Source organism: Mesoplodon densirostris, chromosome 9, assembly GCF_025265405.1.
Source record: "Mesoplodon densirostris isolate mMesDen1 chromosome 9, mMesDen1 primary haplotype, whole genome shotgun sequence".
Classification (NCBI taxonomy): domain Eukaryota; kingdom Metazoa; phylum Chordata; class Mammalia; order Artiodactyla; family Ziphiidae; genus Mesoplodon; species Mesoplodon densirostris.
Window position 1 is genome coordinate 80,959,796 of NC_082669.1, and position 528,656 is coordinate 81,488,451.

The 528,656-nt window shown below is 39.6% G+C and overlaps 4 protein-coding genes, 1 non-coding gene and 3 pseudogenes across 9 annotated transcripts; 3 read left to right on the forward strand and 5 right to left on the reverse strand.

Moving 5' to 3' along the window:
* Nucleotides 1–57,214: 57,214 nt before the first annotated feature.
* Nucleotides 57,215–115,951, forward strand: CAPZA2 (capping actin protein of muscle Z-line subunit alpha 2). The gene is made up of 10 exons (XM_060108292.1): nucleotides 57,215–57,402; nucleotides 82,993–83,056; nucleotides 87,540–87,591; nucleotides 99,207–99,270; nucleotides 103,227–103,433; nucleotides 104,898–104,977; nucleotides 108,307–108,385; nucleotides 110,468–110,539; nucleotides 114,231–114,293; nucleotides 115,018–115,951. Exons 1-10 carry the CDS (start codon nucleotides 57,364–57,366, stop codon nucleotides 115,156–115,158), a joined length of 861 nt encoding a protein of 286 aa, XP_059964275.1. The 5' UTR covers nucleotides 57,215–57,363; the 3' UTR covers nucleotides 115,159–115,951.
* On the reverse strand, nucleotides 68,037–71,650 carry LOC132496424 (RAB11-binding protein RELCH-like; annotated as a pseudogene).
* A 30,881-nt stretch (nucleotides 115,952–146,832) lies between the features above and the next one.
* On the forward strand, nucleotides 146,833–408,271 carry ST7 (suppression of tumorigenicity 7). Of its 5 annotated transcripts, none has more exons than XM_060108950.1 (16): nucleotides 146,833–147,045; nucleotides 285,216–285,298; nucleotides 295,721–295,880; nucleotides 311,316–311,370; nucleotides 312,338–312,453; nucleotides 314,006–314,081; nucleotides 316,203–316,271; nucleotides 318,173–318,327; nucleotides 320,542–320,639; nucleotides 352,167–352,281; nucleotides 370,565–370,637; nucleotides 372,110–372,212; nucleotides 388,019–388,169; nucleotides 397,605–397,697; nucleotides 400,221–400,360; nucleotides 407,990–408,271. In XM_060108950.1, the coding sequence occupies exons 1-16, from the start codon at nucleotides 146,895–146,897 to the stop codon at nucleotides 408,083–408,085; spliced, it is 1,734 nt and encodes a 577-aa protein (XP_059964933.1). In that variant the 5' UTR covers nucleotides 146,833–146,894; the 3' UTR covers nucleotides 408,086–408,271. The 5 variants fall into 5 exon arrangements, with proteins under 5 accessions (XP_059964933.1, XP_059964936.1, XP_059964932.1 ...); XM_060108949.1 differs by lacking the exon at nucleotides 407,990–408,271 and adding an exon at nucleotides 401,173–402,234 and having other exon boundaries at nucleotides 146,834–147,045; XM_060108954.1 differs by lacking the exons at nucleotides 146,833–147,045; nucleotides 407,990–408,271 and adding exons at nucleotides 206,056–206,382; nucleotides 401,173–402,234.
* LOC132496112 (geranylgeranyl transferase type-2 subunit beta-like) lies at nucleotides 200,308–201,403 on the reverse strand. The gene is given in 1 exon segment (XM_060108312.1): nucleotides 200,308–201,403. A coding segment is annotated over 1 exon segment (996 nt). The 5' UTR covers nucleotides 201,402–201,403; the 3' UTR covers nucleotides 200,308–200,405.
* LOC132496531 (U6 spliceosomal RNA) lies at nucleotides 385,207–385,313 on the forward strand. Its single transcript, XR_009533432.1, has one exon. It is a non-coding gene; the product is annotated as a U6 spliceosomal RNA (small nuclear RNA).
* Nucleotides 408,272–456,676: 48,405 nt separating the features above from the next.
* On the reverse strand, nucleotides 456,677–501,552 carry WNT2 (Wnt family member 2). Its single transcript, XM_060107727.1, has 5 exons — nucleotides 501,470–501,552; nucleotides 499,142–499,368; nucleotides 493,558–493,835; nucleotides 475,539–475,803; nucleotides 456,677–456,906 (listed from the first exon to the last, which is right to left on the reverse strand). The coding sequence occupies exons 1-5, from the start codon at nucleotides 501,550–501,552 to the stop codon at nucleotides 456,677–456,679; spliced, it is 1,083 nt and encodes a 360-aa protein (XP_059963710.1).
* Nucleotides 501,553–515,053: 13,501 nt separating this feature from the next.
* LOC132496370 (asparagine synthetase domain-containing protein 1-like) lies at nucleotides 515,054–516,959 on the reverse strand (annotated as a pseudogene).
* Nucleotides 516,960–517,032: 73 nt separating this feature from the next.
* LOC132495658 (ASNSD1 upstream open reading frame protein-like) lies at nucleotides 517,033–517,268 on the reverse strand (annotated as a pseudogene).
* Between the last annotated feature and the right edge of the window lie 11,388 nt (nucleotides 517,269–528,656).

Consider the following 528,656-nt stretch of genomic DNA (forward strand, 5'->3'; position numbering starts at 1 on the left):
CAAATAGCTCAATTTCATTTCTTTTTATGGCTGAGTAATATTCCATTGTATATATGTGCCACATCTTCTTTACCCATTCATCCGATGATGGACACTTAGGTTGTTTCCATCTCCGGGCTATTGTAAATAGGGCTGCTATGAACATTTTGGTACATGTCTCTTTTTGAATTATGGTTTTCTCAGGGTATATGCCCAGTAGTGGGATTGCTGGGTCATATGGTAGTTCTATTTGTAGTTTTTTAAGGAACCTCCATACCGTTCTCCATAGTGGCTGTACCAATTCACATTCCCACCAGCAGTGCAAGAGTGTTCCTTTTTTTCCACACCCTCTCCAGCATTTATTGTTTGTAGATTTTTTGATGATGGCCATTCTGACTGGTGTGAGATGATATCTCATTGTAGTTTTGATTTGCATTTCTCTAATGAGTAAGGATGTTGAGCATCCTTTCATGTGTTTGTTGGCAGTCTGTATATCTTCTGTGGAGAAATGTCTATTTAGGTCTTCTGCCCATTTTTGGATTGGGTTGTTTGTTTTTTTGTTATTGGGCTGCATGAGCTGCTTATAAATTTTGGAGATTAATCCTTTGTCAGTTGCTTCATTTGCAAATATTTTCTCCCATTCTGAGGGTTGTCTTTTGGTCTTGTTTATGGTTTCCTTTGCTGTGCAAAAGCTTTGAAGTTTCATTAGGTCCCATGTGTTTATTTTTGTCTTTATTTCCATTTCTCTAGGAGGTGGGTCCAAAAGGATCTTGCTGTGATTTATGTCATAGAGTGTTCTGCCTATGTTTTCCTCTAAGAGTTTGATAGTGTCTGGCCTTACATTTAGGTCTTTAATCCATTTTGAGCTTATTGTTGTGTATGGTGTTAGGGAGTGATCTAATCTCATACTTTTACATGTCCCTATCCAGTTTTCCCAGCACCACTTTTTTTTTTTTTTCCACTTTATGTATATACCACATTTTCTTTATCTGTTCACCTGTTAATGGACATTTGGGTTACTTACACCTCTTGGCTATTATGAATAATGTTGCAATAAATATGTGTGTGCAAATATCTCTTTGAGATCCTGCTTTGGGAGAGTTATTTTTAATGATGACCTTTCATAAAATGAACCAAAAGAATTAAGAAAATTCAATCGATAAAAATTTACTAGAAAAATTGAATTATTTTAGTAGGTTAAAGACAAATATCTTTTTTTTTTTTTTTTTACAAATTTAATCAGTTATACATATGTTCCCATATCCCCTCCCTTTTGCGTCTCCCTCCCACCCTCCCTATCCCACCCCTCCAGGCAGTCACAAAGAACCGAGCCCAGCACCACTTATTGAAGAGACTGTCCTTTCTCCACTGTACATTCCTGCCTCCTTTATCAAAGATAAGGTGACCATATGTGCGTGGGTTTATCTCTGGGCTTTCTATCCTGTTCTATTGATCTATCTTTCTGTTTTTGTGCCAGTACCATACTGTCTTGATTACTGTAGCTTTGTAGTATAGTCTGAAGTCAGGGAGCCTGATTCCTCCAGCTCCATTTTTCGTTCTCAAGATTGCTTTGGCTATTTGGGGTCTTTTGTGTTTCCATACAAATTGCGAAATTTTTTGCTCTAGTTCTGTGAAAAATGCCAGGGGTAGTTTGATAGGGATTGCTTTGAATCTGTAGATTGCTTTGGGTAGTAGAGTCATTTTCACAATGTTGATTCTTCCAATCCAAGAACATGGTACATCTCTCCATCTATTTGTATCATCTTTAATTTCTTTCATCAGTGTCTTATAATTTTCTGCATACAGGTCTTTTGTCTCCTTAGGTAGGTTTATTCCTAGATATTTTATTCTTTTTGTTGCAATGGTAAATGGGAGTGTTTCCTTGCCCCGCAAGGAATTTAATTGAAGAGACAAACAATATTACACAGTTAGTGAATATTAGAACTGTGCATTTTCTTAGATCTGTAAACCAACTTGAAGAGGCTTCACAGTTTATAATTGGAAGTTTGTAGCTTTTGACCCCTTGACCTATTTCTCTCACCCCCTCATCCCCTTTGGCTACCACCAATCTGTTTTCTGTATCTATGAGCTCTTTTTCTGGGGTTTTATTTGTGGTTTGGTTTTGGGATTTTGGGGGGTTTTTTTTAGAGTCCACATATAAGTGAGATCATATGTCTTTCTCTATCTGACTTATTTTACTTAACATAATGTCATTGAGGTCCATCCATGTTGTAGCAAATGGCAAGATTTCCTTCTTTTTTATGGCTGAATTATATATATATATACATATAATTTTCTTTATCCATTCATCCACCAACGGACACTTAGATTGTTTCGATGTCTTGGCTGTTGTAAATAATGCTAAGATGGGAGTGCATATATCTTTTTGAGTTAGTATTTTCATTTTATCCGCATAAATGTCTGAAAGTGGAATAGCTGGATTGTATGGTAGTTCTATTTTTTAAGTTTTTGAGGAACCCCCATACTGTTTTCCGTAGTGTTTGCACCAATTTACATTCCCAGTAAGGAACAAGGGTTCCTTTTTCTCCACATCCTCACCATTATTTGTTATCTCTTGCCTTTTTTTTCCCCTTGTCTTTTTGATAATAGTCATCCTAACAGGTGTGAGCTGACACGTCATTGTGGTTTTGATTTGCATTTCTCTAATGATTGGTGATGATGAGCATCTTTTCATGTACCTGTTGACCATCTATATGTCTTCTTTGGAAAAATATATATTCAGATCTGCCTACTTTTTAATTGGATTGTTATTTTGCTACTGCGTTGTATGAGTTCTTTGTATATTTTGGATATAACTCATTATCAGATATATGATTTGCAGGTATTTTCTCCTATTCAGTAGTTTGACTTTACATTTTGTTGGTGGTTTCCTTTGCTGTGCAGAAGCTTTTAAGTTTTATATAGTCCCACTTTTTATTTTTGCTTTTGGTGCCTTTGCTTTTGGTGCCAGACTCAAAAAATTATTACCAAGACTTATGTCAAGGAACTTACTACCTATGTTTTCTTCTAGGAGTTTTACGTTTTCAGGTCTTACATTCAAGTCTTTAATCCATATTGGGTTGATTTTTGTGAATGGCGTAACATAGTGGTTCCGTTTCATTCTTTTGTATGTGCCTGTCCAGTTTTACCAGCACCACTGATTGAAAAGACTATCCTTTCTCCATGTATATCCTTGGTGCCTCTGTTGAAAATTAACCAACCATATACGCGTGGGTTTATTTCTGGGATTTCTGTTCTGTTCCATTGATCTATGTGACAGGTTTATGCCAATACCATACTGTTTTGATTACTATAGCTTTGTAAAATAGTTTGAAATCAAGGCAGGTATCACAGTTTAAACATACCAAGTGAAGCTTCTTAGTAAAGCAAATAGATCAAGCTCTGACTTATCTTGAGCAAAATACTGAACCTCTCTCAATCTAAGTTTCTTTGTCTGTCATGTAGGTTAGTCCTACTTATTGCACAAAGTTGTATAAGGACTAAAAAATAGTGTGTAAAGTCACCTGGATACCATAGTTGCTCAATAATTGTGATATTATTATTATCTTCAGTAAAAGCCCATGTAAATGTAGCCTGCAGTTGATGAAAGGGAAATGAAGCCTGAAAGGAACCTTATAGATGTTTAAATACAGATTCTTACCCCATCCGTCATGTCATATGAGCTTTATACAGTGGAAATAAAGCTGTAATTCTACCTCGTCCTTGAATATTGATACGACAGTACAGGTGGGGGCTGAGAAGCATGACAAAACAATGACAAGATGTTGGCACCTTTCCTCTTAGTGCCGATCACCCAAAGACTACCTCTATCCCTTCTTGTTTCTCCAAACTCTCTATTATTCCTTTAATCACTTCTCCAATGACTAGTTTCCTTTTTTCTTGTTTAGCCTTCAGACCTAGAATTCACAACAGACCTGGAAAAGAACAACCTGTCTAAATTATAGGAAAGTTACAGGAAGGCACAAGGACAGGAATCCCAGTTCTCAGTATTCATGTCTAGAGATTATTACTGTTCCTTGCTTTGCTCAAATGGGTGGTTAATGATTATTCAAACTCAGGAAAAGTAGACTAAGTACAGTATTGTTATATGGTGTTACATGTTATATGGAGTGTGTTTGGAAGATAAGGAATACTTCGTTAATATAATCCATCTGGATGACTAGACATACATAGCTGACTACGCAGACACGTAGGATGCACTCTTGTGGTGCTTTAGACAATTTCAGGAGAAAGGTATGCAGACATTATGCCCCAAAGGAAGAAATGCTTATTGCTTTTAATTCCATAAAGTGTTTTTCCTCTTCATACCTGACATTTTTCTTCAGGACTATCTCAATTCCCTATCTATCAAAACTTGGAAATAACTCCAGTCATAAACCAGTGAAATATTTCAGTTGGTGAATTGAAAGTAATAAAATAGAGGCTCGCCCAAACTGTCCTTTGTTGTAAATTACACCAGAGGTCTAGATTACGTCAGCCAAAGGTATTGATCACAATGCTGAGAGGTTTATAACTACTATTGACTTACCATGTGACCCTGGAGCAGAAATCTAGGAAAATTGCAAAAGCATATCTACAATAATGAAAAGCCCATCATTAATAGAACGTACTATCCTGTCATCCAACTAGTACTGTGTTGGCATCAAGGCAAATATTTAACTAATGCTGGAAACAGAAGGTACTTCTGTCTTCATCCTTTTCCCAATTGCATGCTTCTGAGCTATTCTGATGAGTGTGTTTTCCTTCTTATCACTAAAAGTATAGGTTTTTAAAAAAAACTGATAGGAATTAATTAGTTCATTATTTCCATATAAAAGTAGCATCAATCATCCAAATAGCTCCTAATCCTTTATTATTTTTTTAACGAAAATCTAGTTCTCCATATAACTCAATTTAGAATAGGACTCAAGTCCCACTCTCCTGGGCAGTTAAATCCTACCTGGTTAAGCATTCCACAAAAACTAGTTAGCATTAAGGAAGCAACTCTGAGATGAAAATGGCCATATTTAGGATACATGAACGGAAATTTTTAATTTAAGTAAACTACTAATTTAACTTTTTGTTGTTGTTGTTGTTGTTACGCGGGCCTCTCACTGTTGTGGCCTCTCCCGTTGCGGAGCACAGGCTCCGGGCGCACAGGCTCAACGGCCATGGCTCACAGACCCAGCCACTCCGCGGCATGTGGGATCTTCCCAGACCGGGGCACGAACCCGTGTCCCCTGCATCAGCAGGCGGACTCTCAACCACTGTGCCACCAGTGAAGCCCTAATTTAACATTATTTTGAAGCACTGGTCCCAGATTACAATGATAATTAATTTTTATCCTTTTCTTGAAAAGAAGCCTTTTGTCTTTATGTGTTCACTCTTTCACTGTCACATGGGTACATTTTTTTCCACCACACGAGTTCCAGGCTGGCAGAAACGTCCACTAATCCTTAGACCTCTGGGCTGGAACGACAAAAATGCATAAAATCTTACCAAGCCCAAAGAGATCAACTTTAAAAATCTTTGGCATCCAAACATGTCAGAACCGTTTTTCACTGACTCCCCAAACCATTTGTGTTCCCCATCATGGTCCATGGGGTCTGTAACATCAGTTCCTGCTTTTATTGGGCAGCCTGGAATTTTTAAGTACCATATTTCATCTCATTTTCCTTTACCTTTCTTGGTTGTTTATACTTTTCACAGTTGTTTTATGAGTTTTCTTTCTGTCTCTAATTCTAGAAGTGTTGGAAAGTGGTAATGGACAGACTATTGTCTGCCAACCCAAGCCATCACTTTGATGTTTGCCACTGTTACGGTGACATCTGCCCTTTCCATTATAGTCAAGCAGGGCCTTCCCTTCCACAGAACTGTGACTAAACCACCACCATATTCATCAGTGACAACAATTCTTGTAAACAAGAAATGCCAAATTCAGAGCCTTTGTGAAATCCTGTCCCACACTTCTGAAGTCAGGCACATGATCACCTTTAGAGAGTACTTCAGAAATACCAATAAAGAAAAATACAGAGAAACCCAAATATCCTATCAGGATACGTTTGCAAACCTGTTTCTGATTTTTTGTTAGATTATGAGAATTAAACGTAAGGAATTTAAACTAGCTTCAGTGGTAGCCAAAAGATCTATGGAAACACTTGGGTAAAACAAGAAATCACTATCACAAAGATACTATAAAAACATGTTTCAGAAACAAAATACCCACTGTTAAAACTACATAGATACTTTTTCTGAAAATGAACTTAATTGATAAAACAATAATGATAATAATAATGATCTCATCCCAAGACATGTCATAGGAATTAATGACTGTCTGGAAGCTAATGGGCTAAGGTAATGCTCTCAGGAATTAGTCTTGCTTGATGAAATGCTGTTAGTTTAGTAAACGAATGCTTATAATGACAGAAAGTGAAAAAACAGAGCTGCCACCATCGAGCCTGCCTGATTCACAGGGAAAAAAAAAAGTTCATGAGTCATGTGCTGCTCTTATTCATTTTTTCTATTCATTTGTAATATATCCTTTATATATTTTTTTCATACATCTATCTCCTACTTTTACTCTGAGGATATGTTTACTTAAGGATTGTTATACTGACAGAGATTTAAGCTCTTAATAAAAATGTAACTCCCTCTAGTGCAAGCATATCAAATTTTAAATTATGATTACTTTGAACATTTTATTTTAACTACTCTGATGTGAAGAAAATGTGGATCCTCCACATGTGGGCTTTAGAATATTGCCTCCAAATTACAGTTGGCTTAGAAGTCATTACTCAACGTCTTATTCCAAGGTTATTCTAACAACTGACCTTCTTATTCTGCCCTCTCCATACTGACTCTTATAATCTAAAACCAGCTGCCAAAATTCTATATCTGACTATGTCATTTTCCTGCTTGAAAACCTATGCCCATTCCTAGACGTTCCCTGCATCAAGTCTTTATGTTGCTATGTCTCGTTTTGTTTTGTTTATTTTTATTACAAAATATATCCTCCTGGAAAAAAAAATTTAGTTGGACAAAAACATACAAAATGGACAGGAAATATCCTCTGACCACTCTCCCACACTCTCCATTCTCACTCCCTAAGTGTAACTGATTTTAACACTTTCATGTATATTCTTCCAGAAATTTCCACCCTGCATTAGTTCTAAACTAAGCCAGACACTTCAGAACATCCTTCACAAGCCTCCATCTTACTGACCAAACTACTACTCAGCATAATCTCCCCAGTCAAGGAGACTGTCTCTCAACCTCTGTGACTTTGAAATTCCACTGAAATCCCCCTTTTGATTTTAGTAAAGAGGGCTAGACTGAGCTATTTGGACCATGCTCCCCCCACTCCCTAGCTGGCTGAGAATCTGGTGTCCCTTCAAACTGATGTTCTTTAAATATTTTCTCAATCTTTATTTAAATAGATTTCAATGATTTTCTCTTAATAAAAATAATTAAAGAACAGACTTATTTATTTCCACTTAACAAAGCAGAATCAACATACTAAAAAAAATCAACAAAACGTTACATTTTTCTAAAATTCTAGTTCTCTTTTGCAATATTCAAAACTAGACTACTTGGAAGTTATAAAGGTTTAAACTTAGGTAATAAAAATAAAACACTCATTCCTGATAAGCAGCATTCTGTGAGGGTTATTTCAGAATTTCAGCTGACAACTTTTAACTGAGTGGAACTGTATTTACACGTGGTAAACATACACCACAGAGATGGGCTGTTTACTGCAGCAGGTTACTTTGCTTCACTCCAACTGTCCTTTTGGCAGGAGCATGCCCAGCCTAATTTTGTCCATTTCATAAGGGGCCACATGTGGAAACCTGAATCGGCTGACATCATATTACTGACTTAATCCAGTCATAATTCAGGGCCCAGTGACCTGGCAAGCCTCCCTCCCACCCCCTTATTCTGGATAGAAGTGCTATAGCGTAGAGCTTAGGTGGACACACTTTGGAATCAGACACTCTAGGTTTTCATCATTTCCACCACTTACTAGTGGTGTGATTTTGGACAAGTTGTTTAACCCCGCTAAGCCTCAGTTCCACATCTGTAAAATGAAAATACAAACAGTGGCTTCCTCATAAGATTGTGTGAGGATTAAATGAAACGATGCATTCAAAACTTTAATGAAGTGGCAGTAATATTTATGGGGACCTTGACTTTTACTATCATCATCATCATTATTATTAATTACCTGCCTTTCTCCACAAAAAGATTCTATGTGGAAGGTGCTAGAATAAAATTACCATCAAACAGGTCCATAGTTTGGCACAATCTAGAAATATGTGAAGGAAAAATTTATGAAAACAGACGCTAGTTTTCTTCATCCTTTTTAGTAATACCAGCGTGACACTAGGAACAGGGTCCTAGTCTAGTCTCAGCTGACTTTACTATCTGTGTGACTCTCAATGTCCCTTAATTTTTCAAGTTGCACTTTTCCTGTCTATAAAGAATGAAGATAATTATACCTCACAATGCTGGTTGTTAATATTAAATGATATAATGTTTTATACAAATACATGGTACTATTATGGTTATTAGATATACTAAAATATATTTTTAATTTTAAATATATTTTAGAACTCATCTGATTCATAAAATTCCCTCTAACCAACCCTAGTGCTTCATTTGCTCCAACAGAATGGCTGGAGTTGTTTACAGAAATCTGTACCTAGAATCAAAGAGCTCAGGACTGGCGAAGGCTGCAAATCTGGCCCCAGCCTCCGCTCAAAGGCTCTGGGTGCTAATTGCTTGCTGACCCTTAAACAACTCTACGTCCTCTTCGGAGTTTAAAGTTTGGGGGTGAAATCACTGCCCCTTCTCAAAGATAAACACAAATGCAGATCTGAAGTGGTGTCCTGAGCTAACATGAGACACATTGAGTTTGAATCTCATCACGGCAGTGTTTTTCCAACATAATAAATTGCTCTTTGTTCAAATCAGAAACTGAATTCACTTTATTTTCCAAAATCGGCTCTGCCAGGTTTCCTTGATTTAATTGTATCTTTTTTGTCTGCTGACAATGGAAAGCAGAAGAAAATAGTCTTGCTAAGGAAATGAAATATGACCAAGAAAAACAGGCATTCTCACACTATATGAGGTGGTTTTTTTTTTTCACATTCAATTTTTTATAAGAAAAAAAGGTCTTTACCCTTTGAAATAACAGCATTATTGTGGTGACTGTTAGGTCATATCTACACAGCCCAAAAGAAAATGTTGGAAAGAAAATTAACCAGTTCATAAGGGTATGGACAACATTATTTTTAAAAGGAAATGGTTCTTCATACATAGAAAGAATAATAAATGATAGCAAAGAAAAATGAGAGTTGAGGCAGTTATTTAAATAATTCAAATAAAATATAGAAGTAAAGCACCTGTGATATTTAGGTAAAATCATATAGAGTAAACACAGTTAACCAAATTATTACTGCAGTTCTTCAGTATATTTAGCTAAAATAGTCCTTGCTTTAATAAAATAGTCTTGCTCAGAGAAGAACTCTTTTTTTTTTAATAAATTTATTTATTTATTTATATTTGGCTGTGTTGGGCCTTCGTTGCTGTGCGCGGGCTTTCTTTAGTTGCGGTGAGTGGAGGCTACTCTTCGTTGTGGTGTGTGGGCTTCTCACCATCGCGGCTTCTCTTGTTGCGGAGCACGGGCTCTAGGCGTGCAGGCTTCAGTAGTTGTGGCACGTGGGCTCAGTAGTTGTGGCACACGGGCCCAGCTGCTCCGCGGCATGTGGGATTTTCCAGGGCCAGGGCTCGAACTCGTGTCTTCTGCATTGGCAGGTGGATTCTTAACCACTGAACCACCAAGGAAGCCCAGAGAGAAGAACTCTTGAGTCCTGGTTGGCTGATAGGAAGATCTTGTAATGAATAGGGTTTAAAGCAAGAAAGAGCCAGGTTCCCGTCCCAGCTCTGCCATCTATTCACCATTTGCCTGTAAACAAATATGGTTGTCCATTTATTCCATTTTAACATATTATTGAGAGCCTTCTACATAACACACACTGTTCTAAGAAGGAAAGATGCAGCAGAGAATATACTAGACAGACTTTTCCACCCTAGGGCCTTTATCCCAAAGAAGAGAGGAAGAAAGGTGATAGAGATAGGTAGATAGATAGATAGACAGATAGGTGATGGATGGATATATACATAGATAGATACACAGAGATAGATATACAAAAGTTAATTTCAAATTGTTATAAGTGCTACAAGAGGAACAAATAGGATAATAAAATTAAGATTAAAATGACTATTTGGCACAGGGGGATCAGGAAAGGCCTCTCTAAGAAATCAAAACATGAGCTAAGACCTGAAGATGAGGAGGACCCCACAGTGTGAACAGCTGGTACGGAGCAGTCAAGGCAGGGAGGACACCTGTACAGAGTCTGCTTCTGGAGAAGAAGAGGGCTTTGCCTGTTGAAGGCCCAGGAAACCAACCTGCACGGCAGTAATATGTTGAAGGGGAAGCATGGTATGAGGCAGAGTTAGAAATGTAAGCAAGAACCACTTAGATTTCTATCCTAACAGCAACGGGAAGTTACTGAAGGGTGTTAAGCAAGAGAGGACATGATTTATTTTTAATAGATTAATCTGGCTGCAGAGTGAAAATAGATTGTAGCAATGCAAGAGAAGAAGCAGGAGCCTATTGAATAACGCCGGGCATGAGATCAGAGTAAGCTTGAAGTTGGATAGAGGGATTGGAAGTAGAGCTAAGTGGATAGATTTGAGATGCATTTTTTTATATAAAATTATTTATTTTTGGCTGCGTTGGGTCTTCGTTGCTGCGCAGGCTTTCTCTAGTTGCGGTGAGCCGAGGCTACTCTTCGTTGCAGTGCGCGGGCTTCTCATTGCAGTGGCTTCTCTTGTTGCGGAGCACGAGCTCTAGGTGCATGGGCTTCAGTAGTTGTGGCTTGTGGGCTCTAGAGGGCAGGCTCAGTAGTTGTAGCGCACAGGCTTATTTGCTCTGCAGCATGTGGGATCTTCCTGTACCAGGGCTTGAACCCATGTCCCCTGCATTGGCAGGTGGATTCTTAACCACTGTTCCACCAGGGAAGTCCGAGATGCATTTTAAAGATAAAATGAATGCACCGTATTCATGAATTATACATGGGTAAGGAGGGAAAGGGAATGATCAAAGATGATTCCTGTATTTTTGGCTTAGGCAACTGGAAGGATGGTGTCCCCACTTACTGAGAGAGAAAGCGGGGAGAGTCACAGGTTAGATCAAGGGTTCTACTTCAGAAAAGTCAATTTCAGATGCCTTTTAGACAAAAAAGTGGAAATGCCAAGTAGACATTTGAATATGTAGGTCTAAAGCCTGGAGAGGCAAAAACATCAACATTTGGTGGTATAAAGCTATGGAGCCAGATGAGGTCATCTAGGGATGGAAGCTAGAGAGGGCCAAGGATGGAACCTCAGGGCACTACAGTGTTTAGAGGTCAGGGAGTTTGAGAAGGAGTTACCTCCTCATAAAATGCAAAGTTATCATCTGGAAAGATTAAGTAAAAGTATGTATGTTTTGCTACTAGCTGGTAAAGACCCTCAACAATTGTTAATTTCTTCCATTTTGTTTAACCCTCTCCCTGCACACCCACTCCCACCATCCAGATATAATTAACAAATTATATTCAAGCTTGTCTTCTTTCATTTTGAAATGGAAAATTGTGCATCCTGCATCTACCTGCTCACTTTGAGCGCCTCAACTCCTGCTCATACTTAGATGATAAATTTATACGATCATTATCATACTTAGAGAAAATCCCTGAAAACAAAAAAAGTAATGGTCCACAATTAATCTAGATTCTGTGCATCAGGATTAGGTTCAGAAAACCCCAAAATAATGTGGCTTAAATGAGAAAAGAGTTTCCTTCTTTTACACAAAACAGGTTGGGAGACAGGTAGTGGGGGACTGGGATGGAGGCTGCAAGATGTTGTCAGGGACCCAGGCTCCAGTCTTTCTGCTCTGCCATCCCAGTGCATGGCTTCTATCCTCAAGGTCACCTTTGTGGTGCAAATGGCTTCCTGAGTTTCAGGAAGAAAGAATCAACATTCTTTTTTTTAATTGAAATATAGTTGATATACAATGTTGTGTTAATTACTGCCGTACAGCAAAGTGATTCAGTTATACATATATATATATATACACATTCTTTTTTATATTCTTTTCCATTAAAGTTTATCATAGGATATTGAATATAGTTCTATGTGCTATACAGTAGGACCTTGTTGTTTATCCATTCTATATATAAAAGCTTACATCTGCTAACCCCAGTCTTTCACTCCATCCTTCCCCCACCCCCTACCCCTTGGCAGCCACCAGTCTGTTCTCTATGTCCATGTGAATCAGCATTCTTTAAGAACATCCCTAAAAGGCCTGCAAATCTGTTCTACTGCTAAATTCAGCCAGAATGTAGCCTTAGAGCTACAGCTAGATGCAAGGGGTGACTGGGAAATGTAGTCCTTTATTTTTTCACAGCAATGGCCCAGCTAAAAACCAGAATTCTGTTAAGGAATAAGGGGAGAATGGATGTTGATAGGCAACTAATAGTTTCTTACACAGTGTGTCTACAAGACCATTATCAACCAGTGTTTTTTATGGAATAAACCATTTAATCATCCTATTTTAATGATTAATCCAAGAAAAAGACACAGCCATCTACCCTGGGTCCTTTGATCCAGTTTTATTCTATCTAATTTCAGTAAATTCAACATTTATGGACTGTCAGCGTTGTATGAGGCACTTGGTTAAGCAGTGTAGGAGATACAAAGATTTACAAATTCTCATATAATTTACAATTTTATTAGAAAAGAAAAATAAGGACAGAAATCCTAACTGCAATAGATTACTGTAATAGGCATATAAATTAAGAAATCTGAGAGTTCAGATATAATGCAATTCATTATGCTAGAAGGGGCTAAAGAAGATTTTGTAAAAGAAGATGCATGTGAATTGGGCCCAGATGGATAGACCTGAAAAGGATATTCCAAATGGAGAGAGTCATATGAGCAAAGAAGTCAGCAAAGTACAAGAATGGTTAAGGAACAAGAGAGATTCATTTGACCATAATAATATTTGGGAAAGACATAATAATATGTCTATTGATAATAAGCCTTGGTGCATGATTGACTGTAAGCCTCCACTGCCCGCAACATAACAATCTTTCTTATTCTCTCATGATTCTGGGGAGTGTTTGGAAATTCCAAGATGGAGTTGGGTGATGGGAGGATACAATCAGGATAAAAGAGTGTGGGTGTTGTCCTTTTTGGCTTCCAGCCTCTCATCTCTGGCCGTGCCACCCCACTCCTGTCCTGCGAATGAGCCCGTCCAGAACCCTCCATGCCCAGGGATATGATGCAGTACAGAAGCTGCACTGGGTTGTTACCTCTCTTGGAAGAACATAATACACAGTCAGGCACATAGCACTGCAAAAATATTGTGGCTGAAGAAGCTAGGGTGTATGCTCCAGGAGCACAGAGGACTCAAATCATCAAAGGCCTTTAATATCACCTTAAGGTGTTAGGGAAGGGGGAATGACAAAAGACTTTCAAAACAGAGGGGCAACAAAATCAGAACTGTTATTTGGAATAATAACTCCAACAGCATTGATTGGAAAAGGAAATATTTTAAAAGCTCTATTAGGAGACTATTTCAATTTTGTCTAGTTAACTAAAGTGGAAACTACAGCTGCACTGATGGAGAGTGACAATAGGTCAGCACCCCGTGATCACATTGCACTGTTGCTTTATGATGGTGTTTGATGACACAATTGTTTACAACCCTCCACTTTCTTCCCTGCCTTATCATTAGTGTTACTTTAGAATAATGAAGTCTGTTCCATCCATTAACTCCACTAACATTTGATCTCCCCGTGGACTGAGGTTAAAAATTAATTACTCTTCCAACATATTGATTACATGACTATAAATATAAAAACAGAACTACAGAGCAACTACAGGGACCTTTGTTTAAATAGCATGTTTGCTCTTTTTAAAGGAGGGAATTAAGGTTGAAGGAACTTGGTACTGGAGGAAGACACTAGAAAAGTGACCCTAGAGTGCCATCTAGTGTTTGTAACATATTTAAGTGCAGTGTATCAAAGAAAGGTCTGGTTTCAGATACTGTGCGCGACTTCCTGTTAAAAACTAGGCAACGTCTGACTACTAAAAAGCAAATTCTTCCACCGCCTTTACTGCTTGTCATCCAGATATAGTTCTGAATTTTAAACAAAGTATTCATTTTAGAACTGCGGCGGGACGAAGGCTTAAGTTCAACTTCTAGGTAGTGGTGCGTTAACGGAATTGGAGGGCGCTGTTTGCAGCTTTGCATCATCCCTCATACAACTCTCTCTTTTTATCATACTAGGAAAAGGTTGGCTCTAAGATAGAGCTAGCTCTTAACTCTTTCTTTTTATCTCTTTAACCGGGTAGTTTCAGACTTTTTCACCTAATTAAAAGTGAACTCATAATATTTCATGAATTAAAGAATGAATAGCATGGAAGAGGTTAAGAACTGGTATTAAAAGTCTCCTGCCGTGGAAATTCACTGTTACTGATGCCGCTCGTATATCAGAGCACTGCCTTCTGCAGACATTAAAATTCACTTTGTTTCATGTCCCTAATACTGCCCAGCCCTTGACAAGCACGAATCTGACATTATATTAGGCAATTCACACTGACCTAGTAACTCAAAGCAATCATCACTGGTAACTTAAAGTGACTACACTCCAAAAGAGTGTAGAGCCTAAGGTCACAGTTGTAAATCTTGCCACAGAAAGGCCAAAGATTATAATCTTTATGCCAAGTGCTGCAGATTCCTTTCTACTGAGCAGAGTCATATTTCAAAGACTTTCCTAATTTGAAACCTACAGTCGGTTGTGACAATAGCAGATATGGCTTAAATGACATCAAACACAAATTTTAAAGAACACCGGTAAATCAGCGGAAAAAAGGCAATTACATTTATTATACCTGAGGTTGAGATTTTATAGTTCTAGCTTCACAATATACCGAAATTCAAGTATCATAACTTTTATGAATTGAGAGGCTAACAATTAAATAATTAACTCATGCTTACTTAAGGACATGTGTGATCCTGTATCAGTGTATATTCTTACAATTTGCTCTGATTATGTATAAACAGGGGGTATTAATTCATTTGGAGCTTCGTACTATTGAGACCAAAGTCAGAGGTTTGATTTCTAAACAGGATAGACAACTTCACTGCTGGGTGCCTCCGGGCATCTAATCAATGTTTCCTCAGTGGGCTTCAGGAGAGTGAATGTGTAAGTTGGCCACTGCTAAAGAAAACCATTTTTTAAGTTTGTTCTTGTTAGACTTTTTTTTTTTTTTTTTTTTTTTTTTTGCGGTACGTGGGCCTCCCACCGCTGTGGCCTCTCCCGCCGCGGAGCACAGGCTCCGGACACACAGGCCCAGCGGCCATGGCTCACGGTCCCAGCTGCTCCACGGCATGTGGGATCCTCCCGGACCGGGGCACGAACCTGCGTCCCCTGCATTGGCAGGCAGACTCTCAACCACTGCACCACCAGGGAAGCCCCCTGTTAGACTTTTTATTACATAAGTAATGTATGCTTTCTGTGTGTAAAATAATGTCAGATGTAGTCTTTTAAAAGGTAGCATTCTTGCAGATTCTAGCAATCCTCTCCAGTACTACCCTGTTCCAATAGATACTGTCACTTTCATATCTTCATGCCTCTCATACTTACCGAAAAATATACATATATGTTGATTTTAGAGGTTTTAAACAAAAATAGGATCATTCTATGTACATAATCTGCAACATGATTTATTTTCACTTAGCAATATACTACAGGTATTCCTCCTTTAGTATATAGCTCAGTCTTTTTTATTGCCTAATATTCTTTAGAATGGGTGTTTCTAAATTCACTTAATCATATCCTTCCTCCTGGGCATTCAGGTTGTTTCCAGGTTTTTTGTTTTGTTTTGTTTTGTTTAGTATTAGAAATGATGCTGCAAAAAATATTCTCATATATAATGTGTAATCTAATATACCAGCCTTTTATTCTTCTAGGATACAGCCCTAAACACACAGAAAAGTAATAAATAGTTGGGGCATCCTCTAATATTGTGTTAAATATTTGAAGTTGAAGGAGAAGTTTTCTCTTTTGACACCCAATAAATCCGAGCATGTTTCATAAAAAAAGACATGGCACATTTGCTCCAGATCTGAAATTCTGGAGAAGAAAATTAAAATGAAAAAGAACAACTCTTTATGTATATATTAGGATCCTAAGCATACCCTCTGCCAAATTACATTCTATGCAGTGATTTCATAAGATGTAGCAACATTAAGTTTTTATCACTGCTCCACAGTCCAGTCACTAGTTAAGTAAAAATCTAAACAAAACATCTTTGGCTCAGATCCTCCTGAAAAGAGCATTTCAAAAGAAATTTACTTCAACTTGTTTTTCTAAGATGAGGACTAACTTGAATGATAGGAAGACCACTAGAATTGGAGCCAGACAAATAGGGCCAAGGCCTGGCTCAGTTACTTTTTAATAGCCAGTGTTTATTGAGAGCTTACTATGTGCCAGACATTACACAAAATGCTTTACATGGATTAACAGATATAATCCTCACAATAACCTGATGAGGTACATACTATTATTATCCCTGTTTTATAGATGAGGAAACTTGGGCACAGAGAGTTATGGAACCTGCCCAAGATTGCATAGCTAATAAATAGTTGAACTAGGAATCACACAGGCAGGGTTCCTCCAAGAATCCATGCTTTTAATCAGTGTTCTGTAAATGGGTAACCCTGAGCCCTTTCCTTCCTAAGATTCAGATAACTTATCTGGAACATGAGGATAATAAACCTATTCTACCTATTTCCCTAGGTCATTTTGAGGACTGAGATAATTGTATGTAAAAATCGCAGTAAGTTATAAATCATTAGAGTTTTCGGTTTCTTTCCTAGTTTTTAGAAATGAGCAAGATGCATCCTAGGTAAAATTCTAAAGTAGATGTCCCTTTTCAACAGAAGGGTTTATAGTTAGGCAAAATCACCTGGCATTGACCTTGCAAGATTGCTGTACTTTGAAAGTGGGGATGATGTCCTTTAGATAGAAAATATAAGTGTAGCATGTGGAATGCATAGGAGACCCAGAATCAGAGATGCAGGCCCAACACTGGTTTCAGCTCTTAGCAACTCTATGACATATTCTCTTATTCTTCAAACTTTGCATCTGTAAAATCTAGTCCCCATCTCGCAGGTTATGAAAGTAACATACCTGCATGTGCTTTGTAAACTACCAAACAATAAGCTGTTGTTTGTATTACTGCCATGTCAGAGAAGAGTAATGTACAGCTCACTCAGGAGAGGGAGAAAGAAAGTGTGCCACTGGCAGGGAGCCAACCCCATTTGCCTCTGTGCCTCAAAAACACTGGAGAGCCTGAATTTGATGACCATGGGTTTTGCCACTTTTTTTTTCCAACCACAGTTGGCTGGGGCTATTTCCTTACCTTGAGTCCCTGCCAACCACATGGAAATTATTTATTCATCCATCTTTTCATTCAAGTACTAATATATTTGTTGAGCATCTACCATGTGCCTAGCATTGTGCTAATCACGATAAACAATGGGAATACAATGTAATTGAAATGAAGTCCCTGTCCTTATGGAATTTACATTCTAGAGGAGAGATATAAACAAAAGATAAACCAGTAAACAAAAATTAGACCAAATGATAAGAGCACAGCATAAGTGCTAGAAGGAAATTAATAGCAATAAGTGAGAAGATAGAGTAGAAGAGACCCATCTTGGATGGTGTAGTAGAAGTAAAGGTGGGATCCTGAAGATGCACAAGGGAAGACAGATTTAAGGTCTCCCTTAAAGGCAGAACCGGCATAACTTGATGGATCTGATGAGAGGGATAAGGAAAGAGAATTAGAAGATGGCTATGAGTTTTCTGCAATAAACAACTGAAAGGACAATCTCACTATTTACTTGCTCTGTTGTGGGGAATTGGAAGAGGGGTTCTGGAAGTCAAGACTACCATTTGGGATATGTTGATTTTTAAATGCCTGTAAGGCAATCAAATGTCAAGTTGGAAGTGCGAACCCAGAGCACAAAGGAAAGTTCTAGGTTGAAGAAAAAAAGCTGGGATGTCTTGACAGTACTTAAAACCATAGGAATCCACATTAAGCTGTTGAATATTAGTTTTCCTTTGGTTATTGACATTTTAATCAATAACAGAAGCCTGAAAACTATCGAGAATGGATTTTTTAAAGCCCTATTAGTGAAATTTCAGGAGCACTGTAATTTTCAGGAAATATTTTTTCAGGAAAAATATTTCAGGCCAGAAATTGAGAGGGATTTCTTAGGTTCTGGAAAGTTATGCCTATGGAGTGATCTGCTACTCTGGTGGAGATATGATGAACTGGAATGAGATAGAACTTGGACCAAGACGTACCTGGGCTTGAATTCCCGCTCTCTCATCACCAAGTTATGTGGCTTTAAGAAACTTTCTTGTTCTTTTCATCTTATGCTTGATTATCTAAACAATGAAAATTAAAATACCTACCTGGTAGAGTTGTTGTGAAAATTGTAAATAATATATGCAAAAAATGCCTAGCATAGGATTGTGCTCAGCAAATAGTAGCAACATTAAATTCCTTTACCTTCACTGCACCGTAAAATGTCTTGAAAGACACCACCTCTACTTTCATACCTCATTTCTCTCCTTGACTCCAATCAAGTTTCCCACCCCTACAATTCCACTGGATCTCCTCTTGTCAAATCATCAGTGGTGTTAAATCTGTCCTCAGTTTTGCACCCCTTCTCTGCAGCATTTGACCCAGGTGATCACTTCTCCCTCACTGATTAACTTTCTTCTCTTGGCTTCAGTGACACCGTACCATTCTGGTTTCCTGCCTATATATATATCATGGAAAGCTCCTTCTCAGTCTCCTTTGCTGGATCCTTTTCCCAGCTCAAACTCAATATCTCAGGTTCAGTCCTAGAGACCCTTTTCTTTTGTGGCCTCACTCTCTCCAAAGTAATGTTACCCAGTCCAATTGTTTTAAATACATCTATGCACCCAAATTTCTATCTTCCCCTGAATTCCAAAGTAATACATTCAGCACCTCCTTGACATCTTCATGTGATAAGCACCTCAAGTTTAACAGATAAAAAATAGAACTCTTGACCTCCCCCACTCCTCAAGTCTTCTGCCATCTTAGTAAAATGGTGTTATCATCCACCCAATGGTACTCTACCAAAATCCTACCTTCCATCACACACTATCAACTCTATTTCCAAAATATATCCACAAACTGTTTCATCTGTGCTGGCAAACCCCAAGACCCCATCACTGCTTTACTGGACTACTGCTCAAATGGTCTCCAAGATTCCACTACAATCCATTCTTCCTTGGCATCCAGAATGAACTTTTGAAAACATAAATCATGTCATGGGACTTCCCTGGTGGTGCAGTGGTTAAGAATCCGCCTGCCAATGCAGGGGACGTGGGTTTGAGCCCTGGTCCAGGAAGATCCCACATGCCACAGAGCAACTAAGCCCACGAGCCACAACTACTGAGCCCACGTGCCACAACTACTGAAGCCCACTCTCCTAGAGCCCATGCTCTGCAACAAGAGAAGCCATGGCAGTGAGAAGCCCGCGCACCGCAACGAAGAGTAGCCCCCGCTCACCACAACTAGAGAAAGCCCACGTGCAGCAACAAAGACCCAACACAGCCAAAAACAAATAAATAAAATAAATTTATTTTTAAAAATGAAGTTATTTTTATGAATAAATAAATCATGTCACGTCACTTTCACGTCTAAAATCTTTCAATGGATTTCTGTTGCACTTAGAATGAAGCCTGAGTTGTTTACCAAGGTTCATGAAGGCTTACATGATTGAGCCTCAGCTTCCTCTCCAACCCCTCTCATTCTACTCACCCCCTGTAGCACACTATTCTCCCGCCTCACCAGCCTTCCTTCTTTTCTCAAAGCTTGTTTCCCCATCAGTGTCTTACTCTAGTTTTTTTCTCTGCCTAGAACTCTCTGCCTCAGATTTTTTCATGTCTGGTCCTTTCTCATCATTCTCAGAGAGACCTTCCCTGATCACCTAGTCCAAAATAGCACTCACCCCGTCAGTCATGCGCTATCACATAACCCTGCTTTATTTTCTTTTATTATTTATAGCTATTCGAAATTATCTTGTTTATCTATGTGTTTACTTCTGTATTATATCTGTCTCCCCTCCACTAGATTATAGACTCCAGGAAAGCAATGATAGATCTCCCTTATTCATCTCTATACCCTTAGAACCTAGACAGAGGCTGACCTACAACAGACTCCCAAAAATATGTCAAATGAGTGAATGAATGAGTGAACAGTAGTTGTTATTGCTCTACCCATGTACAAAGCTGAGACTCAGGTATTATGGAATATCATCCTCTACTTGATTCAGTTTTTGCTACTTAACCCATTCCTTCTGCTTTACCTAAATGCCTTTTCTTCTCTTTCCCAAGGCCCAACTAGTTGTTAAATTCTGTCTCTTAAACATCTCTTATTTCTATCTTGTCTTCTCCCACACATGTCTACTGCCTAACCTCAGGATCTCATCATTATTTACCTTAACATTATAAATAGTCTCCTAATTGTTCTATCTCCCTCCAGTTTCATCATTCTTAAATCCAATATCCAATTTTTCTAATACACAAATTTCAGATAACAGCCTTCAGAATTTCCACGTTTTCTTAGATTCCTCAGTAAGGTCCTCTGCGATTGTGCCCCTGCCTTCTGTGTGCATCACAGTTCACAGATGCTCCTGTGCTCCAACCATTCCAAAATGACTTTCAAATGGCTTCCAAATTCCGCCTTTTTGCTCTGGTACAGACTATTCCTCCTTCTGGAAATGCCCTCCACCGGCCTATACCCTTCTCATCTGTATGTTAAACTCATAATCTGCCTTTAATACCCAACTCAAGGATCTCATCGTCTGCAAAATCTTCTCCAGTCTACCAAATCCACATTGGTCCTTTTGTCCTATGTGGCCTCTTTAACATACACATACTTTTGTTATTCTACTTTTCAAGCAATATGATAATTATTTATTATCTTGATACCGTATTGTGAAATCCTTGAGGTCTGAAACTATGTTTTATCTTTGCACCTCTAGCACTCATCCTGGAATGTTATAAAATGTCACTAATAAACATTTGTTGATAGAGAAAAACGAAGAAGCTAAAAATAAATGCATTCAACAACCCAACAAACATGCATTATAAAAAATAAGTTGTGTTTCCAAATCATCATTTAAAAAGCATCAATAAAAGATGTCAAACACTATTACTCTTCAGTATTTACCAGAAAGGAATGATGGAAAAATAGAAAATATATATTCTGAAAACCCGCTTAATAATTTTGATCGAAGCTCCAAGACTTGGAAATCACACAGTTTTGAGAACTGTTTGTCAGCACAGTGCCTCTCCCCTCCATTTGCCACTTTGAAAATGACCAGCTAACAAAATCTTTTATTTTGCATGCATCTTATTCTTGCTTTGATTGAAAAAATAGCCAGCAGTCTGCTTATTATGAGAGCTCTGGGTTGTTTTGGAATTCCTGAACCGAGTGCACAAATAAATTCTTCTAATAGTCCTTGGAAATACAGAGCAACCAAGCAAACACCAAAAGGAAGGGAGATGCTTGATGTTCTTTTGGTGGAGGCTGAAAATGCTAGAACCATTGCACTGGACAGTCAGTGTTAACTGGAAAAGTGCACTATAAATACAAGCCTCTTTTTTCTACTTTTATCCTCTAAAAATATCTGAAAACCTAAAATAAGATGTACATCTAAACTGTACCACGAGGTCTCTCCTGCTCAAAACAAAACAGAAGACAATCTTCCCTACCTCTTAAGCCCTGTTCTCTCTACCATTAAAGTTAGCATATTATATTTATTAAAATCCTTGTTAAAAAGCACCTAGGAGGATTTATCCCAAGTGAAAATTAATTCTGATTACTCTGTTGGCTGTGTTAGTTTGTCAGATTTTCAAAGAGAAACCAGCTCTCAAGAGGGAAAAGGGGTAAGAAGTTGCTGGTAGAAAAGGAAGGCTGAAAAGGGAAGAACAACTGGAGGCAAAATTCAGTCTACTTTTGACTAAATCAGGCCTCAATTTTTACATAACAGATGTGATGAAAACTTGCATGTGGAAGAACCAGAGCAATGGCTTCCTAAAGGGCACCCTGATAAGAGTTACGGTTTGTTGACCTGAAACAGACTGCCAGATATTTCTCAGCAAAGAGGAGTTTATTTGGGATCAGTAGAGAATCACAATTTGGGGTCTGCAGCCATGGCGAGCCACAGGCAGTTTCCTGCAGGGCAAGGGAAGAAGAACTCTTTTATAGAGGGGAAAAGGAAGTTGGGAGGACTATAGTAAATGAAGAGTCTGTGCTGTTTCATTGGCTGAGTCTTTCCAGGGAAGAAGAGTCTTTCTTCTACCAGCAGGGCTTTACTGTCATTGCAGGGCATGGGAGCTCCCCCTTCTGGTCTCCCAACTGTATTTAATTGAGGTTTCTGTTTATTAATTTTTACAGATTAAGCTTTAAGAGTCTCTGGGGCTCAAGATGATTCTCAGTCTCCGAAGAAAAACAGTCTTCGTGTTATGCTTATCTTGCAGTGACAAAGTGAGAACTCGTAAGTTAATGACCTGCAAAAGCATCAAAGATTAAAAGCAAATATAGGGTGCTTAGCTTGGAGTGGGCTTCATTTATAATGCCTTACATGGGACCTGACTGAATGAGACCACCCTACATTTTCTTTTTCATTAAAAGTGTGAGAAAACCTTAAAAAATCAAGAACTCCACCTAAAATGTCAGAACTAGAAGGGAAACCCACAGTAATGAAATTTTTGCTTATGGAAACATAAGAAACAACATGAACACAGAACTGCCTGTACTTGCTACACCAGGATGGAATAGACCCAACATGCAGCAGACTGCAGATTAAAATGGTAGGTACATTAGTATGGGCAACTGAAGACCAGACACCCTTGAGGTAGAAATAAATGTCAGTGTAAACGGAGAGACTATAGCCTGACCAGCAAAAAATTATTAAATAAAGTCTCTTTGCCAGACACAGAATATATTTTTTGCTGTTGCCATGGTTTTTATTTTTATTTTATTTTTATTTTTATTTTTATTTTATTTTATTTTATTTTAATAGATCTTTATTGGAGTATAATTGCTTCACAACACTGTGTTGGTTTCTGTTGTACACAAAAGTGAGTCAGCCGTATGCATATATATGTCTCCATATCCCCTCCCTCTTGAGCCTCCCTCCCACCCTCCCTATACCACCCCTCTAGGTCATTGCAAAGCACCGAGCTGATCTCCCTGTGCTATGCTGCTGCTTTCCACTAGCTAACTATTTTACATTTGGTAGTGTATATATGTCCATGCTACTCTCACTTTGCCCCAGCTTCCCCCTTCCACCCCATGTCCTCAAGTCCATTCTCTATGTCTACATTTTTATTCCTGCCCTGCAACTAGGTTCATCAGTACCTCTTTTTTTTTTTTTTTTAGGATTCCATAGATATACGTTAGCATACGGTATTTGTTTTTCTCTTTCTGACTTACGTCACTCTGTATGACAAACTCTAGGTCCATTCACCTCACTACAAATAACTCAATTTCGTTTCTTCTTATGGCCAAGTAATATTCCATTGTATATATGTGCCACATCTTCTTTATCCATTCATCTGTCGATGGACATTTAGGTTGGTTCCATGTCCTGGCTATTGTAAATAGTGCTGCAATGAACACAGTGGTACGTGTCTCTTTTTGAATTATTGTTTTCTCAGGGTATATGCCCAGTAGTGGGATTGCTGGGTCATATGATAGTTCTATTATTAGTTTTTTAAGGAGTTTCCATACTGTTTTCCATAGTGGTTGTATCAGTTTACATTCCCACCAACAGTGCAGGAGGGTACCCTTTTCACCACACCCTTTCAAGCATTTATTGTTTCTAGATTTTTTGATAATGGCCATTCTGACCAGTGTGAGGTGATACCTCATTGTAGTTTTGATTTGCATTTCTCTAATAATTAGTGATGTTGAGCCTCTTGGCCATCTGTATGTCTTCCTTGGTGAAATGTCTATTTAGGTCTTCCACTTGTACTCAGAAAACTATAAAACACTGATGAAAGAAATCAAAGATGACATAAATAGATGGATAAATATACCATATTCTTAGATTGGAAGAATCAATATTGTGAAAATGACTATACTACCCAAAGCAATCTACAGAGTCAATGCAATGCTTATCAAACTACCAATGGCATTCTTCACAGAATTAGAACAAAAAATTTTACAATTCATACGGAAACACAAAAGACCCTGAATAGCCAAAGCAATCTTGAGAAAGAAAAACGGAGTTGGAGGAATCAGGCTCCCCAACTTCAAACTATACCACAAAGCTACAGTAATCAAGACAGTATGGTATTGGCACAAAAACAGAAATATAGATCAATGGTACAGGATAGAATTCCCAGAGATAAACCCACGCATATATGGTCACCTAATTTATGACAAAGAGGCAAGAACATGCAATGGAGAAAAGACAGCCTCTTCAATAAGTGGTGCTGGGAAAACTGAACAGCTACATGTAAAAGAATGAAATTAGAACACTACCTAACACCATACACAAAAATAAACTCCGAATGGATTAAAGACCTAAATGTAAGACCAGACACTATAAAACTCTTAAAGGAAAACATAGGAAAAACACTCTTTGACATAAACCACAGCAAGATCTTTTTTGACCCACCTCCTACAGTAACAGAAATAAAAATAAAAATAAACAGATGGGACTTAATTAAACTTAAAAGCTTTTGCACAGCCAAGGAAACCATAAACAAGACAAAAAGACAACCCTCAGAATGGGAGAAAATATTTGCAAATGAAACAACAGACAAAGGATTAATTTCCAAAGTATACAAACAGCTCATGGAGCTCAATATCAAAAAAAACAAACAATCCAATTTAAAAATGGGCAGAAGACCTAAATACACAGAATAGATTTTAACATGGTTATCAAGAGCAACTATTAACTGAAAATTTATTTATGAGGGCACATTCAAGGTTTTAAAAATGACTTTAAAAAAAGCTATGACTAGCTGCCTAAAAAGAACACTTTTTAGTGGTAAATTGATGGTGACAGTACTTACTGCCGACAGCATACCTGAGTATATTCGTTTCTAGGGCTGCCATGACGAAGTACCGTAAACTGGGTGGCTTAAAACCACAGAAATTTATTCTCCCACAGTCTGGAGGCTAGAAGTACAAAAATCAAGGTGTCAGCAGGGCTGTGCTCCAAGGCTCTGAGTAGAAGCCTTTCTTGCCTCTTTCTACCTTCTAGTGGTGGCCATTAATCTCTGGTGTTCCTTGGTTTACAGCTGCATCACTCCAATCTCTGCCTCTGTCATCACACGGCATTCACCCTGTGTGTCTCTCTTCATTTGATGTTTTCCTTTTCTTCCAAAGACAGTAATCATACAGGATTAGTACCCATCCTAATTACTTTATCTTAACTTAATTACATCTACAAAGACCTTATTTCCAGACAAAGTCACATTTATAGGTGCTAGGGGCTAGGAGTTCCACATATCTTTTCTTTTTCTAACATCTTTATTAGAGGATAATTGCTTTACAATGTTGTGTTAGTTTCTGTTGTATAACAAAGTGAATCAGCTATATGTATACATATATCCCCTTTTCCCCTCCCTCTTATGCCTCCCTCCCACCCTCCCTATCCCACCCCTCTAGGTGGTCACAAAGCACCAAGCTGACATCCCTGTGCTATGCAGCTGCTTCCCACTAGCTATCTGTTTTACATTTGGTAGTTCATATATTTCAGTGCTACTCTCTCACTTCGTCCCAGCTTACCCTTCCCCCTCCCCATGTCCTCAAGTCCATTCTCTATGTCTGCATCTTTATTCCTGACCTGCCCCTAGGTTCATCAGAACCATTTTTTTTTAGATTCCGTATATATGTGTTAGCATACGGTATTTGTTTTTCTCTTTCTGACACTCTGTATGACAGACTCTAGGTCCATCCACCTCACTACAAATAACTCAATTTCGTTTCTTTTTATGGCTGAGTAATATTCCATTGTATATATGTGCCACATCTTCTTTATCCATTCATCTGTCACTGGACACTTAGGTTGCTTCCATGTCCTGGCTATTGTAAATAGTGCTGCAATGAACATTGTGCCACACATCTTTTTGAGGGACACAATTCAACCCATAAGACCTGGGATCCTTCCCCTTGATCCAGCCTCCAATGATAAGCTAAAATAGGTTAAGCCCTAAAATAAAATTGTCCCAAGCTCTAAAATAAATTTGTTTCAAGCTCACTGCTTCCAAATGAGAGCTGATATCTGTCTTTCACCATAACTAATATTTGTTTGGTAATCCTATGGCACTCATCATATGGGCTCCATTTCTAAAGTACCTTTACCTTTAATTTACATATCATGTAAATAGATCAATACTTTATACATTCATGTCTCTTTTGCTCCATCTATAGTTCCCTTACATGTATATCTATTCTTGATTGTGAGCTCCCAGAAGGCAGTGACCAATTAATGATTCCTTCCCTCTTTTCTGTTAAGCTCTTTAGAGGGATTTCTACAGCAGAGTTCTTTGGACCCCTAAAGATATAATTCTTTCATATGTAGCAGTCTGGCGGGTTGATGCTAGGTCAGGGTAGGTTCACATGCAGCCACACGATGTGTTTGGAACCTTCTTTTACCTTCTAACTCGGACTTTGACCTAAGTGACCTAAGCATAACAAACTCCCTACTCCCTTATAAAGATTTTTATTTCAGAGATCCCATTGCCCTCCCTTTAATCTGGTTTCCCTAAACCCATCCTCCCATGAGTACATCAAACATTTCTCTATATGACTAAACACCAAATATGGCCATGAGCCAAGTTCTATCCATTGACACTCCTGGGACCCAGACAAATTAAGAGATATAGTTGAAAATCTGTTTAAGTGGTCCAGGAATATTTTCTTCATTGTCATCATTATCATAATAATTCCTGTCATCATTTACAAAGTGCTTAACAAGTATTTTCTCATCAAAAGCCCTATAAGACAAGTACTTTATCATCCTTATTTATAGATAAGAAAAACTGAAGTACAAGGATGTTAAGTAACTCACCCAAGGTCACGCAGCTACTAAGTGGCAGAGTACAGGATGTCATGGCATCCAAGGAAACCTAGCTGCTTGAGGACACAGAAGACTCCAGGAGGCTCTTACCTAACTTCACCCACAAGCAGCTGGTAGATGGGGTGCAGGTAAGATGCTGTGTTATAAAGACAAGTTATGTGTATAGGAAGGAAAGATAAGTACTGCGGTATTGGCTGTAGGTCATATGGCAGTTGAAAACCTCCTGGTTAAGCAGGGAAACTGTGCTTATGCAAAATCAAGTTAAGAGGGGAAGAAAAATGAGGGAGCACAGATGACCCTCTGAGGACATGCTTCTCCTCCAGACAACTCCAGTTTGCTCTTTGCCCAATTAGATGAGCTCTGTCCTATTTGCTTTTACTTCACTTTATTTCTAAGGAATCATTTAGACACTTAATTTGCCAAAAATGTCATGTGTGAGCCTAATAATAAGGAGAAAGGTGGGGAAAGAGTGAAAATAGAAATACTAAGTTTAAAATAATAATGTTAGTGTTTCCATTTTCTCTAAATGGAAGGGAGAGGGGACGAGGTACAAATAAAGCTTTTTAAAAACTTTATAAAATCCGTTAAAAGCACCTAGGAAATTTTCTCCCATGCAAAAATTTATTCTCATTATTCTGCTGGCTGTGTTTGTCAGATTTTCAGAAAGTAAACAATGACATGGAGATTCCAAACATGTAAACCAAACAGTTTTCTATTGCAAGATTTATGTACTGCCCTGCATTCTCTTTGGAAGAGGAAACTGTTTGTTAGTGTTTCATTTTTTGTCATCAAGGACATAGCAGATTCTGATGATAATTGTTGTAAATCAGTCATTTAAAGTGTGTATCAATCTGCCCTCGTTTGGTTAGTAAAGCTACTTTTCCTTTCTGTTTGAATAGAAAAAAATATATCATTTACTGATACATGGCTTCTTTTTGAAAATCACTGTACTTTTTCAAAATCATGTACACAAATACTATTTGCTGCATAAAGTCAAGAGGGATGGAATCAAATACCACTCTGTAACCCTTACTAAAAATTTCATTTCAGATGCAGTTTTTTGCTTTGCCTTTTTTGTGTGTGTGTGTGCAGTACGCGGGCCTCTCACTGTTGTGGCCTCTTCCGTTGCGGAGCACAGGCTCCGGACGCGCAGGCTCAGAGGCCATGGCTCACGGGCCCAGCTGCTCCGCGGCATGTGGGATCTTCCCGGACCGGGGCACAAACCCGTGTCCCCTGCATCGGCAGGCGGACTCTCAACCACTGCACCACCAGGGAAGCCCTGCTTTGCTTTTTATTTGTCCTTTCTTCTTTTCTTCCTTTCTTTTCCAAAAAATTTATTTATACAATGAATTTGAAGTACTGTCATAAGACAGAAGAGCTTTTGAGGCTATCCCTGCCAAGAGCTGGCTTGATGCCATCTTGACAGTGAAAAGTTCGACTTTGGTCCTTCACACTTCTCATTTTTACCTCATCCTCTCTCTGCTTTTTGATGAATTTCTCACCTAATCTCTTGTTGTGTATATATGTTTATATAATTAAGATATTTGAATTGTTTAAGTGGACTCTAGTGGATGTAATGCTAGTGGATGTATAAAAGAATAAATGTTGAGGATATTTAAATGGTTGGGATGATCAGGGAGATCTTTTTTGGTGAGTGAAATCTTTTGGTGCTCCTCAGATCCTGCCATGAAGCATTGTGCTGTTCTACCTCTATTCCAGGCCTTGATTTGATTGTTCTCTTGACTTCAGGAAGGACTAAGTTAAACTCGTGGTATATATGACTAGCAAGAAGTGGACTGACCATTCGTGTATCTAATCATGATAACAGTAGTTTTTCTAAATTGTTATGTTACATGTTCAAAACCTGAAGAGAATAAAATAGTGTATATTAATCATGGCTGGTATATATTGAGTACCTGCTAAGTATCAAGAATGTTCCAAGCATCTGACTGTCATTATCTCAAGTAATCCTCTCAAGAACCTTATGAACTAGGAATTATCAAGTTTAACATAGGAAATTGCCGATATTTGACTGCCTGTAACCAATAAAAATGACAATTTCATATTTTAGCCTAATATTATTACCCCCATTTTACAGATGAGTAAACTGAGGCTCATGGAGATTAAGGAATTTTCCCAAAATAAGTGATGGAGCCAAATATCTGAACCCAGGCAGTGTGATTTCAAAGCCCATAGTTTTAGAGGTATTTGAATGATATAGTATATAACAGAATGCATTAGGACAAATACCATACACATTTTTACAGGTGTAGAAAGTCTCTGAAAAGTGGTACTTGTTCTTCAGGCTCTTCATCAAGGACAGTTTCTCTTCTTGAATTAGTAATGCTTTTCCTTTTGATGCCAAATACTTAAAGCCAAAAATTTCAAAGGAAACATCACTGTAATGACATTGTCCATTACTTCCTGAAAGGCTCTACTCACCTAGTAATTAACCATTAGTCACCTTGATGGCCTTTGTCACAGTGATTCTGAGGATCATCACAGGACTCTACCAGCCTGGAAATGATTCATCCAGTTAGTCTGTAGAGTTTGTTGGGTGGTTTGATTTGTAGGAGAGTAGGGTTAAGTGAATGAAACTTTAGGCCATAAATTAAAGAGTGGAGACAAGTGTTACCATTTACCACCTATGGAGTCAGCCTAGGAAGGAGATTTTTGGCTTTTGGGTATTTTTTTCAGATGAATATGAGATGATCAGTGTCCCTGTTATCACTAAAATATACTCCTAATTCAGTAAAAAAACAAAAACCAGACAGTCTGAATATGTGTAATTCACTTGATCTCGAACATATCATAATTGAACATAGAATGCTAAAAGTAACATACTGTAGAATAAAAGAGACAAACTGAAAGCTTATCAGGTTGAAGAAAGGAAGAACACATAGGCACGCTGAGGAAATGACTGGTTCATTTTCAGGATCATTGGGCACGGCAACCTCTTAGTGAAGAGAAGCAACTGAAAAAAGTTGCCTTTTTATTTATTTTAATTAATTAATTTATTTTATTTTATTTATTTTTGGCTGCACTGGGTCTTCGTAGCCGTGAGTGGGCTTTCTCTAGTTGCAGTGAGCGGTGGCTACTCTTCATTGTTGTGCTCAGGCTTCTCATTGCGGTAGCCTCTCCCGTTGCAGAGCACGGGTTCTAGGCGCGCAGGCTTCAGTAGTTGTGGCTCACGGGCTCTAGAGCACAGGCTCAGTAGCTGTGGCACACAGGCCTAGCCACTCCGTGGCATGTGGGATCTTCCTGGACTGGGGCACGAACCCGTGTCCCCTGCATCAGCAGGCGGACTCTCAACCACTGCGCCACCAGGGAAGCCCCTAGGCCTTGTTTTCTAATACAAGAATGCAATACAATACATTCTTCAATAAAAAAAAAAAAAAGGAGCTAGATCTCTTTGGAGAAATGGCTGAGTCTAGGACTGGGGCAGGAAGTACACAAGATGAGCCTGGAACATCTTGTAGTGATAGAAAGCCAGAAAGCTCTAAAACACACACACACACACACACACACACACACACACACACACACACACACACACACACACACACACACACACACACACACACACACACACACACACACACACACACACACACACACACACACACACACACACACACCCAGAACACAGTAAGGAGGAACAAGGGAGTGAACGGAAAGACTTCCCGATGAACAAAGCTGGAACAATTTGAGCAATAAAATATAGTGGCATTGATTATAACGCAAAGTATTTTCTAATCCATAAATTGATACTAACATAAACAGTGGATTTAATCAATAAAGAAACTGGGGGAGAAAAGACAAATCTCTCATGCAGAGGAATTCCAAATAGTTATATAACTACTCCTCCCTTAAAGAGGTGGAAAATAACTCCCCACTCCCTCTGTGTAGTCAGAGCATTGTGACTTCCTTCCAAAGAGTACAGTTCGGAAAGCAACATGTGTACAATGCTTTACAAATGTGTATAAAGCATTATACACGTGTCACAAGTTGGAATCCCTGGGAAGCAGCTGCTGGGATGGAGATTATCATTCAAGGGATTTATTTGGCAGTGTCCTTGGAACAAACAACTTGGGAAGGGAATTGAAAGAAGCAGGATGGATAGGGGAAGAAGTTATCTGCAATGCAGTCTTAGTGGAGGTCTCAGCCAACCATCTAGGGAGTTCTGAAGTGGGAATGTCCCTCCAGAGTTGTCCTGATTTGGTGGTGAGGGACAGGTCTTTATTGAGTAGTCATTGAGTAGTCATTGGATGCAAGCCACCCTTGGAAGAAGGTCTTGACCTTGAGCAAAGCAGCTCTCTTCAGCTGAGGCCATTCACATGGGGGCCTGAAAACTGAGGGCATTTTGCTGGCCATGCTTCTAGCAACTGGGACTAGGTCCTTTATTCCTGAAAGGGACCAAGCAGCACATCACAGTGTCCACCACAACACTGGTTTATGTGTGATATTTTTCACAATAAAAAAATATCTTAGGGGCTTCCCTGGTGGTGCAGTGGTTAAGAATCCACCTGCCAATGCAGGGGACAGAGGTTCGAGCCCTGGTCCAGGAAGATCCCACATGCCGCGGAGCAACTAAGCCCGTGTGCCACAACTACTGAGCCTGCGCTCTAGAGCCCATGAGCCACAACTACTGAGCTACACCTACCAAAGCCCGCACGCCTAGAGCCTGTGCTCCACAACAAGAGAAGCCACTGCAGTGAGAAGCCCGCACACCACAACGAAGAGTAGCCCCCACGTGCCACAACTAGAGAAAGCTGGTGCGCAGCAACAAAGACCCAATGCAGCCAAAAATAAAATTAAATTAAAAAATAAAGATTTAATTTAAAAAAAATATATATATATATATCTTAAAGAAAAGAAAAATGGGTAAGGCAGGAAGGCCAAGCTGTAAAAGGGAATCATTTAGAAGTGGTACAGAATCTCAGACAAGACAGGACAAAGTCAGGAACCTAATGTGATGAGGTAGGATGTGAAAGAAAACTGAACACTGAGTTAGGAGTGTCCATAGCGTAATAAGTGGGTTTTCTGCTGGTAGAGGTGAAACCAGTGAATCAGACGTGATTGGGTAATATTACCCCAACTACCATGATTAACAGACATAGTGGAGTCAGCGTCAGGCAGTGAATTAGTTTGACAACTCCCAGGAAGCTAATGCTGAAAATTGGGCCTCTGCTTTGTCCCCACCAACTGTAAGGGACAAATGTGGATGAGGACTTTTATTCTGAGTCTGAGAGATCTGTGTTCCTCTGATTATACAACAGAAGGGGGTCCAATAAGATAGTGAAAGACAGCTCAAGAATTCTTGTCTTGAAATAATGCTCATACGATAACAAGGAATCATTTTGTCTTCTACTGCCAATCATCTCATCACAATAAATGCTATTTATTAGTCCATCACTATGAACCAGGCACTTATTTAAGTGCTTTATGTATATTGTATCACTCATTCTGCACAGCAGCTAAATGGGTAGGTGCTACAATGATAAGAAAACTGAGGCATGGGTGAATTAAATCACTTACTCAGTGTCTCCAAGCATGTAATAGGACCATCAGTGAATTTAAGCAGTTTGGTCCCAGAGACTATCTTCCATCTGAACACTCAGCTGCCTCCCAGAGATGGGAAAGCGTCAACTTCAGTGGTGACAAGACCTCTGTATTGCACAGCTATCAGGGCAGAACTGCAGCGTGACTTATTGGTCAAGTTGGGAGGGCTCAGTGCTGGGATGCCAATGTAGCATCAGGTATGGAGGGTGTGTCTTGGTGTTGAAGGCTGTGAGGTGACAAGATGGCAAGGACTGTAAGAACCAGAGAGAGCAAAACCCTGGCTCTCGCTCTGAGGCCACAGCAGCCCCCAGGAGCTCCACCCTGAGCCCCCAAGGCTGTTCTATATCACAATCACTCCCTGTGAGTACAAAAATAAGAAATAATTAGGATCATGACCTGAAGACCTTGTCTGCAGGTGGATTTTGAGAGAGTAAGACATATAGTATCAGTAGACAAGGAAGGATGTTGAAGATTTCTCAATTTCTTGCAAAGGCAGCAGAAGCTGAGTGAAAAAGAAAGGGGGAAAAAATCTGTTCTCTGAGGCAGAAAATGTCAATACTGGAATGGGAACTTTCAGAGCTATCCCCATAACAGAGGGTTTAAGAACCAGACCCTAGAGGGTCTGGATCCATGGCCTGACTCCACAACTGAGTAACCAGGGACCCTGGACAATATACTGAAACTCCCTGTGCCTTAAGCATGAAGAAGATGGCACCCACCTCATAGCACCACCATCAAAAGCCTGTAGAGTTAACCTGCGTCAAGTGTTTAGAACTGGACTTGACCTGAGTTGTTCTAAGTACCTATGTGCTATTATTATCTCTCCCTGGGTAGCAGGGCATTGTTTGCCTTGAAAATTCCATTCCGGTGTTTTTCTTTTCTCCAGGAAATCAGGGTGTGGTTCTGGGATCAAAACCATTCAGAGTAACAAAGTGACTAACCATTCCTCTGTCTGGAAGGAAGGCAAGTCTCCAAGCTAATAGGCAGGCTAATTCTATTGAGATTCTAGAATAATCAGGCTAGTTCTAATACCTGGAAACACATCAAAGTTTATGATTTAAAAAACAGAAGACACAGTGCCACACTCTGGCCCTGTGGTTCCTTATAGGTGAAGTGTGGTGAGGCTGTAGATTGAACTGGTGGCTCCCAAGTTGGCTTCTGCAGAGTCGTGGTATTCCTCAGACGTGTCAGAGGCCTCCCAGAGCAGGGTGGGTGGAGGGGGTGGTATATGGAGGAGAAGCTGTGCAGGCGAGACCCCAGCCCCCATGTCAGCCAGAGTGGCTCTACTTGCATCTGTTTTATATATTATCGTAAGCATAAGAACAAAACACCGGTAGAACCACAGGCCCTTGACTAAAAATGTAATCAAGTTCTTCCCAGAGCCTCAAAGCTCCTCTTTTGGTAATTAAGAGCGCAGCCGTTAAAATACTATACCGTTTCCTTTAATTCATGACAAATCCAAATGAGCACAATTTGGACAGCAGCAAGGAGGGGAATGAGCAAACTGAATTAATTCCTGTGCCGGATATTAATGTAGTGCCACAGAAAGGGAGATGCTTCGCAAATTTAAGACAGAAACTATTTTTATCCTTCTTGGGAATCTAGACAGCTCCATGTCTGAGAAGTACTTTTCTTATGGCAGATGTGTGTGGTTGGTCCAGCAGGCAGGCCCACAAGGGATGACTTACACGGTAGACACAGTGACGAGGGCCCGTGACACTTTTAGGGCCCCACCAAAATGTTTTCATTTTCATTTCTTTTAAAATCAGAAGAAAAGTATATGCACATTATTACTGTTGACCTTACACAAGCAGACTGCCAGATATTTCTCCAGCAAAGATGGGTTTATTCAGAATCAGCAGAGTATTGCAGTTCAGGGTCTGCAACCATGGCAAGCAACGTGCAAGTTTCCACAAAGCAAGGGAAGGAAAGTGCTTTTATAGAGAGAAGGAGGAAGCTGGGAGGGCTAGAGTAAAAAAAGAGTCTCCGGCTTTTCATTGGCTGAGTCCTTGCCAGAAAAGAAGAGGAGTCTTTCTTTTTCCTGTTGGACTCAGCTATGTCAAGGGTGTGAGAGCGCCCCCTTCTGGTTTCCCAACACTATTTAATTGAGATTTCTGTTCACTCATTTTACAGTCTACAGCAAATTCAGCCTGGATGATATTCATCTTTGCACCAACACAATCATAAAACGTAATTTTTAACATTATTTTTTATGGAGGAAGCTATCTACAAAGGCCATCACGCCTGCAGCCCATTAATATCGTAATGCAGCCCTGAGGCTTACAGCTCACAGCAACAGGTCACAAAGAGGACAAGATGTGCAGAGCCCCAGCCCAGCCCAGATTCCCCTTGGAGGGCCAAATCTCCAGAGACGTGTCATGGAACTTGATCTTGTTGTCAGCCCTGCCTGTTTGTCCTGACGAATCCCTTGCCTAGCATGTTACGAGATCCTTCCTGTTCAAACAGGAGTGGGAAATCACCAGGAACAACATCACCCGGGGGCTTGTTAGAAATGCAAACTCTCAAGCCCCTCCCAAGACCTAGTGAATCAGATCTGCATTTTCACAAGATTCTGAGTGAGTTATAAGCACATTGAAATATGTGAAGCACAGGACAAGGCCAGATGATTCAGTTATAGTGAACTGAGGCTGCACAGAGAAAAGTCTTCCCCTGGATCGAGATCAATGCCTGACAGTCACTGAGGAGTTCCTTAGTTGGAGGGTAGCAGCTCAGGTAGAGAGGTAATGCTGAGGGCAGGGGAGGGAAGGAAGCGGGAATGGAATTCAAGGGAACTCTTTTTTTTTTTTTTTAAGATGTTGGGGGTAGGAGTTTATTAATTAATTTATTTATTTTTGCTGTGTTGGTTCTTCGTTTCTGTGCGAGGGCTTTCTCCAGTTGTGGCAAGCAGGGGCCACTCTTCATCACGGTGCGCGGGCCTTGTTGAGTAGCACAGGCTCCAGATGCGCAGGCTCAGTAGTTGTGGCTCACGGGCCTAGTTGCTCCGCGGCATGTGGCATCCTCCCAGACCAGGGCTCGAACCCGTGTCCCCTGCATCAGCAGGCAGATTCTCAACCACTGTGCCACCAGGGAAGCCCCAAGGGAACTCTTTAGAGAGGTTTTGCCTTTTATGGCTCTTTCCCCACTGGACTCCGGAAAAGGCTCTTTAACTCCTCCTGTCTGTGTTGGAAGTCTGAACATCTGACCACCGGGCACGACGGTGTTCTAGAGGCTGAAGGCACAGCGCAGTAGAATCAACAGTTAACATCACCACATTCTCCTCTCCAACCTGGACCCAAGCGAGGGCACCACATCCCACCAGGGCCAGTGCCCAGAGCTTCCAGGAGGTGACCAGCAGCAAAGGGAGCTGTGGTGCAAGCAGAGCCAGAGTCAACACAGAAGATGGAGAAACACCAAAGAACAGCTTCCGTGTAAGCATCTTAACAGGGATGTAAGACCAAAACTTATGCTTTCCCACTGTGTCCTAGACAAAGGGGATGTGGACACTAGCCCGTAGGTTATATTAGGCTTCATCTAAGTTTTCTTCTTGAAGAAGTGGTTGTATTGTTTAAAATGTTCGAAAGATTTCTAAAGGGAATGAACTCTCAAGTTCCGTCCAGCTGTAATGCGGCCTGTTTCAGACCCCACTCCTCTGTCTGGGAAGGTTTGGGAGCCCTAGTCACTGTCTTCCTCTCTCCAGCTTCTAAGCAGCTGAAAAAATGTACACAGGAGCCTGAAGATGATAAAAGGACAATACCAATTTTATTACTGGTGAAGCTGAATGGGAAAATAAAAACAAATTTCCACACCCCTGGGAAAGGCCCTGCTTGTCTTATACCAAGGCAATAAGTGGCACTCAGAACCTGCTTGAAACCTGTTCAAGCCATCAACAACTAACCTTGGTGAATGGCTTTTACAAACCAGCCAGTCAGTGTCAGTCCCTTACTCAAAAGTCAGCCAGTCACAGACTCACTCCAATAAATACACCACAGCAACAGCCAATCAACAGCAGCCACATCCGAATAACCAGGCTTCTGCAGATGATGTCTTCACTCTTAAACGTCTGCAAAGCCGCCAGTCCCTGAACTCTGCACTTGCCCTACTCCATCAGCAGTTTTATCAGCAGTCTGCTTGGAGAGACTGTGCCTCCATTACTATGGTTAGCAATCAGTTCAGTTTATTGTTTTATTTCAATTATTGAATGAGGGTCACATGAGCCTTTGACACCCTGAACCTAGAAGTTTGTAAGAATATAACGTCCCCAACCAGTTGCAGGTGAAGAAGTTTAGTTGACTAACTACAAAGAGGAAGAGGCCATAGCAGAGCCCTAGCATGCTTACCAATGTGCGTATCAGCTAGAGGAAGAGAAGAAATAAGGAAACCTGGTTTTCACTGTCCAACTGTCCACAGAGTGAGATGTCCACTGAACTCTCTCCAGCTCACCAAGTGTATTAGTTACTTCTCAGGGGAAGGAGCACAGGGGAGAGGGAAAATGAGAGAATAGAGAGAAGAAGCAGAAATAATACTCCACAACTATTCCTTCCAGAGATTGGAGGCTAATCTCCTCACAGAAACAGGAAGAAGAGAAAATAAAGTTTCCCCTTAAACATTCTTTATATTAACAGCTTTGCAAACTGGTTAGGGTGAAGATACGAATAAAGCAATTGAGAAACACTTATGGGCAAAATACTCTGAGAAAGCCAATGCTATTGGGAATAAGATGGTGAGGAATGATCTCATAGAGAAAATAGAGATGATTGAGATCATCAGAAATTGAGATGATCTGGGAAAGATGGATTAAACTCATCAAATATGATCAGGTGTTTATCGAGCACCACCTGTGTCAGACAGTGGGTGCTGGGGTGTATAAACAAAGACAAGTAAGTCACCATCTCTTGAAAAATTACCATAAAAGAAAGAATAATTTGGACTTCATTAAAATTCAGATTTTCTGATCATTAAAAGACACCATCAGGAGAGTGAAAAGACAAACCACAGACTGGGTGAAGATATTAGCAATGAATATACCTAACAACTAGAAACAGTACAAATGTCCCTCAATAGAGAATGAATAAATAATTGGGGTATGTCGATACAGTGGAATACTACACACAATAAAAAAGAATGAACTACTGATACATAGAACAAAATGGGTGAATCTCACATTTTGCTGAGTGGAAGAAGCCAGAAACAAGAGTATATCCTGAATAATTCTATTTAAAATGTTAAGAACAGATAAAACTAATTTATGACAATGCACATCATCTTTTGGTGACTAAACTGGAAGGAGACACAGCAGAGCTCTCTAGGGAGCTAGAGATGTTTGTTATTTTTCAATCCTGATCTAGGCAGCAGGTACACACAGTATGTACAAGGACAATTCTCATAGGAGAATTCAGTTGTGAACCACATCAGTACAAACACACCCAGTATCTGGGGGAAACAAGGGTCTTAGTCCTGGAAGGGAGATCTGGACAGAGCATCACAACATCCACTATAGACCAGATGATTCTATTGTGGAACCCAAGGCTGAGAGCCGTTGGTCCAAGTCAATGGTTCCCAAAGCGGGGTCCCTGACCAGCAGCAAGAGTATCTCCTGAGTACTTGTTAGAAATGCAAATTATTGATTCCTACTGAATCCTACTCTGGGGGTAGGTAGAGCCTAGCAACATGTGTTTTAACAAGCCCTCCAGGTGAGTCTGATAGGCACTAAAATTTGAGAACCACTGGTCTAAGCTAATTTCACTTGAGAGTAAGAAGGGCTTTTGGAGAAATGGAAGAAAACATAGCAATGTCACAAAGCAAGTCAAGCAGAACATGAACAGAGTGCAGCTTGTTGCAAGGGACATGAGAAGTTTGTTTGGCAAGTGGGACTTTACTAAGGGATTTTTTTTTTTTTTTTTTCGCGGTACGCGGGCCTCTCACTGTTGTGGCCTCTCCCGTTGCGGAGCACAGGCTCCGGACGCGCAGGCTCAGCGGCCATGGCTCACGGGCCCAGCCGCTCCGCGGCATGTGGGATCCTCCCGGACCTGGGCACGAACCCGTGTTCCCTGCATCAGCAGGCGGACTCTCAACCACTGCGCCACCAGGGAAGCCCAGGGATTTTATTTTTAAATGTTCTTTCTTCATCCAACAGGTCATTAGGAACAGTCTAGATTTTTAAATAACCTGGCAGGGGAACAAGGTATTTTAGCACCATTTTGGTGGGGAGAAAACATGCAGTGAAAATTCCAGTGGGAGGTTATTTAAATCATCTATGCATTAAGTAAGGAGAACAGAAAGCACAGTCATTAACAGTAAAAATGGGAAGGAAGAAATAACCCTGAGGCACCGAAGGATGATGAGTAGCAGAATTTGAATTTCCAACAGGTGAGGAAGCAAAGGCTACTACAACGGTTTTGGATTTACATCCTTAGGACAGTAGTAGTCACTGCCACCACTGGGGAATTTGAGAAGAGAAACCATACTGAGCAACTAGGAGGGAACATGAATTTTGTGTTCTGTTTTGGAGACTGTGATACTGTAATATTGTAAGAAATATATACTTGGTCTTTGTCCCTGTTCAAGGCACAGAGCTCCTGAAACCCCAGGAATTTCCTTAGTGAGGAGAGTGATAAAGGTGTTTTTTGTTACGTTAATGAGGCTGCTATTAGAAAGCCACTAGGTAATCAAATGGAGGCTGTTGCCAGGGCAACCAACCTTGTGACTGAAGCACTGGAACTTTCAGCCTGAGGAGGGGACAGGGGCTGGAGATTGAGTTCTATCACCAATGGCCAATGATTTAATCAGTCTTGCCCAAGCATTGAAGTCTCCATTAAAAGCCCAAAGGAACAGGGTTTGGAGCTTGTGGTTCTGGTAAACCAGAACACAACCATGGGCCACAGTGCCGGCCCCAAACTCCACAGGAACAGAACTCCTTTGTTTGGGACCTCAGCCTATGTCTCTCTTCATCTGGCTGTTGATTTGTATCCTTTAATATCCTTTGTAATGAATTGAAAATCTAATGAGTAAACTGGTTTCCTGAGTTATTCGGCAAATTAATTGAACCTGAGGAGAGGGTCATGGGAACCTCTAATTTATAGCCAGTCAGTCAGAACCACAGGTGAAAACTTGTAGTTGCAATTGGCATCTGAAGTCAGAGTAGTCTTGTGAGACTAAGCCCTTAACCTGTGGCATCTGATGCAGTCTCTGGGTAGATAGTGTCAGAGTTAAATGGTGGGACACCCAGCCACTGAAGAATAGCCTGGTAGTGTGGAGAAAATAACCCACTTTTTGGAATTGGTTGTCAGAATCATAGAGAGTAAGCCTAGGACATCCAGGTGGAGATGTTTATAAACATGTAGAAGTGTACATTTGAGAGACAGCATAGAGGTTTCAGACAGAGCCTGAAAAAAGGACAAGAGCAGAGGTGTGAGGAAGGCATTCAGGACCGGCTGTGGGGCTGGTCAGAGCTCTACCTGCAACTAGGACTAGATGCCTTCTTTGGGACTGCTTTCCCAACTGAAGGAGCATTTTCCCAGTTAGACTTAGTAAGATTTATAATGTAATAATAAACATACATATATTTGTGGAAATTAAATAAGACTGTTTTTCTAGATCGTTGGTGTCCATACTTTTTTTTTTTTTTTTTTTTTTTTTTGCTGTACGCGGGCCTCTCACTGCTGTGGCCTCTCCCGTTGCGGAGCACAGGCTCCGGACACACAGGCTCCGCGGCCATGGCTCGCGGGCCCAGCCGCTCCGCGGCATGTGGGATCTTCCGGGATCGGGGCACGAACCCGTGTCCCCTGCATCGGCAGGCGGACTCTCAACCACTGCGCCACCAGGGAAGCCCGGTGTCCATACTTTTGTTTACAGAGAACTATTCTGGGTGAAATTAAGAAATATCTATTACGATCCTATTGTTTAGCTGTTAGACACTTCAGTATGTCCCAAAGCCTTTATCCTAGGGTGGTTTGTGAAATGCTAAGAGAAGAATCTAAGTTTCTTCAAGCTTATTTGACAAGAGAATCCTTTACTCTTAGAGCACGGATAACATCTCCTGGAACCAAGGTTTTGCTGAACCATTTGGAAATTACTGTCAAGATTAGGGTACTAAACCTGCATCAGAATCACATGAGGTGCTTCAAAATGCAGATGCCTGAACTCCTCCCAGGACCTGAAGAATCTCTTTTTAACAAGGTCCCCCAGGTAATTCTGAACTGCAGTCAGCTTTGGAAACACCTGGTCTAGATCATTTCTAAGGCTCCTTATAAAACAAAGCAAAGTTTTGTCAGAAATGTGTTTGGTACAAAGCAAGCAAGATGAGGGATAAGAAAATATCATGGAATGTTGACTAGGAACATGTCACAAGTGAATTTATTGCATGTTTCGGTCCATGTAAACTAAATTCTACCCATTTCTCCAATACTCTTATACCTATTCACACTTCCTCTTGTTCAGTAGCTATGAGGGAAAGTTACTTAGTACTATTAGAGTATAAACCAGAACTGAGCCATTTCTTCCCTTTGCGTTTCTTTCCCTCTTCCTGCTACCCATCCCCATCCACTTGGCCGGCTCATTTTCACCCATCAGGCCTCAGCTCAAATGCCATTCCTCAGAGAAGTTGTCCCTGGCCACCTGAGAGGTCTCCCCTAGTTACCATCTTATTCCACTGTTTATTTTCTTTTATAGCACTCTTAGAAAAACACTTTTAAAAGATAAACTCTAAAATACAATGCTCGACCAATTCTTCATTTTAGCCATCATCTTGCTGCCAGTGCCCCACCACCCTTCACTCTGCATCTTGGATTTGTGTACAGACACCTCTCGCAAGGCTTCGGCATGGATTCCCAGGTCTTCAGTCTTTGGGATTTGTGTCAAGCTAGAGTTAAAAATCTTTCAGTCTGCTGGTGCTTCTGCCTGCACTGGACTTCCTTTAACCACAGAGATTCTGGTTCCCCTGCAGTGTCCCTTTTCTGTGAGCCACAGAGGGGGGAAAAAACTCTTCCTTTTCCTCTTTCTACTCTATATTCTTTCCTCTCTGTACCCTCAGTGTCTCACACCCCAGGTTCCAGCCTCCTCCTACCCAAAGAAAGCCTTAGAAGGCCTTTCTTGTCTCCCAGTAGGCTCTGGACTCTAGTGAAAACAATTCTGAATTTGCAGTCAAAAAATATAGAAAAAAGTTCTGAGAACATAGAATCTCAGCTTCATCAACATTCTCTGTTTACCTCCCAATAGGATTTTATATATGAAGATAAGCACAGTAAAATGCAGGATTATTTTTATGAAATATAACCTCCTTTGTGACTTGTAAGGGTAGAAACACAATCTTTTGTTCCCATCTCAGATCTGCTGAGTTTGCCTCCTTGATTTGCATACAAAATTGAGTTGCAGTAAATTCTTCTGAGCCTGTCTGCGCAAACCACTACCTTAGTCCACAGATCAGTACCCACTGCACATCCAAACTGCGAGACACTTTACCTCAGTGGAGCTATTGCCTTGATTTACAGTGTTTAGTTTGGCATCAGTTTGAGTTTCATAACTTTTTAATATATTCTTGTTTCTTCACTAAAATTAACAAAAATAAATTTAGTATTTTGCTTAAGCAGAAGATTGGAACATTCCAGGGTTTACACATCTCAAATTATGTAAGCACTCAAGTACTTTTTTCTTTCTTTTGCTCTCATCACCATCTCTTCAAGAGAAGTAAAAGTGAAACTCAAGAGCTCTCTTTAGCTCTAGGATAGGATGGCTAGGGGCAAGAGAAGATTAAACTTGATTAAAATGTGCCTTGCAATTTTGTACATTCTTTGGGCTACCTTTACCTCCGGTGAGTACTGGATTTAATCAGGAGACTCATCCTATGAATTACTTTAACAGAATAGTACTAGGGAACAGAAGAATTACTGTTACATTTTGAAGAATAGGCCTTGTCTGTGATTAAAAAAAAAAAAAAAAAGGATTGTACAGTTGGTTTTATCCAAGATGAAAATCACTGCTATCCTTTATCAATGAATGGAAATTTTTACATATGACTGTATTAGGGTTCCCAGAGACACCATACCAATAGAATATATATATTCTATATACATTTATTTATTTATTTATTTATTTATTTATTTATTTATTTATTTATTTATTATGCCAATTGGTTCCTGTGGTTATGGAGGCCAAGAAGTCCCACGATTTGCTGATCTGCCAAATGTAAGCCAGAGAACCAGGAAAGCTGATGGTATAATTCAGCCCAAATGCCTGAGAAGGGGAAGAGGGGCGATGGTGTAAGTCTCTGTCTGAGTCTGCACGCCCAAAGATCAGGAGCACCAATGTCCAAAGGCATAAAAAGATGGATGTCTTGGCTCAATCAGAGAGAGTGAATTTGCCCTTCCTCCACCTTTTTTGTTCTATTCAGGCCCTCAATGGATTGGATGATGCCCGCCTGCACTGGCAAGGGAGATCTTTACTCAGTCTACTGATTCAAATGCTGATCTCTTCCAGAGACACTTCATAGACACACCCAGAAATAATGTTTTACCAGCTATCTGGCCAGAATAAGGCTCCTAAGACTAGACAAGGAGGCCACATGGAATGAGTTCTTTTACCCAGAAAAGATGACAAGTACTACCAATCAGGTTCTCCTTCTTGCAAGCTTGAACTGGAGACACAGAGAGTAGTTAACCAATGAGATTGTGGGGGAGCAAAATCCTAGTGTAACCAGAAACCCCTCAGGGAAGTGGAGACCAGTGAGCGCCACTTACCTTCCAACCACGTCCCCTCTGGCTTATTTTTTTATTTATTTTTGCTTTTTCGGACACCTGGGTGGGGGGCCACGTGGCTAAGCAATCTTTCCCACCTTAGTAAATGATACCCATGTTCACCTAGTTGGTCAGACCAGGAAGCTGAGTGTCACTTTTGACAATTCTCTTTTCTTCACTCCCCAAATTCAATCCATCATCAAATGTTGTACCCTCTAAAATATCCTTTGATATGTCTCTCCATCTTTAGTAACTTTTCCCCTGTCTAAGCCATCGGGTCTTTCCTCGACTTGGGCAATAACCTTGTCCACTTTTGCTATTTCCAACCCATTCTCCACATAGTATCTGGAGTATGTAACTCCCCTACTAAAATTTTCATTGCCCTTAGAAAAAGTCCAGAAGTTTTTTCATTGCTTAAAAGGCCCCCTGTGATCTGGCCCTTGTTGATCCCTCCAGCTTCACCCAGCACCACTCCCCCTAGTTCACATGGCTCTAGACACAGCCCTTGTCTTTCACTTCCTCAAGTCCAACAAACATACCCATCATATGTTTTATTGATCTGAGGACTCTTTCCGCAGTTCTCATCTTATCAGTCCTATTTATCCTTAAGGTATCTGTTCTATTTAATCGTTTAATCAATAATTATTAAGTACCTACTCTGAACCATGTTCTGTGCTAGGCACTGTGAATGCCATAGAAGACAAAACAGACCTAGATCCTATCCCACGAAGCTTATAATTTAGTCATGGGAAGTGGGCACCATCCAAATAGCATCCAAAGAAATGTAAAATAGCTCCATGGCGCTAGGAGAGCTTATGATGCGGGGATTTGACATAGTTGGGAAGGTCAGAAGATAGAAGAAACAACTGAATAGAGATCTGAAGAAGAGTAGCATTAAAGAGGAAAAAAAAGAGGTTACAAGCAGAGTTGCATATGCAGAGGCCCAGTGGAAGAGTGATTGTGGGGCTTACAAAGAACCAAGAGAAAGCCAGTGTGGTGAAGCTGAGAGAAAGAGGGAAGTGTGGTAAGACATGAGCTAGAGATGCGAAAACATACAAGACAGAGGCAACGGACTCTACTACCTCAGGGACTGGACAGATAATGTGTGAAATGACAAGAGGGAGGAGCAGAACCTATGGTAAAATGGAGAGTATAAACCTTGCTTCTAACAGATTTGTATTTTGCAAAATACAGTGTTTTGCAAAACTAAAAAAGAAAACAAAAACAAAACTGGATAATATCCTCACGTGATAGGATATTACACCCCTGAAACCAAAACAGGATGCTCTTTCCAGCTACAGTATAGTAAGTGGATTGGAAAGTTAATACGTAAAGTTAACACGTTTATCTAGTTTTTCCTCCCTGACAAAACCTCACTAAAAGGATTTTTTAAAAATTAATAAACATGCAACAAGGCGGAAAAAAGGAAAAGATACAAAATCCCCAGAAATTTTAAGGTGAGAAAGTATATGGAGGATTGTAGCAGATTTGAGGACCTCAAAAAGACAAATCCTGGTGTTGGCAAAAACCAAGAATCAGCCTCATTTATACCCACAAGATCCTCAGGGGTCCATGACTTGATAGCACCAAGTCCTTCTGAAAATGGGGGTGAAGTGAGACCTGAAATCAGAAGGACCAGCTGTAGGCTGTTTAAGAAGCAGGTACATCCTTTGGTCCCCTCCCCTAGTCCGTGCTGCTTAGCCACTTCCCCTTCCCCACCCTGACAGAAGTATGGAAGGTTATCCTCTGGGGAGGGTAAAGTAAAGGGATTCTGGACTGCTGGATACCAAGCATAGTTGAGGGGACTTAAAGGAACATCTGGATGGTGAATGCTGAAACACCCAGCCTTTTTCCTCTACTTGGCTTCTAAAATGCTATTATCCAGGCCTTTCCTCTTCTGGCAGAAGATTAGAAGAGTCTGTTCTGGGGATTCTGACCAAAACAAGATGAGAATCACAAAACAGACCAATCAGATATTCCTAAAATAAAACTAAACTAGTTAACATGAGCAGATAACAAATGAAAGGAAAAACTCGGTAGTCAGGTTAGTCGGGGCTAGTACTTGAAAACTAGGGCAAAAAAGAAAAGGTATGTAAATACAGGAAAAGAAAAGATTAAACAAAAACAGAGCACCAATCCAGGAGGTGGAATGTACAAATAAATGGAGTTACAGAAAGAAAGGGAAAGTGGAAAAATGAAAATCATCAATGAAATTTTAAAAGTTTCTCAGAACTAAAGGACATGACTTTCCAGATTGGAAGGACCCACAGAGCCCACTAAAATAATTGAAAATAGACCCACAAAAGTCACTTTATTTTGACATTTCAGAACACTGAGGACAAAGAAAATGTCATAAACCAAAAAAAAAAAAAAAAAAAAAAATCTAGAGACACTGGAAAAATGCTTTCAAAAATTTGAACAAAAATGAATTCCAATCTAGAATTCTATACACAACCAAACTATCAATCAAGTGTGAGGGTAAAATAATGATGTTTTCAGATATATACAGTTGTAAAATTTTACCTCATATGCAGTCTATACTTCTATATCCCTTTTCTCAGGAAGCTTTTGGACAATATGTTCTACAAATACAACAATAAATAAATAAAAGAGGAAATCACTGGATACAGAAAATAGGAGATCTGACACAAAATAGGAGATCTCAAACAGATTCAACACACAGTACTTAAGGAGTCTCCAGGAGAATGAGAAAGGGAGACACCAAGATGTTACCTATGGCCCTGAAAAGGGGAGGCACATGTCCAGATTGGAGCACAGTGTGCCTCAAGAAATAGGATATGTTGAGGGTAAAAATGCCTATTATAATCTGAGGGTTGAATGCTGAGGTGATCCTCTCAATAATAAGCTCTGTGAAGTCAGGGACCATGTCTATTTTGCTGCATCTCCAATAACTAGTAAGTGCTGATATATAATAGAAGCACAATAAATTTTTTTAAGGACTCATGCATTATTGGACTTGGGTACACTAGGGACAAAACCAGAAGAAAGATGAATGACAGGTTACTGATATCACAAGATATAATGTACTTTAATGATAATTCTTTACATTCATCCAGCACTTTTTATTTTACAAAGCACCTTTCATATATTATTTCATGCAAGTTTCACAATGAATCTTTGAATTGAATGAAGATGTTAAGAGACTCATCCAAGATGAGTGATTTTTTTAAGTGAAAAAAAAAAAAAAAAATACGGGCCGAAACCTGGGTATTCTAAGCCAATACTCTTTCTTATATTTCATAAGGCCTTTTTGTCCATAACCATTACAAGGTAGGACAATGTCAAAGCAAACTGGGAGAAATATCTTTTTAATGTTTTGTTTAAATGAAAAGTTAAACATTCATGGCAATATTTTATTTGTTTATTTTTTTAACATCTTTATGGGAGTATAATTGTTTACAATGGCGTGTTAGTTTCTGCTTTACAACAAAGTGAATCAGCTATACATATACATATATCCCCATATCGCCTCCCTCTTTTTTTTTTGTTTTTATAAGAGCTTTATTGATATAATTTACTTAACATAAAACTCACTCCTTTTAAGTGTACAATTCCGTGGTTTTTTTAGTATATTTGTAGAATTGTGAACCATCACCACTATTTAATAGAACACTTTCGTCAGCCCCAAAAATACTTCTCTAAATATATTAGCAATTCCTCCCCTTTCCCCTCTTCCCTGCATCTGGCACCCACTAATCTGTTTTTTGTCTCTGTATTGCTTATTTAGGACATCACATATAAATGGACTCATCCAATATATGATCTTTTGTGACTATCTTCTTTCACTTAGCATGTTTTCAAGGTTTATCCACATTGTAGCATGTGTTAGTACTTCATTTCTTTTTATTGCCAAATCTATTGTATGGATATTGCCACATTTTGCTTATCCATTCATCTGTTGATGGACACTTACAGTGTTTCTACTTTTTTACTATTATGAATAGAATAGTGCTACTATAGCACATACACATTTATGGGTGAATCTATATTTCCAGTTCTCTTGGGTATATACCTAGGAGTGGAATTGATGGTATTGGGTTGGCCAGAGTTCATTGGGGTTTTTCCATAACATCTTACCAAACACCCAAACGAACTTTTTGGGCAACCCAGTATATGGAGTTACATAGAATTATATGGTAACTCTATGTTTAACTTTTTGAGGAACAGCCAAACTGTTTTCCAAAGTGGCTGCAGCATTTTATAATCCTCCCATCAATGTATGGGGATTCCAATTTCTCCACATCCTTACCAACACTTGCTATTGTCTTTCTTTTCATTTTAGCCATCCTAGTGCATATGAAGTGGTATCTCATTGTGGTTTTGATTTGCATTTCCCTAATGACTAAGATGTTGAGTATCTTTTCATGTGCTTATTGGCCATTTTTTGTATATTTCATGAACTGTCTATTCAGATCATTTACCCAATTTTTAATTGAGTTGTTCATTCTTCTGTTGTTGAGTTGCATAAGTTCTTTTTTTTTCATTACAATCTTTTTTTTTATTAGTTTCTGCTTTATAACAAAGTGAATCAGTCATACATATACATCTGTTCCCACATCCCTTCCCTCATGAATCTCCCTCCCTCCCACCCTCCCCATCCCACCCCTCCAGGCGGTCACAAAGCACGGAGCTGATCTCCCTGTGCTATGTGGATGCTTCCCACTAGCTATCTATTTTACATTTGGTGGTATTTATAAGTCCATGCCACTCTCTCACTTCATCCCAGCTTACCCTTCCCCCTCCCCATGTCCTCAAGCCCATTCTCTACGTCTGCGTCTGCATCTTTATTCCTGTCCTGCCCCTAGGTTCTTAAGAACCTTTTTTTTTTTTTTTAGATTCCATATATATGTGTTAGCATACGGTATTTGTTTTTCTCTTTCTGACTTACTTCACTCTGTATGACAGACTCTATGTCCATCCACCTCACTACAAATAACTCAATTTTGTTTCTTTTTATGGCTGAGTAATATTCCATTGTATATATGTGCATGGCAATATTTTATATATTCATTATGCTTATCACAGTGACTATGAATGAATAGAATTCAATTTCCATCAGACTATGAATGACAAATAGCAGAGATTTATGTTTAAAAAGTGTACAACACTTATACATATTTTTATCTACACAATGACATAGGTATTACTTTTGTTTCCCTTTTAACAGATGACAAAATTGAGGCTTAGAATGATTTCACTAATTGGCAGAAATCATACAACTATTTGTCCCATAAGTTAAAATACAGAAATATTAGACTGAAAATATGAAGCTTTCTTATAAAAAGAAATTACTCTCCCAAGAAGCAGACATCCCTTTCTTCAATACCACTCAAAACAGTTTATTCTAATATGTTCTGCTGTACATTAATCTCTTACTTTGGCTTACTATGTCAAATATTGTGAAATAAGGAAAATTTTCAAAAATAAGCCAACTCATCTAAGAAGTGATTAGTATATGAACTCATAGAAGCAATCACATGTATATATCTTTAGAATATAGATTTCCTCTGGAAGCATTGACTTAAACTAAAAATAAATATGAATAGCTTAACATTGTAATATGCCTTAAATTCACGCTTCAGTCATGAGATAGGCAGTGTAGCAGATTAAGAAATACAAAGAAGAGTAGAAAAGTAGTCTCTATTTCCTCCTTTCATCCACTGTTTTAATATGTTTTACATCTAATCTCATACATATAGGAAAACATTTCTCATCCATGCCAATCATTTTGAACTCATCACATTGCACTGTAGACTCATATTTTTATATATTGAAGTCTAGCATTTCACAACCAGAACATAAGTTACTTTAGGACATGGATTATGTCCTGCAGTATAAAATTCTCTCTTCTCCACCTCTCTGTTATGCACAGTGTCAGACCCATGTCAGGTAAGTTCCTGGCTTTCTCTCCACATTTAAAGTCACCTGCAGAATTAGTTTTACTATATCCCCAGGGCTAATCTTACTGAGGCAAGAATCGATTAAAGTCTTTCCAAATCAATATTTTGGGGTTCATATTCAAGGGTATCCCAACCCTAATGAGGTGCTCTAAGTTTGATAATTGGCCTCCCATCCCCAATCTGGAGCCCCAAAGTGCCCCTGTGTGTAAAACCTTACTTCTATTCTATTGCTGTTCTCCTGTTCCTAATTGGAAAGCTTTCCATAATACCTCAGTCATTCCCAGGAAAGGGGGAAGAGGCAAGTAGAGATTGGCCTTCTCCCTCAGGGAGAATCTGGAAGGTAAATTACACTTCAGAGTTGTTCTGACCTGAGACTAGGGAGCTGGCTTTTCATACTCCATCATCTGACAGTCGTTGGTTAAGAGCTGCTTCACGGCAGCCACAGTAGCACAAGAGCAGTCCTTCAAAGAATAATTGAAAGTTCTGTGAAGTGGAGGCAAAAAAGCACTGAAGCACAGAAATAGTCAAAGTGATCGGAGGGAATCTGGTCAGAGCACTTCCAGTGTCTGCTACAGCTCTATCCATCAGAAGCAGCTCACCGGAGAAAACTGCAGAAAATTGAATACCCCAGCACACAGCCTTGGACAGTGGCTGGGGATCATCCAACACCTACCTGCAATGGATGCAGCTAAAGTCATAGGAAGAGGAAAATCAGGTGACATGAGCACTGAGCCGTACGTCCCATGGGGGAGCATCAGAAAAGATGCCAGAGCTACAACACTGGGAGAGTTCTGATGAGATAGCAGCAGAGGCGGTAAAGGCCAATGTCAAAAGACAGAGGAACACGGCAGTGTAAACATTTCTGAATGCACATGAACCACTGTGGTACCCCCAGAGAACTAAGAGGAAGTAATTTGGGCAAATTCTCCTACAGTTCTTTGGATTAGACCTGAGTCAGCATACAGTTTTATTGTAGGTTGGTGTGGCTTGGGGAAACACAAATGACAAGCTTCTTTTTCTGCTATACTGTTATTCTGCTATTACTGAGTCCAAATAAGGGTTAAAAGTATTACCAGACATAAAGGGTAAAAAAATCAGAGATGTTGGACCCATCCTTTTACTTGCTACTAGCAAATCTGTTCATTGTGTTGGTTCATCTTTCCAGGTCAGTGGTCTGCCTTAATTTTTACTCATGTCCCATAATTTACATTTGTCATATAGGGAGATTTTTTGTAAAGTGAGAAATTAGTCTAATATTCTTTATCCATGTTGTTTTTAAGACCATGCAAGAAATCATACTTATTAATTTGTTCCATAAATACTGTTTGAATTAGGTACCCCATTAAATGGATTAAAAAGATGAAAAAGAAACAGTCCTGTGTTGAAAAAGAAACAACATGCATGGGAATGATGAACACTAGGTTCAGGTTAGTGGTTACCCATGGGAAGAAGAAGAAAGGGAATGGGATCTACAAGGGGTAAAACATGCTTTTTTTTCCATATATCTGACATCTTAATAATAATTAAGTAAATGTAAATAAATAAAAGCTTTAGTATTTCCTTGCCTCACCCTAAAGGACCACCTTGGTCAGTCACCATGCTCTATACTTCATTTGGGACATTGTGTGAAGAGACTGAAGGCTTGAACTTACAGTAACAGAGAAATTAAAGAGGAGAAAATTAACTAGATATTTAAGTGGCGACTGAATAGTGGAGTAGTAAGGAGTAGGAGGTATGGTTTGGGGGTCGCTGGGGAAAAAGTTTGTTTTCCTGTTCTGGAGTCCCAGAGCCACATTTTAGGGCAATCTCTAGACCCCACATGGGTGGCTAGCTCAATTTTTTAGCTCCCATTTAGGGATGTGAAATGAAAGAGTCTTTCAATCAATATGCTTTCCAACAACAATTTTTTTAAGCACTTATGTGCCAGACTCTGTATTTGTCAGACAGCTAATTAAGACAGGCTATGTTCTTAAGGAGTGGATTAGTATTATAATATGATGATTATAGCTAACGTTTGTTGAAACCTTTGCTAATGCCTGTGCTGGGTGCTAAGCACTTTGCCTGTATTATCTCATTAAATCCTCACAACAGTCCTATGAGGGAGGGACCATTGTTACTCCCAAGGTATAGATGAAGAAACCGAAGCTTCCAAAGTAAGTTGCCCAGTTAACTAGACCTGGAACCAAGATCAGAACCCAGGATTTACTGATTATAAAATCTGTACATCTTACCACTAGAGTACATGGCAAAAATCCATGGAAAACTTTCCATTGGAATCTCGAAAAAGAAATTATTAGCTTTAGCCAGAAGATTCAATGTGGGATTCATGGAAAAAAGGGATAACTGAACTGAATTTTAAAAGATATGCAGTGGCAAAGAACATTCCAGAAAGAGTTTCTGCAGAGGCCTGAGAGAATGTGATGCATAAATAAATAGCTTTGTGTGTTTCAGAGACATTTGCATTTGGGGCAGTGAAAGAGGAGGGTTTAGTGAGGTTGGTAGGAACAAAATTATGAAGGACAACATATTCAGGAAGGAGGAGGAATTTAAAAATTAGCTTCTTCAAATGGACTTGAGGACACGGGGAGAGGGAAGGGTAAGCTGGGATGAAGTGAGAGAGTGCCATGGACATATATACACTACCAAATGTAAAATAGATAGCTAGTGGGAAGCAGCCGCATAGCACAGGGAGATCAGCTTGGTGCTTTGTGACCACCTAGAGGGGTGGGATAGGGAGGGTGGGAGGGAGACGCCAGAGGGAGGAGATATGGGGATATATGTATATGTATAGCTTTGTTATAAAGCAGAAACTAATACACCATTGTAAAGCAATTATACTCCAATAAAGATGTTAAAAAAAAAAGTTGCAATCTCAAAAAAAAAAAAATTCCTTGGTATTTCTGGAATGATCCATGTCAGGCTTCTCCAAGGGTTCCACTTGTATAGACCTTTTCAAACCCATCTGAGGAAATGGACTACAGGTAGGACACACACAGCTACAAGTAACAAATAGTTCAGGAAATTATTTGACTTAGAAAGCAATTACTTGGAAAATATACATGATTTTTAACAATTTTCTACTGCCATAAAGGACATTATATGAGACCAGTTGTGTTCATTGATCATGAAAGACTAACAACGAAATAACACTGTCTAACACTGGGGGTTTTTCTCAGAAGTGAGGTAAGCCATACTTTTAAACTATGGATATTAGTTTTAACATGGTGTTACACAAATCTATATCTGGTGCAGATATGTAGTAGTTCATCATTGATACTTAAAGGATGTTTATTCTATTATACATTATATAATTGTGATATATATTTAGATTATATGTATTTATACATGAGTGTGTGTGTGTGTATATATATATATTAAGCTAAGACCATGAGTTTAACCATCAGGACACTTAGGTTCTAAAATAATATCAGGGACTTCCCTGGCAGTCCAGTGGTTAAGACTTCGCCTTCCAGTGCAGGGAGTGCGGGTTTGATTTCTGGTCGGGGGGCTAAGATCCCACATTCCTCTTGGCCAAAAAAATCAAAACATAAAACAGAAGCAATATTGTAACAAATTCAATGAAGACTTTAAAAATGGTCCACATCAAAAACATCTTTAAAAAAAAAAAAATATCAGCTAGATTGCAATTTTTATCAATCCATTTAATTTATCCAAAGCTCAACTTACCTGTAAAATGAGAGATTTGCACTAGATGGATTCTAGCATTGTGATTCTATGAAATTAGGTAACCTCTGACCTTGACAAGCTTAAAATTAGTTGAGGACATAGATCACATCCACAGGAAAATAGATTAAGAAGCATATGAGTAATTTAAAAACAAACACTAAAAAAGGAAGAATTTTTTTTTTAAATCAGTTTCTGGTGCAGTTATTTGGGAAGGTCAAGATTACACCCCTAACAAGTAGAAGACAGGTGAGTTTAAAAATTAAATGAGAGAAGGGTAGCAATTCTTAGTAGATAGAATTGTATAAGGGGAAAATATGTTTTTTTTTCTTTTCTCTTCATCATAAAATAACTGATTATCAAGAATACCAGAGCATTTCTACCTGCAGCCATTATAATGGTCATTCCATATATGTACCTATTTTGTGTGATGGCTTGAAATCTTCCCAGAATTCCTAGATTATGTGAATTCTATAATTCCTTTTAATTGTATCAAGAGGGTGATATTGGGAGGTTTTTGAAAAGATTACAGAAATTATACGTAATTGCTGGTTGTGTCACTATGGGGAACCACATGTAAAGTATCACCAAAGTTACAATTATAAACATAGTCTGACTCAAATTATTACCAGACATTACCAGATTTGGGTGAGGTTTCTAAAGGAAGAGAGCAGCAATTAGTCAAGCAACGCATTTACTGAGTACCCACTGTGTACAAATTATTGATATTAAGTGTTGCTGAGTAAACAGAAACCAAAAAAAAAAAATACCACAACAGAAGTACTGTTGATGAAGTAGGTGGTGGTGAATAAAATTGATGGGACGGGAGAGTAATCACCTTCATTAAGTTTTATTTGGTGGAGAGTGCCTAGGCTTTAGAGAGGATGAAAGAAAGATCTCAAAGTGGAAAGAACATGGGATACGGAATATGATGCTTGGGGTCAAATCCCAGTTTAGTCACTTAGGTACAAACTTGGACAAATATTTTGTCTCAGTTTTTTCTCCTCTAAAATGGGTATAATAATGCTGATACATACCTTCCTTCAGGAAGCTGCAGTGAGAAATCAATGAAGAAATTGTTTTTAAACTGTAAAAAGTAAACATTTTATTTACATCCAGTGAGGTCCTTGACCAAATGGTGTGGTGTATTCTTTGTCATGTCTTCTCTGCATGGTTTACCCTCAACAGGACACTTGCTTTTGCCTGCATGTGTCAGCAAGCTTCCCCTTCCTTTCTCTCCCCTAATGGACTATGAGCTTTTTAGTAGCATGGCTTCTGTTTGCTTTCCATCCACAAGAAACAGTGATTTGCACACCATGACCATTCAATAGATTACTCAATAACAAAGTTTTACATAGGAACAGTTATTTGAGCTCTTTAAGGTAGTCTCACCTGTGTCATTTACATGCAGCTGTCAGATTCATCTTGCTAGACATATTTCTGATGGTGTCATGTCACTGTTCAAAACTTGCCAAGTGTCTCATTTTCTACTGAATAATGTCTTTTTTTTTTTTTTGCGGTACGAGGGCCTCTCACTGCTGTGGCCTCTCCCTTTGCAGAGCACAGGCTCCGGACGTGCAGGCTCAGCGGCCACGGCTCACGGGCCCAGCCGCTTCGCGGCATGTGGGATCTTCCCGGACCGGGCCATGAACCCGTGTCCCCTGCATCGGCAGGCGGACTCCCAACCACTGCGCCACCAGGGAAGCCCTGAATAATGTCTTTTTTAAATATACTTTTTAAAACTGAAGTATAGTTGATTTACAATGTTGTGTTAGTTTCTGGTATACAGCAAAGTGATTCAGTTATACATATATATTCTTTTCCATATTCTTTTCCATTATGGTTTATTACAGGATATTGAATATAGTTTACTGTGCTATACAGTAGGACTTTGTTGCTTATCTGTTTTATATATAGTGGTTTGTATCTGTTAATCCCAAACTCCTAGTTTATCCCTCCCCCACCCTCTTTCCCCTTTGGTAACCATAAGTTTTTTTTAAAATTTGTATTGGAGTATAGTTGATTTACAATGTTGTGTTAGTTTCAGGTATACAGCAAAGTGAATAAGTTATACATATACATATATCCACTCTTTTTTTTTTAAGATTCTTTTCCCATATAGGCAATTGTAGAGTATTGAGTAGAGTTCCCTGTGCTATACAACAGGTTCTTATTAGTTATTTATTTTATATATAGTAGTGTGTATATGTCAGTCCCAATCTCCCAATTTATCCCTTCCCCCATTATCCCCTGGTAACCATAAGTTTGTTTTCTATGTCTGTGAGTCTGTTTCTGTTTTGTAAGTAAGTTCATTTCTGTCATATTTTATTTTCCACATATAAGTGATATCATATGGTATTTGTCTTTCTCTTTCTGACATCCTTCACTTAGTATGATCGTCTCTAGGTCCATCCATGCTGCTGCAAATGGCATTATTTCATTCTCTTTTATGAGACTGAGAAATATTCCATTGTATATATGAACCACATCTGCTTTATCCATTTATCCGTCAGTGGACATTTAGGTTGCTTCCATGTCTTGGCTATTGTAAATAGTGCTGCTATGAATATTGGGGTGCATGGATGTTTTTGAATTAGAGTTTTCTCTGGAAATATGCCCAGGAGTGGGAATGCTGGATCATATGTCAACTCTATTTTTAGTTTTTTGAGGAACCTCCATACTGTTTTCCATAGTGGCTGCGTCAATTTACAGTCCCACTAACAGTGTAGGAGGGTTCTCTTTCCTCCACACCCTCTCTAACATTTGCTATTTGTAGACTTTTTAATGATGGCCCTTCTGACTGGTGTGAGGTGGTGCCTCATTGTAGTTTTGACTTGCATTTCTCTAATAGTTAGTGATGTTGAGCATCTTTTCATGTGCCTATTGGCCATCCGTATGTCTTTTTTGGAGAAATGTCTATTTAGGTCTTCTGCACATTTTCTGATTGGTTTGTTTTTTTGTTATTGAGTTGTATGTGCTGTTTGTATATTTTGGAAATTAATCCCTTGTTGGTCACATCATTTGCGAATATTTTCTCCCAGTTTGTATTTAATATACTTTTTTATTGAGATATAATTGACATGTAACACTGTATTAGTTTTAGGTGTACAACAAAATGATTAAAATCTTAACTCCTATCTGAGCTCTAAGGTCTTGCTACTCAACCTGTGGTCTCCAGATGGGTAGCACTGGCAGCACCTGGGAGCTTGTTAGAAATGCAGATTCTTCAGCCGCATCCCAGACCTGCTGAATCAGCAACTGCACTTAACAATATTCCTAGCCAATTCATATATACAGCTTTAACTACATCTTCACTCTCTTGCTAAACTTGAAGATTCAGAAGTAGGGTTAGATTTAGCAAATAAAATTAGCAGACATCTAATAAAATTTGAAAACAATGAATAATTGGTATATCTCAAATGCATCATGGGACATACTTATACTTAAAATATATGTTCATTGTTTATCTGAAATTCAACTTTTATTGGGCTTTTCTGTATTTAATCTGGCCACCCTATTCAGAAGGGTACGATCTATGTTTAACATAACTCTTTATTCCGCTGCAATAGTGCAGAGCCTTCCCCAACTTTTTAATATGTTCGTTTAAGGAATAGACAATGAGTTTCTTCAGAACTGAGGTTTCTCTGGCTTTTGCTTAACATTGTATACCTCCAGAAGCGAACGCAGTATCCCACACACAATCAAGGACCAGCAGTTATTTCTTTAATGAATATGTCCAGAACATCTTCCAATTATGTACTGGGTTGTATGTGCATATTTTAATGAAGGCCGAATATTTTTCTCGTAATCTTTTTTTTTAAACCAGAATGTTTAAAAGCTTTTTGTGCACTTTCTCACATTTTAGCTGGCGGAGTTCAGGATTTGATGGGAGTATAATCAAGGGCTCAGAATGTACTCCTCGCAGACTGGGCCCATACGGTCACTGGTGGGGAAAGAATCCTAGACTCAGGATACTGACAAGCCTGCCTCAGGCGGCAGTAGGCAACTCCTCCCCGTTCCCGGGCCTCCGAGGCACCCGCGCACGCGCACAGCTGTGCTCTGGCCCCGTGAGGCGGGCGGAGGGAGGCGGGGCTCCCGGGGCGCGTGCGCGGCGGCCGGAGCTGTGGGCCCCTCCCTTGTCGGGGTCGCGCGGCGCGGAGGACCGCACCGAAAGGGGGAAGTCAGGTGGCCGCTGCTGCCGCCGCCGCCGCGGTTTGTCGCCAGAAGGAAAATGGCGGACCTGGAGGAGCAGTTGTCTGATGAGGAGAAGGTAAGGGCCGCGGGGGCGGCAGAGCCCATCGGTCCGGGAAGCCAGTAGAGCCCCGCCGTATCAGCCCGGAGTGTGGCCGCCGGGGAAGGGCATTGGTCGGTGCCCCCGGCTGCCCTTCCTTCCCCTCTCCTCGCTGCGCCCGAGTGCCTGCCCCTGTCAGTCACCCGAGGCCCCTCGCGGGGGCAGGTCTCCGCCAGGCCTGCTCGCTCCGCTCCTTGTAGGGTGTGTGCTCCGAAAATAGGTAGCGGGAGCTGGGCGGCGGCGGCGGCGGCGGCGGGCGGGGGCCGGGGGCGCGACGGGCGGCGGCCGCTGGGGACCCTCTCCCCGCGCATGGGCCACGGGGGCCCTGCGCCCAGGTCGGGGACTGCAGAGGGGTCTGGGTCCCGGTCTGGGAGCGGCCCAAGGACAGTACCCAGCCCGATGGCCTGGCCGGAGAGGGTGGCCGGGGTGAGGGCTAAGGGGGAAAAATTGCTTAGGAAGCTGACCTTCACTTCTCTCTTCTACTCTATCCTCCCACAAGCAAACTGCTTTCTTTCCTGGGTCCTACGTTTTTTTCCCTTTAGCCGTGGAAGTCTCTCTCTCTCTCTCTCTTTTCTTTTTCGGTTTTAGCTGTAGGCAACGAGGTTGCTCATAAAAAGACACCCCCCTCCCCACGGTTGTTTGCTACTCTTGTTGGCAGTAGCCGCCCTGGGGGCCGACTTGGTAGCGCCCCGTGGTCCTGCTAGGACTTCTTCCGAAGAGGGGAGATTGTGGAACTCCTTTTACTGTATCTTAGATGCTGTGACAGCATTGGAACCAGATGAACGACTTAAGTTCTCAGGCATTTGAAGTAAGAAATCTGATCATTGAACTGGATCTCTCTTATTCGCGGTTTCCTTTGGCCTCTGTGAGGCCCCATTCTCCAGAGTGTGTTTTGGGACACGGGGGTACCCTCCTAATTTTGAGTATTTCCTACACAGGTCCTTGATGTTTCTCAAACTCAGAAGTAACTGACATAACTATGAATAAGAGAGTTACAGTTTTCGAAGACTCCACTCTTAATTTAACAGGGCTCATTTTTAAGTTCCAAAGCAGTACAGCCATGTATGAAACACAAACACATAACTGGTGTTTAAGAAATCCTCATGTAAGCCTACGGATATTTTCGGCTGGAACGCTCTGCTCCAACTGTTTTTATATCCTGTGTTCTTGTACTGAAATGTCATGTTCTGTCTTCTTCCTGATGTGAACGTGCAGCAGTCAGCCTTATCTTCAGTTTCGGAAATCTTTTTTACCTCTGTGCTCTTTGGTGAAAGTGATAATAAAACGACAAAATGGGGAGAGCAGCAAGATTCTCCATAATCCACAGGCCTGGTAGGCAGATCCCTGTATACACAAAAGTTGCTGTGCAGTATTCACACGTGTAATATTGGTAAATAACCATAAATGGGTAACTGAACATGTATGCAGGTGCTCACACACATTTAAAATTAAGTAGTGCTAAAAAGTTTTTTTTAAAGGGATTGTCATGTTTTTTATTCTGCTGTTGGTAAGTGGTGATTAGTAGCTCAAGTGGCTAGAAATCTAGCTGAGGAGAGAGTACTCAGTGTGGGAGTTAATATAGGCCTGCCATGTGTTGTAAAGACCTAAAATAGCAAAGTTTTTTCAAAATGATATGACAGGATTTCTTGTCATCCGGCACTCTCAGGGCACTAAGCTCCATAAAGGTGTGGGGCTGGGTGGGAAGGGGTCTTATTCTCTGTGCTCGCCCAACACCATGTTTTAACAGTAAATGAATGAAAACTCCAATTTGAAGGAATTTTGTGGTTTTGTTTTTATTTCGAGTTTTATAAGACTATTCTGTGTATATTTTGCATATAAACTTCTGATTACATCTTTTAGTAATTTAAGAAAAATATTAACCAAACTGTGAGGTTAAATTCAAGTAACTGGTAAGTGAAATTCTAACAGTCTTGTCACTTTACTTAAATGTTCTTTTTAATCTCTTGGGAGGAGGATCTTGCATGTAGAATCAGAAATAGGATTTAAAGGTGGTATTTTTTAAACTAATATTTAAATCATTTGACTTTTTCTGACACCTCGTTTGTAATTTTCAAAAATAAGTTTTTAATACTTAATTTAAAGCTCTTGGAATTTCCATTACTGATTGTGGAAATACGGAAGGGAAGCTGGTAAGACTTATGTAGTACCATACTTTGTATATGCCTGGTTCAGTTAGACAATACATTTGTTAATTTGTTGTAAGTTTGAGCTAGGTTTGATTATTACCATTTCACAAATAAGTAAAATAAATTTTTAAAAGCTTTAAGTAATTCACGGAAGGACATCTAAGTAGGAAGTGCAAAGGCGGTATTTAAGCCTGAGTTTGTCTGAATCCAAAGTTGATGCTCTTGTGACATTACACTTCTTAACAGTTGATGGTAGAATCCTTTTCTGGATTTATCTCTTTGTGTTAAATTTGACAGCTTAATTTGGAAAAGGGAGAAACAATAGTTCTCTTTGTTTTTAATAGAAATTGTAAATGCCAAACACTAAATAGTGTTGGGTTTTAAATTTAATTTGTGTTTTGATCGTTTTAGAACAAAGTTTATTATTGTTTAACACATTTAAAAGTTTTATGCTGTTGGTGTAGTTTCATATATGTCCTGTGGTAGGAAGCATTTAAAAAATTAATCTAGAATAATATCTTTGCTTTTTTCAATTATATACAGTTGCTTTTTGAGGATACCGGTATGAAATGTAATAACCTTTTCACTTTTGGCCACTGGGTTAGTAGGAAATAAAATTATCTGAAGAAGCACAATGAAGTTGTTTAAAGTTATTCATTTGTTGTGGTGTGTCCTACAGACCTTTTTACATAGTTATAGAAACTCTAGGCTAGAACAGTTCATGTTTTCCCCTCCTGGGTCAGCTGCACTGTACAGTAAAGCATTTTTTGTGATTGAAATTATATGAAATTATGATATATAGCCCAGATAAGAACTATTCCCAAACTGCTCTGTAAGTGAGAAATCCTGGAAGTCACTCGAAGCTTTGGAAGACACCTTACCACCGCCCCTGCCCCCCACCAACCTCTTCTACCTTCCCCCAGTGAGTAGAGTGATCCGCTCGCATAGCTTCAGCTTTTGTATCTTTGCAGATGTCTCAAGTACCTAGCTCAGCCCTGCTTCTCCCCTTAGCACTGGTCACACATTTTTTTTTTTTTTTTTTTTTTTTTGCGGTACGTGGGCCTCTCACTGTTGTGGCCTCTCCCGTTGCGGAGCACAGGCTCCGGACGCGAAAGCTCAGCGGCCATGGCTCACGGGCCTAGCCGCTCCACGGCATGTGGGATCTTCCCGGACCGGTGCACGAACCCGTGTCCCCTGCATCGGCAGGCGGACTCTCAACCACTGCGCCACCAGGGAAGCCCTGGTCACACATTTTTATCTGCTGGTCCTATTCACAGAAGACAGTTAAGGAGATATGCTCAGATGGAACCTGCGTGAAAGTAAATTCATAAACTCCCCTCCTCTTTGTCCCTACACAAAGCAGGGCAAATACCCATCTCTTTCTGCTCATATTTCTCTTTATGACTCTGTTCCCATTATTCGAGTCATCCAGGTTTTTAACTTCAGCTTTAACTTTTTTCTTCCTTGTGCTCTCTGTACCTTACAGTCAGTTTCCAAACCTTGTCACTTCCATCAGAATATGTCTTACAGAAATTATTTCTTGCTTGAAAAGTTCATTTATATTAATATTTGATTTATAACCTCTCAATTGACCAGACCATTAACAATTTATGTTATGAACTACTGTTGTTTAGTAACAAACTTGTACTGTATGAACAGGATGCAAAGTGATTGTACCTGTTCTGTGACTACACAGTTGAAGGAAAAATAAAGCTAAGGGAGGAAAAGTAGGGTTAGAAGAATGTCTCATATCTGTTTTATTTGCCACTGCTGGACTTTTATTATAAACTTTCTAGACAGATCCCTCCATCTTCCTATCATTTTTCTACTCCCAAACTTTTAGTTGCTGGATCCTCCATTGCCTTTACAGGGAAGCCCAACTCTTGAAAATGGTGTTCATGTCCTTGTATTCCATTCTAACCTAAATAGTTCTGACATTTCCAATATATACTGTTACTTAATCATGCTGTGAATTCAAAGAGACCTGCATGCTAGTCCATGCCTAGCACATGGAGTAAATTATTTAATCTCTCAGCAGCCTCAGTTTCCTCTAAAATGTGGGGATATAACAGAAATTATATTCCCCATTAAACTTCTATAAGTGCAAATGTTGCCTGGCATGTAGTAAATACAATAAATTTTAGTTATTTTTCTCTGCTCACGACTTACCTGCTTTGAGCATTGGTACTGCTCCCCGATCTGTCCCCTTCTTTGAAAGATGAAAAATTACTCTTCCTTCAAGATTTAGCTCAGATCACATGGCTAGTTTTCTCTCTCTCCTGAACAACTGTTTTCTCTCTCTCCTGAACGCTGTAACACATCATTAATATTGAATACAGTTTTGCATAGTAATCTGTTTACCTGTCTTTTTTCCTGTATTCTGTTGAATTCGTTAGGGCAGAAATGTCATCTTTAACATCTGTCAGTGCAATGTATGTGATGAGTACAATGGTTCAGTGAGTGAATGAACAAAGGAGTAATGAATTTACAAAATTAAGAAAAAAATAACAGTTTTTCTTCTGCTTTATAACAAATTTAATCAGTTATACATATACATATGTTCCCATATCCCCTCCCTTTTTTTTTTTTATATAATTTTTTTTTATTTTACAAATTTAATCAGTTATACATATACATATGTTCCCATATCCCCTCCCTTTTGCGTCTCCCTCCCACCCTCCCTATCCCACCCCTCCAGGCGGTCACAAAGCACCGAGCTGATCTCCCTGTGCTATGCGGCTGCTTCCCACTAGCTATCTACCTTACGTTTGGTAGTGTATATATGTCCATGCCGCTCTTTCACTTTGTCACAGCTTACCCTTCCCCCTCCCCATATCCTCAAGTCCATTCTCTAGTAGGTCTGTGTCTTTATTCCTGTCTTACCTCTATGTTCTTCATGACATTTTTTTCCTTAAATTCCATATATATGTGTCATACAGCATACAATATTTGTCTTTCTTTTTTGAATTTACAAAATTAAGAAAAAATAACAGTTTTATGAAAAGAAATAGCATATAAAGGTAAGTTTTGGAGGGAAAATCTAGTATGCCTACATTTTTCACTTCTAAACAGTGTTATAGATTTTAAAGATTTAGGTAGTTAAATGAAATTTCAGGTGCTCCTTGAGGTGCAGGTGTTGATACTGGCTACGGTTCAAATCACTTACACATGCTAAATATTTATAAGCAATTTGTGTACTTCTCTCCCACACACAATCATAATGTGGCTTCAGAAGTTTTGTTTGTATTGATAAAAACAATGTAAGCTGCCATTATATTCCATCATAATTAATGTAAAATCAGTAGTGTTCTTTTTAACTAAAAAGTAAACTCAACCAGTAAGTGATTAATGTAGAAATTATTCATTCCTAATTTCATTCTGTAGGTGAATGAATTCTGTCATTGCACCAGTAAAATGTAAAAATTCCTACAGCAAGCAGAAACTTGATAGCTGCTGCAGCATTAGTGGAGTTTTTTAGACTTTGCACACTAAAGCAAATTTGTAGTACATTTTCAGTACATTGGGGAGTCATTTCTACATAAAATAAAAGTGGTTATATACATAGAAGAACATGGTATATATGACAGAAAAATCCGAACGAACTTTTTGGCCAACCCAATAAAAACACTTAGAGAGTACAAAGTAGTTTTTAAGGTTGAAAAGCATAATGGGAAAACTTGACCTGTGGTCCTGACCTAAAAGCTTAATTGCCTGAAGCAGTAATTTATTGTAAGAGATTGATGCATATCAAAGAAAATAGGGGTTCCATAGAACCACTTATAGTTGAAATTTCATAAATTTTATTCTAAAGGGTAGAACTACAGTCTTCATATTCTTTCTCTTAAGACATTTATTTACATGCTCTACTGTGAACCCTATGGCTGAGAACTTCTCTTGCACATTTTAGTTCATAATGTTTCTACTGAAAATGAATAGAAATAATTTTTGCACTGCACTACCCCCACATTTATTCATTTACCAAATATACCATATTTCATTGATTTCACTACTCATCATTTTCCATATTTTAAGATCTCTGAAATCAGGCTGCATTGTACAATCATGGCTTGTGATACAGGTAGCATTTTTCCTTTTTTAGTGACCCATGAAATTATGCATCTCTCATTGATTGTGAATCAGGGTAAGCAAGGATATAATGCAATAACAAACAAACTGAAATCTCAACATGAGGGCGTTGGTGGTGGGGGCCTTGCGTGGCATCTCCTCACTCGTTCTGTGTGTGTCTGGTGTGGGTCAGCAGCAGAAGGGCCCTGCTCTGCAAAGTCACATAGTTGTAGGCTCTTGGAGGATTTCAGTCTAAACGTAGGCTTTTTGATATGATACATATGCACAATGGAATATTATTGAGCCATGAGAAAGGAGGATATCCTACCATTTGCAACAACATGGACCTTGAGCACCTTGTGCTAAGTGAGATAAGTTAGAGAAAGACAAGTACTGTACAATATCACTTATATGTGGAATATAAAAAAGTCAAACCTGTTTAAAAAAACAGTAAAATGGTGGGTACCAGGGAATGGAGGGTGGGAGGGATAAGATTAATGGTGTTTAAGGGTACAGACTTGTAATGAGTAGTAAATAAACCATAGCGATCTGATGCACAGTATAATGAATATAGACAGTACCATTGTACTACAATGATGTGATAAATATTGCTTTAGTCGCGATCATACTACATTATATAAATGTATGAAAGTAACAGGCTGTACACCTTAAATTTACAAAATGTAGCATGTGAAATTTGCCTCTCCTCCCCAACCAAAAAAAAAGTCTTAGGCTTTTTATCACTGTCCCCACAGCAGTGGGAAAGAAATGCAATGAATACCATACTGGGTTTTAAAGCTCCCCCCTACCCACACACACACTAAGAGACTCACTGCACTTCTGCTCAGATTTCAATTAGCTTAAGCAAGTTATATCTATAAACCTCATTTCAGAGGGGGCAGGGAAGAAGAGAAATGCAGTATTTGTGAATAGCAGTAATGATTCTATAGATTAAGTTTTAGACTCACTGAAGATCTGTGATTTGATTACCTGTTTGGTAGACACAGTGCAAGACTACAGATTCAAGGATGAATCAGACATATATAACATATATACTATACAGGGTCAAAAAGCAATAAGTTCATGGACATTCAGAAGATGGAAAAGTTACTTCTGCCTAGGAGGATGGTAGGTATCAGTTGAGGTACAAGCTCATGTCAGAGAGCACAGCATAGGAAGAAAAAACAGAAAAGTGGGAATGAGCAGGAAATATGAGTTATATCTCAAGTACTTTGCAAGTAAGAGATGCAAAGATGAATTGTGCTGTTAAACAGCACAGATTTTCTCAACCTCAGCACTATTGACATTTGGGCCAGATAACTCTTTGTTGTAGGGGTGTCCTGTGCATTTTAGGATGTTTGGGCATCCTTGGCCCACATGATACCAGTAGCACTGCAGTCACGACAGTCGCAAATGTCTCCTGTAGTACAAAATTGCCCCTGGTTGAGAACCACGGGTCTAGACAGACTGGAGCTAGTGAGACCAGTTGGGAAACTGAGTTAAGTATTAGGATCTGATTTAAAGTAGTTTCACAAGACACGGAGGAAAAAAATGATTGCTAATGTTTCAGAGTTGGAATCAACAAGACATGGTGAGTGAATGTAGAGAAAGGGAAGAATCAGAGGTAACTGAACATTAAAATCTGGTTGACTGGGAAGTGGAACCACCACTAACAGCTAAAGAACACAGGAGAGAAGATGCACAGCTCAGGGGAATAATGGTGAATTTTGTTTGGGTTCTACTAAGTTTGAGATGCTAGCAGAATGTTTATGTGAACATGCATAGCAGATATGGAGATGTAGAAATGGAGCTTGGAAAGAGATCAGGCCCAGAGGTTATATAGATTTGGAAATCCTCTCTTTGTGGGTTAAAGCCACGAGATTGGAATAGCTTTTAGCAGAACAAGTTCAGACATAGGAGAGAAGAGGGCAGAGAGCATATACTTTTGGATACTTTCATTTAAGGCATAAGAGAAGGAGAGAAACTAGAAGGTGAGGAGTGACCTTTGAAGTAGAAGTGTATACCTAGCACAGAGTAGGTGCTCATCTCACAGAACTTGAAGAGAATTTCCAGAAGGAGCAGTGCAGTATTGCAGAGAGATTAAAAAGGAATATAGAATTGAGAAGAGCCTTTGGCTTTAAGAGAAAGGGATGAGAAACAAATTATATCTCCTATATGCCAATATCTACTGTATTCATTTCTCAGTTGTCAGAGCAACCTTGTTATTATCTGTATCTTGCATATGGTAAAACTGGTGTAGATGAGGCCGACTATTTTAAGTGGTAGACTAGAGATCATTGCTGGCCTTTAAGAGAGCAGTTTAATGGCCTTTCAGTCTTGTGTGCATTGTAGTTCAGTAACCATACTCAAAGACCTCCCTCACCTTCTTTTGTATCCTTGCCTATCTCTGTTCCCTTAGCAGTTTGTACATACCTTTGTTGAAACATTTACCAATTTTAATAGGTTTCCTGATGTTCTTATTTCCTGCGTTTTTCAGGGACAAGCCCTGTGTCTTATTCATCTTTGTAATTGCAGTAGAGTGGGTGGCATATATTATATCAGTGACTTCAACTCAGGCTGCACATTAGAATCAACTGGAGAGTTTATAAAGAAACATGGATGCACAGGCTTCACTCATGGGTGAGGCCTGGAGCATCTGTACTTTTTTCAAAAAAAGCTTCCCATATGGTTTGAATGTGCCACCAGGATTGAGTTTCACTGTATTAGGTGCTCAATAAATGTTGACTAAAGGATAAGAAGTGGAGACAGTAAGTATAAATTACTTTTTCCCCTATATTATTAGTCTTTTAATTAATTTTTTAAGCTTTTTAAAATTGAAGTATAATTTACAATATTGTATTAGTTTTGGATGTACTTTTTGGGTGTACCATGAAGTAATTTGATATTTTTTATACATTACAAAATGGTCACCACGATAAGTCTAGTTACCATTTGTCACCATGCAAAGTTATTACAATATTATTGACTGTATTCCGTATGCTATACATTATATCCCTGTGACTCATTTATTTTACAGCTGGAAGTTTGTACATCTTAATCGCCTTCCCCTATTAAAGTATAAATCATTCTTGAAAAAAATTCAGTAATGAAACACAAGAGAAAGAGTCGATACTACTTCATTTTTTCCTACTGTTTCATTTTAGGGACACTTTTTTTTAGATAGAAAAAATTTAGGAGTGTTTGTGGGCTGAGGGGAATGATTCAGAGGACAGAAAAAAATTGAAAATATAAATAATAGTTTGTATAACTTTCTCAGTTAGTGATAATGAATGCCTACTTTGGATTCATAGATTTCTTAATATTTTAAATAAATGATAAGAACATATTTAAAGCAATATTGTTGAATTCAGTGGATTCAGTTGAATTCAAATATTGTTGAATTCAGTGGATGACCTAGTTGTAGATTAAGTGATATGGGCCCTGTTTTTAATTACTATTCAAAATGATAATTATAAACGAAAAAAATTCTTAAGGAAAACATCAAAACAAATTACATCTCTTACGTATACTCGATTAAAATAAATTAGTCTATAACACAGACATGCAATTAATGATCACTTGATCATAAACTATTTAAATAATGATCGAGTTTTAAAAAGTATTTTTTCTATTTTTATTTTACTTTTAACTCTCAAAAAGACATAGGCAATTTTTAGAGAGTTATGGGAAACAATGTCAAATAATTCTTGTAGTTGAAGTAGAAAAATTCATAATAGCTCTTTTTAACTTTACTGCTGGTCTCTAAGACAGTGACCCTTTTTGACCCTTTTTTGGGATCACATTCCTTGAGAGTCAGGTGAAACCTATGATTCTTTTCTTCAGAGGACCAAATGCCTCAAATTTTGCATATACAGTCCCTTACAGGGCAGTGGGTACAATATCTGGCAGCCTATCAGAATCAGGTGGGGAGACTTTAAAAAATACAGATTTCTAGATGTCAGTCCTCTGGAGATTGATTCAGTAGGTCTGGAATGGAACATGGGAATCTGTATTTTTTCAAAAGCTTTCCCAGCAAATCAACCAGGCATCCAGATTTGGGAAATCTCTGCACTAGTGTCTCCTGCCTTGGAGGAGATAACTATGTGGGAAAATGTCCAACGTATGGAAATTAGAGGGGTTGTAGGCAGTGTTCTCAGATAAAATATAGGATGCCTGGTTAAATTGAATTTAAGATAAACAACAAGTAATTTTTAGTATAAGTATTCCCAGTGCAGTATACTTTGGGGCTAATGTAGAGTGCAGGGCTGTTCGCCTCTAAATTTAATGGTTCCAGATAGCTATTTTTTTGTGGTGTGCATGTGCTTTTGTGCACATGCACTGTCTGCTTTTTATACTTTTATCCCCTTTTTTTCAGTTGCTCACAGCTTTTTAAAATTTTTGTCAGCTTAATATATTTATATCTGCTTTGGTGAAGACTCCATTTTTTGCTAAAGAATTAATGTTTTCTACAGACAGTCAAAATCTCCTGGATTTTACCTTAGTGTTTGTAAAAATTTTGCCAATTCACAGTGCCCAGCAAAAGCATCAGAAAAATCTGGAGACTTCATAGACACAGGTAGTTGAAGTAACATTAATTTTGCCAACAGCTTCTATAAATTGTGCCAGTTGATTGACAACCTGTGGTAAATTCCCCCACCTTGTGGTACTTTCCTGTTCTAGCTGGTAATCATAAATTGAAGTAGCACTGCCAGATGCTCACATCTTCCAGTAACAGACATATCTTAAAGAGGCAATGTAGGCCAAGGGAATCCAGTCACTTCTATTTTTGGCATTTCACCATGAAGCTTGGCTTTACTTGAGAAAGATGCTTTCTATACAGTAATGCAAAGACTGACAGAATGAAGGACTGCAAGGCAGAAAGCTACATATGGAGTTTATTTGCATTCAGCCCACCTTCCCTTTGTTCTCCTCCCCTGAGAAGTTTTTCAGTCTTACTCAGCAGTGTAGGTGTAAGATAAGATTGTAAATTTTAAGAGTGTAGTCCTAAAATTACAGTCCAGGTAGCACAGGGTGATAAAAACACTTGATGTGTTCTATTCTTTCTGAGGGATCTATTCTTTCTGAGGAATCTGTTTTTTCTGAGGGATCACCCAGGACCAAAAGCAGCAATTCAGTATTCTGTTGACATTTGCCCGGATCATCAGTCTATGCCATAATGTTACCAAGGATTTTGATCACAGCTTCTTATACCAAATGTGCTTATCTTCCATTTACATCTGTTGCAGCACTTAAAGAACCAAGGAATTGGGAACTTCTTTAGAAAAGTAAGGCATCATTGCTCCACAGGATTTAGCCACAGGTAGTCATTTTTCTGGGTATTGTGACTAATCTCTTTCCATCACTGTGGTAGTTTGGCTTCTACACATATTGGTCCAACATCATGTGCAAATGCCACATAATTCATCAGTATTACTTGCTTTGCTCATCACCTGGTCTCTCAATCAAATTGAAAATTGTGTAGAGAAACTGATTTCTCCCTGTTGGCTCAGGCTGTAGGATGCGCTACACAATATGAGGGGCCTGCAGCACATGAGGAACAATTTGTGCAGGCAGCTTCCCAGCGTTAACATAGTACTTTTTTCACTGCAATTTGAGACACTTCTGTTCCTAGGAGACCATCTGCTGACATTTCACAAAAGGAAAGTAACCTGTGGTGGAAAGCAGGAGACAATTTCTTGTAAGATTATCAAAGGTGAATTTTTTTTTTTTTTTTTGCGGTACGCGGGCCTCTCACTGTTGTGGCCTCTCCCGCTGCAGAGCACAGGCTCCGGACACGCAGGCTCAGCGGCCATGGCTCACGGGCCCAGCCGCTCCGCAGCATGTGGGATCTTCCCCAACCAGGGCACAAACCCGCGTCCCCTGCATCGGGCGGACTCTCAACCACTGCACCACCAGGGAAGCCCAGGTGAACTGTATTTTTACTCAGTGGAGAAGATAGTATTCCTTCCTTTCTTAGGGAAAGGATTTGGTAAATTCTCTCTAAGAATAGTGGAATCAACTTTGTCTGATATTGAAAGGTGATTATCCTTACCTTTCCCTTGTCTGAACGATTTAATGATTTACAACTGAATTCTGCCCATTTTCTTCAGATGTTTGTGAGGATTCTGATCCAGAGAAGTCTGAGCAGTCACAAACTGCCACGATGACACAGTGTTCATTTTAGAGGAGGTCCGTTTCACTTTCAGGCCTTCCAATTTGCTCCATCAAAGACCCTTTCTAACTACTTAATAAACCAACTTTATCTTCTTATTTCTGAACTAGCACGGAGTTCTCTGTAGGCCAAGGAATAGAGAAGAGTGGAGGAAGGTTGCCTAAAATTGTGGAAGAGCCTGAAATTCATCTTCCACTCCATGGGCCACATATACAAGATTTTTCCCAGTTAGTCACTTAGTAGACTTGCAGTAAGTCTGGAGGTTTTGAAATGTTTAATCTGCATCATCCAATAATTGAAAATCTTGATCTTTATTTTCATCTGAGAAGTTTATTGATGTAAGCTTGTAGTTATTCTTAAATAAAAATTCATTTCTTAGGAATTTTAGAGCTCTTTTTTCAATAGATTTGATTTGTAATTTTTTTGTTCCTATAAAAGAATGTTGTTTTCTGCAGCCTTTGTCAGATTGACTCAGCTCCTTCCCTTGTTTTAATGTTGTAAATATAACTGTCAAACTTTACCCTCCTCCCTTCAAATACATGGAGGATCAGAAACTAGATAAGCACACTTGTGAATTTATGTCTGAAATAAAAATAGAGAAGATATACGAAGAATCTCTCTCATGCCCTTCTAATGTTGGGACTATATATCAGCTTATTTGCTTGCTTAAAATATATTTTAAATAACTGAGTTCCTTTCTTCTTGGTCCCCAATTATATCTTAAATTTGAGCTTCACAGATAAGTGAGATCCGGTTTATTTGACTCCTCTGCACTCTGTTGGTGAGGGAGGGGTTCCTGCTGTAGGGTTATGGGGATGGCTAAACACACAGCACCCGACATTGGAAAGATGAGGTGAATAGCAGTCTATTAATACAAATACTCAGCCCAGGAGATAGGGACACAGTGGAGGGAACAGAGTGAACAAGCAGAGGCCAAGGGAGGCAAGCTTTGTATTATCAAGAAGGTAGAGTGAGCCCTGGTTCCAGCAGGAGGATGTGATTGGCTAGTTTGAATAATTCCGCAGGCTGGCAGGGAACTGAAGCCCCATACTCAGGGATGAGCAGGGACTGTGCCTATTCCCTGTAATAAAGAGGGTTGTCTGGCTAGGGACCTTATCTGCAGGAGGAGACTGAGGATGGGAACTTGCAGTTAGGCCATTCAAGGTCCTTCCGTTTTTCCCCAGATGTCAAGGCACACGTAATACTGGGCTTTAATTTTAGGCCTTATACTACAGTTCTCAGTACTAGTACTTATCTTTTATCAGAAGTGTATGCTAATGATTGCTGTATTGAATAATACATCAAGAAGTTTTTAATAGCATAATTTGACCTTTGAGTTTTCCTTTCAGTGTGGCCTTTTCTTTGATAATTTGCAGAGTTTAAGATATTCTGCTGCTGTGTACAATTTAGTCACAGTAGATGAAAGGTGGACAAAACATACATGCAGTGATATGGAGGCATGAAAGAAAAGAGTTCTTGTCTGAAAGACTGAATGGAGTGGTGAGGCTCTAGTATTGTATAGGTGGGATGAGAAAAAGAGTGGGTTGGTTGTAGGAGCTATCAAGTAGCAGAAAGAGTAAAAAGGTAGTAGCTGTTAATTGAGTGCTTACTCTGCGCCAAGCACTTTTCTAAATGTATTACCTCATTTACTGCAGGTGAGGAAACTGAATTTAATTTGCTTTTGGTCATATAGGTAGAAGTCAGTGGAGCTGTAGTCTGAGTACATACAGTCTTATTTAGGGTTTATGCTGTTAACAGTACATTTTACAGCCTTTGAATACAGAAAGGCCTTATATGTCATACTAAGGACTTTGGACTTACCTTGTTGGCAGTGGGCCACCATTAGATGATTTTAAGCAGGAAAGAAAATGATCGGAACTTTCATTGAAAAATATCAATCTGGTGGCAGAGTGGGAAATGACTTTTGGAGAAAGATGAGATTAGAGGCAGGGCAGTTATTGTAACAATCCAGAAAGGGACTGGGTCCGAATGAAATGGAATCAAAGAAAAGGAGATTGGATTTGAGCAAGACAGACAGACACTCAATAGTGTGGCTGAGTGTGGGAGAAAGGGGGAAATGTGGAATTGTATATAGGTGGTGCCGATAATTTTATGACGAACAGAGGGTGTAGGTTTGGGTGAGACAGTCAGGTATCTTTGAGGCATTTAATGGAGATTTCTAATAAATGAGTTACATTTAGAAAAATGGATCTTGATCTTGAGAGAGGTTGTGATAGGTATATAGATTTGAGAGCTATTGTTATGTGGTGATAATAGAAGCAGTGGAAGTAAATGAGATTACCTAGATATTTTGGTTGTTTCTTCTGAACCATCGTATAAAGATTATGCTCTATTGGGAGGCGGCTCCGAAAAGCCTTGGACTTCATCTGAAGAATTCATTCAAATCCCAATTCTGGATCTCTGTTTTCTCTTTTCATGAATTAAAGGTAATAACAGCCATCTTGGAAAGTAACTGTAGATAATATTTTATTTTATCTAACAGACCACAGGGGTTTTAAAAGGTTAAGAAATGATGATATATTTCATCTCCCTTAATTTACCTATGAGAAATGGAGATTTACAGAAATTAAATCAAAACCTGGGTGCAGATGGTTTGTCTTAGCTTAGATGAAAACCCAGATCTTAACTGCACATTGCCACCACAGAACTAGGAACTGGCTTTTTCTCCAGTTTTGCTACCACTGGTTTTTGAGGTAAGCAGAGTACAGAGGAAGGGATGATTTCCAGGGGAGGAGAAAGGATGTTGGCGTGTGGGAAGTGAATGCACTGCAGAAAACACAGAAATGCATGGGCATAAGCCACAGCTGTACCACTGTAGGGCACAAAGAAGCATTTCACGTGTAATGTGAAAATGCCTGTATTCCAGAGCTAATTTTAGGAATAGTGAACTATACTAATGCAGATACATTTATTCTCTACTACTGTTACTGCTCATACTAATATTATATTCACCCAAGTTTACGTAGCTAATGAGTAGTAGAAATGAAAATCCAACTCATTCAATCTGACTCCAGAGATCATACACTATACTGCTTCCTTATATTAGCATAAGTTTTTATGGTTTTGAATGTACATTATTTTAAAATTAACTGTCTACATACAGGATTGCATTAGTGATAACTCTTAGAATGCTCATTTCATTAAAATACTATATTTCCTGACCATCCTAAATAAATGAGAGTTTATTCTTGCTTATAGATTGATTCAACATTGATTCAACAAGAACTACCTACCAAGTTTAGAGCATAGGGCTGCCTACTGATATTATTGAATATTCAGAAGTTCCTTGAGGAAGTTACATTTTTGCAGTTACTACCTGAATGCTGACTACTAAATTCATTAGACACTTTTCAGAATTATCTTTGGAATTTATTAAAAATTATGATGTGTAGGGCTTCCCTGTTGGCGCAGTGGTTGAGAGTCCGCCTGCCAATGCAGGGGACGCGGGTTCGTGCCCCGGTCTGGGAAGATCCCACATGCCGCGGAGTGGCTGGGCCCGTGAGCCATGGCCACTGAGCCTGAGCGTCCGGAGACTGTGCTCCGCAACGGGAGAGGCCACAACAGTGAGAGGCCCGCGTACCGCAAAAAAAAAAAAAAAAAATTATGATGTGTTTTTCATGTCCCAGACTGAAAAAAAGTAATTCACACTTTAAAAATAGTACTGAAAATACTTTCCTTTTTTTCTTTCTTTTATTTGTTTATTTATTTGGTTCAGTGGGACAAAGAAGTCCATTTTAACAAATAGCATTAGGATGGCTTATTTATCCTTATGACGATGTAATAAAGAATGGATCTCCATCCCACATCATATACAGAAATCAGTCCCATGTGGATTAATGGCCTAAATTCAAAGAACAAAACTTTAAGAAACTTTAGAAAAAATATAAGAGAAAATCCCCACAATTTAAGAGTAGAGAAGGAATTTTTTCCCCCACTCTCTAAATGCTTCACTGTGTTTAGGGCTGTCTCTTATATAACCACAGTACAATTATCAAAATCAAGAAATTTCACATTGATACAACATTATTGTCTCATCTACAGACCCTATTCAGATTTCACCAATTGCTGGTCCAGGATCTAATCCAGGATCGCATTGAATTTTGTTGTAGTGTCTCCTTGGTCTTTAATCTGGAACAGTTTCTCAGCATTGTTTGTCCTTCATGACCTTACCACTTTGGAAGAGTGCAAAATGGTTATTTTGTAGCCTGTACCTCAATTTCAGTTTATTTGATGTTTCCTCATGATTAGATCAGCCTATGAAGTTTTGGCAGGAGCATAACAAGTGATGTTGTGTCCTCAGTACATCCTACTAGGAGGCACAGTTTTTACTATTATGATAACTTAGGTCATTTGGTAAAGGTGGTGTGTGGCAGGTTTCCTCAATATAAAGTTACTGTTTATCCCTTCTTAATTAAGTATCATGTAGAAAGATTCATTCACATTGTGTAAATATGCTCTTAGACTTTTACCCACTAATTTTAGCATCTCTTGATGATTTTTGCCTGCAACAATTACCATTGTTGGTCACCCCAGGTGATTTTCTAATTCAATCATTCCTTCTACATCTATTAATTGAAATTCTAGCATAATGAAGAGCTTCCCCCCATTTGTTCATTCATTTCTTTATGTCAATATGGACTCATGGATTCTTATTTTATTCTGTGGGTTGCTATCATTATTTAATTGGTTGCTTGAATTGTAGCCCATAAGAAAAAGTACCAAAAAAAAGTTTAGTAGTATTTTTGTGTTATCTTAGTAAGTTGATGGGCAGAAATTACTTTTTCTCAGAGGTAGTGTATACTAACATTTTGGATATTGTTTTGAATATACTGCTTTGTCTTCTGCATAAGTAACTTTATAGTATCTGCTTTTTTCCAAGAAGCACAACAGAGTGGAACATACTTTTTATGTTATGTTTATCTTTTTTGTATATTTTATACCAAGTAATGTTTGGATCCTAGAGAAAGCAAAGAAAAAATATAGCTCTTTTAGCTTCTAGCTCTATATTAGTAGGTTAACTTTTTTAAAAAATAAATTTATTGGGCCTCCCTGGTGGCGCAGTGGTTGAGAGTCCGCCTGCCGATGCAGGGGATACGGGTTCGTGCCCCGGTCTGGGAGGATCCCATATGCCGCGGAGCGGCTGGGCCCGTGAGCCATGGCCGCTGGGCCTGCGCATCCGGAGCCTGTGCTCCGCAACGGGAGAGGCCACAACAGTGAGAGGCCCGCATACCGCAAAAAAAAAAAAAAAAAAAGAAAAAAGAAAAAAGAAAAAAGAAAAAAGAAATTTATTTATTTATTTTTGGCTACGTTGGGTCTTCATTGCTGCACATGGGCTTTCTCTAGTTGCGGTGAACGGGGGCTACTCTTTGTTGTGGCAGGCAGGCTTCTCATTGCAGCGGCTTCTCTTGTTGCAGAGCACGGGCTCTAGGCGCGTGGGCTTCAGTAGTTGTGTCACGTGGGCTCAGTATTTGTGGCTCGCAGGCTCTAGAGCACAGGCTCAGTATTGTGGCGCACGGGCTTAGTTGCTCCACAGCATGTGGGATCTTCCCGGACCAGGGCTTGAACCTGTGTCCCCTGCATTGGCAGGCGGATTCTTAGCCACTGTGCCACCAGGGAAGTCCCAGTAGGTTAACTTTTTAAAACTGTTCTTCTTGATGTGATTGTTACGAGGTATGCCTGTAAACTGCCAGTCACTAACATAGGTAAGAGTTAATCTCACATCTAGCCAAACCTTCCCAACAAAACCAAGGTATCCTCCCTCTTGCAATCTAGAATTACAGTTTAGAAATACAATAAAAGTAATAACTGTTTCCTGAATCCTCCTCCAATTTAGAAGGACTTCGAATAATATCATGAGGAAGATGGTGGTTAATGTAGGAGATTTTGCTGTGGGCCTTAGGGATGTATCTAATAATTCACTGGGCTCATCCAGAAAAATGATAATATTCCCGGGGTAAATTGAGTATAGCTCCATGTGTGTTAACTTGTGTGACCTTTTTTCTTTCTTGGATTTGGAAGTGGCTAGAATAAATAATTTTTTAAATTAAAAAAAAGTCTGCTAGGAAGGATGAATGTAGGGGAATGTTCAGTCTGTAGCAGTGTTTAGAAAATACCCAGATGATTGAACAGTTTCTCAGGAAGACAATTAAGCCTTTACTGTGGTGGACACACTTTCTTTTCTTTAGCACCTGAGAAATCCAAAAAATAGATTCTTCTTATCTTGTGAAATTCACAAAGACCAGATTAAGATACTTCAGGAATAGCTGGTAAAGTCCAAGTTGTGTTTTGGGTTCTCAGCCAGACAGCTCCCATGACTTCTCAACCCTCAGTGGCACTTCTGTTGACCCACCATTCATTTTGGATATTGTGAGCAGTCTTAACTCTTTTTGGTTACTGTACGCATTTTGTTCAATAGCAAGGGCAAACAAGTCTGTAAGATAAAACTATAGAGCATTTTTGCTTTCTAGGTGAAAACCCAAAATAGAACTGACTAAAAGTCTAAATGATATGTACCTTTTTTTGAAACAACTAAAAAATTTAAAGCTCAACAGTTAATCATATCACTAAATATGCTATACTGTGTGTGTGTGTGTGTGTGTATATATATATATATATATATATATATATATATATATATATATACTGCTTGCTATCAGTACTTTAATTTTGTCAGTTTTATTGGTAGGGTGTAAGTCATTAGAAGTGTTAAAAACAATTTCCTCAAAATTCTAAAAGTTTCCAAAAGAAATAATTGATAAATTCATCAACAGGTTACCACAAGTTTTATTTGTTGCCTGTGGTAGTGATTAAGACTTTGTTTTAAATGCTTTCTAACATTTACCCCAATAGAAGAGAGGGAGGAATAAGGGAACAAAGGAAATGAAGACATTTTATGGAAACGTAATAGATGCCAATGTATGTTTAGCATGCACTATCTTCCATTCCCAACTCCACCCTTGCCTTTTTAAAATCACTTATTTTTTATATTTTCATTTTTGATTTTAATGATACTTTTAAACAGTTTAGAAGAAAATAATTTTTAAAATAAATTTATTTATTTATTTTTTGGCTGTATTGGGTCTTTGTTGCTGCACGCGGGTTTCTCTAGTTGCGACGAGTGGGGGCTAGCTGCTCTTAGTTGCGGTGCACGGGCTTCTTGTTGCGATGGCTTCTCGTTGTGGAACATGGGCTCTAGGTACGCGGGCTTCAGTAGTTGTGGCACTCAGGCTCAGTAGTTGTGGCTTGTGGGCTCTAGAGTGCAGGCTCAGTAGTTGTGGCGCACAGGCTTAGTTGCTCCACAGCATGTGGGATCTTCCCGGACCAGGGATTGAACCTGTGTCCCCTGCATTGGCAGGCGGATTCTTAACCACTGCGCCACCAGGAAGCCCAGAAGAAAATAATTTTGAAAACACATGCAATATATATTTTTAATTAACATAGCGTAAAATACCCCCTTCTCTTTTTTTTTATGACTTTCAACACATGTATAGATGTATGTAACCAATACCAAAATCGAGATATAGAGTAATTCCATCACCACCAAAAACTCTATTTTCCTCCTTTCCCTCATTTCTCCCATTGTGTTCACACCCATCCCCACTCCTCCTCCCAGACCCTGGCAGCCATTGATCTGTTCTCCATTGCTATAAATTATTGTTTATTGGAGAATGTCATGTAAATGGAATCTTATATCATTGCCATGTAACCATCTGAGAATGGTTTCTTTCATTCAGCATAAGGCTTTTGAGATTCATCCAAGTTGTTGCATGTATTCATAATTTGTCCCTTTTCATTGCTGAGTAGTATTCCATCACATAGACACATTATTGTTTATCCATTCACCCATAGGTGGACATTTAGGTTGTGGATTGTTTCTAGTTTTGAACAATTTTGAATAGATTTTTGTGGGAACATAGGGTAGATACCTGGAAGTGGGATTGTTGTGTCGTATGGTGTGTGTTTATAAGAAATTGCTAAACTGTTTTCGGTACCAATTGTACCATTTTGCATTGCCACAGCAATGTATTAGAGCTTCAGTTGTTTCACGTTGATATTATCAATCTTCTTTATTTTAGCCATTCTATTAGGTATATAGTGGTATTTTATGATTTTAATATTGATTTCCTAAATGATTAATGATATTGCACATCCTTTTGTGCATGTATCTGTCTTCTGTATATCCTTTTTGGTGAAGTGTGTTCAAGTCTTTTGTTCACTGTTTTCTTACTGTTGAGTTTTGATAGTATATGTTCTAGATACAAATTCTTTATTGGATGTGTGATTTGCTGATATTTTCTCCAGTTTGTAGCTGTCTTTTCATTCTTTTAACAATGTCTGTAACAGAGCATAAGTTTTTAATTTCAATGAAGTCCAGTTTATCAGTTTTTTTAATGGGTCATGGTTTTAGTATCATGTCTAATAACTTTTGGCCTAACCCCAGGTCATGAAGCTTTTCTTCTGTTTCCTTTTAATTTTTTGTTAAGTTTTATATTTTACATTTAGAGCTATAATCCATTTTGAGGTAACTTTTTTGGTAAGGGGTAAGGTTTAGATTGCAGTTTATTTTTTGCTCATGGATATCTAATTGTTTGGATATCATTTGTTGAAAAGATATTCTTTAAGCATTGCATTGCCTTTGCACCTTTGTCAAAAATCATTTGGCCATATGTATGCAGGGTATATTTTTTGACTCTCAGTTCTGTTCCATTCATTATCTATCCCTCTATCTTAATGACTGTAGCTTTTTTTGTTTTTTACTTTTATTTTATTCTTTTCTTTTTCATTATGGTTTATTACAGGATACTGAATATAGTTCCCTGTGCTATACAGTAAGACCTTGTTTATGTATTCTGTATATAGTAGTTTGCATCTGCTAATCCCAAACTCCCAATCCATCCCTTCCCCTCTCCGCCTCCCCCTTGGCAACCACAAGTCTGTTCTCTATGTCTGTGAGTCTGTTTCTGTTTTGTAGATAAGTTCATTTGTGTGTCATATTTTAGATTCCACTTTAAGATTTATGGTTTCACTTTAGTTTCACTTAGATATAAGTGATATCATATGGTATTTGTCTTTCTCTTTCTGACTTCCTTCACTTAGTATAATAATCTCTAGGTCCATCCATGTTGCTGCAAATGGCATTATTTCATTCTTTTTTATGGTTGGGTAGTATTCTGTGTGTATGTGCACACGCGTGTGTGTGTATATGTATATATGTACACACACGCACCACATCTTCTTTATCCATTCATCTGTTGATGGACATTTAGGTTTCTTCCATGTCTTGGCTGTTGTAAATAGTGCTGTTGTGAACACTGGGGTGCATGTATCTTTTCGAATTATAATTTTGTCCAGATATATGCCCAGGAGTGGGATTGCTGGATCATATGGCAACTTTATTTTTAGTTGTTTGGGGGAACTTCCATCCTGTTTTCCATAGTGGCTGCATCAATTTACAGTCCCACGACAGTGTAGGAGGGTTCCTTTTCTCCACACCCGCTCCAGCCTGTATTATTTGTAGATTTTTCTAACGATGGCCATACCATGTGAGGTGGTAACTCATTGTAATTTTGATTTGCATTTTGATTTGCATTTCTCTAATAATTAGCGATGTTGAATGTCTTTTCATGTGCGTATTCGCCATCTGTATGTCTTTTTTGGAGAAATGTCTATTCAGGTTTTCTGCCCAGTTTTTGATTGGGTTGTTTGTATTTTTGTTATTGAGTTGTGTGAGCTGTCTGTATATTTTGGAAATGAAGCCCTTACTGGTCACATCGTTTGCAAATATTTTCCCCGAGTTCGTAGGTTGTCTTTTCATTTTTTTATGGTTTCCTTTGTGTGCAAATGCTTAAAAGTTTGATTAGGTCCCATTTGTTTATTTTTGCTTTTATTTCTTTTGTCTTGGGAGACTGACATAAGAAAACATTGGTATGATTTATGTCAGAGAATGTTTTGCCTATGTTCTCTTCTAGGAGTTTTATGGGGTCATGTCTTATATTTAAATCTTTAAGCCATTAAATCTTTAAGCCATTTTGAGTTTATATTTGTGTTTGATGTGAGGGAGTGTTCTAACTTCACTGATTTACATGTGGCTGTCCTGCATTCCCAACACCACTTCCTGAAGAGACTGCCTTTTCTCCATTGTATATTCTTATCTCCTTTGTCAAAGATTAATTGACCGTAGGTGTGTGGGTTTATTTCTGGGCTCTCTCTTCTATTCCATTATGATCCATATATGACTGTAGCTTTATATTAAGTCTTAAGATTAGGTAGTGTGAATTCTCCAACTTTGTTCTTTTTCAAAATTATTTTGGCTATTCTAGTTCATTTGCCGTTGCTACTTTGCATTTACTGCTAAGGGTGTGAAATAATATTCATTCCCTCTCATTTCCTAACCACAATCTTTTTTTTAATACCATGGTGTGTGTTCATGTGTGTGTTTATGGTTGTTCTGGGCATCAGAGTGATTTCTTGATCTTGCTTGCATTTGCGGGGAGGGAGTGTTAATCTTGATACATGGCCAAAATAGCCTGCATTCATTGGATTCTTCAAACATAGAAAAATAATAATATAGGAAACATCAGTGTTAGAATCAGCTTGTTGATGTGTATCAAAAAAAATCCTGCTTGGATTTTGATTGGGCCTTCATTGAATCTGTAGAATAGTTTGGGAAAAATTGTTATCTTTACAATAAGGAGCTTTCCAATCCATGAATATACATGTCTCTCCATTTATTTAGATCTTCTTTGATTTCTTTCATCAGTTTTGTGTAGTTTTCAGGATATTAGTCCTGAAGTACATATTTTAGTACATATTTTGTTAGATTTGTACCTAAGTTTTATAAGTTACTGGGTAGTTTTGTTTGTTTGTTTAAGATTCCTTGGGATTTTTCATTGTAAACAATCATGTTGTCCTCAAGTAGAAAGTTTTATTTTATTTATGAAATGACTTTCATTTGTTTTTCTTACCTTATTGCACTAAGATCTCAGTATGATGTTGAATAGGAGGGATGAGAACAGACATTCTTACCTGATGTTAGGGGGAAGTGTTCAGTCTTTGACCATTAAGGATCATGTTAGCTATAGGCTTTTTTGTAAATACCTTTTATCAAGTTAAAGACATTGTCTTTTTAGTTTGCTAAGAGTTTTTTTTATCATGATTGGTTGTTTAATGTTATTAAATAATTTTCCTGCTTCTATTGAGGTGATTGTGGTTTTTCATCTTTAATCAGTTTATATTGTGAATTGCTTTTCAAATTGTGAAACAGCCCTACATTTCTAGGAAAAACTCCACTTGGTCATGATGTGTTATCCTTTCTATATAGTTGGATTCAATTTGCTAATACTTTATTGAAGATTTTTGCTTCTGTGTTTATGAGAGGTTTTGGTCTGTGAGTTGTGTTTCTTGTAGTATTTTAGTCTTTGGTATAGGATAATGCTGTTCTCTTAAAATAAGTTGGAAGTTGTTGTCTTCAATTCTGTTTTCTGGAATAATTTGTGGAGAATTGGTAATATTTCTTCCTTAAATGCCTGTTATAAGAAAACCTGAAGTTTTATTTGTTGGAATGCTTTTAACAACAAACTCAATTTCTTTAGTAGATCTAGGACTATTCAGGTTACATATTTCTTTTTGAGTGAACTCTGGTTTTTTCTGTCTTGGGAAGAATTTATTTCCCTTAAGTTGCTGCTATTGACATTTTAAATACCAAAAAAAGTTTATACTTTGGCAGTTTGTTGGTGGCCACCCTGTCACATTCTGTCCTGTTCATCTTTTGGTGGGAGCATTTTACCCATTCTACCAAAACTATTTTAAATCTGAGAAGCAGCATAATGTAGTAAATAAAGTGTATATTCAGTAATCAGACTGAAGAGTAAATGACATAATCCGTGTAAAGTGCTTGGTAAACACTAATTTAAATAATCCCATTTTTGTTGTCATCTTCATCATTGTAATCTCTCAGTGGTATCCAACAACAGTCGTAGGTTTTGCTTCAGACTTTTTGGTGTTCCAGACTACAAAAGCTTTTTTTTTTGTTTTCAATTAACAGTTTTCTAACTGGCCTTGTCACATATGTGGCCTCTAGCTAGGAACATCTTCTTTTTAACTGTAAATACCTTTTTCATCTGTGTCTCTCCTCTGAAAACCATATGTGTATTTAGATGCATGCACACACACATATAACATATATACACAAACATATGTAACTATTTCCTTTTCCATTATTTTTAGTTTCTACATCAGAGCAGCGACAGTGCTAGTAAAGTGTACAATATGAAATAAAGCTTTTGTTTTTGCCATGTGCGGTGCCTTAATTCAGTGAATACTTGGATGTGTATTTTAAAAATCACCTGGAAAGCTTGTTTATAGTGTTTTCTGGGCCTCATTTCCAGAATCTAATTCATTTGGTTGGGTAGGGCTCATAAATGTGCATTTCTGACAAGATCACTGATCAGCTGAGTTGGAGGCTATTGTATAGTGGTTGGAAAACTATTATAAATACTCAGAACTTCTTCACTAAATTATAATATTGGGCATGTCATCTAACCTCTCATATATGTTCATTAGTGATTAATCTCTTTAATATAGCCTTTATTCTCTTAAAATATACCTGTCAGTATACTTGTTGATATTTTGTCTCTCACTTATTTTTGAACTAAAATTTCCTAAGATCTAGTCAGATCTCATGTTCAAAACATTTTGAATTTAGACCTTTCTTCCCTCTCCCTTTCTACATTTTTTAAACTAATTTGTGACTTTATAGACATGCACATTTGTGACTGTATGGACACACAATATATTTTCTTCATAGTACCTAAATGCATCTTATTTCCTCACACATAGAAATTTTCTTGATGGATCAGTTTTTTCAATTTTAGTTTAAAAGAAAAATTTTCTTATAAGAAAATATTTATATGTAGGCAGCTTTGAATCCTTAAATGCATTAGTTATACGTATATTTTATCTACATTCAGTCTATGCATTGTGATTATATTAAATGATTAAAACAGTAATAAACTTAGGGTGTTTGAGTGAAAAAATGTCACCATCTTTAAAATCTTCTTAAGCCATTTTCAGTAGAACTTTGAAGTAGTGTAATTTTGCATGGTTTTTGGTTGTTTTAGCAGAGGCCTATGCTGTGGAACATTTATATCTTTGCTTCTGTTTTAGGTGCGTATAGCAGCAAAATTCATCATTCATGCCCCTCCTGGAGAATTTAATGAGGTGTTTAATGGTGAGTGTTTAATTCATAACACTTAAGCCTTGATATGTCAAGCACTCCTTTTTTAAAGAATAAGTTACATAACCAAAGTAACTAAGTTAGGGGAGTGGGTAGAAAAATCTGTATTTTCTGAATTACAGTGAAAATTTTTGTCAATCTGGATTTTGTAAGGTCTAGAATATAATGTGTTTATGACATATAATTATGTTTGCAAATTTTAACCCTCTTAAAGAATAACATTAAATCATTTTAAAAGACAAGAAATTTTAAATTTTAATTATTTTTTGGAGTTGTGAAATGCATTTTTTTTTTTTTTTTTTTTGGTACGCGGGCCTCTCACTGCTGTGGCCTCTCCCTTTGCAGAGCACAGGCTCCGGACGCTCAGGCTCAGTGGCCATGGCTCACGGGCCCAGCCGCTCTGCGGCATGTGGGATCTTCCCAGACCGGGGCACGAACCCGTGTCCCCTGCATTGGCAGGCGGACTCTCAACCACTGCGCCACCAGGGAAGCCCGTGAAATGCATTTTTTATGTTTCTTTTCAAGAAAAGCCTACTCGATTAATAGGAACAGCCAAAAAAGAAGGGAGGAACATTGTTTCACTGTGCTTGTTTCCTGGGCTTAGAAGATGACATCACATGTAAAAACAACTTGTTATTTAAATTATATCTCATAAATCAGTTCACAGTATACCTTTCTTTAAACCTCACACCTCACTGGCAAACAGTTTTATAATTATTCACCCATAGATGAGAAATTTAAATACAACATAGTCTCCTGGTTGATGTAAAAACTGTAACAATAGCTCCTCTTTAACAGAATGAAGTGGTTGAAATAGTTGTGCAGAAAATGGCCTGTAGTGATTATTATACAAAACTTCTTTTTTTTTTTTTTTTTTTGCGGTACTCGGGCCTCTCACTGTTGTGGCCTCTCCCGTTGCTCCGGACGCGTAGGCTCAGCGGCCATGGCTCACTGGCCAAGCCGCTCTGTGGCATGTGGGATCTTCCCAGACCGGGGCATGAACCCGCGTTCCCTGCATTGGCAGGCGGACTCCCAACCACTGCGCCACCAGGGAAGCCCTATACAAAACTTTCTTAAAGCAGTTTTAAGAATAATCTACCACAAGTACTTTAAATGCGTAATTTCTACTTCATATATATTTGGCTTTCACTGTGTCTTAAATTAAAACTAATTTATACAGTGCTCTTCAGTTTCATTTTTTTAAACATTCTACTCCAGAGTAAGCTATTTAAATCTGTTTTTTAAGAAGTTTAATCTCTCATTTTCATTCATAGTATAAGATATAATGGAATCTCACCTCAGAAAAGATTAGGTTTGAAAGTCAAAAAATGAGGCAAAAATTGTATAAAGTTAAAATACCCTAGAAAATCCCTTAAATCATCCACAAACAAGATTAATATATGATTTAGTACATACAGTTACATATGGTAATTTTTATACATTTAAAAATGTAACCACTGAGCTACACTTAGAGGAAGAATGGCAGTCTATATTGTGAAAAATCTGGAAGTTAAAATATTCTTCCTTTCAAGATAACCATAAAATTTGACGCAATGAATTGGGAAATGGGGAGAATTCAGAAGTATTTCTTCTTCCTATAGGGTTTAACTTCTGTTTTAATATTCAGCCTTTATAACCTAAATACAGGTTAATATGTTTGATGGTTGGGGCATTAAAGAAGATAGTCTTTTCTCCATAGGGTCAAAAGTTGGCATTTAACTTAAATTGATAATGGGGAAACTGTGCTAAAGTCAGTAGCCCCCAAACTCCCGTACAATTTATAGAGCCAGGAATAAATTATAATTCTAAGAAAAGATTTTCACTTACTATGCTTACACTGAATTAAATGCCCTACAAATTTGTTAGTCAGAAAGACCCTGAAAGAATGTATGTGTCCCAGAAATTGCTTTTCTAAGCCTCATTGGAAATTGATGTTGAGTTGATATGTTCTGTGTTGACGTACAGTAGGCATTTTGGATGAGGACTTGGGCGTTAAGGATGAGCCATTCAGTAGACCTGGGCTGGAACTGTGGAATGGAAATGGGAATATAAGATATTTATGTAAGTTTTAAATGAGGGAGGATTTTTTTTTTTTTTTTTTGTTGCGGTACGTGGGCCTCTCACCGCTGTGGCCTCGCCTGTTGTGGAGCACAGGCTCAGGACGCACAGTCCCAGCGGCCATGGCTCACGGGCCTAACCGCTCTGCGGCATGTGGGATCTTCCCGGACCGGGGCACGAACCCGTGTCCCCTGCATCGTCAGGTGGACTCTCAACCATTGCACCACCAGGGAAGCCCGAGGGAGTATTTTAGAGTGAGAAAGGAGTTAAGTATTTGAGGGGGAAATCTCATATGCATTTGGTTATTTTCATGATGTTTTTGTTGATAATATTAACATCAGAATGATTCCATTGAAGCCACAAATTTTAGAATTTCAGTCATAAAATCTTGTCAGATCAGTGGTTCCCAAATGCTGTTTCCCAGATTGGCTATGTAAGAATCATTAAAACATAGATTTCTGGTCTTCATTCTCAGAAACTGATGTGTTATCTGGGCTGGAGCTCTGAAATGTATACTTTTTTTTTTTTTTTTAAGACTCCCACCCACCCATTGTTCTGATGTGTGGTCTGACTTGAAACCACATCCTTTCTTAAGAGTAGTTTTTATTTTATTCAAATTATTCTCTATTTCTTTCACTGTATTCTTCATGTGATAGAAGTTTGGACTTTTTTTTCCAGAGTAAAGATAACTGGATCATGTAGATGTTGCTTTTAAATTTTCCCATTTAGGTAGAACTGAAAAAGATACACTACCTACCATGCAATACTGCTGTTAATGATTATGCTTTAAATATTGAAGATACAATAATCATATTTATTAAATCGAATTCCCAGTTTACCTTGTGAGATAAGAATACCTATAATTGTAAATGTCTGTGTTTTAATTTTTTAGGCAGAAGCTTCCATTGTTTAAAATCAGTTAATTTAGAAATCAAATTAGTATTATTTTAGTGGTTAGCCAGATACTGTTTTTTAAATTGGGACTTAACTGCTAAAAAGAGGTATGAGAATAGGCAATGTTTTTTCTTTTGGAATAGCTTTATTATTTTTGTAAAAATGATTCATAGTCATTCTAAAATTTCCAAAGAGCAAAAAAGAATCTAAGAATCACACAAAATTCTACCCTCTCTTCTCCACTGTTTGAATGAAATACTTCCAACATTTTTCAATTTAGACACATATATATAACATTGCATAAATATAATACTATACATGCTGAGTTTTCCCCTTCTTGTTTATTATATTATGTATGTATTTCCAAGTTGATAAATACGTATCTACATTATTTCTATTGGATGCCCAATTTTACACTGTTTATAAGAACTATTGTCTGTTTATGTTACATTTAACCAGTTTCTTAATAGAAGATACTTAAGTTATTTGTTTTATTTTCATTTAATGAAAAAAATTAGGATACTTTGTTATATGTACTTTATGATAGCAATTATGTAAAACAGCCAAGTGTATAGGGAAAATAATGAAAGAAAATACATCAAGACTAGAGTAGAATTTTGTTTGTTTTTTGGTGAAATTATGTGATTTTTTTTCCAATTAAAATTGTAGTTTTAAAGTTGTGTTTTAGTGATTAAAAGGCACGTGTCGGGCTTCCCTGGTGGCGCAGTGGTTGAGAGTCCGCCTGCCGATGCAGGGGACACGGGTTTGTGCCCCGGTCCGGGAAGATCCCACATGCCGTGGAGCGGCTGGGCCCGTGAGCCATGGCCGCTGAGCCTGCGCGTCCGGAGCCTGTGCTCCGCAACGGGAGAGGCCACAACAGTGAGAAGCCCACGTATCGCAAAAAAAAAAAAAAAAGGCACGTGTCTACATAGTTGAGTCTGAAGTTAGGACAGAGTTCAGAATCAACAACCAAAGTGAGATTACTAAATCAAATAAAGTAGTTATCCATATCTAACTCAACACATTCATCTGTTGTTGAACATGAGCTGTCTGAGAAACAAAATGCCTACATCTGTACTGCGTTCACAAGCTGTTTCTTGTTTAATCACTTTTTCCATAGAGCAAATTCATTTGAAACTCATGATAGTAGCGTCAGACTGAGAGGCATAGTGCTCAACCTTCGGCAGATCTTATCACACCATCTTTTTGGTGTAGCTTATCTCCACTTTAGTTCTTTGGAGACATGTTATAGTCTGCCTGCATTGACTATTAAGAGTATGAAATAACATATATTTTTATTTCATTCCATCTGCTATTTCCTTACCAAAATCTTTTCTTTTTTTATTAATACCATGGTATGTTTTTGTGGTTATTTTGGTCATCACAGTGATATTTTGATCTCCCATAAATGTTTTGGGGGGGTGGGTAGGATACTGACACATGACTAAAATAACCTAAATTCATTCCATAGAAATTTCAAATATAAGAAAATAGTAATATAGAAAAAATAATGTTTGTTTTGCAGATGTTCGGCTACTGCTTAATAATGATAATCTTCTCAGGGAAGGAGCAGCCCAGTAAGTATTATGTATTATATTAACATAATTAAAGTGACATGGGAAAAAATATTTTAAAAGTGGTTTTTAGGTACTAATCCATGAAATAGATATTTGCACATCAAGTTCAAATATATGTAATAATATGTACGTACTAGGTTAGAGGAGAAATATTTTTGATCACAGAAGGATATAGACACAATTATAACATGAAATTCTCTATTCATTGTGTGTTTGGCAGTGGCTTATATACTCAATAATGTATTTTGACATTTGCAAAGTTGGATAAAATTATTTTAGAAAATTTGATTTGTGAAATTGTGATACTTTAGATTTTATGCAGGTTTTACTTTCTGTTAAATGCTTGATCCTAATAGATTTTTGAGAAGGACCTACTGTATAGCACAAGGAACTATATTCAGTACCTTGTAATAAGCTATAATGGAAAAGAGTCTGAAAAAGAATATATATATGTATGTATAACTGAATCACTTTGCTTTACACCTGAAATATTGTAAATGAACTGTACTTCAGTAAAAAGCAATAGATTTTTGAGGGTAGGAGCTTATTTTATTCATCCATAAATACCTAACATAGTATCTGACACATATTTACTTAATAAGTATTTATTAGATTTGTGAGTGATTCAAAGAACTAAGCAGTTCTAAATCCTAGTACATCATCTTTGGACCAGTGACCACAATCATGACTTGCCACAACTATCTTAAGATTTCAGAGAAATAATTGGTTCTCTTTCCCTCTCCCACCTCCCTAAATAAGGCCTGTGGACCCGTATTTTAGGCTAATGGACTCCATTACTCACTTGAAAATGAGGAGATTAAATGTTCAGGTGCCTTACAAAGAGTGTTCAGTATCATCCAGTCACCTACTTTCATCTTAGTGTACTACCCAAAATGTGAAGTCCTGACTAACGGGAGAAATTTGCTAATTCTATTTTTGTACTGTTTGTAAGGCTTTATCGAATAAATTTGTTAATCCTAATGAAGGTAGAGGTTCAACAGACTTCTAGACATACCTGATTTTGCTTCTGATTTAAATTCCTGTTATTTTTTTCCAATTTTTAAATTGAAGTATAGTTGATATACAATATTATATACGTTATAGGTACATAACATAGTGATTCTCAATTTTTTAAAGTTATATTCCATTAATAGTTACCACAAAATACTGGCTATATTCCCTGTGTTGTACAATACATCCTTGTAGCTTATTTATTTTATACTGTACATAATAGTTTGTGTTTCTTAATCCCCTACCCTTATCTTGCCGCTCCCCCCTTCTCTCTCCCCACTGGTAACCACTAGTTCTCTATATCTGTGAGTCTGTTTCTGTTTTGTTATATTCACTAGTTTGTTGTATTCTTAGATTTCACATATAAGTGATATCATACAGTATTTGTCTTTCTCTGACTTATTTCACTTAGCATAATGCCCTCCAAGTCCACCCATGTTGTTGTAAATGGCAAAATTTCATTCTATTTTATGGCTGAGTAGTATTCCATTGTATATATTTACCACTTCTTCTTTATCCATTAATCTGTTGATGGCCACTTAGGTTGCTTCCATTATCTTGGCAATTGTAAATAATGCTGCTACAAACATTGGGGTGCATGTATCTTTTTGAAGTAGTGTTTTTATTTTCTTCCAATTTATACCTAGGAGTGGAATTGCTGGGTCATGTGCTAGTTTTATTTTTAGTTTTTTGAGAAACCTCCATACTGTTTCCCACAGTGGCTGCACCAATGTACATTCCCACCAACAGTGTAGGAGGGTTCCCTTTTCTCCACGTCCTCTCCAGCATTTGTTATTTGTGTTCTTTTTTTTTTTTTTTTTTGCGGTAAGCGGGCCTCTCACTGTTGTGGCCTCTCCGATTGCGGAGCACAGGCTCCAGACGTGCAGGCTCAGCGGCCATGGCTCACGGGCCCAGCTGCTCCGCGGCATGTGGGATCTTCCCGGACCGGGGCACGAACCTGTGTCCCCTGCATCGGCAGGCGGACTCAACCACTGCGCCAGCGGGGAAGCCCTATTTGTGTTCTTTTTGATGATACCCATTCTGACAGGTGTGTGGTGATATCTCACTGTGGTTTTGATTTGCATTTCCCTAACGATTAGCAATGTTGAGCATTTTTTCGTGTGCCTGTTGGCCATCTGTATGGCCTCTTTGGAAAAATGTCTATTCAGGTCTTCTGCCTGTTTTTAAATCAGGTGGTTTGTCTTTTTGCTGTTGAACTGTATGAACTATTTATTCTGGATATTAATTCCTTATCAGTCGTATCATTTGCAAATATTTTCTCCCGTTCATTTTGTCTTTTTGTTTTGTTCATGGTTTCCTGTTCTGTGCAAAAGCATTTAAGTTTAATTAGGTCCCTTTTATCTCCTTTGCTTTAGGAGATGGATTCAAAAAAATATTGCTACGATTTATATAAAAGAGTGTTGTCTGTGTTTTTCTCTAGGAGTTTTATGGTTTCCAGTCTTATATTTAGGTCTTTTTTTTTGAATTTTATTTAATTTATTTTTTTATACAGCAGGCTCTTATTAGTCATCAGTTTTATACACATCAGTGGATACGTGTCAATCCCAATCGCCCAATTCATCACACCCCCACCCCCACCCCCCTGCTGCTTTCCCCCCTTGGTGTCCGTACATTTGTTCTCTACATGTGTGTCTCAATTTCTGCCCTGCAAACAGGTTCATCTGTACCATTTTTCTAGGTTCCATATATATGCATTAATATACGATATTTGTTTTTCTCTTTCTGACTTACTTCACTCTGTATGACAGTCTCTAGATCCATCCACGTCTCAACAAATGACTCAATTTCGTTCCTTTTTATGGCTGAGTAATATTCCATTGTATATATGTACCACATCTTCTTTATCCATTCATCTGTCAGTGGGCATATAGGTTGCTTCCATGACCTGGCTATTGTAAATAGTGCTGCAATGAACATTGGGGTGCATGTGTCTTTTTGAATTATGGTTTTCTCTGGGTATATGCCCAGAGTAGTGGGATTGCTGGATCATATGGTAATTCTATTTTCAGTTTTTTAAGGAACCTCCATACTGTTCTCCATAGTGACTGTATCAATTTACATTCCCACCAGCAGTGCAAGAGGGTTCCCTTTTCTCCATACCCTCTGCAGCATTTGTTGTTTGTAGATTTTCTGATGATGCCCATTCTGACTGGTGTGAGGTGATACCTTATTGTAGTTTTGATTTGCATTTCTCTAATGATTAGTGATGTTGAGCAGCTTTTCATGTGCTTCTTGGCCATCTGTATGTCTTCTTTGGAGAAATGTCTATTTAGGTCTTCTGCCCATTTTTGGATTGGGTTGTTTGTTTTTTTAATATTGAGCTGCATGAGCTGTTTATATATTTTGGAGATTAATCCTTTGTCCGTTGACTTATTTGCAACTATTTTCTCCCATTCTGAGGGTTGTCTTTTGGTCTTGTTTATGGTTTCCTTTGCTGTGCAAAAGCTTTGAAGTTTCATTAGGTCCCATGTGTTTATTTTTGTTTTTATTTCCATTACTCTAGGAGGTAGATCAAAAAAGATCTTGCTGTGATTTATGTCAAAGAGTATTCTTCCTATGTTTTCCTCTAAGAGTTTTATAGTATCCGGTCTTAAATTTAGGTCTCTAATCCGTTTTGAGTTTATTTTTGTGTATGGTGTTAGGGAGTGTTCTAATTTCATTCTTTCACATGTAGCTGTCCAGTTTTCCCAGCACCACTTATTGAAGAGACTGTCTTTTTTCCATTTTATATTCTTGCCTTCTTGGTCATAGGTTAATTGACCATAAGTGTGTGGGTTTATTTCTGGATTCTCTATTCTGTTCCATTGATCTATATATCTGTTTTTGTGTCAGCACCATACTGTTTTGATTACTGTAGCTTCATAGTATAAGTCTGAAGTCTGGGAACATGATTGCTCCAGCTCCGTTCTTCTTTCTCAAGATTGTTTTGGCTATTAGGGGTCTTTTATGTCCTTTTATCTTCTTTTTTTTTTTTTTTAAGAAGATGTTGGGGGTAGGAGTTTATTAATTAATTTATTTATTTTTGCTGTGTTGGGTCTTCATTTCTATGGGAGGGCTTTCTGTAGTTGTGGTAAGCAGGGGCCACTCTTCATCGCAGTGCACGGGCCTCTCACTATCACGGCCTCTCCCGCTGCGGAGCACAGGCTCCAGACGCACTGGCTCAGTAGTTGTGGCTCATGGGCCTAGTTGCTCCGCGGCATGTAGAATCCTCCCAGACCAGGGCTTGAACCCGTGTCCCCTGCATTAGCAGGCAGATTCTCAACCGCTGTGCCACCAGGGAAGCCCACTTTTATCTTTTAATAGCAATTTGTATTTATTATTTTTTATTGTGGAGAAAATATACTTATTATGAAGTTTAACATTTTAACCATTTTTAGGCACACAGTTCTTTGGCATTAAGTACATACACATTTTTGTGTAACCATCACCACCATCCATCTCCAGAACTTTTTATTTTCCCAAACTGAAACTCCATACCCTTTAAGCAATAATTTCCCATTCTCCCCTCCTCCTAGCCCTTGGGAACCATCATTCTATTTAATGTATGAAGTGGAGTCATACAGTATTTGTCCTTTTGTGACTGGTTTATTCTACTTAGCAGAATGTCTTCAAAGTTCATTTATGTTGGAGCATGTGTTAGAATTTCCTTCCTTTTTAACACTGAATGTGTGTGTGTGTTTACATACATATATATATATATATACACCACATTTTGTTTATCCATTCACATGTCAGTGGACAGTCGGGTTGCTTCCACCCATTAATTATTATATTAAAGTACATAATAGAAATCAGTTTATTTGATATCTTTGACTTTAGTTATTAGTTTCTGGGTGAATGGCCTCTTATTCCTAAGTTCTTTAAATCTTTTAAAATTATTTATATACCCAAGTAAAATTAGTTTTCTTTATAATAGCATATAGCTTGTTGACAAAAGTCTTACAGGAGTAAAGAAAACATACAATGTTTATGAACTTGTAACAACAGTATTTTCATTTATTGTGTTGTTCATCATTGCTTGTTTCCTCTTTAGTTCTTCTAGGTCCTTGTTAAATGTTTCTTGCATTTTCTCTATTCTGTTTCCAAGATTTTGGATCATCTTTACTACCATTATTCTGAATTCTTTTTCAGGTAGACTGCCTATTTCCTCTTCATTTGTTAGGTCTGGTGGGTTTTTGCCTTGCTCCTTCATCTGCTGTGTGTTTTTCTGTCTCCTCGTTTTGCTTATCTTACTGTGTTTGGGGTCTCCTTTTTGCAGGCTGCAGGTTCGTAGTTCCCGTTGTTTTTGGTGTCTGTCCCCAGTGGCTAAAGTTGGTTCAGTGGGTTGTGTAGGCTTCCTGCTGGAGGGGACTAGTGCCTGTGTTCTGGTGGATAAGGCTGGATCTTGTCTCTCTGGTGGGCAGGTCCACATCTGGTGGTTTGTTTTGGGCTGTCTGTGGCCTTATGATTTTAGGCAGCCTCTCTGCAAATGGGTGGGGTTGTGTTCCTCTCTTGCTAGTTGCTTGGCATAGGGTGTCCAGCACTGTAGCTTGCTGGTCGTTGAGTGAAGCTGGGTGTTGGTGTTGAGATGGAGATCTCTGGGAGATATTCGCCGTTTGATATTACGTGGAGCTGGGAGGTCTCTTGTAGACCAGTGTCCTGAAGTTGGCTCTCCTACCTCAGAGGCACAGCACTGACTCCTGGCTGTAGCACCAAGAGCCTTTCATCCACACGGCTCAGAATAAAAGGGAGAAAAAGTAGAAAGAAAGAAAGAGAGAAAGAAAGAGAGGCAGGGAGGGAGGGAGAGAGAGAGAAAGAAAGGAAGGAAGAAAGAGGATAAAATAAAATAAAGTAAGATAAAATAAAATAAAGTTATTAAAATAAAAAATAATCAAGAAAAAAAAATTTTTAAGTAAAAAACAAAACCAAACAAACAAAAAACACCGGTTGGACAGACCCTAGGACACATGGTGAAAGCAAAGCTATACAGACAAAATCTCACACAGAAACACACACTCACAAAAAGAGGAAAAGGGGAAAAAATAATAAATCTTGCTCTCAAAGTCCACCTCCTCAATTTGGGGTGACTCATTGTCTATTTAGGTATTCCACAGATGCAGGGTACATCAAGTTGATTGTGGAGATTTAATCCGCTGCTCCTGAGGCTGCTGGGAGAAATTTCCCTTTATCTTCTTTGTTCGCACAGCTCCTGGGGTTCAGCTTTGGATTTGGACCCGCCTCTGCATGTAGGTCGCCTGAGGGCGTCTGTTCTTCGCTCAGACAGGACGGGGTTAAAGGAGCAGCTGATTCGGGGGCTCTGGCTCACTCAGGCTGGGTGGGAGGGAGGGGTACGGATGCAGGCGAGCCTGCGGCGGCAGAGGCCAGCGGGACGTTGCGCCAGCCTGAGGCGCGCCGTGCGTTCTCCTGGGGAAGTGGTCCCTGGCTCCTGGGACCCTGGCAGTGGCGGGCTGCACAGGCTCCCCGGAACGGGGGTGTGGATAGTGACCTGTGCTCGCACACAGGCTTCTTGGTGGCAGCAGCAGCAGCCTTAGCGTCTCATGCCCGTCCCTGGGGTCCGCGCTTTTAGCCGCGGCTTGCGCCCGTCTCTGGAGCTCCTTTAAGCAGCACACTTAATCCCCTCTCCTCTCGCACCAGGAAACAAAGAGGGAAGAAAAAGTCTCTTGCCCCTTCAGCAGCTCCAGACTTTTTCCCGGACTCCCTCCCGGCTAGCCGTGGTGCACTAACCCCTTCAGGCTATGTTCATGCTGCCAGTCCTCTCCCTGCAATCAGACCAAGCGAGCCTCAGCTCCCAGCCCCGCCCGCCCCGGCCGGTGAGCAGACAAGCCTCTTGGGCTGGAGAGTGCTGGTCGGCACCGATCCTCTGTGCGGGAATCTCTCCGCTTTGCCCTCCACACCCCTGTTGCTGCGCTCTTCTCCGCGGCTCCGAAGCTTCCCCCCTCCGCCACCCACTGTCTCCGCCCGCGAAGTGGCTTCCTAGTGTGTGGAATTCCTCCTTCACAGCTCCCTCCCACTGGTGCAGGTCCCTTTCCTATTCTTTATTGATTTTTAGATAGATAGATAGTTGTGTTGGGTCTTCGATTCTGTGCGAGGGCTTTCTCCAGCCGCGGCAAGCGCGGGCCACTCTGCATCACAGTGCGCGGGCCTCTGACTATCGTGGCCTCTCTTGTTGCACAGCACAGGCTCCAGACGCGCAGGCTCAGTAGCTGTGGCTCAGGGGCCTAGTTGCTCCGCGGCCCGTGGGATCCTCCCAGACCAGGGCTTGAACCCGTGTACCCTGCATTGGCAGGCAGATTCTCAACCACTGCGCCACCAGGGAAGCCCCGTCCCTATTCTTTTGTCTCTGCTTTTTCTTTTGCCCTACCCAGGTAGGTGGGGACTTTCTTGCCTTTTGGGAGGTCTGAGGTCTTCTGCCAGCGTTCAGTAGGTGTTCTGTAGGGGTTGTTCCACGTGTAGATGTATTTCTGATGTATCTGTGGGGAGGAAGGTGATCTCTGCGTCTTACTCTTCTGCCATCTTCCCCCTCGCCCCCAGTACTTTCAAAGTAACGTTTTTCTCTGAGTTCTCTGTGGTAAATAAATGTGTGGGTTGTTGCATGTAGGTGCAAAAATTAGTGAATTTTTTTTAAAGTTAAGGAAATGAGAAACTTCGTTTGTTTTTTGTTTTTGTTTTTTAACATCTTTATTGGAGTATAATTGCTTTAGAATGGTGTGTTAGTTTCTGCGTTGTAACAAAGTTCGTTTGTTGAAGAGTTTTTCCCCTGCTGAGTAAAGTTTAATGAAGGTCAGAAAAATATTCATAATTATATAAGTGGTATGAAACAGTTACACATTTGAATAAAAAATGATGAAAGCATTGAAATTTTATTTGTCCAAAGGAGTATTTATCTGATGACTGTTACATTTAAATAAATTGGAGTTCTTTTTTAAAAAAATTGGAATGTGAGCTATATTTCTCTTTTATTATGAACCAAATTTCAGGAACAGTCTTGGTCCATGTTTCAAGAGGTATATACATTAAATGCCTGATATTCTGATCTTTTAAGGAGATTAGTCTTTGAGGAAATCAGTACCTAATGATAAAACAAGATGTTTATGGTATGACCTCAAAAAACATCAAAACCTTCAGTAGAAACTTCAGGCTTTCTTGCCTGTGGTTATAGTCTAAGTAAGTGATTGCTAACTAGATGAACAAGAAGGGAAAGAATTGATTCTTTTTGTTGACTTCAATAGTAGTCTTTGTACACAGAAGAGTTTCTCAAAACTCTTTGTTCAGATTCATTTTGCAGACATCTGAATTTATCTGTGAAGTACAGAAATATACCTTAAATCATTGATTGACTTTAGAATTATATTACTCTGGTTCACAGTGTCCTGTCAGTGAAATAATTTTCAAACAAACATGCTGTTACCCCCATTGTTCACTTGACTTGGTTCTGAATTACTTTGAAATAACCTCCAAACCTGGTTTCATCCTCAAAAGATAACGTATCACCTGTCATTGAGACTGTCCAGACCTATATAACATAAGCTTGGAAAGCATTATAAAAACATTTAAAATGTGTCCTACTAGTGGCAGTTTCACCAGAGTAAGTGCATAGCCATAGTCCTATTGCTTCTTCAATTGCATTTTTTGATACTGAATTTATTTTATACAAGTACAGCTCCTTCTGTGTACTTCTTTTCCTCCTTTCTTCCACCTTTTTCCTGTTGCTTTAACTCTTTTAATTTAAAATTTATTTTTGAGAAATTCCTCTTCCTATCTTTTTGTAAGGGGAGGAAAACATGGCTATTCTTAAAAATGGTTCTAATGGGACATCTTTACTGAACGGCATAAAATTCAGTGTATTTCACAGTAAAATTAGGCATACTGAAGACTTGGTACTCTCAAGTCTAGAAAACTTTGAAATATCCAGAAATAGCCTTTTTTTTTTTTTTTTTTTTTTTTTTTCGGTATGCGGGCCTCTCACTGTTGTGGCCTCCCCCGTTGCGGAGCACAGGCTCCGGACGCGCAGGCTCCGGACGCGCAGGCTCAGCGGCCACGGCTCACGGGCCCAGCCGCTCCGCGGCATATGGGATCCTCCCAGACCGGGGCACGAACCCGTATCCCCTGCATCGGCAGGCGGACTCTCAACCACTTGCGCCACCAGGGAGGCCCCAGAAATAGCCTTTTATTCAACAGACATAACGAATACCAGACTTCACTGTGATGATGAGACAAATAAACCTCTTAGGGATTTTCCACTGGGGAGTCAGACATGTTGAATTTCTGGCCAACTGAAATAAAATATAGAGGCATATCAAAGACCTTTGCAGCCCAAAGGAAGAAATTTTAAATTTCTATTTAGAGATGGTTTTTGAGCTGAGTTTAAATGATGAACACAATTCAAATAGTAAATAAGAGAGATGATGTGGAAACACATGGTGAAAAGTATAAGATGTGAATGACTTAACGGTAAAGGGTATTAAAAAATCTAAATACAGGAACAGGTGACTTAGAAATGGGTGATTGGGCTACAGAACTCTACAAGGGCAGAAAAATTATTGTTTTCACTGTGTCTAATAGAGTGCTTAACACCTAAATATTTGCATGGGTGGAGGGGTAGGTAAATGGATGATGAGTGGGTAAATGGAGTAAGTTTTCTGAACTAGAAGAGACTTTGGAAGTCATCTAGTTCAAACCCCTCTTTTTTGTGGATATGGTAAGTGGGGCCCATACTAGCTAATATCAGGGTTCGAACAAAACCTAGATATTCTGTAGTCTGACTCCTAGGTTAATGAGTACCTTTACTGCCATACTGCATAATTGTCACCTGTTTAACTTGCTTTGAGCATTTAAGATACAGTTTTACTTATTTCATATTCATTGTCTCCTTTTCAGATTTCCTCTTCTTACCCCACTCCCAGATTATAGGTGAACAGGCTTTGATATGAGCAGTAAAGGACCCAAGACCAAATTACTATCTAAATTTATTAGTTAAATATGTCTTTTACTGGAAAGTGAACCCTAAATTCTAAGTGATTTAGAATACTTTTTAATCTCAAACATACTTTCGAGATAAATACATTTAAGGGATAGTAACTGCCTGGCTATGTTGGGGCTATTCCTAAGAAAATTACAGTTTTAATGAATAAAGAAAATCTCCCTTTCCCTCCATACATTTCTATATTTACCCCCATCTTTTTTTGACATGCAGTGTCAGGAATTGACAGCTAAGAATTTAATCCTACTTTGCTGTTTTTACATTTACTAGTCTTCTGTTAACTCATCAGTAATGCTTTGCTCCATCTCCTCTTTTGAGGAGATTCAATAGCTAACACCTAAAAATTCAGTGGACATCTTACCATCCAGAGTAATCTGAAAAGCTTCCAAGTAGATTAGATTTAGAGATGTACTCCTAAATTTTAAAATTCTCACTATCTTTCCTAGTAAGTGGAAGAAATTTCCTAGGTTATAGACTTAATACAACACAGTGTGATCTTTATTTTTTAGGTAATTTTTTTGTGCTATGTACAAATGTATTATGTAATTATGTAATACATTATTCTTTACTCATATGAAAGTAGAGCGAGGCTTTATTCTTGGATCTATCTCGTCACCGTTTCCTAGTTCAGACTCTCAGCTGTTCTAACATGGACGTTTGCCTAATGATAGCCCAACTAGTTTCTGGCTCTAGTTGCTCCACCACCCAATTGTCATATACACTGCTGCCAAATTAATCTTCTTCAGAAGTAGTTCGCGGTTGTCTTTTCTCAAAAAGCTTCTGTAATTCTGCTTTGCCTCCCAAATGAAGTAATTTTTCCATCATGCAGGGCCTTTCAGTTGAAGGCAGTAAATATAACTGAACACCTGCTATATGCCAGGCATTGAGCTTGGTGCTTTCTGTGATGTTGGACTTAACCTATCTTCTCCTCTTGTATTTTGCTCATCTTGGTCCCTCTAATTGAATTACTCTTCTCTTCCCTCCAATTTCTGCAAGACCAGAGAGCCTACCCATTATTTCAAGGTCATTTCTCAGTATCACTTCCATTATGATATCACCCCTGATTCTCTTTTCTTCATACCCTTGCCTCAACAGAATGTAATTTTTAAAAATATATATTCTGTGTGATGTTTATTGGTCATTCTCTTATGGTACTTTCTTCTTTGTGTTATGATTATGTTTATCATAGCTCCTATTCAACTGTAAGCCCTTTGATCTGTCTAATTACTCTTTGCATCTCTCACAGCACCTACTCTGTTTCCCGGTATGTTGTATACTAAATGTTAGTATATACTTGAATAGTTGGATATGTGTCTTATAAGTGGCTAACCTTTACTTTCAGGGTTTTGAAGGAAAGGACTGATTATATTTACTGATTTAATTTTTTTGCTAAGCATTGAAAGCTGGATGTCATTCACCGGTTTTTAAAAAGCCATACCTATATAATATTTATACCTACTATAAGATCAGTAGTAGAGAATTACAGTTTTATTTAACTTTCCATGTGCAGTGCAGGAGACTTTTATTTGACAGTGAATTGTTTGTGATTTTTTTAAAAACATTAAGTATGTAATTTTAAATAATTGACGCTTTTCTTTTTTAGTGCATTTGCACAGTATAACTTGGACCAGTTTACTCCAGTAAAAATTGAAGGTTATGAAGATCAGGTATGTTTCATATAAACACAGGATCTGATATTCTTTATTTCATTTATAATGGTTAGTGTATCCTGCAAGAATTGTGAAGTGGTATGTTTAAAGGTTAAAAAAAAAAGCATTCATTTTAATCATAGCCACTTAGGAGCAAACTAATTGAAAATATAGTTTCTTTTGTTGAGACCAATAATGCTATTAGCAGAAAGTCCCTTTTAGAAATATTCAAATGTAATTATTTTAAGATTTTAGAAGATAATTGCTTTAAACCTACTTTCTTATTTTTTATAGGAAAAAAGTCAATCCTATATTAATCCAAAATCTAGAGTTTATATTAGTAAGATTTATGTCATAATTTAGTTGCTCTGGAATTCTACAGTTCTTCATGTGAGTAACTTAGCATTTAGTAATTATTAAATCTTTTCTTTCCAAAGTGCAAGTTGGAATTGCTAAGCAAAGAAAAGCCCCAAAAGTCACTAGCATTCTTAGTTTTTATTTTTTGGTTTAAAGTTACTAGCAATTGAACAGTAATTGTGTTTCTGTCATGCTTACATGAAGCACAATTTATATAAAACAATATGAAGAAGGAACTGGAGGTAAAACATAAGAGAGAGTAGTAACAATTAGTTCTCAGTGGCAAATTATATTAAAGCTTGCATTTGGCATTATTCATTATGTAATATGTAGTCTCGTAGTTATAGGGGAAAAAGAGAGACCAGACAGAAGATGACTTATAACTGAAGGGAAAAAGTAAACGTGGGTAGGTAGGTAGATAGATAGATTTATGCATGTATGTATACACACACATACATATAAAGGCATGTAGTGTTTCATTTCATGAAGCTCTTAAATTTTTTTTCCTTGGGAGATTTTGTGTTTTTGATTTTTTTTTTTTAACTGTTATAAACAATGCTGTACTGAACATCATTGTACCTCTGGGCACATGGACCATAGTTTTGTTAAGGTAAATCCCTAAAAGAATTGCTGGATCCAGGGATGAAACCTTTTAAAATGTTGGATAGCTCTCAAACTCATTTTATGAACCTACTGTAATTTTAATACTTAAACCTAATAAATATAAAACAAAAAAAGCAAACTATACTAATCTCACATATGACTATAGGTTTTAAAACTTTAAACAGATATTAACAAACAGAATCCAGAAATATATCAAAAGAATAATATGCCAAGACTAAATAGAATTTATTATAGGAATGCAGGAGTGGTTCCATGTGAGGCAATATATTGCTCTTATTGCTTAATCAACAAATAAAGAGAAAAACCTTATTATACATCAATAGACAGTGAAAAGGGATTTGAAAAATCCAGCAGCTAATCCTCATTACAAAAACCCTAAGTAAAATAGGGATAGAAGAAAACCTCTTAAATATAATATACTGTTTAATAAAAACAGTAGTAAATATCAAACTGTAAACACTAATATAATTTTAGTTAACATAGAAAATTAGCCAAGTATGTCAACTTATCACCATTATTATTTATCATAGATGGAAGTATAGCAAATAAGACAAGAGAATGAGAACTCTTAAAGCTTTGGAAAAGAACAGAAATCTCTTAGGTGACATGATTTATATATTTAGAAATGGTGAGAAACTTCCATAAATTAACCTCCCAACCAAAATAACCTATTAGACTTAACAGAATTTTGTGAGATGGCTGAATTTAAGGTAAGTGTACAAAATGCATTAACTTTCCTCTATTGTGGCAAGTAGGGACTTTACACTAGTAGTGGTTGGAGGGGGAGGAGTTTCATTTTAAATAGTGGTAATACTGAACATAAACCTTAACAAGAAATGCATAGGAATGTGAAGAAAATGGTGGTTATCTTGAAACACATAAAACAGGTTCTGAGCAAATGGAAGAGCACACTGAATTCTATTTTGAGGTAGAAAGTTAAATTATTTAAAAACTAAAATATGAATTTAATGCAGTTTGATTAGAATCCTGATAGTTTTTTAATTAGTCAAAATTTTCATAAACTATATGAAAAACATGCTTGAAGAAACACAAGAAAAATGTAAGAGTGGTGAGAGACAGTTGCATTGCTAGATAGCAGAAGGTGCTTTATAACCAATGTAAAGTCAAATCAGCGTGGTATTGTGTAGACAAATAGATCAGTAGAGCAGCATATCAAGCCAGAATTTAGTCCCCAAATATATGAATATTTTTATACATGATAAGTTTATAATTTAGACAGACATATAATAAAGGGTATTGGTACCACTGGTTTCTATCAACTACATATGCCATATAGTTAAACCAGTCCTCTGTCTTACAATATATAGAAATAAATTTCAGGTGGATTAAAAATTTGTAAAATGACTAGAATTTTAGGAGAAAAGAGTCTACATGTATAATTAAGGGCAGGGGAAACCATCTTAAATAAGACTAGAAACCCAGAAACTATAAAAGAAAAGATGGACATTTTGCTACATATCAATTATTTTAACTGTAGAATAAAACAAATACCTTAAATAAAGGACTCTTATAAATTAGTAAGAAAAAAACCCACCCAGATGAAAAATATTTTAAAATATTTGCTCACAGAAGAGAAAATGGCCCACAAACTTGGAGATATTTAGACCTGTGAGCCAGAGAAATATATTAAAGTAATGAGATATATTTTATACTCATCAGACTGAAAAAAGAACTGTATACCTATTGATGGTGATAATGTGAAGGGAGGTATCTCATATATTGTTTGCAGAAAAGTAGATTGTCACAGCCATTTTTGGAAAGCAGTCTAATTATGTCTTAAAAATTAAAAATATACAAACCCTTTACCTACTGTCCTCACTGCTGAGAATCTATCTAAGAGAAATAGAAGCATCCAGTGGAAATAGAAACATTAGTATGTTAGAATATATGTACAATAATACTTTAACATTTTTAATGTGCCTATCCCTCCTCCCAAAAAGAGAACAGCCTGGAAATAAAGAGATGGTCCAACAGTAGTGGAATGGCAGAATAAATTGTTATACCCCCATGATGGGATAGTATGCAACCATTAAAAAGAATGATGAGAGGTTTACCAGTTGACTCTGAAGGATTTCTATAAAGTGTTGATATTGGAAAAAAAACCAGATGCAGAAAAATATGTATGCATTTTCGTTCCATTCTTGTAGAACAGTGGCCAAAAAACCCCCCTGGATGTGTGTGTATGTATATATAGATGTGTATGTATTTATCTGTGTAGGATAATAGGACTGAAAAAAATTCAGAAGGGTACATCCTGTGTTTGCATAATTTACATCAAAGGGATGGGGGAGTCCTGACATAGGTATAGAGTCAAAGATTGGGAGAGTCGCATGGGAAGGAAAAAGAGCGAAATTTTTTAAAAGAAAACACAGAATGTCAAATTTATGCGTGTATAATTTAAATGCACATAAATGAAGAAATTACATTTGTTAAAATTTGGAAGTCAGTTGAAAACAACTGTCAATGATTATCTTAATAAAAACAAGCAGCAGGCACTTAACAGTAGATGAGATTGTGGGCCCAGGAGTAATGTGGGACACACTGAAGAGGATTCTAAGTGGATTAAAAACATTCCCTTGTAACCGTTCTCAATGAAGGTTATTACCAGTTCCTTAGTTTTGAGGAACTGGAGACTGTTAACAGAAATAGTAAACTGTCCATAGTTCTCAAAAACAAAACAAAACCTGACTCAAGCAGGGTATTAGACGATGGATTTTTTTTCCCCCACTGGGTAGCTGGATGTTATATTGGGAGAAAATCAGATCCACTGATCTGAGCTGCATGAGAGCAGCCTCATTGTCTTTATAGTCTACTCATTTGAAGTATTATATTTGTGCCATATAGTTAAACCAGTTGCTTGGAATAGAATTATTTCATAGTTTTAAGGAAAAAGTTCAAGTGAATGTATAATGTATCAGTATTTAAATGCTATTTAAAATTTTTTTTTCCCAAAATTTATTGCATCATTGAAGGTATTGATTACAGAACATGGTGACCTGGGAAATGGAAAGTTTTTGGATCCAAAAAACAGAATCTGTTTCAAATTTGATCACTTAAGAAAGGAAGCAACTGATCCAAGACCATACGAAGCAGAAAATGCAATTGAATCTTGGAGAACTTCAGTAGAAGCTGCTCTGCGAGCTTATGTAAAAGAACATTATCCAAATGGGGTCTGCACTGTAAGTCATCCAGTGTGCACTTTTTTCTTTTGTATTATGTAAATATGATGGTGATTTTGTGATATCTTGAAATTTATAGTAACTTACAGAATGGACATTTTATAACTTAATATTCCTTTTTTTTGAAGTAAATATTTCTAATAATGTTTACTATTGTTTTCAAGAAACTTTAAATAGTAAATGTATTATGATAGTCAAAAATGGAAAAATGGTTGTACCTTGAATTAAATCCAAGTAGTAATTCTCATACATTGATTTGAGGAACATGATATGATGATATTCTTTAATGTCATGTTCATGACTCATCTCCCTAAGTTTACATCAAACTTCTTTTCATTAAATTACAAAATCTTAGAACAAATAAAATTATTTGGAAGTGAACTCTTGTCCTAGTATGTTTTATAATCAAATTTCTTAAGGTTTTAAATGTGGTTCTTTCATAGGTTTAACTTATTTTTTATTTTCAGGATAAAATATGCTAGAAGGTAGGAGTACTTTTTTTTTCTTTCATATATTGTGCCTAGCTATACTTTTTAGTCCCCCACATTTGTGTTTCTGTGATCTTCTCCATAGCCAGTGATCTTTTGAAATGCAAATCAGATCATGAAATCTCCTGCTTGAAATTCTTCAAAGATTTCGTGTTGCACTTAGGATAGAGTCCAGGCTTCTGAACATGGCTTTCAAGGCCCTGTGAACCTGGCCTCTGCCTACCTCTCCAGCCTAAGATGACCATACATCCTGGTTTATACCTGCTGTCCCAACATAATTATTAGTATTACCAATAGCCACCTCATTTCACTCTCAGAAGATTCCTGCTTAGGACAAAAATTCATATGGTCTCCTTAAGTATCTAGCTCTCAATAATTATTTGAGAAGTATAGCAACATAACCTAAAATACCTTACAGGTTCTTTGAATTATAACCGTGTTGATTAGGATTATTTTGGAAGAATACCTCAAGAATAAGGTGGTGAGGTTGAGTTAGAGTGTCCTTGTTCCCAGGGGATCGAAAGACAAATTATTCACTACTTTTTTAAAGCCGTTGGCAAGAGGTGAAATAACATCATCATACCATTGCAGGCATTCTCTTAGTGAACTTTCTTAGTTGTAAGTAAATTAATTTTCTCACTTCTGTCTCAATACTTTTTTATTTTAAATGTCTAGAGAAATGGCAACCCCTGAGATTGTGGGATGTTTATGCATATTTTGAGAGTACAGTTTTTTTCCAATAAATTGTACTTCATTAATTGTGAACTATTTTATGATTCACTAAGAATCTGTGATTAGGTGTACATATTTAAGTATTTGTTTTTCTAGCTACTGTATTTGGAATGATGACCTACTTTGTATTCTTTTATATGTTCTTGCCAAAATGCTGTACAATTTTCAGTATTTTATAGATGTTTAAAGTTGGACATTCTGTGGCCCTAAATTCACTCTTGTGTTTATTTTCTTTACCAACAAGGTATATGGTAAAAAAATAGATGGACAGCAGACCATTATTGCATGCATAGAAAGCCATCAGTTTCAAGCAAAAAACTTTTGGTAAGTTAAAATTTTGTGTATTGGGGAATTTTGATACTGCTTATACTCTGTAGTTCTTGCTTTATTGATTGGGCCTATACCTTGTTTGTGTATGATTGACTAAGAACAATATAATATAAAACTTCAGTCTTTTTATATAAGAAAAAAATCTGTTCCATAATCAACCTGATCTTTTAAAGGTGGCAGTAAATCTATTGACACTCAGTGAAAAGAAGGTGGGAGAGCATGGGGTGTTTTTAGACTAGCAAGCAGCATTCTGAGGGAACATGCGTGCCTGTGAGCAGACCAGTTGGCAGGCCCATATGCTCATTCTGAGAAGGGGTTGTTCCTGAATGAGACTTACATGGGGGAGGAGGGCAGAGGTACTTATAAATAAAGTGAAGAATGATCGCGTTTTGGTACGTGAACTTTGGTGACTCTGAAGTAGATGTTTTCGTGTGGATTGCTTTGTGCTTGGTTGGCCAGTGTGAGGAAGTAATGACATGTTTTGTCCAGCGAGGCAAATTGCAGTCATGCCTTACAATTTTTGTACAAATCATTTGATTATCCCTTATTAAAGTCCAGCTCCCCAAAGCACTGATTTGCACTCTTAATCTTGGACCTTTAACAAGTTGTTGGGCTTTTTTATTCTTAGACAAGACTATTTCTGAGATATCTCCTGTTATAAAATTCTGTGGCTCTCCAAGACTTTATATAAATTCAGAATTGAATGAAATCTTTACTTTTATCCTCCCTTTTTGATAATACATTCTAAGGCCATCAGAGTAAGTATGGTCATAGTGTTTACCTTTTAAGTATATCAGTCTTTGACTTGTTAGCTGAGTTGGTTGGTGGTACTGTTAAGGGTAGTATAGCAGGTATCAGTAACCCCTGTGGACCACTTTGATTTGTGGCCCAAGGTTGCTCCACTACTTAACCATCACAGAAATAAATGCAGGTTACAGGAACTTTTGGAGGAAAGAGATCCATTATCACTGAAGGAAAATAAATTTATTTGTAAACATAGGCCTTAATGACAAGCTGCAGTTTCCTAAAAATTCTGTTGTATTAACTTACTTGTATGGCCTTGATATAAATGTAGTTTCTCCATTTGTGGCCTAAAAACTTGTAGCATTAATTTACCAGTATCCTAAGAAATAAGTCTTCACAAAATTGTTATTAATTTGTGCTGTTTGTGCCAGGATATATATATAATAAAATCAATTTTGTTGGGATTGAACTCATTACTAAGTTTTAGTTTAAAATATATTGAGAGATGTTATAGTAAATTTACTAGTTTTCAGAAATACAGTTTGAGTGTTAGCATATGTAAAATGAAAATGATGTCCTTGAATTTTCTATCTGTTTCACTTCACATATCTGAATTTTTTTTTCTAAACTACTAATATGAACATTATATCATTGAAGCTAAAAATCACTTCCGCTTTTTGGAAAAGATATTTTTTATGACATTCCAAAGTGCTAGACATCACATATCACAATAACCTCAGTAAAATCTAAATATTTTGGTACAAGGAAATTACTTCAGTTCACCTCAAATGCAGATAGCATAAAAATCAGAAGATTCTAGTCATGGTCATTTCTTAGATTTCACTAGGGACATTCTTTTCTTGGTCTCTGCTGTTTCCCTAACATCTAGCAGTATTGAGAGTTTAATAAATGTTTGTTGAATAAATACACATTTCTAATTAAAGCATTAATAGAAGAGAAGGGAAGAATATAATTAAAGGCTAGGACATCTTGACCGTTTACTCCATTGATGAAAGAAAGGGTACTGTCTATGCAGTGCAGTTTACTATTACTATATAGTAATGCCTTTGGAAGGATCTTTTGAAATAGATCTCAAACTGGTACGATTACTTGATTTGGAATTCCTTTTTTCTTTTTTTTTTTTAATTTTCACAATCAATGGTGATATATGTATGTTGTCATTATAAATCAGAAATGTGTATGCTTAGAACTCACTAGTGCTTGATAGTAATACCTAAATAAAAGGAATAACTTCTTTTGGGATCATGAAATAAAAATGAATAGATCTGGGCTTCCCTGGTGGCTCAGTGGTTGAGAGTCCGCCTGCCGATGCAGGGGACACGGGTTCGTGCCCCGGTCTGGGAAGATCCCACATGCCGCGGAGCGGCTAGGCCCATGAGCCATGGCCGCTGAGCCTGCGCATCCGGAGCCTGTGCTCCACAACGGGAGAGGCCACAACAGTGAGAGGCCCGTGTACTGCAAAAAAAAAAAAAAAAAAAAAAAAAAAGAATAGATCTAAGTTCTTTTTCCAATCAAGCTTCAATGGATAATTTTGGCTAAGTCACTCAAAGTCAAAACATGTTATAAAATTATCTTTTATTTTGTAGAACATATACATTGTTCTAATAATAGTACTTTTCAAATGATAAGTGTTAACTTTAGGTATGAGAGTGCTATCATTCTGCATGTTTTTGTGATTGGGCAGACTGCAAGAATATTGAAGGGAACCCAGAAATAATTCTGTAGCAAAGCCAGTATAGTGATCCATTAGCTCTGTGACTGTTTTAGAAATATATACTGTTTTAAAAAAAACTGACAGGTATAAGTTTACATATCAGAATATGTCTTTAGTATGCAAAAGAGCAAATAGAGGTCAGAAAAAAAGGAGTTGCTATGAAAAGGCTGTCAGGAAAAAATTAGGATAAAATTCATTATCTAGGAGACAAAAATGAATAACATGCCTGTTGCTTGTTTGTAATGTCACAGTTTCTTACGATTAATCTGTATCAATTTTATACCAAAAATCATTTTGGGATCTAAGAGGAGGATGCATGTGTCTTTTATGTGGAAACTTTAAGCCTAAAATTGGAAGAGGGAAAAAAATCTGATGTTTATAACCCTTTAAAGCCCTTCTCTTTCCAGATATCGAAATCTCCTTAAGAATGTTGTATTACTATCCATTCTTTTAAAACTATGGGACTTTGTATCATTCACTAGATGGTAAACTTGTGAAAGGCCCTGGTAATCTGAACATTTATTCAGTTTTTTCTTAATTAAAGCATAAGTCAGAAAACTGATGTAGTTTTGAACTGTATTTTAAGCCTTAGCTTTAGAGTTCTTAGGTTGCATCCATTATGTAGGTCCTTTCTTATCAGCAGGATGAAGATTAAATTAAATGTAGCTCATAACTGAACGTAACCTCTTGATTCTTTTGAATATTTCAGGGATTAAAAAAAAGAATGTCCAGCGTCCATCCCCCACACTGTCTTATACTGTAGCGTGAAATTTAAATCTGGAACTTAAAATTTATTCAAATTATTTTCCCTACCTTATTTATAGCTGCTGTTTTTATTTTTAAGGAATGGTCGTTGGAGGTCAGAGTGGAAGTTTACAATCACTCCTTCAACCACTCAGGTGGTTGGCATCTTGAAAATTCAGGTATGAAATAAAAAGAATTTGCTGATCTCTAGATGATTCTGAGCATAGAAGCAACTAATTCATATGTTTACATTTTCATAGTACTCAATAACTGTTTCTTTTCCAGGTCTTTGTTTTGAGGTAATGGGAAAAACAAGTAGTGCTGATTTCATCTTTTAAATAACCTTGCAGTTCATTCCCTAGTCATCAAAAATCTGCAAGGATAGCTGACAGATTCTAAAAACACAGCTAAAATTAGATGCTACCATTTGGTCTGCTCTTCATACAATTTGTTCATCCAAGCATCTTCTGAGTTTGAGTTGTGCTGTTCTGTCTTGTGAATTGGAGTGGAGTTGAGTGAGGTATAATATTAATATATGTGTGTGTATAGATGTATAAGTATATATATATGTTAACACGTACATAATACATATATCTTAAGTATCTTCTGTACTCATATTTGGCTTCTTATATGAAACCCACTAGAATTGACTCAGTGTAAGCTCAAATGTTTATATAGAAGAAATTTGATAACTAAGAGGATTTAAATATGAATATTACTAAATAAGTTAAAGAAAAATACTAATTTCTTTCTATCTTGGTTCACTTATTTATTCAGTACATTTGTTGCTTAACTATCATGAAAGGTATTATGCTAAGAGCCATAAAGGAATAAAGATGAATCAGATGCACTGCTCTATCATTTGACTCCAGTATACATTATTTCTAGTCTTTTATCCTATTACTTGTATGTCTTGGTGTGGTTATCATTTAGGGGCTAGAAAATAGAGGTTATGAGCATGGATTCTGAAACCAGACTGCCTGAGTTTGAATCCCAGCTCTGCCAGTTATTAGCTGTATGACATCAGGAAGTCATTTAAGCTCTTTCTGTTTCCTCATCAGCTAAAAAAAAGAAAACAGCAACAATGAAATAGCTCATACAATTTTTTGAAGATGAGTTAATATGGGCAAAATGATTAGAACAGAGCCAGACATAAAGTGCTTATTGAATGGTAGTCATTATTGTTGACATTATTTTTTCCTTCAGTTAGGCCTCTAGCTCTCACCTGGATGATTTCTGAGATGTGCCCCTGTTGGGCCAAAGCTTGTTGAGAGCCAGGATTGGCTGGTTCTATCTTCAGCACTTGGCATGATGCCTGGTTTATAATGGTTACTTTATTTTGTTGATTTGTTGGACCCTTTGCTATCTCCTAATCCACTTTTTTACATTGCCATCAAGAAAGGTGATTTTTAAAAATTTAAATCTGGATATGTTACTTGCCACTTGAGACCATTTTAGTGGTACACTCACCTACTAGATAGTCCAGACATATTTGCATGGCATAGAAGGCCCAGGGTTGACTCGTCACCTACCTGTATATTCCGCCAGCCACAACTCCTACTCCCCAAACTCGCACACATCCCAGTCCTAAGTACCTGCAGGCCTTTCCTAAAGTATGCTCTTCTCTACTAAGCTCAGTTTCCTCACCTTCCCTAGTTTGTTATACTCATTTTACTAAACCCAAGTACAGTGTTACCTCTTTTCTGAAGTCCTTTTTTTATGTCTCAGAGAGAGTCTGGAGTATTGCTAATGTACTTTGTACGTACCTCTTACTGTGTTGTGTTGAAATATGAGGTCAGGGGCTGTCTTTTTAAAAGCTTTGTGTCTCTAGAACCTCCTGTAGTAGCAGTCATATATAGTAATCACTCAGTTAATGTTTATTGAATAAATTCATATCTTTGAATTTGAGGAATTAAATGGTTGGTGGAAATACACAAAACAAGAGTGGTGTTGGGAGAGAATATTGTGAGTTTGATTTTGGAAATCTTGAGTTTAGATACCAGTAGAAAACATCTATGAGGTGGAAATGTGCAGCAATCCAGTCAATGGAGGGCTTACCTGAGTAACTGCAGGAACTGCTACCTAGTTCCTTGCTAGCCTGAGGGCAGGAAGAGGCTTGCTGGAGTTTAAGATCAGGAGCTCAGCAGAGAAGACTAGGTTAGAGCTGAAATCGGTAGTCATCTGCATTGATGTGATTGTTGAAGCCATGAGGATCTTGATAACTCCTGTAATGTGGTTTCTGTAATTTCTTTTTCTAATAGGTTCATTATTATGAAGATGGTAATGTTCAGCTAGTGAGTCATAAAGATATACAAGATTCCCTAACAGTGTCCGTAAGTAATTAATTCCAAAATAAAATTTAAACAACCTAATACTTCTATACAACTAGAGCGATTTTGGAATTAACATTTTAAGTAGTATTTCTGCTTCAGATTAAAGTGTTTTCAGATAGATTAAAGATGGTAAGTAGGGCCTCCCTGGTGGCGCAAGTGGTTGAGAGTCCGCCTGCCGATGCAGGGGATACGGGTTCGTGCCCCGGTCTGGGAGGATCCCATGTGCCGCGGAGCGGCTGGGCCCGTGGGCCATGGCCGCTGGGCCTGCGCGTCCGGAGCCTGTGCTCCGCGGCGGGGGAGGCCACAGCAGTGAGAGGCCCGCATACCGCAAAAAAAAAAAAAAAAAAAAAGATGGTAAGTAATTGGAAATTGGTACCTAACTTTTTTTTTAGCAGCTTTATTTAAAGAGATACAATTCACATACCATTCAGTTCACCCATTTAAAGTATAAATTTTTTTTTAAGTATTATATTAATAGGGTTGTACAACAGTCACCACAATCTAATTTAGAACATTTTCATCCTCCAAAAACCCTGTATCCATTAGCAGTCATTCCCCATTTCCTCCCACCAGCCCTTTCCCCAAACCCCTCTCAGCCCTAGGCAACCATGAATCTACTTTCTGACTCTGGATTTTCCTATTCTGGACATTTTATATAAATGGAATCCTACGATATGTGATTTTTTGCGACAGGCTTTTTTCACCTAGCATAATGTTTTCAGGGTTCATCCATGTTAGAGCATGTGTCAGTACTTCATTCCTTTTTGTAGCCAAATAATAATCCATATACCACATTCTATTTATATATTTCTCAGTTGATGGACATTTGTGTTGTTTTCTGCTTTTTGCTGCTATGAACCTTTGTGTATACTGTTTTTTGTGTAGACATTGTTTTAATTTCTCTTTGATGTATACATAGCAGTGGCATTGCTGGGTTGTATGGTAGTTCTTTGTTTCACCGTTTGAAGAACTGCCAGACTGCTTCCAAAGTTGTTGCACTATTTTTACATTCCCATCAGTTGTATATAAGGTTTCCAGTTTTTCCACATCCTCACCAAAACTTATGTCTGCCTTTTTATTATAGCCATCCTAGTTGGTATTAATTGTATCTTTTTTAAAAATTAATTTATTTATTTTTGGCTGCATTTTTGGTTCTTCGTTTCTGTACACGTCTTTCTGTAGTTGCGGCGAGCAGGGACTACTCTTCGTTGCGGTGTGCAGGCTTCTCATTGCAGTGGCTTCTCTTGTTTCGGAGCTTGGGCTCTAGGCACGTGGGCTTCAGTAGTTGTGGCACACAGGCTCAGTAGTTATGGCTCGTGGGCTCTAGAGTGCAGGCTCAGTAGTTATGGCGTAAGGGCTTAGTTGCTCCACAGCATGTGGGATCTTCCCGGACCAGGGATTGAACCTGTGTCCCCTGCATTGGTAGGCGGATTCTTAACCACTGCGCCACCAGGGAAGCCCCTGTTAATTGCATCTTACTGTGATTTTTATTTATATTTTCCTGATGGATAATGATAGTGAGCATCTTTTTGTGTATTTGTTGGCCGTTTGAATAGCTTCTTTGGAAAAATGTCTTTTCAGATCCTTTGTCTATTTCTTAATTGGTTATTTGTGTTTTTATTGTTGTTGTAATTGTTGCTTATGTATTCTGATACAAGTCCTGTATCAGATATATGATTTACAAATATTTTCTCCCATTCTTTGTGTCTTTTCACTTTCTTGGTAGTATCATTTGCAAAACAGAAGGTACCAGTTTTGATGTGGTCCAGTTTATTTTTTCTTTTGTAACTTATGCTTTTGGAATATTAATAGAAACTATTGCTTAACCCAAGATCGTGAAGATTTACTCCAGTGTTTTCTTCTACAAATTTTATAGTTTTAGCTTTTAAATTTACATCTGTGCTCCTGTACTTAACTTTTAAACCCTATTGTATTTTTTTTTCTCTATTTGGAGTATGATTTAATGAAGTTTTTCTGAAGTTCAGCTTTCAAATTCTGGAAATTTTGAACTTGTTTTTTTTTCCCTGCAGAGGTCTTTCACACATTCTTTTCATTGAACATGCAACTATTTCTTTGCAGAATTTTTTTGTCCCAAAGATATTATAATATGTTAACAGTGACATTTCTGATAAACATTTGTTTATCAAATGTGTTGTATACCTAAAAGCATTAGTATATTATAAACATCAACTGCTAATATTCAAAATTAGCTAACTTACACATTTTTTTTTTTTTTTTTTTAATTTATTTATTTTTGCTGTGTTGGGTCTTCGTTTCTGTGCGAGGGCTTTTCTCTAGCTGTGGCAAGCAGGGGCCACTCTTCATCGCAGTGTGCAGGCCTCTCCTGTTGCGGAGCACAGGCTCTAGATGCGCAAGCTCAGTAGTTGTGGCTCACGGGCCCAGTCGCTCTGCGGCATGTGGGATCCTCCCAGACCAGGGCTCGAACCTGTGTCCCCTGCATTAGCAGGCAGATTCCCAACCACTGTGCCACCAGGGAAGCCCCTTACAAATATTTTTAAAACTTTATTTTTAATTTAAGAAAGCATTTGATTTAATGTTAAGAAACATGTGTGAATGTGTTAGGCCAGATGCTACCTGAAAAGAAATGAAAGCTGTGGGATTTTTGGATTTTCTTTTCTTTTTTTTTTTTTTGTTTTTTCTTTTGGTTTTTTTCAAGTTTTCATTAACACTTAGGTGATTTCTGCTTTCTTGCTAAGTAGTATTCTTCTTGCAAAATTGCCAGGAAAGATAATTACTAATGTCTGGTCTCCACTCAATATAGTTCTATATCGTGAGTATATATGTAATATTATTTGTGTAACAAGGTACTTAGTATTCTTTGAGGAGTTTGACATTGAGTAAAGAGTCTTCCTAAGAGAGATTTGTCTACAAAATTACAGACTGTGGAGTTGTGAGATCTTGTCGTAGTAATTAAACTTGACTAATATGCCAATTTGTGCTGAGTGTTTTAGGAATTACCTTTTCACTTTATCTTAGAGGATTTTCATTGTTGTTTTACTGTTTTTGGATAGAAAAAATGAACCCATTATATAAATACATGTGTAAATATATATAAATAATATATGTAAAGTAAGGTGTTAGATAATTTTACGTCAACAATTGTTAACTTTCAGTGTTAGGAAAGAAGCAAAGAAATGCATTATATTGGAATAAAATTCCAATATAAAAAATTAAAAAAAATTTTTTTCCAGAAAATATTTAAACACTAAAAAATGCACCTTAAACTTTAAAATATGCTTTTTCTAATTGGTAATATTTTTTAAATGTATCATTATGGTGGTAAATATTGTTCAGTAAATATTTAGCAATATAGTCATTAACTAGAAATCTGTGAGTAACATCTTACCCGTAAAGATTTTTGAAATGCTTGTTAAGTGTTATAATTGAATTTTTCATCAACATGTACTATTAAGATTTCTCTTTCCTTAACCAGTGAAACACTAAAGCCATGCTCATTCTGTAGACTTTTAAAACATTTTTGCCTAGTTCCCCTTGAATTTAGAATAATTGATCTTACAATATTTTCCCTTTGTCATAATTTCCATCTGTGTTATTTATTAAATTATAACAAATCATTAACCATACATCTATTGACATACCTATTTAAAAGTAATAGTGGTGTAGTTTTAAATTACTATTTTTTGTACTTTTGGTTTTGTTTTTCATTCAGAATGAGGTGCAAACAGCAAAAGAATTTATAAAGATTGTAGAGGCTGCAGAAAATGAATACCAGGTATGATTTTCAAAAATATTGTATAATCTATATTTGCTTGTAAATAATGGCACTGAAATTTTAATTTCAGTCATAAGCCTGAATTTTTTCATTGTTTCACTATAATAAGATACAGTCTTTTTTGTGTGTGTTTTGTTTGTTTTAGTTCAAGGGCAAACTTGTGAAAATGTAGGTAAAACTCAGTTTTAGCCAACTGTAATTTCTGAGTATTGGTCAAAATAGGCCAAGATTTTAAATGGTTATTTTGTTTCTGATCGGAAATTCTACTTTAGGAGGTATTTCCCAAAGCATTTGGATTATATGTGATCTCCTTAGATCATATTTCATTTTGTACTCTTTTACATTCTTTACCTGCTTCTAAATTGCACTCTTGAATTTAAGCATTTAATTTGTGTATTGGACACATTTCCACTCCTTGCAAACAATAATTTGTGAAATTGTTCTGAGAGAAATAGCAAAATAGATCCAAAATGAGGACACACAGATAGTAAATCTAATTTATAATTTCATTTTATTAAATTTAATTATTCAAAATGATTATAAGCTTTTTCTTTTAGCTGCTTTTATAAATAGCTTTTAAAACCATATTGGGGTTTTTGTTTGGCTTTTTAAAAAACAGTGAAACAGGCTGCTTAAATAAAGATTTTTCTTAAAACATCTGTGTGTTTTATACATTGTTCTGTTGCTTTTATTTCTTTAAACTTTTAACTACTGTTTTTCATAGACTGCCATCAGTGAGAATTATCAGACAATGTCGGACACTACTTTCAAAGCCTTACGTCGACAGTTGCCAGTTACACGCACTAAGATTGATTGGAACAAGATCCTTAGCTACAAGATTGGCAAAGAGATGCAGAATGCATAAGATGAACATTGCATGACCGGATCATTTTAGTGTCTTTGCATTTTAAAAAAAATCATTGCAAAAGTATTCAGAACTGTCAAGCTACCCAGTCAGATGGGCTGTTGCCATTTAAAATCACTGTAATTAATTAGTTTGGTTAGAGCACAGAGCTTAGCTAATCAACCATTATTTTTTATTTCTTTTGTTCAAAGAAGATTGAAAATCAGTTTAGTTTAAATGTCTTTTACTTTCTTTTATGCCTTTCTTTCTTACAATGAAGACATGATTCCTCTAGTTTAATGTCAAAAGTTTTTTGAAGTGTTTCAAAAATATTTTACTTACCGTAACCCTAAAATTATTGTCTTTTGGTTTATGAAGTGGGTAACTTTTGATATATGCCCAGTTCTTTTTAATGGGGTCAATAATGGACATTCTAGTTTAAGGTGGTTGATGGATTTAGCCATACATGCTGCTAAAGAAATTGTCTACCTTTTCCCCCTTACCTCTTTCATTTATGTAAGATTGAGATTAGAGGGAAAGCATTTTCTATATCAATTGTGTTTAAACCTTTCAAGAAGGTTATTTAGCTAGCTTAGTGTTTAACTAAACTTTTTTTAAACAAGGCCAAGGTCTAATGCTGTTTTGAGATTCTGAATTAAATGAATATACTTATTTCAGAAATGCATTTAATGCTTTTTTCTTGTGACAGTTATGCAAATTAGCTTGGATTCCATATGTCCCTGAGTTATTTTTATCATAAAGCCACAAATGTATTATAACAAGGCAAATTGTAATATATATAATCCTGAACTCATGACCATGTCTCAGTTTATTTTTTTCTTGGATTGGAAAGTACTAAAATTCAATGTGACATTAAAATGAAATGAGAACATTTCATTTTATACTATTTATTTGAGTATAAAAATCACTTAACCAGTGAATCATATATACTATTTTAAAATACTTTCTTTGGATATTTGTGATTCTTAACTGGTTGTAAATTAGAAAAGTTGGGAGTACATGTGGTGTGCAGTTAAGTCTAAATTTTTCCATCTTCCTATGCATCATAAGCATGTTTGTAATATTTTAAAAAATACATTTACTGATGCTACAGGAATTTCAAGCCTGTGGCAAATGTTAGTATTTACTATAGGGAGGGTGGATTTGTGGTTTCATTCAGTTGAGTATTGCTTATTATACTCCAGTGGAATCCTTTCCTCACATACTCCTGCAGATGTCTGGGCCTGGAAATGTTTTTTTTAAAAACACCACTTTTATTTTGTACAGTAAAATATTTCATTAGCTTGAATTGTATAGATTTTAAAAATTCTCTCAATGAAAGCATGTTGTTTAATTTCTTTTTAAAAATCACGGTTGGGCTTTGAAAGCATTGAGAATATAATATGAAATTATGACATTTTTGGTTAAATCATTTTTTCTAGTTTTAAAATACAAGTTTTGTCATATTGAGATTCCGGAAGAAGATGAATTAGCAGTGTTAATTATTCTCTTTTTTAAAACACATTTTCAAAAGTCTGATAATGATTCTGAACTAAACACTAGGTGAATCTTTAATTGATTAGCTTAATCGTGTCCAGTGGGCTATCATGGGATTATAGCCACTGAAGGTCAATTACTTTGGCTCTGTTTTATGACCTAGAATGCTGTTGTAAAAATATATGTAATTGTTTTTATTTTATTAATTTTATTTTTTTTTTTTATACAGCAGGTTCTTATTAGTTATCTATTTTATACATATTAGTGTATATATGTCAGTCACAATCTCCCAATTCATCCCACCCCCCAACTTGGTGTCCATACGTTTGTTCTCTTATGTAATTGTTTTTAAGGTGATATGCATGTAAAAGGTCATATTTATCAAAATAATTTAGAGTACAGTCTGAAATAATGGTTGTGCTATAGACTTAGTCTTCTATAGTCTAAGAATAGCATTTTATTAAAGTGGAAGAAGATTAGAAACACGAAGTATCCTAAAACTCAGGGATGTCTTTTTAATAGGAGTCATAATGTCTACTGTGTTGAATAGGCCAAAGTGTGGAGATAAAGGCAAAATTAGAACAAAATTAGGAGGCTGCTGCAGGAATCCGGTGGAGAGAGAAAGCTGGCTTGGCCTGAGGTGGTAGCTGTAGGCTGTAGAAGTAGTGATATCTGGATATATGTTAAAGATAAAAGCAAGTGTATTTGCCAGGATTGGTTGTGGAATGTGAGAGATGTCAAGGACATTTCGGGGTTGAGAAATTGGGGAAGATTCAGGGTTGGGGAGGCCTGGGAACTTGGTTTTCAAGGGGGAAATACCATGTAGCAGTTAGATACTGGAGATAGGAGGTAGAGGAGTGCTCTGGACCAGAAGAATAGGAGAGCAAACAGACCTGGGAAACATACTTTGATAGCCAGGCAAAATGAAGGACTACTCAAAATTAGTGATAATGAATCTAATGAGACCACTAAGTATGACTGAATGTATTTCTTCGGCCACGTAACACTGCATGCATGAGTGCAGGCACAGAGTAGGTGAATTGGATTTAACCAAGGTTGTGGTTTTACCAAGTGAGTCTGACTGCCCCCATGAAGAGGGGCAGGGTTGTAATGATAACCTGGAAACTTCCGCTAGGTAAGCGGGGAAGTGCAGACATGAGAGGAGAGGAGGGATAGTGAAAATGTGGCACCATCAATGGATTATAGGTATGTTTAGAAGGAATGACCTAGAAATGTAGGAAGTAGGGGTTAGAGTGATATGCTTAAAACTGAGAATTTGAGGAGTTACAATTATCTGTCATGACAAATATGATCAAGGCGGTGATTGGCTGAGTAAGAGAGGAGAGGAGTTTAGGAACCATGAAGCCCAGGCTTGCTGTGGATATTGCAGTCAAGAATTACGATAGAAGTAAATGTTCTGATGTGATACATTTGATAGATATTTATGAGGTTTTTCCTCATTTGGGATTTTGGAAACTAAAATGGGGACAGGAGCATTAAAATGGTACCCTGGAAGTTCTGGTTCATTACAAATGTTTTGGGATGGACTTCCCTGGTGGTGCAGTGGTTAAGACTCCAAGATTCCACTGCAGGGGGCATGGGTTCGATCCCTGGTCGGAGAATTAAGATCCTGCATGCTGTTCAGCACGGCCAAAAAAAAACAAAAACAAAAACACTTCCTTTAGGAAAAAAAAATGTTCTTGGAAAGTGAAATTCTTAGGAAAATAATTAAGGACAATTATAGATAATTCTCTAGCATTGGGGTGGCCCTTTTTGTGATTAAAATCATTTTTGACTTTTAATCACACCAGAAGCTTTGGGATAATGCAAGATCCTTTGAAAAGATCTTCCATACTGATCATCAGTTTATGCTTTTGCCAACTAGTGGTTATAAAATATAAAGGCATATTTTGCCAAACACAGGAGTTTGATAATGCATGTATGTTATTAAATTTCCTAAGAAGAGGGTGTATTTCTGTTCACTTCTCTACGGAAGATTATTTAAAAGCAGAATCACAATGTACATGCTATTCCTAAGTTGTAGTGTTTTGGGTCTGAAACTGAAAACTTTTTAACAAGGCTCTTTGTATAGGCATCTTCAAATTTCACTTTCTGCATATTATGCAAAAGCTTTATTGTAGGATTGGCTAGTAATGCTAGCTATTAGAGAATATGCAAAATATTCACCAATTAAAATAACCATTTAAACTTTTTTTTTTTTTTTTTTTTTTTTTTGCAGTACGCGGGCCTCTCACTGTTGTGGCCTCTCCCGCTGTGGAGCACAGGCTCCAGGCGTGCAGGCTCAGTGGCCATGGCTCACGGGCCCAGCCGCTCCGCGGCACGTGGCACCTTCCCAGACCGGGGCACGAACCCGTCTCCCCTGCATTAGCAGGCGGACTCTCAACCACTGCGCCACCAGGGAAGCCCACCAGTTAAACTTTTAAGGCCTAACTGGTATTAGAAATTAATGTCAGGTCATTCAAGTTTAATCACACTGTGTTCAGAGGACTGTTCTAGGCATTGTAGTCAGGAGAATATAAAACTGTTTCTTAAAGGAGTCTACAAGGTAGTCATGGTACTATAGCAGTGTTTTCTAATTTTTTCACATCATAACCTGTATGGAAAAATGGTGGTAATTTTAAGACAGTCTGGGAGAAACGGATGAGGCTGCTTGCCAGCTGTCCTAAGGGTTGAGGGGATCAGAATCTTCGTACACCTTGAGCCTATTTAGGAAGGTGTGTAAAATACTTTAAGGTTGTTCACAAGACGCACTTCGAGCCTAACTTACCAAAGGTAAGTTAAAGGTAAGACATTCTTCTAAAGGGATGTCAGGCCAAGGAAGTTTTCCTGGAAAGGACGAGTTTAAACTGTACTTTAGCACACTATTTTTTTGTAAGTATGCATGTAACTGGTAGGCAGGAAATCCTCTTGTATTTCATCGAAGCATCAAAATACAGATAACAGCATATCACTCTGTATGTCATAGGTCAAATAGCGTTATCCAGTTGAAAACGAAATCTGACTTTGTTTCTTTCTTTATACATTTCACAGTACAAAATGAAGTCAACACAAAGGGTAAAATTTTAAATGTGTTCTTATAAAACTGGAGTATGACTAATAAGATGCTAATGCATTTTTATCTCTAGTTTTGGTATAATCTAAGAAAGTTGTACTAGTTAGTTTAATGTTAGTTGTAACATGTAGTGTTAAAAACTCGATTTTCATTTTTTTTTTGTAGTGTGACTATCGGAGAACTAACATTGTTTGTCACAAACTGACTAGAGAGCACACGTGTCACAGATGTCAAACCAGCCTTTCATTCTAATAACATCTTCACTACATGAACTTAAAGCTATCTGATTAATAGAAGACTGTTAAGGAAACAAAGTTGGTTGGTATGTCTTAGAAGATGATTTCTTCGGGAAATTTGTAGAATGCCCAGCTCTTAAACCAAATAAATATCCAAGGAGTTCTCTTACTAAAAGATAGCCCTTAAAGTCTTCTTGACTAAATAACAAAAATCACTGCCTTCCTCCTTGACTTCAAGTTTTGTGCTGCTAACTTGCTAACTTAGTAGAATCTGAACACTGATGCAGAGCTCTTCCAGATTTCTACCTGAAATTGAGGCCTTGCCCCTTGTTTCCCAAAAGAACGCTAAAGAGAAATACCAAGGAGCTACAGGTCTCTTAAGTATAGTAAACACTAAGACTTTAGTTCTTTTAGACTGCTCAAGAAAATACAGATCAGTGTTCAGGACACTGAAAGTATCTCAAATGAGGAAAGGCAAAATTTAAAGAAAAGAAAATCCTGCTTACACGTACCGCTTTCCCCTTTGGGTCCCCTTTACGAAGGAGAAAGAAAAAGGAAATGACAGAGACTTGCACTGGCAAAATCTTACACCAGTCTAAATATCCAGTAACAAAGAATGAATACAGATACCATGGATTGTTAACAAGATAGCATACAGCTTTTAAAAACTTATTAGCCAGAGCTTCATATACAACAGATTATAAATATTGAGAGAAAAAAGCAAGTTGCAAGAAGGTAAGTACAATTTTGAGTGTAAGTTGAAAACCTCTGAAACTACATATATGTATGTGTGTGTGTGTGTATTGTTTTATGTACAGCAAATGTATACAGTAAAAAGCTAAAGCAGGATAGTATATGTGTTGGAAGGAACATAGGGGAGTGGGGCTGGGGAACAGTATAGAGGGATTCAGTTGTGTCTGTAAGATTTGTTTCCTAAACTGGGTGGTAGGTATATAGGTGTTCATTACAGCATAATCCTTTTTTTTGTCATTTAAAATATTATACAACTTACATTGACACATTTGGGACTTTATGAAAAGACTTAGTTTGAAGGTAATGTCAAAGGTCATAACCATAGAATAAGTTGAATAAGAAGTTTACTAATACCTCTTTTAAAAGTCATTGGATCAGTATTGTTGTATAGTGAATTTTATCAAGCTTTCCATATTCAGATTATTTCAATGTTATACAAATAGATGGACATCTATTTTATGAGCCTGGCATAACCTTAAATAAAAAAGAACCAAAAAAAGAAAACTGTTGATGAAATTTCCCTGTTTCCCTGTAAAGTTAAAGGCAAAATTCCTAATACAATAATAAAGCATACTACATTGTGACCAAGTAGGATTTGTCACTGGAATGCAGTGCGTGTTCCTTGTTAGCAAATTTAGCAATGTAGCTCACTACAGTAACATATTAAAGGAGAGAACACACATAATCCTTTCAGTAAAACATTTTATAAAATTTTATACCCAGTCCTGATTTTGAAGGCAGCATCTCAAATCAGGGGGGTAAAGATGAATTAACTCTATAAATGGTGTTGGGACAGCAGGGTGGCTAGCTGGAAAAAGAGAGTTAAATTGGATCCATCCCCCCACAAGTTAACACCAAGTTAAAATTGGATCAAAGTTTTATTGGTGTAAACTATCATGAAAGTTCTTGAATAAATCATGGTAACAATTTCTAAATAATTTCAGAATAATAGAGTATTAGAAGACTTTTCTAAGACAAAACCTTCAGAATCCATAAAATAAAAATGTATTGGACTTCATAAAAATTAAGATTTTTCTGTAAGCTTAAAATGCTCTAAGCAAAATCAAAAGACAAACTACCCACAGGAAAAAACATATTTGCAACATATTTGGCAAATGGTTACTTTTCCTAATGTCTAGTGAGTACCTACAACACAGTAATTAAGAGTCCAATAGAATGTTGAAAAGCAGATGCTCTGAATTCTGAGTCCCTGACATGGAGAGAGCCTTACCAGTCTTGGTCTGTCTAATTGGACTTTTGTTGAGAAAGGAAATTGTTTAAGCCACTGCTGTTTTCTGTTTGAGGCATTTTTTGTAATCACTTCTGCTTCTCATCCTACACAGAATTTGGTACCAGAAGTGGCATCCTAACACATGGCATTGGCTAGAGGCAGGGTATATCAACAGGGCTTCTACTGACATTTGAATACAGTACAATGTTCATACTACACTCTGTGGTGCAGTTATCACCTCTGCATACTGGCACCAAATGCCACTGACATCTCCCAATCCTGTGACAATCAGAAATAACTCCCTAGAGGAAGGGAGTATTGATCCACTGGCTAGGGGGATTCCATAGGGCACAGATATTGCAGGCTGGAAAGCTGGTGACCCTTGCTGGGCCATGACAAAAAATAGAAATGCTTGTCTCTAAATACCTCAGGAAGTAGAATGGCATGGCTTTAATAACAGGCAAGATGACAAGGAAGATTCTGAATGGTGACCTGTGCCCTCGGGCTGAAGATAGCTCCTCTACAAGCTGAGATGGAAGACAGAAGGAAGACTAAGACAGCTGTACTTAATCCCTCCTCCCACTTCTGAGATGCGTGTAGAGCCAAGCCCAGTTAAATTTCTTACAGTATCAAATCTTGCAAGGATTGCCATCCACTAATTACCGATCCAAAAATGTTCCCAAGTCCACCGAACCTGATTGTCAGGATCATTCATTCTCTCACTGGTAATTTATGGATTGCAGGTCCAAAGTGATGACATCAACCAGATAAGGTTGAAGGCAGATAAAAATAAGGGTATTGCCTTCCCACCCAAACCCATTGTTTGAGAAGGTGTGTTAGTTTTCTGTTGCTGTGTAATTGATTATCACAAAGTTAGCATCTAAAAATAGTGCAAGTTCATTATCTCGGTTTCCATGGGTCAGGAGTCCAGGTACTGATTAGCTGGGTCCTCTGTTCAGGGTCCCACCTGGCTAAACTCAAGGTGATGTCTGGGGCAGCAATCTCATCTGAAACTTGGGGTCCTCCTCCAAGCTCATGTGGTTGGCACAATTCAGTTCCTTGTCAACTGAGTTCAGGAATGAAGATTAATTTATTATCCAAAGCGGAGTCCTTTTTAGAGAGAAAGGGAAGCTTTAATAATTACATTGATAACAGGTGTGGACAGGTACCCTTCTAGGCAAGCTGCTGTATGTGAGCTTTGGAAGCTATGCTGTGCAGCTCCAGTTGTAGCCCGGAAGGATGATGGAAAATGAAGAACTTCCCTGGGAAGAATGGACAAGGGGTTCTTCCCAAAGAGCAGAATTAGGGGCTGCCCCATGGACTAACCAAAGAACAAATTCTACGGCCAGCGTAGGGAGACCTTGAAATTCCCGCAGAGTGGTATTTGATACGCAATGACAATATGTAACTTCTGTTTTGTTCCATTTTTGAATTGTGATTATTCTGTTCCCGCACCTCCATTTTACAATGGGTGTATTGGAGCAGATAACATCTTTTATTGTTTGCTGGACAGTGAAAAAATAACATTTGTTCTTGAGAAGGAGGACTGTAGACCCAGATGTCTTGGACTTCTGGCTCACTGCAGTAAGGGGATGGGTATTTGGGGTGTCTCCCTTGGGGAGGGGTGAATATACTACTCTGTGGTAAGAAGCCTGCGTTTGCATAGGTCGAAGGGATAATCTGTGGCAGAAATAGTAGATAGTTGCCCCCTAATAACCATTTTTAGTGGCTCAGCCGCTCTTGCAGGATAAAGACTACATTTCCCAGCTTTCCTAAGAGCTATGTGACTAAATCCTGGCTAAGTGGGTAAGCAAAAGTGTTACTTTTTGTAGGGTAACTTCAGGGAACTTCCTTAGGGGTCCAAACCTATGTGCTCCCTTCTTGTTTCCCTCTTCCTGTTGCCTGAAACTTTATTTCCGCCATTTTGGGCCTTCAGGTCCAGGCACACATGGTGTATAAACCGTGTTCTGCTTGAAAGGGGAAAAAGCAGTTTGTGTTTTCTGAGCATATGTTTGGGATGTTTCTGAAATTTTCACCAGGAGTGGTTAAGGTGGCAGTTCCTGAGGGAAACCAGCAGGTGTCACTGTTCTCATTTCAGACAAATGGCAGTTCCGAAGGATATTGAAAAAGGGAAATTAGATCACCATGTGCTTTGTCTGACCACGTGGAGCACCGGGACTTGTCATGACTTGGCTGTTACACAGTGGAAGGAAACTGCTTATTCTAGGAAAGAAACGTTTCACTTAGCATCTGAGGAAAGGGCTCTTAGGATGTGGAAATGTTTAGCAATAAATTAGAATATTGCCCACTAATGCTTCAAGCCAGAGTACAGCCTTTCCTGTTTTTGAAGTCCAGGACTCCTTTGAAAATCTGAAGAAAGCTATAATCCCTCTCTCAGAAAAGTGCATGTGTGTCTGCACACTCATAGCTCTTTCTCTCTTTTAGCTCTCAACGTACACATACTTCATACCATACAATTTAAGTGAGTTCGTGGCCCCTATAATCTAGTGTTTCCTGATCTGAGTACTGTTCCAACATATTTTATAGAAAAAAAATGTGCAAAACTCCACTATTGGAGTTAAATTATTATTTTGGGGTGGGGAGTTGAATTATTATTTTTTAATCATAATTCATTCCTTTAACAAAATTCCCTCCAACTCCTTCTAGTGCCAGACACTGTGGAGGTATTTGGCCATGCAGTAGTCAATTAAGCAGTAAGTCCTTACTTGCTAGGGGAGAGACAGGCCCTAAGCAAGCAAATAAGAAAACGCCAGGTAGTGATAAGTGTACAAAGAAAACAAAACCTATCTTCGTAAGTCCACTTCTACTCCCAATGTCATCACCCTAACACAAACCACCTAGACTGTGGAAACAATCTCTCTGGTTTTTTGCTTCTACTCTTATTTCTCTTCAATCCATTTCCTCTATGGCCACAGCGGAGTGGTCTTTTTATAACGCATATCTTGTCATTTCCCTTCCTCACTGAAATGTCTTCAGTCCCCCTGGTTAACAGCACTCTTGCCTGCCTTCTCAGTGTCACATGATCCCACTCTCTTCTTCCCCTCCTAGACCCTCCCCACTGGCCTCCTTTCTGTTCCTGGAATGCATTCAGTGCTCTCTACCTCCGGGCCATTGTACGTGCTATTCCCTCTCCCGTGGTTCTCCCCTCACCCCCACCTCCCCTGCTTCATCCTTCACGTGGCTTGCCTTTTCTTTTCTTCAAGTCTCAGATCAAGTATCACCTCCTCAGAGAGGTCCTTCCCACATAACCTATCTAAAGGAGTCCTCCCTGCCCCCCCCAACTTACTTCCTAACCAAGGAGCTTATTCCGTTCATATCACTTATAACAGCCTCTCATTATCTTGTTCATTTCTGTGATGGGATGATACTTGAAGTATTGATTACTTCACATTCCTTCACCCTTCCTTCCCCAAATCCCCCAAAGACAAAGAGCTATAATTGCCTAAGGGAAAAGAGAGAGGAAACTGAAAATGAGGACAAATAAAGTCTTGAATTTTACATTCAAAGACTGATCTGAAGATTGTAAGACAATAGCAAATGTGTTGAAAAAATATTAGCTGAGTCGGGTTTTCTTCCTGCTGTCAATGCCAAATAAGACCTGTAAAGTGTGTGTGTGTGTGTGTGTGTGTGTGTGTGTGTGTGTGTGTGTGTGTGTGTGTGTGTAGGTAATGAGGGCACACCAGTAGGGGTAGAGAGAACTATAAATAAAACAAGAAAATTAAATGTGTGTGGAGGGTCCTGCACTCTATGCCTTACTCTTTACAGTCAGTCATGCTTTCAGCAGCAAGTCGCCTGACAGTGCTCAAACCAGGGGTCCACACACATTTGGGCCTGTGGCCCAAATCCAGTCCATTGCTTGTTCTTATACAGCTGGAAAGCTAAGAAGAGGTTTTGCTTTATTAAATGGTTGGAAAAAGTCAAAAGATAAATAACACATATATCAGATGCTTTGAAGTATGTCTTTCACTGCTCTAAATCTTTGCACTTGTAAGCTCATTTAATTGTTACAGCAGTCCTATGAAGCAGATATTATTACTCATTTTGTAGGTGAGCAAACTGAAGCTTCTGAATGGGTTAAGTAAGTAAGATCATACAGCTAATGGTAGTTCAGCTGGGATTTAAACCAGGGAGTCTTAACCTAGAGCCTATGCTCTTAATTCGCTTCTCCACATGAAAAAGTATCCAACAAGATGAAGATAGTATATAGGTGGCAAAAGAGAAATGTGGACAACACATTCTGGTGAGTTCCAGGGAGGGAAGATCACAGAGTTTCAGAGAAGTAACGGAAGACTTTGTAGGCCAATGAGACTATGTTTCTATTAGGGTGATAGGGAAGTGACTTTAACCCCAGTTAAGTGAATGTTATCTACCTCTTCTCAAAAGAATTCCATTCATCTCAGTAGTAGGCCTGTATTGTACTCAGTTATCATATATATTAATATATATATTTTAATATTATATAAATTTTGTCAGTAAAAAAAATTTGTTTTCTTTATGTATAAGTACCTACAAAATGCCTCCTATTTTGCCTCTTGGCCCACAAATCTAAAATATTTACTATCTGATCCTCTACCGAAAAAGTTTGTATAACCCTGGCTTATACCTAAAAAACATTTATTGTTTATTTAAGAAGTCCAGATGTAGGTGTTTCCAGGGGTAGTTCAGCCACTCAATGATGGCAACACGGAGTCAGTCTTTTCTATTTTTTTCTTTTTTTGCTCCACTGTTCATAGCATATAGCATTTTTTTTTAATTTTTTTTTTCTTTTTGCGGTATGCGGGCCTCTTACTGTTGTGGCCTCTCCCGTTGCGGAGCACAGGCTCCGGATGCGCAGGCCCAGCGGCCATGGCTCACGGGCCCAGCCGCTCCGCGGCATATGGGATCCTCCCAGACCGGGGCACGAACCCGTATCCCCTGCATCGGCAGGCGGACTCTCAACCACTGCGCCACCAGGGAGGCCCAGCATATAGCATTTTTATTGTTATTATTAGTTTGTTTGGTCTTCTTATGGTCACAAAATGGCTGCTACAGCTCCAAGCTTTGCAGCTAATAATGAGAAAGAGGCTTGGACGGTGCATTTAGAAATTAGAGTCACCTCAGCCAGTGTGGAGTAGATGCTGACATCAGAAGACAAGGATTAGACAGTTGCACAATACTGCCAAGACCAGCACAGACCAAATAGAAGCTTGGAAAATAGATACTGTCTCCCCATTTAATGGTGAAGCCCATAATCCCAGGGCTTAGATTTAACAGTAGTGAGAAATAAGGGAAAAAATCCTGAATGTGATCAAGTTAATCTGGATGTGACTAGAAATTAATCTGGATGTGATAGAACTTAAGTTGCTAAAGATAATAAAGAAAATTTGTCATCTGTCACCCCTAACAGAGTGTCAGCTGCCTGAAGGCAGATATCTCATCTTTTTTTTTTTTTTTTTGCAGTACACGGGCCTCTCACTCTTGTGGCCTCTCCCTTTGCGGAGCACAGGCTCCGGATGCACAGGCTCAGCGGCCATGGCTCACGGGCCCAGCCGCTCCGCGGCATGTGGGATCTTCCCGGACCGGGGCATGAACTCGTGTCCCCTGCATCAGCAGGCGGACTCTCAACCACTGCGCCACCAGGGAAACCCAGATATCTCATCTTACCCATCTTCTTCACTACTGTGGCACATACTCCTGGCTACCTACTCAAATGCCTTCTTCCTTCCCCTTTCTTCCTTCTCCTGTCCCTCTCTACCCTCTTTTCTCTTCTTCCTTCCTTCTTTTCTTTTTTCCTTCCTACCTTCCTTCCCTCTTTTTTTCCCTCCCTTCCTTCTTTTTTTTCTTAACAGACCTCAAAGTATGTTGGGGGTGGCAATATGCCTTGTTAAAATACACATTTGCCCAGCTTCCTTTGCAGTCAGGGGTGACCAAGTGATGAGAGGTAAACAGAAGAAGCTGGGTGGGCCTTCAGGAAATGTTCTTTAAAGGAAACGACTCTTCTGATTCTTTGTCTTTGGCCTTTTGCCCTCTGTCCTTCTTCATCCCTGGAATGTGGACCTGTTTCCTGGAAATGCTGCTTCCACCTTGCAGTCATGGAAATAAAAGCTGCACCCTGTACTGGAAACACAGCAGACCTGCAGAAGGAACTTGGAGTTGGATGACTTCCTGGAGCAGCTTCATGAGCCCTAGACTCTGAACTCCGCGTTATGTGAGAAACAGAACCCCCCCTATTTGGTTAAACCTCTATTTTTAGATTATCTGTTACATCAGCTGATCACAGTCTTAACGAGAACAAGCCTGAATCCCCAACTCCTAAAATGGAGCCCACCATAGAGGGTTCTCAGTAATCATTTGTAGAATGAATGAATCAAATGCAAATGCAGTACTAAAACCTCATGCAGTTGATGGCTTTAAGGTAGCAACAGGATGCAGAAGCAGAGAACAACACTGCTCTGGAGGCCCCTTCACATCACTGTCTTTGTGAACAGCTCTCCTGAAGCCCAAATCAGCACAGTGTGGATACTGCCCCAGGAATTATACAATAGGGGGCACTGTCCAGATCACCCCAAATGCATACACATCAGCTTTTCATGATTATCAAGTAAATGAAAAAACTTCATTTAAAAGTTCTTGCCAAAGTTCTTTAAAAACTCATAGATCTTGGACTTCCCTGGTGGCGCAGTGGTTAAGAATCCACCTGCCAGTGCAGGGGACACGGGTTCGATCCTGTTCCGGGAAGATCCCACATGCCACGGATCAACTAAGCCCATGCACCACAACTACTGAACCTGCGCTCTAGAACCCGCGAGCCACAACTACTGAGTCCATGTGCCACAACTACTGAAGCCCATGCACCTAGAGCCCGTGCTCCGCACCAAAGAGAAGCCACTGCAATAAGAAGCCCGTGCACAGCAACAAAGACCCAACACAGCCAAAAATAAAATTAATTAATTAATTAAAAAAAAAACCCTCATAGATCTCCAAGAATATCTCAGTCTGAGAGATAATGTCCAGAAGGGCATTGTGGCCCTGACATTTTCAGTCACAAAGAGGAGGCCGCATAACCCATGAAAGGTGGGTGCCTCCTTTTAGCATATTTTATTGGTAGCCATGGGCATGATTTGCTGTCTTCTTTTTTTTTTTTTTTTTTTTTTGTGGTACGTGGGCCTCTCACTGTTGTGACCTCTCCCGTTGCAGAGCACAGGCTCCGGACGCGCAGGCTCAGCGGCCATGGCCCACGGGCCCAGCCCCTCCGTGGCATGTAGGATCTTCCTGGACCGGGGCACGAACCCGTGTCCCCTGCATCTGCAGGTGGACTCTCAACCACTGCGCCACTAGGGAAGCCCTGCTGTCTTCTTCTTTTTTTTTTAACTGGATTTTTTTTTAATAAATTTATTTTTATTTTTGGCTGCATTGGGTCTTCATTGCTGCGCACGGGCTTTCTCTTGTTGCTGCAAGCGGGGGCTACTCTTGGTTGCAGTGCCTGGGCTTCTCATTTTGGTGGCTTCTCTTGTTGTGGAGCATGGGCTCTAGGTGCACAGGCTTCAGTAGTTGTGGCACACAGGCTTCAGTAGTTGTGGCACGTGGGCTCTAGAGCACAGGCTCAGTAGTTGTGGCGCATGGGCTTAGTTGCTCCGCAGCATGTGGGATCTTCCCAGACCAGGGCTCGAACCCGTGTCCCCAGCATTGGCAGGTGGATTCTTAACCACTGCGCCACCAAGGAAGCCCTTAACTGGATTTTAAAAAATATTTGTTTTATTTATTTATTTGGTTGCGCTGGGTCTTAGTTGCGGCAGGAGGGCTCCTTAGTTGCGGCACGTGGGCTCCTTAGTTGTGGCTCACCGGCTTCTTAGTTGTGGCATGCAAACTCTTAGTTGAGTCATGCATGTGGGATCTAGTTCCCTGACCAGGGATGGAACCCCAGCCTCCTGCACTGGGAGCGCGTAGTCTTAACCACTGGGCCACCAGGGAAGTCCATGATTTGCTGTCTTCCAGTTGTGTAACTTCAAGAGACAGAAAAATAAGCATGCCCCTGTGTGCCTGCCCTTACTAAATGTTTAGCAACTTTCAAGTTAGAAGCCAGCACACTTTATTTTGTTTATTTTTTATTCTTTTAGCTTTTCATTCTTAGTTTATTATGAAGGATAAAAGGCTGCAAGTATGTTAAACAATATTTGATAGGCTGGGACTTGAAGATTTTCCTTCAGTGGGTCACCAAATATTGATTTTCACATCATTTCACTTAACAACATAAAGAGAACAAGGCATGTCTTGTAATTATCTCCACACATTCTGGTCCTAAAACCATGCATCCCATTCTTCTATTCAAGACATCTTGGGATAACACATAATTTCTTTCCAACAGAAATAACTGTTCAAATAAATGTGTTTAAACTGATATGTTCACTTAAATTAAAAAATGGTTTCCAGCTGATAAAGGTGATTTGAGTGATTGTTCTCATGTAGGCAATTACAAGACCACAAAGAGAAGCCCATAAAGTCTGACTTCTAATCACAACCTGACTGAGGGCATGCTCAAATGTGACAGTTGTTGATGGAGGCAACCTAGAGAGAGAGCCTGCTAAAATAAACCTCAAAAGAAAATAACAATAGTGGTATTTAGAAATTCTCTCTCTCTCTCTCTCTCTCTCTCTCTCTCTCTCTCTCTCCCTCCCTCTCAGACACACACACACAAAGGCAAGGAGCAAGGGACGCTGACTAGAACATGGAACATGGAATAGATTTTGCATAGACCCCTAGCCTCTTAGTCTTATTTCTACATGTAGAGTTCCATGTTCTCTCTCTCTCTCTCTTTTTTTTTTAACATCTTTATTGGAGTATAACTGCTTTACAATGGTGTGTTAGTTTCTGCTTTATAACAAAGTGAATCAGCTATACATACACATATATCCCTACATATATCCCTATATCCTCTTGCGTCTCCCTCCCACCCTCCCTCTCCCACCCCTCTAGGTGGTCACAAAGCACCGAGCTGATCTCTCTGTGCTATTGTGGCTGCTTCCAACTAGCTATTTTACATTTGGTAGTGTATATATGTCCATGCCACTCTCTCACTTCGTCCCAGCTTACCCTTCCCACTCCCCGTGTCCTCAAGTCCATTCTCTACATTTGCATCTTTATTGCTGTCCTGCCCCTAGGTTCTTCAGAACCATTTTTTTTTTTTAGATTCCATATATATGTGTTAGCACACGGTATTTGCTTTTCTCTTTCTGACTTACTTCACTCTGTATGACAGACTAAGTCCATCCACCTCACCAGAAATAACTCAGTTTCATTTCTTTTTATGGGTGAGTAATATTCCATTGTATATATGTGCCACATCTTTATCCATTCATCTGTTCATGGCCACTTAGGTTGCTTTCATATCATCTGTCAATGGACATTTAGGTTGCTTCCGTGTCCTCGCTATTGTAAATAGAGCTGCAATGAGCACTGGGGTACATGAGTTTTTGAATTATGGTTTTCTCAGGGTATGTGCCCGGTAGTGGGATTGCTTGGTCATATGGTAGTTCTATTTTTAGTTTTTTAAGGAGCCTCCATACTGTTCTCCATAGTGGCTGTATCAATTTATATTACCACCAACAGTGCAAGGGTGTTCCCTTTTCTCCACACCCTCTCCAGCATTTATTGTTTCTAGATTTTTTGATGATGGGCATTCTGACTGGTATGAGGTGATACCTCATTGTAGTTTTGGTTTGCATTTCTCTAATGATTAGTGATGTTGAGCATCCTTTCATGTGCTTTGTTGGCAATCTGTATATCTTCTCTAGAGAAATGTCTATTTAGGTCTTCTGCCCATTTTTGGATTGGGTTGTTTGTTTTTTTGGTATTGAGCTGCATGAGCTGCTTGTAAATTTTGGAGATTAATCCTTTGTCAGTTGCTTCATTTGCAAATATTTTCTCCCATTCTGAGGGATGTCTTTTCACCTTGTTTATGTTTTCCTTTGCCAGCACAGTTTAATGTACAGGATGGAATTACACTCTTCTTTCAGTCATAGCTACCTGCCAATTAGCACAGCCTATTTATTCACTCATAAAGCCCTATTCATCTGCAGTAAAACATAAAGCTATTTTTGAGTTCTAAATATAGGCCTACGAGTATACAGTTTATTTTTATGAGGTACTCTTTAAAAGCAATTCTTTCCACCCCCTCAGGGCACTTATGAATATTTGTAAGAAACAGGCTGGTACCAAAGTCACTCAGCAAGTTAAATCATTCACCTCATGGAGTTAAGTGAAAGAAAGTGATTAAGGTGTGTGGAAAGAGTCTATAATCAGATTATTGTTTATTGTCTCTCTTTCCTCCCACTCTCCTGCCCTAGGATGTAAGCTCCACAAGGGCAGAGATCTTTGTTTTGTTCACTAGTGTAGCCCATGCACCTAGAACACTGACTGACCAGCACTCAATGAATCCTTCATGATGAATGAACGAACAAACTGAACAGAAGGCAGCGTAATTTCATAGTGCTGAGACAGCAGTCTGTAAAGGATTGTTGTCTGAAATGTAAGAATAGAGTGTTTCATCCATAGAACTGAATACTGCCTATGATAAGTTATGAAATATGTAGAATTTTTCCTGGAAACATTTTCACAAAACTGTCCATTCTGTAGGGCTCACTTTCACCCATACTTATCCCTTTACTGAATTGCTTCTATGTTTCTACCTGTATGCCCTTTCTACAAGTCCACATTCCACCCACACCTTAAGGCCTGATCCAAGGACTATTCCCTCCAAAAACGCCTGCAAACTCATCTGTCTCTTGTTTTTGAATCCTTATAATTGATTTGTACTTCTCTTAGAAGAGTCATCCTATTATAAATCCTATTATAGTTATTTTGGGAACATGTTAATGGACTGTGAGTCTATTTACCATCACACCTGAAACAACAACAACAAAAGGGACAAAACATATGAAACAACAGTTTTCAAGATATAAGAACACAAGGCAGTAAAGGACAATGATACTCAAGGGTTGAAAAACAAGTGAAATGAACCCTACAATGATCCCAGTCTACTTCAGAGAGTTTCCAGGCCGCAGCACATGGAGGGGAGACTGATGCAGAGCCTGACAGATACCCTGAACTGAGGTGACATTGCTGAGAGTCTGGGGAGACCGGGACAGCTAGAGCTCACAGGAAAGAGGGCTGGAGTGGAGAGAGCTACACAAAAAGAAACTTCTGGAGATCTGCAGAGGGGCCTCTGCAAATATTCCACAGAATACTGATCAGTGCATGTGTGAGGAAACTACCCTGTGCTGGGGAGGGGAGCACCCTAAACTAAGCATTAGAGAAGCTAGTACCCAGTGCTGACATGGGTCTAGGATACTGCCTGTTCCCCTCAGCCTAACTGGAAGACCTCATGATTCACAGAGCATTGGCTAGACTACTCACAAGAGTCTTTCCTCAGTACTGGGATACAATTAGCCCTCAACTAAGCACATCTCTGGTTGCACTTAAATCTTAAAAGCAAGACTCAAAAGGATAAGTTGTTTTCCAGTAGCTTAAGTGTATCCCAGAACAAACCTTAAGAACACAACAAAAGTAAATTCACAATGTCTGGCATCCAATTTGAAAACTTATGAGGCATGCAAAGAAGCAGGAAAATGTGACCCATAATGAGGATTAAAATCAATCAGTAAAACAGACCTGAAACTGACTCATATGTTAGAAGAGTAGACAAGGACTTTAAAACGATTGTTTTAACTGTACTGCATATGCTAAAAAGGTTAATTAAAGACATGAAAGATTTGATAAAGAGCCAAATCAAATTTCTAGAGATGAAAACAATATTATCTAGAATGAAAAATACACTGGAATATGGGCTCAGTGGACTTGAAGGCATAGCAAAAGAAAATATACAAAATGGGACTCAAGTGAAAAAAAAGTAACAGAGCCTCAGTGAGCTAAGGGATAACTTCAAGTGACCAAAGGAGAGAAAAGAGAGAGGACAATAGAAATAATATTTGAGGAAATAATGGCCAAACATATTCCAAATTTGATGAAAACTATAAACCTACAGATACAAAAATCTCAATGAACCACAAATCCAAGAAACATGAAGAAAATGACACCAAAGCACATCATAACCAAATTACTTAAAACCAGTGATAAAGAGAACATTTTAAAAGCAGCCAAAGACAATGTTAAGTATGGTTAAACAAATATAAGGATGACATTGGATTTCTCATTAAAAACTGCAGTGAGAAGTCAGTGGAGAAACATCTTTAAAATACAGAAATAAAAATCTATCAACCTATAATTCTATATCCAGTACACACATCTTTCGAAAATGAAGGTGAAATAAGAATTTTTTCAGATATAAAATTCAAAGGAATTCATCACAATTCAGCCTGCATTACAAGAAATGTTAAAGGACTTTCTTCCGGCAGAAAGAAAATGATACCAGTTGAAAGTATAGATCTTTACAAAGGAATGAAGAGCACTGGAAGTGGAGGCTACGTGGGTCAGTACACAAGGATTTTGTGTTATTATTTAAATCTCTTCAAAAGATAATTGATATTTAAACAAAAATAATAGCAATGTAGTGTGGGAGGTTTATAACAGATTTATAAAATATATAAAGTAAAATATATGATGTCAGTAGCATGAATACAATGAATACTGAGAGAAGAAAAATATAAATATACTATTTTAAGATTCCTATATTTTATAGCTATTTCTGTACCTGTAGTATCTTTCCTGTTAGAGTACGATCCCTTTATGTTAGGATCCTAGTTATTTGTCTTAAGATTATGTGGTATAAAATAACCTAACATACAATGAATTGGCCTTTGCAGACAAGATTCCTTAATTCCTATTTGTCTTCTAGGCAAGTGATTGGTGGGGAGAAGAGTTGACTACATGAAAGATGGTGGCTTTTCATGTCTGAGGAGAATTGCTGGGAAAGCTGTTTTCAACAAGTATCTGCTCTGAGCCAGTGAATACACCTATTTGCTTGTCTGGGTCTGCTACTTCCTCTTAGCCTAAACTGCATTACCAATGGTCCTGGCAAACACAAAATCTAAAACTGTGGAAATAGGAAAAACAGCAGAAAGAAGCCATTAAAGAAAAGAATTATTGGGGACTTACCTGGTGGTACAGTGGTTAAGAATCCGCCTGCTAATGCTGGGGACACGGGTTCGAGCCCTGGTCTGGGAAGATCCCACATGCTGCAGAGCAACTAAGCCCGTGTGCCACAACTACTGAGCCAGCTCTCTAGAGCCCGGGAGCCACAACTACTGAGCCCATGTGCCACAGCTACTGAAGCCTGCATGCTTAGAGCCTGTGCTCCACAACAAGAGAAGCCACCACAATGAGAAGCCTGCGCACTGCAATGAAGAGTAGCCCCCACTCGCCACAACTAGAGAAAGCCCGCGCGCAGCAGCAAAGACCCAACACAGCCAAAAATATACACAAATAAATAAATACATAAATTTTAAGGAAAAAAAAAAGAATTATCTAACTCATAAGGACCCATATAACCAGCTCCTCAGGAAGGAAAACGAAACTAACACTTACCACATCGAGAAGCTTCACATAGAGGAACTCACTTCATCCTGTGAGTGATGTGTTGTTCCAACTTGACAGATGAAATAGTGGAGATTCAGAAAAGTAAAGTACCTTGTCCAAGATTACATAGAGGATAACCTTAGAGTTCTACCCCCTTAAACAATCCTTACACTTTTTAGATAAGATAAAAACCAAAGGCAATAGTTTAAAGTGGGGTTTTCTAGGGACTTCCCTGGTGGTCCAGAGGCTAAGACTCCATGCTCCCAATGCAGGGGCCCTGGTTCAATCCCTGGTCAGGGAACTAGATCCCACATGCCACAACTAAGAGTTTACATGCCGCAACTAAAAGATCATGTGTGCCTAAACTAAGAGCCGGCACAGCCAAATAAATAAAGAAACAAATATTTTTAAAAAATAAAATAAAGGGGTTTTCTAAATTTTACTTAAAAGTTTATCATGCATAATTACTTCAAATGGTTTATTTTTTCATTTATAAAGTAAAAATGAAAATATAAGATGTTTAGAAATTCTCAAATTTTATACATACACTCATTTTTAAAAATTAATTAAATTAATTTATTTATTTATGACTGTGTTGGGTCTTCGTTTCTGTGCGAGGACTTTCTCTAGTTGTGGCAAGCGGGGGCCACTCTTCATCGCGGTGTGAAGGCCTCTCACTATTGCGGCCTCTCTTGTTGTGGAGCACAGACTCCAGATGCGCAGGCTCAGTAATGCACACACAATAATTTTTTTTTTTTTTTTTTTTTTTTTTTGCGGTACGCGGGCCTCTCACTGTTGTGGCCTCTCCCGTTGCGGAGCACAGGCTCCGGACGCACAGGCTCAGCAGCCATGGCTCACGGGCCCAGCCGCTCCACGGCATGTGGGATCTTCCCGGACCGGGGCACGAACCCGTGTACCCTGCATCGGCAGGCGGACCCTCAACCACTGTGCCACCAGGGAAGCCCCCCACACACTCATTTTTAAAGCAACTTAAGTAAATAATATCACAAGGAGAGTTATCATATTCAAGAAAAGCAAAACTTTTTTTTTTTGTGGAAGGAGGGTGGCTGAGCCAGATAGAAGGCACTCTCCAGGTTCATTTCCGCCCCCCCCCACACACACTGTATTTTATTTTTACAAGAGATAAATAAACTAACACCAAGCATTGTAAATGGATGACCACAACAAAAGCAACAGTGATTGCAATTACCAAACACGAAACACACTCATACTATGTCATAATATTGACATTCAGTCCAGTAACCCTCCACTGCAACAGCTCCTTTACTTTGCAGTGAAAATTGATTTGTATATTTTTTGCCTCTGAGTCCTTATGGGATTTTTTTTTATTCAAACAGAAAGTCACAAAAATTATAATCCTCATCAGCTCACTCAGTCCCGTGTAATTAATTTATTTTTTCATCTTGATCTTTCGTTAGCACTTTTATGAATTCATCAGTTTTCCATTAGAGTTCTGAAAATGCTTATTCATTCAGTTCAGCAGTATAGTCAGTTACCAGAAACCTGTACTTGTCAGGGTCTTTTCCATGAACTCCTTGAAGATGAAACCCTTTTATAGGAACATATTTGCAAAAGCATCAGAGTACACCAAGAACTGTCTGTCAATAACAAAAGACTTAAAAATGACCATAGTTTAAAGATTTGATGAAAGTTCATAATAATGCAATTGACAAGGAAATTTAGTTATTTCTGAGATATACATTTAAAGTCATAACTAGAATTATGACTTATAACATTATACCAGAACATATAAGATTTTTAGAAATTTCATGTAATGTCTGAAACATTTATATTAACATATTTCCATACAAATAACCCAAAGAAAGTTTAGTATTAGTTGTTTTTGTTTGTTTGTTTGTTTTTTATACTGCAGGTTCTTATTAGTCATCAATTTTATACACATCAGTGTATACATGTCAATCCCAATCACCCAATTCAGCACACGACCATCCCCACCCCACCGCGGTTTTCCCCCCTTGGTGTCCATACGTTTGTTCTCTACATCTGTCTCAACTTCTGCCCTGCAAACTGGTTCATCTGTACCATTTTTCTAGGTTCCACATACATGCGTTAATATACGATATTTGGCAAAACATTTTTGAAGTCACAAGTTCTCTTAAAAGGAAAACTTAAAGGAAATATTAGGATTGATGAAATGAAAATAAATAAACAGTAAATAGCATTGTATCATATTTCTCTGTTAATTTGGTATGCTCTATCTATGATTGCTAAAGATTTGATGAGCTTTTTAAAGGACCAAGGTGAAAAAATCTAAATTGGCTTTGGTTAGAATAACCTAATTTCTTTAGTAGCCATAAGGTTAAACCAAGGATAATAGCTCTTTTTTTTCTGTTTTTTTTTCATTTTTTTTTATTGAAGTATAGTTGTTTTACAGTGTGTTAATTTCTGCTGTACAGTGAAGTGATTCAGTTTTACATATATATATTCTTTTTTAATATTCTTTTCCATTATGGCCTATCATACGATATTGAATATAGTTCCCTGTGCTATACAGTAGGACCTTGCTGTTTAAATATCTCTTTATTATAAACAGATTCCACATCTTCAGACTGTAGTTCACCATTCAAAAGGAGAGAACAGAAGTCTGCAGGGTAAATGTGATTTCTTTCATTAAATGGAGGTTGGATGGTATAGTAGGTTGAATGGTAGCTGCCCACCCCGCCAAAGACACGTAAATACTAAATCCTCAGAACCTGTGGATATTAATTTATTTGGAAAAATAGTCTTTGCAGATGTAATTAAGGTAAGGATCTTGAAATGAGGAGATCATCGTGGATTAACTGAGTATGTCCTAAATCCAGTGACACATATCCTTATAAGACAAAGGCAAAGGGGGATTTAACACAGACAAAAGAGGGGAAGACCATGTGAAAATGGAGACAGAGATGGAGTTATGCTGACACAAACCAAGGAGAGACACCAGAAGCCAGCAGAGGCAAGAAAGGATTCTCCCCTAGAGCCTTTGGAAGGAGCACAGCCCTACTGACATCTTCATTTCAAGCTTCTGGTCACTAGAACTGTGAGAGGATGAATCTGTGTTTTAACCCACAAAGTTTGTGGTCATTTGTTACAGCAGCCTTAGAAAATTAATGCAGATAGGGCGTAGTTTAACCAGTAAAAACTTGTTTCTGTGGAGGGTTGCTCCTCAGAAGGAATTTTTATTGACTCTTTCCTAGCCAATGAATAGATGAAAACTCTTGAGAGTAAACTGTGATTTCTAAGGGATGATGTGTCATTTCCATGATGCAGAGTTAAGTATTGCCTGCAGTGTACAGTGACTTAAGTTTGCAAATTTTGTAATTTTTCTAATCAACTGATAGAAAGTGACTCTTGTTCCCTGAGCATTAAATTATTTTCTATTACAGTTTATGAGAAATTTAGAATGGAAACTTGTTCCTCTTATCAAGTCCACAGTCATATTTCCCCAGTTTTCCCCCACAATGTCTATTACATAACTTTGAGTAAATAAATGGAAAAGAAATTTTAGTTATGACAAAATTTAGGCAACTATCTATCTTACCAGTAGGACTCTTTATGCCACAGATATGATTTACCTGAATGACAGGGCAAAGCTCATTATGTGTGTTGCACAATCATTTTAAACCATGCTATAACTTAAAGTTATGGTTATTTAGGACTTTATACAGTCAGGCTGAATGGAGTTTTTAAGAATTGCTTTTGAAGAGCAATGGGGCAGCATGTGTCAAGGAACTTTAAAGTGTTCTTAACTTTGACCACCGAATCCACCTCTGCATATCTATCCCAATAAAATAACCCTAAATTTAAAAATAGAAAGTTATAAATGCAGTGATATTCATTATGGGATGACTTAAAATAGCAAAATATTAGTAAGTTTCATCATGGAATGGTTTAAAAATTCTATGTTGTATGGAATATCATGCAATCATTAAATAAAATATGATGCTTTTGAAGACTATATAATAATATGGAGAAATATTTTAATAATAATATGTAAGAGTAGTCTGCAACAATAAACTTAGGGAATGATTAGAACAATGTAAAAAGTGTGCATGGAAAAACTGATTGAGGGAAATATACTAAAATGTTAACTAACAGAAGGTGTATAGGGTCATGGTTCTTCATTATTTTTGTCTAATTTTCTTTATTTTCTAAATGTTATTGTGATTGTTTTGGCTCAGGTTGTGAACTGACCATAGCCAATTTGGGCATGTGCACTGGGTTGTTTTTTGTTGTTGTTGATATCAATTGCTATGAATAGTCATATGTAGCTATAGGTCTTCCCCCTCTCCTTTCCTTATGGCCTCAACATCATAGCTACCAGGTAGTATCTTGGGATGAAAGCTAGTCTCAGACCAAATTCTGACATACGCCCAAGCATTTATTAGAAACAAATATTACAAGAATTTGTATATCTTGTTCTGTAAGCTGGATAAAGTCCCCACTTTCTGAAATTTTAGGTGCTCTGCCACGCTTCCATGAAAAAACTGCATGAAAGAAACAGGATTCAGTTAACCATAGAGTTGGCATGAGGTAACCAGAAACCTTCCAGTTATCAACTAGTCCCAGAAGTGTTTAGGAATCATGCTCTTTGCACCACCCTCCCCCTATTGTTTCTTTTTGCAACCCTGGACAGTATATCTTTAAAATATTTTAACCAATTTCCTATCTTGACTTCCACTAATTTCATATATAAAAACTCACTTTTAACACCCCTGCTCTGCCTAGCAGAGGAAAAGGTAAACCCTCTCTAGTAGAAGATAACATCATCTGGAACAGCCTCTATAATTATTTTTATACAGAGTGTTAAGCATCATTAAAAAATTCTTAGACATATCAAAATAAAGCCAAGAGAGGAAAGAAAAAACCCCCAAATACACAATAACAATAGATCCACAGGTGATCTAGATACTGAAGTTAATAGATGTGGACTTCAGAATAACTATGATTAATATATTCAAGAGAATAGAGAAAAAGGTATGGATAAAGAGAATTTCTTACTCATTTAAAGACTTGGAATCTAAATAAAGAATAAAATAAAAATTCTAAAATTAAAGTAGATCGCCATTATCTAACAGCATTACATTAAAAAAAAAAATCCCTGCTGGATGTGAACTGAGAGAGAAAAGATAAAACTTTATGAAGTTAGGTAACAATCTCCCCCACTCCTGGTCTATATTTGCATCCAATGATTTATACATAAACTAAGGAGACTTCTAGAAACATATAGCCCCCATAGAGGTTCAGACATAAGCAGTATATACTGATGAACTGAAGCAATTGCAATGGGCGATTGGATGAGGCTTCAACAAGAGTGGAACAGCTGAGGGTGCTCAGACGTGCAGAATGAGGTCTCTGTCCCAAATTATTTTAGTATTATCTGCAATAGGCAGCAATGTTGTTATGTGATTTAAGGCAAATTGGCAATAATGAAATAACAGTCAATATATAAGTTCTCTAAACCACTGATCCTTAGTGGGGTGTAGGTAGTCCAGGAATACATATACAGTCTGTTGAGTTTTAGGGAGGGAATGCTAAAACTTATATTTATATTCAACTCATCTTTGAAAAGGTTATATATTTATTTTCATTGTGTATGTACATAGTATATTGATATGTGGAGCATACTAACTTGTAAATAGATATACATAGTTTGAGAGTGAGTTAAATATATTATTTTTTTACTGTTGGCCAAAGTTTGGCCATTTCTCTAAACCTACATATTCATTTACTAAATTTCATGTTGCTTCTACTATATCATGATTCAAATCCCTCTATAGCTGGTTAATATCTGAATTTGGAGTTTCATTTGCTAACCTCAGTTTTCTCCATCTATAATTTCTTGGAATCCAGGTGTTTTGTGAACTAGACTAAAAGTGACAATCTTATTTTGTAAAAAAGAGAATAGATAGTTTTCCTAAATTTAAATGTCTTTCCAGGACATTTTTATTAAATCTTTGCCTATTACTATTATTTGTTTTCCAGTCCTAGTAAGCAATAAAACAGATGAATAAAAAATTAGCAAAAAGAAACAGTAAGGTACAGATTTTTTTTCAGCTTGTCTGCTAGTTTTGTTTAATGGATACATACTCTTAACTATGACTTTTTTTTATTGCAGATGTATAATATAGTCATATATTTATTTATCCTTACCTTGTATGCTGGAATTAAGCTTATCAGCATATTATAAGGTTTCTTAAGGGCGCTAGACTCCCAAGATATGCTGATGCCTGAAACCATTGAGAAGCATCATTTTATTTTATGGCTTTGATATCTGGTATCTTTTTTTTTTTTTTGCGGTACGCGGGCCTCTCACTGTTGTGGCCTCTCCCGTTGCGGAGCACAGGCTCCGGCGCAGGCTCAGCGGCCATGGCTCACGCACGGGCCCAGCCGCTCCGCAGCAAGTGGGATCTTCCCGGACCGGGGCTCGAACCTGCATCCCCTGCATCGGCAGGCGGACTCTCAACTACTGTGCCACCAGGGAAGCCCCTCTCTGGTATCTTTTTTTTTTTTTTTTTTTTGCGGTACGCAGGCCTCTCACTGTTGTGGCCTCTCCCGTTGCGGACCACAGGCTCCGGACGCTCAGGCTCAGCGGCCATGGCTCACGGGCCCAGCCGCTCCGCGGCACGTGGGATCCTCCCGGACCAGGGCACGAACCCGTGTCCGCTGCATCGGCAGGCGGAGTCTCAACCACTGCGCCACCAGGGAAGCCCTGGTATCTTTTAATAGCACTTGCAAGAGTAACTTTTTCAGTTGACATAAATTTTGTTTACATGTAAATAACTCGATAGGAGAGCATATTTTGAGAGTAGACAAGGGAAGGAAATAAAGGCCCTAGGCAGCTAAGGTAGAGAGAAGGCCTGCTAGGAGGTGTGGAAAATAAACGTCCTTCTACCTCTCAGTTTGCCTGGGGTAGGCCCTGCATCTTAGAATCTTATGACTTGAAAGAAAACTCAGAGGTCATTTAGCCCAGCTGTGACTAAGGGGGTTCCCAGGTCACAGGACTTTCAGTTTTAAAACTAGGAAAGTCCCAGCAAACCTCATGCAACCTCCCACATTCTGCAAGGATCCCTTCTTACATGACAAACAAAAGCTGATATTGTTCCCATTTGACAGATGAGGCTGGTGTCAGCCAAACATCTTTTAGAATACTCTCAGTGATCTCAGTGATGGGAAGCCAGCTAATGGGTCTGTTAGAGGCTTCCTCCTCAAATAGAAGTATTTCCCCATCATTTACATTCATTGGTTCCTTCTTACATGAAAATCACAAAGCACTTACATTTTTTAAGTCTAGAAAACCAACTTGTCTGAGAGGTCAAAATTCAAATAACCCTAGCCCCTCACTCTTCAGCTCAATATACATAATCATTTCAAATCAATTCAGCATTCAAGGCCTGTGTAAGGCTCCGGAGGGTATCTGATAAAAGAACAGGGGTCAATGAACAAATCTATAAAGAATACTTGATAAATGTGTCTAAACATGGTAGCCCAAGATAAGAGCCCCTGTTGGAATAAAAGTATAATATGAAATGCATATGAGAAATAGAAGTGCAGATAATTAAATCTAGGCTATAGCAAGTTATTTCCTACAGTGTGTCCAATCAGTCAAACTTGACAAGTTAAATCAAATTAGTTTGATTATGTGGACATCTTCAGCTCGAAGGCTGAATGACAAACTCTGATCAAAGAGAAAAAATTATACTGTAAAAATAGTATTATAAAGATAATTTTGAGGGGGAGGAAAAACTCAAGGGAAGCCACAGTTTCAATTATAATCCATATTCACTAACTGTCATTATTAACAAGGAGATAAATCCCATTACAGTAAAATGTGCATAAGGTGCTAAATTTGGCAGCCATGCAATAGCATCGCAACTCAGAATAAAAGGAAAACCTGGAATAATTTTTGCAAGACAAAGTAAAGAAGAGAGGTTAGAAGATGGAGTGGGCAAGTGCATTACTTCAGACTAGCCTGAAATGTGCTTTAAGATAAAAAATATCTGATTTTTCTTTTTTCCTCTTTTTTAAATTAGGTTTCCACACAGGCCAAATACACCAGATGATTGTGAAATTTTCACTTTAATTTGCATGCCTAAGTATAGTTCCACATTAGAAATGAGAACAAGATGAAATGTAACTGATAAAGTGTAAGGGAATACCTCTTGGTTAAAGAATGGAATTAATTATCAGAAATTAAAGAATAAATGGTCTGTGTCAATAAAAACAAATTTAAGCTTATACCATGACTCTTAATTCTACCAATAATTCTATAACATCAGTTCAACCCAATTTCTGGATTTTTTTCAATGCAACAGATTGTTTAACTGAGGAGTCTAAATTTGTCAGGTGCTTTGGAGGTAGGTCTGTGTGCATGAACTTGCAATTTGAAGCCAAAACCACAAAATAACATGACATGACATAGCCAGTAAATAGCATATTATTTTTGTATTTCTCCTGGAATTATTTTATATGATGGTTATTACTGGTTCTGGGTAGTTTTGAAATCCTGTAATTTTTAGTAAAGAAATGTGTAGATGTGGCTCTGGTTCCTGAAACTCTAGCCAGTCATGGACCAAAAACATGCAGTTTTAAAATAAAATAATAAAGTTGGGATAACTGATGCTATTTTACATATATAGAAAATTTCAGACAATGAATTTTTATTTTGATTAAAAGTGCTGTATTAAAAAAAAAACCCTCTTGGGTTTGAGTATCAAGAATAAAAAGAAAAGTATACTATTATCATTTCTACACTATTTAAAGTGCAACTGAAAAACCAGCCCATCTTACAGTATCTTCCCAAGAGTAAAGATATTGAGTAGCTTAGTCAAGAATAGAGTAATAAGGTTTTTTTTAATTGATTTATTTTATTTTTATTTAGTTTCGGCTGCGTTGGGCCTCTGTTGCTGTGTGCGGGCTTCCTCTACTTGCGGTGAGCGGAGGCTACTCTTCGTTGCAGTACACGGGCTTCTCATTGAGGTGGCTTCTCTTGTTGCAGAGCACGGGCTCTAGGCACACGGGCTTCAGTAGTTGTGGCACATGGGCTCAGTAGTTGTGGCTCGTGGGCTCTAGAGCGCGGGCTCAGTAGTTGTGGCGCATGCGCTTAGTTGCTCTTCGGCATGTGGGATCTTCTACCAGGACCAGGGCTCGAACTGTGTCCCCTGCATTGGCAGGTGGATTGTTAACCACTGCGCCACCAGGGAAGTCCCACCTTGAAGTACTGATGCCCAGTTGAATGTGAGGAGGAAAGGAGGTGAGGGAGTGGGAGGAATCTGGGTGGCATGATCCTCAGATTCCTGAATTAGGGAGCTGGAAGGGTGATGCCCATTCCCTGATGGAACTCTAGAAGGAAGAGCAGTTGGGGGTGAGGAAGTAATGAGTTCACTTTTGGATATGATGACCTTGGGGTGACTGTGCACCAGCCCACTGAGAGATGGTCAGGTGGTGGTGGGACATATCTGGGATGTCACTATTTCATGAATGGTCCCACTCAATAGCCACCCTTCACTCTTTATCTTTACCCTGCCTATACTATCAGTCACGAAGGCCTGTCAGTTCTACTTCCTTAAAATGTAATTTCCACTTACATAAATCTTCGTCATTTGGATTAGTGTGTGCAATGCCAAATAACTGTGAACACCTTAGCATTTCTACAAGGCCCTTCAAGGTCAGACACTCTTCAGCTTTATCCCTCTCTACACTACGCCATGTGGAGCCTGCACTCCAGCCATACTGAAGCCGCTGAGGCTCTCACGAGATCTTGTTCTCACTCAATTCTGCATCTGAGCACAAAGACATGTCTCCAACCCCAACCCCCGTCTCTGGCTGCACATCAGGGAGAGGCAATGATGAGTAAGATAGGGCTGACCTTACAGGATCTCCTAGTAGATAATCAAAAAACTGTGGCTCAACTGAGTCAGATTTATGTCCCTTCTTTGAGGCTCACTGACAGCAAAAAGTCAGGCCCCAGGCTATTCATTTAAATTAAGTAGGCAATTACTTAATTGGTGGGTGGGAATCTGGTGGGTTACTTAATCATCGCATAAAATAGATGTTTCATGTACTCATGTTGTTTCATTCTACTGAGAATCCAGGCATCATTGTTAGATAAAAAATTGGTAGCATGCTGCAATAAATATCTATAAAAAAGTATGTGTGTGTCAATTTCTCTTATCCTTGCCTGTCTCACCGCTCTAGTAGGTCAAATATATGGAGAAACCAGTAGCTGAGAGTGAGATTGGAATTAGTGAAAATGTAAGAGTAGTTCTATTATGTATGCCATAATACATAAAATACATGTAAAAAGTTAAAGGAGCTTGTTTTATTATGCAGGAAACAAGTAAGCAAAACAATATTTATAATAAAATATTCTCTTGAATGCTCAGAATTTTAAAAATGTCTTGGCTGTAGATTGGGTTAACTGCCATCGCTTTATTACTATCCAATACATAGAAAGTGAAATTATTTATGGACAGAAACAGACTTTAAATTTTCATTTGGTAAAGGCAACGTTTCATTCAGTACAGACAAAAAACGTTTATAATTTACTTCTTGTTTAAAGTAGCCAGTTCAGAGTAAGCCAAAATTATCCCGGAGAATTGTTTATATTAAAAACAGGCCGAGAGTTGTTTGATCTGTCATCACCCCCCAGATTGGAAGATAAACATTCTTCTTGTCAAGATGTCTTTGGAAACCCCCTGTGCGGCTTCAAGGAAGACAAAATAAAGGTAAATAGTGTGCAACCCAAATCTTGCTTAACAGAATGATTTATCTTCAGGCCTACTAACCAGTGACAGGAGCACATCTAATTTTTTCTAGTTGCTCCGGGTTTATTCATCCCTCTGAACCTAAATTCTGAGAGAAAGAAGTAGAGCGTTGGGTTAGGACCTCGTTCGCTGGCATCCATCATACTGCAAATGAATTTTGGCTCGAGCTGAAGGTAAAGTGCTTAGTCACTTTGTGCCTCAGTTTCCCTTATCTATATAATGGAGATTGTTGAAGGAATTAGGTGAGATTAAACAGACCTTGGAACAGTGCCTGACATACAGGAAACCCTCAACATATGTCAAGAGTTTCCCTCAGCGCGCCACTTGGCTTGTCTTTCTAAATACTAGCATAATATAAATGGCATCAGAACGTGAGGGGCAAGGGCCACGTGATCCTTCCACGAAAGCCACTTGTGGGGGCCTTCAGAGAGTTGGCATTAAGGCTGGGAAAAAAAGGCAAGCGCGCCCGCGGCCCGCGCGCGATTTCCCGCCGCGCCCGCGTCCCGGGCGGCGGGCGAGCTCCGGGGGCGCCGGGGCCGCGGCGGCGGCGACGGCGGCGGCGGCGGCGGCGGCGCGAGCGGCGCCTCCGGGCCGGTGAATCATCCCTGCAGACACCGAGAGCCGCGGCAGCAGAGAGCAGCGCCGGAAAAATGGCTGAAGCGGGCACGGGCTTTCTGGAGCAGCTCAAGTCCTGCATAGTTTGGTCTTGGACTTATCTCTGGACCGTATGGTTCTTCATCGTCCTCTTCCTGGTCTACATCCTGCGGGTGCCCTTGAAAATCAACGACAATTTGAGCACAGGTAAGGCCCGGGCAGCCGGGCCCGCGGCGCTCGCCCCTCCCCCGCCCCGGAAAGTTAGTGCAACTTGCCCGGGGCCGCGACCAGCGAGGGCGGCCGGGCGTGCGCTCGAGGACGCGCCGGGTCCCGCGCACCGGATGCCCGAGGCCACTCGCCAAGGACGCGGCGCCTCGGCTGGCGGGGTAGACGGGGCGTGCGAGGGCGGCTGGCGGCCTTCGTGGCTCCGCGGCCCGGCGACCCCGCGGAGGAGAAGCCGCGCCGGCAGGCGGGCCCGGCCGGCGGCTGCCGCTCCTGCGCCAGAGGTGCTCGTCGGGCGGCGACAGAGGAGACGGAGGTCGGGAGGGAGGGAGTCCCCGCGGACGCCCCCCTGGCTGTCTGCGCGTGAACCCCGAGGGCTCCTCAGATTTGTACCGTGTCCTTCCTCACACGCTGTCGGCTGCGGGTGCAGAGCGTCCGAAGTGTAGTCGGACGAGGCGTGCCTCCAGATCCCGGCGCGACTCGGCCGGTCGCGGGCGCCCCCGTGAGGGTACTGCTCAGGGGTGCCCAGCGGCGAAGCCCCCAGAAGGAGTCGACCCCGCACCTGGGGCCAGGACTGCCCGCCTGTGAGCCCCCTGAGTTGCGGGCGAAGAGGCGTCTCTTTTAGACGGGGAGAGGGTTTCTCGAAGGTACTATCAGGGCTGTGGATGACGTGTCAGGTTACCAGACGGAATGTCAAAGGGACAAAAGGAGAGATAGGAAACCTGGAATTCATAATGGTTTTAAATGGTCTTAGCCCTTCTCTCTCCCTTCTCCCCGTCTGCGTAAGGCGTTGGTAACTAGTCACGTTCAGAATCTTAGATAAAGCTCCACATGCTAAGAAGTGAGCCCCGTCGTGTCTCCTCTCCACGGTCGTAAGTGCAGAAGGTAATTAAACAGGATCTTAAACTTGAGGCCAGACAACTGAATCATTAAAAAACAACCACAGAGAAAACTCACACCAACAGTGACACTCCGGAGACAAATCAAAAACGCAAAGTATATTTTGCAGGAAGGGTTACAGTTCTTGAAGTCTGGAAATAGTTGTGGGACTCGTTAGAAAGATCTTTTCTTTTTTAAAATTTCACAGTAATTTGGGAAATCCTTACAGTCTTGAATGAATGCGTATGTATTCTGCCTAATATGTGATTTACATACTCCGGGAGTCAGGGGTCTGGAAATGCATTTTCCTCTGTGTTGTTAACTGCACTAAAACAATTTTTAGAATGTTTGAGATAATGTCATTTTATTAGGTACTTGTGCTTTTATTTTATTTATTTTTATTTTTTATTTTTTTTTCTTTTTGCGGTATGTGGGCCTCTCACTGTTGTGGCCTCTCCCGTTGCGGAGCACAGGCTCCGGATGCGCAGGCCCAGCGGCCATGGCTCACGGGCCCAGCCGCTCCGCGGCATGTGGGATCCTCCCAGACCGGGGCACGAACCCGTATCCCCTGCATCGGCAGGCGGACTCTCAACCACTGCGCCACCAGGGAGGCCCTGTGCTTTTATTTTTTATTTATTTTTGGCTGCATTGGGTCTTTGTTGCTGCGCGTGGGCTTTCTCTAGTTGCGGCGAGCGGGGGCTACTCTTCTTTGTGGTGTGTGGGCTTCTCATTGTGGTGGCTTCTCTTGTTGCAGAGCACGGGCTCTAGGTGCGCGGGCATCAGTAGTTGTGGCACGTGGGCTCAGTAGTTGTGGCGCACAGGCTTAGTTGCTCTGCGGCATGTGGGATCTTCCCGGAGCAGGGCTCGAACCCGTGTCCCCTGCATTGGCAGGCGGATTCTTAACCACTGCGCCACCAGGGGAGCCCCTACTTGTGCTTTTATTTTTTTTTTTTAATTTTTTTTGCGGTATGCGGGCCTCTCACTGTTGTGGCCTCCCCCGTTGCGGAGCACAGGCTCCGGACGCGCAGGCTCCGGACGCGCAGGCTCAGCGGCCATGGCTCACGGGCCCAGCCGCTCCGCGGCATATGGGATCCTCCCAGACCGGGGCACGAACCCGTATCCCCTGCATCGGCAGGCGGACTCTCAACCACTTGCGCCACCAGGGAGGCCCTCTACTTGTGCTTTTAAATACTAAACCTCATTCATATACCTTGATTTCTTTAACTTGAACTCATGTTCATATTCACATTTGTTTCATAGTATCCCTTGGGATGGTACTCCTGGGGTGCAGATAGGATTCTGCACCCTAGAATCATCTTGCCATTTTTATATGAGCTGCTCAGCCCTTGGATTCAGTCATCCTAGTGATGATGGCTTTCTGGCTTTTCTATCTGTTACAGTGGTTGCTTATCAGAGTATTCTTCCTTGCTTTTGGTTTCCTTGCCTTTGGCAAATATATCTCTAAGATACCTTCACCTCGTGGCATATGGGGTCTTAGTTCCATGTGGGATCTTAGTTCCCCAATCAGGGATGGAAACCGGGTGCCCTGCATTGGAAGGCAGGGTCTTAACCCACTGGACCACTGGGAAAGTCCCCAAAGTTTTGTTATCTTAAGAAGTTGCTTGAATATATGAGGCCATGGAGTCTTATATTTATTGGTAAGTGGGTTTGATTTTTTTTCTCCCAAAAAATTCATTGTAAGGTTTAAAAATTGTGAACGTTTCTCATTTAATACACATTTAAAATTTTTATTTCAGAACACACATTTGTAATACTACATTTTCTTAAAGTAGGTTAAATAATCATCTACGTGTGTATATGTGTGCATGTGCCCATAAGTGCCACATACCAATGCTTTATACAGAACAGGCAAGAAGCAAAATACCTACTGGTCATATGTATAATTTAAAAAATATATATATATATTTATTTATTTGGCCTCCCCGGGTCTTAGTTGTGGGTCTTGGGATCTTCTTGCTACATGCGGGATCTTTAGCTGTGGCACGTGGAATCTTTAGTTGTGGCATGAGGGACTCTTTTAGTTGCAGCATTCGGGATTTAGTCCCTGACCAGGGATCGAACCCGAGCCTCCTGCATTGGGAGTGCTAAGTCTTGACCACTGCACCACCAGGGAAGTCCCAATATGTGTAATTTTTAAGGAAGAAAATTGTTATGTCCTCTCCCAGCAACTTTAAATCTAGTATTTCTCACAAACACCTTTGTTAATTTGCATTAGGGTCATTTCTCATTTGGGCTTCTAAGAGATAGAGGAAATATGAAGATGAGGTATGAGATTCAGGCCGTCTGGGCTGAATCTCATCAGACACATGATAGAGGGAACCTGAGACTATTTATCCCAGTGATGCTGGACTTCTGTTTTCAGTGTGGTTTTACCTACATTTTAGTCATAAAAGAAGGTAAAGGAGAAGCACACAGAGAGTACATCTCTCTTTGCCACTTCTGTGAGAAGGTAAGGGGAGAAGGGGACATTGGACCCTCCTATGGTGGAACTTGTCCTTTCAGGGAGATCTAAATGGGTTCTAATGGAACTAATTTTGCTGTTCCTAAGCGCTATGGTGCTTGCCTCTTCCTGTGATGATGAAAGCACATGTCCCTGGAGAGTCTGCTAAATCTAGAGCTGCTTTTAGGAAGCTGTAGGTGTCCCAGGCCTCCTTCCTTAGGGAAGCTGACACTATTGACTGATTTGCAGGTATTGAAAAATCCTTGCATCCCTGGGATAAATTCCACCTGATCATGGTGTATGATCCTTTTAATGTATTGTTGGACTTGGTTTGCTAGTATTTTGTTGAGGATTTTTGCGTCTATGTTCATCAGTGATATTGGCCTGTAATTTCCTTTTTTTGTGATATCTTTGTATTTTTTTTAAATTTTTGAACTTTATTCTCTTTATTTTTTTATACAGCAGGTTCTTATTAGTCATCAGTTTTATACACATCAGTGTATACACGTCAATCCCAATCTCCCAATTCATCACACCCCCACCCCCACCCCCCACTGCTTTCCCCCCTCGGTGTCCATACGTTTGTTCTCTACATCTGTGTCTCAATTTCTGCCATGCAAACCGGTTCATCTGTACCATTTTTCTAGGTGCCACATATATGCATTAATATACGATATTTGTTTTTCTCTTTCTGACTTACTTCACTCTGTATGACAGTCTCTATATGAGTCCACGTCTCTACAAATGACCCAATTTCGTTCCTTTTTTATGGCTGAGTAATATTCCATTGTATATATAAGTACCACATCTTCTTTATCCATTCGTCTGTCGATGGACATTTAGGTTGCTTCCATGACCTGGCTATTGTAAATAGTGCTGCAAAGAACATTGGGGTGCATGTGTCTTTTTGAATTATGCTTTTCTCTGGGTATATGCCCAGTAGTGGGATTGCTGAGTCATATGGTAGTTCTATTTTTCATTTTTTTAAGGAACCTCCATACTGTTCTCCATAGTGGTTGTATCAATTTACATTCCCACCAACAGTGCAAGAGGGTTCTCTTTTCACCACTCCCTCTCCAGCATTTGTTGTTTGCAGATTTTCTGATGATGCACTTTCTAACTGGTGTGAGGTGATACCTCATTGTAGTTTTGATTTGCATTTCTCTAATAATTAGTGATGTTGAGCAGCTTTTCATGTGCTTCTTGGCCATCTGTATGTCTTCTTTGGCAAATGTCTATTTAGGTCTTCTATTTAGGTCTTCTAAATCTTTTGGATTGGGTTGTTTGTTTTTTTAATATTGAGCTGCAAATTTATATATTTTGGAGATTAATCCTTTGTCCATTGATTCGTTTGCAACTATTTTCTCCCATTGTGAGGGCTGTCTTTTCGTCTTGTTTATGGTTTCCTTTGCTGTGCAAAAGCTTTGAAGTTTCATTAGGTCCCATTTGTTTATTTTTGTTTTTATTTCCATTACTCTAGGAGGTGGATCAAAAAAGATCTTGCTGTGATTTATGTCAGAGTGTTCTTCCTATGTGTTCCTCTAAGAGTTTTATAGTGTCTGGTCTTACATTTAGGTCTTTAATCCATTTTGAGTTTATTTCTGTGTATGGTGTAAGGGAGTGTTCTAATTTCATTCTTTCACATGTAGCTGTCCAGTTTTCCCAGCACCACTTATTGAAGAGACTGTCTTTTCTCCACTATATATCCTTGCCTCCTTTGTCATAGATTAGTTGACCATAGGTGTGCGGGTTTATCTCTGGGCTTCCTATCTTGTTCCATTGATCTGTATTTCTGTTTTTGTGCCAGTACCATATTATCTTGATTACTGTAGCTTTGTAGTATATTCTGAAGTCAGGGAGTTTGATTCCTCCAGCTCCATTTTTTCCCCCCTCAAAACTGCTTTGGGTATTTGGGGTCTTTTGTGTCTCCATACAAATTTTAAGATTTTTTGTTTTAGTTTTGTAAAAAATGCCATTGGTAATTTCATAGGGATTGCATTGAATCTGTAGGTTGCTTTGGGTAGTATAGTCATTTTCACAATATTGATTCTTCCAGTTGAAGAACATGGTATATTTCTCCATCTGTTCATATCATCTTTAATTTCTTTCATCAGTGTCTTATAGTTTTCTGCATACAGGTCTTTTGTCTCCCTAGGTAGGTTTATTCCTAGGTATTTTATCCTTTTTGTTGCAGTGGTAAATGGGAGTGTTTCCTTAATTTCTCTTTCAGGTTTTTCATCATTAGTGTATAGGAATGCAGGTGATTTCTGTGCATTAATTTTGTATCCTGCAACTTTACCAAATTCCTTTATTAGCCCTAGTAGTTTTCTGGTGGCATCTTTAGGATTCTCTCTATATAGTATCATGTCATCTGTAGACAGTGACAGTTTTATTTCTTCTTTTCCAATTTGTATTCCTTTTATTTCTTTTTCTTCTCTGAGTGCCGTGACTAGGACGTCCAAAACTATGTTGAATAATAGTGGTGAGAGTGGACATCCTTGTCTTGTTCCTGATCTTAGAAGAACTGCTTTCAGTTTTTCACCACTGAGAATGATGTTTGATGTGGGTTTGTCATATATGGCCTTTATTATGTTGAAGTAGGTTCCCTCTATGCCCACTTTCTGGAGAGATTTATCATAAATGGATGTCGAATTTTGTCAAAACCTTTTTCTGCACCTATTAAGATGATCATATGGTTTTTATTCTTCAGTTTGTTAATACGGTGTATCACATTGATTGATTTGCATATATTGAAGAATGCTTGCATCCCTGGGATAAATCCTACTTGATCATGGTGTATGATCCTTTTCATGTGTTGCTGGATTCTGTTTTCTAGTATTTTGTTGAGGATTTTTGCATCTATAATCATCAGTGATACTGGTCTGTAATTTTCTTTTTTTGTAGTATCTTTGTCTGGTTTTGGTATCAGGGTGATGGTGGCCTCATAGAATGAGTTTGGGAGTGTTCCTTCCTCTGCAAGTTTTTGGAAGAGTTTGAGAAGGATGGGTGTTAGATCTTCTCTAAATGTTTGATAGAATTCACCTGTGAAGCCATGTGGTCCTGGACTTTTGTTTGTTGGAAGATTTTTAATCACAGTTTCAATTTCATTACTTGTGATTGGTTTGTTCATATTTTCTATTTCTTCCTGGTTCAGTCTTGGAAGGTTATACCTTTCTAAGAATTTGTCCATTTCTTCCAGGTTGTCCATTTTATTGTCATAGAGTTGCTTGTAGTAGTCTCTTAGGATGCTTTGTATTTCTGCAGTGTCTGTTGTAACTTCTCCTTTTTCATTTCTAATTTTATTGATTTGAGTCCTCTCCCTCTTTTTCTTGATGAGTCTGGCTAATGGTTTATCAATTTTGTTTATCTTCTCAAAGAACCAGCTTTTAGTTTTATTAATCTTTGCTATTGTTTTCTTTGTTTCTGTTTCATTTATTTCTGCTCTGATCTTTATGATTTCTTTCCTTCTGCTAACTTTGGGTTTTGTTTGTTCTTCTTTCTCTAGTTCCTTTAGGTGTAAGGTTAGATTGTTTCTTTGAGATTTTTCTTGTTTCTTGAGGTAGGCTTGTATAGCTATAAACTTCCCTCTTAGAACTGCTTTTGCCACATCCCATAGGTTTTGGACCGTCATGTTTTCATTGTCATTTGTCAGTAGGTATTTTTTGATTTCCTCTTTGATTTCTTCAGTGATCTCTTGGTTATTTAGTAAAATGTTGTTTAGCCTCCCTGTGTTTGTGTTTTTTACATTTTTTCCCTGTAATCGATTTCTAATCTCATAGCTTTGTGGTCAGAAAAGATGCTTGATATATTTTCAATTTTCTTAAATTTACTGAGGCTTGATTTGTGACCCAAGATGTGATCTATCCTGGAGAATGTTCCATGTGCACTTGAGAAGAAAGTGTAATCTGATGTTTTTGGATGGAATGTCCTATAAATATCAGTTAAGTGTATCTGGTCTATCGTATCATTTAACGCTTGTGTTTCCTTATTAATTTTCTGTTTGGATGATCTGTCCATTGGTGTAAGTGAGGTGTTAAAGTCCCACACTATTATTGTGTTACTGTTGATTTCCTCTTTTATAGCTGTTAGCAGTAGCCTTATGTATTGAGGTGCTCCTATGTTGGGTGCATATATATTTATCATTGTTATATCCTCTTCTTGGATTGATCCCTTGATCATTATGTAGTGTCCTTCCTTTTCTCTTGTAACATTCTTTATTTTAATGTCTATTTTATCTGACATCAGTATTGCTACTCCAGCTTTCTTTTGATTTCCATTTGCATGGAATATCTTTTTCCATCCCCTCACACTCAGTCTGTATGTGTCCCTAGGTCTGAAGTGGGTCTCTTGTAGGCAGCATATATATGGATCTTGTTTTTGTTTCCATTCAGCAAGCCTGTGTCTTTTGGTTGGAGCATTTAATCCATTCATGTTTAATTATCGATATGTATGTTCCTTTGACCATTTTCTTAATTGTTTTGGGTTTGTTTTTTAGGTCCTCTTCTTCTCTTGTGTTTCCCACTTAGAGAAGTTCCTTTAGCATTTGTTGTAGAGCTGGTTTGGTGGTGCTGATTTCTCTTAGCTTTTGCTTGTCTGTAAAGCTTTTGATTTCTCCATCGAATCTGAATGAGATCCTTGCTGGGTAGAGTAATCTTGGTTGTAGGTTCTTCCCTTTCATCACTTTAAGTATATCATGCCACTCCCTTCTGGCTTGTAAAGTTTCTGCTAAGAAATCTGCTGTTAACCTTATGGGGGTTCCCCTGTATATTATTTGTCACTTTTCCCTTGCTGCTTTCAGTAATTTTTCTTTGTCTTTAATTTTTGCCAATTTGATTACTATGTGTCTTGGCATGTTTCTTCTTAGGTTTATCCTGTATGGGACTCTCTGCACTTCCTGGACTTAGGTGGCTATTTCCTTTCCCGTGTTAGGGAAGTTTTTGACTATAATCTCTTCAAATATTTTCTCTGGTCCTTTCTCTCTCTCTTCTCCTTCTCGGACCCCTATAATGCGAATATTGTTGCATTTAATGTTTTCCCAGAGGTCTCTTAGGCTGTCTTCATTTATTTTCATTCTTTTTTCTTTATTCTGTTCTGGCAGCAGTGAATTCCACCATTATGTCTTCCAGGTCACTTATCCGTTCTTCTGCCTCAGTTATTCTGCTATTGATTCCTTCTAGTGTATTTTTCATTTCAGTTATTGTATTGTACATCTGTTTGTTTGTTCTTTAATTCTTCTAGATCTTTGTTAAACATTTCTTGCATCCTCTTGATCTTTGCCTCCATTCTTTTTCTGAGGTCCTGGATCATCTTCACTATCATTATTCTGAATTCTTTTTCTGGAAGTTTGCATATCTCAACTTCATTTATTTGTTTTTCTGGGCTTTTGTCTTGTTCATTCATCTGGTACATAGCCCTCTGCCTTTTCATCTTGTCTGTCTTTCTGTGAATGTGGTTTTTGTTCCATAGGCTGCAGGATTGTAGTTCTTCTTGCTTCTGCTGTCTGCCCTCTGGTGGATGAGGCTATCTAAGACGCTTGTGTAAGTTTCCTGATGGGAAGGACTGGTGGTGGGTAGAGCTGGCTGTTGCTCTGGTGAGCAGAGCTCAGGAAAACTTTAATCCGCTTGTCTGCTAATGGGTGGGGCTGCGTCCCCTCCCTGCTGGTTGTTTGACCTGAGGCGATCCAACACTGGAGCCTACCCAGGCTCTTTGGTGGAGCTAATGGTGGTCTTTGGGAGCTCTCACGCCAAGGAGTACTTCCCAGAACTTCTGCTGCCAGTGTCCTTGTCCTCACGGTGAGACCGAGCCACCCTCCGCCTCTGCAGGAGACCCTCCAACACTGGCAGGTGGGTCTGGCTCAATTTCTGTGGGGTCACTGCTCCTTCTTCTGGGTCCCGATGTGCACACTACTTTGTGTGTGCCCTCCATGAGTGGAGTCTCTGTTTCCCCCAGTCCTGTCTAAGTCCTGCAATCAAATCCCGCTAGCCTTCGAAGTCTGATTCTCTAGGAATTCCTCCTCCTGTTGCCAGACCCCCAGGTTGGGAAGCCTGATGTGGGGCTCAGAACCTTCACTCCAGTGTGTGGACTTCTGTGGTATAAGTGTTCTCCAGTTTGTGAGTCACCCACCCAGCAGTTATGGGATTTGATTTTATTGTGATTGCAGCCCTCCTACCATTTCATTGTGGCTTCTCCTTTGTCTTTGGATGTGAGGTATCTTTTTGGTGAGTTCCACTGTCTTCCTGTCAATGATTGTTCAGCAGTTAGTCGTGATTCCGGTGCTCTCGCAAGAGGGAGTGAGAGCACGTCCTTCTACTCTACCATCTTGAACCAATCTCCTTTGTATGGTTTTGGTTTCAGGGTGATGTTGGCCTCAAAAAATGAGTTTGGAAGTGTTCCTTCCTCTGCAATTTTTGGAATAGTTTGAAGAGGATAGGTGTTAACTCTCTCTAAATGTTTGGTAGAATTCACCTGTGAAACCATCTTCTGTTTTGTTGGGAGTTTTTAAATTTAAATCTTATAATGAAAAGTGAATTTAGGAAACACAAAAGAGAAAACAAACATATTAGGAATAGCACAGTGGTTAGTTTGATAATTGATTTTTGATGTTCTGCCCTTGAGTTGGATAGGAGAATGTTAAAATAGTTCTATGATTTACTAAAAATATAATGAACTTTTAACAAGATTTTTAAAAAACCCCAATTATATTGTTACTTGTCAGTTTTCAAGTGAATTAATTACCCTAAAACAATGCTTTTCCAAAAGGGCAGAAAATTAATTGTAGATAGGAGCAGTCATGCAGGATATTATTCAAGAAAAACAGTAGCATAGATTAATCTTTAAAAAATAACACCATTACTTGCTTTATATTGTGGTGTTGACAACACTTTCTCGTCTACCCAGTGTTCTGAGGTTTTAGATGCTGAATTTAAAACACTTTGCACTTTTTCTTAAATATATACCTTTGCCGTTTTTGCACCAAGCAACGTAAGTGATTTTCCAGCTCTGTGTCTGTTTACTGAAAAGCAAGTTTTCAAAAATCTTTAAATCCTATTTCATTCCTTTTGGAAAGCAAATATAATAGTCTGACCTAGGTTTAAGATTCTTTATGTTATAAAACTCTTTTTTTGGTGTTAATTAAGATGATAAATACAGATGCAAAACTTACATTACTGAGTGGAAATATACATAACTTCAGGTGCAGCTCAGATTTGAGTATTTTCGTATTGGAAATAGTTGCTCTAAACTTAATGCTCTGGATTTCTTGTCCTGAGGGCCTTGTTGCAGTTTACTTATGTTTTTGACCCTGATGTGCCTGTTGTCTAAAATCTTTTCCCCACCTGTAAATCCCACCCATCCTTCCAGGACCAGCTTGCATGCTGCCTTCTGATTCTTTCAACCCAATGTGGTATTTCCTGCAGTTTTCAGTGTATATTTTCTGAGAGGCATGTTGGCAGTTTTTACCTTGCATGAATTATGGCTGTGTACGTTTAATATATGTTTCAGTGTTTGTGTATATGTGTCTCTCTTTCTGTACATGTTTTACAGCTTCTACTAGACTCTAGTTCATTTTCCACTGTACTTCCTTGAACATAACGGTTCCTTACCATTCATTGGATGAATCAATCTCCAAGTTGTGGTGTACCCAGTAAGGTGGGATTAGAATAATGGAATTGGCCAAACACATTACTGGGTATGGGCCTCATTTAAGTTTTCAGCTTTAGATCGAGGTCAGAAACTGTCACAAAGACTTAAGGAATTCCATGATGAGTCATATGTATCTAATCCGTGGTGGTCCAGTTTATGAACACATAAAAAGACAATTTTATGATTGTCAGCTTTGAGGTGAGGATCTATCCCAGCCATCTTAGTTGCCCTTACTTATTTTTGGAGACATTTCTCTCAGCCATAATGAAGCAATCTGAATGATACTTTTTTCCTTAGGCCCTCAGTTTCCGTACACGTTTAATGATAGCTTTATATTCCTTAAGATCCTTTCTAGCTCTAGAATTCTGCTTCAGTGCCTTGGGATAATTTTCATTGAGTGCAGAGTCTATAACCAAGCAAATACATGGACTTAATGAACATATATGTTTTTCCCAGGTTGGATTCTAATTCTTAGTAAATACAACTCCAGATTTTATGTGGCTTCCTTCAGTGGCTTTCCATTTCACTGAAAATAAAATCAAAATATGTTACCCTGACTTACAAAGTCTGGTGACATGACCCCTACCTACCCCTCCTATCTGAACTTTGCCACCTTCTTGAGGTGATTGTCCTTCAGACAATTGTGATTCTTTCTTATTCTTAAACATGTCTTGCTTGTTCTTACCTTGTGACCTTTGCACTAGCTGTGTCCTCCACCTGGAAAGTTTTCCTACTTGATTTTTACATGATCGTGTTTCTACTATTCACATCTCTGCTTAAATTCACTTCTTTTGAGAGGCTTTCCCTGATGATCCAATCCACAGTGACCATTCAGTCATATAATACCACCAGATTTGAATTCTGTGTATATCACTTAGCACTGTTTGTAATAGTTCTTGTTTGTTTATTTATTTGCTGCATTCTCATGGTTTTCCCCCATGTGGTTGTAAACTCCATGAGAGTAGGAACCTCATTTGTTATGTTTTATCTGTCTTGTGGCTCCTCAGGATCTTGAACAGTGGGTGTTTGGGCCTAACATATGCTTAGCATATATTTGTTGAATGGATGAAAAACCATGTCAGTTGGTTGTGGTGACTCAGAAGTAACACTGTCCTGTAGGAAATGATTTTGGAATATATCATGTAGTAATTTCTTATAAGATTTAGAATTGTGTTTACTGACTCTAAGTTATAAAGATTACCTTGAAATGTTTACTGAAGTTCCAAAATATTAATACATTTTGATCCATTTTTAGGGGTAGAATTTAAAGAAGGCTAACACTCTGGTCCGTACTGTACAGCAAATTTAATACAAAGAATGTTAAAGTCAAAAACTGATTGCATTGGGAGCCAATTTGTGTAACATAACCTGGAACTTCAAACAAGGGAATTTGCAGAGTTAAGTGCCTCATGTTATCTGTAAGGATGGAACTTGGGGTTCTACCAACATGGAAAAAGTTCTTGTTTTTTCCATGGGCAATATAAGGGTGGGAGAGTGGGAGGCACAAACTATTGAGTGTAAGGCTCAAGGATGTATTGTACAACAGGGGGCATATAAGCAATATGTTGTAATAACTGTAAATGGAAATTACCTTTAAAAATTGTATTAAAAATAAATAAATTAATTAAAAATGTAAATTAAAAGAAAGAATATCTAAGAATTGCACTAAGCAGGATAATAAACTATTGGATTGTTTGTAGCCACACTACTGAATGTCTGTTTGTTGTAATCATGAAATAATATCTGCCAACATCCTTATTGTATTTGAGATGTCGTTGTAAAGATATCTATAAAGCATTTTGAGTTTCCTGGTAGGGCATATGTCATGAAATTCGTTTTTTATGTTACAATGGATCAGGGCAGTTTCTCATGTGTTATAGTTAGCAGTCATTCAAATATGGCAGGCTTTCCTGCACTACCTGCTGTGCTAAAATAAGAAACTGACAGGGCCATTCAGCTCTAGCAGTATGTCATACTAGCTGTGCTGAGGCCAAAAGAGTCACTGTTTTAATTGTAGTTACTAAATCGCTCAGCAAAATAAGGCAACATTTATCTGTGGGAATATTTGTTTTCCCTCTGAATTTTAAGAAATTGAAAGTGTACTAGTAACAAGTATACTGTGTGGAGAACCCTAACTTTGTTCCATAAGTTGACTTCCAAATCTAATAAAGGATCTTGGTTAGGTGTCACTCTTTCTGAAATTTTGAGCAAGCCTGTAGAGAACTTTAAAGGAAGCTCTTAGGTCAGTGAGCAAGGACTTTTTTTTTTTTTTTTTTTTTTTAGTAAGAAAGCTTAACAATTTAAAATAGCACGGCAGCTTCCCTGGTGGCACAGTGGTTGGGAATCCCCCTGCCAATGCAGGGGACACGGGTTCAAGCCCCGGTCCGGGAAGATCCCACATGCCGTAGAGCAGCTAAGCCCGTGCGCCACAACTACTGAGCCCACGTGCCACAACTACTGAGGCCCACGTGCCTAGAGCCTGAGCTCCGTGACAAAAGAAGCCACTGCAATGAGAAGCCCGCACAGCACAACGAAGAGTAGGCACTGCTCGCCACAACCAGAGAAAAGCGTGCACGCAGCCATGAAGACTCAATGCAGCCAAAACCAATAAATAAATAAAAATAAATAAATTTATAAAAAAAGTAAAAAATTGTAAAAAATAAAATAAAATAGCATGAACAGTTGACATGCTCTGAGACATATAAATCTTAAAAACAAGAAGTGGCTTTTAAAAATAAGCAGTTTGAATCTGAATCTACGTGTAATCTAAAATTAGAGTTTTTTTTTTTTTTTTTTTGTGGTACGCGGGCCTCTCACTGCGGTGGCCCCTTCCCTTGTGTAGCACAGGCTCCGGACGCGCAGGCTCAGCGGCCATGGCTCACGGGCCCAGCCGCTCCGCGGCATGTGGGATCTTCCTGGACCGGGGCATGAACCCGCGTCCCCTGCATCGACAGGCGGACTCTCAACCACTGCACCACCAGGGAAGCCCTAGAGGGGTTTTTGCTTTGTTTTATTTTGAAGTCAGTTGTAATAACATTCTAAAATGTTATTTTATTAGCAGTAGGTAATAGTAGAATGCTTACATTTCTTCCCTCTGTTAAGCTTTTCCAGTTTCTAGTCTTGTTCTCTTGGAAATGAGAGAATGAAATTTACTTCCCCACAAAATTGATCTTTTTCATTTATTTGATAGGTGCTGTTTATTGGGCATTACTAATAGAACTAACGAAATAATGCTCTTGGGATGTTTTGCAATTTATTACACCCACTTGACTCAATTGGTGCCCTTTCTGTGACATACATTTAGATTCTGGTAGTGTCACGTAGTAAGAACTGGTGTGATCTGGTTTGTACTTTTCGCCTGGGCATTGCTTGAAGGGGAGGGGAATTGCTATCCTCTATCATTGACATCTTTTATTTAAAATAAAACAAATTTTGCTTTTCTCAGTTCAGGCTCAGAGTACTTGACATTATGGTTTAGAGAGAAACTTTTTTCTTAGCTTATTTGGCTCTTTTAGCAAGGACAGTGTTTTTAATTGCACACTTTGAGAGATGGAAGTCTGAGAGGGTAAATTACAGTTTTTAAATATTAGAAACTTGCTTCTCAATTGTTTTTTCTCCAAACTGGAAGTTGTATATGCATTATCATTCAGTAAAAGCCTGAATATAGCAAATCTAATCAATGGGAGAAGGTTATTAACTTAAGAATACGTTTTTTTTCTTTTACATTATTTGAATAATCAGTTTCTTCAAGGGAAAGTACAGAAATGATGACAACATAACATAAACTAAGTTTGAGCAAAGATATGCAGACATAAATTAGTTTTAGCTGTAAAAGTATTCCTAAAAACGTTTGGTTTTTACACAAACAGGGTTTTTTTTTTTTTTTTATTGCTTTGCCTCAGAAAATAATGTAACACTTAATTTCTGGTAGATTTTAAAAACAGTTAAAAGAATTTTAATTCTTTTTTTTTTTTTAAAGATGATGTTGGGGGTAGGAGTTTATTAATTTTATTTTTATTTATTTTTGCTGTGTTGGGTCTTCATTTCTGTGCAAGGGCTATCTCTAGTTGTGGCAAGCGGGGGCCACTCTTCATCGCAGTGCACGGGCCTCTCACTATCACGGCCTCTCTTGTTGCAGAGCACAGGCTCCAGACGCGCAGGCTCAGTAGTTGTGGCTCACGGGCCTAGTTGCTCCGCAGCATGTGGGATCCTCCCCGACCAGGGCACGAACCCGTGCCCCCTGCATTAGCAGGCAGATTCTCAACCACTGCGCCACCAGGGAAGCCCAAGAATTTTAATTCTTAAAAATGATCATTTTTAGTTTTCTTTTTTTTTACATCTTTCTTGGAGTATAATTGCTTAACAATGGTGTGTTAGTTTATGCTTTATAACAAAATTAATCAGTTATACATACACAAATGTTCCCATATCCTCTCGCTCTTGCGTCTCCCACCCACCCTCCCTATCCCACCCCTCCAGGCGGTCACAAAGCACCGAGCTGATCTCCCTGTGGTATGTGGCCGTTTCCCACTAGCTATCTACCTTACGTTTGGTAGTGTATATATGTCCATGCCTCTCTTTCGCTTTGTCACAGCTTACCCTTCCCCCTCCCCATATCCTCAAGTCCATTCTCTAGTAGGTCTGTGTCTTTATTCCTGTCTTATCCCTATGTTCTTCATGACATTTTTTTCCCTTAAATTCCATATATATGTGTCAGCATACAGTATTTGTCTTTCTCTTTCCGACTTACTTCACTCTGTATGACAGACTCTAGGTCCATCCACATCATTACAAATAGCTCAATTTCGTTTCTTTTTATGGCTGAGCTGAGTAATATTCCATTGTATATATGTGCCACATCTTCTTTATCCATTCATCCGATGATGGACACTTAGGTTGTTTCCATCTCCGGGCTATTGTAAATAGGGCTGCTATGAACATTTTGGTACATGACTCTTTTTGAATTATGGTTTTCTCAGGGTATATGCCCAGTAGTGGGATTGCTGGGTCATATGGTAGTTCTATTTGTAGTTTTTTAAGGAACCTCCATACTGTTCTCCATAGTGGCTGTACCAATTCACATTCCCACCAGCAGTGCAAGAGTGTTCCCTTTTTTCCACACCCTCTCCAGCATTTATTGTTTCTAGATTTTTTGATGATGGCCATTCTGACTGGTGTGAGATGATATCTCATTGTAGTTTTGATTTGCATTTCTCTAATGATTAATGATGTTGAGCATCCTTTCATGTGTTTGTTGGCAGTCTGTATATCTTCTTTGGAGAAATGTCTATTTAGGTCTTCTGCCCATTTTTGGATTGGGTTGTTTGTTTTTTTGTTATTGAGCTGCATGAGCTGCTTATAAATTTTGGAGATTAATCCTTTGTCAGTTGCTTCATTTGCAAATATTTTCTCCCATTCTGAGGGTTGTCTTTTGGTCTTATTTATGGTTTCCTTTGCTGTGCAAAAGCTTTTAAGTTTCATTAGGTCCCATGTGTTTATTTTTGTCTTTATTTCCATTTCTCTAGGAGGTGGGTCAAAAAGGATCTTGCTGTGATTTATGTCATAGAGTGTTCTGCCTATGTTTTCCTCTAAGAGTTTGATAGTGTCTGGCCTTACATTTAGGTCTTTAATCCATTTTGAGCTTATTTTTGTGTATGGTGTTAGGGAGTGATCTAATCTCATACTTTTACATGTCCCTATCCAGTTTTCCCCGCACCACTTATTGAAGAGACTGTCCTTTCTCCACTGTGCATTCCTGCCTCCTTTATCAAAGATAAGGTGACCATATGTGCATGGGTTTATATCTGGGCTTTCTATCCTGTTCCATTGATCTATCTTTCTGTTTTTGTGCCAGTACCATACTGTCTTGATTACTGTAGCTTTGTAGTATAGTCTGAAGTCAGGGAGCCTGATTCCTCCAGCTCCATTTTTTGTTCTCAAGATTGCTGTGGCTATTTGGGGTCTTTTGTGTTTCCATACAAATTGTGAAATTTTTTGTTCTAGTTCTGTGAAAAATGCCAGTGGTAGTTTGATAGGGATTGCATTGAATCTCTAGATTGCTTTGGGTAGTAGAGTCATTTTCACAATGTTGATTCTTCCAGTCCAAGAACATGGTATATCTCTCCATCTATTTGTATCATCTTTAATTTCTTTCATCAGTGTCTTATAATTTTCTGCATACAGGTCTTTTGTCTCCTTAGGTAGGTTTATTCCTAGATATTTTATTCTTTTTGTTGCAATGGTAAATGGGAGTGTTTTCTTGATTTCACTTTCAGATTTTTCATCATTAGTATATAGGAATGCCAGAGATTTCTGTGCATTAATTTTGTATCCTGCTACTTTACCAAATTCATTGATTAGCTCTAGTAGTTTTCTGGTAGCATCTTTAGGATTTTCTATGTATAGTATCATGTCATCTGCAAACAGTGACAGCTTTACTTCCTCTTTTCCGATTTGGATTCCTTTTATTTCTTTTTCTTCTCTGATTGCTGTGGCTAAAACTTCCAAAACTATGTTGAATAAGAGTGGTGAGAGTGGGCAACCTTGTCTTGTTCCTGATCTTAGTGGAAATGGTTTCAGTTTTTCACCATTGAGGACGATATTGGCTGTGGGTTTGTCATATTTGGCCTTTATTATGTTGAGGAAAGTTCCCTCTATGCCTACTTTCTGTAGGGTTTTTATCATAAATGGGTGTTGAATTTTGTCGAAAGCTTTCTCTGCATCTATTGAGATGATCATATGGTTTTTCTCCTTCAATTTGTTAATATGGTGTATCATGTTGATTGATTTGCGTATATTGAAGAATCCTTGCATTCCTGGAATAAACCCCACTTGATCATGGTGTATGATCCTTTTAATGTGCTGTTGGATTCTGTTTGCTAGTATTTTGTTGAGGATCTTTGCATCTATGTTCATCAGTGATATTGGCCTGTAGTTTTCTTTCTTTGTGACATTCTTGTCTGGTTTTGGTATCAAGGTCATGGTGGCCTAGTAGAATGAGTTTGGGAGTGTTCCTCCCTCTGCTATATTTTGGAAAAGTTTGAGAAGGATAGGTGTTAGCTCTTCTCTAAATGTTTGATAGAATTTGCCTGTGAAGCCATCTGGTCCTGGGCTTTTGTTTGTTGGAAGATTTTTTATCACAGTTTCAATTTCAGTGCTTTGTGATTGGTCTGTTCATATTTTCTATTTCTTCCTGATTCAGTCTTGGCAGGTTGTGCATTTCTAAGAATTTGTCCATTTCTTCCAGGTTGTCCATTTTATTGGCATAGAGTTGCTTGTAGTAATCTCTTATCTTTTGTATTTCTGCAGTGTCAGTTGTCACTTCTCCTTTTTCATTTCTAATTCTATTGATTTGAGTCTTCTCCCTTTTTTTCTTGATGAGTCTGGCTAATGGTTTATCAATTTTGTTTATCTTCTCAAAGAACCAGCTTTTAGTTTTATTGCTCTTTGCTATCGTTTCCTTCATTTCTTTTTCATTTATTTCTGATCTGATTTTTATGATTTCTTTCCTTCTGCTAACTTTGGGGTGTTTTTGTTCTCCTTTCTCTAATTGCTATAGGTGCAATCTTGGTTGCAGGTTTTTCTCCTTCATCACTTTAAGTATGTCCTGCCAGTCCCTTCTGGCTTGCAGAGTTTCTGCTGAAAGATCAGTTGTTAACCTTATGAGGATTCCCTTGTGTGTTATTTGTTGTTTTTCCCTTGCTGCTTTTAATATGTTTTCTTTGTATTTAATTTTTGACAGTTTGATTAGTATGTGTCTCGGCGTATTTCTCCTTGGATTTATCCTGTATGGGACTCTCTGTGCGTCCTGGACTTGACTATTTCCTTTCCCATATTAGGGAAGTTTTCAACTATAATCTCTTCAAATATTTTCACAGTCCCTTTCTTTTTCTCTTCTTCTTCTGGAACCCCTATAATTCGAATGTTGGTGCGTTTAATGTTGTCCCAGAGGTCTCTGAGACTGTCCTCAGTTCTTTTCATTCTTTTTTCTTTCTTCTGCTCTGCAGTAGTTATTTCCACTATTTTATCTTCCACGTCACTTATCCATTCTTCTGCCTCAGTTATTCTGCTATTGATCCCATCTGGAGTATTTTTCATTTCATTTATTGTGTTTTGAATCATTGCTTGATTCATCTTTAGTTCTTCTAGGTCCTTGTTAACTGTTTCTTGCATTTTGTCTATTCTATTTCCAAGATTTTGGATCATCTTTACTATCATTATTCTGAATTCTTTTTCAGGTAGACTGCCTATTTCCTCTTCATTTGTTAGGTCTGGTGGGTTTTTATCTTGCTCCTTCTCCTGCTGTGTGTTTTTCTGTCTTTTCATTTTGCTTATCTTACTGTGTTTGGGGTCTCCTTTTTGCAGGCTGCAGGTTCGTAGTTCCCGTTGTTTTTGGTGTCTGTCCCCAGTGGCTAAGGTTGGTTCAGTGGGTTGTGTAGGCTTCCTGGTGGAGGGGACTAGTGCCTGTGTTCTGGTGGATGAGGCTGGATCTTGTCTTTCTGGTGGGCAGGTCCACGTCTGGTGGTGTGTTTTGGGGTGTCTGTGGACTTTTTATGATTTTAGGCAGCCTCTCTGCTAATGGGTGGCATTGTGTTCCTGTCTTCCTAGTTGTTTGGCATCGGGTGTCCAGCACTGTAGCTTGCTGGTCGTTGAGTGAAGCTGGGTGCTGGTGTTGAGAGATGGAGATCTCTGGAAGATTTTCGCCGTTTGATATTATGTGGAGCTGGGAGGTCTCTTGTGGACCAGTGTCCTGAAGTTGGCTCTCCCACCTCAGAGGCACAGCACTGACTCCTGGCTCCTCAATTTGGGATGATTCGTTGTCTATTCATATATTCCACAGATGCAGGGTACATCAAGTTTATTGTGGAGCTTTAATCCGCTGCTTCTGAGGCTGCTGGGAGAGATTTCCTTTTCTCTTCTTTGTTCTCACAGCTCCCGGGTCTCAGCTTTGGATTTGGCCCCGCCTTTCGGTGTAGGTCGCCGGAGGGCGTCTGTTCTTCGCTCAGACAGGACAGGGTTAAAGGAGCAGCCGCTTCGGGAACTCTGGCTCACTCAGGCCGGGGGGGAGGGAGGGGCACGGAGTGCGGGGCGAGCCTGCAGCGGCAGAGGCCGGCGTGACGTGACGTTGCACCAGCCCGAGGCGCACCGTGCGTTCTCCCAGGGAAGCTGTCCCTGGATCCCGGGACCCCGGCAGTGGCACAGGCTCCCCGGAAGGGGAGGTGGACAGTGACCTGCGCTTGCACACAGGCCTCTTGGCGGCGGCAGCAACAGCCCCAGCGTCCCACGCCCGTCTCTGGGGTCCGTGCTTTCAGCCGCAGCTCGAGCCCGTCTCTGGCACTCCTTTAAGCCGCGCTCTTAATCCCCTCTCCTCGCGCACCAGGAAACAAAGAGGGAAGAAAAAGTCTCTTGCCTCTTCGGCAGGTCCAGACTTTTTCCCGGACTCCCTCCCGGCTAGCTGCGGCGCATTAGCCCCTTCAGGCTGTGTTCACGCCGCCAGCCCCAGTCCTCTCCCTGCGCTCCGCCCGAAGCCTGAGCCTCAGCTCCCAGCGCCGCCCGCCCCGCCGGGCGAGCAGACAAGCCTCTCGGGCTGGTGAGTGCCGGTTGGCACCGATCCTCTGTGCGGGAATCTCTCCGCTTTGCCCTACCCAGGTACGTGCGGAGTTTCTTGCCTTTTGGGGGTCTGAGGTTTTCTGCCAGCGTTCAGTAGGTGTTCTGTAGGAGTTGTTCCACGTGTAGCTGTATTTCTGGTGTATCTGTGGGGAGGAAGGTGATCTCCGCGTCTTACTCTTCCGCCATCTTCCCCGGAAGTCTTCATTTTTAGTTTTAACCATGACAATATATGTGATGGAGAAGAGTAATTTAAATATTTAAAAAAGATAAGACAAGTAACATGTTACTCTTCAGGGTGGTGAGGAACTAAATTCAAAGCTTGCATGAAAACTGACCAGCTGCTAAGAGAAAACAAAGATTTATTATTGCTCAGTCCAAAGGGAAAACTTAAATGATATTAGTAAGTACAGTGATTGCAGGCTGGGAATAGCTGGGGAAATGGAATTGTGTAACAGTTGTCACAGGCAAGGGCTTTTCTCTACCACGTCTTGAACATTATAACCATCTGTTGTCTCATGTCTAGCTCACTTTCTAGGAACAAACATGAGCTAGTAGTGAAATATAAAATCCTTTTTAATGTATATTATTCTGTTTGTAACAGCTGCAAAAACAAAAGATATAAAAATATTTAGATATTAAGACAGTATTTTATTAATGCATTATATGCCATTGTTAGTCATTTATTATTTTGATAAAATATGTTATATTTCATTAAAAATATGCTATTGATACATGAATGCTATTGATACTTGGCTTTACAGAAATCTCTTTTTAGCATTGACTAGTGGCAGCTAGACAGTGTCAATCCTTTCAAATTGCTTTTCTTTTAAATAGTTTAGGCAAGACAAAGTTCACATGTACTCCTAGGCAGGAAGCCCAACTGTATTTGTGAAATGACATTACGTTATTTCCACTTTGTGTTTAGATGAAAACTGCTCTCTCCCAATCTTGGCACATTGCTTTCACCTCTTCTCTTAGAGGCACCAGAGAACAAGTAACTGTTGCTTGCAGCACAAGGTTGTGTGCCCATGTTTAACCTGTCCTAGTTTTCTTACCTCAGGGTGCAGCAAATTATCCCAAATGGGGTGGTAAAATTCTCAAATCAATGAAAAATTAATGTATCATTTGTTACTGTTAGAGATAAGATGAGTTAGTAAATCAAACCACCCATGATGTGATAAAGTGTTGCAAATTATCAAGGGATTCACTTTGCTGATTATGAGTTTGCATCATTCCTGTTGCCTTTTTTTTGCCACTGATTACAAAGTAACTCAAATAAACCTGGATGTCTCAGGCTATACTGGCCTGGAAGTGTAAGACTGAGGTTATATTAGAATGAATAAATAATAACAATTCTGAGCCCACAGGGTCCAGCGGGGCTACTGTGCCCCTAATGACAGCTGTTAATGCCCACTCCTGTCCATGAGTGCTCCAGGGGGCGCTGTTGTTACTTCTGGCTCCTGGTACTCAGTTCCACAGTCCCTTCTTCCCCTCTCACTGGTACCCATTGTTGAGGACATTAAAGAGTGTCTTTGGTCAGGCAGACTGTGCATATCGTCATCCTGGGGGCAGGTCTACAGGTTTCAGCTGGTCCAGTCAATTTTAGAGGAGGCCCATCAGTCTCAGCTAATTGTGTAAATTGTATCCAGCCTTGCGACTCCTGAATTACTGACCGCCATAATGTATAATCATGCCCTTACCACATTTTAGCACAAGGTCAGTATGGGTTCAAGTCATGTACCAGTTCTCTGATCATAACACTATTTACCATATTTATAACTGAAGATAATAGGATTGTTATGTGGATATAACGAAATAATATGAGTAAAACCTTAGCATAGTGCCTCGCACAATCTAATGCTTAATATATTTTAGATGTTTAGTTGTAGCTGTTTTTGCTGCTACCACTATAATATTGGCCTTGTTCTATAATTCTCAGGGCCTGACTCAATGAGCTTTTTCTCTTGAGTCTGTTTTTAGACTGGTAGTTTATTTTCCCTCCCTCCCTCCCTCCCTCCCTCCCTCCCTTCCTTCCTTCCTTCCTCCCTCCCCCCTCTTTCTTTCTTTCTCTTCCTTCCTTCCTTTCTCTCTCTCTGTCTCTCTCTCTCTCTTTCTTTCTTCCCTTCCTTCCTTCTTCTGTTCTCCTTCTTCATTGTTATTTACACATTTGTTTTCTGTATATTTTCTGTTTCCCTTCAAATTTGAGGAGAAATTTATGACAGTAGTTATAGGAACTCCGTTCCTGGTCAGGATGAATAAGCTTTTTATGATGATTAAAAATTTTTTTTTTATACAGCAGGTTCTTATTAGTTACCTATTTTATACATATCAGTGTATACATGTCAATCCGAATCTCCCAATTCATCCCACCACCACCCCCACTTTCACGCCTTGGTGTCCATACGTTTGTTCTCTACATCTGTGTCTCTATTTCTGCCCTGCAAACTGGTTATGATGATTTCTTACTTTTATTCCTTAACTCTTTGTACTCTATTGACCATTTGCATAATTTTCCTGGAACTGCTTAAACCTCATGGGTAGTTTCAAAGCCAAATTCACTAATCTCTTTCCAGATCTTGTTCTTATTGATTTGTTGTAGAAAAGGACTTTTTATGTTGAACCTGTAGTCTCTTACCATCAAATAATAAATCCATTGAGTCATGCTGTTAGCAAGTCCCACTACATGGTGTGGGTGTGGAGGAAAAGAAAGATGACAAAGATGTGGCCCCTATCCTCAAGGTACTTAGTGCAGAGAGGGAAAGAGAAACAGGCACATTACCAGCTATAATCCAAAATGAAATGTGTGGAATACAAAGGAGCAAATGAATACAAAACAAGGTGATGAAAGAAAGCTTTAAATTCATGGTGGTAAGTTTTTGAGTTTCCAGTTGCTCTCAGAACCCCTAGGCTAATGGAACTGTATTAATAAAGGAGTGTCATGTTGCTTGGTGCCTTCAGAAAACTGCATGTGTGGCTGAAGAGAGAGTGAAAAAGGGAGCAAAGTGAGAATCTGTTGGGGTTAAACTGGAGTTCATTGTGAAGGATTTTAAAAATTTGAAAAAAATTCTAATTATGGCATACTTTACCCATAAAGAAAAGGACAAGAAATAATATAATGGGGTGACCCCCTACCTGTATTTAAACATTATTTATGTTAACATTTTGCCATAAGTATTAATATTTTTTTTATTTCTCTTTTTTTTTTTTTTTTTTGCGGTATGCGGGCTTCTCACTGTTGTGGCCTCTCCCGTTGCGGAGCACAGGCTCCTGACGCGCAGGCTCAGCGGCCATGGCTCACGGGCCCAGCTGCTCTGCGGCACGTGGGATCTTCCCGGACCAGGGCATGAACCCGTGCACCCTGCATCGGCAGGCGGACTCTCAACCACTGCGCCACCAGGGAAGCCCTAGAGCGGTGATTTTAATCTGGAGCGTAGCTGACTGGGGCACCAAATCCTGAATGGTAATGAGGTTTTAATCTTGAGGCTGCGGTTTCAGTAGATGGGCTGGCAATGTCAGGATTCTCTTTGACAGGCTAGTGGTTGGTGACTTGCTATATTCTTCAGCATCAACAAATTTTATTTTGTTAGGTAAGCAGGGAAAGGTTGGTTTTTGGTGCCAAGAGCTTAGCTGAGTCATTCCTTCGCCCCTTCTGGCCATCCTCACATCTTTTGGTAAGACAGGTACACTTACTGGCTGTTGGCAGTCTTCAAAGAGAAACAGTAGGTCAGGAAGGCTGGGTCAGTATACATGGAGCAGCATGTCTCTTGCCAGGGAAGGGAAAGGCTGCTTCCTGATCTGTAGGTGTGAGGTTTTCTGATGCCTTCAGATCTGCTTTTTCTTGGAGGCCCAGCTATCACAGTGGTTAGTGCGGATGAATCCCAGTTCTGATGTCTTAGAATCCAGCATCTTGGAAGGCAACAGAGGAGACCAAAAATAGAATGGACCAATTACCTCTCAGAAAAGGCTAGGCTAGATCGTAGACTAGAACATTGTGTAAGGATTTTGAGGGGGGGAAATTAAATGCTTTGATGTATACTATGAATATAATTATTGCTGGCAGAGATAAGGGCACTATGTTAATGAAGGTCCCAGCAGGAAACATATCATACACTCAGATTGTTAACTGAGAAGAATTTAATAAACAAAGATGTGGGCAGGAAAATAAAAAAGGATATTTTATTGATAATAAAGGGTAGTGTACTACTTTGGAGCTAGCAGCAGCAGGGAGCCATTACCATCTGCAGGCCTGAAGGGACAAGGGGAAGCAGCAGTTACTGGAACCTTGAGAGAGAGCTCTGCAGAAGGCTGTGGCCTTCCGTAGAGAGCCAGGGCCAATTTGTGACTCTGAGGTGAAGCTGTACATTGGGAGCCGGGGAAGAATGTCCTTCCCCTATTCCCCGCCCACACTCTGAATCCCTTGTTGGGGTCTCCCATTGGATAAACCAACCAGAGCCAGAGGGTAGAGTGAGGAAGGTGGGAAGTCAGCTGGAGGGGCAAATGGAAAATGCCTAGCCTAGCATAAGGCACTTTTCTCTGCCTCCTTGAACCATTTTTTTTTTTTTTTTTTTGCGGTATGCGGGCCTCTCACTGTTGTGGCCTCTCCCGTTGCGGAGCACAGGCTCCGGACGCGCAGGCCCAGCGGCCATGGCTCACGGGCCCAGCCGCTCCGCGGCATATGGGATCCTCCCAGACCGGGGCACGAACCCGTATTCCTTGCATCGGCAGGCGGACTCTCAACCACTTGCGCCACCAGGGAGGCCCTACTTGAACCATTTTTTAAAAAGAGTTTCTTTTTCCTAACAAGAGGCATTTCTCAAGGTTCTGTTTTTCAATAATCTTCTTTTCTCATGCTGTACCCTTCAGTAATCTCATGTAGATGAAACTCAAGTCTATTTCTTTTCTGCCCCCATCTCAGCTCCCAGGTTTGCATTTTCAGTGGCCTATTGGATATTTTCATTGAGATACAGATCACTAGCTCTCTTCCTTCTCTTCCTCCCAGCAGAGCTCAGTTTCTCTGAAGGATCGCACCACTTGCAAGGCTTGTAACGATCTTCATCTGTTCTTTCCTTTACATGTATTTAGTTGACAAATCCTGTCAAATTTTAGTGCCTCATGAATCGCCCTTCAATTCCTACTTCTATCTTTATTTCAGCCTTTATAATCTTATTACAATAATCTCCCAACTGATCTTCCTGCCTCTAATCTCTCCGAATCTATCCTCCATACTGGGATTTTGCTTTCAAATCCTTTAATGTCTTCCTGTTGCCTAGTAAATAAAATGGAGACATCTAAATCTAATATTCTAGGCCTTCTTCCATTAGCCCTGGTGAACCTTTCTAGCTTGATACTCAGTATGAACCTTCATATTATGCGCTCCACTCAAAATATACTTTACTTCATGTATTGTCATCATTTCCATTATGCTCATTTCTTTTTTTTTTTTTGGCAGTACGCGGGCCTCTCACTGTTGTGGCCTCTCCCGTTGCGGAGCACAGGCTCCGGACGCGCAGGCTCAGCGGCCACGGCTCACAGGCCCAGCCGCTCTGTGGCATGTGGGATCTTCCTGAACCGGGGCACGAACCCGTGTCCCCTGCATCGGCAGGCAGACTCTCAACCACTGTGCCACCAGGGAAGCCCTATGCTGATTTCTTAATCACTTTAAAAATCCCTCACTTTTTTTTTTTATCATGGAGACCAGATGACACCTATAGTTTACTGATTCCAAATGGTTCCCCAAACCCCCAATTCTAAGTGCCCCACATAACCTATATATCCCATTGGCTCCTTGACCTCCTTGTCCTGTGTTTCCTGAGGACCCTGACCTTTCCTTCCAGAGTCTTACTCCTACTTATGGTACGTCCAGGCCTGTCAGCCCCTGAACTCTGGAGGCCCTCAGTCTTCTCCCCAACAGTGTATGTTCCTCTGGAAGCCGAGCCCTTTTATTTGATGCTGGTCACAAGGAACAACTGACAGTCAATATGGAGGCCCCTCTAGCAGTTCTGATGCACTTTTTGTTGACTAAAATTTTTATTTTAAAATAATCTTAAATTTACAGAGAAGTCGAAAGTCAGTACAGGTTTTTTTTTCTTCCAGAACCACTAGAGAGGACATTGCTGATGTGATTTCCTACACTTTCCTTAGTATTTCCTACAAACAAGGGTGTTCTCCTACATAACCACAGTAAAATCATCAAAATAAATTGATTCTGCTAATTAATCAGTTTAATTAATCAGAAATTCATACAGTACTACCATCTAGTTCTCAGGCACTACTGAAGTCTCACCAGTGGTTCCAATAATGTGCTTCATAGCAAAAGGATCATTTGCAATCATGTATTACATTTAGTTGCTGTGCCTCTTTAGTCTGGAACAGTTCCTTAGTTTTTCCTTGACTTTCATGACCTGGATATTTTTGATGAATACATGCCAGTTATTTGGTAGAACGCCCTTCAATTTGGGTTTGCCCAATGGTTCTTCATGATTAAGTGCAGGTTATGTATGTACCTTGGCCAGAATATCACAGTAGCAATGCTGTGTTTTTCTCATTGCATCCTATCAGGCAGCTCATGATTTTTATTTGTCCCGTTAGTGATGATGCTCATTTTGATCCTTTGAATCCTTGCGTCTGCAAGGATTTGCTGCTGTAAAGTTATTTTTACTCCTTTTGTAGTTAGTATGTATTTTGTGGAGAAGAGCTTTGAAATTACATAAATTCTTCATCAGACTTTCAGTGTATTCATTTATTTCTTTATATCAGTGTGGACTCCTGGTTTCCTGTTTTATTCAGTGAGCTATAATTTGTTACTATCACTATTATTATTTTGATACTCAAACTGTCCCAGATTTGGCTCTTCAAGCTGGCTTCTGTATCCTTTTGACATGTCCCTGTCATTCTTTGAGAACTTGATTACTTTCTAAGATGTTCCAGTCTCAGCTTGTGCTTTACCTGCTCCAGCCTTAGAATCAGCAGTTTCTCTAAGACTCCCTTTTTCCTTTTAGTGGAGACAAATATTTAGGAGCCAAGATCTGGGCACAAGGTGTGCTTATTGCTTATTGGCGTTTTGCTTCTCCCAGTCCTCAGACGACAGAGCAAGGGAATATATGTATTGAAATCATGAATTCACATTGATACCTCAGATTCCATTCTAATCCCTCCAGGGTTCATTCCAGTTTTCTTTCCATATCTGTTTCTTCACTGACAGTGAGAAACCTGGGTCCCACTATCCTTAATATACTTTCTGTTTGCTCAGTATATCTGTATGTACCAGTATCTCTTAACATTCCTTCTCACCTTACTCTGACTCTGACATACTTGGGTTATGAAGCCACGTGCTGAGCAGTCCTCAAAGGCCCTGCTCATCCTGTTTGGATTCTAACATTCAATACCTCTACCTTCCTCCCCACTCCCCCCAGGGGGATGGCTTCCTCTCACCATTCAGCTCTGACAGCACATTTGGGGCCACTCCCTTTTCTTATGCCCTCCTGACTCTGCTTGGGCTCTGACACCCCAAGCAGAGGTGTTCCCATGCGCGGATGAGCTCCTCACCCTGCTCTGGGCCTCTGTGCTGCTGCCACCGCCCCCTCCCCGCCCCAACACACACACACTGTGTTTGCCACCCCAGCATAGAGGCCCACCTTGCTTGGCCCTCCCTATGAGTTTAGCATGGAATTATTTAGGAGGAGAAAGAGAAGAGGTGGACCAAACTCTATGATTGTTCACCCCCCTTCTTCTTACCTTTTAAGAAAAATGATCCAAATAATCTGTTAATCAGTTACGACAGACCTAGAATTTCAATAGACCTGGCTTGTCCTCTTCCATTAAGCTATGGCATCATCTATTTATTACATCCTTCAATTCTTAAAATGGAATTTATCTAAATCTGCAAAGATGTAAGGCCGTGGAGAATTGAACCTTGTTCCAAAGGGAATGTCTCTTGAAAAGAAGAAGTTTGAATTCAAGCCCCAGTTTGCACATCTTCACGTATGTGAGAGAGAAAGAGGAGAGGAGAGGAGAAGGGAGGAAAGAGAGAGAGAGAGAGAAGAAAAGTTTGAAAGTTGTGATCCATCATGTGTAAAGGCCTCTCTTGTGAAGGGGCCAATCTTTGTGCAATTAAAAAAAAAATTCTAAGAAGCTCCTCCTTTTTCTTCCAAACCAGGTTATGGATTAAGTAGCCTCTCCCAGTGTGCGAGAAGGACCCACTTGTCTGTCATCTTCTCTTCTAGACTAGAAGTTTTTCAAGGGCAGGACTGTAGGCTCTGTGAGAGCAGGTCATGTCTGCTGGGACACCTTTGTGTCTCCAGCCCCAGCTCTGGGTTCTGCTGCATGGGAGACCCTTTGTTAATATTAGTTTGTAACACTGGTTTGTACTTAGGCCTGACACCAAAGCCCATGAACTTTCTACTACACTTCACTGGGTTCAGGACTAAGATGGGCTTTGTCCCTTTGCTGTCTGATTAGTCTCAAAGTCTGAGGGATTATCTGTCATCCAACAGCACATCTCTCTTTTCTATGTTGGAGTCAGTTTTATGTGGCCTAAACTAAGTGCTGAGTGGGTTTGTGTACACTTCATCTGTTGTATTACTTTTCATTTTTCCCCAAGGACCCAGTTATAGTTAGATGAGCAGTGGATGGGGAGGTGACTTCATCACTTCTGTTTGTATGGCTTAAGTTCCTTAATATCTGAGATTCGGCTTCCTCCTGTGCACAGGGGAAACTTTAATAACTTCCTTACTGGGCTGCTGTGGGGATTAAATGAGATGTAGCATATGTAAATGTGCCCAACACATTGCAGTGTGGGTGCCCGATGCAGCCGTTCGTTAACTACCTTCCACTTCACATTTGAGTGTTAAAACAGCTGAATCTGGACTGTCCTAATGACCATTTAGTCTTTTTTTAAAAATTAATTAATTAATTAATTTTTGGCTGCATTGCTGCGCGTGGGCCTTTTCTAGTTGCGGTGAGCGGGGGCTACTCTTTGTTGCGGTGTGTGGGCTTCTCATTGCAGTGGCTTCTCTTGTTGTGGAGCACAGGCTCTAGGCGTGCAAGCTTCAGTAGTTGTGGCACACGGGCTTAGTTGCTCCACGGCATGTGGGATCTTTCCTGGACCAAGCATCGAACTCGTGTCCCCTGCATTGGCAGGCGGATTCTTAACCACTGCGCCACCAGGGAAGCCCTGACCATTTAGTCTTACCTTAAAACTGGTATTACCCTTGATTTATTAGCCACATGGTTATTAAACATTTTAACAGAATTGGGTCCTGAACAACAAATGTCCATGATTTAGATTTTGGTAGTAATTTCATTTAGATCTGCTGTCCATGATCTCTTTATCTGGAGTAATTCTTTTTGCCACTAGATGGTGTTTGTTCATGCATTTGTGAGGCTTTCCTGTATAAAGTTACATTATTCGGGGGGAAAACACATCTCGATACCTTGGAGAGTTGTATATGTGGTATTGATACTCATGTTCATCCTGTTGATTAGATATTTTTAGGTTAAACTAGAGGTTAGGGGCAGAAATTTGGGGGACTTAAAAGTTCTTTTAGATCATTCTGTTTATCCATATAATTCCCAAATTTAAACATAAAATATTTATTAAAAAAATAATGAGATGGGAGGAATTAGGTGAGTAAATATGGTATTCTTATTTTTGAGATGTATATAAAATTTTACCTAGGCTAATTAATGAATTAGTTAGAAATATCAAAATAATAAGCACTTTGTAAGCCCGTGCATAATTAATTCTCTCTTGATTTTTCAATATGATCAGAAAGACTTAGCAGACAGTTCATCCTCAGATATGTTAGTAGCAGATAATTTAACATCATATTCAGCTCAGAGTGCATATCATTTGAAGTACGGTGATTGCTTTAAAACTGTGAAGCATTTTCTATATTGCTTTCTGATAAAATGCCACCAATACTTATCAAGCCTGCCTTACATGGGGATACAGACATGAGGAGACCCATGGTCCTTTCCTTTCATGAAGTCGTGAATAATTAATTGTGTTTGGCTGAGGTTAGCTGCTGTAATAGAGATTGTGTGGGATCAGAGGAAGGGATTATCAGAATTTGTGGTATAGGACTTCTTCAGATGAGCTGTAGGGGGAATCCTGTTAGAGATTTCCTACTCATTGTGTTTTCCATGAATAGCTGGACATAACCAGTTTGGGAACAAATACTTCGGTGGAAGATAATTTTAATTTTTAGAATTTCTCAGATAACATAGAGAACGGTTCTGGGCATGTGTGATTAGAGTCTGTTATAATTGAAAGTGGGATAACTTTGCTTTTTCATCTTCACTATAAGTAGAAAGGAGTAGCGAGGACAGGGTTTGGTGGCAAATGGGGAGTTGTTGGTAGTAAAGCAGAGTCAGTGAGCTGAGAGCTGGTGGTTATACCCAGTATGGGGTTTTAGCAGAAACTGAGCCTGACCAATTTAAGGGAAAGTGAAAATGTTCAGAATCTAATGAAAAGCGGAAGAACTAGATTTCAGAAAGGACAAAATACAGCACTTCTCCAGGGATCTAGGTAGCAGGAACTAATGGATAGTTATCTCATATGCCACTGTCAGAATGAATGAATGTCAACTGCTTCAGTTTTTTAAAAAAAAACACTGCTAAATATCAGATTTCTTGGAGAGAGCATCCATATACCCATCCCAGTAGGCATCAAATGAAATGGGGAAGGCTAGTTTGAGGGGAAGGAGCAGGTTTTGGGGAAAGACTAGTTTTGGATGTGTTAAGTTGGAGATATTCAGACATTCAAATAGAGATGTCAGGTAGGTAGTTGGATATTTGAGTCTGGAGATAGGGAGAGAGAGATTTCGGACATAGTTTATAGGTAGTATTTAAAGCCATGAGATTAGATAAGATTACTGAGAGAGTGAGTATAGAGAAGAGAAAAAGTTCTAGACTGAGTTCCGAGGCTTTCCAATTTTAAGAGGTTGGGAAAAAGAGGAGGAACCAGCAAAGGTAATGGAGAAGGATGTTTAAGATCTTCTCTTGCAGATGGGCCCTTTACTGAGAATTCACCTGCGAATCTTCATACTTCGAGCCCTTTCAAATAGTCCACACTCCCTAAGCTCCAACCTCCTAGCCCCCAGTCCTTTAGTATTACTCCTTTCAAGTCCTTGCTTATTCAGCAGGACATAGCCACCGTCCAGAAATTTATATAGATTCTGAGCCTCGGCCTTCTCTTCTTACAGAGTGAATAGATGTATTATTTGACATTCTGCCCACCTAAAGAATCTCTCTTCTTCCTTATCCTCAGAGGCACTCCAAAGAAGGGTTAGAAACTATGGCTGAGTGTGAGTGTGTTATACAGAGCCATCTAAATGGGCTTGGTATTTTTCATCTGTAGGCGTCTTACTGGGTTCTGAGGAAGTCCCCATGAAGCCAGGATGTGGCTGAGGGATAGGAGGCCATGGGCAGGAGTGCCTCTCTGGGAATGTGCATCCTCCTCAGGCCTTTGGGCTTGCTGTGGTGCCACTGGCCTGGCTGCTCAAGTCTGCAGCAAGAAAACTGCTCCGACTTGGATTCTATGCCTAGTCCATAGTCTTGTTACTGAAAACTGGCCCTTGCTTTGGTTCTTGACTCTGCACCACCCCTTGAACTTCATACTTATTTTTCCTGTAAGATTGCTCTTGGACCTCAGTTCTGCACATTCATTACTGACTTTACTACTTGCTCAGACCTCACAGGAAGCCTATCACCTAGGAGCTGCTCTTGTTCCCACATCTGGAGTCGGTTTCTATCTGGTACTGGGAATCACCCACCATGACCACACTCCTCTTTTCTTATTTTCCAAAGATTCCATAGCTAGTCCTGATATCAAACATTTTTTTCCTCCTTTGCTGGTTTAGAGGTACTGGCTATTTAGCCCCTGTTCTGACCTTAAAAGTTCAAAGTGCTTGAGACATTTTTATAATTCTGTAGAAGGATTCATAAGTATTTTCCTGCATCAGTTCATATCCCAACTTGATTAGCTGCTTTGATAAATCTAATAGAGTGTTTATTTGGGTATATTTGGGGTGACATTGGTGGGAGATTAGGTTGCAAGTTCACCCACTTTAATAAAATTGAATATTTATTGATATTTTAAAAAATGATACTGAAGGATATTTTTGTCTTCAACTTTCTTTCATTAAACTGGTTCATTTGAGGCCAATATTTTAGCTATTCACAACAATTAATTTTTTCCTATGTTTTTCTCAGTCTTTTAACATATTTCTATGTACAGATTTCATGGTTAAATTTTTAAAAATTTTATTTTAAAGCAAGTTGATCCTTCTGGATAAATGTATTTATTCTAATAATATTATGAGTGCTAGAGGGCAGGCTTTAAAAGATGAGAATTGTCTATTCTTGTCTTTTGTTGATTATTTTAAAGTATTTTTAGTATACTTTATAGATTACGATTTATTCCTCCCATACACTATTAGAATCCAACTATCATTTTAATTATTAGTCTCAATTATTTCTATAGCTATGATCACAGAGATTTCCAAAACCAAGAAATGAAGAAATCTATTTTTATTGTCTGTTTCTTCCATATGCCTTTTTAAAAGAAGTGTTTTTGTTGTTTTTGTCACTGTCCATTCTGTTAGAAATTTTCTTCATATATCTGGTGATCCTTGACTGATAGAAAACTGTGTGTGTGTTTGTGTGTGTGTGTGTGTGTGGTGTTTTCAGGGGTGGGGAGATTGGTGATTGTTTAACCTTTGACTTCACTGTAGAGTGAGTAAGTGAAAAAGAGTAATTTCTCCTTCTACTTTCTTTTTTGTCCAGTTTGGACAAGTTTCTTTCTAGTCTGGGTGAAGCCATCCCTTTGACTTTTGTTCAGCATGCTAGCTGTGTTTGTGCTTAAGAATCCCATTTTTCTAAGGATTTAGTCTTGTTTCATTTTGTTCTGTTGTGTGCACACATTGGGAAACAACCTTTTAAAAAATTATTGTACAGTGATCTAGGTTGTTATAATTGCACTAAAATAAGAAAGGAAGGTAGAAAATAAGTGGACAGTTTTCTCTATGTTATATAAATTGCAGTTTATAAGCATACGTTGAACTGTCTGTTCTATGCACTGTCCCCTAGAAAGCTGCATGGCTCACGCCCTCACTTTTTGAGGTTCCTAGTCAAATATCACCTTCTCAGTTCAGCCTTCCTTGACCCCTGAAAATAGTAAATCTCTTACCTTACCTGTCTACATACCCATTCTACTTTTTGCCTCTATGAATTTGACTACTTGAGGAACCTAATATAAAAGGAATCATTCAATATTTGTCCCTTTGTGACTGGTTTATTTCACTTAGCATAATGTCTTCAAGGTTCCAAATTTTCTTTTGAAGCAAATAGATATGAGGATGTTCAGCAGTCCTACTCCTGGGCATATATATCCTGAAAAGATGAAAACTCTAACTTGAAAAGATACATGCACCCCAATATCATAGCAGCACTATTTACAATAGCCAAGACATGGAAGCAACTCAAGTGTCTATCAACAGATGAGTAGATAAAGAAGATGTGGTATATACATACAATGGACTGTTACTCAGCCATAAAAAAGAATGAAATATTGCCATTTGCAGCAACATGGATGGACCTAGAGAATATCATACTAAGTGAAGTTAGTCACACAGAGAAAGACAAATATTATATGATATCACTTATATATGTAATCTAAAAAAATAATACAAATGAACTTATTTACAAAACAGAAACAGACTCACAGACATAGAAAACAAATTTATGGTTACCAAAGGGGAAGAGGGGGAGGGATAAATTAGGAGTATGGGATTAACAGATACACACTACTATATATAAAATAGATAAACAATAAGGATTTACTGTAAAGCACAGGGAACTGTATTCAATCTTATAATGGAAAAGAATGTGAAAAATAATATATATATATCTGAATCATTTTGCTGTACACCTGAAACTAACACAATATTGTAAATCAACTATACTTCAATTGAAAAAAAAAAAGAATGTTTTAGACTTGATTAGTAAATATACTTAACATTCTGGGATTTAAAAACGTCTTTCCTAAAGTATTAAAGAAACTTAAAGACATAATTATTTGCCAAAAAATATGTCTAATTGACCAGTGATTTTTGTACATAATAAATAATAGAATCATTGACTAAAGGAAGCAACTATAAGTCTTTGGGGAAAGATAGCCTGATTTTTTTAGTAGAATTTCCTAAATGAGAAGGTATATTTACCACCAAACAAGGAGAAACCAATGGACACAATGATTTTAGATTAAGAGAAAACCTTTGGTGATATTTTTATACCAAAGACTATTAAAGAGGAATTCATTAAGGCACTAGAAGAAGTACAGGGATGGAAGTCAGGCATGCCTGAGCCGTACTGCTTTCCAAATTACTTGAGATTGAAATGTCCCCCCTTCTGCCTTTTAATAGTAGACCTATTAATAAAACTTCAGTACACCAGAAGTTTTGGAAGACTCTGGTTTAAAAGGAATTACAACAGAATTACTGCCCTAATCTTAGAGTTTCAAATAGTAGAGAGGTAGAAAAATACTTTTACAGTCTTATCACATGCTTTTTCAGGAATTTACATACTAAACATTTTAGATAGTTGGAATGTAGCCTTCCAGGCCCCTCCTTGGGCACAATTCCAAGTGTAGTAAGTATGTGAACTACAAACCCTGTGAGGAAGAGTACCCAGTGACAGATAAAAGAGAAGATGGACCAACTCTGAATTTGGGAGGGGCAAATAGGAGCAAATCTATACCTCTGTGGTTCCAAAGGGCTACATAGAGCCTTGTGAAGGGCTTACTAGCCACCAGATAGTTGTTTTGTTAATAAAACAGAGTTTGGCCCTTCGTAGATGATAATCTGGAAAAGAAAGAAAGGTTAGGCGCTTTCTTAGTGTTGTTTCACTTCTCAATGTTATCTCGTAGAACAGTTTGTTTATGGATATTATAAGAGAGCTGAAACATTCTGTAGCTACTCATCAAACTTGGTCTAATATGGAAGTTTCTGTTTTTAATGTTGCTCGTGTCTAGAATTTTGTTCCAAAGCCAAATGTTAAAAAGAGTTTGGAGTTGAACTGTGATTGCATAAGTGCTTTTTGTTACTACCACTGAAGAATTCTATGTCTTTGCTGTAAACATCCCTCAGAATGGCAGTGAGGTGCCTTGTCATGTTCTTAGGAAGCCTTAGAGTAGTGCTGTCCAATAGAACTTTCTGTGATAACGGAGATGTTCTATAATAAAGCGTCTGTTGAGCGTATGTGCTGGTGCTACCGAGGAACTGAATTTTTAATTTAAATTTAAATAGCCATACTTAGCTAGTGGCTACCATGTTGGGCAGCAAAGCTTAGAGGTAACTTTAATATTTTTACAAGTGACCAAAAAAGCAAAGTGACCTTTGGGACTTTTTCAAGCTGCATGTTAAACACTGCTTTAGGGCTTAATCCTATATCCTATATCATCTCCATTAGTATCTCCAGTTACTTTTGTAGTCTATCAAAATAGTAAAGTTATTAAGAAAAGCTTATTCTGAGCTTTGTGTCACTTAAAATTTAAGATGGCAGGGAAATACAGTATTAAGGTTGGGAGGGCAGTGCTGTCCTACTAGGGGCCATGGGGAAATGTGTGTGTAGGCTTTGTGTTGTCACAGTGACTGGTCAGTGCCACTGGCCTTTAATACCTGGGGGCCAGGGATGTTAACTGTAGTGTTATCCTGCTTAAAATACCCATAGCGCCCTCATTGAGAAGTACTGTTGGATCTTTTTGATGGTAAGAGTTATATTACAATTGAGAAATCCTAGTATCCAAAGGGTTATCTCTTCTCTGAAAAACTCACATATTTTAAAGACATTCTCTAAAGCTTCTGGCTATGAGGTTTTTTTCTATTCTGCAGCCTATGGTGTTGTGGATCTAGAGTCCTTTTCAGCAGCAACCAATTAATAGAACATTTAAATGTTGATGTTGGAAAACACTGAAGAGGCTATTTGTCATTTGCTTAGTGCAGAAGCAGTGAAACTGGAACCTTATCTAGTGTGCATAAAAATCCACAGGGATGATTGAAAAACTGTTCTGCTGCAAAGGAATGGAGGCAACAGGAGGTCTAATCATTGTCAGCTGAGTCCTCACCCAAACACTATGCACCCCACTCTGCTTTAAAAGACAAATCAGTCAAACTATTTGTAGTTTTATGTGGGAAAATGCATGTGTTTATAGAATGTATTTCCAAATTTAAAGGCCACCTTCTTCCTGAAAGAACAAAGTAGAAAAGAAATCTACCAATGCTAAGTCAGTTGAATGGTTTTACTGCTGTTTTCTATTATGGTCCCTGGAGCTCAGGTGTCTGTTTTCCTGGAAAGGAACCTTTCACTTGATAAATGAGCTGGAAAGAGAGGCTTTTATATCTATGTGAGTTACAGAAAGGACTAGTGGTTAGTAAAGGTGACAAAATTGCAGGGATCAGGTAATGATGCTTTCAGAAGTCATCCATGTAGGCAGTTAACAGAGCCTACATGGCTCTGTTAACAGCCTACGTGTTTCTGGGCCAAGCTTGGGAAAAGGTATGTCTTATGTAACTGTCATAGTAACCAGAGACCGTTTCTGATACAGTCTAGTGTTAGTGTTTCTTTTTTCTTTTTTTGTAACTGTGGGTGGTAGACTGATAATTGCATTAATGTCAATATAGGGGGTATATTGACCACTTTTCCTTATTTTCCCCCTCAATGCCATAGTAATGGCAGGACCTTTATCTTGGCAGGACCTTTATCTTGTTCTAGCAAAATATAATCTGATGTCTCTATTTTGCTTAAAGGCAAAATATAATAAAAACATATGGAAACCTGAAAAGACATCATGTTTTATAAATATATTTTCTTACACATTGAAGTTTCCCAAAGTAATTTTTGCTGGAGATCAAACAAGAAAGAATATCTGTTTTGGGGAGGAGATTTCAAGTGTCTAATGCAATATTGTTGTTTTTATGCAGTATTTGGTTATGCTTACAAACTTGTTAATTACCTTCAGTTGATAGCATAATTTATTTTTAATGCAGCCTATTTCAAATTGATTAGGTACATAGAATTTCTGCTAGTTCCCTAAGGGCTGCAGTGTGTGTGTGTGTGTGTGTGTGTGTGTGTGTGTGTTAAAGGTAGAATCCCTTCAACGAAAAAATTGTGCAAATCAATAATACCAAAATCTTATTCTTTTTCTACAGTGCCAGATGAATGTACTGAATTAGTTTTTTAGAATGTGCTTTTTTTAAAAAATGTTTCTTAGGAAGGGGTTCTAAATGGGTTGTCTGTAGGTCATAAATTGCTGCTATTTTGATTCATGTCACATGGAGGGTGTCTTTGCAGGGTGACTACAATCTTTAGAGACCTCACTTCCATTTTCAGTGGTTTCTACAAATTTAAGGTGGGGATCTCTCAAAATGATACCGCCATTATCTATTGTCTACTTTTTAAATTGAGAAAACTGACTTTTATGGTATCCTATTTTAAATTCTGTTTAGGTTCCTTGTTTGTTTCTTTTTTCAAAGTTTCTTTATATTCATGTGGATGAATGTTGAATAGTATGGATAATCTGTTTACGACACAATAACTTGATCCAGATGGAAAATGATTGCCTTTTGAATATATAGCAATAAAATTGTTAAATTAAGGAGGATAAAAGCCCAGTGTTCTGAAAATAATTTCTTGGACAGTGATAATCAGAGGTCTAGGGAGATAGCTAAAGGGTTCTTTGACCTTGTTTTTGTATATCCATTTGGCTCAGAATTTTATCATTTTGTCATGTTGCCCATGGTCTCTGGAGAGAAAGGATGAAATATTCAGCTTGTTGAATCTCTTAATTCAGAAATATGTTGTGTATATTGAAAAGAAATGAACAGTCTATAGAAATTTTTTTAAACTCTGGTAAGATAGGCATTTTAATAATTTAGAGCTCTTGATGGACTCTTTTTTATGCCTTTTAACATAGAGTCCATTATGATTTTATAGCGAAGATGGAGAAAATGATTGTGATAATGTAATATATGACAGTTTCTATCATAGTGTTTCAGTGTCTCTAACACATACTAAAGAATTCAATAAATGTTAGTTCTTGTCTTTGTTTTTCTTTGAAAACCTGTTCTTTGGTTGAAAATGTAAAACAAGCATTCCTAGGATAATATTACATAATTTCTACAGTTATATTTTTTGTCACAATTCATACAAATACATTTGCATTTTACCAAAAAAGGAAAAAAGCCTCAGTCCTCAGGCATTAACTCCAAATTCAAAAGCTTCATGCCTCCCACATACTTTTCCCCTAATTCTTTGAGTGCATCTAGAGGACTTATGTAACCAAGTTCTTGTTCTCAGGGAGAAAAATGTAGACGTTGTCATTGCACTATCGCCCAAATGACCTAAATAATGTATTCACCTTTAAGAAATCTGTCTTTGAATAGGCATTGATTGTAGTTGATGAGTATCTGAAAATAGACTTTTGATTATAGAAATAAAACATTTTTTCTTTTTTATACTCACTTTTTTTTTTTTTTTTTTTTTTTTTTGCGGTATGCGGGCCTCTCACTGTTGTGGCCTCCCCCGTTGCGGAGCACAGGCTCCGGACGCGCAGGCTCAGCGGCCATGGCTCACGGGCCCAGCCGCTCCGCGGCATATGGGATCCTCCCAGACCGGGGCACGAACCCGTATCCCCTGCATCGGCAGGCGGACTCTCAACCACTTGCGCCACCAGGGAGGCCCTATACTCACATTTTACATTTAGTGTACTTTTAACGTTTTATGTCCGGTGTTAAGAACTCTCTATGAGCCTTTATTTTTATCTTGTAATGCTTTAGAATAACTTAAAGAGAGTACTTAATTTAAAAAAACGTGTAAGTTACAGTAAACAATTAAAAAGATGACATTTTTCATGGGCTATTTTGGATAGAAGAAAACATTTATAATACTTACATTTCTAGGAAGACTTGATTCAAGTATAATTAGGAGTATTTTAGGTAAATAGTATGTGGGAACCTAATACATTTTAAATTTCTTTAGATATTTTTAAACATGGCTGTTTAAGTGTTTTGCTCTTGTATAATGTCTGGAATTCACTGGCCTCTGTATTTTGTTCATTGTTACATCGTCTATCCTCAGTGTATACATATTTTTTAAAGAAACATACACACATTCCTAGAATGTGCATTCTCAATGAAATGCCCAGACATAGGTCTGTTGAATCTAATTTCACTGAAGCAGAAGGTATTTGTTAATACACTATAATATTGACAAAATAACTTTTAAAATTTCTCCCATTTTATTTGATCATTATTTACTTATGGTTCATTATGAGGGCAGATTTTTGATGTTAGTAATTCATATTATATAAATATAAAATGTAATATTATTTTAACATTGTACAGAGTGGAAAATCTAAAAGCTGTTGATCCTGAGTCTAGTCCCAGTTTCAATCTACTTCACCCTCAATTATCTCCTGTGGTAATGAGTCATAAATGGTCCCTGTTTTTCCTCTTTGTCTTTACATTGGTTGTTACCATTAACATAAAAACATTTCTAGTTTTCACGATATATGTATCAGATTTTTATGAAACGCTAAGGGACATTTCTGATAGACTCCATGAGATTCAGTTCCTTCTTTGCATATTACACTTCCTGTCTATGTGCTGATGGGCTGTGGAAATAATGACTAACGTGAAGCACTGTTTTAAGATACAGTATGCTGAATTCCCAGACATAAATTTAAAAATAAATTATGCTCATGAAAAGTATGTAGGGCATGTTTCTGCTAAAAAAAAGTCCTGGGAAAAAAATCTGAATTGAATCGAGAAGATGGAGTACCATATAAAGAATGACTCAGTCAAAGGACAGATATTTGTTATTTTTTTATCTTTAGGCATTTAACATATTAGAAAGCTGATATATGAACAAGTACATGGATCATAAATATAAATGTTTCAGAGATGTTTTATTATTTAAGAAAAAGTCACTAATAATAATTTAATTATTAATAATAAATAATATTAACTCCTGACATTTTGCCATTTAGATGCTCTCACACATGAAATATGGGTAATAGGTTTCTGAGAGGTTCACATATTTCATATCTGAGAAAACTTGAGGTACATTGTTGCCTAAAGTAGAATTCAAATTCAATCTTGCTCTAATTCCAAGTAATTTTTCCACCTCATATCTTTTTCATAGTTGATTGATAGCAGAGTTGAGGCTATTTATGCTGTTTATAGCAGAGTCCAATAAAATAAGGACACTGCCTTTTTAAAGGACAGTGTCCATATTTTATTGGAAATAGTAAAGTTTTCAAAGGAGAAAAGTTGTTACAAGTCTGTCACCCTCTTATATCTTTTAAAGTTTCAGAATGAACTCTTTCCTTTCCTAGTTATTGTCCTTGTGTTTTAGGGATGCTGCCACCAGTTGGTAGCAGTGTAATATAATTATCTATTCTGAATGGTTTGTACATTTACTGAGATTCAAGGAGTTGGTTTATATTCTTCAAGTGTGTCCACTTATTCCTTCAACAAGCATTGCTAGGCACTAGAGTTAAGAATGAAATTTTTATTCTTTATATGCTGTTTTATTCCAATTAAAAATTTAAACAAACTTGCATAAATGCCATTTAAAGTTAGTATTTCTCTACAAATTTAAGAACAGAAATATACTTCCTTTTTACCAATCCTTTGTCATTCTTTTAGCCATTCTGACCCTAATTATATGTATAGTTCCTGGTGACAGTATGTAATTTTAATGTATTTCAGGACTAATTGAATATAGTTCCCTGTGCCATATAGTAGGTCCTTGTTGTTTATCTATTTTATGTATAGTCATGTGTATCTGTTAATCCTAAACTCCTAATTTTTCCCTCCCCCTCCCTTTCACCTTTGGTAGCCATAAGTTTGTTTCCTATGTCTGTGAGTCTTTTTCTGTTTTGTAAATAAGTTCATTTGTATCATTTTTTTAGATTCCACATATAAGTGATATCATATAATATTTGTCTTTCTCTGACTTACTTCACTTGTCTGATAATCCCTAGGTCCACCCATGTTGCTGCAAATGGTATTATTTCATCCTTTTTGTGGCTGAGTAATATTCCATTATATCTATATATCTATATATGTCTATAGATCTAGGTATATCTATATATATAGAGATCTAGATCTAGATCTATATATCTCTATGTTATCTATCTATATTTATATCTATCACATCTTCTTTATCCATTCATCTGTTGATGGACATTTAGGTCTTTTGCCTCCTTAGGTAGATTTATTTCTAGGTATTTTATTCTTTTTGTTGCAATGGTAAATGGAATTGTTTCCTTAATTTCTCTTTCTGATCTTTTGTTGTTTGTGTATAGGAATGCAAGAGATTTCTGTGTATTAATATTGTATCCTGCAACTTTACCAAATTCATTGATGAGCTCTAGTAGTTTTCTGATGGCATCTTTAGGGTTTTCTATGTATAGTATCATGTCATCTGCAAACACTGACAGTTTTACTTCTTCCTTTTCCAATTTGGATTCCTTTTATTTCTTTTTCTGATTGTGGTAGTTAGGACTTCCAATACTATGTTGAATAAAAGTGGCGAGAATGGTCATCCTTGTCTTGTTCCTGATCTTAGAGGAAATGCTTTCAGCTTTTCACCATTGAGTGTGTTAGCTGTGGGTTTGTCATATATGGTCTTTATTATGTTGAGGTATGTTCCCTCTGTGCTTACTTTCTGGAGAGTTTTTTTTTTTCATCATAAATAGATGTTGAATTTTGTCAAAAGCTTTTTCTGCATCTATTGAAATGATCATATGGTTTTTATTCTTCCGTTTGTTAATGTGGTGTATCACATTGATTGATTTGCGGATATTGAAAAATCCTTGCATCCCTTGGATAAATCCCACTTCATCATGGTGTATGATCCTTTTAATGTATTGTTGGATTCGGCTTGCTAGTATTTTGTTGAGGATTTTTGCATCTATGTTCATCAGTGATATTGGCCTGGATTTTTCTTTTATCTTGTAATAACTATAATGGAAAATAATCTGAAAAAGAATATATATATATATATATATATACATACATATATATATATAAAACTGAATCACTTTGCTGTACACCTGAGACTAACACAACATTGTAAATCAGCTATACCTCATTTTAAAAAAAAAGGCTAACTGGACCCTTCGCTGGTAGATTTTTATGGCTTTCAGGCTTTTAGGCTTATTTACATATAAAATGAAAATACCTTTTTTCTTTTTTTTTTCTGAGTTGAATGTTTTCCATAGTGAACTCATTCTACTTTTGCAACAGTGACAAATCATATAAAGTAGAAAGTAAAAATCATCAGTAGTTTTACTGCCAAAGTATCCACTCTATGCTTTTTTAAAGTGTCTTAAATTTTATTTTATTTAAAAATTTATTGAAAATTTTAAATTGTGGTAAAATGTACATAATGTAAAATTTACCGTCTTAACTAGGTTTTTTTTTTTTTTTTTTTTTTTTTTTTTTTTTTTGCGGTACGTGGGCCTCTCACTGTTGTGGCCTCTCCCGTTGCGGAGCACAGGCTCCGGACGCGCAGGCTCAGCGGCCATGGCTCACGGGCCAAGCCGCTCTGTGGCATGTGGGATCTTCCTGGACCGGGGCACGAACCCGTGTGCCCTGCATTGGCAGGCGGACTCTCAACCACTGCACCACTAGGGAAGCCCCATCTTAACTAGTTTTTAAGTGTACAGTTCAGTAGTGTTAAGTACATTCACATTGTTGTGCAACCGTTCTTCAGAACTTTTTTTCATCTTGCTGAAGTGCTATGCCCATTACAATTCCTCTTTCCTTTCCTCCCAGCCTCGGGCAACCACCCTTCTACTTTCTCTATGACTTACCGTAGATACTGCATGTAAGTGGAATGATACAGTATTTGTCTTTCCATGACTGGCTTATTTCACTTAGATAATGTCCTCAAGATTCATCCATATTGTAGCATGTGTCAGAATTTCCTTCCTTTTTTCCCACTGTATGCTTTTCAAAAAAAAAAAAAAGCCCTCTAAAGTGTTATCTTATTATTCCTATTGCTTTGCAAGTTATTTTATTTTTTTATTATTTATTTATTTATTTATTTATTTTGCTGTACGCAGGCCTCTTGCTGTTGTGGCCTCTCCCATTGCAGAGCACAGGCTCCGGACAGGCAGGCTCAGCGGCCATGGCTCACGGGCCCAGCCGCTCCGCGGCATGTGGGATCCTCCCGGACCGGGGCACGAACCCGTGTCCCCCGCATCGGCAGGCATACTCTCAACCACTGCGCCACCAGGGAAGCCCTGCAAGTTATTTTTTAAACCTAACAGTGTATTGCAGATGTCTTCCAGAAGACATCAATATTTATACACAATTATGAATATATCATTTACATTGCTACCAAGAACAGCATTCCTATTCCACAGATGGGGAAAATGAGAATTGGAGGTGAGAACCTTTCAGTTTACAAGTAGCAGTGGCAGGGACAAAATGCAGGTCTGCTTGATTCTAGAGGCAGACTGCAGTGTGGTTTGTATAGAGTAAGGATGTGATTACTGTAGAAAAATGAAGCAATTTTAAAGACACATTTCTGTGGTAGCTAAAGGATGATTGTGTGCTTTTGTTATGAGGAGGCTCCACAATTTGTATTTTATAGTTGCAGCAGACAAAAATATCTGTCTCTAGAAGCATCTTCCAAGTATCATACTACATTACATTTTCTCTTGAATCACTTGCATCTGTGTTAAGACTGGATATTTCTAAGGAGGCAGCAATTGTCCTAATCAGAAATATATTTTCATTGGCCTTTCAAAAAGCCAGAGATAAAAGAGCAGAGAAGAAATTATCTGCTTCTTATCTGAAGGGTAATGAAAAGTGAAAATTGCTGAAACTCCCAGTGAGCTACATCAGATATCATAATTAGTGTAGCTCGTTACAAGCATTTTAGAGCTAGAAAAGACCACAGAAATAATCTAAACCTACTTCTTAATTTCATAAAAATGAGGTACTGTTGTGAAATGGCTACCTGAAGTAGTTGACTATGCAGTTAGGCTTGAAATCTAAGTTTCTTGTTTCTCAGGAGTTCTCTTTCAGCTACTGTTGGTGAATGGGGTTAGATTTTCTCATACTAAACTAGCTGTTACTTGTGTTTTATACTACGAGTGTACTTTGTATAAAGCTTCCTGGCTTATCGTATAATTGAGGAGATTTGGAGGTCTTAATGATTTCCATTTTTATAGAATTTTTGAGGGCTATAGATGTATGTGGGTTGGAAATGTTTTTGTTACACTGTTAAAGTAGTTGATTTCTCACAAGTTGATTCAGCATTTACTACTAACTCTAACATGATAGGGAGTGAACAGTTAGTGTGGGCTATCAAGACTAGGTGTTGCTCATAATATCATTAAAAAAGAAGGGAATTGGGGTACAAATTTTCTTAAATTTCCAGCCCTGATCAGTCAAGCAGTTGTTGATGGAATCCATTACCTTTGTGAGTTTTGTTAATGGCAGAGACCTAATTGAAAATCAGAGTTCTGCCAGAGAAAGGTCAAATCAGCTAAAGATGATAGAACAGGCCTGGCAGACTATAGTCTGAGGGCCACCTGTTTCTGCAAGCTAACAGTGTTTTTTAAAAAAATATTTTAAGTGGTTTAAAAAAATCAAAAGAAGAAAAATATTTCATGATACATGAAAATGATAAGAAATCCAGTTTCACAGTCTAAAAATAAAGTTTTATTGGAACACAGCTACATATACTCATTTGTTTATGTGTTGTTTGTGGTTACTTTTGCACTATAATGGCAGAATTGAGTAGTTGTGAGAGAGGCTGGATGGTCCCACAGTATCTAAAATATTTACTGTTTGGTCCTTTGTAGAAAGAATGCCGGCCCCTGTTAAAACATCAGTATTATTTTATGTTTTGGAGTACCATGCAAATTTGTGGCTTTCTTTGCTTACCAAAAACTCTAGCTGAATGCTACTACATTTCTTGAAGGATTCTCCACTGTTTTTTTGCCTCAGGGACAACCCACAGTAGTCCATTCATGACTGTTTTTCATGACTTCCTTTGCTTATTTTCCCGTGGTTCCTTTTGCCAGCCAGGTGAACAGACCAAAACCACACAGGAAGGTCTGTGGTTTTTCTAAAGAAGCTTTCTACAGAAGGATATGTTTGGCTTGGGTACCTCTCTGTTTGTTGTAGAAACCTGGATTTTGCTTGTGATCTTTCCACTAGAACTTTGATTCAAATATATATAAAATGACCCTCACTTTCAAAGTGTAAAATTAACAAACATTTATGTTAGATTCATATTTGTGGGCAGAAAATCTTAGTCTTTCATGTTTTTACCAGACATTTTAATAATGTTAGTTATGTTTTTCATGACTCTTAATTTTACATCAAGGTTAGTTGATGGTTATTCTTTTTCCTTGGTTAGCCTTAAACATTTAAGCCAATGTCTCGTTTTACAGCAATCTTTTTTTTAAAGTTTATTTTATTTATTTATTTATTTTTGGCTGTGTTGGGTCTTCGTTGCTGTGCACGGGGTTTCTCTAGTTGCAGCGAACGGAGGCTACTCTTTGTTGCAGTGCCCGGGCTTCTCATTGCGGTGGCTTCTCTCGTTGTGGAGCACGGGCTCTAGGCGCATGGGCTTCAGTAGTTGCAGCACGCAGGCTCAGTAGTTGTGGCTCCCGGACTCTAGAGCACAAGCTCAGTAGTTGTGGCACACGGGCTTAGTTGCTCCGCAGTATGTGGGATCTTCCTGGACCAGGGATTGAACACATGTCCCCTGCATTGGCAGGCAGATTCTTAACCACTGTGCCACCAGGGCAGCCCTACAGTAATCTTTTGATAGAATAAAAACATCAGTGGTATTCCACCTCTTATAAAAGTTATTCCCCCCCCATCTGTGTTTACTTGATGTCAGTTCTCTTGGGGCTCGTGTAAGAAAGGAGTGGCCCGGCTACTTTATAAGAGGTCTGAGTTTTACAGCTACTGAGGGCTTTGGATTCTGCCACCATTCTTTTCAAGCATAGCAAACAGGTGTTGTCTATCTAGAGATAACCCTATCTGAAGGTTTGGAGTTGGGTAAAGCAGATCTTCTCTCAGGTTTCAGCTTGCCTTTGGTCATAATTGTGCTTTTGTGCTTGGTGAGGATGGTTCTTAATTTTGTCTTGGAGAATGTATAGCACTGGTCTGGGCCATGGTATTGAGTTAACCAGTCCCTGTCTTACGCATAGGGCTGTTTTGTTATCTGGTTGGTGCTTGATGCTTCTCTGTCTTAGCTTACTTAAACGTTTTGAGGTATGGAGAGCTCACTCATGGGAGGAGATGGGCTCATGCTGTTAGAATCTTCTTCAGTCAGAGAACCCTTTTTGCAGTGGAGTCTTCTCACATTATGGAATAGGCCATGTGGTAATTGTGCAGCTCAGTAAGCAAAACCAGTGAAGGATGACAGAACATGAAAAGGAAATACTGAGGTGGATGCAGGCTGGAGTGGGTGGTAAGAAGCATGGGTGAGCATCAACTTCTTAGGTAACCTTTGTTCTGACTTAGAGTAAAGGGAAGTTGGGATGAAGCATACCATTAAGGCATTTTGACGTAACTGACTTGTTGGTGAGGAGGGTGAGAATAGAGACTGGAGGGAAAACCCCATATTATCATTTCTGGAGTAACAGGGTAAGCATTTTTAATCCAATCCTGGACTTGGGGTTTTAAAATGTGCAATAAAGTGAGTTATTGTATGGGTTGGAAATACAATGTAAGATACTATGGTAAAATTATGGTAAATGGTTTTATGGTACATTCTCCTTTTCTGAGGAGGGTAAAGGGCTATGGACTCCCACACCAAGAACTACTCCAGATAGGAAAGCCATGGCGGAGGAAGAGAGGAGGTGTGTCTCAGTCTGAGCTGTCATCTACAGAAAACTTGGCACTCCCTGTCCAGGCTGTCTCAATCATGTTTTGGAAGGGGGGGTCACCTTCAGAAGCTTTATCGCTGGCACCCAGGCCTTGTTGTCCTAAGAGGTATGACCCACCAGGGCATGAACTCTCCAGTAGGCTTGGCCTCCAACAGTTATTTCTGTTGTGTTTCATGAATGTTTGTATTTGTCTGTTCACCCCTAGGCTGAGTTACTGGGGCCTGTCTAGGGAGGAACAGTGCCTGAACAGTTGGAGGAGTCAGCCATTCAGCGTGAATGCACTGGATTTGGACAATACCTGCTGGCTCCCTGGCTTCCCACCCTTGAGGTGGGGCTGTTCCCAAAGCCCTGTCAGCGTGGAGGAGGGGATGCTGTGGGCTGGAGGAGGAGGAAGAGCTCCCTGCTGGGAGTTACTTGAGTTTTCTCATCCAGCTGTAATTGGTTTAAAGTAGAATCCTGTATCATTGGATTTGAGCTGGATTTTAGGGGTCATCCAGTTCAACCTCCTCATTTTGCCTATTGGGAATAGACACCTGTGAGGGTTCCGGGACTTATCCCAGACCAGAGAGGTAATGAGTGGCAGTGTAGAGGCTAGACCCCAGGTCTGTTGTTTCAGTAACTATGCTTCTTCCGGCTTGGACTGTGAAGGGGTAAATTGTAGCATGAATCTGGGATGCGGTTTGGGGGTGCAGCATGGGCTGCTCCTGAGTCAGTAAGTTACACTTAGGACAGTGGTCCCTGGGCTGTAGGCTGGAACAGGTGACCTGCAAAGGACCTCTGACTCCCATGACTTGTAAGTACATTTTGGAGCGGACTGTGATGTGATTGTTTCTGTGTCCGAGGGGTGCATCTAGATATACTAGCGAGTCTCCTTTGCCAAGGGTGAGATGAGGCAAGAGGAGATTCTTGGGGAGGAAGGCAGGGGCGTCTAGTTGAAGGTGCTCTCCTCCTGAGTGAGCTTTGAAGTTGCAGTCAGAGGAACCTGCTCAGACTCTTTAGAGGCCAGACAAGTAGTATCTACTGTGACATTTGGAAACTGAAAAGTAGAAAGGGAGGGACATAGTGGTTGCTAGGAGTGTGCAGGTAGTACATAGTACAGGTCCTTTTATGGTTATAGCTTTCTGCACTTGAGTACTTACTTCTGCCTAACTGGCTAATGCAACTCTCATTTTAAGCTATCACAGTGACTGTACGCCTTGTCCCTTTCATTCTGGTTATCTGTTTAATTTTTCTGCATGTTGGAATTGAAGATGGATTATAAAAAGTATTTTTATAAACTCTGAATTTTTACTAATACATGGCTTATTAGAATATCTGGCAAACTGCAGGGTTGGAAAGAATGAACCTAGTTTTTGGAAACAATTTTTCTTGTTCTGCTTCCATTTATTGATCACCTGCTCTATGGAGGCAGTGTGTGTAGTCGTTAGGCACAGGACTCTGAACGACACCACTTGGGTTAAATCCTGGCTCTGTTATGTATAGTGTGTGACCTCAGTTAAGTTACATACCCTCCATGCCTCAGTTTCCTTGCTTATAAAATGAAGATAATACCTCCCAGGGTTGTTGTGAGCGTTAAGTAAGTTATTAATCTATGAGTTAGAACAGTGCCTGGTCCACATTAAGTGCTGTTTACATATTAGCTGTTATCACATCCCAGGCATTGATCTAGGCGCTTTGTCACTTAACTTATGAGGCAATTGAAGTCAAGAGAGATTTAAAAGCTTGCTTAAGATCATCCAGCTAAGAAGTGGCTAAGCTGTGGCTTAAACCTTCTCTGTCTGACACAGGGCCTGCCTCTCAACCACTCTGCTGGCTTTCTGAGGTGTGGCAAATCACTTAACTGTATTGTAGGTTTTATAGCTATCTACCCATCTATCCATCTATCTTCTACTTTCTAATTTGGATTTTTCATTATGTTCTCATTTTGTTAATAAAATGCATTTCCTTAAAATATCTGTGACTTAAGAGTTATAAATAAAATATAAAAGATAAAAATAAAACAATTGCTCTTACAATAATGCTGCTCAAATAATTAAAGAACTTTAAAAATCCATGCTAACAGTACTAAATTGTGAAAGGCTTAAAACGTCATTTCATGTGACATCTGATAATGGCTATCAGTGTTGCCACACACATGTAAGATGCGTGGAAATTAAGACAATTATTATTAGGCATTTTAAGCATACCATTTTAAAACGATCATGGCATTAATGTTTTAACCATTTGCACATTTTAATTACCAGGAAGAAAGTATATCAAATTTTTATAGCTCATGGAAGGCTCCCCAGCCAGTACCCTAGATTGAGACAAAGAGAATTAAAGCCAGAGAAGTGAGACAAGGCTGCTTAGCAACAATGACAGGTGAGGTTGATGGGAATTAACAGCTTTTGACTGTTAGCAGAATGGCAGTGTAATGGGATCTGCTTATGGTAATGAAGCATTGACTAGATGGCTGAATGTAATGATGCTTTCTCACTTATTTCATAAAATTATAGATGATTTTGAGCCCAGAATGTTTAGATTTCTATACTATTTATACTTTTGATATTGTATTGAAAATTAGAATCATATTGTATAGTATTGTCAACTTTGTAATTATCTTATGGAGAAACTTATTCAATGGAAAGGAAAGTAGAAAAATAAAAGCAAAACAAAACATCCCACTACTCCAGTAAAACCACTCAAAACACCAATACCTTATCTTTCTCAAAGTAGCTGCAGTTTAAGGGAGCATTAATATGTCTCTAAATTGGAAATTGTCCAACTGTTCAGGTTGCTGAAAAAAAAAGCCGATAAAAAATTTAAAAATTTATTTATATCTTGTCTCTGGGCAAGGTCTAAAGAATTGTTGTATCAAGATGAAGTAACCATTCTTAAGGTTTCTTTAGCCAGGACACACTCAAGATCAAAACAATTGACAGTGAAGGAAAAGATGGCTCAATGCATGTGACAGTGTGACATTAAAGATTACATCAGATACAGTCTGTCTCAGGAATGACCATATGTCCTTTCCATCTGATGTCTGTTTCAGGACTCAGACAAATGAGTTAAAGGTTTTAGATATGCTTTAAAGGATAGTTCTTCCATCACCTGTATTAGGTTTATTTACAAATCAAATGTTTCAAATTGATCACATGTGCAAACTATCAAAGGAATGAACATAATGACAATATTTTTCCTAAAAATTTGGATGCTGATTCATTTCAGGTTATGTGGGTTTTTTAACACTGAGTACTAGGATGAAGTATAGATATCTTGTGTTCTTTTCACTTAGAGAAAGAAGAGAATTTATTTTTTCCTTAGTTTTAAACTAATACTACAGGAATGAAATGGGAAGAAATAATAGTTCTTTTCTAAGAAACACTTTTCTAAGGATGGCTTTAAAAGAACAGGCAAAGGAGAGCAGAGCCATGACCGTTGCAGCTTGAATCGAGATAAGCAGAAGTGTGTGTGCTCAATGTCACATGGCAGGAGGCTTTCCCCAGAGTGGTTTGCCTGTCTAGGGAGCTGTTTCATTTTGTGTCTGATAGAGTTTTACTTTGGAAAATACCCAGTTCCCTGCCTGTTGCTTCATTATGGATTATACAGGTAAAATTAAATTTAAAATACTTTCCAGCCATGTAGAATTACTTAAAATATACTATTTTGAATTAGTATTTTAAAAATTACATTGGTTATGTTTGTAAATAAATGCATTTTAAAAATTATTATGCATGAATTTATTCCTGAGTATGTATGAATTTGTTGTACACAAATTGTGATTAATTTAGGATAAGTACTTAAGGGAATTTCTCAGACATACCCTTGTTGTTTCTTCTATTTCAGTTTGGGTCCTACTCAAACAGACTTAAAATAAACTGCAACCCATATTTAATCCACATTTCTACCCTCTGGGCCAGAAGGTTTAGAATACAAATATCTGAGTTCAGATTATGCCACAGAGAGAATAAAATATAAACACAGTCTACAGAGATTGTAAAACGTTTTTGCCATTGTGTTGGTGTTTTCTTGTGCATGTGTGTGGCCTGATCTTTTAGATGCAGTTGATGTAGTGAAGTGAATTGGAGAATTTCAGTTTTTATCCTAAATTTTCTGAGTGTAACTGACCTCTTCCTTTTTTAAACTGCTTAGGCTTGTTCTCAGTTTCTAGTTTCACTGAGTGGTAAGTTGGTACAAGAATAAAGTTAAGGTGAAGTTAACCAGGGGTGGTGTTTCTTGATGATTAAGTGGGGGCTTCCTTTAGATTGGATGGGGTGAAGGTGGGGTTGGGAGGTAAGGTGGTGGTAAGGAGATATGGACATGGATCTTTGCCCAAAACTTGTGCAGGTAATTCAAAATTATATTACCGTAACTTAGAACTTTTGGGTAACAGTAACACTGTTTTCTAACAGATTCCTCTTAAACTAAACAACTAAGACTTTGGAAGATTTTTCCACCAGGGCAGGGACCTACTTTCCATACCCCGAATAATGACAAAATCCCAGTGTGTGTTTAAATTAAGCATTATTTACATGTTCTTTATAAATGATCCCTTTTGATCTATGGATGGATCTTTGGCAAGATAGCTAATTATGGTGAGAAAATCAAATTTTTTGTGAAATTGTTAATAAAATGCCATTTTTAGGCACTTGCTATGTAAAGGACTTCTGTGGTAAATATATTTTGAAGCTAAAACATTTAAAAGTAATTAATTATCCCAAATACCCAAATATGTTTTTTCTATAAGTCCATATTTCCTATTTTAGAGTTCCTTTAAAGCAAATAGTATAGTAGTATCTCTTTCACTCCTTCTCTCTCGCTCTCTCTGGATTTTGAATTTCTTTTCCTTATAACATTAGTGTACCAGAATTTCATTCCAGGGCTCTGAAATAGAATATAATTACCTGTTAGAAGGCTCACTGTATGTGTGATACTATGTTGAAGCAGAAAGGACTACATTTTATAGACATATACAAAGAAATCAAATTTCTATAATCCTACCAGGGAGCTTTACTATGAATTTGTTTTTAATTATATATTTGTACTTTTTTCCCAAAGAACAGAATCATTGATATTTTTTTCATTTTTCTGTAGTTTATGTATTGCCATTAAAACACTTCTTTGTTGTTTTGAAGTAATACTTTATAAATGCATAGGTGCTATTTTAAAATACACACAACTTTAACATGCTAAATACACATCAAGAGGAATAGTAAGAAAATAAAGATTTAATGTGAACAAAGGATACAGCTCCAGAGAAATTCCAGATATGACACTTTTAAAATTAGGTCTTGTATGTACTCTGAAGAGAATATGTGGTTTAAGTTCTTACCACACTAATAGAGATAACATTTATTAAGCTAGTTGTCTGATGTGGTAGGAAGCTATTTTTTTTTATTCCCAAATTTCAGCCATTTATTATTTTTTAATTCCTATGGGGTTCATCAATTCTTCATCAGTTAACATTCTCATTGACAAAGACCACTTTATATTAACTATAGTTATATATAACATATCAAGGGAGTACATGGGAAAATCAGAACACAAGACTTCATCAGCTAAATAGAGTTCAACTCAGTTTGCTGTTATGGAGACAAACAAGATAAATACACTGAAGCATAAACAAAATATTACGCTCAGAATAACAGCATTCCAGAAGAAAACAGAAAGCTGAAGATACAATAAAGGTCTCTAATTTACAATATGTATAATTGTATAATTTATTAAAATCAACACAATTCATGTACAAAATATTAACATGGCAGCCATTAAGTTTGTTAAGCACTTCAAATACTGAAATGTTAAAAGAGTAAAACTACACTAAGCAACTTTTGCATCAAGGGATCTAATCTAGCTCACTAGTTCAGGCTGAACATTCACTCTCCGAAGTATTTCTTCAGGCATGCAAAAAACAGGGCTAACAGGTTTAATCTGTTCTTCTCCCAAAAGTGACAATCCGGCAATTCCAAATAGAGTATGAAAGGGATCTACCATATCTCCTGGCCTGTCCACAAATCCTCCCGTTTCTTCATCTTGACATGCTAAGATGAAACTGCGCAGTTTCTCTCTGTCAATCCAATGAAGCCTTCCAATTATCTTTAGGGAAGCCAACACCCACCGAGAATAGCATACATCTGGTAACTTCTCTGGCCTTCCATTGAGTCCACCTGATGGAAGCTGTTGTTCACAAAGCCACCAACCAAGTAAATCAGAATTTACTCGATGCAACTGACTAGTAATAGCCAGGAATCCTGGGCAACAATAGATCTGCCCAGCATGGGATTCAGAACCTGGCCTGCAACCAAATCCACCATCAAAGTTCATACATGATAAAACAAATTCGATTGCCTTTTCCACATTAATAGCATCCAGCTTCCCCAATAGAGCCAAAGTTGCCACCGCACAAAAAGAGAATCTTGTGTCGATTTCTCCCCAAATATCTCCAGCGAAAGAACCATCTTCTTTCTGTAGGCTCTGAACATATTCCACAACTTTGTTTACATCAATAACATTAATACTATCATAGAGAGTAAGAATCTGGACAGCACTAAGAGTGTACAAAAGATGAGGATCGTGTCCAATACTAGCACTTACTCCACCACACTCGTATTGACAAGACTTAATAAATGTCAGAATTTCTTCTCTATTCATGCGATGTAGCTGTCCCATGAGATCCATTATGGTCAGACCCCAATAGATGCCACTCATTCTCAAATACTCAGACATACAGTATTCGTAGTCATCTTTCTATGAGCCATAGGATGCTATATAATCTGCATGCTTCTCCACTAATAGGGTGTCGGGTGCATCTGACTTGATAATAACATCCTTCTGCAGTGTGCCCATGTCTGAGACCGAAGCGGAAGCTATTTTGAGTATTGTCTTCTATGGCGATTTTTATAAACATTTACATATTTGCAAATATAGGTATATTTAGTCTATTAAACTTTGAAGAAAAGAACACACATGTTTTCAGTTCATGGAAGAGTGAATTCTTTTGCATTAGAAAAGAGAATTTATTTATTTCAGTTCAGCACAACCACTCTTGTACTAATGACAGCATCATAGCACTAAAGGGGATATCTTCCAATAGAAAACTGAGTCTTGAATATTCAAGAATAGATGTATTTTATTTTGTTTTTCTGGAAAGCTCTTTCCCCCATGTGGTTTCCATGTTACCCATGTGGTTTCCTCTCGATTTTTTCAGGTCTTTGTTGAAATGTCATCTTTTTAGGGTGACATCATCGGACAGTTTTACCTAAAATAACCCTCCCATTCAATCACTCCTCGTTAATTCCTCTTATTTTTCTTTATAACACATACAACCACTTGATACATTACATATTTGTTTGTCCGTCTCACACTCTAGAATATAAGCTCCAAAGAGGAGAGAGTTTGTTCATGGCTGTATCCCTAGAGTGCAGAACAGTAGGCTTTCAGGAAGTAGTTGTTGAGTCAATTTATGAATGGGGTTTCTTCTAAAAATTACTATTGACTTACTTTAAGATTTTCACTATTATCTTTCTTTATCAGCAACATTCTAATTTAACAATAATTATTTTGACCACTAAATTATTTTGAATACTGATCTCTTCTTTCATTGCTAATTTTATCCTGAAATTAACAGTACTCGCTTTACTAATGGAAGGGCAGGGTCACAGGCAGGCAGGGTCGCAGGCATCCATAATTAGACATAATTGATAAGCCAAAGATCACTTTGGTTTTGGAATGTATTATGTGATTTTTTTGAAGGGGCATGGAGGACATCAGTCAGTTTTATTCTTCCTTCATTTTCTTTCATTATGTTTTCCTTAGGCAGGCCATTAATATTTGTCTTCATTCTCTGAGTTCATGCCAGCTGCCCAGAGGAGAGAATGGGAGCAAACTAAAATTTTGGCATCTGTTTTGTCAAAGATGGGTCTTTAGCCACATGGATCCCAACCTTCTGAAGTGTTTAGAAATACCTCAGACATCCAGAGGTTATAGAAACCTTAATAGGAGTCAGAGGTTGTCATATGTGTCCAGATTGCTGGCAAGTGAGACCTAATGTGTTTTTATATATATATATATATATATACATTTATTTATTTAATTTATTTATTTTTTGGCTGCATCGGATCTTCGTTGCTGGGCGCGGGCTTTCTCTAGTGCGGTGAGCAGCAGCTCTCTTCGTTGCAGTGCACGGGCCTCTCATTGCGGTGGCTTCTCTTGTTGCGGAGCATGGGCTCTAGGCATGCAGGCTTCAGTAGTTGTGGCACACGGGCTTAGTTGCTCCGTGGCATGTGAGATCTTCCCGGACCAGGGCTCGAACCTGTGTCCCCTGCATTGGCAGGGGGATTCTTAACCACTGCACCACCAGGGAAGCCCAGAGACCTAACGTTTTTAACATACTGATCCTACTATAGTTACCTAAAAAGTAGATATCTTGAAAAATATTGCAGCCTTTAACTTACTCTTAGAAATCTGTGCCAAGAAATAAATATAGGCACTCAGAAAAATGTGTTTATATATGCATATATACACCCTCACATATAAGCTGAAGAAAGAGCTACATCAGTGAGTCAGCAAGAAGTTGTCACATATAGACTATGGCCTCTGGTGGGAAGTACCAGTTGTCACTCGGTATCTGTGGCAGATTGGTTTCAGAACTGCCCTCACCCCCAAATCCGTGGATGCTCAAATCCCTTATATAAAATCGTGTAGTATTTACATGTAACCGACATGCATATTTTAAATCATCTTGAGATTACTTATAATACCTAATATGATATAACTTACATAGGTAAGTTGTTGTAAATACAGTGTAAATGCTATGTCAATGGTGTGCATCAAATTCAAGTTTTGCTTCTGGAACTTTCTGGAATTTTTTCTTTTACCGAATATTTTGATCTGCAGTTGGTTGAATCCATGGATGTGGAACCGGTGGATATGGAGGACTAACTATATCTCTACCCAGGGATCATTTTCTCATTCTACTGTTCCTTTTGCCTTTCTGATGGCCACATCATCCACCCCCATTTGTGTTACTATTCATGTGCAACATCTGGGATGCAATTTGAAATAGATCTTATGTTAAGATACTATTCTGGTTTCAACCCTTTTGAAGTTTATTGCCCTTTCCCACTTCCTGCAGTTGTGTCTCAACACTATTATTGATACAGGCATACCTTGTTTCATTGAGCTTTCTTTTATTGCTCTTTGCAGAAATTGCATCTTTTTACAAATTGAAAGTTTGTGGCAACCCTGCTTCAAGCAAGTCTGTCAGCACCATTTTTCCAACAGATTTGCTCACTCTGTGTCTCTGTCTCACATTTTGGTAATTCTCAACATATTTCAAACTTTTTCATTATTGTTACATTTGTTTTGATGGTGACCTGCGATCAGTGATCTTTGGTGTTACTACTACAACTCGCTGAAGGCTCAGATGATGGTTAGCATTTTTTAGCAATAAAGTATTTTAAAATTAACATTTTTTTTTAGACATAGTGCTGTGGCACTTAATAGACTACAGTACAGTGTAAACATAACTTGTATATGCACTGGGAAACCAAAAAAGTTGTGTGACTTGCTTTATTCTGATGGTGTGGATCCGAACCCACAGTATCTCTGAGGTATGCCTGTGTTCTCCACTGGTTGTTGACCTGGACCACTTATTTTGGGAGGGATGCATTTTTCTTAAATTTTGCAATTTTCAGTATAGTCCTTTCTGTCATTTTTAGTTTTTTTGGTGACCCTTCTCTTTTAAGAATTTTCTTCTTCATATTTTCAGTTGATTTCTATTTTCCTTTCATTTTAGTTGAATTCTTAAAATATAATTTTGGTAATTATGTTTTAATTTTTCAAGAGGCATTATAGAAGAGTAGTTAAGAGCCTATGTGTTGGAACCAGACTGCCTGGGCTTGAATCCCAGCTTATCACTTAGTAACCAGTATGACCACTGTCTATCAAATGTGGATAACCCTACCTTGTAGGTTTGTTATGAAGATTACATAAGCTGATACATGTGAAGTTCCCAGAATAATACCTGGCACATAGTAAACATTTAGTAAATATTAGTTATTATTATCTTAGCTACAACAAAATATTTGTTCTTATGTAGCATCATTGCAATTTCTTCATAATGGTTCAGCATTTTCAGTAAGATAAAGGTCAAATTACCTTGAATAAATTATGCACATCCATACAATGGAATATTATATAACCATTTAAAGATGAGATGGATCTACATATACTGACCAGAGAGTTATTAATGATATTTTTTAGATGGTAATTTGCAGTTCCACAATCATATAAGAATTTAATGTTTAAAAACTGTGTTATATAAAGACATGTCTTTGTAAACTTTAGAAAATATTGGAAAAAGTATATACCTTAGATGAATGGATGGAAAAGAAACTTGAGCCTTTGAACTTCCTATTTTATATGATTTTAAAAGTGGGATTATTGAAAAAACACACTTTTTATGCATTTCAGTATTTTTAAAATATTAGAACAAAACTTTCTTTGCTTGTGTTGGATAGACATTCTAATTAAAGTCTGTGCACTTATAGCTTTTAGAAAAAAACAGATTTCTAAGAGTAAAGGTAATGCAGATAATGAGTCAGGAGACAAAATAATATCTTCTTTGTGTTGATGGATGAAAAAGAATTATGCCCACTTGCACACAGGTGTACACTGCTGTGTGCATACAGCGTTAACATGACTGCGTTACTCGGGAGAAATGACAGGAATTCTCACAAGGTAAAATGAAGAAAAATAAGGCAAAAGAGACAGTATAGGAGAAATATGTGTACATACATCTATTCCTAGAGTATAGAGTGGTGGTTTTCACATTTGAATAATAGTTGCAAAATAAATAATAATGTATTCACTAACATTTGAGTGCTCACTGGGTGTTAAGCAGTGTTCTAAGCGCTTATAGTATTATTTTACTGTTACATTTGCTTGTGAATTTATATGCCCAGAAAGTGTGTGGAATAGTTTACATATTTTCACATATTTGTGGTTGAGTGTACAATCCCTGATCTGTCAGTCTACCACAAGCCTACTGAAAAAACAATGAGCTCTGGAGTTATTTTAAAAGGTAGGTTATTTTTCTCATTTCTGATATTCTTAATTCCCTTGAAAAGTTCTACTTGCTGCATAAAACCAAGAACCCTGATTTGCATATCTTTGTGGTTGGTTGCTCTAAAGCCAATATTTAAATTTCTTTGAGGTCTCTTTTAGTGCCTGGTATCACAGGATGAAGATCTTGTCAGGAGAGTGAATATATATGTGGCTCTTGGTCTTGTGCATTTTGGGACGAAGGAATTCCCCTTTGAATTGCCTGCTCCCCTGAAGCCCCTGGAGCCTCTGGCTCAAGCAGCGCAGTCGGTCTGTGCAGTGTCTCTGACGTCACCAGTGTATGCATAAGCCCTGCTATTGTCTTACTGCTATAACAGGGCTGGGGATTGCAGTATCCGCTGTTGCTGCTGATCCCAGTCTTGCCCCTGCTGCTACCTAGTCCTGCCTCCCTGCATCCCAGAAGAGCCACGTCGGCCTGCCTTTCCGTGTTGGATTTTCCAAAACAGCTCTTCGGTTTTTGGTGCTGTAGGAGACCTTGCTTTTCAATCACACGGGAGAACACTGAAGCTTGTAAGAGGAGAATCTGGCAGCTGGACACAGCTTGGACTGCATTGTCTGTCTTCATGACCTCTGCTGTGTAGCAGCTCATCTCTCCACTCTCACACGTACACTCTCCTCGATTTTTCTTCCTTCCTTTTTCTCCTTTCTTCTAATTTTTAAAAGCAGCCTCTGGAGCCAGCCATGTTTGGCACTGAATCTTCATGTAAGTAAATGGATCTCACTTTGCTGTTTAGAAATCTGTTTGCTGTCATGGTTTCATTGGCTTGGAGTTCATATCACTTTGCCTTAGGTCATTAACAGCTTTTGTATTTTGGCTCTAATTACAAAGAAATTGGTCTCAGGGAAGGGACTCCCCCTTATCTGGGTTATTCATCCTTAAGGCCAGGGATGTCAGTGTGGTCAAAACCAGGCCTCCAAGAGGGAGGGGAGGAAGACAGGAATCCGGGCAGCCTCCCCAGAACGTGTTAATTGATGGGATCAAGTCTGTCACTGATCTATTGTTGTGGGTTCTATAATGGTCCTTAAACCCTAAAATAGATACTGGAGGATCTGAGATGATAGTGTTTATTAAAAAGGAAAAAAGGGCTTACATTTTTTATCTAAAAGGAGAATGGGGGTATCATTATATCCTCTTCTTCCATATTTTTACAGAAACATAGGAGTAGATATTATATGTAGATTTAAAGAATAAGAAATAAGCTTTATTTTTAAAGATGGATTTTTTTCATTTTTTTTTTTTTTTACACAATGGCTTCAGTTTTGATATGCTGGCTAGTGCCACAGTCCAGCAGCATTGTATCTGTCTTAAAACTTATACAATGAAATTGCTTTGGTGCAGAGCAGGCCCTGCACAAGGGGCTGGGCTGGATGGCACTTGTAGACAGCTAAAACGGGTATTTGAAAAATGATGACCAGCCTAAGTAATGAGGATTATTTAATGCTGGATGTAGAATAGTATAACCTGTCGATGCAGTTATACAGGCTCTGCAGAATATTTTGTCATTATCCATAAGCAAAGGTGACAGTTAAGAATTTCTAAAGAGACTCAACCTGCTGACCTAGAACATTAAACATTGGCAAGACACTATCTTTGTGGGGAGAGGGGGTTAGGGTAGGAATTTAGGAAACACATTTCTTATGAATATATAATCCAACCTTTTCTTTCTGATCTCAGGTGATCAGTGTGACTATTTGTGCATAGCTGATGATTATTCCAGAATAGTAGTATTTCAAGAGAGCTAATAATCTTCAGTTCTTTTGTTTCTTGATTGGCTTTTTTAAAGGGTGGATTATTTTTGTTGTTTTACCTAGAGGCTTCCCATTTCTGAAATTACCACACTGCATTATCAACGTCAAGACAGAATAACAATGAGATGTAATGTCTCATTCAGCATGTGACAATTTTATTTTCTAATAATTTAAAAATGTTTTTTGAATTCACTTAATGATACATTTGGAATTATTGTCACCCAAGAAATAGAAACAGATTATTTAGTGGCAAAGACCTTCCAGTTTCATTTCAGTCATGGAATTTTGTTTATGTAGGAACCTAGATATAGATAGAACTATTTATCTACTAAAGAAAAATTAGTCTTATTACTTTGTTTAGCTGAAAATGGAAGTTGAAACTCAGTGTGGGACTCTTTGGGTTCTTGGCATAAGGACTCTAATATTGTGTAGCCAGGTTTACCAAGCAGACATGTTGACTTTCTTGATCATTAAACCTGATCTTTTGATAATATCACACATGTGCTATGTGCTGTGTTTGAAAACTGCTGCTTGCTTTTGGTCTCCATAGCTACCAAATTACTGCACAGGTAGAATACCATTCAGAAGACAGAACATCATCATGTAGGTTTTGGGCATTTTTTGACTTTACTGAGTATTAAATTTTGGTTCCTGCTTGTCCCTAGAAGACCATAGATAGATTTGTACTGTCAGTGGTTGTAAAGTGTTGAGAATGGACTGCTTTCTTTAAATAAGGGGATTCCTTAAATCTGTACTCAGAGTTAAGACAATTGTATTTTCTTTGTGTTTTGAGGCATAGCTTTTCTAGACCTATAATGTCCATCTTTTGGAGGCTATTTTACAGGCTGAGACTATCTATATTTGGAATATTCTGAAAAATAGTCACATTAAAAGTTCTAATTAGTTCAGAAGGGATCTTCCAAACCACCTAGGATATTCTTACTAAACTTTTACAATAAATACTTGTTTAGCCATCTACTCAATGTACAGTGCTGTGCTAGATCCTGGAAAGGTCTGTTTTTTTTCTAATGTATTCTGATTTCATGATTCTTATCCTTGATTTCTGGTTACAGTACTTTACTTGTATTGGATGCTTTTACTTTTTAAATTGAGGTACGGTTTACATACAATAAAATGCGTAAGTCAAAGTGTGTAGCTCATTGAATTTTTGCCTATGTTTACACCTATGGAACCACTACCCAGTTTGAGATACAGAACATTTCTGTTACTCCAGAAAGTTTCCTTGTGATGACCCTTCCCAGTCAATTTTACTTCTCCTCCTCACCAAAAGGTAATCACTATTCTGAATTCTTCTGACATAGTCACTTGTACATGACTCTTTAAAATTTTCTTTCTCTCCTCCTTGCTGTTTGCTTATAAGAGAAGGAAATGTCAATAGAAATGTCCATGTCTTCATTTTCGAGTACTGGATTGATTAAGTTGACTTTTTGTTTCAGACCTTTGAAGTCAGGAATTTGAGGTAACCTGGGTATCACATTATAACATGTTTTGTCTCACTGAAAATAGTATTGCTTAATTTAAATGCCAAAGAAGCACCTGCCTCTTCCATACACACACACACACACATACATACACAAAAGAGCCTTAAAAATGACAAAAAATTTACCTGGAAGAGTAGACCCTTGTTTATCAAAGTTAAAACTTACATAGTTATAGCAACAAAAGTAATAAATGCTTTGTCTGACCTCGTTTCAGTGAATACCTTCTTTTTAAAAAATATTTATTTATTTATTTATTTAGGCTGTGTTGGGTCTTTGTTGCTGCACGCGGGCTTTCTTTAGTTGCGGCGAGCGGGGGCTACTGTTCATTGCAGTGCACGGGTTTCTCACTGTGGTGGCTTCTCTTGTTGCAGAGCATGGGCTCTAGGCCTGCGGGCTGCAGTAGTTGTGGCACTTGGGCTCAGTAGTTGTGGCTCGTGAGCTCTACAGTGCAGACTCAGTAGTTGTGGTGCATGGGCTTAGTTGCTCCACGGCATGTGGGATCTTCCTGGACCAGGGCTTGAACCCACGTCCCCTGCATTGGCAGGTGGATTCTTAACCACTCTGCCACCAGGGAAGGCCCAGTGAATATCTGCTTAATTCACTTTAGTGAATAACTCCAACAGTGCCAGTCACATTTTTTCTCACTTAGTGTATCTGAATCTCCCATAGTTGTGTAAATTGGGCACAATCTATTTTCAGCCCACTTTTAAATGGAAGTGTTTTGTGTTATGTGTAGATTAATCATTAGTACAAAGCAGGAAGTATAGCTTCTGTAACTCTGTTACCATCTTGATATATTTCAACGAGCTTTTCCTTTACTGAAATTTCCCATGTCTAAAAATGGGAGTAGTAAGTCTGCTGTTTATCTGCTTTGAGGAAATGCAGTTTTAGTCTGTGATCAAAATAATTTAGGTTTAAGAAGAAAGTATTAAAATTAAAGTTTTGTGAGGGGAGTGGTCTTTAAAATGCATATTTTAGGTACTTGACTTAATGATAGTTTATATTTTAAAACTGATAAATTGAATTCTATAAAAATTTTTCATTTCCTCTTAAAATTTTATAAATGGAGAAAAAGTTCATCTTTTCTTTTTGTGGAGTACGGAACACTGGTTTTGTACTGCAACCTTCCTCATAAAGCCAGTTATTCCAAAGAGTAAATACTTCAAGTACATGGGCATTTATTCAATTAGCGTTTATCTAGCTTGGTCCTCCTCCTGTTTCCCCTCCTATATTTAACTTTTTCAGGCCTCAAGGGTACCATTTAAGATGTGCTGTGGTGGGAATTGTGCCCTGGTCTAACAAATTAATGTGTCTTCCTAAAGCACCTACCTTATTAGTCCAGTGAAGAGAGCAACATCTTATCTTTTCAGAAAGTATGCCCTTGGGGCAAATCGTGTCATTTAATCCCTCCTCTCAACATTTTGTTATAGTCGTGATATATTAGAGAGAACATCTAGTGTTATCTCGAAAGGGAGAAAGAAATCACCGAAGTCCGAACAGAGCAGTAGTATTTTGTGAGCTTAGTGGTGATGGGGAAATGGTGGACCTGTGTGTCAGAGTGTCAGTTCTCTTTAGCTCTGGTGTGGCTGGCCCACAAGTCTTCCCTGCCATTCTCTGCATGCCCACATCACCTTCAGTAGGCAGCTAGATGCTGGAAAGGATTTGGGGTACAGGTGATGCCCTTTGCAGTTTTCTTTGATGGGCACCAAAAGTGCAGCTGTTGCTTTTTTTTTTTAATAAATTTATTTATTTGTCTGTGTTGGGTCTTTGTTGCTGCACGAGGACTTTCTCTAGTTGCAGTGAGCGGGGGCTACTCTTCGTTGTGGTGTGCAGGCTTCTTACTGCAGTGGCTCTCTTGTTGCGGAGCACGGGCTCTAGGCACGTGGGCTTCAGCAGTTGTGGCATGTGGACTCAGTAGTTGTGGCTCATGGGATCTAGAGCACAGGCTCAGTAGTTGTGGTGCACGGGCTTAGTTGCTCTGCGGCATGTGGGATCTTCCCAGACTAGGGCTGGAACCTGTATCCCCTGCTTTGGCAGGCAGATTCTTTTTTTTTTTTTTTTAAAGAGTCTGTGCTATTTTTTTTTTTTTTTTTGCTGCGTTGGGTCTTCGTTGCTGTGCGCGGGCTTTCTCTAGCTGCGGGCAAGCGGGGGCTACTCTTTGTTGCAGTGCGCGGGCTTCTCACTGCAGTGGCTTCTCTTGTTGCGGAGCACGGGCTCTAGGTGCATGGGCTTCATTAGTTGCAGCACGCGGGCTCAGTAGTTGTGGCTCACGGGCTTAGTTGCTCCATGGCATGTGGGATCTTCCCGGACCAGGGCTTGAACCCTTGTCCTCTGCGTTGGCAAGCGGAATTTTACTGCGCCACCAGGGACGCTCTGGCAGGCAGATTCTTAACCACTGTGCCACCAGGGACGTCCCAACAGCTGTTGCTTTTTATTTTCATTACTGATGAATGCATTAATTTGGAACTGACAGCTTCTCAGTTTTAATAGTGAGTATGGTACCATGTTTCTAAGAACAATGTAATTATCTCAAATTTTGAGCCATTATGTGGGAGATAGTAAAATGAATATACCCTAGCAATATTAGGTCACCAAGAAACTGTATAATTAATTGGACATCTCTTTGATAGAGAAATAAATGAGTCACACTCCCTTTTTATGTGCATTTCAGGGCCATTCTTGACAACCGATCATATGTGAGATTAAACTTAGGTCTGTTGTTTTGGTGTAATTTTTGTGAGTTGGTTGAGATGTTAACAGCAACTGTGGTCATTCAAAAAATGGCTATTCACAACTGGACTATTTTGCAATATAAGCCCTAGTTCTTGTTAAATAATTGTGTGAGACTGCTGTTTTTGCTGTCATATGTATGTTTGACATTTTAGTACTATATCTCCCCCACTTTATTAGTTTTTGTCATATGAAACTAGGTAATTTAGAAACAGCCATTTTCCTTTCCTATGTCTTTAATCTGACTGTTAGTATTTAGCTGTATTGAATTTTAGATGCTTTCATCTTACTTAAAATACAAATACTTAAATATACACCCAAAAACTTACCTGTAATTCTGCACTCAGAACATTGAATAAAAGAAAAAATATTATTACATGACTTTAGATAAATAGAAACCACAGACTGCTAAAGTCACAAATAAGGAAAAATAATTATAGATCACTGGGATTTACACTGGGACATGGTCATACAGGAGGCTGGGAAGTTAAAGCTCATATAACACTTTTGACTTATCTAACTGTATTATTGTCTTTTCTTTCCTTCTGACAATGTGAGTTCTGATGTGAAATTTCCTTTTGGGTTTCTTGCCTGTTAACAGTTGACATCATAATTTTTAGTATCAAGGGAATATTTTAAACTAAATAAAGATAGGAATTTTTTTCCTTCTGGGTATTTATATACTAATTCTACTAGTCCAGAAATGGAATAAAAATACCCAGTGGTTATTTTAAAATCCTCAGATTATTTATTTTCACTTGAGTATTGGTTTCCCTAATTGTTAGTTTGGTTTGTTCAGCAGAAATTACACATGAGTTTTCAGTGATCTGTTGTTTTCATTGTCACAATGGACCAGATTTATATCCTGTATAAACTGTGGGGAGTCTATGGGGAAAAATTACCATATATGGAAACTTTCCTTATAGAATCCCCATGGAGTTACACAGGATGTGAATAGAATTGTTGTGGATTCTGAGTTGCAAAAGTCACTGATAATGTGTATTTTGAACATTAATAGTAGTTATCACATTAAATTATGTTCAAATACTGTTAAATTTCCAATACAAGACCGTATGGAACACAAGAATATGAATCGTATGGTCATTTTTAAATTGTTTTACGAAGCGTATTTATATACCACCATTTTTTCCCTAATAAGTGTAAAACATTCATTAACATGCTTATTAGTGTGTCTTTAATTAGAAAATGCCAGTTTTGAATTATTTAAAAGTCCTTTAATGTAGTCACATTTGCTGTGCTGGAGTAGTAAATTGTAATATTTTCTCTATAGAGATTTTGTTTTATTAATAATGGATTCAGATAACTGTGAACTGAAGGACCAAGATATAGTTTAATACATGTTGTAGAAATGGCAGCAACCACGTGCCAGATACAGTGACTAAGTGCAGAGACTCTGGTGCTTGATTGCCTGGATGCAAATCACGGCTTTACCACGTTCTACCAGGGTTTGGCCATCTACCATCTAAGCTCTTGGGGCCCAAAATGTGGCTTATGCAATGACCTTTTGATGTTAGGGGAATCTGCCTTTTTGGGCCAGTACATCTGCATCAGGGTAAGGCTTATCAAGGGTCACTGTGGAGATTAGACTCTGGCAGTGGGAAAGACTGGCTGAAGAAAGGGAAATCTCACTTCCTAAGACTGGGTGGAAGTTCCATCATGGGGATCTTTGAAGGGACCCCGTAAGAAATCTGAAGGGAGGAGACTGCATGAAACTGATGAAATAGGTCAGGATTGGCAAATGCCCAGCATATTTCTCACTACTGGTCATCCCTGTGGCAGACATCACTAACTGGTCACAGAACTTTTGTAGAATTGCCTTAAGCCATAAAGAGTTGAAATGTTTTCCTCTTAAAACACTTATCTGTGCAAGTGTTTTCCACATTAGTGTGAACAATAGTCACATGAGTAAATATTTAAATAAACTTGAAAACATTTATTTTTTATTTATTTTTATTTTTTTTATTTTTTATTTTTTGTGGTATGCGGGCCTCTCACTGTTGTGGCCTCCCCCGTTGCGGAGCACAGGCTCCGGATGCGCAGGCTCCGGATGCGCAGGCCCAGCGGCCATGGCTCACGGGCCCAGCCGCTCCGCGGCATATGGGATCCTCCCAGACCGGGGCACGAACCCGTATCCCCTGCATCGGCAGGCGGACTCTCAACCACTGCGCCACCAGGGAGGCCCAACATTTATTGAATTAAGAAAAAATTAGGAATCTTAAGTGTTCCATCAATATCCCTTTTTATATAAAATAAACATGCCATTCTGTGTTACATTGTGATTCTCAGTAATATCAAAATAATTCAGAGCTGCTACTCTCGTTTTTTTTTTTTTTTTTTGATTTTTTTTTTCTTTATTTTTTTGGCCGTGTCGGGTCTTAGTTGTGGCATGCGGGATCTTTCGTTTCATCGCACAGGCTTCTCTCTAGTTGTGGTGCTCTTCTCTTTCTAGTTGTGGCGTGTGGATTTTCTCTCTCTAGTTGTGTCACGCGGGCTTAGTTGCCCCGTGGCATGTGGGATCTTAGTTCCCCGACCAGGGATCAAACCGGTGTCCCCTGCATTGACAGACGGATTCTTTACCACTGGACCTCCAGGGAAGTCCCCGCTACTCTCTTTTGAATGAAATTTACACCAATTGAAGACATATCCCCAGAGTGTAGCAGCATACCTAACATACACACACTAAGCACTCATTCTTTGAAATTTGAATCTGCTGTGGCTTAAAGTAATATTGAAAATATGATGTGTGGGCTTTATAGGGGATTGATACTCAGTTTAATTAAATTTTCCAGGCTAAGGAGTTTATCACACATAACTGGCACATATCAGAAATATGTCAGTGGACAACTCTTACCTGTCACCCTTCAGGCAGGAGTAGGTGACAATTTGGACTTTTATTATTAAGCCCAAATTTGTTAAGAGGTAAACTGCCATTTACTGATACTTTGCTATGTACTGTTAACTTGACTACATCTCATCTAAGTTCACTTATCATTTTTTTAAGATATTTAAGTAAAAATAACGAGGAATTATAATCATCAGTTCATTTACAGCATGAAAACCGAGAATTGTTTCTTTGCCCATCCTGATATAATTTTAGGAATGAGAAAAATTGTGCTCCATTTCTTTGTGAGAATTTCAGACTAAGACTCAGGCTTATTGGCATGCTTTGGGGAACAGTGAGTCTGCTTGGGATGCGTACAGATTAGGAAGCTGCAGTGACTCCATTAGAGTATTGTTTACTACTTCCTTTATCCACGGCTACTTCTAGAACACCTAGGCTTAGCAGGAGGCTTTGGTAGGGTTTGGCCTGGTGATACACATGGATAGTCCATGCATGGGCTTGACTCAAGTCTGGAATTTCTTACCTGAAACTTTCCTAGATTTGTTTTAGTATAATGGTGTTTCTGTTGTCTATTGCTATATAACAGACTACCCCAAAATATAGTAACTTAAAATAAGCATTTATTATTATATTTCACAGTTCTGCAGATTGACTGATTGACTGGAGCCACTGGTGGTTCTTATATAGAGTCTCTAATGTGGTTGCAGTCAGATATCTCCTGGGCTGCAGTCATCTAAAGGCTCATCTGAGCTGGAGGGCCAGGATGGCTCTCCCACATGGGTATCAGTTGAGGCTGGCTGTTGACTTGAGGCTCAGCTGAGGTTGTAGGCAGGAATGCCTATTCTTGGTTTCTCTATGAGGTTCAAGCTTCTCACATCATGGTGCTAGGTTCTCAGAGGAAGCATCCTGTGACATAGCATCCAAGAGACCTAGGAGGAAGCTGCAAGGTTTCTTATGACCTGGTCTTGGAAGTCTTAGAAGTCACTTCCACCATATTATATTGGCCAAGCAAGTCACTAAGATGAGCCCAGATTCAAAGGGAAGGGAATTGGACTCCTCTTGGTGAGGGAGTGGCAAGAGTGCATTGTAGAAGAGCAAGTAGAATGGAAAATATCTTAGTGTCCATCTTTGGAAAATACGCTTTGTCACAAGTTGTTTCCAAACCCTACTCCATGAAGTTGGTGCTTCAGGGATTTGTAAATCAGCGGTCTGCAAACTTCTTCTGTAAAGAGCCAGATAGTGAATATTTTAAACTTGTGGCCCATTCAGTCTCTCTTGCAGCTACTCAACTCTGCCATTGTAGCACAAAAGCAGCCATAGACAAATGAGTGTGGCTGTGTTCCAATAAACCTTTATTTATGGATGTGGAAATTCGAATTTTATATAATTTTCACATGTCAAAAAATATTCTTCTTCTTTTGTTGTTGTTGTTTTTTTTCAACTCTTTTAGAATGTAACAAAACATTCTTTGATCAAGGGCTATACAAAACCAGGTGGTAGGCAGGCTTTAGCCCATGCGCCTTAGTTTGCTGACCCCTGCTCTTAATATTTGATTTGAATTTCATTTTTAATTGCTAAAAAACCTAAAAGAAAAACAGATACACTCATATATTAAAAATAACTAATTTTGATATGTGGGGAACTACTGATAGATGAACTTCGATTCTCATTGGTTGACTTTATTATTAAATATTATAAATTTGAACTTATAAATGTATGTCAGTTTTACATATTGGGCTCTGGCATAATATTCTGTTTGAAAAAAGGTTGTGTTAAAAATGACTGAAAAAAATAGAACAAAGAAACAAAATCACAGGACATTTGAAGGCTTAATTTCTAGTCTGTTCTCAGAATAATACTAGGTAAGACAGACTATGGAGAACTTCTGTTTGATTCAATTTCACAAATATTTATGGAATGTAGAGGAATAGCATGTGATAAGAGATAAGAGGGCAAAAAGCTTTCAAAAAATTTAAAGTTCAACTGGATATGGGGGGTGAGTCAGTGAGAGGAGAACAGAGAGGGTTATGATATTAAAACGATATGTTTCTCTTTCAATTAAAGCAGTGTAAATGAGATTATTTTTGACACAGGTGCCCATGAATCAAAGAAAAAATTGGATGTCATTGGAATTGGCATTATATAATAGGCAGAATATGACAAGGGAAGCCAACTTTTTCTTTAAATAATTTTATTGGAGAGCAATATACATATGATAAAATTATCCATTTTTAAAAGTATATCCATTTAAAATGTACAGTTTGATGAATTTTGGCAAATGTGTAACCATCATTATCAGTACAATCAAGATATAGAACATATCCATCACCCCACAAAATTACCTTGTGCCACTTTGCAGTGAATCTCCATGTTTCTAGAATTTCATATAAATGGGATCATACAGTGTATACTTGTTTCATTCAGCATAATGTTTTCAGTCACGTTGTTGTGGCTAGTGGTAGTTCATTTCTTTTTATTACTGAGTAGTAGAAAAAATACATAGTTGGCTCAGCCATTTGCCTGTTGATACTGAGTTGTTTCCTGTTTTTGGTTCTTATGAACAAAGCTGATGTAATTACTCATGTTTAATTCTCTGTGTGGACATATGTTTTCATTTTTCTTGAGTAAGGACCTAGAAATGCAATTGTTGAGAAATTGCCAAGCTGTTTTCCAAACCGGTTATACTTTTTTGCATTCCCATCAGCAATGTGTGGGAGTTCAGTTGCTTTATATCTTGTCAGCACTTGATATTGTCAGTCTCTTTAATTTTAGCTAATCTAATGAGTGTGTAGTGGTATATTGTGATTTTAACTTACACTTCCCTCATCAGCAAAGATGTTGAACATCTTTTCACGTGCTTATTGACCATTGGTATATCTTCACCGATGAAGTGTCTGTTCAAATACTTTGACTTATAATTGAATTTTAAGAGTTCTTTTTATATTTTGATACAATCTTTTTAAAGACGTATGTCTTGATAATATTTTCTTATAATCTGTAGCTTTTTGTTTTCTTAATGATGTTAAATTTTTAATTTTCATAAAATACAGTTTTTCAGTGTCTTGTGTCCTATATAAATTTTTTTCCTAACCTAAGGTCGTAAAGGTTTTTCTCCTAAACATTTTACATGTTTTGCTTCTGTGTGTACTATGATCCATTTTCAGTAAATTTTTGTGTATAGTGTGGGGTAATGATGGACATTTATTTTTTTTCCGCCAAAATTCAGTTGTTGCAGCACCATTTCTTTTATTTATTTATTTATTTTTTAATTTTTATTTTTTTGTGGTACGCGGGCCTCTCACTGTTGTGGCCTCTCCCGTTGCGGAGCACAGGCGCCGGATGCGCAGCCTCAGCGGCCATGGCTCACGGGCCCAGCCGCTCCACGGCATGTGGGATCTTCCCGGACCGGGGCACGAACCCGTGTCCCCTGAATCGGCAGGCGGACTCTCAACCACTGTGCCACCAGGGAAGCCCCCAGCACCATTTCTTGAAAAGACAATCCTTTCCCCATTGAATTGGCAACTTTATCAAAAATCAATTGTCTCTCTATTTTATTCCAGAGATCTCTGTGTTTATCCTTAGGCCATGGTATTCAATTGTCTCTCTATTTTATTCCAGAGATCTCTGTGTTTATCCTTAGGCCATGGTATTATAGTCTTGATTGCTACAGATTTATGATTCCTTTTGAAATCAAGTAGTGTAAGCACTGCAGTTCTGTTCTTTTTCAAAATTGTTTTGGCTATACTTGATTCTTTCATACCCATGGAAATTTTAAAATTTGCTTGTCAATTTCTACAAAAAGTCCTACTGGTATTTTGATTGAGAGTGTTTAATCTATAAAGCAGTTTGGGAGGAGTTGATGGTTTAACAATTTTGAGTCTTCCAATGCATGAACATGGTATATCCATTCTTTCATTTAAGTCTTCTTTAGTTTCTCCCAGCAATGGTAAAATGAGTTATGAAATTAAAAGAATAGTTGGGGTTTCTTTTATTCACTGATAAAAGAATACTTATCTGGAGTAGAGTAACTTACCTCACCCACTGAATATTTGTTTCTAGGGAAAGTATAGTAAAGTGTAAAAGTTGGTGGTATTAGTAAAATCTCATTAATTCAAATTTGGAAGACTTGCTTGAACTTGTAAAAAGTCTTAAATAGCCTGAAAAATGAGACTTTACTAAACAAATGTTTTCATGTAGAAGTCTTTGGGGAGATATATTTTAACAAATAGATAAGCAGAGTTTGTATATTTATGTAAAATGCTATTTTTACAGCCCTTAAAACATTTGCTCTCTCAACATGATAAACTACTTCTTTCTTCCTCTTGTTTGTTATCTTAGGAAATCACTTTCTTATATTTTAGAAGTAAATTTACTCCAGTTTTTGCCTAAATATTCACATTTCTTTAATTAGAAGGATCTGAACTTACAAATTTTTATATTTTGAAACAGGATCCCTCTTCTTATGAAACTGGTCCTATAGTCCTACTGGGTTACCAGCCTTTTTAAGAGTCTATTAAATCTATTGATCCTTATGATTTCAAGAGATTTTAAGCCAACCTCTCTCTAAAAATACATTCAGGATGGCATTTGTCACCTTTAAAAATTAAATCGAATTTGAATTGACTATTTTTTTAAGAATGTTTTCTAATTATTTGACACTAGTTGTGATCATTTCCAAAGTCTTCAAACTTCATGAAGCCAGATTTGATAGAGATTGAATTGACCTGACATAGCATATTATGTATATGCACTATAAATATGAATCAGTAAACATTTATCTAATGCCTAAAGCAACTAACATCAAATCCCCCCACCCTTGTTTTAAGCAGATTATAAAACAGCAGTCCTGTAATAACCCCCAGTTAACTAATGCAGTGTTTTGAAAACTATGGGGATGAATATACTTAATGGATTATGAGTTCATCTGTACTGACTTTCTCACCCTTTTTCTGAGTTGGTTCCAGGTAGCCCTACTATATTAGTTGTTTTTGGTGTAAGTATATAGCACAATGCTTCAGAACCGGGGAGTTGAGACAGACAGACAAGGGGGCCTACTTTTACTCGGTAGCTGTGAGCATCTTATCTCAGCCTTAGTTTGTTCATCTGTAAAATGGGTATAATAGTTAACCTCATGAGATTCTTATAATTCTTAAGTGAAATAGGTAGGTAGGGGGACAAGCCCTTAATGGTGCATAAGCAATCAATAGTTTAATTATTTTTAAAGTTTTCCATACCAGAAATACTACATAGTGTGTGTATATTGGTTATGAGATGGAGTATAATTGAGGGTAGAAATGGCAGCATCAGATGTATACAAATTGAAAAGAATGAAAAAAAAATAATTTTAAATGAAAGAGTTCTTATTTGGTCCCTGCCATCTGGCAGCCTACATTCTCAGGGGACAGGATGAATGAAATATATATAAAATTCATGCATGTATACTTTATTTTGATATTGATTTGTAGAAACGTTTTCACACATATACAGTTACCTAAGATAAGTGTCCTTGCTTCTCTTTATATCCACAGTCTCCTTGCTTCTGGTATCATTCTCATAGGTTTCTGTAATAGTCACCTTAACTTGTCTTCTTAGCTCCCCTTCCACCACGCCTAGGTGATTTTTTTGCCTCTTTAAAAAAACTGAGATATAATTAACATACTATAAAATGCACAGATATTGTCTTCTATTCTATTAGTTTTGACAATTTTACCTGCACCTATAAGCACCACCCAAGTAAGATATAGAGCATTTCTCATCACTTCAGAAAGTTCTCTTGTGCCTTTTCCAAATGGCTTCCCTCATCACTAGGCAGTCATTTTCTGATTTTTATGATTTAAGATTAGTTTTGCCTTGGAGTTAATGTATGTGGAATTACACAATTTGTATTCTTTTATGTCAGCTAGCTTGCTGATCACGTTTTCCAATGGCCAACAGCTGTTCAAAAGCTCAATGACTCTGATTTTTGAACTAAATATAAACTTTTTGCCCAGGTGTTTAAAGCTAGCCACCACACGGCTGCCACTTTCCTCTCCTGGCTTAACTCCCACTACTCCTCTGTATTTATTATTTGCTTTTTCCTGAGTGCCTTCTCTCATGCAAGGCCTTCTATTTGGATCTTACCTCTATTTCCAGCTATTCAAATCTTAACCATTTTCTAACTCTTTGAAGTTCATCTCAGGTATCAGTTACTCTGTGGATTTTCCTGGTTCTCCTAATGTGATGGTTCTCAAGCACTTTTTTTTTTTTTTTTGAATCATCATCCCATGGTCATCATCATAGAAACCTCTTTTGCACACAGAACAATTATTCTCAACTTTTCCAACATCATCCTTCTCCTGTCCCCTGCCCCTCTAATCACTGCTCCCTACCAAAACGCATCCCACATTTTTGAATACCCTGTTGCACTTTTTAACGAAGGGTGCATGGTTCCTGGTTTACATGCTCTGGAATCTGACTTTTGAGGCTGAAATTCTCATTCTGCCCACTGTATGACCTTGGGTAGATTAACTAACTTCTCTGCACCTCAGTTTCTTCCTCTGTAAAATGGGCATACATATCGCATACTATATCATGGGCTGTTGTGAGTTTTTTTTTTTTTAATTAATTAATTTATTTATTTATGGCTGTGTTGGGTCTTCGTTTCTGTGCGAGGGCTTTCTCCAGTTGCGGCAAGTGGGGGCCACTCTTCATCGCGGTGCGCGGGCCTCTCACTATTGCGGTCTCTCTTGTTGTGGAGCACAGGCTCCAGACGTGCAGGCTCAGTAGCCGTAGCCCACGGGCCCAGCTGCTCCGCGGCATGTGGGACCCTCCCAGACCAGGGCCCGAACCCGTGTCCCCCGCACCGGCAGGCAGATTCTCAACCACTGCGCCACCAGGGAAACCCTGTTGTGAGTTTTTAAATGAAATTAAATGCTTATTACTTAGTAAAGACTCAATAAATGTTACCTATTATTATTAGGTATTATCATATTGGAGTCTTATGTTATTGCTTTATACTTCCAATTACATTGCATTTTCCCTGTGACTTGGGTGTATTCATCTTAGTGGCTATCAAACTAAACAATAATAGTAATTAAAATTACTAAAAATAAATAGTAATTTGTCCATTTAATGATGTGTTGGGAGATTTATTTAAAGACAGAATATTAGTGGTTCTGGGTTTTGTGCTTAATTCACCTAACACCTGTATTTATTTAATCTCATGTTTCAGAGTGTCTTGCTTATTAAAGTAAACACAATAATGTCAGTATCCTTCTCTTTATTAAGGAAAATGTGAATGGAATTCATACCTTTGTAGTGGTACCATATTTTATCTTATCTCAAGCTTGATATTTAAGGAGAATCTTTTAAATACAAATAATCATTCCCTAATTTTTCTGATTTATATGTTTGTAGTTTTGTTTGTTAGATTTTCTTAAAGTCATGCATATCTGTAGTTCTTTTTTTTTTTTTTTTTTTTGGTGGTACGCGGGCCTCTCACTGTTGTGGCCTCTCCTGTTGTGGAGCACAGGCTCCAGACGCACAGGCTCAGCGGCCATGGCTCACGGGCCCAGCCGCTCCGCGGCATGTGGGATCTTCCCGGACGGGAGCACGAACCTGTGTCCCCTGCATCAGCAGGCGGACTCTCAACCACTGCGCCACCAGGGAAGCCCTGTAGTTCTTTTTTTTTTAAAGCTTCATGATACTTTGATATAGATGCTGCAGCATGCTTTGCATTGCTTAACCTCCATTTAAGTGGATTAGTGGCATTTGATAAACTTTTTTCTTTTCTTTTTTTTTTTTTGTCTGCATTGGGTCTTCGTTGCTGTGCGCAGGCTTCCTCTAGTTGCAGCAAGCAGGGACTACTCTTTTTTGCGGTGTGTGGGCTTCTCATTGCGGTGGCTTCTCTTGTTGCAGAACACGGGCTATAGGCGCACGGGCCTCAGTAGTTGTGGCTCGCAGGCTCTAGAGTGCAAGCTCAGTAGTTGTGGCGCACGGGCTTAGTTGCTCCACGGCATATAGGATCTTCCTGGACCAGGGCTCGAACCCGTGTCCTCTACATTGGCAGGTGGATTCTTAACCACTGCGCCACCAAGGAAGTCCCTTGATAAACTTCTTGATGCTTAATTGGAATACACAGAATTATCACTACTTAAGTAGGAATAGTAGGGAAATAAAAGACCTATGAGTTTACTCTTGGGTTTATTTCTTTTAGGTTTTATACTAGCATGTATCAGAGATGTTTTTGTTTGTGTAAGGGGGAACAGACAGCAGCATTACTACTCTCTGCAGTATTTGTGCGTATCATGAAAGACTTTTACTGTGCTGTTGCAACATGCCTTGCTTCCCTTCAGGCTTTCACTAAGCAAATACAATCTTACATTTGATTTCATGCAGAGGATTGGAGAGTTGGGTTTTCTAGATATGAAATACCCAGGTCCCTGAGTCTTTGGGTCTTCATCGGCTGGGTATTCATCAGCTGCACACCTGACTATCATCCATTTGTTTTTAGTATTAAATTGACCTTTTCCAGGCTCTCTTGTTGAGGAAGTTGGAGTCTGCATAACACCAGCTGTGTGTGGTGTCAGAATGGAACAATAATTCAGGGATACAGAGTATGCCTCGCCTTTGTTTCCTGAAATTGTGCATTGATTCCTTTTGTCAGTAGAATATTTCAAATGAATGAAAGCAACATTTTCTATTTTTAGTTATTGGGGGAGGGGTATTTGCTTTAAAAAGCAAATAATCTGTCTGAAAATTCAAATTTTATTCAGTACGTCTAATTTGCTTAAAGTAAAGCACACATATATAGGAGAAATTTTAATTGTCTTCAATGTTACGGTTGTCAGACCCTTTCTCTTCACAGCAACTTGATTATTTAAAGTTATTTTTTAGGCTTTTTCATTTTTAATAAAGGAAATATCTCCATTCTAACTACTGCCAGCACGAGAACAGTTTTTTTTTTTCACAAATATTTTCAGGAATTTTTCTATCTGACATTTTAAAGTAGATAAAAGTGGATTCTGTTTATGGAGTTAATATTTCCTTTCCTTTGGCATTGAATGTACTGTAATTTGTAGCTTCCAAAAATTAGGGTTAGTCTAGTTTTTTTTTCTTCCCCTGAGTACATTCTTTGTAGACTAGATAACCCTCAAAGAATTTGTTAGTTCAGGATCTAATATGAATCAGTAAATATTTTCTGCTAACTATTATGGACAACCAGATGATTGGGAGTTCTTGAGAAGCATACAAATAAATATATAGCTTTATGTGTACTTTATAAATCATTCTGGAGATTTCTTAGGATATTGGCATTAAAAGCCTGAGGTACTGATTTTTCTTTTTCTGACCTGGACTGCATTTGTGGAGGACCCAGGCTGACAAGTAAAATAGTTCCTTGCTGTTTAATAAATCTTGCTGGGAGTTGTTTATTATGGTTTGGGAAGCTCATTCCATGCATTAAGACTTGACTTTCCTGTGTTTTCTTAGAACTCCTCGCTCCTGAAATACTAAAATTTCTGCTTTGCCTTCCATGCGGCTGAGCCACCTCCCTATTAGTGACCCATCCTCTTTGGCAGTCAGCTCACGTTAGCAGTGATTGGATGTCAGGCCAAATGATGCAGCATATTTTATTTTATCATTTTTGTTGTGTAGGACCCCCCAAAACATCATGTCTGGAATAAGGGACAATACGACATGTATAGTGAATCAGTAGAACTGGATAGGAAATTCCTCAGTATTTTACTCATTGAGCTGACTGGACTTCTATTTAATTTTTTGCTTTTGGAAATTAGTAGTAGAAATAAGGCTAAGTAACAGCTGTGCTAGGCTTTATACTCTTAGTTTCCTTCCCAGTCACTATGAAAATGAGGTGTGATCATTTAAGGTGCCTTTTCAGAGAACCCATTTTGTATTTTGAAAAAGTAGTTGCATAATAATAAAATGCCCCACATGTGGTGGAAAAACCACAACTGCTCGAATCTCCCAATCCAATCTTCAGTTTAAAATCCTGTCCTAGGGGTGGAAGTAGGTGTGGTAACAATGTCAGACTTTTTTTTTTCCCATGCCATTTTTCAGCAGTTCAGCCTAAGGGTCCATTATACTCTTACAAAATTCAGGAGGTCACTTCATAATAACCAAATTTAAAAGCTGATGGTTGGAGCCAGCATTCTGTCTCTAGGATCGCTGGCAATATAAGCAGAGAGAGCAGCTCTGCCCTGAACAGTTGCCATGGAAGCCACACGGGCAGCCAGAGCAATTGCCTGTGCCATGTTTTGTGAGGCAGCCTTTCCCTTAAACATTGGTATTTTATGCTGGTGATTAGAAGAACTTGGCATTTGGGAGCAAGGCCCTGTGACCTTGTATTTTTTATGAAAATGCACAGCATTGAAGTTTTATGTTATGCCCTTAATATACAGTCCTACCACAAAAGCTTCCTGAGGAGAGCCAATTTCAGGCTGAAGAGGAAAAGATTTTATGATGCTATTTAAACTGAGCAAGGCTCTCAAATGTAATGGATTAGAATGAGGTGGAAAACAGACAAGCCTATGGTAAGACGGATCCAAAAAGGTTGATCCTAGCCTCTGACCATCACCTCTTGCATAGACTGGACCCAAGTCACCAATAGAGATTTCCTTTTGGTCAAGATAATTGAAGTGCTTTGATCTTTTCAAATTCTCCTGTTGGAGATGGAGGGAATATTTTATTCAGTTTTCATGAAACTATTAAAATTATCTGTTACATGTTCAGCACACTGTGCTGCACTTAAAGTTTAAACAAAAAAAATTTTTTTTATTGTTCTTATGTTCCCTAAGGGCTTTTACTACTAGCCTCCTTCTGAAATGTGTAAGGGAGGGATCAAATGACACTTCTTTTATTTTATTTTATTTTTTTTTAATAAGATTTCTACTTTTTTTTTTTTAATAATGCTCCAATTAGAAGACATAACTTTTTTTTTTAGAGAAGAAGCTGGGTTTTTTTTTTTTTTTAACCCCACATTTGTTTATTTATTTATTTTTGGCTGTGGTGGGTCTTTGTTTTTGTGCTAGGGCTTTCTCTAGTTGTGGCAAGCGGGGGCCACTCTCTTCATCGCGGTGCGCGGGCCTCTCACTGTCGCGGCCTCTCCTGTTGCGGAGCACAGGCTCCAGACGCACAGGCTCAGTAGTTGTGGCTCACGGGCCTAGTTGCTCCGCGGCATGTGGGATCTTCCCAGACCAGGGCTCGAACCCGTGTCCCCTGCATTAGCAGGCAGATTCTCAACCACTGCGCCACCAGGGAAGCCCGACACTTCTTTTAATTAATTATATAGCAAATAGCATAATAGTGAATTTCATGAAATTATTTCTAGATAGAGTTGAATCTGATACCTGACATTATAGTTTAGCTAATCACTTCCCAGCATTTAAACTGTCTAGCCAGTGGTAAATGGATGCTTTGAGAAATAATTTTCTGTAGTAGGCTTCTGGGGAATGTTAGTGTTAGTCTGTATAGGAACAAGAGTGACCCCAGACTGCATTGAAATAGTTGTTTCAGATACTTGTGCTCAGCATGTGGAGATGTTGAGGGTAGTTTTTAAAGTAAAAACTCGTAGTGCCTTTTGTTCTTTAAGGGGGATGATGGAGGAAGGAGGAAGCTAGACTTTTTATCACTACAGCCTTAAGTGAAAAATACCTTATAGATGTTGGATGCTAGAAAGGTAGTCTAATGTGACAGCTTTTTTTTTTTTTTTTTTTTTGCGGTACGCGGGCCTCTCACTGTTGTGGCCTCTCCCGTTGCGGATCACAGGCTCCGGACGCGCAGGCTCAGTGGCCATGGCTCACGGGCCCAGCCGCTCCGCGGCATGTGGGATCCTCCCGGACCGGGGCACAAACCCGTGTCCCCTGCATCGGCAGGCGGACTCTCAACCACTGCACCACCAGGGAAGCCCGTGACAGCTTTTTAAAGGGATAGTTGTAGGTAGATATAATGTGATAACTGTTCTGTAATTTGCCTGGAGTCCTCTTCATTGCTAATGATCATTCCTAAGCCAATTGGAAAGGAGTCCCAGTTTACTAAGGAGACCACAGTGAATGGCCAGAATTGAGCAGTTCCTACTGCTAAGAAGCTTTTGTTCACTTCGGTTCCTGCAGTAACCAGTGCTGGTCAGTTTTAGTCCTCCTTACAATTAAGAGTTTCCTCCAGTGAGTATTGATTGATACCTAATGACATTCCTCAAGGCTAGGGTGAGAGCTACTTTTAAAACATGAAACCACTTTAATCTTTTTAGTGTACATCTAAAATAACATATTGTTTCTTGAGCACACCAAAGTTCATTTTCATTGTAGACATCTTAAATAATACAAATAATGAGAAAAGGGAGAGAGAAGAGAAAGAAGGCCCTGAGCTTTGGAGCCAGATGGACTTGGGATTGAATCTGGTTCTGCCCTTTACTGGGCAAGTGATCTTTGGTCATCTTATAATCTTTCAATAGAGAGCAACACCCAGCCCATGCTGAAAGGGTTAATGAGATAGTATATATAAATACCTTAAAACAATGCTCCACATATAGTAAGTGTTGAATATGTACTTATACAAGTATAAATATGAATAAACATGTATTGAATACTTGTAGGTTGGTGTATTGAGGGATTTACAATATAGATAGATCTATATAAAGGTGTGTATGTGTGTAAATTCTAGTGAACGTCTTCAGCTGTGTCTTTAAAGCAGAGTGCCCTGCTCAGTAAGTGGGAGGTTTTATGATTATTCATAACATCCCAAATCCTCTCCCTTGGTGATAACTTCTCTTTATTTGTTTTTAACATAAAATAGTCTTTGAGTGATATATCTATAAAAGGATATCACTTTCTATATACTACTTTGCAATCTACTTTTTTTCATTTAACACTATTTTATAAATATTTTGCACAATGCCAAATTTAACAGCCATAGATTTTTTTTACATTTATTTATTTATTTAAAAATTTTTTATTGGAGTATGTAATGTTGTGTTAGTTTCAGGTGTATAGCAAAGTGAATGTTATACCTATACATATATCTACTCTTTTTTAGATTCTAGCCATAGATTATTTTGCTGTAGGTTGAAACATTTTTAAACTAATCCTTTACTAATGTTAAGTTTTGTTTGTTTTTGTTTTCATTTTATCTCCTATAAACATGTGTAGTAAACATTCTTGTGGTTAAATCTTTGCACATAATGATGCTTTTTTCCTTAGGATAAATTCCTAGAAGGTAGAATTAAAGGACAAAAGGCATGCAAGAATTTAAAATACTTAGTTCCTATTACTAGATTACCCCGGGAATTTGTACTCCTTTGGTATATATTTTACAAATGTATTTGTGTAAACTCAGAAGTTATAAGGTTATGGAAGAATGCAGTAATATCATTTACTTTCTCCCTTTTGTATAAGAAAAAGCTTTTAATTTTATTTTTTTAAATTTATAATTTTTGTGTAAAAGAAAGGTGGCTGCAGTGAATCCCTTCTCCCTATTCTGCACCTGTGCAGGTCCCAGCAGGGTGGCTGGGGCTCTGGGTTAGGCTGTGATCTTGGTGTGTCTGGTTTGAGCTCAGTTTGCTACAGTTGGCCCACCTCTTTATAGTCATAGACCATACTGTCTATCCTAGCCAGTCATCCTGCAAAACTTGGACAGCAGTCCCAAGGGAAAGAATCTGTTGTGGGAGCTAGAAGAGCCCAAGAAGCTTCATTAGTAACATGCTTGCTCATGAAAAGAGTTCTATTTAAGAAATTCAGACACTATCAATTGGTAAGAATGTATTTATGCTATGAACAATAAATGACACACTTAAATTGAGCAAGTTTTATCATAATAAGTCTCTAGGGAGTGGTCATTGTTATTTTAAAGATTGGAGTCTTAATCTGCTGATCCAGTTCATTTCTTTGCCAGTGGATCCAGATGTATCTGTTTGTCACTATGGAGTATTGACAGGTGCCAGTTTTTTTTTTGGAAACCATCACTGGTAGGGAGAGTTCCTGATATATTTAGACTTCCATATTTGCATTTAATATAGCCTATGCAATAATATCATTGCCAAAACATCTATAATTAACTCTGAATTAATCTAGTGTCTTGAACAATATTTTTCTTGTTTTATTCTATAAAACCTAGTTCATGGAATTACACACACACACACACACACACACACACACACACACCATCAAACCTTACTATTCACTGGTTTGGGTTTTATTTTTTTTCCTTCTCTTCTTCCCTCCTCTCTCCACTATGTACTCCACCCCTTTTCTTTGGATTGAGTTAGAGTTACCTTCAGTACAAGATACTTCCTGAAAATTCAAGGATTTCTCTAGGGAAGTCTTTAAGGACTGTATCTGCTTTGTGGTGTGAAGCCTCTGAACATGAGCAAGAAAGCCTGGGTGATGTGTGTGCAAATGTATTAGCTGTTTTCTATTTAAAGGGCTTAGAAATGTGTCATTCTGAAATACAGCATTGGATTTTTACTGCATATTCATTTTTTCTTCACTGAGGATAAATGTAATTTTGATAGGTAAGCAAGCAGATTGGTTATTCGTTGCAAATTCTGCTGTTGCTGGAGTGATCTGCTTTTCTCCTCCGGTGAAGCCTAGAGACGTTTATGTGCCAAGGAATCATGTTACAGTAACTAAATTAGCAAGAGCTATGAGACAGTGGTATGGATACTTTTAGAGAATTGATATTAGCAAAGAATGAAGGTCTGAAAAGCAGTTGCTACTTTAATTGCAACTTTAATTCATTAATCAAGAATTTAATGCTTGATTAATGCTTGGTGCTAACTGGAATGTGTCCCTCTTTTCCATACATTTTCTCCTATGTTATTTCTCTTGCATTATTACTGTGTATCCATATATATTGTCTTTTAATAAGATCAGTTTTCTCACATATAAATTCCCCTTCTGTCTGCATACCTATGTTCCTCTTTTCCTAAAATAGCTGTATAGGTTATTTCAGCACAGCATATTTTGCCTTAAAGAAAAATAAGAAAGTCCTTTTCCCTAAACTGCATGCTCATACTTGTGGTAAGCAGAATAATGACCTCCAAAGATGTCCACGTCCTAATCCCTGGAACCTGCATATATATAATACTGAATGGCAATGGAAAATTAAGGTATCAGTTGGAACTAAGGTTTTTAATGAGCTGACTATAAAATACAGAGATTATCCTGAATTATCTAGGTGGTCCCAGTGTACTCACAAAAGGTCCTTTAATGTGGAAGGGGGAGGTAGAAGAAGAGCCCAGAGTAATGCAATGTGAGAAGAACTCAACCTGCTGTTGCTGGCTTCGAAGTTGGAGGAAGAGGGCCGTGAGCCAAGGAATGTGGGTGGCCATATGTAACCTTCCAGAAAGATTTTTGTGTAGTAAATGCATGCATATATTTCTCATCCTTTTATTTTGTACAAATGGGAGCCTTTTAATCTATACTTTTATATTCCTTGAGTTATTGATTTTAGATCAGGTGTTGAAAAGATATTGTAGAGACTATCATTTAGATCAATTATATATTTTTTAAAAAACAGCTTCCTAGTATTCCTTTATATGGCTGTACAACAGTTTATTTAAATAGTCCTCTATTGATGGACTATTAGGTTGTTTTCAGTTTTGGCTGTTACACGTTGTCTTAAACCTTTGAGGCTGCTATAACAAAATATCATAGTGTGGGTGGCTTATGGACAGCAGAAATTTATTTCTCACAGTTCTGAAGGCTGGGAAGTCCAAGATCAAGGCACTAGCATGGTTGGATTCCAGTCAGGGCCTGCTTCCTGGTTCTTGCTGTGTCCTCACATGGCAGAAGGACAGGGGAGCTCTTTGGGGTGTCCTTGGGGTTAGGATTTAACATGTGAATTTTGGAGGTACATAGACATTCAGCTACAGCACAAGTCTTTGTGAACATGCATAAGTATATTTTCAACATAAATTCCTAAAAATGGAGTGTATGGAGAAGTTTATGATTTTAAAATTTTGATGGTTATTGCCAATTTACTTTCCAAAGAGGCTATCCAAGGTATACTCTGTTTTATAGCCTCTGTCTGGGCTAGAGTGTACCTTGATTTTTAGTCACAGTGAAATGGAAAGAGCAAAACGCTAAAAGACAGAGATCAGACAGACTGTCCCTCTCTTTACTCCCAATTAAACACAATGTCAAACACTGTTTCCTGATTTCCAGGCTTCAGTTATGCAGATGATCTGGGTCTTAGAGCCAGTGTGGTTCCTTTGGCAGTGATGAGAATGGGACAGCAGTTGGGGTGCCCATGTCCTGCAGCCTAGTTCCTGTGGGATGACTGTGTAACTCTAGCAGGGGAAGGAAGGTGGTCTGATGTCCAACCTTGTCTTTTCCCTTACTTGGGATACTGATGCACTCAGAAACACAATATTTAGCTAGTGTGCATGATTCCTGAGTATAGTTCTGTTTTGGAAATACGCAGCCTGTTTCTAGAAGGGGCACAAGACTTTGGCATATTAATTTTTCAATGACAGATAAGATGTTTGCCTCATGAGCTGGAAAAATCATGTAGCATTTGAAGGGGCCCTGGACGTGGGTTACAGGACATTTTCTTCCAAGAGTCTTCCATAAGACATCATCAGCAATAATGTATGAAAATACCTGCTCACTTCACTTTCATCAAGTTAGTCTGAACAAACTTTAAAAAATGACAATTCTACCACTTCCTAGCTCTGTGATGTTAGGATGATTACATAGTTTTCTCACCTATAAAATGAAGATAATAGTACATAGGAAGCATGATCAATTTTTACAGTTACTATTACTCTTTGTCAACCTGATGAGTGAAAATAATATCTCATTTAACTGTTTCTTTAATTATTAATGAGGTTGAACATTGTTAAATATGTATAAAAATTTTTATTGATGTATAATTGCTTATTTTATATTAAGAAGGTTAATTGATTTTCCTGCCATCTAGTTTTCAAATAAACTTTTCCAGTTTGTCATTTATCTTTTGTCTTTATTCATGACATTCTTCTCTCATGCAGATATTTCAAATATTTATGTAGTCAGATTTTTTTGTGTTGTTTTGTTTATAGCTTTTTCTTTGTGTCTTGCCTACAAAGGCCTTCCCCTCTACAAGATGTTTAAAAAATTATTAAAACCTCCCATATTTCCTTCTAGAACTTTTACACTTTTTTTTTTACTTTTCAATCTTTGATCCACCAATAGATTTTTTTCTCTTTTCAAGGAAAAAATTATGCAATTAAATAGTAGAATGAGATTTGGCATAATCTTTAGGGTCGTTATGTTAAATATAATATTTTAACAGAGTGGTACTGCTCAGTATATATTCTTTCATTAACGATGATAATAAATAATTGTTTTTTTACTTTTGAAGTTTTCAGTATAACTATTTAGGGGTGGGATAAGTAGTATTTTGGACCATAATTGCAATGTAAAACAAATCACCTTATTGTTTTAAGATTATCATAGTAATCGATAAAGAATTAGGCATTCAGGAATGAGTTATATTTGAAGCATCACAAAACATGCTACTAATAATTAATCTTTGGAATACCTTGCTATTATCTAAGTCTACTCTCCGATGTCTGATAATAGCCGTTTGGGGGAGGAAAAGGTATTCAGTCTTAGTAATTTTTTGTTTTGACTTAAGCTTCTCAGTGGGGGAATAAAGATGAATTACTTATGCCTTATAGTCTTAGAGTTGTTGTTTGAAATTGATGTTGATGAACACAGTGACTAATGAAGCAAGCATTGGTATACATTGCTGGGTTGTTTGAGACTATTCTTTTTCAGTTTTTCCATTGTGGCCTTACAAAATTCTGTTCTCCTTAAAGAAGTCATGAGTTTGAGACAAATTTACTTTTTAGGTCCAGAAATATTTTCTTTATTAAATGTGTATTACTTCTGTGAATAACTGCGTCCTATTCTGAGGTCAACAGGACTCAGAGGAGGCCAGAGAGTTTCCGGTGTTTAATTGCCTTTAGCCAACGAAGGCTTGTCATGAGTGGGGTCTAAAGGGAACCTGACCTCACCTCCCAAGATGAGGAAGTGATTTGTCTGCACCATCATGATACATAAACATTGTTATTTATTGAAGTCCCTCAGAATATAGCATACATGTTATTTCAGTTTTTAATATCAGTGCTATTAAGTCCAAACTTGTAAAACAACACCAACACATCCCTGTGAGACAGCATATATTATTCCCATTCATAGCTGTAGAGATTCCAGTTGAGTATTAGTGCCTGCTGTGACTGAGCATGAAGATGCCAGTCTCTGTTTCTTAACTTTCTAGCCAGTTTTCCTTAATTTCATTTACATTTCTCATGGTCTGCATTTCTCAGGGTCAAAGACATTTTGAGAGAATAATAGAAAACTACATTCTTAGCAACTCTGAGGAAAGCACTTTATAATACTCTGCCTCTGGACCAGCCTGCCTGTTGTCATTATTTATTCTTTCTTAGTGCATTGTTCTTTCATAGTGCACAACCCTTGCATGGGTGCTTAAATGCCTCCCTTTTCCCTTTCCTTCTGTCTCCAACATCTTTTCACCTTGGCTTCATAAAGAAAGAAAAGGGGATTGTTACAGTTTTGATTTACATATCTGATAGAATGTTTCATTTTAGAGGAAAGGATAAGGCATGAGGGAGATGGAAGAAGGAGAAAGAGGGAAAGAAGAATCTTATCTTTCTAACAAAACAAATTGGATAACACCACTCTGGTTAAAAATCTGATAACCCAGGGGCTTCCCTGGGGGCGCAGTGGTTGAGAGTCCGCCTGCGGATGCAGGGGACACGGGTTCGTGCCCTGGTCCGGGAAGATCCCACATGCCGCGGAGCGGCTGGGCCCGTGAGCCATGGCCGCTGAGCCTACGCGTCCGGAGCCCATGCTCCGCAATGGGTGAGGCCACAACAGTGAGAGGCCTGAGTACCGCAAAAAAAAAAAAAAAAAAATCTGATAACCCAGTACCATTTGAGGGCTTGATATATACCAGGCACCATTCAGGAACTTTGTGTTCTTAATTCATTTAATCCCTAGGGTAGGTTTTATCATACCATTTCACACAAGATGAAGTGAATTCAGAGAAGTTTTAAAGAAACTTGTCTATGGTCACACAGTATAAGAGCCAAGAATCAAATCTAGAACTCTGTGACTCTAAAGATAGTGTTTTTTTATTCATCTATTTCTTACATCTCTAAATACCATCCATATTCAGACATCTCTCAAATTTTTATCTCTAGACCTCTAGACCTAGTCTGGACTGCTCTAGTCTAGACCTTTAGCCTCGACCTCTCCTCTGAACTCCAGACCTATTCATCCAGTGGCCTACTCAGCATCTCCACTTGAGTGGCCCATAAATTCATCAAACTCATTCTGATTTCAAGTGCCTCTTCTACCTACTACTCATGCATTTATTTCCTTCTCAGATCTTGACTGCTCCATCCTTTTAGTTGCTCAGGGAAAAAATTCCTAGAAGTCATCCATGACCCCTTTATTTCTTATGCTCCACATGTACTCTGTCAAGAAGTCTGGTTGACTTTATCTTCAAAATTTCAGACACCGTTTCTGCCTGGATTACTGCAGAGGTCTCCTGACTGGTGACCATTCTTTCACCCTTGATTCCCAAGTCTATTCTAAACACAGAGAGTAGAGAGAGCCTTTCCAATCAGACTTCTCTTCCGCTCAAACCCTCCAGAAGCTTTCCTTCACCCTCAGAGTTAAAGCCCTACACAGGGGTCCCCAACCCCCGAGCCAGGGACCACTACCGGTCCAGGGCCTGTTAGGAACCGGGCTGCCCAGCAGGAGGTGAGCGGCGGTGGGCTAGTGAAGCTTCATCTGACGCTCCCCATCGCTCCCCATTGCTCGTGTTACTGCCTGAACTATCCCCTCCCCACAACCCCATCTGTGGAAAAATTGTCTTCCACGAAACTGGTCCCTGGTGCCAAAAATGGCAGGGGGGGACTGCTGCCCTACAGGATCTGGCCCCGTTAACTCCCTGATCTTATCTCCTCTTACGTTTCGTCCTGCTATAGCCATGCAGGCCTTTTCGCAATCCCTTGAACCACCAGGCACACAGCTGCCTTAGGGTTTCTGCACTTCACGTTCCTTTTTCCTGTAATGACCTCCCCCCAGACATCTGCAGGGCTCACTCCGTCATTTCATCCAGTCTTTGAGCAGATGGTTCCTTCTCAATGTGGTTGATGAAATAAAATTTATATTGGGGCTTCCCTGGTGGCGCAGTGGTTGAGAATCTGCCTGCCAATGCAGGGGACACAAGTTCGAGCCCTGATCTGGGAGGATCCCACGCCCCGCGGAGCAACTAGGCCTGTGAGCCACAACTACTGAGCCTGCGCGTCTGGAGCCTGTGCTCCGCAACAAGAGAGGCCGCGATAGTGAGAGGCCCGCGCACCGCGATGAAGAGTGGCCCCCGCTTGCTGCAACTAGAGAAAGCCCTCGCACAGAAACGAAGACCCAACACAGCCAAAATAAATAAATAAATAAAATAAATTTTAAAAAAATTTATATTGTAAGGCAGGACAAGAAAAACTGAACATAGAATTCTCTCTCTGTTTGGACCTCCTTAGGTGCGGTGTGCATCTGTATTACACATAAACCAGAGCTCCTTAAAGATGGGAGTGCCTACTTAACTGTAAACATCTCTGAGAGTTCTGAGAATTGTTCTGCCTGCTAGAAGTCAAAGGCGCACTCATATACATGTTCAAGACAAAAGACTGTATATCAAAATGACACACTGATGTTTTACATAAAGTTCACCAAGGATACATAATACAGGTAAACACATACAAAGCAAGCAGCAAGTCACCATGACCCCCTACACAGTTGGGAAAGAAAGCTATTCTTTTAAGAAGTTACACTGTAGCATCAGAAGAAAGGGAAAAAAAGTGAAGTATGCACTTATCACCTTCTAATAGATTATATAATTTATTTATTAATGTGTATTGTCTATCTCCCCTGGCCTCTGCTCTCCCACCCCTAATTGAAAGTTCCATAAGTGACAAGGATTTTTTTTTTTTTTTTTTTGGTCTGCTTGGTTCATTTTGTATGCCTAGCAATTATCTCAAGGCCTGGCACGTTGTTGGTGATCAATAAAATGTGTGGAGCGAATAAATTTATTCACAAATGTGTCCAGCTCAGTGCTAAGAGTGAGAAATACAGAGGCCTTCCCTGGCTCTCAAACTTTTAATGATTCCATTCTTTTAGGATTTCTACCTTTCGGTTAAAGGGAAATCAATTTCTAGAGAGGTTATAACTCCCAGTGGTGAAAGGAGCCAGCATGTGTTCAGCAGTTGCGTTGTAGGAGATGCTTCATATAGATAGACAGAATGCGTTCTTTTATACCTTACAACAACCCACGAGGAATATGTTGTGTGTGTTTTGTAGGAAACTGTGTTTCAGGGATATTATGTACTCTGCAAAATCCAGCTATGCCATAAGTATCACAAGGAAGGGTCAAACCCATGTCTGTCTGTCTCTGCTTTTCCTACTTTGCCCACTGCCTCTCAGACAGCTTCCCATCACCTCTGGGGTAAGCCCCATTTCCCAAGCATGGCATATAAGACCCTTTCAGTCTGCATTCAGCCTGTGTGGTGAGCCTTAGTTTTTCTTTCTCTTCTGGGGCACTGTCAACTCCAGCTTCTGTTTAAGATCTTGCTCTTTACCTAATAGGCCATATGCTTTTAGTTTCACACCTCTGTGAAGTGTTTTTCACTAATTCAAATGCTTTTTCTTCCCTTTTCTGCCTGGAGAACCTCTGCTTGTTTGGAATCCCAGCTCATGTGTTACCTCTGTGAAGCCTTTTTTAGCTTCACTTGGGGAGGTAGTTGGTTGCTGCACATTGCTTCTCAGAATGCCACCTGTCATGTGGTAATTACTTATACTTTCCACTATATTCTATCTAGTCCCCCAGGAATGGGGCTTTCTTCTGTTCTTCTTTGCTTTACCAATACATAGTACAGGGCCTAGAATATACAATATACTAAGAAAATGTTTCTTTACTCACTTGATGATATGAGCCATAATGGGTAATGGAAACATATAGGGATTTTGAATTTAAAAACAGAAGAATGGCAGTTGTAATCTGAGAAAAGTCTAGAAGACACCTCATAAATGCTCTGTGGATGAAGCATTCATTCGTATATTCATCGCCATAGAATACTTATTAAGTGCATGGACTTAATGGGTTCAACACCAGCCCTGCCACTTACGTCAGGCTTGACCTCGCCAAATTACTTATCTCTCTAAACCTCCACCTGATCTATGAAATGGGGAATAATATTGGTGCCTACCTAATAGTGTTGCTGGGAGGATTTAATGGCAATGCATGTAAAGGGACTGCCATATATTAAGCACTAAACACATAAATACATAAAATTGCAACAAAGCTTTCTGGAGGAGTTAATATTTAATAAAAAATAAAAAATATTTAATATTTAATAAATTTAATAAATATTTAATAAATATTTAATAAAAATCCTTGTACGGCATTATCTTAGATTTAAATTGCATTGAATAGATTGAGCAAAATGCTAAATTAAGGACATCGGTCATTAAAAAATAGCAATTTTTTTGTCACCTTGTGTGTTCATCCTTCAGAATTATTTCTGACACTCATCTTTTTTCTATATAGAGCCCTCATTTGAAGGGATAAATTGAATATTTTAAACATTGAAATGAAGAGGGTTTAGAAATGGTTATTGTTGCAGGGGAAACATTGTAATCTGAGAGTTGTATGTTTCATCAGAAGGGTTTAATTACAGGCATGTAACAGTCTTAGTGTTGTTTATGAGATGGGATAGGGAGAGGTTATACGAAGTGGAGCATTTGATTGCAAGAACTGAAGCTCACCCAGAATCTGTGTGGTAAGTCCTGTGATATGGTGTCCATATGATAGAATTTTGTTTAGAGAGTCTTCTATTAAAAATTTAAAACCATGCAAATGTGCATGTCCAGCTGCAATATGATTTTACATTGACTTAGTGTCTGGCACTTTATTCTCTGTGTACATTGTCAGAAAACTTCCTAGGCTGGCAATAATTAAAGGATTTGGATTAAATAGATGCAATGTGAAGTCTGTGACATCTGAGCGTAGGTTAGCCAGCTTAATACCAGGTGTTTGGAGGCTGGGGATGTTTTTCATGGTTATAAGTCTCCATGCCAAATTTTTATTCCAGAAATTGGTGTGAGAGGATATACTGAGAAAATAAATGAAGACATAAACAATGATTTAAGAAATCAGCTTGGAAGTCAGGGATTTATTTTCCCTGTCCCACTCTAATATACTTGTAGAAATACTACCAATTACAGATGAAACAAAGTATTCTTCAGTTCATTAAACCATATTGTGTTAGCTGCTAGAGATACAACTGTGAACAAGATGGAAATAGTCCTTCCCTCCTGAAGCTTATAGTTTGATGAGTAAAGCAGACATCAAATAAATACATAGCACATCCATGTTTACCAAAGAGGGTGCAGAGATAGTTGGGCTGTTGCTATAGATAAGGTGGTCAGAGAAAGCTTTTCTGTGGACTTGAGAGTTAAGGTGCAGGATTCCAGGAAGTCAGCCTTGTGAAGAATTGCCTTTCAGGCAGAGGGGCTCTCAGTACGTACAAAGGTTCTGACAGGGGAAAGAGCTTGAGTCTTGTTGGTGCAGGAGAGAGGCCAGGGGAGCAGGAGTGGAAGTGGAAGACCAATTAGGAGGCTGTTGTGTAAGATGAGAAGTGATGGTGTCCTGGATCAGGGTGGTCATGGTGGGGAGAGAGAAGATGGTGTGTTCAGAATGTATCTGAAGGGTAGAACTCGTGGGGCTTGTTGGATTGGGTGTGGGGAGTGAGATTAGATGGAGAAATCAAGGATGACTCTCAAGTTCCTGGTTGGAGGAATTGAATGGATGGGAGTGTCAATAACTGACATAGGAAATTATCTGAAGGAAATAGAGAAGGACACACAACAAAGGCCAAAGGAAATATGAAGGTTGGCAACCCTTAGTAGAGTCTAGCCACCCACATGTTTTTATTCCCATTCTCTTGCTCTTTACCAAAATAAAAGCTTTTCATCTGCTGCAGACTCTGAACACAGTGCAGCCTCTGTGTCATCAATAATTTATGCAGTGTTCTCAAGTAAAAGTGCTAGTGTCCAAGGCCTTGTCATTCAGATCTGGTTTCCCAGAATATTTCACAGGGCAGATATGAAAGGGAAGATTTAAAAACAAAACATGCCATCATTGATTAGTGTGGCACGATTTAAAGGGCCATAATTAAATTTTACCTAGGGTCACTCTCCCTTTCGTAGGTGTATATAAAATTTATTGTTCTTCCAGGACCTGTTGTACTAACCCCTATACCCTATTTATAGGAAACTAAACAGTTTGATTGGTATGTTTTGCTTTCTGTTGATTTTTTTCCCATGTAAACCACTAGAAGGACTTTTGGAGGTATAACTTTGTAACCTTCCATCTGACATTGTAGTTACTTTTCCAGGAAAGTAATTATTCATGTCCGTTCTTATTCTTTTAATAATAAATAACTTTTCTTGTTATAAATAAAATATTTTCAGTAAAGATAATTTGGAAAGTACAGAAAGTTATACAATCATTTGTAGTTTCAATACCAAGAAGTAATATTTTTTCCAGTCTTTAAAAAAAAAAAATCTTATCAGTGGGATGCTTCATACTCTGTGCAGTTTTTTTTTTGTTTTTTGCTGTACACGGGCCTCTCGCTGTTGTGGCCTCTCCCATTGCGGAGCACAGGCTCCGGACGTGCAGGCCCAGCGGCCACAGCACACGGGCCCAGCTGCTCCGCGGCACGTGGGATCTTCCCGGACTGGGGCACGAACCCGCATCCCCTGCATCGGCAGGCGGACTCTCAACCACTGCGCCACCAGGGAAGCCCGAAAGACAACATTTTAAATGGCTATGTGCCATTCCACGGCATACAGCATTTAATCATTTACCTGTTGTTGAGCGTTTAGGTTATTTGCTGTTCTTTGTAGAGAACTTTTAAATGAAAGGAAAAAGTCAGACAATTTTTACAGAACACAGAGTTTTAACAAAAGAAACAATCTTCTACTCAAATCAAAATAATTTGTAAAAACCACTGTCTTCTCCAGGCAGTTTTAGAAGAATGATTGGAGCATCTGAACAATAGCAGTAAAAGCCCTAGTCTCCTGGGCTCTCTGCTGTGTGTCCTGCTCTTTCTGTGTCCTGGAGGTACCAAAGATAAACATGGACTCCCTTTGCCAAGCCCCTCAGCATCACTGCTCACCGGGATCTTCTCCCTGGTCCTTTGGTGTCTCTCTGTATTTCCATTTGTAGCTGGCACCTCTGAATCTTGCCTTGCAGCACCGGCTGGAGCTAGGGAGATAGAGGCACAGCCCTCTTACCACAGTTTTGGGCTGCCAGATTTGCCTGGCTTCATCCCATCCTCAGCCCAGTCCTTCTCTGTGGCAATCCCTCAAGTCTTTGCTTGGTGGGAAACAGCTACACTGAGGGAGGATAGATTGTTATGCATGGCTTGGGAGAGTGATGTACTGAACAGTGTTCTAGTTCATAGTTCTGACCTTAGCTAGTGCAGCTAGTAAAGACTACTATAGCTAGTACAGGTTACTATATATTACATTTTAAAACCTGTGCACGTACCCATTTAGGTATGAGCTACATCTGTTAAAACTATAAAATGAGACAGAAGAACCCAGTCCGTGAAACAGAGGCATTGCTTGGTAATGCTGTGTCTCTCTGCTGGCCTTTTGCATTATTGGAGTTGTCAGGCTAGATCCTCAGGTGCCATAGTGCAAGTCTGTCCGTCCTTCAGGGATCAAAAACTACTCTGCCCCACTGTGCCTGTGACACGTGTCACATGTAACATGTGCACGTGCCCCATGTTCAAGGTGGTAGTGGGTAGAGCTGGACTTGAAGTCTGCCTAGAAGGTGACAATGACTATTTTTGCATTTCCCTCCTCTTCTTCTTAAAAGGACACCATGAACTAGAATATAAGTGAGTTTTGCCTTTGTCTGGTCATTTCCTTTATCACACTTGGTCTGTACTATAAATGTGCTGTGCTTGAGGGCAGGGTAACATGTTGCACTTTCTTTTTGTTTGGTTTATTTGGTAATTTGGCAAATAAATCTTCATGGGTGAAGAGCAAGACGGTTTCATTTGCTAAGCTCTGTGTGAGCGTTTTCCCAACATTGATTATTTTTTAAAAACAACTAGTATTCCTGATGGATGCAATTGCTATGGGATTCTCTGCTGGGCATACCAGGGAAGGGCAACAGAGAAATAAATTTGGATTTTAGCAGTACATCCAATTTGTATTCCTTTGCAGAGTTGAAGAAATATGGACTAGTTAAAAGGAAAAGCAGATGAATTAGGAAAGTCTTAGATTTAGTGATAATGTGGTATAAGGGACCCTAGACACGCATTCAATGGTCCTGAGTTAACACCTCTCATTAGTTGTGTGGATCTGATATTTACAATCAGATCATTATGACATGCACCAACCACTACACTGTACCTAATCTACCTAACTCCCAGTTTGCTCAGTGGGGTAGCGGGGATTTATTTATTTGATAAAATATTTATGTATCTGATAACTGATGTTCATATTTTAGTAAATTTCAGGTACCTTCCTGATACTCTTCTTTCTTTCTGTTCAAATTGTCAGAAGGACTTTTTGTTCCAGCTTAATGATCCAGGTGAGATGGGAATATTGATTTGTGCCAGGTGAAAAAAGAATTTTAGTGCATTACTGAAGAGTGTATTTCTTGCTCAGAGTTGTGAGAGTTACATGAGATTAAATGAGATAAAATAGAAGAAAGTGTAAATTGGAAATAGCTTTTCACGTATAAGGGAGTCTTCTACATCAGAGTCACTCTGGGGGAGGATTCTGGTGGTATACTGCAGGGTTCTAACTTTGAACCTGCCCATTTCAATTTTGTATCAGTATCTGGGATGAAGAGAATAGAGAGATGCTGCTTATCATCAACTTGTGGATGATCTACAGCTGTAGGTTTAGTTTTCATTGATTCCTTATATTTTATTTTTTCTAATGATTTGAAAGGTAAACCTTTTAAAATGTAGTGATTTTATTTATTTATTTATTTAAATATAGGTGTAGGAGTATTTTTTTTTTTGCTTTAAAAATTTTTTTTTATTTAATTAATTTATTTTTTGCTGTGTTGTGTCTTTGTTGCTGCGCATGGGCTTTCTCTAGTTGCAGTGAGCGGGGGCTACTCTTTGTTGCAGTGCATGGGCTTCTCATTGTGGTGGCTTCTCTTGTTGCGGAGCATGGGCTCTAGGTGTGTGGGCTTCAGTAGTTGTGGCACGTGGGCTCAGTAGTTGTGGCTCACAGATTTAGCTGCTCTGTGACATGTGGGATCTTTCCCGGACCAGGGCTCGAACCCGCGTCCCCTACATTGACAGGCGGATTCTTAACCACTGTGCCACCAGGGAAGCCCCAAATGTAGTGATTTTAAATCGTGGCCAATTTAAAGCTTTTATGCTTAGAGCTGTATTTCACTATTTAATTTATCTTGTTATACTTATGTATTCATTATTTTTCTAATTGAGGTATAATTGACATATAACATTGTATATTTGTTTTAGATGTACAACATAATGATTTGGTATGTGTCCAAATTCATTCATTCTTAGTATGTCTGAAAGTGCCTTTCTTTTGCCATATGTGTGAATGAAAACTGGCCCAGGACAAAACTAAAGCTAGAGTTTTAAATTCATTAGGTCAGGGACTGTTTCTTCTACTTCTTTGCTTTTCATACAGTTCTTGACATTATATTTTGGATATAATTGATATTCTTTCTATAGTGTTGATTTGATGTGAATTTTTTAAAAAGAACTAAGTCTTAGTGAGTTGTAAGATATTGTTTACATGCTTTGAATTAGGGCTTCTCCTAATAGGAGATTGTTTGAGTTCTGTACTAATATGTCTGTGCTTGATTATTTGGCATCAGATGCCTAAACATAGCAAATAATAGCCCAGTTGAAGACCTCTGACATCAACTAATTATTATGTTATTTCAGACCCATACTAAATCATCAATTTGAATATAGTATAAGGTACTCCTTTATTGGGACTTATTTTTCCTTTTAACAGAATGTCTTTGAAAAAAAGTGGAGAAGTAGAAAGAGTAAAGAGACCTGAACTTTGTCACTATGTAATATGTGAACGTGGCCTGTCACTTGTTGGGATCAAGTTATTTGTACTGTAAAGTAAGAGGGTTAAAAATCAAGATCCCTTCCGATTTTTTTCAAGTCCTGTTACCATCTGTGGCGTCTGGCAGCTACAGTAATCCTATCAAAGTGGGATGTTTTGCAGAACGCCAGTTGGTTTGAGGCAGTGCCTCTGACTCCTCTGACTTAGGGTAACAGCTGTTTCTTGTGTGTGGGCCACAGATTCCAGGATTTATGTGAGCTGTCATTGTAAAGCATGCTCATTTTTCATGAGTTTTTATTTTTAAATTCTTTATAAATCGTATTTGTGAGTGTCAAGAGTATCAGGAATATTGCCTAACTGGTATGAGTGAGTGACTGGAAACACATCTGCTTTTGCTTTTTGAGAATAGATTATTCTTTAACTAGTCAGGTTATCTATTTAAATAAGACAGGGAAATCAATAACACATTTTCTTTTTGCAGAAGAGCAGTTTTTTCCCATACAGTTTGCATGATGGAATTTTTTTGTTTTTATTTCCCAGTAAAACATGAACTTCCTTTAGCTTTATCTGTTCAGAAGTTAATGATCAATTTGCATAAAAATGTTAATGTGGAAAACTTAAAATGTGTTCTATTTAATACCCTTTGTTATCTTTTCTTTTGGTTTGTTAATGCAGACCTCTTTTTCATGAAGGAACATTGTGCTTCTTTACTTGAAGGCTAAATTTGCTTTGATTTTTTGGTTCAATGTGATGAAATTGAGTATCATAATTCTGAGGAGGAAACCAAGTATCAAAAAAGAGAAATGCTGTAGGATTATAAATCCTATTTTCATAGCTATCCTGTGTCTTTTGAGAAATTACAATCCAGAAAAATTTTACCTCGGCATTTACAATTGTTGGCTATATTTATACAAATGCTATATGACGGTATCAAAGAAATAGCAAATATGATTTTTGTTCTTGAATAGAAATTATTATTTAAAGGGAAAAGAGAAGGAATGTTTCAAGTTAAGAATTGTTTCTTTACCTGTCTAACACATGCTAGAATGAACACAAATCATGGCAAGTGTGTGTGTGTGTGTGTGTGGTATTTCTGACACATATATGTATATATATGAAATTCCTGCTAATTTGAGACATATAGATCTATATTTATTCTGAAATTGAGAATGTCATCCCTCAGATACTTCATTTCATGAAAGTACCTCTGGTTAAAAACCTGTGAAGTACAGAACTCTTGATATTAGATCAAATTCTTATATACCAAATAGTTATTAGTTATATTTTAATTTATTTCTGACCTTGGGCCTTAGGCTTCCACCAGTTTACAGATTTGTTTACTTAAATATTAACATTTAGTTTTGAAATTTCACATCCATTTGATCAGTATAACTAGTTGAGGCATATGTGGTCGCATCCTTTGTTGTGAAGGTCTGGGGGTAGCCAAGCAGCCTGCATAGGAGGGGAAGGTCCACTAGAGACAGACTGTGGGTGGGGCTAGGCACTGGCTGCTCAACGAAGAAGAGCCTGTGCATAACAGAGGTCAAAATGGGTCTGAAAGCTATGGAATCAGTTGAAGCAGGAAATGCAGACAAGGCAAGCAGAATATCAGGTAATTCATGACTGCAACACCATGTATAAGGGAAAGGTTTCTAATTGAAGTGCTGAACTAATTTTCCTCTGCCTCTTTCACAATTCCAGCTGAGTGGAAAACCTTGTCTCTTTCCAGGTGTTTTGTAGCTAGAACAGATGGTGGGCCTTCAAGTATGTTTTGAACTAAGTAAAGGCTGAGACATAGAAATAGAATCCCAGAGATCTTGTTATATACAACAACAGTCTCAAGAAATAGGCATGAAGCTTCTTCACTCTGAGAGAAACAGAAAACAAGTGTCAGAAAGCCAAAGCATTCCTTCTATGTGTATGCAGCACTTTAATTTATAAATCCAGTCCCTGACCTTTCAAAGTTAATTTATGCATATACTACAATTTCAGTCAAAATCATTCTGGGATTTTGGGGAGAACTGGAAAGAATGATCTAATGGAAAAATAAACAAGAGCTTTCCAAGGAACTTTCCAAATAGAAGAGCAATGAGTAATAATGATGAAAAAGTATAAACACAGGTCTATGGAACAATACTTAAGTCTAGAAATAGATTCAGCAATATGTAAACAATATAATAAGTTTTCTCCAAAGAAAGGATTACAGTGTTTTTGGGGAGCTGAGTAGCAGTTTTTAAACAAGTATTTGCAGGGCGTCCCTGGTGGTGCAGTGGTTAAGGATCCGCTTGCCAATGCAGGGGACACAGGTTCGATCCCTGGTCTGGGAAGATCCCACATGCCGCGGAGCGACTAAACGCATGTGCCACAACTACTGAAGCCCGTGCACCTGGAGCCCGAGCTCTGCAACAAGAGAAGCCACCGCAATGAGAAGCCCGCGCACGGCAACGAAGAGTAGCCCCCGCTCACCGCAGCTAGAGAAAGCCCGCGTGCAGAAACGAAGACCCAATGCAGCCAAAAAAAAAAAAAAAAAGTATTTACATCAACATCTTTTACCATATACTAATATAAAATTGAAATAAATTAGTGAACTTAATGAATTAATGAAATTAATGAAAAAATCATGTTCTAGAAAGACTAAAAAAATAAAATATGTAATAGAAATGTGAAAGGGTATCTTTTGGGGGTTTAAAGAAATAGAAAAACAAAGAAAAAGATAGATTTGAAAAATATTTAAGATGTATGTTCAGTAACAGCTTTTAGAAGAACAGTAGCAGAGTGGGAAAATAGATCTGTACCAATATGACTGCTAAAGAATATAAAGTACAGTCATCCCTTGGTATCTATAGGGCATTGGTTCTCGGACCCCTGCAGATACCTAAATCTGTGGATGCTCAAGTGCCGTATATAAAATGGCGTAGTATTTGCATTTAACCTGTGCAATCTTCCCATATACTTGAAATAATCTGTAGATTACTTATAATACCTAATACAGCAAATTCAAGTTTTGCTTTTTGGAACTTTCTGGAGTCTTTCTATTAAATATGTTTAATTGTGGCTGGTTGAATCCACAGATGGGGAACCCGAGAATATGGAGGGCTGTTTGTATAAAGTGCTTGTTTGTTTTTATCCCTCAAACATTGAGACTTTAATAGATGAATGGCCCAAACAGATAATTCACACAGAGGGAAATATAGTTAGTAAAGTGAACATGAAAAAATGTTTATCATAATTCACTATCAAAGGTCTTGTTCAAATTTATAGCACATAGGTATCATTTTATAATTATATTGAGGTAATCCCCCCCTGCCGTCACAAAAGTGAACGTCTCATATTGGCAAATTTGCAGCAAAATTTGTACGTTTTTATTTTTAAAAGAAACCAGGAACTTATTGATTGCTGGCGAAGACATTGGCACAGTTCCTCTTGGGGGGAAAAGAAAAGGTAAAACCACAGGAAAAGTAGAAAAATTGCTAAAACCCTTTGGGCTAGTAATCCTGTCCCTAGGAATCCATTCCATGGTAATATGTGTTCACACCATGATCAAACCCTATTGTTTCCCACAGTAGCAAATGATTGGAAGTAACCTCAATGTTCATCAAAAGGGAATTGGGTTTGTTATAAAGCAGAAACTAATGCACCATTGTGAAGCAATTATACTCCAATAAGGTTGTAAAAAAAAATGAAAATAAAAAAAAATAAAGGCGAAAAAAAAGTAATTGGTATATTAGTGATGCTATATCATCATGACATTATCTCATCAAGTCATTACAATGAAAGTATGAAGACTAAAAACTTGGAAAGTACATCTAAGGTGTAGTGTTATGGAAAAGTACCTATAATGTGATTTCAACAATAATAAGTGTGTGTGAAAGCTAATAGGCAATAATGAAAGTAATTCTAATAAAATGATAGTTTACAGAATATTTTAAAATAATTAAGGTAATGTTTAATGTAATATTGCCTTTCCTATAAATAAATAGGAAAGGAAACCTAAGTCCTCTCTTGTGAAGGCAGTTATAAGCATCATGGAATTGAAACTCCCGGACATGGAGTTTCAGGTCTCTGAGGTGAGTGGGTGGTAGAAAATGAGACAGAGCAAACATTTGGCTTTTTTCTTACAGTCCCAGTCATGCCATTCAGCTCTAAAGACTTCTTTACTAACAGGAGAAGCATGGAGGGCAGGTTTCACAAGATTCAAGGCCATTAGGCCAGCCTTTTCACTGGCCAGCTTGCTGAAATTTATTTGAACTTTACTTTCTACAACTTTTATGTGTATGTGGTCATTGTGGTGGGGGGAAAGTAGTAGAAATAACTTATGATGCTTTTTACAAGTAATTTGGTGCAAATAATTTATGATTTAAAATAATTAGATATCCAAAGAACAACCTACTGTAAATGATCTGAATCCCAGATTTAGTGTTAAGAAAAAATTAGATGTAAATGCTCTACTTCCCAGAAAACATTAGTCAGAGAGTTTGAATTTTACTTCTGTATATCAGAGAGGAAGAATATAAGTTGAAGTAGTACTGAAAATGGCAGGTCTGGATCCATAGGTGTAGCAAAGATGGAGGATTACATATGAGTGGGTACTGGAGAGTGACACTGACATTAAAAGGAAATGTGTAGCCATTGCTGTGCCCCAAAAAGAAAATAAGCAATAGTTACACTAGTTGTCACTTGGAAAATTAACATGTAGGACAAAGCTTAAGAATCCAAGCCCATTTTCAGCTTATATTTGTAGTTTGTCCTCTATTCTAAAGAATACCTTGTTTCTCACTGATTTGATGGAGTATTAGTCATCTTGGGCTGCCATAACAAAATACCATAGACTGAGTGGCTTAAACAACAGAAATTTATTTCTCAGAGTCTGGAGGCTAAGAATTCCAAGATCAGAGTGCTAATGACTCACATCTCTGGTGAGAGCAGTCCCTTCCTGTCTAGCAGACAACCACTTTCTTGCTGTACCCTTGCATGGTGCGTGCCCGCGTACACAGAGAGAAAGCTGTCTGATGTCTCTTCTTTTTAGGACACTGATCTCATCATTAACGCTCCACTCTCCTAACTTCATCTAAACCTAATTACCTCCCTAAGGCCCCACCTCTAAATACTATCACATTGAGGGTTAGGGCTTCAACATATAAATTTTAGGGGGACACAGTTCAGTCTATAGCAAATGGTAGGTAATCTTTCCAACAGGGACCCCATTTTATACTTTTTTAACCTCTAAGCAGAGAGCTCATTGCATAGTGCTGCCATGGAGATCAGAATCAGTATTGGTTAAGGAAAGTTGATAGCTTGTTAATCTTTTGCTCATTGTGATATGAAATTCAATCACACTTTCATAGTAATCTATGGAATTTATTTCAAAGAGTTAGCCTCCTGTTAGAATGCTAAACAACAATAGCAGTTCAGTTCACGTGTTTATTTTCTTTTCCTTTACTAGCATGTTTTAAATATGCTATATTTTCTAGGATACAATAAATCTGTGAGATCTCCTCAAAAGATGTAATTCCACTAGTTTATCATAGGTAAATGAAATCAAATTTACATACTTTGTAGGAAAAAAGTGAGTGCTTATGTACTCTATACATCAAACATTGGATAGACTTCAGGACAAGAGATGAAGGGAGAAATGGTATATCCTGAGCTTGGCCAGCACACCTTGTGACCAACCTAGTGTACCTATTCTGTGCCAAAATAATGGGTTAGTTCTGTCACTTCAGTTAGAAGTATTGGTGCCTTAATCCACCACTTAAATGATCAGATAGAGTGGAGCGAAAATGCTGAATTTTTAGTTTCTTCATCTTTCAAGAGGAAGAAAGTTAAGAAATCTCTTGTTTTTGACTTTTGCTGAGACTCTCTCATTAATCTATATCTAATGTTATTTTAAAACACTGACTTTTTTAGCATACTGTGATAGAGACATTGTCCTGTACATGGAAAAATATCTCAATCAGGATTAAAAATAAATGGAAATAGAATCTTAAGTGTTTGCTTTTTTTGTTTGTTTGCTTTTGTTTTTGTTTTTTATTTCACTCAGTTCTCTTTTGAGGCTCTAGGCAGAATTAAATTAGAAAGAAAATCTGAGTGGTAAGGTTCTTTTTATAATATGACTGTTGATTTTATGTAAATGATAAAATACATTTCTAGTTCTTTTTTTTTTCTTTTTGCCTTAAGCCAGGAGAAAGGTGAAAGGTTTTCAAAATGATAAAGCTTTTGTTTCCATTCATTGTGTTTCCTTCAGTTGAGAGGTAGTAGAGAAAGATTTTTATGTTTCCATTTCTATAAAATAATTCCATCTACTGCTTTCTTGGTTTCTTCTCTTTTTCTATAGAAGCATAGTTTATTTGCTTCTTGGAAGAAAGCTGGATTTTAAAAAACAAACACACACAAACTCTGAAAATACCTGTGGTACTGTTATCCTCCAGGGTCCCCTTCACCCAGCAGACATAACTTTATACCAACATGTGCCATTTATAGCAATTTCCACAGGCATTATTTGTATTAGTCTGTATCAGTGTCTGTGTAGAGGATTTGAAGTACAATAATTTTCAGAACATTAAATCTCTATTCAGAGAAATCATTAGATTTCCTCCTATTTATTCAATAATTAATATTGAATAAATTAGCTATGACAACATAATATGGCATTTATTTAAAGGTGCTTTTTGTTTTGCTACCTTTGGCTTTTTAATATGGTATTTTATTAAATTATAAAACAAAAATCTGTTTTTTTCTTTTTAAGATAAAAGTTTATGAGACAATATACATGAGAAAGGTTTTTTTGTTTGTTTGTTTCTTTTCATTATCTGATTCAACATACTGGTAAATAAACACATAATCCTTTGCTTTTCCTTTAGTTAATGCTTTCTTGGAAGAATTATAGGAAGAAATGTGATATAATTATAAGTCAGCAAAAACATTAATGAACTATCAAGGTAATTAAAAAACTACTTCCCTTATATGCTTCTATCAGGGGCTTCCAGAAAAATCTCAGAAGAATTTGCCTTTTTTGTAACCGTTTAATTAACTTGAGCTAAATCCCTTACTACAAATATACTTCAGAAAAAGTGGGGGCTCTAATGTGTACAGGGGTGTCTTCACCAGCAGCAAGACCAAAGTGGTGTGTTTTTCGGGTAGAATTTGGGTATAATTTATTAATTTCAGCAGAAGTTTAAACATGTAAACAGGATAATTTTGTCATGAACTTTGCTACATTTCTCTTAAAATCAACCCTTATATTGGTTGCTTCAAAAACCAGTTTTAGGGGCCTCCCTGGTGGCGCAGTGGTTAAGAGTCCGCCTGCCGATGCAGGGGATACGGGTTCGTGCCCCGGTCTGGGAGGATCCCATATGCCGCGGAGCGGCTGGGCCCGTGAGCCATGGCCGCTGGGCCTGCGCAACCGGAGCCTGTGCTCCGCAACGGGAGAGGCCACAACAGTGAGAGGCCCACATACCAAAAAAAAAAAAGAAAAAAAAAAAACAAAAAAAAAAACCAGTTTTATAGCAAAATGTTCACTGCTTTTCTCCAGGTTCATACATTCCCTGGCCTGGGCTTCTTTAGGGAAGAGTTTTCTTTACGTAATATTTGCTCCCCAGAGATGTGTCTTTGGGAAAAGACTTTTATCTGCAACAACTGTATGGGTTTCCCAGCAAGTAAACGGCCATGGAACAAGTAGATGGATCCTTGCTGTTTTCTGTACAGGCCCAAGTATATTGAAGAAGCTTAGCACATACTCACTGAAACAAAACAAAACAAAACCCAAACCAAACCAAACAAAAAACAACTTTACCTTAAAAAGAAACAAACAACTAATCACAATCTGTACTTTGCTTTTGTTTTGGGTGTATCTCTCAAGTTGACTACCACTTAGAGGGCATATTGCCTGATGCCCTGCAGGCACTTTCACATACATATACGTCAGTTAAGTCTTAGGGTAACCCGGTGAGGTAGAGCTGTTATTCTAATTATACTGATAAGGAACTGAGGCTCAAGGAGGAAGTCTTTGCCAAGATTGCATAGCTGGTTGGCAGTAGAACTAGGAATTTGAGGGCTTCTGGGTTCAGGTCTGGTATGGTACACTTTCTTCTACATCATGTTCACTCTTCCTTTGGTGTTCTATCCAGTGCAAGCTGCATATGTAGAACAGAGTGGAAGGGATTCTGCTGCAAATCCTTGTTTTCATTTCTATGTGTCTCAGCCTGGACAAGGTCATTAAGATCTCTACAACAGTCACTGTTATCTCTCCCCTGGAGCACAGCAGTAGCCTTCTGATTGCATCTCTTCCCCTCATAGCAGCCAGGGATCTTTTGGAAATGTAATTTGGATCATGTCATACTTCTCCCTTAAAAGCCTTCAGTGATTTTTCCATTGTACTTAGAATAAAAAACAAAATACTTATTTTGGTCTACAAGACCCAGCACAGTCTGGCCCCTGCTTACCTCTCCCTCACTTAGTGTCTGCTGAGCACATATAGCTCCTGGAATGCCTCAAGCTCTTCCTTGCCTCAAGACCTTTGTACTTGAATTTTCCTTTGTCTGTAGTTCTTTAAGTCTTTCTACCTTTAGCTGATCCTTCAAGGTTTAGCCCAAATGTCGTTTCCTGAAGAGATGCCTTCTCCAACTTCCCAACCTCAGCCCTCTTGTTTTATTTGTATTCCTTCTCTCTCTGGTGTTTATAATTTACTTTTATAGTCACTTAATAATAACTGACATTTAGGGAGGCCTCCCAATGTGCCAGCCGCTGAGAACTGCCTTTCATCCTGTTTATAGATGAGGAAGTAAGATACTTTTCCAGATTACAGCAAATTGTGAGCCAGGGTTTAAACCCAGCCTTCCTCCACAAGACTATAAGCTCTGGGAGGGCAGGAACCATGTCTGTGTATTATTATTTTCCCAGTGCCTGGAATATAGTAGGCCCTTAACAAATACTATTGAACAAATAAACCTGTGAAAATGACTTGTTTTTTATAATGCTTTACTGAAGTATAATTCATATACAGTAAAATCTGCCCTTTTTTTTTTTTTTTTGCGGTACGCGGGCCTCTCACTGTTGTGGCCTCTCCTATTGCGGAGCACAGGCTCTGGACGTGCAGGCCCAGCGGCCATGGCTCACGGGCCCAGCCGCTCCGCGGCATGTGGGATCCTCCTGGACTGGGGCACGAACCCGTGTCCCCTGCATCGGCAGGCGAACCTTCAACCACTGCGCCACCAGGGAAGCCCAAATCTGCCCTTTTAAAGTATGCAATTCAGTGGTTTTTAGTATATCTAGAGTTGTGTAACCGTCATCATTATCTGATTTTAGAATGTTTGCATCACCCCAGAAAAATACTGTGTATCCATTAGCTGTCACTTCTCATTTCCCTCTCCCCTCATCCCCTGGAGACCACTAATCTACCTTATGTCTCTATGGATTTTCTTATTCTGGAAATTTCATATGAATGGAATCATACAACATATGGTCTTTTGGCTGACTGGCTTTTTTCATTGTGTGCAATGTTTTCAAGGTCCCTCCATGTGGTGGCATGTTTCAGTGCTCCATTCCTTTCTATTGCTGAATATTATTCTTTTGTATGGATATACTACATTTTACTGATATTTATCCATTCATCATTTGATGGGGATTTGGGTTGTTTCTAGTTTCTGGCTGTGTGAATAATACTGCTGTGGACATTTACGTACAAGTTTTTGCAAGGACATATCTTTTCAGTTCTCATGGGTATATGCCTAGGAGTGGAACTGCTGGGTTTTGTGGTAACTCTATGTTTAACATTTTGAAGAATTGCCAAACTGTTTTCCAGAGAGGCACAATGACTAAGACCTCTCAAAGAAAATCAGAGCTGGACAATAGTTAAAGCAGTAAAAACAGGGACTATTGCAGTAGGGAGAAAGAGACCTCAGTATAGAACTGGGCTCAGTTCTGATCACAGCAGGGAAGATTGGGGGTTTATAGTCAAGGAACAGGCTGGGGGTAGTGGGGGAGGTGGCTAGAAAATTACTAGGAGGGTAGGACAATTCTTTGCTAAACTGATCTAAAAAGATTCTTTCTGAAGACTGGCCAGAGTGATCAGCTATCATTTGGGGGATGGTGGAGGATGAGGAATTTGGTTAGATATTTAGGGTGGTCAGATATCAAGGGTGGAGATTCTGGCTAAACCTACTTAATAGGATCCTTGCTAAAGTTGGTGATGCAAAGGCAGGCATGCCAGTCCAAAAGTTGAGGCCTAGTTGGGAGGAAGATTCAGAGGAGCCTGATTAAAGGTTGGTCAAAGGGAGACTCTTTGTCAGACCCGTAACAGATGATTCAGGTTTTACCCTTCCAGTTGCTTTTCTTCAACTGTATTAGCAAGGAGGCTTCTAATAAGTTCTCTTAAATTCCCTTAAATTCTACACGGTGACATTTCATTTAGCATCCAACAGATATTTATTGACATGGAGTTAGCTAAGCTGGGATTCAGTGTAGTATTTTCTTAAAGCTGGTAAAGCTGCTTTATTTTCTATTTCGTTCTTACAAATCAGTATTTTTGTTTTGTTTTTAGAAACATTTAGCATGTCTGATAGCTTAGGCCTCTTTGGAAATCTCATTTATGCTGTAAAGAGGAAAGGCAACATCATATATTATTGTGGGTTTCACAGTTTATAAGACATCGACCCCATTTAAGTAAATTAGTATTCCTACCATAAATACACATTTTAAGTGTGAATATTTTTTTCTCTTCTTTTTCCTTTTTATTAATTCTTTCCTTTTATAAAAAGCATTTTCTTTCTCTGCCTCAGGGTGGGTGGTGGCTCCAATCTAGTACTGAGTTGTTTTTATTAGTACTATTATTTTATCCCACTTACTGAAACGTTGTTAGAGTAGGTTGTTTATAAATTAACCAGCCACTGCCAAGAATGATTTTACTTTCTCACAAACTGTTTCATCCTGTGTTTTTTCTACTTTACCACCACCCATCTGTAGTATGTCATGTATCTTCAATTAATGCAAATTCAAATTTATTTTGAGAATTTAACAATACTCCTGAAAATAATTGGCTGTCTTGGGGAGCTGAGAATCCAGAATCGTTACTCACTCAATTGGAAAAATGAAGGCTTCCTCTGAGTGACTAAAGCAGAGCTTCCTAACCTTCACCAAGGTTAACTGCAGCCTCTTCTGTGCAGTTAGTAACTAACATGTGCCAGCTCCCATTGTAATGATTACAATTGCTTGGGTTACATTAATATTCATGGCACATGCCTCTCACCTTACTTGGCGCTCATTCTCTGTGTCTTTGACTAATGTACCAGTTTGCATTTCATTTTGGCGTGGGGAGCCATGATTTTAGAGGATGTGAAGCAGAGAGCAGCTGGGGGAAGAATGAATACCCAGCACCCAGTGCCAGGATTAACATACTGATGCAGATATTCTGAGAAGGGATCTTTTGAGACAGGTTAAAAGGAAACGCCAAGTGGAACTGAAGCCGACCTTGCCCTGGCACGTGATGCTAGTCAAGGAGGCGCTTGGCTTCGTTCTGTTTTATTTCCCTCTTGGGTTGCCAGCTGCTTCAAGCCAGCTGCTTAGGCACAGCTAAAATAAAGGCAAGAAAATTATCACTATGTATTTTATATTTGAAAATCTGCCAGTAATTTCTAAAGCTTAGAAAGTTGGCAGTATCATATGGATGAAAGCTAAAAACTTAGAGATCTAAAAGGAAAATAGCTTATCCTTCCCGTCTCTGCAGAATTATTTTTAAAAGGTTGTACCTTCTCTCTTTGGATAATTTTCAGAAGAAAGGCAAAAAACATTTTTCATTTTCACTCTTATAGCGTGATTTGATATAATTGAATTTTAATAAGTACATTGTGAAAATGAATGGGCATACAGTATAACTATTTTAAGTTTTATGGATTTAGAATCTGCAGAGAGAGGGAGTAGCTGCTGGAATTTAAATGCCATCCCACAATAGACCTTCTGACTAAGAGCTTGATATGTAATTCAACCCTTCTCTTCTGCTACCAGCTCCCCCATTTCATCCTAAACTTGATGTCTAGCAACAGACAATATCACTCCTTTTTGTGTTCTTTTGATTATTATTACTGGAAGACCCTCCTAACTTGTCCCTTCTCTGGAGCCTTAGGATGCTCGTTGAGAGACACAGGTACTAAAGAGCATAAGAATTGGTATGAACTGTCCAGGTGCCTGTGGAAGTACAGTTTGGTTCATGGGTTACCAGGGTGTTCCTCCTGAGCTGTATCCCAGGTCTTACTATAGGTTTTAGGCTTTTCGCCTCCACGCTAGATTCAAATGGGAAAGGATAGGCAGCTGGGGCCACAGGCCAATGTGTAGCTCACTGCTGAAACAGGATTCCCTTGAAGTCCTTTTAAAATAGGTCAGTTTTATATCCTGCCTTGCAATAGATCCATGATGATTTTAATATCAAAATATTTATTTATCATTTAATCATCAAGTACAATAGATGCTCCAGGAGGATATGGCATGTTTAAATTGGGACTTCCTGATGTCATGTGTACCCCAGTTTGGAATACTGTGGATTTAGTGTGACTTTTGGGAGAATTCTTTTACCTAATAGTCCTTTATTTGGAATGGATCTGGTGGATACTAGGTGTTTTCAGAGCAGATGTTGGTAGAATTTGGATAATCATTAGCTTATTTCAGCAGTCTACTCTTTCTGTGGTGAAAAGAGGTCAGACTGAAAGTCCAGCAGCCTGTGTTCTAGGCCTGGCTCACTATTAACTTGTGATGTTGTATAAATTCCTTAACATCTTCAGGCCCATTTTCTCATCTATAAAAAGAGGGGGTGAGCTAAAAGAGATAAAGTAGTATTTTCCAAAGTATGTTTTGTGAACTATTACTTGCTAAAGATATTCTAAGAGTGGTTGCCAGGGACCGGGAGGAGAGGGAAATGGGGAGCTGTGGTTTAATGGGTGTAGAGTTTCAGTTTTGCAAGATGACAAGTTCTGGAGATTGGTTGCACAACAATGTGTATATACTTAACACTGTTGAACGTACACTTAAAAATGATTAAGATGATAAATTTTTGTTACGTGTATTTTACCACAATTGAAAAAAAAAAGATATTCTTAGGGCTCCACTCTTAAGTAAACATAAATTGTGTGCTACACTCCCCTTCTGGAGAGTCACAGTGTATTCAGCATATGGTAGCTTCTGAGACATCCTGCACTAAAAAAAACTACTTAATTTTAACCCAATGTTTCTCAAATTGCCCCTCCCCCAATTAAACTAACATCTCTTAATATCCTATGGAACCTACATTTGGAGAATCCCCGTGTGGGAAGAGGTAATTTGAGGTCTTTTCCAGCTCGAACATGTTACCATTCTTCAAAGACACCATATGATAATATGGGCTATGCCAAAATAAGCCCTAGATGACAAAGATTAATTCAGGGCTTCCCCACCTTTTCCATATCATGGCAATCATAGAAAGTAATAATGTTTGAATGGTACATGTGAGTAAACAGACAAAGTGGCTCTGGACTAGGAGCTCAGTAATCCAATTAGCACACCAGTTGAGTACAGATCTGGTAGTAAGATCTTTAAAAAGCTATCGTTGAGGGCTTCCCTGGTGGCGCAGTGGTTGAGAGTCCGCCTGCCGATGCAGGGGACACGGGTTCGTGCCCCGGTCTGGGAAGATCCCACATGCCGCGGAGCGGCTGGGCCCGTGAGCCATGGCCGCTGAGCCTGCATGTCCGGAGCCTGTGCTCCGCAACAGGAGAGGCCCACATACCGCAAAAAAAAAAAAAAAAAAAAAAAAAAAGCTATCGTTGAGCAAGCTGCATGAAATGTCATGCTCTTCAGATGTCATGTTCAGCCTGCGAAAGAGGCATTAGAGGCAGAACATACTATACTACGTGTTCCATTTTCTTTTTGTTGGCAACAGTTTTCCACTTTAGGTAAATCAGAAACTCTCCTGACCGTCTGTATGGCTGTGGTTATTACTGGTCATTAGACCTAACTGGAAATCTCCAGTAGTTGTGTGAGTGAGGAGTGGAGTTTCCAGCAGGATAATACTCTTCCACAGTTTGTTCAATATACTTAAGTGATTAATTCAACAGCCTCTTATTTTTAAAGTGAGAGCATATGTACTAATGTCATTAAGAGAGTAGTTCTCATTTAATGGGAGACATTTGTTTTCAACCTCACATTTCCTAGAGGAATAATTGTTTGGGGCAGTGATATGGATTGGATGTGGGGGAGAAAAGCATATTCCTATTAATGCATTCTTAAAAGAAATATGGTATAGATCAGTGAGTGAAAGCAGCACTTTTCCCACTTCAGGCCACTGAAGTTGTCCTCGGCCCTTACGCTTCACCCTATTCCCCTCAGTTGGTGTCATCCTGTAATATTATGTCTTCTAAATGGCTTGCTTAAAGATTCTAGACTGAAGGAAAAAACGAGAGAATAGATTATATTTGAAGGTGACCTACATCACTTTTCAGTCAGTGTTTCTATTCAACTTACCTAGAAACAAAGATTAGTCATGATCTACTTAGCCATAGGCATTTTGATTTTGGAAATGCCAAGTCCTCCCTTATTGCCCTTTTTCCCATAAAACAACTCTTACTATTGCCTTTATTTACTCTTTATTCTTTTCTCTAAGAATCCTGTTGGAGAAAGTTCAAGTTTTAAAACTAAATATAAAATCGCATCCTTGCTTAGCAGCAGGGATCCACTGAGAAATCCCATTGACAACCTCTGCTGGGCTTTTGAGGCAGAAATTTAATTACCACCTATTGATTGAGCTTGATTTGTCACTTCTTGGCATCTGGCCAGGCAGAGCTAATTCCTTCTAGCTGAGCAAGGTAGGTGGGCAGGAGGCAGAATGGGGAAAAAGATGCAGCCACTGCAGCTGGTCCAGCTTCAGGTGTGGATGAAGGAAGTGAAGTGTGTCAGATCAAGACCAGAGACCAAAGAGGTGCTCAGGCAGTAAGGGCACATGGTAGGCCATTGCGAAAGGGAATTTGAGACGAAGGAAAGCGGAGCATAGTGACTCAGAATTTCAGGCTTAGCGTTCTCAGAAGTCCAACCAGACTATGCTGGAACCCACTAGGGAGCATTGAGGCTAAGGTTCAGTCTTTGAAGAACAGGGCTGAAATGGGGTGGGATTTTAAGCAGGTTACTGGAATGAGGCCCAGAAAAAAAAGCAAAAGAAACTCAGTAAAAAAAAAACTCAGAGAAGTCAACAGGCTATTTAACCACATCCCTGGGCCTCCACACAATCTAGTGCTGTTGCAGCATTTAATTTAATTTAATTTTACTTATTTATTTTTAATTGAAGTATAGTTGATGAACTATATTGTGTTAATTTCAGGTGTACAACAAAGTGATCCAGTTATATATATATATGTATATAGATTCTTTTCCATTATAGGTTATTACAAAATATTGAATACAGTTCCCTGTGCTATACACTAATCCTTGTGGCTTATCTATTTTATATATAGTAGTGTGTATCTCCAATTTATCCCTCCCCCCTTCCCCTTTGGTAACAATAAGTTTGTTTTCTATGCCTCTATGTCTGTGAGTCTGTTTCTGTTTTGTAAATAAATTCACTTGTATTATTTTTTAGATGCCACATATAAGTGATATCATGTAATATTTGTGTTTCTCTGACTTCACTTAGTATGATAATCTCTAGATCCATCCATGTTGCTGCAAATGGCAATATTTCTTTTTTATGGCTGAGTAATGTTCCATGTGTGTGTGTGTGTGTGTGTGTGTGTGTGTGTGTGTATCTCATATCTTCTTTATCCATTCCTCTGTCGATGGACACTTAGGTTACTTCCATGTCTTGGGTATTGTAAATAGTGCTGCTATGAACATTGGGGTGCATGTGTCTTTTCAAGTTAGAGTTTTCATCTTTTCTGGATCTATGCCCAGGAGTGTGATTACTGGGTCATATGGTAGTTCTATTTTTAGTTTTTTTGAGGACCCTCCATACTGTTCTACACAGTGGCTGCACCAATTTACATTCCCACCAACAGTGTAAGAGGGTTCCCTTTTCTCCACACCCTCTCCAGCATTTATTGTTTGTAGATTTTTTGATGATGGCCATTCTGACTGGTATGAGGTGATATCTCATTGTGGTTTTAATTTGCATTTCCCTGATGATTAGCGATGTTGAGCATCTTTTCATGTGTCTACTGGCCATCTGCGTTTTCTCTTTGGAAAAATGTCTATTCAGTTCTTCTGTCCATTTTTCCCAATTAGATGTATTAATTAATCCAGCCATCTTGGAACACAAATTAATTGTACTTATTGGGTTATAATATAAGCATTGTGAATCCAAGTTCTCTTGCTGCTTTCATTCTTTCTAATGGAGTTATTATGCAATTATCAGCTTATTACCATGCAGTAACTTACATTATTTAAACAACACTGCTTAAAGCCTAGGGTGAAGCATAGAAATTCATGCCCAGCTGGAGAAAGCTGAATGCCTGCTACATGGTAGCAAGATAGATGCTCTGCATCAGGGTCTTTCCTACTATTATAAAGGCTGAAAAAGAATAGAACAAAAAAAAGTCGTGGTTGTATGGATGCCTTTATGGGTAATAAAGTTTAAATTAGCATAGGCAGGACATTCTAAGACAATTAATGTCTACTCTTTTAGTTAATTGGTTGGGGTGAATTCTCTCTTATTGTTTCATTTGCCTTATAATTAGCTTTAGCTCAGCAATTAAGTCATGTCACCAGCCCACTGTGACACTGAAGGATGGCGACAGTGCTTGGGTGGGTGGCACTGCTTGGTGCAGACTGTGCATATTAAATGAGTTGCTGGCTTCCTAAATGGCTCTCCTTCTCTGGCTTAGGAACAGTCTTTCATGTTCTTGAATAAATCTGTGTGCTATCCATATGCAATTATAAATGTACTGAAATAAATAATTTCATACAAGATTTTGTGACTGTAGCATTGTAATCATTAAAAATTGCTCAGTGTTCATCTTTATAAAACTGGAATTCAGATACATGTAAACATATATAACTTTTCCTATATAGTTCTCCTTGAAAACTTCTTAATAAAAGTAGGAGCGTTTTGTTGTTGTTGCTATTAATCTGTCAACTTATCCTTAAATATCTTATTTTAAACTAAAATAGATATGTTCTTTTAAAAATTCCCTTGAATAAGAAAATATCTTATTTGTTGAAATTAAAGAACAGCATATATTGGTTGTGTTAAAAACTATATATACTTTTATTGATTACCAGAATAATACATGCATATGTAAAAAATTTAAGACTATAGATAGTGTAAAAAAGTATAAAATGAAGGTTTCACATAATCTCACCCTCCAAAGATAACTATTGCACTGTATAGTTTTTAGCTTTATGTCATGCTTTGAAAATCTCTTTTCCCCCTGATTAAAAGAAACAACACATACAGTAGAAAATTTCAAGTCTATAGTGAAGGAAAAAAATTTCACACATAATTCTACCACTCAGAGTTGAGCAGTATTGGAAAGCTGCTTTGTATCCTTCAAATTTACTTTTCTTTTTTTTTAAAATACATCTTTATTGGAGTATAATTGCTTCACAATACTGTGTTAGTTTCTGCTGCTGTGTAACAAAGTGAATCAGCTATACATATACATGTATCCCTGTATCTCTTCCCTCTTGAGCTTCCCTCCCACCCTCCCTATCCCATCCCTCTAGGTCATTGCAAAGCACTGAGCTGATCTCCCTGTGCTATGTGGCTGCTTCCCACTAGCTATCTGTTTTACATTTGGTAGTGTATATATGTCGATGCTACTCTCACTTCGCCCTAGCTTCCCCCTCCACGGCCCCCCCTCACCCCCGTGTCCTCAAGTCCATTCTCTATGTCTACGTTTTTATTCCTGCCCTGCCACTAGGTTCATCAGTACCATTTTTTTTTTTTTAGATTCCATACACAGGCATGAGCATACAGTATTTGTTTTTCTCTTTCAAGTTTTCTTTGTGTGCCCAGAAACTATACTTACGCCTATGTACCTACACAGATAGTAAATGTATAATCTATGAACTTTTTACAAAAGGTGTCAAACTATAAAAAGTTATATAATATGCTTTTTAAACTAAAATGTGGTGATCATTTTTTCCTAAGTAACTTTATAGCATGATTTTTAATGGCTGCATACTATTCTATCATAATGATATATAATATTTAACCATTTCTTTTGTTGGATATTTAGTGGTTTTTTATTTTGCTTTTATAAATAATATATTTATAAATATATTTTCCTGAATATCCTTGAAGATAAATATATGCAGAAATCCATGATTATTTCCTTAGGGTAAATTCCTAGGTGTATAATGATTTAAAAAACAATAAAAATGTGCTCAATTCACATGTATGAACTTCAGGATTGACAAGTGGATGAACAAGATCTCTTCATATTTTTAGAATGATTTTAGCAAGTAAATCTGCAAATTCCAAATTTCAGGCTTTTAATTTATATAGATAATCCTCTAAGTTCAAACATTCTGGGTTTAGGTATTCAAATCCTGTGTTTGAATGTATAACCATCCCATTTGCTCAAGGGAAGCCTATTGTATGTGTTTTAGTATTTATACTCTTGTTTTTGTCACTGAGTTTCACACTTATTCAATGTTTGGAATTGCGCATATCACATCAAATCCAAATCCAAAGTGAAAAACGAACACATGTTTTATGGCTCAGTAACAAGTATAACAAGATTTCCTGGAGAGAAAGGATATGTGATTTTCCAGGGTGCTCTAAACTTCTTTTCTTGTATTAGCAGCTTTTACTCTAGGAGCAGAAAATAAATTATGTTAGTTGTTTTGTTTGTTTCTTTGTTTCAAAATAAAAATAAAAGTAATTATCATAACTTGAAAAATGTAAAAGGGTACTTCCTCAAGTGTTGACTAAATCAATAACTATATGATTAGAATAAAACTACAATTTTGTGCATGTAGTGACTGTAATAGCTACTGTGTAGAGAGCTCATATTAGGCGCCCAACTCAGCCGTAGGAGCTTCTTGCCACTCTTATTAATCTTCACTAAGGCCAGGATAATAATGTGTGCATGGCAGGCTTGAGTGCTTTGGTTTGAAATGCTCCTCAAATTATTCATCTTTTTGATGTTTTGGATCCAGGAAATGTTTGGGCATCTCTCTACAGTTTGTTAGACTTTTTCAGTGAATTAAAATTTCTTTTAGACCATGGCATTTTCATAGAAACTGTTTCAAGTGTGATTGGGTGTAACCTGTAGCAGAAGTTTTAATCATTTTATCCATCTTCTTACTTCTTACTGCCATAGTTTATTGATAAAGACACTTACACTTTACATGAAAATTCAGTACTTTATGCTCTCAAGTAGTTTTTGTTTAGCTTAATTTTACTCTTTTAGAATTTGTGATTTGCCAGAGGGACGTGAGGAATTTAGATGTAATAGGAGTGATAATACAATAATGTGACTATAAAGTAATGAGTTTCATTTCTAGGTGGCTATATTTATCCAAGGGATTGGTGTTGTCTAAAATGGTAACTATAAAGAGCTAATTTAAATTATTTTTGAAATATTTTCAGACTTGATATATCAGGGTTCTACTAGTAAAACAGAACCAGTGGGAGTTTTTATGTATATATACATATACATGCAGGGGTCAGGGTGGGGAGAGAGAGAGAGAAGGGGAGAAGTAAGGAGTTGACTTACAGGATTGCAGGCTGGCTAGGCAAGTCTGAAATCCCTACGGCAGGCTGGAACTCTTAGGCACAAGCTGAAGCTGCTATCCACAGGCAGAATTTCTTCTCTGTGAGGGAGACCTCAGTTCTGTCAACTGATTGAATCAAGTCCATCTAGATTATCTAGGATAATCTTCTTAAAGTTAACTGTGTACTTTAATCACATCTACAAAATACCTTTATAGCAATACTTAGATTGGTGTTTGATTAAATAACTGGAGACTGTAGCCTAGACAAGTTGACACACACAAAATGATATTTGATATCTGAATCAGTGCACAGGTTATATAAAAGAACCAGCTTCATTAATATATAATCATAGTTTATCTGTGATGAAAACCAGAAATACCTGATTTGACTACCTAATTCAGGTACTAGTTTGAGCCATACAAAATTTTGTATGTTACCAAAGATAAAATCTACCTTCAAAGTACTAATATTTACCAGAGTTGAGATTGTTGAGAAGAAAGTACATCAAGCTACAATTACAATTTAAAAATTTTTTTTTGAGGAATGGCAACATCATTGGAACACTGATGCCTCCCCAACAGGATGTGAAGGGGCAAATGATCATTTAGATCTATGCTTCTCAAGCTGGGGTTCATGACTGCACTTAATTTTCTTCTGCCATTAAGGGATACGTCAGTAGAAAATACCAGAGAAACACTTTTTATTTAATGTAGGCCAGGGGTCAGCAAACCGTTCTGCACAGGGACAAATAGTGCATATTTTGAGCTTTGCAGGTCATAGAGACTCTGTCAAAACTGTTCAACTCCGCTGTTGTAGCATGAAAGCAGCCAGAGGCCATAAGTAAACTAATGAGCACAGATGGAAAGAAATGATCTGACCAGAGACTTTGGATGAGAGCTGCTGTGCGGTCCCTCCAGTGAAAGACGCCCTTAGAACAGTGGTTAGGAACTCAGCCTTCAGAGCCAGTTGCGCCTGAATTTATGTCTTGGGTATGTCACCTTCTAGCTGTGTGACTTTGGATAAGCGACTTGAGTAATTTAATCTTCACGATTCTTATCTGTAAAAATGGGCAGAATAATAACACCCCATGAAGTTGTGAAAATCAACAAAGAAGGAATGTAAACCATTTAACCCATTGCTGGGAGTCTTATGAAGATCTCATAACTATTTTCTGCTATTATTATTATTATTATTATTATTATTATTATTATTATTAGTCAGATGTCAAGTTTCAGCACCAAAGCAAAATTTCAGCCATTTAAAAAAATATGATTATAAAAGTCTTTATAATTTTCCAGAACTAGGACATGCTCTATTTTTTTTTATTTGGTGGGAATAAAGATAAATTTTATGTTTTTACTTTGATCAAAAGTATTAGGAGTAAATTAATTTTAGATTGTCATTTTTTTCTGTTTCCTGGTTTTAGAACATAAATACCTGTTCTCTATCATTTGGATATGTCCATTTTTATAATGTTTAAGTTGGTAATGGTGGTTATTTCTAAGAAAGAGGAAATAAGAGACAAGTACATAGCAATTCTGTACAAGAAAAAGAAGAAAAGAAGGGGAAAAACGCCAAAAGGAAAAACCAAGGTGTCCATCAAGTCACTAGTGCTCCGTGGCAAGAAGAGAAAGAGCTTCTGTTTCATGCTAAACTGAGGTAGACAGTTTAGAGTATTTTCAACCCCAGTACTCTGCAAGTGGGATTTTTTTTTTCCTGAGTATTTCCTTTCAGCAGCTAGATCCCTTGCCTCCCTGTTTTGAGAAATTATTTGATTTTCTCTACAGCTGTTTGTCTCATGTTATATTCCCATCATTTCTAATTCTGGTTTTGTCTGTGATGAAGTCTGAGAAGTAGTTCATTTTAATGGTTTCTATGCTTTGTGTATATGTGTTTTTCGTTCTTCAGCAGTCAGTTAAAACAATAGTCATGCCTTCTCATGTGATTACATGCCTCTCCTCAAGCCTCCCTTCTGTTAGTGAGCAGTATTTATGGTTTGTGTATGTGAAAGTTTGCTATATCTGTTTGCTATGCACTTGCCTAGAGCACTGAGAAGTTCAGTGTAGTCACTGGAGTGGTTTCTTTTTGTTTTGTTTTTCCACATGTCATCAAATACTGCAGGAGTGCCCTTTCTACGTTCTGCATCAAAGACAACTGGAAGATAGAAAGGAGCACTCCAGTCAGTTTTACTTTCTAATAAGCTGTATGTAGTTGTTTTCCCCCCAGTAACGTTTTTATCCCAAGTCCTCAAATTTTTTAAAAGAAATGTTCTGTTAAAATTCTGGAAATAAAATAAAACTCATAAACAATATTAAAAAACAACCTAGGGAAAATTTTCATCAACTATTACAATAAAAGTTTAACATACTCAACTAAAGAAGGAACTTCTGTAAATCTGTGACCTTCCAATAGAAAAATAAGCAAACAACATGAATCAATAGTTCCCCAAAGAATAAAAACTAGAGAAAATAAACATGAAAAAATTGAGCTTAGCTAGTAATCAAAAAAATAACTCCCTCCCTTCCTTCCTCTCTTTCTCTCTCCCTTTCTTTCTCTCTTTATCTTTTTTCTTCCTCTGTCTCCCCTCCCTCAATTCCTCCCTCCTTCTTACCTCCCTACTAATTTGGAAACACATAATACTTAATTTGATGAGGTGGGTACTCTCAAACACTGCTGGAGTGGAAAGTGGCACAACCATTTTGGAAAGTAATTTGACAGTATGAACTGAGACTTTAAAATGCCTGTCATCTTTAGGTCATTAATATTACTTCTAGGAATCCATTCTAAGGAAGTCATTAGAGACGCCTATCAGAGCATTGTACACAAGGACAGTCACTTTGATTTGTAATAGCATCGGAAACATCAAAAACTTTAGAAACAACCTAAATTTACAATGACAAAAGTGGTTACATAAATTATAAAAAAAAACTTCGGGAAGAAATATTATTATACAGCCATTAAATTCATGTTTTCAAAGAATGTTTACTGAGATTGGAAAATATTCACACTGTGGTTTTATTTATTTATTTATTTATTTATTTATTTTTTATTGGAGTATGGGTGCTTTACAATGTTGTGTTAGCCTCCACTGCGCAACAAAATGAATCAGCCCGATCAAAAAAGCTCTTGCTGTGATTTATGTCAAAGAGTGTTCTTCATTCGTTTTCCTCTAAGAGTTTTATAGTGTCCAGTCTTACGTTTAGGTCTTTAATCCATTTTGAGGTTTTTTTTTTTTTCTGGTATGCGGGCCTCTCACTGTTGTGGCCTCTCCCGTTGTGGAGCACAGGCTCCGGACGCGCAGGCTCAGCGGCCATGGCTCACGGGCCTAGCCGCTCCACGGCATGTGGGATCTTCCCGGACCGGGGCATGAACCCGTGTCCCCAGCATCTGCAGGCAGACTCTCAACCACTGCGCCACCAGGGAAGCCCCATTTTGAGTTTATTTTTGTGTATAGTGTTACAGAGTGTTATAATTTCAATCTTTTACATGTAGCTGTCCAGTTTTCCCAGCACCACTTATTGAAGAGACTGTCTTTTCTCCATTGTATATGCTTGCCTCCTTTGTCATAGATTAGTTGACCATAGGTGCGTGGGTTTATCTCTGGGCTTTCTATCCTGTGCCATTGATCTATATTTCTGGTTTTGGGCCAGTACCATATTGTCTTGATTACTGTAGCTTTGTAGTATAGTCTGAAGTCAGGGAGTCTGATTCCTCCAGCTCTGTTTTTTCCCTCAAGACTGCTTTGGCTACTCGGGGTGTTTTGTGTCTCCATACAAAGTGTGCAATTTTTTGTTTTAGTTCTGTAAAAAATGCAATTTGTAATTTGATAGGGATTGCATTGAATATGTAGATTGCTTTGGGTAGTGTAGTCATTTTTACATTATTGATTCTTCCAATCCAAGGACGTGGTATATCTCTCCATCTGTTTGTGTCATCTTTGATTTCTTTCACTAGAGTCTTATAGTTTTCTGTGTACATGTCTTTTCCCTCCTTAGGTTTATACCTAGGTATTTTATTCTTTTTGTTGCAGTGGTGGATGGGATTGTTTCCTTGATTTCTCTTTCTGCCCTTTCGTTGTTAATGTATAGGAATGCAAGAGCTTTCTGTGCATTAATTTTGTATTCTGCAGCTTTACCAAATTCATTGATTAGCTCTAATAATTTTCTGGTGGCATCTTTAGGATTTCCTATGTATAGTATCGTGTCATTTTTTTTTGTGTGTGTGTGTTTTCCTTTTTTTATTTTGATCTGTTTCACATATTAGATTTGTTTGAAGAGCAGCTTAGTATCGTGTCATCTGCAAACAGTGACAGCACACTGCAATTTTAAATGAAGAAGAATGAATGGTGCCTAGCAAAGAGTCAGAGGAAGGAGCCAGATCTACTAATGTCCATGTTTATGCCCTGAGCATTAGATGGTGCTACCTCTTTGTGAAAAATCTGGTTCTGGATTTTTATCTTGACCCGTAGTAATTTAAATGGACAAGATACAAAATAAAATAGAATATAGAATAGAATGCATCAGAATGTGCAAACATCATTCTTCACTGCTAATGATAGTCTTGAGAAAGAGTCAGAGTCATTTAACATGAGGTTTGTGTGGTAATGAATGGCTCAGTAATCAGCCACCTTCCCCCTCACCCTCAACTCAGGAGGAAGTCATCTCACGGCCTATGTGCCCCTGACTGAGGCTGTGGTTTGGCTTTGCTCTCAGGTCCCAGAGGGCTCCCTGAGCCCAGCCACAGGGTCTGGAGCAAGTGCCACATTGTCATTTCAAAAGAGGCAGTAACATTGGAAACCTCAAACAGCAGATTTGAAACTTGGGCATTTCTGTTTTATCTCCCCAAATATGGTATCATTTACCCCAAAGAAAGGCATGCCCCCAAGGGGAAAGAGCACAGGCTTTGGGGTCTGGTAGAGTCATGTTCGAATCAACCTTCAGCTGATAGCTGCATGTCCTTGGGTGAGAATGGGGGTAATAATGTACTTTGCAAGGCTGTGGGGGGGGGGATCATATGATTAAAGATATATGTTAAACACCTAAAACAGTGCCTGACACGTAATAGCTTTCAGTACATCTTCTGAGTAAATATTAGTCAGCCCGTCTCCCTATACTTTGTTTAACTGAAATAAGCATTTAAAATGAAAGTATGGCATGATACGGCACTTTTTTTGTCCCCATAATGATGATGTTAGATATCTTGCTGATAATGATCTGATTTATACTGAAAATGGCACTTTTGCAAATCACTTATGTAGTTGCTTACTGAGTAGTTATATTAAATATTTCTTTGTGCATGTCAGTTTGCATGATTTTATCTTAGCAATTATTCCTAAGAAAAATTTACTGTGCAGGTTATCATTAGCAGTGCTGTGTGTGCTGGTTTTTCTTTTCTTTTCTTTCTTTTTTCTTTCTTTGGCAGGGTATGGAGGGAGTTTTTTTAAAAAAACTTTGTTTTTAAAAATGTTTTAGAAAAATAACCTTGAAAATTAATCCATTTTTTTCCTTTTAAAATGTGGCTATTTTATAGTAATGTGATGGTTGGCCTCCCACTGGTAGTCCCCATTTATAATACAGCTGGCTGAGGTGCCCTCTGAGTTTGTGGCACAGTATTTCTTGGTATGAGGTTCACAGACTCATTCAGACCCAGGACTGTGGCCTCATTAACTCTGGGTTTTAACCACTACCGATCCACCTGTAGGTAAACTGCTGGGTCCTAAGGAACTAGGCATTAAACAATTGCTAATTAAAACATGCAGATTTCTTTCTTTCTGCCTTTTTACATTATAGATGAATGGGTCATTCACAGTGAGGGCTGACAATGTCTGAAAACTATTTGAGACAGTAAGAATAGATTTGGAAGGGAAAGAAAGGCCATCCACAGGCATTGGGAGCATTTGTATTAGGGACAACATAGGGCATCTGGAATTTAGATGCATCTTTTAATAGATTTGTTTTTAAAAAACTGGCTTAACAGTGTTTGAAAATACCAGTGTTCCAGTTTCCATTGACTGCCACCTGTAGACATTACTTAAAGCTGGGTTCATTTGTGATTTACTACTTATAATTTGCTGCCAGCCCTGAACCTGGGGAGATAATTTTAAGTGCCCTCTGGAATAATAATCAGTCATTTGATGCAAATGCAAAGCCACATCTAGTTACTGGAATTGAAAATAATGAACCCAAGGGCTTATTTTGGATTAGGCAGTTGGAGCAGCTGAATACTAAACATTGGTCTGTCTAGTGGTTTCCCCTGTGGCTTCTTAACTCTGTGAGTTATGCATCCTCACCCAAAAGGAAATAGCCTAACATAGGTTCCAGCAGACCTTCTGTTGTGGGGCAGCTTTTCACTCAAAAGAGAAGTAGCTTAATCATTGAACTAATATAATGGAATATAATAGAAAGAAACACGTAACTTAAAAGTCAGATTTGAATTTTACTACCCCGTGGCCTATAGTTGCTTCTCTGGGCCAAACTATGGTCTTCGTCTGAGCAAACTCTTCAGCTATAAGTTAGCAGAGGGTTTCAAAACAGAGCAAGGAAATTATTAGAAAGTGCAAAAATCAGAATAAATAGAAGATAATTTATTTTTGTTTTGTTGTTTAATCCCAAGTGATAAAACAGGAATGTATATAAGTGTAATTGTTAGGTTCAGAATCATTTCCATTAAAGTGCTTCACTCTGTTTTAATTATTCTTTAAGACATATAAAAAGAAAAATCTGAGAAAAAGTAGATACATTTCTAACAATTAACCATATATCTTTAAAAGTTTGGTATAAGAATGAACCAGTATTGGATTTCTTGGGCGAGCTAATCTTATTGAAGTAGAATAAAGGTTTGAGTTTTATTCCTAGTTCACTTACTAAGTCATAAGGTGCTATTTATATTTTCTTTTAACTTAAATCACACTTAATGATAAACTCTCTTCTTTTCTTTCCTTCCAGACTTCCTGTAGAGGTAGTCCGTGCTTGCTGCTATAATTCCCTTACCACTCACTAACTGTCTTTAATCACTTGCCATTTGACATTGGCCCCACTTTGCCAACATTCTCTAAAATCTTACTCTTTATGTCACATTGTTGAGCACCAAATCCTGTTGAATTTATGTCTGCAGCAACTGATACGTGCAACTGTCCACCCTAGTGGTATTACAGGAGCTCCCCTCTAGAGTAACTCCTAAAGCTATACATTTTACATACTGTTTCATTACTACCGGACACATCTGTCTTGCTCACATCTCTGTTCATGAATGGTGAGTACGTTCTCACTGTCTGCCGTGTAAAGTCTGATTTTCTCAGCCTGGCATTTGAGCCAACATTCTCTCCCACTGCTTCTCATCTGCCTTGTACTGCAACCCAATTCCTTTGTGTGTGTTGTAATATCTGTCTGGAGTCCATACACTCTCTTTTCTCCTGTCAAACCTCATGCTCAAAGCTTATCCTTCTTTCAAAGCCCAGAAGGAAGGACATCTCATTCATTAAGCTTCTCTGATCCTTCTAGCTGGAAGCAATATTTTATTCCTTTAGATTTTATCTGTACCTCTCTTCTGATATGTTTCATATTGTGTCCTGTGCTATTTGTGTGGGCATCCTATTTTCCTTTCTCAAGGTCAGTCTCGTTATTTATTTTTTTTAATTTTCAAATTTTATTTAATTTATTTTTTTATACAGCAGGTTCTTATTAGTTATCCATTTTATACATATTAGTGTATATATGTCAATCCCAATCTCCCAATTCATCCCACCCCCCCACCCCCCACCACTTGCCCCGCTTGGTGTCCATATGTTTGTTCTCTACATCTGTGTCTCAACTTCTGCCCTGCAGACAAGTTCATCTGTACCATTTTTCTACATTCCACATATATATGTTAATATATGATATTTGTTTTTCTCTGACTTACTTCATTCTGTATGACAGTCTCTAGATTCATCCACGTCTCTACAAATGTCCCAATTTCGATCCTTTATAACGGCCGAGTAATATTCCATTGTATATATGTACCACATCTTCTTTATCCATTCGTCTGTCAATGGGCATTTAGGTTGCTTCCATGACCTGGATATTGTAAATAGTGCTGCAATGAACGTTGGGGTGCATGTGTCTTTTGGAATTATGCTTTTCTCTGGGTATATGCCCAGTAGTGGGATTGCTGGGTCATATGGTAATTCTATTTTTAGTTTTTTAAGGAACCTCCATACTGTTCTCCATAGTGGCTGTATCAATTTACATTCCCACACACAGTGCAAGAGGGTTCCCTTTTCTCCACACCCTCTCCAGCGTTGGTTGTTTGTAGATTTTCTTATGATGCCCATTCTAACTGGGGTGAAGTGATACCTCATTGTAGTTTTAATTTGCATTTCTCTAATAATTAGTGATGTTGAGCAGCTTTTCATGTTCTTCTTGGCCATCTGTATGTCTTCTTTGGAGAAATGTCTATTTACATCTTCTGCCCATTTTTACATTGGGTTGTTTGCTTTTTTAATATTGAGCAGCATGAGCTGTTTATATATTTTGGAGCTTAATCCTTTGTCCGTTGATTCGTTTGCAACTATTTTCTCCCATTCTAAGGACTGTCTTTTCATCTTGTTTGTAGTTACCTCTGCTGTGCGAAAGCTTTTAAGTTTCATTAGGTCCCATTTGTTTATTTTTGTTTTTATTTCCATTACTCTAGGAGATGGATCAAAAAAGATCTTGCTGTGATTTATGTCAAAGAGTGTTTTTCCTATGTTTTCCGCTAAGAGTTTTATAGTGTCTGGTCTTATATTTAGGTCTCTAATCCATTTTGAGTTTATTTTTGTGTATGGTGTTGGGGAGTGTTCTAATTTCATTCTTTTACATGTAGCTGTCCAGTTTCCCCAGCACCAGTTATTGAAGAGGCTGTCTTTTCTCCGTTGTATATCCTTGCCTCCTTTGTCATAGATTAGGTGACCATAGGTGCGAGGGTTTATCTCTGGGCTTTCTATCCTGTTCCATTGATCTATATTTCTGTTTTTGGGCTAGTACCATATTGCCTTGATTACTGTAGCTTTGTAGTATAGTCTGAAGTCCGGGAACCTCATTCCTCTGGCTCCGTTTTTTTCCCTCAAGACTGCTTTGGCTTTTCGGGGACTTTTGTGTCTCCATACAAGTTAAAAAATTTTTTGTTCTAGTTCTGTAAAAAAATGCCATTGGTAATTTGATAGCGATTGCATTGAATCTGTAGATTGCTTTGGGTAGTGTAGTCATTTTCACAATATTGATTCTTCCAATCCAAGAACATGGTATACCTCTCCTTGGGTTTGTATCATCTTTAATTTCTTTCATCAGTGTCTTACAGTTTTCTGCATACAGGTCTTTTGTCTCCCTAGGTAGGTTTATTCCTAGGTATTTTATTCTTTTTGTTGCAGTGGTAAATGGGAGTGTTTCCTTAATTTCTCTTTCAGATTCTTCATCATTAGTGTATAGGAATGCAAGAGATTTCTGTGCATTAATTTTGTATCCTGCATCTTTACCAGATTCATTGATTAGCTCTAGCAGTTTTCTTGTGGCATCTTTAGGATTCTCTACGTATAGTATCATGTCATCTGCAAACAGTGACAGTTTTACTTCTTATTTTCCAATTTGTATTCCTTTTATTTCTTTTTCTTCTCTGTTTGCCATGGCTAGGACTTCCAAAACTATGTTGAATAATAGTGGTGAGAGTGGACATCCTTGTCTCGTTCCTCATCTTAGAGGAAATGCTTTCAGTTTTTCACCATTGAGAATGATGTTTGCTGTGAGTTTGTCATATATGGCCTTTAATATGTTGAGGTAGGTTCCCTCTATGCCCACTTGCTGGAGAGTTTTTATCATAAATAGGTGTTGAATTTTGTCAAAAGCTTTTTCTGCATCTATTGAGATGATCATATGGTTTTTATTCTTCAATTTGTTAATATGCTGTATCACATTGATTGATTTGCATATATTGAAGAATGCTTGCATCCCTGGGATAAATCCCACTTGATCATGGTGTATAATCCTTTTAATGTGTTGTTGGATCCTGTTTGCTAGTATTTTGTTGAGGATTTTTGCATCTATATTCATCAGTGATATTGATCTGTAATTTTCTTTTTTTGTAATATCTTTGTCTGGTTTTGGTATCAGGGTGATGGTGGCCTCATAGAATGAGTTTGGGAGTGTTCCTTCCTCTGCAATTTTTTGGAAGAGATTGAGAAGGATGGGTGGTAGCTCTTCTCTAAAGATCTGGTAGAATTCACCTGTGGAGCCATGTGGTCCTGGACTTTTTTTTGTTGGAAGATTTTTAATCACAGTTTCAATTTCATTATTTGTGATTGGTCTGTTCATATTTTGTATTTCTTCCTGATTCAGTCTTGGAAGGTTATACCTTTCTAAGAATTTGTCCATTTCTTCCAGGTTGTCCATTTTATTGGCATAGCGTTGCTTGTAGTAGTCTCTTAGGATGCTTTATATTTCTGCGGTGTCTGTGGTGTCTTCTCCTTTTTCATTTCTAATTTTATTGATATGGGTCCTATCTGTCTTTTTCTTGAAGAGTTTGGCTAATGGTTTACCAGTTTTCTTTATCTTCTCAAAGAACCAGCTTTTAGTTTTATTGATCTTTGCTATTGTTTTCTTTGTTTTTGTTTCATTTATTTCTGCTCTGATCTTTATGATTTCTTTACTTCTGATAACATTGGGTTTTGTTTGTTCTTCTTTCTTTAGTTCCTTTAGGTGTAAGGTTAGATTGTTTATTTGAGATTTTTCTTGTTTCTTGAGGTAGGCTTGTATAGCTATAAACTTCCTTCTTAGAACTGCTTTTGCTGCATCCAGCAGGTTTTCGATCGTCGTGTTTTCGTTATCATTTGTCTCTAGGTATTTTTTGATCTCCTCTTTGATTTCTTCAGTGATCTGTTGGTTATTTAGTAATGTATTGTTTAGCCTCCATGCGTTTTTTTTTTTTTTTTTTTTTTTTTTTTTTTTTTACGTTTTTTCCCTGTAATGGATTTCTAATCTCATAGCATTGTGGTCAGAAAAGATGCTTGATATGATTTCAATTTTCTTAAATTTACTCAGGCTGGATTTGAGACCCAAGATGTGATCTATCTTGGAGAATGTTCCATGTGCACTTGAGAAGAAAGTGTGTTCTGTTGTTTTTGGATGGAATGTCCTGTAAATATTAATTAAATCTGTCTGGTCTATTGTGTCATTTAAAGCTTGTGTTTCCTTATTAATTTCCTGTTTGGATGATCTGTCCATTGGTTTAAGTGAGGTGTTAAAGTCCCCCACTCTTATTGTGTTACTGTCAATTTCCTCTTTTATAGCTGTTAGCAGTAGCCTTATGTATTGAGTTGCTCCTATGTTGGGTGCATATATATTTATAATTATTATATCTTCTTCTTGGATTGATCCCTTGATCATCATGTAGTGTACTTCCTTGTCTCTTGTAACATTCTTTCTTTTAAAGTCTATTTTATCTGGTATGAGTATTGCTACTCCAGCTTTCTTTTGATTTCCATTTGCATGGAATATCTTTTTCTATCCCCTCACTTTCAGTCTGTCTGTGTCCCTAGGTCTGAGGTGGGTCTCTTGTAGGCAGCATATATATGCGTCTTGGTTTTGTATTCATTCAGTGAGCCTGTGTCTTTTGATTCGAGCATTTAATCCATTCACGTTTAAGGTAATTATTGATATGTATGTTCCTATTACCATTTTCTTAATTGTTTTGGGTTTGTTTTTGTAGGTCCTTTTCTTCTCTTGTGTTTCCCACTGAGAGAAGTTCCTTTAGCATTTGTTGTAGAGCTGGTTTGGTGGTGCTGAATTCTCTTAGCTTTTGCTTGTCTGTAAAGCTTTTGATTTCTCCATCGAATCTGAATGAGATCCTTGCTGGGTAGAGTAATCTCAGTTGTAGGTTCTTCCCTTTCATCACTTTAAATATGTCATGACACTCCCTTCTGCCTTGTAGAGCTTCTGCTGAGAAATCAGCTGTTAACCTTATGGGAGTTCCCTTGTATGTTATTTGGCGTTTTTCCCTTGCTGCTTTCAATAATTTTTCTTTGTGTTTAGTTTTTGCCAATTTGATTACTATGTGTCTTGGCATGTTTCTCCTTGGGTTTATCCAGTATGGGACTCTCTGCACTTCCTGGACTTCGGTGGCTATTTCCTTTCCTTTGTTAGGGAAGTTTTCGACTATAATCTCTTCAGATATTTTCTCGGGTCCTTTCTCTCTCTCTTCTCCTTCTGGGACCCCTAAAATGCAAATGTTGTTGCCTTTAATGTTGTCCCAGAGGTCTCTTAGGCTGCCTTCATTTCTTTTCATTATTTCCTCTTTATTCTGTTCTGCAGCAGTTAATTCCACCATTCTGTCTTCCAAGTCACTTACCCGTTCTTCTGCCTCAGTTATTCTGCTCTTGATACCTTCTAGTGTATTTTTCATTTCAGTTATTGTTTTGTTCATCTTTGTTTGTTTGTTGTTTAATTCTTCTAGGCGGTTTTTAAACATTTCTTGCTTCTTCTTGATCTTTGCCTCCATTCTTTTTCCGAGGTCCTGGATCATCTTCACTATCATTTTTCTGAATTCTTTTCTGGAAGGTTGTCTCTCTCCACTTCACTTAGTTGTTTTTCTGGGCTTTTATTATTTTCCTTCATTTGGTACATAGCCCTCTGCCTTTTCATCTTGCCTGTCTTTCTGTGAATGTGGTGTTTGTTCCACAGGCTGCAGGACTGTAGTTCTTCTTGCTTCTTCTGTCTCCCCTCTGGTGGATTAGGCTATCTAAGAGGCTTGTGCAAGTTTCCTGATGGGAGGGACTGGTGATGGGTGGAGCTGGGTGTTGCTATGGTGAGCAGAGCTCAGTAAAACTTTAATCTGCTTGTCTGTTGATGGGTGGGGCTGGGTTTCCTCCCTGTTGGTTGTTTGACCTGAGGCGACCCAACACTGGAGCCTACCCAGGCTGTTTGGTGGGGCTAATGGCGGACTCTGGGAAGGCTCATGCCAAGGAGTACCAGAACTTCTGCCAGTGTCCTTTTCCCCACGGTGAGCCACAGCCACCCCCTGCCTCTGCAGGAGACCCTCCAAGACTAGCAGGTAGGTCTGGTTCAGTGTCCTATGGGGTCACTGCTCCTTCCCTTGGGTCCTGATGTGCACACTATTTTGTGTGTGCCTTCCAAGTGTGGAGTCTCTGTTTCCCCCAGTCCTGTCTAAGTCCTGCAATCAAATGTCACTAGGCTTCAAATTCTAATTCTCTAGGAATTCTTCCTCCCATTATCGGACCCTCAGATTCGGAAGCCTGACTTGGGGCTTAAAACCTTCACTCCAGTGCATGGACTTCTGTGGTATGAGTGTTCTCCAGTTTGTGAGTCACCCACCCAGCAGTCATGGGATTTGATTTTATTGTGATTGCGCCCCTCCTACCGTCTCATTGTGTCTTATCCTTTGTGTTTGGATGTGAGGTATCTTTTTTGATGAGTTCCACTGTCTTCCTATCAATGATTGTTCAACAGTTAGTTGTGATTCCGGTGTTCTTGCAAGAGGGAGTGAGAGCATGTCCTTCTACTCCACCATCTTGAACCAATCTCAATGTCCCATTTGTTAAAATCAGGCCTCACTGCACACCTTAGCCTTCAGTTAGGACCACAGAATGGCTACACCTTGGAAAAGCACCACTCCCTAAAGAAGAGTGATGCCCTAGCACTAAGAACAAAACCTAAAATAGAACAATCCTAACAGGATAAAACCAAGTCTCAGTCTCGTTCTTTTTTAATTTCACAATCCCAGTGTGTAGTTCAGTGTCTTGTACCTTTTATAAGCCACATACATTTTGGATAAATGAATGAACTAGCTAATATTAATAAATGTAGAACATTTCCTGAAAGATGTTTTAGACTATAGATTCATTACTCTTGTTTATATTCTTCTTACCTTTCTTAGTTATTTCCATGAATCTTAGATTTAACAATGATCTGTTCAGACACCTGATTGCCACAGGTATTTTGAACGCTTTTAGGTAGTTACATCTATTCTAACCCTTTAAGTAATGAACTTTGCCACATGTAATCTTCCTAAATCAAACCATTAAGGCTTCTTTTTTAAAAAAATAACTTCCAGTAAAGGAGGGGTAAATGAGAAGCTGATGACCATATTCTTTTCAAGATGATAGAAAAGGGGCTTCCCTGGTGGCACAGTGGTTGAGAATCTGCCTGCTAATGCAGGGGACACAGGTTCGAGCCCTGGTCTGGGAGGATCCCACATGCCGCGGAGCAACTAGGCCCGTGAGCCACAACTACTGAGCCTGCGCGTCTGGAGCCTGTGCTCCGCAACAGGAGAGGCCGCAATAGTGAGAGACCCGCACACCGTGATGAAGAGTGGCCCCCACTCGCCACAACTAGAGAAAGCCCTCACACAGAAACGAAGACCCAACACAGCAAAAATAAATAAATTAATTAATAAACTCCTACCCCCAACATCAAAAAAAAAAAAGATGATAGAAAAGTCCAAGCACATTTTGCATGGCAGATTCTGTAAGGAGCCTTTTGGAGCCCTCCAGTGTGAACACAAGAACCACCGAGAGTGTTCTTATACAACACTGGTTACAGCCACCCTACCGAAGTGTGTATGATAGCTCACTATAGTGATACTGGACCTTTCTGGAACTCAGCCATCCAGTCATCTTAACTCGTCAAACCACCAAGCTCTAAGAACAAAAGACCAGTGTATATAACACATACAGATGAGCATCAAAGAGTTACCAATGTGAGATCTCAGGTCTTATTTTACATAGATCCAGTGAACATCCTTCGGCTCTGCTTAGCAGTCTTCTCAAAGGAGCATTCCTTGATGAACATTCTGTCCCCCACCCTAGCCCAAGGCTGAGTTAAAAGTACCAACTTTCTATTTCCAGAGTAACGCTCAGAATAATTGCCTGTTAGTTCGGTTCCATATCTGCCTCTTCCACAAAGTCCAGAGCTCCTTGAGGACAAGAACTATGTATTATATATCTTTGTATCCCCAGCATTTTACAATGCTTGACATACGTTAAACATCAATATTTATTCAATGACCAAAGTTGTTTTTTGCCTTTGAAGGAACAGTAGATTTTTAAGTAGCATATTAAAAAGGAGAGAAAGTGGTTTGAAACAGGCACACAACAACAATAAATAATAGTATGCCAGGTGACAAAAATGGTATGAGAAAGACTGAAAACAGTCTGGGATAACTTCGTTTTGGAGGGAAAAAACATAGAGTACTTGAACAGTTTCTAAACACATTGCTGAATACTAGCACAGTACTATAGTTTATGTTAATTTTGTTGACTTAGGGCCATCAAATAAAGATTGAAATATTTTCTGAATATTTTGTTTAAAGATGCAGTCAAGTATGTAATGCATTTTGTAAAGATTTACTTGTTAAATTGTTTTAGAAAGAAAACGTCTGGTTTTTAATAGAATAGGTCCTTAGCTATCTCAAATAATTCAGTTCTGAGGGTTCTACATAGCCAAGGTCTTACTGTGTGAGGGTAGTATAAGTATGTCTGGACCTTCTTGATTTATTGGTGAGTAGTGGTCATTCAATCTACCTAATAAGCATCTCACACTGTGCAGGTACTCTGCGGATAGAAACACACACGTGCGCGCACACACGCACACACACACACACACACACGATCAGAAGACAAGGTTAGAGCCATCAAAGACTCAATGTTTCCAGATACAGGAAGTTTTTTTTTGTTTTTTTAATCAGAAGTCCTGGGATAATGTTATTACAACTTCATCACCTAGTCCTCTACCCTTATGCAGGCATGCAGTGTTCATCAAGCATTGAGTACCCCTGTGGACCAGGCTCTATGCTGGATGCTGGATGCTGGATGATGGAGGCACAGTGAGTGCTTGTAGGCTAGAGGAGGCCAGACCCTGGAGGACCATGTCTCCACAAGGCTTCTGTCTCTTTGCAGAATAAGTATAGGAAAGATTTTCTCCCATTAGAGGCAAATATGTCTTTTTTCTTCCTAATGTTAAACAGTTTATGAGAAACAAAAAGATTCATAAATCTTCAACCCTAAATTAAAGCATGTTTTAAATAGCTAAAAATGTAAGACTTATACAAGCCTCTCTTCTGTTCTTGACTAGAGTTCCCCATCATCAGCTTGCTTGTAAATAACAGGGAACAGGTAATCTGAGATCTTGCTTCACTCATCCTTTTGGGTTACCGAGGTTTGTATGTGACTGGGCTTTGGACAGTCCTTCATGGCTTGACAGATGGCCTCCCTCCAGCAAAGGACAGGGAACCATGAAGATTGAATACTGCTTCGTTATAGTTTCCCAGATCACAGCTGAGAAAAGAAAGAATGTGCTCAGCTCCACTCCTCAGTAGAGCCGGATGCCCAGTAAAGCAAAAACAGTATACCTGTAAAGTTGCCAAGGCAACGTCAAGGGTAGAGGGAAGGGTAGACAGAATGATTTATGAAGGTTTCTTGCCATAAGAACGGGTCTAAAAATATACTTCCATGTCTTTTTCCTCTCAAGGATAAATGCCACAGGATTTATCCAGGGAATTGTGATGCATAAAGCTTGAGACCTTATCAGAGCTCAAGGAGACCAGGGGTAAAGGGCAAGGAGAAGGGAAACAGAAGCAACAAATGAGAAAATGTGCTCCTGGTGTGCTTTTAATCTTCTGTTGAACTGATGCAGTTTTGCAGATGTAAAACTGACTCTTTTGGGAAAAATGCAAATGTTGTATATTTAAAGTGTGCCTATTTTTTTTTTTAAAGGCCATTTACTGGGGTAAAATGAAGATACTTAGTTTCCGTATTTAAAAAAAATTTCCTCTGAGCTTCTACTTTAATATTAGTGGATTTGCAAAGGCAATCACAGATCAGCATGTGGAATAACATGCTGTCATGGCAGCAGAGTTTGAAGTTGCATTTTATTTATGAACAGTTTAGAAAGACGCTCTTGGAGCAGATAGAGTTGGCTTATCTTAACACCCTTTCTGGGCTCGCTGCAGTTAGCTGGAGTTATTGGATGTCCACATGGATTTTCACTTTCATGAATTATACATGATTCTATCAGTTTCATATTGTTGCATAACAAATGATCATGGATATAGCAGCTTAAAACAGCACACATTGATTATCTCACATCTTCTGTGGGTCAGGAGTACAGGCACAGTTTAGCTGGGTCTCACTAGGTTGTAATCAAGGTGTCTCTCAGGCTTCAGGCTCAACTGAGGGAGAGTCTACTTCCAAGTTCACTTAGGCTGGAGACTCAGGTTGGGACTATTGACCTAAATGATCATCAGCTAAATGAAATGAAGGAAAAGTAAAATTAAACAAGATAAACATTTCCTTTCCCTGGGATGCTTATTATCTACTTCTCTGGTAGAAGTTGTCAACTCCTTGGGAAAATAAATTGCACCTCACTGTGAGGGTTGAGGGAATGCCTGTTTCATGTGAGCCTCAGAACCACTCTGGGAAGGTGTGGGACTTTCCCAGGGCCACCATGCTGCAGTTGGTTTCACATTTAGAGACGAAGTCTTCTAACTCTGCTCTCCTTCCCAGGCATAATGCTTTTATACAAAATCTCTTTATTATTATTATTATTTTTCATCCAGCTTAAATAGACGTAGTTTCTTTAACCTTTCTTCCTAGGGACTTTAGTCCTAATCTTTTCAGTGATTGCTAATTGTTATAACTTTCTGATTTTTTTCTACTTCCCATGCCCTATTTTAGCAAGGTGTTAAATGGAACACAGGACAAAGCAGACCCATATTTTTGGGTGCTGTAGACTTTATCACACTGCATATTCAGCTCTGTCTAGTCAGTACCTCCAAGTCTTTAATGCTGCCTTAACCTCTTTCTTTTTTCTTTTAATTTTTTTTCTATTTTTTATTGTATTTATTTATTTATTTTTGGCTGTGTTGGGTCTTTGTTGCTGCACGTGGGCTTTTTCTAGTTGCAGCGAGCGGGGGTTACTCTTTGTTGCGGTGCGCGGGCTTCTCATTGCGGTGGCTTCTCCTGTTGTGGAGCACCAGATCTAGGTGCATGGGTTTCAGTAGTTGTGGTGCATGGGCTCAGTAGTTGTGACTCATGGGCTCTAGAGCACAGGCTCAGTAGTTGTGGCACGCAGGCTTAGTTGTTCCGTGGCATGTGGGATCTTCCCGGACCAGGGCTCTAACCCGTGTCCCCTGCACTGGCAGGTGGATTCTTAACCACTGTGCCACCAAGGAAGCCCAACCTCTTCTTTCAAGGGCTTGAATAAGGTGGAATATATCTTAAGGAGTCAAACACTTCTTAAGCATTATGTGCTCACTCTGTTTTACAGAACATCTTTTCCAGGAGTCTAATTTGGGAATTGCTTGTGCTCTGAAGGATACGGGAGGAGGCTCTTATTGTCACGAGGGCCAGAAACAGGGCTGGCTCCTCACAGACAGGGCCTCACAGGGCCATTCCGAGTGCCTCCTCATTAAGCCCTCCGGTATTCTAGTTCCCTGCTCACAGGAGTGATTCTTCACTTTCCACAGTTGACCTGTTGTACCATATTCTTCCGTCCTCTCTTCTGTGATCCAGAGGGGTCACTGAGTTTTCAATCCATTAACCCACCCCTCCTACCTAGTTTCTTCTCAGACCTGTACTTAATTTCTTCCTGTTTACTCATTAATTAAATGCGAAGACTGTACCAAGTTAAAGTTCAGCATCTTCAGAACGCCTGATGACACAGTCCCTAAGGCTGCCCTTGAATAACTGATGCAGTATTCTTTGAGCAGTGACCTGTTAGAGTGCCCATCTGGATCGGATGAAAAGCCTTCTGACTTATTAATTTTTGTTTCCAGGTTGATATAGGGCATTGTATAATTTATTTTTACCAAAGCTAGATTAGTCTTTCCTGTTTGTTTTTGAATTTGTTTTTCCTTAGCCCCAGCACCTGTGGAGATAGTATCGATATGTCTATAGATGTCAGGAATATCCACTTTATGTTTCAAACCACACACCCCACAGTTTTCTGATCTAATTTTTAGGTACTTCATAAGGCCCTCATATATTTTCAAAAATAATTGCTAGTGACCCTGATGAAACTAGGCCAGGTATTCCTAGGTTTAAGGCAGTCCGGTTTGCAATGTGCAGCACTCCTAATTTAATGGGGGAATCTTTAACTAGATGCTCCCCTTCGGGGTGGCTTCTTGCCCTTCCACCCTGGGGCTACACACACTGATGATAAGATCCCAGTGGACTTATCTTTTTTTTTTTTTTTTTTTTTTTGTGGTACGCGGGCCTCCCACCGCCGTGGCCCCTCCCGCTGCAGAGCACAGGCTCCGGACGTGCAGGCTCAGCGGCCGTGGCTCACGGGCCCAGCTGCTCCGCGGCACGTGGGATCTTCCTGGACCGGGGCACGAACCCACGTCCCCCGCATCAGCAGGCGGACTCTCAACCACTGCGCCACAAGGGAAGCCCCAGTGGACTTATCTTTAACAGTCAGTGATAAAAATAAGTACAGTGTTAAATACATCCATCTTTCAGTATCACTTATTTAGAGCTTCCTCTCCTTTTCTAATGAAAGACTACTGCTTTCCTTTTGCTATTTTGTTCCTTAATGCTTTTCAGCAGCGTTCTCATGTTGCACCCTTGATGCCATGAGCCTGAGCTCTGGAGGCTGGATGACCAGTGTTCAGCTCTTTGCCCAGCCTCCACCTGTGAAATAAGATGAATAATAATGTTGACCTCACAGAGCTGAAGTGAGCATTAAGTTCTCTAATTTGTAAAATTGCTTTGTTATAAACTTTAAACACATAGCTAGATAGATTCAAATGGCAAGTACTGATTGTTGATACTTGTGCTCGGAATTGCTAAATGCCATGTCTTAATGATGTTAGCCAGAATGCCCAGTAAGACTGTAAAATTAATAGGTTATTAAATGAACACCTCCCACTCTCTAAATGTTTTCTATTTCTACTTTTCTCATTTTCTATTTGTGTCTCTATTTCTTTTAATGCCCACCATTCTCTTTCCCAACTTTGATAGCTTTCTATAACTGGATATAGTAGGGAAGCATGTTTTAATTTTTGTATTACCTATGGTAGCTATATAATCTTAAGTAAAACTAAAGGTATAGAATGTTTATCTCTTTAAAAAACTCACATAGTTTCTTTTTTTTTACTTGTCAATTCATTCTATAATCTTTTGTCCCCAGTCGATCAGCAATTTTCAGTAGAAAATCTTTTTTCCTCTATCGCTTGATGCTTTTGTTGCTGGGGAGTTAGCAGGGCGACCAAAGCACTTCAAATTCAGGCAAGTCTTTTCCTCTTTCTTTTAGAAATGGATTTTGTTGAATTCTATGTTCAGTTTGTTCCCAGAAACTTACTGAAAAGTATATGGTACAGGGCTTCCCTGGTGGCGCAGTGATTGAGAGTCCGCCTGCCGATGCAGGGGACGCGGGTTCGTGCCCCGGTCGGTCCGGGAAGATCCCACATGCTTCGGAGCGGCTGGGCCCGTGAGCCATGGCCCCTGAACCTGCGCGTCCGGAGCCTGTGCTCCGCATCGGGAGAGGCCACAACAGTGAGAGGCCTGCGTACCACCACCCCACCAAAAAAAAGTATATGGTACAGATATGAATGTTCATAAATACAGAATAACAAAGTGAATACTCTATTTTGGTGACTTTTTAAAAATAATGGAAAATGTGGGATCATTCATAGCATTAGGAGGGGAATTTTGAGAATTTTAGGCACCTCAGAATCAGACTGTCAATTACAAGCTTTAGGTTTGTTTTTTTAATGGCCAAGCATAACCACCTCAGCTCAACTGTACCTCCTCTTGCCTCACAGCCGTAGGCTGACTGCTTCTTCTGTGCTTTTCTCTACCTCCCTGAAAGAGTCCACTTAGTCAAGTTGTGACTATTGACTGAGCACTTTGTGTTAGTCCAGATTTGTGATTGCAAATGACAGACCATGAGTTGCGGCAAACCAATCCATTTAAAGTGGGCGTTGCGGGGAGAAGGCTTACTGAGAGCATGCCCAGTAACCAGGAAGGATGGAGTTAGTGCATCCTTCCCCATTTGTGCCTTTGCGAAGGGTCCACAGCCCAAGCTCCTTCCCTCTTCAGCCCATGCGACCAGCTGTTAAGGCTGCATGCTGTTTCCTCAGGGCCTCAAAGCAGGCCCCGTCCTTCGCTCACATTGCTCTCCTTTCCTCCTCCTGCCCACCTTGGTCTAGTTAACTCCTGCTTACTCTCCCAGACATCTTCCTGACTCCCAGCCTGAGATGCACACCTTTTATGTGTTTTCATAAAATTCTGTGCACAGGACCCTTCTATGCACTTATCAAAACTGTCTGGTGATTGCTTGTTTACTTGTCTGTTTCCCAGCTAGACTTTGGCCTTCTAGAGGGTGGGAGCTGTGTCTGTATCATGCTTCCATTCTTTGTCCACAGTCTCATTCATAAACAGAGAGAAGCATTTGTTGAATGAGTGAGCATAGGATCTTTGTTCACGTTGGTGACTTTGCTTTCTGGGCTGATCTCTGTTCATGCTGGTGACTTTGCTTTGACAAATACAAAAGCCTTTTCCCCTAATGACATAAAAGTCCTACTTCTTTTTTTTTCTTTTTTTGGCAGTACGCAGGCCTCTCACTGTTGTGGCCTCTCCCGCTGCGGAGTGCAGGCTCCGGACGCGCAGGCTCAGCGGCCATGGCTCACAGGCCCAGCCGCTCCGGGGCATGTGGGATCTTCCCGGACCGGGGCACGAACCCGTGTCCCCTGCATCGGCAGGCAGACTCTCAACCACTGCGCCACCAGGGAAGCCCAAAAGTCCTACTTCGAATGTTCTTCATTTTAAAACAGGACTGGATATGATCCCCTTCCACAAACATATTCAGTAAAGAAATGTGAATATGCATGCAAAAAACCCTTTAGGTCAGTTGTTGTTTTGGTAGTAGTCAAAGTTTTGTGCAATTTCTAGATATAAAGAATGACTTAAAATATACTTATAAAATGTATAAGTGACCTTCCTTAATGGGCAACCAGATCAACTGTGTAGTTGATATGAACAGTGTCAGGAGCAGGTCAGGAAGGTGTCTGACAATACACATTCATTTTTAGTGGCTTATTTTTCATCTTTTCTGCATTGAATACAATTATTTTTATTATTATTATTATTTTTGCGGTATGCGGGCCTCTCACTGTCGTGGCCTCTCCCGTTGCGGAGCACAGGCTCCAGACGTGCAGGTTCAGCGGCCATGGCTCACGGGCCCAGCTGCTCTGCGGCAATGTGGGATCTTCCTGGACCGGGGCACGAACCCGCATCCCCTGCATCGGCAGGTGGACTCCCAACCACTGCGCCACCAGGGAAGCCCGAATACAATTATTTTGATGAGCAGTCTGACAACCTTGTAAGTTAGCTGAAAAAATTTTACTGATATATGCTAACTTATATGCTAACTCGTCCTTTCTTTTTCAGGGATAAACATAGTGTTATAATCTTTAATAACTTTACTATAGTTATTTTTCATTTGTTCTAAGGTTGAAATATGCTTGTTGGCTCATCAAAGACTCTGATGTGAGGGTCCCACAAAACACATTAGGGTACCTTCCGTTCCTCTCTAACAGTTTAATAACCAGCTTTGATTTGACTCCTCAGTGGCTGTAAATCCATGAAAATCATTCACAACAATAGTTTTGGGAGGCAGAAACAAAAAGCTGCTCTTTCTTCTTGTCTGTAGTTGTTTTCTTTTAGGATATATAACTTGAATCTAGTATTCCGAGCCTGTGTACTGCTGAACCATTTTAGTGGCCCTTGGCTATGATTCTAATAATTCTTGTCATCAGAAACAAATGATTTCACCAGAAAGGAAAATGAGAGCTGGTTTTACTGATGACATACTCATGCATTCTCTGTTCTTCTCCCTCTCTCTTGTTTTTCAGTGAGCATGTTTTTGAACACATTAACACCGAAGTTCTACGTGGCCCTGACAGGCACTTCCTCACTAATATCAGGGCTTATTTTGGTAAGTGGTGGAATCCTTCCTATTTAAAAACATGCTGATTACTAATATATATGTTATATATGTACAGGAAGAAATTCTGGAAGAGTATACACCAGCACCTTACAGTGACTGTGTGTGTGTATATGTTGGATAGGCGACTGATACCGAGGCCTTTCACTATCCAGGTTTTATATTTTTAAAATATTGGAAAAAAGATTTTTTGAAACAATTATATACTGCTTTTGTTGAAGGAAAAAACAAAATGGAAAATAAAGGAAGACATAATTCTGTGTCAAATTCTAATGTCTAAGATACTATAAAGTAAGTGTGACTCAGTTAAACTAAAATGTTTTTCATTACCCTTTTCAAAATGGATTATTGGACATAATCAAGATCAGTAGAAATATAACTCAGTTTCTTTAAATATATTGACATGGATGTGGCAGTTCTAAGCTTTTTCCCCCTTCATCTCCTTTTCTTTTAAAATTTACATATGTTTCCCTATTGCTTCCTTGAAAAAAAATCCCCAGTAGGCAAAAAGCAATATGATAATCACCCCTAAGGCTCCATTGCCTTATGCACTAAAATAGTTATAGGTGTAATAAGTTAAAACACCTGCAGCAGTTTTCTTTAATTTAAGTGACCTTAGAGGGGGCCATCTAAACTAATGGAATCACTCTAATAATTAAATTTATATTAAGGACCTTTAAGGAGAAAGAGGTTTTAGAAAGCTTTTTTACCCTCTATACATAATGCTGTGATTACTAATTATTATAGAGACATGGACAAGAAACAGTACAATGAGGTAACTGCTAGTGCTGTTTCCATTTTACTAATACATAAGCTGGATAGGAAGTAACCTATCTTAGGTCACATAGCTGGCAAGTGGCAGAGCAGGATTTCAACCCAGGCTGGCTTGCACCAGAGCCTGTGCTTTTATCACTCACTTCACTGCCTCTCTGGTTAAGTTCTCAGCTGTTTTTCCAGCTTGCTGAACAAATGGCAAGTCTGGATTTTATTCTAGTAGTATCTTGGTGTGGGTTCACTAGGCTATAAATTAATTACCAGAATGCAGGGTGAGCTAAGCCTAACAGTCATTTTCCCTTCTCACTTAGAGATGGTGATGTCCCATCTCCTTGCTTCTCTTCTTCTCCAAATAAAGGGGTTTCCTTAGACCATGACCACCTTTGCAGATCCAGGCTTGTGAGGCTTTCTCCCGGTGTGTGGAGTGCAGCTGCTGAAGCCTGATGATCACTGCTGTGTTGTTTTATGATATATTTGCCTTGCTGCATTCCTAGGAAGCAGAGGATACTCCTGACTAATGAAAAACTCTGAGCAAAGGAGAACCTCTGATGTGTGAAGATTTTGAAAGCCTTTCTCAAAAATGCTTGGTCTGTCATATATACACTACCAAGTATAAAATGGATGGCTAGTGGGAAGCTGCTGCATAGTACAGGGAGATAAGCTCGATGCTTTGTGACAACCTAGAGGAGTGGGAGGGAGGCTCAAGAGGGAGGGAATATGGGGCTATACGTATACATATACCTGATTCACTTTGTTGTACAGCAGAAACTAACACAACATTGTAAAGCAATTATACTCCAATAAAGATGTAAAAAATAAAAATAAAAATATAATGTAAAGAACACTAAATCACCTCTAAAAAAATTTAAAATAGAAAAATAAAAAAGTGGATATATGTATATGTATACCTGATTCACTTTGTTGTACAGCAGAAACTAACACAACACTTTATTTAATTCTATTTCATTTTTAAAAAAAATTTTATTTATTATTATTATTTTTTAACATCTTTATTGGAGTATAATTGCTTTACAATGGTGTGTTAGTTTCTGCTTTATAACAAAGTGAATCAGTTATACATATACATATGTTACCATATCTCTTCCCTCTTGCGTCTCCCTCCCTCCCACCCTCCCTATCCCACCCCTCTAGGTGGTCACAAAGCACCGAGCTGATCTCTGTGCTATGCGGCTGCTTCCCACTAGCTATCAACTTTACGTTTGGTAGTGTATATATGTCCATGCCACTCTCTCACTTAAACACAACACTTTAAATCAACTATACTCCAATAAAAATTTAAAAAATAATAATATATTAAAAAAAATTCTTGGTCTGTACTGAAGACAAGTCACTACCATGTGGGAATAGCTCTTGATAGCTTTAGGCTCCTGCTTTAGAGATTGTTGACCCTGGTGGTATCCAGCCCTTGGGGACTCAGCTTTGCTAGCCCTTGAAATGCACCCAGGGCTGAGCTTTCTCTTCAGCCACTGTTCTTTTCTACCAAGTGCATTTCATGGAGAGGCAGCATTGAGGTCAAGGGTCAGGTGCTTTGCAGAATAGCTGTGTGCGTAGAACTGCTTAGTGGTTTGTTTCCTGGCACCAGAGAGATAATTACCTAACTACTCTTCCCCTGAGCAATGTCAAGGGAGCCAGGCGGTGAATACTGAAAGTGCAGGGCTGGCCCTGAGGAATTTGTTTGGGGACCTCAGGTTTCCTATGCTGGAGACTGAAATGGTCATGCAATGTGATGTCTTAGGCGAAGAGAGGTAAACACAAACAAACAAAAAACCCCCCTGCTATTTCCCCTATGAAGGAAAAATCAGTTAACTGAACAAACATACATAGAAATAAAATGTGTTTGGCAAATGCTGCTTTTACACTAACATGTTTAAAAATAAGTGAGGACTTAGAAGTGTGTATTTTACTAGATATCACTGCTAGTTCTTAATTTCACAAGCTGAAAGCCAGCAATGAGTTTGTTATGCCACCTACTTGTCATTCTTCCCTTACGGTTCCTGGGCCCATATCCCCTCCAGGCACCCCCTTCCCTTGCTTAACTTCCAGCTGCCCCCTCTGGCCACTTGGCACAAGCTTCCTCATCTCAGCCCAGTTCCAGCCACAGGAACTGCACCTGTTGTCACAGTCCAAACCTACCAGTTTAGTCTTTTATCTGCTGTAGGAAGGACATGCCCAGTCTGCTTGATGTAGCCTCTGTGGGCAATGTTTATTTCTGTGGAAAAAATTTCTGAGTTTTGTTTTTGCTCTTGAGAATGGTGAGGTGGATATGTGGAGAAAATGCTCCCCTTAATTTTCTCAAAATGTTGGTAGAATGGAGAAAATGCTGCTGTATTGACATTTATACGTAGATCCCTGTGTCCCCATTAACATGTGTATAGAAATGCTCCTACACCTACGTGTTACACATGCATGTTAAATACAGAGATATGGGAAAAGGCAGCCAAAGCAATATTTTAAAAAATGAGAATCAAGAATAAAAATAGAAAATTAGGGCTTCCCTGGTGGCGCAGTGGTGAAGAATCCGCCTGCCAATGCAGGGAACACGGGTTCGAGCCCTGGTCCAGGAAGATCCCACATGCCACGGAGCAACTAAGCCTATATACCACAACTACCGAGCCTGTGCTCTAGAAGCCACGAGCCACAACTACTGAAGCTCGCGCGCCTAGAGCCTGTGCTCCACAACAAGAGGAGCCACCACAATGAGAAGCCCGCGCACCACAAGGAAGAGTAGCCCCCGCTTGCCGCAACTAGAGGAAGCCTGAACGCAGCAACAAAGACCCAATGCAGCCAAAAATAAAATAAATTAATTTAAAAAAAAGAAAATTAAAATAGTAAATAAAAGAATGAAGGGCCTCCCTGGTGGCGCAAGTGGTTGAGAGTCCGCCTGCCGATGCAGGGGATACGGGTTCGTGCCCCGGTCTGGGAGGATCCCATATGCCACGGAGCGGCTGGGCCCGTGAGCCATGGCCGCTGAGCCTGCGCGTCCGGAGCCTGCGCGTCCGGAGCCTGTGCTCCGCGACGGGGGAGGCCACAACAGTGAGAGGCCCGCATACCGCAAAAAAAAAAAAAAAAAAGAATGAATTCAGGGATTAGGTGTAAAAGAATTGTTTTCAGAAAAGCAGTAGAAGAGATGACAATTAGATAGGAATCAGTTGTAATGAAAGGCCCTTTTATTGTGTTTTCCACTCTATGCCAGGTACTGTTTTGAGCACTTTGAATGTATTATTTCATTTAATTCTAAGTGAATTCTAATTCTGATTTCATTGAAATTTTAAGTGGTTGATATAACCAATGCCTTTATGCTCTGAGTATAAACAGACACAAAATTTAAATAAATTGCCCAAGGATATATAGCAGACAGGTGGTGAGATTTGAATTTCGATCTGTCTGACCATGCCCTCTATCCCCTCCTGTTCAAAAGTAAGGGAGTGGGACTAGAAGATTGTTATGGCTCCTTTCAGCTCTTTTTCATTCATCTAAAGAACTTGACCTCCACTTGACCTGAAAACCATGCAGTTGCAGGGCTGGAGGAAGGAACCCTCAGAAGCCATCCAGTTTAAGCCAGCAAAGACCTAAGGAACAGGCACCCAGAAAGCTTATGGCTTGCCTAGGTCACCTTGCTAGGTAAGGTATAGGGAAGGCTCAAATTTAAATTTCCACTGCTTTGGCCCAGCGTCATTCTGCCTCTCATGAACATGTTGACTAGGAAGACGGGTGGCAGCACTGTCTAGTGGTTGATGTATTCCTTTGAACAGACCCATAGAAATGGGTCAGGTAGATAAGAATGCAGAGAGGAGAGAAGGAAAAGAAAAAGAAAGAAAGAGAAAGGAAAGGGAGGGAGGGAGACTACAAATGTCTCTGGAGGGAACATTTTTTATTTTTCCAATCAGCCATGGATTAGGTCAGATTTGGTCAGTCTAGAACATGGACCATCACTTAACACGATTTATAATTTCATTTGTGACATTTATGGTCTTATCCTCTCTGTGACGGAAGCTTCACAAAGGCTGGGAACATATCTGTGTTTTTGTGTTCAACTGTATAATGTTTGGGTAGACTCTTAAGAAATATTTGTTGAATGCACACAGATCCAATGAGTGAATGAATTAACTGACTGTATCAGAATTATCTGGGGAGCTTGTTTAAAGTGATGGATTCTGAGTACCACCCCAGACCAACTGAATCAGAATCTCTAGGGCAAGGGCCTAGAGGAAAGCTGCCACCCAGGAGGAGCTGACAGAGCTTGGGGTGCCATGGCACAGGCTGGCATTTCCCACTTGTCAGTGGTCCCCATGACTTCACCCCAGGAGAGTGATCCTCCTGTCCAGGCCATAGTCATTAATGCTACAGTGGAAAATCTCATCCTGTGAACATGCAGACACTGAGGTGGGGATGGATCACTGGCTGTTGACCTTGAAGAGAACATCACTTCTCTGTCTCCTCTCTTTTCTTAAAGCCTTGGCAATAGGTGGCCAGGAAAGGGGGTGGAAGGACATGAAGAGCAGTTCTTTACACAGCCCCCCTGAACTGGTTAGGGGACCAGATGACTGAGGGGTGATTGGCTGGGCCCAAGGCAGCAGGAGGCCAAGACCCACTCTGTAGCTCTTCGGTATTCCTAAACAAAACAGGCAGGAGGCAGGAGGAAAGAAAGGGGCGGGAGGGGGAGAGAGAGAAAGAAAGAAAGAAAGGAAAGAAGGAAGGAAGGAAAGAAAGAAAGAAAGAAAGAGAGAAAGAAAGAAAGAAAAGAAAAAGAGAAAGAAAGAGAAAAAAGGGAAGGAAGGAAAGAAGGGGGAGGGAGGGAGGGAGGAAGTTAGTTCTGTCATGAGGAATTGGGAGGGACTTTGAAAGGGTCAGTGGTATGGAGCAAAGGATATACTTGCAAATTCTAAGAGGAAACTAAAAATGTTATGGATATTACTATAACCCATACCATTTGCCTTGGTTTATCTTCAAGCCTAGAAGATCCCCTCTTATCAAAAAACTGTTTACCACTAGATATATTTCAAGACTTAGAGCAGGTGTCAGTTTGGCAGTCTATTTGGGAGTAGACTGCCAGAGTTTCATATTTCCTCTTCAATCTCCACCATTGCTGTATCTATCCTGTGATATCATCATCTACTTTAATCCTTGGGAAACATAGCCAGTTTCAGGCTGTGACATCTTTGTGTTTCCCATGGGTTTAATGGAATTACATTGTGGAATTACAGTGGTGCTGCTATGTGGAAATTACAATGGTGCTGCTATGTGGAAATCTTGAAGCATTTTTGAGTATGTTATAGGATACAGGGGAGAGAAGTGTTTTATATATAGAACATGCAAGTCAAGAAGGGGAGGTTTTGTTGGATAGGAAGAATCTAGGCATCTTTATGAAAGATTCAGCTTTTAGGTCTGCAAGACAGATGGAAGCGCCTTGTCTGTTAACCCTTTGCCAGATTTTTGTTCCTTCCCTGCAGGTGAAGATGAGATAAATTTACACCCTTAGGCCAGCTGCAAACCTAGATCTCCACTCCCAGCCCACAGCCCCATTGCTCCTTGATCATCCCCTCTGCTTCTGTCATATAGTAATGGAGAGGGTTACGAGGCCTAGGTAACTGGGTTCTTGACAAATGAGTCTTTGTTTTAAATATGATCTGTGTCCTGAGTATAGCGTACGGCCCTTCTGTCCTGCAAGGTATAGATCCAAACCATTTCTTTGATCCTCACATTCCCAATTCCATCCCTGCTTGCCTTATTCTCAGATAATAACCCTTACCTGCCTCTCCACTGAGATCAGTGTCACCTACATTTTATCCATTTGTTGCTTTCTTACCTGTAAAACAGCTCATCTCACACCCTATTTTCCAAAATAGAATGTATTCTTCTGTTCATTCCTGCTTCCCTTTCATCCTTAGAGCAAGAAATGGTAAGGTACCTTTTTAAGGCAGGGTAAATGTTCTTCCTGGGCTCTTGGTATCATGCCTCTTGGTCATTTGTACGCTTTTGCACTTTGGTTTCTCTCTTTCTACTAGATTCTTTCCTCTTCCACAAATATGTATAGGTCTCTCTTTTTTTATAACAAACAAAATGTACACAAAACCTTTCATTGGTCCTGCTGTTTATTTAAACAACATCCCACTAAATCACCAGGCCAGCCCTTATCATCCATCCGTTCAACCTTTTAGCCATCTATCCATTCAGTCTTCAAACCGTCCATCCTTCCATCCATCCATCCATCCAACATTAACTGCGTGACCTTATTTTACACATTAGGTAACTGCGCCCCAGAGAATCAAGAGTACCAACCAAGACATACAACTCAGCTATTTTGAAATATTTTAGGGCCTTTAGCTTTCAGCTAGATGGTAGGGTCATTGTTGACTTCCTGAATGACAAACCTAGTTGATGCTTTTTAGTTCTTATCTTACTTGATCTGTATAATTCTTGGGGTAGAGAGATTACACTTTTAAAGACTATGAAATGTGTAAATTTGTTTTAATTTTATGGTTATATGTCAGATTAAAAACTGTTTTGTTCCACTGTGGCAACTCCATTAAGCTACTAGCATGTCTAAGGGCTAGTTTTAAAATCTAAATTTGTTTATGAGAGCTTTGCTGTTTACACTGTAGGTTATGCACCAGGGAGGATAATTCAAAGTGACACCAAATATGTGCGTGTTAAATAACACCACCTGCCCATTTGGATCTGTGCAGCTCTTTAAAAATACTGTGAGGCTCTGGCCCAAATCCTGTCATGTTTCAGGATATGGGACAGATTATTATGCTAAGACCCCAGATTAGAAGATTTGGTTTGAAGTTTAAGAAGGCTTCACGTCCTTTCCTACTTCTTTTTAGTAGTTGTTCGTTTAATTCATATTAGAATATCAGCCCCAGGGCATTGTGGACACTAGTATAAAGGACTGTGTTAGGAAAGAAGCCATCTACTGCTCTGATAGGACAGGCTTGAGAAGACCCTCCTTTGCCTCCCAAGCAGCTGCATGAATAACCCAGTCTTTACTGAGGTCTGTCATTTTTGCATTAGAAATACTGGGTGGAAGGTCTGTCTCCTGTTTTAATGCAAATACCCCATTAATATGAATCATTTATACCTTAGGATGTATTATCCAGTCCCATTTGATAGACTACTTCTGGATTAGTTTTGATAGCTAAGAGAGCAAAAAGAGACAGTGGAGTTGGAGGGCTTTTGAAAGTGAAGATTTTAAAAGGGAAGCGATAGGCTACATCTGTCTGTTTAAATGAGCAAGAGAGTTATAAAAAGATGTCTTGTTTTAGGGCCCTAGTAAGATTAGTGGCTCAAGAGCTGGGGCTTCAGGCTAAATAGCTACTTAATTAGGTATGTGACTCTGGTCAGGTCACCACACCTTGACATGTAGCCCTCATTCCTCATCCCTAAATGAAACTGTTCATGGTCCTTTAGGGTCCCTTTTAGTGCTGACGTTCTCCGATTCTGCTAGAGAAACTGAGAAGTCTGAAAGAGCCCCAAAGTGGTTTTTTTTTGGGGGGGGGGGTGTGAATTGGGAGCAACTTGTGAGAAGCATTGTGGGTCTGTGGCATGCACTGGTAGTAGCAGGGGCTACATCTGTGTTCTGTGGCCCTGGAGCACAGCCCATGCCTGGAATGGAGCATTTAATGCTGTGTAAACGAATGAATGAAGGCCTGGCAGATGCCTTAACAGCATAAAATAGAAAGCAGAGTAAAGGCTTGGGGCAAAGAAAACTCTACCCCACAAGTGATTGAGAGCCATTGCCAGTTCTGTGACCATTGTTCTGGGTCCTTTGGAGCCTTCCATCTCTTCTAATAAAGGCAAAGCCATGAATCTTTTTTGGGTGGTCAGGACCAAATGGTGAGCAGTCTCCTTTTTCACAATGATTACCACGGCTCTCAGCCAACCATTTAGTGACAAGATGCTGTACTATCCTGAATTGTAGACCAGCAAGAAGAGGGGTGCACCACAGCAGTATGTGAGGTGTGCTGACCATGTACAGCATCGATGTAATAAATGATAGCTTTGCTATTGCTTTTGGGAACCAACTATGCAGAAGGCACTGAACTAGGTCTTTTACATGGGATTTGAATCTGGATGTTTTACATGAGTGTGAAATTGAGGACCCTCAAGGGTAAATAACAAATATGATTTCCACTTTACAGTTGAAAAAACTGATGTTAAAATATATTAAATAACTCACTTGAGGTTACAAATTCCCTTCTAGATCCATGGTTAGTAAATTTGCCATTCTTGAACTTTCTGCTTTCTTCAAGCAAGATCTTTTATTCCTAACATTCCAGACATTACAGACTGGTCCTGTCCGTTCTTAGCTTTCATATTGTATTCTCCCTGTCTTCTCAGTCAAATTACTTAAATGTTTTAACATGTGAAAATTCATATAGTCAAAAGGAATAGCCCCTTGGAATTAAATCAAGTTTTCCTGTTATAGGATTGCAAACATTTGGTTTGATTAACACTTCCTTCTGGTTATTTGTAGATGTTCTTTCTGTCCTTTTAAAGAAATTTTTGGTAGAGCAAAATATCAATTTTTAAATGATAGCCCAAAGGCCATTCCACAGAAGATAACAAAATCTTGTTTTTATGAAATAAGTAAGGATAAAGGTAATTAAGTCTATGTTATTTCCACATTCTTTATTATATTACAAAAATATAGTATAGTTATCCTAGGAGACTCTGGGATATAGTTGATTCTTAAATTTCTTCTGTGTAGTGATTTGTGACTGCTTAAGGAACAAATCGCAAACCAGGGAAGCCAAGGAAAGGATGTGGGGAGAGCAGCTTCAAACAGTGGTGGGAAAGTGTTCAGAGGGGGTTTGGGGGTAGGCGCAGGTAAAAAGATTGGGGGAGGTGGCTGGCTTTCCCCATGCTCAGGAGCCCTGATTTCAGTCTAGTCATGTGAGCATCGGTGCTTCTTTCCTTTTATTAATGAAAGTTATTTCTTTTCTCCCTTGCAAACAGCACATAACAAGTGGTAAGCTTGTGAGCTAGGAAACATTAATGGTGTACAACAGATGCTAGCATTTACGAAGCACACTCAGCAGGTGGGAAGCTACTGAATCTCTCAGCAGTTGGGTGCACTCCGATACGTGAAATAGGATGACTTTTATTCTTTCTGTAAAGCCGGATTTCTCTAGGGAGATACTTTTTTTAAAACAGAATTTTGCTATCTTAAAAATGTATGCAGTTATGACTTTATCAGAATATAAAATGCCAAGAATTGGAATATTTCATAAGCCATACTTCTAAAACTGGCTTGTTGGTATTCATTTCTGGAATTGTTTTTTAGCTATGGTGATTTTATTATCAGAATATTATGTAAATTTGGAGGAAAATAACGAGCAGCCCTTAACAATGTTCTTTCACCAGGATTGTAGCTATAAATTTTCCTTAAAAACCAGTGTTAAGTGGACAAAACAGCATTGAGAAGTTAAAATGTAATTGGTATTTACTTTTATCAAACTTCTTAATTTTTAGAATTAAACCATTTTTTTGGAATAAAAATGTTTAAACCAGTGTTTAAGGTGGGTATAATTAGTAAATGCAACACAATTATGGGCACGTACAAAATCATAGCTGGTAACAAGGACCCTAATCACGCTTATTATCTTTCTGTTCTAGATATTTGAATGGTGGTATTTTCGCAAGTATGGAACATCTTTCATTGAACAAGTCTCAGTAAGCCACTTGCGCCCCCTTCTGGGAGGGGTTGACAACAACTCCTCCAACAATTCTAACTCCAGTAATGGGGACTCAGATTCCAACAGGCAAAGCGTCTCAGGTATGGAAAGTCCTTCAGTCTGCAACATTATTTACTTACTCTTACTAAATTATTATTACTATAAGACAATAAGAATGTTGTTATTTAAAGATTAGACTTCAAAGAAAAGTATGATTTATTTTCCCAAGAATTTGACAACTTCTACGAGAGAAGTAGAGTATAAGCATCCCAGGGAAAGGAAATGTTTATCTTGTTTAATTTTACTTTTTCTTCCATTTGATTTAGCTAATGATCATTTAGGTCAGTGGTTCCCGCCTGAGTCTCCACCTCCTTGTCCTTAGTGTCTCAAACCTCATTAAATGTATCCATTCTCTTCCATGCTAATTGTAGAACCTTATGTCTAACTAGATCTGATAACATCACTCCTCTGCTTAAAAGTCTTGATTGGTTCCCATTCCACTAAAGATAAAGCCCAGATTCCAGATTACTTAGCAGCACAGTGTAAGCTGCTTCTATCTTGCCAACCTTGGTTTCTGTCACAATCTTGTTCCCCTCCTTTTCATTTCTTGAACGTGCCATGTTTTCTCATGACCCAGAAGTCTGTCTTCCCTCCTCCGTGCTTGCTCATCTTTCACAACCTAACTCAAATGTGACCTCCTGGGAAGCCCTCTCTGATAGGTTGTACAATATTCCTCCACCTTTGTTGACTCATTTTTTTTTTTTTTTTTTTTTGCGGTACGCGGGCCTCTCGCTGTTGCGGCCTCTCCCGTTGCGGAGCACAGGCTCCGGACGTGCAGGCTCAGCGGCCATGGCTCACGGGCCCAGCCGCTCCGCGGCATGTGGGATCTTCGCGGACCAGGGCACGAACCCGTGTCCACTGCATCGGCAGGCGGACTCTCAACCACTGCGCCACCAGGGAAGCCCAACTCATTTATTTTTACCTTTAGCAACATTTATTAAATTGTACCGAAATTTTTAAGCTTACTGCTTTACTGTAATATCTCTAGCATTTTGCATAGTGTCTACTATATCACTGAAACTCAGTGAATGAATGAATGAGGACATACATGGCCTGTAATTTCTCTACTCATGAAAGAAGAGGGATGAATATAATTTCCTAGCTTGATCTCTTCATCATCTCAGTAATCATTTCCTAACTCTCTAATATGAACCTGGCCTTATACAGGTTCTTATGAATATTATGATTTAAAAAAAATGTCAAAGTCCTTGTCCCCATCGAACTCTTGTGTCTACTGAAGGGAGACAGAGTGTTAAGTGCTCTCATTATATAAGGGAAACATGCAATACTTTGGAGTACAAAGGAGGGCTTCCTGATCCAAACTGGGGGAAGAAGTTTGCTTCTTGAAGGAGAGGGTACCACTTCTGAGACTTGAAGGATGAAGAGGGAGAGATTAAAGAACTAAGTTAGATCTTTTTTCTTTCCTCCCTAGAATAACTCAGTTCATATTTCATAACTGTCTAGCCAGGTGATAGGCATCAAGGAGCATTGTATATATATTTTATTCCTGATGTTGATTCAATGCTCTTTTAATATAACAGAACCTTTGCCAGCCAGCCATGAGTGGTAATGGGCACCTCTGAGTACACATTTATTTCATTCTAAAGGGTACACGTGTGAGAGATGGCACCATTCAGGTAACAAAATTGTCTGGGACTTTGTAAACTCATCTACTTTGTGAAAGAAACAGAAAGAGATCTGAGCAAAGTGAAATATTACTTCAACCAGGTACTCTAACACACGCGGCATATTATTCTAATGAGGAATCTTGGTCATTGTCACTATGGATAATTGCCTCACTTTGCATATGTTGGAAGACCCTACAGATTCACTGTGCTCTTGTCTGATCTGATTTACTGTAGTCTTTGTATGTCACAGAACATTGTAGAAAATTAACAGATTGAAAACAGAAAGCAACCTCATTTAAGGACATTTTTTATTGTGACATTTTTATTTTCATTAAAATTCTCGCTCTGCCCAATTTAACATCATTCCTTAATGCGATGAAGAGTTCATACTCTCCTTATTGTTGCTGTTACTTTGCTGACTCTCTGTGGTTGCCTTGAATAAGCCTTATGCATATATAAATCTTGATCCTATTCTTAGTGCCGGTACAGCAGTTTTTAAAGGGAGAATCTCAGTCCTTTATAAAAATACATTCGACAATGATGATCATGGAACTTCCCAATTTTATTTGTACTGAGTTTTTACCCTGCTAAAACTAAGCTTTTGAATATTATTATTAATTCAATTTCACTAGTATTTGCTGAATGTCTACTACTATGCGTGCAATATTTCCATTCATTTCCTGTAACAGATACAGCATTTATGATCTGATCTCGTAACAGTGTTCAAAGAATTAGATTTAGGAAAATAGAAATGATCTTGTCCAAGTATATTTAGGGCTCAATCTGCCTACTTCTCCTTGACATCTGGGTTTCTAATATTTGGCTAACTCAGCTCAACAAACATGTATGTTGGTATGGAAGTGCCAGGTACCATGGGACTAATACCATTTCCCACTTCTCTTTTCTTGTGGTGATTTTTATTTTTGAATAAGAAAAATACTATAAAAGTACATTCTCTCTGTTTATCTCTACCCTTAATCACTTTCTATTTCATAGTCTAGTTTCAGCTAAGTATAAAGGAAAAAGAAGGTCCAAAGCTGAGGGTAATCAATACATTTTCTTAAAATAGAGGAATTTGTTTTAAAATTTATATTGCCTTAATAATGATAAAATGACTATTGCCTTAATAAAAGAAGCATCATAAGACAACTCTTTGCTGAATCTTACATGAAATAAAACATGGCTAACCAAGCCCCATGGACATTTGCAAAGGCAATTAAATCGCATTTCTTATTTGAAAAAAATCATTGAAAAAGTTAAAAACAGACAGAAAATACTAGTTATAAACATTGGACTATATGAAAACTCATAGTGTAGCTCTTTCTTTAAAGAATCATTTGTTTTGATTAAAAACTGAAAGACCTGGCCTACCTAAGAATAATTTGGGGTGGAGAAGTGGGAAGGGAGAAAGTTGTAATTGTTACAGGAGACTATTCATATATTGTTTAACATTTGGATTTGTGCAAATTGGCCTGAGTGCAGACCCTCTCAAAACTTGCATTGATCTTTATCTGTGGGCCAGAAGAGAAATGTAGTTAATTATACAGCTTCTTTTTTTAAAAAAATATTTATTTATTTACTGGCTGTGTCAGGTCTTATTTGTGGCATGTGGGATTTTTTGTTGCGGTGCACAGGCTCCTCTCTAGTTGTGTCGCGCGGGCTCCAGAGCTCTTGGCCTCTGTAGCTGTGGCATGCGGGCTCTGTAGTTGTGGTGCATGGGCTCTCTAGTCGTGGTGTGCAGGCTTAGTTGTCCCGCAGCATGTGGGACCTTAGTTCCCCGACCAGGGATGGAACCAGCATCCCCTGCATTGCAAGACGGATTCTCAACCACTGGAACACCAGGGAAGTCCCACAGCTTCTTAATCTAGCCAAATTTCAGATTGTCTGTTTTAGGTTAACATTTATGAACATTTCACTGATCTCGATTTATTTGGGAGCTAAACTGCTATTTTTCTCACAAATATACAGTTTCTGATAAACCCTGCTGATATATTTTCCATGTCATCATGCTTCTTGCTGCCATTTCTTAATTCAGCTTAACTTATGAACTGATGATGCACAGGGATTTAAAATGTGTCCAACTTCTCCCTGTCTTAAGGGAAGGGATTCTCAGGGTCCAGTAACATTCTGAATTTGGGTTCATGGGAACATCTGTTTGATAATTTTCCCTGTTCTCAAATAAGATGTCATAAAGACAAAGGTTTGCAGTGTTCACCTTCTTCAAGATATTTACAAAAGTGCAGGGTGTTCCATCACATTAGAAGTATCCTTGTCAAAGTCAAGTTTAAATTCTCTGAGACACTTTAATAGCATCTTGCATAGAACTGGATCTTTAGACAAACTCTGGTTATAGTCACTTGGCTTCCTGTTGCAAATCATCTCATTTCAATCTCTATATAAGATAAATATATATCATATATATTTTTAACATCTTTATAGGAATATAATTGCTTTACAATGTTGTGTTAGTTGCTGCTGTATAACAAAGTGAATCAGCTATATGTATACATATATCCCGATATCTCCTCGTCTTGCGTCTCCCTCCCACCCTCCCTATCCCACCCCTCTAGGTGGTCACAGAGCACTGAGCTGATCTCCCTGTGCTATGTGGCTGCTTCCCACTAGCTATCTATTTTACATTTGGTAGTGTATATATGTCCATGCCACTCTCTCACTTTGTCCCAGCTTACCCTTCCCACTCCCTGTGTCCTCAAGTCCATTCTCTACATTTGTGTCTTTATTCCTGTCCTGCCACTAGGTTCCTCAGAATCTTTTTTAATTTTTTTAGGTTCCATATATATGTGTTAGCATACAGTATTTGTTTTTCTCTTTCTGACTTACTTCACTCTGTATGACAGACTCTAGGTCCATCCACCTCACTACAAATAACTCTATTTCGTTTCTCTTTGTGGCTGAGTAATATTCCATTATATATGTATGCCACGTCTTCTTTATCCATTCATCTGTCAGTGCACACTTAGGTTGCTTCCATGTCCTGCCTATGGTAAATAGAGCTGCAATGAACATTGTGGTACATGACTCTTTTTGAATTATGGTTTTCTCAGGGTACATGCCCAGTAGTGGGATTGCTGGGTCATATGGTAGTTCTATTTTTAGTTTTTTAAGGAACCTCCATACTCTTCTCCTTATGTGACTGTATCAATTTACATTCCCACCAACAGTGCAAGAGGGTTCCCTTTTCTCCACACCCTCTCCAGCATTTATTGTTTGTAGGTTTTTTGATGATGGGCATTCTGACTGGTGTGAGCTGGTACCTCATTGTAATTTTGATTTGCATTTCTCTAATGATTAGTGATGTTGAGCATCCTTTCATGTGTTTGTTGGCTATCTGTATATCTTCTTTGGAGAAATGTCTATTTAGGTCTTCTGCCCATTTTTGGATTGAGTAGTTTGTTTTTTTGATATTGAGCTGCATGAGCTGCTTGTATATTTTGGAGATTAAACCTTTATCAGTTGCTTCATTTGCAAATATTTTCTCCCATTATGGGGGTTGTCTTTTTGTCTTGTTTATGGCTTCCTTTACTGTGCAAAAGCTTTTAAGTTTCATTAGGTCCCATTTGTTTATTTTTGTTTTTATTTCCGTTTCTCTAGGAGGTGTGTCAAAAACGACCCTGCTGTGATTTACATCAAAGAGTGTTCTGCCTATGTTTTCCTCTAAGAGTTTTATAGTGTCTGGCCTTACATTTAGGTCTTTAATCTATTTTGAGTTTATTTTTGTGTATGGTGTTAGGGAGTGTTCTAATTTCATTCCCCTACATGTAGCTGTCCAGTTTTCCCAGCACCACTTAATTGAAGGGCCATCTTTTCTCCATTGTATATTCTTGCCTCCTTTATCAAAAATAAGGTGACCATATGTGCGTGGGTTTATCTCTGGGCTTTCCATCCCATTCCATTGATCTGTTTTTCTGTTTCTGTGCCAGTACCATACTGTGTTGATTAAGGTAGCTTTGTAGTGTAGTCTGAAGTCAGGGAGTCTGATTCCTCCAGCTCCGTTTTTCTTTCTCAAGATTGCTTTGGCTATTCGGGGTCTTTTATGTTTCCATACAAATTGTGAAATTTTTTGTTCTTGTTCTGTGAAAAATGCCATTGGTAGTTTGATAGGGATTGCACTGAATCTATAGATTGCTTTGGGTAGTAGAGTCATATTCACAATGTTGATTCTTCCAATCCAAGCGCATGGTATATCTCTCCATCTGTTTGTATCATCTTTAATTTTTTCCAGCAGAGTCTTATAGTTTTCTGCGTACAGGTCTTTTGTTTGCATAGGTAGGTATATTCCTAGGTATTTTACTCTTTTTGTTGCAGTGGTAAATGGGAGTGTTTCCTTAATTTCTCTTTCAGATTTTTCATCATTAGTGTATAGGAATGCAAGAGATTTCAGAAGTGCATTAATTTTGTATCCTGATCCTTCACCAAATTCATTGATTAGCTCTAGTAGTTTTCTGGTGGCATCTTTAGGATTCTGTATGTATAGTATCATGTCATCTACAAACAATGACAGTTTTACTTCTTCTTTTCTGAGTTGGATTCCTTTTATTTCTTTTTCTTTTCTGATTGCTGTGGCTAAAACTTCCAACACTATGTTGAATAATAGTGGTGAGAGTGGGCAACCTTGTCTTGTTCCTGATCTTAATGGAAATGGTTTCAATTTTTCACCATTTAGAACGATATTGCCTGTGGGTTTGTCATATATGGCTTTTATTATGTTTAGGTATGTTCCCTTTATGCCCCCTTTCTGGAGAGTTTTTATCATAAATGGGTGTTGAATTTTGTCAAAAGCTTTTTCTGCATCTGTTGAGATGATTATATGGTTTTTCTCCTTCAGTTTGTTAATATGGTGTATTACATTAATTGATTTGCATATATTGAAGAATCCTTGCATTCCTGACATAAATCCCACTTGATCATGGTGTATGATCCTTTTAATGTGGTGTTGGATTCTGTTTCCTAGTATTTTGTTGAGGATCTTTGCATCTATGTTCATCAGTGATATTGGCCTGTAGTTTTTTTTGTGTGTGATATCTTTGTCTGGTTTTGGTATCGGGGTGATGGTGGCCTCGTAGAATGAGTTTGGGAGTGTTCCTCCCTCTGCTGTATTTTGGAAGAGTTTCAGAAGGATAGTCATTAGCTCTTCACTAAATGTTTGACAGAATTACCTGTGAAGCCATCTGGTCCTGGGCTTTTGTTTGTTGGAAGATTTTTAATCACGGTTTCAGTATCAGTGCTTGTGATTGGTCTGTTTATATTTTCTATTTCTTCCTGGTTCAGTCTCGGAAGGTTGTGCTTTTCTAAGAATTTGTCCATTTCCTCCAGGTTGTCCATTTTATTGGTATAGAGTTGCTTGTAGTAATCTCTCCTGATCCTTTGTATTTCTGCAATGTCAGTTGTTACTTCTCCTTTTTCATTTCTAATTCTATTGATTTGTGTCTTCTCCCTTTTTTTCTTGATGAGTCTGGCTAATGGTTTATCAATTTTGTTTATCTTCTCAAAGAACCAGCTTTTAGTTTTATTGATCTTTGGTATTATTTCCTTCGTTTGTTTTTCATTTATTTCTGATCTGATCTTTATGATTTGTTTCCTTCTGCTAACTTTGGGGGTTTTTTGTTCTTCTTTCTCTAATTGCTTTAAGTGTAAGGTTAGGTTGTTTATATGAGATGTTTCTTGTTTCTTGAGATAGGATTGTATTGATATAAACTTCCCTCTTAGAACTGCTTTTGCTTCATCCCATAGGTTTTGGGTTGTCTTGTTTTCATTGTCATTTGTGTCTAGGTGTTTTTTTATTTCCTCTTTGATTTCTTCAGTGATCTCTTAGTTATTTAGTAGTGTATTGTTTAGCCTCCGTTTGTTTGGATATTTTACAGATTGTTTTCCATTAGTTGATATCTAGTCTCATAGCGTTGTGGTCAGAAAAGATACTTGATACGATTTTAATTTTCTTAAATTTACCAAGGCTTGATTTGTGACCCAAGATATGGTCTATCCTGGAGAATGTTCCATGAGCACTTGAGAAGAAAGTGTATTTTGTTTTTGGATAGAATGTCCTATAAATATCAATTAAGTCTATCTTGTTTAATGTATCATTTAAAGCTGTGTTTCCTTATTTATTTTCATTTTGGGTGATCTGTCCATTGGTGAAAGTGGGGGGTTAAAGTCCCCTACTATGAATGTGTTACTGTCGATTTCCCCTTTTATGGCTGTTAGCATTTGCCTTATGTATTGAGGTGCTCTTATGTTGGCTGCATAAATCTTTACAACTGTTATATCTTCTTCTTGGATTGATCCCTTGATCATTATGTACCGTACTTTTTTGTCTCTTGTAACAGTCTTTATTTTAAAGTCTATTTTGTCTGATATGAGAATTGCTACTCCAGCTTTCTTTTGATTTCCGTTTGCATGGAATATCTTTTTCCATCCCCTTACTTTCAGTCTGTATGTGTCCCTAGGTCTGAAGGGGGCCTCTTGTAGACAGCATATATAAGTGTCTTATTTTTGTATCCATTCAGCCAGTCTCTTGTCTTTTGGTTGGAGCCTTTAATCCATTTACGTTAAGGTAGTTATTGATATGTATGTTCCTATTACCATTTTCTTAATTGTTTTGGGTTTGTTATTGCAGGTCTTTTCCTTCTCTGTGTTTCTTGTCTAGAGAAGTTCCTTTTGCATTTGTTGTAAAGCTCGTTTGTTGGTGCTGAATTTTCTCAGCTTCTGCTTGTCTGTAAAGGTTTTAATTTTTCCGTCGAATCTGAAAGAGGTCCTCACTGGGTAGAGTAATCTTGGTTGTAGGTTTTTCCCTTTCATCACTTTAAATATGTCCTGCCACTCCCTTCTGGCTTGCAGAGTTTCTGCTGAAAGATCAGCTGTCTACCTTATGGCGATTCCCTTGTATGTTATTTGTTGCTTTTCCCTTGCTGCTTTTAATATTTTTTCTTTGTATTTAATATTTGATGGTTTGATTAATATGTGTCTTGGCATGTTTCTCCTTGGATTTATCCCGTATGGGACTCTGCAATTCCTGGACTTGATTGACTGTTTCCTTTCCCATGTTAGGGAAGTTTTCAACTATGATCTCTTCAAATATTTTCTCAGTCCCTTTCTTTTTCTCTTCTTCTTCTGGGACCCCTATAATTCGAATGTCGGTGCATTTAATGTCATCCCAGAGGTCTCTGAGACTGTTCTCAATTCTTTTCAAACTTTTTCCTTTAATCTGCTCTACAGTAGTTATTTCCACTATTTTATCTTCCAGGTCACTTATCCATTCTTCTGCCTCAGTTATTCTGCTATTGATTCCTTCTAGAGAATTTTTAATTTCATTTATTGTGTTGTTCATCATTGTTTGTTTGCTCTTTAGTTCTTCTAGGTCCTTATTAAACATTTCTTATGTTTTCTCCATTTTATTTCCAAGATTTTGGATCATCTTTATTATCATTACTCTGAATTCTTTTTCAGGTAGACTGCCTATTTCCTCTTTCATTTGTTTGGTCTGGTGGGTTTTTTATCTTGCTCTTTCATCTGCTGTGTATTTCTCTGTCTTCTCATTTTGCTTAACTTACTGTGTTTGGGGTCTCCTTTTTGCAGGCTGCATGTTCGTAGTTCCCATTGTTTTTGGTACCTGCCCCCATTGGGAAGGTTGGTTCAGTGGGTTGTGTAGGCTTCCTGGTGGAGGGGACTGGTGCCTCTATTCTGGTGGATAAGGCTGGATCTTGTCTTTCTGGTGGGCAGGACCACGTCTGCTGGTGTGTTTTGGGGTGTCTGTGTACTTATGATTTTAGGCAGCTCTCAGCTAATGGGTTAGGTTGTGTTCCTGTCTTCCTAGTTGTTTGGCATAGCGTGTCCAGCACTGTAGCTTGCTGGTCGTTGAGTGGAGCTGGGTCTTAGCGTTGAGATGGAGATCTCTAGGAGAGCTTTCGCCATTTGATATTATATCGGGCTGGGAGGTCTCTGGTGGACCAATATCCTGAACTCAGCTCTCCCACCTCAGTCTCAGGCCTGACACCGGCCGGAGCGCCAGGACCCTGTCAGCCACACGGCAGCTGTGTGACTGCAGGTGAAAGATTCGACCTCTGTGCCTCAGTCTTCTCCTCTCAGCACTCTTTACCGGCTTTTCCTGAAGTCCTCTTCTTCCTTTGATCGCCTTTCTTATCTTCAGTTTCACCGTAGATGACAAACATCTCTCTATTTTTGATGTCGATCAATGGATGTGGTGATGTTTGGCTCGCCGGGGCTGGGCCCAAGCTGTGTCAGACAATGAATGGACATTCATGGCGAACTGGGCCGCCCTTCTCGTTCTGCCCGGGGCCCCTCGCCTCTCCTCCCCACCTGTCGGTCGTGTTGGAAGGCAGGGGTGCTGCGTCCGGTCCTAACCCCAGTCTCCCAACCCCAGTATCGGGGCCTCGGTGGGCCGGCATCCTCTGACACTCTTGCTTCGCCTCCTCAGCATATCTCGTGAGCTCATATACATTTTTATGTAAAACTTTTAATAAGAATTTCTCCTGGGAGAAATTAAGGTTCATTACATTACTAGAGGCAGTTCAAGCACTAATTAAATACAGGTAATAATTTAAAGAAAAGCAGTGGAGATTGAAGAAACTCAGGTAGGTTGTAAAGATATATCCTAAGACCAGGCCTTTCAGAGCTTGCATTCCAAATATATCTGTCAGCAAATTTCATTGCTGCATGTCCAGGACCTTTAGAGTTGCTCTCTAATAGTCTCAATATGGGGAAACTCAGTTTATACTTGCCAAAATCTATTTATGTGTTGAAAATGATTCTCTTAGCCAATGCTTATTACATCTTTTAAAATTTTTTGCCACTGAAATTTGTGTTCTAGCATAGATTAGCTCTCCAGATGAATGGTGAAAATGCCTCAAAAACACTTTTGTCCCCTGGTGAACATTTATTTAATAAACTTATTTCACAGTTTTCACGTTATTTGGTAGAGTTGATTGATGTAGGTCAGAAATGACCAATGAGAAATGTATGAGAGACACAGAGATTTAGCCATTTTAGCAACATTCTTGAAGAAATTTGTACACTATCTTGAATAAAGTAGATCAATAAAAATGGTCTTAAAACTCATAATTATTTACACCTTTTCTCATTCCAGAAGGGAATTTGAGAGAGTAATATATTTGTTGAATTGAAAGCTACCTACATATTACTTTGTGCCTTTACTTCTAGTAATCTTTTCAAACTAGTTATTTCAAAAAGTTATGAAAACAGTTAAACCTTAGTTATTTAAAAAAATGGGGGACTTCCCTGGCTGTCCAGCAGTTAAGACTTAGCCTTCTAATACAGGAGGTGCAGGTTCAATCCCTGGTCGGGGAGCTAAGAACCCACATGCCTCGAGGCCAAAAAACCAAAACATAAAACAGAAGTAATACTGTAACAAATTCAATAAAGACTTAAAAAAAGAAAATGGATATTTTGTTACTCTTAATGATTGCTTAAGATCAACCTGTATGATGTAGAGAATTGGGTATTCATTTCTGAGATAGCAAAGCTAATAAATATATGCAGAATCACATGTCAAAAATTGACTGGTTTGGGGTTAATCTTGATTGTCATAATATATCCAAGAAAACATTAGTTAGGGCCCTTCTCTGTTGTACTTTGGAACTAAAATGTTTAAAAGTATTGTTTCAAAGTGCCTAACATTTCCCCAGAGGTGTTTTCAAAACTGTTCCTCTAGTAGAAGATTTAATTGATGAAGTCACAAGATTTTTAAAATATGATGTTGCAGGGTAACAGGTCTGTTGTATATTGTGGGTAACTGTTAGGCAACCTGGATCCCAGACTTTAATCTCATTTACTTTTACCTTGGGGAAATTATGTAGCTTTTCTATGCTTTACTCTTTACTTCTATAAAAAGGGCCTACTCTGTGTCCCTCACTAACTTACGTTAGGAATTTAGATGACTAGAGCTTTAAGCCTTTTTATAGAAAGGCTCTATGAAAATCAAGCTCATAGCTATGACACAAGTTGCTGTTGCTGCTATTGGTAATAGTATTACTGTCATTATTACATTTCAGATCCTGGGAAGAGGTGGTAACTTTTTGGTATAATACATCTTCCTAGACTATAAATTAGTTATTTATATATTTGAAAGTCCTAGGAGTGGGGATTCTCTCTATGTATATGTTTTTAATTTTAGGGAAAAAAGGTTTTCAGAGTTAAATAGGTTGAATATAGAAAAATATTTTCTTCCATGTGATTAAAAGCCCTGTGACTTCAGAGCCTTTTGGTTTTTCTGAGAATTAAGTTCTCTTTTTCCTTGAGGACTGTGACAGAGGGAAAGTCTTTGGTCCTCTCAGTACATTTATTCTTTCTAAGGAGCTTCTTCATCTGTATGCCATACAGTGGTTCAGTGGCCTTTTCCTTTTTCTACCAATGTGTTGGATTGGCCAAAAAGTTCGTTCGGGTTTTTCGTAAGATGTTATGGAAAAACCTGAATGAACTTTTTGGCCAACCCAGTATAAGCTCCTCTAGGTCATAAACTGTATCTTTTTTTTGTAACCCAGGACCTCGTACAAGGAGTAATGCATAATAGCCATTCTGTACATGTTTAAACCACTCAGTCCTATGAGGTGGGCATTCTGGAGGAATAACTTGAGTATGAAAAGGCAAGAAATAAGTATCACTGAGATGGAAAGTTTTGGTAGGGAATGGTGAGAGGGAAAACTGAAAAAAAGATTGGAGCATGATTTTATAAGTCCTTGACGGTGGTAAGTATTATTTTTTATGTTCTTTATCTCCCACAAAGAAATTTATTGTCATCCTATGGGTGAATGGAATCTGTTCTCCATTTAGTTCCTTTGGGAACTAAACAAGCGCTATTCCAATGTTAACTGCTTCTCTTTCTCTTGAATTGCATTCTTATGTGCATGGTGAGGTCTGAACATTCCTATCAGCAGTTATGGGTAGAGACTCCTCTGTGGGCTACTACAGATGGAATCAGAGAGAACATGTTAATTGTATCAAGGGCATATTTTTAACTGAACTATTAATGATGTTAGCAAGCCCTTGATGAGTCCCAGTCAACCTTTAGTGCTCCTGAAGAGCACTAAAATTGTTGATATTGATGGATAATGGAAAATACCTTTTGGAGGTAAAATTTTAATTCAGACTTAAATAAGAAATTTATTTCTCAAAGATACAAGTAAGATAAGAAACTGGACCTCATGTAGAAAAACTTTTACCCTCTGGAGACCTGAGTTTAATTTATTGACTTACATCTTCATATTATGATACTTTTGGCATTTACAACCTTTGTCCATATCATGAAACCATCAGGTAGTCTGATATTTATGGGGTATGTTCCCTAGAGTGATTCCAGACCAAGAGAGTTTTCGTAGTAAAGATAAAATTATGAAATAAAGCAGCAAAGAGGAAATTAATGTAGCTACAGCCTAATTTGAAGTGAAATTTTTACATGTGTTATTAGACCTCTAGATTGCTTATTTCTTAAAAGAAAATTGTACCTGCTCTGCACCCTCAACGTGAAGGACATAGCTCATGAAGACATTTCTTATATATTTATTCATCACGATTTTTTCTCATTCGGAACATTTTACATCTGTTACATTTACTTAGGTACTCATTTCTTAAGTTTCAGGAATAGCTGAAGAAACTGAATACAGACCACATGTATGATACTGATATTAACAATTTTTTTTTAAGTTCAGTTCTCTAGTAGAAGTCATAAAAACAATATTTCAAAATGTTTGCAGCACCCCCTGCTGGCTATATCATGGCAGTTCCTAAATAAAGATGGCATTTTTAGATACTGCTCAGTAATACTTTAGGTATACACACCATTTCTATTTGGAGTTATTTTTATTTAGAAATAATTTCATTTGTATCTAATGTATAATAGAGTTAAAATTTTAATTGAAGACAATTTTCTTTATAATTTGTCAACTGATATTTGAATGGCACTTATCTTTCCAGGCAATATATTTGTTGGAGACAAAGTATTTGCCATAACCTTTTTACTGATATTTCAGATGAAATTTGGTGGGGGGAGAGGCTCCTCCCCAAATGTCCTATTTTATTGTAAATAATGCTAAAATGACCATGATTGCACACAAATTTGTGTGCATGTTTATTACGTGTTAAATACAAACCTAGCAATATTCATGAAGCTTTAAGAAGAGCACTTGGAATCTTGAAAGACATCCTCTTAGGAGGGTTTGGGAGTGGTGAGGACCTAAGAGCTATAAAAGCCATGAGGACTGAGATCATGGTTGTTTGGCTCAGCAGTTGTTTCAAGCCATGATCTGGAGTACTTTAGTGACCCCACTAAGGAGCTTTATGTCTGGAAAAAAAGTATTTACTTAAGGGAAGCATAATTTTCTAATTAGTGTCATATGAAATGACAGCCATCGAATCTCAGTTTCTCAAGAGCAAAATTCAAAACTGCTGAACTAACTGAGCAAACATCATTTCCTAAATGGCAAGTTAAGCTAAGTAACAAAAAATTTAGGACCATTGTTTCCAAACATTAAGTAAATTTCAGGTGGGATCGTGCCCTAACTTAAAGATAAATTTATTTTCTTTAAATAAAAACAAGATTTCCTGTTACCTGTACACCTTTCATTCACTATTTTAACAAAAATTTATTGAGATTACACAGTGTTCCCGTAGTGCTTTATGTTTTCCTCCTCCATTTTCATGCTGTATTGTAATTGATGGTTTACTTGTTTGTTTCACCCACTGGGTGCTCAGTTAATGCATACTGGATGGATGGATGGATGGATGGATGGATGGATGGATGGGTGGGTGGACAGATGGATGTTGAATGTAACAGGATTGAGGGTAGAATCTTAATGAATCATCCATGGCCTTTAATGTTCTTTCAGTTTCTGTAATAATTGCTCACTTTTGTGTATTTATGTCTTTGGGTGTGTGTTTTGGCTGACAGCACACATAGATTCTTAAATACTGTTAACTGATTTTATTTTCTAATAAAGAATTATTCATTCAAAGAAATGTAGCATTCTGAATCATTAGAAACTCTTAATCATAGACTGTTTTAAAAGAACTGTAGCTTATTAGTCACACATTTACTATAACACAGTCTTAAAAGCTAATGGTTGACTTTTCTAAATTAAAGTCCTATGGTTCTGTCTGTGGTCCTTGTATAACAAGATGTATACTCTATTATTACATGCTAACATTATGATATTAGTATGATGACTAATTACCTGTGTCTGCATAAGTAAACAATGTTAAAGTACTTGAAAACAATTTATTTTCATAGCATTTCTCTCTACCATAATGGTAACTTTAGTATTAATTTTCTTACCACATTTCACATTTACAGCAATGTGAAAGCAACCTGGTGAATTAACACAAAATCAATATTCGCATAGGCCCTAATTAAGAGTCTAAGGTTCTTTACATATTGTACCCTGGAGGTTAAATTTAGCTTGTTATATAGATAGTCATTGTAAGATATATTTTAGAGTAACAGAAAGTAGTTTTACCTCTACCTATACCTTCTACCTATAATTTAGAAATAAATTTATACAATCTATTTGGACCTCTTGAAGTGACTGTAGAGGTTATGAACTAGCTGCTCTTGGCATGTGCCTTGATTTAACAAATGAGGAAACTTGGGTCTGGAGAGATTAGATGAAACTTTCCAAAGTCCTGGTGCCTGAGCTACATTTCCTGATTAACTACCCAGAGTTTTTCCACATTGCTTACCATGTAGAGGATAGAGAATAAAATTATCTTATCAAATGGCCAGGAAGGGTGTTTTGCTGAATTAATTAGCTTGTAGTGTCTCTGAACTTATGTGTAACATTTTTGCATTTCTCTTTGTTGCAGAATGCAAAGTATGGAGAAATCCACTAAATTTATTTAGGGGTGCTGAATATAATCGGTAAGCATTTTGACAGCTTGGGAAACAAATGGGTCTAGTTCAGAGAGCAAAGACAGCAGTAAATGTTTTTGCAGGTTCATTTAGGGGTCATTTAACAGTCTGTATAGTGCTTCCATTTTTTGATGCTATCTTCAAATGTTTTGATTTTTCCATTTTATAAATATTTTAGCATTGGAATTAGGATAACATACAAAAATGTGTGGTTTTTAGAGATTTTCTATTACAGTTATTCTTTTCACTATATACTGTGTAGTCAAAATATTTTGAAGCTTACCTGGAACATGGTTATAAAGATGCCACAGAAGTAATGTTAGAATTTTATTTTGCAGAGTAATTAGGCAGATAAGAATTTTCATAGCTTTGGGGAAATCTCTATTCATAATAATAATTAGGGAAGTATTAATTACTAATTAATTAGTACTAATTAATTATAATTAGTACTAATTTAAAAAGTACTAATTAGCACATTAGCTAGTGCTACTAAAATTTTAAGACAAAAATATAGCAGAATTTTTTAAACTTTTTTTCTTTTTTTTTCTTTTTTTTTTTTTTTAATGTGGTACGCGGGCCTCTCACTGTTGTGGCCTCTCCCATTGTGGAGCACAGGCTCCGGATGCGCAGGCTCAGCGGCCATGGCTCACGGGCCCAGCCACTCCGCGGCACGTGGGATCCCCCCGGACCAGGGCACGAACCTGTGTCCCCTGCATTGGCAGGCAGACTCCCAACCACTGCGCCACCAGGGAAGCCCTACCTTTTTTTCTGCTGATATACGTCCTAAAGGGAGACTAGGATGATTATTTTTTTAATTTATTGGCAGTAGTACTCAGTGTGTTATGAGATGATTATTTTTTTATTTATTGGCAATAGTATTCAGTGTGTTATGATTCAACACCTATGCAGCTTAATATTTTGTAGGTCTTGCTTTCCTCCCTCAAAAGTGCCTGACCATCTTATTTCTCCTTTACAGGTACACTTGGGTGACTGGACGAGAGCCTCTGACTTACTATGACATGAATCTCTCTGCCCAGGACCACCAGACATTCTTTACTTGTGACTCGGACCATCTGCGTCCTGCAGATGCAAGTATGGAAAATCCTTTAGATAGTTACTGAGTGGGAGGGCTTTTTGGTTTGTTTTAAAAATCAAGGTTACTACTTATAGAATACCTGCTCTACAAAAACCCTGATGAATAAAATATTAAATTGGAGATTGACCAGTAAAACCCAGATTGTTGATACTTAAATAAAGGCTTTATCACAATGAAGTATTAATATAGAAATGGGTCCCCTCTTTATACTTTAAAATGTTATTTTAAAAAAATATACCATGAAGCTAACTAAATCCTTGGTTGAGATAGAGTGAAAGGTCATGTCTCCTTGATGATATTCTAGTTAGAAATTCAGTGAACCCAAATAATTAATGAATATATTGTAGTGATTTATATGCCTATTTGTAGGGTCACTAGCATTGAATGGGGGCATGGACTTGGTTATTGGAATCCAGATTTGTTTTCCACCCTAGAAGAGACTTTGTTTAGCATGCATTTCATACTGCTTGAGTTCCATATAATCCTACTGATAACCTTTTATATTACCAAACGTAAAGTAAATAGGTGAAAAAAAAAACCTTTAAAAAAAAGGAATATATACGTGCTCCTAAGAAATTAACTTAGAAGATACAAATTTATAAAACAACTTAGACAAGGAGATTGTTACCCTTTTTAAAAAGGTACCCTTGCCATGGTGGATACATAGTACAATGAAAATTCCAAGCATTAAGCTTCCCACAATATATTCACAAACTGCTCTGCTATATAAAAACTGGGTTTGCAGCAAACTTTGGGAACAGGTACGCATGTTAAGCAAAAACCTAAAGCACTTTTTTCTGATCCAACTCATAATTCTTCCAGTGGTTTTAGAATGTTCTAATATCCAGATCCTGTAGCAAGTGTTTGGGAAAATGACCGATAAAAATTGTGTTGTGTCTAAACAGAAGTAAGAGATTAGTAGCAATCTCATCCCAAAATGTGTAAAATAATGTATGTTCTCTAACAACAAATGATATTGATGAGCAAAAGAAATATTAAATCTCTGTTAGAATGCCTTTTCTTTTCTTGATTAAGAAATCTTTTTTTTTTTTTTTTTTTTTGCGGTATGCAGGCCTTTCACTGTTGTGGCCTCTCCCACTGCGGAGCACAGGCTCCAGACGCGCAGGCTCAGCGGCCATGGCTCATGGGCCCAGCTGCTCCGTGCCATGTGGGATCTTCCCAGACCGGGGCACGAACCCGTGTCCCCTGCATTGGCAGGTGGACTCTCAACCACTGCGCCACCAGGGAAGCCCCTTGATTAAGAAATCTTAATCAAGATTAAGTCTCTATTATTATAGACTATGGGTTAGTCTGTAAGATATTAGACCTCTAGTTTTATGAGCATAAGAAAGATTTGATATCAGCAATTGAGGGACAATGGAATAGCAAATTAGAATGTATTTGTGTGACTTTGGAGTTTTGGGCTAACCCACTTTATAAATGAACTGTTCTCTTGTAATTCAAGCTGAAAGCTATTAATTTAGCTATACCTATACTGAGTCTTTTAAAGTATTTACTGATGTGCTTTTCTGTCTTTTTCTAAAATAGTAATGCAGAAAGCCTGGAGAGAGAGAAACCCCCAAGCTAGGATTTCTGCAGCCCATGAAGCCTTAGAGATAAATGAGTAAGTGGGGGTAAATCTTGCTTGCTGAATGTATTCAGTTGCCATTCATGGGATACTTAAACTATGCATTTGAACTTGAGGATTATTGGGGGGGGTATTAATTTATTTAAAAAAATTTTTTTATAAAGGACATCCATGTGAGGGTAGTTTTAGTCATTTTAGACAACAATTTAGTGGCTTTGCTATGACCCTAAATTAAATCCTTCAAGGGCTAGCCATGGAATAATGTGTGGACATAAAATAAATACAGTGCTTTACGTATCTAAAACATTGTGGCAGGGACATTTTTCCAGATATAGAATGCTCATCTCTGCCATCACATTTTCTAGGTAGAACTTCTGCTAGTAGGGAAAACATAGTAAAAAACATAAAGTGAAGAAATTATACTTTAAAAATATTTCAAGATCAAGACAAAGATGAGAGGAAATGCTGTCCTTAGTGCTGTTAAACATTCTGTGGGTCACCAAGGAAGGCTGGGAAGTCTCGTCTGGAGATGTCAGGAAATGAGAAAGATTCTTAAAGTTGGAGTCATAAAAGCTCAGGGTTGGCAGAGACCTTGAAGGTCTTGTAGTTCAAACACCCATCTGGTGCTTGAATCACCTCGACACTCTCCCTGCCAAGTGGTCATTGTTAAACTATGTTATGATTTTTCTGAAGAGGGTTACAGAATCTTCAGAGGTCTTTAGTGAAAAGATTCACTTGAGAGTTGGAAATCCTGCCAATGTAACCTGTTGATCTATTTGGTTTCTGATTCTGTCATGCAACATATTTATTTTCCAGTTTCTTGTCATCTACAAATTTGATATGCCTGCCTTCTATGTGTCATCCGTGTTTCTAATAAAAGTATCAGGACCAGGGATAGAACCCTGTGACATGACATATAGAAACCACCCTCCAGGTTCATGTCTTCATGGATCATCACCCTTTGGTATTTATTGTACAACCAATTACTAAGCCACCCAGTTACACTGTGATTCAATCCATATTTCTGCATTTTGATCTTAAAAATGCCAGTTGTAGCTATGGATCTTTAATGTATAGTAAATCCATTACAGTACATTAAGCTAGCACAAACTGATTTATTTATTCTTAGTGAATTTAAGCTAGCTTCCAGCATTCACTACTTTCTTTTAAAAATGCTTAGAAACTATCCCTTTAATAATCCATTAGAATATCTTTCCAAATCACCGTTCTGTAGTTTGGGAAGTCTGCCTTCTTCCCCTTTTTGAACATTTTTACTACATTAGTCATCTCATCTTCTAGAACCTCTCCATTCTTGTGATTCCTTAACAATACACAGAGAGCAATTCCGTGGGCTGCCTGCAAGATCTGTTGGCTTCCTGGGATTTGCCTATCCCAGTACAATAATTCATTTACAATAGATCAGTCACTTGCTATCTTACATCTTTTTATTCATTTTAGGGTTTAATTTCTTCTCCCTTTGTCAGTCTGACAATCATTCTCCCTGATGGAGAAATCAGGAACCAAATAGGAGTCAGAGAGTTTTGTTTTCTCTTTATTATCTGCTGCTACTCACTATAAACTTTCCTTGTTTTGATGTTGTTGTTGTGTTGTTTGTCTTTTTTGCTTATTTATATTTGTCATGGTTTTGGAGAAGTGGGGGTGGTGATAGGGCCTTAAACATAAGTTAAAAACAGGGAATAGATGGTTGTCTTGAGCATTTTTTGTTTTGCCTTTATTTTGTTTTGCAAGCTTCAGCTAATGTGGAGTTGTAGCTCTCCTGACATTATTCTGAAAAGCTCATTTCTCTTGTGGCCCTTCATTACATGCCCTCCTTCCATCTTTTTTTACATGTCCTTTAGAAATATGACCTTGTGAGAGATCTCTGTGCAGCCATAGTGGTTACTTGTCACCCCTCTTTTCTTCCTGAGAGGGTCATTTGTGATTGCAGTTTTGATTAGACATTTGGAAGCTGCTTAATCCTCTTAAACCATTTTTCCTTCTGCGTCTCATGCCATTGAATCACGCCTCTTTTCTTTGAATTTTTTGAAGTCCACCTTACCTTCTCTGATTATCCTGAAGTCTGAAATGACATAGTAACTCTCTCTGAATGTTCCTATCAATTTTCATTTCACCAACTATTTTTTTCTTCTTGGTCAGAATTAGGTCCAGAGTTGAAGTTCCCCTAATTGCTTCCTCTACCATCTGGGAGATAAAATTATTACCAAAGTAAGTCAAGAACCTGTTGAGTGCCCTACTTCTAACCAAATGAGACTTCTTCTAGCAGATATCTGGATGGTTGACACCCCCATCACCATACTTTCTTGCTTCTGTATGTGTATTGTGTTGTGACAGGATGCATCATCTCTATCTTCCATTGAGCTGAACAGTCTGTTCTGTACTCCCCAACCATTAGCACTTCTATTGCTCTTTCCTTTCTCCTTCACTCATAAGCTCTTAGCATGTTTCTACCCCAGACTCATGAGTTTCTACATAGATGTATGTTTTCTTGGCCAGTAGTGCTACTCTGCCTCTCCTCCTAAGAGTGCTATTTGCAATATAAATAAACAAAGCAAGCGAGCTAGCCCCAACCTGTCTTGAGTTCCCAGCCCACCAGCTATAATCTTATAGCTAATTCCTCTGATACTGTGTCCACCACTCAGTATTACAGTCTCAATTTTCACTTCATTACCCTGGACCTATATTTATGTGTCGGCATCTGAAGCCTGAAGTGTTTCTTCCCAATGCCCAACCCATTTATTTCTCCAATGAATCACTGGGCAGTTTTAGCATCATAATTGTTCTCTCCAAGTCATATCTGCTGCCCTCCACAGTAATTGGTTTTACAGCTTTTTTTCTGGGCATTTTTTTTCTCCCTACCTCACCACATTCAGTTTAAAGCCCTATTGATCAGTCCTGCCTGAAATTAGAGGGACTGGCTAAAGAACTTACAAGACCCCTCCTCAAGGCTAAGATTAACTAGTAACCCCAAATCTCACAAAAGCCATAAATTCAGCCTCCTTTTCCTACCTGGCTGTTGTAGTTTATGAATAGTAGAAGTAACATTTGGTTTCACTTTCTGTTTATTTTCTCTCTTGTGGTCTGATGGAGGTTCTGATAAGTAGGGAAATGACCACAAGAGAGGCAGTGGAGAAAGCCAAGGGATATGTACAGATCAGGACCTGTGTGGTCTGCTCTGGCCTCACCATTTCCTTATCACATTCCCTTTCTTTGGCATTTGGGTTGTTGTTCTATGATTTGGAAGGTTTAAATTTTCAAGAGTTCCCCTTGTTCGTTAGTTGAGTGTTTATCCTTTCTGACTTCCTATGTTAGAGGTTGTTGAAAGGATTAAATGAGACGATATATGTTAAGTGCCTGGTACAGTGCTTAATAGAAACTAAGCAACAGGTGGTAGCTATTATTGTTAAAGGTGTGAGATTTAACTCTTGTTTGCTCCTGAGGCTGAATCTAATTTTGAGCTCTTCTGAAATAACTCTACCTGTAGGTTCTTCCAGTATTCTTCTCTGACATAGAAGACCAGTGCTAACTGTAATGAAATGTTGAAGCACTGCTTGTTAAATGAATAACTTACTTGATTTAATGAATTTCTCATTCTGAATAAATCCTTAGACTAAAGAGAATCTGTGTTTAGTAAATAAAAGTAAACTTTATGGTATCTCTAACTTTGAGTGTCAGAAGGAGATGTTTAATAACAGCTATTCTCATTGCCATCGTTAGCTGACATTGTTGAGCATGTACCACATGCTGGCTACTACTGTACTGAGCACTTTTCATGCATCACCTTACTTAACCTTCACAACAACGCTGTGAACAAGTGGATTCCATGTTGTTCTCCATCAGGGAGGCAGAGTAATAACTTGCCCAAAGTGACACACTAATAAGGGGCAGAGTCCATATGCTCCTAACACTACTCATCCTACCTCTCAAGCTAAAACACAGACATTTCTTTTGTACCATTATTTTGTGTCAATGACTACAAACAGGGGTGCATGAACCAGTTGGCCACTCTGCATGTTTTGGCATAACTCCTGCCCTTCTGCATGCACTCCTACAGCTATTACAATGTCCTTGGATTTGTAATTGATGGCGGCTGTTATCTGAATGGACAGGTGTGCAACTGCTTATATTCTCTTGGCTGAAGAAGAAGCAACAACCATTGCTGAAGCAGAAAAGCTGTTTAAGCAGGCCCTGAAAGCTGGAGACGGCTGTTACCGGCGTTCTCAGCAGCTACAGCATCATGGATCCCAGTATGAAGCCCAACATAGTAAGGTTTCCTCCAGGTTGACGTGTTGGGGGATCAGAATTGTAACATGATTAATCAGAGCAAATTTTTCAGTCCAGTTCAAAAGGCATTTCTCCTAGATTAGAATAAATACTGTTTTTTGCCTTTCTTTGTTTTTATTAATTTTTCTTCCCCAAAGGAGCACAGCACATAATTAACTTACAGCTTCATTACTGTTCATGTTTTCATGCCTACTCATAGATTTTTAACTCTAGAAATAAAGGTAATAACCTTTAATGGTGACCCTTCTTCTCCTCAGAATTCTTACATACTTCTGTTTATCAGTTGCTTCTCTGCCCCATAATTTTAAATCCTAATTGGGAAACAGGACTTAAATTAGCGTTAATGCTATCAGAGGTTTTGTCTTATGGGTCTTCTACAGCATGGGTTGCAATAGGACAGCTAAGAATATAACAGCTATTGGCGATTGTCTCAGTATTTAGCTCTTATTTAGGAAGCACTGCTGTTGGCTCCTAGGGAGAAAGAGCCATGAATTCCTAATTTTGTATCTTTTTTATATTTAAATTATTTAAAATAATGGTTTCTTTTATTTAACATAACTTTAAAATGAGGCCTTTCATTTTAGTACACTAAACTGAGAGTCAGTGTTATTTTGGGGGAATGGCATAAAAACAAGACAACAAAATCATTTCTGGAATTTCTTGAGCTCCTCGACTTGTCAATTTGTTGGTTGTTTAAGCAGAAATTTAGTGATCCTTGTGAGAGGGAGTGTTTTCACTGTCTAACCAAACTTTGGGTTGTTTCTTTAAAATGGAATTTCTCTCATTTCTCTCTCCTGCGTCTTGGAGAGTAGGAGTGTATCGCCTTCATATTTGAGATTATAAAATTAAGTTGTAGTGTTAAGCCTGGATTTGGTGCAGAAACTGAATGTATTAGTCCCTATGACTAAGGTACAGTGAGATCTTTGCATTGTGGCCTGTGTATATAAGTCTGTCCACATAACCCCTCAATACACAGGTTTTAATTTTTATTCTTAGTAGTATATATGTTAATCAAGTCTCTAATCGCCATCTATATCTTGCTTTTTAAAAAAAGTTATGTATAACACTGTGAATTTTGAAGACATATATAGTAAATGTCTGTTTTGTGAATAAAATGAGGATTAATCCATAAAGTTACATAATCTGTAATATAACTTGAGAAATTTTCTTTATTTCTTTTCTTCTGTAAATTAATCCCTTCAACCTGTTGCCTAAATCTATCCAAAAAAATATAATCACATCTTTAAAGTAATTTGTAGGTACTTGGCAGATTTTCAGCACACATCTTGTTCTCATTGTTTAAAACTTGAAATGTTAGGACTTTGGTCTTAACATCTTTTAATAGCTGCATATTATACATATACTTAATCTATAACAGGTGTGTCATATTTTTCTAAAACATGGTAATTTTATTGAGGATTAAGTACATACATGTTCTCACTGGTCTGGAAACATATCCAGAAATACACATAATTAAATAAGAGATTAAGATGAGAAGTTGTTAATGTACTTTTTAAGAGCCATCTTAGTGACTATTATTACAACTATTTAGCTTGTCAATACTTTCTCTAACACTAGGGTAGTTTTTCATTTTGTTGCATGGTCTATTGTCATATCTGGAATGTGTTATGTTGCCATTTAAAATTGACTGCTTTGGGGACCTGGAGATGATTATGATGTCACTAGTGTTAGGGAAAGAATAATGTAAAACAGAAGGTCAAGATGAGGCTTCTCCAGACTTAATGTCAAGAAGGAAAAAAAAATAGTTCATCAGGATGCAACCTGAGATTCACCTCTTTGCATCTTCACCAAAAGCATGCACGCTAGAAGAATGTGGAATTCTTGCTTGTAAACCTCATGCAATGTGGGTATGTTCATTTTCCCAGCACTTTGTGGCAGATGATTTTATTTATCGAATATTCAACATCCTAACTCAAAAGCATGACTTAATAGTCACATGATTTAACCTTTGGAAATCTAAGTACTTTGACTTTACTCTGTTTGCGTTCTGCTATTAGCAAAGTTGTCAGTGCTCCTAGCAGTAAGGAAGAGTCAAAGGAGCAGACTCTTCTCTCTGAGGTTTTCCTTTAAGGGCATGAAAAATATGCCTCTGTATTTTTTCTTGCTGCTGAGCTGAAAGCTCTTTTTTTTTTTTTTTTTTTTAAGTTTTGGTGTTTTATGTCTCCCTCTTCAGGACGAGACACCAATGTCTTGGTCTACATCAAAAGAAGGCTAGCAATGTGTGCCAGAAGACTCGGGAGGACCAGAGAAGCAGTGAAAATGATGAGAGATGTGAGTTTGAATTAATGTTTGGGAACAGTGACAATGCACCTGACTTACAGAAGGAGGAACCCACTGAATGAGGCCACAGCAGATAGTACCACTGATGGTGTGGTGGTCCCATAAGGGCTGGGGTTCTGTTCTAGCTCCAAACTTAGTAGATGAGTAATCTTGGACAAGTTACTCAACTTGTTTGTGCCCTGTTTCCTCATCTGTAAAATGGGGATAACAGTAACTTTAGCAATAACAATACAGTAATAATAATGATTACTACTTAGGAGTGTTGTGAAGATTAAATGAGATAATACATGCAAAGCTTTTAGTAGAGTGACTGGCCTATTAAAGAAATCTCAGTAGATATCCTTACTGTTAGACCTTTGGGACTGTAGCCAGAAGCCAAGAATGAGATCAGCCATTTTAGCTAACTGACTTTTTTTGTGTTTAGTTGTTAGGAAGATTTGAATAAACTATGGCTCAAATTGCTACTCTCAAATTTAATAACATTATGATCTAATCTTATTATGGTCACTTCAAGCATTTTCCTAGGTTCTTGAATCAGGATATTTTATTAGTGGTAGTCAACATAGTAAGAGAGAAAATAGGTGAGAGTTTTAAAACAAAAGAGAACCAAAGGAGGTTATTATTATGTAACTTTAAATAAAAACAGTGGTTTTAAGGGAAACCAGTTGAGGAACTTTTACTTCCACATTTTTTTTTTTATAGTAAGAAATACTTTTCATAAAGAGACAGACACCAGTGGGAATTGTATTTATAAACCATTTTCTTTTTAAAAACAATCTCAGAAAGCCTTTGTCAACATTTTATTCTTCTACTGTCTTCCTGAATTAGGAGACAGGTAACTGCCCATTATAAAAATAAAAGAAACGAGGGGTAAGATAAAAGTGGCATCCTGCCCAATTCTCAGCTTTTGGGTTTGAGAACAGGACTGTGTAAACCCAGTGAGCCTTTCCTCAGTTTGTCTCTGGAAGGGCAGTAATTCATGTAAATTCCCAGTTACTCTTTGGTGGTGGGGACCTGCACTCCAGGCTCACCCCTGGTTATTTCTGCAAGTTACAGTATAATGTGAAGGCCCAAGTGAGGCCCGTACTTCTGGCTTGGGTTCTGGCTACTCCATTAAACAGCAATTTAGCTAGCCACCAGACGTGAGGAGAGGAACAGAGGAGGGAGATTCCAAGATAATTCTAACTTGACTGAAGGTGATAGATGCTTCTTAGGCAAAGCCACTGCAAGGGGGATCTCCCAGGATTAAATTCTTTTGGTCGAAGGAAGAATTTAAAGAATGTTATATAAGTGCTAAATTTTAGAAAAGGAGATTTCTGTAGAAACATGACTTGCTCGCAAAGCTTTTTAACTTGCAGAAATTCCAGCTTTTGATATAGTGCAGAAACTCTACCAGTCCCTGAAAGAGCTGAGAATTTTATGAAGTATGGGGTATTTCTCTATCTTAAAGTGGCCCAGCCACATTCAACCTTTAACAAGGTATTTTATATTTATTGCCTTTTCTTAACCTTAATTAGCCTGGGACAGGCATGCATGGAGGAACAGATTTTGGTGATTTTCTTTATTATATGCTTAAGCAACTTCATAGGAAAAACAAACTCAGATGATTTTAATTCCAGTTTTTTTCAATCAGTCTCATGCTGATTGTCATCATTTTTAGTATATACATATAAAATTTCACATGATTAAAAGCAATATGTCTATACTATGGTTTGATTTTTGTTTAACCTTATTTTATATTTACAATCCCATTTATTGACTTAGTCTACAAATAGATCTTGGGGGAAAATTTGGAATCCAGTGTAATAAATGCTGGGCAGGGAGTAAGAAAACCTGCAAGTAACTCTCAGCTTTGCTCTTCACTAGCTTTGTGACTCGGGGCAACTTCCTTCCCTTTCATGGGCTCTTCATTTGTTTTCTGTAAATTGGGGATAATGATTCTTACCTAAAAGAGTAACTGAGGGAGTCAAGGGGACAATGAAATGAGATAATGTGAAAACACCTGGCATATAGTAGATGTGCTTACCTTTTTTCCCTATTTTTTCTCCATTACATAATTATGTCTTAATTTGCTGAACTATTCCTCTGATGGGCATTTTGGGATATTTATGATTTCTTTTTCTTGAATGGATCAATTAGTCTCTCTCCTTCTCTTTTCATATGTGTATACACACACATCCATATACATGTGTATATCTGTAATCCTATGTATATATTTCTTAGGTTACTTTTCTAAGAAAAAATCTGTCATATTATTAGACTACCAATACATGTTGTCTTTTGACTGGGTCTACCGAGCATCCAGTAGATATGGGCCCTAGTGTTGTAACAGTCCAGTGAAGGACACTGTCAGACATGGTGGAGATTTGTTTTGAAGAGAAATATCCAAAGTGCTCTTTCCTTCAGAAACTGCTGGAATCCTAAATGGAGGAGGGGAGGTTGAGACCCCTCTCTCTGTTAAAGCCGAAGCTGGTCCCCGCCCTGCAGCAGACAGTTGGGCCAGCCTGGCTCCTCTCAGGTCACGGGTCATGCGTAGACGGGGACTTCCCTGAGGGGCCACTCCTTCAACAGCGTGCTCACAAACCATCTTGCTGGGAAGCTTCCTCTGATAAAACAGCACGCTGGGTTCCAGGCAGCCTGCTGATAAAGCATTAGGGCAGGAGGATCTAAGTTTTCATTAAGACACAGCCATCCTACCCCGTGTGCATTAGTCGAAACTTTCCTAGAGCAGATTTTAAAGTGGACATAGAAATGGCAGAGTCAGAATGCCTTCCCTGTAGAAAGTAGACTCTTTAAAACATTTCTCTGGCAATCCCTTAAGAAAGGGAAAACTGTTAAAAACTGTTCATTGGTGATTTATCCTGAAAAAGAATGAATGGGAATTCTGGGAAGGCCAGCTGTCGATGGTTATGGATCAAAATATTGATCCTGTAAGTGAAATATTGATGAGGTAAGAAAACATAGGCTCCTTAATGTCAAGATTCATGGTTTCTCGTTTTGAAAGCAACACATTAATTATTTTGAATTCCCAGGATGTTTTCTCAAAAACTTACTTTAATTAGCTTCCTTTTGCAGTCAAGAATACAAAAGCACCTTCCTTACTGACGGAGTGTTTGGCAGTGAATAGAGCTAATAAGAGAGCATGGTGGCTTTTGAACTTCACTATAAGGTGTTACTTATTATTCAAAATGAAAAGAGCTACATTTAAAGAAAATCTTTCTTTTTCAAATTTAAAGAAAGTCTATTTGCTTGTTCTCATTTGGGGGAATTTCGCCTTTTTTATTTTTTTAATTAAAAAAAAATTATTTTATTTTTGTTGCTGTTTTTGTTCTTCCCCGCCTCTTTTATTAACATTTGATATATGACACAATTTTTCTCTTTTTAACTTTTACCATTTAACTAACCTCACATTTTTCCTCTGTCTTTCCCTGGCCCTATTTGAGTAGACTGGAAATAGAATTCATAAGGCTGACTGGTCGGGCCCCTTAGCCATACTCAGTCAGAATTGGTGTAAACTGGTATGGGTGGGATCGTGTGCCCAGATAAGAGGACCCTCTTAAAACTCCTCTTGCCCCAGGTCATTTGGTCTAGGGTATGATTTCCCAGTCTTGGCACTATTGACATTTTGTGCCACATGGCTTTGTTGTGGGTGTCCTGTATTGTAGGCTGTTCAGCAGTATTGCTGGCCTCTACCCACTAGATGCAGTAGCAGCCCATCCCCTTGTTGCTCCCCAGTGTGACAACCAAAAATGTCTCTAGACACTGCTAGTCTTTAGACATTTGTCCCCTAGGGGAGGGGGTGTGCAAAACCATTACCCATTAAGAACCACTGATCTGGAGAATCCTACAGTGAGTAGATATGTTTTAGGGCAGACATCAGATTTTTATTCACTCTGCTTGTTGGTAGTCTGAGTTTCCCCTATGGTGGGTACAAACCTCTAAAGCGCCCCTAGAATTGATTAGCTCCTACTAGAACCCTTGACCTGGGACCAGGCTGGTTTGAGGAGCTATTTTGTCTCATATGGGACTCACTGAATAGGTATCCTGGGGTATGAAGAGTAAATGAACTTAAAGATTTGGGTGGTGTCCTAGTTGGAGGGATAAGAAAGAAACAGAGGCAAATTATGGGGCAGCGGTCTTCCTTGGTCCTTGTCCATGCTTTCAGATCATTGTCTGCCTCTCTTCCCTAACATCTAAAGCTCCTTTGAAAGTTGACCGTAAGCTCTCAGACTTTACCACCTGTTTTGCCTCCTTTTGGTAGTTTTCTGCAGACCTCTGAATCATTCTGCCTGATTCCTGTTTCACCCTCTCTCTCTGCAACACTACCTCTTTAACTATCCTGGCCTCTCATTTGACACAGGTCATCACAACCTTCTTAAAACATTTGACTTATTTTAGGAAACCATGCTAAGTTCTCCTGAAATTGCAGTCTTCCTGGCTAGATTCTCCTCATCTTCCCAACTTCCCAAATTTGAAGTGTCCCCCGTCCTGTCCTAAGCCTTCCTTTCTATTTCCATCTACAACTCTGGATGACGACATTTAGACTCAGAGTTTTAAATACCATCTAAATGCTGATGAACATTTCTGTAGTGTTTATTATGTTCTAGGCGTTATTTTAAGTGCTTTACAAATATAAATTACTTAATTCTCATAATAGCCCTTGACATAGGTGCTTGTTCAAGGTTACATAGCTAATGAGTATTTCTGAGAATGTAATCTTCCAGTCCAATCACCTGCACCAGAAATATCCAGGGTGCTAGTTGAGTACCTGCTTCACAGGATTAGTGTAGGAATTAAATGGAATAATCCATACAAGGCACTCGGCACAGGACTTCACGAATAAGTACTCAGTTAGTGTGCTATTCTTACCATTACTGTCTAAGATATATTGTTAAGTGATAAGGAAAGGTGTAAATATTAGGTATAGTTTGATTCCATTTTTTTCAATTAAAAATAGATGCTAATATCAACCAGTCGTTCTCAAACTTTTTGGTCTCAGGACCCCTTTAAAATTACTAAGGACCCCAAAACTTTTGTTTGTGTGTGTTTATCTATTGATATTTACCATTTTTGAAACTAAAACTAAAACTAAATTACATCCACAAAGACCCTGTCTCCAAATAAGGTCACTTTCATCGGTACCAAGGGTAAGGATTTCAATATATTTTTTGGAGGACACAATTCAACCCACAACACCAGGTTATATATAAAAGCAAAATATAGACTCTTTGTCAATACTTTCATTCTTTCTAAATTTCACTACCTATATCAGATTAGCTGAAGGCATGTTTTATATTCTTTAGACCATGTTAAACCCTTTCTCAGTCTAGCCAGTAAAGGTTATAACTGCTAAACACCCTTCTTTTGTTCTTAGTCGGAGCTCTTTATAAAAAATAGAGAGGAAACTGCAGTTAACTCAGCCCTGGGCTTGTATCCTTACTGCATTTTCAGCATCATTTCCATGATTCCCAGTTGACAACTGGAGCGTTTTCAGTTTTTGTCATGTAAGGTACACATTGAGTATTACTATGTACCAGACATTTTGCTAAGAAGTTTACATATACCATCTCATTTAACTCACACACCATAGTTGTCCTATTAAGTTGGAAGAATAATTTGTATTCACTGTAACAAGTCAAAGAATAAGGAAGTTATGATCTCTCCTCCACTCCTGCAATGCCATCTCACTGAGGTAACCAACACTCATGATTCAGTGTACATCTTTCCACCCCCTTTTCTTTGCTCCTATAAATACGTATCTGATCCTGTAAGGATTTTGAGCAGAGTTGATTTGTATCTTAACCAAGTTTCCATATGAGAATTAAGCCTTCATGGGGATGCTCACTTTCTGAGCTTCTTCTGTGGGGACTCCCTCTTAAAGAAGACATACAGGTTTTGAGATAATATAGTGCCATTTCTCCTGATCTCTTTTTTCACAATTATTTTATCCCTGTTTTTCACTGTTCTCAATTTTTATCTCAAATCACTTATTCAGGTGATCCCTTCATTAAGGAGAGATTAGGGCCAATGAACAGAGAGAGAGACAGGGTTTTTGAGCCAAATTTTAAAAGTATACAAAAGGATAAGTGAAGCTCATTAGATTTTGAGCGTCTTGAGTGCTGGTATGGTGTTTAGTTTTCTTGTGTGTCCCCCTCAGCACACTGCACAGTATCTTGTAGATACACAGTCAAGAAAATATTTGAGTTGGTGAATCAGAGCTGTGGCATACAAATTCCCAGTTAGCACTTTGCACCTGTGACTTTTGTTTCCCAGCCTTTCTTAAGACACCTCTTTGTTACTGGTTTAATTCTGCTGATTTTCTACCTTCCTTAGAAGTGGTAACATTTATTGTTAAACTAAAGTAAATTAAAGCAAGTTCTATTTAGAATATTATTGTAGATGTTCATTGTATGTCATCCCTTTTAGGTCATTAGAAGTATCTTAGGGTGTCAGCAATTGACCTTTGGGAATTAATTTAATAGTATTGGTACTAATAGCAAGAGTATGTGCTTTAAATGCTTTGCGAAGTGGAGCACTTCTAATGAAAGCACACTTTAGAAAATATAAACCTCTGGGACTAATCAAACTCTTTGGAACATTAAGGACTATTAATTTGCATTTTTGTCTGCTTATGTTCATGAAGAAAAATCTTCATGAAATTAATGATTTATAAAAAGAACTGGTATGCCCTTCCCAAATTGTTAAAAAAATTTTAGAGAATATTCTGTAATGAAAATTCTGTTTTTATTGCATAGGTAGGAAGATCTTTTTAGGAAAAAAGGAAAATTCTAGCTGGATATATTGGAGGTTAATTTCTATTCCCTTTTATCTCCTTTTCCTTATTCTTAAATTATTAAATTCTAGTTTCATTCCTTTCTTCCCTCCACCTTTCCATTCCACAGGTCACATTTCCCTTTTATCAGTATTTCCTTTTTTTCCTTAAAATTGTCTTGGATTATTATGAATAACTTGGTTGATAGATTGTTTTAGAAGATGTTAAGTAGATTGTTGAAAGAAGTCAAGTACCATTATGTAGGCGTGAGGCGCGGGAAGAGTAGCATTTTAATATGTTCTGGCAACCGAGTATCGCTTGAACATAGTTACTTTCAAGCTTTTAAGACAACCAGATATATCATTAAACTAAAGACAAAGTGTGCAGCGAAATATGTTAATTCCTAGTAAGTGTTCCTGAAGTGTTTGTTGGCATGTTTTCTAGATTCTATCTTTGCTATACTCACAAATAAAGAAAAAGTGAATCTTGAAAGCAAATGCTATCAATAGTAACTCACTGATCTTCAAAGGCTGTGACTTTGAAAACTTTATAGACCTTTGCTTTTTTTTAAATCATGATTTGCTTTTCTAGATTTGTCTGATATATTAAGTTGACTTATTCAATAAATTATTGGCAATTAGTAATTTATATAGAAAGGAAAATTATTTAACTAATAAGAGCAAATAATAGATTTATTGATTATTGACTTACCTTGTTGCATCAGCAATGATGAAGCAGTTTCATCAGCACTGTACTCTGTATTCACTATTCAGAGTGAAGGGCTTGTGGCAAATAATCCCTGAGGCAGATGAGTGTTATTTACCTTAGGTGTTGTCATTTATATAAAAGTCTTATTTGTGGCATAATGAATTCATGGCTGATAAACTAGCTGTCACTATCAGGGTTTTTCATATTCTGGGCCCACATTTTTCCATGTGGTGAGTAGTATCCACTACTGAGTAGAGCTTTCAATGTATATGGCTGGCCTATGAGCAATTCTAGATAGATGCCTGTCATCTGGGAGTTTGATTTGGCTTCCCTCCTCCAATCAACTGTTCTTGACCTCCCTTTCCACGTATCCATCTTTGGCTTCTGCTTCTCCACTATGTCTACAACCAGTTCTTCTCTTGGATTCCTGCTGTTCTGCATTTCACCTTCCCAGGACTCAATCCTGGTTTCATTCAGTGGCTCCACTCATGCCCACTGTTTATCTAGTTCCACATCATCTCTCTCCCTTTCTACACTGCAGCCCTGATTTTGGTCTTCCTCCACCCACGTTGCACTAAACCATCCAGTTATTCATCTATTCATTTATTCAGCGAAAAAGGATTGAACCTCCATTTCATGCCAGTCCCTGTTCTAGGTGATAGGTATAATCAATAAACAAAACAAAGACCACTGACCTTACATGCTTTACATTCTAGCAGAGAAAAGAGACAAAAATAAACATAATAAGCATGTATTTTCATAGCATATTAAAAATTGATAAATGCTGTGGAAAAACAATTAAATAGAGCAGGATAAGGAAAATAAGGAAAGGCAGTGGGCAGAGAGTGGAGGCCATGGAAATCACAGTTTTAATAAAATGATCAGGTATGTGTGATGTAGAAGGTGACATTTCACCAAAGGCCCTGAAGCAGGAGTATACTGGTGCACTCAAGTAATAGCAAAAGAGTTCTGGGTGGAACAGAGTAATCCCAGGGGAGGGGTGGAGATTACAGATGATGTAGGGTTTTTGGACCATAGTAAGGGCTTCAGCTTTTGCCTTGGGTGAAGTGGGGGCCATGAAAGGTTTTGAGCAGAGGAGTGACATGACCACTCTTAATTTTTACAGCCTGCTGTGTGGCAAGGGGGAAGCAAAGAGGTCAATCGGAAGGCTCTTATATTAATCTTGGCGAAGGAAGGTAGTGGCTCAGGCCTGAGTAGTATCAGAGGAGGTGGTGAGAAGTGATCAGATTCTACATATATTTCAAAAATAGGACCAGCAAGATTTGCTAATCTATCAATATGCCATGTGAAAAACACAGAGAAGTCAAGGATATTTCCAGGGACTTTGCCATGGAAGGAGAGGAGTTCCTATCAGCTAAGATGTAGAAATCTGCAGGTTTTTTGGGAAAGGTTGAGTTCAGTTTTGAACATGCTATATTTGAGAGAGCACATTACTCATTTTTATTATAAATAATGGCTTCTTAATCTTTTTGTGGATCAAAACAAATTTTTGCTTTGTTGAGGTGAGGAAACCATTAAATAGAGGAAAAATAATGGGACCTCTGTGTTTGATGGAATCTCTTCTAAAATATAGATGATAAGGAACTCCCATTATAGTACCATTCATTTAAGAACTTCCAGGAAGGCAAAACCTAATTGATGTTAGAGAGACCAGGACCGTCACAATCTTGCAAAATATGTAATGCAGTATGTGTTTAACTTACATATCTATAGATTTTCTTTTTCTTACCGTTTTCACTCAACCCTTATTTTTCAGGTCTGTCCATGTTTACTTCTCGTACCTCTGGTATATGTTTGCAATTTCTAACTTCTGTGTCCTATTCCCTATTATGCTCTTACTCTGTTTTACTTAACCTTTCCCCTAGTGGGGCCCCCATATTGCCTCCAGCTTCCCATTATCAACACCCTGATGGACATGCAAGAAGCCTTCCCTGGGGTGTATGCCCAGGAGTGGATTGCTGGATATTAGGCATATGAATGTGGATTTCAGCATGTCCTGCCAGTACACTTCCCAGAATGGCTGCCTGTGATTGTTTAAATTCTCATCAGCAGTACATGACTACGCCCATTTATCTCAGTACTAGGCCTGTTTTAAACACTATATATATGTTATATATATTTCAAATTCATTGCATATTGCTTTTTATCATGTTATTTCATAATTTAAAAAATATTATGTCTGTAGTTTTTCCCCTCTTTTCATTTTGTATTCTCTTTATTTGCCTCTTTTTACTTTTATTTTTGCTGATTAGTCTTGACAGGTGTGTGTCTTTTTTTTTTTTAACAGCTTTATCGAACTATATTTGCTTTACATTGTTGTGTTAGTTTCTGCTGTATAACAAAGTGAATCAGCTATATGTATACATATATCCTCATATCCCCTCTGTCTTGCGTCTCCCTCCCACTCTCCTTATCCCACCCCTCTAGGGGGACACAAAGCACTGAGCTGATCTCTCCGTGCTATGCAGCTGCTTCCCACTAGCTATCTGTTTTACATTTGGTAGTGTATATATGTTCATGCCACTCTCTCACTTCGTCCCAGCTTACCCTTCCCCCTCCCCGTGTCCTCCAGTCCATTCTCTACTTCTGCGTCTTTATTCCTGTCCTGCCCCTAGTTTCATCAGAACCATTTTTTTTTAGATTCCATACATATGTGTTAACATACGGTATTTGTTTTTCTCTTTCTGATTTACTTCACTCTGTGTGACAGACACTAGGTCCATCTACCTCACTACAAATAACTCAGTTTCATTTCTTTTTATGTCTGAGCAATACTCCACTGTATATGTGTGCCACATCTTCTTTATCCATTCATCTATCGATGGACACTTAGGTTGCTTCCACGTCCTGGCTATTGTAAATAGAGCTGCAATGAACATTGTGATACATGACTCTTTTTGAATTATGGTTTTCTCAGGGTATATGTCCAGTAGTGGGATTGCTGGATCATATGGTAATTCTGTTTTTAGTTTTCTAAGGAACCTCCATACTGTTCTCCATAGTGGCTGTATCAATTTACATTCCCACCAACAGTGCAAGAGGGTTCCCTTTTCTCCACACCCTTTCCAGCATTTACTGTTTCTAGATTTTTTGATGGTGGCCATTCTGACGGTGTGAGGTGATACCTCATTGTGGTTGTGATTTGCATTTCTCTAGTGATTAGTGATGTTGAGCATACTTTCATGTGTTTGTTGGCAATCTGTATATCTTCTTTGGAGAAATGTCTATTTAGGTCTTCCGCCCATGTTTGGATTGGGTTCTATGTTTTTTTGATATTGAGCTGCATTAGCTGCTTGTATTATTTTGGAGATTAATCCTTTGTCAGTTGCTTCATGTCTTTTTTATTAAACTTTTCAAAAGAACTAGAATTTAGTTCTATTTATTTACTCAACTTTTTTGTCTTTATTCCAGTTTTACTGTCCATATTTGTACAATTCTTTTCTCCTCCTTCTCTTCTTTCTTCCCTCCCCCATTCTCTGTGTTTGTTGCCTTTTTATCAGGTTCTTAAGTTAAACACGCAGCTTCATTTGATTCTAAGTATCTCTTTATTTCCTTATAATTTCATCTTGTTCCACATAGTGTGTTTTTAGCCCCTTATCATTGATTTATAATTTTTTTAATATTATATTCATTGAACATATATCATATGATATTGATTTGGGGAAAATTTAACGGAGGCCTCCTCTGAGGCCTAGTTACATGGTCAGTTTTCATAAATTTTATATCTGTTTGAAAGGAGTATGCTTCTATTGGTTACAAAAGTCTATATGTATTTACTAGTTTGAACTTATTAATAACCACGTTATTCAAATCTTCTGTCTTAGCAAAAACGTCTGTTTGCTCTATCAGTTTCTGAGAAGAATATGATAAGAGTATTCATTTCTAATTGTTTACTTACCTGCTGTTTTCCATGTTCAGTTAATTGTTGCTTTATATATATTGAGGCTATATTGTTAAATGCATTTAAGTTGATAATTATTTTGTCTTACTGATTATTGAGTATATAATGCCCCTCCTTTGTCCCTTAGTCTTTTCTGCCTTGATTTTCTTTTTAACTTGTATTAAGATGGGCTGCTCTAGCTTATTTGGATTTGGATTTGCCTGGTATATTTATTTCCATATTTTATAATCAAGTTTTCTGTAACTTTTTGATGGACCATTTGTATCTGTAAAATTTTTGCTGAATATTGTCTTCAAAATCTGACAGTTTTGTGTTTTGGTTGGTATGTTTTCCCATTTGTGTTTATCGTCATTATTATTCTGTTTAGAGTCATTTTTTCTTTCATATTTTGTATCCATCATACTTTCCCTCTTCCTTTCTTCTCTTCCATTGAATAGATCTGCCAGTTCAATATTTAAAAATTCTGTTTTATTATTCTTGTGGTCCCTACTAACTAGGATCCATACTTATATTTATGGGGTTTTTAAAAACATTTTTATTGGAGTATAATTGCTTTACAATAGTGTGTTAGTTTCTGCTTCATAACAAAGTGAATCAGCTATACATATACATATATCCCCATATCTCCTCCCTCTTGCATCTCCCTCCCAGACTGCCTATACCACCCTTCTAGGTGGTCACAAAGCACTGAGCAGATCTCCCTGTGCTATGTGGCTGGTTCCCACTAGCTATCTGTTTTACATTTGGTAGTATATATATTTCCATTATGTTTCTTGATCAGCTATTAAGCTTACCAATGTCTATATCTTTTTCCCAAATGGTACAGTTAACTTAGCCTGTGCCTGTACCCTCTCTAGCTCATGCAGCAACCAGGGAAATTTGTAAGCAGCTTTTCCTTCTGTGAGATGTGCAGGGAGCACTGATGTCTGAGTCTCTACATGTTGGCTGGGCTGCTTCTGTGACCAGGAGCCAGTGAAGCTGTCAACTTCTAGGGTGAACAGAGATGTGATTATTGAAAAGAGACGTTTTGGCTGACCTGGGCTAGAAGGAACAGAAACCATAAATCAGGCAAAGCCAGCAGTGCATGTGATAACCAGGGAGGCCAATGAGTTGGGTCTCTTGGGTTTCCTTTTTAAATAATCAATACGAAAGCATTGAATATATTTCCTTCCTGGATAGTTGTCTGTCCTACTTGTTAAGAGCAGATACCCCCATTGCCTTCTCTCTCTCCCTGGGCTTAGAGATATTGCCTTTGTGACTCAAGAGTCCAGTGGTGCACAAGGCTACTTTCTGAGACCTGAGTCTCACTGAGCCCTCTGAATGCAAGCAGTCTCTAGTAGAGCATCTTGCTATATTCTCCCATTAGGAAAATTTTTACTGCTTAGGTAGAGTAAAGGTAGTTACCACCTCTTTTTCTACTCCCAAACACCTTGGACTCCTCTCTTTGCTTCACCTCCCACTTTCAGTTAATGTGCATAAGTCCTGTTAGCTCTACTGCCATATTCACCTCTTTTCAACTGCACTGCTGTGATCCTCATTCAGGTCACCATTATCTTTCATCCGTACTATGCAGGTGGTCTCCAGGCTAATGCTGCTCTTCTTCTAGAGTCCCTTCCACAGAACGTAATCAAGTAACTTTTATTTTTATTTATTTATTTTATTTATTTTGGGGGGCTACGTTGGGTTTTTGTTGCTGCGTGTGGGCTTCTCTAGTTGCGGCAAGCGGGGGCTACTCTTTGTTGAGGTGTGCGGGCTTCTCATTGCATTGGCTTCTCTTGTTGCGGAGCACGGGTTCTAGGCATGCAGGCTTCAGTAGTTGTGGCAGGCAGGCTCAGTAGTTGTGGCTTGTGGGCTCTAGAGCACAGGCTCAGTAGTGTGGTGCACAGACTTTGTTGCTCTGAGGCATGTGAGGTCTTTCCGGACCAGGGCTCAAACCCGTGTCCCCAGCATTGGCAGGTGCATTCTTAACCACTGAGCCACCAGGGAAGTCCCCCAAGTAACTTTTAAAAACTCAGATCAGAACTTGTTACTTTCCTGCTTAACAGCCTTCAATGATTTACCATTACATTTAGAATAAAATACAAATGCTTTCCATGGCCTGCAGGGCCCTACCTGATCTGCTCCCTGCTTACTCTTCCAAACTCAGCTTATGCTACTGTTTTCCTCACTTGCTAGACTAAAGCCACATTGGGCTTCTTTTTGAGTATGCTAAGCTTGCTTGTTCCTTCCTTAGGGGCTTTGTGCACATATTTGTTTTTGCATGGAATACTCTGTTCCAGATCCTCACTTGGCTGGTCATTTAAGTCCAACTGAAACGTTACATTTAAAAGGCTTTCCATGATACCCAGCTGAAGGAGCACTATACACGCATACTCACAAACACACACATACATACTCACACACCCTATCATTCTGTCATATTACTGTCTTATTTTTTATTGCCCTTTCACTTTGTTTTTTAATAGTTTCTACATAATTCACCAACAGTGTTTTTCATGAAGACTCTAAAAGAGCAGGATGATTTTTTTTTTTTTTTTTGCGCTACGCAGGCCTCTCACTGTTGTGGCCTCTCCCACTGCGGAGCACAGGCTCCGGATGCGCAGGCTCAACGGTCATGGCTCACAGGCCTAGGCGCTTCACGGCATGTGGGATCCTCCCGGACTGGGGCACGAACCCGTGTCCCCTGCATTGGCAGGCAGACCCTCAACCACTGCACCACCAGGGAAGCCCGCCCTTTCACTTTTGAAATTATCTCATTTATTTATTTATTTACCTACTTACTTACTTATTTGTTGTCTGTGTCCTGCATCTCCACTAGAAAGTCACTCCACAAGGGCAGGAACTTCATCTTGTTCCCTGGCACATGATAGCTACTCAGTTAATTTTTGTTGAATGGATGGATAGGTGAATGGATGCCTGGGTGGGGAGTAGACAGGATCACTTCCTAACCACATCCCACCAAATGCACAAACCAGAGGACTTGACTGAGATCTTACGACCACATTGCAAGCTCTTTTCCACCCTGAACAGATCTTCAGTTTCTTTAGTGAGCACTCATCTAATGAGAGATTAGGCAGTCATTTCATTTCCATTAAACTCAGGGGGATGAGGAGGGCTGTTTAGCCCAACTGGTCTGTGGTCAGGTGTTTAGTCATGTATGGTTACTGCTCTGCAACCCACTCCTGCTCTCTGTCTCTGCCAGCTCCAACTTTGGAGCTTCTCTGTGTCTTTTCTCAGAAGAACAGCTGAGGCTTCCTCTGCTTCCTCTACTGTAGTTTAATCAATGCCCGTTTGTAATTTGTCTTGGAGAAGTTTGTTAAAGTCTCTTGTTCAGTGACTGCCAGCCATTCCTCCCACCCCCTTCGCTGTTTTCATCACAGGTATTGGTTTGTCTCCTTTTGTACCACTTTCCCATCACTGCAGTAGGTCTGTGGGAGAGAGAGTAGGTAGACATGCTTGTTCAGTCTTCCATCTCAATTTGTAAGTCCTTTGCCTGAGTTTTTTTACTGTAGTGATGTGAGATACATAACGGTTTCTGGAGTAGACTTGGAGCTTATTTATTAATAAATAGGTCTGCCTAGTGCTCTCATACATCCCTGATTTCAGGCAGGGAAATTTATTTAGACCTTTCTCTAAAAAGTAAGAGTTCATTTTACACTGCTGCATCTGAGCATATGTTCCTTTCAGAAAGAGAGAAATGTCACTCCTGTCTTACATAGTTTCTTTTTTAACTTTGCCTTCTATCCTACAGGGATGGGGAGACACATCTGAATGCTCTGGCTTTAATTTAACAGGTCCTGGTAGAACAACCCCAACTCCTTGGCCCAGTTTGAGAGATTTCAGAGGTAGAGTTGAGAGAAGTTGAAGACTGGTTAGATAAGGGTTTTTTTGGTCTTTGTTTTTTTTTTAACTTTCAGGACATTGAGTGGTGTATGAGGGAGAGAACAAGAAGAGGTCATGGCTGATTTCTTGATTTCTTTTTTGGGAAGCAGGGGAGACAACGGTGCCATCATGGAGATTGAGATTGTAGTAGTAGCTGGTTTTGGGAGTGGGTGGGGGAGGATAGATGGAATTATTTCAATTATAGATATGCTGTTTTGCAGTACCTGTGGGTTATCCAAATGGAAATGTCTAGTAGGCTTTGGGACATACAGACCTTGAGCTCAGGAGAGAGACCTGGGCTGGAGGGAGTTCTGGCAATGATCAGCATGGAAGATGATTAAAACCATGAGCAATGATGGGATCATATATGGAAGAGTGAATATTTAAAAAGAGGTTTGGAGGAGAGTGCAGAATAGTTTGATCAAAGGAGACTTGAGAAGAAGTGACCAGTGAAATAGGAAGAAAATCTAGGAGCATGTTGTGCTGTGAAAACCATAGCAAGAAAGGAACATGAATATGAGATCTAGACAGTTCTTAGTGCAGTACTTGTCATACATTAAGTATCTGGTAAATATTTATTATGGAGACAATATTTGTCACATTTTACTCCAAAGAGGTGGTTGGTAATTTGGCAGAAGCAAGATCAGTGGGATGTAGAGGGTATAAAATAGATTGCATTGCATTGTCCACTGAATGTGAGGTAATGTCTTCTGGCGACAACACTTTCAATAAGCTAGTATGTAAAAGAGAAAGAGAGGTGATGATACCTAGAAGGGAACACATAAGCAGTAGAAGACTTGAGCATGTTCAAATGATGGTGGAAAAAGACTGAGAAGAAAGGCAAAAGTTGAACATACATTTGAAAGAGAAGGGATCGTTGCTAGAATGAGGTCCTGAGGAGTGCATAGTGATGAATTCCAGAGCACAGGAGGGAAGGATTGACTAAAGGAGGGACCCCATGTGTGGCTGATAGAAATATGCAGGTGTATCTGGATGCAGATGGGATTTGTAGTGGAGGGGTAGGGCTGAAGAATTGAAGGGGGTCCTGCCTGTTGACTTGTTTTCTTGACTAATACTTGACAAGATCTTCTGCTAAGAGTTCACTGGCAGGAGCTGAGTTAGAAGTATGAAGAGATGGTGGAGTGGGAGAGAGAAGTCACCAGGGAAATACTGAGGGTTACTGGGCAGCATCGGCCCAGCAGAGGTTGGAGATCATTATATTTTAGTTGTTCCTCCGAACCTTACACTTGTGGCCTTTAGCCTGAATGTTGGGGCAGAACTGATAGACATCTGGGTTGATCAGAGGTCAGTTGTTGTAGGGTGAGTGCGATAGAAAGACAAGTCGGGAACTTGAAGGATTGTCAAGGAAGTGTTAAGGAGATGAACTATGGGCTCTAGGTCGGGGAGGGGAGGGAGGGAGGGAAGGAAGAAGGGATGATGGACTCGGTCTTTTCTAGAGACTGGTGTCTTTTGAGTGCCTACAAGGTGCCAGCCCCAGTTCTAGGCACAAAGTACAGAGTGGACAACAAGACAGACAACAGTTACAGCTCTAATGGAGCAGTTATGATGAGGAGAGGAGACATGATGATAAAGGCAGTTACAGATTGTGGTGAATGCTATGAAGGAACTAAAAAGGCTGCTGTGATAAAGGGTACCTGGAGAGGGGCTAATTCAGATAATTGCTCAAAGAAGGTGTCCACAGGAGGTAACTTTATTTCTGAGGCCTGAAAGGTGAGAGAGAGCCAGCCATGTAAAGATCTGGGGAAGGACGTTACAGAGGAAGAGCTAAAGCAGAGACCTTGAGGCTGGAAAGAGTTGGGCGGGAATGAAGAGGAGGCCAGGTGAGTGAAAGGAAGGTTGGAACCAGGTGAATGTGGAAAGGCAGGCAGGAGCGGTGTCATCCAGGGCTGTGCAGGAAATAGTAAGGTGTTTAGTTTTCACTGTTAATATACAGTATGTGAAACTTAAACGTGTGTAAAACAAAGGAGGGATGTGATCTTACTGATGATTTTATAAGATTGCTGGGTACATTGTTGAGATGGAGGGCAAGAATGGAGGTAGGGAGTCCAGGTGGGCAGTTACAGTTGTAGTCCAGACAAGAGCTGATGAAGGTTTGGAATTGAGGGTGGCAATGGAGGAGTGGATGGATTTGAGATATATTTGGACATAGAATCAATATGATTTGACTATTGGCAAATCCTATTGGCTCTACCTTTAAAATAGATTTAGAACCCGACACCTTACTATATCTACAGCCACCCCCTTGATCTCAACCATCATTACCCTACATTGGATTATAAGAGCCTTCCAACTGGTCTTTCTGCCTGCACTCCTGTACCCTTGCATCTACTCTCCACACAGCAGCTAGGATGAACCATTTGAAACATGTTAGACCATGTCATTCTTTGGCTTAAAACCTTCATTCTGAATTTAAACCCTACAAGTGGCCTAGAAGACTCTACACAGTCCAACCGTCATTTCTGCTCTGTGTTCACTGTGGTCTAGCCACACTGGCCTTCTTCCTGTTTGTTGAACACGCCAGATTCACTGCCACCTCAGGATCTTTACTTGTGGAACCCTTCCCTGGAATTCTCCTCTTCCAGTCTCATGACTAGCTCCTTCACCCACTTTAGTTTCTGCTTAAATGCTACCTTCGCAATCCCACCTTCCCACCTTCGCAATCCCACCTTCCCTGTGCTGCCTTCACCGACTGCTCTATTTAAACCGTCATCTGCCTGCCATGCCAGCATTCCCTAACTCTGTTCATTCCCGGCTTTATTCATTCTCTTTAGAATGTGTCACCACTTGAGAGTCTCTCTTTATATTTATCTGCATATTTTCTATCTCCCTTCACTAAAATGTCACTTTCGGGAAGGCAAGGTTTTTTTGTTTTTTTTTTTAATCTGTTTACTACCATTTCCCAATAGAGCAGTGCCTGGCACTTAGTAGCCTCTCAATAACCAATTGAAAAAATGAACCACTGAATGGATTGGATGTGGAAAGAAAGAAATTATATAGTCAAGGAAAACCTAGGAGTCCACAGGTTTTTAGTCTGAGCGGCTTCGTGATGGTCATAGCATTTGTGGAGAGGAGGACAAATAGGAGAGGAACAGATTTTCAGGGTAAAGCAGGGATTCTGCCTTGGCCATGTTAAGTTTGAAATGGTCTATTTTACCTCCAGGTAGAGGTATCAGGAAGACAATTGGGTATGTGTCTGGAATTCAAGGGTGAGGAATTTGGGAGTTATCAACATATGTGGGAGTGAAAGCCATGGTATTGAGTGAGATCATGTGTGTAGAGATGTAGATAGAGAAGAAAGAAGGTTAATAAGTGAGCCCTGTGGTCTCCAACATTGACAGGCTGGGTAGGGGAGAAGCATCCAGTAGCTTCTGAGAAGGAGCACCTGGAAATATAGGAGGAAAACCAAGAAAGTGTGATACCATGGAAGCTAGGAGAAGAAAAACACTAAGAGTAATGGGAATGGCCTGAGAGAGATAGGGACCAAAAAAAGTGGACAGGAAAAGGCACCGGTGGTCTTAGTGAAATTAGAGAGGAAGTTTAGTGTGAGTAATTGTGTAAGATAACTAGAGATTGGTACATTCTGGTCAGAGAGTTGCATAGATGGGACACATCTAGATGTCAAAGTCTGGAGTTTGGCTATGACCTTGGGTTACTTAATTGCAGTAGAGGGACGGACAGTCTTTTCCTTAGAGACAGTAGAACAGTTGAGAATCTCGGATACTAGGTGGAACGTTTACCTGGACTGTAATCATCTACATTGAGGGTAGGACTTGAGGTTCAGAGTGAGAATACGGAGACAGGTGCCAAAATCTTTAGTGTATGAGGATCTGTTATCTGGTAGACAACATGATCAAAGGATGGTGGCCGGTACTGGAGCATCATCACGTGAGCTTCAGAGGACCAGAAACTGCTGCCCCAGGGCTGAGCGGTAATGGTCTAGATGTGCTTTGGGGAACTAGGAGAAGCCAGCCCTACATCCTGCTGATACACATAAGTTTCGTGGGGGGAATTTACAGAAGCAGTGAACTCAGGGTCATGTTCTGTAAATAGCTTATGGATGTGTTGGGGAATTTGTATATCATGGACTCAGGTTTCAGGAGGATAGAGTGGAAAGACTTGGGGAGGAAGGAGAACACTGGGAGGCAAAGTGATTACAGAGCAGTGCGGGGATGAGTGTCAGAGGTTGAAGTACTGACCTTCTGCCTGTTGCTATAAAAGAATCTTTCATAATTGTAAACTTTCAGCATGACCCTGTTGTGAGATGCCTGCCAGGGTGAGTATTTGTTAATAACTGTGCCCTAGATAACCAAATGAGTTAATCTTCTGAGTAGAGTTATTTACCATTACCCATGTGAATGTGGAAGGGTGTCTGCCAGACACAGTTATTGTGGTTTTGGCATAAAAAGTCCTTTCTGACAGCAATTGTTGGCCAGTACGTTTAGCTGCTCCTTGAGGCCACTCCTGGAACAGGAGAGCAATGCCATGTCATCACAGAGGGAAGGATGCTTATCGTCCTGTTTTCCGTTACCAGGCCTTCTTCCAAGCCATTTCAAATATGCATCAAATTGTTCAGATTTGTTCATGAATTCAGGGCTAGGGCACAGCCCTGTTTGAAGCAGTTTAAGATGATAAAGAAAATGTTTTACTCAACGTGTTACCTGTCAGTTTTGAGGACCATTATAAATCATTCTTTTCCCCAAGACAGGATGAGGCTGACTTCTTCCCTGCCCTCTTCTCCAGCTTCACCCTCAGGGTTCTTGAAACTGCAGTTTACCATAGAGTTTAGAGTAAAGAAATTTTACAAATATCCAATAACATAGATGAGACAGTGGTGCTATCAGTTCCTTGCTTTTGGAAAGAAATGTTCTTAGATGTCTTAAAGCGAGGTAAAAAAAAAAATGTCACTGAGAAAGGTAGAGGTTGAAGAAGAGAATCTTTGAAGATTCCTAAGGTATGACCAGGGCTGTCCTTGTTTTATCTTTAACGGATTGAGTAACAAATGGAAGAGGAAGTTTTATACTGAAAATATTTTTGTTAGGATCTGTGTAAATGCAAAGCTCGTCTTGTTCACTAGAAATTTTTAAGGAAAATTTCCTTCTCTGTAATGAACTGAGCATAATTTTGACAAGAAAAGTAGATAAGGGCTTCCCTGGTGGCGCAGTGGTTGAGAGTCTGCCTGCCTGCCAATGCAGGGGACATGGGTTCGTGCCCCGGTCCGGGAAGATCCCACATGCCGCGGAGCGGCTGGGCCCGTGAGCCATGGCCACTGAGCCTGCGCGTCCGGAGCCTGCGCTCTGCAACGGGAGAGGCCACAACAGTGAGAGGCCCGCGTACCGCAGCAAAAAAAAAAAAAAGAAAAAAAAAGAAAAGTAGATAATTATTTAGGTAACCTTCCAGCCCTTTGAGTTTTGGGGTCATACCAAGCTGTCATTGGATGATTCACTATCATGCTGACAACTGTTACTTTCCTCTCCAGTTCTCGGTGATGAATGTATTTACTTCATGTGCTCAGTTCAGTGAAGAACTAGTTAACTGGTGATTTAACTAACTGTCCATGCATATCATGTATTGGTCATGTTACTTTGCAATAGATGCAGCTTAATATTTTCCTTTAGATTAGATCTGAAAATGATGTTTTCTTATTAATGTATGTTTAAGCCTCTCAGGACTGCATTTTAGAGTGGTCTGTGTAACTGGAACTCTCATGAGCCTCTGAGGACACTGGTAAACAATTCATTTTTTCCTTTCATGGCCCTTAGTGTCAGTAAAAATCAATGACAAAATAATAAGCATGCAATACAGAGTGTCTTTTCTATTTTCTGTTTATGCCTTTATTTGAAACTGTAATTAAATAATGTCAAACTTGCAACTATAAGAAAATAGTATCTGCTGTTTGAATATAATACAGGCCAAATTCTATAAACTTTAATTAGGCCAAGCTTGCATTGAGCTCAGTAGGAGTCTGGCTGAGGATCTCTTTTAATTACCTCTGCCTTAAAATATGTAAGGATTTTCACATTGCTTTTCTCACTCAAAGAACAATGCATGGATAGCTAAACTAATAAAATGTTTAAATAGATACAAATCAAACTTGAAAAGTTTAAACTGTTGTTTTCATCCTGTAAGTCAGCTGAGAAAAAGCATACAGATCGTAGTTCTAAATTATGTCCATAGAGTATTTCAAATCCAGTAAATTAACTCTCCTTTTTTTTCCTATTTGAGCTCATAAATGTTAACCTCAGAAGTGCCTCAAATTCTTCCATTGAAATAAAGTTGAACTGACAATAGCCAGATGATGTAAAATTGAAACTGAAATTCTATCCTTGGCCCGTCCCATGTTCTTCCCCCTAGGTATTAGAGGAATCATAGGAGAGTTAGTGTTTTCATTGTATGTGAACTGTAATATTTGGGCAAAACAGGGCATATAAATTTCTTACTGCCAGGAGAAAGCAATTACCAGCGCAGAGAAGATAGCTGGCAATAAATAAACAGAACTATGCTAGATAGGACTTTAAAGATTTATTTAGAATGACTTAGCTTATAGAAAACAGGCCTTTATGTTTATCATATGTCTTCATTCGAGTTTCTTAGTAGAAAGGCTAATTATGTCACCAAGCTATTTTTTGTACATTATTTCAAAATAAATAAATGAATTGTGATATGTTATACTGCGCAGTTAAACCCCTGAAGGAAACTTAGTCACACACAGCGAAACAAATAGCACCTTGAAAATGCAGTGTATCTGGTGTTAACATGCAAGGATAATGACTGACATTTACCAAGCCCCAGATTGTGTCTGGGTGCACTGTGAGCTAGGTGTTATCCTTATCTTGCAGATGAGAAAAATAAGCTCACCTGGTGCCAAGAAACTCCACTGTCCCTGAATGGGAACCCGGTCTATCTGATTCCAAAGGCAGTGCTGCTCTTGACTTTTGTATACTACCTCCCCCATGTTGAACCCTTTCCAGCAGCCCCACTGATATGTGCGGTGCCTTCTCTTTTATTTTGAAAACAATATGTCATGGGAATCTTTGTGGTTCTGGAGAGGAAGCAAGAAGGAATTTTATGACAGAAGAGTTTTCCTGTTAGGTTGTCTCAGCTAAGCCTAACCCTTAACCCTAGCTCCAACCTCAACCCCAATCCCAGCTATAAGGGTTAGAGAGGGAGGGACTTAGAGGCAATTTAACTCTGAAGCATCCTTCAAGGTAAGATAATAATTCTTATAGCTCTTCACACCACGTCTGTCAGCAGCCCTACTCTCTGGAACTCAAATGGAGGAAAATTGGGACTCTAAGATGGGACTCTAAGATGTGGTTCATCTGAGATTAGCTATTATTATCTTGTCATCATTATCAAATTCAAGTGCAGTATATTAAAATCTATTAACTCACATTAATTTTGGAGGAAATTCTCTAAATGTTGTCTAATCAGACATTGCTAGCAATATTTTAAGGAGCTACAGAGTCAAACCCCCAACAGGAAGAAGTAATTTTGCTTCAAAGGGCAATTAGAATATAGGAAAACAAATTAAAGTCTAAATGATAAAAATCGAAGTCTTCATGACTTGAGGAATTACAAATGAAAAGTACATCTAATGAGCTTCCTATGTTTGAGGAAGCAACTTTAAAAATGTATAAAAATTTAATATATGAAAAAAACAGCCTCACTACCCAGAATTAATTATAAAAATAAATAGTAGTAAATTAATAATTAACGGTTTTTGTCATAAAACGATATAAAGCTATAGACCCCATGTGACTACCACTCACACCATTCACCTCCCCTTAGGTACCAGCAACTTTGTTTCTTCAGTTTGCTTTCATTTATTTCCATAAAGTATACCCATAAACAATATGTAGGATTGTTTTGTGTGCATTAAAAAATTTAATTAAATGTTATATTCTCCAGTCTGTTTCTCTAGAGTATTTCTAGAGAACTCAAAACTGCTTGATGTTTGTCTACATTAAGATATATTAAGCTTAACTCATTCCTTTTGCCTGCTGAATAACATTTTGTCATGAGTAAACCTCATTTGATCTATCCATTCTGCTATTTATGACAGTCTCCTCATCCTGTGTGAATATCACAGTATGCGAATCCTCAGAAATATGTATGAACGGGCTGTAGGAAACAGAGCTGGAAGAGGAAGTATTGGGTTGTAGAGTAGGCCTTTTTCCATTTTACTACAGCCTGCTGAACCAGCTGTGTGTGTGTGAGAGATGCTGTTTTTCAAATGTAATATCACTATAAAACTCATTTTATGAAGACCTTTTGTTTTTTGAAACTTATTCCAGTTAACCAGGGATTGGCAATTTAAGGCCTGCAGCCGAATCTGGTCTCCTGCCTGTTTTTATAAGTTAAATTTTGTTGGAACCTAGCCTCACTCATTCATTTATGTACTGTCCATGGCCGCTTTCATGCTGTAATGTCAAAATTGAGTAGTCACAACAGAGACCATATGGCTTGCAAAGCCCGAAGTATTTGCTCTCTGGCTCTATACAGAAAAAATTTGCTGACCTGTGAAATTATAGTATTACCTACTGTCACTCTGTTTACTGTTTTGCTTTTTAAATTATCTAATATTCAGCTACATAAGTAAATAAATAAGACGATTTCAGAATGTGATAGAAGCAATAGAAAATGGTGATGTGAGTGCAGTGATGACATCAGATAGGTGGTAGAGAGAGTCTGGGAAGATGCCATATGGGCTGAGACCCAGGAGATACGAAAACCAAGGCTCAGAGAGGTTATGTAATGTATACAAAGTCACACAGGTAGTAAGTGGTAGAAGTGAGATTGAAACTCATGAATAACTCCAAATATAGAGGGCCCTTTCCTCTGTAATATAGCTGTCTTCATATATTCATGCAAACACAATACCAAGCAGATAGGTAAGTGTTATAGCAGAGAAGCATAAGCAAAATGGTTTAGTTCTCCTAGACTTGGCAGGCCAGAGACAGTGTTCTGATGTGTTGAAATTTGGAATCAGTACTGATTTGAATCATAGGCCTGGCACTAACTTGGCTGAATGACTTAAATTTGCAGCCTTCATTGTTGTTTGGTGGGGCGGGGGTGGGAGGGAGCTGTCTGTAAACTGAGGAGGGTGTTTGGATGATCTCCACGAGCTCTTCTGGCTCTCACTTTCTATGATGCTGTGACTTTAGGAGGTGGCATTTGATCTGGGCTTTGGAGGGTGGGGTGATTTTGACAGGCTGCCTTGTAAATGAAGCGAAAAGGTATTCCAGGTGGTAAGAACAGTTTGAGCAAAAACACAGTGTCTAGGAACTGTAGAAAGAATTCTGGGGATGGTGTATAATAGTCTGATCCAACTAGGCTAGAGTTTAATCTGTAGAAGACGGGGGTGGGGGTTGGGGGTGTGGGAGGGCAGGCAAGAGGCATCTGGCACTGAGCTGAGGGAGGGCCTAAAAGTTATGCTTAGGAGCTGGGATGCTTTTCCTTGGAATTAGAGGATTTAAAAGGTCCTCTGTCTTTTCTTGAGCGTCCCTGTCCAGTGACCATCCTCTCTCTCTAAGAAGTTCCATTGATGGAGACTTTGTACACCATCTGTTCATTTTCAGACAGCTCTAAGTATAAGAAAATTCTTCCTTACATTGAGTCAAAGCTCATGGGTTCTAGCTATACCTTTTCTAAGGTGCGGATACTGAAAGTCATTGGTAGATTTTAAATGGTAGAGGAACATGTTGAGGGATATGTGACCCCAGGCCCTGAAGCAGGCATGTGGCAGCACACATATGACATGTACCCCAAAGGAAGAGTACTGTTAAAAGCCTTTAAAAAGCCTTCCATTCATCAAATATGTGTTGAGCACCTACGATGGGTCAGTCAGTGACCAAGAACCTAGTGATAAGACAGAGTTCCTGCTCTCACACTCTTCCCAGGCTCATGGGGAAGATGGACCAGCAGACCATTGTGACAAGGACTCTGGGAGTTTGGGGCAGGAGTACCTAACCTGGCAGATGGAGGATAAGAGGTCAAGAGTCAGGGGTGGGCAGGTTAGGGTTCCTGGAAGTTGAGGACCTGGCCAGATTGACCCAGGAGGCCGCAGGAAGAGCACCCAGGGAGAGGGAGCACACAGGTAGAAATATGAGTGAATGTGGCTTGTTTAAAGAACTGAAAGCCATTCTATGGCGAGATGTGGTGTGTGTCTAGTAAATGGCTAGAAGTGAGGCTGGCTGGTCACGAGGGGCTGTGTTTGCCATGCTAAGGACTTTATATCCTAAATTTGATAAGAAGTCCATATTCTTTTTTGTTCTTTTTTCTCCCTTTTTATTGAAGTATAGTTGATTTATAATATTGTGTTAGTTTCAGGTGTACAGCAAAGTGATTTAGTTAATACAGATACATACATATATATATGTGTGTATATATATATATATATATATACACACATATATACATATATATATTCTTTTTCAGATTCTTTTCCATTATAGGTTATTACAAGATATTGAATATAGTACCCTGTGCTATACAGTAGGTCCTTGTTGTTTATCTGTTTCATATATAGTAGTGTGTATCTGTTAATCCCAAACTCCTAATTTATCCCTGTTCCCCCTTTTCCCCTTTGGTAACCATAAGTTTGTTTTCTATGAGTCTGTTTTGTAAATAAGTTCATTTCTATCATTTTTTTTAGGTTCCACATATAAGTGATATGTGATATTTGTCTTTCTCTGTTTGACTTACTTCACTTAGTATGATAATCTCTAGGTCTGTCCATGTTGCTGCAAATGGTATTATTTCATTCTTTTTTTATGGCTGAGTAATATTCCATTACATATATACCACATCTTCTTTATCCACTCTTTTTTTTTTTTTGCGGTACGCGGGCCTCTCACTGCTGTGGCCTCTCCTGTTGTGGAGCACAGCCTCCGGATGCGCAGGCTCAGCAGCCATGGCTCACGGGCCCAGCCGCTCCACAGACGTGTTATCTTTCTGGACTAGGGCACGAACCCGTGTCCCCTGCATCGGCAGGCGGACTCTCAACCACTGTGCCACCAGGGAAGCCCCTTTATCCACTCATTTGCCAATGGACACTTAAGTTGCTTGCATGTCTTGGCCATTGTAAATAGTGCTGCTGTGAACATTGGGGTGCATGTATTTTTTTTGAATTCGAGTTTTCATCTTTTCCAGATATATGCCCAGGAGTGGGATTGCTGGATCGTATCAGTAACCCTATTTTTAGTTTTTGAAGGAACCTCCATACTGTTCTACATAGTGGCTGCACCAATTTACATTCTCACCAACAGTGTAGGAGGGTTCCCTTTTCTCCACACCCTCTCCAGCATTTATTATTTGTAGACTTTTTGATGATGGCCATTCTGAGTGGTGTGAGGTGATACCTTATTGTAGTTTTGATTTGCATTTCTCTCATAATTAGCAGTGTTGAGCATTTTTTCATGTGCCTGTTAGCCATCTGTATGTCTTCTTTGGAGAAATGTCTGTTTAGGTCTTTGGCCCATTTTTTAATTGGGTTGTTTGGGTTTTTTTGATATTGAGCTGTTTGTATATTTTGGAAATTAAGCCCTTGTCAGTTGCACCATTTGCAAATATTTTCTCCCATTCCATAGGTTGTCTTTTTGTTTTCTTGATGGTTTCCTTTGCTGTGCAAAAGCTTTTAAGTTTAATTAGGTCCCATTTTTAAATTTTTGCTTTTATTTCTATTCCCTCGGGAGACTGACCTAAGAAAACATTACTACAATTTATGTCAGAGAAGGTTTTGCCTATGTTCTCTTTTAGGAGTTTTATGGTATCATGTCTTATATTTAAGTCTTTAAGCCATTTTGAGTTCATTTTCGTATATGGTGTGAGGGTGTGTTCTAACTTCATTGATTTACATGTGGCTGTCCAGCTTTCCCAACACCACTTGCTGAAGAGACTGTCTTTTCCCCATTGTATATTCTTGCCTCCTTTGTCAAAGATTAATTGATCATAGGTGTGTGGGTTTATTTCTGGGCTCTCTGTTCTGTTGCATTGATCAATATGTCTGTTTTTGTGCCAGTACCATGCTATTTTGATTACTGTAGATTTGTAGTATTGTCTGAAGTCTGGGAGGGTTCTGCCTCCAGGTTTGTTCTTTTTCCTCAGGATTGCTTTGGCAATTCCGGGTCTTTTGTGGTTCCATATAAATTTTAGGATTATTTGTTCTAGTTCTGTGAAGAATGCCATGGGTAATTTGATAAGAATCACATTAAAACTGTAGATTGCTTTGGGTAGTATGCCCATTTTGACAGTATGAATTCTTTCAATCCAAGAGCATGGGATAGCTTTCCATTTCTTTGAATCATCTTCAATTTCCTTTATCAATGTTTCATAGTTCTCAGAGAAGTCAATATTCTCAAAAACAGTTTTTCCTCCCCCGTTTATAGAATGTACACATACTCCTTTTGAAAGTATTACAACCTATGGTAAATATGAAGGAAGAAATAAAAATCACCTTTAATCTCACTAACCAGAAATAACTACTAGTAAACATTTTGGTATGTTTCTAACCAAGTATGTTTCTATGCATAGATACAAAAGAAAATCTTGATCTTATTGTGTTATTTGGTTTGTATCTTACTTTTTCTAATGTAATGTCATGTGTCTGCATTTCCAAGGCCATGCCATTAATAATTATTTGAGAAGTTAGCTACTAATGACTGTATATCATAGCCTAATAGATGACTATATCTTATTTTACATAAATGCCTCATAAGAGATAAAGTTTTAAGTTGCTTGCATTTTTCACTACTATAAATAATGTCGTGAAAGACAATCTTGTTTGTAAATTTATATTCACATCTGCATATTTCCTTAGGATACGTCCAGCCACGTCAGTGGTTGCCTTTTAAGCAGGCTTGAGATGGACTTAAATGTGTTTATTTGAAAAGCCATTATGACAGTAATGTGAAGGGTGGGTTGGAAAAAGGTGATCTAGAAGCAAGCAGAGGAAGATGCTATTTGAGCAATTTAGGCCAAGTGTAAGGGCATAAACTAAGTTATTGGCAGCAAGGTCAGAGAAAAGAGGAAATGATAATGATTCTTAAAGAGTTTGCTTGTTTTATGTTTATGTATTTGTTTGCATGACAGAGCTTTCTTCGAACCTGATGAAAACTACCAGCATCTTTTACATATGAATTCAGGGGTTTAGGGACCTCTAAGGTGGCTATTGTGGGTAGGGCTTAATGGTTAGTAGGGCTAGTGGGGCTTAATGGTTCTTTTCCGAAATAGGAAGTACTACGGCGGGGAAAAACAGGTTTGAAGGGTTGGCATGGGGAGGAGAAATTTATGAGCCCAGTATTAGATGGATTGGGTAAAACTGTCAGGGAGATAGTTTATAAATTGATATAACGGCTTAGGAGAGAGGTCAGAGCAGAATGTGAGGATGTGAGGATGTGGGAGCCATCCCCACAAAGGTGGTGGTATTGAGACCCTGGACACGAAAGTACCCGAGAGATGAGGGTGTTTATGTGAAGGGCACTTGGGGCATAACTAGGGAGACAACCTTCTCCTAACTAGCAGACAAGGGGGAAACTAGAGAAGAAGCTAGAAGATAAGTACGAAGAAAACCAGACAAGAATGGTGTTGAGAAAGCCAAGAGACACAAGAGTTTCAAGGAAAAAGTCATCAAACTGTCAAATGTTGCAGAGGTCAAGCAAGAAGAGGACTGGAGGGTGTCCACAGGAGCAACTTAAGTCACCTGGAAATGTGGAATGAACAGATTCAGAGGAATTGTGGGGCTGGAAGCCAGATTGTAGCTTGCAGTGAGGACTGAAGGGAGCTGCGGGAGTAGAACATTCATGGATTTTTTCTAAGAGAGCTTGTTGTGAAGGGCTGGAGAGGGCCAGGTGCGAGCTAGAGTGAGATGGGGCAGCAGAAGGTTCACTTTTTCTTCTTGTTTATATTCAAGAAGCAAAGCTAGATTTCCAGATTGTCATATGACTTCGATTACCTCTTCAACATTTGCTATTTGCCATGTTTAAAATCCTTTGATTGGTGATTGTTTTTTTGGACATGGTATACTCTGTCCAAGCTTCCAGCGAAAGCATTGCTGCCCAAACTCCTAGCGTCTTGCTTCAAGTTCTGTTTAAACAAGCCAAGACCTCCATGTTTGCTCTTAGACTCATTGAATTTTAATTAGACCCCCCTCTCAGTTTTTAAGCTTCAGCATACTAATATTTGGAGTTGCAGTTTTAAAATTACAGAATATAACTTGTGTCCTTGAAGTTTGACCTTTACCTGAAGAATTGGTTGAAAATGGTAAATGTTTAAATGTTGCAGGTTAGGGAATGTCTTGATTGTGTTGCCAAATGCTGAATGAAGATTTAATTCTAACAAGCACTAATTATAAAGGGAAAAAAAATCAAAAGGTGATGTCAGCCAGAATCAAAGTGAACCAGAACAAGAATACTTTTATTGGTTACAGAACATCAACAATGTGTGATACAGCCTTATTCACTTACTTTACTAGCAATGAAAATACTGCAGGCTGTCTCTAGGGGGTTCAGACAGGCTTATTGAAGACATAATCATTTTGATAGGTGTTATTCGTTGGTAATACGATGCTTTGGAGCTGCAGAAAATTACTTATTTTTAGAGATATGCTAAATGTTCTTGGCTTTAAAAAAACAAAACAATATGGCAAAGATTTTATAACTTGGAAGAAGTGGATAGTCAATGCAATGTATCCACTGGTTTCTTGCTTAACAGTAAATTAGCCTATTTTTCAGTATTATTTCTCTCAGCACAATTGCTTAAAATGTTTTGACATCAAAAAAAGGGGTATCGGGGCTTCCCTGGTGGCGCAGTGGTTGAGAGTCTGCCTGCTGATGCAGGGGACACGGGTTTGTGCCCCAGTCCGGGAAGATCCCACATGCCACGGAGCAGCTAGGCCCATGAGCCACGGCCGCTGAGCCTGCGCATCCGGAGCCTGTGCTCCGCAACAGGAGAGGCCACAACAGTGAGAGGCCCGCGTACCGCAAAAAAAAAAAAAAAAAAAGAGGTATCACTTTTCTAGAGGTCATTGTATTATAATAGAAAACAGTTATCTATTTAGGAGATTAAATAGAGGATATATACGTATACATCAATACATACATACACACACACATATATATAAATAGGTGTGTGTGTGTGTGTGTGTGTCTTTGCTTTATAAAGAACCTGGTTATCTTTTTCTTAAGGTGAGATTTATTTTTCTTGAAGATAAGATTTTACTCTGAAATTCTTGGTCCTGTCTTCTTTCTCTTTGTCTTCCAGTCAAATTCATTATTATATCTTTTAACTCTCTTTGGAACTCTCTTCCTCCCCATGCTGTCCAGAACCTGAGGCCGTTCCTTTAATCATTCTTTCACCATTCTAGCCGGTTCTCTTCTTGACTTCTCATTGAATCTAATTCAGTCTTCCCAGGCTCAACCTCATCATTTGACCTCTTTGCCACTGTACCTGGGCTGCTGAGCACTGTTAGCTGAAACCTGACAACAGTGCCAAGTATAGCCTCTGTAAATTCATGGTCTCCAGTCTGTTAGGGCCCCAAGACGGCCTCTGCAATCCCTGATTGTTCTACACTTTCACCGCTGTCTTCCTGTTTCCTCCCTGCCACCTGTTCCCTCAGTCTCAGAAAATCATCTTGACTTCTGTTTAATTGAGACCACCAGGCAGGAACTCCTGAACATCCTCTTCTTTTACTAACATTCCCTGTCTCACTACCTACAGATTTTCTCAACACATATCACCTTCTAGTTATTTTCCTACTTTTTCTCCTTAACTTGGGCACCAGGCTGCTCAAAAGAGCAGTGCCTTTTGTTTCTCCTTCTACTCTCTGGCTTCCATCCCAAACTGCTAACTGTTAACACATATGAGATAGTTTTCAACCTTCACTTTATTTGACCTTTAAGGCATTTTAACATTATTCAGTACTACCTCTAAGCATGTTCCTCAGTGTCCATAAAAGCTCCTCACTTTTGGAATTTCTCCCACCTTACTTTCTCACAAATTCAAAGTTGCCGTTTTTCCAAAATAGCAGGAAAAAATTTAAGCCTTTAATGCTTTACAACATAATAATTGATATGAATGCTTATCATTCAGTATTAATTATGCTTCTAAAAATTACATTATACTTTTATATATAGTGTATAAATATAACTCAGTATTAGTTATACTTTAAAAAGATAAGAAACATATATTAATTATTCCTTGGTTTCTTCTTTCCTAGTTAATGAAGGAGTTCCCTCTCCTGAGCATGTTCAACATCCATGAAAACCTTTTAGAAGCCCTTCTGGAACTACAAGCATATGCTGATGTTCAGGCAGTCTTAGCAAAGTATGATGGTAAGTCCTTGGGTACTCTTATCTACTTGAGTATTCCTCTCTTCTTGATGTATTTCAATGATTAGATCAGAAGGATCATTTTTATAGCACAGCACTTTGATAACTATCCTCTTAGAGAATTTCCACCTGATTTCCATGGTCAGGAATCACTCAGAACCTCTGCAGGTAGCATGTACCTTGTTGGAACAGCACTGACTGTTTGAGCTCCTGCTGTGACCCCTCATCGGCTGACTGTGACCACTACCTGTTGGTTATGTTGATCCTTCAAAGCAATAGAACAGCTGGTAGCTCTTGCTACAAACCTTGTGACAGTTCAATAATATTTGAAGATAAGATCATGGCCCTTTCATCCCAGGTCTTCTCCTCATTAGCAGAATAACCCCCATTTCTTCATATGAGAGGCTTTGCGGTCCCTTTGCCATTCTGGTTACTCACCCATGAGCACAGAATAACATTTTGCCTCTTCTTAATAAACCAGAAAAATAAGCTGACATCTCCTAGATATTTGAAAAAATCTTCTGCTAATATTAACATTGTCTGTGAATTTACTATTTGATTAATTGTACAAAAATTTTCTACATAATTACCTGCCATGACTTAGCTTCTGGAATCTCTGCAGAATTTCATACTATTCTGCCATATTTCATTAACTCTTTCCCGAAAATAAATATATTTGCTTATAAAATGGATATTAGGGAGTGATTACTTATGATCATTGTTTACTTTATAAAATATTTTTTCTTAAGCAAGCATCTTTAGTGTATTTAAAGAATTATTCAGGGGGACTTCCCTGGTGGCGCAGTGGTTAAGAATCCACCTGCCAATGCAGGGGACACAGGTTTGAGCCCTGGTCCGGGAAGATCCCACATGCCGCGGAGTCACTAAGCCCGTGCGCCACAACTACTGAGCCCGTGCTCTAAAGACTGTGAGCCACAACTACTGAAGCCCGCGCGCCTAGAGCCCATGCTCCGCAACAAGAGAAGCCACGGCAGCGAGAAGTCTGCACACCGCAACAAAGAGTAGCCCCTGCTCGCCTCAACTAGAGAAAGCACGCGTGCAGCAATGAAGACCCAACACAGCCAAAAATAATACATAAATACAATTAATTTATAAAAATAAAAAAATAATTATTCAGGTCAAAATATTCATCAAACATATAGGGCAAACTGTACTATTTGAGTCTTATTTTTGACATACAGTTCTTCATAAGGAATCTCTGAAATAGGTTAGAGTTGTTACCCTCCGTAGTTGGAGGAACTGAGGCATCATGAGACTGTTTTTGTTTTGTTTTATTGTTAATTCTTGCTCACACTGATGGAAACTAAAAGCCGTCAGCCAGTGATGGCATCACTTGGCCTGTGCAAACATGAGCACCCTGTGTAACAAGATATATGCCACCTAGTATGGAACTGATTTTAGAAAGAGAGCAAAGTATTTGTGGCGCACTTCATAGTAAACAAAATAAAGACTGTTGGGCCTTCATGTCAGCTCACTTTTGTTCTCTGTTTATATGTGGAATCTCTGTTGGGATGACCTTGGGAGTCTAAGCCAGGAAACTACCTTGGAGGCAAAATGCTCATACCTTACGGGCCTTTTAGGACCAGCAGAACCCAGCACGCGGGTTCAGGTGGCCATGCACTTTTCCACATGCCACCCCGTAGCCATCAGTGTCATAGCAAGGTTCCAGTGTTCTCATCCCCAGCGCCGACCTGCCCTCAGCCTGACGCATCAAGGCTTAAGAAAAGATTGAACCAACAGAGCCTTTGGGATATCAGATCTACTAAGGCTCCTTTCATGAAGATCTTGGCTCATTACAGAAATCATCAGCTTTGTGTTACGAGACTGAGTGTAAAATAAAGAAATGAACTCATTTGGAGCTCTCTGTTGTCTCTATCCCATTGCACAGCCTCTGTTCCACAACCACCCAAAGCTGATTTATTAGATTCTGATAACATATGTTCACATTATTCGTTACAAGAGCTTGTCCCACCCTCCACTAAAACTTGGCTCTCACTTTGCAAAATTCCTTTGTTGCAAATGGACAAACTCACCATACCAAGGCCCTTGTGTTGAGCTTTGTTGATGTTTGTACCTGGCAACAGAGATGATGTTCTTATTCGTTATTCATGGAAAAAGAGCCTCATTAGTGGCAGGACACATACTGTTGCTGAGATGCCGCGTTAGGGGTTTTAAGTTCAGCAGTTGTCAATAGACTGCAGATGACCTAACCCCAGCTGAATTCTGGAGGGTGTTTTGGTACAGACTTGGCTTAGGCCAGTGTCATTTACAGTAGAAATATAATGAAGTGGCTGCTGAAGTTACTGTTGCTTGAAGAGTGAGCTGCAACCACACAAGACTATTAAAAACATGCCTCTTCTTCCTCACCTCGTACCATAAAGTGGGCTCTTTCAAGTTCATCCCTGCTGCTTTTTCTGGAGACCCAAAGGACCTTGACCCAGTTCTTGTCCCATTTTCTGCCCCTGTGTTAGAAAGTGGGTGCTTCAGAGGGCTTGGAGTACAGACAGCAATGGGGGTGCCCTGTTCTTCACCCTGGTTCAGATGTCATCATCCTAATCCATGAGATGCTGGAGACAGTACTTTGAATCCCAGCCTCACCATCCCTCGCCATCGAGCCACACCCAAAGCAGCAGGATTATATGTTATCTTTGCAAATTGGAATGCTCTGGTTTGGTAGCTGTTTCTTGGATGTTTTATGGGTACAGCAATCCTTCTTTATTACATTTGCTAGGTAGCTGAATTTTTTAAGTAGTATGTTGGGAAGTGACACAATGGTAGTGCTGCTTTTCTGACCTTTGCAAAAAGGATTTAGAAATACGGTAAAACACGGGGGAAAAAACACAACATCTTCTGAGGAAAGGAGGAAGGCAACCTGTATTCCCTTTGCCTCATTCTTATTCTCCACTTTTTTATTTGCTTTGACTTTTAAAAGTGACATTTACAAAGTCCTTTTACAGTGAAGCCCTTTGGCAACCCTGGATTCTTAGTAGGATTACCAGTTAACTGATCACACCTCCTTGTAAACTGCAGTCTAATTTTGATTTTTTTCCCTTGACATAACTTCTGATCTTATATTATTCTAGCCATTAGTCTGAAATGCTGTCTTGCCAGCCTCAGGAGTTTTCATGCTCTTCTAGTTTCAATTTGTTAAACAACATTAGGGGTGGGCAGTTTTTATCCAGGTGGTTGGTGTTGGTTTTGGAGTGTCCTTCACACAATAACTAAAAAAAACAGCAGCAGCAACAGCTAGCATTGAGTTCTTATGATGTGTCAGGGTCAGATGTGATTCTAAGCTCTATGTGGTTGGACTCATTTATTCTCACCACAAGCGTATGAGGTAGATAGGATTATTAGCCCCATTTCACAGCTGTGGTAATGGTACAGAGAAGAGTTAAGTCATTTGCTGAAGTGAAGAGCCTAAGATGTCAAGTAAAGCCATGGAGATGTTATGTTATGAGAGCAGAGATAAACTGAGAACAGTCTTGGTTCAATAAGATGTGAATTCTAGGAGGAAAGGAAAGCCAGGATAAAAGCTGAGGTGGTCTGACCCCTGGCCCGTGCTCTTAACCATCATCATACTTCCACTGGTCTCTGCTGTTGGCAGTATTTTGTATTGTTTTTATTAACACTGTTCTTGTTATTATCAGCTACAGTTTGTCGAGAACCTACCATGTGCCAAGCACATTGCACACATTACCTATAACTCTTACAGTGTCTTTGCAAGGAGGTAGTTATTCCATTTTAGCAGATGCAGAAACTGAGGCTTGTGAATTTAAGTAACTTTCAAGACCCCATTCCTTGAAAACTGTAGAACTGAGATGCAAATTCAGGTTTAGCTGGCTTTAAAAGCCCATGTGTTTTTCATAAACGTATGCTTTGCTGAAGTGACTTTCTCTCCCTCTCTCACTCCTCTTAACAAAGGCACGAATTAGGCGGGCTGGAGCCATGGTGCAGAATTTCAGTAATGCCAAATTGTCTTTTAAGATTCTTTTAAAACTATTCCTTAAGAACTGGGCATATCTATTTTTGCTTATCTTTCTGAAACCATCTTCAAAATATGGCTTTCCATCTTCAACGTGTACCTGATTTCTTTAGTCACAAAGGGGATTTGATGCATGGTGTTCATTTAATTTGAGGTTTATCTTTTTTTTTCAGTCATACATTAGCTATAAAGACAGAAATGTTTTTTAAGCTCATTAAGTCATGAGAACCTTCTTTTCAAAGCCATTGAGAAAGTTGTTACAAGCTTTGGATTGCCTTTCAAAGAAGTTTATAGGCCACCTAGGTTGAAAGCTTAAGCCTCAAAGATTAGGGTGGGAATGGGGAAAAGAATTCATGCGTTTCTTATTCATTATCATTTGCCCATTTCAATTTTAGAAGAATCTCACAGAGCAAGTGAATAGGAATGTGAGTGCTAATTTTGTGAGCATTTCCTTTGGGAGTGTCTAGTTCTGTCTCTAGTTAGCGATCCCTGAGGATGCCAAAGGCAGTCCTGTTGGTGGGGAAGAGGACTAGCCCTGGTGCCAGCCTGCTGAGATCAAGTCCCAGCACTGCCTTTCACTGGCTGAGTGAACTTCAGCACATCACTTAACCTTCTAAGCTTCCATTTCTTTCTCTGGAAATGGCTTAGAAAGCCTAAGTAACTTGCCCAGGATCACACAGCTGGGAATTTGTTGTGAGGATTAAAGCAGTTAATCCATGGTAAATGTTTAGAACAGTGTGGGCCCTACAGTAAGAATTCAGTAACTATTAACCCTTATAAAGAGCTAAGGTGACCACTCCTGAACTTCACCTCTGTTCTCAATCCATTTTGTTCAAATGGAAAACCATACATAAAATGTCAGTTAAAATAAGAGCATAAAAGCCCAGTCTTTTGCCCTCCCCAAAAGTGTTATGGCCTGTTATTAAGATTAATTTTAGATCTCATAGGACATATATGTAGATATTTGATAAGAATGGAAATGCTTAGTTTTATCTATGAACAACTCTAACATTTGGAAAGCTGAAAAATAAAAAATGCCGAACATTTTCACTCCTGATCAAAAGACAAATTGTTTCAGCCTTGGGGCTATTTGTACCAATAGAAATACAAATCCAAGCTCTTTTCGATATTTACTCCATTAGGTCGTTTAGTGATTGCCCTAAATTTGGGGGCAGGAACTTCCCTGTGAGGGACAGCTGGTCTTTTTTATAGTCACGAATACTATATAAATGCAACAACTATATCAAGACCATTTTTACTGGTGCCATCTAGCCCATCCTAAATTAGCATTATTATCTACCATCTGGCAATGTGCAAAGGGTATACTTTCAAGAACAAGACATGTTTGTAACATTGGGGGAAATACTTTCATCTCAGTAGATTGAAAACAGAAATTCTAAAGAAAGCATGAGGGAATCACTCTATGTTGAGACTATTCAGAGAATAAGCTTTTTGCTAATCATTGGTTTGCAGAGTCAGCATGTAGTTATAAGTAAAAAATTTGTACACTTTGTTCATTGCCCAGGGCCTTATAACTAGTACAAGTTACTCAACTATCATCTCCATTCCTCTGAAATGGTCACTGGATACCCTGTCTTTTGGTTAGGCTGTTTTCCATTTATGTTTATGGAATAAGAGGGATTTGAGATGCCAGAAGGACCAGTGAATAAAATCTCTATTGACGGGACTTCCCTGGTGGCGCAGTGGTTAAGACTCCACGCTCCCAGTGCAGGGGGCCCGGGTTCGATCCCTGGTCTGGGAACTAGATCCCACATGCATGCCATAACTAAGCATTCACATGCCACAACTAAGGAGCCTTCGAGCTGCAACTAAGACCTGGCACAACCAACTAAAATAAATAAATATTTTTTTAAAAATCTGTATTGAAGCAGTCAGCGTCAGGCTGTCCAGACCTCCAAAATGGTGCTTTTCAGTCAAGTGTATGTATAGATGTGAGTTCTGATGCCGTAGGCACAGGCAGCTTCTGAGACACATCCACTACAGAAGGAGGCTGCATTCAAGAAAGAAGAAGTGCTATCAGTCCCTAGTGACAGACTCGAAGCCTAGTCCAGCTCCCTTCCCTGGCCTGGCTCTTATGGAGAAGATCAAGGATACCCGGCAAATGCTGAAGAGAATCCTTGCGTAAAAGATAGGCAGATAATCCCATTGCTGCTTCAAAGAAGAAAATAATTATCAGCACTGACACCATGGGCTACGGCTTCAGGCTAGTAAGCACGAGTGACTGAGAAGTGATGGCCCTGTATAGCTTTGCAGTGGGTGCCCTGCTGACTTGGAAACTAAGAGGTAGATCTGTCATGAGGACTAGGCCTTTGAGGTTACAAAGTGCATCTATATACCATACATGCAGTGAGCGGGAGTTCTGATAACAGATGCTATTTCAGTGAAGACTGTATGCGTGAAAACCTTCTACAGTCTCTGATGATGGAAGACATTTTATGAATGCATACGTCTGTAACTCACAGAGTTGGCACATGAACAAACCCTCTAAATTTATGCTGGCTTTAGTAATCCTTACTGCCCAGTTATCATAATTTACCAAGGTAACATCCCTCCTTAGCTGGCCACCACCATCACATAAACTGCCATATTTGGCTCCAGAGCACCAGCCACAGAAGGCCCTCCTGACACAGACCTTTTGGGGTAATCCAATTCAAAAGTTGCAAATAAGATCTGTTGTTTGGCTTTGTAGCATGATAGTTGAATCCGTGTTGCCTGCCTCTCCCCTTTCTCCAGATTACCAAGATCATGTAGTATTTCCCCATCCCAGGTGGCACATCGTTTTGAGGTTCTAGTATATCAGTCCTTTTTATTTCTTCAGTGAAGTTTTCACCTTTGGTTGAAAGGGGACCTTAGATTGGCTTTTTGAAGGTGGGACAAAAAGACTTCATACTGTCTGGAACCAAAAACAAAAAATCTAATGACAGAATTTTACATACCTATTGTTTTCATTGCATCATATCATGAACAGGAGTAAACTGAGAAATTTTATTGAAGACAGTCACATGGAGGACAGCGTCACATAATGGTACAGTAATAAGACATTACAGTCCACAAACAGGAAGGAGAGGTGGGCTGCATTTTCATTAGTTTGTTTTTCAATTTTGTTTGTTTGGTTAGTCAGTTCGTGGCTCCAAAAGCGTCTGTCAAGGCTACACAAACTTCAAGTATATCAATTCGCTGGGCAACCAAGAAAAGTGATGCTTGATACTATGTAATCTTAAATTGTTATAAAAGTAATTAGGTTAATTTTTTCAAATTAATTCAGCAAGGATCTATAAAACCTTTATGTTGAAGATACTAACTTTTAGGTGCTTCCACATTCAGAGATGAATATGATTTACTCTGTGTCGCCAAGAAGCTTTCAGTCTATTGAAGAAAGATGGTAAAAACAAAAAACAACCCATGGTGAGTGGAGGTGGGATGAATCCGTGCTCAGTGAATCAGTTTGAAACGTGCTGTGGGAAGTACAGAGAAAGAAACTCTTTGAGAGCAAGCCCTGTGTCCTCTTCTTCTTGGACACTTAGGTACTACAGTAGGTGTTCAGAGCATCGATGGTGAACAAACAACTTGTTAGATGGAGATGCACTATGACATAGTGTCCTTACTTGTGAGGTGCTTTGGGACTTACTTATCTGCTAGTTGCTACCCTTGAAAACATTCTTTTAGAAGTATAGATGTAAAATTGACCCTCAGTTGACTAATCTCATGCACAGGGAAAGTAATGATCCTTTTAAAATTACGTCTTGATTGTTATTATTATTGCAGATGAACAAAAGGAAATTAGGCGAAAAGATTATCACCGGAAAAATTCTGTCCTATCTAAAGTTTTGCCCCATGGGTTTTCTGAGACACATCAAATTGACAGTTTTACTCATAATTACATAAATTTGTCCTAAGATTATTTCATTGAATTTCAGATTTGATCTTATGAGCCATTTATGACTTTTGAAAACTTAACAGTCATCCTCCCTGAGATGACTTTTTTTTTTTTTCAGCAGCATCATTCTCGTAAAGGGTCCTTGGGAGCCAGAAGATGTGTGGTTTGCCTTCCTTGTTTCTGGACAAAAATTCTACTTTTCTTCAACCTTGTTTCAGCTTTTACTCTTGCTTTCTTCCTGCCCCACTTTTTCATTCCACTGCCTTTTCAAACAGACATCTAGATTTAGAGCACAGTCCACAATGTCATGCCTTCTGCCAGAATGCTGTAAGCAAAGATAAAGGAAGTGTACGTGTTGAGAAATAACAAGTTTATGACTCCCTCTTAAAGCACCCATCAACACTGATCACTTTTGGCTCCCAGAAGCTAAATTAGAAGTAAATGTTTGCATGTTGAAGGAAGGTAATATCAAGTGATTTGATATGTTAGTACATTAACTTAAGATTTTATTCAGCAAACACTGACCACCAACTATGTTTCAAACATTGCTTTGTGTTGTGGGTACAAAGTGATGAAGAAACACAGCTCTTACCCCTAAAGCACACCACGTAAGTAGGAGAGGGAAATAAGAGAATGGACAATCGCTGTAAAGTGTGAAGACTGATAGAGTTTAACCCAAGATGGAAGGGATACCTCATCCAGGGTAATGAGGGAAGCCACCCCCGTGGAGGTGGGATCTGTGCTGAGCCAGACAGCGCAGGTGCTGGAGGCAAAGAGAATATGTCCAGAGGTTCAGGGCGGGATTGACACAGCTTGTGAGGAGAACTCTGTTTCCCACAGAGCAGAGGGAAGACAGAGGCTGTAGCAAAGGGCTGAACTTGCACTGGGTGAGTTAAGCAGGGGCCAGGCCTCAAAAGAGCTTTGGATCTAGTTTGGATTTTGTTCTGGAGACCATGGAGAGACTTGGAGGCAATGTCAGCAGAGGAGGGGCTTCAGCCTGCCCCCAGAGTGAAGGGAATGGCACAGTGGGTTCACACTCTGCCCTTTTTTGACTTGAGGTGGTTGAGAAATGAACGCTGAGAAAGCCCTAAGATGTGAAGGAGTGGAATGCCACTGGAGAGGACTGGGGAGGTGATTTCAGACTCTGCGAAGAAACAGAATTCTATCCTTCAGGGAAACACATGCAGGGTTTTCCAACCAATAAGTATAAAAGAGTTTTTAGAATTTGGCTTTTCTTCTTTTCTTTTAAATTTATTTATTTATTTTTGCTGTGTTGGGTCTTCGTTTCTGTGCGAGGGCTTTCTCTAGTTGTGGCAAGTGGGGGCCACTCTTTATCGTGGTGCGTGGGCCTTTCACTATTGCGGCCTCTCTTGTTGCGGAGCACAGGCTCCAGACGCGCAGGCTCAGTAGCTGTGGCTCACGGGCCCAGTCGCTCCACGGCATGTGGGACCTTCCCAGACCAGGGCTCGAACCCGTGTCCCCTGCATTAGCAGGCAGATTCTCAACCACTGCGCCACCAGGGAAGCCCTGGCTTGCCCTGGCTTTTCTTCTTTATACAACAAATGGGAATCCCAGTGCAGAAACTTTTTTTACTTCCTGGGTGATCAAAACTTTCTATTTTAAACTGTAACTACTTCGTTTCATTTGCTCTCTGGGGATCTCTTTCTTAACTATGTAGACCCAGTATAACCCTTAGATAATCTGTCTTTCGGGGGCATGTAACTAAGACGTTATCAAGAGCCTGCCAGGATTCATGTAGCCCACCAACACCCACCTACTTCTGCTGAGTCATAAAAACGACATGAGGAAGGAAAAAAAGTGGAATGTGGGGAACAGGTGGAAGGTCCACCTAGTCTTTAGAGGTTGTTGTGAATTTGGAGCAGGCGATGGGAAGGCCTGCACCTGTCAATCTACGAGTCTCATTTGCTAAAAGCAAAGCATCTGACAAAGTCTTGTCTTATACTTTAATTACAACCAAAGTAGACAAAGCCTGAGAGTAGTTAATACCTTGGATTTAATTCTTACCAAAAAGGAAACACCTTAAAGGAGAGCATGTTATCCTATAGCTTATAATAGCAACAACAAGAAGTCACACCTTTTTTTTTAATTCAAAGGAAAGATAAATATAAACCCATAAATGGAGATTCAATAAATACTTCGTGTGGACACTATGTGGCATAGGAGATACAGAGATTTTTAAAGTGGAAATTGGTTGAAGAAGGATGAGAGATTCTAAAAGATGGGACTATAGTTATTTCCACTGGGAAAAAAATGTAAAATTAAACACAAATGATTAAAGTTTATGAAAATATCAGAATGACAGATAGCTAAATAGGTATATACAAGTGAGGTAGAAATCTGTCAGCAGGTGTTCTGGGTGGCTAAAGTTCAGAGGAGGCAAAAGTCTCAAGACTAATTGTGAAGCCATTTTCCAAGGAAAATGATAAAGTATAAGAGAATGATGATAAGGAAAATAAAAGCAAGTACCACATTGGCAGTATGGGATGGTGACAAAGACATGCTATTGCAAGACCATCTCTGTCACTAATTAGTTAGGCAGCTCTTAAGTATATCATTTAGCTTCCCTGGGCCTGTATTTTTTATCTGTAAAATGAAAGATTTTTGAGGGCTGACTTTCACAGTCGTGTGCTGTTGTCCAATTCTTTGATTTATCTTGTAGTACTACTATCTGGATAAGAAAGTAATGTGTTAATAAGTTAATAAAAATATACAACTATTCACTCCTATTTTCTATTTCCCCTCAATACTTTTGATTCTTTTTTTTTTTAAAGAATTTCAACAAATAAATCAATCCCAGAAAAATTCTAGAGGAGAGAAATATGTGGTTTATGAACACTTAGGAAAGAGCTGATTGAAGATCTAGCATGGATTTACTGAGGAAGTTGTGTGACATAAAAACAGATGAGATAGTACATGTGAAAATATTTGTAGTCTATACAATAATATTTAAATGTTTCTTTTTTTAAATATTTATTTATTTATGGCTGTGTTGGGTCTTCGTTTCTGTGCGAGGGCTTTCTCTGGTTGTGGCAAGTGGGGGCCACTCCTCATCGCGGTGCGCGGGCCTCTCACTATCGCGGCCTCCCTTGTTGCGGAGCACAGGCTCCAGACGCACAGGCTCAGTAATTGTGGCTCACGGGGCCAGCTGCTCCCTGGCATGTGGGATCTTCCCAGACCAGGGCTCGAACCCGTGTGTCCTGCATTGGCAGGCGGATTCTCAACCACTGCACCACCAGGGAAGCCCCTAAATGTTCCTTATTAAGGCCATTTTTCTTTATATTTCTGAATTAGAGAAATGCTATGGAAGCATTTGTATCTTTATCTAAATAAAACATTTGATAATTTTTTAACATCTTTATTGGAGTATAATTGCTTTACAATGGTGTGTTAGTTTCTGCTTTATAACAAAGTGAATTTTGATAATTTTTTTTTTTTTTTTTTTTTTTGCGGTATGCGGGCCTCTCACTGTTGTGGCCTCTCCCGTTGCGGAGCACAGGCTCCGGACGCACAGGCTCAGTGGCCATGGCTCACGGGCCCAACCGCTCCGCGGCATGTGGGATCTTCCCGGACCGGGGCACGAACCTGTGTCCCCTGCATCGGCAGGCGGACTGTCAACCACTGCGCCACCAGGGAAGCCCCTGATAATGTTTTTAATGCTGTCTTTTTAGGTAACGTGGAGCAATGTGGTCATGATACCTATTACACCATTAATAAATGAATGGTATAATTTAATGGTATAATGTAATACCTATCATAACTATTAATAAATGGTTGCACATAGATCATTGCAGACTTGCAAATTTAGGGTGATCTCTAGAATACCATTTTTGGATTCTCTCCTTGGTATTGCCATGGTCAGTATGTTTTTAAATCAGACCTTGTCAACAGCATAGCACAGTTAAAAAGCGTGTGTTCTGGGGGAAGCTCATATTTGTTCTAAGTGTGTGGTGTTGGCATATTTCTTAACTGTTCTATGCCTCACTTTCCCCATCTATAAAACAGGGCTAGCAGTAGGTCCTATCTCATAGGGTTGCTCTGAGGATTAATGTGTGTAAGTGATTAACACCAGGGCCTGGCACTTAATAAGCCCTTGATAAATGTTAGCAGTAATTTTGATGATGATAATAATCATATGGGGAGGAAGGTGTACTTACGAGGTATATGGAACAAAGCTGTGAGTGGTAGGTTGAGTTACAACAATGACTGGTAGCCTGGACTAATATGCTGAAACCATTAATATTTAATGGTTTCGATTTTATTTTTTTATAAATGTATTTATTTTATTTTTGACTGCATTGGGTCTTTGTTGCTGCACGTGGCGCGGGCTTTCTGTAGTTGCAGCGTGCGGTGGCTTCTTTTGTTGTGGAGCATGGACTCTAGGCACACGGGCTTCAGTAGTCGTGGCACGTGGGCTCAGTAGTTGTGGCTTGCAGGCTCTAGAGCTCAGGCTCAGTAGTTGTGGTGCACAGGCTTAGTTGTTCCGCAGCATGTGGGACCTTCCTGGACCAGGGATCGTGTCCCCTGCATTGGGAGGTGGATTCTTAACCACTGTGCCCCAAGGGAAGTCCTAGATTTTATTTTAAGATTTAAAATTTAATGGAGTCAAATGTGAAATCCTGCTCATAGGTTCAAAAATTCTCATGGCTGAAGTAAAAGAGAAAAGACCTGGCTTTGGCTGAAATTGGTTTGAATAGAATCAGAGGGGTTTGTTGACCACACAACCATAGGAACAAACCTCTCCAGGTGCTCAGCTTCAGGGCCAGCCCAGCTAGTACTCAGAGAATGCTCGTGGCCAGGGCTACTCAGACTGCACGTTTCCCCTGAGCTCTGTACTGTCGGGTTTCAGGGATTCAGATGATTATTTCCACTTCTAATTCTCATATTTTGAAATCACCCATGGCTCCGTAACAAAAATAAGTGAGAAGTTCTGAAGACTGTGTCAGTTGAGGGGCTGGAAGTATTTATTCTGGAAAAGATTAGGTTTAGAGGAGATAATTTAACCATCTTAGTATTTGAAAGGCCAACCTGAAACACAATCGGATTCTGTTTATTAAACTAGGAAGTAATTTTTAGATAAGGATGCATAGAGAGAATGGAGGGGCCAGAATGACGAAAGGCAAGTAAGAGAAGGCAGCTTCAGGTAACACAGGATTGTAGGTTTGGCTTTTTTTTTTTCATCTTTTTTATTGTGGTATAAATTACATATTGTAACATGCACAAATCTTAAATGTAGAGCTGGATGACTTTTCACCTATGTATATACCTCTGTGATCACTGCCCAGAATCATAGAACTTTCCATCATCTCAGAAAATTGCCCCTCTAACCCAGAAGTCACCCTTTTTCTGACCTCTCTCATCATATAATAGCTTTGCAAACTTCATACAACCACTTTGGAGCACTGTCTACCAGTTTAAACATTCATCTACCTTCTGACTCAATTCCATTTCCAGTTACATATCCAAGAAAAAATGAGGGTTTTTTTTTAACCAAAAAGTACACAAGAATAGTCACAACAGCTTTCTTCATAGTAGTCCAAAACTGGCAACAATCCAAATAGCCATTAGCAAGAGAATAAACATATTGTATATCCACACAATGAAATACTACTCGGCAATAAAAAGGAACAAAGTACTGATACATGCTACAACATGGATGAACCTCAGAAGCATCATTTGGAGAGAGAGAAGCCAGACACAAAAGTACACATGCTATGATTCCAGTTGTATGAAATTCAAGATTGTAGATTTTAAGGAAAGACTTTCACAGCAATTTGATTTTGTACGCCTAAGATGCTTGGAGAAAGTCCTTCTTTCTTAAAAGGATCTGTATGAAACACAAGATGGAAAGAAATGGAAGGAAAATTAACGCCAACAGTTCAGCTTTGCCGAAGTGAGAAACATTTATTCAGCATTCCTTGTTTCTACAATGAGTGTGTGATGTCTCATTTACTTTCATTTCCTCCTTGGATTCTAATTCTTAAGGGGACTTTCTGGCGATAATGGTAGCTACACACCACTTTCAAAAGACAGAAAAGCACTGCACAGAGTCTGCTCATACAAAATTGGACTTAGAATGATTTTGAGTTTCTTCCTCAAAATAAAATTTCTGAATAAATTACAAGCAATATTGGAAAACAGCTTATTTGTTGTTATTTCCTGCTTAAAACCTCTGATACTACCATTTTCATCAGTACGGTTAGTCACCCTGTTCCCCTTACCATTCTACCCATTTCCCTGGTGGCGACAGCATAAAATCAAAGTAGGCAGACAAGTCTATGGAGGTAGAGAACAGATTAGTGGTCACTGGGGACAGGTATTGGTGGGGAGGGTACAAATAAAGGGGTAGCGTGAGAAAGTTCCTTTGGAAAAGTTGTGTATTTTGATGGTAGTTACATGAATCTAGCCTTGGGATAAAATTGCATAGAACCACACACACAGGAATGCATGTAAAAAATGGTGAAAACTGAATAAGGTCTGTAATTGACTTAATAGTACTGTACCAACATCAATTTCTTAGGTTTTTTATGTTATAATGCAGTTATGTGAGTTGTCACCATTTGAGGGAAGCTGAAGGAAGCTTCACAGAACTCTGTGTACTATATTCACAACTTCCTATGACCCCATAATTATTTCAAAATAATAAGTTTCATAATTATAATAGGCAACAACAACCAAGTCTCAGTCTTTTTTTTTTTTTCCCTAAAGAAATGAAAAAGGCTCATGGGGCAAGCAGTCCATAATAATTAGCTTTCTCCTAAAGGTAATGTATATGTTTTTTTCTTAAAAATGAGCCAAAACATGCAGGTCCTGCCTCTGATTTAGATATTAGGCATTTATTAGATTAAAACACAGTTAACAATTGCACACCGCAGAAGGAGTACACTAACTTTCATGAAGGTATATAAATAATTTTCTACATCTGCAGGCTAACAGCACTTCGTGTAAGTTCTGCCTTCGTCTGTTTATGCTGTCTGTGTCTGGCTCCACCAGTGTATCATATTTGCCCATGAACTTGCTGCAGACAATTTGTAGAAAGAATTCTTCCACTTAGCATCATTGTTATCTTTTAAAAATTCACTTATTATGTGTACATTGCAGGAAGCTTTGGAAATGCAGGTAAACATAGAAAAAAATTGTCTATAATCCCAGCACCCAGAAATAAAAACTGTTGTTATTTGGTATATATAGTTCCAGCCTTTTTATCTCTGTGCATAAAAATGCTTTTTAAAAAATATGTGAAATCATAATTTTTGTAAACTTGTTTTACTTATTGATGTGTACACAACAATGCAACATTTCCCCAGGTCATTAAATACTTTCCACCACATGATTTTTTTTTCCCCCTTTTTTTGCGGTACGCTGGCCTCTCCCTGTTGTGGCCTCTCCCGTTGCGGAGCACAGGCTCCGGACGCGCAGGCTCAGCGGCCATGGCTCACAGGCCTAGCCGCTCCGTGGCATGTGGGATCTTCCCGGACCGGGGCACGAACCCGTGTCCCCTGCATCAGCAGGCGGACTCCCAACCACTGCACCACCAGGGAAGCCCTCCACCACATGGTTTAACGACTGCATCAAACTGCACCCTGTGGATGTGCAGCACCTTAGCCATTCTCCTATGATTGACATTTGGGCCGTTTCCAGTTTTCTACCATTAGAAACAATGTCGTGATCAACATCCTTAAAGCTAAATCTTCATGCACAGTTGTGACAATTTCCCTTAGGATAAAGTCTCAGAAGTAGAATTGCTGGGTAGGCAAAATGTTAAAGCATTTGATTTATATTGCCACATTTTAAAAAAAAGTGTTGTACACAAAAACCTTATTTGAACAAGATGCTTTACCTGAAAGGTAATTTAGGATCAGTTTCTTTGTAATGATTCATCCCTCCTTACAGACAAATTGCCATTACCAAATAGATGTATTGCTTTGAAGAATTAAAAGAAAAATATTGAAAATATATAAATAAGTTATGCAAGAATTGTTTGCTTTTTTGTTTTTTTGGCTGTTTTTAATTTTTGTTTAATAGTGAGAGCAAAATAATATACTAAAGAGATAACAAATGGAATGAACTTGCCACTAGTGGGGAATGGGGTATTTATATTTCTTCCTTTTCCCATTTGATACTGATTAAAATATTTTTTTCTTTATTTTTTTAAGCATTATGATTGTGCACATATACCAGTATCTTTACATACAATGAAGAAGTAAGGGTAAAATTTTTTTAAATGGGGAAAATGTACCATAGTAGTTGTAACGTTGCAGAGTTGTGAATGTCCTGTCTATGGATGTGAGGGGGTTAAAGATCACGTTTGATTAGGCATCTCTAATATTCTGCTGAAACACATCAATCGTATCTCTTTCTGCATTTTCAGCTGGGTGAATGTGTTCATTTGCTTGATTAGGTAACCTTCAAAACAACATGATCGTTCTCATTGAGCAGCTAAGTCCTTAACAACAGGTTTTCTTTAGTTTATCAAGTGAGGTTCCATCTGTGCTGCCACCCTCGAATAATTTTGACCATTATTTTCAGTTTCAACTCCTTTCTAGGACTAATCCTTTGTTCCCACTTCATAGAAAGGTGCTAGATGGTCACAGAAGGAACACAGATCACACCAGGAAGGGTGGAAGCAGGACTTGGATAATTTTTAAATGAAAGGTCTGAAGTTTAAAAAAAGGTCTGAACTTTTAAGTAGAATGTGTATTATCTGCAATTTTTTTTATTATCTTCCAGTAGCAATCAATAAGTGGACCCTAGCAAACAAGATAATTGATTCCTGGATTGATTTCACATACTGGGAAGTGGTTAAATGTTTATATGTTGGAGAAGCAGCAAGACAAATCCATGAGTGTCTGACATTTTTTTTCCTTCTTAGTCATAAGCACACCATTTTACAGTATGCATATGGTGCTGAAATTTTGTTTGAATATAATTTATGAGATCAGGGTTACAAAGACCTCTCTCCCTTTCAATTCTGTGTTGGTATTTTCTCTGATTATTTGTATTTTATCAATGTCATTGAAATTTCCCTCAAAGAGAAATTCCTCATGCTGGAATTGGTGGTAAATACTCATTATTGAATGAAAGATTGTTTTTCTTTTATGGAATTATTTTCTTCTGCTGTTGTCTTTTGTCTAGTTATAGACTTTCCTTTTCATCCCTACCGTAATGTAATTCTTCTAAAGTTGAAAACAGCCAGAAAGAAACTTGGAGGGCGTTCCAGGTGTTAAGAGTTCTTCTAACCTCGGGTGAACTTTGTAGCACCTGGGAATGGCATATTTTTACCTAGTCTTAGTGTTAAAGAAAGACAGTTCTGGTGCGAAATAGGATCATTATTTAAAAACAAGTCCTACCCCCTGCCCCCAGAGGGACTACCCTCTTTACATTTATCTCCTCTTAGTTGTACTCTGTGCTTTTATTTGCCTGTAAACTCTATCTGAATCTGGTACCCGTTCCCACCCCTCCATCTGAAATTTTCTATACAAACTGAAAGGAACTGTTTTTCTGGGCAACAAATTAGGCTTCATATGAAAGGGGCTTTATCATGGGTTTGAATGAACAAAAATTGTATAGTTTTATAAAGATTTCATATATATCCTCATAAAGATTTCTCTTTCCAATTTTAACAAAAAAACTGAATATAAATTTCATGAAATCTGGTTTAAATCTGACCACTAAAGAATAATTTTTTTTTTTTTTTTTTTTTTTTTTTTGCCGTACGCGGGCCTCTCACTGTTGTGGCCTCTCCCGTTGCGGAGCACAGGCTCCGGACGCGCAGGCTCAGCGGCCATGGCTCACGGGCCCAGCCACTCCGCGGCATATGGGATCCTCCCAGACCGGGGCACGAACCCGTATCCCCTGCATCGGCAGGCGGACTCTCAACCACTGCGCCACCAGGGAGGCCCCTAAAGAATAATTTTTAAATAAATTTATTTATCACTAAAAAACCTTATATTAAAAAAAATCCAGGTAATATTTTTTTCACTTTAATATTTCATATGCCTCTTGAGAAATTTTATAAGTTAACAAAGAAGTCCTATTTGCCTTTCTTGATATCAAGACTATTCATGTAATATTTAGATTTATGTATTTATAACTATTCTCTGCTTAAATAAACTCAACATATGAAAAATCCTTATTTTAAATAAAAGATGATTGCTGAACAGTGTGGTGGATTTGAAATTTGAATTATTCACAAAAGTATGAATTCCCCTTAGTTTCATGTACCACTTGGATACATAAGGAACAGTTAAAATATTCTTAATTTATGCTCTTTAGGCTTACATGCTTAAAATGCTAGTGTATTAAAAAATCATTGCTCTTTGTTTGTACAGACTTACAACAGTTCCTACTTTTTTTCTCTCTAACAGATATAAGCTTACCAAAGTCGGCAACAATATGCTACACAGCGGCCTTGCTCAAAGCAAGAGCTGTCTCTGACAAGTAAGTGGATAGTAGCCTGTGCAGTACAGATGCTGGTCTGGACCGAAGGAGATGTGTTGTCTCTGAGGGCTTTCTCTGCAAGTTTTTCTTAGTCTATGAGACCCCTGCTTATGAGCATGCATTTTCCCAAACCTGCATTTTCTTTTCTTTCACTACTAGAAGGAGGGAATGTATATCGCCAGGTATTGTAATGGTGTGTGGGTTCCTAAAGAGGGATTTATATGAAGCTCCATGCCTCTGAGGTGACTTTTGTTTTTATTTTTATTTTTTTTGCCAGACAGTAGATACCAAAAGGCCTGCTTGGGACTTACACAAAATACCTTCTTTGATTCATTTTTTGGCATATTCCTCTTCCTCCAGCAGTCCAGGTCGGGGTAGTAGTCACAACAAACATATTAATATGGCAAAAGGGGATGGTCATCTCCCTTTCCTTAATCTCATCAATTCCAAACTAACTCCCCAGCCAGGCTCCGTTTACCTTGAGTCACCATCACAGTGGGACATTGGCCCGTTTTGTTCAGGCAGGTGACCGTGGTATAGAGAATTTCCATAAACACCCAAGATGACTGGCAGGTGAAAGAAAACAGATGGCTTAACTGGTTTTGAGTTCATAAACGCTTACACTTCCCGATACACTCCCTCGGTAGCACTGAAAAGCAGATAACAGGAAAAGAAAACAGCCTCTGCTGTGTCAGACAGGTTTGCTGTTAAGTGTGTGTGCACTTCAAGACCGAAGTAATTTTCTTTCATTCTTTCTTATCCTGTAGATCGCCAGTACCTACTGCAACATCTTTTCTCCCTACACAGCGACTCCAGCTTGGGAGGGCAGGGCCAGGGTTGTCACAGCTTCCCCTGTGGTGTCTGCCTGCCAAGCACAGCTCTGGAGTTAGCCCTGGGTGTGAGGTGAGAAAGAGATTGCATGGTCTGGTTTTTTTCATTCACTTGGGCAGGTGTCTCGCCCGCAGTTTGGGCATGCACACTCCCCCTGCCGGAACAGCCCCACGCAGGCTCGCCTGCTGCTGAAGCTGCAAGACTTAACCCTCCATCGCAGCACTGACATTGGGTTGGGAGCCTCCTTTAAAATTCTCCCCAGTTCTGTTTTTAACCAAGTGCGCTCTTCTGTAACCTAGTTTTCTCTTTTTCCTACACTGTCTGCCCTTGTCAGTCCTACCCCCTCCCCTGACCTAAGCAGGTACCTCCTAGAAAACTTAGATTAGCTATTTAGACAGAGAGACTTCACAGCTGAATTTAATCCCTGCCGCGATTAGATGCAAGCACGCTTTCTGCTTCTGCTGGGGTTTTTGTTGGCCTCTGTCGGAGGGGTCACTCAGAGGTTCTGTGTAGTGGAGGTTTGCAGAGCTCATGCCTTTGCCTCGCTGTGGTTTTCTGGGCCCTTGATGTGTAGATGCCTTTCCAGGGTGATGCCCAAGCAGTGGTCCCAACTGGATGGTGTTTGTCTTTCTGCTTTTCAGATTCTCTCCCGAGGCTGCATCTCGGCGGGGGCTGAGCACAGCAGAGATGAATGCAGTAGAGGCCATTCATAGAGCTGTGGAATTCAATCCTCATGTGCCAAAAGTGAGTCTGTGGAATCCCCATAGGAACTCGTTATGATAGCAGAGTGTTCAGTGACCACAATGTCATGTCTAGAATGCAGCGGTCATAAAAAAATGAATTGCAATCAATGAATGCTGAGGCCCTGTAGAGCCTTTGCTTATTAGCCTTGTTTTTAAGTAAAAGCTACATTTGAGAGGCTTTGGGGCCCATTTTCGGGCTTCATACAGTAAGGGTAAATTGATAGACCTAGCTTAGGCAGGCCAGGTCAGGAAGCCTGAAAGTGACAACATATGGAGATCCCAAGGGTGTTGATGCATTTGACAGGAATTGCACGCCAGTTATAGTCTTACTTAGAACCAACTCGAGAAACGAACCTTGTTGTGAATAAAAGTGGTAAAAAATACTAATATGACATTCTGTATCTCCATAAGTAAATGATAGTTAATCAGTATTGGCCAGCAAATAATGAGGAAAACCTCAAAGTATGAAGAAGTAGTTTTCTTTTGACTTGTGAGTGCCATTTTAATAGGTATATATATAGTAGGAAATATTTGTCTTGTTAACCACATGACTGACCTATTTATAAATATGCAATATTTCCCATATATTTTTTTAAGAATTTGATTTTAAGGGAGTCAAATCATGGCAGAGGATATTTCTGTAATCTTTTATTCAGAAGAGGAGTGTGTGTTCATGACTTACCTGTATTTGAGTACCTACTACATGATAGGCACATTGCTGAGGGCCATTTTCAGTTCCTTGATATTATAAAGCACACTTTGACCTCTGGGAAACCTCCCGCAGTTCACATCAGGTACTACAAGACAGTTTTCTTGGGAAAATGTCTGATGAAGACTTTCACTGGTGAAAAATGACAAAGGAAGGCTGTTTTCTTATTTTGTTGCAGTACTGTAGCAAAAGGGTGGGGTTGGGTGCGTGTATGTGTGCCTGTGTGATGATTTATGGAGTTGCCTACTTTAATTTGTTGATATCCAGAGTGACAAAGATAAGTGATCTAATATCATTCCTGAGGTTTTACTCAGGTCGCGGTCATCTTTTCACAAAACAGGAAATTGAAGAGTGGTGCACAGTGCCATATTTGCAGAAGGCTGTATTTATCCACTCTAGTTTCAGTGGATAGTGACCAACATAGTATTTGTAGACTTAGGTATTGTATATAGGGTGGTATAAAATATATCTATTTAATATTTTTTCAGCTAAGTTAAAAAATGTTTATTCAAATTTGATTAAAATGTAAAACTAATCATGAAAATATTGTCCTGAATTACAGTAAACTTAGGTCATCAATTAATATTTATTGAATACCATTCTCTAACTACAGAGCTATTTTATGAGCTCTGTAGCTCATAAAATAGCCTTAAAATAAATAAGGCTCTTTTAAAAGTAGTATTGGGCAATAGAGTCCTAGATTCTGAGACAAACACTTGGGTTCCAAATCTGGCTCTGTCATTTATTAGCCATGGGATCTTGGGTTTAGCATCTCTGAACTCAAAAGTTTTCCCTCATCTTCCAAATGAAGATAAAAATATACGCCTCACCTATCTTCTGTGATAAAGATCAAGTGAGATAATATGTTCGAAGTTCTTTGAAAATACTTAGTACTATATGTTTGTAAATTGTTAAAATTATTAATATTTGACTTGTTGGCAGCTCCTCAAGTATGGGACCTGAATCTTAATTTTTCCAGTTATACCAACCTGAGCCTTGTAATCCTGGGACACAAGATAGAAAACTGGAACAATACTTGTTGGCTAGGTATTTTAATTGAAGCTGTCGTTTAATTCTAGATAATGGTCTTAAATGGTTGAGCCTGCAGAAGAGTAGTAAAAGCCCTAAGAAATAGTTTAAAGCTGCCATGGAAGAATTTAACCTCGGTCAACTGCATTCTACTTGCAAAATAGAAGTCTTCTAAAAGTGGAACTAATTTGAAAAAGTTGAAATAATTTGATTTCACTTTACCTTCTAATCATTAAACTGAGAGAAGGTAGGGCATGTAAGTAAACTGATTCTCCATCACTTTGCTTTGTTGGTGATTGTGCTGAGGGGGAAGCTTGTTTCCAGATCCTCCTCATTATTGACATTTCTGTGGGGAAAAGGCCCTGTGAGCCACTGACCTCATATGTTCAGAATTAATCACAAGCCTCTGGTACTCGTGTACCATATGCAGGCTGCTATAAACATCTTTTGTACGTGTTCTGTTTGTTGGACTGCTTGCTAATACTTTAGTAGACATGCACACACACGTGCATACGTGCACACATCCACATGACCACGAATGCACATACACGTGCACGTGCATGTATGTGTGTGTGTATATATATGTATATGGCTTTTCAGGCAGAGAATAGCCTTAATTCTAATGAAACATCAGTGGAGGATATAAACACATAGATTCTTGTTGTAAGAAGGGATCTTAAATGTCATGTAGGACACCTTCCCATTTTAAGCTTAAATCTCTCCTCATAATGATACTATGATAATTATGTTTATTTTTGGTTTCTATTAATGTTTACTATGTGGCAAGCACAGTGCTAACTGAACTACATATGCCATCTCATTTATTTTTCATAACAACATTGTGAGGTGTGTCATATTATTATCCCTGCTACATAGATGAGGGCACTGCAGGTTTGGAGAGGTTAAGTAATCTGCTCTTGGTCACACAGGAAGTAAATGACAGAGCCTGAACTGATTCTGGGTTATCCAGCTCTTAAACATCTCCCTCCACCGACCCCCAGATCCCACCAGGTGGCAGACCAGCCTAGGCTTGAACCCTCAAATGATGGTGGCCACATCCCTTCCCAAGGCACTCAATTCCCTGTAGACAATTCAGATTTCTTCAGGATATTATCATGTCTTAAACACTGCCACAGCTTCTTTTTCTCTTTCACAGGAAGTTGTCAGTGGCCCACCACAGGAATTTTCAGTATATACACGCTATTTTACCCAATTATAGTCTGCTTGGAAGGAGAAAAAAATACCAAATATGATAACTGTGAACTGCCTTCCATAAATTTCCATCTTAGTTCCAACTGGTATCCCAGTAAGCATAGTTAATATTTCAACATCCAGTGATAAATATTAGTTATTTACCCCAGGAGGGTTATTCTTAGGAACTCTTTACCTGCAAACATGAGGAGTAGGGAGTATAGCTCCTAACCACATCGCAGGACTGGGAAATAAATAACAGTAGTAAAAAGCCATGGATCTCTGTTCTGAAGCAAAGCCTCTGAAGCCGTTAGATTCTAAACATGAGGATTTCTGAAGCTTTAGATTGCAGCAGATTATAAGGAGGAGGCAGCCCATAGGCTCATACTACAAATCGAATTGTGTTACTCCCCTCCCAAGGAAGTGCAGCAGTGTCCCCAACCCTATGGAAGGTGCCAACTCCTTGGATAGTTCTTCAGGACCCCTCATCATCTAACCCAACTTGTTTTTCATTTTTTTCTAGATCCTTCCAACAGTCCTCTTACTGTTCCAGAAACATTCTTCTCCTCTTCCCTCTTTGTTTCTTCGGAGGCAGTCCTCCTCATCCTTCACCCCCACCATTACAAGTCACCACCAGGAAGCCTGTACTCTCCTTGTCCCAGAGTCAGTCTTCCCCCTCTGGTCTCTCACTACAGTGCATTGATTATGTGCTTACTGTTCACCTCTTTTTGAGAATGACTAGGGGTATTAGGATCTTAATCATGCTGGTGATTTTCAAGAACTGGGTACACAGTTGAAGTAGACAAATCTTTAAACCATTAGAGGACTTTCCCATTTAATGTGATTAAAATAGGAGTTTTGAGTTTAAAGAGAGTGTCTCCATTTTTTTTAAAGAAAATTTCACTCATGTAATGCTGGACAAATGAAGGGTAAGTTCAGCTCTGTTCTATATCTTTATGTATTGTTATGTTGTATTGCTATATACTGTTTAATGGATTTTTAGCTTCAGTTTTTTTCTTCCACTTTCCCGGAAAATGTGCTTCCTCACCTGCCCTGCTCTTACTCAGCTGGACAAGGTTTATGTGGGAGGGACACATTTCTATCAGTGATCCATTACTTTACACAGACCTAAGTTAATTAGTGCTTACGTGCTCTTAGTATGCTACATCTCCACCGCAAGGCTCTCCCTGTAAAGAGACACATTTTTGGTTTGCAGGATGTTACATTCACTCCTTCAGGGTGCTAAAGATAAATTTCATTTTGGCAAATTTCCAAAAAAAGACTAAATTATTGGTTTGTTACAAGCAGTATTAGATATGGTTTTTCCCTCTGTAGTGGTATTATAATAATAATTTTTATATTTGAGAAAAGAATAAAGGCATTCATAATCCCATCATATCTAGTCATATTTAAGACTATTTTTTCTAGCCTTTTTTCTATGCATTTTTCATACTTAGGAATCATAATCACATAGCATATTCATATTTTAAAAAATTAACATGGGACGCTTCAGTTGGACTTTATGGTTGGGAATTGGGGGTAAATTTATTCCTTCTGGGGGAGGATCATCAGATTTTCAGAGTTCTTCGACCTTAAAATGGTTATCCTCTAACTTAACAGTAAAATGCAAGTCTTTTAGCCATGTGCCTTCAAACATTTTAAAATATTCTCTGGATGATTTACTTCCTTTTTTTGTTATAAAAAGTACATAACATAAAATCTACGCTCTTAACAAAATTTTAAGTATACAGCACGGCGTTGTTAACTGTAAGCCCGTCGTTGTACAGCAGATCTCTAGAACCTTTTCATCTTCGTGACGGACACTTTATACCAGTCGAACAGCAACTGTGCATTTCTCCCTCCTCCCAGGCCCTGGTAGCCACCATTCTACTTTCTGCTTCTATGCATTTTACTCCTTTCACTACCTCATATAGGTGGAATCATGCAGTATTTGTCCTTCTGTTACTGGCTTATTTCACTTAGCATGATGTCCTCCAAGTTCATCCATATTGTAGCATAAGGCAGGATTTCTTTCTTTTTTAAGACTAAATAATATTCCATTGTGTGTGTGTGTGCATATATATATATATATCACATTTTCTTTATTCGTGCATTCGCTGATGGAAATTTAGGTTGTTTCCACTTCTCAGCCATTGTGAATAATGCTGCAGTGAACATGGGAGTGTAAATATCTCTTCAGGATTCTGTTTTCAGTTCTTTAAGATGAATCCCCAGAAGTGTGATTGCTGTATCATGTTTTTAATTTTTTGAGGGTTCTTCGTATCGGCTGCACCATTTTACATTCCCCCAACAGTGCACAGAAGTTCTAGTTTCTCCACTTCCTTTCTAACACTTGTCATATTCTATTTTTTTGATAGTGGCCATCCTAACATGTGTGAGGTGATATCTTATTGTGGTTTTGATTTACATTTCCCTGATGATCTGTGATGTTACCTTTTCATGTACCTGTTGATCATTGTATGTCTTCTTTGGAGAAATGGCATTTCAAGTCCTTTGCTCACTCTTAAATCAGGTTATTTTTAAACACTGAGTTGGAAGAGTTCCTTATTTATTTGGATATTAACTCCTTTTCAGCTACGGTTTACGGGTATTTTCTCCCATTTCATAGGTTGCCTTTTCACTCTGTTGATTGTTTCCTTCGCTGTGCAGAAGCTTTTTATTTCGATGTAGTCCCACTTGTCTACTTTTGCTTTTGTTGCCAGTGCTTTTGGTATCATATCCAAGCAATCATTGCCAAGACCAGTGTTGGGAATTTTTTTCCCCTATGTTTAACTCTTAATGCATTTTGAGTTGATTTTTGCCTGTGGGGTAAGATATGGGTCCAGTTTTATTCTTTTGTGTGGATACCCAGTTTTTCCAGCAACATTTGTTGAAGAGAATGATTTGGTTCTTGCATCCTCTAATTGTAGACATCAGGTTGCGGTCAACTCCAATAGTGAACCTCTTTGGGCACAAAGATTTTTTGGTCTTTAAGATTATTTTCTTAGGATAAATTTACAGAATGAGAATGACTGAGTAACATGTAGAAGCACTTCAGGGTTCTTGATATTTATTGCCAAGTTGCTTACCAAAAAAATTGTAGCAGTTTACACTCCCATCAGCTGGTGACTCCTACTTTTCCATTTCATCACACCTTCGCCAGCATTTAGCAGTTTGTCTAAAAACAAAAACGAAACAGAGAGAGTGAGAGAAGGAAACAAAAATTATGATTTTATTAAGTACAGATGGAATTCTCTCCTTTTACTTTGCATTCCTTTGCCACTACTAGTAATGTGGAACATTTTCAGCCATGTGCGTGTCCGAATTGTCAGGCCAAGTATGTAGAGTTGCTATTATTACTGAGAAAGCATTAATTACAATGATGGTGCAAAGGGTACCAACATAAAGGTAGGCAGACCTATCAAGTATTATTGAAAGAGTTCAAAAGTGTTCAAAACAAGGACACCCACTTCCTGTCCATGGGACCAGAGGGAAGTATGAGTTAATTAGCTCCCTGCCTATTTCCATTTTGACAAAATGGGGATAAGAGTGAAGTCTTCATAAGGTTGTTGAAAAGTAAGTGGAATTACACTGTGTAACTCGTTCAGTGCATAGTAGGTGCGTGATACGTGCTGGCCCTTTCATCGCCGCTTCCCTTGTACCTTCAGCTCTATTTCTGCACTTGCATGCTGGGTGGAAGTAGAGGCTGCCTAGAAACATGCATTCATGGTACTCCTTGGACCACCCTAGTCTGAAGAAGGATAACCATAGAGTGTAACAGTGGCGCTACAGTACTCCGACCTGGAGTACCCACAGGTTCTCCTCAGGCCTCCAGATTTGAGAGGAGGCTCTAGCACGTTCTGGCTGCAGCTGTTGTCTTCAGGGATTTCCAGTTTGTAACTGCTGGCTAAGTCCTTTGCTGATTAAGAGGTACCCATTTCTGACCTCTGCCTTGTATTCTTGTTCTAGCATAGCCATTCCTGCTTCCGCCACCAAAAAAAAAAAAAAAAAACCCCAAACAAAACAAGAATGACAAACTAATTAATAATGATTTATTATTTTTAAAGCAATAAACAGTTTTTCCCTTCTAACGCAATCTTATGTGAAACCTGATGAACAAAGTAATTCAAAGTAGAACCACTGTGATGAAACTGGAATGAGAAGGCTGGTAGCCCTGCAACCCCAAGGCACCTCTGCATACAGAGAGAAGCCTGTGAGCCCTCACCACCACCACAGGAAAACCCCCAGCTTGCGAGGTCCCACGCATAGAACAGGAGGCCCTACACCCATGCTGAGCCCCAGCTACTTGTGATGCTTGGGTGTTGTGGGTGGAGCTGTCAAGGGAGAAAAGTCAAGAAAAATCACCAGCACCGATGGGGGAAAGCTTTCTTCTTCATCTTGCCTAAAATCCCGGCACTATTAAACCTCGGGCTCATCTTACTGGGCCCACCCAGGGACCAGCAGGGGGTGCAGTTGGCACCCTGAGGGTGCTGGCGGAAGGGGGCTCACCATGCTCCTAAAGCTTATTTACCAGCAGAGCAGCCTGAGCTTGACAGAATATTGAGGTGAAGATCTAGTTTTTAAATTATATCGGAGTATGGAAAGAAAGTCGTGAGAAAAATGGAGAGCAAAGAATGAAGAATGTTATGACAGAAATGCATTCCCATTAAAAATTTGCATTTTTTTTAAAAAAGCTCATATCATGTTAATCTAAAATTTCACGGGGATTTCGAAAGGCTCGTGGGGGAAAACATCCTGGTAAATGTATATGCCAATGGAGTGTCCACAGGACCTTGTTATAATGATGGCAATTCTATTTCTTGCAAACACTAATGCAGGCCTCCCTTTATATCTTGGTAAAGCTGATTGACAGAGTATAAAATTGCTTTTTAATCCAATTTAGGAAACAAAATGTGTAGTGGGTTTTAACATTTAAAAATGCTTGAAGCGTGGAAGCAGAAACTCAGAATACCCTGGCAGATTGTCTGTGATATTGTATATCAATGGTATATTTCAGAAATATTATTTCAATATAAGTTTTTTTTGAATTAAGTCATGTTTTGTTCCAAAGCTTTTTTGCATTAGAGGAAGGAGAATGTATTGTGGAAATATGACCCCGAGAAAAATGAGCAGAAACCAGTTTTTAGCAATGTATCTCAGGAATAGAAAGTTTCTAAGAGGTCTCTTTCTTTAACAAAAACCACTGCAGCTGCTCCCACCAAGGTCACTCCCGCCACGGCCTCCCCAGCTCATCCTATGTCATGTCTCCTGGGCATTTGGTCCCACTGACCACTTTTTCTATCTGAGGTCATCTTGGCTCCTTGCCACTTTCTCCTGTGCCTCTCTGAGCACTCGTTGCCTGCAGCGCTTCCTCCCTTCTCACCCTCAGGTTGGTTCTCCTTTCCTGCTTGCAGCCCTCCTGGGCGACCTCATGTGCTCCCACTGCCTCAGCCTCTCCCTGCACACCCAGACCCCTGTCTCCAGCTGCTGTTCCAGGCTCCAGACCTGCACACCTTCACTCCTCACTGCAGGCAGAGAAGTTCGGCAGGCACGACAGCTGTTTTTGTTACCTTCCCACTGCTAAGCCTTTTCCTCCTGTGGTGTCTTCATCTTAGCTAATGATCTCACATTATTCTAGTTTCCTAAACTAGAAGTGTCACAGTGACCTTTGATTCCTTCTCTTGTCCTCAGATTCAGCCAGGCACCACGTCCAAGGGAAGTCCCCCTCCTCGGTTTCATCACCCCTCACTCAGACCATGACAGGAACTTTTTGACTTTGCTAACTTTAATCTCTTCCTGTCGGGTGCTCCTACACATGACTTACCCATTCCTTTCAAAACCACAAACTGTACCAACTCACTTCCCAATTGCCTACTGCAGAGGTTTTCAAACTGTCTCCCTAGGAGCCATAAGGGTCTTCAGTCTTCTTGTGGGCCCCTCCCCCAAGATCCCCACAGTTTTGTTTTATGTCACTTGCACATTCTGTTTGATATTTCTTTTTTTTTTCCTTTGAACAAATTTTTTGGTGTCTCAAAGTTTGAAAACCACGGAATAACTCCGGGTGAAGGTCACACTCTGGAGCATAGCATGCAAGGCCTTTTATAACCGCTTTTCCTGCTTCACTCCCTCGGAGAGTAGCATAACACCTGAGTTCCGGTGCAGGTTCCATCATATACAATGTGTGCAACCCAGGATGAGCTATTTAACTTCCCAAAGCGTCCATTTTTCCATCCATAAACTAGGGATAATACCATCAGCTCCCTCACAGAGTTGTAAGGAGTTTCTGAGATAAGAAGCTTGACGCACATTAGTGCTTCATCATTGTTGGCAATTTCTGTCATGTTAGTACTCAAGCACCTCAAGATTGCAAGCCCAGTGTGTCCTCTGATGCTTTGGTGCCCAGCCTTGCAGTGGCTTCTGCCTCCCCTCATCTTTACAGGTAAACCTTTGTTTATTTAGTGAGACTGACTCATATTTTCCTTTTTCTGTGAAGCTGTCCCAGAGATAATGCTCCCCATTTGCTTCCTGAGTACTAAGTATAGACCTCTTACTAAGGCAGTCATCATGTTGAATTTTATCGTTTCTTTGTACACGTATGCGTGCGCACACACACACTCTTACAAAGATTAGGGATTAGCAAGGTAGTGACCTGACCTGATCATGTCCATGCCCTTGAGGTGAATTGTGAATGCACCATATCTGTGCCCTTGGGGGACACTATGGCACTCCCATATCTTTCTTTGGGATATACTGTGAACACACCCTTTTTTTTTTTTTTTTTTTGCGGTACGTGGGCCTCTCACTGTTGTGGCCTCTCCCATTGCGGAGCACAGGCTCCGGACGCACAGGCTCAGCAGCCATGGCTCACGGGCCCAGCTGCTCCGCGGCGTGTGGGATCTTCCCGGACCAGGGCACGAACCTGCGTCCCCTGCATCGGCAGGCAGACTCTCAACCACTACGCCACCAGGGAAGCCCAACACCCATATTTTTTGAATGAAGCAAAGTAACTGATGAATAGGTAAGTGAACCAGCAGGAAACAGTTACCTTGAGAAGAGGACCCCTGAGTGGTACTACAGATCACCAGGCTGAGTTTGGCATTTCAGCTTTGCTTTGGGTTTGTCTCCATACTGGTCAGTTGGTGACTGCTGGCAGCCAGTTCTCTTCAGCTGAACTGCTACTACTATAAAATTGCTGAAGTATTTTACCTAGAAACAGACTCAATCATCTGTGGGACACACATACACAAGAAATATAACTTACCTCCACAGTAATTTAAATACTTCATTTTTTTGTTTGTTTGTTAACAAAAATAGCTACTGTTTAGTGAATACTTATGTGCCAGGAACTGTGTGAATGCTTTACACATATTATCCTATGTAATATTCAAAAGTTAAAACAGCAAGATGGGTACTTTTATTATTCTGTTTTAACAGATGATCAACCTGAGGTTGAAAGAAATTAAATAACTTGTCCAAGGTCTCTTAGCGGAATAGTAGAGACAGGATTCAAACAGTGATGCAAAGGGGCAGAGGGCAGATGAGGGCAGGGGGCAAGGGCCGGGGAACTGTGCATCTCAGGCTTCATCACAGCGTGGCCTGAACGAGCCGAGGTTCCTGCGTCATTTTTGTCCTATTCCAGCGTGCGTCTTACTGAGTCCAGGGTGTGGACAGCATTGAAACTCAGAATATGTAGCATGTCTTCCAAGTAGCACTAGCTGTATTCTCTGAACCCTTTACTGATGTTTTAAAAACATTTTTTCTGGGCTCATAGCCTCTTTCAGAGCCAGTTGCACCAAAGCACTGTACACATACAAAAAATTACTCTCTCTGGTTATCTTGTTTGTTTGTGTGGTTTGCTGTTTATGTTCTTGATGCAAGTCTAGAAAATAGTTTTGTATTATATATGTATATATATGTATACACACACACACATGCACATATATATATATAGACAGAAAAAATATTAAAATGCTTATTATAGAAAACTTGGAAAGCATAGAAAAAGCACAAAAGAAATTAATCTTCCATAAAATCAAATATTTTGCCACCATTAACATTCAATCTGTGACCTTCCAATGCTTTTAATGCCTACATGTACATTTGTATTACCAAAATCATAATCTGTGTGATACACTTGGTCTTTTCCTTCATGATATGTCGTGAACATTTCCTCATGCTAGTAAATATTCTTCTACTACCTGATTTTGGGGAGCAATTTGATAGCCATCATCTAAATGTACTGTTGTTTAATTAATCTCTTCTTTCTCGTTTTGTTTATTCCTGTATTTTTGCCAGGGATTTTCATATGACATCTGCTGTTGTCAGTATTGAAATCCTAAAAGGGGGCATGGATTTTTTGGCATTAATGTCTGTGTGAAGGATAACTTTGGGATCATGTTCACTCTAATTATTATAGAGTTTTAAGATGTTAACAGAAGAGACTTGAGCAGTCACGTGTGGTAGCCTGTGACAGGGCACATCTCTCCTGACAGGTGAGCCAGCCTCTGCTCACAGACCTCCATAAGTAGGCACTACTCAGCTCCTCTTTGCCTGTTCTAATACTATATGTTCCTATCTTGGGCATAGGAACTAGATTCTGACACAAATAGATTTTGAAAAGTTCCTTCCGAAACCTTTAGAAGCCTTGCTTCAAGATCAATGTGATTTGAGAATCTGGGAAGGAAGTTAGAGGCAGGATGGCAAGCAAGATAGCACAGGATGCTGGCTTAGCTAATAGAAGCCAAGTAACTATTGCAGACAGGCAGGGAGTGTTCTCTGATTTGCAAGCTACAGTTATTCTAATTGATTTCTGCATACTTGTGGATAGGGATCTGCCCTCTTCCATTTATTTTTCTCTCAACAAGTAAGATGTGAAATGTTGCTCCATGCCTTTCTAATTTAAATGTTGCACATGTTGAGAACCGATCTTGCCAGCCATTTTAAGCCTGGCCAGAAACCTAACACATTGTTGTTATTAGCCTTCATTATTTGGTTAGAGCCAACATTTTGTTTGGAACTATGCTGCGGTATAAATCTCCTTTATAGACATAACCTATTTCTGCCATAAAGTAGATGCGATGAGAAGGCAGCTGAGTTTCCTTGGTGAGTTGCTCTAGTTAGTCTCACGAGGCTGATGAGGCCAGGGATGCTCATTTCGAGAGACTTCTTGGGAAATGAGATGCATGTTCTTGAGGACTTATAATTGAGCTGAGGAGAAGGACACATGGATAGCTAATCTAAGGTGGTTTGTGAAAAGTACACATACACAAAGATCAGAGGGAGCTTAGGGGAGAAACAGAGCATTACCTCACGGCTCGCATTGGGTGGCTGTGGGCGATGTCCTTGAAGCCATATGCACCAAGTTCAGTCTGCAGGCTGAGTAAACCATCTGTCTCACACACATGTGCACTATTGCTTTCCAAATATTATGTAGATGCCCTGGTGGCCGACAATACTTTTAAACGAATTCTTGTATCATTACTATTTATTGTATAACTATTTGCCATACTGTGTATTTTTGATCAATAGATTCTACACTTACAGTTTCTATCATGGGCATCTGTGAAATTTTTTCATGTTAAAAATTGTTTCCGTTACTTCAGGGTTAGAAACTTCCATTGTCTGAAGCAGTGCTGTCCACCAGGACCTTCTGTGATCATGGAAATGTCTCTGCATTGTCCAGTAGGGTAGTCATTAACTCCACATAGCACGTGAGGACTTGAAATATGACTAGTGGGACTGAGGAACTGAATTTTTAATTTTATTTGATTTTAATTGATTTAAACTTAAATAGACACACATTAAATAGAGGCTACCATATTGGACAACACAGATCTAACATATCCCTTTGTAGATAATTTTCTAAAAATCCTCCCTCTTTCCCCAAGTTTCCTCTGCCACACCCCTTCCTAGTTTGTTTAGACTTCTACCCATGTGTGGGTGGCTGCCAGGCCCACTTCTTCTCAGGTGCTCCGATTCCTGAACGTTCCTTAGCCCAAGAGAAGAGATCTCTCACAGATGTGACTTTGAAAGCCTTTCCTAAATCATAGAAATGAAAAGGAACAGTGTGCTTGCTTCGGCAGCACATATACTAAAATTGGAATGATACAGAGAAGATTAGCATGGCCCCTGCACAAGGATGAAATGCAAATTCGTGGACCGTTCCATATTTTTGAGGGCGTGAAGAAAAGGGAACCCTCTTGCACTGTTGATGGGAATGTAAATTGATACAGCCACTATGGAGAACAGTATGGAGGTTCCTTAAAAAACTAAAAATAGAACTACCATATGACCCAGCAGTCCCGCTACTGGACATATACCCTGAGAAAACCATAATTCAAAAAGGGTCATTACCACAATGTTCATTTCAGCTCTATTTACAATAGCCAGGACATGGAAGCAACCTAAGTGTCCATCATCTGATGAATGGATAAAGAAGATGTGGCACATATATACAATGGAATATTACTCAGCCATAAAAAGGAACGAAATTGAGTTATTTGTAATGAGGTGGATGGATCTAGAGTCTGTCATACAGAGTGAAGTAAGTCAGAAAGAGAGAAACAAATACTGTGTGCTAACGCACATATATGGAATCTAAGAAAAACGGTACTGATGAACCTAATGGCAGGGCAGGAATAAAGACACAGGTGAAGAGAACGGGCTTGAGGACACAGCGGGGGATGGGGAAGCTAGGACAAAGTGAGAGAGTGGCATTGACATATATACACTACCAAATGTAAAATAGATAGCTAGTGGGAAGCAGCCGCATAGCACAGGGAGATCAGCTCGGTGCTCTGTGATGGCCTAGAAGGGTGGGATAGGGAGGGTGGGAGGGAGACGCAAGAGGGCGGGGATATGGGGATATATGTATACATATAGCTGATTCACTTTCTTGTATAGCAGAAACTAAGACAACATTGTAAAGCAATTACACTCCAATAAAGATATATAAAAAAAAGTTGACTATTTGGTAGGCTATAAATAATTATTAGAAACTCAGAAGTCAAAATCTTATTCTAGGGCACTCATTAAGCAAGAAATTTTCCCTTTCCTTTGTTCTGATGATTATTAAAAAAAATAATAAGAGTTCATAGCATTTTACAAGTTATGACTCTTGGGGCCTTCTAAAATCATCATGGGCAGTAGCAGAAGCCATGACATAATGGCTTCTATTAAGGTAACATCACTAGACGATATATCTCTGAACATAAAATTCTCCTTTATATTTATATATTTATTATATCAATAGATGCAGTGCTAGTTGGATTACTAGGTAATTCAAAATTGTTATTTTTCCCAAAAGATTTTTGTCGTTCACTGTTTTAAAACAAGATGAAGGAAGAAGGCAGTAACATGTAGAATTCAGAAAAGCACATGAACTCATGCTTGAGGACCTCCCATCAAAATAATGAACACCTTTCATGGACCAGCCTGGGAAGAGGTCTTACTATCAAGGAGGGCCTTCAAGCCCACCCGCTCCGCAAGTGTGAGGGCTGCACGGCTGCTCTCCGCTGCTCTCGGGGTGGGCTCTCGCTTCCTGCTCTTCCTTCTTTGAGCCTAAGGCTTGGAGCTTTCTTCAGATATCAGACCCAGAGCAAGGAAAGTTTCATTTGCTGAACCAAGAGGCCAGAATGTGTCCACCTGGCTCCTGCTGGGCGGTGCGCCCCGACGCCGAGCATGCCAACAGGAGAGGAAGCTTAAAGGCCACTGCACCCCACGTGCCCAGCGTATGAACCCACAGCAAGATGAGAGCGAAACATTGATGGGTGTCTTGTAACCTCCATTCTGTGGATCTGGATTCTTCCACTCTTCACCCTCTTTCATAAATTTCCTCTGACAGATGAATCCACAGTTGTTTCTGACGTTAAAATTGTTGGACATCTCATAGCACCTCCTTGCGCTGTATTTGTGCTGTTTTCATGAAACACATACCTCTGTGGTCTGCTAATCTCCATTTTATAGGAGATGACTGGGTTGTTGTGACGGTGGTTGGTGGTGGTGGGGCGTGTGTGTGTGTGTGTGTGTGTGTGTGTGTGTGTGTGTGTGTGCGTGCGCGCGCTGGGGACGAATCCGGAGGAGAGGTGGTGAGGAGTGGAGCACGGGGAACGCCAGCTGGCAAAGACAAGTGAGCATCTGCAAATATAAAATACCGGCCTGAATTTGCTTCCCTTTCTATTCTATAGTAAACACAAAAGAGTACAAGCGGAAACTTAGTCTCCTGTGAGACCCCAGGAAGAATATCCATTCTTGCCCTGCGCTCCTGAGACCCCTGAAGTGTTTCGGAAAGGAGCCGAAAGAACAGTGTGGTTTGGGGTCTGTACTGCTCCGCTCCCTTGGGTCTTCCTGTGCCCAGGCTGCCACCCCTCTTCCTCCAGCACCTGAGCAGCTACGGGTGACCCTTTCCACAGGACTAAGGCCTTCTCCTTGATAGATTTGTGAGGAAAAACTAATGGGCAGTGCTAGTCATCCTCAAGTCTCTCCAGTGTGGTTGGTTTAGTCATATGACTTCTTAACCTTCATGTATTTGTTTCATGTATTTTCATTCTGGTTACAAGATTATACCAAATTATTGTGTCTTCTAAATTTTCCTTCTTGCTGTTTGAGTCTGTATATATATATATTTCTTTGATTAGACTATCTTAGCCTGAAAGCCTCTGATGTTCACTGTAGGAAACTAGTACAAGGCTAATTATCTGCCAACAAACTTTGGATTGCTGGATGTTTCAGTAATTGCCTTCAAATGTAGTAACGAGGTTGCAGGTTTGATGAAATGCTTACGAGCGGCGGCTTTAGGGCAATCAACCTCTCCATTTTCAATACTGAATTCCAAATTACTGTGTATTAACACACCTGTCTCCTGCCTTTTTTTATTTCAGTACCTCCTAGAAATGAAAAGCTTAATCCTGCCCCCAGAACATATCCTGAAGAGAGGGGACAGTGAAGCAATAGCGTATGCATTCTTCCATCTGGCACATTGGAAGAGGGTAGAAGGGGCTTTGAATCTTCTGCATTGTACATGGGAAGGCAGTAAGTAATTTTCTTTCTTTGAAATGTTTTTAAAGCATGAAAAGATGCTAAAACTGTTTTTACCCTGAGTGTTCACGGTGAGAGATGAAGATTTGCATATCTATAGCTCTCCTTCTCTGTGATATTCCATCACCGAGAGATGGTTAATTACTCAGGCTCTCTAGTTTCCCAGTGGTGGCGGGTGTTACTGTGGTGATCCCATCTCTGCAGCTCAAAAAGGCAAGTTTATACAGTGGTTGGGGTGAGTCTGGGCTGTCCTGGCAGAGGAGCATTTTACAGCTGGAAAACCCTCTTTGGAGACCTGGACAGCCCCTCGGCAACATGGGAACCTTTGGCGTGGGGTCAGGCCTCGTGCTGGGCTCTGATGACCACTTCTGGATGGCCTTTCTGGGAGGGTTGGCTGAAGAGCCACAGTTATCCTCCAGGAGAGCTGGGTTAGCCAAACACAAACGGGCAGTGGTTATGCTTGCTTCAGCACAAGAGCAGTGGCTGCTGGACTCCAGTATGGTGGCAGGTGTAGCATTGTGCGTTAAGGGATAAATGCCTGTTAGATGGATGTGGGGATAAACTGATCTGAGCACGAGCTGGGCACCGTCATTCCGTGTAAGGAGAAGTGGCTCCAACGGTGGGTGAGACGTGCTCCCTGCCCTGGAGAAGCATTTCATCCAGTTGGGAGGAGTCATCAGCAGCATGTAACAGCTGCCCTGTGATTCTTCAGACAGGAGAGGCCTATGGGGTGGAGCAGTCATGGTTAACCTTATGGGTCATATGAGATTTGAACCAAGCCTTGAAGAACTGGGACGGTATTATAAGCAAGGACACTGTGAACAAATGCTAAGCAGTGGGGCTGTTGGGGAGAATGAAAATTAGGGAAAAAGGCTCAAGATTGTGGATTATTGGACCACATATATATTGACACTCGGTTATCATTAATTTAAGCAAAACAAACACAACATGTAGCATGGGTTGTTTTTCCCCCCCTCTCACGGGGAAAAGAAATATTAGAGTCTTCTGATAATTTTTCCTTAGTTCACTTCTACTCTGATCAGCCTCACAAATGAATGTCTTTTTAATCCCTTTCGCTGTTTATCTTTGCTCCTTCCATTTTCATTTTGCTAATCTTCTGCTCTTCCCTTTTCCTGCCCTTCCCTAACCCAGCAGGAATCTAAACTGGTGCAGGAAGTGGGGGGGGGGGGGGCGGGCAGCCAGATGAGATGGAGTAAGAGTAACCTGACAGGGACTCAGGTGGACTGAAAGGTTTTTGTTTAGTTGTTTTGAAAATATTTCTTTAGAGAATTGATAGCGGGTCAAGTTAAATCGTTTACTATTTATAACTTGAGGGATATCGACTTGATCGATGTTTCTACCCCTACTCTGTAAGTGTGGTAACATACTCCAGGTGTCCTGGTCCTGCTATTTGGATATGTTAAGACAGCACACTCTGCTCAGGGTGTATGTGGACATGTATGCAGTCCCCTGTGGCTTGGGCTTCTTGTTGCATTTAAAGTGTTCTATCCAGATGAGACAAAAGGAATTTTTATTTAAACATGAGAAAGAGACAGAAAAAGCCCAGCAAGATTAAACATGGGAGGCCTCACCTAGTGTTAGTCGTGGTAAAATTACATGGATAAACTGACTTAACCAAATAAGAACGTATTTATAGATCGGTACCTTGGAAACATAGTAATAGAAGCTTATTGATTGGATCTAATTGATAAGAAAGTTACCAGTCCTATAGAAAAGGTCAAAAGCGGGTGGCCAGAAGTGATGAAGACACAGTGTTAGGAATGGCATAACTATTAAAAAAAAAACCATGAGGAAATTCTATTTGGGAATTAGTTACCCATATAATCATATAACAATAGGGAGATGCTCTGGAACAACTGGGAAGGACAGGGAGATTGTGAGAAATGGGAAGTGACATAGTGAACCCCACATCAAGCAGTGTAGTACCTCTGGGGGGATGTAATTACCTCACATTAGATGGGTGGAACACTTTATTAGAATAAAAAGAAGGGGTGAGTTTTTTGTTTTTGTTTGTTTGTTTGGTTTGGTTTTTTTAACATCTTTATTAGAGTATAATTGCTTTACAATGGTGTGTCAGTTTCTGCTTTATAACAAGTGAATCAGTTATACATATACATATGTTACCATATCTCTTCCCTCTTGCGTCTCCCTCCCTCCCGCCCTCCCTGTCCCACCCTTCTAGGTGGTCACAAAGCACTGAGCTGATCTCCCTGTGCTATGCGGCTGCTTCCCACTAGCTATCAACTTTACGTTTGGTAGTGTATATATGTCCACGCCACTCTCTCACTTTGTCCCAGCTTACCCTTCCCCCTCCCCGTATCCTCAATTCGGTTTAGTAGGTAGGGGTGAGTTTTTAGTCATAAAACAGTGTGGCAAGGTAGTCAGGGGCCTGTAGGAAAGACAAATTCAACATCTGATCCTTATAGATAATTAAGAACCAGGAAGTTACGCTGCTGTTCAGTTTTCAAAAAGAGAGCCATACCATTCAGTTTTAGAAAGAAAAGAGAACCATGAGAGTGCTTACCAGGTGCTAACTACCTTGGAGGATCTCAAGAACCTTGAAGAGTGTTTGTGTAACAGTGTAATTCACAGAGGGTTTGTATTTCCATCATTTCATGGACTCCTGATAAATTTCTGAGTTAGGCAGGACAGAGGTGGCCATCTTAGTTGATCAAGAGAGGAACAGGTTTATTGAGGTGAGCACCTTGTTGAACGTCCTGCCAGCACTGTTGGTAGAGCCAGGTTCACTTTTTCTTCACTGCTCTTTTCTATAATACCAGCTATTTAGGCCTTTCCTGAATAGATTAAGGATAAGAGGGTCAGCCATCTCTGAAACATTTGTTTAGAAGCCCTCAATTTACACCACTGCTTACAGACTGGGGTATACCTATGCCCTTTCTAGTGTTTTGAAAGTTAATCATTGTATGTAGAATTATATTTTTGTTGTTAAATATTGACATAAACATTTTAACTATAGAATGAGCCCAATTCTATAAAAAAAATACATTCTATATATAAACAAAGGTAAGAGACTGGAAATAAATACATCTTTAAGTAGATTTAAAGTGATTTGTTTTTTTCTTCCTATTTGTATTTTTCAAACTTTCTACAACAGGCATATATATTTTCTACAAGCATAAATATGCATGTGTATATATGTGTGTGTGTATATATGTATATGCATGTACTTAGAAAAATAATCTTTCATTACAAACAGTTTTGGTCTTTTTTCAAAAATGAAGCTATAAATCTGTCTTGCAATTTAGAAGAAAGAATGACCACCCCAACTTTAGACCATTGTGTGTAATTGGTTGACAAAACTTCTAGATCTGTGTCCATTCTAAGTTAAATGGAGGCATCAGGGCTCTGGATTTTAAATCAAAAGGACTTGGATTAGAATTCTGACTTAGCTACCTATTAACTGGTATTAACTTACCCATTTTTTGGAAAACTGTGAAGCGCTGAAGATACTGAATGCCATCACCCCATCCCAAATTGGTGGGCTTCAGGGCAGTTGCCCTCAGGGCGGCTACAGTACCAGAACCGCTCCCTCTCCCTCTGAGGTCAGTGGGGCTCCCCTAGACGGCCTGTGCCTGAGCGCAGGAGGCTGCACTTCCTCCAGTTCACCACTGGGTGCCGCATTTTGACATCTCCAGCCTCAGGGTCTAGGTTTTCGCCTTTAAATCATTTTTTTCTTCATTCTGAAATTTAAGGCCATTCCCCAACTCCCTTCCAGTTTCCCCTTTTCATTAGAAAGATAATTCAGGGAGGAAGGTAACAGTGCCTCATTTCACCAGGTTCCATGTTAAAAGTGAGTATTCTTTTAAAAAGTCAGTTTATCTTTTAGAAAAAATTTTAAAAGCCTGACTTATGTCAAAAGTGTTAGGGGTAGGGATGAGGTATACTTTTCTTTGCTTTTTAATGAGTTTATTATGTTGGAGCATTAGTCATCTTGTGGAATTAAGTGAGTTTCCCACCAATCAGGCTGAAATAACTCACATTTTTGTTAAAACCCCAAAGTCCAGCTGATGCATGGCAGAGATTGTTTGGGTTTGAAACATATGGTGGTTTAAAACAAAACAAAACAAAACAAAAAAAAACCGGAGTCCTCAACCACAAATACATCAGCATTTCAAAGGTTTGTAAAATATTTGATTCATCACTGTCCCAGCCCCTGAAATTACACAATATGTTCCTCAAAGTCAAGATAATGAAGAAATGGGGAAAGTTTTAATTTATAAGATTTAAAAACATGTTTCTTAGTTCATTACACAGCTGCCACATTATCTGAATTATATTTATTTCAAACACTGTAGGTTCTGGTTACGCTCACACATGTGCACACACACGGCTGCAAGTATGTGTTGAATGTAAAAAACATATGAATGAGGGATCTCGTTTGAATTGTGTCTTATTTACAATGGTATCGTGCCTTATGGGGCCCTATTTTAAATGGTACATCTTCTGTTTTACCTGTATTAAATACTGATGTGGCCTTATCTCCCTTCTACCGTGATCTTCTCAGGGCTCTGTTTTGGCTGTATTTATTTTATAAAGCAGAATAGACTGCTGACCACAACTGTGAACTTTTAAGATTTAATTTTCAGGTTCTATATATCAGAAGGCTAGAATGCCATGGGGTAAATCGCTTAGCTTTTCTTTGTTTCCATTTTTTCCACTTGATCAAGTAAGACTTTATTTTCTTTTTGGAGATTTTTTTTCCCAAAGAATTCACTAAATAATGTATAAGATTTGAAGGTGGTGTTTTTTAGGGGGACTAGGCAAAGTATTTCCTTTGAGAGGAGAAAATGGTCCATTGTTGAAGCAAAGGATGAGATTCTGATTCTAATTTATTCTCTTTGAACCTGATGGTAAATGCTACTTGCTGTAAGATGTGGTCCTTAGGGCATTTCCTCTAACCAAACCTTTCCTCCAAAAGCCTGGCACCTTTGGGACTGCTAAAGAGAAATTCTTCCACCCCTCACCCCATAGATCTAAGGCTAAATTTTATAATTTAGGAGAAAACAATGGCCAGCTAAAGTCCCTGGCCATAGCCAACTTAACACTAGTAGCTCCAAATATTATTCAGTGCTTCCCCACCTACTGCCCAGTAGGACCAGCTTGCTCCTTTCAGTTATTCACTTTTGAGCCGCTGACCGTAATTTGGATCCACTGGGGTTTTTAAAGGGAAAAATTCTGTCTCTGCCCTATTGTGCATTAACTTCTTCATTCCTTTATTCAGTTAAGATTTATTGAGTCCCTCCTTTGTGCCAGGCATTCTTTTGGGGATACCAAGATGAGTCAGACTCTGAAACGCTTTGAGAGAAACATTAATGTGTGTGTGTGTGTATACACATATTCTCACAGATACATACACACACATATATAATATATAGTGTGGACACAAGCAGTGGAAGCAGGAACAGAGTGTTATAGAGTGTTGCAGGTCACTAACAAATTAGTGAATCTGCTATAAAATTCTAGAAGTTTTCTTCAGAATTGGAATGTAACATCATGTAATCTAACCAAAGGAAAGTGGTTTTCCCAAGGCCATATAAGTAGATAGTGAAAAAACGTGGATCAGAACCCAAGCTTTTGACTTCTGAATTTTCCTTCTTGTGCCCAAAGCCTCACAAAAGACAAAGAACCTTTATGGCCAGTTGCCTGCATTGCAGTCAAAGGTGAGAACATAAAATGTGTATTTTGATGAAAGTTTTCTGTTCTATCATTTGCATTTCTAATTGTTCACAAACAAGCGGCATTTTTACTTATAAGCTAGCGTATGACCTGTTAGAGAAAGTAGGAACTTGGGGTTAGTGGAAAGGCACGGTAAAGAGAAAACTAACTTTCACTGAGCAGTCAGTCATTATGTGTGGACACGTTGACCTTCGCTGTCACACTTAGTCCCTTTAACAGCCTCTCGAGGTCCTTGGTGTTCTCGTTTTTACGGCCAAAGAGACTGGACAGAGATTAATGACCCACCCAAAGTCATACAGTTGTCAGCCTGGTCAAGTTTGACTCATCCTGAGCTGTCACCTCCACCACTCCCCCATTAGGTATGGGCTGTCACAGGGGGACTGTCACTCTTGTTTTCATGATTATTGGCTCATCTGTTTCCCACCCTGGGTGGTCAGCTCCATCAGTGCAGGGCCAGTGCGTACTTGGCTCACCTTTCTATCGCTGATGCATGAGGAAGTCACTCAGCGTTTTGACCACGTAGAGCTGGGATTCAAACTCAGTTCTTGCTATTGCAAGGGGTCTGTATAAGGTTCTCTGAGATCCTCTTTGCAAAGGCAACATAGACAAAGTATCTAACATTAGCTTCTATCCTTGTCTACATTGTGGACAGGATGAGAGCTCATTAGAAGTCACTGGGGAAATCAGGAATTAATTTGTTCATGTATCCATCCTTCTGTTCATTCTTTGGTTCTGTTGATTCTTTCTCTAGTATTGGTCGAGTCTCTGATCGGCACAGCACTGCTAGGTTTGGTGCCTAGAAAACGTGTCTGGGCAGGAGTGGAAGGCAGCTGTGTAATGCCTCGCACATCATTGTGGAGAGCCTGCTGTGTTCCTTAAGTAGTTCCCAGTTTCATTTTGCCTCTCCCACAAAGGCACAATAGAAACCAAGGTAGGGGAGGGGATGGCACAAAAGGAAAATGCAACAATGCCACTCGTGTCCCATGTATTAACTCTGAGTGGTCCAGGTTTTTGGTTTCGTTTTTAACCAAACACGTGTACATTTTTAATTCCTCTGAAGTGTATGTTTTTTCGGACGGAGATTTTTTAGGAGGTTTTTAGTCACTCATGAAGTAGATCAAATTCATAAAATAGTTCAAATGACCTTTTTTCCATTCTTACTTGCTCTGCTAAATTCTGGACATTCGGATAAAGCCACGAGGTTCTTGTGGAGCAGTGTCGTGTCTTTGCAGTGAAAGGGACCAGGCGGTGGGAGGTGAAGCTGGCCCGGCTCGTGCAGTGCCTCCTCCGCTCTTTGCAGACCCCCACTGCTTATCGCACACTTTGCTGGGCCCCGCACAGCAGGGTGGACCAAGGATAGAATTGCAAACAGAAATTGTGCTTGCTTTTGTTTAGTGAAGCCAAAAGTCTTAATATTATTTTATGAACTTGATGTAAATGACAACTGACATGAGAATGAGAAATTTTAAGAGCACATAAGCGTCTTTACAATCCCAGGGGTTGGGGGCAGAGGACAGTACAAAAAGTGTGTGTGTGTGTTTGTGTGTGTATTCTTTTTTGAGTCGTATATAATCAGTGCCTTCACCCTCTCCAAAAAGACCAGAACTGATTAGAAGAAGGAAAAGGCTAACTTGATGCACAAAATTTGTATGCATGCCAAGTACTGGAGTAAAAACTATTTGGCATCTGACTGAAAAGACACCAAGCAACCATTTGATGTCTATGGTTGAACACTCTCAAGATCTTGCACTCCTATATTTCATTTAAAAAATTGCTCCCTGAAGTGCAAACTGACTTCAATTTTGAACAAAATTTAGCATTCAAATTTATAGCCACTTTGAAAACTGAGGGTTTATTTATATCATATGAACCTGAACAGATTCTTAATTACAGCAGCCCTAGTGCACATGGAGAATCTGGATTTCAAAAGAAAAAAAAAAAAAAACAACTTCCACATAGGTTTTTCTACATTTTTGGGATGCTTTCATAGCAGCCATCAATCATGGGAAATAGTATTAAAATCCTGCCATATTGCAGTTTAAATTTCAACGCACTGCTTCCCAGTAGAGAGTTTAGTGTATCCTATAAAGGCACTAAATGGATTTTTTGGTTTTGTAATTTTTTCCCTTCTCTTGCAAGCCTAATTCTACTGAGAGAGATGCTGGTCCCTTTGAGTAATCTTTGTGTGTTAACAACCTGTACGGGGAACTCCTCTCTTGCTCATTGTAATGGGCAAAAGTCATCTTGGTTTGCACGAAAGAAAAGGTCTGATTGAACTAGGGTGAGCCTTTCATTTTAAGAAGAGTTAAAGTCTGGGGTGTTTTTAATGTTTTAATCTCTGTTTAAGAGGTTTCTGTTATGAGAGGAAAATTGATAACATTTTTACCTCAGCCAACTGCCAGCAAACTGGCTCTGCTCTAATCCCACGTTTATAGTGATTTATATTCTCCGTGGCAATGTGCTGTAACCTCAGAGTGATACCACTGTGGTGTAGATTGACTGCATTCCAAATGCTGGAATCACATACATAATGTTTTTACTTTTAAATAATATTCAGACACCAGAATAAATACCATATGTGCACTGATGCTGGTTACAATGGAACCTTGTCATTTCTTGTGAGGGAGAACATTCTTTGTTTCTGATTTCTGTTTGAAATAAGTATGCAAAAGATAAATATGTACATTGACAGCATTTTGAGAAGCCTCAGGTAATTACACAGCTGAGGATGTAGCTAGGAGTCCTTGAAATGTAGCATTTAAGACTGAAAAGGCTGCTGTGTTGCCACCATCCCTTTTTGACACACATGAAGGCAAGGACTGTAATCTGACGTTCCCAGTGTAGGGTTTAGTTTTTATATTTTATAGCTACAGCATGCTGTAGTTACCGGACATCTGTTGAAGAAAAATTACCTCGAGTACTGTTCACAGAAACAGTGAGACTAACGTGCTCATGACCTCGTAACAGGGAGAGTAACACACGTGATAACGGGACGAGATGGATTGATTGGAAAGTCATAATTCAGTGTGAGACCTAATGTTATCTGATGCCACAAAACCAGAACTTACATGGCCTGATATCATCAAAATACAGATAATCTCTTCAGATCCATTTTTTCCCCACATGATGTTGAAGATTTAAAAGTTTCATAAAGTTTAGAAATACCTCCCAAGTCATGCATTTTTAGGTTCTTGTTTTCATCTATCTTGGTTGGAATTCGAATCCACCTAGACATATTTTTAAAATAGACATGCTAGAATGCCTTTCATATTTGTGCATCTGTGACACGATCCAACAAGTCAGTCCACGTTTGCTTCTTGGGGAAGCATTTCAATCCAGGTTTGCGTTATCACCATCAGGTGAGCTGTATTGAATTAGTGCTTACAACGTTTTCATAATATTTTGTAGATGAGGAAACCCTGGGCATTGGAATTGCTGGCTTTCCGTACTCCTCCGCACCCCCACCCCCACTCAGTTTTGTGAGGTTCGCCCAGAATATATAGTGTGAGGTTAATGTGTGAGGCATACCTCATAATGCATCTCTGACAGCTTATCTGGCACATGACTCAGAGTTTGGGTAAGTCTTGCCTCCTTTATGGGAGCCGTTTGTAGAAGTGTTCACCATTATAAAAATGCTCAAAAGTCTCTCTTTGAAGTTGAGAAGTTACGAGACAAATATTGTACCTCTAACGTATTGTCTCTCCTTTGCAGCTTTTCGGATGATCCCTTATCCCTTGGAAAAGGGGCATCTATTTTATCCTTACCCCATCTGTACAGAAACAGCAGATCGTGAGCTGCTTCCATGTGAGTCTCCCCTCCATATTCCTCTCTTTGGCTGGTGAGGGTGGTGTGCCAAAGCCTGGGATGGGAAGAGGTGGAAATGATAAATGTTTATGATGTTCCTTGTCTTTTATTACTCTTCTCCCAAAGCCTGTCCTCATTTGAGAGCATAAGCATTAAAGTGAGTTATGTGTGTAGGTCTGGCTTCCTGCTTCTCCACGTCTCTCCAGATTCATCAAAGGGAAAGACCCCCCCAGGTCTGAAATGTAGATGAAGAGCCATCATGTACTGGTTGGTCTGAGCACAGAGACCCCTAGTTTGGGGCAGAGACCCCTAGTTTGGGGCAGATGCCCCTTGCTGGGCTGATCCACTGTGCGGGACTCGGCCTGGGCTCTCCCTCTGGTCAGAGGCAGTCTGCACAGACCGGAGTCTGGAGGGGAAGCACTGGCTTCAGAGGGAGCAGCAGATGAGCCATGGGTGGGAGGGTGGCACCGGGACGCTGGCGTGTGGCCAGAGGCGGAGTCGTGAGCAGGGTGGGGCTGCCCTCTGCGGCGATGCGGTGCTCTTGGCCGGCGGGATTTCCCGTGAGCGTCTCACGGATGGCACGCAGTGAGCTGGTGTAACATGTGCAGGCACACGTGCGGCCTCAACACTGTATACAGCAGGCGGCGGGCAGACCCTGCCCTCGAGGGCCTTACAAGCTAGCAGTCGGGGGGCCCATACCACACCTGGAAAGTATGATTTGGTTTACTGAAATGCAACATTGTTTTGACAATTCCGGCTAAATAGTTATTATCAAATGACACTGTGTATGAAGAACATGTCCAGGCTGTTCATGTGGCCCTGACTTAGGACATGCTTTCCTCCCTCAGATAATATGCTCCAAACCTTGGCTGCTCTCTCTTCCCTGTCCTCTCTTCTGCCACACCCACCCTGCACCAGCCCCAGCTACGTCACATCTCATAGCTGTAACATATTTACATGCTTTGCCAGGAGGGCCAGTATAACTGTGGAGCCCTGGGTGCTGGCAGATGGTCTAATGCCCATGTTTTTGAGCGGGTCGTAAATCTCCAACGTAGTGGGTGCAAAACAAGGCTGCCATCTCAGGTTGAAAGAGCAGGAGGCAGCTCTCTCATTTCTTTGCAGGACAGACCCACTGGGAGACGTGTTACCTCGGGAGCTGGGAGACCTCAGAGGGGTGTGGTTCCTCACCATCTGAGTTTATTGTGGGAAAGCGTCGGGTGCCTCACTCTGCATTAGATTTGATTTCAGAAATCCCTGTGATGGGCCCATGCTTTACCTTTTCACTCCCCCTTCAGGGAGATCCTTGTTAACATTTATGGTTTCTGGTAAGAAAGGCAGTTTTCTGAAAAGTACACTTTTAAAATGTTTTAATTGAGTCCAATCATGTTTCCATGGGGATAGATTCACTATTAGAACAAGATTACAGTTCTTACAAGAAACTGTCTAGGAATAATCTTTACAGTCCTGGAATAGAAAACTATGGCTCACGTTTATTTAACTGAATGCAGTGGTTCACGTCTGATCTCCCCTCAAAATCGTTGGGTGCTGAGGGTGAGGATGGGATGCGGGTAGGTGGCTTTACATGTTACCTGCGTGCTGCACGTGAGTGGTGTAGTGTCCACGGTGGTCCTGAGCACACGTCCACCCATGAAGAATGCTAGCAGGTTGACATCCCTGGATTCAGGTGCATGTGCTCGTTTGTGCTTTGTCCCTCCTTGGCCCTCCACACCCGCAGTTTCAGCAGAGTGGATTACTGCTTAGAGCTGAAAGGTCGAGGAAAGGCTTGAGACCTTGGATTTCCTGAGGAAGATGGAGCCCCTCGAATCTTTTGGTTTGAGTGGCAGTGTTGCTCACACACAGCCTCATGGCTCCCCTCTGCTGGGCCAGCCTTAGTTGCTTTTCTCTCTGTGCGGGCCACTCGAAATTTAAAAAGTTATGAAAGGCTCTAAAATCTCCCATTATTGATGGATGGATGGTTCTCGCTGGATGTCTCTCTATCAGGGTGGCACCCTCCACTGACATAGTTAGATTGTGCCAGGAAAAAATACAAGATACACTGATATCACCCTATCACAATGATTTAAAAATTACAGGAAAGTGAAAACCTAGAGAGAGGATATTTTTTTCAGTATACCTGACTGTGGATTTTCCAGGTTTTGTTCAATGAACATGTGTTTTATAATTTGAATAAAGTTTCGTTTTATTTGTGTTTGCTTTTGCGAAAGAAATACTGTATATTAGGCATAGATAGTGTTACTGTCCCTGCCCATGAGTGTGTGACATCCCCAAATTAGCCCTATCATGCCCTAGATAGAGTTCTGAAGGTTGAACATGGACTTGGGAGAAGCAGATAGGCCACCGAAGGCTGGCTGAAATGTTGGCTCTTGTTCATTCCAGGGCCCTACCTTTTTCATTTCCAGCAGGCTTGAGCCAAAGCTCTGAAGAGTCAGTCCCACCTACAGAAATTCCCTGAGAATGCATTTTACTGTAGCCCTAACACTTCCCTTTCGATCTTCTCCACAGCTTTCCATGAAGTCTCAGTTTACCCAAAAAAGGAGCTTCCCTTCTTTATTCTCTTTACTGCTGGATTGTGTTCCTTCACAGCCATGCTGGCCCTTCTGACACATCAGTTCCCGGAACTTATGGGGGTCTTTGCAAAAGCTGTGAGTATTTGCCAAGGGGGAGGCCGCAGGCAAGGGGCAGGGAAAGTCAAGAGAAGCAGCATAAGAGAAACAGGGGAGTGTTGTGTAGAAGTGGATGTGCTTGTATTGATCCTTTGCATACTGTTTAATTTTCATTATCATCAGTGAGATCAAGGGTTGAGGGTCAGAATGAGAAAGGGTAGCTTGTTTGTTACTGCATGCCTTGCCTATTTCACAGACACAAAAATTCTCAGCAGTTCCCCTAAAAAATGCATGAGTTCTAAGGGAATTAAAGAATTAAGGGAATCCTAGCAAATGAAAAATACTTGGGAGATTATTCAGTTTTGTGTAAATTGAATGACATCATCTCTAATCTTTAGATATTGTAGGTCTTCAAGAAGGATAGAATTTACATTTTCAAAGATGATTTAAATTTAAAAAGTTTTAATGTCTACAAATTAAATGGCTTGTTTGGGGAATGAACTGAGAGGGGGGTGTGAAGGGTGTTAGTATTAAGAAGTATACAGATATGATATTTAGAAGTATGGAAATCCATTAAGGGTCTTTAAAGAGGGTTATGGAGAAGAGCTTTAATAAGAAAAGCCATCGGCATTGACAACCAAGAACCATTGTTTCCTTGATGAAAAGTGACCATTTCAGCCTGCACATGCAGTGAGGATAAGTTTACTGATTTTGCCACAAAGGAGTTTCAAACAGAAGGAATAAGGAAAAGAATATCAGTTGTTTCCCTGGAACTCCATTCTGATTTCAAGGCGAGTGGAGTCAGCAAGGATGATTTCTAACTTGGCTGGGTTGATTTAATCCCTTTCCAGATGATTGACATTTTCTGCTCGGCAGAGTTCAGGGACTGGAATTGCAAGAGTATTTTCATGCGTGTTGAAGATGAACTGGAAATCCCACCGGCACCTCAATCTCATCATTTTCAAAACTGAACTCATCACCCTTCTTCCCCCACCACCAAAACTGCTCCTTCTCCTGTATTCCTGATCTCCGCCAGTGGCACTGACATCCACCCAGTTACTCAAGCCAGAAACTCAGCAGCCCTCCCAAACTCTTCCCTCTCTCACTCCTTATATCCTGTCTGTCTTGGCTTTCACAGTCTGTCGGCTCTAACCTCCTGAGCCACTAGGCATTCGGTAAATGTAATTCACCTCTTCTTCCCTTCCTTCTTCTCCCATGGCTGTCTCTTAGTTTGGATCTTTGTGATTTCTTGCCTGGACACCTGCAAGAGTCTTAACTGGTCTCCTTGCTTCCAGTCTTATCCTCTGCCAGTATTTCTTTCATACTGACACAAGAATGATCTTTCTAAATTGCAAGTCTGAGCATGTCACTTCCCTGCTTGAATTTCTCCAGTAGTTTCCCACCAGCATCAGGATAAAGTCCCAGATCTTTAGCATGGCATACAAGGTCCTTTATGATCTGGCCCTTGCTTTCCTCTTCAGCCTCATCTGTCTCCCAACTCTTGCACAGACACTGCTCTTGGGCCACAGTGAATTACTCACCATTCCCAGATGCTTTTGTGCGCCTCGGTGCCTTTGCACGTACTATTTGCTCTGCATGGAATGCCCTTCCCCATTATCATCAGCACTTGTACAGTCTACTAACGCCTCTTCATTCTTTTATACTCAGCTTCCTTTCTAAGTTTCTCCCAAGCTGAGTTAGATGTTTCTCCTCTCAGCTCCCACAGTATTCCATGAATACCTATATTACGTTTATTGTACTGTATTATAATTGTTAAAAACTTGTCTGACCCCCTTGTAGAATGTGAGCTCTTTGCGAGCAGGACTGTGTCTTCCTCATCTCTGTATCCCCAAAGCTTTGCACAGTGCCTTGCACATAGTAGGTTTTCAATAAATGATTATTAAATAAATAAATGGTAGTGGTTTCTGCAGAAAGAATCAGTGTAAAAAATTAGATACAGCTTAGCATTTCTTCTCTTCTTTTATAATTATGATCACAGACAGGGTTGAAAGGGACCTTAAATTGCCTTCAACAGTAACTTGATGAAGGTCATTTAGACTCATCTGGAATACTTTTAGCGATGGAGCATTCACCTGTTCAACATGGAAGCCCATTTCAGTACTGGATCACTCAGAACTCTTCTTGATACTGATAAAATCTGCCTTCCTTTAATTTTCACTTATTTCCTATTCTACTCTCCAAAACTATAGTGAAAAACTCTACTTCCTCTTGCAGTTTCTTGAGGCAACTAATAGATTCATGGCTACCTCTCACCTCTAACTTACTACCTTCCCTTTTCTTCAGGCAGCATGTCTTCAATTTCCTCAAGTCTTCTGTACATGATCTGATTCCTGAACCCAGTATCACCCAAGCTGCCTCCTTGGATGCTCCCTAGTTTATGGGCCTATGCTATCCATTATTTGCTTCTATTCCCAAGCCAACCTCTGAGTTAAAGCAGTTACCAAAAGTCTGAGCAGATTAGAGTGTCATGTAGTAAAATTTAAAATAAGAACACATTTACGACATTAGACAATGTCATTCTTCATTGAACTAACAAGCAGCTCTTGGTGGGAATTTAGGATCAGGACAGTGATTCTCAGCCCCTAGTGTGCACAAAATGCACCTGGCCCTACCACCGGAAGTTCAGAGCCTTGAGTGTTAGCACCTGGGAATCTGCGTTTTTAAACAAGCCCCGCCCCCCCACCGATTCTAAGGATGGGGGTTGAGAACCATTTCCTTCAGAGAACACTGGTCTCAAAAAAGCCAGCCTTTGAGCAGCCGTTTGCAGGTGCATGGTGCGACGTCAGAGCTGTTGAGGTGACAGGTTTCTAGGAACCAGCAGTTGCACCCTGGCTGCTCCTTGAAATCATCTAGGGAGCTTAAAAATTACAGGTGCCTGATCTCCCAATCCTGGGGACTCTGACTTAGTTGGTCTGGGATGCAGCCTGGTCATCTGAGTTTTCAGATGCCCCCCCAGTGATTTGGGTGTGCAGCCAGGGCTGAGAGCCCCTGTACTGAATAAAGTAACTGCCTGAAACTGCATCACCCAGGGAGAGGGCTGGGAGGAATGGAGGGTAGTACATAGAATACGACTGGGTGTTCTGTAGGTAAGGTTGTGTAGCCTCCAGAATATCACAGAGATGTGTTCGTTATGGATATTAGACCAAGGGCCACTCTCCTCATTTAATGTTTCCAAAGCTTTGCTTTTGAGTCAAGGGCCAAATGATTAAATAAAATGTAAATTTGCCTTTATGGTCCTCATATTTTATACTCTACCAAGGTGTGGTAGTTTAGTCAGCTACTCATAGTTTTCAAAAGTAGTTTAGATAAATTTGCTTTTAAACCTCTGTCTGGAGGATCACATTCATCTTGCCCTTCATTAAGGTTTAGCAGTACTAAAACGTCTGAAGAGATTTCATGGGGAAGGAAGACGGATGGCCTGAAGGAGACAAGCCCCATCTCCCTCCTCCTCCCCCCCACCGCTCCGGAGTCTTCTCCACATTTTCACTCTTGTCACTTCATCAGGCCCCTCGTGAAGCCCCCCACAGGTTATCACAGCCGCCCTATAGGCTGCCTGTAGCCATTTGCAGCTTGTGAAAATGATTTTCTCAGACCTCGCCTGAGATAATGTCCCTGGGATAATGACTCAGTAGATGGAGAGAGATTGCACTGCCACCCGCCAGGCTGCGTGCAGCTTGGGAACTCTCCAGTGTGTTTACATGTTGATATGCAGCCAGTAAGGAAGCCCGCAGCCAAGTGTGAGCCACTGGAAAATAGTAAAATGAGAGGCTTCAACTCTCTCCGCCTAATCTAATCTACCTCAATGACTTAGGACTAACTCTTCCTAGAATGTTTGGTTACCAAGATAAGGTTGCTCATATAAATAAGTGATCATTCCAAACCCAGCCCCTCACAGAATGTGGGAAGGTCAGCATTCTGACCTCTTCTGTTTGAAGGGCCCTGTCTTTCCTCCTCTGGTCTCTCGCCTTCCCTGAGATCCAGCCCCCTGACTTCTGACTCTTGTCTTCAACTTATAGGCCCTGACCTCTTTGAAGTCTGATATTGATTACAGTGAAATGTCAATTGTCTGATTGCAGTAGGGCACCTGGAACTTATTCAGATAAGCAGAGGCGTTTCAAATGTTAACGAAGCACGTTGGGAGCCATGACCTTCTTCTAAATAACGGTGTTTCGGGAAAAGGACGATCAGGCGATTGAAGTGTTGCTCTCTCTTTTTTATTAGTTCAGTTGCTTTTTCTCACCACAAGACACTGATTGAATTATGGTGCATTTTGGACCGTGTTTGTCTGCCCCCAGGACAGAAGTTTTGGACATTGAGATAGATGAGCTGTTCCAGGGTTGCCTGGTGTTGCTCATTCAGACTTAACTTTTCAGGCAATAAAATTTCCCAAGTCCCTAAGTGAAACTGTTTCTCTATGTGCATTGGTTGAGTCTTTGGCCAAAAAGTGTTGACTGATTTTCAAATGTGCAAAGAAGTACCAGTGAGCATCCTAAGTAAGCAAAGCATGTTCCACCAAACTTTTTTTGTTTAATACCTCCTGATGAAAGCCACTGACCTTTGTCTGGTTACTGAATGAAAAGGGCTTAATGGTTTCAGGCACCCCATTACATTTTGCTGCTTCTTCCTCGTGGGCGAGGGTTGGGGAGGAGGTCTCGGAGAGCGCTGCTAAGGAGGAAGGTAACCTAGTAACAGAGGGTGCGCATCGCAGCTGGGGTGCTGTGAGAGAATTAGGATCTCTAGGAAAGGGTTCGAGGCATTCTTTTCTCGATTGTCCCAAGGATAGAACATTCTAGATGTGAGGGAGAGCAGTAACTGATCACACACATGGGAGGTATTAGGATTTAATTCTCTTGTGGAACCTGGTCGAGAAGCACAGGTGTGTCCAGGGGAGCCAGGGCTCACTGCATCTTGCTGCACAGGGTGGAAAGAGAGGCATTTACAGACCACAAACTGGGCGAGGCCTGCCACTTAATTTCCAGAGGCCTCCCTTTTACGCTTTTTATCCAAGTCAGGTCAGTGACCAAAACTAAGCAAACAGACAGGCCTTTATTTTGAACCAGCTTTGTAACAACATCTCCATTCATTCTGCTACCCAAGCTGAGGCTCCCTGGTGTCCCCCATTTATTGTATGAAGTCTCCCAGGGTGTAGACTTTGAGTGATTCCTATCATCTAACCACACTGGCTCACGCTAATGCATCACTTGTTCCCACCTCAGTCACAGCTTCGGTGGTTATAAATCTGTTTTGGATTAGGTTTTCAGAATATGATAACTTCACCAGCAAAATCACCTTGTTCACTGGGCCTCATCTTCCTGCCACTGTCAGGATCCTCGGTTCATCCAGACTACTTTAGCACCTAGCTCCTCTTTATGGAGCTGAGTATTGTAGGCAAATGCTGTGTGTTATGGAGCCTTGACAATCTCTGATTACAAACAAATGAATAAATGTTATGTATAAATATTTTTAATTCTACAGTGTTATCATGTCGGTCTGATACAATCAGTAGACTTGTTCCATGTCATCCTCTCAGAACTAGGATTTTACAAACTCTTTCAGGGGCAGCTCGGGCAGTAATTACTCATTCCTGGGCCTAGTGTCTCCCACAATGCCTTCCAACTGCATCCAGCTCTAAACCGAAAAGGACAGGCAGTCCATTAAGTAGGGTGAGCATCCCATGTGGTACTGTGCACCCAACAAAGGATAATTTCAGAAGGTTGCCAGGCATTGCCCTATATCTAACACCCACTTGAGGAAAGAGCCATCCCACCTTCACTCAAGTACTAATGTGGCTGCCTTTTTCGTAACTGCAAGTTCCTTAACAGCCTGGCACTCAAGGCCCTGGCCAGAGTTATGCTAGTTGCTTTTGAACTCTATCTCTTCTAGTCATACCAGCTGCTTTCCCCTTTCTGTTCCAGCTGTTTATTGAGCCTGCAAGGCCCACCTGCTCACATTTCTTTCCTTACCATTCTTACCCCATCTCTGTCTTTTCATACCCCAGCCATCCATTCGGGACTATTTCAGTCACCTCATTTTCAGTTTTTCCTGTTCCTTTCGACAAAATGGATTCTCTCCCTTTCCCAAACCTTCCTGGTGCTTTGTTTGTGCATCTATCTTGTACTCTATCGTGGTCCACCTGGTATTGCTACTTTGCTGGGTACAGGTCTTAGTGGCTCCCTTCCCCACCCCCTAGGCTTTGAGCTTCCAGACAGTGGGACTTTGTCCTAGACGCTTTTATGTCTCACCCAGTACTTAAGTGCCTTACTGAGTAAATATATTCAATTGATGTAAAAGATGCAGTACAGAGAAGGGTTCTGAACCTTATACTCTTTCGAGTTTTCGTTACACAAATCTCGCACTTGATGGTCCTGCCATAATGTGGTACAGGCCTTCCCAGTTTGCGTTCTACTGGCTCTTTAAAAAAAAAGAAGAAGAAGAAGGAGAAGAAGAAGAAGGAAAGATTCTGAGGTCATGTAAATTTGGGAAACTTGCCTACCATACCCCTTCTTGAGGACCCGCAATCCATAGAACATATGACCAGTAGAGGAGACGGTTTTAACTTCACTACATGCAGGTCTACTAATTTGTCTGGCCTCAGACCATGTTCCCCCTCTGCGTATGTACTCACGTCCTACAGCACACTTCTGTGGGAAATTCTTGGTGGTGTAGACTGTGCTGTGCTATGGGCAAGGGATTGGGACAAAGGACTCCACAGTACAAGAACCAGACATTGAACCCTAGTGAGACGATACCTTGGTTCTGAACAGAGAGCAAGGAAACCCATCCAAACACCCATCTTGTGCCTGGTTGGATTAGGGCACCTCTTCTGCCAGATGCTGGATGGCTTGTGGAGGGAAGCTGATTCTTCACGAGAACATAATCAGAACATATTTGAGATTATGTTAAATGAGTCTCAGGCAAGGAGCCTGACTTTCTTAAAAGGCACAGATAATAAGCATTATTCTCTACATGAAGAACAGAAGGGAATTCAGTAACCAAATGAAAGAGATCCCAAAGCTCTCCTCAGAGCAGCACCTTTTCCACAAGGACGTGTCGTCCATGGACTGGCCAGCTTGCCGCCCTCCCCAAGGCTCCCATGATGCTCACCACTAAGCAGGTAGTTCAGAAAAGAACATGGGCTGCAGGTGTTTGGGAGACAATAGGATCCCAAAGCAATTCACAACCATACAACAAACTGGACTTTTTTTTTCTGTTGTTGCCTTTTCCACTTAAAGTTCTATAACTAGGCAAGCAGGTGGAGAAGTTGTCACCATTTTTTTAACTCTTCTGCTCACTTGCCACCCATCTGTCAGTCCCTTTTGATGGCACTGGTCATCTCCATGGGCAGCCCTCAGATCCTGAAGGCTGGTTGGAAGGCCTCAGAGCTGTGGGCAGCTGTCAGAGGAGTGAAGGGCCTGTCAGCCAACACTTCTCCCCCTCATCCATCAGAGCCGGGGGGGCGGGTGCAGAAGCTGGAACGTAGGTTTATTCGTCAACCAATGTTTCCTACAAACATAAATATGAAATCGTAACCTTTGGAAACTTTTTATAATGCAGAGACTTAAGATGCAAGCATGAGTTGGAGAGGTTCATTTTGTAGTCTTCAACAAGATTTCTCCTGACTTCTGTGCTTTTCTCGTTTGTTCGCAGTTCCTCAGCACTTTGTTTGCCCCCTTAAACTTTGTCATGGAGAAAGTGGAAAGCATCCTCCCATCCAGTCTATGGCACCAGCTGACTAGGATCTAGGGAAGCCCACCCGTTCTTCCACTCACCTCACCCAGTGGGCTGCCACCATCTCTTCGTGCCAACTCCTCGTGGACTGCAAGAAAGCATGACTTTGAAAAAGGGAAGCCGTTCCGAGATTTTAAAACCTTCATGGACTGTCTGTTCCATATTAAAAGCTGTTTTTGTTGTACAAAATTCATTGATGTTCGGTTCTATTATATTTTGCTTTCAGAAAAGAAAAAAGTCAAAAATAAACTTTTGTGTATTGCAGCAACCAGTTGTGTCTTCCAACCCTAAAATTGCTGGTGTCCAAATAAACCTACAGGTTACATTTGATTTACTAAGGCCCCAAATCTGCTCAGTGCCACACAGTGCTTTTCTATGCTAATGGAACTCCTTTCACCAGGCCCTCGGCACCGCTACGGTTGGTGGCTTAGAAAACAGACTCTCTTTGGCTAAAAAGTACCATCTTTTTCAGCTCCAAACTGTATGTCCTCATAGGCTAAATGCACAGAAGAAATTTCAAGCATGAATGACAGGAAGCATGAATGAAACGAAATGTATGTGCCATTCCAGGTTGTTCCAATTCAGAGACTCTACTCACGGAATAGAACTCAGCACTGTGGTTCTAGGAATCATTTTACTTCTGCTTCCTGAAAACTTGTCATGAGAAGAAAAGTTCTGATGAGAGCTACAGAGCCAATAGTCTATTGTAGGACCTGACCACTTTCAACATTGCCATTTTTTAAATGTTTTCTCATAAGGGTCATTTTTTTTTATCATGTTTTCATTCTTGATGCTTGCACGTGAGCATTCCTTGAGTGTTTCCATGATCTGAACCAAAGTGGTCATTTGTCTTCACCATCTTTGAAAGCCTTCTACATGAGTCACACCTGCCAAGCATCTTTTTTTTTTCTTTAACATCTTTATTGGAGTATAATTGCTTTACAATGGTGTGTTAGTTTCTGCTTTATAACAAAGTGAATCAGCTATACATATACATATATCCCCATATCTCCTCCCTCCCTCCCACCCTCCCTATCCCACCCATCTAGGTGGTCACAACACACCGAGCTGATCTCCCTGTGTTATGTGGCTGCTTCCCACTAGCTATCTAATTTACATTTGGTAGTGTATATTAGTCCATGCCACTCTCTCACTTCGTCCCAACTTACCCTTCCCCCCACCCCGTGTCCTCAAGTCCATTCTCTACGTCTGCATCTTTATTCCTCTCCTGTCCCTAGGTTCTTTCATAACCATTTTTTTTTGTTTTGTTTTGTTTTTAGATTCCATATATTATGTGTTATCATACAGTATTTGTTTTCCTCTTTCTGACTTACTTCACTCTGTATGACAGACTCTAGGCCCATCCATCTCACTACAAATAACTCAATTTCATTTCTTTTTATGGTTGAGTATATTCCACCGTATATATGTGCCACGTCTTCTTTATCCATTCATCTGTCAGTGGACACTTAGGTTGCTTCCATGTCCTGGCTATTGTAAATAGAGCTACAATGAACATTGTGGTACATGACTCTTTTTGAATTATGGTTTTCTCAGGGTCTATGCCCAGTAGTGGGATTGCTGGGTCGTATGGTAGTTCTATTTTTAGTTTTTTAAGGAGTCTCCATACTGTTCTCCATAGTGGCTGTGCAAGAGGGTTCCCTTTTCTCCACACCCTCTCCAGCATTTATTGTGTGTAGATTTTTTGATGATGGCCATTCTGACTGGTGTGCGCTGATACCTCATTGTAGTTGTGATTTGCATTTCTCTAATGATTAGTGATGTTGAGCATTCTTTCATGTGTTTGTTGGCAATTGGTATATCTTCTTTGAAGAAATGTCTATTTAGGTCTTCTGCCCATTTTTGGATTGGGTTGTTTGTTTTTTTGATACTGAGCTGCATGAGCTGCTTGTACATTTTGGAGATTAATTCTTTGTCAGTTACTTCATTTGCAAATATTTTCTCCCATTCTGAGGGTTGTCTTTTTGTCTAGTTATGGTTTCCTTTACTGTGCAAAAGCTTTTAAGTTTCATTAGGTCCCATTTGTTTAGTTTTGTTTTTATTTCCATTTCTCTAGGAGGTGGGTCAAAAAGGATCTTGCTGTGATTTATGTCATAGAGTGTTCTGCCTGTGTTTTCCTCTAAGAGTTTTATAGTGTCTGGCATTACAGTTTGGTCTTTAATCCATTTTGAGTTTATTTTTGTGTATGGTGTTAGGGAGTGTTCTAATTTCATTCTTTTACATGTAGCTGTCCAGTTTTCCCAGCACCACTTATTGAAGAGGCTGTCTTTTCTCCATTGTATATTCTTGCCTCCTTTATCAAAAATAAGGTGACCATATGTGCGTGGGTTTATCTCTGGGCTTTCTGTCCTGTTCCATTGATCTATATTTCTGTTTTTGTGCCAGTACCATACTGTCTTGATTACTGTAGCTTTGTAGTCTGAATTCTGGGAGCCTGATTCTTCCAGCTCTGTTTTTCTTTCTCAAGATTGCTTTGGCTATTCGGGGTCTTTTGTGTTTCCATACAAATTGTGAAAATTTTTGTTCTAATTCTGTGAAAAATGCCATTGGTAGTTTGATAAGCATTGCATTGAATCTGTAGATTGCTTTGGGTATTAGAGTCATTTTCACAATGTTGATTCTTCCAAGAACATGGTATATCTCTCCATCTGTTTGTATCATCTTTAATTTCTTTCATCAGTGTCTTATAGTTTTCTGCCTACAGGTCTTTTGTCTCCTTAGGTAGGTTTATTCCTAGGTATTTCATTCTTTTTGTTACAGTGGTAAGTGGGAGTGTTTCCTTAATTTCTCTTTCAGATTTTTCATCATTAGTGTGTAGGAAAGCAAGAGATTTCTGTGCATTAATTTTATATCCTGATCCTTTACCAAATTCATTGATTAGCTCTAGTAGTTTTCTGGTAGCATCTTTAGGATTCTCTATCTATAGTGTCATGTCATCTGCAAAAAGTGACAGCTTTACTTCTTCCTTTCCGATTTGGATTCCTTTTATTTCTTTTTCTTCTCTGATTGCTGTGGCTAAAACTTCCAAAACTATGTTGAATAACAGTGGTGAGAGTGGGCAACCTTGTGTTGTTCCTGATCTTAATGGAAATGGTTTCAGTTTTTCACCATTGAGAACGATGTTGGCTGTGGGTTTGTCATATATGGCCTTTATTATGTTGAGGTAAGTTCCGTCTGTGCCTACTTTCTGGAGGGTTTTTATCATAAATGTGTGCTGAATTTTGTTGAAAGCATTTTCTGCATCTATTGAGATGATCATATGGTTTTTATCCTTCAGTTTGTTAATATGGTGTATCACACTGATTGATTTGCATATATTGAAGAATCCTTGCATACTTGGGATAAACCCTACTTGATCACAGTGCATGATCAAGCATCTCTTTTTACTTAAGCAAAAGAGAAAAATAAATAACCTTGACTCCTCTATCTGAAGTGAAAAGTACCTCTATTCAAAATCTCAGTGTGGTGCTTTAAAAAAAAAGTAGTCCTTTACATGGTTTATTTTCCCTTTTGTTTAGAATCCTGAATCTTTCCCCATGAGCGTTGCAATAGGCAGCATTTGGGAAAGCACCACACCACGTCCCCTTCGCGGCTGGACTTCCTGCCACCTCCTGGTCTTCATCCAAGAGCAGAGTCAAGCAGGCAGGTAAGGTTTAGGTGCACAAGGGCTTTTCGTGCTTTGGGCAAACTTTTCTCTCTACCTCCTTCGTGCAAAGCCATGGGGGACGTGCAGTTGGCTGCTGCTCTTAGTAAACTATCTCAGAAGAGGTTGAACCCCTATATCAACATCTAGTGATGCAGCTCTTGGGAGCAGGGGCTGTGTCTGCTTTGCTTGCCTCTTTACCTCTTCGTCCCCCAGCACAACTCTTGACCTGGAGTGGATGCTCAAGTGATCTGTTGAGCAAATTGATGCAGTATGTGATAGGTACAAATAAACTTTTATTCATGTTCAGAGTAGAGAGATTGGTTCCAGCAGAAAAGGGCCCGAGAAGCCTTAGAATTGTAATTTGGAGCTGGAAGAAAAAGTAATTATTTAATACAATTATTTGATTTAACAGATGGGGAAACCAAAGTCGATAAAGATTTCGACCTGTCTGAGTTTGGACTAGATTGCGATGTCTTAAATGAAAGTTTCGAGAGCCTATAGGCAATGGAAAATGGAAATGGCCCAGCATGAGTTGTTGGAAACCCCAGTTGCAGGAAATGCAGCAAAGAAATGTAACACAAGGATTTAAAAGCACCGTATGAATTTAACAATGAGGACTAGAGCATTTCCATGGAGAGGGTAGGCAGAAGTTAGGCTTTGATGGGTACAGGGAGTGAATGGGAGCCGCAAAGGTGGGGAAAAGATGGTGACAGAATGAAGACACAAGGGGGGATAAGGGGCTGTTGGAGGGAATGAGTCCACGGTCCAGGAGAGGAGCTAATCACGTGAGCTAATTCCTTTCTTCCACCTCTCCGTTCAGCTGCTGTGCTCAACTCTGAGAGCAACCATGACTCACTCTTGCCATTCTGACCTCCCTGGGCCGGGATGCCAGGGAGGGTGCTGTCTTCCCAGCACCTGCCTTGCTTTGCTGCCCCTGAGGACAAGCATTCAGGTCTTTTTAAGGGTTTTTTGCAAATCTGTGGAGAGGCAGAACGAGAGCAACCAGTACATCAGAGCAATTTTTGAGGTGATCAATTTTACAGTTCTTACATTTCTTGCCTAAGGTCCACAGTTCCTGACTTAATAAGATGGCAACTGGAATCCAAGTTGCATTTCTGCCTTCTGCTTTCATTTCTATATAAGGGGACGTCGAAATCCATTCTGATGGGCTTTCCTCTATAAAGACACTTCCTCCCAGCCGGACCAGAAGTGTCACATAGCCTCACCTTGCATGTGTTTGTTGGAATACAAATGTAAACATTCTAAATTAAATATTAGCAGATTGGATCTAGTATTGTATACAAGAAGACACAATGTGACCAAATAGGAAGGTTGATTTTTTTTAAACTTCTTTTGTCAGTACTTCAGTATCAAAGTCATTCTGTCTTTATAAAAGAATTGGAGAGCTTTCCATATTTTTGTATGGCACAGAATAATTAAACACTGACATTACCTGCTCTTCAAGGATTAGATAAAACTCGGACATGAAACATCTGATTTTAGTGCTTTGTTAACGGTAGGTCTTTGATCACCTTTTTACTATCTGCAATGGTGACTGGTCTGTGCAGATACTCTACTTCTTATGTTTAGCTGATTGCACGTTTTCTAGGAAATTACTGCTTTCTCTAGGCATCAAATGTGTTACCACAAAGTTACATGTGTATATCATTTATATTATATATTCAATCTCTTCTGTATTTGTGGTAATTTCTCTTTTCTCATTTCTAATTTTATATATTTTTGCTATCTTTCTCTGTTTTTTCCCTCTTTAATCAGCTTCACAAAGTTTACCTTAAAGTTTTGGATTTACTGATGCATTCTTTTTGTATTTTATTATTTCTTCCTGGTTTCTCTTGTTTTTAAGAACTATAATTTTCCTAATTCCCTTAGGTGAGTACTTGGTACATTTTTTTTTTTTTTTTTTCTTTTTGCGGTATGTGGGCCTCTCACTGTTGTGGCCTCTCCCATTGCGGAGCACAGGCTCCGGACGCGCAGGCCCAGTGGCCATGGCTCACGGGCCCAGCCGCTCCGCGGCATATGGGATCCTCCCAGACCGGGGCACGAACCCGTATCCCCTGCATCGGCAGGCGGACTCTTAACCACTGCGCCACCAGGGAGGCCCTTGGTACATTTTTATATTATTTTAAGAAGGAGGTATTTAAGGCTATGAATTTTCCTCTACAAGTAGCTTTCTTGTTCCATAGATTTTGCTATTAAGCGTTCACCACTCTTTTCTAGAAATTTATGTTTTAGTTTCTTTTTATCCAGGAGGGATTACTTTGGGGACATTTTCTAATAATTGGTTCTCCATTACTACCTTCAAGGGATTTATTTTTAATGTTACTCTGCAATATCTAATGAAAACATCAAAGATGTTCAACCACCTACCCCCAAGTACAGTAAACCCTGACACCTCACACCCATGTACTAGTTCTAAGTAAACGTTTGATTCCTGTTTCCAATATTTTTTTTAAAAAAATTACATCCTTCTTCAGTGTTAACCGTCAGGGTGATGTTAAAATGTCTAAACCATATTTATGTCACCTCCACTGTGCCTATTGTTCTTATTCTCCTCTCCCCATGGACATGCTCTTCACCAAGCAAAGATGAGTTCACATCACATATTTGGCTTCTGTTCTCTATGGTGACAGCTCGGGCTATATCAGGAATTGAAATGTAAAAGGAGGTGGCAGGGGCTAGACAGGGGCTTGAAGGAGCTGGTCTTGAAGTTCTGGCTTTTAAGGGTCAAGAATGGCTGAGGCCAAACTGGCATTGACTGAAATGGGAATGTCCAAGCAGAGGTGGACTGGGCCTCTATCAGGAATGCTCTGGAGAGCACAGGGGATGGAAGACCTGCAGTTGATAAATGTATCTCCTTCAGAATAATAGCTATGATTCTCCAGCAGGAGCAAAGAGCAGAAGGGAAGCAGGTTCTCTTCCCCTCTTTCTCCAGCTTGTCTCCTATTACATCCAGCTCCAGTCCATTTCATAGTCCCTTGGATCCTCAGCCTTGAAGCTGAGGAAGAAAAACTTAGGAAGAAAAACTCTGGAGTCGAACACCACAATTGACCGTCATCAAAAGGCAAGCAAACTTCAAAGTGGGTGTGTGTTTGTCCAGGGAGGTGGCAGTAGGTTACAATTTTAGAGGGAATGTCAGTATGTCCCTGAAGTCTGGTGGCTCTTGGCTTCCTTGCACACGGGCTGTAGGACCTGACGCCCCTCCCCACTTCAGGCTCCCCACACGAGCCTCACTGCCCCCTTTCTGAGGTCTGGGTGCTGTGTGCAGGCCCACAGGCCACCCCCTGTTGCCTCTCAGCTTCTCCACTGTCCCTCAGGTCACCCAGAACAGTCTCTGCAGTGGCAGCACGTCCTGCCAAACACAGGGCAGTTTCAGCTGATTCCCTGATAGTTTTCTGGGGCAAAGAACTACAAAGTCTGGACTGCTGCTTGAAATGACAGAAGGGAGAATGCAGGGAGAAAATATGAATTAACATCTGAAAGATAGTCTGGCCCTCAAATCAAAGACAACCTTCACATCCAGTATAAATTAGACTCATTTGTTGTCTCAGTCCTTTAAGTAGTTAAACTGTATTGAGGACCTACTGTTGCTGGGGACAGAATCATGCTCTCCCCACTGCACCTTGAACTGCAGCATTTATCACACGGCATTATTTGTACATTTACTTGCCTGTCTCACCCACTGGACCACAGGGAACTCAAGTTCTATATTATGGCGCTTGTCTTCACACCCTCAGGATCTGGAACTGGCTATTCTATATTCTAGAATATAAAAGCTCAATAAATGTTGGCAGGAAGGTAGGACAGACAGGGTAGAGGAGAGAGTGATGCTAAATAAGAAGTGAGCCTCCTTTTATAGAACTCCAGAAAAAAATAAAATATTTATTCCATTCTTAGAACAGCAGCTTAATGAGGAGCTTTTGCAAAAATTTTGCCCACTTATCATTTTCTTTGGGATGTGTTCTCTCTTCTTACCCCATGTTCCCTGAATGATCACTGTTCGTGTTTGTGGTATGTCAGATACCACGCCGGGTCCTTGACGTGCAGGGCCTCTTTGGGTTCTCCAAACCACTGTGTGAGGTGGGTGCTAGTGTCCTCCCACTGAGCAGCTGCTGGATCAAGGAGCTGGGTTTGAGCCTGAGCACTGGGCCACTGACCTTGGTGCTGTGTGGCCACAAGGTGCTTGCTCGCCTGCCTCTGACTGCCTGCCACCTGGTCTCTCCAGCTCGAGGTAGAGTACTCATCAGCTGACCTTTAGGCCCAGGGAAAAGTGCACCAGGGAACACTGCCTCTCAAACACACCAGAAAGAAGCAGATGCTGAGCAGATCTCCAAAGACAAGGTGGGCTTCATGTTTTTCTTCACATTCCAGCCATGTGTGATGTGATGGGAGTCAGGGAACAAATGTTCCCAGAGTGGATGATATGAGCCTAAAAACAAGCAGAATACTGTGTGTGGACTTGAAACAGGAAGAGGAACCCTGTAGCAGCACAGACCACTGTTTCCCACAGTGGATTTTGAGAAGCCCTAAGTCTGGTGAAATGCTTTTTTGGAACACATCACAACAGTTACCGTTCTCTTGGAAACTCACAATGTCATAAGCCCTGAGAAGTCCCATGAAAAAGAAATCTGTTTAACCCAGCACTTCTCCTCATGAGATCATAGGTCACCATCTTCTTTCATGAAGAATACTTCTACACATCTCACCATATTTATTTTGGAAAACACTAGACAACATCAGTCCTGAATCAGAAGGAGGATCCCACAAACAAGGCATGTGGTCCTCTGGGCATTCCATCCATACTGACCAGGTGGGGACCCACTAGACACAATTCAGGGGGAATGCAGGCTGGTGCAGCTGCGAACCCCTGCCATGCTCCCTAACTGGCATCAGGTGCTCCGTGTCCCCTCCTGAGTCCCCGTGGTGCTGGCCATGAATGTTGGCCATGGACCCCCAGGAGGGTCCTGGGGCCTTTTAACTGTCTATCGATATTGACACAGCTAAACAGAGGGGAGAGATTAAGGATTGAGGCAGCTATCGTAATTCATGTGCTCTGTTTTCTCTCCAGTTATCCAAGAAAAACCCTGAGAGAGCCTGTTAAGAACTGGTTTTTTGGCTGTGGTGGCCAGTCAGTAACTGTCACTCTCCTGGGATTCCCACCAAGTGGGGTGTTCACAAACCCCAAGGCCTATAGGTCTTATAGCTAACAAATTATATTTTACATTATTTGTTTCAAAAGTTGGTTAGTGACAACTAAGATCGTCCCTCCGCAATTAGAATCCGATGTCAGAGCGAGAAAATCTCCCATTCACTGGGAACTCCCAGGTCATTCATTCTGAATTAATGGTATTTATTCTCCCTCATTTTATTCCTAAAAAATGGCTCCCCTGGTTGCAGTGTTATGTTAAGCATATTACATGTGACTCCAAAATCAGTTCATATATTATAGCTCGTTACACTCGTGGGTATACATTTCTGAGTAGCTCTCACTCTGCAGTTACAGGTCTACATTAAATATGGGCTGTCCTGAGTGGAGCCTGAGGGCGTTGTCTGTTTATTCCTGGCTCCTTGTTTTTCCTGGAAGTTTTCTTCTCCACGTTTATACTCCTCAGGGAAGATGTGCCTTCCAGTAAGAAAAGTCTACCTGGGGAAGGTGGAAAGTATTTTTCTCCAGAGCTTTCTGGAGAGGAGGTTAGACAGTGGCAGCTGTTTGGGAGCTTGTGGCCTTCTGTGGATGGTCTGCTGCACTGATCAGGGACGCAGGAGGTGGTTGTACCAGAATCCATCAAGACCACTGGCAAAAGGCCACAGTATCTCTCCTTCTGCAGCATTAACATCAATGAGTTTTTGATCTCTACAGCCACCAAGGTTTTGTCTTCTGTGGCTGGCATGCTCTTAAGCATTGTGTTGTAGCATCGTTAATAGACAGTGTTTTTGGGATTTCATAGCATGTAATCTTTAATCACTTCAATAAATCCACAATGACAGCATATTTTTATCCAAGCACAAAGTTCTAATGAGCCACCGGCTTCTTTCTTTGCTCCATTCATCCATTTCTTCAACATATATTATGCCTTGAGTTCCATCGATGAACAAGAAAAAATCCATTGTGCTCATGCTTGTGAGCTCGTGACTGTGGCAAGGGCCACCGTCCTCTGGGGAAAAAGTCCTCACATGCAGTCTCTGGGTTGGGGTTCTCACGTGGCACCTGATGCCAGGCAACACCAGTAACCCTCCTCTTGGGTGTGGCTCTTTGGAGGAGTAAACAAACACAATTGGACAGCCAGCATGTCATACCCAAGGGGGCTTATGAGACTATTCTCAGTGGGCCCCAAAGGCTCTCAAAAGGTGAACAAGTCAAGAGCCACTTTTCTCCTGTGAAACTTTGCCAGTTCTGATTTCCCCACATGCCTTCTTTCAAACTATCTTAGCCGCTGCCCAACACAGTGTGATGAGCGCCAGGCAGCTCTCTTCTTCAAGATAAGGGGAACCTTCAGAGGAAAAGTGACTGCCACGGGGCCAAGGCACGAGAGCCTCTGGAGGCCACTGCCGTCTCCCTCAGCTGCAAAGGTGAAGGCCTGAGACCCTTGAGAAATGAGAATCCAATTGTGTCCAAAATACATCTCAACCTCTTGGGGCTGTCTGTAGCCATATAAGGAGCTGGTCAAGAGCTATTTATCAGAAAGGTTCTTGAGGGCAAAGAGAACCTACAGGGCACTTCAATTAGCTGAGCAGTCCCTGGCTCGGCTCTGATGTGCCTGCAGCTGTCACCAGGAGGGGGATCAGTGGCATTGCTCCTAAAGTTTCATACCTAAGGGCTATGAAGGGCCCCTCTCTTTCTCCTCAACTCCCTTGAGCATCTTTGCCCATATTTGCACAGGGCCTTGGACTCCAGAAAATGTTAGAGTCTAAAAATAGCCGAGCTGTAGGTAAGTAGGTGTTTTAATCGCCTACTTTAATCAAAATATCAAATGAGATTACCCAACGATCACTGGCCACCACAGCCACAGACATGCCTTAAAGGGTCATTCAGTTAATCCACCTGCTTTTCCAACATGATCCAAATAAAAACAGAGAATATGAGTCATGACAGCTGCCCCAGGCCCTCATTTCTCTGTCTTGCTCCACTGTGATTATATCCACGGATGCAGCCTCACACCTGAGGGGCCCCACGGCATCCGTGGCAGCACGAACAAGCTCCTTTTGGGTCTCAGTAAGAAACGTTTTCATACGTGTGAATTTTCAGGACTTGTGTATATTTGCCTTCAAAAATATCTCTAGATGTGTTTTAGTTCAGAAAGGTCTCACCAGACACTTGAAAAGCACGTTTGGATTTTCAAAAATTAGGAGCGCTCACATCCCACAGCCAGTTTTCTGCCACAGAAAGGCCTGAACCAAGCTTTGAGATATTAGTTTCAATTTTGTCTCTCCAGAATGCTTTCTTCATCTCTCCTATGAAATACCTGAATCCTGATTTGATTTGCCTGTCATGTATAGGAAGCTTTTTCAAAAAATTTCCCTCTATTGACACCATTATGACTATGTACTTAGACTATGTACTTTAGTACAAGACCAGCCTAAAGAAAGGTGTGAGGTTGGGACTCCTGAGAAATCCCAGATCCTCTGCTGGCTCCCCACATCTCATCCATAGCCCATATCCTCTACTATAAACCACAGACTTCTGGAACCGGAAGACATATAAGGAGTCTGGAAGGCTAAACTGAACTATCCAAAAAAGAAATTAAGAAAGCAATCCCATTTACCATAATAAAATATTTAGGAATAAACTTAACCAGGGAGATTAAAGATGTGACTGCAAACTACAAAAAAATTTAAATGAGACACAAATAAATATACATCCCATATTCATGAATTGGAAGATTTAATATTGTTAAAGTGTGCATACTACCCAAAGTGATCTGCAGATTCAGTGCATCCCTATCAAAATCCCAATGGCATTTTTACAGAAAGAGAAAAAACAATCCTAAAATTCATATGTAACTGGGAAGGACCCCAAATAGCGAAAACATTCTTGAGGAAGAAGAACAAACCTGGAGGCATCACACATCCTGATATCAAAATATACCACAAAGCTATAGTAATTAGAATAGTATCATACTGGCATAAAGAAAGACATATAGACCAAATGAACTGAATAAAAAGCCCAGAAATCAACCCATGCATATACAGTCCACTGATTATCTACAAGTTTGCCAAGAATACACAATGGGGAAAAGATAGTCTCTTCAACAAATGGTGTTGAGAAAACTGGATATCCAATGCAAAAGAATTAAATTGGACACTTATCTCACACCATACACAATAATCAACTCAAGATGGATTAAAGATTTAAAAGTAAAACTTCAAACAGCAAAACTCCTAGCAGAAAACACAGGGTAAAACTTCATGACGTTGGTCTTGGCAATGATTTCTTGGATATGACACCAAAACCATAAGCAACAAAAGCAAAAATAGACAAGTGAGACTATACAAACTGAAAAGTTTCTGCTCTGCAAAGGAAACAATCAACAAAGTGAAAAGGCAACCCTATGAAACGGGACAAAATATTTGCAAACTATATAACCAATAATGAGGTTAATATCCAAAATGTACAAGGAACTCATACAACTTAATAGCAAAAAAAATAATAACTTGACTTAAAAATAGGCAAAGGACTTGAAAAGACATTTCTTTAAAGAAGACATACAAACGGCCAACAAGTGTATGGAAGGATGTTCAGCATCAGGTAAATGCAATTCAAAACCAATGGAATAAAAAACAAAATAAAAACCCCACAACAAGATATCATCTCACACCTGTTAGGAAGGCCATTATCAAAAACAAACAAACCAAAGAAAACAATTGTAGGAGAGGATACAGAGAAATTGAAACCCTTGTACACTCTTGGTGGAAATGTAAAATGGTACAGCTGCTATAGAAAACAGTACAGAAGTTCCTCAAAAGATCAAAAATAGTACTACCATATGATCCAGCAATCCCACCTCTGAATATTTATCCCAAAGAATTGAAAGCAGGATTTTGAAGAGATATCTGCACTCTCATGTTCATTGTAGCATTATAACCAAGAAGTAGATATAACCTAGATTGTCCATCAGTGAATAAATGGATAAAGAAAATGTGGTATAGATATACAATGGCATAATATTCAGCCATAAACAAGAAAGAAGTCCTGTCCTATGTGACAATGTGAATGAACCTTGAGGCCCTTATGCTAAGTGAAATAAGCTGGTCATAGCATGGTTCTATTATATGAAGAATCTAAAGTACTCAAACTCATAGAAGCAGAAAGTAGAATGGTGGTTGTCAGGGGATGGGGGAGGTGGAATGGGGAGTTGCTGTTCCATGGGTATAGAGTTTAGTCATGCAAGATAGGTATAGTCTAGAGAGCTGCTGTACAACGTTGTGCTTGCAGTTAACCATGCTGTACTGTACGCCAAAAACTTTGTCAAGAGGGGAGATTTCATGTTATCTGTTCTTAGCACAAAGAAAAAAAATCAGTCCAGAAGTGTGTGTAGAATGCCTCCTCCTTCCTTCTCCTGTTCCTACCCTGACAGACAACTGTGGGTATTGCTTGTAGAACAAAAAAGGAAGGGCTTCTCAACCTCATTGCTACCTAAATTTTAGGCCAGATAATTCTTTGTGGTGAGGGATTGTCCTGTACATTATAAAACATTTAGCAGCATCCCAAGCCTCTACCCACTAGATGCCAGTAGCAACCTGCATCTCACAGTTATGACGACCAGAAATGTGTCCAGAAATTGTTAAATGTCCCCTGGGGGCCAAAATCACTCCTGGGTGAGAACCACTGCCTTAGGAAGAATTCCAGCAAGCCTAGAGCTTTGCACCCAAGTTGGCAATGGTGAAGGTCGGATGCTGTATTTGGTGGGGTCGTGTCCTAGAAAAGTTGTTTTTCTCAGGACTGCAGTGTGCCCCACTGAGAGGGTGAGTGTCCCCCTACTGGCTTATACAGCCTAAATTGGTGAAGACATCCAAAGCACATCTTGCTTTCAGTCTTTACCTAGTTTTCTGTCTCCAACAAAATGAAAGAAGAAAAGTACTCTGTATTAGTTTCCTAGGGCTGCCGTAACAAACGACCACAAACTGGGTGGCTTAAAATAACAAAACTTTATTCTCTCTCAATTCTGTAGGCCAGAAGTTCTAAATCAAGGTGTTGGCAGGGCCGTGCTCTCTCCAGAGATTCCAGGGGAGAATCCTTTCTTGTCTTTTCCTGTTTCTGGTGGCTCCGGGCATTCCTTGGCTTGTAGCTGCATCACTCCAACCTGTGCCTCTGTGTGTCTCCCCCTCTGTGTGTCTCCCCTGTGTGTCTCTTGTAAGGACACTTGTCGTTGGATTTAGGGCCCACCAGGGTAATTCAGGACACTCCCATCTCAAGACCCTTAGCTAAATCACATCTGCAAAGACCCTTTTTCTTTTTTTTTAATTAGTTTCTGCTTTATAACAAAGTGAATCAGTCATACATATACATCTGTTCCCACATCCCTTCCCTCTTGCGTCTCCCTCCCTCCCACCCTCCCTATCCCACCCCAAAGACCCTTTTTCTAAATAAGGTCACATTGACAGGTTCTGGGATGTGGGTATCCTTTGTTGGGCGCCCCCTATCAACCCATTACATACTCTAAAACAAAGCTAAATTTTTTTAAACACAGAGACTGACTTTTTTGTACTTTATTTTTTTAGACATTTGAAACAAACAAAAATTTACAGAGAAGTTGGAAGTGTAGTACATAAACCTTCTTTTGAGATTTAGCTGCTGACATGATGCCCCATCACCCCCAAATACTTCAGTGTGCATTTCCTATAAACAAGGACGTTCCTCTGTGTAACCACAGTGTGACTGTCAAAACCAGGAAACTGACGCTGACACAGAACAACTTCACTCCTCCCCGTCCACGATCCCATCCAAGTTCCTCCAATTGTCCTAATACTGATTTTGTAGCCAAAGGATCTGCTTCAGAATCACACATAGCATTTAGTTATCCTGTCCCTTCAGTTTTCTTCACTCTGAAACAGATCCTTAGTCTTTTTTTTTTTTTTTTTTGAGTTTCAAATCCTTAACACTTTTGAAGATCGAAGGTCAGTTACTTTGTAAAATGTCCTTCAGTTTGGGCTGATACGTCCTCACGATTAGATTCAGGATACACATCTTTCTCAGGACTCCTCCAAAATTAGTGCTGTGTTCTCACTGCATCCTACTGAATAACATATGTTTTCAATGCATATGATTAGTGGCCATGAAGATTTTGATCGTTTGATTAAGGTGTATCTGCCTGGCAACTCTTCCCATCTCCCCTTATAATTAATAAGTATTTTGTGGGGAAGACTTTGGCACTAAGTAAATATCCTATTCCCAACTTTCAATTTATTAGTGTATTAATTTGTATCTGAAAGGAGTTGTAATTCCTATTTTATTCAACAGGTTTTAATCTGTTATGATTATTGTTTATTTTGATGCTCAGATTGTGCCACGTTTGGCTAGAAGGAGCCACTTAGTCTGGCTCTGTGTATTTTTGACATGTCCCCATCATTCTGTGATCACTTCCTTGCTTTCTGGCACAAGATAAGATATTCTAAGCTTATTTTGTAATTTCTTTGCCCCTAAAAGGAGCTCTGGTTCCTTTCAGTGGAAAATGAACAGAGTTTCGAGAAACATGTTTGCTCTTGTGTGTTTTCCAGACTGTTGTTGTGACAGTTTCTCTCTGCTGCTTCTCGCTTCATTCCTTCCACATGCCGTGTTTTTACCACCAGCATGCCGTCCCCTCCCTTCCTCCCCAGCGCTGCCCCCACATAGGCCATTCTGTCTCTATGTTGATACTTGGAAGCCCTAACTCTGTGAAACCAGCAGCCGTACGATAGCAACCCCGTGCCTGGGAAAGGCTGGCCTATTGCCGGCAGGCGTGCTGGGCAACTGACTGGCCCTGCTTAGAGAAACTTGGCTCGAGGACTTCTAGGCAGGTAGCTCAACGAGCTTCAACATCTGAATATGTGTGAGGCGTTCCCAAGCACAAGCGAGGATCAGACCAGTGGCTAATTTGCCACTTCATGCTGTGAGAACAACTGATTTCTTATCTTAGTTCAGCTTTTCCTGGGATTGATTCTCCAGACTCTTTGAATTTTGAGTGTTGTTGCCTGGTCCTCCCTACCTGGCATCGTTTCCCCTTTAAGAAGGAAAAATTGAAATGTCTAACGAACCCAGCCATCCTTGTTTCTGCTCAGATCGAGAACTTTCACCCAGACTATGCCATGCGGTAGGGCCAGCTGGTTTCCTCAAGACTGTGAATGCAGCCCGGGACTCCCATGGGCTAGCAGCCCACATGGTGCTCACGCACGGTTTGCCTAGTCCTTCCAGCCTATATCCCAACTCCCACCTCCTGGCTCAGCCACAACAGCCCAAGATGTAGCCCCCAACATCCAGATACTTTTATTCTCCTCCTTGGCCTCCCTGTCCTCTGCCAACCTTCCCTTAGGTCTTCTGCACTGAAGCCCTCTCCAGCATGTCTTCCCCTACCCCCTCCACCCCTGCAGTTAATGAAGTCTTGACTTTCCCCTGTAGCTGCACGTGCCCAACATTTCCATCCTCCACTCCAGTGTCTCCTGAGTGGATTTGAACCCTGTGAAGCTGCCCAGGTGGGGAGACACTGACCTCTGGGCAACCAATCCAAGACCAGCAAGAGGCCCTTGACATGCCTGCTGAGAGGGCTTAGTGTCTTTCTTTCACTGAACTAGGGAAGAGAGAAGGAGAGACAGGGTGTGGGAAGCATGAGGTGGAAGGAAGAGCTGGAGCCAGCTGTCATGCTGGATGGTGTGCAATTTAGACAAGTGAAGGAAGAGACTAAGAACGAGGAAGAGGAAGCTGGGCCACAGAGAGAAGCAGAGGGGCCGTTAGCTTGCATGAAAAGTGCAGATGTAGAGATACTGGTCTCCAATATCTCTCTAGAAACAAATGTCAGTTCATTCAAAGCCCAACTGCACTTTGCTTCCCATTCAGGGATTCTGTCAGATCTTTATAATCTTACAATAAGCTGCCCCTTTTTGTGTGTGCTATTTTGAGTGGATTTTTATTTCTTGCCACCAAAAGAGCCTTTCTGGAACATTCTTGGTGACGGCATTGCCTTCAAGATCTATCCAGTGGAGCTAGATCTATCAAGTCAAGATCTATTAATATCTGTAATATCAACCCTGTGAGAAGGGTTCTATTCCTCTTACCCCACAGTGCCATTTCCCAGATGTTTCTGCAACACCTTGTTAAACAAACCATCCTTCCTTTTAGGTCCATGTCCAGACAAGGATGTACCATCCTCTTTCCTATCATTCATTGATATCTGGACACTTTTCCATGTTCCCTAATAAATATAGATAGGAAGTTCCCCTCTCCTTCCTTTTCCTTGACATCAGCCTGGGCAACCTGAGTATCCACACGGACAATTCATGTACCAGGTCAGCTCTGCAGTTCCTTGCCCTGTCCACTCCAAATATGATGAAAATAATATATAAAAAATGATTCGTATTTTATAGGTTAGGAAATATTTTCCCAGTCATAATCTCACTTTGTTTTGATTTTTGAACTCCACTCACAAAGCCAGATCATAAACTCATCCTCTTATAACTGGCTCATTTCCAAAACCTGGACGTCTTAATTTTCCTTCCATGAAGAAAATTTCTTAGGCTCTTATTTGTTTTTCCCCTTAGTTTCTCCCAGGAAGCCTGCCCTTAGGATTCATCAAGACCCTTTGTCTTTACCCTTACTCATCTCATAGGCTCCCAGCTCCCTTCAGGTTTCCTCCCCAATTCAGCCGGCATCCCACCCCATGCTTGGCCCCGGAAACCTGCATGGGCAGCACCACATCTTCCCTCATCCCTCCATCTCCTCTGCACTCACCTTGTCCATCCTGCTTATCACAACACCTGCTCTTGTGGCTCAAGCTCTCATCATGCAGGCGTATCATTCACTCTCTCTCCCTCTCTCCCTCTGTCTCTTTCATTTTCTCTCTCTCTCATCCCAGGTGGGCCCTCAATACCATTTAATAATATTTTATTAATTCTTCATTAACTCCCGACCTCTGTTTTCTTCTCCCCAGTCTAAGTTCTCCTTCTCACCTGACCTCTGACTCTCCCCCAGAATATTACCACATCAATTTTCCTCTCTTTCTCTACTGTCTCTGTTTCAGGTCTCCTTTTCATTGACCTAAATGAATCGTCAAATATTTTTATAGAAACCAATCCCTCTTCAGTCTTGCTTCTCCCTGAAGCTGCCATTCAGTATCTTCCCATCCCTTCTTTAGAGCTTATACTCAGCACTCTGCCCCTGGTTTCCCTCCACACATTTCTTCTTCAACCCTCCAAACCCTGTTCTTACAGAATCTGCTCTTTCAAAGGGGAGCAATGGCGGCCCAATTCCTAATTCCGATGTGACCACAGAGCCCTGGGAACGCTTCTCCTTGGGCCTTCAAGACGCTCTTTTCTCCAGATTCTTCTTGAAGCTCTCTGATCTGTTTTCCCTTTCCACTATGTAAATGCAGGCCTCTCCCAAAGTTCTCATCTTGTCCTGGAGGGCCTTCTTGCTTTGCTTCTCTCCCAGGGCCATCTCATTCTCTCGCACAGTTTCACCCATGTGCTGGCCACTCTCCCCACCCACCATGACTCCACCCCATCTCTTCTGAGTTCCTGACCTATATTTCTAACTGCCCGTGGGACATCTCACTTCAAACTTGGCATATCTCAAACTGAACTCAGCGTCTTTACCCTTAAAATCCCCCATCTTGTATAAATGACACCACCCACGAGCCACGCACATGGAAACCCTGGCGGATGAATTCCCACAGTTAATCAGTAGCTCATACTGCCAGGTGGCCGTATGGTTTTGTGTCTGTTCTGCAATTCCGGGCCTAAGCCTCCCCCCTCAATCAATTGCAATTACCTTCTGCCTGGTTTGTTTGCCTCCAAAGTTCTCTCTTCTCAACACAGGTTTAATCAGACCATTTCCACCTCAGAGAGAGCACTGATTCCTCCTTGTGTGCAGAGAAAGGCTCCGCCTCCCTGGCAGGGCATCCCTGGCATGCTTCCTGCCACACTCTCTGTGCCCCTCGCTCCTGCCATGTATCTCCTTGATGATACCTGAACCTGCTGTTCTTTATCTCATGCCTCCACTTGCTATTCCTTTGTTTAAGAAGATATTTACCTTCATTCTGCCAACCCAAATGGTCCCATAAGTCAAAACTCAGATCAATGGCCATCTTTTCTGTGAAGCCTCTGGACAGACTGGCAGTTGCTCCTCTTGTCTCCCTTCGTGAATTACTTTTAGCACTTAGTTGACTCTGTCTTGAATTATGACTGGTTATTTTTATTTCTGCTACAAGTACTTTCCTAACAATCCTTTACTGAGTAACATGTGCTCTTTGTTCTTATCACCTCATTTGATATTTACCACAGCTCATCAAAGTGGTGTGGGAATCTCCCTTTGCCAAGGAGGAAAACTGAGGCTCAAAGAGGTTACATTTCTTCTTAAGGTCACACAGCTGGCGAGGGGAAGAACCAGAACGCGAATGTGGGTCTGGTTTATTCCAAAGTTCAGTCTCTTTCCCTCAGACCAGTTGTTCCCAATCTTCACTGCACATGGAAATCACCTTGGGGAATCTTTAAAAGTTATTGATGTCCACCCGGACGTTCTGATTGAGCTGATGTGCTGTGTAACCCAGGCCTTGGGATGTGTTGATTTATTTGTTAAGTTGCCCAGGTGATTTTTTTTTTTTTTTTACTATTTATTTATTTATTTGGCTGTGTTGGGTCTTAGTTGCGGCTTGTGGGATGTTTGTTGTGGAGTGCAGGATCTTTAGTTGCGGCATGTAGGATCTAGTTCCCTGACCAGGGATCGAACTCGGACCCCCTGCATTGGGAGCTCGGAGTCTTAGCCACTGGACCACCAGGGAATTCCCTGCCCTGGTGATTCTAATGTACAGCATCGTTTGGGAACCACTGCTGTAGGCTATTCGGTGCTCCCCCAGCATCCAGCACATAGTGTGTTTAATACATGTTTGCACTGAATCTTGTCTCCAAATGTTTTTCTGGTCCACTGGACATTTTATCTCTAAATTCTAAGGTTGGCAAATATTCAAAAGCAAAAACAAGCAGAGAAAGAAATTAATTATCTGGTCAATATGAGCCCCAAATTCATTTCCAATGAAATTTCCTAAATCAATATAAAGAGGTTAGGAAGCACAGGCCAAAGTTAAGTTTTCACAAATAGATCCTCAGTTGCCTTTTTTGACGAAAGATGCCTGCCTCCTTGCCGTCCTCCAGCCCCTCCTCTTTTTCATCACTCCAACAGCTAGCCGCATGTTGACATGACTTGTTTCTACAGACTGATCCCAAGGCAGAGCCTACCTTTGTGGGAAGAGAAGTTGAGGCTCTGCAGGGGAAGCATGCATAGTAGGTGCAGACCATGGCAACAATCAGGTCACACTCCCTGAGTCCTTGACAAGTGTTCCCATGGCAGGCTGTCATGGCCACGCACTGTACCAGAAATTGCCAGAAAAAAATCTCACTGGGTCACTCACTCCTCATGCTGCATTTACTTTCCCATTTTGATAATTTGAGGTTATTTTATCACAGCCAAACTTATGGAAGGAAATTTGGAAACTAGACTACCTCTTTAAAATATTTGACCCATTTAAGACTTTATTTATAACTTTTAGTATTAAATTCCATCAGTGAGGAAACATCACTTGATAAAACTGTGCTGTGAATTTGCATGAACTTTCTAATGAGTAGGATATGCATTCTTATAAAATTCTACTAAAGCTTCTGTTTTCCCACATCTAAGGAGCAGACAACTCAGAAGACCTTTCAGCATCTGTGAAGGCCATAAAACTATGCTTCTCAGATGTTATTGGGTTCAGATGTTGGTCATTGCTAGCTATAATCTAGAACATATGAGAGGTATGGACATCCTTTCTATATGCTCAAAGTTCTGGATTAATTACATGATTCATTCACCAAACTTTATTTGGAGTTCTCCCTAGGTGTCCACACATACACGGTGTCTGTAATACTGAGCCAAGTACTATTTGGTGCTCGGTGACTCACACAGGAGGGTTCTTTAATAAGGACGCCTAAAGCTAAGTTAAACGGTCTCAGTTAAATGACGTACTAAGGCGGTAATGAAGGAGATGCTGCAGGGCCTCCCGTGACTGAGTGCGAAGTGAACAGGCCAGGGGGGCGGCTTGTTGTGGAAGGCACGCGAGAGAGCCAGGTAGAGGTCCTTCCTGCCTTTAACTTTTGAACCTGAGCTTCTTCGATTGCAAGACAAGAAAGTCATATCAGAAATTTATCTCCAAGGTCATCCCAGCTCTTCATCTATGGTGAGTCTAAGGGTCTGTAAGAGTTCATAGGATGGGCTGGCCATGGAGGCTTCTGGCAGTGAGGTGTATATTCAGCTTGGAAGAGGGGAAATGGGAAGGATATCAGCCACACCAGTCAGGAAACACACACCACACCAGTTGTATTAACAGGCAATTTAATATAGAGAGTTCCTAAGTGGGTTCTGGAGAACATAAGGGAAATTCTGAGGTATTACAGAGACAGGAAGTGCAGGAAGCAGCTACCACCCATAGGGGTAGAGGAACGAAGGGAAAAGGTGGGATTATTAGAAACTTGGAGAAAAGGTCCTGGAGCTGAAGCAGGGGTCCTGCCCAGATGGGGCTGGTGTCTCTTAGAGTCACAACGAGGCTGGTTCCAGAGTGTGGGAAAACCTGCAAACTGGAAATAGCTGCTGCTACAGGAAGAACTTTGGCTGGAATAACACCCACAGGGACCATGCAACAGACAGGAGCAGCCTCCCTCTAGCGCCTCCTTCTGAAAGAGCTTACCAGGGAGCAGCTGGGAAAGCAGAAATGTACTTTGCAGCCTCAGCCATGCACCCCAGCCAGAAGGGCGGGTTTGGAGCTGAGAAATAAGTCTAATAACCAGCCCTGGAGGGACAGCTCAAGTAAGGGATCTAGTTGACACAAAATAGTAATAATATCTACCATGTCCAAGCATCCACTCTGTATCATTTTACCCATTCAGTAATTAATCCTCTCAACAACCTTATGAGGTCAGTATTGGTTTGTTGTTGTTGTTGTTTTTTTTTTTTTTTTTTTTTTTTTTTTTTGCGGTACGCGGGCCTCTCACTGCTGTGGCCTCTCCCGCTGCGGAGCACAGGCTCCGGACGCTCAGGCTCAGCGGCCATGACTCACGGGCCCAGCCGCTCCACGGCATGTGGGATCTTCCCGGACCGGGGCACGAATCCATGTCCCCTGCATCGGCAGGTGGACTCTCAACCACTGCGCCACCGGGGAAGCCCGTGACGTCAGTATTGTTTTTCACCTATGGCAAAGGAAGAGCTGCAGTCAGGTTAAATAACCTCCCCACGCTTACCCTGTGCCTGAGGGGCAGAATGGGGATCTGGACACAGGACTGTCTGATTGCAAGGCTCTTCCCGTCCCAGGATGCAAAGTTTGCTGAAAAAGCGCATGGTGGATACATTTGGAAAGGTGAGTTTTACCTCCTTTGTGGAGGGGTAAGGGATTTGGGCCTTTTAGGTAATGGAACCAATGAAAATGTTGGAAAACGTCAGTGAAATGGTGGAAACATGCTTTAGAGAGATTTCTTTGGAACGAGTGAGTAAGACTGGTGGAAGAGAGAAGAGTCTGGTGCCAGTGAGCCTCATTATGAATTAATTACGATAATTTTGGTTTGGGTGCAGCAGCGAGAAAGAAAAGGGCGAGGAGAGAGTTTTGGAAGAATGAACAGGAATGGCTGTACCTAGATATCGTTTGAAAAGTAGGACTCAAAATCCTTAAGCTTTGGGGTCTAGAAAACTAGCAGAAGAGTAACACTGCTTTCAGAAATAGAAATTCTGTCCATTCTGGAATGTTTTTCTTTCTAGAATATGGCCTCTGCCCCCTGCACTCCTCCCATTCTTCCGACACGCCATGATAGGATGGAGAGCAGGGGATGCCCAGCGCTCTGCAGTCTCACCCTGGTTATCATCAGTGAAGCTGGTAATTTAGATTAGAGGTAACTGCTCACTGTGTAGTCAGGGAACAGACTAGAGATGAGGAACTGGACTAACTCTCAATCTGCCGCTATTTGCTATGCATTTTACTTTAGCGGAGTTATTTCACTGTGGCTGGGAGGATTTATTGGGATAATGGCTAGCAGTGGTTCTCTGACTTCAGTATTCACATCATAATCACTTGGGGAACTGTTAAAAATACCAGCACCTGGACCCATTTTAAACTGTCCGATTTAATTAATCTGAGAAAGGACCTGATATTATTTTTTTTGCCAAGGGTGGGGCCTGTAAGAGGTGGAGGTCCGGGAGGTGAGGTGGGGTGAGGTGGAGGGTGTGGCCAGGACCTGGTACTTTTCTTAAAGTCAGCATCTGTGGTTATCTCCTATTTGAATTCTCCCTCACAAGCATTCTCTATTGACCCCAGAGTGTTTCACTAATTCAAACCTCAGGCTCATGTGTTGTCAGCACAAGAAAACTCACCTGGAACTGGTTTGCCCCATTAAAGAAGGTGGTGTGTACCTTGCAAGATAAAGAGTCAGAAAGGAAAAGATCTCTGCTTGCCAGTAGAGACACAGCTCAATAGGCATTTTGGATTTTCATAGCCTCAACCAATGAAAACATATTTAAAAGTTCCATTGGACTTAGATTAGAAGAGCAAGAACCTGCCACTCTGTCTTGCTAGTTTTATGTGGGTACCTTGGGACTCTCTGAGAGGGAGAGTTTCTATGTATGACTGCTATTCTTAGAAGGGCAGCATATTCCATTTAAGTGGTCCAAGCCCAGTAGAGCCCCAGTTCACCCAGAGGGTAGGTACTGCAGTATAATCAAAACTACCCTTGAAATACCCTTATAAATGTATGAAGATGGTGGAGCTCTGCTCACACAGTTCAACACAGCTTCTCCTCTAGTGTTGAAACAGATTGCTGCCTCTTCCCTGAGCCCTTGAGGGATGGTTGGTGTGTGTTTATAAAGGGCCATTTGTACCTAAAAACTATAACTTTAATAAAAAATTCCTACTTAGAGGGCTGAGGAGTTCAAGTTGAGAGAGGCTGTGGCCTGGAGGCAAGGAGCCTACATGAAGGAAGTTTTCAGAGTTGTCACAGTAGGAGGTGTGGCCTGCTCCAGCCCTGTGTACCTTACCTGAAAGCAGAGGGCACGGGTTAACTTGTTGTTGTTGTTTCATTGTGTGTTTTTTGTTTAATTTTTTATTTTATATTGAAGTATAGTGGATTTACAACGTTGTGTTTCAGGTGTACAGCAAAGTGATTTAGTTATACATACACATATATCTATTCTTTTTCAGGTTGTTTTCCCATATAGGTTATTACAGAGTATTGAGTAGAGTTCCCTGTGCTATACAGTAGGCCCTGTTGATTATCTCTTTTATATATAGTAGTTCGGGATTACCAGATTAGCTTTTTAAGCTCATGTATCTGGGTACTGTAACTACTAGGTATAGAAATGAAGACACAAATCAGTTTGGAGAAGAATTTCATTATGGGAAGAATCATTTGTGTACCCAGTCTTAGTTAAGCTAACGTGAAGGCACTAGACTCTTCTCCCCCTAGAGGGAGGATGTAACAATCTTTTAAAAATTCCTGTGGCTTATCAGTTTGCAGAAAGAGCCCTAGAGGCTTGTGGTAGGGAAGGAATGCCAGACCCCATGCTCTTCGTTCTGAGAGTTGAAATTAGAAAAATCTGTTTTTAAGAGTGTGGCATCTGCTGGCATAAGAAGACTCCAAGAGCCCAAAGGGGAATTTCTTATGAGGTGATGCAGGCTCAAAGCAGGGTTCCAGCAAAACATGTAGGTGAGGCTGAAGAACCTCTGGACCTAGACACCAAGATGTGTTGTCACTCTTTGAGGACAGTGGCTGAATATGTGAGTGAAAATGAAAAGCGCTATACCCTTGAAAGCCAAGTGTGAGCTTTCGGTTGTACAGGGATCTGGCCCAGCAAGGATATCTCCTGATCCTTGAGCTAGAGTCCTTGCAGCTCCACAGGATTAGTGTTCAGTGATGGCACCTTACCTAAAAAAGTCACAGAAACAATGATGCCTAGACTGAAGAGACTTCCAGTTATGCTGTTTTATAAGTACTGACCAATATGGGCTTAGTGAGTCCCTGGGATTCTTGGACAATTTGAAGTTGGAACCCTGAGAGAGATCCTGAATTTCTGCTAATTAGGATACATAGATGAATAAGCAGTAAATTGGGGAACAGTGCGTAAAGCTGGTAAAGATATGAGTAATACTAGCTTTCAAGCTCCAGTTATTCATTCATAATGAGAGTAGGGATAAAGAGTATAGGGGAATACAATTCTTAGTAATACGTTAATATTTTTGTGTTTCAAGACAACCAGCTCTCAGGGACTATTATGCATTTGGGATCTTTTTGATCATCTTCAGGAAATTAATCAGAGTGTGAATTTCTGATGCTTTCATGAGTAGTTCACTATATTTATACACCTAAAGATTTACTTGAAGACACCTCCTGAGCTACACAATAAATAGGAAGCTATAGAGATTACTATATGAAATCAGAACTTTGTTGACTTTAAGAAGCATTTAGAAAGTATTTAATGATTTTCTGTTCTTATAATTAGTGTGGGTTATTTTTCATCAGATTAATACTAAGAAGTCAATATTGTCATCTATCTGTGTCTCTCAGGAAGACGTCTTCAGTAATTTTCCAATTGTAATCAACCCACAAAATGTCCTGCTCAAGAGGTTGCTGTGCATACCTATGCAGAGATTCAAAGCTGGGTATTATCTTTTTTTTTTAACAAATTTATTTATTAATGGCTGCGTTGGGTCTTTGTTGCTGCGCGTGGGCTTTCTCTAGTTGCGGGGGGCGGGGGCTACTCTTCCTTGTGGTGTGCAGGCTTCTCGTTGCGGTGGCTTCTCTTGTTGCGGAGCACGGGCTCTAGGGCACACGGGCTTCAGTAGTTGTGGCTCGTGGGCTCTAGAGCGCAGGCTCAGTAGCTGTGGTGCACGGGCTTAGTTGCTCCAAGGCCATGTGGGATCTTCCCAGACCAGGGCTTGAACCTGTGTCCCCTGCATTGACAGGCAGGTTCTTAACCACTGTGCCACCAGGGAAGCCTGAGTATTATCTTGATATGTATTGTGTACCATGCTTGATAGAAATTTTTTGAGAATATAAATCAGAAATTGCTTGCAGAACAGTTAAATCATTCACTTCTTCATTCCTTTCTTTTAAAAGAATACTTATTTGTTGCATATCTGCTGAATGCCTGGTGTTCTATGGTGGAATCATGAGTGAGAAGTGAGAAAGGAAACTGGTACCAGGAAAGGAAAGGAGGGAGAAAGCCTGCCTAAAGGAAACAATCATAATCATCCTTGGCTGGCCTTGTATTAGAGTTGTACCTTTGTAGATGAATTTTAGTAAACAGTTGACATTTTACAATATTATGTCTTTCTATGGTAATCTCTCCATGCATTCAAAGTGTCTCTTATTTCCATTACTAAAGATTTGTAGATTTTTTCCTTATAGTTCTGTACAGTCATTATTTTTATACCTAGGTATTTTTATTGCTTATTATGAGCAATAGAATCCTAACCAGTTTCCCTGCTTTCAGTCTAAGTCCTCTCCACATCAACACCTACAAATCTATTCTCCTTTTAGATTGACTAAACAGTTTTAAAAATTATTTTTATCTCTTTACTAAATAGGAAATTATGCACTTTTTGTTTTAATGGTTATCTTTAAAATTTTAACATGTTTACTTAACAGTGTCTAAAGTTTATTAATATTTCTAACTTCTCAATATTAAAAAAAACTTAAAATGCTTATATTTATTCACTCCCCTTCCATCTTGATATTGTTACCAATATTTTATTTCACCTTGTTTTATTACCAGAAATTAGTAATTACTCATTTTTTAAAAATATATATCCAAAAAAGAAATGAAATTGAGTTATTTGTAGTGAGGTGGATGAACCTAGAGTCTGTCATACAGAGTGAAGTAAGTCAGAAAGAGAAAAACAAATACCATATGCTAACACATATATATATGGAATCTAAAAAAAAAAAAAAGGTTCTGAAGAACCTAGGGGCAGGACAGGAATAAAGATGCAGTTGTAGAGAATGGACTTGAGGACATGGGGAGGGGGAAGGATAAGCAGGGACGAAGTGAGAGAGTGGCATGGACATATATACACTACCAAATGTAAAATAGCTAGTGGGAAGCAGCTGCATAGCACAGGGAGATCAGCTTGGTGCTTTGTTACCATCTGGAGGGGTGGGATAGGGAGGATGGGAGGGAGACGCAAAAGGGAGGAGATATAGGGATATATGTATATGTATAGGTGATTCACTTTGTTGTACAGCAGAAACTGACACTACATTGTAAAGCAATTATACTCCAAAAAAGATGTTAAAAAAATATATATCCATTATTGTCAATTTGATTGCGTATATACAAATTTCTTTGCTCAACATTTCCTCTTGCATTCCTTTTGGAATATATTTCCTTTTTCCTGAAGTTCCTGTAGATAGGATTTGTTCTTGATAGATTTTGTTTGTCTGAAAATGCCATTATTTTTTTCTTGTTCTTTAATGATAGTTCAGCTGGATATAAAGTTATAGATTAATATTTATTTTCTTTCAGGGCTTTGAAAGTAATCATTGCCTTCTTCCATCATTTCTTTGGAAAAGTCTGCTTTTGATCTGATTTTCTTTTGTAGGTAACTTGTCTTTTCTGTCTGGTAGCTTTCTTTTTAAAAAATATTTATTTATTTATTTAGGCTGTGCTGGGTCTTAGTTGTGGCATGAGGGATCTTTGTAGTTGCAGCATATGGACTTCTTAGTTCCAGCATGTGGGCTTCTTAGTTGCAGCATGTGGACTTCTTAGTTGTGACATGCAGACTCCTTAGCTGTGGCATGTGGACTTGTAGTTGCGGATTGCAAACTCTTAGTTGCAGCATGCATTCGGGATCTAGTTCCCCGACCAGGGATCAAACCCAGGCCCCCTGCATTGGGAGCATGAAGTCCTACCCACTGGACCACCAGGGAAGTCCCCTTTCTGGTAGCTTTAATATCTTCTCTCTTTCTTCTACTCTCTGCACTTTCTCTACAATAGGTTTTAATGTGTTTTTATTTTGTTTTTACTACTTGGAACTTGTGCTTCTTAAAACTGCAGGTTTATATTGATCATCCATTCTGGAAAATGCACATCTTTCTCATTTTCTCTCTTCTTTCTTTCTAGAATTTCTATTATAAGATATATAATGGACGTTTTCATTCTATGTTCCATGTCTCTTAACTTCTTTCATATTTTCCATTTCTTTATATCTTGGACAGTGTTTTGAGTAATTTCCTTAGGTTTATCTTCTGCTTTACTAATTCTCTCTTTAGCTATATCTATTTTTCTATTCACCACATTCACTGAGTAATTTTTAAAAGATGCAGTATATCAGCATCATGATCAGACTATTACATGTAGCAATCAAAACATGTGAACATCAACAACAAAAACCCTATATTAAAGCCTTTTGTTGGAATGCTTTGTACTTTCCACAGAACAAAACTAAAATACTTAAACTCAAAGTGGATTAAAGATCTAAATGTAAGGCCAGATACTATAAAACTCTTAGAGGAAAACAGAGGCAGAACACTCTATGACATACATCACTGCAAGATCCTTTTGGACCCACCTCCTAGAGAAATGGAAATAAAAACAAATATAAACAAATGGGATCTAATGAAACTTAAAAGCTTTTGCACAGCAAAGGAAGCCATAAACAAGACAAAAAGACAACCCTCAGAATGGAAGAAAATATTTGCAAATGAAACAACTGACAAAGGATTAATCTCCAAAATTTACAAGCAGCTCATGCAGCTCAATATCAAAAAAACAAACAACCCAAACAAAAATGGGCAGAACACCTAAATAGACATTTCTCCACAGAAGATATACAGATTGCCAACAAACACATTAGAGAATGCTCAACATCACTAATCATTATAGAAATACAAATCAAAACTACAATTGGTATCACCTCACACTGGTCAAAATGGCCATCATCAAAAAATCTAGAAACAATAAATGCTGGAGAGGGTGTGGAGAAAAGGGAACTCTCTTGCACTGCTGATGGGAATGTAAATTGATACAGCCACTATGGAGAACAGTATGGAGGTTCCTTAAAAAACTAAAAGTAGAACTACCGTACGACCCAGCAATCCCACTACTGGGCATATACCCTGAGAAAACCATAATTCAAAAAGAGACATGTACCACAATGTTCATTGTAGCTCTGTTTACAATAGCCAGGACATGGAAGCAACCTAAGTGTCCATCAACAGGTGAATGGATAAAAAAGATGTGGCACATATATACAATGGAATATTACTCAGCCATAAAAAGAAATGAAATTGAGTTATTTGTAGTGAGGTGGATGAACCTAGAGTCTGTCATACAGAGTGAAGTAAGTCAGAAAGAGAAAAACAAATACCATATGCTAACACATATATATGGAATCTAAGGGGAAAAAAAAAAGGTCATGAAGAACCTAGGGGTAAGATGGGAATAAAGACACAGACCTACTAGAGAATGGACTTGAGGATATGGGGAGGGGGAAGGGTAAGCTGTGACAAAGTGAGAGAGTGGCATGGACATATATACACTACCAAACGTAAAATAGTTAGTGGGAAGCAGCCCATGGCACAGGGAGATCAGCTTGCTGCTTTGTGACCACCTAGAGGGTTGGGATAGGGAGGGTGGGAGGGAGGCACAAGAGGGAGGGGATATGGGGCTATTTGTATACATATAACTGATTCATTTTGTTATACAGCAGAAACTAACACAACATTATAAAACAATTATACTCCAATAAAGATGTTTTAAAAAATTTAAAAAACAACTAAAATACTTGTTATACAGTTAGTCACAAATACGGCCCTTTTTTTTTTCTTTCCTTGTAGCAGTTAGGGTCTGCCACTATGATTGGCTGAGTTTACACACCTGTTGTAACCTATAGCTTTTTGTCCCTTCTCTGGCTTTCCTTTTCTGCTAAGGTTTTTTTTTTTTTCTTAACTGTAATTAAAATCTTCTACACTTCCATAACTACCTGTGTTGCTGGAAGACCCATAACCATCTTAGTTTTGTGGTTTGGCAAAGTATTGGCCTTCACCACCATAAGGACCAGAACTTCTGCCTCCAAAGTTTCCTTCCTTTATGGGTCCAGAATTTGAAGATTGATTGTTGTAACTGTCAAAGTCATTGTAGCTTCCATCATTTCCAAAACTACTTGCATTTTACCAAATCCACTAGTGCCGTCAAATTCATCACCAACATGGCTGCCAGCAAAGCTATCACAACACTGAAGTTCCCTCCCTGACCAAAGTTGCCATTGCCTCTAAAACAACCTCCTGCCAAAATTTTTAGAACCATTTTGAATTGGATGAGGCACTATCCATCTCTTGCTTATCCAGGGCTCTCCTTACTTCACAGTTATGGCTATTCACAAGATGGCATTTCTGAATGACAGTCTTATCCATGGAGTTATGGTCATCTAAAGTTATAAAAGCAAAGGCTCTCCTTGTCACTTCCCTAGACTGTAATGATTTCAGTCATTTCATTCTTCCTATACTGCTCAGATTAATCTACTACATGATATTCTTCAATGTTGTCTTCATTGCTACTGACAAAGGTCTTTTTCATAGGTAAGTGGGCACCTAGTCTTTGAAAACCTTCTCTTGAGACAGACTTCTTTGGTTCACAGCTCTTCCATCCACCTGTGTGGCCTTACATTCATGATGCATCTGCTTGCACCACAGTGGCACATGTCAAAACCCAAAGCTTATGAAGTGCTTGGTGTTTGGGTCTTCCATTACCACACAGTCTGTGGGTATTCCCCATGGCTCCTCAGTCTCTCACTGTTTTTTTTTTTTTTTTTTTTTAAGTTCAAACCTTTAACAAAGGGCTTATGTGGCTCTTTGGGCTCTTTGGGAGACTGAATTAGACATGATGGCAGTAGAAGGAAGCCTTTAACAATACTCTCTCAGCTGTGGCCACAGGTAGAAAATCACTTAGTTTGTAATATCAGTGATTATATTTTTAATTTCTAGATGTTCTTTTAAATTCTTTTCAATTATCTTTTAATCTTTTTCCTTTAAGTATTATTATTTTATTATTCATTTTGAATTTTATTTTATCATCCTTAAACAGATTTGTTTTATAGTCTGTGTATAATAATTTTATTATCTAATATTCTTGAGTATCTAAGTCTGTGGTTTGTTTTTTCTGTTACTCTCAATCTTGTAGTCTTATTCTGTGGCATGTTTTGTAATTTTAGATTATAAACTCAGGTTTGGTGAAGTTTTACCTAGGAGAATCCTCTACAATCCTGGTTGAAAGTGTGACCCACAGAAAGGTTTTGTTCTTGCATCTGCTGGGCACCTCAATCTAGAATTTTTTTTAGGTTAATTTCTTGGGTAGGCAATTCCTGGAACAAGTTATGTGAATTCTAACTTCAAACTAAGATGAGGAGAGACTGGTAGTTGTAAATGGTCAGAGCTATAAATTTAATTAATTCATTAACTAATTTATATTTCCTTACCCTAATCTCATTTCATAGCAAACAGAGTTCCCAGTTGATTCCCTGTGCCTAGTGGTCAGATTTTTCCTTTACTGATTGTATAGCTCTTTGAAGGTTCTGACTTTACATGGGAAAGGATTGGATGTTGTGTCCTAATTCCAATTCCTCACTTCAAGAAGGCCCCAAACCTTGTTTCCTGCACTGACACGGCCAATCTTCTAGAGGTAGAGATTAGTAAACTTCAGCTCAGGCACCAAAACTTGAGTTTTCAGTTTGCTCTTTATTTTTGGCCTTTGGAGCTTTCCTGTATTTGAGTGTCGGGGTGGGAAGAATTCACTTACACATTTCAAAGGATGCTTATTTTACCTTCTGTTGAATTTCTAGACATTTTGCAGCAAAAGCCTTCTTTGGGGAATATTTCGTCTGCTATATTACTAGAAAGAGAATTCTGATTTATATCATCTACCTTTTCAATGCTGTTTCCCCAACACTGGGGAAAATACTATTTGGTAGATGGTAAATTGTGCCAGATTTTGTTGAATAAGTAATTGTTGACTTAAGAAATAAAGCTCAATAATATTCATGCATTTTATTTGTTATTTACTTATTTTTTAGCATCTTTATTGGACTATAATTGCTTTACAATGTTGTGTTAGTTTCTGCTGTATAACAAAGTGAATCAGTTATATGTATACATATATCCCCATATCCCCTCCCTCTTGCGCCTCCCTCCCACCCTCCCTATCCCACCCCTCTAGGTGGTAACAAAGCACTGAGCTGATCTCCCTGTGCCGTGCAGCTGCTTCCCACTAGCTATCTATTTTACATTTGGTAGTGTATATATGTCAGTGCTACTCTTTCACTTTGTTCGTGCTTACACTTCCCCCACCCTGTGTCCTCAACTCCATTCTCTACCTCTGCATCTTTATTCCTGTCCTGCTTCTAGGTTCATCAGAACCTTTTTTTTTTCTTTTTTTAGATTCCATATATATGTTAGCATATGGTATTTGTTTTTCTCTTTCTGACTTACTTCACTCTGTATGACAGACTCTAGGTTCATCCACCTCACTACAAATAACTCAATTTCGTTTCTTTTTATGGCTGAGTAATATTCCATTGTATATATGTGCCACATCTTCTTTATCCATTCACCTGTTGATGGACACTTATGTTGCTTCCATCACCTGGCTATTGTAAATAGAGCTGCAATGAACATTGTGGTACATGTCTCTTTTTGAGTTATGGTTTTCTCAGGGTATATGCCCAGTAGTGGGATTGCTGGGTTGTATGGTAGTTCTACTTTTAGTTTTTTAAGGAACCTCCATACTGTTCTCCATAGTGGCTGTATCAATTTACATTCCCACCAGCAGTGCAAGAGGGTTCCCTTTTCTCCACACCCTCTCCAGCATTTATTATTTGCAGGTTTTTTTGATGATGACCATTCTGAACAGTGTGAAGTGATACCTCATGGTGGTTTTGATTTGCATTTCTCTAATGATTAGTGATGTTGAGCATTCTTTCATATGTTTGTTGGCCATCTGTATACCTTCTTTGGAGAAATGTCTATTTAGGTCTTCTGCCCATTTTTGGATTGGGTTGTGTTTTTGATATTGAGCTACATGAGCTGCTTGTAAATTTTGGAGATTAATCCTTTGTCAGTTGCTTTGTTTGCAAATATTTTCTCCCATTATGAGGGTTGTCTTTTCGTCTTGCTTATGGTTTCCTTTGCTGTGCAAAAGCTTTTAAGTTTCATTAGGTCCCGTTTGTTTATTATTTTTTTAAATTTCCATTTCTCTAGGAGGTGGGTCCAAAAGGATCTTACAGTGATGTATGTCATAGAGTGTTCTGCCTCTGTTTTCCTCTAAGAGTTTTAAAGTGTCTGGCCTTACATTTAGGTCTTTAATCCATTTTGAGTTTATTTTTGTGTATGGTGTTAGAGAGTTCTAATTTCATTCTTTTCCATGTAACTGTCCAGTTGTCCCAGCACCATTTATTGAAGAGGCTGTCTCTTCTCCATTGTGTATTCTTGCCACCTTTAGCACAGATAAGTTGACCATATGTACATGGGTTTATCTCTGGGCTTTCTGTCCTGTTCCATTGATCTATATTTCAGGCTTTTTTTGCCAGTACCATACTGTCTTGATTACTGTAGCTTTGTAGTATAGTCTGAAGTCAGGGAGCCTGATTCCTCCAGCTCTGTTTTTGTTTCTTAAGATTATATTGACTATTTGGGGTCTTTTGTGTTTCCATACAAACTGTGAAATTTTTGGTTCTAGTTCTCTGAAAAATGCCATTAGTAGTTTGATAGGGCTTGCATTGAATCCGTAGATTGCTTTGGGTTGTAGAGTCATTTTCACAATGTTGATTCTTCCAATCCAAGAACATGGTATATCTCTCCATCTGTTTGTATCATCTTTAATTGCACTCATCAGTGTCTTATAGTTTTCTGCATACAGATCTTTTTTCTCCTTAGATAAGTTTATTCCTAGGTATTTTATTCTTTTTGTTGCAATGGTCAATGGGAGTGTTTCCTTAATTTGTCTTTCAGATTTTTCATCGTTAGTGTATAGGAATGCAAGAGATTTCTATGCATTAATTTTGTATCCTGCAACTTTAACAGATTCATTGATTAGTAGTTTTCTGGTAACATCTTTAGGATTCTCTATGTATAGTATCATGTCATCTGCAAACAGTGACAGTTTTACTTCCTCTTTTCTGATTTGGATTCCTTTTATTTCTTTTTCTTCTCTGATTGATGTGGCTAAAACTTCCAAAACTATGGTGGATAATAGCCGTGAGAGTGGGCAACCTTGTCATGTTCCTGATCTTAGGGGAAATGGTTTCAGTTTTTCATCATTGAGAACTATGTTGGCTGTGGGTTTGTCATATATGGCCTTTATTATGTTGAGGTAGGTTACTTCTCTGCCTACTTTCTGGAGATTTTTTTTTATCATAAATGGGTGTTGAATTTTGTTGAGAGCTTTTTCTACATCTATTGAGATTATCATATGGGTTTTATCCTTCAATTTGTTAATATGGTGTATCACATTGATTGATTTGCATATATCGAAGAATCCTTGCATTCCTGGGATAAACCCCACTTGATCATGGTGTATGATCCTTTTAACGTGCTGTTGGATTCTGTTTGCTAGTATTTTGTTGAGGATTTTTGCATCTATGTTCATCAGTGATATTGGCCTGTAGCTTTCTTTTTTGTGACATCTTTGTCTGGTTTTGGTGATCGTGGCCTCATAGAATGAGATTGGGAGTGTTCCTCCCTCTGCTATATTTTGGAAGAGTTTGAGAAGGGTAGGTGTTAGCTCTTCTCTAAATATTTGGTAGAACTCACCTGTGAAGTCATCTGCTCCTGGGCTTTTGTTTGTTGGAAGATTTTTGATCACAGTTTCAATTTCAGTGCTTGTGATTTATCTGTTCATATTTCCTATTTCTTCCTGGTTCAGTCCTGGAAGATTATCCTTTTCTGCGAATTTGTCCATTTCTTCCAGGTTGTTCATTTTATTGGCATATAGTTGCTAGTAGTAATCTCATGATCCTTTGTATTTCTGCAGTGTCAGTTGTTACTTCTTTTTCATTTCTAAATCTGTTGATTTGAGTCTTCTCCCTTTTTTCTTGGTGAGTCTGGCCAATGGTTTATCAATTTTGTTTACCTTCTCAAAAGATCAGCTTTTAGTTTTATTGATCTTTGCTATTGTTTACTTCATTTCTTTTTCATTTACTTCTGATCTGATCTTTATGTTTTCTTTCCTTCTGCTGACTTTGGGTGTGTTTTTGTTCTTTCTCTAATTGCTTTAGGTGTAAGGTTCAGTTGTTTATTTGAGATTTTTCTTGTTTATTGAGGTAGGATTGTATTGCTGTAAACTTTCCTCTTAGAACTGCTTTTGGTAAGTTTTGGGTCATTTGTTTCTAGGTGTTTTTTGATTTCCTCTTTGATTTCTTCAGTGATCTCTTGGTTATTTTGTAGTGTATTGTTTAGCCCCCATGTGTTTGTATGTTTTACAGATTTTTTTTCCTGTAGTTCATATCTAGTCTCATAGTGTTGTGGTTGGAAAAGATACTTGATATGATTTCAATTTTCTTAAATTTACTGAGGCTTGATTTGTGACCCAAGATACGATCTATCTTGGAGAATGCTCCATGAGCACTTGAGAAGAAAGTGTATTCTGTTGTTTTTGGATGGAGTGTCCTATAAATATCAGTTAAGTCCATCTTGTCTAATGTGTCATTTTAAACTTGTGTTTTCTTATTTATTTTCATTTTGGGTGATCTGTCCATTGGTGAAAGTGGGGTGTTAAAGCCCCCTACCATGATTGTGTTACTGTTGATTTCCCCTTTTATGGCTGTTAGCATTTGGCGTATGTATTGTGGTGCTCTTATGTTGGGTGCATAAATATTTACAATTGTTATGTCTTCTTGGATTGATCCCTTGATCATTATGTAGTGTCCTTCTTTGTCTCTTATTATAGTCTTTACTTTAAAGTCTATTTTGTCTGATATGAGAATTGCTACTCCAGCTTTCTTTTGATTTCCATTTGCATGGAATATCTTTTTCCATCCCTTCACTTTCAGTCTGTATGTGTCCCTGGGTCTGAAGTGAGTCTCTTGTAGACAGCATATATATGGGTCTTGTTTTTGTATCCATTCAGCCAGTCTATATCTTTTAGTTGGAGCATTTAATCCATTTACATTTAAGGTAATTATTCATATGTATTTCCTATTACCATTTTCTTAATTGTTTTGTGTTTGTTCTTGTAGGTCTTTTCCTTCTCTTGTTTTTTCTGCCTAGAGAAGTTTCTTTAGCATTTGTTGTAAAGCTGGTTTGGTGGTGCTGAATTCTCTTAGCTTTTGCTTGTCTGTAGAGGTTTTAGTTTCTCTGTTGATGAGTGAGCTCCTTGCTAGGTACAGTAACATTGGTTGTACGTCTTTCCCTTTCATCACTTTAAATATGTCCTGCCACTCCTTTCTGGCTTGCAGAGTTTCTGCTGAAAGATCTGCTGTTAACCTTATGGGGATTCCCTTGTATGTTATTTTTTCCTTTTCCCTTGCTGCTTTTAATATTTTTTCTTCGTATTTAATTTTTGATAGTTTGATTAATATGTGTCTTGGCATGTTTCTCCTTGGATTTATCCTGTATGGGACTCTCTGCACTTACTGGACTTGATTGACTATTTCCTTTCCCATGTTAGGGAAGTTTTCAACTATAATCTCTTCAAATATTTTCTCAGACCCTTTCTTTTTCTCTTCTTCTAATGGGACCCCCTATTATTCAAATATTGGTGTTTATAATGTTGTCCCAGAGGTCTCTGAGACTGTCCTCAATTCTTTCCATTCTTTTTTCTTTATTCTGCCCTGTGGTAGTTACTTCCACTATTTTATCTTCCAGGTCACTTATCCATTCTTCTGCCTCAGTTATTCTGCTATTGATTCCTTCTAGAGAATTTTTAATTTCATTTATTGTGTTGTTCATTTATTGTGTTTGTTTGCTCTTTAGTTTTTCTAGGTCCTTGTTAAACGTTTCTTATATTTTCACCATTCTATTTCCAGGATTTTGGATCATATTTACTGTCATTATTCTGAATTGTTTTTCAGGTAGACTGCTTATTTCCTCTTCATTTGTTTGGTCTGGTGGGTTTTTACCTTGCTTCTTTATCTGCTGCATACTTCTCTGTCTTCTCATTTTGTTTAACTTACTGTGCTTGGGGTCTCCTTTTCATGGGCTGCTGGTTCCTAGTTCCTGTTGTTTTTGGTGTCTGCCCCCAGTGGGTGAGGTTGGTTTAGTGGCTTGTGTAGGCTTCCTGGTGGAAGGGACTGGTGGCTGTGTTCTGGTGGGTAGGCCTGTGTCCGGTGGTGTGTTTTGGGGTGTCTTTGTCTTAGTATGATTTCAGGCAGCCTCTCTGCTAATGGCTGGGGTTGTGTTCCTGTCTTGCTAGTTGTTTGGCATGGGACATCCAGCATTGGAGCTTGCTGGCCATTTGGTGGAGCTGCATCTCAGTGTTGAGATGGAGATCTCTGGGAGAGCTCTCACTGATTGATATTACGAAGGGCCAGGAAGTCTCTGGTGGTCCAATATCCTGGACACGGCTCTCCCACCTTGGAGGCTCAGACCTGACACCCAGCCAGAGCACCAAGACCCTGTCAGCCACATGGCTCAGAAGAAAAGGAAGAGAAAAAAAGAAAAGAATAGAATAAAATAAAATAATAATAAAACATAATAAAATTAAAAATAATAAAATTTAAAAATAAAGAAAGGAAAAGAGCAACCAAACCAATAAACAAATCCACCAATGATAACAAGCACTAAAAACTAAATTAAGATAAACATAAAAATCAGAAACCAATCAGTCACAGACAGCAAAGCCCAAGTCTATAGTTGCTCCTAAAGTCCACTGCCTCAATTTTGGGAACATTTGTTGTCTCTTCAGGTATTCCACAGATGCAGGGTACCTCAAGTTGATTGTGGGGATTTAATCTGCTGCTCCTGAGGCTGCTGGGAGAGATTTCTCTTTCTCTTCTTTGTTTGCACAGCTCCTGGGGCTCCTTTGGCCCCACCTCTGCATGTAGGTTGCCCTCAGGCATCTTTTCCCTGCCCAGACAGGAGGTGGTTAAAGCAGAGACTGATTAGGGCTATTTTGCTCTCTCAGGCCAGGAAGAGGGAGGGGTACAGTATTCATAACTGGAATACGGGGCGAGCCTGTGGTGGCAGAAGGCAGCATGACGTTGCAACAGCCTGAGTCGCGCTGTGTGTTCTCCCAGGGAAGTTGTCCCTGGATCTCGCGACCCTGGCAGTGACGTGCTGCCCAGGCTCCCGGGAGGGGGGTTGTGGATAGTGACCTGTGCTTGCACACAGGCTTCTTGGTGGCAGCAGCAGCAGCGTTAGCGTTTCATGCTCGTCTCTGGGGTCCAAGCTGAAGCCATGGCGTGTACCTCTCTCTGGAGCTCGCTTAGGTGGTGCTCTGCCTTCTGTGGGCACACGGGGCAGGAATCCCCTCTCCTCACACACCCCGAAACAATGGTCTCTTGCCTCTTAGGCAGTTCCAGAATTTTTCCCAGACTCCCTCCCAGCTAGCTGTGGCACACTTGCCCCCTTCAGGCTGTGTTCACGCAGCCAACCCCAGTCCTCTCCCTGGGATCTGACCTCCAAAGCCTGAGCCTCAGCTCGCAGTCCCCATCTGCCCCGGCGGGTGATCAGACAAGCCTCTCCGGCTGGTGAGTGCTGCTCGGCACCAATCCTTTGTGTAGGAATCTCTCCGCTTTGCCCCCTGAACCCCTGTTGCTGAGCTCTCCTCCTTGGCTCTGAAGCTTTCCCCCCAGCTCACCGCCCCCCACCAGTGCAGGGGCTTCCTAGTGTGTGGAAACTTTTCCTCCTTCACAGCTCCTCCTACAGATGCAGGTCCCATCCCTGTTCTTTTGTCTGTTTTTTCTTTTTTCTTTTGCCCTACCCAGGTACGTGGGGATTTTCTTGCCTTTTGGGAAGTCTGAGGTCTTCTGGCAGCGTTCAGTAGGTGTTCTGTAGGAGTTGTTCCACATGTAGATGTATTTTTGATGTATTTGTGGGGTGGAAGGTGATCTCCACGTCTTACTCCTCCGCCATCTTGAAGGTCCCCCCAGTTCATGCATTTTAAAAGAAAAGTTCCTAACGTAGTTTCTTCATCCCCAGGCAGCATTGGTAAGGGTGAGAATTTTAAGCCCCATTCTGGAACAATGAAAGAAAAATGACATTTCGGGGTGAGTTGTTCCCCTCATGGTTGTCTATATAATCTACCTAGGGATCTGATTCTGCTATAGTTGTACAAGGAAAAATGCTTACATGTCCAAGAAATATGAAAATTGCTTTTGGACATCATTTCACTTATTGCTCCAAAAGAATGAATCACATTCTAGGCAGGATTACATTCCCTAGATTTTATTTACTTATTTATTTTAAGGACCACCTTCTCCATGATCTCACGTTGCTTAGCAGTTTTCTCACAAATTAAAATGCATATCTGGGGGCAGGTTTTTTTTCATCATGAATAAACATGAGTGTAAATCTATTCCATACGCTCTTAGAATAATTGTAATAAAAATTCTCCACCCTCTCCCCTAGCCCATTGCTTAACATTCTATCTAGACAAAGATTCTCTCTTGCTCCCCTACACTCCTCAGATATTCATGTAAGGACTTATCCTTGGTTCCTTTACATTCTAAAGAGAATTTCCTCTTGTCGATTTGGCCACCATCAGAAGCAATCCCAACCACAAAGCTGGACTAAATGAGTCGTAGATTAGAAATCAATTGGAGGTCAGTGCCAACAATATGTACTACTCCAGCCTTGCTGGACTGTTTCTAGACCGGAAGGTAGAGCAGAGATCATCCGTTGTTCCTAGAAACATTATCTAATAATCTAGGATTATACAAATCTTCCCAGTTTACTTTATGGAGAGAAAGACCATCCATACTTCATGTTAAACAAGGTAAAATATTATTATTGCTAATAGATGCTAATATCATTTTTTTTTTTTTTTTTTTTGTTACGTGGGCCTCTCACTGCTGTGGCCTCTCCCCCTGCAGAGCACAGGCTCCGGACGCACAGGCCCAGCAGCCATGGCCCACGGGCCCAGCCGCTCCGCGGCATATGGGATCCTCCCGGACCGGGGCACGAACCCGTGTCCCCCGCATCGGCAGGCGGACTCTCAACCACTGCGCCACCAGGGAAGCCCGCTAACATCATATTTATAAGCACTTTGTGCCTTCAAAATATTTTGAAATACATTCTTACATTTGGATACAATTCTGAAATTGTTTTTCTTGGGCATTGTTGCTAAGAAAATTTTAACTGTCTCCCTTCTTTAGGGTAAAAGGGCAAGACTATTATGAAAAATATTTTTTAAAATTATTGACATATTACTCAACCTGAGTAATCAGTTATTAGATAGGAATTTGGTAAATACTCTTTTTTTATATAAATTTATTTATTTATTTATTTATTTATTTATTTATGTATTTTTGGCTGCATTGGGTCTTCGTTGCTGCGCACAGACTTTCTCTAGTTGTGGAGAATGGAGGCTACTCTTCATTGCGGTGCGTGGCTTCTTATGGTGGTGGCTTCTCTTGTTGCAGAGTGTGGGCTCTAGGCATGCAGGCTTCAGTAGTTGTGGCATGTGGGCTCAGTAGTTGTGGCTCGTGGGCTCTAGAGTGCAGGGTCAGTAGCTGTGGCGCACAGGCTTAGTTGCTCCACGGCATGTGGGACCTTCATGGACCCATGTCCCCTGCATTGGCAGGTGGATTCTGAACCACTGCACCACCAGGGAAGTCTGGAAAATACTCTTGAATAAATCATAATTCATACCATGTTGGAATTGATACATAATATTTTTGAACCCTCTTCAGTTGTGGAGTCAATCTCCACATGACAGAGTAAATAGACTTATGACCAGAAATCTTAGATTTTCTAGAAGAATCTCAGAACTACTTTATTTTAAATATAAGTGCCCTGTTAAATGTATAAGTACAAGTCACTTTCTGGTAGAACTTTTTTACATGTGGCTCTACATATGATTTGCTGTCTGGATTGCACATAAATGAAGTCAGAAGTCCTTTGGCAGTCCACGCGTCTGCTGGAAAATATGGTCATGGAACCAACTAAGCAGTTTCCACTAGCCCATTGGACAGAGTACTTCTCCTTGAGTTTTAATCAGAGAGCTCTGGTGTACTGGAGAGATCACTGGTGTGAGACATAGAAAACAAATATTTGAGTCCAGGCTCTCTCTCCTATAAGCCCTTTTATGATCTTGGGCAAATTACTAAATCTCTCTGAAACTTACCTCTTCTAAAAAAAGAGGATAATCATATCTATATCTAAAGGTGGTCCTAAGGACTAGATCCAACCCTGCATGTGAAAGTGCTTGTAAAGTAAAAAGTAAACTACACACATCCCGTGTAGCCCCCCAGAAGGGTCTGGGAAAAGGCATGTCTGTCTTAGTTACTGCTGCATTTCCAGTATGTAGCACAGCAGTTGACTCACAGGAGATGCTCAATACACATTGATGGAATGAAAAATAACTGTTCTTGCCTGAAGATGATTCGGAGTGTCTTGCTTACATCACAGTCCAAGCCATGAAATTTCTTTTGTTTTCCCATGAATAAAATGCAGAGGTGGGAATAAATTATGTGCATTGTTCCTTCCAAATGTGACATTCTGTGATTCCATGAATCCTGGAGGGATTCCCACTGCTCTCTTGAAGTCCCATATCCATATGACAGAACAACATAATTTTCAGAAAATGTTTAATTATATGTCTATAATATCCAAACCAGAGGGATCCTCTTGAGCCAGTCAGTTCAGAAAAAATAAAGGAAAATCACCAATGAATGAATGGTTAATAGCCAGAGACATACAGTGTTACTTGACACTGTAGAGGAGGACAGTTTCTCATCTGTGAATCATGATTCTAATAAAATCTCCAAGGACTGGTGTAAATATTTTAAAAAACACAAGTGCTTATTATTTCACAAGAGTTGTTGAGAAGATAAGGCATTGTTTATAGTTATAACAATATATAAGAAAATTAAACCCCTACTCCTTTCTTCTTCTAGTCATACTCTTAGGCTGGGAATATTTGTCTTGATTAAGCACAACTCCACAGTGACAACTCAGAGTTCAAGGCCTTTCATGACGTCTTCATTACTATTGGAGAATAATGATCAAGGGGCAGATGCCAATTTATGTGGGTGGCTAGACATTTGGAGACTCCAGTTCAGATTTCATTTTCTGTATTTCCTGCTATTTGTTCGGCTGGTGTGCAACCTCCACCTGTAACATGAAGCCCCTAAACATTTACAGATGGGTTTGCCAAACTCCCTAGCCTCTGCCCAAGTAACCAGTGTGAGTAAGCTGGCTGAGTGGATACTGGATGCATCTTCATCATTGAAGTATTTGAATTGGGTTTACAGGCAGTAATGTGATTCCTCTCATGTGTGGACCTTAGGAAAGCCGGCAATGCTATTAAGATAGGATTGCGTGCACTACCTGGGGAAATCCAGAGCCTGTGACTCAATTACAGGGGCTTTCACAGGGTTAGTCAGTACTCGGAAATTACAAAATCAAGTTGAGTCCAAAAATAGTCTAACTGGTAAATTGATCTGGTTGATCAGATTTTACTCATGCTGTATTATCTAGAACTGAATCATAGCATGAAGGAACAGATGAAGAGTTCTTTTGTTCATCCAAGTGGTTCTCATCTGCTCTTTACTTCTTTGTGTAGCCTAAATAGAAATCCAGTTTGGCCCATGAAAAATTGTCAAGTAAAAGAAGACAGGCTTTCTGTTTCCTTCCTTTAGCCAGTTGTCATCTGCCCCAAGTTCTCCAGCCCGCTGAGGTGACCCTTCATTTTGTCTATCACCCAGCATCTTTCTTCCTCCACTCTACCCCACCTTGCATCCAGCACACGCTGGCCCTTTCCCACCTTCGTTGGCACATGGTGGACAACTCTCTGAATTCCTTCACTCCACTAAAATACCACCCACACGAGTCTAGGCAGTGTGTGTGTGTGTGTGTGTGTGTGTGTGCGTGCGTGTGCGTGCAGTGAACAACCTGTAGCTGATAACCCACCCAGGCTCTCCACTGGAAAGTCTCACTATATCTGCTTGAAACTCAGACTTTCTCCATTTTGCAGTGACCCCTATTGACTATTACCCCTCTTTTGTCCTGAAAAACTCAAAATCACTCAACTATTTTAGGCAGAACTAGAATGTTCTCACTCCTCCAGCTCCAGGCCATATCTTGGGCTTTTTGTCCCTGACTGTTGTGAAACTGAGGAGTTCCTAAGAAGAATTCAGCCTCCAACTTCTGAAAACACACTGCATTTTACTAAGAGTACTTGAAGTGTTAGATCTTCGGTTCTCACCTGGGAGCAGTTTCACTATCACCCGTCGCTCCCACCACCCCACCTGGGACATCTGGCCATGTCTGGAGACACTTCTGGTTGTCACACTAGGGAGCACGGGTCCTGGCATCCAGTGATTAGAGACGAGGGTTGCTTCTAAAGATCCTACCATGTGCAGGACAGCCCTCTCACACAAAGACTTAGATAAAAAGAGAATTGCATTGACAGTGTCTGGGCAAAGAATATTTCGGGGAAATGCCCTTTGAAAAACACACACAGACCCATGTGTTGTGTCACCACCTCTTCTTCAAATCGTGCAAGAGTTTCTAGGAATGAATCCTAGAGGGACCAGGAGCAGCCTGACTAGGGGGCTGGTCACCTTGGGGTGCTTGACGTACAGTCAGTACCTTGTTTAGTCAGGTCATCCCAAAATATAGCTCATCAAGGAAGAGAAAATGGGGGGAGGAGTGGATTTCCCTTGCTGTGGGAGAGTTTATTTCCATTTTCTGAGCTTTTGCTGCTTGTATGTAAGTGGCACACACAATCAGGATGCACAGATCTCAATAAAGGGGTGAAGGATCTTGTATGTTTTTAATCAAGCTGAGAAAAGAAACATTCAGCTGAGAGCAAGCACTTATTTGGAAAACAATATTATGGAGAAGTTGATGGGGATGCGTCTAGCTGCTGTGGAGAGACACTGAATTTATAAACGCTGCCAAAGCATGCTGGTGCCAAGAGGGTGCAAGCACTTAGGTGGCAACCACAGGGGAACACAGGTGAAAACCTGGAATAATTTTTCAATCTAGAATATGTCTTACCTGTGAATTGTAGTTATCAGTGAGGTAAGTCAATTGCCTTCCCTGAAAATCTTTACAAACTTGAAAGACACCTCTTAATCAAGTTGTGTTAAGTGTGGTCCTGAGAAAAGATGGTTTCCATAACCTGCAGAGATTTCTTTTCACCAGAGGGTTTGGCAACACTATCGCGAGTTTAGAATAACAAAGTCAACACCGAAAATTCGCTTTATTATATTTTGATTTCACAGAAAATGTAGACTTGTAAATAACAATAGTTCTTTGTAACAATCTGTGTGACACTTTTATTAGCTTGTGGAAGTGGGAGGTTTGGTTAAACAAGAAATCCATGTGAATCTCAGGAAAAAAAAACTAGAGCTGGAACAACTACAATTTAGAAAAATAACGATCATGTTGGGCTTTGCAAACCACCTGTCACCTTGCTGATCCCCAGAAAAATGTAAAGAACATTCTCATGGATGAGTGAAAATTTTCTCTGCCTAGGTAAGGAGAAGGTCAAAATCAGCACACCTTAGCTGTCAGCTTACACCAGCAGACTGCTTTGCAGGTCAGCACAGACCTGACAGAAGCAATTTACCAGCTTTGGAACTGGGAGGTCTATTTGTTGAGAGTACAACTCTTGCTCTTAAGATAAGGAACTCAGGTTGAAGTACAGTAAATAGACAAAAGAATGGTTCTGGTCCATTGGACACCTCTCTGAGCCTTTATTTTGAGAGTGGGCAAGAGGGGAGACGAATGTTCTTTAGCTGAGCGAGACAACATCAGCCCCAGGCCAGCCTTTAATAAATGAGAAGTAATAACAATATCCTGGCCTGAAAATACTGTCCAGCCCAAGCGCATGCACGGTCATGTTGGCTGCCTCTGAGAGAGAGGCCTGCTGTAGGTCTCAGAGAGTCAATGTAAGATTCTTTAATAAGTTAATAAGGCCAAGAAGTGCCAATGTGAAGTTGGATTTTCTGACTTTAAAGCTACCTTTCTTTGAAAAAGAAACGTGATACCTGATGTTTTCAAGCGTCGTAATAACTCCTATAAAAAGGCAAATCGTTGTGACAATTGAAAACATCTCTTGCAATTACCCTTGGCAGCCTGGAGCAGAGCTAGACAACAGGTGTGGACACAGCTGAGCAACGGCCGAGGCCCTAAGGCTCAGGGGCCTCCAGATGCCTTGGAAGTAGGTGCTGGGAGGGGGCAGGGAAGCAACAAGAGAAGGAAGGGTGGAGGTTACCCACAAGAGCTGAAAAAGCCACTCTCCACCATCACCAAACTCAGCTGGTCTCTTGGCAACAGCTACCTGGCTCTTTCCCTCTCACTCCCCCTCCCGTGATCAGGCCACGTGCAGATTAAATTGCCATTTGGTGGATCCTTCTGGGATGCTCATTTCAATCTAGTGACGCCCATAAAAGGCAGAGCAGATAGGCAGTGTTCTATGCCTAGGGTTGCCCTATGCCTCGCCCACTCCCATCCTGAAGTAACTGTGGTCCAATAACAGGCCAGGGCCCCCATCCTTGAGGGGCACAGAGCCAGAGCCAAGTGTGGTCATGGCACTGGGGGCATTTGTGCTTGAGTTTAAGCCATTTGAGGGGATAAACTGGTCTCTTTAAGGCAGGGTGTTAATGCTGTCAGAGCATGAGGGACTGTCCAGGACGCTGTAACTAGAATGCACGTTGAAAAGGGTGTTCACCGAATACCAAGATCAGTCGGCACCACAGACCAATTGAGAGAGGCAAATCTATTGAAGGAAAAAACCCGTTTGCTAAGCCTGAGAATCATGTGCAATTATATCTTTATTTAAGAAAACTCCAGTGAACTAGTGAAGATCTTCTACTGTGTGGAATGTTTTCAGAAATGGCAGAAAAATCAGTAGACCTCATCTTGAGCTTAGAAAACTTCCACTGATAATAAGATATTTACCAGGAGGGAATTTGTAAGGGGATTTGACCTGAATGGATTCCCTCATTATTTTATTTTGGGTAATTCATGCCATACATTCCCTTAAAAACCTGGATAATCAAGAGTTTAGTATCTTTTAGAGTCATGAAATATTGATCCTGTACCAAGCCCTAAAGAAAATAAGTTTGAAATTATCTTCACCTTTTTAAAAATTTGGAGATTTTCTCTTTCAGAAGTAAAAGCAGATAAAAATATTTCACTCTCTGATTTTACTCTCCACAGTGGCTTCCTCTACTGCCACTGGAGATGGCTGCCATAGTCTCTCTTACAAAATAGGACAATTTATGCAGCAAGAGGCAGTTTATGAGCAAGGGGACATGGACGTGCCTTGTCCCTTTGCTCCTTATCAGGAAGGATGCATTTCGGCATAAGAAGAAAGTCAGATCTAAGCATGCCAGGGATAAACAAACAAACAATGAACATCCCCTCAAGACACTAAAATTGCTTAGAATCCACCAAGTTAATTCTGAGACAAACTAGTTTCATTTAATAGATAAAGTGCTTAACTTTCTTGAAGACTCTTAGAGTGTGGTCCTGTTTGTGGGAGTGTCGGGGTAACGGCTGGTATTTGTACAGATCCCTTCACTTCTCTTGGTCTCAGTTTCCCCAGATACAGGCTAAGAGGGGCTAAGATGTCCTCTAAGATCCTTTCCGTGTCTAAATATATCCATGGATTTATGACTTCACAGTTCATCCAGCAGGAAGGGGGGCTGATGGCTTTGGGACCCCCAAGAAAGTCCCTCCATCCTCCCACAGCAAGCTTTAGTGTAACTAAGACTGAGCTCACCTGTTCGGCCTCCCACTCACCCCCTCTCCCCGCTCCCAGACCCACACTGGGCTCAGAGCAGCCACCACCACGCTCCATCCTCCCACCCTCTGAATCCATAGAATAAAAAGAAGGAAGAGCCACTTTGGAAAAATTAGACAATTAATTTTAGGGTTTGGGAGTGAGTGAAAAGAGATGAATTCTGTCATTTTTAAGAAAGCTAGGAGGCAAATATCATTATGACAAAGCACTCCAGAGGGTTGATTTCCAAGAGGCTTGGTGTGAATGTCCTGCTCTAAATCAAGGATAGAGAACCTGAAGGCCAAAGTATCAAAGGGTAAGCAAGCATCAGTAATTTGACACCAGATGCCTGTAATGAATCATCCTGTTAGTTGATGTAGCTCTGTGAAGAGGTCACAATTAGAACTAGAACCTAACTGGAGGCAGGGGATGAGGAGTACCTTCGTGTATTTGACCTTTCTTTCATCTGATACATACTTCATCTGATAAAATGGGGCAGGCAGCCTCTCCATTTTCCTTGGATGTCATCTTTCGGTTTAGGGCAGAAGCCGGCCACAATTTGCCTATTGATGTTCCCTTAATTACAGCTGGGTCCCTTAAATATAGTTACGATTTGTTTGCAATGTAATACACTAGGGTTACCAACTTTATAAGCAAGGCTGTGTGTTATTTGCTTTAGGTTATGGTATCTTGTCATCTTGTAAGCATCAAATGAACACAGTAAAATATGACAGGTCTTTACAATGTGCTTGAAGGGTGACAGGAACTAGTTGATGCCCCTTTGCGCACATGGCCGACTTCTTTTAGTTGTCCACTTATGGTAGGGGCTGTCCAGGCCTGACCTCGCTCTGGAAACCTCTCTGTCAGCATTTTGGTTCCCTGGTCTTGTCATCCCCAGAGTTTTCATTCTTAAAGCCATTTCAGTTACAGAATTCCATGGGCCACAAGCATCACACCAGGTAGGAATTTCATCCCCCCCCATGTGTACAGATGTGTTTTCTGACATCCCACTCACTAGGTTACTTTCCTCCATCTTCACCCAACAGTTACAGAATACTGCCAGATCATCAGTTTTCTTTTAAATTCCCTTCAGATTCTAAGTGATCTCATTCCCTGAAAAGTTCTTTATATTGAGTGGACAGTAATGCAAAGCAATCACTTTCTGAGGCTTTTGCTATTGCACGGACTCCAAACTGTACCAAAGGACAACAGACCCACCTTGTCACATCGGATTTTAATATGGCAACAAATGCCTTGAAATGCGTGCATTTGAAACCTAAAGTTTATTGAAAGCCATTTTTTCTCCAGCCAATTACCAATCACCCCAGAGGTGGTGGCTGTGAAAATCACTTGATCAGACAAAAGCCTTGCTTGGTCTTTTCAAGAATTAAAGTTAATTCAGTAGGGGTTTATCCTGCTTTCTATACTTTACCCTCCAGACAGAAGTATGGAATTTCTTAGCTGTGAACATTTGTTGGAAAACACAGAGGAAGCTCCTTTGAGACACTCTTTTTCCCTCTGGCCAACTGTTCTAGAAGAGGAAATGTCTAGGTGGGTAGAGACAGTGGTCTGGGCCCACCACCCCTCCCCCCTCTAACAGCCTGTCACGACCAGGAAGAGACGTGCCTCAGGACGCCGGCAGTCGGAGAAAATAGGGCATGCTTAATGTGCAGCGTGTGGGCCCCGTCCTGGGCCCCCAGGGAGCGGGAAGAGGCTTCCGTAGAGACAAAGGCCACGTGCCTAAGGAAACATCTCCCAGAGGGAACCCAAGAGCCCAGCATCCTTGCAGATCCAATGGAGTCCTTGTGGGAGGAAAGGTGGATGGTGACCTCCGCTGGGGTCATGCGGGAGCCGCCCAGTCGGGGCTCTTCGGGGCCTTGCACGTGTGCACATCCAGGGCCTCCAGGCAGTCCTGGCAGCGCACAGCACAGCACCAGTGGAACTTACACTCGCACTTGGTCATCCGGGTGACGCGGGAGGTGTCGTAGCCTCTCCCACAGCACATGACTTCGCAGCTGTCCATGCCTCGGGAAGTCAGGTTGCACACACGGCCTGCTGTACCCGGCGAGCCTGGAAGACAAGCCAGGGGGTGTCACTGAAATGGTGTGCGTGGAACACAGTATGCTTCGAGAGGAAGAGTGATGGGGCCCTGATGCCACCTCACCACATCCCGGGGCTGTGCCACCAATTCTGTGGACCCACGGAGCACGTGTCAACCCTGGGGGCAACAGCAGTGAGCACCACGTCCAGGAAGAATGGATGTGAAGCTTTGGAGCTGCCTTGGACATCCTGACTCCAGCATTCCCACTTCTAAGTTGGATAAGCTTTTCCGATTTTCCTTACCCAGCCTTAGATTGATGGGTCACTGAATGGGCAAGGCCAGATCAGGATGAAAGAAGGAGCCGTACTAGTCCTCTCTCTCCCAGCCTTAAATCACATTAAGGAAGCAGTGGCCAAAGTTAGCTCTGTTGGAATTTGTTGGGATATGGAACCCTCCAACGGTGGGGATTTTGTCTCCCCGGACCTGATTACACTGGCTTATTAGAAAGACAAGAGAACTCTGGTTGCCGAAGGGCAGGTGTGGGCATCATTTGTGTAAGGCCTTGAGGACGGAGCAATGCCCAGCCTGGTTTGTCTTCCATGCTTTGGTCTAGTGGGTCATCTAGATGTATGTGAGACACCTGGTTGAAGCCAGGATTCTAGGTCTTTGATGAACAAAACTGGTGTTAAAAGCCTGTTAGAAATGACTAGTGGACATTGTCTTAGTTAATTAGGATGATGCTTGCTGTTTGGCAAATTCATGTTTATGTATTTGTTTCTCAAAGAATCTCAAAGCTAGGAAGGCTCTTAATTGTTCTTTTCTTGAGGAGGCACCCAGAGTTCTTTTACAAGAGCCTTATCTGGTAACAGAACCAAGTGTAATGGACATTTTTAGAGAGTCTGCTCATCTTACAATGATCCTTTCTGCACAGAGCAGGGCACCTGGCTGCCATGGTGAACAACGTGACCCTGCTCTGTTGGCAGCTGGTGACTGGGCCAGGGGTGAGCGCTGGACTCGAGCTGGGCCAATGAGGTAGATTTCCCTGAGGATTTGTGGTTCTGATGGGGACAGTTAGTACAAATTCCAAGTATAAACACAGCAGCCATTGGCAGCCATGTACCATGATGAGGTCTGTGGACGAGAACGAGGCAGATGTACAGAGACAGTGAGGATAAGACATGGAAAGAGAACGCTGCCCAGACCCTGGACTGTTTTCTGGACATTTCTCTCTGAGGTCTGGCTGCATTCCAACCTTTGGATACCTCGAGAGACTGTATCCTTATAATAAATTTCACCTTTCAGCTTAAAGCACTCAAGTTTCTATTACTTGCAATTGACAATCCTAAATAACCAACAAATCTAAAGAAGCTAAACTCTTTATTAAAAGCAAAACAAAACAAAAATACCACCTTTTATCGGGATGAAAAAGACAGTGGCTTCATTTTCCATTCCTCCATCATTTAACTAGGAATTTTTCCCTCTTCATAACTCCTCCAATGCCTCATGACTCTGTGCTTATCACATTCCACCCTGTGTTCCAATTATCTATATAAATGTCATGTAGCCCTGCCTGTCAAGAATGACCAAGGAAGCAGCCAGGTTCAAGCAGGGCATGGGGTCAAGAAGAGGGGTAGGAGGGGCAGGACTTGCTCTGCGTGATCAGACCACTGACATCAGGAAGACAGGCAGGGCAATTTCATAAGGACAGGAAGGACGGCAAAGGGCCGGAGTCAGGGTGGCGGGTGGGTTAGCCAGGGATGGCCCTGAGCCTACATCGTGCTGAAGAAGGAAAGCGTTGGAAGAGACAGCAGCTGGGCCTGGATTCGGGGCAACCACCGGGACAGTACTCAGAACTCCTGACTGTGCGAAAAGGACTGGCTGCCACATGCTGCCTCTCTTAACAGCAGACTCCTTTACTTAATTCAGTAAACATTGAGCGAACGCAAACGTGTGTGAGACACTGTGCGGCTACCTGGGGTTTCTGGCGGTGGCCATGAGGAAATAAAATAATTAGGATTCACTTCCTATTCTCAGGGAACTCATGATATAATGAAGAGATAAATATGTAAAGAGTTATTTCCACTACTTCAAGATAACTGCTCCATTTGCTGAAGACCTACTGTAGCCAACGGTAGAGTTTTGTGAAAAACACCACTGCAAAGCTCAAGACAGTAGAGAGAGGTTATTTAGGGCTTGGACAAATCAGGGTTCAAATCCTAGCTTTACCATCTATCAACTGTGTGACCTTGGGCACGTTACTTAATCTCATTAAGCTTCAGTTTGCTCCTGTGCAAAACTGGGATAAAAACAGTTCCTTCCTCATAGAGCTGTGGTGGGGACTGAATGAGATTCTGCCTGGAAGCTCCTGGCATAATAAGTGCTCAATAAATGTTAACCATTCATTCACTTAACAAGCGTTTAACAAGAGTGCCTACTATGTACTAGGCACAGTTCTGGGAGCTTGGGCTGCTGTATCAGTGAACAAAGCAGAGATCCTGCCTGCCTCGAGGAGTTTATGTTCTAGGGGGGGTAAGCCAAGCATATTATAATAACGATATTTATTAGTAATAATAGTAGAAAACAGGATCAGAAAAGGAGCTGTTAATGGCTTTGTAGAGAAGGTGACATTACAGATATGACGTGAAGGATAGATAGAAGATTTGAAGGGGAGAATGGGGTGACAGGAATTTCTGGCAAGAGAGAACCTCCCAGCAGAAATTCAGAGGTCAAGTACACAAGAGACTGTGCAGATTCAATGTGGCCGAGGCAGAGGGTGTGTGTTAGGCAAAAAGCACGGAAAGAGAGGTTGGAGCAACAGGTCAAAGAGTCTTCCTGCCTTGCTGCAATTTGGATTTTATTCCATGGTGGGTGGTGAGCCAGTCCAGATTTCTATTGAGGGAAAAATATGTTGAAATGATAAATCAGGAAGAGTGGCTTGGGGCAGGGAGGTATCTTGAGGCTGTTGGCTTAGTCCAGGCAAGAGATAATGAGTGGAGACAGAAGTAGGACAAATACAGGATGGGTTGAAGAGGAAGAATCCCTAGGACTTGGTGACTCACTGAATGAAAGGGTGAGTTGGATGGTGGGGAGTGTCAAGTAGGAAAAGACTGAAAACTGTTCATCTGGTTCAACAATAAGGAGGTACCTCATGCCTCTTGATGAGAGCAGCTTCAGTGGAACAATACGGATGGGTGCATTGGGTTGAAGAGTGAACAGGAGGAGAGGCCAGGTGATGACGGAGTGTGGGCAGTTTGCAAGAAGCTTGGTGATGAAGTGGACAAAAGAGCAGAGCTGCCAGGACTGATGAAGCTGAAGGTGGAACTTTAAGGTGATTTCAGGCCATTACGTTGATGGGTGGTTTGCTCTGCAGCAGGAGTTACCTGATACACTGTGTAGGTTTTCAAAGTGGGGAAAACTAGTCTGTGCTATTAGAAGTCAGGGTAGTGATATCTCTTGGGGAGGTAGTGAAAAGGGGCCTGAAGGAGGCTTCTGGAGTACTGTTCTCTTCAGGTTCCTGATCTGGGCACATGTTACCTGGGGGTGCTCATTTGAAACAGTTCACTTAGCTGTACACATGTGGTACGTGCCCTTTGCCGGATGCGTTTTATATTTCAATAACAAGAAGAGAAGGGGGAGGGGAATGAGGAAGAGGAACAGGAGGCCGCAGCTAAGGCCACAGACGCGAAGACTTAGCGGAAAAGTGTTCACCGCAGCTGGAGGGTAGTGCTCAAAGGGGGCAGTGGCAGGAGATGAGCCAGTGAGGTGGGCAGAATCTGCCTGTGAAAGGCCTTGTGTCACAGGCCAAGGGGTTTACATTTTAACCAAGGGCAGAGGAATGTTATTGAGAGTTATTACACAAAAGGGAGACATGATTTGACTTGTATTTCAGAGGAATCACTATGGGTGACTGGATTGAAAGGGGCCAGGGTGAAGGCCAGGAGACCAGTTAGAAACCAATAAAGGACTCTGGGGGCTTCCCTGGTGGCACAGTGGTTGAGAGTCCACCTGCCGATGCAGGGGACACGGGTTCGTGCCCCAGTCCGGGAGGATCCCACATGCCGCCGAGCGGCTGGGCCCGTGAGCAATGGCCGCTGGGTCTGCGCATCCGGAGCCTGTGCTCTGCAACGGGAGAGGCCGCAACAGAGAGAGGCCCGCGTACCGCAGAAAAGACACGATGTGGCCTGGGTGGAGACAGTGGTAGTGGCAATGGGAGAGGTTAACGGACTCGAGGGAAGCTGAGAAGGCTGCACCTCAGGACGTGGTGACTGACTGGACAAGTGGCTGAGAGGATGAGGAGAGTAGAGAGGTGCTCCCAGGCTTCCGGCGGGAGTGCCGGGATTTACGCGGGTGACATTCCCTGAGGTGGGGGACACCTGGGAGGGGCAGGCTTTGGGGGAAGATAACGAGCTTAGTTTTCAGCATGTTGAGTTAGCTGTGACTGTGTGCCATACAGGTAGGAATGGTCACTGAAAATCCTCTCTGGGACTCAGGAGAGAGGTCAGGATGGAGATGCCAATTAGAAAATCTTTGACAGAGGTGGCAACTGAAGCCTTGGGTGTGAATGAGACCCCTAGGGGGTGTGAAAAGTGCTCTCACCTGCCATCTCAGAGGCAACTGAGTTTTTACCTTTTATGTGTTTTGTTCATAAGCCCTGCACGTCAATAAGCATTCCTCACTTCCACTGACATGCATGTATCAGAATATAAATACATTACCATGCAATTAGAATTCTTTATCCCCTTTGGGGCTATGGGGCACAGGGGCCAGGACAGGGAGGCCAAATGTCTCATTCCTGAATCAGGCTGTGGGCCTTTTACTGACCTCGAACTCCGTGCTCTTTCCCTGGCGACTTGCAAGCTTAAGGAGGTCAAATCTTGTGGTCTAACTCAGCCTGGACTAATGGTCCTGGTGGGTTTTGTACCCCAAATGCAGCAAACTGAACTAGACTCCAACTGAACAGAAGGTTGTTCAGTGAAGTGGCCTCAACATCATCCAAACTCTGAGAGGAGCAAAGTGATGGCCGCTGGCAAGAGCTTAACTAAGAAGCGGTTTCAGAAAAGGAGACAAAGACTCTGGCACTGAGCTCTCTCAGCGGTTCAGTGTTCAGCTACACAATGCTGGAATTCACGATGAATCTGAACCTACCACTCTCCACTGGCTGCCCAAACAGGGCATAATGAAGGCCCAGAAGAAAATGTGAGACGGGTTTTTGAAGGTTGAGAGCCACTGATGTGAGAACGCTGTGGGGTCGCAGCCTGGAGCAGCAGCGGCCCCTCTGAGGGACCAGCGGTGCCAGGATGGGCCAGCCGAGGGGAGGACGAGGCTGCCTCGTGAAGGACTACACACTGGCCCTGCTTTGGGGTTTGGATCTCATTAGATCTGATGACAGACTGCAGGGAGGAAGGGAAGTTTTGACACTTGCTGCCGTTTGAGCAGAATATAGAGCCATTTCATCAAAGCCCTGAAAAGAGAGTTTGCCAGAGTGCAGAAGCTACACAAAACTTGTTGGTATTGCTTCCTGTATTGAAATTATAATAAGGACTTCCCATTAGCCTTTGCAAGACAGAAAACATCACCATCACCATTCTTCTTTTTTTTTTTTTTTTTTTTTTTTGCGGTACGCGGGCCTCTCACTGTTGTGGCCTCTCCCATTGCGGAGCACAGGCTCTGGACGTGCAGGCTCAGCAGCCATGGTTCACGGGCCCAGCCGCTCTGCGGCATGTGGGATCTTCCCGGACCGGGGCATGAACCCGTGTCCCCTGCATCGGCAGGCGGACTCTTAACCACTGCGCCACCAGGGAAGCCCCACCATTATTCTTGAAATAAAAAGAATCAAGGGCCTCCCTGGTGGCGCAGTGGTTGAGAGTCCGCCTGCCGATGCAGGGGATACGGGTTCGTGCCCCGATCTGGGAGGATCCCATATGCCGCGGAGCGGCTGGGCCCGTGAGCCATGGCCGCTGGGCCTGCGCATCCGGAGCCTGTGCTCCGCAGCGGGAGAGGCCACAGCAGTGAGAGGCCCACATACCGCAAAAAAAGGAAAAAAAAAAAAAAAGAATCAAGACTATACGTATATATATATATATACAAGATTATACACATATATGTGTGTGTGAGAGACAGAAAGAGAGAGAGAGAGCTCACATGTGCTTTATGAAAAGGAACCACTGAGTTTTATGACCTGGCTCCTTGTTTAGTTCTGAATATTTGTGACATATACTTTTAGATCTCTTTTTCTAAGTAATATACCAACTTATTAAGTAATGAGTCACTCATTAGATGATCTGATGACCCCACCTAGGCCATAACAAGAGCCCTGGGGAAATAAAGCCAGCTACACCTACCAGAAGAGCCAGTTTTCACATTTTCAAAGCCAGATAGAGCTGAAGTTCTTCCATCCTTTCTTTTCTTCTCTTTTCCCCCTCTTCTTTCTTTTTTCCCCCTCTACCTTCTTTTTTATCCCCTTTCTCTCCTTTTTGTTCATAACTGGGGCCAATATTTGTGGAGCGCTTACACAGGCCGGGCCCTGGGATAAGCCTTTGCCTGCATTATCTCATTTAATTCTCATAAGTGCTTATAAAGTAGGTACTATTATCATCACTGTTTTGGAAATGAGGAAACAGAAGGTCAGAGGGGTTAAGTGACTTGCCCGAGATCACACAGCAAGCAGGTGGCAGGGTCAGGATTTGGAGAAGGCTTGTCTGACTCCAGAGATGGAGCTCTTGACCTTGTGATTTGGTCTCATGTCCCGCCAGGCCCCAGAAAGCAGGCTCATGTGTAACAGTATGTGATCAGCGCTTTAGCAGGTTTCCTGTTCTCTCCCTTCATTATTTTATTAACTGAAGAACTTGCAAAGGTCCTGACATATAACTCTTTTGGAGGGGACCTTTTCCTCCAATGCCTGATATGCTGTAGACAATTAGGACACCCGAAGTTTTGTGAGAAAGTGAACAAGGCTTGTTAACATGGTATTTGTAGCTTACACTGCATTTTTCCTGTACTGATATTCCTGTTGAATTCCTGGCACCTTTTTGAGGAATGAGACAGACTAAATACTTGGCAATACCAGAACGCACATCTCCAAAACACGCGTGCTCCCAAGTTGGTTCTAATATATGTTGCTGATGTGGTACGACTGAAGACTCTGGGAGGAGCTGTCCCTAAGCAGAGGTCTCTGTTCAGGAAAGCCTATAGCACCAATTTGCATCTCACCAAAAATGAAATGGCATAACTTGATCACTTACCTAGCTCTTCTCAGACTTCATTCTAAGATTCTCTGCGCCATTTCCAAATGCCAAATTGATCTTTATGGGTCAAGTATTTGCATCATACAATATCTACAAAGCCTGGCTTTGTGGCTGGCTCTAAAAGTACTTCAAAGGAGAAATTTAAAAAATATCTTTGAGTAATGGCCCTAATATTAGTCTCCCAAATTGATATGTTAAATGGATAAACACATATCTAGATGCTTCAGATTTAACATGTTTGTTTAAAAGATCATTTATATTGCTTTATAATGTTATTTCTTACTACACTTTGATTTACTCAGTTCACTTAAGAGAAGTGACAAGTTGGAAGCTCTTCTCCCTGACTTCCCTTTGCCTTAGGTCTGTGAAGTGTGCCCAGATGTGTGACCTGCCTGGGTACAGATCCCAGTCCCCAGACAGAGTGGTGCAGACTCAGGCTCAGCGGACCCAAACCTTCATCTATCATCTTCATACCGCACTGTCATTAGATCATCTGCCTAGAGTCAGTGCCCGTAAAATCCGGGCGGTCTGTAACCCTGGGAAGGTGCGGGTTCCAGCCAGATGGACCTCTCTCCTCCCACAGGTGTTTTCCTCACCCTGATTCACACAAGAGCTCACATATGCATGGGAAAAAGATGAAGAATCAGAGTTTCTAAATCACGTAAGTTTGGGACCACATAATGCACCTTTGGTGAAGCAATGCTGAGGGAACTTTACAGAATCAAGCATCCCATCCCCAGAGCTATAAAATTAATGATGGAGTCAGGGTTCCCAGTGCAAAAACACTTCTGTCTCCCCTGACATGCATCTTCCTGACAGCAGAGAAGGATGGAGGGCTTTTGTTAATAGTTCCCAGACCCACATCTCAGGGACCTGGAGAAAGGGCACTCGCTCTCTCGCTCTCTCTCTCTCTCTCTCTGGATGGGCCTGTATCTTTGGAAATTCCTGCCACTCCAGGCTGACAGAAGCCCATATGTTGACCGTTAGGGCATAAGGCAAGATTCACTTAAGCCCGTCATCCAATAGGCTGTTTCTCCTCTGGCTGACTTACACGTTGTCATTCACAACACAGATTTATTGAGGGAAGAAAAGAATGTTAAATAGCAAATGTTAGAGACCGCACATTCATCTACTTGGAAGGCTTCCCCCTTCCTCGCATCAGTGATTGCAAAACTAAAACGCAGGGAAGGACATTGTCTCTCCACTTATCTCAGAGGGTTTTACTCAACATTTTCATAATAACTAGGACAGGTTTGACTGGCACAGGAAATCATGTCCCATTAAATTAACAAATCCTATCGTGGAATTAAAGTTGTTGAGGTTAGACTTGTCAAGGTTTTCCATACCTGGCACTAGCTAGCCTACCCAAGTTCATTTCCCATTGCCCTCCACCCGTATCCTCTAATCAGGCCGTCTCCTGAAGAGACTTTCTGATGTCACAGCCGTGTAGACTGTTTGCTCATAAGAGTTATTCTCATCTGCTGCACTGGACTTTCCTCGAACTCCTTTAGATTGAAAGTCTTCCCATGCTTCAAGATTCAGGCCTACTTCAGCACCTGTCATAGAGCACTCCCTGGCTGCTCCAAGCCCACCTGGACCACCTTCCTAAGTCCTATAACGTTAGCACATCAACCAGTAGAGCTCATACACTGTTTTGAAATGTTTGATGATTTCTCAGGCATCTTGCTTCCCAAAGACAGCATTAGGTCTTATATTTCTTCTATATACTGCATAGTTCTCAGGTGGTCAACATATACTTCCTGATTTATTAAATATTAAAATCAATTCCTTAAAAATTAAGATCAGCCTTCCCTTGCCAAAGGAAGGCACACTTCTCCAGGGAGGGGTCACCCAGTCCCCAGGCACTATGGGAGAATAGACTAGCTAAAAGCCAGGTTTTTATTCAAATTATCTCACTTGATACACAGAGAACATATACAAGGAATGTGGCACATTTTTAAATGACAGAAATTCAAAATGACAACTTAAGAGAGTCTGTGGCATCAAGTTCAGGTTGTGTTATTGCAAACTTAGAGTAAGATTAATGAACAATTCATTCATTCATAATTGAATCATGGGAACCTTAGGAATTTCTAGGTGAAACACATATCTTAAGAGACCCAAAGAAGTTAATTTGCCCAAGACTACCCAGTTAGTAATCAGTAGAAATAATAATAGGTAGCACCAAAGTTTCCTAATCTATACTACAGGGCTCTTTCCCTAGGAATATGAAATTTGCATATTTTAAAAAGGAGATTTACCACACTAGCACAAAATAGGTTTCAGGGGGAAAGCTTAAAGGAAGTAAACAAATACATTATTTTAAAGTACTTAAACATTCTTTTGCTTGCAACACATTAACATGGTAATTAGAGATAATTTTTTTCTATTTCCCAAAAAAGTAAAGGATGTCTGTTTGGTAAATCCTTTGTTGTTAGTAGTTAAATTACGTCAAAGATTTCAAAATAAGAAAATAAAATCTTTTTTTCCTGCAATTTTCTTTCTTTTGAAAGAAAAAAATTCCCTTTTTAAAAAAAATTTCACAAATTCAATCTGATTGTTACTTTCAACTAATTCAAAAAATTAGGGTACTTTTTAGTGTATCCTAAAAGTATAGTAATTCTAGCAAATCTATATTCCAAAAGGTAATGCAGATTTATAGATCATGCCTATAACATAAAATAGCACTGGAGGTAAAAAGTATTTTGCTATGTTAACAATGAAATCAGATGAACTACCCAGTAATCCCACTGATAACAGTAAATGAAAAAGCACCCCCCCCAAAGAGTAAAAGAACTGAGTATGTGGTGGCAGCTAAAAGCAACAGATAGAGTCTGCTGTTGCATTTACTTGAGACCTTTGATCTCATCCAAGGAAATGGGCAGCCAGCAGCATCTTAAGCTCTGTAAATGCCCCACTAATGCACTTGAATACGAGGAAAAATTCCATTTAACACTTAAGCTTAAATGGGAATTTTCATAGGCTGTGTATTATAAAGTAATCAGTGATGAGAGAAGACGTGCTTAGTAATTACCTGTCAAAGGAAGGTAAAGTTATCTTTAAGGTATGACACTGCACCAATATAAGAATCCAGCTAATATGATGAACATATTTTATGCTGTTTATAGCTTGCCATTTAATTCAATTCAATACATGTTTATGTACTAGATGCCAGGGATTCAGTGGTGAACAGACATATAGTTCCTGCCATGATGGAATCAGAATCCAGTGGGACAGACAGGAAAAATGGTGACTTAGAAGCCTCACCAATACATTTTTCATATCATTCTCTCCTGTTCTAGCACTTTTGAGGTATCAACTCATGAAATTTCTACAATAAAGCTCAACACATAAAGGAATGAATAACTGATTCTTTACTTTTTAAAGTGACAAATGTAAGGTAAGACCTTGTAATAGGGCAATGGAGTGAGGACTGAAACCTAAGAAAATCACATTCCTGTCCAGGCAGGGTTCCCCAGCACCTAGCTTGAGCCTCCTTGCCTGCCACCCACCTGGCTCCTCCACAAGGACAAGGAGGCCTATGAAACCACTAGGGCAAGGACTGAGTCTGTCTACCTCATTTTTGCATTCCTGGAGCTTATCGTAGTTTCTGGCACATAGAAGAGGCTTAATAAATATTTGTTCCATGACGAGATGAGGGAACTCAGGTGTCCTGGTGGGAATTGTACATTTAGTATCAAAACAAGGTCCATTGCAACAAAAAGAATAAAATATCTAGGAATAAACCTACCTAAGGAGACAAAATATCTGTATGCAGAAAATTATAAGACACTGATGAAAGAAATTAAAGATGATACAAATAGATGGAGAGATATACCATGTTCTTGGACTGGAAGAATCAACATTGTGAAAATGACTCTAATACCCAAAGCAATCTACAGATTCAATGCAACCCCTATCAAACTACCACTGGCATTTTTCACAGAACTAGAACAAAAAATTTCACAATTTGTATGGAAACACAAAAGACCCCGAATAGCCAAAACAATCTTGAGAACGAAAAATGGAGCTGGAGGAATCAGGCTCCCTGACTTCAGACTATACTACAAAGCTACAGTAATCAAGACAGTATGGTACTGGCACAAAAACAGAAAGCTAGATCAATGGAACAGGACAGAAAGCCCAGAGATAAACCCATGCACATATGGTCACCTTATCTTTGATAAAGGAGGCAAGAATATACAGTGGAGAAAAGACAGCCTCTTCAATAAGTGGTGCTGGGAAAACTGGACAGCTACATGTAAAAGAAGGAAATTAGAACACTCCCTAACACCATACACAAAAATAAGCTGAAAATGGATTAAAGATCTAAATGTAAGGCCAGACACTATCAAACTCTTAGAGGAAAACATAGACAGAACACTCTATGACATAAATCCCAGCAAGATCCTTTTGGACCCACCTCCTAGAGAAATGGAAATAAAAACAAAACTAAACAAATGGGACCTAATGAAACTTAAAAGCTTTTCACAGCAAAGGAAACCATAAACAAGACCAAAAGACAACCCTCAGAATGGGAGAAAATATTTTCAAATGAAGCAACTGACAAAGGATTAATCTCCAAAATTTACAAGCAGCTCATGCAGCTCAATAACAAAAAAACAAACAACCCAATCCAAAAATGGGCAGAAGACCTAAATAGACATTTCTCCAAAGAGGATATACGGATTGCCAACAAACACATGAAAGAATGCTCAACATCATTAATCATTAGAGAAATGCAAATCAAAACTACAATGAGGTATCATCTCACACCAGTCAGAATGGCCATCATCAAAAAATCTAGAAACAATAAATGCTGGAGAGGGTATGGAGAAAAGGGAACACTCTTGCACTGCTGGTGGGAATGTAAATTCATACAGCCACTATGGAAAACAGTATGGAGGTTCCTTAAAAAACTACAAATAGAACTACCATATGACCCAGCAATCCCACTACTGGGCATATACCCTGAGAAAAGCATAATTCAAAAAGAGTCATGTACCAAAATGTTCATTGCAGCTCTATTTACAATAGCCAGGAGACGGAAGCAACCTAAGTGTCCATCAGTGGATGAAGGGATAAAGAAGATGTGGCACATATATACAGTGGAATATTACTCAGCCATAAAAAAAACGAAATTGAGTTATTTGTAGTGAGGTGGATGAACCTAGAGTCTGTCATACAGAGTGAAGTAAGTCAGAAAGAGAAAAACAAATACCGTATGCTAACACATATATATGGAATCTAAGGGGGAAAAAAAGGTCATGAAGGACCTAGGGGTAAGACAGGAATAAAGACACAGACCTACTAGAGAATGGACTTGAGGACATGGGGAGGGGGAAGGGTAAGCTGTGACAAAGTGAGAGAGTGGCATGGACATATGTACACTACCAAAAGTAAAATAGATAGCTAGTGGGAAGCAGCCGCATGGCACAGGGAGATCACCTCTGTGCTTTGTGACCACCTAGAGGGGTGGGATAGGGAGGGTGGGATAGGGAGGGTGGGAGGGAGGGAGATGCAAGAGGTAAGAGATATGGGAACATATGTATATGTATAACTAAACGCTTTGTTATAAAGCAGAAACTAACACATAATTGTAAAGCAATTATACTCCAATAAAGATGTTAAAAACAAAACAAAACAAAAAAAACAGAGTCCACCCACTGCTATTGGCTGACATGGTGTTCTCTTGTTTTTCGTCAGGTCACAAGCACAGCATTCAGAGGTTCTGCAAACCAGACCACACCACAGGGCAGGTCTAGAACGCCAGACTCTGTAAGCCGTGGTTGGAGTTCTGTGTTCCCATGGGTACTGAGCTGTTTGCTAAAGATGATTAATGTGGAAAAAACCGTGATACCGAGGGAGGTCTTACATCGTTCACAGCCTGCGACTCTCAGCCAGGTACAGGTAACCCCTGATGGTGAGAAAGTTCACTTCAAGAGGATTTTCGCTTTTACAGAAAAAGGCGAAAAGTGAAAAGAGCGCTTAGCGTTTGTTTTTGCAGCAAGCTGTTAGAGAGGCAGCGCACACCTGAGCAGCAGGGGTTCCCCCGCCCATCAAGCTCCCCAGGACCCACACAGCATCTCAGCATCAAGGCGCCATCACTTTGAAAGGAGTCTGTGAGGATTTGTGCTTTATCTCAATTTATCTTGTGCATCTGTTAGCAAGATGTATCCTAAGGTAATTGATTATTCTCTTTATAGCATTTCGGCTTACGAAAGGTTCCATGGGAAGGCTCTACTTCCAGACAGTGAGGGAAACCTGTATCAGGTTTTCAGCAACAAGTTAAACAACTGTTGAACTCCATTTGCTTTTTGTACTTGACTGGACAAGAGGCGGAGGGTTGCTTGTTTTCTACAGTGGGAGAAGAGACCGCAGGGTGACCTCTGGCCCAGGTCAGGGTTTTTACAAAATAACCAGTGAAAGTGGCCTGTGATTAGGTGCAGACGCTTCCCTGGAGAGGACAGCAGCATTCCTTAGTTAGCGATGCACCTATCTCCAACTTAAGGGTTTCTTTGATTTACAGATGTCTGGGGCAATAACCAGAGAAGATAACCACAGAACCACCCTTCCCAGAAAGCCCAGTTCCTAGGTCTGCCCTCTAGTTTGGCCTGCAAAATGTCACATGCACAGCATCACACGGCTGTACCTACTCTCCAAATCTCTGGGGAGTATTTATAGTTGAACATCAGAGCACTCACCTTCTTCAACTGAAGACTGGGAGAAAATGTCTTTTGTTATTATTGTTGCCATAAGAAAATCTTCCTTAATCAGGTTTTGAGCTTATCATTTCTTAGGAGCAACCGAAGACATTAACACTCTGGAAGGGCTTGTCATTGAAAGGGGCTTCTAGGCAACCTGAGCTAGACATGGGTGAAGTCTCTCCACCTCCCACCTCCCTGCTTTGTGGGCACCTCATCCCATTATGTTCTGTGTCCTCGTGCTGCCTCTTTATTACACAGCCCCCCAGTCACTACCATCAAATTTCAGGAAGTAAAGTGAGAAAAGTATAGATTTTGGTTTTGACTTCATTTATTTTGTTTTGTTTATCACTTACAGGCCATGAAATCTTGGGCAAGTTAACTTTTCAGAGGCTCAGTTTCCATCTCTGTAAATGGAGGTAAGAGCTGTGAAGATTCAGAGAAAATACACATAAAGCTTGTAGCCCACGGCCTGATTCTCAGTAGGAATTCACCCAAAGCTCCCATCACCTTTCCTCACCTGAGGTCTGGGTCTGTCCTCACCCAGGAATACCCTAGGGTCTTGACTCACCCTTCTATAGTTCTCACCAAAATTCACTAGTCCTGGTATCACTATTTCAGGGCTTCACTAAAGGGCTGACTTGCTGATCTCTGTGAAGCTAATTCCAATGGAAGCTTTCATGGCCGAGATCATTTCAGTGTGCTATTCCCAGTAAAAGAGGGTTCCAGAAAATGCAGGGCCTTAATGTGAAAGGACACCCTCTTACACTGGGTAAGTCAGGGCAGGGATATTTTTGAATGACGTTTATTTAGAGCTCCTCAAATAAAAAAGCTTTCTTTCCTTTGTAAGAGATGAGGTATTTAAAAAAAAATCTCTCTGGATTTCTTCTTACCTAATATTTATGGGAAAATCAGGAACCATGGACTACCTAAATCATGGATTTTTCAAATTTTGATATGCTTGAGTTTGAAAAGCATACAGAATCTCAGGGGTTTTCCTGAGATTCTGATTCAATAGGTCTCTGAAGAGGCCCTCACTTTGGAAAATAGTGGACTAGACCTGCAGACTTTGTCCACTCCACAAACCGAAATGACAAACAAGCCGGCTCACTTCAGTCAGATTATGAGCGAGTTTGAACAGGCAGCAGGTGCTGACTAGCAAGACTAAAGTCTGCCAATTCCGAATATCTATTACTTGACAATATTCAACCTGCTCACCATCATTGCTTTTCCAAGTGCTGACAAGGAGAAGGTGCCCAATCAGTTGAATATTAAATGTGCATGATAGTTTTTTATTAAAAAAGCAAGAGAAAACAAAATAACCGCAACACAGCCGAGTGGGTAGTTTGAGGTGTAATCTAGGGAAAAGTTAATATCGATTTTAATAGAGCAGGTGAATAAATAAAAAAAAAAAAAAATATATATATATATATATATATATATGTTATTTGATTTAAATTTTACTGCAAACTTCTGACTTATCTTAGAGCCTGGATACCTCTGATGGTAACCCATCTTGAACATGTTCCATTTACCAGAAAACAGGTCCTTCCTGATGTCGTGTGATCCTAGTGAGGGGAGAGACTCACTCAGTGATGTCCTGACTCGTTAATTGTGAGTGCTTCTTTAACATACACCAGAGGATCGATGTTAGCACTGACCCAAACAAGGGCGCAGAGCCCGGAGAAGGAATGCCACTGAGCTGGGCTCTGGAATCTCCCCTTCTCACAGGTCTCAGACTCTGTCACATCTCCCTGCCTCTACAGTCAGAAGTTATGAGCTACTCCAGGAAGATTCCGAACCACACACTCTGACTGACTTGCTAGACTGCATACTACAGAAATTTCCAGTAGAAAGTGGCCAGGAGAAAGCCTCGTCTTTACACAGACCAGCACAAGGCCCTTGGCAGCTATGCGGGTTGAAGGAGGCTGTCTCAGGGAAAATCTGCACCTCATAGTGTGCTATTTGTATGTGTTATTTGTCCAAATATGAACGATGAAAAAAATAGTCAGCAATCCAAACTTTTCTCTACATGATATCAAACGCCCTGAATCATATTTTCACTAAAATAATCATCCGATGGTCAACAGAATTCAAAAGAAATATTGCGAGTTTTCATGGATGACTCTGGCATTTTTCTAGGCAGAAAAATAAAGGCATTAAGTGTAGTTCAGACAATTTATGACTAACCTAGGAATCTTAGTGGAAATCTGATCTAAAACAATGGAACTGGCTACTTAAAAAATAGTAAGGTGGCTCCTGGTTAATCAACACCAACCCAGAACCCAATTCACAACTTTTTAAATCAGAGAAGCTAAAATAAGCCTAAAATAGAGCAGAAATAAATTAGGAGAGGGGGTAAATTATATAGCCTCCCTCAGAAAGCCTGCATCTGCAGCAGTGTGCCCAGTGGCTGGTGCATTGGGAGGCAGAATAAAATGGGTACAAGCGTGCAGAGACTCGGGCTCAAGTCCCTGCACTGCCTCATGCCCATCAAGAGTCCTTGGGCAAAATCCATAGCCTGCCTGTCAGAGCCTCAGTTGCCCCTCCCATGAAGTGGGATAATAACATACCCACCTCACTCAGAGAATGTAGATCAAGCCCTAACACATGGCAGGTGCTGCAGGTGTGTCTGCTATTTTAGGATCGAGAAACAGAATTGTGTTCTAATACAGAGAGTAGAAAAAGCAAAGTGTACAGGAATAACTTAGTAACCTGAAGACGCAGCAGGGGTTTGATTCCAAATCTCCTCTGTGGGGAAGAGAAAGTAAGGTCTTTATTTCAATGACTATCTATGAAGCAGTTAAATGTCCATCAAGCATAACCATTTGCTTCACTGTGCAAACTGCTTCAATCCAAAGACCCAGAAAAGATGTCCCGAGGAAGTAGGTCCTCTTATGTTTAAAATGAGGTTTCTGCTTCACCAGGCCTTTCACATAATACATGCCCTGGGAGAAACGTAAGGACAAGTTACAGTGTTAGGGTTAGGATCACAGGCTGTGGGGTCAGACAGCTGGACATCCGTCCCCTCCAAGACCAATGAGATCTTGAGCTGGTCATTCACTTTTCTCATCTGTACAGTAGGGATGATGATATCCACGGTGCTTATCTGATCTCAAAAAATAAGATGTGAATGTGGTTCTTGGTTGGTGTTGATCAGCCAGGAGCCACCCTCTTCTTAGTCCTTTTTTTTTTTTTTCCAGTAATCAGTTCCAATGCTCTGATGTCATAGGGAGGCTCTAAGGATTGAATAAGACCATGTGTGCAATGGTCTTAGCCCAGTACCTGGCCCACAGGAGTCAGTACATAGTTCCTAAAATGATCCTGATGTCATCAGCCCCACGACCATCTGAGGAGCCTGAAGTTAAGCAGCTAGTTAATGGCAGAGAGGGACCCAGACCTCTGGGACCCTCCTGTACCAACGCACAGGTTTCTTGGGGATTCGGCGAAACTTTGGCCTGACAGGTAGGATGACTTGTTAGAGGTCGCAAAGCATGTGAGGAATGCAGCAGGGCACAGCATCTGGCCCTTTCGCTCAGCAGTTATTAATCCAGAGGCTGCATGTACAAACTTGCCCCAGTGCTGCAAAGAACCAGCTCATCAAACCATGAAGGAAATCCAACCACTCGGGGACAAAGAAGAGGCTTTGGACTTCTTGTGACATTCCCTGGTAATCATGCCTCTTGGTCAGACCTGTGATAGGAGCTGCTGACGTCTGCACTGTTTTACTGTTTCCTTTGCAATTACTTTGGAATGAAAAACAAACTCAGAATTTGAATTCGAGGATTTTTTTCCTGGTAATGAATTCCCTTGCTTTCTACTAAGTCTGAAAAGTTGGCTTCAGCCAAGTTGGCTGTGGGCTCTCCATCACCTCCTCTCCACTGAGACTTGTACTCATTCTTATTTTGTACCAGAGTCTTTGCATGGACTGTGCTAAGCAAGGAGTTCAGTGCTGACCGGAGGGGCAAGAGGTGGAGAAAAGCACACGTATAAAACCCACAGGTGGCAACAGCTGTGCTAAGGCTGACGGAGCTGCTCTTTGAGTGAGTTCAGGACAGAGAAGGTGCCGTCGTCAAGGGAAGGGTGTGGCTTTAATAAACCAACTGCCTCTTACGCAGCCCTCTTCCACTGCTCACCGACAGCTGAGCCAGTGGGGATGAATTCTTGCTTTCAAGTATTTGGCAACTTTCTGAGCATTGTGGAAAGAGCAAGGGAGTGTGAAGCATGGAGGATTCCAGAACAGGCTAACTGTAAATCCCTGGGACCCCCTCCACAGTGACAGAGGTGGGATTTAAAGGGGCAGCAGATACACCGCAAAGCTTCCTTCCTCTCAGCCTCAGGATCACAGGAAAGATGCTGTGTTTCTATACATATGGACATTCACCCACTAATTAGAGTTCTGTCCAGGCTGAAGAATTTTGCTAACCTGCATACTTTGACTTTTTGCCATGTGCATTCTTGTTGGGTTCCCATTTCTCCAGAATCTGCACCTTATCAACCGGTTTCTCCAGGTGCTTAGGAGAGCTCTCTATGCACTTTAAATATGAATTATGAAGAACCTAAGCTTTGAACCTGAAGGCAGCAGACTGCGCTTATAGGATTGGCAGGCGGAAAATACAGAACTTTGCACTTAAATTTTAACTCTGCATTTAAATTGCAGAGTGCTGATTGTTGGAAGAATTAGGTGCTGTGAATAAAGTGTTTTGAACTTACCTGCATCTCGGTCCCGGATACAGTAGTCTGGAGAATTCTCAAAATACACGAGGTCATTTTTCGTCGGCTTTTTAAACCTCTTGTTAGCCACAGTGAAACCAGTGCCATCCTGGTTCATGACAACTTGGATGGCTCCGTTGTACTTCCTCCAGAGATAATCGCCCGTTTTTCTGAAGTCGGCCATGGCCAGCCAGCAGGTCCTCAAGGTACATGAGCCGCTCACGCCATGACACTTGCACTCCTGTTTCAAGAACCGCTTTACAGCCTGTGGGAGAAGAAGGGCAAGTTCAGTGGAGGCGGACTCCAGCACGTACATGTGAAGGATATGAAAAAGAATGTATATATCTGTATAACTCAATCACTTTGCTGCACAGTAGAAATTAACACAACATTGCAAATCAACTATACTTCAATCAAATAAATTTTTTTAAAAAGGGAAAAAAAAAAAAAGAAGTGACCAAAGACCCAGGATCCTGGGGCTCAGGACTGGGAGATGTTGGGGTCATTTGCTGGTCTCTTCAGCCATACCACACTGCAGCAGGTGGTGGGGGGCAGCGCCTGACTGCGAACGAACTTCCCCAGGGGGATAACAAAAGCCCCACTAATTTGAATTTACTGGGGTATGGGGCCGGCTTGAAGAATGAGGGAATGAATTAGAGTATTTTCTAAAAAAATATAGCTTTACTATCAATATATTGGAAATGTATACTATTACTCAAATTAACAAAGTAATCGCTAAGCCCGTTTTCTTTCACTAAGACAATAATAGTGATTGTTCCTATTTCTGAGGTGCTTTCCATGTTCTGGGCATTGTGATAATGCTTTCTGAACTCTATCTTGATGACCTTGATCTTCACAACAATCCTGTGCTACAGTATTTATTTTGTAGTGATTGAGGAGCAAGACTTACAGAGGTTAAACACTTGTCCAAGGTTACACAGCTGGTATAGGACAGGGTCAGGGTACACTGGAAAGTCAGTTGGTGACCCTCAGGGTGACATTAAATTTGGGAGATGATCACTCAACTTTGCCCAAGTTATTCAGCTTAGCAGACAGGGCTGGGCTTGCTCTGTTCTTTCGTAGAGAGGAAGCAGAGGCAAGTGGGCTGATTAGGGGCTCCCTCATCAGATACCAAAAGCACAGTGACACTCAGAAAGGCAGTGGGAGAGACGGGCCTTGGAGATCTCAAGTCTGAGCCTTTGGTCCTCAGCTCAGTCATGGAGCAGACGAGGAGAAACCTGCCTTTTGAGGGTCCCCATCCTCTCCATTTGCATGTCCAAGACAGAGGGTGTCTAGGGTGGGGGGCATAGGCAGAAGGGGAATGGAACCCCTTGATGACATTATTCAAGGTGGTACTAGGAACAAAATTCTTAGGGTAACGCATTGAGAGACCTATTTCTAAGAACTTGGAGGTGGCAGTTGGAAGCTTGCTCAGCCCACTCCCTGAGGTTCTGGTATAATTGGTCTAGGTATGGGGTACGGGCGGGTGACTCCAGAACGCAACCCAGGGGGAGCTCCCTGCAGCACCCTAGCTCACCCTCCACCCCACACCACAGAAACCAATGTTCCAGGCTGCCTCTCCCTCCCCGGAGCCTCACCCCAGGTAACTCTGCCCTGGTGTTTCCTCTTCCACAGACTCAGTTTCTGAACAAGACTATCGTATCAATAGGACTACGTGTGCAGAAATGTTCATCACTCCAGAAGGTCAGGCCCACAAAAGCATTCTAAAAGGAGCCAAGACAGCATGGTGGCTCCACAGTTGTGCATTCACTCATCCCCTTCCCAGCTCGGGCCTTGGCACCACAGGTTTCCCGCTTTGCCCCCCATGGAGGACTGTGCCCTGTTACATTTGAAATCTGTCCTCTTCAGGATGAGCCAGCTTTGGAGGGAAGGACAGGGAAGGAAGCAGGAGAAATGGCATTAGTTCGGTCTCCCAGGTCCCAGGGATCTGGGCATCTTTAAAGGACTTCTTAGAATGAACTCCTTTTCTGGAACTACACTCCCCATATGGCCCCCACCCTGCCCCCCTATCTTTATATTCCAGCTGTTTGGTATGAGGCTCACCGGGTGACTTGGACAGCAGGCCTCTGCCAGAGAAACACCCCTAGGAGGGCTGTCTTGGCTCCCCCAGTCTGCCCCATTTGGGTCACCCGTCCGGGAGCCCTCTATCCTAAGATCTCGATGGAGCCACGCAGAACTCACTCCATGCCAAGTGCTTGGGAATTGACTATGAATGCTCATTCTTCAAAGCTTATTCCTTTAAAAGCTGGGTTATTTACTCATAAGTAATACTCTTAGATTTAAAAATAACAGGAAATATTACTTCCCTTTCTTTGTAATACTAGGTTTCCAGGTTGCAAAGTTCGAACTTGGTAACTGAAGGGCTTGCATATTAATTTAAAATATGCAAACGGAAGGGTTTGCATATTAATTATTTGATTAACTGAAGGGTTTGCATATTAATTTAATACACCTTGTGAATCCTTATAAATACGCACAGCCATGGCAGTCTTGCACCCTGTTCATCATCATCATCATTCACTGTTAAGTGGCAGCAGCCACTTCCCTCTTCCTTGCTAACTTCTGTTCAGGTGTTGGGCAGCCACGTGCTTCAGAAGTGGCCAGGCTTCTCTCTGACCCGGAGCAGCCCAAATCAATAATACTAATTGCCACTGATTTTTTTCGGCAGAGGGCATGTGGTGATTCAATTTGGGCCAATGTGATGTTAGGAATAATCTGTTAGGAGGCTTGTAAGAAAGGTTTCTTCACTCTTTAAAAGGGGAGAAAGTCCTTTTCTCTGTCTCTGGATGCAGCTTTCTGCAACAGCCCCCTTGGGACATGAGGCAGCCAATGCAGGACAAGCAACAAGCTTCAGACGGCAGTCTGGAAGGACAGGAAGAACTGGGTTCTGGAGGGTGTTGCTGAACTGCTTGAATGAACCCACTGTGGCCCTGCCCTGCCTCCAGACTTCTCGTGATCCAAGATATTAAGTTTTCCTCATTATTTAGTGTCCCCGGGGTCTGTTACTTATAACCGAAAGTATTTCCACTGGAACCATGGTCAGTTCTTTTTTTTTTCTTTTTTTTTTAACATCTTTATTGGAGTATAATTGCTTTACAATGGTGTGTTAGTTTCTGCTTTATAACAGAGTGAATCAGCTATACGTATACATATATCCCCATATCCCCTCCCTCTTGTGTCTCCCTCCCACCCTCCCCATCCCACCCGTCTAGGTGGTCACAAAGCACCGAGCTGATCTCCCTGTGCTATGTGGCTATCTATTTTACATTTTACATTTGGTAGTGTATATACTAGTCCATGCCACTCTCTCACTTCATCCCAGCTTACCCTTCCCCCTCCCCGTGTCCTCAAGTCCATTCTCTACGTCTGCGTCTTTATTCCTGTCCTGCCCCTAGGTTCTTCAGAACCATTTTGTTTGTTTGTTTTAGATTCCATATATATGTGTTAGCATATAGTATTTGTTTTTCTCTTTCTGACTTACTTCACTCTGTACGACAGACTCTAGGTCAGTTCTTGATTGTGGATTAATCACGGGCTTGACAATTAACCAAGGGGGAAAGTGAGACACCTTCTCTGGTACTGGTTTGCTTGCATCTCCAGGCCCCGTTCCTAACACACAGTCCGAGAAGTGCTCAATCACTCTTGGGTGCTACCTCCACCTCTTCTATATCCCAGGTTTGCAGACTTGAAATTCAAACCCTTAACCTTGAAGAGGGCAATACCCCGCTCCATCAGCGAGGCAGAGGGAAGGGACCTAAGGCTAGGCGGGCTGACTTAGACAGTAGTTGAGGTAAGAGTAAGAAATGGGATGGAGAAGCTCACGATAAGGTTGCCTAGTCTGGAAGAATTCCAATATTCAAATGTTGTAATAGCGTTATAATAATACGCACCACATATTGAGTACTGCACTATGTGCCAGGCTCCGCCCATTGTCTGTCTTACCTAATTACCATGATTAGGCAAAGTGGATTATTTTTCCCATGAAACCCAGGATCAGTGAGGAAAGTAAAATTCCCCAGAGTCACCCAGCTAGACAGAGGCAGACTAGGATGTGAATCAGATATGTCTCACTCCCAGATCTATGCTCTTTCTGAAAACACATTTAAAATCTTCATATAAATTGCACTGTGTTTTTCTCAACTTTTGAATTGTGCATACTCTGCTTCCTTCTATCCTTTTGAATAAATTAAGAATTAAATGAATAATATTAGAGACCTATTATAATGGGGCAGAAAAGAAGTAGGGAGAGATATGGGGAGGAATTACATTGCATCTTCCAAACTAATTGTCATCAAAAATCTATGAAACAGGCCATTCACAAGAGAAATACAAAGTACTAACAAAGAGACAAAAAGATATTCAACTTCACTAGTAGTCAGAGAAATGCAAACTGAAGCAATGTAACACCTTTTTTTCTTTGCCTAGCAGGTTAGCAAATAGTAAAAAGATTGATAATTTGATAATATTTGGTGTTGGTAAGAGTATGGAAAGGAGATGCTATAACAAACTGTTGGTGAGAAGGTACGGTATCCTCTGACCTTGCGATTACACTCTGGAAATATCAGCACAAGTTTTGAAGGATGCATACCCACATGGATGTTCACTGCAGCATAATTAACAATAGCAAAATATTAGGAAAAAACCAAATGACATCAACAGGACAAGGGTTAAGCAAATTATGGTATGTGCTTAATAAAGGAATACGATGTGGTCTTTGATTAATGATGTAGATCATTCTTACAGTATAAAAGGATGTCAGATGAAAAGCAAAATGCAGAACAGTATATGTGGTATGATCCACTTTTTAAAGGCCTGCGTATGTGTGCATACACAGAGAAGAAGGAAGGGAAAGAAGGTTCATTTACAATCTGGCTGCCTTTTGAGGGGCTGCTTGATCTGGGAAGAGTTAAAAAAACAAAAAGCCCCCCACGAATTTGGGGATTGTTTTCTGGCACCTAGAGAGAGCAGGGCAGTGGTTCTCCTTCTGGATACACATTAAAATCACCTGGGGACCCTTTCGGTCACAGAGACCCTGGCCTCTCCCGGAGCTGAATATACCAGAACGTGCCCTGGGGGTGGGGCCCAGCCTTGATGGTACTTCCGGTCTCAGGTGCTTCTAATACCCAGCCAGACTGAGAATCAAGTCCACACCCGGGAAAGCAGCGGAGGAGGAAAAGGAGCCTGCGCACCACGGCCAGAGTCCAGGGCCCACGGAGGGTCGGAGCAGGTGAGAAATTCTCGTGGAGGGGTCGGTCTTAGGACTTAGGTCCTAGGAACTGGGATATCTGATGACTGAATTAGAAGTTGTGTCCTACGCTATGTCTCCAAAATGTTCTGAAATTTTCCCACAAGCAGCAGTTTGCGCTAGTGCTGCTTTGGAGGGCACGAAAGATGGCGACCAGTGGAGTAAAAGCCAAGCGCTCTCAGAGAGACAGGTTGCGGTGGAGGGTCCTGCCTGGAGGGACGCTCCCCTGGGGTCTCGGGAGGCGCTGGCTGAGGGAATGGTGGGCTTCCCCCGCAGGCCGCTGATGGAGCGGCTTCAGACCTTTTATTTGCACCTTAAAGGAAATAAGCGAACGAAGCGGTGGGGGGGGGGGGGGGGCGGCGGGGGGGCGACCTGGAGACATACATCCCAGGCATTGCCAGTCTGGGGCTTTTTTGTGTTTGTTTGTTTTTTTTTCATTTTTCTTTTCTTTTTTCTTTTTTTTTTGCGGTACGCGGGCCTCTCACTGTTGTGGCCTCTCCCGTTGCGGAGCACAGGCTCCGGACGCGCAGGCTCAGCGGCCATGGCTCACGGACCCAGCCGCTCCGCGGCATGTGGGATCCTCCTGGACCGGGGCACGAACCCGTGTCCCCTGCATCGGCAGGCAGATTCCCAACCACTACGCGACCAGGGAAGCCCCTGTTTGTTTGTTTTTAATTATTACTTTCAAATTTTAAAATTAAAGAACTGTGTGCGCATGATTTGAAAAAATCAAATAGTCCAGAAAAGACAGTGAAAAGCAATAGCCCTGTGCTGTACCCTCTCCTCTTATCTCCCCTCCCGGGTCTGCACGGCACAACCCCAGAGCGGTCACTTTTAATGCATTCTGCCCTTGTGGTGGTTCCCCATATGTCTATACGACCAGTTCTGTGCTAGCTGACCGCCAGCTTTGTGAGAAACAGAAGGACATCCCATCCTCCAGATACTATACGGACATCCACCAGAAAATTCTCTTCATAACTAAACAAATCTACAGTGACAGTGCAGTGAATGGAGCCCTCTGGAGAGGGGTGCCACGCACGGTTGGCGCCGCTGAGTCCGGCAGCTCTGCCAGTCACTCTATTGACGTATGGGTCAATATTAGATAGTTCCTGATAGACTTCCTCTTATGGGGGGTGAGAACTTAATTCACACCTCATTTCCCTCACCCCAGCTCCCAACATGGTTCTGTAACGGTTGGTTCTGATGATCTCTCCAACTTCAAGGAGCACCCTTACACCTCTTCCAGTTCCAGAAGTTACTGGTGCTCTTTCTTATGAGATGAGGATATTCGCAGGGCTTCCTTCCTCCTCCCCTTCTTCTTCCCAGTCTCTGTCAGCAGGGCCTGTCCTTTTCTTTCTTTTTTTAGGATTACTAATAGATTTTGCTGTTTTTACTTTTTGTTTTGAAATGATTTCAAACTTACAGAAATGTTGCAAGAATAGTACAATGAACTCTTCACTCAGATTTGCCAATTACTAAATATTTTGCCCTATTTGGTTTGTCATTTTCCACACACACACACACACATACACATACACATACACGTGCACAAAGAGAAAATAGTCTAGATACATAAATTTCTTATGTTTGAGAGTAAATTGTAGACATGGCATCTCTTAACCCTGAAATACCACAGTACTATTATCAAAATCAGGAAATTTAACATCTTTGGTACAATACTATAATCTACATACCTTCTTCAAATTTTGCCAGTTGTCCCAATAATGTCTGCTCCCGCCCCTCCCCTCCCGCAGCTCGCTCCTCCCCACCGCAGCTCGCTCCTCCCTCCCCGCAGCTCGCTCCCCGCCCCCCCCCCCCCACCGCAGGTCGCTCCTCCTCGTTCTCATCCTTCCTCTCCTCCTCCTCCTCGTCCTTCTAAGAGCCATTGTTTTCTCTGGTCCAGGATCCAGCCCAGGATCACATGTTGCACTTAGTTGTCATGTCTCTTATAGTCTGGAACAGCTTCTCAGCCTTTCTTTGTCTTTCATGACATTGATTTTATTCATTTATAAATTAATAAATTCATTTATTTATTAAGTACAGGCTTGTCCTTTTGTGGTGACAAAGATGAGAGCATTAAAGTTCTGTAACAATAGTTAAGTCTCTCATGGTATATCTAGATGTTGAATCTAAAAACTCAAGACAGTAAATATGGATGTCAAACAGTTAACTGCATAACCAAGGACTGCATTTTATAATCTCTGATCCAAAGCATTGCCTCTGTGCTGAAGAAGAACGTTGCTGGAGTGAAGTTTGGCTTTTTTCACTTTACTTGCTACCAAGTGTGTTTACTGTAACCTAATGTCTTCCACTCTCAGGCTCATTCCACCTGTTCCATTACTTCCCCTCGTTTCCTGCGGGTTCCATGGTCCTGCATCTTCTTAGTCCCGTCTGGACACAGCTGGGATCATGCCCTACTAGGTGGACACTCTGCTCTGCCAGATGCCATGTTTTCTCTTTTTTTGGTTCATTCCTTCTCTTCGCTGCAGCCCCTTCTTTTTTTTTTTTTTGTCTTTTTTTTTTTTTTTTTTTTTTGCAGTACGCGGGCCTCTCACTGTTGTGGCCTCTCCCTTTGCGGAGCACAGACTCCGGACGCGCGGGCTCAGCGGCCATGGCTCACGGGCCCAGCCGCTCTGCGGCACGTGGGATCTTCCCGGATCGGGGCACGAACCCATGTCCCCTGCATCGGCAGGCGGACTCTCAACCACTGCGCCACCAGGGAAGCCCTGCAGCCCCTTCTTGAGTAACTCCTTCAAGGCACATGGGGGATGCATTTTATGAATCTTGTGTGTTAAGGTGTCTTTATTCAGCCTTCACACTTGGCTAATAGTTTGGCTGGTTATAAAATTCTGGGTTGAAAATAATTTTCCCTCAAAACTGAAGTTATTGCTCCACAGGCTTTGGCCTCTAGTGTTACAGATGGTAAGTCTGATGTCTGGCTGATTCTCTGGCAACTGATTATTGTTTTCATTTCACTTTCCCGCCCCTACCCCCCACATGAAAGGTTCTAGAAACCTTCCCTTATCCTTGGTGTTCTGAAATATCACAATGATATATTTAGGATTTTAAAAAATTAGTCCTGCTCAGCCCTCAGTGGGCCCTTTCGATCTAGAAACTTCAGCACTGAGAGTTTTCTCTTAATATTCCCCCCCCCAACACACACACACTTTTTTAGTCTCTTTACGGAATTCTAATTAGTCAAGTTGCTGAACCTTCTGACTCAATCCTCCATGTCTCATATTTTCTCTTTTATAGTTTTAATACTTTCTTCCTGGCTTCTTGAGGAATAAATTCCGTTAGACTAACACTCCTGGCTCTCTCCATCCTCTTACTCATTTCTCCCCAGGGTAGGACAACTGACTTATCCAACTGGTGAGTTTAGAAGAAGGAGCAGGGCTTGTGTGCCTGGGTTCCTTCTCTTTTGGCATCTGCCAGCCTGTGGAGCAAACAAGTTATGATCAGCTCCTGCCCTTCAGCAAGGGGCTCCCTGCAGGGCCCCGGTGCGCAGCCTGGGATGGGGTAAGTCTGCCCAGCTCCCGGTGGAGTCAAAGCTTCAAAACTGCACCCTCCAGTGCAGCCTTTTTTTCAGTCCTGCAACAGACGCTGTTACTCCTTCTATCTACATCCCTTGTTCATTTTTTAGTTGGTTTCAAACTCAAGTGGGAAAGAGAGGTGATGTTTATGTTTCTCCATTTGTCCTTTGGGCTTTTTGTTTTACTTTCTGGGTGATTTCTTTGGCGTTCTCTTCCAAGTTCTCTGTTGTTCTCTAATTGTCACTTTTTCAAAGCATCCATTCTTGTTGTTCATGGATATTAATATCTTCTTGGATCTTCTTAGCTTTTAAAAAATTTTCCTCTCATCCCTGCCTGACTTACTTTTTTGTTTGTTTGCTTTCTTTTATGCTTCTGAATTTAATCAAATATATGGTAATTCTTGGACAGTCTCTTCATATTTAAGAGTGAAGTCATAAAAAAGTATTTAGGTACTCTGGTTATATGGTGGGGCTTGTGGACCAGAGGTTTGCTTTCTAGTGAGTAGGTAGGACACTGGCTGTTCTGGAGACTCTAACTGCAGAAAGCCTAGAAGGTTCAATACTAGACTTCCAGGAGTTCTGCTTGGGGGTGAAGGGGAGGGGATGGGGTTCTTTATGCCACCAATGGGTTTTTCAGTTAATCCCAATTTTCAGCTCTATGCTTCTCTCCAGTGCTCATTTGTATCTGAAATTTTCTCAGGGTATCTTGGTTTCCACATTCCTCATCTGCTTTTGTTTTTTCCCCCCCTCATCTGCTTTTATTCTTCTAGGCTGAGGCTTCTCCATCCTGCTTTATGTTACGATTTCTTCATTCCCTTTCCACTTTCCAGAAATTTGTTGAGTTCTCTCATTTCTTTGACTATTCTCTTTATTCCTGATTTAAGCCATTTTTATTCCATTACTATAATTTTAATGAGGTCTGAGGGAGGAAGGAAGAGGTGAAATTGTATATGTTCTGTCCACAGCCTTGAGTCCGATTGCACTTTGAAATGTTCTGGAAGGAGACAAGGATTGTGAGGGGAGGAAATGTTCTCATTTTATGAGACACACTTCTGCACTGCTCAGTTTGTTACTTTTGTTTGTATGAGTATTGTTTTTTGTAACAGAAAGAACTCGAAAAAGAATCGATTACAGTGACTTGCTGTCTCTCTCCAATGTGTGATGCTGAAAGCTTCTTCCAGAAACAGGCCTCAGCCCATGACACATTTAGGTCCTGTTTCCCACTTTGTCTCGAATCTTTTCTAAAGGGTCTCTGGGACCACTTCCTTCTTTGATTCTTGATGCGGACTGCTGTCAAGGTTCCATTTTCAACCTACTTCTTAGGCCCCTCTTTGTAAATTCTCACAGCCCTCCTGGCTTTTTATATCCCCCAGGCGCCCAGTGCAATTCCTCATCAACCACTTCCCCTCACTATTTGCTTAATCCCACCAGTGTTTATTCTGTGACATCTCATCACTAAACCTTTGCTCATTTGACATGACTACTTTTATTTTTTAAATTATTTATTTAATTTATTTTTGGCGGTGTTGGGTCTTTGTTGCTGCTCACAGGCTTTCTCTAGTTGTGGTGAGCGAGAGCTATTCTTCGTTGCAGTATACGCGGGCTTCTTATTGCAGTGGCTTCTCTTGTGGAGCACGGGTTCTAGAGTGCAGGCTCAGTAGTTGTGGCGCACGGGCTTAGTTGCTCCGCGGCATGTGGGATCTTCCCAGACCAGGGGTTGAAGCCGGGTTCCCTGCATTGGCAGACGGATTCTTAACCACTGTGCCACGAGGGAAGTCCACTACTTTTAAAACGATGAATAAATGTGACTGCTAAGGACAGGAGTACTCTTTTGGCATTTAGCCTCATAGAAACCATTTTTAGCTTAATATATAGCTTTTCTCAATAAAAAAATCTTCAGTAAGCTCATCATTCTGTCAGTGCTAAAATCTTAGTAGATTTTTGATGGCCCTTAAATCTTTGATTTTGAGCACTTTAAGCCTTCAGGTCTGCAGAAGCTATTTTCTGCTCTTAGAATTTAAGAAACTTATAAATATTAATATTCTATACCACAGAAACAAAAGTCTGACTGTTTTTTCTTACAAAAGGGGGGGCATGGAAGAAGGAAATACATGCATTGTGCAAGCTAGAACAATTCTATTTTATATTTATCCCAACTAAAGCTCAGAGCATAATAACAAAGCATAGCATTCATTAGGATCTTACCATATGTTAAGCCATGCTGAGCACTTGATTTAAGCACTTTTATTTAATCCACACAAGCATATAAGGCATATACTATTTTCATCCCCATTTTACAGATGAGGATATTGAGATACCTAGACCCTGAGGACCTTGCCCTAGGTCTCACAGGCAATGTAGCTGAGGCAGGATATACCCCAAGCCTGTCTGACACCAGGTTGACACCTTAAATCACTCTGCCAGCCTTCTCATGAACTCCTGGGGGTTCATGGTCTCTGGTTTCAGTGGATGGGTTCTACAAAAGTTTTTACATTCAGTGTTTGCACATCAAATTAGTCCACAAAGAATTATTTTGACAGTTTTAATAAGACAAACTTTTCCCAAGGAGAGTGAAATTTTAGTCTCTTAACTCAGGCTTTTTGGAGACGGAGCCCAAGCAACACCAGGATGTCTTTATAAGACTTCTTTGCAGATCATGAGAAATTTTTTTGTAAGTACCTGCATTTTGCTAAGTTTATGACCCCTGTGTCCTGCTATACTGATTCTCTCCCTATCAGAAAAAGGGCAATCCACCTTATACCATGTGAAATCTATGCAAACTTAACTACTGACCTTGCTTTAGAAATCCTGCTTAGAATTTATTTTAGGTCTTTATATGCTATGTTTCAACTAAAGTATTTAGTTTAACTTGAGCATTTGAAGAAGTGTTAGTACTTCACTTTTTAGTTGGGTGTATGCCACAAAGCAACTACCGTATTTCTGGTCCTATATCGGTTTTCCTGAGGGAAGCATACATTAAAAACATATTATTTAATTTTCAGATGCTGGCTTAAAGCCAAGTACATTTATTAACAATTAAATCCCTTTGACAGGTCCACATCTCTAATAAGAGTTACTGAAAACCAGACCAACATATCTTTCAAACATACATGCTCTGCAACTAGGAAAACAAGGGCTATTTATTAGCAAACTGTGCAGTTGGTTTGCTTATGCAATCATTTATTAACTTAAATACGACATTGTGATTTCTTGAGCACTGTTATTGTTTAAAAACAGTGACTGTGGGTGGGCTTAGCTAGGAAATATAAGGTGTGGAACTTATTTGTGGAATTCAAGAACATTACTGTTGACTAACCATATATATAATGATTCTTATTGACTAATGAGGCCAGTCTAAAAAACATTTTCTATGAATAATAGAACTTTACCTGGAACTGTAACAATTTTGTTAACAGTTTTCTCTGCTTTGGGACTTTAATTCTGGTTAGTTTTTGATTCATACATGGTAAAAGATTGACAGTATCAAAAACATTCTATCTTTGGGCCCAACAAGAGAGAGGTGAGGCTGGCAGAACTGATCTAATTTTTCAGACTGCGTTTAATTTTATGAACAGAGAAGGCCAGTCAGAACATAAATCTGTACTAAGTGAAAGTTGTGCTTCGAAAAGATGCTCAACATTATTGAAAGGAAGTTGAGGATATACAGGAGGTTAAAGCAGTCTGGCTCTGTAATTCAGTTCAGTTTTATTACTTTCTTTTCTGTTGATATTCCTTACTTTTCGAGAGTGATTTCTTTTTCATCACACCTAGTTCTCTTGGTTCAGACCCGTTATGTATTATTTATCTTAAGTGGCATCATAGGATCTATTCTTGGAAGTCTTTATTAGGCCCAAGATTTACTTGCCTGTAAGGCTGTGCTTACATCTTGTACACTATCCATTTGTGTTGACTTTGGAGGTATTTCCTGTAGTCGGAACTTGGAAGTATCTGCTTTGTGCTGGCGCCTCAGTGGGCCGAGCTCAGGGGCAGGCCCGGTGCTCCACAGCACTGACCTTGAGGGGTGCTGGATTGGGCAGAGCACAGAACTAGAAACTCTGGCTCCTTTGCCCTCCAAACTTCTCACATATAAAATACAGGATGGGCTTCCCTGGTGGCGCAGTGGTTGAGAGTCCAACCTGCCGATGCAGGGGACGCGGGTTCGTGCCCTGGTCTGGGAAGATCCCACATGCCGCGGAGCGGCTGGGCCCGTGAGCCATGGCGGTTGACCTTGCACGTCCGGAGCCTGTGCTCCGCAACGGGAGAGGCCACAACAGTGAGAGGCCCGCGTACCGCAAGAAAAAAAAAAAACACAAAAAAACAGGGTATCTAAATATATATAAATGTAAAATACAGGAGGCTAAGTTAAGTTTGAATTTCAGCTAGGAAATAAATTCAACTTGTTTCCTAATTCCAGCCACCTTATTATATAGACTTTAGTCTCTTCATATGGAAAATACGGATAGTAATGGTACCTACCTCCTAGGCTTGCTTAAAACCTGGTGCTTATGTGTATATATTTTATTTTCTGTAGCAATCCTTATTAGGTAACTTGTCCAAGGTCATGCTCAAGTATTAGAACCAGTGTCCAGAGCCCCAGCCTACATGTTGCCTCAGTCAACATGATGTCAATAGCTAAGAACCCCTAATGAGCCAATACAACACTATGTTAAAAATATAAATAGCAACACAGCTGCCATATGCTAATTTTTTATTACTATCCATCAGGAAGCTTACTGTCTGTATCAGTCCTTATATGTATAGGTAAGGCTGAAAATAAAATTCAGGGAGGTAGAAATTTCTCATAAGTTTCCTAGTGAGTCTATTTTTTAAAGTCATTCATTCAAATCTATTACAGAAGATTTGAACTTTGAAATCTGTCATTCTTTTAAAGTGGACTCTAGAGAAATTAACAGTACATAAAACTGGAACTTCAGTATTTAACATCTCCTGCATTGTTCAGTACCTTCCCATTGCTTCACAGCAGCACCCAAATATCTCAGCATGGCCTTTGAGGCTCTCCAGATCTGGCCGAAACTCAAATTTGCAGCCTCAGCTCCTATTAATTCTCAGTCATGAGCTCTACCCTAGTACCCTTGTCATTCTTCAACTTTGATGTTCTTTCTACTCTCCTATCTTTCTCTGGAGTCCCTTCATCCTGGAAAGCATTTTCCCTATCTCAGCCATAGGAAACCTTTATCTCCAGCTTCAACACCCAGCTCTTTTATGACACAACCTTTCTCTCCTCAACTAACTGGCCCTTTGGGTGATTTTTCTATTATACCATCTAGCACAGAGCTTGCCTTGCAATTGTATTTCACTTGTCTCCCTGATTAAAATTTAGTTTCTTGTGGTCAGGATTTTGTCTTATTCTTTTCTACATATGACAGTACCAGAAACAGTGCTTTTCCCAAATTTAGTCCAACAGCACATAGGAACAGTGCTCTAGAACTTGCAGTGCCTTGATTTGAAATTTTGGAAATCCACCAAATAAGCTTTGGGCATGTTCATGGTGACTAGAAGTTATGTTTTTGGTATTTAAACAAGGTTTTCCCTTTTATTAAGAAATAATACATATTCAGTTTAGGAAACTTGTAAAATTAAAGACACACACAAAGAGGAAAAAAATATCACCAGTAAACTACCTTCCAAGGACTGCTGCTGCTGCTGTTTTTTGTTTTGTTTTGTTTTTTCAGTACAGAAATGCTGTGTGTTTATCTTTCTCAGAAATTCTCAACAGAGACAACATGGAAAGGTAGATAAGGACAAAAAGATGAAAGCAATGGGTTTGAGCCCCCAAGCCCAGCACTTCACGATTGTATGACCCTATGTGTTAGTCACTTGATCCCTCTGAGGCCCAGTTTCATCATCTGAAAAATAGAAATACTAATACTGTTTTTTATTCCAATAGGGGTTTTTTAGAAGATCAAATTACAAAGGATTTTGACGGTCTTTTGTACATTAGCTAATGCCGTATGCCTATTTTTTATTAGTATGTTAGACTGTACCGAAGATGAGTCTATGGGTACGTGGAGAGATCAGATTGAATCCTAAGTACTAGTTCAAACTGGATTTGTGCCTGATTCTGTACCCTGAGTTACAGATAACCTTCACGTCACTAAAGGGGGAAGGGGGGACTAGCTTTTACTGAGCACCTACTACTTGCCAGGTTCTGTGCTATTCACTTTACCCTTGTCTTTCCATAGCACTACGTAATCCCCTTTACATCTGAAAGAGCCTGAATTCAGTGATCTAAGCCACCAGTATTGCAGGGTTAAAATGAAGGTAGGTCTCGCTTCACATCCCTTGTTCCGTCTTCACTATGGTAAGAAATACTTTCGGGGAAAAGTATTTTTATGGAATTCCTCTTATTCTTATTATGGAAATGTCTTGATTGAATGGCAGTATTTGATTGGGTACATGGAATATTTTGAGATAGATTCTCTTAGGAAAGGTAAAAGGAGTTGTGATCATTTCACGTAGAAAGAGTGGACTAATTTAAAGCTGTTTTCAAGATCCTGAAAGGAAACAAATGGTGACTATCAACCAAGTAACTTTCACCTGAAATTTACCTTAACCTAACTTAAAATATAATTTAGAAGTTTTCATAGTATGGCTTCTTTAGATCTAAAAAGAACTGCTAAGAGAAGCTATGGACTGTCTTTTTCGATAAAATGTTTGTTTTTAACAAGGTAGATTTATCTTTTCAAGACTTATTAATAGTCCTATTTGGAGGCAGAAAACTAGACTTAAGATGAGTTCCAAGAAAACATGAAGGAAAGAAGCATCATTACAAATTCTGTTGAAGCTGTGATTAAAATAAAGTGATATAACAGCATAGAAGATCTAAAATGATATTACAGTACAGAGACACATGAGGGTGCTCTAACCAGCTGCTATAATAAAAGAATTAAACTGTTCAAATATTAGGGGAAAGTTAAGGCCTGTTGTGAATGGCAGTGTTGAATTCTGATTTGTAGCGTTGGCTAAGCAGAGCAATCTTGGAATAGATGGCTTTTCTTTTCAAATGTATTGGCCCTGCCCCTTGCTCCCCACCCCACCCCATCCCCCCATTTAAAAAAGTAGAAGATGTTCGTAGTGGACAATTTGGGAAATACTGAGAAGCACAAAGAAGAAAAACAAAATGAACTGATGTGGCTCTCAGCCTTGGAGGCTGGGGTTTTCTAGAGCTAGGCCAGTCGGAGGCTTAGCTCAGGAGGCCTGCCTTCAAACTCAAGCCCAGCCTGTTCTCATTTTGATTCCACAGACCTTCTGCTGGTACGAAGGGGGAGTAGAGACTGGGGGTCTAATGACCGCAAGAAGAGAATTAGAGACGCATGTTTATCTCAATACATTTACTCTCATTAAAGTTCATATTCACTGACATCATGCATCTCCTTGAAAAAGTCTGCCCACCCACCATTAATTAAAGCCACATTTTAAAAAGTCAGTGTGTGCACTTTTATTCCAATCAAAAGTAGCCTCCTAAGTTTTGCAGAGTAGGCAGGAGAATATCTGAGGCCTGACAGCTGTTCACCTCTACACAGTTAGGAATCATGTAATTTACATTAAGAATCATGTTTATTCGGAGCCTTCAATATAATAGCTAAGATCTATTGTCTTGAAGAGTAGAAACATTCAATATCTAATGATCTATTAAGCAAAATTAACATTTATTTTGATGAGTCAACGTTATTTTGGATGCAGTGTATGACCGTATGCTCTTATCTGTACAAATAGTCTGAGAGATCCAACTATATACTGTGCTTGAATAATTAAGCAGCATCCTCCTATCAAAGACACCACACTTTATAACCTATACATATGGTATCAATGTCAAAACAAAGGTCAATGTAAATTTTTCCTTATCTAAACCATTGCACAAACAGTAATTACCACAGTTGTAAGATTGCACAACCGTAGTCTATATTCTTGGCAGTAGTCACTATAAGTTCATAAATTTGTGAAAATTAGGAATGTTGATTTTCCAAGTTCAAGAAAGGTACTATTTGTAAATTGCTCAGGTCACACTCATCTTATTCCATGTGCTAAGCAAGACTTCTTTCCTTCCAAATTCCTTTAAATGAGATCTGTTCCCTGTGTGAGCCTAGTAAAAGGGTTTTCATCCAAACAGATCTGCATTCTTTTCTATTCTTTTTTTCCTATTAAAGCCCCCCTGGGGACTTTTCAATTTTATGCTGATCTTTCTTTATATATTACTGTCAAGCACATATTTATTTTGTGGTGATAAAAGACAAATTATACTTATCTCTTCTCATTGGCAGTTATATTATTTTAGAATGGTTCTGACTGAATGTTTGATTAGCCAACCAGTTTATGCTTCTTACACAAAGGCCTAATGTGCAGCATTCAGATTCTCTAGTTATTCTGGTCAAGCCACCATGCCCAAAGACATGGCTCATCAGTGGATCTGAACACTGGCATTGAAATGGTTTAATCCTAGGCCAAACCACCCCATATAGGGGCTGGGAGTTGAAACCTGAATTCTAGTCCTGGCTTTTCTTCTGATTCTCCATGTGACATTGAGCACTGGAAGGTCTATTTCCTCATCTAACAAATGGGAGTTAGGGAATGAATATTGACCAGGTACCCACAGCCCAAGAGCTTAGTCAGGACTAGAGGTTAAGGGGCCAGTGTGCCTCTTTGGGGCATGTCTTCCCCTAGTCCACTTACTCATCCAGTACCAGAAACCCCTTAAAAGCCCAAGGTGGGGCTTTTCAGAGTGAAAGCAGCTTCTGGTTCTGAAAAGAGCTTCCCTGAATCTAGAAGAAGCCAACAGGCCATGCCTGGTGAGTTGCTTTCATGATAAGTTTGAGAGAAGATGTTCTGGGACTTGATACCCCTTAGATACAAGCATTCAGTGTCCTACTGGTATGTGGGATGCAGCCCTATCCTCAACCACAGATGCTATCTTCTGACTAGATGATACAGTATCCAGAGAGACCATAGGCACTTGACTGTACCCAATGCCAAAAGCAGTGGGTGGACTCCTTCAGCTTAGCTGTGGGAGGGAAGGTGGAGTGCAGGTGGGGATATTTCAACCCAGTTGGTGGTATTCTTTAGAACAAACAGCTCTGGGCTGGGGGGCAGTGGGAAGTTGTGATGATAGCATTTTAGCACTCTAGGAAGGCTTAAGATAAGCTTGCCTTAAGTGATTTATAAGGCCATGCAGTCTACAAAACGAGCACTTTTGCAGTCCATACCTTCCTGCCGGCTCTGTTGTTGTGAAGATTCATCAGGGCTCTGGCATCCTTTCCTTTCCTTTCCTTGGCGTCCACAAAGGCTCGGGCAAACTTGATCCCATAGTCAATGTTATCACTACAGCCACCCCAGTCGAAAGTGCCCTTGCTGTCCTTGGCGTTTCCCTTCTTCTTTGGGTCACAGGAACAGGATTTTAATTCTCCTTGGCTACAGGCCCTGGTGATGGCAAATACAACTCCAGCTGAGGAGATGGCGTAAACAAAGGCAGATTCCCGGCTACCTGTAACAAAAATGCTTTTCTTAAAAGTAGTCTGGCATTGCTCGTTCTGAATAACTTTTACACGATGGCTGTTTAATACTTGTTCCGCCTCTGACATACTTTGCCACTAGACAAAGTATCCTTGAAGAATTCTTTCCTAGAGCCAAGCCTCGCTCTTGAATATGAATCATCGCGCTTAATACAAGCTTTTATCAATTTGGATAACTGTAGGACAACTATCCTTAAAGTAAATAGAGTATAAAAGAAAATGCAGCAAAAGCCTGCCCTGCCCAGTTCCTGGCTTCATATTAGTCTCATACATGTTCTTGCTTTAACCTAGAATCCCACATGTTCCAGAAGAGAGGAGCAGGACATCTCTAGACCTTGGTTTCCTCCTCTGCAGCATACAGTCTGAATTCTACAATTCTATCAATTCCATAACATATTTTGGTATTCGTGCTACTACAGCTCTCACTGAAAAAACCTTCCAGACCTCCAGGCATTATTGAGGACACTTGTATGTGTGTAAATGATTGCTACTGAAATACTGAATTCAAAGTAGTCTAGGGGCTGAGGTGGGAAGACAGTTCACCGCAGTAACCAGCACCTCTGGTTAACCCTGGAGAGCTTTGGCTTGGCGTCAGCTTTCACAAGTAACGGCGAGATTATTGAAGGCAATATGCAATATCCTTGAGTTACATACTCCGTCTAACTATTAAGGTGAATTTACTTTCTTCTGGAACACCTTCACTAATCACTGGTATTGGGTAAAAGACAGTGAAAAGCTTTTCTTTGGTTTTTTCTGGAAGGCAACAAATTTACCGCCTATAATTAGACCCGGGCAAGAACCCTTTGGGGTGCTTTCTTAGAATTGTTCTTTATTAGAGCACAGGCTACGTTCACTTCCAGGCTGAAGGGTACATATTTCAGTGCGATAACTACATTAAATTATTTTAATAATCTGTAGTAACTCATAACACGGTGTTGTGGTATAGTGACAGATATAAGGCTCTTTAGGGTCTGTGTGCACCTCATTTTTCAAGTGGAGCTGTATTTCACTGTTATTAGCATGCCTTTTTACTAATGGTTGCTGCAGCAAATATATTCGCCATCAAAATAGAAGCCGAACAAGCTAATGCCAATGCAAGGCAGCAAATGGAGAGCCATTTGGTGATTCACTATGTCAAGACGAGTGTGACTTTTTGAACCACACAGCTGGCAGAACAAACCACCTTTTTGCGTCGAAGCCCTGCTTGTTTCCGTTTGTCATTCAGTGCTAACATTTATTATACATGCCTTGCAATATTTGCTCTGCTAGTCTCATTATTAAAAATCAGGAAAACGTATCTATACCATATTAAATGGCACTTGCCTCAGCCTTCAAAAAATATCTTCCCCGAGACCTCTAACCATCCAAAAAAAAAGGAATCAATCATGCCTTGAAGTTAGGTAATATCAGTTATATGAATATTTGCCATAGGTAGCAGGTAGTGCTCTCCAGAGAGAAATGTGACGGTTGTAGGAGCTGTTTTAGAATTCCAGATTATGTTATAAGGATCACAGATGATTTTCTAAGAGGAATTGACATGTTTTGTAAAAGATGGTGACTCATAGATGCAAATGTGGCTTAATCTCTGCTAGTGGCTTTCAGATAAATACAATTTTTATTTTACCCATTTTACCATGTAGGAAAATACCTTGTCCATAGTCATCCCATTGATCTGCTAAAGCTTGGTTTTGGATTTGGAGTTTAGTGCCCACATTTAGAGATATCATATGGGGGAAAATTCCTGAATGCATAATATATTTTACACTAGTCTTATTTCTTAAGGAGAAAGAAGAGAAACTTTATGAGGTGGTCTTTTAGGGGAAAGCTATGGAAGATGCAGATGATAGAATGTCAGTGACCAGACAGTATTTTGAAGATTAGTAGAGGAATAAATCGTCTAGGCACAGAATGCATCCTGGCCTAACTTGCAAACAACTACATTGACTTGTTGGCTGAAAGAAAAAAAAAAATCACTTAAAAATCTGCTACATTTCAGAAATAATTTCCAAAGCAAAGCCATCACCTTTCTAAATATTTGTCATTTATTTTTCAAACGCATTACTAAATAGCTAGATATTTATTTATTTAAATAAAAATTAGCACATGGAATATCTTTTCATTTTACCTCCAGATGTTTTGGTATATCATGTAGATATGGCCTTAAGATGTTTTCAGTTAAGTGTCTTAGATGAATCACTAAAATGCTATGTGCAAAATAGTAGCACATTTCAAGAGCTGGCTTTGTAACAAAACAAGTTTTGATCTCGGGCCTCTTCTTAGAAAAACTGATTCTTTTTAAAGCCATTGCAATATGAACCAAAATCCAAATCTAAATGGTGATATTTAGACTTCCTGATGTGTTACTATTGAAGTTTCTCTAATTTTTGGCTTGAGATAAGTCAAGCAATGTTTACTAAGTGTATAGGCTGGGACTGGCAGCTGGGAAGGCAAAACACTAGAAGCTAGGCTTTCTGGAAGGTTATGGGTTGTTCAACTCTTCTTTTTTTAAATGCTTGCCTTTTTTTTTTTTTTTTTTAAACAAGGATGAAACCTAATCACCTTTTTGTTTAAAGCTTATTCTAGAATTCTGAAAGTATATGCAAATTCTTACAGGATTATTTTTGAGTTTACCAGTTCTGTCTTTACATTTCTCTGCCCGTGTCTGGTGATAGTCGGTTGAATGAGCAAATTATGAAAGTTCCTAAAAATCAGTCTGCCTTACTCTTGCTCTCTGAAGCAAAAGAGGCAGATGTTCTCCATTTCTCTATGACCACAGGATATGTTAGTAACTTTTATGTTCTCCTTATATGTGGTACTGCCCTTTGGCTTTCCTCTTTATCTATGAGGACATTTAGGTTTCCGAAGGAGGAGTTCTTTACAACTCTAAGATGTGAATTTCCCTCCAAGCAATTAATTGTAAAACTCTTTGGATAGCTTCATTGGAATTTCGTGATTATTTCCAGGATAAGCTACCTTAGGCCAAATTCAGCCTTCCCATAACCAACACAAAATCATCACTGACAGTCACAGGAGTTTACGTAAATGTCCAGGAAGAAATCTGGCCTTCTGTGAAGACTGGAAAGAAACTGTGTAGCATGAGTGTTTTAAGTTTTGAGTACTTTGGCAAAGCATTCAGCTTCATCTGAAAGAAATCTGAAGGGAGTACAGTTATAATCTCTAATTTACCTGAAGGCTTAGCCTAAGTCAAACTTGTTCTGCTTTCTCTATTTATAACCTTTTCACTCTCAGCCATTCTACAGCTCTGAAGAAACAAACATTGCCAAGATTAAGTTGAATGAATCTCCAGCTTTGGCAGATACACTCTCTAGAATCAGTGGTCAAACTTGCTTCCTTTGATTTGTTATGGAAAGGGTTTTTTTTTTTTTCAATATGGAGACATCTTAATGGATTTTCATAGACAGACTCTATAGGTGATCATTTTATAAATGAGAAGTATACTTAATTTGTAATCATTGGAAAATGGTTGAGAACTTTGAAAAGGAAAAATCCTGATACATCTTTAACACCAAGAGCCTGTACCTAATATATGCAAAGATTTATTGTGCCAGATATTTGCAAACTCTCTTTGATAAGGTCCAGTACTTTAATTGATTCACTGGTGAGTTAATCTAGGTGAAGTCTTAAAATTCCATGTACCTGAAATTTATTATTATCCTTTCAAAAATTTTGTGATGTCATATCAAAACTCCAAAAGGAATGCGGAAGAATATAGTTCTTAAACCAGAGAATAAAATTGCAGAATATCACAGTAAATTAACTTTAGGGGTACACTAAGAGTGAGAGTACTACGCCCTTGGGGGATTTTTAGAGACGTTGAGTTATGCATTTGGCCTCATAAAACCCTAGGGCTGTGATGATTACCTGATAGAAACACCCTCTGTTAAGCATTACCAAGTGCACAGCCCGAATGATTTTCTTAGGATTGGGAGGGGGAGGTGGGCAAAAACAAGTGGAAAGTTTCCTGTTTCTGGGGTTCATACATAAACTGTTGTGTTTTCAGTAAGATTTCCCAGTAGCAAATGGGATGTGCTACTTCTTGGAGAATGCTGCTAAGACCAGGTTAAGGGATGGGGATGTTTTGAACATAAGATCTGATTTTCAGTTAATTTTCTCTGATTGTGTACAAGTTAGTAAGCTACTTTCCACATTCAGAACTTTTAAGAAGTTTATTATGTAATTAGAAAATGTTCAATGTGCTTTCTAAAAAAAAGGAAAAGGAAGAAACCACAGGCGTACCCCATTTTATTGCACTTTAGTGCGCTTCACAGATATTGTTTTTTACAAACTGAAGCTTTGTGGCAGCCTGGATTGTCAAATGATGGTTACCATTTTTTAGCAATAAAGTGTTTTAAAATTAAGGTATGTACATTGTTTTTTCAACAGTTAATAGACTGCAGCATAGTATAAACATAACTTTTAATGCATTGGGAAACCAAAAAAATTCGTGTGACTTGCTTTATTGTGGTGATCTGGAACCAAACCTGCAGTATATCCAAGGTCTACCTCTGTGTATTCATGGTTCCCACCCCTACCCTCCATAAATATCCTTTTGCTTAAAATGTACCTGGAGAATAGGCACTCACTACAAGTTCATACATCCATTCATTCAACCATTCAATGAATGAGTGATGCCTATAACACACAAGGTACCAAGTAAGGTGCAGGGAAAGCAGATGAGTTCCTGCCTTACAGAATTTACAGTTTACTGAAAAAAAAGTTTAATTTAGAAACAGAGTGACCCGAAGCTGAGTAGCCGAATGGGAGGTCAAAGGTGGTGAGCAGAGATCTGTCTCTGCTTCTTAATAACACTGACTTGTTATTGTAGTAATGACCATCTATGGCCAATAAAAGATTTGGGCATTCTATCCCAATCTTCTGCTCATTTCCTTCTGGAAGTTTCAAGTCCCAGAAAGAAGAGTTTAAAAGTCAAAAGCGCTCTGTGGCTGCTGCGTCCTTTCTTCGAGAGACAAAATCTGAACCTGGAGGGACAGGCAGCGTTGTGACTTGACATGGATGGACAGAACCAAGAATAAAAAGACACCAGCCTGCGGCACTACATCCTCCTCCAAAACTTTAGACAGACAAGTTTCTTGATTTCTCGAGTCCTTGTCTGTAAAACGGGACAGATGGCACCCAACAGAACAAGCTTCTGACTGAATAGCATGCAAGACAAGATGAGCAGGAACTTTGAAGACCAAATAAGGGTGTGTGTATATGAGGGTAGAGCCCATGAGCTGCGTGAAGACGGGAGACTTACTTCGAAGCAGGACCCTGCCGAAGAGGCTGTGATCCCTGTCCAGGGTGTTGCAGTTCCAGCGGTGCTGGCGGAACTGGTGCTGGCACTCTGCTGTCCACTCGGCCACGCCCAGGCCGATGGCACGCATCACGTCCGGGTGTCGGTGGCACAGCTGCCGCTGGCGGCTCACCAGGCCTGGCACATTGTCACACATCACCCTGGAGGAGCCACCTGTAGCTCTCATGTACCTGGGAAGGACGAACACGGGGGAGAGCACAGAACAGCGAGGCCTCACATGGTGTTTCCCGGGAGAGGGAAGAGTTCAAAGCAGCATTTCAAATACGAATTCCTCTCCTTTGGGGGATATTAGAAGGCAAAGGTTATTTAACTTTAGTTCACTGGAGAAGCGGCACAGCAGGCATGGTGAGTGATCTGGTAGAAGCCACCCCAAAACGGAGTGCTGACTGTTTCTTGGACGTGAAGCCGAGGCCACCAGTTGATGCTCTGGGCAGGGTGGGAGAGGCAAGGTCTGCAGCTGGGGAATGGGTTGAGGGGGGAAGGGGCAACATGTTTTTGGAAGACTTCTTCCAAGAAGACTCTGATCTCAGTACACAGTGTGTCTGGACTTGGCTTTGGAGGAAGCCGACCTTTAGAAGCTCCTCACTGCCATTTATTTGGCCTAATGTTTAAGTGTCTTAAACTGTCTGTATCTGTCTAATCAACACCTGCCGGTATCTGATGTTATACTCTCCGCACAGGCATGCCATTCTTTTCCTACTAAAGAATCTGTTGAATATTTCCATTTTCCAGCTCGTTTTGGCTTTTATAGAGAACCTTTGGAAAAAAATCTTTCTATTGTTATTAAGGACACTAAATGTTTGGAAGAATCAAACAGTGTTATAGCTCCATAAAGTACTTTTGAGAAGAAACTTTAACAAAAAATTACATCACCATCTCTACCCAGATGTTCTCTATTAGTTGTGAAATGTTTAGAAAGGTACCTTTTATATAACCCAAGCTGCCATAGGTGTCTTTTGAAGCGATCAAACAAGGAGAATGTCTTTTTCTTGTATTTTCATTATTTTATATGATCATAAAATCATTACAGCTGTGACTCCCCAAAAATATATTTAAGTGACAGCTGAGAGACAATGTGACAAAAAGCCTGGGCAATAAATAATGTTTATACACCCATGGAAACAGAAATAGTCATCTCTGATAAATCAATCTTTGATCCTATGTCAGTAATGTCAAGGCTAAACGCCTTTCTGTTCAAAGTGGCTTAGGAAGGAATTGAACCCCTCTTCCCATCCATGCTTTCTTTGCTTTGCTCCTTTGAAGAGCTCGTGTCTTCCTAAAGTTCCCTGCTCCAGTCTCTCATTTGGCTGAGACGCCTTACTTTTGCCTTACGCCTTACGCCTTCTTTTAAAAAACAGCACATCATAACAGATAACAGGTCTTTCTGAATCCGTGTTTTAAGTATCAGTTCGGAAGTTTTTAGGTGCAAGAACGCTAAAGAGCTCTCAACTCTATCTCTTCTCAAGATGAAGGAAATGGAGATGAGTTTCTGGGTGGGGAGAGCCTCTCCCTTTGGAACTTTTAAGGATGCAAAGACCTGTTACGTTTCAACGTTCCTTCACTATGCAGAATAAATCGAAGATCCACGTATAAAGGACAGCAGCAAAGTTACTCTTTGGGGTGACTGTGGTTTCGAACTGACATCTTAGAGCCCCCGGCCTCTGGAGCTTCGCATTAAGGCGGTAGTCTCTACCTGGAGGCAGCAAAATGTTCTTCCGCCCCACTGCGGTGAAGCACTAGGAATGTGGAAGGACGGGAAAGAAGGCAAAATCACACGCTTTGGGTTCTACCGCTCCTGCCCGCCTGAATTGACCCGTCGGTTTTTATCTTGAGGGTTTTTTGGGGGGAGGGGGAGCATGGGGGGGACGATAGTAGTTTTGGAGGTAAGTTCACTCACATACACACACACACACACACACACGCGCGCGCGCGGACACACGTCTGTGCTAGTAGAGCTAGAGACCCGGCTTAGCGCTTGTCTCAAAGATCCCGATTTTGCTGTCGCTCAGCTGGATCCAAATACACCGAACATCCGAGCTCTCAGTTGAGGGGGAATATGGGGGGCGGGGGGGTGTTGAAGTTGTCGAAGCTGGAATGGGCTTCCGAGGAGAATCGAAGGGGCGATAGGAGAGGGCAGCAGCTGGGGTTCGGGTCGGAAGCCGTGACTACTGCCGCCGCCGCGGGGAAGCGCCGCCGGGAAGGGTCTATGTGGCCCCTGCGGTCTCCCGTCCCATCCACAAAATACCCCGGCGCCCGTGCGCGTGCACTTACCACCATGAAGAGCTGACCTCAGGGCTGAGCCAGGTCAAGAGCAGAGGGAGCCAGAGCCAGATTCCACCGAGACAGGCGTTCATATTAACCCCCTTGCGTCCGCATCAGGTCAGACTCCGTGTGCGGGCGCCATGCGTGCCCGGAGCAGAAGCGCTCAGCGCCGGGAGCGCCTCGTCACGGCCGCCGGCGCCTTGCCGCGCCCCCGCCCCCCGCTCGCGTCTGCGGCGAGTGGCGAGACTCGCTGATAAAGTTTCAAGCGACCAGCGGGGCGAGCGATAAAGGCCAGCCGGGGCCGCCTCGCCCACAGCCAATTCCCCAGGCGCGGCGAGCGCGGGCTGCCGGAGAGCTCTGTGCGCCTCCCGCGCGCCCCGGTCCCTTCAGCTCCCCGCCCGCCCGCCCAGGCGCAGCCAAGGGAGGGGGCGCTGCGCCGGGTAGGATGGCGGGGGGTGGGGGTGGGTGGGTCGCGCGGTTTTATATAAGGGTGGGTGAAATGATGGCAAGAGAGGTCTGTGGGTGAGGTGATGCGGGGAAGGAGAAGCACCTCTGCGTGGCCTCGAGCACCCGCGGAGGCAGGCACCTTTCGGGAAGCTCCGGGCCAAAGAGCATCAGTGGGTGCCCCGCCACAGGACCGAGCGCTCCGGGTAGGCGAGGCTACCCTCCGGCAAACATAAGTCCCCGAGCGGGCAATGTGGGGAAAGGAGGGAGAGGATAGGGATACAGCTGTGTACAGGAGGCAAGAATCCAGAGATGATTTTCAACTCATCCCTCCGCTTCTTTTCCTAATACCGAAAGGAAGAGCAAGCCCTCGTAAATCTGGAGCTAAGCAGGGCAAGGTTGGGGAGGGAGGGTTCAGGCCTCAGGGAAGTGAAGACCTGTGGCCTTGATTCCTCGGTGCTGGGCTTATATAGAGAGCTCCAAGGGAGGGGAAACGGGAAGGTCCCTGACCTCCGGACCTCACCCAGGCGTCCTCAGCCAAAACGTCTGGGGAAGATGCGGTGTTTACGCACGCCCAGCTCCTCCACGGCGCTGGAGAGCGCAAAAGATCATGCAGGGAGGAACTGAGGCGGCAGGAGCCCGCCGAGGGTCTGCGCCCCAGCACCGGTCGCGCCTCTTGCCGCCCTGGCGCTCAGCTTTTGCTCCTTGCGGAGGTCAAGGGACTCTCGGTCCTGATCTGGGCCCCCGCAGGGCCAGGAGAGACAGGCTTGAGCCCGCGGGTGGAGCATCTTGAGCAGCAACTGGCTTGTAGCCCCGCCGTTTATCACCGGAAAGGAAGGAAGACCAGGAACTCGCGGCGGCCGTGAACTGTTCCGTTGCTCTTTTCCTGGGGCGGAGGAACCCGCCGCCCGCCCGCGGAGCGTGCCTTGGGGAATGGGGAATGTGTGTGCGTGTTGGGGGTGGGGTGGGCGCTGCATTGTTCGCAGGGCGTGAAAGGGTGGCTGTCCAGATAGGAAAGACCGGCTCTCCCCCGCCACCCCCTCCCAGAGCCGAGACTGGCCGGAGCATCAGCCCTCGCTAGGCGCGAGCGCGGTGAAAAGCTGGACGGGGCGAATCTCAGAAACGCCAAAAACCTGAAAAATGCTGTCATCGCCACCCCCTATCCCCCCCCCGCTGGTCCCTGGCAGGTCCGGCCCCTCCCAGGCTGACCCAGATACATCCCCGTTTGGGTCCGGAAAGGGAGGGGAGGGAAACAAGTACCGCGCCACCCACGACTCGGGAAGAGCAGGGCTCCGCGCCAGGACCGCTCCATATCGCTGGGCCGTGACCCAGGGGAAGTTCTGATCTGTCTGTGCCGGGAGGGAGGGAGGGGCAGGGGAGGTGGGTGTTGTGTTTCTGCTCACAGTGCGTGCAGAGGCTCGTGTGTGTGTGTGTGTGTGTGTGTGTGTGTGTGTGTGTGTGTGTGTGTGTTGGGAGATAGGAGGTTAGGGGGAGACGGGGCGAGTGATGTGACGGGCATCAAAGAGCAAGAAATACGTCATTAACCTCTGTGCTTATGCTCATAAACCTCTTCCCTGGGTGAAGCAGAAGAATAAGTTAAAATTCACTTCTGTCCTCCTTCGTCCACAGTCTCTCCACTTCTACCAGTGAATAATGTAGGGATGTGGATGTGTATGTTGGGAAAGGTAGGCAGCTGTATGCTTCTCTCATGGACAATGAGATCTGAAACTACGTAAAAAGCTCCTCAACTCAAAGCTCCACCCACCTCAGCACATCATGTTCTCCCAGCCGAGGGGAGTTAGAAATACATGGAGTATGACTATCAGCTTAGAGGCCTTTCCTCTCCGCCCAGGGAATTATTGAGTGGCCAGGAGATCTGCCCTTCAGTTGTTGATGAGGCCAATGGAATGACCTAAACCTGAAACAGACCTCCTGGAATAAGAACAGGACCATCCCCAAAACTAATTAAATCCACTCCAAAGGGCTTTATCCTGGGGCAGGAGAAGTACCTCATGACTTGCAGAGAAGAAATCAGCCTTGGTGAATGGCAACTGCTGAAAAAGTTCAAGAGAAACTAAATCCAGATGTGAAAAAGGTCCACCCAAACACTCCTTCCCGACCTGTCTAGAGGCAGTCTGGACCACGTGACTTGTCCCTTCCAGATCTGTGATTCCATTTCTCTCACATTCTCCACCCCTATTCACTTATGACCTACTATTAGCCCTGTACAACGTCGCTTCCTGCCCAACAGGTCTGACTTTCCTCCCTCCTCAGCTGTACCTGTGCACTTTGAATATAGAGTGTTCACTACTAGAAGTTGGGAAATGCTCAAGAAAATTAAGAGGAAAGAAAGTTATTACAAACCTCACTTCTCCTCCAATAAAAACTACCATCCTAAGGAAGAGATGATAAATATTTAAGTAAATTGCACATGACTATAGCCTTGCTATAGCAGATGATGAATTAGGAAAGACAGGGTTCAGAGTACCTTTAGATCTATGAATTTAATATCTGATTTTTGGTTTCTTCAGTGAGAATTCTCATTGAATGGACTGTAAAATTCATTTACAGTATACGGAACCCAATTTTCTTTCTGGATATTAATGCTAGTTTGCTTGTAACTTTAGTATAGCATTGTAGCCAAATGAGTCAGTCTATTTTCTTAGTTAGATCCATTGTTTGTCTAATCTCCCAGGGCAGAGAGAGAACTAATTTACTACCAAACCATCTCCACCCTTTAAAAATGGACAGTTACTTCTTCAACCAAATAGTCATTTGTGTATCAGTCTGAACTGGCTTCTTCCTAACGCAGTGACTCTTAATTTAGCTACTCACTAACCAGTGATTCAAAGGTCTAGTATTTCCAACTTAGAATGAATGACCTTAAGAAAGAACATTGTGTATTAACAAAAGGTCAACAATGGGAAAGAAAAAAAATATATATATATAACTTTCTAAATCTAGTAGTATCATATATATAACGACATAGGTAATATATCAAATAAAAACAATATATATCATTAAAACTTTTTTACTTACTAAGTCTATCCAACTAAGAGCATCATATACATAATAATATAGATTAAGTTTGAAATTTGAAGTGTGTTTTCAATGCCCTTAAAGGCATTGCCCCCTTTCCCATTTAGTCACTCCTAAAGTTTTTATTTAGCACACTCTTAGCTAATCTTTGTCAAAAATTGATTTTATGAAAAGTTCTAATATCAATGATTTAAATCTCAGTGTGCATTTAAATTAATGTGCACCAAAGACTTGCTTCCAGCCATGAGAAGGTAATAGGTACGTGACTTGTTCTCCTACTGGAAAAAAATATAAGACTGGACAAGATGATAAGGCAAATCTTTTCAGGCATTGAGTAATAGGCAGCACACAGCTATGATCTTTGACAGAAGGAAAACACCTGAGGTGTGCTCCACAACTATCCCATAACTGTCCTGATTTTTCTGCTGAAGGGCACTGTTTTGGGGGTGTAAGAAAGTGGAAACAGAGCAGTAGTCTTAGTTAAGGATAGAGGGAGTAGAGGTCTGGGCTGCTGAAGCAGCTGAAATTGGCAGGGTAGAATATCTGAAAATAGGTAGCTGTGAAAGAGAGGGTCCCAAAAGTCTACATGGTGATTCACCATGTGTCCTTGGTCAAGGGCTGGGCTGAATATAGCCATGAGAAGACTCTGTAACGCCTAGCAGAAATTGCTTTCTGCATGTTATGCAGTGTTGAGAGACGTTGGAGTTCCAGCTCAGTGGGGTAGAGAGACCTCATTAAACACTTCAGGCATTCACTTGAGATGCCAGAAAGGCATCCTTTAAGGGTCATACCTTAGTCTAAAAAGCGTGTCTTAGAACGAAATTCAAAATTCAAAATTTTGTTTCCTCATATCACATGCAGTAACAAAGAATAAAAACAAATCAGACAGACCAAGGGGAATTTACAAGGATTAAAACCAACACCCATTGAAGGAAGATAACATTGTATCATTTACAATGTCAAGCATACAATAAAAAATTAATAGGCAAGTGAAAAACCAGAAAAAATGTGATCCATACTTAAGAGAAAGCAGTCAAAAGAAAATGACTTTGAGATGGCTCAGTTGGAGAAACTAGCAGGAAATAAATTTTAGCGTAACTCTTATAACAATGTTCAAGTATTTAAAGGTCACAATGAACGACTAAATGGAGAATCTCAGTGGAGAAATGAAAGCCATTAGAAAAAAATGAAAATCTAGAACCAAAAGTACAATATCTGAAATGAAAAATTCACTGAATGGGCATAACAATGGAATGGATTTGGCAGGAGAAAGGGACAGTAAACTTAAAGATAGAAGTTATATAATCTGAAAAACAGAAAGAAAAGATATTGACAATTAAAGAAATGTAACATCAGATATCTGCAGGACAAGACCAAGCAGTTTAAATACATGTGAAAGTGAAGTTCCAGAAAGAAAGGAGAGAAAAATGTGACAAAAATATTTGAAGATATACTGCACCAAATTTGTCCAATATGATAGAACACATCAATTTAGAGAGCCAAGATGGTCAGAAAACGCCAAGCAAAATAAATACAAAGCATGTCTCACCTATATACATCATGATCAAATGGTTTAAAATCAAAAAGTGGGGGGAAAATCTCTAAAGCAGCCAGAGGGAAAAGATACATTAAATATAGAGGAACAAAAATATGCATTACAACTGACTTTTCACTAGCAATAATGGAAGCCAGAAGACAGTGGAGCAGCATCTTTAAAATGCTGAAAAGAAAAAATGGTTCACACTGAATTCTACAATCAGTGAAAATATCCTTCACAATTGAAAGAGGAGCTGTTCTTTTGTTCTTCTTCCCCTTGGGAATAAGGACTACACTCCATGAGCAAGGACAAAACTGAAACAGAGCACCCCAGTAGTCTAAAACCAACTCTTGACAGGATCAAAGTGAGTCATAGGTACTCTACTTGCAAGACAAAAGAAAACTCGACCCTCCTTGGAGGAATATAATTTCATTCAGGGTCTCTACAAATTTTCATCTATTATATCTAGCATCAAATCTAAAAGCTACAAAACAAACAAACAAACAAAAACCCAGTAAGCAAATCAACAGGAAATAGAAATAGACCCACAAGTAATTTAGAGTTTTGATTTATCTGAGGACTGCAAAATAACTGAAATTTAAAAGTTCAGGGCCTCCCTGGTGGCACAGTGGTTAAGAATCCGCCTGCCAATGCAGGGGACACAGGTTCGAGCCCTGGTCTGGGAAGATCCCAGTTGTCGCAGAGCAACTAAGCCCGTGCGCCACAACTACTGAGCCTGCATTCTAGGGCCCGTGAGCCACAACCACTGAGCCCGTGTGCCACAATTACTGAAGCCCGCACGCCTAGAGCCCATACTCCACAACAAGAGAAGCCACCGGGGCTTCCCTGGTGGCACAGTGGTTGAGAGTCCACCTGCCGACGCAGGGGACACGGGTTCGTGCCCCAGTCCAGGAAGATCCCACATGCCGCAGAGTGGCTGGGCCCGTGAGCCATGGCCGCTGAATCTGCGTGACCGGAGCCTGTGCTCCGCAACGGGAGAGGCCACAACAGTGAGAGGCCCGTGAACTGCAAAAAAAAAAAAAAAAAAAAAAAAAAAAAAGAGAAGCCACCACAGTGAGAAGCCTGCACACTGCAACGAAGAGTAGCCCCTGCTCACTGCAACCAGAGAAAAGCCCCTGCTCAGGGGGCTTAAAGAACAATTAATTAATTAATTAATTAAAATAAATTAATTAAAAAAATAAAATAAAAGTTCAAACAATAACAAGTAATTTTAACAGAGAGCTGGAACCCATACAGAAAACTTCAATAAAAATCCTAGAACTGAGGGGAGGAGGGAAGTTAAGACTGAAATTGAGAATTAGATAGATGGACTGAGGAACTATCTAGAATCAGCAGAACAGTGGACTAGTAAACCAGAAGAGGTGAATAAAAGGTATCCAGATTAATTCACAGAATTAAAAGGGTATAAAATACAGAACATAAAATAAGATATAGCATAAGAATGTCTAACAGACCATTAGACATTAGACACAGAAAGGTGGTCGGAATTTTTGGCCTGAACCCAACTGGGTTGATTGTGTGCTATAACAAGAATATCAACATTTTTCATAGGATTTAAACAAGACCTAGAGTCTCTTAACATTCTATTCAAAATGTCCAGGATGCAATCAAAATTACTTGGCTTACAAAAACCTGTAATGTTCCAATTCAAATAGAAAAGACAATCTACAGACACTAATTCCGAGATGACGGAGATGTTGAAATTATCAGACAAAGACTTCTAAAGCAGCTATGATGAAAATGCTCCAAGAAGTAAGGATGAATACTTCGGAAACAAATGGACAATAGAAAATATCAACAAAGAAATAAAATGGAAAAAGGAACCACACAGAAGTTTTAGAACGGAAAAATATATGTACTATCTTTCCACAGTGAGAGGGTGAAATATTTCACTGAATAAGGGCAGTAGCAATATTGAGATGGCAGAAAAATGTGTGAGTGAACTTGAAGATATATCAGTAGAAATTGTCTTGTCCTAACAAAAGAAGGAAAAAAAAAAAAGAGTGAAAAGAAATGAACAAAGCTTCAGGAATCTCTAAAACAATTCCAAAAGTTGTAATGTGTCATGACTCCCAGAAGGAGATGATAAACAGTCATTGTAACAAAAAATATTTGCAGAACTAATGGCTAAAAATGTTCTAAATTTTGTCAAAGGCATACACCTAGAGATTTGAAAAGCTCAGAGATTTGAAAACCCCAAACAAGATAAACCCAAAGAAATCCAGGCCAAATGCTGGGAAAACTGGACAGCTACCTACATGTAAAAAAAAAAAAAAAATGAAATTAAAACATTCTTTAACACCATACACAAAAATAAGCTCAAAATAGTTTAAAGACCTAAATGTGAGACCTGACACTATGAAACTCTTAGAGGAAAACAGGCAGAACACTCTCTGACATAAATTGCAGCAATATCTTTTTCAATCTGTCTCCCAGGGTAATGGAAATTTAAAAAAAAATAAAAATAAACAAATGGGACCTAACTCAACTCAAAAGCTTTTGCACAGCAAAGGAAACCATAAACAAAACAGAAAGACAACCCACAGAATGGGTGAAAATATTTGCAAATGATGTGACTGACAAGGGGTTAGTCTCCAAAATTCACAAACAGCTCATGCAGCTTAATATCATCAAAACAAAGAACAAAATCAGAAAATGGTCAGAAGACCTAAATAGACATTTCTCCAAAGAAGACATACAGATGGCCAAGAGGCACATGAAAAGATGTTCAACATCACTAATTATTAGAGAAATGCAAATCAAAATTACATTGAGGTATCACCTTACACCAGTCAGAATAGCTATCATCAAAAACTCCACAAACAATAAATGTTGGAGTGGGTGTGGAGAGAAGGGAACTCTCCTACACTGTTGATGAGAATGTAAATTGGTACAGCCACTATGGAGAACAGTATGGAGGTTCCTTAAAACCCTAAAAATAGAGCTACCATATGATACAGCAATCCCACTCCGGGGCATATATCCAGGGAAAAACATGGTCTGAAAGGATACATGCACCCCAATGTTCATTGCAACACTGTTTACAGTAGTCAAGACATAGAAGCAACCTAAATATCCATCAACAGAGGAGTGGATAAAGAAGTTGTGGTACATATATACAATGGAATATTACTCAGCCATTAAAAAGAATGAAATAATGTCATTTGCAGTGACATGGATGGACCTAGAGACTGTCATACTGAGTGAAGTAAGTCAGACAGAGAAAGTGAAATATCGTATAATATCACTTATATGCAGAATCTAAAAAAAAATTTATACAAATGAACTTATTTACAAAACAGAAACAGACTCACAGACTTAGAGAACAAACTTATGGTTACCAGGGGGGAAGGGATAGTTAGGGAGTTTGGGATTGACATGTACACACTGCTGTATTTAAAATGGATAACCAACAAGGGCCTACTTATAGCACAGGGAACTCTGTTCAATATTATGTAACAACCTAGATGGGGAAATAATTTGAAAAAGAATAGATACATGTATATGTATAACTGAATACCTTTGCTGTACACGTGAAACTAACACAACATTGTTAATCAACTATATAAAATTAAAAGTTAAAAAAGAAGAAATCCATGCCAAGCCACTTAATAATAAAACTACTGAAACCTAAAGGTAAAGACAAAATCTTATATGATGACAATGACAGATGATGCATTACTTATGGGGAACAAAGGAAAATGATGATTTGAATGACTGTAGACTTCTCATGAGGAATTGTGAAAGCAGAAGGGAATGAAACAGTATTTTTTAAAGCTCTGAAGGAAAGGAACCCTCAGCCCAGAATTCCATATCCAGTGAAAATACCTTCATGAATGAAAGTGAAATAAAGACACTCTGAAATGAAAACAAAGAGAATTCATTGTCAGCAGACCTGTTTTAAAATAAATGCTAAAGGAAGTTTTTAAGACAAAAGGGAAATGATCCAAGAAGAAAACTTGGAAAATCTGGAATGAAAAAAATTCAAGAGACATGGTAGATAGCTGGGTATATATTATAAACTTCTACTTCTCTCCAGTTCTTTAAAATATGTTTGATGGTTTAAGGCAAAAATAGCAACAGTGTGTGATAGTGGTTTCACTGTATGTAGAGGTAATACCTTATATTAAAAAACTACCATATTGGGCTTCCCTGGTGGCGCAGTGGTTGAGGGTCCGCCTGCTGATGCAGGGGACGTGGGTTTGTGCCCCGGTCCGGGAGGATCCCACAGGCCACGGAGCGGCTAGGCCCGTGAGCCATGGCCACTGGGCCTGTGCGTCCAGAGCCTGTGCTCCGCAAGGGGAGAGGCCACAGCAGTGAGAGGCCTGCATACCACAAAAAAAAAAAAACAAAAAAAAACTACCATATCAACTAGGGAGGGTAAATTGACTCTATGGTGCTAACTTTGACAGTTGTAAAATGTTGATTCTATATACTGCAAAAAGTGATGTATAACTAACATTATCTGGATAGCAACCACTAAAAAAACTATACAAAGAGATGTAGAAAAAAACATAATAAATTAAAATTTTAAATAATTCAAAAGAAGGCAAGAAAGGTTAACCAGAGGAATGAAAAACAGAATAAAGAGGAAACAAATAGTAGACATAAATTTTAAAAAATCAACTATTATATAAGATATATGTACCCAAAAGAAAAATTTAAAAACAAAGATTGTCTGAATGAATAAAAACACAAGTATCTCATTTCAAATATAATACAGGTAGGTTCAAAGGAGAAGGATAGAAAAAGATAAATCATGCAAACACTAATTAAAATAAAACTGGAGTAGATATATCAATATCAAAGTAGGTATCTGAGCAAAAACATTTACCTGGGATGAGGGATATAACATAATGACAAAAGGGTCAATTCACCAAGAGGAAATACGGTCCTAAATGTGTATGCACCAAACAATAGATTTTCAAAATATTTAAAGCAAAAATTGACAGAACTGAAAAAAAAACAGACAAATATACAATTAGAGATATCAGCACTCCACTCTCAGTAGTTCATAGAACAAATAGAAAATCAGCAAGACCTAAAAAAAGAAAAAGAAAAAGAAAACCAGTAAGATATAGAACTCAACAACACCATCAATCAACTGGATTTAGTCCACATTTATAGAATGTCACTCTACAACAGCAGAATATACATTCTTTTCAAATGAACATGAAACACTTGCCAAGACCATATTCTGGGTAATAAAACAAACCTTAAAATTTTTTAAAAATTGAAATCATGCAAAATGTGTTCCCTGATCATAATGGAATTAAGTGGAAAATCAGTAATAGAAAGAAATCAAGAAAATCTCCAAACTCTTGGAAGTTAAACAGCATGCCTCTAAATAATCTCTGGGTCAAGTAAAAAGTTTCAAGGAAAATACAGTTGACCCTTGAACAACATGGGAGTTAGGGGTGCCAATGCCTGCACAGTCAAAAAATCCATGTATAACTTTACATTGACCCTCTGGATCCAGGAATCCATGGATTCATCTAACCGCAGATTGTGTAGTATTGCAGTATATATTTATTGGAAAAAAATTGCACATAACTAGACCCATGCAGTTCAAATCCATGTTGTTCAAGGGTCAACTATATTTTAAACTAAATAAAAATGCATTATTATGAAACCATATTTAATATGTACTCTAAGTCAAGAATACATATTGTGATATCTCTGTTAACCACTAAAGAAATAATACAATAAATAATTTTCCAGTTATCTATTGCTGCATAAAAAACTACCCTCAAATTACTGCTTTTTAAAAATTGAGATATAATTGACATACAAATAGTTCTAGGTGTATAATATAATGATTTTATATATGTATGTATTGCAAAGTGATTACCACAATAAGTTTAGTTTACCACAATAAGTTTAGTTAACATTCATCACCACATATAGTTACAAATTTTTTCTTTCTTGTGATGAGGACTTTTAAGATTTACTGTAGTAGCAACTTTCAAATATATAATATAGTATGGTTAGCTAAAGTCACTATGCTGTATATTACATCCCTAGGACTTATTTATAAGTGAAAGTTTGTACCTTTTAAAACACCTTTACCCATTTCAGTCACTCCCCACTCCTGGCAACCACCAATCTGTTCTCTGCATCTATGAGTTTGGTGTTTTTAGTTTTTTGTTTTTAAGATTCTAAATAGAAGTGATCATACAGTAATTGTCTTTCTCTGTCTGACTTATTTCACTTAGCATGATGCCCTCAAGGTCCATACATGTTGTTACAAAAAGTAGAATTTCCTTTTTTATGGCTAAATAGTATTTCATTGCATATACACACACACACACACACACACACCACATTTTTTTACCCATTCATGTGTTAATGAACACTTAGGGTGTCTCCAAGTCTTGGCTATTGTGAATAATGCTTTAATAAACACAGGGGTACAGATATCTTTTTGAGTTAGTGATTTCATTTCCTTCAAATAAATGTCCAGAAGTGGAATTGCTGGATCATATGGTAGTTCTATTTTTAATTTTTGAGGAACCTCCATATTGTTTTCCATGGTGACTGCACCAGTTAACATTCCCACCAACAGTGCACAAGGGTTCCCTTTTCTCCACATCCTCACCAATACTTGTTATTTCTTGTCTTTTTGATAATAGCTATTCTAACAGGTGTGAGGGGACATCTTACTGTGGTTTTGATTTGCATTTCACTGATTAGTGATGTTGAACACCTTTCCCTGTACCTGTTGCCCCTTTGTGTGTCTTCTTTGTGAGGATGTTTATTCAGATACTTTTCCCATTTATTAATTAATTTGTTTTTTCTATTGAGTTGTAGTAGTTCTTTATGTATTATGGATATTAACCCTTTATCAGATAAATGACTTGCAAATATTTTCTCATATTCCATAAGTTGTCTTTTCACTTTGTTAATTGTTTCTTTTGATATAAAGCATCTTTTTAGTTTGATGTAGTCCCACTTTTTAATTTTTGCTTTTGTTGCTTTTCCTTTTGGCGTCAAATCCAAAAAATCATTGCCATGACTGATGCCCAGGAGCTCACCACCTGTGTTTTCTTCTAGGAGTTTTATGGTTTCAGGTCATACATTCATGTCTTTAATCCATTTTGAATTGATTTTGTGAATGGAGTAAGATAGTGGTTCAGTTTCATTCTTTTGCATGTGCCTGTCTAGTTTTCCCAACACCATTATTGAAGAGACTAACCTTTCCCCATTTCATATTCTTGGCTCCTTTGTGGTAAAGTAATTGACCATATGTGCATGGGCTTATTTCTGGGCTCTCTATTCTGTTCCATTGGTCTATGTGTCTGTTTTTATGACAGTACTATACTGTTTTGATTACTATAGCTTTGTAGTATAGTTTGAAATCAGGAAGTGTGGTGCTTCCAGCTTTTTCTTTCTTTCTCAAGATTGCCTTGGCTAGTCAGTGCCTTTGTGGTTCCATACAAATTTTAGGATTGTGCGTTCTATTTTTGTGAAAAATGCCATTGAAATTATGATAGGTATTACATTGAATCTATCAATTGCTTTGAATAGTAGAGACATTTTAACAATGTTAATTCTTCCAATTAATGAGCATGGAACATCCTTCCATTTATTTGTGTCTTCTTCAAATTCTTTCATCAGTGTCTTACAGTTTTCAGTGTGTATGTATTTCACTTCCTTGGTTAAATTTATTTCTAGGTATTTTATTCTTTTGCAATTGTAAATGTGACTGTTTTCTTAATTTCTCTTTCTGATAATTCATTATTAGTGTATAGAAATGCAACTAACTTTTGTATATTGATTTTATATCCTTCAAGTTTACTGAATTCATTTATTAGTTCTAACAGGTTTTTTTTTGGTGGAGTTTTTAGGGTTTTCTATGTATAATATCATGTCACCTGCAAATAGATGCAAATGTCATGTTCCTTTTCAATTTGGATGCCTTTTTTTTTTCTTGACTATTACTCTGGCTAGCATTTCCACTGTTGAATAAAAGTGGCAAGAGTTGGCATCTTTGTCTTGTTCCTGATCTTAGAAGCAAAGCTTTCTTTCTTTCTTTCTTTCTTTCTTTCTTTCTTTCTTTCTTTCTTTCTTTCTTTCTCTCTTTCTTTCTTTCTCTCTTTCTCTCTCTCTTTCTCTCTGTCTCTCTCTCGCTCTTTCTTTTTTTCTACCATTGAGTAAAGTGTTTGCTGTGGGCTTGTAATATATGACCTTTATTGTGTTGAGGTACATTCCCTTTATACTCAGTTTATTGAGCATTTTCATCAGGGATGGATGTTAAATTTTGTCAAGTGCTTTTTCTGCATCTATTGAGATGATCATATGATTTTATCCTTCATTTTGTTAATGTGGTGTATCACACATTGATTGATTTGCAGGCCTTGAACCATCATTACATGCCTGGAATAAATCATACTTGATCATGGTATAAGTTTATGATAACAGTATACTTAACCATGTATTGTTGAATTTGGTTAGCTAATATTTGTTGAGGAGTTTTTGTTTGTTTTCAAAGCAGCAGAGTATTTTATTTTTTAAAAATCATCATTCAGTAAATGTTGTTACACTGTGAAATATTACATTTTAATCTCTTTTTCAATAGAAAGGTTTTCTAAAGAAATGACTTGGAGCCTTCCACATTTATCAGATGTCTTTTCATTATTCTTTTTCATTTTTGCAATTCTGGATCCAAATTGCATGACCCATTTTGGCAGAAGAGCAGAGGTTGTAAGACCAAGTTCCACTGCTGCAAGATGTAAAATTAGTTTTTCACCAATTCTATGGGGTAAAGTCAAATTTGCCCTTTACCAAACTGGTAGGGAATTTAGAAAGGAGACATTTTCACGCGGGAAAGGAAATCTTCCTTCTTTTCCACGATCACCAATAACTGTCATCACGACCAAGATTTCTAGAAGAAATTCAACCCAGTTCCATTGCAATTTCCTTATTCATTCCTCTGGCCCATGTGTCTTGAAGCAGGCACGATGACGAGAATAACCTGCAAGCTGCTCACCTGCACCGATTCCAGTAAGAACTACCTTTGCACTGCTCTAATATGGTTTTGCTTCATTCTGGGTCACTAACCAACTAACTCCTCCAGAAGCAAACCAGACTGCACAGCCAATGCTATCATCCAACACTGTATCCAAAGGCTGAATGAAGTGGGATATTCGAGTTCTTCTTAATCTTTGCAGTTCTTCTAGAGAAACATTAATTTCAACAAAATTCCACATCCGAAAAGGGTTGGCAGCTTGTAATTCCTTTAGTCCTGTTCTTACTGTGATTTGATCTGGTATGCTGAATTGTTCACCAGGACTAGCAGCAGCAACGACATTTTTAGAGGATTCTTCAGAGGGTATTTCACAAAGATTTTCTGTTTTCTCAAAACTAGCTGGTATGGTCTTTTCTTTAGTCATGAAAGCCACATTAAGAAGATCAGTTGGTTCACCTAAGGGAATATGATGGTCAGCAAGGGCTGCAATAACCATGGACTCAATCGTCCCAGAAAATAGGATTGCAACATTTGCTTTTCTATTACTAGTTTTCAAAACTTTGTTTGGTGTCAGGTTTTCATCCCTAGGTAAACACAAGACACGTCTCTCGACTGCAATACGCAGGACATCAATGAACAGCTGAACTACTTCCTTCATGTGTCCATCAATAAGAAAGACCTGAAGGGTCTCTCTTGTCGGTGGGATGCTGGAAATGCTACTGCAATGGATCTCAAATGCAGCTTGTGGCAACGTCATATTTAAAGGGACAACAGGTTCTTTAAGATACAGTTTGGCTTCATTTGCTACCACTGTTATAAATGTTGACAAGTCTGCTGAAATTTGAGTCAGGCTATTAACACATTCTTTGATAGCATCCTCCCTAGAATTATTTCCAAGGATACAAATTTAAAACAACAGATTTGGAAATGGAAGTATTCTTGAGATCAATTCTGAAAATTCCAGATACTGGAGCTTCTTGCCACTGATTGGCCACTCCAGATGTTTGAGTGCCAACTGAAGAGAGACAGGAACTGTTGCCCAAATTACTAAAATGCCAAAGCAAGCTAAGATGACCAAAAAAATCCCTACCAAACCATAAAGAATGACTAGATGCTTGATAATATATAAAAGACCAAGGACCTTGGACTTCTGAGAAGAGTGACAAAATATCAGATTCATTCTTACAAGAGGAAAGATAATTAAACATTGTTTGAGTATCATTCTCTTCAGCTTCAAACTTTATTCCACTAAAGACTTCTCCATTCCACAGGAATACATTGCCTCTTTCATCTTCCACAGGCTGGACGGTCAACATACCTCTTAAGTGAAGGACATGTCCAGAAAATAAACACTGGTAATTAACATTAGACTTTAACAACTGTTTACTACTATTGGGTCCCCACCATTTAAGATTACACAGTAAATCCTCTTTCAAATCTTTGCTGAAATGCTTAACAGAAAAGCTTACTGCACAACAAATGCCACACATTTCTATGCAAAATTAAGTTTACTATTTCTTGATTTGGTCTTCTCTGAGTTTACTATTTCTTGGTATTCTTTCCTCAGCTCATCCAATATATTTTTGCTTTCAGAAAGCATTTCTGTTCAATCTGCAAGAAAATATGTTGCTGTTCTGTTGCTGCCTATATACTTTCCTATTCTTCTACAGGTTGGAAAGTTCATCCACAACAATATTTAGTTCTGTAATCTTGCTGCTGAGGTCTTCCTTGTGCAGAGCCGAGTTGTTGGTAGGGACCAGCCCTGCACCATCCTTGGGTTGTACACCCTGGCGGGGCATCTCCACAGAGCATTAAATATGCAGTGTTGAGGATTTTTGCCTCTATTTTTATCAAGAATATTGGCCTGTAATTTCTTTTCTTGTTGTGTTCTTGTCTAGTTTTGATATCAGAGCAATGCTGGCCTTGTAAAATGAGTTTGGAAGTGTTCCCTCCTCTTCTATATTTTTTGGAAGAGTTTGAGATGGATTGTTATTAATTCTTCTTTAAATGTTTGGTAGAATTCACCAGTGAAGCCATCTGTTCCTGACTTTTGTTTGTTGGGAGATTTTTTTTATTACTAATTCCACCTCCTTCCTAGTAATAGATCTACTCAGATTTTCTGTTTCTTTATGGTTCAGTTTGGTAGGTTGTATGTTTCTAGAAATTTATACATTTCTTCTAAGTTGTCCAATTTTTTGGTGTATAATTGTTCATAGTAGTCTCTTATGATCCTTTGTATTTCTTTTTTTTTAAAGATTTACTTATTAATTTATTTTTGGCTGTGTCAGGTCTTAGTTGTGGCACATGGGATCTTTCTTGAGGCATGCAGGGTCTTTCGCTGTGGCATGCGGGCTCTTTGTTGTGGTGCACAGGCTTCTCTCTAGTTGTGGCATGCAGGTTTTCTCTTCTCTAGTTGTGGTGTGCAGGCTCCAGGACGCATAGGCTCTGTAGTTGTGGTGCGTGAGTTCCAGAGCACGTGGGCTCTGTAGTTTGCAGCATGTGGGCTCTAGTTGAGGCACGCAAGCTCAGTAGTTGTGGCATGCAGGCTTAGTTGCCCCGCAGCATCTCAGTTCCCTGACCAGGGATGGAACCCACGTCCCCTGCATTGTAAGGTGGATTCTTTACCACTGGACCACAAGGGAAGCCCAGATCCTTTGTATTTCTGCAGTATAAGTTACCATGTCTCCTCTTTCATTTCTGATTTTGTTTGAGTCCTCTCTCTTTTATTCTTAGTGAGTCCAGCTAAAGGTTTGTCAATTTTGTTTTTTAGCTTTTCAAAGAACCAACTCTTGGTTTCATTAACCTTTTCTATTGTCTTTTTAGTCTCCAATCATTTATTTCCATTGTGATCTTTGTTATTTCCTTCTTTCTACTAACTTTGGATTTTATTTGTTCTTTTTCTGGTTTCTTGAGGTATAAAGTTATGTCATTTATTTGAGGTTTTTCTTGTTTCTTAGTGTAGGCATTTATCACCATGAACTTCTGTCTCAGAACTGTTTTTGCTGCATCCCATAAGTTTTGATATATTGTATTTCCATTTTCATTTATCTCAGGATATTTACTTTGCTTTTAATTTCTCTTTGACCCATCAGTTTTTCAGTAGGATGATGTTTAATATCCATATATTTGTATATTTTCAAGTTTTCTTATTGTAATTAATCTCTACTTTTATACCATTGTGGCTGGAAAAGATGCTTCATATGATTTCATATTTTCAAACTTCTTATATTTATTAAGACTTGTTTTGTGGCTAAAATATGATCTATCCTGGAGAATGTTCCATGTGTGTTGGAGAAGAATGTGTATTATGCTGCTTTTGGATGGAATGTTCTGGAAATGTCTATTAAGTCCATCTGGTCTAACATGTTATTTAAATCCAGTGTTTTCTCATCAACTTTCTGTCTGAATGCTCTATCTACTGATGAAAGTGTGGTATTGAAATCTCCTACTATTATCGTTTTGCTGTCTATTTCTCCCTTTAAGTTTGTTAATATCTACTTTATATATTTAAGTGCTTATATTGGGGGTGAATAAATATTTACAGATATTATACCCTGTTGGATTGACCCTTTTGCCATTATACAGTGGCCTTCTTTGTCTCTTATTACAGTCTTGTCTTAAAGTCTATATTGTCTGATGTAACTATAGGTACCCCAGCATTTTTTTTTGGTTTGCATTGCATCCATTCCTTCATTTGCAGTCTTTGTGTGTCCTTAAGCTTGAAGTGAATTTTTTCTAAGCAACATATAGTTGGGTCTTTTTCTTTTTCTTTTCTTTTTTAAATTAACTTTTATTGGCGTATAGTTGCTTTACAATGTTGTGTTAGTTTCTGCTGTACAGCAGAGTGAATCAGCTATAAATATACATCTATCCCCTCTTTTGGGGATTTCCTTCCCAACTAGGTCACCACAGAGCACTGAGTAGAGTTCCCTGTGCTATAGTATGTTCTCATTAGGTATCTATTTTATACATAGTGTCAGTGGTGTATATATGTCAATCCCAATCTCCCAATTCATCCCACTCCCTCTTTCCCCCTGGGTATCCATGCTTTTGTTCTCTACGTCTGTGTCTCTATTTTTGCTTTGCAAGTAAGATCATCTATACCATTCTTCTAGGTTCCACATATATGTGTTAATATACAATATTTGTTTTTATCTTTCTGACTTACTTCACTCTGTATGACTGACTCTAGGTCCATCCACCTCACTACAAATAACTCAATTTCGTTTCTTTTTATCACTTAGTAATATTCCATTGTATATATGTACCACATCTTCTTCATTCATCTGTCGATGAGCACTTAGGTTGCTTCTATGTCCGGGCTATAGTAAATAGTGCTGCAATGAACATTGTGGTACATGTCTCTATGTGAATTATGGTTTTCTCAGGGTATATGCCCAGTCCTGGGATTGCTGGTCGTATGGTGGTTCTATTTTTAGCTTTTTAAGGAACCTTCATACTGTTCTCCATAGTGGCTATATCAAATTACATTCCCACCAACAGTGCAAGAGGGTTCCCTTTTCTCCACACCCTCTCCAGCATTTATTGTTTCTAGATTTTTTGATGATGGCCATTCTGACTGGTGTGAGCTGATACCTCATTGTAGTTTTGATTTGCATTTCTCTAATAATTAGTGATGTTGAGCATCTTTTCATGTATTTGTTGGCCATCTGTATGACTTCTTTGGAGAAATGTCTATTTAGGTCTTCTGCCCATTTTTTGATTGGGTTGTTTGTTTGTTTTTTTTTTTTTTATATTGAGCTGCATGAGCTGTTTGTATATTTTGGAGATTAATTCTTGGTCAGTTGCTTCATTTGCAAATATTTTCTCCCACTTTGGGGGTTGTCTTTTTGTCTTGTTTATGGTTTCCTTTTCTATGCAAAAGCTTTTAAGTTTAATTAGGTCCGATTTATTTTTGTTTTAATTTTCATTACTTTAGGAGGTGGGTCAAAAAAGATGTTGCTGTGATTTATGTCATAGAGTGTTCTGCCTGTGTTTTCCTCTAAGAGTTTTATAGTGTCTGGCCTTACATTTAGGTCTTTAATCCATTTTGAGTTTATTTTTGTGTATGGTGTTAGGGAGTGTTCTAATTTCCTTCTTTTACATGTAGCTGTCCAGTTTTCCCAGCACCACTTATTGAAGAGACTGTCTTTTCTCCATTGTATATTCTTGCCTCCTTTGTCATAGATTAATTGACCATAAATGTGTGGGTTTATTTCTGGGCTCTCTATTCTGTTCCATTAATATATGTGTCTGTTTTTGTGCCAGTATGATACTATTTTGATAACTGTAGCTTTGTAAGTATCATCTGAAGTTGGGGAGCATGATACCTCCAGCTATGTTTTTCGTTCTCAAGATTATTTTTGCTTTGCAGGGTCTTTGTATGTTTCCATACAAATTTTAAAATTATTTGTTCTAGTTCTGTGAAAAATGCCATTGGTAATTTTAACAATATGAATTCCTCCAATTCATTAACACAATGTATCCTTCCATCTGTTGATGTCATCTTTAGTTTCTTTCATCAGTGTCCTATAGTTGTCTTAGTAGAGGTCTTTTACCTCCTTAGGCAGGTTAATTTTTAGGTATTTTATTCTTTTTGATGCAATTGTGAATGGAATTTTCCTTAATTTCTCTTTCTGAGAGTTCTTCCTTAGAATATAGAAATGCAACAAACTGTTTATTAATTTTGTATCCTGCAACTTTACTGAATTCATTGATGAACTCTAGTATATTTTTGTCGGCATCTTTGGGATTTTCTATGTATAGTAATCATGTCATCTGCAAATAGTAACAGTTTTACTTTTTCCTTTCCAATTTGAATTACTTTTAATTCTTTTCTTGTCTGATTGCTATGGATAGGACTTCCAATACTATGTTTAATAAAAGTGGTGAGAGTAGGCATCCTTGTCTTGTTCCTGGTCTTAGAGGAAATGCTTTCAGCTTTTCACCATTGAGTATGATGTTAGCTCTGGACTTAACATGTATGGCCTTTATTGTGTTGAGTTATATTCCCTCTATACCCACTTTCTGGAGAGTTTTATCATAAATGGTTGTTAAATTTTGTCTGAAGCTTTTTTTTTTGCAGCTATTGAAATGACCATATGATTTTTATTCTTCAGTTTGGTGTATGACATTGATTGATTTGCGGATATTGAACCATCCTTGCATCCCTGGGATAAATCCCACTTGATTACAGTGTATGATCCTTTTAATATATGATTGGATTTGGTTTGCTAATATTTTGTTGAGGATTTTTGCATCTTTGTTCATTAGTGATATTGTGATATTGGCCTGTAATTTTTTTCTTCTGTGATATCTTTTTCTGGTTTTGGTAGAAGTGTGATGCTGGCCTCATAGAATCAGTTTGGAAGTATTCCTTCTGCAATTTTTTGGAATAGTTTGAGAAGGATAGGTGTTAACTCTTCTCTAAATGCTTCATAGAATTCACCTGTGAAGCCATCTGGTCCTGAACTTTTGTTTGTTGGGAGTTTTTTATTACTGATTCAATTTCATCACTGGTACTTGGTCTGTTCATATTTTTTACTTCTTCCTGCTTCACTCTTGAGAAATTGTACCTTTCTAAGAATTTGTCTGTTTCTTCTAGGCTGTACATTTTATTTGTATATAATTATTCATAGTAATCATTGTGTTTCTGTGGTGCTGGTTGTAAACTCTCCTTTTTCACTTCTGATTTTATTGTGCTGTCAATTTCTTTCTTTATGCATGTTAATATTTTATGTATTTAGGTAGTACTGCGTTGGGTGCATATATATTTATAATTGCTATATCTTTTTCTTGGACTTATCCCTTGATCATTATGTAATATCCTTCTTTGTTTCTTGTAACAGTCTTTATTTTAAAGTCCATTTTGTCTGATATAAGTATTGCTACCCCAGCTTTCTTTTGATTTCTATTTGCATGGAATACCTTTTTCTGTCCTCTCATTTTTAGTCTGTGTGTCTTTAGATCTTAAATGAGTCTCTTGTATATAGTATATATACAGTTCTTTTTCTTCATTTATCCACTCTCTGTCTTTTGATTGGAACATTTAGTTCATTTCCATTTAGGGTATTTATTGATATGTATTTTGTTAATTGCTTGTTGGGTTGTTTTTATAGTTCTGTTTTGTTCATTTCTTCTTTTGTTCTCTTCCCCGGTGATTTGATTGGTATCTTTAGTTGTACATTTGGATTCTTTTTTCTTTTTCATATGTGTGTCTATTAGAGATTTTTAGTTTGTGGTTACCATGAGGTGTGTGTGTGTGTGTGTGTGTGTGTGTGTGTGTGTGTGTGTGTCCAGAGTTATATTCTCTAGGGGTGTCCCCTGTGTGGGCTTCGTGGGTCCTTCTGTTGTGGTGAGCTGAGTACTGTGGGCAGTGTGGTAGGCATGGCTGGCCCCCAGTCTGGTTGTTGTCAGGCCATGCCTTGTGTAGAGGCTACTGGCCACTGGTGGCAGGGCCAGGTCACGAGGTGGCTGGCTACAGAACCATTGGTGCCTCGTTCACTGGTGGGTGGAGTCAGGGTACAGGATATCATGGGGCTGGTGCCCACCCACCAGTAGGTAAAGCTAGGTCCTGGGGCTAGTGCCACCTCACTGGCAGGCAGAGCTGGGTCCTGGGGTCTGGCTGCATGGTCCTGAGGGTCTTGGGTCTAGTGCCTGTGCATTGGTGAGTGGGGCCAGGGCCATGTCCAGGGGCAGCTGTGGGCTCAGGTGGTCTTAAGGCAGCCTATCTGCTGATGGATGGGGCTGTGTCCCCCCCAGTTAATTGTGTGGCCTGAGGTATCCCAGCACTGGTGCCTACAGGCTGGTGGTCTGTGGCAGGACTTGGTCCTGAAGCTAATAAACTAGAGGAAGGATTCAAAAATGGTGTGTGCCAGCACTACTGTCTACGTAGTAGAATGAGCTCCCCAAAATGGCTGCTACCAGTGTCTATGTCCCCAGCATGAGCTGCAGTTTCCTCCTGCCTCTTTGGAAGACTCTCTAAGATCAGCAGGTAGGTGTCACCTAGGCTCCTTCCGAATTAGTGCTTCTGTCTTGGGTCCCAGAGCATGTGAACTTTTGTGTGCACTGTTTTAAGAGCAGAGTCTCTATTTCCCACAGCCCTCTGGGTCTCCTGGAAGTAAACCCCACTGGCCCTCAAAGCCAAACATTCTGGGGGCTTGTCTTCCTGGCATGGGACTTCCAAGCTGAGGATCCCAATGTGGGGCTCAGACCCCTCACTCCTTGGGGAGAACCTCTGCAATTGTAATTAATCTCTCAATTGTGTGTCACCCACCTGGGGGGTATAGGTCTTAACTATACTGTGATTCTGAGCCTCCAACCCATCTCTTTTTGTAGTTCCTTCTTTATATCTTTAGTTGTACAAAGTCTTTTCTGGAAGCTCTGGTCTTTTTCATTGATAGCAGTTGTGTAAATACTTGTAATTTTGGTGTGCCCATGAGAGGAGGTGAGCTCAGGGTCTTTCTACTCTGTTGTATTGGCAGTGTCCCTCTCTTGATGCATTTTAGAATCTCTCCTTGTCTTTAACTTTTGACAACTTAGTTATAATATGTCTTGGTGTGGGTCTTTTGGGATTCCTCTTATTTGAAACATTCTAGTCTTCCTCGATCTGGATGTCTGTTTCCTTCCCCAGGTTAGGCAAGTTTTCAGTAAATATTTCTTCTAAAAGTGTTCTGCCCCTTTCTGTCTCATTTCTCCTTCTCAGATTCCTATAATGTGAACATTGGTCTTCTTGATGTTGTCCCACAAGTCCTTTGAGCTATCTCCACTCTTTTTGTTTTTTTCTTTATGTTCTCTAACTGGATGAATTAGAAGCCTGTCCCTCAGGCTGAAGGTTTTAAAGTAAGCAAATAAGCCTCTTTTAGTGAAAGAATGGGTGTTTCACTCTACTGCCTCTGCTCTGTGCTCTGAGGGGTAGCCACAGTGAGTCTGAGTGAGCCCTTTAAGAACTGTCTTTTCATTCACTATAGCTTTGTAGATCTCATGGATGCAAGCCCTGTTGGCTTTCAAAGCTAGATGTTTTGGGGGCTCATCTTGAGAGTAACAAGGCGATGCAGAAAAACATGTAACATAGGAGATATTGTTGTGGCCGTCTCTGGAAAATATAATCTTCCACAGTCTTCCCTCTGGACACAACAACTCACATTCCTTCTGCATGCACAAAACCTTCACTCTCTCCCACACTTGTCTTATTCCAATATGGTACTGGCTTGAAGTCTAGGACCTTGTTATCTAAATTAGTTCTAGTATAGATAAGTCTCCTCAGGTAATGATTCTAAAATGTATATGAAAATGCAGCAGGCTTAGAACAGTCATGATTATTTTGAAGAAGAGCCAAGTTGAAAGATTTACACTATGGGCTCTCAAGCTTACTTAATATAAAGCTATAATAGTTCGGGCAAGGTGATATAGTGCAAGAATAGTCAAGTAGACAAAAATAATAGAGTCCCAAAATAGGGCCCTACATATAGAACCAACCTGTTTTTCAGCAAAGGTGCAAAGCAATTTAATGCGGAAGAAAGCTTCTTTAAATATTTGGTAATAGAGCAAATGGATTGCTGAATGAACAAAATTAATCTTTAGCCCTACCTCCTATAATACAAAAAAATATTGATATGGATCATAAATCTCGATCTGAAAGCTAAAAACAATCAAGCTTCAAGAATAAAACACAGGACACCTTAATGACTTTTGCATAAGCAAAGATTTTTTAAACAGAACATAAAAAGCAGTGTGAGGGAAAAGAGAAAGATGTTGAACTTAATTAAAATTAAGAACTTCTGTTCATCAAAATATGCCATTAAGAAAGTTTGAAAAGCAAACCCCAGACTGAGAGAAGATATTTGCAATACATATATCTAATAAAGGACTTTTCTTCTGAATATTAAAAGAATTCCTACCAGTCAAAAAGAAAAAGGTAGACAATTCAATTATAAAATGGGCTAAAAACTTGAATAGTCATTTCACAAAGAAGATATCCAAATGTATAACAAGTGTATGAACAAGGCCAAGAAAAACAAAGGAGAATGATCAGAGTTAAAGTTTTCTGGTTTATAATTTTAAGGGGAAGGGAGAGTTACTGGTTCTCCTTAGACTTTCCATCTGTTGTTAAATTAAAAATTTAAGGATAATTGCTAAAAGGAATAAAAAAGAATATATAATTTACAATATGGTTGGAAAAAGAGGGGGGTTAAAAAAACTTCATAAAGCAGTGTGAAGTAGAAAAGCTTAATAAAAGCCGAAGGGACAGTGAAAATAAATACAAATACAAGTACACCAATAATCACAATAGATGTAAATTAGCTAAACTTTCCATCTCTTTTTAAGGACAGGATTGGCAGATTTATTTCCTTTTAGGACACAGAAAGAATGAAAGCATAAGAATGGTAAAGGGCATACCAGGAAAATATTCTTTTTTTTAAAAAGTATATCTCTATTAGTATCAGACAAATTATATTTTAAGGCAGAAACATTAGTTAGGGATAAAAAAAAGTTGATCGCATAATGATAAAAGATACAATCCACCTGTAAAACAACAATAATTTTAAGGTTAAATTCATCTAACATTACAGTCTCAAATCTTCATAGCAAAAATTAACAGAAATACTAAGTTAAACTGAAAATCTTAGCGAGAGATTTTAACCCATCTCTCTCATTAATTGACTATATCAATTTGCTTTTGCCACATAACACATAGCTTAAAACAACCACCAAAATTTCGACACTTAAAATAACAGCCATGTATTATCTATTTTGTGGATCAGAAATTTAAACAGGGTTCAGCTGGGCAATTTCTGCTGGTCTCAACTGGGGTCACACGTGTTTGATGGCCTCACTCACATGTCTGTGAGTTTGCTAGAGTGAAGGATAACTGGGCCGTGATTATCTCATTATATTAAGTTATCCTGAACTTGTTAATGTAATGGAAGATGAGAAAAGCAGCGAGAGTGAAAACCCTAATGCACAAGCACCATTCAAGCCTTTGCTTCCATCCCTTTTGCTAATGTCCCATTGGCCGAAAAAAGTCAAATGGCCAATATGGACACTGGGGGTTAGGAAAGAGACTCCACATATTGCAAGGGCATGGATGCAAGGAATAAATATTAGAAATAGTCCCCAAAGTAACAAGAGCATCCATTATCACCACTATTATTAACTATGGGACTGAGGTCCTAAAATGTGCTGGTAGGATAAAGAAATAAGAAGTACAAGAAATAGAAAGAGGTAAAACTTTCATTATTTGCAGATCTACACAGAAAACCTAAAACAATCAGTGGACAAAACTATTAGGATGAATAAGACAGTTCAGATTCTTGATCTGGATTCAAGATCAAATACAGAAGTAACTTACATTCTCAGCTAGCAATAAACAAATTAAAATGTAGTAGTAAATTACTGTTGTGCTACTAGATGTTAAGACATATTATAAAGCCTTAGTACCAATTCTTAAAACAGTGTGGTATTGGCAGCAAATAGATGAATGGAATAAAACATAAAATTCAGAACCATAAGTCATTAAAAATTAGGCATGGAAATAGGCACCATTTCAAATCAAGGAGGAAAAGACAGATTATTTAATAATGGTGGTGTGAAAACTGGCTCACTATGAGGAAAGAAATGTTATTAGATTTCTATTTTACAGTGTGCACAAAAATAATTTTCAGCTATGTTAAAGTCCAAAACATGAAAAGTAAAACTTTAAAACAGAAGAAAATACAGGTAGACTTTTAAAATGTTTGGGCAGCAAAGAACATCATAAGCAAGAGACAAACAGTAGATAGAAGAAAGTCCAGCACATGTTACAGATAAAGGATTAATATTTCAAATATTTAAAGGATTAAAAGCCAACAAGAAACAGACAGTCCAGTAGAAAGATAGGCAAATGATAGTAGAAAGTAATTTATAGGGAGAAAAATGGCCTATAAACCTAAAGAGATGCTCAATTTCACTAGTAATCAGAGAAGCACAAAATAAAACAAAAACAATCAACTTTATTGAATCCATAAGATAGGAGAAAACATAAGTCAGTTAATGTTGTGTCGGTATGGCTGTGGGGTAACGAACACTCTCATGCACTGCTGGTAGGTCTGTAAATTAATACGGGCTCCTTGAAGAGCAGTACAGAAGTGATGCAGTCATGTTCTCACCTGGAAACAGATGGCAGAATGATTTCAGGAGATTTACCTTACAAAGAGACTATTTTTGAAGGTGTGGGCAGAGAAGCTGTTACCACCCCCCAGACCAGAAGGGATGTGGGAGGGAGTAAAGGTTCCAGGAACCCAGAAAGAGTGAATCTTGTAGAGGTTGTCTTGAGAGGAAGCCTTCAGTTGAGGGGCAAAGGTAGCAATCTCACAGGGAGTATACAGCCAGGTGAATAAATATCTAGATTTACCCTCCCTCAGATATTCTGCCATTGGATAAGCCCCATCAGTAGCTGAAAGGTCCTTTGATGTATTTTGTATTGATAGACTCAGCTTCCCAGGGTAGGGTGGGGTAGAGGGAGGATCGTGAGGGGCAAACAGAAATACCTGGCAACATCAATAGTTAATGAAATAGAAATTGAAAATATTTGTGCCCTACAACTAGCTATTCCACTGCTAAATGTAAAGAAACTTTGTCATATTTACACAGGGACACATGTACAAGTATGTACAGTACAGTACTGTTGAGAAGAATAAGTTAGATATAACTCAAAATTTTATCAGTAGGAGAACAAGTAGAAAATGTGGGGTGGACATATGATGGAATACTATAGAGCAGTTTAAAGGAATTAATTACATCTTTACTTTTTAACATGGATGCATCTGAAGTGCTGATGAAAAAAGCAAATTGCAGAATGAGGCAACATAGGCATAACCCTGTATTATTTGGGAATGCCTTTGGCACCATTAACAGAAAACCCACACAGTGGTTTAATAAAAGATGGGTTTCTTTTTCTCACATCCAGAGCTGGTGCACCTGCTCCAGGATCTATACAAGGAGGGTTCTTGCACCGTTCTTAGTGTGGGGCTCCATCTTATGGCTTTCAGGTATTTGGTAGTAGCCCCATATCTGTGCTTAAAATGGAATCATTTAATGTTATTTATCAATTCAGTTAGCCCAGATTTTACCATGAGTTTAGTATTTGTTTTCAAGTAGACATAAAGTGGGTAAATATTTTAAAAATCAAGCGAAGTTAATAAATAAAA

Excerpts from the sequence above, each read along its gene's own strand:
- CAPZA2 (XM_060108292.1), top strand. The coding sequence starts at position 57,364 with ATGGCGGACCTGGAGGAGCAGTTGTCTGATGAGGAGAAG. Across the intron at positions 57,403-82,992 it reads AGTTGTCTGATGAGGAGAAG|GTGCGTATAGCAGCAAAATT; the intron begins GTAAGGGCCGCG and ends CTTCTGTTTTAG. Across the intron at positions 104,978-108,306 it reads TTTCAAGCAAAAAACTTTTG|GAATGGTCGTTGGAGGTCAG; the intron begins GTAAGTTAAAAT and ends TTTATTTTTAAG.
- ST7 (XM_060108949.1), top strand. The coding sequence starts at position 146,895 with ATGGCTGAAGCGGGCACGGGCTTTCTGGAGCAGCTCAAGTCCTGCATA. Across the intron at positions 372,213-388,018 it reads TCAATCCTCATGTGCCAAAA|TACCTCCTAGAAATGAAAAG; the intron begins GTGAGTCTGTGG and ends TTTTTATTTCAG. Across the intron at positions 397,698-400,220 it reads AGATCGTGAGCTGCTTCCAT|CTTTCCATGAAGTCTCAGTT; the intron begins GTGAGTCTCCCC and ends TCTTCTCCACAG.
- WNT2 (XM_060107727.1), bottom strand. The coding sequence starts at position 501,552 with ATGAACGCCTGTCTCGGTGGAATCTGGCTCTGGCTCCCTCTGCTCTTG. Across the intron at positions 493,836-499,141 it reads CGGCAGGGTCCTGCTTCGAA|GTAGCCGGGAATCTGCCTTT; the intron begins GTAAGTCTCCCG and ends TTTTTGTTACAG. Across the intron at positions 475,804-493,557 it reads ACAACAGAGCCGGCAGGAAG|GCTGTAAAGCGGTTCTTGAA; the intron begins GTATGGACTGCA and ends CTTCTCCCACAG.